The sequence below is a fragment of the Balaenoptera ricei genome, chromosome 9 (genome assembly GCF_028023285.1).
Source record: "Balaenoptera ricei isolate mBalRic1 chromosome 9, mBalRic1.hap2, whole genome shotgun sequence".
In the NCBI taxonomy this organism is placed as follows: domain Eukaryota; kingdom Metazoa; phylum Chordata; class Mammalia; order Artiodactyla; family Balaenopteridae; genus Balaenoptera; species Balaenoptera ricei.
Window position 1 is genome coordinate 48967658 of NC_082647.1, and position 499673 is coordinate 49467330.

The 499673-nt window shown below is 40.7% G+C and overlaps 4 protein-coding genes, 2 non-coding genes and 1 pseudogene across 9 annotated transcripts; 4 read left to right on the forward strand and 3 right to left on the reverse strand.

The window, feature by feature from the left end:
- Positions 1–4264: 4264 nt before the first annotated feature.
- On the forward strand, positions 4265–347691 carry JAZF1 (JAZF zinc finger 1). Its single transcript, XM_059933715.1, has 5 exons — positions 4265–4586; positions 187736–187808; positions 296115–296311; positions 339343–339512; positions 345296–347691. The coding sequence occupies exons 1-5, from the start codon at positions 4472–4474 to the stop codon at positions 345470–345472; spliced, it is 732 nt and encodes a 243-aa protein (XP_059789698.1). The 5' UTR covers positions 4265–4471; the 3' UTR covers positions 345473–347691.
- On the forward strand, positions 66175–66276 carry LOC132372245 (U6 spliceosomal RNA). Its single transcript, XR_009505117.1, has one exon. It is a non-coding gene; the product is annotated as a U6 spliceosomal RNA (small nuclear RNA).
- Positions 264308–264379, reverse strand: TRNAD-AUC (transfer RNA aspartic acid (anticodon AUC)). The gene has a single exon. It is a non-coding gene; the product is annotated as a tRNA-Asp (tRNA).
- Positions 297085–303150, forward strand: LOC132372185 (heterogeneous nuclear ribonucleoprotein A1-like 3; annotated as a pseudogene).
- TAX1BP1 (Tax1 binding protein 1) lies at positions 347692–434873 on the reverse strand. Of its 2 annotated transcripts, XM_059933713.1 has the most exons (19): positions 434746–434873; positions 426187–426355; positions 414760–414862; positions 409411–409598; positions 405970–406128; positions 391276–391424; positions 391076–391166; positions 383724–383909; positions 382434–382658; positions 381699–381845; positions 381213–381336; positions 379875–379972; positions 376591–376716; positions 373897–373968; positions 361189–361372; positions 360683–360831; positions 350247–350329; positions 349472–349627; positions 347692–348185 (listed from the first exon to the last, which is right to left on the reverse strand). In XM_059933713.1, the coding sequence occupies exons 2-19, from the start codon at positions 426346–426348 to the stop codon at positions 348056–348058; spliced, it is 2532 nt and encodes an 843-aa protein (XP_059789696.1). In that variant the 5' UTR covers positions 426349–426355; positions 434746–434873; the 3' UTR covers positions 347692–348055. The 2 variants fall into 2 exon arrangements, with proteins under 2 accessions (XP_059789696.1, XP_059789695.1); XM_059933712.1 differs by having other exon boundaries at positions 347692–349627.
- LOC132371478 (endoribonuclease YbeY-like) lies at positions 401302–401796 on the forward strand. Of its 3 annotated transcripts, none has more exons than XM_059932742.1 (2): positions 401302–401511; positions 401641–401796. In XM_059932742.1, exons 1-2 carry the CDS (start codon positions 401302–401304, stop codon positions 401794–401796), a joined length of 366 nt encoding a protein of 121 aa, XP_059788725.1. The 3 variants fall into 3 exon arrangements, with proteins under 3 accessions (XP_059788725.1, XP_059788727.1, XP_059788726.1); XM_059932744.1 differs by having other exon boundaries at positions 401302–401375; positions 401640–401796; XM_059932743.1 differs by having other exon boundaries at positions 401302–401373; positions 401512–401796.
- Positions 434874–445816: 10943 nt separating the features above from the next.
- On the reverse strand, positions 445817–446250 carry LOC132371284 (AP-2 complex subunit sigma-like). The gene is made up of 2 exons (XM_059932521.1): positions 446106–446250; positions 445817–446004 (listed from the first exon to the last, which is right to left on the reverse strand). Exons 1-2 carry the CDS (start codon positions 446248–446250, stop codon positions 445817–445819), a joined length of 333 nt encoding a protein of 110 aa, XP_059788504.1.
- Between the last annotated feature and the right edge of the window lie 53423 nt (positions 446251–499673).

The window sequence follows — 499673 nt, forward strand, 5'->3', positions numbered from 1 at the left end:
TGAGCCATAGTTGGAAAGGAGGGAAATGGCAGACACCAGAGTAGCCAAGAGGACAGTATGTGGAGTCCACTGAGCCACCCCAAGCGGGCTCTAGGAACTGATGCAGGAGGACTTGCAAAGCATTTGGCGTTCCCTCATGAGGAGAGGCTGTACTGGTCATATTCAAATTGTGTCCCTCATGTGTTGCACAGTGGATCAGGCTCCAGAGTTTACAAATCCTGAGGCCACTGTCCAGGCAGTTCCTCTATAAATATACCTTCAGGAGCTGTACAACAGGAACCTGGCATAGATGTTCAATCAAGATGTCAGGAAACGAATGAAACAGTGATTGGTTGGCTGCTCTCATGACCTTATTTAAACCTCAGACTGGGCTGGCCAAATCCCATCAGAGTTGGGTTTGGAGCTATTATTTGGGTGCATGTGGCAGATTGCAGCAGGGGAGTAAACCCAGGAACTCAGTTAGAACGGCAGTCAATGGCTAGGTATTTTACTACTTTATTCTGGAGAAATCTTACAAAAAACTAGAAATGTAATGCCGTAACTCTGTATATAGTCAGTAAGGCAGAAGCATGAGGGTAGAGAACTTAAGGTAACACCCCTCAGGGTAACACCCATGAGGACTTGTCACTGGTGTCGTCCGACTAGAGAACCCCCGTTACTCATTCTAAGGCCAATGCTTAATTCTAGGCAGAATGAGACTGGGGGCCAAAATGAGAATTAATCACCAAAGAGCAGATAAAGCTGATTCATTTCTGAGCTGGAATAAAAGCAGTACAAAGCCCTTGAAGACCTGGTTGCATACATATTAAACAGGAAAATCTGGAATAGACACTGTCCTCCTTGGAAGAAGGTGGGAACCTCAAGAAAACATCCTGTTGAAGCAAAGGTTGCTGTTGGCATAACTGGCAGCCTGAGTCTTCAAGAGCTGGGCAGTGTCATATATTCTTGTATGATTGGCATGATTTGAAGAAGACCTACCTGTGTCCACGATCTACTCAGTCTACGTAGTGGTGGCAGTAAAAGGAGTGCCTCAAGCCCTTAAGGGCCTGTTTACATCCAGTAAACCTGAAAAGTACCTTAAGAGGGACCTGGAAGAATGATCCAGAAAACCTGAGAAAGAGTTGAAGGCAGTATGGAGAGTTAACAGAATCCAGTGTTCATAGACATCCTCTTGTAGTGCTAACAGATGTCCATGCAGGGCACAGGAAGTGCCCACTTTCGATGATCAGTGTATACCTAAGTAAACCGAATCCTGTATGTGGAGGCCAGACAAGAAGCAGAGTCCTTTGGTGGCTTCGATTGGCTCCCTTAGACCAATGGATTCACACTTTCCCGGCAGCTGCCCCATTTTGTGGGCAATAGCCATGCTGGATTTTGGAGATTGCTGCTAGATCCCAAAGCATTTGTAATGGTAAGCACCAAGCTCTGGGGTCACTGTACGCCTGCATTTTGTGTGGGCCTACACATTGGGAGGACAGTGATCTGGGGGGAGGCAAATGGTTCCCAAGAAAGGGGTCTTAAACCCAGAGAGCACTTCCAGTCCACAGCCACCGTCATCTCCTTCTGCCTCCTCAGTTCTCTCACTGTCCCTTTCATTTGAAATATTTTTACTACCAAAATCAGGGGGACACATTTTTTTTTAAGTATAGAGATGTATCAGCCATCACTTTTTCTGGGACATAATAAGTTGAAGTGTTCGTTCTATAGATTTTTATAGCTTCATGTTGACTTTATATGAAGGGACACCCTTGAAACAAACATTTTTATAAATGCAAGTACATAATGGTAAGCATGCCATTGTAAAGCAATTTTTTAAAAGTTTGCCGGTGGTTACTGTATCTTTGTCCTTCTAATGTCTGTTGATGCCTTACTGAAAACACTAAGAATACAGAGAGGAAACTTGGCTGTGTGTACCTGGAAAGAACTCACTCCATGCCTCTGGCCTCAGTGTACCATATCTATAAAGCCCATGGGTCTGCTGGCCAGAGTATCTTCCAGATCTAAAAGACCATGATTATGTATCTAATACAAAGGCCAGAGATGCCTAGAGTGTGCAGATTTTTAAAAAATAGGATGAGCAGTATGTCATATAAGCAGAGCTTCAGTTCACAGATGAAGAATTAGAGTGGGTTATTTTATGTAAAATAGAGTCCTTTCAAAATATTAATAATTGCCCAAGATAAAGAAAAAAATTTTAATCTTAAAAATCAAAATTTTGATTCATTTTATAGGTTATTTTGGCTTGTTTCATTTTAAAAATTCTATTTATTAAATGTGGCCTGTGAAGGTTTTATTTTAGGAATACTGAAACTCATAGCAGGTAGTGGAGACGTAAACATTAGTGAAACCCAGTCCCTTTACTTCCTTCATCTTTCATCTGCACATTTCTGGCACTTTCCATCTCTGAGCTCTCTTGCCTGAACTACATCTGTTCCTCTTCGCACTCTCTCTGGAGTTAATAATTCCACACGGACAGTTTCTCCTCCAGAGGACAAAGTTGCTACTTCTCCAAAGCTCTCCGTGCCTCCTCGCTTCCTCGACGCTGCCTCATGGTGGGGGTCCCTAACACTCATCTCTAGGGGGAAGCTGTTTTGGCGTCATTTTGGCTGAAGCTTTTGCATTGCATTTCCCTGTCCTGTTACTCGGTGTGGTGTGTATTCTGCCTGCTCTTAGCTGAAGGCCTTCCCAGACTGGGCAGCTGAATGCACTGCACAGCTGCCAAAATTCTAATTCAAGAGCTAGAATTCTTACTCCTGTTCTTTAGACCCTTGTCTGGCCCTGGCTCCAGTCTCCCGCCAACTGGGTCCCTGGCTCGTTATCAGGCCCACCCGGGCCCTGTCTCCACCCCCAAGTGGGCCCAGGAAATCATTCTTGGCACCAAACTAAACTTCAACCACACCACTACCCCAGCCTCACCCAACCCAACTCTCATCTCAGCACAAGTTGTTACCTTGTGAGCTGGCAGACAGAAGAGATGGGCTCGAAAAGAGGAAATGCCATGGGTGAGGGCACTCATCACCCCCAATTACTGTGACTGTCAGATTGTAAAACTTTTTGTGGTGCCTTTCCTCTATCAAAAGAATTAAGAATCCTACTAGAAATAACACTAGGGATGAATATAGTTTATGGAGAGGGGCATACTATTTCTCTATGTATCTGCACCAGAGGGTAAGTGAAATTTGTCCTAAAGAAAAATGCTAAATTCAGTATACTTGCATAATGAAAAAATGCACTGTTGGATCATAAACTGCTGATAATATGTAGGCAACTGTAAAAGTGCTATTGGAGAACACAAGCTTTAAAGGTAAAATATCAGTGAAATTGGGGGTGGGGTTGGGGACAAGGAGGTAATTGATTCTTAGCAAAATGTTGGTTTCAGAGAAGCTACCTGATTCAGCCTAACTGCTTAACTGGTCAACATTATGGTTTAAATGCTCACAGGATGGTGTAATCTAGATTGATTGGAAGGATCTCTCTTTTAAATGAAGAGAAAGTATGTCCCTTGACCCTGTTTCTACTCCTTCTAGCCTTCACCAATGCACTGTCCTTTCTGCTGTGATAGTTTTGCTCCCAGGGAGACAGATGGGTTAGTCCCCAGATCTGAGATGGGGCAGTGGGGTATTATAATTTGGGGAAATGAAATTAGTTTTCATTTTCCCAAAAGGGGCAGGGAGTATTACAAACGTGGTACACATGTAAAACACAGGCAAATGCACTTGACAATCAAGCACTCTATTTTGAAATTTAAATAAAGCTAAGATTTTCTTCTGGCCTAGAGGGAAACTTCATTAAAATCAATTAGTACAAACCTCCAGAGGAAATGGGCTTTTTTTTTTTTTTTTTTAAAGAAGGTTTAAAGAGTAAGGTGCACACAATTACCTTTCCTGGGTCCCCTGTGAATGTCAGTGTCAAACCTAGACAGGTGGCCAGGTGCAAACAAATGTCCCTGAGAGGGGCCTGGGTAACTCCCTGAGTTCCCACTGCAGGGAGGTAAGTGTAATTAATAGATGTATATATACCAGGAATGTAATACACATAACCAAGGAGGCTCCAAACAGATTTCATGTATTACCAACTGTGAAGGGCAGGCCGAGTGAGATAAAGTTGGTGGCAGGCGCTCCCAGGTGAGGCCTCGGTCCAGGGGCGGAGGTTGGGGCCGCACAGCTGTTGCCGCGCGCCCTGGTCCCTCCTCCCAGCTGCGGCGGCCTCACTCCCACCCCCACCCTCCCCCCGCCGCTCCCCCCGCCGCTCCCGACGCCGCCGCCGCCGCCTCCCCTCTGCCTCCCGGTCTCTCCTCGCAATCCTTCCATCGCTCTCGCCCCCTCTCCCTCCGTCCGGTCCTCTGCGCTCCCCTCACCCCGCCTCTCTCCCCCTCCCCCAGCCCCTCCTCTCCTCACCCCACCCTGCCTCCCTCCCTCCGCCCGCCCGGCGCTGGCTGAGCCGACACCAGGGGGGCTCTCGATGTAGCACCATGACAGGCATCGCCGCCGCCTCCTTCTTCTCTAATACCTGCCGATTCGGGGGCTGCGGACTCCACTTCCCCACCCTGGCCGACCTCATCGAGCACATCGAAGACAACCACATCGGTAAATGGCCCGGGGGTGGGCGGGGGTGCCCGGCGCGCGGAAACTCCTGCCCAGGCGAGAACCCCAGAATGGCCAGGGGTGGTCAGGAGAGAGGAAGGCGGCGGCGGGGCGGGGAGGGTGTGTGGGAGCCCGGGGCATGGGGGTGGCGGGATGCGGAGGCGCGAGGTGCGGTGGGGATGGGGGCAGGGTGGGGCTGGGGGAGAGGGAGGGGGAGGGGCGGGCGCCCCGAGGTGCCGCTGGCGGGCTGGGGGATTCCGAGGGGCGTGCGCGCCCGCGGCGAAGTGGTGGGAGTGGGGCTGCGCGGTGGAGGGGGCGGCGGGGGGAGGGACCCGGCGGCGGGGAGATGCGGCGCGGGGCGGAGGGCGCGGCGGGGCCGGCGGGGCGGCCGGCCGGCTCTGGGCAGGAGCGCGGAGTTAGTTGGCCCGGGTGGTCGGAGCGGCTGGGGGCGGCTGGGGGCGGGCGCTGCAAGCCGCCCGCCGCTTCCGCCCGGGCTCGAGCTGTCAGGGCTCGGCGGCGGCTGCAGCCGCTGGGAGGTGGGAGCGGGGGGGCGGGGGTGGCTCCACCGCGGCAGCCATTCCGCTTCCTCCTCCCGGCACCGCCGCCACTGCGTCCTGTCAGCGCTGGTTGCTAGGTGTGGTGCGTCGGGAGGGGGCCGGAGCCGCGGCCGGAGGACGCGGCGCTTGCTCTTTCCCCCGGCGGCGGCAGGGCTCGCTGGCCTGAGGGCGCCCGCTTCTGCCCCGGCCTGGCGCGGTTGCCGGGGCGCTGCAGGCTGAGGTCCCGGGTGCGCCCGCGGGCCGCGCCCAGCGCCCAGGGCCGCGCCGCCCCGGAGGCCCCTGCGGCTGCGTCCGCTGGAGAGCCATCCCCCAGGACCCGGGGCAGGGCATTTAAATGCGCTCCGGCTCTGAGATTTGCCTTTCAAATGGTGCTAGGCCCGAGGTGCGCCGGCTGCGCCGGGTATCCGCAGCGGCGGCCTGCGCAGCGCCCCGGGCGCCGGGGACTTGGTGGCCGCGGGGGAGGGGGCACCCCGCGGGGCGGCTGCTTTCTCTTCCTGCCCAAGACCCCGGGGCCTTTCAACAAGTCCTTTAATTAGCAGAAGCCCTTGCACACGTTTCCACGCTCCTATCCGGAGCCCCTGCGAGGAGAGATGGGTCGGGTTCGTGTGGTTCGGGCGATCCAGCCACCTGCGGAAGGTGTGGCCGGAGCCCACGAGTTGTCCTGTGTGGGCTGGAAGGTGAAGGGCCCGCGTGATGCCCCAACGGGGCTGCCTAATCCAGAGAACCTGTGAATTGCCCGCAGAAAGTCATTTCCCAATGCATGCTATGGATTCTGCCATGTGGATGCAGCTCACGTTTCTACAAAGTTGAGAGAATAAATCACGGCTGCTGTGTATTTATGCACGAATAAAATGAGGCCGAGCCTTAAGCTCCTTCTCTTAGTATAATGCTTTCTCTTTGCACACAGTGAGTGCTTAATAAACGTTGAATGCTAGTTTAGAATGGGTATATGATGGGACATCCAGAATGGGAAATACTCATTGAAAATGCCTACAAACCATCTTTCAAAACATAATCTGGATGAGTAATTGTCCAGGTTTTGAAACTTACAAAGTTTTAAAACATCCGTGTAATAACTTTTGCCATCTCCTCTGATAAAGGTATGACAGAAGAGCTAGGGAAGTTTTGGTAGTCTTAAAAGCAGTTTAATGGAGTAACATTATTTGCTGATTCATCATCATGATTGAATAGTAATAACTGAAGGTGCTTAAAGGATAAATCAGATTTTTCATGATGGGTAGTTTAAAATAATACTAAAACTCCAGTAATGCAAAGCTCCAATGGAAATTTTGTCAGTTCAAGTTGTTTCTCTTACTTTCAATAATAAAAAATAAATATAAATAAAATAAATATGTATTATATAAATATATAAATAACATTTCCTGACCTAGGGAAGGCTGTCATTGCATATCCCATTCACTCACAGTTATTTTAGGATAAACTATAATTAATGTGAGTAATAATTTCCCCACATTGCCTGCCCACTTGGACTAGCTGGTTAAAAGAAAATATAAATTATATTTATTAAAATGTGTTAAAGATAGTTATCCTTCTTGAGGGTTTAAGTCTGTAATCAATTAGATAATTTAAAACTAACTATTGGTGAATCACAAGTTCTTTAAGTTTGTAGAAATTGTCTTTAGTATCGTGCAAACATTTTTAAGAGGGTTAAGTGGTCCATAAATTTTCTAAAACTTTTAAGTGATGGTCACCCCCAAAGGGCTAGTGTTTTTCTCTTAGTGAAAATATTGAACATTTAAGTTTATAACAGTAGCTATGACTTAGGTGAATTTGGGGGCGCGGCTAACAATTACTATACTTTGGAATTAGTTGGACACCAGAAAACTTCATGGAAAGTAAATGTTAAGATTAACAAACACTTAAAATTCCCTGGCTGAAGAGACCAAGTGAAACTATTCTGTACCTTAACTGAGGAGAGGCCCCTTACTTTCAAAGACAAGCCCCATATGCAGAAAGAAATAAGAATTGACCTCAAGAAGAATAAAAACAACCTACTTAGTAGGCAGTGTCATGTAAATACACTTTCGATGAAGGGACATGAGTGAAAATATACCAGATAAAGCATTTGGTGAACGTTCTACACTACATGTATTGTTAAGTGGAATTTATTGTTTGTGGGTCAGTCTATAAATTTTTGGAGAGAGATTGTTATTTTTAATGATTGATTTACCAATTCTGAGTCTTTTTCATCAAGTGGCCACATTAAAAAGATGCATGAAGACTACTAAGATATATGTTAATATTATCTTTAATTTTTTCAAGGAGTTTGTTATTTAGCAATTATAGGAGTATTAGAGATGTGCTCAGGTAACAGGTCCATCTTGACCTTTCTGAGTTATTACCATTTAACCACTAGTCAAAATCCTTAAGCAGTAATGAAATGAAGGTTTACGGATGGGAATATGGCATATTTCTTGCTTGACAGATTTTTCAAGGCCTTTAGTGTACAAAGCCCATAGTTTTCATTATAACTGTATTGTTTAGTTCAGATTAATTAAGTGCATTAATTTGAGAGTAGCTGTTATACGTGTACACTCAGCTCTTGTTGTTAACCAATTATCCATACCCATTAGGAATAAGGATTTGGGGATGTAGAGCCAAAGGAAGTGTGATTTGCACCATCCTCTGTTTTGCCTCTTTTCCTTTCTGTTGGAGGAGTGCTGCACCTGAGGTCCCATTTTCTTCCTTGCATTTCATTGCTGGTTTAGTCCTGGAGCACCTGTCTCTGTGTACAAGCTGAGTACCCCAACTAAAACCCTGCCCCCACAACTTAAGTTGCCTAGAAATCCCACAGCCCTGCAGCTGTGAAGTGTTTCTCCATCAGCTTCACTATCAATTCATTCATAGCCTGGCTCTGTTTCCTGGAGATGGGGAAAGCTGATCAGAATTTGTTTGCTTCCTATTGTGAGTAAACACTTGAGTTAGTAGAAACACTCTTGACATACACATCCTAGGTAGGTGAAGTTGAACTGGTAACTAGGAATCATAGAAACACTGAGAGCACTAAATTTAGCCTTGAAGGTCGTGTCACAGACTCATGAGATGTCTGCTCCGTCTGTGCATCCCAGTGCTGTGAAGTCTTTTGGCTTTTGGTCTCAGAAAGACAACTGTTTAATCATTCTTACTAGATTTGATTATTTGGTACATTTGTAAGCATCAAAAGCATTTTGATTTTTATTTATATATTAATAGATATCGAGCACCTATTTTGTACCAGGCACAGTTCTAGGCACTTGGTATATTTTGGTGAACAAAGATCCCAGCCTTTGGGGAGGTTATGTTCTAGTGGTGGGAGATAGACAATAAATAGTCAGCATAAGATGTAACTTATATAGTATGTTGGAAGGTGGTTAGTGGTATGGAAGAGACCGATTAGAGCAGGCTAAGGTGGATTGGGAGATGAAGTGTTGGAATTTCCAATTGGTTGGTCAGTACAGTCCTCGCTGAGAAGCTGACAGGTGAGCCAAAACCTTGACAGAAGTGAGGGAGTTAGCCATGAGGACAAACAGGGAACATTAAGGTCCAGGCAGAGGGAACAGGAATGCAACTTGCACCTCTTAAACTGAAACACAGATTTGACCGGATTCAGTTATTCTTGTGATGGTACTAAACGAGCAGGTCATTTAGAACTTTCCCCAGATGTTGGGAGCCTCAGTTTTGCTATTCTTGACTAAGACTTTCCTGTCGGGGCCGCATAAGGAGGTGGAGTATTGTTGCCTGATGGTGGCTTGCAGTAGCTATGACTTGGTTGGGTCTTGACCCTGAATGTCAGCAGGTTTCTTGTTGTGAGTCTCCTCATCTCTAAAATCCGGGTAATAAATCCCTGCTGCTTCATTTCGTAGGATAGATTTGTAAACCATCTAATTAATAAAGGTCAAAGTCTCCGGAAAGAAAAATAAGGTAGTTACTATCAATAATGTAGAATTTGGCTCCAAGGACAGTTTGGTAAAAATTTGCATTATCTTAAAGCTGCGCTACTGTATACTAAGTGGATGGGTGTATGATATGTAGTAGGCCCTTATTATCCCCACTTTATAGGTGAGCAAACTGAGGCACAGAAAGGTTACTTAACTTGCCTAAGTTTCCGTGACTGGTAAGTGTGAGCTGGAATTTGAATTTCAGATGGGTATGCAGAGCTGGGCTTGTGCCACATTGCCAAACAGCTGAAGAGCTAGACAGCCCTGGCCCTGCTCCCCTTCCACACCCAACCGGTCTGCTTCCTCCTTCAGGAAGTAACTCTGACCCCTTGAGATGAGGATCATCTCGGAGGCCCCATGGTGAACCCCATTTGCTTGGTTTGGAATATGCATCTCTGCCACTTGTCAGCCATTTGACTAAGGACAAATGACTTAACCACACTGAGCTTCAGTTTCATCTTCTGTATAATGAGGATCATAACAGCGCCTACCCCGTGGAGTGGCTGATGAGGGTTAAGTGAGCTAATATGTGTAAAGTACTCATTTACTTCAGTAGTAGTAAGTTATGTACGTCATCCAGTTTCTTGCCATTTTGTGTGTTTGCTAAGTATGTTGGAATCCTATGAAGGTCTACATTAGAGGTTAATAGAATGTGGGTGGTGTCCACCTACAACTATATAAAATCACCAGGCCTGTCCCAGGAAAGACGGAGAGTCAGAAATGGGACACCCACAGTCCAGCGCTGGGGTTGCAGCCTCTGGCCACTTTCTCTTCCATGTGGCCAGAGGTACTTTAGACGCTGGCAAAGGCCTTTGCCGCTGTGGACTAGGAAGTGGTGTCAAGGCCAGCGGCTTCCAACATGGCCCTTCCTTGTGGCCTGCATTTATTTGAAAAAAACCCAAGACTAGAAAGAGGCACTGTGCCTTGGGCCTGTGGGCACATTCCCACGAGGGCATTTCCTGTGGAGAGAAGGAATGACTGAATGAATAAATGGATGAATTAAAGGCTTGTCCCTGCCCGCCCTGCTCTTTGCCTGTACCCTGTGGCTTGGTGGCAAGATGCCCTGTTACTCCCTCCCATGGTTCACTAGAAGGTCCCAGGTAGAGAGCTGGGGAGATTTTAAGTGCGTGTGTGTGCATGAGTGGGCGCACACACATGTGTGCACACACCACCCAGTGGGGGACCCCTAAATGTAAAACTTCCTCCAAAACACCATCTTCAGTGGCTTTTCCATTTGCCCACTTGTCACCTGAAAGCAGTCAAATCACCCTTTATAAAACATTGCTAGTGAACATCCTGTCTCATAAGTTTCACAAGTTTTTGATTGTTTTCTCCTGTCCATGTTTTCTGATGTATGACTGAAACGCACAGTCAGAAAAACTCTGCCTACAGCCAACTAACTTGACAGAAGCCTTCGTATTCTTTGGAAACTAGTTTCCTTTAGAGTGCAGTTATTTTGGTGACATCTCCCACCTTGACAATTCTAGAAGTGCAAACTGACAGCTGTTTTCAGAAAACCCGATTCTGCTGTTGATGACAGGGAAGAAGCTTCCAGACTGGAGCAGGCTGGTGATACTTGATGAGACGGGATTTCCTAGGACCGTCTGGAAGCCAGAGGCCTTGAGTTTTAGACTGAGGTCTAGAGACAGGGCACAGTGCTATTGAAGCCCTTAAAAATCCTCCCTTTTTTTCCAGCTTTTGCTTTTAGGACAAGAATCATACCCCGCATGTCCTTAGGTTTCCCTCCCCACCCCATCCTTACCCCTGCCCTCAGATCTTAACAGTGCAGACATGGCCTGGGTACTACTGAAGAAATATCAGTACTTGCTGGATTGCAGATAATACATTTTGTTTCATGACGAGGTAATAGATTTGTTCCATACTGACCTGGCTGAAGTGTTGAATAACAGATGTTGTTTTATTTAGAATTTGAAAATCGGAAACTGCAAATGTCAGAAACTTATTATATGTTTCTTTAAAAAAAGGCTTTCATTTAATATGATAAATCAGTTGAAAGAAAATTATATTTTCCCCTTGCACTAAGCACTGTAATCATGCAGTAGTTTTCACCTATTTTTTTTAAAGTCCAGCTGCAAGCACAGACCAGATTAATGGATATTCTCTTTAAGGATGAAGCCTTCCCAATAACTCTCTCTCCACTTTGGCAGACGTCAAAGTGCCTCTTTTGGGTCACTAACTACAGACTCTCTGTCCAGCACTAGAGAGCATTGATAGTCTCCTGATGGCCTGGCTCACCCACTGGCCTCCTAAAGGAAGCCCTGTTCTTTGTCTGCCAGGCTCTAATAGTGCCTTTCTTCTGAGATAGACTTCCTTGAAGGGACAAGATCTGGATACCATGCTGTTAATTTGAAAAGACTCACTCTTTCTTTGGTATTATACATATATAGAATTAACGTATATACATAATGTATAGATAAATATTATATATATATAATATATAATACAAATACATATATAATGCATACATAAATGGTATATGTATATGTGTGTATTTATACATGAATGCGTATATACACCACACAGATACATGTATACGTATATACATATGTGTATTTATAGGTAGGTATATAATATATACATTTCTCTCTCTCTCTAGATCACTGTGGATAGTGAGGACTACCACAAACATTTTTGAGTATTTTCTATCTACAGTACTTAGGACTGTACTTCCTGTTTCCAAGGGATTGAAATTTATTTGGAGAGACCAGGCATGTACAGACTGAGATAAATGATGAAGAATAATGGGGACCACAGAGGCAGATTTATTGTGAAGCTAATGAATTGCAAGCCCCAGGGCCCCTCACTTGTACAGTATATGTTTTACCATTTCTGAATATATTGCTTGGGCTCACCCAGCCCTTTCCAAGGCCCTAGAGGAGCCCACCAGTGTACACAGCCATGCATTCATGGATGACATCATAACTTGTAAAATTTGTAGGGTGTAAGGTTTTAACAGCAGTCGGGTAACATTATCCTTTTCCTCTCTGACTTCCCTTCTGTAACATTTCTCCTTGGATTCAGTGACATCGGAGTTGAGAGTTTCTGAGATATAGATAAGGGGCAGTAGAATTGGGGACACTTTTAGTTTGGGTTGAGTGGGATGTATTTATTCAGTTCACAGTTGTCTCTGTGTCTAGTTAAGTTATTCCTAGCCATCCTAGGGTAGGAATCACTTCCCAGGAATGTCATCCACCTGGGGATGTGCCAATGTGCCAGCTCACCTAGGGTCTGTACACAAAGGGGCAGGGATGGGTTAATATTGCAGCATGAATCTGTACTATGACTTCTGCTGGTGGGAATATGGTTTGAATATGGTATGGAGCCAGAAGCTAGTCTGGAAAATTCTTCTACGTATTAGATGTATAAAATTGTAAGTAGAGGATTCAGTTCTCATCTAAGTGTCTTTGACGTGGAAGTTCTTTCTGTTAGGAATATACTCAATAATGCAAATATACTTTTATAAATGCGCCATGTTTTTTAATGGGAATTCTGTGTTTAAGTTTCTTGTTTGACGTGAGTGTGTAAATGTGTAGATACACACATACGTAAACACATATCAGTGACAACAAAAACACAACAAACTGATTACTGAGTGTCATCAGTACAAAAAATATTTAAAGTTAGTCAATGCACAAGAAAACTTGGAATGCCCTGAATTCTTGTGGCTCACATGTGAAAGAAAATTAATAAGCGTTTACAAATTTGACAACAATCCTAAAAATTTATATGGCATCATAAAGAGCTATGAGGCTAAAAGTAACTTTTCTGAATTATCAATAATTAAAAATAAATTTTGATCACCCATACTTGAGGAAAGACCAATTTATCTTTGTGCCGTATAGAAAATGATATTAATATGAATCATTGTCATATGAGAAGTAATCAGAGTGTGCAGCCCCAAAGAAGTATTTACAGTGGTGTTTCAGGTGATAAATTAATTCACATACTGCGTTCTTTTTCTGAATTTTGATTTTGTGGTGTTTTGGTAATGTCAGCTTTAAGACTTTGTATTTTGCTGTGATTTTTTAAAATCTAAATAATCACTTTTCTAAGCATTTTGTATTTATAATGTTGCAGTTTTTTTCATAAACAGGGTCTAAAGCTGCAGGCCCTGTAAAACTTGGGTCCATTTCTTGGTACTAATTAGAGAGTCATTACTATGTGCCAGATACAGTTCTAAACAATTTTCATACAGTATCTAATTCACCCTCACAGCAAGCTATGAATTAGACATTTCCATCCTAGAAGTACCGCCTTCTAATTTGGAGTTAAATATGCTACCATATTAGTTAAATACCGTATCTGGTGAAATATGACTAGAATGCTTGTTTATTTTGGTAAGGTTAAAAAACAAACATTTCCCTCAGTAAATAGCATCATTATAACTGGTCCTTCCTCCTTTGTGCTGTAGCGTTGGCTCATGTCTCTGCCAGAATTGTGTGCACTGTACTTTATGGTAACCACCTATGTACTTTGCCTCCCCCAGAAACTTGGCCCCTTTCTGTAGGACTGGGCCTTGCCATCCTCCTAGCATCTTCCTCAAGAAGTGTTTTCAGAAATGAAATGAAAATAAAAATCAAGAAACGTCTTGGGCTGTGGAAAGAATAAGTTACAAAGGGAACTTTGGGCAGTGAAAAACATTTTTGAAGCTAATCATCTCTGGAGGTGTACATACGTGAGGACTTACATATTTATTTGTTTATGTGTATATGTTAATGGCACACATACAAACACTAGTTATGTAATTAGTCTAGGGTAGTTTATATTAAGGAAATTTGAAGAAGACTTTTTTTTTTATTTTTTTAAAGGGAGATTTGGAAAGGAAATCCACTTCTTTAATTTTACACTTGGGAATTGAACTTGGTGAATCTTTTTCCAGGTTGAGAATATTACGAAGCTTAGTTGAATCATTTTTTGCCTGATCTACAGTATTTTGTTGTCTAGAACATTCTAGGGCTTAAACAATGCTAGGACAAAAAAGTATCTTGCATACCTTCCACATCTTTGCCAGGGATGTTTGGGGTAAGGGAGGCCAGGGGCTGCAGTGGGGAGAAGCTGGGGCTGTGAAGCTAGACAGAATTGGATTTTGAATCCTGATTCCACTTGGACAGTTCTGACAATCTTATTTATATAAAATAGTAACAATAACTACTATCATTAAGTGTCCACTAGTGATGCACTGGTTATCTGCTTTATACGCATTGCTTAAGAATTCAATACGAGTCCCATTTGACATAAGAAACAGACCAAGACCTAGACCAAATCACCCAGCATGAAGTACACAGCCAGTAAAATGCTCAGGGGAGTGAGGGACAGGCTTTGCTCTCAGGTGTCCCCATATACCTTAGCACTTGCTCTTTATAAACTGTGACTTTTTATGAGATGTTTGCATTTTAATAGAAGGCTGTTGTATACCTAAGTGTCTTACACACAGAATGGCTGGATTTCCAAAGGGAACAGATGTTTCAAGGCTTCTAAGAAAATGTTTATGTAGGTTAAGAGAGTCCATGAGCGTCCCAGCATCACAGTAACAGTAATGAAAACAATAATTTGGCAATTCTAAAATGGTTATAATTACTGAATTGTCTAAAGATGCTGACTGGTTTTCTTTCCTTTACCGATACTTATTTATCTGGGGGTGGAAGACTCTTTTCAAACATAATACCTAACACTATAAACACTTACAAACTTCTCTTTTACTTTAGATTTTCAAAATTAAAATAATGTCATTATGTTCATGTGCATTATTTTAAAAATCTGTTTGGACCAATGATACCTAACTGGACCCAGCTATATAAACATTGTGAATTAGGAGCCCTGACCTCTTGGCATGTGTTTAGAGCCCTCCCTGATGGACATTTCCCTGGTGGCACTGACGACACACTTTAGGTCACATTTCTGTATCATCAAACCTCGAACAGCTGGTGCAGGAGCACATCTGGGCTTAAAAATTGAAGCCCCCCTTTTCTTAACTAAATCATTCAGTTAAAGTCTCTCGAATGCTAATTTAGCTGCCTGATTCTCAATACATGGCATAATTATATAAGAAATGGCAAAAGCAGGGGAATCTATAGAGGCATATTTATATAGCTTACTGTTAAGTAAACTGAATAGCATGGTAATAAGCATAAATAAGTGTAAGTTATGCCCATGCTTCCTTAGGTATCAAACATCAAATAAAGGTGATGGGGTTTTGAAGCTTTTTTGTAAATTCAGGCTAAATACATATTACGGAAAGCTTTCACCTCTAAAATTCCAGGTGAACTTTTCTAGGCCTCTGTCCTTGTGGAGCTAATCTCTTGTTGGGGTATCTGACAAGCTGGTGTGTCTGATAAATGTGGGCTAAAACTCCTCTTCAGGACTCCCAGCAGGTGTCACACAGGCCCCAGGTAATTTATAGATAGTTTAGATTTTAGATCTTTATTGAGTAGATCTTTTGATAGAATATTTCTGACACTAGACATCTGGAGTTTGGCACCAACTCAACCCACTGGTTGACAGTGTGTGATTTAAGTTAATGCGTTTCAGTGTTCTGCTTGGGCTGGAAACTCCCGTTTGTATGTTGGCTTCACTTCAGCACTTTCAGGGGCCCACACCAAAATGTTTGCTGTAAAAATATGCAAACATCAGACCAAAAAATTTGATCAAGAGATGTTAAGTTATATGTGCTTTTCATTTCAGATGTTAGAATAAAGAAATGATATTTTGTCAAAACCTGGAAAGACGATAGCATCTTAAGTGTCTATGTGTCATATATGTTGGAAAGTAATGAGAATGTTTCTTATTTGTGGGAATCAGTCTTACTGATTTATAAGTCACACCCTGTATAGCAGTAGAGTTTACATCAGTAGTGTTCAACAAGAACAGAGTCACTTGGATGAACCTGGAAAAAATAAGAATGCCCGGGCTCCACCCCCAGACCTCCTGATGTGCTTGACCAGAGGTGGTCTGGGTCTGAGCATCTGTGTTTTTAACACTTCAAAGTTGAATCTATTATGTTGCCAAGGTTGGGAACGAAGTGGCTTACACTAATGAAATAATTAACATTGTGAGGGTTAGGGAGTGTTAAAAAGGAATCATACTTTTAAAGAGCTGTAACCTTTTTGGGTTTCCATTCTAATAGATGTAATTTTTAGTTTTACTGGAGGCAAGCATTTAATATAGGCGAGTATGAAGACCTGATACTAACTCAGGTATGTAGTTAGAGCAGAAGTGCTCAAACTGGGGAGCTTGTGGCCTAAGCGTCTCAAACCCAGATATCCTCAGGACACAATGTATGAGTGAACTGACCAAGTTCAATGTAATTTGGAGTAGGGGGAACTCTGGCAAACCAGAGAGCCCTTGCTTCACTGACCTGCAGCTCAGTGCTCCCACGTTGGAGTACAGGCCCTTTGTCCGCAGGTTCTGTTATTATAATTATTATTATTACTGCTACTTTTAGAAGCTAGGAATTAAGATTTTTATGTGAAATCTATCTTTAAATGTTTGCAACTAATACAGATGGGTTTTATAACATTGTGCGAGAAAACTACTGCATTGTACCTAATCACTGTATTTAATGAGAGATGGTAAGGATGGACCTGTGTTTATAATGGAGTACATGTGAATGCTGAGATGCAGAGTAAACTTTGAAGACCATTATTTCCAGCAGGGAAGCTATGCAGACTACATAAAGTGTAATGGAAAGAACATATATTTTTTCCCCATTTCTCTTTGTGAAATGGTTGACTTTTTTTTAATATGAAAACTTAGTGGCTTATCATTTTTCTTTTATACCAAACTCTAAAAAATGAGGCTTAGTTTTGAAAGTGTATTAGGATCATTCTCAGTGGTATTTCCCTCCTTTGGGGAAAAAAAGGACCACTCAAAAACTCTATCCTAGGTGTTTTCATCACGGCAAAGAAAAAAATAAAAACCTTTTGCAGATGGATTGAATATCGTACCACTAGAAAACTGGAAGGAAACTTAGAGTTGATCTAGTCTGATTAGCTAATTCCATAAATGAAGAATCCATGGTGATTTAAAGTCATGAGCAGGCAAGAGAGCTTGGCCAGGAGGGGTGGAGAGCACAGCCCTGGAACAGCAGTTCAGCTTGGGGTTCCTGGAGCCGGCTGGCTTCACTTGCAATCCTGGCTTTGCTCCTTCTGTCAAGTGATATAATCTCTGTGCCTCATTTTCTTCATCTCTAAAATGGGAGTAATAGTACGTATCTCAAGGTGTAGTGAGATACCACACACATGTGGTGTGTTAGCTGTTGGAACTCTGGAGAGTTCTGAAGAGAAGAAAACTCTCCAGTGAGTTCCCTTCATTGCCTCTGGAGGAAGCTGTGTGGGGGCGTTTCTGTAGGGTGGTCAGGGGCGCTGCCTCCAGTCCCACTGCCTGTGTGACCTTGGCCAAATTATTTAATTTCTCTAGACCTCAGCTTCTGTGAGATGAGCAAAGTCAGTATTTATCTCAGAGTGCTGTTATGAGGATTAAATAAAAACATGCATTTGAGGGGCCTGGCAACCAGAAAACACCCCTTAAATGTTAATACTGATAGAATTGTGCCGTCTTCTTGCATCTGCGATGGTGTTCCCAATGCCACATTCCTCAGATTCTTCTATCCTCTTTGTTTTCATAATACAATGGAAGAAGGTGAATCCAAATAACCTTATACATTTCTGTTCTTTGTTAAGCATTTTTACTTTGAGATCTTTGGTGAGATTCGATTTCCCTGGTAGAGTTTTGGTTTGTGTTTGAATAAGTCGTACTGAGTGGTCGTCAGAATCCTTGAGCTGTTAAAACATTCCACACACAAATTCTTGCTGTTTCAAAATATACCAGCCTTAATTTAGTATTGTTTGTCTAGATCTAAGTTTTTGAGACGTTAGATCATGTGATTAGAAAAATGACTTCCATATTTGATAAATATAATTTTCTATTTGGGAGAAAAGGCATTTTAGGGGTCTAGAGAGGTTTATTAAACTATATAAACAGAAAACACAATTTTTTCATGTTGTACCAACTAAGCAGTGGAAAAACAGGAGATGGTTTTGTATGAATTGTTTGTGATGGTTTATTGTGAATCATTCGAAAGGATTTGTAGGGCTTTTATGAAGAAATCCAAGAACGTGACTGTAGGACTCTTAACAAAATGCCATGTTCTCATTAAGTGGCTGTGCATCTCTTTAATAATAGTTCTTGAAATGTCACATACTCAAATGCTGGAAGCTTCTCAGGAAAGTCCCAGGATAGGCCTTGTTTTAGAGGCTTGAGTGGCAGTAGTTGAGTTTTTTACTGATTGCAGAGGATATTTAAAATACTTTATTCCTAAATGGTATCTGACAATGACTGAAATCCTTTTCAGTCCTATAGAATATGTTGCCACTGGTTTTCCCCTTTAAAGAGTATGCAGGGATCCGATACAGTTAAGCAGCTGGTCCAGGCTTATGAGACTTATCAATAATTGAATTTAAAAATGGTTTCCAGCTCTTTTATTACTGAGGGTCCCTTTAGTTATTTTCCTTCTCCCTCCCCATGGATTCTAAGTCTTGACAGATTTTTGTCCAACAAACAACCTGACTTGGTAAGTAATTAAATGCTTTGTTTTTCTGCATTTTCATGCAGCAACATCTAAAACTCTCTATTTATATATTTGATCAATATTTATGAGTACTAACTATGCGGGCACTGTAGTGAACAACGCAATTAAAGTCCGTGCTCACAGGAGAAGCAGACAAAACACAAATACATAAGATAATTTCAAACAGTCATAACGCTGTGGAGAAAAACAGAGTGAGTCAGGAGAGAGAGGCTAAGAGGCCCATTTGAGATAAGGTAGAGGGAGGCATCTCGGAAGGGACCTGAATGAAGTAGGGGATGAATGAGCCATTCAGGTATCTGGGGGAAGAATGTTTCAGGCAGAGGGACCAGCAAGGACAAAGGTCCAAAGCAGGAGTGTCTGGTGTGCTTGAGGAACAGTAGGGAGGCGGGAGTGGTGGGAGCAGAGGGAAAAAGGAAGAGGGGGTGGAGGGTGGGATAAGAGCAGTTGTCAGGGACCTCCACGTGTCGACATGTGTCAGCCAGTGTCACCTGAAGGAGTTTAAATAACTCCAGCCCCAAAAGATGATGTGGAATGTTGTGTAGCTTTATTACGGTTATAGTTTTCACTATGCTTTTTGTATCATCCAAATAGCTCAAGGACTCCATTTCCACGTCAAAGCCCTGTAGAGATTGGGAAACCCTAATTGGCCTCTAGATCTCTTCAAATCTAGTTTGCTTTTTGTTTAAACCTAAAAGCTCTATTTATATTTTGCAATCCATGTTGAGATAAAGATTTTTGACTAATATAATTCATTTAGTGTTTGCTGTTTTATTTTGGAGTGGGAGTGAAAATAAGGATTATCAATAATCATGATGCATAAAAAAATAATGTTTGGTATAGTTTTCAAACTCTGGGGACCTATGGATTTCTTAAAATTTTTCTTCAGGAGCTTTGTGAAATCTTGTATAGATTTTAGTGGATATGAACGTTGGCAGAAAGGGGGGTTGTGGGGTGAATAGAGGAGAGAATGGTCTTGACAGCAGTAACTTAAAACATACTGACGGAAGGACAGAAAAATTACTGAGGGAGATTATGTAGACCATGAGCCTGAAGATACTATTTCGCCATCAGTTCCTTTTTTTTGTTCTGAAAGGTAGTATTTTATGTAGCTCTTCCATGAAAAATAGATACTGGTTTTTCTTCTGCATCTTATGGGGAAAAGTTAGTATAAACATTTCACTGTCAAAGTGAGCTTTTGTTTTTATTGAGAGTACGTGAACCTGTTCTCTATATTCTAATGTGCCCGTATCTTTGTTCAAGTAATTGAGATATGGTGTGTTTTGGGTGACAGGATGCCTGTGCAGTTAATACATTTTAAGGGAAAAATGAAAGAGTGTGAGATACTCAGAAATACATGTATTTGTACCTGTAATTTAACCTTTCCGATGAATATAAAATGATGAAGCATTAATCAGCTACTGCCCCAATAATGCAGCATAACAAACTATCCCAAAACTCAGTAGCTTCTAACGCTAAGCTACTGAGCACTTATTCTCATGCTCTCTGGTCTACAGGGTGACTGGTTGGTAGAAGCTGGGATTCAGCTGTTTGGCTCAGCTTCAGGCTGCCAGTCAACTGTTCTACTCAGGTCAGGCACAAGTCAGCTGATGTGTACATTCGGGGGACCAGGCTGAAGGGGCAACAGCTACGAGGGGCATGCTTTTTTCATGGTGGCCACTGGAGTGCGAGTGCCACACCAAACCAGGGAAGCTCATTTAAAGACCTCTATTCATGTCATGTCTATAACATTCCTTTGGTCAAATCAAGTCACTTGGCCAGGCACAGAGATGATAGGGCAAGGAAATATATTCCTCCCCAAGGGGAAGAGAGGGAGATGCGAGTGAACAGCGATCCATTATCACAGATATCTTTTATCAGAAATAGAAAAAATCCAAAAGCATTTGCAAGTTAGTACAGAGATATAAATTTTCTCTAAAATGATCATAATACTGTATAAACATGAAGTTGCTCCCAGAGATCATGGGAGGCACACCTTGGGAGTCCCCAGTGAGGAATGAATAAACATTTCACATGGGGAAATTAAGACTTAAAAGCAGTTAAATGATTTCTACTTAGCCACAAAGAACAGGGGAATCTACTTCTCCGGTTAGGAATGACCCCTTTTCTATTCTGAAGTTAACTTATGAATCCAAAGGCTTTGATTTGGGTGGCCCAGTGTTCTGTGCTTGTCTTCTTAGTTCCTAAGCTGTTTGGCAAGGCTTAGAAGGTTGAGAACACTCCCTGTGATGCCCTTTCCTAGCACACAGAGCTTTAGAAAAGCTTTGGGACTGCTTTGTGGGGTGGATCTTGTGCCCCTTCTTCCTTCAGTTCTGAGCCAGCATCACAGAGGATGGAAAAGGGCTGACCTGCCAGTAGGGAACCTACTTTCCCCATTCTCCCACTGTGCATCACACCTTCTGGTGGCGGAGGGAGTGGTCACTGGTATTGGACACCTCAGGTTCTGGTTGGGCTGCTCTGTGATTTTGGGCAACTTACTAATGTATAATTTTCTCATTTGCAAAGTAAGAAATGTGCTATCTACCATATAGGGCTGTTGTGAAGGTTAAGTAAGTGGCAAGTCCTAGCACAGGGTCTGGAACATGTTAAACATTTAATAAATTTGAGCAGATAATGCTTTTATTATTATCTGCTGTGACAGGTACTACAGACAGCATTCCATTATTGTTATTTCATTCCATTATTGTTATTTCTGTTTCTCCTCACTAAATCGTGAGCCTCCAAAAGGCATGGTTTGTGGCGCTGTTTCATCTCTGGTCCCCATTCTGCAGCAGCACTAAGTTTATGATGTAGAAACTTAAACTGATATCCACTGAATTGTATCCAGACATGTATCTTCTGCCATGAAGCCTTCAGCTCCAAGGACCAGATTAGATTGTTCCTAAAAACAGATTTAGTCATTCTTTTTTCCCTTTCACATTTTGCCTTGAAATAAAGACTTTTGAAGCCATAGGAATTTAAAGGTTTTGAGTTAGTTCCATGCTTTGCCTTTAATCAGACACATTCTACAAACTCAAGGAAGCCCTGGCTGCTTTATGTTATTGATACATCAGAAGAGTTGATAAGAGTACAGATACTGATTTTCATTGTGTGTTTACAAGACTTAAAGGGCATTTAAAGAAATTTTGTTCTAATCTTCTAACTCCTGTCCTTTGAGTTGCCTCTCAGATGGTGTCGGTGATCTTACCATCAGCCTGTTCAAAAGTATTGTACAAGCAGCTCATGCAGCTCAATATCAAAAAAACAAGCAACCCAATCCAAAAATGGGCAGAAGACCTAAATAGACATTTCTCCAAAGAAGATACACAGATTGCTAACAAACACATGAAAGGATGCTCACCATCACTAATCATTAGAGAAATGTAAAACAAAACTACAATGAGGTATCACCTCACACCAGTCAGAATGGCCATCATCAAAAAATGCTGGAGAGGGTGTGGAAAAAAGGGAACCCTCTTGCACTGTTGGTGGGAATGTAAATTGATACAGCCACTATGGAGAACAGTATGGAGGTTCCTTAAAAAACTAAAAATGGAACTACCATATGACCCAGCAATCCCACTACTGGGCATATACCCTGAGAAAACCATAGTGCTAAAAGAGACATGTACCACAATGTTTATTGCAGCACTATTTACAGTAGCCAGGACATGGAAGCAACCTAAGTGTCCATCGACAGATGAATGGATGAAGAAGATGTGGCGCGTATATACAATGGAATATTACTCAGCCATAAAAAGAAACGAAATTGAGTTATTTGTAGTGAGGTGGATGGACCTAGAGTCTGTCATACAGAGTGAAGTAAGTCAGAAGGAGAAAAATGAATACCATATGCTAACACATATATATGGAATCTAAAAAAAAAAATGGTTCTGATGAACATAGGGGCAGGACAGGAATAAAGACACAGACATAGAGAATGGACTTGAGGACACGGGAAGGTGGAAGTGTAAGATGGGTGAAGTGAGAGAGTGGCATGGACATATATACACTACCAAACATAAAATAGATAGCTAGTGGGAAGCAGCCACATAGCACAGGGAGATCAGCTTGGTGCTTTGTGACCACCTAGAGGGGTGGGATAGGGAGGGTGGGAGGGAGACGCAAGAAGGGGGGAGATATGGGGATATATGTATACGTATAGCTGATTCACTTTGTTATACAGCAGAAACTAACACAACATTGTAAAGCAATTATACTCCAATAAAGATGTTAAAGAAAAAAAAAAGTATTGTAAATTTTCAGCTAAGTCATTGCTCCCAGTATGGGGTCACTCAGGATAAAAGCTTCAGATATTATAACAAACAGGCCCAACATTACATAGATTAAATGTCCAAGAAGTTTCTCTTTCACATAAGGATCCAGGGTAGACCGGCACGCTCCTCAGTTCCATGCAGTCATTCAGAGTTCCTTTCATCTTATTGCTCTGCTCTCCCAGCATCTACTCCCCTTCTACATGGTGCAGGTTGGGTTCCCTAGGGTCCTTCCCTGAGAATGACCCTTTGTGTTTATGTTGGAGGAAAGGAAAAGAGTGTGGAGCTGGGCACATACAATGTGTTATGGCCCAGGCCTCCAAGGGTGACCTATCATTCTACTCTGTTTCATTGGTGAGAACTTAATTGCATTGCTCCATGCAGCTACAGAGGTGCTGGCATATGTAGCCCCCAACAGGGCCTAACTACAATTCTATTACTGTGGAGGAAGAGAGGGCCTAATTTGAGTGAACAGCTATCAAGTTCCTGCCCTGGACCAACAAGTAAGTCTGCTTTTGAGAATTTTGCATTTCTGTTGAATAGCTGACATATAGTCCAGTGCTTTAATGAATGGGTAGCTATAATAAAAATTGATAGGATTTACAATTTATTGAGCTCCAATGATGTGCTTAAACACAATTGAAAGTGTTATCTCTTTTGACCCTCTCAGAAAGGCCGTGAGGGAGATTCTGTTATTATCTGCATTTTATAGGTCAAGACACTGAACCTGAAGGAGGGTAAGTAACCTTGTCAAGTTTGACTCCAAAGCCTTCACCTTACTGCCCTGGGAAGGATGAGAGTCCTCAGGAATAAAGGACAGCTCTATCCTGCTTCTAATTCTGGCTTCTGGAGCTAGTCAGTAGCAAAGGCTATCAGGAAAAGCAGAGGATTCTCTGGAAATATTCGGGCAGAGGCTGTACAGCCCTCTGTTAGGGATTCCATAGAGAGACTTCCTGCTTTGCGCTGGCGGATATGGTGAATGTCCATAATTGTCTGTGAAGGTCAAGTGCTCAGCTCCGTGCACTCTGGTTTCTGCACGTCACCTGTGACCCCTCCTTCCTACGAGAGCGGTGCAGTTCCATTGGCACACACATTCTATCCTTGCTTCATAATGAGGAGGCACCTGGTAGCACAGGGCACAGGAGGGTCAGTGGTTGAGGTGGGGTTCCTAGTGTGACTTTGACCAGTTACTTCAACCTTGAGTCTCCATTTATTGGGGAGTAAAGTATGCGCATTGAGCTTTATCACTGGTTTTCTAGGAATGCTTCTTGGGGCTCTAGGATTTCTATAGAACTCCCTAGTGGTTTTTCTCCCCTACATACAGGGCTTTTGGGTAAACTTTTCTTTAAAGGATTTTTTTTAAGTTTAACCGAAGTGAAAACCAAAAAGTTGATTATAGTGAGAATGGCTAATATTTGTTGAATGCTACAGGGTACTAAGCATTATTGTTGCTCCGAGTGCTTTACATGAATTAATTCACCTATGGCATGCACGTGTTATTCCCAATTTACAGATGAGGAAGCTGAGCCAAAGGGTGGTTAAAGAACCTGCCCATTGTCGCTCACTAGAAAGTAACCAGAATTTAAACTTGGCCTTGGACTTTGAGAGCCAGAGCTGCGTTCTGTTGCAGGAATGGATGATTTCTGAGGTTTCTCCCAGGTCAAAAAATGCTTTGGTTCTATGCCTATTGTGGTATACAGATAGCTCAAGAACTTTTCTTCTCCAAGAAGAGACTCCCAAACAATTCATGACCTCCCTCTTGACAAGTAGAAGCTGAATGCGAGTCATAAAGGTCCATGTCTTGCTGATAATTTCAGAAATCCTGTAATCTGTTCATCATCACCTGATGCAGCATGAGGTTCTGTTACATTGACATTTCTGACCCAGGAGCTGCTTTGATAAATACACCAAAGACTTTCTAAAACACAGCTGGTCCTGGGCAGGGGGAGTTCATAAAGGGGGCCAAATTCTTATGAGATGATTTTGGTATGCAAGGAATGGCCTCCTGGGATGGATCAAAAATGATACTTTGTGGCTAACAATGCTATTAGAGGCATCTTAGAATCCTAGAGCCTTACAGCAGAAGGAACCTTTGGGAACATCTAATCCAGCAAGCAGCCTGCTTTCACACTCAGCCTCACCTACCATGTGCCTGCGCTGTTCTAAGTGCTGGAGACATAGCCATGAACAGAGCCTCTGCTCTCTTGGACCCTACATTCTTTTGGGGGGACCCAGATAAACCACCACCACAACACAGCGAATGTCATGTTAGGCAGTGGTTAAGTGCTGGGAAGGAAAGCAGGATGAGGGGATAGAGAGTGACGTTGGAGGTTTGGTCTGTATTTTGCTTTAGGTAGGGTGTTTATATGAATCAGTGTTTCTCAGCCCTTTTTTCATGAAGCCCCTCCCCAGAACTATTTCAGACATTGTCTCCTAGTCCCTTCACCCATGAAGTTTTAATACTGCAGATATACTGTATATTTGTTTCTGTACTGTATGTATATCTGCGCTTTATATATAGGGAGTGAGATTCCCCAGCCCCACCCCAGATCCAGTTTCACCACCTTGGGGGCAGTATCACCCCATTGTTCTGTTAAGTTCTCCTTTTTGCAAAACTGAAGTAGCTGCTTTTAAAAGATCACAATCTAAGCTAAAAGAGCTTTTTAATTCAGAGCACTTTATTTCCTAATGATGTTTTTATATATGAGAAGTTATCAGGGCTTTAGATAAAAAAAATTTTAAATTGTTTAGGCACTAGAAGTGAAGTCTAAGAATATAGACTCCCCGTTTTTATGCAATATACAATATAATAGGCTGTATATATACTAGGAAGGATGAAATTCATTAAGTGTAACTGATTCTTATTGCAACCGGGGAGGAGCCTGACAACGGAGACTCCCAGGCCACCATCATCCAATGCTGCAGACTCCTAACTGGTCCCCCTGCCTCCGTGTCGTTTCCTCCACCCCCTAAAGCTTGTCCTCTGCAGCAGCAAGAGTGATCCTTTAAAAATGTCAATCATATCAAGCCCCCTTGCTTACCAGCCTCCCCGTTCCAACAAGAGAAAACCCAAACGCCTTATGATGCTTATAAGTCTCACCCCCTCCCACCCCTGTCCTTCTCTCCTCTGCACTCACCACGCTGCAGCCACACTCACCGTCCCCTCCCTTCAACACACCAATACCCTTCGTGCCTCAAGCCCTTTGCTTTTGTTCCTTCTGCCTGGGTTTCTCTTTAGATTTTTTAAAAATGCATTATGATTTTTAAAGCAGTTTTAGATTTACAGAAAACTTGTGATGACAGTACAGAGTTCCCCTCCATCCCACCTGCAGTTACTTCTCTAGATTTTCCCATGACTGTCTACTTATCATTCAAGTTTCATCTGCTCAGAGGCTTTCTCTCCACCTCAGCTAGTAGAGCAGCCTGCACGCCCTCCTCATTCTATCACATTACCCAGTTCTGTTTTCTCGTAGGACTTACCTCTAGTGGAATTATGTTATTTATGTATTTGCTTTTTCCTTGTCTCCCCTTACCAGTATGTGAGCTCCTTAAGGGTGCGGACTCACAGCCAAGTGCACTGTTGTTTCCCAGGGCCCAGAGCAGTGGCTGGTACATAGGGATGTTCTGACCAGCTGACTGTCTCTCAGCCAGGGAAGGCTGGTCCAGGACCAAAAGCCATTAGCGGATGAGCCAAAATGAGGAGCTAGGTTCCTTGACATCCATCCATCAAGTTTTCGACGTCACTAAGCCCAGTCCGCGTCCATGTCAGACTGAATTCTCAGCTGCAGTCAGTGATAGAACTGCAAGTCCGGGGACCAGTCAGGAGGTGTCATAGGGTCAGGGTAAACCGATGGTGACAGGACCCTTGGGCAAAATTGGCTTTCGCGGAATCATTCTAGAAGACATCCTCTTGACCCTGTGTATTGTGCTCTCTTATATCTGAGAGTTCTGTCTCTGAGCTGTGCACTCTGCGGTTGTGGGTATTATCTTTGCTCATTTGTGCAAATAGGATCTAATTTGGGGCCTATGTGAGTTAGAATCACATCGGCTGCTAGTAACAGACATCTGAGCACTAAAGAATTCTAGATTAGCTTGTTGTTCTTCTTCAGTGGCCCAGATGCCAGGTCCATGGCAATTGAAATCTTGGCCATTTTCTTCTTCTTTACCTCATGGTCCCAAGAGCTCTAGTTAATGCTCCTGATTTCCAGGCTTCCAGGACGGCCAAAAAGGCTTTCTGGGAAGCCTACCCAACAGCTACTGCTTATATTAGGTTGGCTACCGCTGTCTTAATGGGAGGGAGGAGCCTATTTACCTCCTCTTGGTCCCTCATGAGCTATGGTTTGGGGAGAGTCCCAGGAAGCATCAGGAAGTGCGTGTATGTGTGTGTGCGCGCACGTGTGCGCTCAGTGTGGCCTCCTTTCTCCTCTTAGGCCCACGGTCCCTGCTCACAGCTGAGCTTGGGGAGGCTGAGAAGTATAATTCTTCTGTGGAGTAAATCATCCAGGGTTCTGTTATGAAGAAATAAGGGGAGAGTAGAGGTCGGGCAATCGCTGCTGCAGCCACCAAGATAGACATTTACTCCTGTTAGTTTTGCCACTGTAGAAGGTTATGAGGAAACATGGAGTTTAAGCTTACATCAGGGATTTTTTACAAAGGACTCTTCCATTCCTTTAATTTTTGTTCATTTCGAATAGTCCTGATATCTCAGACTATCATACCGAAATGTGATTTTGTACATGTAGATGCATGGTCTATAGGTGCACACTAAGCTTGTTTAACAGCGACCCTGAAATGTAATTGCTCAAAGAAGCTAGAAGCTTCTTTCTCTGTTGTTAACAGAAATAGACTGTGGTTCGGGGTAGGTAGTGCCTCTGCTCCATGAGGCTCTCTCAGGACATCTTCCTTCTCTCTTGTTGCTTCATCATCCTCTAGGGCACGGTTGGCAGATTACAGCCCATGCACCAAATTTGGCCTGTCCCCCGTTTTTCTATGGCCCACATACTAAGAATGGTTTTTAAGTTTTTAAATGGTTGGGAAAAATGTTTTCTAATGTGAAAATTATATGCAACGCAAATTTCGTGCCCGTAAATAAAGTTTTATTGGAACACAGCCACGCTCATTTATTTTCATATTGTTTGTGTCTGCTTTTGTCCTACAGTGGCAGAGTTGAATAGTTGCAACACAGATCATCTGAGCCACAATGCCAAAACACTTACTGTCTGGCCCTCTACAGAAGTTTGCCAATCTCTGCTTTAGAGTGTGGTCCTAGATTTCATGGTTGAAGCTGGCCTTCTCTCACTGTGTCTATTCTTCAGCCTATGGGAAGAGGGACTTGTTATTCAGCGCATACAGCCGCGGGGAGGTGGAGAAATAAAGTTTGCAACTGGGCAAGCCTTTGTCCAGCTAAAACTCTGGAACTTCTTTTTTTTTTTTTAAAACTTTTAAATTTTATTTATTTATCTGTTTATTTATTTATTTTTGGCTGAGTTGGGTCTTTGTTGCTGTGCGCAGGCTTTCTCTAGTTGCGGAGAGCGGGGGCTACTCTTCGATGCGGTGCGCGGGCTTCTCATTGCAGTGGCTTCTCTTGTTGCGGAGCACGGGCTCTAGGTGCATGGGCTTCAGTAGTTGTGGTACTTGGGCTCAGTAGTTGTGGCTCGCGGGCTCTAGAGCGCAGGCTCAGTAGTTGTGGCGCACGGGCTTAGTTGCTCCGTGGCATGTGGGATCTTCCCAGAGCAGGCTCGAACCCGTGTCGCCTGCATTGGCAGGTGGATTCTTAACCACTGCGCCACCAGGGAAGCCCTGGAACTTCTGTTGTTAAAAGGAAGAAGGAGAGTTTAGATGTTGGGTACATTTAGCAGACCATCACAGGGGTGCGTGTGTGTGCTATATAGTCTTTTTTCTGTTTTAAAAATCCATCGTGGTTGGTTGGATGTTGAAGGCCATCTTGATTTGTATGTAGTGTCCAGTAGTATGGGAAATGTGGTATTGATGGAGGACTTGTTCACTCATGTATTCACTCATCCAACAAATTTCTAATGAGAATGATTACTTCCTTCTTTGCTTCGTGGTGTGCTATGTCTTAGGGTCTGAACTTAACTTTCTTAACAGCTAGGGAGATACTCCTGTTATAGAACAGTGGTTCTCAGAGTGTGGTTCCCAGAGCAGCGACATCAATATCTACAGGGACTGTATTAGAAATGCACATTCTCAGCACCTGGTCCTCTTGCCCCAGACCTACTAAACTGGAAACTTTGGGGGTAGGACCAAGCAATTTATGTTTTAACAAGCTCCCAGGCAATTCTGATGCATATTTGGGAACCACTACTATAGAAGATGTAGCCTTAATCCTTAATTATAATGAATGAATGCCCCCCCCTTCACTGAATGAGCATTTTGTGCTTTCAGGGGAATCAACAAACATTTTCTCCTCTTACCTAGATTCCTTATCAATAGTCTCCTGTACTCAGAAAATGTACAGAAGTCAAAATAGACAAATCATATTTTGGCTCCGGGTTTATTCCAGCAGACAGTGGCAGACTCTGCCAAAGCCACAGAGTGACTCCCCATGAAATTGGCCAGGTGACCAGCACCACCACCACCACCACCACACAGAGCGTTCTCAGTCCTTGACTGATTCCTGCCTGAAAAGGGGCCTTGACAGCCTTGACCCAGTGACTTTCAGATTCTAAGGAAAACAGATGCTTGATGCCCATCCAAAGTAAACAGGACCTTTCACAAGTAAGAACTTGGTTAAGGAGCCATGGCTCCAGCTGAATGATTTAGGTTATTTGGTATTTAAGTATATTGTGGCATAGCTCTTGGCAGCCACAAAACACCAATCTGCTGGAGTGTGCGGCAGTTTGGGTTGAATGAATACTGTGTCTGCCAAGGGTATATCTGTCTGTATTTACTCAGTACTGTACTTGGGACATTACCTGTATTAGCCTGTATAACCTCACAGCCACCTTAGGAGGTAGGTACCCTTATGATCACTTTACGGGTCGAAAGCTGAGCCATTACAAGGTTGATGTGCACGAGGTCTCCTACCCTAGTAAGGGGGAGGATGAGAATTTGAAGCCAGGTATTTGGGTTCTACAGACCATCCTTTTGACGGCCATGCAGCACAACCTGTAAAAGTGGTGCTTGTGTTTGTACTTCTGTGGTTACACACACAAACACACATGCACACACACACATTCTGAGCAATCATAGCCTGGCCGTGGTGGTTTCTCTTGGTCTCCTTTGCGTGTGTCATTTCTTAGTGTGAGAATTCAGAATCTGGGTAGAGGTTCTACTTGTTGCATGGCCCTGGGCTGCCAGGCCCTGCTTTCTGCATTCAATACCTTTGCTGACTGACTCTGAAAGGGGAAGAAAGGATTACTTTCTAAGGGCCAGAGAGCTGTAAGAGGTTCCCAGATTACTCATTTCCCATCTGAATTCCTCCTCTTGCCTCAAAACTAAAACACACTTTATAGGGGAAGGATGACGACCGTATGTGGCAGCACATTTTGGTAATTAATGGATTTGTGCCTCTATCAGAAGACGGATGCATTATTCCAGAGTCCTGCAGGATGAGTTAAACCCAGAGTGAATTATTTGCTTTGACTGATGTGTACAGTAACTGAAGACAGTTTATTACTGGGGTGGGTTTTAATCTTCTCTTAAAATGAGTTCTCCTCGAATTCGGCCCAAGTGCCCAGTCCCTTTAATGGACCTGAAGTTGAGTAAGATGAGAAGCTCCTAAAATAGTTGCAACAAGAAGTGAAACCTTCTGTTTCATCATCTGTTCCAGAAAATATACAGTATATTTTAACTACAGCCTCTCTTCCATCCCCCTCCCAGTCATTTTTATTAGTGATTGATGTGATTGCAGAGTGGTTTGGTGGGAAAAGCACTTGCAACCAAATTTAGTAAACCACAGGCCAATTTTATTTTTAGTTTTACTGAACAAGGGCAGATAGCAGTTGCAAGTGGATTACTGTATCTGCTGCTAATCTTTTACTTTTTGAAAATGTTTTGGCTCTTGCTCTCCCTAGTATGTTTTATCTATTTTGAATATAATTTTCTTTGAGGGGAAAAGGCCATTCTTTTCCATCGTAGAACCCCATTTTTTATTTCAGTATGTAGGCTTCACCTTAGTAAAAAATGGAATGTATTTGTAGTCATTGATGCTATAGAAATTTTGAAACTGAGAAATTGTGTATCATAATTAATAAATGATAGGAATAGGGAATCATAAATAATGGCTTAATATTGTCATCAACATCCTAAAGTTGCTCAGATTAATAAGGTACAAGCAGAATAATACAGGATGCAGTTAGATAGGGAATGTGAATGGGATTCATTTTTCATCTGTACAGACAAGGGCAGGCATCCAGGAGATAGTTAATGAATGTGATTTGGTTAGTTGGTTGATTGTTGAGTGAATGTTTGAGTCCTGCACTCACTCCCGGGCACCAGAGTTTTGAAAATGAGATTAATTTTGCCCAGGGATCTTGAAGGGGTTGTATAATTATCAACTCTTAAGCACTGGAAGGGTCATTAGAAGTCTCAAACTTGGCCAGCAACCCCACCCAAGATTTCTTCTATAGGAATCCTGACAAATGGCCCGCTGCTGTGCTTAACCATTGTAATGATTAAGGGCACATCAATTCTTTTCAGGTCAATTCTGGTCCATTCTATTATTGGATAGCTCTGATTGTGGGACTGTAACAAAAGCTCAAATGTGCTTTGCAGATTCTCCCATATATGGCCAGATATCGTCATGGCTAGAGAGAAGTCAAGCAAGAGAGTAGTTCCGAAAACCTTGGGAAGCTTGTGTTAGGGGCTGCATTTATATACTGCCTTCATCCCATTTTGAAAGGCACTGAGAAGTCTCAGCATTTCTCAGCATTCTCCCTGGATTTTCCATAGTGAAGTTTTGATGGGGACTTCTTTTAGATTCTCATAAAAATTGTTCTAGGAGGAGATATGGGGAAGGCATTTGGGAGGCAGGAGAGGTGATATGGTGTATAAAAACGTTCTGGGCTTTTGGCTCCTCACAAACTCAGTATGAGCCCACGTTGTTGCAGGCCTCCCAAAGCTTCCTTAATGAGGTATCACATCCCTGCTGTGGTGAGTGGTAGCCCCACCGTGGCCATTGCTAGATCGCATCCGTTCTGATTGTCACGTTGAATGAAATAGGTCTCCAAAGAAGGACTGTCAAGAAATGAAGGCTCTCAACAGATGAATGGATGAAGAAGATGTGGTGTATATATTTGGGGTTGGCCAAAAAGATCATTCAGGTTTTTTTGTTTTTTAAAACAGAAAAACCCGAACAATCTTTTTGGCCAACCCCATATATATACACAGTGGAATATTAGTCATAAAAAGAATGAAATAATACCATTTGCAGCAACATGGATGGACCTAGAGGTTATCATACTAAGTGAAGTAAAGTCAGACAGAAAAAGACAATTATATGATATCACTTATATGTGGAATCTAAAAAATAGTATAAATGAACTTATTTACAAAACAGAAATAGACTCACAGACATAGAAAACAAACGTATGGGCTTCCCCGGTGGTGCAGTGGTTAAGAATCTGCCTGCCAGTGCGGGGGATGTGGGTTCGAGCCCTGGTCCGGGAAGATCCCACATGCCGCGGAGCAACTAAGCCCATGCGCCACAACTACTGAGCCTGCACTCTAGAACCCATGAGTCACGACTACTGAAGGCCGTGTGCCTAGAGCCCGTGCTCTGCAACAAGAGAAGCCACCGCAATGAGAAGCCCGCGCATCACAATGAAGAGTAGCCCCTGCTCGCCGCAGCTAGAGAAAGCCCGCGCACAGCAACAAAGACCCAACGCAGCCAAAAATAAATAAATAAATAAATAAATAAATAAATAAATAAATAATTTTTAAAAAAGGGAAACAAACTTATGATTACCAAAGAGGATAAGTGGGACAGAGAGGCAGGGGAGAGATAAATTAGGAGTTTGGATTAACATATACACACTACTATATATAAAATAGATAAACAACAAGGACCTGCTGTATAGCACAGGGAACTATATTCAATATCTAGTAATAACCTATAATGGAAAAGAATCTGAAAAATTTTATATATATATATATATGTATATGAATCACCTTTCTGTATACCTGAAACTAACACAACATTATAAATTAACTATAATTTTAAAAATGATTTTTAAAAATCAAGTAAGAAGAAGAAATGTAGGTTCTGGAAGCCTTGAATGAGGGGAAGAGAGGAGAGACTGGTAACGCTTAGCTTGGTGAGGAGAACGTAGTTCCAGATTTGAGGAGGTCTGTCAAGGAAGAGGGAATGGATTTGTTCAGTGTGGCTGCAGAGAGTGAAGATGGGGAGATTGCTGTGAAGGGTGACTAGTGAAGATGGGGGGGAGAACAGAGATTATAGTGGGCCAGGTTTGCCTCAGAATTTCCTGGTATCTTTATCTAGAACTGACCAAACCCTCTGTTTTTTGGTCCTTACCTTTTTTATTATAATTGGAAAAGCTGCAATCTGGGTATTAATAATGAAAATTTCCCCAATAGAAAAGTTAAAGTCTTTTTTTTTTTTTTAAATCATGATCTGAATGCAGACTTTAGGAAAAGAGATTTTTAAAAAAACATTGTTACCATTATTTTAGTGTAAAACTGATGCTCTTAGTCTAGGTTTGTTTGCAAAAAGCCAGGTGCTGCTATGCAGTTAATTTTATTTCAGCAAAACATTTTCTAGGAGCCCACTCCTTGGCTGATACTGTGCTGGGAACTGTGTGATCATAGGTGAGCATATTTGGGGCTCCTTGGGGGTTCTTGGTGGCCCCACACTGCTCATGGGGCTGCAGTGGAGGTGAGTGAGGGGCTGGATGAGGAATGGGAAAAGGGCAAAGGTAAGGGTGGCCTTTAAGCAGGATCTAGGAGGAGGAGTCGGAAGGCAGAGAAGGGCAGACATTCCCACACAGGTGACTCTGTGTGCAGAGGCATGGGGTGTGGGAAGAGCAGGCAGCAGCATTTGGCTCCCAGGGACTGGTGCTGCACGGGACGGGGCACACACCGTAGAGGGAGGTGTAGGAGAAGCGAGCTAGGGCTTGCACATTGGTTTGGTTTTCCTTCTCTTTTGTTGGGTTGGGCTGGGGGCTGTATAGTTTGATTGGAGACAATCCCAAGCTGTTTTGTACCCAAGCATTTTGCTCCATCTTTACTTCTGGATCAAAAGAAAAATTGTCATAAATGGGAAATTGGCCTTTGGAAGTTGGAAATTAGCCAAAGAGCTCAACAAACCATTTATGATTTATGAATTTTAAAAATTCTGCCTAGAAACTAGGAACAACACAGATTTACAGATTTTTAAAAACATGTAGTCGTACTTCTAAACACCTTTTTTATTCAGATAATCTTTGTATATCTGTACTTGTTTATCTCTGCATCTTTTTTGTGCTTTCTTACTCTGTCATTTTTCTCACCGTCTCCCCTTTTCACACTCCTGCCTTCCTCTCCTTCTTCTATCTGTAACTCTTTCTCCCCTCCCTGCTCTTCCATTCATTATTCTTCATTAATTCACCACATTTACTCTTATTATATGTCCTGAGTAGAATTTTATATTTTTACCTTTCCCTTTTACAAAGGAAGACTAAACCAAGATTTATTTTTTGCTTATGTGGCCTTTGATTTTTACCCTTCTCTCTGAGTCAGTGGGAGATAGAATAAACTAATATATCTTGCAGAGGGTAAACATTTAAGTAGAATTAGAAGAAATACGGTAAAGCTTGAGAGAGAAAACGATGTGCAACAGGTGGTTAGGATAGTGGGGTAAGTGTTGGATGAGGTATCCTTGGGTTGGAGGACCAGCTTACTTATTCCAGAAGCTAGACTCAAGGTTTCACGAGTAATAAAGCAAGCCATTTTGGGGGTTCATACTGTTAGGACTTCATACTAAATATAGGACTTTTAGATATTTGTATGAATCTTAGTGAAATCATTGGAGTGATATGGTCAAATATGGGAAAATCTTACACAGAGAAGGTTTGGCAACCGTGTCATGAATCCACCAAACCTAATTCATGTCCTTTTGAACCTGTCTATCATTAGCTGACCTGTAGCCTTTTTTTTTTTTTTTTTAAGTATAAGAGATGATCTGATTAATCAACAGATCTGACTGGATTTCACCTCTTCATGATGAAATAATTAAGTCAAATGGAAGCTCCCACTTCATCACATCAGACTGAAACCACATGAAGACGTGAGCCTGCTGATTTGTTTTAGAAAATCTATAAGTAAAATGATGTGATAGGTATCCTAAAGCAGAAAGAAAAGTAATTAATAAGTATATGCCAATATGAGCCACAATTGGGTTTGTGTTGTTTTTTTTTTTACTAGTAAAGAGTATTTTTGCAAACCTTTATTGAATTGTGGCCATCTATAACAATTTGAAAATGCAGGATTTAAAAAAACATTTAGTTTTGACCCTCAAGGGTCTGAAAATAAAAATATTTTATCCTCTGGTTTTAAATGGATTGTAGAAAATGAAGAAGATACAGAAAAATACATACATAAATTACAGAAAATTTAGAAGACATAGAAGAACATAAGGAACATTCATAATCCCCCCTTCCCAGGGCGAGTGCTATTAACATTTGGATGCATTTCAGTCTCTCTTTGTTTATGTGATTCATTAATTATTATTTATAATTTATATCATGCATTTTTCCATTAATCTTATAACTTAAGCATTTTTACTTCTAGTACAGATTCTTTATACATTAAATTTTTAATGGCTCCTTAGATTGACTCCACACACTGTAATTTAAAATAGTTCCTGAGTGAACTTCACGTTCAGTCTAGAGGCACCGAAACGGCTGGTGGAATTTTGGACGTCAAGGGCCGCTCTTTCAGCTGTCAGGCCACTGCAGGGGGCTGGTGGCCACGGGAAGCACGTGCACTTGGCAGCCAAGCCGGCCTGCCTTCAGATCCCACCTGAGCGCTTCTTAATCCCTCACCACTGTGAACCTTGACAAGCTGCTTTGCCTCTTAGGAGAAGGAAAGCCCCGTCCTGAGCTCTGTAGTAATCCTGCCCAAACATGCAGACCTGGACCAACTCAGGACATCGTGTCCACTGGTCTGCAGCAAAATGAGAAAAAAATACAGAGCCACGGTGTGAGCATTTCTTCAAGCTGAGTGTTTCATTTGCGTCCTTTATGCTGAGATGATGCCCTTTGGTGAGTGTACGCTAGGCGGTTGTTTCTTTTATGAAATGAAGCTGATAATGGTACATAGGCGTCCTTGGCCCATCACTTGTCTTTAAAGCCCTGCTTTGTGAAATCCCAGTCTGCGAGCAGCTCTTCTGCAGGACAGCTGTGTCAGATTTTTGGCGTTTCCCTGGCTGTTCCCTGCATATCTTTGCTCACCTCGCTCGCTCTTCCTGGGATGCTCATCCCCACCCTTTGACAGGATGGAAATTCTGTCTGGGCTCCTCAAGCAGAGCCCTCCGAGCTTTCCAGACCTGCCTCTCCACCTAGAAGGATCATTTCCCCCTCGTGTAACACTCGTTCTGCTTACTTGATTCTCTGGCTGCCTTCCCTGAAGAGTCTAGATGCTCCCTGAGGAAGCAGAGTCCTGTTCCGAGGACCTTTCCTGAAGAGTCCTGGGAACGGGGCTCTGGGCAAGGGCACAGAGAAAGGCACGGCCCCTCCAGCACAGCCTCTCGTGGCCATGTGGGTGCTGTTTACTCTGACGGCACTGCCGAGGTTGCGGTCCAAAGGTGCCTTTCCAATCAACGTTGTAACACTTTTACAAACAATGAGTTTATGTCATCAGAGGAGGAAAATGTGGGAAAGAGTGTAGAATGAGAAAATGGACAATGTGAAGAAAACAAGATGACTGTTAAGAACAAGCAGATTATCTAGTAATTATTTAACTCGTTGTATCACATGTTTCCGGAGATACATTGGTTTTAAACAAATCCCAGGTTTAAAGATAGTGAACTTTTCTTTCCCCACAGATTCAAATTGAAGAAAAATGGGTTGCTTGTGTGGGAATGTATCAATATTGGAACCCAGGGGTAAGGGCTAACATTGCTTCTTTATTTCCACACTCTTACTAGCTAGATGCTTCCCCCAATTCTGACAACTGAGAAATTCACCAGTGAGAGAGGACCTGCTATAGCCCATAGAGCCAAGGCCCCATATGTCACAGAGACTGAGGGAGGGGTGGGGACCTTGGAGCCGGCCTGTTCATGTTTGATCTTCACAGGAAAAGAAATAGATAGACTGCTGCCCTTCCTTTCTCCGTGGACATCTTTCCTGACCCTGGCGACATATCTCTTTGGCACTCTTTCCAGTCTGATAGGCATTGAGGGAAAAAAGAAGCTTTTCATGCATTTGTTGACAGAACGAGAAAGAGGATATGGTTGTCTGGTTCCGATTGTGAAAATCTGAGCTGGAGCTGTCTGAGGAGAGGAGGCTCGTTATGGGCAACACAGCCCAGCCTGTATGTGAACACTCCCTGCTATCACAAGAAGGGTCTAGATTCCTTCACCAGAAATGACAGTGACAGTGCTTAATGCCAGAAAAGAAAAAGTTATCATTTTGCTGTGCTTGATTTTGGATTGGGAGAAGAGATTTGGACCATCTCTTTGTTAGTGTCAGAGCAGTGTAGTAGAGAAAGCCAGTATACGTAGATGGGACAACCTTACCTGTCCTAAGACCCCTCGCCTGCCCGCGTCTGGCTGTATTAGGCACGGGGGGCTTTCCTTCCCCACTCGCTGAGTTGCACGTACCATCAGGGCAGCATGGCTTAGCAGTGAATCCCTGACTGCTCCTTTGTTGCTCTCTGATTGTTTCAAGTGCAGTGAGCTTGTCTCCACTGCTAGTTTGTGAGCTTATGGAGGGCAGGGACCATATTTTACTTTTTTTTAACTTATTTTACTAAAGACCTCTAACATCAAGCGGGAACTTGGAAGTGTTGTTTTTGAATGAATGGTTAGATGGATGGATGAATTAATGAGTGAAACCGTTTCTTAGACCTTGCTCTGATGATCCCAAGGAGTCTCAAGCCGGATAATATTCAGGTATGCTTTCTGAGTAGATTAAAAGTCAGGAGATTAGACTATGTCCATAAAGGTGTTCCCTGAAGTCTGTGCACAATAGCAAAGAGTGGGAAATATCCCAAATGAGTAATGATGACATAGAATTGGTTCAGTAACTGGAACATTTACTTGCTCTACTATGCAGCCTCTAAAAAAATGATGGTTATGTAGCAACCTAAAGAAACGTGTTTGAGAAAGTGTTGTCATGAAAGTGACATTCCAGATGCCACAAATATTTGGGAAACCCAGCTGCACAGGAAAAAAGAAAAGAAGGAAATTTACCAAAATGTGAATATTGGTTGTTAAAATGGTAGATTATGAGTGATTTCTTTTCTCTAGTTTCCAAACGCCCTGGAAAGTGCCTAAACTACTTTTCTGATGTGAAAAAAGCTTTTTTTTTTTTTTTTTTTTTTACTAGTAGGGGGAAAATGATCTAAAACAAATATATCAATTATGAACAGTTCTTAAGTCTTGGAAGGTGAGTACTTGGCTACTTATCCTCTACACTTCTCTGTATCCTGGAACTATTTTATGATTAATTTTTTAAAAGGAAAATAGTAATAGTTCAGCAGCAAGGATGTAGCAACAGTATCAAGAGTGCTAGTTAAAATTATAGGAAGATGGAAGCTTCTATTTAAACATGGTAATAGTCTTGGGCTATTTGGAATAGGGAGATACAAGTCTGCCAAACTTGGTAACCCCCGAGAACGTCTCTGTTTAAGAGCTTAGCACAGCAGTCAGACTGTTTATGATGATGATGATTCTGCCTTATCAAATAAATGTTTTATTATGTTCAGTAGACTCTGTTTAATAAGACGTGGAATTAGTACTTTTTAGTACTTAATTAGTACTTAAAGGCACTTAGTAAGATAAATTTGAGTTATCTGAAAATTCACTCACGTGAAACACCTGAAGATCGTGAATCTTCAAGGGCAGTGGGGTAGCTCACGTGCCCCTCACAGTGGACAGGTGGCAGCTAGTCAGGTGTATCACTGTTTTTTGTAACATAACATACTGATCAATCAATGGGGAAATGGTATTCGCTAACGTGGTGCTGGTCTCCTCTTTTATGGTCAAGAGATTTCGTCAGGATATTGGTTGGCTTCTCATCTCATTCTTAAGTACGTCTAGTCATTTCCAACTCTGTGCTTAAATTCTTGTTGGCTTGCCCAGCGTGGCCTTCCTGACAGTTGTTTTTGTAACTAGCCAAGTGACCAAAGTCATGTGGACATTTCTTTGAGGGACAAGATCAGGAAAGTCAAGAAATAGCTTCTGGGGTATTAGCACAGGGCTTACCTTAGGGCTTCTAGGGAGGATAGAAAAGTGATGGGAAGAAATGGAATACTGTGCAGCAATGAAAAGGAACAGACTCCCAAACCATGCAGCAACATGCATGAATCTCCAAACCTTCATGCTAACTGAAAGAAGCCAGACACAGAAGGCCACATACTATGTGATTTTATTCATATGAAATTCTAGAAAAGGCAAACTACAGTGGCAGAAACCAGATCAGGTTGCCTGGGGCCTGAGATTGAGGAAGGGGCTTGCCTACAAAGAGGCACCAGGGAACTTTTTGGGGGTGATGCAAACACTTTTTTTTATTGTGTGGTGGTTACACAACTATATACATTTGCCAAAACTCATCAAAGTGTACACTTAAAAATAGATGAATTTTACTCTGTAAAGCTGTTAAAAAGAAGTTAATATGGAGAGAGCTTCAAATCGCTTTTCATGTTCCTTTGAGGATGAATTATTGCCAAACCATTTTCAGTATTGTTATGGTTTGTTGGATGCCCACAATAAGCTACCATCCTAAACGTTTGAAAGTGCCTCCTCTGACATTACTCAGGGTGAAGTTTAAACGCGTGATTGATTAAGCTGCAGGGTCAGGGTATAATTCATCCTCAGCTTTGGATTTTCCTTGTCTCCATTTCAGTATGTGCTCAAATGTGTTTTCATATTGCTTCCAGTGTTTTGGGAGACATGACCTCATGGTATCATACCCTCAGGCCCTGGAGAAGCAGAGATTGTGCACTTGAGCCTTGTCTTGGAGACCTTTCAGTGCCCTGGACATTTTAGGTACCTTTTCCTTGGGCCTTCCACTTGATGGAAATGTGGATCTGGCTTACAGGGGATCAAGGACGGGGGCTCTCTTTTTTCCTAGTGCTCTTGGTTGCTTCATTCCCCGTTTGGCAGTGCAAACTCACTGTGACCTTTTTCCTTCTCACAGTATTGAATGGATGTTTTTATTTTTTAGTGGAAAATAATTTTTAAAACAGAAGAGAGGAGATCTCGTTTTAAACGAATTAAAAGTAAATTGAAAAAGACCAACCAAAATTAATTTCTAAGTTTCATCAAAATTTACATTTTACTCTCCCTTCTTGGACCATGAGTAATAATGCTGGGAAACCAAGGACAGTTTTTCAGCAACTTAAATTTTGATTGAAGAAACCTGAAATCGAAAGATTTGGACTCTTTTCCATCTGTCTATTTTCATTCATTTTGGGGATTACAATTTAGGGTCTCATTTGTAATATAAATGAGCATATTTGTTGCTCGGTGATTATACTGTGATTAAACTGTGATTATATATATTTATTTGTGATGTCAGCCTATTGTTTATTTGATTTAACTCTTTCCTTTTTTTTTTTTAAGTTGGTGTTTTATTCTCCTCTCTCTTTGCCCTGTATCCTCTCTGTAAAGAGCCTGTGCAGGGCCTGGTGGTGAGCGAGCCCCAGTTTCTTGGTGACAGAGTGGTTCACTGTTGATTGGCAGGCTGGGCCCGAGACTCTGGAGCAGCCCTGCAGCTCCCATTGTTCCCTGCAAATGTCTGCCTCTCCAGGCTGTGGAAATTGATGACTGAATAATGTAGTGTACACATACCGAGAACTTACCACTCCAGACAGAACAGTCTGTTTTTCTTTTGCTGCAGTGTTCTGAGAATATGTACAAAGCTTTTCTGGTCCCATGCCTCCAACTCTTTTATTTCCTCTAATATTTCAACCTCTTACACATCGGCAGTGTCTTTAATCTTATTGTTATTACCAGCTAGGGGCTAAGCATGGAGCCTGAAGCTGATTTGCTGTGTGACCTTGGGTTTGAATTCCCTTATCTTAAAATTGGGAGGATAGTACTGCCTGCATCTGAGGGGATGTGGTTTACTAAAGCTAATTAGTGATTATAAAGCAGTTTGTAAACATGCTTAACAGTGCAAAATATGTTCCAAGTTCGTTCTCTTCTCTTTTTTTTTTAAAAATTATTTATTTATTTTTGGCTGTGTTGGGTCTTCGTTTCTGTGCGAGGGCTTTCTCTCTAGTTGCGGCGAGTGGGGGCCACTCTTCATCGCGGTGCGCGGGCCTCTCACTATCGCGGCCTCTCTTGTTGCAGAGCACAGGCTCCAGACGCGCAGGCTCAGTAATTGGGGCTCACGGGCCTAGTCGCTCCGCGGCATGTGGGATCTTCCCAGACCAGGGCTCGAACCCATGTCCCCTGCATTGGCAGGCAGATTCTCAACCACTGCACCACGAGGGAAGCCCCGTTCTCTTCTCTTAATCCCCCTACCCAGCAACTTAATCTGCACAGGTTCATTTATTAGCACAGTCATTCATTCATTTCTTCATTCAACATTTTTTTTTATTTTTTAAACAGAGCACCTGCTAGGCTCCAGGCACTGCTTTAGGTGCTAGGGATTCAGCAGTGAATTAAACTGACTCTTCCCTTGTGGAGCTTACATTTTAGTAGGAAAGACACATAATAAAATAATAAATAAGACCTGGCTTTTGTTTTTAAAGAGCCACTCTGGCTGCATTGATGAGAATACACCATAGACTCCTTTAACGGGTAGTATCATTTTCTCTTATACTTAAAAGATCCATCTGTTTGTAGTTCTGAAGACTGGACATGAGTGATGTCCCTTCTCCTTGATGTAGAAGGACACTTCAGTAATTGCTAGAGGGTAGAAGAATAGTCTTTCTATTCATTAATTCTTTCAGTAAATATCGAGCATGTTATACACCTGTACTGGGTGGTCAGTGGAACACCCTTCTCAAAGGATGTGGCTCCTACCTGTAATGGGGAGACAGACACATCGGCCAAGAATTACAAGTCAGTGAGACACTGCTGTAAGGAAGGTGTGTGTGTTCAAGATGTAGTGGTCCCTGAGGGCGTCAGGGAAGGCTTAACCAGAGGAACAGAGAGCCTTGAACTGGAACTTGAAGGACACGGACAAGTTGGCAACATACATGTGCGAGGAGGGGCTCTCCAAGCAGGGAACACAACACAACAAAGGCCGGATGCGTCACAGAGCAAAGCCTGGAGGCTTCTGGCAGGAGAAGTGTCTCAGTCGAGCTGGGGATGGAGAAGGAGGTGTGGAGTTATGGAAGACGAGGCTATACCCAGCAGTTTAGCCCTAGGGTTAGGTAAAACGCTTCACTCCATCTCCAAGGAGATTGAAGACCAGAGTGACCCAGTGACTGTCCCAGTCACGTAGCTCAACGGAGACGGAATTGAGACTGAAAGCTCTCCTGGCTCCAATGCAGTGCCGGTGATTTTTCTCCCTGGAACACGGGATGAGCCCTACGCCAGGGTTGACCTATACGGTGGATCGCGTCTGATATGGTTGCCTGGGAGCAGGTGGAGGTGCTGAAATCCAGGCTGCTCTCTGCTGGCCACACTCTGCATCCTGTGCAGTTATCTTCCCACCCAAAAGAAGAGGCACTTCTTTAGAGGCCCCACACAGGGCCAGATGAGCTAGCAGGGCCCTCGGTGGCCTGCTGAGACATAACCCTGGCTTGGAGGGGCAGATACAGAAATGAAAATGTTGTCATTTCAACACCAGGGCTTTCTTCTCTACTTGGCCTCTTACTCTGTGCTAGGAGCTAAAAACGGGCTGGGGGAGGGGACAAAAGGAAAGATGCCCACAGTAGAAAGGCCCTGAGTATTTGGGGAAGTACATGTGGAGTCTAAGGGCATCTTCCACTGCCCTTAGAACTGATTTCTGACCCTGGGAAATTGGTGCTCCCTGAGTGGCAAGCTCTCTGCGAGCCTCAGGAAATATGCTGCTGCTTACCTGACTCTGAGAGACTGCGAAGCCTCTGGCCTATAGTTGTGGTCTAGTACCTGTCACAGAGACTTCACAAGCGGTTCTCAAAGTGTGGTCCTCAAAGCACCTGTGTAGGAATTATTGTTCGTGTGTGTGTGTGTGTGTGTATGTGTGTTAGAGGGGGTGGTACATATGAGAAATACAGGTTTGGGGGCTTCACTCTAAACCTACTGCATCAGCATCTCTGGAGATGAGGCCCAGGAATTTCACCAAGCTCCCCAGATAATTTTTATGGGCAGTAACATCTGAGACATTCTTTTTTGTGATTTTTTTTTTTATGTCCTGCTGACAAAGAAGAGGGAGAAAATGTTTGAGCATCATTAGGAAGCTAACCCTAACATTTGAAAATTAATTTTCTTTCATTTAATAATCTAACTGGGAAATCATTCCATATCAGTAGTAGAACTGCCTCATTGTTTAAATGGCTGCATAGTATTTCACTCTGCAGATACACTGTAATTTAGCTAACTAGTATTCTTCTGACTGTGGTGGTTTTTCCAACTGTAAATCCAGAAATAGGTTGTAAATCAATTTGTCTTGACCAGCATGAATTTTTAAGTATTATTTTTAAAATGAAAAAAATTAGAAAAGAATATTTGTGAAACTTTTTTTTCAGTTTTCCATGTGGTTGAAATACTAAAAATTATTTCTTACTGTAGGCTGTGGTCAGAAGTCTGAAAGCCACAGATTAAGAGAACTATAAATATTTAAAGTATCTCTCAAGCACCCAACATCAGAAATTTATGTTATCTTTCTGAGGGTAAGTTCATAGTAACAGCTGAACTTACTTTATATGAACATTTATACCAAAACCAGGACTTTAAAAAAGAATTGTTATTAGTTTAGTCTATGCCTGATAATAATGAAGTCTTCCAGTTCTTAAGGCATGCTTTATTGAAAATGTCTAGTTTGATCTCAGGACTGTAGATAATATAAGAACATAAAAGTTGAATTGAGAGTCTCATTGGCATTCACTTGACATTACTCTAAATACAGCCTTTTTATGGAGAGAACTGGCCTGGTTTGAGGAGTGTTGGCCTCTTACCAACACCTTACAGGAATTTTCTGGCATTCTATCACTGTGTACCTAAAGAACATATGGCAAGCTCTTTGGCTTCATTTCTGGAGCTCAGAAAACTGAGCCTTTAAAAAATCCTTTTCTTAAACCTTCTCTTCTGGTTTTCAGCTTTCTACACAGGAGCCGTGTGTTCGGTTTGTTTGTTAACTTAAACTTTCTAGAAGTCACATGTCTCTGAGTTGTGTCTAGATGGACTTTCTGTTTAGCATTTGGCTTAGGATTTCACTGGAACAGGATACAGGCTGTGGGCTGCATCTTTTGAGCCTGTGAATTTTTTGTTCTGTCCTGAATTGAAAACTGGGATAATAGAACATAACTGAGAGCTTCCTAAAACTAAGCCATGAATGGGTTTCACATGTGCCACCACATATTCATGGCTGTAAATTTCTGACTGTGCTAAAATGTAATATTTCCTACAACCATTCGAAAAGTTGTAACAGTTCAAATTACATTTGAACATCATTTGTGTGGCTCCCTTTGTAAAGTTCTTAAATTCAGTGATTTCAAAAGGTTACATTTGGAATATTTATAAAAATCCATTGTTCAGTGTTTTTCCTAGCATTTTGTTTTTCTTATAATAATGTAATACAAAGAAAGAAAATTGATTTTTTTCACCAGTCCCCACATAGGTGTTGCCAAATCACCCCTACATTAATTAGTGTGTTGAAATATTATCAAATTTACTGTGTTCTGCCATCATGTGAAAAATGTTGGAAGCACCAACAGAAAATGCTGTGGACCAGATACTAAAATCCTCTCTAGAACCTTCTAAGGGCATACATGTTCTCTCCTGCCCCAGACCTACTGAATCAGAATCTCAGTGGGGGTTGGGTGAGGGCTGGGCAGGCATATGTTTTCCAGACCACGGTAAACATACCATAACGAGTATTCTTGTCTCTGTTAGTGCTCCTCCATTTTGGCACCTCAGTCACTTTGCCTGTCTTCTGGGCACCTGGGACTTGTAGTAACTTCATTCAGCCTTTACGGGAGCTCTTCAGCCTATCCTGGTCTTCCTCCCTACCTCCTCTTTCCTGAAAGAACCGCGACCTCTATCTCCTCACCCCCAGTGTGCTCTCAGCGGACCTTCCCGACCACTTTACGTGTTGGTCCACAGGGCTGTGCCTCCTGCTCCTTGAGGGCAGGATGTCTTCCTCATCCAGGACCTGGTTGCATAGCGCACCCGCAGTAAATACTGTACATTGAATGAATGAATTACTGAGTGCCAGACAACTGGAAAAGCAAATGCACCTCTGGCTGGTGCAGAGGGGAGGGAGTGAATGGACCCTTGCTAAAAGTTTCCTTTGGTCTTTTCCTTGAAAGGTTTGGCCATTTCAGGGGCAGGCTGATGACCCCTCAGGTCCTCAGGCACTGATGGGAACACACGAAAGCAGTGTTTTGTGGCAGGATCCGAACCAGGATAGGGCTCACTAGAGGCAGTGGGGAAGTTTGTCTCTGATCTGAAGCAGGAGTAGTGGGGCAAGAGGTCATCAGAGTGGGCCGCAGGGTAGTAACTCAGCCCTTCCACTGTAGGTCTACCATGACCCAATTAATCAGCTAATTCATGAATCAATCAATTAACTAATTAGCCAACTAATTAGTTAATTAACTAATCAGTTAACTAGTTATCTAATCAATTCACATTTGTGTGGTTTGCAGTTTCCAGACAGCTTTTGTATATATTATCTCATTTGAGCCTCCTGCCAAGCCCGGGGGGTAGTTAGCTGGGGGCCTCTATTTTATAGATAGGGAAACTGAAGGTATATTCACACATCTCCTAAGTGGTAAGTCTGGGAGTGAGCCCAGGTCTCTGGACTCCTAATTCAGTGCCCCTTTCCCTCTTCCCAATGTCCACAGTTTCTTCAGGGCCTGTCGGTCTCGGCCAGTGCGTACTCAGCTCAGCAGTGAGACCCAGAGAAAACTGGAGGCAAATATTCTTCAGAACACAAGTTTGGATCAGAGGCCTGTTAGGATATACAAATCAGATTTCCTTGTTCTCTTTGAAAAATGTCTTTAGTCTAATCTGAAAAGCTTGTCATGCCTGTCAAAAGGAGCTAGCGACAGGTGAATAGCAAAGCATTCTGAGAATGAGAATAAAGGGTTTTATTAGGGAGGGAGGGCACAGCAACTTAATAATTACTGTTGAAATAGTCACAGCAATGCTGAAGCTTCTCCATAATTTAATCTAACTTAATACTAGCTGCCTCCTCCCTAGTGGCAATACATAAATTAATTAATAGTAGGTTGGATTTGAAGCTATGCCTTTATATTTAGGCCATTATTAACTTGTTTCTGTGTCTCTCTTACTTGGTTGGGTCTGTTCTCAGAAATGAGAGTAGCTTCTGGTTCCTATTTCTGTTGTGACTTCTACCAGCATCAGGATTTTGAAAACATATACTGTTTTATCTACTTTTTACTCCCTCTTGTAATAAACACCTGAGCCCTGCAGAGAGGTTACATCAACTTGCTTTGTAGCACATAGTAGCTGTGGTCCTGGAATGTGGATCTTGCCTCTTTAGTTTTTCTCCTAAGAGGCGAGGAGGGTAATGAAGGCTGTGGGCTCTGAGTGAGGTAACCTGGACTTGAATTCTGGCTCTACCAGTTACCTACTGTGTGACCTTGGGTAAGGTGTATAACCTGCCTGTGCTTCAGTCTCCCCATCAGGAACATGGGTAATAAGTACATCTACCCTATAGGGTTGTCGTGACAATTAAATAAATTCGTACCTGTAACGTTCTTGGAAGGATGCCCAGTGTGTTCTAAGTACCGATAAACATTAGTTAACATGAGTAACAGTATCCCTGCAAGTCCTCAGTTGCTCTTCATTCCCAAGGTAATGACATAATATTCTCTTGCTTATCACCAAGTCACTCCATAGGCCAGATGGTCTAAAAGGATCAAAGCTGGCCATCTGAGGTCCTGTCTCCACTGCATACACCACTCGTGATGACTGCTCAGAAAGATCATTGGTGCAGAGGCAGAGGCACCATTCAGAAAGCATTGCCATCCAATCCACATCCTGGGCATATGCAAAGATGAATTGCTGTAAGTGTAATTCATCCGAGAGCTCACCATTCACAGGGCGAAAAGGACTTGCAAGGAAGCACTTCTGATACTGGTGATAAATGCTATTGATGAGCCGGGAGGAGTGGTGGGGAAAGGTATTTCTGGTTTGCTGCGGATCACCTGTCCCAAGTAGATTTCACCCTCATGTTTTGGAATGCCACAGCCTTGTGAAGGGTGACTTGGAGCAGAACAGAGGAGCCGTTAGTGCGGTGGAAGAGTGTGGCTGCAGAGAAAATGCTGCATCTTAACAGTCGATCAGCCTCATGCCCCGAGTCCACCCCTTCCCCTTTACTTTTCCTATAGCTGGGAGGTGGTTTTCTATCATGCCACTTCCTTGTGTAAACCCCTTCTTGCCCTCAGGAGCTTGCTGAGCCCCTGAGGCCAAGCAGCACAGAGGTTGCTATGGGCTTTGGGATGGGATGACCTGAACAGCCCCACCACGTTGCTGAGCAACTTCATGCCAGTCACTGCCTTCCTCTCTGCCTCAGCCTCAGCCCTAAGATGGCATCAGGGTGCCTAGCTCAGTGGGTTGTTGGGCAGCAGGCTGCTTTTGCACAGGGCCTGGCACAGAGTAAGCATGCAGCATTAGTCATTGTTATTTTCTGGCCTCCAGCCTCATCTCTTGCAGAAGTCTGGTGTGGACGGCCTGTCCTGCCCTCCTACCCTCAGCTTGCCTGCTCCCCTCACTCTGCCGGCTCCCTCATGGCTCATCTCAAGATCCAGTGCCCTTGGGAAGCCCTCCTGGCAGTCTCTCTGTCCTCCTCACCCAACATAGCCCCGTGCCTGAGCAAGTGGTACTTATGTCAGTATTGGGTCTTACCATGCAGTATTTTATTTTTATTTTTATTTTTAATTTTTTTTAAATGGAGTCCCTCTTTTTTTAAAAAATTATTTTATTTCATTTATTTTTGGCTGCGTTGGGTCTTTGTTGCTGCGCACGGGCTTCCTCTAGTTGTGGTGAGCGGGGGCAACTCTTTGTTGTGGTGCGCGGGCTTCTCATTGCAGTGGCTTCTCTTGTTGCGGAGCACGGGCTCTAGGGGCGCGGGCTTCAGTAGTTGTGGCATGTGGGCTCAGTAGTTGTGGCTCGCAGACTCTAGAGCACAGGCTCAGTAGTTGTGGCACATGAGCTTAGTTGCTCCGTGGCACGTGGGATCTTCCTGGACCAGGGCTTGAACCCGTGTCCCCTGCATTGGCAGGCGGATTCTTAACCACTGTGCCACCAGGGAAGTCCGTTTATTTTTATTTTTAATTTATTTATTTAATTTATTTATTTTTGGCTGCGTTGGGTCTTCATTGCTGCATGCGGGCTTTTTCCAGTTGCGGCGAGCGCGGGCTACTCTTTGCTGCAGTGCACAGGCTTCTCATTGCCGTGGCTTCTCTTGTTGCGGAGCACGGGCTCTAGGCACGCGGGCTTCAGTAGTTGTGGCATGTGGGCTTCAGTAGTTGTGGCTCGAGGGCTCTAGAGCGCAGGCTCAGTAGTTGTGGTGCATGGGCTTTGTTGCTCCGCGGCATGTGGGATCTTCCCAGACCAGGGCTCGAACCCGTGTCCCCTGCACTGGCAGGCGGATTCTTAACCACCACGCCACCAGGGAAGCCCCTATTATGCAGTATTTTAATTGCTACCCCTATTGGTCTCTCTCCCCAACTAGACTGCAAATCAGTGAAGGCAAGGACTCTATGACCTCTGAAATTCTGGAGATTGAAGTGGCCGGTGTACGGCAGTTACTCGCTAAACATCAGTGGATTTGAACTGTCTAATCATAGTACACATTCAACTCCCTGCTTAAGGCATCCCAGCCTAGACCCACCTCAACTGAAGTGTTGTTTCTATGTCGATTCTAAACACATGACGGTTTCCAGACTCATCCTTGCTGGAGGAGCATAGGCCATATTCTTGTATGTGTCCAGGTGATTTCCTTTTTCTTCCCCCTTCTCAAGGAGGGCTGACTTTCCATTCAAGAGATCACAAGAGCAAGAAAAAGTTCAGTGTGGTGGATAAGGGCTTAGATAAACCTTAGATAAGGGTTTAGAGTTAGGAAGACTGGATTTGACCAGTTCTACCATTTATTTTTAGCTGGACTGCCTCAGACAAGCACCTTATACTCTCCGTGATCCAGTTCCTTCATCTGTAACTAAGAAGAGTCTGTCTTCTTCATGGAGTTGTAAGGGTTACGTGAGATCATAAATGCAAACTGTTCAGCACAGGACCTGGCACATAGTGAACTTTTAATGATTCATACCTGCTACGATTATGATTGTTGTTGTGTTTGTAGCTTCCATAGCAGCATTGTAGATTGGCAGTGCTCTCCATACATTTCAGAAGAATGAATTTTTTTTTGCCTGAGGTAAAACAGAACATGGAAAAGAGTATTTGTCCAGCTGCCAATCTCAGCAGCTTGCAGAAACTTCATTACATAAAGCTGCTTAAAATAAGAGAGCCAGTACAATAGCACAAGACGTTAATACAGGAAGAGGACTAGAGATGAATCTGTTGATAACCTCCTTCTACCTAGATACGTAGCTACAAACAGAGAATTTTATGTTGGTACCACCTACTTAGCCAGAATACCACCAGCTTGTTTATGAGTGTTTTTTTCTTAGTGTTGCTGTAAATGTCACTTCACCTCAGCCTGAAATGAGTTTTTTAAGAGGCATTTTACAGTTCATGCTCTATGCTATTGATCGGACTTGAAAAGTAATTGCTTCTTTTGAAGCTCTCTTTTGCCCTTGAAAACATCTCCGTGTTCTCTCAGAGCAGTGCCTCAAAATGTCGTCCCCAGATGTCCATGTGTGGGGGGGCGTTTATCAGATAAGATTTTGGCTCAGAGTTTCAAGTTATTTTGCTATAAATCCAAGCCAGTTCTTATTGAAACAGCCACAGAACATGTGGTCCTGAGCACGTGGCAGGATGCTGTTTGCTCTTATAAGCAATTAGCTGACATAAGGACAATTGTAAAACTTGTAACACGCAGCAACCCCTACATCTTAAACCATATATTTTGTGCCACATGGTGAAAGCTCTGTCTCATGTCTGCCTTTCAGTTCACGCTTGTAGTAGCAACACGATTCTGTTGTTAGGCATAGAGCCTGTTGAGGAGAAAGGGGTTTTTAGTTTGCGGGAACAGAAACATTGGGACTAGAACTTCCCATGTTTAATGTTCACTCAAACCCGTGTCTCTGTGTGTATGCAGTGTAGTGCAGGTTTGTGTTTCCAAGAGTCTGTGTCTTTCAATAGTAATTGACGATGTTACTGTATAAGGAGAATATCAGTTCCCCCACTTATTCAGTTATCACTTAGGAAAATGGCTACTTTGCAGACAAGGTATCGCATAGTTTGCTTCATTTTGAGTAATAATGGAATATCATCCATGCATCTGTTTGGTGTTTACTGAGCACCTATAGTATACAAAGCACAATGCTCAGCATTTGAGAGGTAGGAGGAATCAGATATGAATCCCATCCCTCAAGGTGCTTAGAGTCCAGAAGAGATCATACAGATATATAACTATAATACAAAATAGACTATGATAAATGATAGCATAAAAAAGGATTGGACAATATACTGCAGGAGTTATAAACATACACACACACACACACACACACACACACACACACACACTTTTCAATCCTCTGTTCTCATATCCCTGGGAAGTCCCCTACCCTGAAGCTTGTATTGTCACTATAGGATCCTGTTTTGAAACTAACTAAAATGACCTCATGTGGGTATATAAAAAAATCACTTGTAGACTGGGGTCTGATTGGTGCTCCTCAGGAACCAGGGTCATGTTCTGTTTCTTTAGTAAAAGACAAATACTGGTAAATTTAAAACCACAGTAGAGACCCAACTCTGGATGTTAAAACCATAAATGTTTAGTTAGAGATTGTCATTGCATATGCCCTCGATGCTTTTTATAATGGTGAAATCTCTAAAGAAAAGAGGTCATGTCTCATAAGTTTGTTAAAAGTTCTTTTTGGGACAACCAGTATTCCTGGAGTGCTCACTGCATGCCAGTGCACAGTGTACAGATTAGAGGACAGTGAGTGAGCAAGAGATTACACTCCTGCTTTCCTGAAAACTTGGCTTTTAGTGAGGAAGACAGGTGATCCACAAGTAAACCAATAAATGAACAACATTTTTGATGGGCCCAAGCTGCTAGGAAGGAAATAAAATAGGCAGTGGTACCAATAAAAATGGACAGTTACATTTGAGTTTTGTGGGTGGGAGGTGGGACAATATTGGTTAGGGTCAGGGAAGGCCCATCTGAAGAGGCAAAATTTATTCTGAGACCAGAGTGATGTCTCGTCTCTGGAAGAAGACTTTTCTTGATAGAGGGAGCAGCAAGTGCAAAGGCCCTGAGGTTGGAACAAGTCAGCCTGTTCGATGAACAGAAGGAAGTCTGGTGTGGCTGGAACATTGTGAGTGAGGTTGAATGGGAAGGTGGGGTCCTAGGAGGCCACAGTATGGAGTTGTTACAGCAGATAGGTGTCAAGGGTAGTGCACAAAAGGCCATTTATCTTAAGCTGAAGCCATACTCCAGTACTGTTCATACTAGGTTGAATTCTGGGTCCTGAGAGCAAGTTGCTGCTAGGTAACAAAAAGAGGAAAAAAAAATTCTATTTCCTTTCCTGGGTGCTCCTGGCAGATTTTTAATAGTAAATACAATTTGCATATTGTCTGTCATCATCTCTATCTGTATCCCTTTATCTAGGCAGCAGGCATTATGAGTCTTTAATTTGATTTCCCCGTTGTGGTACCCCTTCCCTTCTATCCCTATAGCACTTCATTTTCTAAACTTAATTTTACCTTTCTTACCCTTTTAACCATTCTCAATCAAAACTCTCATATCCTCAAGACAGCCGATTATAGCTGGTGGTTGGAAAGCAAATCTGATTCATGGCGTGATTAACCAATAGGGTCTGGTCTGCTTACAAAATTATTTGCATTTTTAAAAGAGTGTTGGTTAAGCCAAATGAATCTTCTATTCTGATGAATAAGATGGTAAAATAAAGATGAGTAAACCATTTGAGAAGCTTGGAGGATGACCTTTTTTGGACAGGAGAGACCCAGCCTTGCTTGCTTGGAGTTTGCCTCTGTGGTTAGAAGTGTCTGCTTTGTATGGCTTCTTCCCTTCCTCTGCTCACAGATTCTCTCAAGAGTTCCATGTATATCCATAAAGATTCTTTTGCAGCAAGCAGTTCCATATTTGGGAGTAGTGTGAAGGGTCAGAGACGGGTTGCGGGTGAGAGTGAGATAGAGTGGTGGCTCTCTGGGTTGATCAATCGTAAATTGATTATAAATTGAGAGCTAATTGTATTCAGGTATTTTATTTGGAGAATTTCACCTGCAGTTGGAGGATAAGAAAAATTTGATTATGGTTGACCTTTCTTCCACATCTATGTTTCATTTTCACTCTATGTTTATGCATGTGGATGCAGGGTAATTCTGAATAATGGTAATGATGAAGGGCCGTCGTTACGCAGATCATTCTGGGTTCCTAATTAAAATTATGGCTGGAAATTGCTTCCTTATGTGTGGCTTGAATTGCCTTTGCAGTAATTTCGCTTTATAACTTCTACCTAATCCTCTCTTACCACCCTTAAGAATCCTGCCTCGTCCTTGAAATTCACTCCTTTGAAATCTTTATGGGCAGTCCTGGTTTCCCCTAAGCTATGAGTATCCTGATAATTTGTTCCCAGAAGTCTTCAAGCTTGTAGGCAAAACAGTCTTTGCTCCCTTTAACCACCCGCCGTCCCGCACTCTTAATGAGTTCTGGTTTTGGAACACAACTTGATTTCATGTTGTGGTCAATATTATAAATTAACTGAGCCTTGCTGCTCCTTCTCCCTAATGAATTCACTGCTATCTGTCTTTCAGGCCAAGGCTGCCACATACTGTTTACCCTAATTAGTATTCTCTAATGGTAACCAAGTGACCAATAACTCACATCTTTTTCCAAATGAGCACTTATTACATTCCATCTCATCAGTTATAGTAGGAAAATTACATATAATGATATTCTCGCTGGGATTCCAACTAAGAAATGTTTTAGCCAAGCAACATCTGATCATGGGGGCAGTAGGATCAAAGAGTTTTTTTTTTAATCAGTATTTTATGTAGTCAGTCTCTGACCCATACGTTCCAGGTGAGATTGCTTAGTACAATAAATTTGAAGGTTTGTATGTTGACATTTTTTTATTCCATCGGATTTCAAGAATCATATCTAACAGTATTGTGTTTTGAAAACTGTGCTCTTGCTTTTCCCCACAGTAGAGGGAACTTCGGAGACAGAATGCCCATGGCAAAGTGACAGCCCAGTTTTCCAACCCAGAGTTTAGAAAAATCAGGCAACATTTGACTCTCTGAAAGAATGGTAACAGAACCCTTATGCAAATTGTAGGATATGCTCTGCGGATTTGTGGTTGGTGCTGAGAAATGCTTATTTTGGTCATTTGTTGAATGAATAAAAGAATGTTGTGTCCAGAGCTTTGTCAATATGTGCAAAGAACAGGTTGTAGGGGCCAAATGTCTGTCCTTTTTGCTTGTTGTTTATAGGAAAAAGAGAAGGAAAAAGATGATAATTATGATTTTGAGGATATTTTAAACCATTTATAATCATCTAGTGCATATTGTGGTATTATTTATGTAAGCAGAGAAGGTTGTGGTGAAATAAAAAATGTTTTGGAAGGGAAGTGGCAATCTTTTGTTATTTCCCTACTCTTGGGTACTAAGGGGAAAGTTCATTGTGCATATGCAGGTAGTCATTTATATAGATGTTTTTGTTGAAGTGACTGGAGAGCAGTTTTGAGGACCTTCTGTCTTTGTGAATATACAGATCACTAACATGCCCTTCAGTCATATTGTTCTTAGGGTTCCGAGTCTTATGGAATCTAATGAACAATTTTTAATGTCAAGAATAATTCAGCTTAGAAACTACTGTGATAGGTCAGGGCATCTGAAAATTTCCTATGTGGTTACCTTAAAAGCTTACCAAAATCTCTGATGTGGGGTCTGGGAATCTTTGTTTCTTAAAAGCTCCCCAGGTAGTGGTGATGATAAGCCTGCTGTGGGACCATGTCTGTCGCTCCCAGAGAACTGTTATTCATGAAGAACTTCCCAGAATACATCACTTTGACTTTTCATGATCACAGTAAGGGATCCTTGGGTCTGATTCAGTTGTAAAGCAGTTCTCGGGCCAAATATTGAAAGGTTGAATTATTCCTCATTCTTTGGCCTAACAAGCAGACAGTTTGTATTCTGTCCAATCTGTTGTGTTCAAGAGATTTTGGGTTATGGTGGGAGGGCAGTAGACTAAGAAATGGTGAGTCAGCCCCATTTCAGAGAGCTAGATACCAGCTAGGCTCAGGATTACATTGGGGTAGTACTTTAGAACTTCACGTGTATCATCTCACCTGGCCCTCAGAAAACCCTTGGGAAATCAGTAACACAGATATTCTTTATTAGCGTCCTCATTTTCCACGTGGGGAAACTGAAGCGTAGAAGCCTGAAGTGGCTTACTTAAGTTCCCATGACTGCTAAGTGTTGAAGCCCTTGCAAGCTCTTTGATACCAGGGAGCAGGGGAGTGTGAATGTGGCCTCGTCGCATAAACTCACATTCTTTCTGCCCCGTTTATAAAACATGAAAGAATTGACCTTTCAAGTTATGATGAGTGTCTTCTGTGAAATGCATTTACGTTTTGACCGCTTCCTGGTTGAATAGAATTAAAGTTTATAGACTCTACGGGCATGTTTAAAAAGTTTTTTGTCTCAATTTTGTTCCATTAGAGGCTTTTGGCTCCTTTTGAATTTAATGAGAAAAACCTTGGTCTAATAAGTTTCATTAAAGTGAATACTTGTTGTATTAATATATTGTATATATGTCTAGAGGCCTTCAAGTATTGGGCACACATTCATTAAAATGAACTAATGAACTAATAAAAATTGCTAATAAACTATCAATGCTAAATCACTTAATAAAAGCAATAATGAGATTTTTAGCATACTTGTACAGATGGCACAAATATTTGTATTTATGTACTGGTCACATGAATAGAAGATTAATTCCTTGATTTTTAAAAATAAGATCTTAGCAACTGAGAGTTGATGTTTAGACAGTATGTCTTTTATATCTAAAAGAAACAAGGACTGGTAAAAAGATACTGACAATATTGTTAGATGTAAAAAACATATACTACAACAACTACATATCCTTGGATCCCACTATTTTTTTTTAAGTGTGTGTGCGTGTGTGTGTGTGTGCGTGTGTGTGTAAAGAGCCTGCAAGTCGTCTGAAGAATATAATGTACCAAGTTATCTCAGATTGTGAGATTATGGGTATTTTTACTTTCTCCCTTTTGCTATTTTTTTTCTACAATGAACATGTATAACTTTGGTAATCAGGAAAAAATTATTTACTAAAAAGTTACTTTAATGTAAGATACGTACAGACTTTCTCTTAACTTTCTCTCAACTAAAGTTCTCCAACTTTAGCACACATGTAGAGAAAAAGGAACTTGTAGTTCTTTTGCTTATAGGATTGTTTTATTTTCCTATGTAAAAAAACCCCTTGTTAATATCCCTTGAAAATTGGAGAAGTGATCATGTTGGTAGTTTAAATACAGATCCCTGCATCAAAATCACCTGGGCATGCTTATATAAAAGGCAAAAATGCCTGGCCCCCAAGTCACGTGACTCAGAATGTTTGGTAATGTGGCCCAGAAGTCTGCATTTTCATCAGGCATCACAGGTGATTCTGATGCACAATTCAGTCTGAGATGCACCCTTCTGATTGCAGGTTTCCTCATGTATATTTACCTTACAGTGATTAGGGCATCTTCTAGATTCTTTTCTCATCTTCAAAGTTTTTAATAAATGTATGCCCGTATAACATCCATTTTATTGTCAGGAACACTGAGGATTGAATGTTCTCTCTAAAATATAAAAATTAGAGGGAGTCATCCATTTGGCAAGGGTTTTAGGGTATTTGCAGTGAGTCCTCCTAGGACCCTGTATCCACCCTGGGGAGCTCCTGTTGTTCAGGAGGGAGCCTTGACAGTGCTGGAACGGGTCCAGCAGGAGGGGGTAGCCTTAGATCAGAGAACTCACTGGTTCTCAAAGTTCTCTCAGAAGGCAACACCAAACTCAGGTTTCCGAAAGAATAACTAACTTTGCTTCTTTCCATTTCTCTCCTCGTCGGAACAATTGGTTATCTGAAGAAATCAGTACATCAGCATCTTGTGTTCTGAGTGGTGCATTCTTTGGAAAAAGTTACTGTGTCAGGAATTCACACGATTAGTGTGTTTGTTTTGAATGCGTGCCATTGTGCCGAACGTACAGAGCAACTATCCTTGGTTTCCAGTTGATTGAAATAATTTGCAGCAAGTTAGTGCTAAGTATAAACTCAGAGGTACACCATCTTGCTGAATTGGCCTCGGAAGGCCCTCAAATTTAGCATGCATAGAATCACCTGGAGGGCTTGTTAAAACACAGATTTCTGGGCCCACTGCCAGATTTCTAATTCAGTAAATGTGGGGACTGGGCTTGTGAGGATGCATTTCTAATAAGCTCATCAGGTACTGCTGATGCTGCTTTGAGAACCACTGGCCTAAACGAAACATCTCCAGGACCAAGACTATGGTCACATGTACAACTTGTTTGATTTTTAACTCAAAATGCAATATAGCCTCCTTGAACTGTGATGAGATGCTGCAAATAGAGGGTTATCCTCTATTTAATTGAGTGGGCTAGCATGAATTAAGTCAAGCCTAGTGAAATGTTTGTATCACCCAGACAGGTATGACAGCTGCTCTGCAGACCGTGCCATTGTCACCATTCATTCTAGGCCAACCAGATAGATTAGGTCCCATCACCGGCATCTGTATGCCCCAAGCTAAACCCCAGCCCCACCGCAGCCCCAGGTGGGCTACACCTAAGGTTTCACGTGTCTCTCTTAAGGGCATTTGTGTTTAATAGTAACTTCTGAAGCCTTCAGAGGCTTAAGGCATGGCTTACAAGGCTAGAGTGTGACATTTGGAAGAAGAATCTATCCATTTTCCCTTGGTCCAGCACTCATAAGGTTAGTCTGGGGGTCCTTGGCCTGGTATGGAGCTGTCCGTAGAATCTTTGTCACTTCTCTTCATAAGCAAGCTTCAGAACTTCTTGGAATATATGTCCCGAGCTGCTGACCACCGCCTGAAATATCCCAGAGCCTTGCCTGGGTGTCTGGAACAAACTGTTTGTCTAATCCCCATCCCTTAGAGGCTTCAGGCAGGGGGCTTTGGCCAGAAATGCTCACCCCACCTCCTCTAGGGGAGATCGGTCCAAGAATGTACTTTCCAGTTGGCTCAGAAGACTCTCGGAGGTCAGGAGGGGACTGAGCCTTGATCCAGAAAGGAAAGAACTTTTAGGGTTCAGTGGGACTGACTCTCCCCTTTTTCCTCCACATATGTCAGACTTAGGCTCCATCTTTTACTCCTGAAGTATAGTCCTAGGTGGCCCTAGAGACAGTAGTGTCCCTGAAATGCCATGAGGCAGGGGCTTAGGGGTGCAGTCTTGTTGGCAGGTGGTGGGGGAACTTGGCTCAAAGCAGCACTGCTCATATCAACGCCCCCTCCCATCCTGTTCCTCATCATACTTAATGCCCCCACCACCTGTGCTTGGCTTCTTTGTTTCTTTTTTTATATCTGCGCAAAAGACACCCTGTGAGAGACCTCATCTGCTGTGGTCCACCCAACCCTACCCATCCTCCTCTCCTCCTTAGGCTACTTTTTCTCTTCCTATTTTTTTTTTTATCACTACCTGAAATTTTATTGTGTATGTGTTTCTTGATTTATTTGTCTCTCTCCTGCACTAAGATAGTTGAAGATAGGGATTTTTTTTCTTATTCACTGCTGTCTCTCCGGCACCTAGATCATTTCCTGACAAGTGGTAATTATGCAATAAATGTTTGTTGCATGAGTAAGTGAAAGCCTAGCAAGCACATTGCTTTTCCTTGGAGTGGGTGTTATTAGGGTGGTTTTGGAGGCCGATAGTGATTGTGAGGGGGCTACATGCTTTCCAGCCCTTCTTGGTGCCTCTTTTGCCTGTGGAACATGGTTGTTCTCCAGCTGCTCTGGAGCTGCCAGATGAGGCCGGGCAGAGTAGAAGAAGAGTGGCTTATTCGGCAGTTTTGAAGGGAATTTGTCTGCGTGGGCTCTGATGGAGTCATCGAAAGGTTTGGTTCTGTCTGCAAAATCAAACTTGAGATCAACCTTGGTCTTGGGTTGGCAAGCCCCTTGCATCATCTGATTGAACTCTAAGCTGAAAGCATCATCCATCCATCATTTAATGAGAAATAATTGTAGTGCAATTCAGCAAGGCCCAGCAATACTGTTTGGTTAGTTATCTCTAATGCTTGCATTGGGGTGAGGGGAGACAGGGAGGACACGTTAAGGAAGATGACAGCCCAGGCAGCTTGCAATCCTTCCAAAGGGAAGATCCTCAACTCTGGTGCTTTGAACACCAGAAGGATGTTAATCAGGGGATTTTTTTTGTATCAGCATTGTCAACATTTACATTCATTTTACACATTGGATTTGCATCTGAAAAGACCAACTAAAATCAACATTTAAGCGATAACACTCATATTTGCATATGATTGAGCAGACATGTTAAGTAATTTTAGCCTGGCTGTTGCTAGGAAACCAATTAATAATGTTCTGCATTTCATTAAAAACTGGGTTCTATCTTTGCTTTCATTTCACTTCACAATTTAGCTGCTTGTGCTGCACTTTTTCTCCCTTGGTAAATTGTGACAGATAAATTATCATTTTACTAAATTTATTTCTGTGATTACAGTTGTTAGTCATGTCTGTCAATACAACTTCAAACCTTTTTTTTTTTAATGCTTCGGTTGGGAGGGAAGTGAATTTTAACTGTTAATCATTTTTTCCTCTATAGCTTATGGGGACTAAAATCATATTTCTGCAAAGGCCTCACAGATTGTGGGCTAACAACAAAAATAATTAAAGCAATCTTCCCTGTTCCATAATTGCACCTTCTCAGTGTGGTGACTAATAATTAGAATATTAGTCACTATTCAGACACTATTCAGAAAGTGACAGACAGCTGATTAAGCATTCATCTGCGTTTTGTTTCTCATGTTTGCCATGGTTTGTGGGCTAGACCAGGTTCTGTCCTTTATGCGGTGCAATTAAAATTTTCATGACTTTATTTTACATAATAGACTCCTGCTCTTATGAAGAGAAAATACAGTCTAAGCTACCATAAGTGCCTCTTTGAACCAATCACCTGGGCAGTTGCATTGAAATTGTAATGACATTTTGCAGTTTAGCATTTTGTAGTATTGATCTGGTCAGAATGCTCATTAAAAAGCAAAATTTGTTTCTATTCATATCTGTTTCACAGTATTTCAATCACTTTATTTGGGTGAGGCATACAAATGAATCTGGTTCTTCAACTAAGCTCAAATGGTGATCTTGCCCATTTTCTAAGGGCAAAATAAAGCAAGTTAGAATCTGCTTTCACATTTTATACTCCAGTTTGGTCTTTAAGATCTGAAGGTATAGTACAAAAGAGGACATGGAATTTGGAAGCAGCCCTGGAGTCAAATTCTGGCTCAGCCCCCTCTCTGGCTCTGTGCCTCAGTGTCCTGATTTGTCAGATAAAGAAGAAAGGACGGCCCTGGGGAAAAGATGACACCTAGGATTGTAAGGAGCAGGGCCCGGCAGTGGGTACTTGGCAGATACTCTTTCCCTTTTCCGCAAGAGCTGCTTGGGCACTGCATTAGTTTGCTAGGGCTGCCATCACAAAGCACCACAGACTGGGATGCTTAAACAACAGACATTTATTTTCCCACAGCTTGGAGGCCAGAAGTCCAGGCTCAAGGTGCCAGCAGTGTTGGCTTCCTCTGAGGCCTCTCTCCCAGGCCCACAGGTGGCCGTCTTCTCCCTGTATCTTCCCTCTGTGTGTCTGCGTCCTAATCTCTTCTGAGATGAGGACACCAGTCACGTTGGATTGGAGCCCACCTTAAGGGCCCCATTTTCATTTATTCACATCTTAAAGGCCCCATCTCCAAATACTGTCAAGTTCTGAGGTCCTAAGGGTCAGGGCTTCAACATGTGGATTTGGGGGCGGGGGGAACAGTTCAGCCACTAAGGGGCACTAACCGAGAAGCTGCACATGGCACACTGCTGTCTCCACTTGGCTTGGGTCCTACTCAATGGTCAGAACAACTGAAACCAACTGAAAAGGAGTCAGGAGATTGGGTTCTTTGGTTATGACTTTTCTGGTTAGGTCAGGGTTGATCAGAAATGCTCAGTAATACTACCCTGCCCCTTTATTTTTAGTTCTTATTTTGATCTTTTTGGATATATTCTAAGACCACTTCTTTCTGACCTTAGTAATACATGAGGATCATCAACTCCAGGCTCATAAGATCCTTATATTTATCCTTCATTGTTACTAGATGTGGATATACAAGGTGTAGGCGGTAGGGACAAATGTCCGTTTCCCTTTTTTTAAAAATGAGATTTATTTATTTATTTATTTATTTATTTATTTATTTATTTATTTATTTATTTTTGGCTGTGTTGGGTCTTCGTTTCTGTGCGAGGGCTTTCTCTAGTTGCGGCAAGTGGGGGCTACTCTCCATCGCGGTGTGCGGGCCTCTCACTATCGCGGCCTCTCTTGTTGCGGAGCACAGGCTCCAGATGCGCAGGCTCAGTAGTCGTGGCTCACGGGCCCAGTTGCTCCGCGGCATGTGGGATCCTCCCAGACCAGGGCTCGAACCCGTGTCCCCTGCATTGGCAGGCAGATTCTCAACCACTGCGCCACCAGGGAAGCCCCCCATTTCCCTTTTTAAATGACTTGTGGGAAAGTGTTTGGCTTTGAGGTATTTAGCAGAGGCCAGGCTTTGGGGCCAATACACTATTGGGCAATTGGAATTTAGTGACACAAATACTATAGAAGGTCATTCATTCATTCAGCTACTGAGTGCCTACTGTGTGGCACTGTGCTAGTCCCTGTGGTTATAATGATAAATAAAAGTAGTCATGGTCCCTGCTTTTAACAGAGCTGACAGTCTAGTGGGGAAATAGACTTTAATCAAATAATATCACAGTTTTAACAGTGTAGCTCTGATAACCATGGGGGAGGAAAGGCAGGTGATGCTAAGAGGGTGAATAATGGTGAGGATCAGGGATGGCCTTTTGGTTCAACTAAGATCTGAGGGGTGGTGAGGCTTCTTCGATGAAGGGGTGAGCAGTAGGGGCTGTGGTGCTGGGGGTGGTCATGAGTTGGAATGTGGGCAGGAACATTTCAGGGGTGCAGACTGCATGTGCAAAGGCCCTGAGGCAGAAAGCAGCTTAACATGAAAGGCAGGAACTGAGAAAAGGGCAGTGTAGCTAGAGGAGAGTGTAAAGGAGGGTGTAGTTTGAGATACAGCTAGAAAGCCTTCTAGGAAGACCGGGGGAGTTGGAAAAGACTTCTAGAGAAGTGACATCTGTATTTTTAAGTATAAATATAACTGATTTCTTCTGGTAGAGAAAGGAGAGAGGCATTTTTAGATAGAATATCATAACTTGGTGTGTTTATTATGGCTCAAGTGTCCTTATATGAAGGAATCCCATTGTTCCAGTTAGTGGACGTTCATACTTGAGTGGGTTCAAGCTAACTAGTTTACTAGATTTGCCATATTGAGATGTATCTGCCTACACTGATGCAGAGGCTCATTTAAATAGAGAATGAATGAATGAAAGAATGAATGAATGAACAAACGAATGGGTGCTGTGTTACTGAGTGGGTGGCATTGGTGGGTGGTACTCCAGGGTGGACCTGACCTTAGAAGCAGTGATGCATTATTGATCCATCTGTTCAGGTCTGGTGGACTAACAGAAGACAGGCTGCACTGACATCTCAGGCCAGTGGCCCCCCAGCGTGTGTCTCCTCCTCCTCTGCAGTTCTGGGAGGGCCCCTTAAATCCTGCTCACTGGCCCAGCCTCACCCTCGTTGCCTAAACCAATCCCAGCTCCAGGCAGGAGAGACTAGAAAGAGCTGGGTCAGCAGTTACTGTAAGGCTGACCTAGGTCACCGTGGCCCAGTTCTGGGGAGCGAGATTCAGATAATCACGGAAGCTGAGCTGCAGAGCATGTTCCAGACATGGTGGGAGTCCAGACTGCTTGGAAGAGGTCTGTCTGCAGGGAGGTATGGGAGGAGAAGCTGGAACACAACGTTGAGAGCACATCAGAAGAGACTGACAGCTATATCTCTGATGGAAGAACTCGTATGTCATTTGGTTTTGGCTCAGGCATGAATCTTTGTTTCTTTCCCCCAAAGAAACTAAAATCAGATAAAAGAAGATTTAAAATTGGAGCTTAGAATGTTTTTTTCTGCTTTTAATAATTCATTTACTTAAATAGACATAAACAAGGCCACTTGCTAGCTGCTGTTAGGTAGGAAGTCTCTGTATTTCAAAGGTTTTCATAAATGTAAGGAGTATTCTTTGATCTTGAAAACCAAGATTTTTCTTCCCTTGTGAATATTGCCACCAAACAGTCCTCAAAGGTGGCTTGAGAGAGAGCTACTGATAGTTTCCAAGGTCTTGGGATTCAGCTATACCAAAAGACCACGACATCGAAGGATTATTGTAAATTGAGGGCACAGATTTACTTGTGAATAATGGAACAGCTGCCTAAAATAACATCTGAAGGGCAATTACCTCCAGTCTACTTTGATGAATGTGGGCTTTATAATCTGTGGCCAATTAAGACTATCAGTTCTTCTGGGCCCCACAGAGAAATGTACAAACAGGAGACGCCCTTATCTACATTGGCCACATGTGCACGACTGTGCTTCTGTTAAATTTGACTTGTTTTCAGCTCAAGCAAAGAATAACTGGTCTTTTGACTTTGAGGAGATTCAGGAAACATTACTGAGCGCCCATTGCCATTTCAGTAGGCACAAGGAGTGGGATGAAAACATCACACATCCTCCCCCTTGGGTTTCATGTGAAGAGTGGGGAGCAGATCAACATGAATACAGGGAAATAGACATGGAGCTCATGATAAAAATCCTGGCATTTGCACATCATGCTACATCTCATGGCTTTATAGATGACTTCTGGACTCTACCAGCCTGGTCCAAAGAATACTTCTCACAGGGTTATTCTTATTTTGAACTTGTAGATACTTTTAATTGCAGTTCCATGTTACCTCTGCCTGGGTGCTCATGCTGGTACCAGCCACCTCCTTCAGAGTGCTTTCTGGCTTCCTGTAGGGGCAGCTCCCTGGCCAGAGCAGAGAATACAGCATTGATACAGCAAGATAAGGGAAGCCCCGGATTTCACAGGGACAGTGAGGGGCGAGCGGTCTGGCATCTGGAAAATTATGCCTTAGAGTTTAGTTGTTTAGCATCATTGAGGTCTCAAGCAGTCTGCAGGCAGTGGGGAACTGGAAAGAGGACAACAGTGTAGAACTGGGCAAATCCATCAGTTGGGGTGGCTTTTCTGGGTTAGTTGGGCCTCAGCTCAGCAGTGGCTGTTGGAAAATTGTCAGACAACTTGGGAACACATGCATGGATTGCAGGGGAAAAGAACTGCTTGCAAGTAGCAGTTCAGACATCTTCTTCCACCCTGTGGGACAAACAGCAGTATGCCCGCTAATTTGCCGTTCATATTTATTCACTTTATTTTTTAGCACTTGATACTGTGACTTAAACTCTCTCTGCCTAAGGTTCCTCAAGAAGCAGGATGGGTTTGATGAACTGGAGTCAGAGGGTTTCCTTGGCTGTTATGTTCTGCGATTGTGGAATTCTACTAGGAAAGATGCATCCGGTCCTGAAAGACCTCTACTCCAGTTAGGAAGTTTCATTAAACTAATGGAGAATAAAACAAAACAAAGCAGCATAAAAACTTGAAGCACTTTCACAAGGTAAACGATGTCATAAGACAGAAAGGAGCTGATGGCCCCTGCCACGGGCCGGAGTGCCCAGGAGAGTCTTTACGGAGTTTGGAGGGTTTGGACTGTGTATTTCAGGATGGGCAGGGTTTAGAGGGCGAGGAAAAGAGAAGGCATTCAGAGCAGGAAGGTAAGGGAAGGCCAGGGTGGGACAAATGGATAAGACATCTGTCTTGCTCACTCTTGGATCCAACACTTAGTAGAGGCTTGTTAGGCATCACTGAATATATAAATATACCAGAATATAACTTCTGGTATAGATTTATTTATAGATAGTGTTTACAGTTACCTAGGGGACTAGTGAGGTGAAGGGCAGGGAAAAAACAGGCTAAGACAAAATTAAGCAGGAATTTATTGTCTTGTTTATTGCTGTGTCCCAAATGCCTAGAATAGTGCCTGGCACCTAGTGGGTACTCAGCAAATATTAATTAAATGAATGAAATGATCAGTGACATGACTTCAGACTGTCAGGTAAGTAAATGGGGAACATTGGAGGTTTTGGAGAAAGTACCATTTAGGAAAGAACTGATTGTAAATGGGGGAGTGAGGAAACCAGTTAGGAGATTAGGAAGTAAGCACAGGGTCATGAGGAGGGTCTGAAATATGAGGGGCATTGGAAATAAGAGGGGAGAGCAGGATGGGGGACATCACAAAGAAAGCAGGATGGGGGAGTGGCTGTTGTGGGGTGTGAAGAGAGTCAGAAGATGCCTAAGATGGAAGGTGTGAAGGCGTCTAGGTGAAGAGGAAGATGACATAGAGGGGAGCAAGGTAGGGTTTAGCTGGAGGGGAGGGCACTTAGGTAGCATGTGGGGGTGAATTGCCTCCATGAGGTGCTCGCAAGTTGAAAAAAGGTTGCAATTCAAGAGCGTTGTCTCAGGGCTGGAGATCAGGTTTGTGAGTTGTTGACTGGAGAAGCAGTGGCTCAGGGGACGCGGGGTGAGCGGGGGGGAAGATGGGGAGACAGGGAGGCCATCCCGGGAGGAGCACAGCCACGGCCTCTGTTCACAGGACTGGTGGCTTCTACCCCGACTCTTTCTTTCTTTCTTTTTTTTTTTTTAAATTATTTTTATTTATTTATTATTTTTGGCTGCATTGGGTCTTCGTTGCTGCACGTGAGCTTTCTCTAGTTGCAGCGAGCGGGGGCTTCTCTTCGTTGCGGTGCGCGGGCTTCTCATTGCCATGGCGTCTCTTGTTGCGGAGCACGGGCTCTAGAGCACGGGGGCTTCAGTAGATGTGGCGCGTGGGCTCAGTAGTTGTGGCTCGTAGGGTCTAGAGCGCAGGCTCAGTAGTCGTGGCGCATGGGCTTAGTTGCCCCATGGCATGTGGGATCTTCCCGGACCAGGGCTTGAACCCGTGTCCCCTGCATTGGGCAGGCAGATTCTTAACCACTGCACCACCTTGGAAGACCCCGACTCTTTCTTTTAGAAACATCACAGACATCTTGGAAGCTATGCTCTGTTCTCGTCTGGGGAGTTTTGACTTCTCAGGATTCTCCTGGCCCACTTCCCCAGCATTTCCTCTATTACTTATGTCGGAGCATTCTGTTGCCATTGTTATTTTTCTGGTACTGTTATCCCCTATGTGAAACGCTATAATTTGTGTCAAATACATGAGCATCCTCTATAGGAACTGATCTCCTTTCTATTTTTGAAGGGTATGCTGCTCAAAACTCTGTGTGTGTGTCTAAATCTCTCTTAGAAACTGAGCTATAATGACTAATTTCACAACCTCAAATGACAATATACAGTATGCATTTATTGAATACAACTTGACAGATGCTAATATAGAAGATGTGAATTAATATTGGAACAAAAGGACATAGAATACCTATAGAATACTATACCTTTCTCATTTTTACTTTAAAAGTTCTGGTTTACTAGAAACTTCTGAATAGAATTAATTGGGAATTTAAAATCCTTGTTAAAGAATATTTTCCACGCTCATTTCGGCAGCACACATACTAAAATGGAATGATACAGAGGAGGTTAGCATGCCCTGTGCAAGGATGACACACAAATTCATGAAGCATTTATGTATCTTTATGAAAACTCAAAAAAAAAAAATCAGTTTTCACTTTTCCAACTCAGGTGGACCAGATATCTTCTGAACCGCCCTCTCTTTTCTTCCTCCTTTCTTTGTTTTTCATAAATCTTTTGAATATCACACTGGTGATTACCTAAAATGAACTTGGATAAACCAGAATTTTGTCACTGATGAGAGTTTTGCCAAACTTTACTTGTGGTGTGCTGCTTCCTTTTAAACAAATGACTCGCAAAAAACAATTTGGCAGCCTCGCAATTGTAAATTTCTCAGTGGCAGTTTGTGTCTGTATATCTCTTCAGGTCAAGCGTCTGCTGAAAAGCTATTGAGGATGACGCGGGAGTAAAGATACTGCTGTATGAATGCAGTTTTTACAAAACTTGGCAGTTCCTGTAAATAAGTGAAGATCATAACTTGTATTTACCTCTGTAATGTCTAGACTAGAGAATAAGAACCATGAGTTTATAAAAATCCAGGTTGCTGTCTATAAAAATAGAAAAGTATTTTAAAATTATGGTTCCAGTGGGGTAGTGATGAAATTTTTAGTGTATGGTCTTGGACCAAATGGGTAGCTATCTGGAGAAAGATGAAGTTATTTCTATATCTCATACTGTTCAAATAAATTCCATCTTGACCAGTTCAATTTATATGATGATCAGTGTGATATTCAAAAGAATTACGAAAAGAAAGGAGGGAGAAATCAGGAAGGCATTCATAAAATGGTCTGGTCTACTTCATTTGGAAAAAGTCAAAAATGATATTTTTAACAAGGATTTCAAAATATGAATATATATTCATATCTGCTTAAAATGAAAGGACTGGAAGAAACGTGTAAATTCCTTTTAACTTTGAAGTTAAAAGTTAAGCCTTTTAAACTATGACTCAAAATTCAGAAACCAGAAAAGAAAAAGATTGATAAATTAGACTAAATTCAGATTAAAAAATTTTACCTGGTAAAAAACACAATAAGTAAATTCAAAAGACAAATAATAGTTGAGGGAAGAAATTTACAGTTGCCAAAGGGCTAATCTCTCTATATAAAGAGCTCCTACAAATGAATAAGAAAATGACTGGCAAACCAGTAGAAAAATAGGCAAAGGACACAAACATATGATTCACAGAACAAGAAATATAGATTGTCTCTAAACCAAATAAAAGATCTTCAGACTCAGACATAGTAAGAGAAATGCAAATTTAAACTAAATAGCACTTTTTACTTCATTGGATTGGCAAAAATTCTGAAATGTGATAATCGTACATTGTTGACCAGATGTGCACCGTACTTCTCCTGAGAGTACAAAATTGCACAACCCTTATGCAGGCCAATTTAGCTGTGTCAAGATTACAAATGCAGTTACCCTTTGACCCAGCAATCTGGCTCTGGTACTTTTTCCCTGCAGGTACCCCTGAATACATATAAAGTGACGTATGTACGAGGTTTTTCATTAGTCCATTGTTTATAATAGAAAAGATTGGAAACAATTCAAATATCCATTAGTAGGAGACCAGTGAAATAAACTGTGAATCATCCATACAACTGAATATTGTGTAGCATTTAAAGAGAACATGGAAACTCTTCATGCAGTGATATGGAAAGATCTCCAAGATATATTATTAAAATGAAAAAAGCAAGGTGTAGAACAGAGTAGGTAGTGTGCTACCTTTGGTGTAGAAAGGGGACACAGTATGAGTCTACATTCATATCTGCATGAAGAAATACTGAAAGGATAAGCAAACAGAAAAAAGAAACTTAATAAAATGGTTCTCTTTAATGAGAGGGTGGGGGGGTGGACAGAAAAAGGGTGAGGGTAGCACTGTTTGCTGTATTATTTTTATTTGTGAATCATGTGAATTATTATCCAAAACAAAAAATAAGTTACATGTTTGTAAAATTGCATTTCAATGGCAGTTTAGCATATGTCCAAGGGCTGGAAATAGCTCCCCAGACATTTATCATCTCTTGTTTGGACTCTTGGCTACAGCCTGCTAAGTGGGTCTTGTATGTGATTTATCTGGAGCTGTGCTGTCTAGTATGGTAACCACTCACCACATCTGGCTTTTGAGCGCTTGAAATGCGGCTCTTCCAAATTGAGATGACCTGTAAGTGTGCCAGATTTAAAGACTTAGCATGAGAAAAGAAGAATGTAAACCATCTCACTATCACATTAATAATTTTCAAAATATTGACAGATAATAGTGAATGATAACAGTTTGGATTAAGGGGGTTAAAATATATTATTAAATTAATTTCCCTTGTTTTTTCTTACCTTAAGTGTGGCTCCTAGAAAATTTAAAATTACATATGTGGCTTGGCTCTGTGGCTCGCATTTTGTTTTTTTTGTACAGCACTGATTTAGAGTCCTGTCCACACTTGGCCATGTCTGCCAGAATTACTTTCTTTAAAAAAAAAAAAAAAAGCTAATCATGCTTTAAAACCTTCGCTGACTCTTACAAGCCTATAGAGACCCTTTGTAATAGTCTGAGATGCTTCCTTTACCCGTTCCCTACCTCCCTCGTGAATAAACACTGCTTCTCTTCACTCCCCAGACTGCAGGCCTCTTCGTAAATATGAGCCTTTGAATGTACAGTCCCTGCTTGCAATGGTCCTGAACCTCCATTTCTTGGCCTTGAAAACTCCTACTTGTCTTATAAACCCAATTCATGTGGTCCCTTCTTTGATGACGCTTCCCTGGTTCGGTCGTCCTGTTTCTTTATAGTATTTGGTATACCTGCGTGTTCTCACGCTCATCACCTGATACCACCGTTCATCTTTTCAAGGGTATTGTCACCCTCACCAGACTGTGAGCTCCTGGAGGGCAGAACCAATTGTTTTTGTGTTTCCAGAACCTGAAACTGCCAGTAAATAAACTCCAAAAAGTCACTAGGAAAATGAGGTTGGTTGTGTTTTGTTGAGAGCACACCCATTTACCTGCCTGGCCTGTGTATTGAGGAAAGCAGGCTCAAACCCTGCAGGTCTTCTCTTGGTTAGAGATAAACCTCTTTGCATAGCAAACAAGCTTACTGTTACCAAAGGGGGAAGCGGGGGGAAAGGATAAATTAGGAGGTTGGGATTAACATATACACACTACTGTATATAAAATGGGTAAATAACAAGGACTTACTATATAGCACAGGGAACTATATTCAGTATCTTGTAATAACCTATAATGGAAAAAAATCTGAAAAAGAATAGATATATACATATGTATAACTGAATCACTTTGCTGTACACCTGAAACTAACACAACATTGTAAATCAACTGTACTTCAATAAAAAAAAAAAAAAGAATAGACCTCTTTGGAATGTTCTAGCTTTAAACAGGTCAGCCTTCTTATAGGCAGAAGACTACAAACTGCAAAGATGTCAGTAGCACCAAACCCACCATGAGTTGTGGTTTCAGGGTTGTGTTCAGACTGGAAGGTGAGAGGTGTTTGTTCAGTCAGAGAACAGAAATCTCCAGGCTGGCCAAGTGCCTGTGTTTGCAGAAGGTGAGGGTGGCAGGTGGTTGGCAGAAGGTGAAAGCACGGGTGGAGGCTGGCTGGCCACAAGAAGGCTATGAGTTAGAATAATAATGAATTTCTCCATTATTCCATGGCCCTGTCAATCTTACTTTGGTGACCATCTTATCTGCTTTTTAAAATTCCCGTTGTCCTCATCTGCTTGTGGGGTCTTAAGCTTTTGCTTGAAAGAGAAAATAAGAGTAATAAACAGAATATCCAGGATTGGTGGAACAAAGATTTTAGGAAGGAAAAACTTGGAATTTTGCAGGAAACTTCTCTCCTTAGTTAAGTCACCAGAAGACTCATGTTTAACCCAGATTTTAGAAGCTTTCTTACCATTGTTCAGGATCCATTTGTTTCTTATATTACAATTCAGATATTTTCACTAGACAAAGCTTCTTGTGCCGCTGTCATAATCAGTTGGATGGGGAATGCTTTCTTTTGCAAAACTTGGAGGGCTGGTGGTGTAGTAGGAAGCACAGTGTTTCCAGGGGGCTAGAAAAACTGGTCTGAAGCCAGGATTGCCACTTACCTAGTGGTGTGAGCATAAACAAGTTACGTCACCTCTCTAAGCCTCATTTTTCAGTAACATGAGGTTATAAACACCTCCTGGGTTGTGAGCATTGCAAGGAGAATGAACACTGGTGCTAATATGGCTCCTGGACCATGCTAGGTTTTGATAAATAGTATTTATAGCTCCAATGAGAATGTCGATTTTCTTTTGCACCTGTCTGATGTTGAATCGCCACGTGAGCACACCCAAGGCGGAAGAGGAGTGTGACCTTCCCTAACTGTGACGGGCTGCAGTGACTGCTGGACAGTGGCAATCCTTAGAAACTGCTCTTCAGAGCCTCACGGTCATCTGAGCGGGGGCAGGGGGTTAGGGGTCAGGATGCCTGCTTGGAGAACTGGCTTTACCGTTAGTTAGTCCCATTCATTCTACCTCCTTGGTCCTGAGTCTCCTCGTTTGTAAAATGAAGGTGTTGATCTTTCCCATCTCTAAAATGCTCTGGTTCTGTCTCCAGAAAACAGCGGAAATGTCCCCTGGTGGTTAGGCTGCGTTGTTTGTAGGGTAGCATTTCACTGTGCCCAACTCTGAGACCCTGGAAAATGCACAGCTGGGCTCTGCCACCTCTGAATAGCCCCGAATCCAAGGAGTGTTCCCCTTTCCCTTTGGGATTATGTCCCAAGGGAACAGTCTTCTTTCTGGGCTCCCCATGGTCTGCTCGCACATTCTCCCAGGACCCACCCAGCTGCATCTGTCACCAGAGATGCTCACTTTTTTTCTGGAGTTGAGATCTGTTTCCTCCTCATTCTTTGGACAAGAGAGAGAGAATCATCATTTTAAAGAGGGAGATTATCAGGTTTTTTAAAAAAGTAACTTTGGTGCTTAGTAAACATTCTTATAAACATTTTGCTTTCTCTTAGGCACTTGGGGTCTGTGTGGTCAGCCTCCTCTGCCTCCTTGTCTTATGTGACTCCTCACCTTGAAGGCCCATCCTTCATTCTTGTTTGAGATGGAGGAACACAGCACTTTGTGTGCCTTGTGACCAGATAATTGGAACTGACAGTAATCAAGATTTGGGGCTAATCATCATTAAAGGGTAATTTCATTGCTGCCCATAATTGATCTTGTCTTAAACCCATTATTGCACTTCTTTTGTCACATGATTAAAAAAGAAAAAAATGCTCCTGGCAATAAACTTTTGAAAACGGGTTTCCTACATTCAGTTCTTTTTCAAACTGACTTTATAAACTTCAGGTGTGCCTTTATTAATGTAGTGATTTGCCTGCTTTATATTACATATTCAAAATAAGAGAAAATTGAAACAGTTCACCATTGAAGTAAATGTTACAAAATCAGCATCTGGTTTGAATAATGAGGTTTTTTTGTCCAAGTTTTGCTTCATTGAACGAGGCTGATAAAATTGCCCTTAGTTGTTATGTGACTTTTTCACTAACTTTTGGTTCCTTCAAGTTGCCAATTTGGAAGCCACTAGGGTTTCCTTTCGAAAGTTCTTTCCTAGCGGTAGTTGTTTTAAGTGACTCTCAGACAGCTTTTGGTCACCGGCAGGGTGGAGATGATGATACTCCCTGATCACAAAATCACAGCTTGGGACATTTCAGGTATCTTCTCCACCATTGAAGCTGTTGGAACAAGAGCAGAGTGAAAAAAGAGGTCTAGAGTCGGAATGCTAGAAATAGATGTTGGTATGGCAGCAACATAATATCATACTGTTTGGGGTCAGGTATCTAGACACTGTCTCCAAGTTCTGTTTCTACCTTGAACTCGGATGCTTGCAGAGATATAGTTGCACCTGGGTAATGATAATGCTGCTTGGAGGACACAAAGCCATTCCCACTATGGCTGCCGATAAAAACATGCACAGGCACGTGACATGCCATGCACACACACGTTCCTAGGAAGTTTCTTGAAGGTGACTACACTTTTTCTACTAGGTTTCCACTAGGATATCCATAGATATCCATGCTGTAATACTTACAACATACTTTCAGATTGATCATTTGGTTTTGGCTTTCAGAAAACCACTTTTAACATGGAATCGGTAGATTCTATTATCCCTCGTTTACTAATGAGGAACCTCTTCAAAGAAGTATTGTGACTTATTCAAAGGTATATAGCTGTCACCTGGTAGGAAGGAATGGTATTTTATAAAGGCCTAGTTTTAAACTTTATCACAAAACCTGTACTGCATGTATGATAATCCTGTATCGTACATTCTACTTCAATGAAAAGCTTGATGAATGAATGAAATGAATGAATGAAATGAACAAATGAAGAAACAAACAAAACAAAACAAAATCCTGACACAACAAAACCCTAAAGGGAAGTATCTCCAGTAGTCAAATAGTAAAAGCATTGGCATTTTTTAGCTAAATAGAAAAACAACAGAATATCCCTTTGTCTATGAATACTTTGATACACAGATTGTTATCAAATACAAACTAGGCTGAGATTGACTATCAGTTCCCTACTTTCTTCAACCAGATGTAGCTGTCCATTGCAGTAGGGCCTTTGGGAAGCTGTAGTCAAGAAAATCAGAACATTGGTCCATCTTGTTGAGTGGATCACAGGAAATTATCCCGCTCTACTTTTTAAAAAATTTTCTTACCGATTGTGTTTTCTACTGTGCTCCTCACAAGGAGAAAACTTTTGGGTGGAATTGAACGGTCCTGCCAAGCGAGGCTCGTGGGTATGAGCGTGAGTGAGTTCAGGTAACTGAAAGTTTGGCCACCTCTGTGGTCAGCATGTGGGTACGTCACCCACCAGATCTTAATCTTTTGGGACATTGGGGCAGAAAAATAGGTTCTTCTCTCACCTTGTTGACAGAACTCCACTTTCTTTGTCTGAGAATCCTGGAATCCTTGCTCTCTCTTTTTTTTTTAAGCTTTATAATTCTTTGTAGTCAATTTTTTTCCCCTCTTGATCATGCTTCTTTTAAAATTCTAACTCTTGAAGAGCCAAATGGATGTTTTCCTTTTTTACTGATTAACATGTGTGATGTGCAAGTGTTCCTTAAAAAATACCTCGTATACTTTGTAATTTAACCTTTGCAGCTTCATTCCAGGCTCTTTCCTGACAACTCCTTGCTGAATCCTACTCTTTTAAATTCCCTTAGGCCATTTTAAGATTCCAGGCCTCAAATTCCTGTCTCATTGGACTTGGTTGCTTCTCTCTTCATTATTTGGTTTCCTCATGTGTAAAATGAGTGAAGTACTGGCTATTTCACAGTGTTGGTGAGGCTTAATTGAGATGGTGTAATTGGAAGTGTATTACGAAGTGGTCAGTGCTATTATTATTGACACTTTTTCATGAGGAGGTGATTGATACAGATAGAGATTAGATTATTTTCAGATGAATTATGTAGGGAAGGTAGGATATCAGAGTTGCCTGAATAAGGAAAGGGATGAGCCCTTATAGATCAAGGCACCTCATCATGGGATTATTAGATCAACGAGGTACTGAGTAAGTTAATATTAGAGGAACGGATAGAACCGGCAGGGAAGAGGGAAGACAGAACATGAGCTGGTTGGATTATCTAGAGAGATGAGCTTGGAAGCCAAGGGAATGGGCTCTCTTGCCACCAAAATGTAATTAAAGGAGCATCACGAAACTAGGATGCTGGTGACCTTAGGCACTGAATGAATTTGGCATTGCTGGAAAGGTAAACACGAAGGGAGTTTGGAAAGTTAATCCAGCCAAGAAATTAATCGGGCCTGGGTACACCTCTGTCTGCTAGGAAGAAGCGATGCTGAGAGCACAGGACCTGGCACAGAGTAGGCGTTGAATAAATGTTTGTTGAATTGATAAATGGATGCAGTAGAAATGATGTAGATAACCAGTGGCAGAAGTGAGCTCAGGTTAACTATCACTCTGCCTTGAAAAAGCCTGTCCTCTGAAGAAGAGAGTCACTGCGTCCCACCCAAGTGAACCTCTGCAGTCTGGGGAGGGCATGGTTTAACACCGCCCACCCCCCACCCCCCCCCCCCCCCCGCCAAGAGTATGTGTTTGTCTAGCGCAGGAAAGTGAGATGTGCCTGGTAAGATGTGATGTAAAAGCCTTTAGTCTTATGTCTCCTATGTTTTAATTTGAAGGTCACTGCTAGTTTAATAAATTACCTCTATGAAATTGTTTTAGTTCTATTTTAGGATCTGGAAAGTGGAGCTTTGTATGCGTTCTTTGACAGTAAACTAAGTTAGATGTGTGTGTGTGTCCAGTGATGGTAACAGTGACTCCGTGTATTCTTTCCTTTGAACCACTATAGAATGGCATTTTGTTCTGATAATATTGTAACCTGTGGAGTCACTATGTCCTTTATTCCTCCTTTGTTTGTGTACCTTAATGACATTTTACTTAATCTTGTATCTTGTCTGGTCTCTGCTGGTCGACTGTGGGTGGTCGTGGTCTCTGGCTTTCACAGATGCAGTGTAATTTTTGGTTTATGAGGACAATTGAAACATTAGATCCTATGTTCCTGGCTCTTTCATGCTGTATATCATGAAACACATCCCCAGCTGAGGTTTCATCACTGTGGTGTGCAGAGCACAGTGACTACAGGTGTCAGAAGATTCTCTGCCCTCCAAAGCCCTTTTTTTTACTCTAGGTCACCTGGCACAGAGACGAGCATGACTCCTGCTTCCGTTTTCTGCAGGCGACTTAGCTCAGCTACTCTGTGGTTTAACCTTTGCCTAGTATGGATGTGGTTTTTGAATGTATAGAAGTGCTTCAAGGGACTGGTTGTAGAACACTGCACATGATGAGAAATGCCTCAAGACACTTCACTCAGTAAGAGCTGGAAACCTACTCTTGTGGAAGGTGTGTGGGTTGGTTGGTACTTGAGGGACAAATTATAAGGCACACCTGTAAGACTGGGAGATTTAGGTGACAGATTAATTTGATGTTTGTAGGTTGAGTCATTTGGAATGGCTTAAAGTTTAGCTGCTTCTGCTGCAGTTAGAAATTGGTAGTCATCTTTGTTCCCTCTTTCTGAGATAAAGCAACTGGGATATAATTTAAATAACTTTCCCAAACCTGAAACCTGTTAGCAACTGAGGAAGTCCTGTAACCCCACAGGTTTCTCCAATCCCAGGCCTGTGTTATCCCCCTAGACCATGGGGCCTGCATGGAAGATGAAAGTGTAAACATGTGAGCCTGTATTTCCTAAGGCAGTGGAATTTTGTCTCTTGGTCATATGGAGTACAGTATTTCAAAGTGGTATTATGTATGGTGTTCTAAGCTGAAAGGAATATTTATATGGAGCCTGTCGGAGGTATGCTTGGTATGAAAACCATAACTGATTTGCCTCACTGATTTGTTTAAAATTCTCAAGCATCGTGCTGTACTAACATAGCTTTTATTCACTGATTCTCCTTTACAGTGGAGGGAAAATGACCCATGTGGTAAATGAAATAAATATACTGGACTTGATCCTTAGAGCAAGAGAGACCTGTAACATTTATGTTAGAAGGTGATCCCTCTGTTCCTTCTGCTTGGCAGAAGGCCTGGATGTATAATGAGGTACTCACATGTGTCAGATCTCATGTCTCCCCAGAACCTGGGGTTATCTTGTAACACTTGAGTTCTATTTATTGAAATGACGACATGTCGTAATGGGAGCATTGATGCGCACCAAGCCAGGTGCAAGGCTCTGTGAGAAGCTGATGGAAGGAGTGCCTATTGGAACATTAACTCCAGATTTCCTCACTTGTATGTGATAAAAATATCAAACCCAGTATGGAGTCAAGAGCAAGTGAAAAAAAAAAAATCATTGCTCTTTGAAAGAAAAAAATATCACATCAGCAATACTAGGGAATTTCTGTATTTGTAATCCTTGGGTCTGATATGGATTCATTTTTTTTTTTTTAAGAAATTTATTTATTTATTTATTTATTTATGGCCGTGTTGGGTCTTCGTCACTGTGCGCGGGCTTTCTCTGGTTGCAGCGAGCGGGGGCTACTCTTCGTTTTAGTGCACGGGCTTCTCATTGCCTTGGCTTCTCTCATTGCAGAGCATGGGCTCTAGGCACACGGGCTTCAGTAGTTGTAGCACGTGGGCTCAGTAGTTATGGCTCACAGGCTCTAGAGTGTAGGCTCAGTAGTTGGAGCATGGGCTTAGTTGCTCTGCGGCATGTGAGATCTTCCCGAACCAGGGCTTGAACCCGTGTCCCCTGCATTGGCAGGTGGATTCTTAACCACTGTGCCACCAGGGAAGTCCCTGATATGGATTCATTTATTTTTCTCTAGTTTTGCTAGATTATGTAAAGCATGTTGTACGCCGAAGTAAAGTGTAAGATGTAAGACACCATCCATAGGCAAGATTATTCTTGATACCTGCTGAAAACCTCCGAGTGTGCTTGGATTGGGTCCTAGCAGAATGAATCATGAGCAAGCCTGTGTGTCATCCTTACAACAGTTCCCCCTTCCAGCTGATCCTTCTTGGGACTGCGTTGTTACTTCTGGAAGAGAGTCCAGATACAAAATAATTTGGGTTATTTTGTTGTTGTTTGTTTTGTTTTTTTAATATTTTATTTATTTATTTATTTGGTTGGGCCAGGTCTTAGTTGTGGCAGGCGGGCTCCTTAGTTGCGGCATGTGAACTCTTAGGTGTGGCATGCATGTGGGACCTATTTCCCTGACCAGGGATCGAACTCGGGCCCCCTGCCTTGGGAGTGTGGAGTCTTAACCACTGTGTCACCAGGGAAGTCCCATTTGTTTTGTTTTTAATGAAGGAAAAAGAAGCCGAGTTTGATGAGGATGAGTTGCAGTATTCTCACGGAGTGAGTCACTCACATAAAGTGAAAACTGAAAGCCTTCTCTGTAGCAACTTGTGTAATTCTTTCTGATTGATTCTCTCCTTCCTCCCGCTTCTTGAGTAATGAAGCCTCCATGTCATGATGTGAAAGGAACAAGACAGTCTTGGTATGTTGCTGACAAGCAGAATCTCACAATTAAGCTGATTAAGTCTTAAATCGGTCAGTTTTCTGACTTTGATGTTAGGGTCTTTAATAGGATATAATTTTATAAGTTGCTTTTTTCTAAAGGGGCTGGAGGGTCTGATGAAGGGAATCGTCTTGGAAAACTCAAGGCTGAGCTCTGTAGGACTGGCTTACTCTCACCTCTGCCTGCTCCCTGAATGGAGCAGGCACTGCTGCTGGGCTCAGGTGTCCCACAATGCAGTTTTATCCACTTGAAAACCCTTATGTGTTCAGCTAAATTAGATTAATTACCTTGCTCTCCAGGATTCATAATGCTTTGCAGTTTAGCTGCAGTGAGTAAATGTTAGTTTTGCAAGTAAAAGCTACTATTATTGGCCTCTAAAGGGCTATGGTTTTTTTGGAACTCATAAAGAGGAGCTTTAAACAATCATTCCAGCCAAGATGGAATATAGGTTAGTAAATCTGTCTTCCAACTGAGTTCTCTGCTTGACTGTGTGGCATCTGCGTTGAGAAGAGTGTTCTAACTCAGTGTCATTTCTGTTTGGTGCCTCCTAAAGTAATTCTGGGTGTATCATCATGAAACATGCTGTTTTCTGTATTTCCTGGTGTTAATAGAGTGTTTTATATACTCTTAGTTTCCAGATGGAGATCATTGAACAGAACCCAAGCTTCTGTCCATTGAGAGTTTGCACAGAAATCTACCCTGGGTGAGACATGGCTGTGTCATCAGGGTTCTGATACACAATAAAGGGAAATCAGGCACTCTCTGGACTCTTAAGTGATCACACTTAATCTTTTAATCTCTTCTTCTCTCTTTCCATATTCTTCTCCAATGGAAGACGAAAATCCCAACTTGTGATTAAGATAATCATTTGTAGGGTTAGACATTGAGTGGATCTATGAACCTAATCCTTTACAGAATCCTAGCGTTGTGGGAATTTCCTATCACCACCTTTGTACTGAAACAGATAAGTTAAAAAGGAGGTGGGGAATCGTAGTTCAAGTTTCAAGCATGACTAATTCAGGCCATATCTGGCAAGATTTGGGACATATCTTCAATATAATAGAAATGATAATAATAACACCATCCACATATTGATCTAAGTGTCAAATTATTCAGTAGTTACTTTCACATTCCTGATGTTCATGTGTTCCTTATGTAACTCTGAGAGAGGTAAGGACAGGTACCTTTTAATCCTATTTATTTATTCAATAAATATTTATTCAGTGCCTGTTATGTGCCAGGCTCTGTTCTAGGTACAAGGTCAGGAGCAAAACAATAAAAAATTTCTGCCTTTGTGGAACTTATATATTAGCTGTGGGGAGATAGACCATAAATAAATGAAGCGAGTGAAGTACAAGTTATGTTGGGTAGTGAAACTTCTATGAAGAAAAAGAAGACAAAGAAAGGGGACAGGGGGTATGTTACTGGGCTGTGGGAGTCATCATAATATTAAAAGGGGTGGCAGGGGTATCACCCCAGTGAGAGACATGGACCTGGAGGAGGTAAGAAGCTAGCTATCTGGGAGAACAGTATTTCAGGGAGAAGGAACAGCTAGTCTAGTGGCCCTGTGGTGGGAACCTGCTTGATTTGTTTGAGGAACCACAGGGAGCCCAGTGGGGCTGGTGGGAGTGAAGATAAGGGTAGTGGGAGATGGGGGTGTGCACCTGTAGGCCAGCACAAAGAGTTTGGTATTTTATCTCTGGGAGATGCAGAACCTTTGGGGGGTTCAAGCCGAAGAGTGATGTGATGGATCGACACTTTAATAGTATCAGTCTGGCTGCCATGCTCAGAAGATACTGCAGGGGGCGTGGGTGGGAGCAGGGAGACTGGTTAGGGGGCTCCTGCAATAATAATAATCCTAGACGAAGAGGGTGGTCCTGGACCAGGGTGGTAGCTTTGAAGGTGTGGTGTGAAGTGGTAGGGTTCTGGGTATATTTTAGAGGTAGGGTCAGTAGACTTGCATTTAGGGCATGAGAGAAAGAAAGAAGCCCAGAGTGACTACAGAGCTTTTGGCCTGAGCAACGAGAAGGATTTGGTTGTCATCAACTGTGATGAGGAAGAGCAGGTCTTGAGGGCTGGAGGGAGATCGCGCTCTCAGTTTGGGCCATGTTGAGTTTGAGATGCCTGCCAGACCTCCAAAAAATTATCTCCAGTGGGCAATTTTTGACATTCGAGCCTGGAATTCAAGGAAGAGGTCAGAAGTGAAGATGGATACTTAGGAACAGTTGGGTTATCAGTGGAATTGAAGCCATAGACTGGCTGAGAGTGGACGGAGTGGAGCAGAGGTCAAGGGTTGAATCCTGGGCACTGGGACGATGAGCAGCTAAGAGGCGTAGAGGAACCAGCAAAGGAGACAGAGATGGAGCCGGGGGGAGAGCTAGGATGGACACAGGCTGGAAGCCAAATCTAAGTTCTCAGGGCAGAGGGAGTGGTCATCTCTGTCCTGTTGCAGTAGGTCAAAACTGATTCCATCAATTGGTCATAAACTGAGGCCATGAGAAATGACTCACCAAGGTACATGGCTGGGAAATAGCTGGATGAGGGCTCAAAGCCAAGTTCACTTTCTTTCTGCCAGGAGCGTCCTCTGGCCATATCTGACCTTTGTGTGCCCTTTTATGTCATCACATGCTTCTTGCATTGGAGGTGGTATTGCACATGTCTGCACATTTTCACAATTTCAGCAGCAATCTCCCGTGCTTTTGTTTTTTAGTTTGTATGAGAATTTTGGTCTCTCATATCTATTGTATAAATATGGAATGTGTGTTCATTGTAGAAAATTAGAAAAATGGATGAGCAAAAAGGGACAAAGTTAAAATCATTAACAATAATTGTACCACTCAGAGATGACCATGCTCACAGATTGATAGTATATGTCCTAGACTTTTTTCCAGCCATGTATATGGACATACATATTCTTTTCAAAAGATGATTCTGTACTAAATATATAATATAATAGTTATATAGCCTTTTTTATAACCTTTTGTACCAATAGCAGTGAGTGTCCATCATGGTGTCCATATTGGTTTGTGTTTTTTTTTAATTAATTAATTAATTTTTTATTTATTTATTTTTGGCTATGTTCGGTCTTCGTTGCTGCACGTGGGCTTTCTCTAGTTGCGGCGAGCAGGGGCTACTCTTCGTCGCGGTGCACAGGTTTCTCATTGCGGTGGCTTCTCTTGTTGGGGGGCACAGGCTCTAGGAGCACGGGCTTCAGTAGTTGTGGCACGTGGGCTCAGTAGTTGTGGCTCGTGGGCTCTAGAACGCAGGCTCAGTAGTTGTGTCACACAGGCTTAGTTGCTCCGCGGCATGTGGGATCTTCCCGGACCAGGGCTCGAACCCGTGTCCCCTGCATTGGCAGGCGGATTCTTAACCACTGTGCCACCAGCGAAGCCCTCCATATTGTTTTATATCTTAAAAAAAAACAACAAAAAACAGTGCCTGGATATCTATCTATAGTATAGTTTGTCAAGGTCATGGTGATAAGAAGTAATCTAGGGATCACCTATGGGAATTAACCAAGAAATAAGAGTGATAATAATGGGAAAAGTTTATATTCATTGAGCCCTACTATGTGCTAGGCATTGTTGCCAAGCATTTTATTTGTAGTATGTCATTTAATTCTCCCAACAATCCTGTGAGGTAGGTACTGTTATTATCTCCATGTTCGTAGTTGAGACCCCAAGAGATGAAGACAGGGACATCTGCTCATGGTTACAATGCAGCCAGTGTTGGAGCTGGGATGGATTTGGACCCAGTCAGTCCAGCTCCAGCCAGGGCCCAGAGCATTCTCCGCTTTCCATCTCATATCTCTCACTGTACTTTCATATTTGACCCAGTACTCACTGTCCCATTAGCTTCTCCCTCCCCATTGCCTTCGTGGGGGAGCTGAGCAGGCAGGATGGTGGATGAGAGCATGTGCTGGGCTCTCTTCCCACCCCAGTCGCTGAGACATGTTTGATGAGGTGCCTCTATTCATCTGTGGTTCATGTAGAAAATTAGGGTTTTACTCCTCGAGGTCTCCTCTGTTAAAAACAAAAGTTCTATACCTAAAAGGATCCCTAGTCATATTAATCCCTTCAGACTTAAAAAAAAGTGACATTTCAACCCATTAGTTAGATATGTTTTTTTTTTTTTTTTTTTTTGGTACAGATTCTCAAATACACCAGGCACACACTTTGAGTGGGCTTAAACGTTAACTGTCGGTTCCTTTTGTGATTCCTTTTTCAAACCTTCTGTGCATCTTAGTTTTGTTAGATATTCTCAGGGTGGAATAAACATACTATATAACGTGTAGTAGTGTAAATAAGTAATGTATAGTATATAGCATATAACTGGGTGTCTGCGATAGAGATGTACTTATATGTAGCACACAGCAATAGTTAAAATGTTGACAAGCTGGAATGGCAGACATATCAGATGAATTGCGTTTGAAATAATAGTGGTTATATTTGCAAAATTAATGTGGCACAGTGAGAATAAAAAGGGAACTCCTTATTAAGACGCCCCTGTTGTTACCTGTAAAGCTGTTGGAATTGACTGCTTACTTCATTAAGTCACTAAGCATCATGCTTCAAAGCAGTACTGAAAATGCAAACTTCCATACAAATCACTTCAGTATTATTCTCCTTGTAGGTGCTCAGATTACATAATCTCTAACTACTACCACCAGCTCAATGTTAGATTAAGTAAAAGCCTTATCTTCATCCAAAAGTAGATAAGTGATGCTTAAGGTTTTTAGCCCAACACAGAACACAGTGTTTCCACACAAATGCCCCAAAACTACTTCTTGGTGGTCCTGCAATCACTTTCCACCGAATTGGTCCAGCTGTTCTCGTTATTCTGCTCTTCCAGGCAGACTTTGCTGTTCAGAATATTGGCACGAGATTTTAAAAGCAGTGCCTACTGGTGGTGCTATTGTGATTCTGTTTTCTTTTCCGTCCTCATCCTCCCTTAGCTTTGCATGTAGAGTGATCAGAAAATAAAGGCACTTCTGTGGTGGGTTAAGTTCAACTGAGCTCTTTCCTAGGAAACCAGTAATGCTGCTTATGGAGGCTTTACGTGCTGTCTCTAAAAAACAGGACAGTAAATTAAACTTGCAGGGTCATCCTTAGCATTCGAATGCTGTCTGAGTCCTGACGTCCATACCTCTGAAAGTACCCATCCCTGTTCATAAGCTGGAAAGCTCCTCATTCCACGAAGAATTTTATCTTGTTAGTTATGAATACATAAGTTCTACCCGAACAGTCAATAGTTTCAGAAAGAAACCATTTTTCATGTGGACTGGTAGTGGTTTACTTTAAAGAAGTTTTAGGCAAGCCCAGAGATGCTCATCTAAAGCCCAGAGTTCATGTAAGGACTGTGGTTTATAAAAATGCTCTTATGTGTTTTTTTTATAAATCCTGGTTTATAGTTTGTTCTGAACGTGATTTATGAACAGAACTATGACTCATTTACTAAAGCCAATGGGTTTCTCCCCTCATCCTCTCTTCAAACTTGTCTCTTTCTCCCTTTTAGTAAATTGTATGGAGTATGGAACATACTGTTCATTTCTCTTCCTTCCAACATTGGGCTTCAGACTAATCAACAGAATAAAGCAAGCATCTTTCAAAACTTTGACTTTAAGTACTTGGATATATATCATCAGAACTATTAAAAAGAACAGGATGTTAGTGTGCCTCTCCTCCCTCAGCGAGCACAGAAACTTCTCTTGGCTGTTCCCGGTACTGAGGCCAGCCAAGTGTAGCTCTAAGCACCAAAATCTTAGAGATGAAAAGGCCACATCTCTTTGTAGGAAAGTGAAGACCCTCTTCTTGTTCATCCGTTCTGGTTTTGTCACTGAGTAGCTTTTGAGAATACATTAACAAACTGATCCATGTTATACACTCCCCCTCCCTCCATTTTGGTGTGGTTCCAAAGCTTGGTAGACTTAACCTTTCTAAACTGGAATTTATTAGCTGTAAAAAGTGCTTTTTAGCCTTACTGGAAGTTGTGAATAGACAGTGAAAACTTCATAGAATTTTTTTCAGTCAGTCTGAATACAAGTTAAAAAGAATAAAGTCCCAACCCCTTTAGCATTGAAATTTGGGGATGGGGCTGTGTTGGCTTAGTATAGGATAAGAGAAAGGATATTGGACATTTGGACAAAGTACACTATACTCTTTGAAGAGACCAGTTTCAGTTCCATTAAGGCAAATAATTGCCGCAGTATTCTAAGTCATGTTGGCCAAGTTGTCAGAAATAACAGAAAGTCAGGAATGAGGGGCTGGCAGCCCTCAGTCCTGGTCCTAACTTTGCTCTGCTGCTTATTAGGAAAAGTTAGAGTAGCTCATGGCTGCCTACCATGTCTGAGAGAGAGAGAGGACATTTAATTAAGAACATTTAGCTCTGTTCTGTGAACAGTTTCAGAAGAGGAATTTGGGCATGATTAGTGGACTTGCCTTTCGGGATCTTAGAGGTACGGTGGGGATAAGTGCTGTCCTCAGAGTTTCCTGATGGTGAGGTGACTACGGTGTGTGGTTTACTCAGTGCAGTGCCCGACACGTTGCAAGTGTACAGTAAGTGTTAGCTGTTGCCATTTTCACGATTATTTTTAATCATCTGCTGCCATCAAATGCTGATTGGAGAATCCTAACATTCCCTTATCCCCAGTGAGACATCCTGAGAGGCATCCCTGTGTTCAATGGAACTAGAATCTAGGTATGCTTTAGTGAAAGGGGACCCTGAAATAAAAACTGAACCCCGTTCCATGACAAACCAGAATTTACATTCTTATTAGGGAGGCTGTGGTTGAGTAGGAGTTATTTACTAATGTCATTTGGTAGTTACTGAGCACCTTTTCGGAGGCAGGCACTTGGCTAGGTGCTGAATACATAAAAATGAAGGAGACAAGTCTGGTCCCTGCGCTCAGAGAGCTTCTGTTTTCTTGGGGCTAGAGATGGGTTGAGAGGCAGTTGCAGTGGCTGAATAACTGCAAGGTACAGCATTCTCTTTGGTACCTATTGGGGGCGTTTAATGCAGACTTGGAGAGTCAGGGAGAGCTTGCTGGGGAAAGGGACATTTCAGCTGGGACCTGAAGGAGGGAGCAGGAGTGAGGAGAGAACACAGGGACAGTGGAGAAAGCATGGTGCACTAGAGGAACTTAAAGGACCTCATTATGGCTGGAGTGCAAGGTCAGGTGTGAGGAGGGGAGGGAGGGCAGGAGCCTGCAAGCCTTCGTAAGGAGAAGGGACTGGAAACAGCTGGAAGCAGGGGAGAGACGTGATTAGGTTTGCATTTCAGAAAGGTCACTTTGGCCATGCTGTGGAGGCTAGACTAGAGGGAGGCAAATTGGAGCCAGGGAGGCCAATTAGAAGGAGGTTTGAGTTGTCCAGGCAAGAGGTGATGAGGACCTGGATCAGGTAGTGATGAATGATGAGCATGATAACCACAAGGGGACCATCTACCCGACTCAGCGCTTACTGTGCCAGCCACTGCTCTGAGTGCCTCATTGATATTAACTCATTTAATCCTCCAAAGATAGTTTGTATATACTACTGACATTTCCTTTGGATAGGTGAGGAAACTGAAGGCCAGGACTTGCCCAGGCACAGAGTTGTAAATGGCAGGGCTAGGATTTGAACTCAGGCAGGCTGTTCTTGACCACCAGGCGTAAGTGATTAGATTCAAGACATATTTAGATGGTAGAATGGTTAGCACTTGATGATCTTGACTTGAGGGTTGCTGATGAGCCAAGGTAATGCCTAGTAGAATTCTGGTTTGGGCATCCAGGCAGCTGGTGGTGGCCCTGACTGATGTGGGAGATGCATGCTGTGGGGGCAGTCTTGTGACTGATGATGATGAGAGATGGGTTCTGGACATGCTTGATGAGTGCCTTTCCAGTAGGATTCAAGTATAGATTTTGGCAGCATCATCACGTAGGTGGTCATTGAAACCGTAGGAGCAGAGAAACTTGCCCCAAAGGAGAATCTATACTCTTAGAAGAACAGAGGGCCCAGAAGAGAATAAAGCCAACATTTGAAAACTGGGAAGAAGAGAACCCCAAAGGAGACTGAGGACAAGCGGCAGAGAGTATGTACAGGGGGAACTGAGGGGAAGTGGGGTTTAGTTGACAGGCTCTCGTGTACCGCACTTTGTCAAGAGGTTTAGGAAGATTGAGGGGGGTCCACTGGATCTGGTAAACATGGGGCCATTTGGTGACTTCAGCTAGAGCCAGTTCTGTGGACTGGGGAGAATGAAGTCAAAGGTGCTGTGGGTCTGGGAAGGACTGGGAGGTGAGGGGTGGGAGGCAGCTATAGAGACAGCTGTGGAGACAGAATCAGGGCTGGAAAGTAGAGAGATTGGGAGGTTTTGCTTTGTTTGTTTAAAGACAGACAAGTAGGCAGTTTAAATGCTTATGGGAAAAGACGCTGATGGGCGAGTGAGGCCCCTGAGGAGGTGAAAGGGGATGGGAATCTAAAGAACCTCATGGGAGGGAAGGAGGAAGGCAGGGTGTAGATGCTGGAGCATTGCAGGTGCGGGAGCGACGAGCTAAGGGATTGCCATCTAGTGGCTTATTCTTTATGGTGTTTGGAGACAAGGTCAGTCCTCTGCTGAAAATGAGGAGAGAGGTGGAGAGGTCAGATTTTTGAGAGTGGGAGGGATTGCTAATACCTACTGTTGAGAAATGGGAAGGAGTGGTGGGGGGATGTGGACAGTGTCACTACGAGGAAGGCAGCCTGATGGAGCTGGTTTATACTAAAGTAGAGTGATTGATGTGTCAACCCTTTGAAACCCTGGGGTTCTCACCAGCCAATAAGATATTGTTGAACTTTATTTTCTATAATTTATATTATTCAAATCATAACAAACAGAAAAATCCAGATTTATTGAAAATGCTTTTTAAAACTACTGGCCCAGAGATTGGTTCAAGATGGCGGAGTAGAAGGACGTGCTCTCACTCCGTCTTGTGAGAGCACTGGAATCATAACTAACTGCTAAACAATCATCAACAGGAAGACACTGGAACTCACCAAAAAAGATACCCCGCATCCAAAGACAAAGGAGAAGCCAAAATGAGACGGTAGGAGGGGCGCAATCACAATAAAATCAAATCCCATAACCGCTGAGTGGGTGACTCACAAACTGGAGAACACTTTTACCACAGAAGTCCAACCACTGGAGTGAGGGTTCTGAGCCCCACATCAGGCTTCCCAACCTGGGGGTCCGGCAACGGGAGGAGCAATTCCTAGAGAATCAGACTTTGAAGGCTAGCGGGATTCGATTGAAGGACTTCGACAGGACTGGGGGAAACAGAGACTCCACTCTTGGAGGGCACACACAAAGTAGTGTGCACATCGGGAACCAGGGGAAGGAGCAGTGACCCTGGGGGAAACTGAACCAGACCTACCTGCTAGTGTTGGAGGGTCTCCTGCAGAGGTGAGGGGGTGGCTGTGGCTCACCGTGGGGACAAGGACACTGGCAGCAGAAGTTCTGGGAAGTACTCCTTGGCATGAGCCCTCCCAGAGTCTGCCATTAGCCCCACCAAAGAGCCCGGGTAGGCTCCAGTGTTGGGTCACCTCAGGCCAAACAACCAACGGGGAGGGAACCCAGCCCCACCCATCAGCAGACAAGCAGATTAAAGTTTTACTGGGCTCTGCCCACCAGAGCAACACCCAGCTCTACCCACCACCAGTCCCTCCCATCAGGAAACTTGCACAAGCCTCTTAGATAGCCTCATCCACCAGAGGGCAGACAGCAGAAGCAAGAAGAACTACAATCCTGCAGCCTGTGGAACAAAAACCACATTCACAGAAAGATAGACAAGATGAAAAGGCAGAGAGCTATGTACCAGATGAAGGAACAGGATAAAACCCCAGAAAAATGACTAAATGAAGTGGAGATAGGAAACCTTCCAGAAAAAGAATTCAGAATAATGATAGTGAAGAATGATCCAGGACCTCGGAAAAAGAATGGAGGCAAAGATCGAGAAGATGCAAGAAATGTTTAACAAAGACCTAGAAGAATTAAAGAACAAACAAACAGATGAACAATACAATAACTGAAATGAAAACTACACTAGAAGGAATCAATAGCAGAATAACTGAGGCAGAAGAACGGATAAGGGAGCTGGAAGACAGAATGGTGGAATTCACTGCTGTGGAACAGAATAAAGAAAAAAGAATGAAAGGAAATGAAGACAGCCTAAGAGACCTCTGGGACAACATTAAACACACAACATTCGCATTATAGGGGTCCCAGAGGGAGAAGAGAGAGAGGAAGGACCTGAGAAAATATTTGAAGAGATTATAGTCGAAAACTTCACTAACATGGGAAGGGAAATAGCCACCCAAGTCCAGGAAGTGCAGAGAGTCCCATACAGGATAAACCCAAGGAGAAACACGCCGCGACACATAGTAATCAAATTGGCAAATATTAAAAATAAAGAAAAATTATTGAAAGCAACAAGGGAAAATTGACAAATAACATACAAGGGAACTCCCATAAGGTTAACAGCTGATTTCTCAGCAGAAACTCTATAAGCCAGAAGGGAGTGGCATGACATATTTAAAGTGATGAAAGTGAAGAACGTATAACCAAGATTACTCTACCCAACAAGGATCTCATTCAGATTTGATGGCGATTTCAAAAGCTTTACAGACAAGCAAAAGCTAAGAGAATTCAGCATCACCAAACCAGCTCTACAACAAATGCTAAAGGAACTTCTCTAAGTGGGAAACAGAAGAGAAGAAAAGGACCTACAAAAACAAACCCAAAACAGTTAAGAAAATGGTCATAGGAACATACATATCGATAATTACCTTAAACGTGAATGGATTAAATGCTCCAACCAAAAGACACAGGCTCACTGAATGGATACAAAAACAAGACCCATATATACGCTGTCTACAAGAGACCCACTTCAGACCTAAGGACACATACAGACTGAAAGTGAGGGAATGGAAAAAGAGATATCATGCAAATGGAAATCAAAAGAAAGCTGGAGTAGCAATACTCATATCAGATAAAATAGACTTTAAAATAAAGAATGTTACAAGAGACAAGGAAGGACACTACATAATGATCAAGGGGTCAATCCAAGAAGAAGATATAACAATTATAAATGTATATGCACCCAACATAGGAGCACCTCAATACATAAGGCAACTGCTAACAGCTATAAAAGAGGAAATCGACAGTAACACAAGAATAGTGAGGGACTTTAACACCTCACTTACACCAATGGATGGATCGTCCAAACAGAAAATTAATAAGGAAACACAAGCTTTAAATGACACAACAGACCAGATAGATTTAATTGATATTTATAGGACATTCCATCCAGAAACAGCAGATTACACTTTCTTCTCAAGTGCGCATGGAACATTCTCCAGGATAGATCACATCTTGGGTCACAAATCAAGCCTCAGTAAATTTAAGAAAATTGAAATCATACCAAGCATCTTTTCTGACCACAACGCTATGAGATTAGAAATGAAACGTAATGAAAACGTAAAACGTAAAAAACACAGACACATGGAGGCTAAACAATACATTACTAAATAACCAAGAGATCACTGAAGAAATCAAAGCGGAAATCAAAAAATACCTAGAGACAAATGACAATGAAAACACGACGATCTAAAACCTATGCGATGTAGCAAAAGCAGTTCTAAGAGGGAAGTTTATAGCAATACAGTCCTACCTCAAGAAACAAGAAAAATCTCAAATAAACAATGTAACCTTACACCTAAAGGAACTAGAGAAAGAAGAAGCAAAACCCAAAGTTAGCAGAAGGGAAGAAATCATAAAGATCAGAGCAGAAATAAATGAAATAGAAACAAAGAAAACAATAGCAAAGATCAATAAAACTAAAAGCTGGTTCTTTGAGAAGATAAACAAAATGGATAAACCATTAGCCAGACTCATCAAGAAAAAGGGAGAGGACTCAAATCCATAAAATTAGGAATGAAAAAGGAGAAGTTACAACAGACACCGCAGAAATACAAAACATCCTGAGACTACTACAAGCAACTCTATGCCAATAAAATGGACAACATGGAAGAAATGGACAAATTCTTAGAAAGGTATAACCTTCCAATACTGAACCAGGAAGAAATAGAAAATATGAACAGACCAATCACAAGTAATGAAATTGAAACTGTGATTAAAAATCTTCCAACAAACAGAAGTCCAGGACCAGATGGCTTCACAGGTGAATTCTATCAAACATTTAGAGAAGAGCTAACACCCATCCTTCTCAAACTCTTCCAAAAAATTGCAGAGGAAGGAACACTCCCAAACTCATTCTACAAGGCCACCATCACCCTGATACCAAAACCAGACAGAGATACTACAAAAAAAGAAAATTACAGACCAATATCACTGATGAATATAGATGCAAAAATCCTCAGCAAAATACTAGCAAACAGAACCCAACAACACTATAAAAGAATCATACACCATGATCAAGTGGGATTTATCCCACAGATGCAAGGATTCTTCAGTATATGCAAATCAATCAGTTTGATACACCATATTAACAAATTGAAGAAGAAAAACCATATGATCATCTCAATAGATGCAGAAAAAGCTTTTGACAAAATTCAACACCCATTTATGATAAAAACTCTCCAGAAAGTGGGCATAGAGGGAACCTACCTCAACATAGTGGAGGCCATATATGACAAACCCACAGCAAACATCATTCTCAATGGTGAAAAATTGAAAGCATTTCCTCTAAGATCAGGAACAAGAGAAGGATGTCCACTCTCACCGCTATTAGTCAACATAGTTTTGGAAGTCCTAGCCACGGCAGTTATAGAAGAAAAAGAAATAAAAGGAATACAAATTGGAAAAGAAGAAGTAAAACTGTCACTGTTTGCAGATGACATGGTACTATACATAGAGAATCCTAAAGAATCCTAAAGATGCCACCAGAAAACTACTTGAGCTAATCAATGAATTTGGTAAAGTTGCAGGATACAAAATTTATGCACAGAAATCTCTTGTATTCCTATACACTAATGATGAAAAGTTTGAAAGAGAAATTAAGGAAACACTCCCATTTACCACTGCAACAAAAAGAATAAAATACCTAGGAATAAACCTACCTAGGGAGACAGAAGACTTGTGTGCAGAAAACTATAAGACACTGATGAAAGAAATTAAAGATGATACAAACAGATGGACAGATATACCATGTTCTTGGATTGGAAGAATCAATATTGTGAAAATGACTCTACTACCCAAAGCAATCTACAGATTCAGTGCAATCCCTATAAAATTACCAGTGGCATTTTTTACAGAACTAGGACAAAAAATCTTAAAATTTGTATGGAGACAGAAAAGACCCCAAATAGCCAATGCAGTCTTGAGGGAAAAAATGGAGCTGGAGAAATCAGACTCCCTGACTTCAGACTATATTACAAAGCTACAGTAATCAAGACAATATGGTACTGGCACAAAAACAGAAATATAGATCAATGGAACAGGATAGAAAGCCCAGAGATAAACCCACACACCTATGGTCAACTAATCTATGACAAAGGAGGCAAGGATATACAATGGAGAAAAGACAGTCTCTTCAATAAGTGGTACTGGGAAAACTGGACAGCTACACATAAAAGAATGAAATCAGAACACTCCCTAACACCATACACAAAAATAAACTCAAAATGGATTAGAGACCTAAATGTAAGACCAGACACTATAAAACTCTTAGAGGAAAACATAAGCAGAATACTCTATGACATAAATGACAGCAAGATCTTTTTTGATCCACCTCTTAGAGTAATGGAAATAAAAACAAAAATAAACAAATGGGACCTAATGAAACTTCAAAGCTTTTGCACAGCAAAGGAAACCATAAACAAGATGAAAAGACAACCCTCAGAATGGGAGAAAATATTTGAAAATGAATCAACGGACAAAGGATTAATATCCAAAATATATAAACAGCTCATGCAGCTCAATATTAAAAAAACAAACAACCCAATCCAAAAATGGGCAGAAGACCTAAATAGACATTTCTCCAAAGAGAACATGCACATGGCCAAGAAGCACATGAAAAGCTGCTCAACATCACTAATTATTAGAGAAATGCAAATGAAAACTACAATGAGGTATCACCTCACACCAGTTAGAATGGGCATCATCAGAAAATCTACAAACAACAAATGCTGGAGAGGGTGTGGAAAAGGGAACCCTCTTGCACTGTTGGTGGGAATGTAAATTGATACAGCCACTACGGAGAACAGTATGGAGGTTCCTTAAAAAACTAAAAATAGAATTACCATATGACCCAGCATTCCCACTACTGGGCATATACCCAGAGAAAACCATAATTCAAAAAGGCACATGCACCCCAATGTTCATTGCAGCACTGTTTACAATGGCCAGGTCATGGAAGCAACCTAAATGCCCATCAACAGACGAATGGATAAAGAAAATGTGGTATATATATATATATATACACAATGGAATATTACTCAGCCATAAAAAGGAACTAAATTGGGTCATTTGTAGAGACATGGATGAATCTAGAGACTGTCGTACAGAGTGAAGTAAGTCAGAAAGAGCCAAACAAATATTGTATATTAACGCATATATGTGGAACCTAGAAAAATGGTACAGATGAACTGGTTTGCAGGGCAGAAATTGAGACACAGATGTAGAAAATAAACGTATGGACACCAAGGGGGGAAAGCGGTGGGGTGGTGGAGGGATGAATTGGGAGATTGGGATTGACATGTATACACTAATATGTATAAAATAGATAACTAATAAGAACCTGCTCTATAAAAAAATAAAATTCAAAAATTCAAAAAATAAATAAATAAAACTACTGGCCCACCTTTCCTGGAGATTCTTAAATACTCCTCTAATGAACCTTGCCTGCCATCCCCTATTCAGAATCTAAAGGGTGGAGTGTCCCATAGTACAGAGGAAATGTTTCAGGTAGAGGACCTGGTACCCACTTGGAGAAGAAGTATATATAGGGATAGAAGTGTCTGTGTGTGTGCCCCTGAATTTTGCTCCTTTAGGACAGCTTCTTGTTTACATAGGTCACCATTCCTTCCCCTTTGCTGGTATCATGTCATGGTTTTTGTTTTTTCTTAAGATCTTCCGTCCCCACCGTAACTCCCGGCTAGAACTTGGAACCAGCTGTTCCTCTTTGGTTCTCATCTCCATCCTCCCCCCATGTTTCCTCCCTGCCTTGGGACCTTCTGTGGGGTGAGCTATGACTCACTGGCTTGCCTTGACCTTGGTCTTCTCTCAAAAGCGTCATCCCAGGCCCATTCCAGGTGGTATCCCATTGAGCCACTGGTCTCCCATCTCCTCCAGGATGGGATTCCAAACTCAGAACATCAGAGCTCTATTGCTCTGTCCCTGCCTCTCTCTCCAGCCTCGGAGTGGGGTGTGGGAGGGTGGTCACCAACGAGGGAAGTCAGCAGGGGCAACACCACGTGTACTTCTTGGTGGCCTCTCTTAACAGAATCCTTTCACAACTCATTTACCCTTAAAACCAGGTTTTACTTAAACAGTAAAAAAAAAAAAAAAAAAAAAGTTGTTCCTGGCCTATGCATCTTGGGCAAAGGCAAGAACAAGAAAAATTAATCTGTCTTTATATTGGGCGAATGAAAATACAGCCCAAGTTAGATATGTATTTTGCTTCATTGAAAAAGAAAAAAGAAATCCTGGTGTGATCCGCTAACTGGATTGACCCAAAATTTGAAAAACACTGCCTTGCCCTTGTTCAATGACACAAGAGAAAACTTGTGTTTTCAGTCACCATCCCCACTCATATGTAAAATCTAGGTTTGTCAACACTTTTGAATTCAGCTGGGTCATACGGTTATTAATGTTTACACTACTGCCACCATTTGGCACTACACATATTTTTCTTTAGGAGTAGTTGTGTAATTGTGGAAGCAGGACAGAGCTGATGACTGGGTGGGGAAGCAGTGTGCACATCCCCTCGTGGATCCAAATGAGTTGTGTGGCCTTGAGCCTCTTTGTGTTTCAAATCCTTCCTATAAAATGCAGTGCCTGGACTAGAAGTTTGGTTTATATTTTCTTAGTTCTAAAATTTTTTCAGTTTATAAAATAGCTTAGGGACTTAAATGTCCAGAAACCTGTTTTTGAGTACTGCTCAAATATAAACATTTTCCCAAATCTGAACTGTCCAGTGTGTGTGCTTTCCCAGTATGTTTTCTAGTTAATTCAGATTTCACATTCACCTTTCAGAAGGAAGCAGAGGAAAAAAATTATCATTCTAAGACAATGTGATTTTATTTCCCATTGAAGTGCCCAACCTATTTTTGGGAATTGACAAAATTATCTGGCGAAAGTTTCATTTTCAGGCAGCACGTGTTCACGTCTCACTGATGTCACTCTACTGAAAACCAAGGAGCACTCTCGGGTCGGCTTCTTGCTTCCCCAGCTACAGAGCACCATTTCTGAGCAGCGCTCTGTCCAGAACACATCCTCTGCTCCAGGCAACCGGCCTCCCTCCAGCTGCTCAGTCTGTCCGTGTTTCTGGGCTTCCATCATAAAGGCACATAATGATTTATTTCCTTCAAAATGCATATCACTTCTCAGATTGCTGATTTTTTTCCCACCTGAGTGCGTCAGTTGTGTCCAGTTAGTATCCTTGTATATTCATTGGCCACTTTTATCAAGTTTTGCGCATGTGGAAATGTGGGCTTCCCCAACTAGTTTGAAAGCGGCTACTTACTAAGTGCTTTGCATGAGTGAATGCATGAATGAACCAGTGCTGCTTGATTAGATGCCTGCAAATCCATTACTGCAAGTGGAAAAACAACATGACATATGTGAGTGGGCCAGTGATGTCATCTTTGTTTACCAAAAGTGTGACATTACTATTGCAGTTGTCACTGTATTGTTTTGTGGTAGTCTTTCCTGGTGGTTTGCCCAATATTTCCACTTCTACCTCCTTCTGGGCACAGAGTAAGGGCACACTTCTCAGACCCTTGGATGGGGATGAGTTATGTGATTGGTGAATCAGATTGGCTGGCCCCTATGATTGATTCCAGCCAGTGAGTTCCAAGTAGGAAATGAGTGATGTGGCACATCTGGGCAAGAGCATGTAATTGCTGATGTGAGGTTCTCTGGGGCCCCCTTGTCCCTGTTGCGTGCTGACTGACAACTCTCAATGGGCAAGTAGTGTGAGCAAGAAATAAACCTTGTGGATTTGGAGGTTGTTTGTTTCCTCAGCAAAACTTATCCTATCCTGACTATATACAGTGTTCTTTTTTCTACTTGGAGATTGTAACATGCGTTATGTTTTCTGACACAGCATAGCAGTTAAGAGCACAAACTCGGAATCAGAATGCCTCGGCTTGATTCCCGTCTCTGCCACTTACTAGTTGTGTGAACTTGAGAAAAGTGTTGACTTATGTGTGCCTCAGTTTCCTCATATGTTAAATTGGAAATTTAATAATAGTGCCTATATTATGGACTTGTTATGAGAATTTAATGTGTTAATATTTGTAATGAGGCTTGGGCTATGGTTAGGTGTTCGTTGATTAAAATGAATAAATGTATCAAAGAGCTGTGGGAGCACTTCGGGTATTGCCCATCTACATGAAGGAAGGTGTACACTCTCAAAGATGGCCTGGAAAGCAGGCCAGTGACTAAGGCAGGCCAGTGATGTGGAGCTGACTTTGCACCTGCATCTGGAACTCTCTGAATGCGTCTGAGCCAGTGGCAGGCTGGCAGCCCGGAGCCCATCATGCCTGTGCAGAAGCACATGGTGCCCTGGACTTCGGTAAGGAAGGTTGCTGTGTGGGCTTTGGGAGTCGTGGCATTTTGAAGATTTACTGCTTTCTTGTCATTGTCCCACTCATCTGCGCAGGGAGACGTCCCAGCCTGTGGCTGCCTCCTTTGTTCTGGGCTTCCCAAGCCTCCTCCCTTCATTTAGCTACCTGGAATCCCACCTCCTTCCAAAGGCATCCTTATTCGAATTTTAGACAACTGTGATTTCCTCCCACTCTGCTCTTTATAAACATCCAGCTCATAGTACACTCCCATTTTTTGCCAGAACAAAATACAGGTACAGTCACCTAAGTTAATCCACCTGTGCGGTTTGTTCCATTGTGTCAATTGTGTGTTACTTCATCTGTTTAAGGAAACAAGCTCGGAGGTGAGGGTTTGGCTTAACTCATTTCTACAGGGCTTAGTAAAACGCTCTGTGGAATTGGAGACACCTAATAAATGCTTTAGACTTTCAAATGATGCTGTAATCATTTTAATGGAAGCTGATGTGTGCATGTTGAAACAAATGGCATATTTTCCAGCAACATTCTGGCAAATTAGCAGCTTCTAAATTTTTTTAAAAACTTAGAAAATGAATTTTGTTAACTGCAGTAATATGCAGTTTTTTTTATTGCTAAGCTGATTTAAACAGAGGCTGAAATGCGGTAGTAGAACCAAGATTTTTTTTTTTTTTTTTTTTACTATATTTGTTTGTTTTCTGGAAAGTTGGTTGGCATGGAAAGGGTTAGGTGTGAAAGGGGGCAATTTAAAGTCGTTATTGTGAATTTAAAGCATATTTTAAAGAGAGTTTAAAAACCCTTTCTATTAGGTTAGCAAATGTGATCTGGCACCACCTCTTCCCACACATGTGCCCTTTCCATTAGGAATGTGTGCCTGATGTGGTGCAGATGGTATTTAAGCCACTTAGTAATATTTTCCACAACCTGTTTTTAGTAATTAGGCTTGAATTTGCTGGTTCACAATACTAGACTTTTGGCAACTTTGTAAACTAAGGAACTTGACATGTGGCCAGTGAACCAGCAGAGGGCAGTGTAAGTCAGTGTTTTGTTGGCAGTCGGCTTTCCACCGCTGGGTTTCCAAACAGGAGAGCTGGAATGTTCTCAGTGTATTTGAGAGATGTGATTTGAGATTTTTTTTTTTTTTTTCTGGCTGTGTTGGGTCTTCGTTGCTGCGCGTGGGCTTTCTCTAGTTGCAGCGAGCGGGGGCTACTCTTTGTTGCTGTGCGCGGGCTTCTCATTGCGGTGGCTTCTCTTGCTGCGGAGCACGGGCTCTAGGCACATGGGCTCAGTAGTTGTAACACATGGGCTTAGTTGCTCCGCGGCATGTGGGATCTTCCCGGGCCAGGGATCAAACCCGTGTCCCCTGCATTGGCAGGCAGATTCTTAACCACTGCGCCACCAGGGAAGCCCCGATTTGAGGATTTTTTTTTTTTTTTTTAATTAATTGACAATAAGAAAGTTTTGAAAATCCTTTGTTGACTGTCTTCTAGTAAGAAAATAAAATGTCCAGAACAGGGCTGCACTTTTATAAATTGAATTTTTTCCTGATTTCTCCATCAACCAATATGCATGACTGTGTGAAAGATACAGTCCTTCTATAAATCTTTTCATTAATGCCCTTGAAAGACATAATATTTAATTTGATGAGAGGTGTTTTTCCTCAGCTCAGTTACTAATGGTTTTCAATATCATGTCTATGAGGGATTTCCGTTGTTTTTATGAAAAGGTAGTAAAGGTCATTTTCAAATTTATGTGGTCCAGTCAAGTGTCAGCGACCTTCAGAGAGTAACACCAAGGATGGCCTTTTGTTATATACTGTTGTGCTCATAACAGGGTTGCCTTGTACACATAAGTTTTTCCTCATCACAAAACCTCATGGCTCTGTCGTTCCCCTTACTCCTGTTTTCTCCAACAAAACCAGACACAGTCCCTGCCTTCTCACTTCTCTCTCTAAAGCAGTGTCTCTACAAGTTCTGCTGACCCCTCTCCCTTTTTGTGTCTTACATCTCACACCATACTCCCTCTGTTATGGACTGAATGTTTGTGCCCCCACCCCAAACTCATATGTTGAAGCCCTAACCCCCCATGTGACTGTATTTGGAGATAGGGCTTGTGAGGAGGTGTTAAGGTTGAATGAGGCCGTAAGGGTGGGGACCCAATCCACTAGGGCTGGTGCCCTTAAAGAAGGAAGAGATGTCAGAGCTCTCTCTGCCATGTGAGGACGCAGGAGAAGGTGGCTGTCTGCAGGCCAGGCAGAGGGCTCTCACCACAATCCGAACTGGCTGGCACCTTGATCCGGGACTTGTAGCCTCCAGAACTGTGAGAATATAAATGTCTGCTGCTTAGGGCACCCAGTCTATGATATTTTGTTATGGCAGTGGGAACTAAGACACCCTCTTACTATCTATGAAGATCCAGGGTTCAGAGAAGGGGACCATCATTGCCTGTTGGAAGGTAGCAGAGGCTTTGCTGGAGGCCAGGTAGGCTGAAGCTTAGCAGAGGCTTGAGGTGTGGTCTGGCCTAGGAGGTCTACAAGAACGAGTGAGTGCATGAAATGACTGGTGCATTTGACGGAGCATGAAGAGATGGACTTGGACGAAAATGAAGAATTGTGAGGATAGATGGGGTAAATTTGGTGAAGCCTTGAAAGTTAGCCAGAGTAGTTTGGCCTTGATGCTGTGGGGAGCTTCTCAAAGGGGGGGGGGGGATGCCGAACTCTTGGGAGCACGTGGATGTCAGGGCTTAGCCAAACCACAGAATAAGGACTGTGCGCCTCTCTGGGGTGCCAGTTTTTCTGTGCAGGGCTTCTCTCTGGATGGGACTTCAGATATATTTCTGGGTATTTATTCTCTTCTGCCTTACTAAGGTGCTTTGGTGGGAAAGCCCAGAGCAGTGGAGGAAAAGAGGGCATCGTTAAAGACCAGGAACAGAAAAATGAAGAAAGTTTGGGTGGAGCAGGCTTTGGGTCTATTGTCCCTATTTCCTTCTTCTAGAAATTTCCAAGTGCTCTGTGCCTAATGGTTCATTCTTCCCTGGTGGCATTCCTATAAGACAGGTGGCTGCTTTTCAGCAGATGGTAATCTAGAAACAAAGCTTACTAATGTGTGTAGGGTCACAAACACATTAGCTTATGTTTCTAAGACAGAAGCCCAGGCCAGTCTGAGCCTCTTCAGGGCTTTCAAGCTGCTTACTGTTGGCTTTTAGATGACTTGCAGAGCAAGGCAGCCCTGAGAGATGGGGCCTGGAAAGGTCATGACCTCTAATGTTGGGTGAGCTGGTTCTTCAGTTTCTGCCCCACCACTTGCCAGCTGTGGAGTGGAACTTGAGGCCAACCAATGTAGCCTTTATGCGGGGTGAACATTAGGGATATGTGTTAATGGAAAAAAGAAAGGATGGGTATTGGGTTGACAGACAGTTTTTTGTTTTTAGATTACTTCTTGATTAAAAAAAATACAAATGTGTGTTGCCACAAACAGAACTTTGACTTCTATTTCAAAGGATTACATTACTGATATTTGTGTATTACCCTATTTCATAGTCTACCACATTTTGGACATTTACACTTCTTCCCACCTCTGAGAAGGGGGTGGGTCATGTCCCACCCGACATGACCTTATTTCTGTGTTTACATGGTTATTGTCTGTCTCTTGCTTTCACTGTCCAAGAATATAAGTTCCATGAGGGCCAGAACCATGGTCTGTCTCACAGGTGTTTCCATGTTTCTCATGTGCTCATGGCACTTGCTAAATATTTGTCAGTGGAGGTGTGGGAGAGTGAAGGGGAAGAAGCAGGTTTTACTGAGTGCTGAATTCATTCTTTGCTCCTCTGCTTCTGCTGTCAACCCTCCCCTTACTCTGTTGTCAGTGACACATCCTAAAAGGCATCCGTGTTATTGGTTTGTTTGTGGGCATTGCCACAGGGGGGCGCTACAGCAGTTGAAGGGAGCAGCACCTGTCAGCTGGGGTGTGCTCTGGGCTCTGTGATGGGCTGTGTCCTCCTGACTTGGCACCTTACCAGCAAAACAGCCCAGCGAGTTCACGGCCTGGTAGACCTGGATGGATTTTAGCCCTGTGAAACAGTCATACATACCAGGAGAAATGTTTAAAAATTGAGAAGATATCTAAGTGGTAATAGATCAAGACTCTGGTTTCTCAGAGAATTTAGTTCAAAGTCATTCAGTCAGCACTTTTTTGTTTGCAACACCAAATTCACTGATTCTAACTAATGGTGGAAGATGGGGGTGCTAAGTCACATATCAAAACATCACAATTGAAGAATGTTTTTAAAAAGATGTGACCTTTGATGTACTTCAGATACACATAGTAACTAGAACTAGAACACTGCGTAGAAAATGTTCAAGGGACATGTTTTAATAAAGGGATTAAAATGATATGAACTAACATTGATTATTTGCCTATGGATGGAAATTTCTAGATAGAAATTTCTAGAAGCAGATCTATGAAGTAGTTTAAACAGTGCCCCCACTTATAATTTTTTTAGCACTTTCTGAACACATAGTATAAGAGCAAAGATGAGTCCAGCTCTGTATTTTAACTAAGTGAAAGCCAAAATTAAGGAGGTGTCATTTCTGAAAATGAGATCTCTTTATTGCCTTCTTTTTCTACTTTGGCAATGGTTGATGTGACTCTCTGCTTTCTTCTCCCTAAAATGGGATGTTAAAATTAGATTATTGCTGCCAGATTTTAAAAAGTAGTTTGAAACTAATTAAAGTTGATAGTTTAAATATTAACTCCTATCCTGTGGGTGCCCTTTATATATATGTGAACACAATGTTTATTTATATACATGGGGTCATATATAACACTCCAAATATGCCCCCAAGGAGAGGACAAAATATCGAAGAGGTTCCCAAAATCTTAACCTCTTTTAACCGGAGGTTGAATGTTGCTCTGTATGCTTGTGTAATTAAGCCATTCCAGCACAAAATTTTTTCTCACAGTAAGAACACTTGAACTGTATGAAGTGTTACTGCTAAATTGATTTTACAAGGTTTTGACCTATGGGCATGCTAAGATAAAAGCTGAGTCCTTTGATTTCCATCAAGTGGGATTTAAGGACCCTTATATGTAATTTAAAGTAAAAGAATATTTTCTTGGTTGAGCCACACACACACTGACTATTCTGATGGAGATATGGCTGTTGAAGTATATTTCTGAATTTTAAAACCCAAAAGTAATGAACAAATTTTATATTAAATGAATTTCCCTTTGATCTTATTATGTATTTAAATTTACAGAGAGATCTTCATTCAGGATTCATTTTTTTCAAGTTAATATTAAGTTGACTTTAAGAGCGTGTAAGAAATTAAAACCTTTTTCTCTTTTGTCTAAAAGTGGATTTAATGGGAATAATACCTAAATTTAAACATCTAAACTATTTTAAGAATGTTCTCAGTGGTGAAAATTGTTATGGTAGCATATTGGGAGTAAGGGAAGATGCCTCATATATACCTAGTTTAACAACTGCAGTTTTTAATAATTGTGAAAAATAATATGACCATTAGAGGGAAACATTAAATATTCAAGAAAATGTGGACTTCTATTTGAGACATTGAAAAATTGAAGTTCAGGGTGATAAAGTACAGCTCTCAAAAGTATATAAAAATAATAATGCTATTTCATCTGATAGAATTAGAAAAATGATAATTCTAATTGATTTTTAAATAAAATATCTAAAACAAAAAAATCCATGGGATAGGGCTTCCCTGGTGGTGCAGTGGTTGGGAGTCTGCCTGCTAATGCAGGGGACACGGGTTCGAGCCCTGGTCTGGGAAGATCCCACATGCCACGGACCAACTAGGCCCGTGAGCCACAACTACTGAGCCTGCACGTCTGGAGCCTGTGCTCCGCAACAGGAGAGGCCACGATAGTGAGAGGCCTGCGCACCGCGATGAAGAGTGGCCCCCGCTTGCCGCAACTAGAGAAAGCCCTAGCACAGAAACGAAGACCCAACATAACAACCAACCAATCAATCAATAAAAATAAATAAATAAATCTTAAAAGCAGAAACCTACCATTTAAAAAAAAAAATCCATGGGATAGGAAAAAAAGAATGATTTGAATAGGAGAAGAGGAAGACAAGGGGATGAGGAGGCATGGTTAAAAGTCAGATAACTTACCTTCATTCTGGGCTCCTTCAATTATTAGCCTTGTGGCCTTGTAGGTTGTCTCATTCTTCTCTATGAAATGGGAGTAATAATACCTGTTTCAGAGGGTATTGAGATGCTCAGATGAGAGGATTCAAATATAGACTGAGTTAGCTCTTAACTCTTTGTCTAGATGGAATAGAAAATGTTTTAGCATTGTATCCCTAAAATAATCTCTCCCATTGGCACATATATTGGCCTAAAATTTATATTAAGCGTTAACTGTAGATTCTTATGCCTTGATTTGGTAATGTTTAAAGTTCTAACAAATAAGATATAAAGAATGGGCAAGTTAAACACAGTTGTAGAAGAAATTGGAAGAAACCCGACATTCAAATTGCATTCTTACTGGACATCTGCATCTTTGATCAGCAGAGAGGTGTGTTGTTCGTCATGATGAAGATGATGATGACGGTTAACATGCATTGAGTTCATAAGTGCCAGGCACTGTAAACGCTACATAGGCGGGGTCTGATTTAATCCTCACTATGGCCCGATGAGGAAGGTTCAATCATTAAACTGACAGTTGAGGAAACTTTGGTTTAGAGGGGTTAAGTAATAGCCCAGTATCCACAGTGGATGTTGGGGTCAGAGCCCTGGCTGACTCTGGAGCCCTACTCTTGATGGACATTGGCACCATGATGGATTTGGGGGTGCTTAGGGTTATATTCTTGGGGACCCAAATTTAACATGACATTTTCAGTCTGAATAGTATAATTCCACCATTGAATTTCTTGTTTCTCTTACCTGGTCTTCATTTTTTTTTAGTTATAGAAGCATAGTTTTGACAAACTGTCATTAGTAGGTATGTAAGGAAGAGGTTGTAACTGCTTAAATTTATTTTGTTTCCCTAGATATCCAATACCATTACTGCTTTAGTCTCCGTATTTTTTCCCCTCTGTTGCTCACTGGAATGTAATCTGATGACAGGGAGTATGCAAATGGGGACCATGGCATGGAGAGCATTTTCCTTCTTGTTGAAAATCAATGGTGGTTGACAATATGATGAGTATATGCAGTGCTAATAATTTGACCAGTTTCCTACCTCAGAGATGATAATTTAAAATGACCTGGGAAAAAGGAATTAACATGGAAATCAAGTCCTTTAGTAGTTTAAGAATGAATTTATCCTTAGAAGGATTATATAAACTCACATAAACACCCATCTCCACTAAAAAAAGAAATGCATGAGGCAACAAAATGCAAATAGTGATTTAGTGGAATAATGATGGTTTGGCAGGTGAAAATAACAGTATTCCAGCAGAGAAGGATCAGAGGACCGCTCCCCAGAAATGGAGACAGTCCCCCTTCCTTTTGGGGAATGGTAGGGCAGGGTTTGGAAGCAGAAGGAAGAGGAGACACTGAACAAATCTGGCCAGACTTCATCACACTCACCTCTGACTTTGATCTTCACGGTAGGCAGCACTCCTATAAAATGGGAACTTACTGAGATTTTCTTGTGTAATTAGGAAATTGAAAAACGTGTTCCACCATGGAGCCTCCAGGTCTAAATACCTGCAACCTAGTTGTACCTTGATGGCAAGAAGCGAGCCACCAGCAGCATTTATAATGAACTGCTGAATTTCTTTATAAGACACTGGAAGCCTGTTGGGAAACTAGCTCCTAAAAAGAAAATGTCTCCAAGTCAATAACAACAAAAAGATTTAGCAATATGGAAGAGAGATTTGTAGAAAAATGAAGAATTAGACTGTAAAAGGTGATGAAATTTTTGGAGCACCATTTCAGGTGGAGGTGCTCTTAGCTGCCATGCTCCTGTTTTACTGCCCCTTTCCCAGCAAGTTGTAGTCAAGTGGATATTAACCCTACATAGCCCTTAAGCTCTATGAAGGAGCCTGTCTTCAGACCTTCCCCCCCCCACCCCCCCACCCCCGCCAGTTTTCAAGTCTCTATCTCTCAACATTGGGCGTCTAATCTGCATGAGGGGCTCTGGATGTAGTTCAGAAGTTGGCAGGGAGATATCCACTGGGAAACGGGCTTGTCTGGGTAATTGCTTGGGAAGAAATAAAGACCCTTTGTCAAACCCCTCTCCTTACCTCCTTCATTTCCATTAGGAACAAATCGGGGAGGAGAAAGAATATATGAGTATACTGATGGTGATCATTTTTTCCCTTTTAAAACTGGCATTTTTAAAAAGTTCTTCATAGGACAACAGTCACTTGTCAAGGAAAAGAAAAGGAAACATGACAAAGACAAGATTAGATTTTCATACTCCTCATTTCATATAAACACATGACCTTTTCTTTCGGTAAGTTTGGAAAACCATATGTACAGTGGTTACGTTCTGAAGCTTAATGTTCTGAGTAGACAAGTCCTCAATAAAATTTTCTCTAAGAAGCAAGTGATGGTTAACTGTATGCGGAGGGTCTTCATTTTTTGTGACTTTTTCCTCAGAAAATGGGGAGATGAGTTTTTCATGCAAACTAATGGTGCATTTCTGAACCATGTTATTTTCTGAAGTAGTACTGTTCTGGTAGATATAGGTTTTCCTTAAAGAAATAAAAGCAAACGAAGGGGAAAATCCCCAAACAGCCAAGAAAAAAAATTAGGGATCACTTTGAAAACTATTCTCGTTCAGATGTGATCATATTCTTTTTACCCTCTGAAATTAAATGGCATATGATTTTTCACTTTGAAAAGGGGCTTTGGACCAAGTCACCCCTCCAGGTTTACTTCCTAGGATGGTTCTGGCTAGTGTGGTCTTGAAGTCAAAATGAGATCCTGACTCACTGTCAGTAACAGGATTTAGGTAGCTTTTTGAAATGATATTGGTCCTTGGATTAGCAGTTGGTACATACTTTTGTCTATTTGATCGCTAATATATAGAATATCCATATAACTTGTTGAAAAACAAAACAAAACATAAAACTCTTTAAATCAGTCATTTGATATCATAAAACTGATTGTTTATAACATTCAACTATTTTTAAAAAATGAATTAAATCAAACTGACTAGTGTGAGTTATAAAGAGAAGAAAAACAAAATAGGTTAAATAAAGGAATCTGTGTTTTCTGCACATCATTCTTGTAGGAAAATTTCCCAGAGTACATTGCCCTTCTAATACTACTGTGAATAAGTTGTTAACTCTTAAAAATTCTACTTTTGGGGATATTTGTCATCATCAGAGGTAACCTTTTCTCTTGCTTCAGATGTGTTAAGTCTTTACACTTATTAATTCTTTTATGTAGTGTTTGTAGTTTGTAGAAGGAAATTGATTTTCTTGTAATGGGAAAATCATTGCTCCTATTATGACATAAAACTTTAATTTGATGTCTCCTCCACTGACCCAAGCTAATTACAACAAAAACATATTAACAAAGTGAGTAAAGTTCTTTCTTTCATGCATCAATTTTACTACTCAGTGCTGCCTCAGAAAGTCTTAAATGAAGGTGCTGCTCTGTTACCCTGGGGACTGTGTGTGTGTGTGTGTGTGTGTGTGTGTGTGTGTGTGTGTAGCCACTGACAGGCTTTGAAATATTGATGTTCAGGGTGAAACTTGAACTCCTCAGATCATTGGCTTCTAAGGAGCTAACAAATATTAAAGGGGGTTATCAGTAATGGTCAGAACACACAACAACTGAAAATATGGACATAGCTTCCTCTTTAATTTGGAAAGGTTGGAATGCACTCCCTCAAAATCAAACGGAAATAGTAAAATTTAAAAACTTTTATGAGTACCCAACTCAGCTGCACCTGGCTTCCCTAATTGCCTTCAACCAAGTCATTACTAGGGAGGCAAGATGTTTAGCCACCAACAGCCCTCATTAATATATAATAGGAATTTACTTGTAAAACAGTATTATTGGGATGGCATGATGTCATAAAAGCAGAGTGCTGACATTTTAGATTGTTTTATATAGGAATGTTGAATTATAATTTAGGAGTGGAATATTCCTTTGGTAATTAATCACAATTTGGTGTGGCCTCAGTGTAGGTTGGGTGAGTGACTACATGGAATTCGTGATTGTAATGGACCGCCATTAAAGGCTGTGTTTGTGCAAATGCATGTCATTCTCATGAATTATCTATGGGAAAGAAAAATTTTCTCTAGTAGCTTGCAGATGTGCAAAAATGGGCCATAGCAGGTGTAAATAAATGAAATGCTTTAGCAAGGCTGTTTCCCTGATTTCTGAAAAAATGTCAAAGCCTTACAATTATTAAAATGCCTGCAAATTTTTTTCTTGGTCTCAATGATGTGAGAAATGGGGTACATTAATTTGGCTGGACCCATGAGGCTGGACCTCAAACTTAGGGTCTGTCACTATGGCTCTGTGATGAATGGGTACAGACTTTTACCTGCCTCATAAATGTAGTGTGCCTTGATTCCTGGGCCCCGTTTGCAGAGCAACAGTTAACACGATGTCAACACTTCCATTGTAAACCCTGTATTTGGAGGGGTTTATAACTTGGCCATAAAAAGTCACTCGGGATGGTACTGTGAATATGAGGTCTTAGTCTTGGGGGATGAAGATATTTAAAGGTATAGATTTAAGTGTTCCATTTACCTATTTGTAGTTTTATGAAGGCCTAAGCTGCTTCTAAAAAATTTGTCATATATACTTTAAAGAGAACATATTTAAATAATAAAGAGGGTTTCTTATTGCTCATTTTGTGCAGTTTTTTTCCTTAGGAAATAATCTATACTTAGGTGTTGGATCATTTATTTTAAACCAGAAGGGAACATTTTAAATGTGGTTATGATACATATCAGAAGACGTTTTAAAAATCATTCAGTATTAATGTCTTTGGGATTTTATGCCAGTTAGCCACATTAATTCATGTTTTAGGTTAAAATCCATAAGAGTTCTAGGACAAAGCTTGAAATATGCAAGGCTTGGAAAGTATAATATGAAGTGGGCCCCCGTGGGTAAGAGGACAAACATCCTTTCTGAATTAGATCATAGATTTTCTCTTGTTCTGAAGTGAGAGGCCAGCTCTTTTCCACCTCGTCAGGCATGAACCTTGCAGGATGATGCTTACGCAACATCGTGGGAGTGGGGAGGTGGGGTCACCCTCAGGATTTGGGGATTTCTTATGTCATGTCTGGAAAGGACTAAAGGAACTCTTACGGTTTTTGGTCTGCAGTACTTCTAGTTTGTGAGCGCAAAGGCCAGGAAGCCAGGATTAACTCTGTTGGAATTTGTGGGGGGTTGGATGGGAGGCTGTGGTCAGAACCCAGACCTTTGAAGTGGGTATTGAAGCTGCCACAATTTACTTGACTTGTTGGATAGCTTAAGAGTTTGAATTTAAAAAGTCATCTCACAGTGCTTTGTAATTGGTTCCAAAGCCACTAGTTAGTCTGACCAAAAGGGTTTTGTGTTTGTGTTTTTGGAGTTTTTTTTGTTTTGTTTTTGTTTTTTACAGTTTTTGCCTTTTGAAGGGATGGGGAGGCTTAGTTGTGCTGTAAAATCAGTAAAGCAAGATTCTGTTAAATCCACAATGGTGGGCAAGTTTTAAGTTTTCTTCCTCCTTTTCTCCCATCTCCTCATCCTCCTTCGCTCCCTCCCTTTCTCCAGCCATCTCTCCCTACTTTGCTTGCATTGAAAAATAGGATATTCCCTTAAAGGCAGCAGTAACAAACCATTAAAAGGAAAAAAAAAGTAGGGGAGCTCTTCCAGAATCTTCAGCAGGCAGGAAGGGTTGCAGTATGATGGTTACAAGACTGGCGTATATTTTGGTACTCTTTGTACTGAAATGTTTATCAAAATACACTCACAATTGTTCTCTGCCCTCCTTCAACCATCCTGGGAAAGAACAAACTATTTTCTTTATACTGTTACACTTGTTACCATAAAATGTAAATTGTAGAAGCAGTACCTATAATTCTTAGGTTGACAGGCATTGGACTGACCAATTTGCTTGAGTAATAATGCAGGGCCCTGAATGAAGGTGCTGGGCCAGTGAGCAAGGCTTATTTCTTTGAATAACTGCTCACATAAAGAACTTCAGAAACCTCCCGGATGGCCTAAAGTTTAAGGTAGCAATAGCGTTAATTAGTATTGCAATAAACAACTTTGTAGCACTGAATTTTGAAAATAATACAAGGTACATTGGTACTTTATATCCTATGTATTTTAATCCTCGCAACAAGTCTGTGAAGTTGGTTTATTCTGCCCCCGCAGCTTTGGATACTGAGCTTTAGAAGGCTTCCTTACATATTCTAAGATCACAGAGCTTGTGATCTGTGGAACTGGATGGGAACCCAGGCCTGTCTTATTCTAAAACCCATGGTGTTCCCACTTTGTATTAACAACTCAGAGCTCGAGTACTCATGAGTGAAGTAGTAATAATTATTCATTAATTCATCAGTAAACACTTATTGGGCACCTATCATGTGATATGCCTTGTGCTAGGTTCTAGGGGCACAATTTGAACAAAACAGCCTTTAAGAATTTATAGCCTTCAACAATTTACAAACAAATGGGGGGGGGGTACTAGAAAGTAAACAGGAAATTGTAGACTAGACCTAAGGGTTAACCTGAGAGGCATGAAGAGACCCAAAGGGAGCACCTGGACAGGTTACCAGATCTAGATTTAAGGGTTCAGGCAAAACTCCCCAGAAGCTGAAAAGCTGAAGGAGGGAATGGCCTCAGGTGGAAGGGATCGTTGCAGGTAGGGTGAGACAAACGGGTAAGGGAAAGCATTTTAACCTGGGAGTGCAGCAGATGCAAAGTAGGGGAGAAAAGTATTTAAGTCGGGAGAGTCTGGAGCCCTGGGCAATGGTCAGGACTGGGGGGCCTTTGAACAGAGTTTAAGGAGTTTTGATTTTCTTCAGGGCCATGGAAGGCATTGGAGGGTTTTGAGCTGGGATGAGGTGATCACGTTAGCGTTTAAGAAGCTGGCCCTGGCTGCCTTGTGGAGCAGGGAGTAGATTTGGGGGCACCGGAGCCAAAGTTCCAGGCATAGTTGCCATGTCTGGGAGCCAGAATGGATGCTGGGGATCCCCTGTGATTTGGGAGAGGTGAGGGGTAAGGCCTCAGGGAGGGGTCTTGATGGGCGGCTGGGTGAACAGAGGTGCCTTTCACCCAGGAGAGGATCAGAGGACGGTGACCAGGTGCAGAGGAAGGAGCAAGTGATGCTTCTGATCTTGAACATGCTGGAACCTGGGGAGTCACCAAGTGTACACATCTGATGGGCAGGTGAAGCCAGAGAAGGAGATTTGAGAGCCATTACTGTACAGATATTAACTAAGGCCATGGGGGAGGAAGGAACATGTGGAGTGAGAAGAGCACACAGGAAGATGTTCTAGGACAAGGACACTCCAAAGTTAGACAAAGGGAGCCTGCATAAGAGCAAAAGGAACGGCCAGAAGTGGGAGAGCAGTGATGCTATGGCCTGAATGCTTATGTCCCCCAAATTCATATGTTGAAATCTTAACCCCCAAGAGGATGGTATTATTTAGGAGGTGATTAGGTCACCAGGTTGGAGCCCTCATGAGTAAGATTAGTGCCCTTATAAAAGGGGGCCCACAGAGCTCCCTTGCCCCTTCCACATGTGAGGGCCATCTGTGAACCAGGAAGTGGGTTCTCACCAGACACCAAATGTGCTGACACTTTGATCTTAGACTTCCCAGCTTGAAGAATGATGAGAAACAAATTTCTGTTGTTCATAAGTCAAGTCACCCAGTTTGTGGTGTTTTGTTGGAGCAGCCTGAATGGGCTAAGACAAATGAAGCCAAGAAGACGGTTTCCATGAGGGAGGCTGGCCGGTGCAGTTGGGGACTGCAGAGGAGCGTGACATCTGTCTCCCTCCCACGGGGAGACACATGCCCTTGGTCGCCAAGGAAGTGATCCTCTGACACGATTTTTTTCTGAAAAATCCCATCAAATCTCTCACTTCCTTTTGTCAGAGGACACCTGTCTAAGGAAAGTTTTATACTTTCTCATAATGATCAAACATACTCTATTCTAAACTAGCATAGGGACTTTTCAATAATAAGCACATTTGCTATCTCAAAACGTACCGTTTTTAGGTTGAAAGTAACTTTTGAGATCAATTTATCTAGCCCCTTAATATTACCTTGTCATTGATTTCTTCAATAAACACTTATTAAACTATCATCAGTCAGATGTGTAGATTAATCGAGCTTTACTTTATTGATCTTATCAAGAGAGTATAAGAGTACAGAGTTTTGTTAGAGAATGTCATAATATGTGAATATATAAAAATAGAAGTTCAGTCTGTGTTAAGTTTTTTTTTCCTATTTGGGAAGATAGAAACACAAAAAATAAAGGTATATCGAGTCATTCTTCATGAGGTTTTGAGCACCTCACACTTGCTGGCCTTTACATTTCACTAAGTTCCTGCTTGTCATTGTTGCCTCAGCTCTTGTCCCACATCCCTCTGTAGGTAGCATCAGGCTCCGGGCCAAGGCCCAGGGGTAGAAGCAGAGGCTGCTGCAAGTGCTCCGGGCCCGGCTCGTTCACCCGGGAGCGTGGATGCTGCCTTCTGTCAGACCCAGGTCCCTTTCAAGTCCCTGAGACCAACCACTCTAAGCCAGAGGGAATGGGTAGAACAAGCTAGTGGATGTGGCAGTTACTTGCCTTATTGGCACTGATTATGACCAAACCTTGTGAACTGATACCTGGAGGCTCTTGACTCTTCCCCCCATGCTCATCCTCTGGGATATAGACCCCTCCCACACTCCTCTCGAGACCTTTCTCCAAGTTGGAGCTGAACAGGCTTGCTCTGTCTTCCAAGGTGCCATTTGTCTGCATGTGTTTTCTCTCATCGTAATGTTATTATCATAAGGGGGGAGCGCTCTGTTCCAGGCCTACTGAGGAGTGGGAACACGCAGCTTAGTCAGTCCCCAAAACCTTAACATGACTTGGTCACGTTCCAACTGTGTTCTCTGCTGCCCTGAGGGCAAAAGAATGCAAAGCATGCTCTAGCTCTGCCAGCCGCTTCTCCCCGTGCTGTTTTCCACTGGGTTTTCTTGCCCTTCCCCCAGATTTACCAACTTACTCAGTTTCTTCTAAGGAACCTTGATAACCCCCCCTCATTAATAGATCACTGGTCTGATCCATGGTGTTCACTGTGGTTTGTAAACTGACGTAGTCAATAAAGGTTGTTAACAGCACGCTGGGTATCGTGATGAGGTTATAAGGAGCAAAGAAAGCATTTAAAACAGAGCCGGCTGCATAGTGAGTATAATTAAATATTTCTTAATTAAACATTTGAGAGAGGAGCCAAATTCTTGAGTGCTTACTCAGTCCACCAACAAGCCTTTGCTGGTTTGCTTGTGAACTAACTGTTGTTGGTATTATTTTAATATTTGCTAACCCAGGGATAAACTGTCAAGTTTTTTTTTTTTTGAGACTTGCTACTTCCATGATTTCTCATAATGATAATATCAATATTTTATTTTGTTCCCTTTAGTTTTCAGTAGTTTTCAGTATTTCTCATTGCTGTATACCAGTGTCACAGAGAAATGGGGATGAAGTTGTATTTTGAGGGTTAGTTGAGACATGATAGATTGGAAGCAGGAGGCTGCTGGGTGTGACGGTGTGTGCTCTGATGGGATTCAGCCCCAGTTAGGTCTTTTCAATTATCTGCATCTTAGATTTCTTAACTGTAAAGAAAGGAAGTGGAACAACATGATATCTCAGGTCCCTAGCAGTTCTAAAGGTCTGTTGTCCTGGTTCTAGAGGCAGATCTATCGATGGCTTTTTGTTCCTACAATTCGTCAATAATTCCACTGGCTTGAATATCTATGTGCAGAGTAGGATGGAGGGCAAGACTTCCCACCATTCCTCAGCTGATCTCCTGAGACAAGTTCTCTTTTCGTCTAGTACTTTATTTTACACTTTCCAAAAAAATTTTTATCCTTGTCTAGTGGTACAGAAAAATGAGTAGGAGTATAGTGTCTGGAGTCACTGTTCAAAAATTTAGGATTCTTTCCTTAAACTTCCTTTCTGTTCTGTGTCACTGAAATTCAGGTTCTGCTGTGTCATCAAGATAAAAAAAAAAAAACCCAAGTAGATCCTTTTCATTGTATATTCCATGTCAAGTGTCCCTCTCTCCACTAGCCTAACAATCAAGGGTTAGTTGCATAAAAATAATCTGGTAGTAATAGAATCTGCAATTCACAAAATAACTTGGCCTTTTGAGTAGCATTGCAGCCTGCTCACCACAAGAGGGCAGCACAGGTGATTGAATGAAGGAAATGGCTTCTATAGAAATGTTTGTCGTTTGTAACGCTTGTTTCCAGTTTACAAGGTGTTTTCATGTGCATGTGTGACAGACTCAGTGGTTCTCTGTTATAGGTAAAACAGGCATAATTATTACCATTTTATAGATGGAGAAGCTAAAAAGGCTTAAAGATGACTTGCATACAGTTGCACAGCTATTCAATGCCATCCAGTGCTTGGATCCAGCCAGGTCTTCTTACCCGAATCTAGGTCTCTTTCTACCGTATCACCCTGCCCATAAATGGTGCATTATCATCATTACAATGGCCTCCTAAAGCAGAGCTGGGACGGTGTACAAAAGCTAGAAAACCATCTGTTCTATACCAACGGTTCTCAAATTTTTTCATGCGATATGGCATCTTGTGAAAGTGTTCCAGACCCCTCCGTGTCCTTCTGTTCCAGAAAGGTGGGAAAGGCTGGGGATGTTTGCCTCATAAGTACCACCATGAACAGCCGTCACTGCAGTCTGTTATTTTGATCTATCTTATATAGTGGGTCTTATATATATAGGAGGAGGGGAGGATAATGACAGAGGTTGAAGTGAAGGAGAAACCGGACCTGGATATACAGAATCCAAATGACTACTTCAGTTTCCATGGTGAACTTGGAAATTCCCTGTGGACTCCCAGAGCTCCACCCCTTTAAGTAGTTTCAAAGGAGACTGCAGAACACAGTAAAGGCACAAGCAAGGCTGACTCAGAACTGGACCAAAAACCCTACTATTGAACACCCAGATCAAGTTCCCAAATTCCAAGACCTAGCACTAGAGGGCCTGCCAGCTGTCACACAAGTGGTCACTTTGCTGGGTGACTTACATACAGAATTTATTCTAAAGGGATTTTGCCACGCTTTTTTTTTTGTTTTTTTCTTAGTTAGGGTGAGTCTATCAGGTAATTAATTCTAAGTGCTTTTATTCGTCTGTTAGAAAAAACAATAAAAGGCTAAAGTAGCAGCCTGTGGTTATACCAGTTGCCCAATGATTCATGAATTCAGATTGAAAACCGGGGTAGGTACAATCAATATGTGAAAAATAGGTGCTGCCTAATTGCCTTTTTAAATCAGTAAAATAATTAAAGCCCTTATGGTCTGGCCAATTAATGTTTGCACATCTGTATGGTCGGCTTAATAAGGAAAATGCTTGGGAAAGATAAAATTACAATACTGAAAGCAACTAATAGTTGAAAAAAATTTCCAAGTGCAGTTGATTAATTAGCCTCCTCTTTTTCTCTTAAGAGACTAAACATTTAGTAAATCCGTGTAGCTCCAGTTTAGTCAGCATTCCCATTGTAAAGTGCCTGTGTGATAATTTTTCATTCATCATTTTCTTAGATTCCAACGTGAGTGTCATTGTTGTGTTTAGTAAAAGAATACAAATATTTATTTTAAACGTTTCTTTAAACAGATTCTTGGTGGAGGGTAGAGCTCACTAATGCTCTGCAGCTGGGTTTTGGGCTTTAAAATTGGTTGTTGTCTGCATACTAAGTCCTCTGCAAATACTCAGCCACAGAGAGCAAAATCCCACTTGACAAGAAGTTTCTAGATGTAGATTTATGCAATGGGTTGTAATGTTTACTTTGGACCTGCTATGATCTACCTGGGAAATTTTTCCTATTATACATTTATTAAAAAGCTCTAAATACATATTTGCCCAATGTTTTCTCATGGAAACATCTGTAAGGCATCTTTAACTTACTCATTTCCAAAAGAGAACTTTTAAAAGTCAGAAAGACAGCAATGGTGTAAGCAAACCAGAGAAAAGGTATGGACATAGTCCATTTAAAACTAACACTCCGAATTCTGGCTGAATTTTCTGTTATCCTAACTAGCATTCAGTATCTGCCTCTCATTCTGTTATCCTGAAATTAAACATTTGATCTGTCCTTTTAGCGAAGGCTGTCAGGGGAGGAGTTGGGTACTGGCTTTTTTATCCTCCTTTTTCTTTCTGTTTAGCCTGCACTGAACCTTTGGCCTTACCCCAAGTGTATGGGTGGTATATGGTTTTAAATTGATATATTAATGTTGAATTTTTATTGTCACAGTTTCTGTTCGTGCTCCTTTCAAACCTTTCATTTATTTGTTTCTGAACCTTGGATATCTCGTAAAAATGTCACCATTGTGGTTGAACATTAAGCACCTTCCCATTTTGCCCTGGGCCGTTGAAATAAATTTGGACCAGGTGCTCTGCTCATAATGGAGCCCCTTGAAGTGCCCTGATAATGAGCCGGGAGCGGAAGCTGTCAGCCTTCAGCTGGCTTGAAGAATGCAATTAGAGCAGTTTTAATACTGCGGAGGGACCCCATCCAATCAAGGCCATTTTAGTGAAACCAAGTCTAGAATCCTAAACACATACTTCTAAGCATGTGAGCTTTGTCTCTGCCCTGAGAATGGGGAGAAGGCATGCCTCCACAATGGATACGTTTTGAGTCAAAGTGAAAAAATGCTCCAAATGCCAATGGAAGTTCTCTTTCCTTCTCATCTCTCTTGTTATGTTATTTTGACCTTATTTATGATCTGGTGTCACTATGATCAAGATAGCTAGTGTCAGATTGTTTCAAATCAATCAAGTACTTAGCAAGACCACTTAGCTCAACTTGTTTTTTTACTAGCAAAAAAAAAAAAAAAAAATGGATTCACCGAAATATCCATTAATATGGGGAATGCTTAAATAAAGTATATTCACTCTAGGAAACCGTTAAAAAGGGTTATTTTTTACTCTGTATTGTTGAGTAAAGCAAGTCTGCAGAACAGTTATGTACAGTATGAACCTGTTTTGGCGGGGGGGAACCAACCAACTACAATATACACTTATAAGTGCATAGAAGAGGTTTGGAATAACACACATGAAATCGTTAAAGGTAAGAAATAAGGGAAAGTGGGGATGGGAGTAGGTTTTACCTTCTCTATACGTATATGTATTTTTAATTTTCTCATTTATTTAACCAATAATTTCTTATATTCTTGGAGTAGGTCAGCTCACTATCAAGCCAATGGCTTATTGTAAGTAAATTAATGGCTTCTGTGGAGCAGGAGACGTAGAGAGGAAGTCTCGCTTCTGTTACTACCGGAGATGCTGGGGTATAGTAATGAGAGAAGTTTTCTGCCGAGTGAGAGCTTTCCCTTTGTCATTTCAGATAATCCTTCCAACAGCCTGACTCCACAGATACTCACTGATACCTGGGGACACACAGGTGCGGAGAGATTCAGTGATTTGCCAGGTCACAGGTTCGAAGTGAGGTATCAGGATTTAAACCCAGATCCGCTTGGCTCCAAAGACTATGCCCTTAACCCCCTCTCTCCACCCTGCTTGGTGTCTGAGTAGATTACTTTAAAAGCAGATTTTATTTTCAGGCTCATGTTATCCTTTCATCCTGGATTTCTTTCCAGAAAATGAGGACATAAATCAGGAGTAGTTGTTATTACTGTTAATGACATTTCCTATGAACGATTCGACCAGGCCTCAGAAAGTCTCATTTTGGGCCCGTGGGATTCACAGTAGATCCTCCAGTGAGTGGGGTAGGCTTTGTCCCAAAATGAGGCTGTGTATAGTAATGTCAATTCAATTTCAATTGAAAAATAAATAATTTCACACAGTGGGGAGGGTGGGGGATGTTCTCATTAGTAAGAAATATTATGCAAAATGTAAAGATCACAATAATTATGAAAGTATTCTTTTATAAACTCCAGATTACTGAATAGTAGCTTACTCAGCTTTCTTCTACCATATTTATTATTTAATAAGCCATGTATCTTTTTTTTTTTTAAGAAAGTATTTTTATTTTTAAATTTATTTATTTATTTATTTATGGCTGTGTTGGGTCTTCGTTTCTGTGCGAGGGCTTTCTCTAGTTGCGGCAAGCGGGGGCCACTCTTCATCGCGGTGCGCGGGCCTCTCACCATCACGGCCTCTCTTGTTGCGGAGCACAGGCTCCAGACGCGCAGGCTCAGTAATTGTGGCTCACGGGCTTAGCTGCTCCGCGGCATGTGGGATCTTCCCAGACCAGGGCTCGAACCCGTGTCCCCTGCATTGGCAGGCAGATTCTCAACCACTGTGCCACCAGGGAAGCCCCATGTATCCTTTTTATTCCATAAAAATATGAAGCTTATCCCATAGACTGGAAATCTCTCTCTGTGTGTAGATACATACACATATATGTATTTCTATTTTTTAAGCCCTACAAATTTCTTTGTTTCTCAGATCTTCTTTACCTTGGATTTCTGCTTCATATGGGATATTCCTTTCCTGTTGGCCTTTTAAGGTGTTGTGCATAATATTAAAATCCCATTTCAGGTTTCAGCTCTACTCCACGACTCAAACTTTGGAATTATTCTCATAAAAGAAACAATTACTCAGAGACAGAAAGTACACTGGGGGTTGCCAGGGGCTGGGCAGGGGTGAGGGGCATGGTGGGATGGAAGGGTGAGGAGGTGGAAGGGAGTTATTGTTTAATGGCTGTAGAGTTTTGGTTTACAAGATGAAAAGAGTTCTGGAGACGGATGGTGGTGATGGTCGCACAACATTGTCAATATATTTAATATCACTGAACTGTACACTTATAATGGTTAATATGGTAAATTTTATGTTATGTGTATTTTACCACAATTTAAAAATTGGAGAAAAGTTTACTATATTTAGCCACAAGCGCACTTCATTCAGTGACCTGAATGAATGTTTAATGGTCCTTCTTCTGACATTATGACACTGACTTGTTAACTTATCTGGGGCAAAGTAATGTATTGGGGCCAAATAATTTCAACATCCTCTCCCAGACCCTGAAAAAACAGCACTGCATAGGTAAATGTGAGGCGCTTTGAAATTTTGCAGTGACTCCTTTATAATGCTGTTACTTAGCTGTATCTTTATAAAGCATAAGAAAGTGATAGAATAAATTGGACAGGAAAAGCCTCACCTCTGATTTTTTAACTAAAGAAAACTATTCTTTTTCAGCATCTATTTCAACTTAAATGATTGTATTTATGTGGCATTTGGGTTCCTTTTTCATATATGATTTCTTTCCAGTTATGATTATTTTATTTTATTATATTTTACTTCTTATCAACCCATTTGACCACGTAGTCATGAGGTTTTCTTTGAACCTGCTCTCCCTCTGCAGCAAAGAATTCACAAATCCAGGGGCTTCGGGCATGGAAGGTTAGTTACTTTGAAACCGACCACAAAAGAGTGGTTATCCCTCCTGAGGTGGCAGCCAGCATCGCCCCAGGCAGGGAGAAGGATGCAGACGTGAAGTCAGGGACATAAACAGGTAGCTTCAACGTGATGAGGGGTGAGGACTCGGTATTCCTCAAAGGGGAGTACACCTTGGTGGTTTTAAGTGCACCTGGTAAAATTATGAGTGATGGAGGGGAGACCATTTTAGGCCAAACCATTAAGAGAAAAACTGCTTTGGTTTAAAAATGAAAAGTACAGCAAGATGCAAAGATTCAGGCTCAAAGAGTCCGGGGGGGGGGGGTTGGTGGGGAGAATGTGGTCATGACTTGATTTGCAAACTGTGAGCATTCCTGTGTTGGGGGGTGGTGGGCAGCCTAAAGTCACCACCCCAGGGGGCAGGTCTGAGGACTGAACCTGCAATGGGGCAGTGCAACGGCCGATGTGAAATAGCCCTTCTGAGAGCAGCCTTGGTTGGGGTGGGTGGGAAGTCAGAAAGCGGGTCTCCAGCCAGGCTCTGGCAGTGCGAGCTCTGCGTATGTAACTTTCTAGGCACTGGTTGCTCGTTTAAAAACTTAGGAGATTCAAATGGGTGAAATCTAGAAAACAGTAGTCTTGTATTTCATGTGAAAGAAAGATCGTGGGTCACGTTTTCCTCCCTGCACACACCTACAGATAGTGCTAACTATAAAAGTCATATAGCCCGGGTAGAGGGCAGAGCTAGTTTCTTCCCCCGCCACCGTGGTTGGGAAGGAGAGGGGAACAAGGTGAGAGAGGTTGTCTTTCTGTTTTTCCTAAATATAATTCTTTTCTGCCATTCACACAATGTAATCTCAATATGTACCCAGAGAAAAGTCTGGAAGGTATGTACATGTGTATAAACTAGTTTTTTAAAATTAAAATCGTGTTACATGCACATGATAAAAAATTTAAATGATAAGTTCATCCTCCCCTGATGCTCTAACCCTACCCCAACTTTTTGAACCAGCCACTATTCAGTGTTTATAGCTTTACTTCTAAAATGTTAGTTCTAGGTTTTTTGAGGGGTGGAAGGGAGCCGAATTATGGGTGATTTATATATTTTTTCTTTTTTCTTTTCTAATTTCTGCAATTATTTCTAGGCTTTTTTTTTTTTTAAGTTTTATACAAGAATTTGTATGTCTGGGGATATTTCTTTCAAAGGTGAAGCAATGCCAATTTACATTAAAGACCTGACTGGAGGAGTTGTTTTTTTGCTATTTAAGCGTGGAGTTGTATGTAGTCATATCTGTAAGTAAATATGGTAACCATTATTTTAAATGAACTTTATTCTTCAGCTTGAACAGATTAAATTCTATAGTGCACGCACACCATTTCTTTAATTGCATTAATTATTTATTACATACTACCATGCATACAGTTCAGTTGGTCTGGGGGAAGTTGATTATAGCAGTTTGTTTCAAGTCAGTTTTGCACCCTGGGCTGACAACATTATCACACTTTCTCACTGAAATGAAAGAGCTGGCCTAGTGCTCCAGGGCAGTTATAACAGATGCAGGGTTAAGGTGCAGACTGTGTTTGAAGTATATCCATCCTATTTGTAGTGGAATCCAGTTTATACAGGCAGTCTGTATTTCCTTCATGCATCTTCTTGGAAGTTCTTCATTTTGGCATATTTTAGAATGGAAGACATGCTTAATGCAAATAATGAGTTTTCTCATAGATTTCAGATGGTTATGTTAAACCTACAGGATCACTAGTTTCTTCTTTAGCATTTTCCATCTTCTGATAAGAAAAAAAAAGTCAAAATCAGCTCCTTTTCATTAGTAGTAGTTTTGTTCCATAGTTTTGGAATAAGAAAGACCAGGAAGATATTAAGTATGGGATCCCCCAGGACACTGTGCCATGTAAGCATCTGGACCGGCCACTCTCTTTCTGAACCCGGGCAGTCAGAATGCAAATCAAAAGCAGCTTCCTCTGCAAATCTGTGCTTTTTCTGGTCACAGATGTGCCCTTCCATGTTGCCTGCTTTTGTAAACCAAGCATATTTTTGTCATCACCTCCAAACCCTTTAATCAGCTGTAAGTGCTGTCACCGGGTGGAAGGTCCATCTGTGGGTCTGTATGTGGGTGGCAAATGGTAAGTGGAAGGGAAGGTTCAGCAGAAATACTGGCAGGTTAGGAGTTGGGTTAAAAATACTTTTACAGAAAGTAGTAACACTTGTGTATTAATATATTTATTGAGAAATCAAAACCTTTCCAAATGGCCCCATGAGAAAGAAAAGAAGTGAAAGTTTCATTGTAAACATTTGTTTGGGAGGAGGATTAAAGATGTTGTTGAGGACAGTCGAGGCAGGACTTTTCAGAAGAATCTGAATTTAGCAATTAAGTTTTAACACCTTCCTGATGTCGTGATTGACGGAGGTGTCTCAGCTAAAGGTATTACATCTTCATGCCAGTGGATAAAAGCTGCAAAGAAATATGCTGTGATCTGAACTCTTCTCTGAACATTTTGGGGGGCTTTCCTGGACCCTATAAAACCCACAGGGTCTCTTTTGGTGCCAGACCTTTCCCGTGCGCCACTTCCGGGCTGCATCTAGTGTGGAGCCTTTTGTATCACATCGCATTACCTGCTGACATTTCGGATGCTTCCCTACATACGGGGAGGCTGGCTTTTCATATGGTGGGAAAACCAACCCCATTCCCTATTAGGCAGCTGCATTCACCCTGGAGGAATACTCTGTTTATCTTGCTTTTACCTGGCAACCAGTTCTAGTTAAGATGCCTGCTGGTCATGGCCCTATTCCCACAAAGGTATTTGTAGCTTTAATTCCAGTCAATCAGATTTATTGAGTGTCTGCTCTGTGTGTGCAGTATGCTAAATGCTGGGCAAAGATGAATAAAAACAAGTCTGTGCCCTCCAGGAGCTCACGTTTTAACAGGGGATTTTAGATGACCTTCATGCTTCAGGACGTAGTAAGAAATAAGTCTTGTACTTGTGAAATTTTAGGCTTTGTTGATGAACGTTATGGAGGGAACTTGGTACCTTCCTGCTGCCTTCACACTCTGCTTCTGGACCTCCATGCTGTTCAAATGCCAGAGACTCCTTTGAGCATGTAGGGAAAAATAATGGGTTAGGGGAAAGAAAAGAATTTGTTCTAAAGGATCAGAGGGGCTGTATGACTTGGGGCCCTTTCTTCTGACCACTGACAGGCCACTGACAGCCTGCCTGGGGGCTGAACATTGGGCAGAATCACATAGCACTACAGCCACTGGACGGTGGAAAATTTTGTAAAAACATCTGTTCTATTTGGATGGTCCAGATATTTTCAAAAACATTTGCTTAGCCAAAGCTCATATTTCATAAAACCTTTGCAAATATCTCCAGTTTTTCTTCTTCTTTTCCAAGTGGGCATGGAAGCAAAGGAGAGGAAAAATGTGGCCACGTGTATGTTTTCAACTTCTGATTTCCAAGAGTTTGGCTTTTTCAGGCATGAAAACCAATCAGGTGACTCTGCTGAGGGTCTGCGGTGCCTCTAGACTGTTCTCTCTCTTCAGGATGGACACACGAAGTCTTTAATAACGAAAAATTCCCCTAAATGCAATGTGGAGGGATTACAATAATGATATCAAGCTGTAGTTTTAATTGCTGGAAAATAAACGAAGGAAAGGGTTCACAGCTGTTGGAGGGTGAGGAGAAGTCAAGGACAGAGCAGTAGAAAAGCTCCCCTTTCCCGGGATGGCTGCCAGGACTCTGCTCTCCACCTCTTCCCCAAAGTGCACTTCCCCGCGCACAGGGAGGGAGAGGCATCAGGGGAAGGTGGTGCAGGGGCGCCCAGAGGTGAGCAGCCTGGGTTCTGGCTTTATTCTGGGCTCGCAGGCCTCAAGAGTAGGTGTGCTGACACGCTGGCCCGGCGGGGCTTCTTTGGGGATGGGGTGAGGTCGTGAGCAAACCCCTCCACTCTCAGCACTTGGAGTGCTGTGAGCCGAGCATCCCGCCGCACCCCGGCACCTCCGAGAGGAAGAGGTGCCTGAATCTAGCTCTGCGGGCCTCTGCACGTTAGTGAACCAGCTGGGTTGAAAATAAGTTCATTTCCCCCCTGTTTGTATAGCTATGTACGAAAGATGAAAACAATGACTAGGAAAAGACCCCAGGGATTTAAGTTAGAGCTTAATCGTAAGAGCTTTGGTTCCCCTGATGGGTTTGAGTTTAGACGTGATCCAGATGCCCTGGATCTTGGCCCCCTCCCTGGTGGCGTCATCAAAGGCTGTTGGGTCATCTGCAAGGTGGGCAGAACTGTTCACAGTCTCCATAAGCCCCAAGTCTGATAGGAGACACGGAGGCACAGTTTTATTTCCTCCGTGATTCCAACTTGGGCGTGGTGAGAAGCTTTGCGGGTGTTTTGAATGTGGCACAGACCCGGGAAACCAGGCCTCTCCTCCAGCACATCTCACTTGAGGTGCGTGGCTTGCTCAACGACTCAGCTCGCCTTGCCTTTGTTCCTTCACACTAGTTAGCAGGCAGGGAACGAGATACCTGGGGAGGCTGAGACACATGTCCCTAAGGCCATCTTTGGTGAAGTGGAAAGTGTAGGATCTGCCATTTTTCATGTCACCTTAAAACAAGGAAAAATCCATGGGACACAAATATCTCATTTATGTCCGCTACTTAGGTCTCTAGATTAAAAAGAAACACAGTCATGAAGCATGAGTCTCCTTGTGAAAACAACTGAGTCGTGAGAAATTTCAGTTTTCACTAAAACTGGAAAGATTAGGCAGTGATATAAAGACGGAAGGGCACTGAGCCAGGAGTGCAAATACCCGGGTACTGTTCCCTGCTCTGCCACAAACTGTGACCCTGGGGCTCCACTCCCACTCTGTCCGTCTTGTATAATAGGCAGGTGGATGATGTGTAAGACCCCCCTGCTCTGAGAATCTGTGAACTGAGGACAGTTCAGAGGACCTGATTTCTGGAGCCCTTGGGAACATCTTAGAAGTGGAGTGAATCCCATGGGACTTTCCCAGTGGAGGCCTTGATCACATTTTGTATGACATTCATTCAGTGCAGCTGCCATGATGCCAGGCAACGTTTTGAAACCATAACCAGGGATGACTCAGTTAAGGGGCTGGGCCATCTGTCTTTGCTATCAGAGCCAGCTTTTCTGCAATTCCAAGGGGAAATAATGGGCAATCGTTAATACCCCAAAATACTTAGTACAGTTTTAAACAAAGTTGTCAACAGATTGTTTATCAATGACTCATGTTTTCTTTTTCTCTCCTCTTCCTTTTTGTTTTTTTAAAATGACATTTCCAAGGCTATTTTTCTATTCTATGTTGTGTGTTTGGAGAGGTATCTTGAAACCTGAAATTTAACCTCTATATTTTCTATATTTATCTGGCTCATGAGATTTTCCTGTGGCCCTGGTTAAAATTTTAATTTTTCAGTAGAGTTAAATCTTATTAATGGCATTGCAACAGTTGGGCACAGAGATCACTGGCAAGGTCTGTGGGGAAGTTTGTCTTTATGCAGTTTAGGGATGATTTTATTAATTAGATGAGTAGTATAATTAATACGACAAGGGGAATGTTTAACTTAAAGGAACCAATTCATTTTGCAGATGTCAGGAACTTCTAGATGTTCACTGATCAATTGCATGCTGATTAGAGATCCTTCTTGTATTTTAATGGAAAAACATCTCATATTGTTCACCTCCTAGCCCAGTCTCTGGTACACCTGAATGTAACACAAATAGTTTGTCTTAAAACAAACAAACAAACAAACAAAAAACAACTCAGGAGAAGCAGAGTGAGCCAGGGGAGAGACTGAGGCCAAAGCATTGACCAGCAGGTGACTGTAGTCTCTTAACTCATCTGTAAAGCTTGGAGATTGGATAGAGCACCTGCGGAAGGCCCCCTTCCAGCCTTTTCTAACACTGAGATTTTACTAATTAAAGCTGATTCCCATACTTGGTTCCAATTCATTATATTTTTCTAAGCGGCCAAAGCCCATCCTCCTCATTTTATTTTTTTCATTTTATTAGACTGAGCAGAAAACAAGAGAAGGTTTGCCCAACCCAATCTCCATCACCTGTGCCCCAAAGTTTCCCAGGGGCAGTCATCAGATTACCTAACACCTTGGCATGGAATGGGCAGCCCCTGATGAGACACTGGCTGGAGCCTTGGTATTGATGTCCTCTTTAGTTGCTGGGTGGTGGGGAGGCCTGAGGTGGCCCCAGGGAAAGGAGGAGCTGCAAGGGATTCCTTTGGGGATATGGGCACAGCAGCATTTGCCAACTGAGGGAGCATTAGTTCACTTGTTTAAACAACCAGTGCCAGCAGAATTCAGCCCCGTGGGTGCCCGGGTCATCATCCCCTGGACACCTCCCCCCAAACAACACTTAAGTGGCAGGGAAACATTTTCAGTGAGGATTATATTTCTCCCAATTCAGTTTTGTTTGAACCCAGCCTTTCCTGCCTCCCTCTGCTGTGGGCCTAGGAAATGATAAAGCTCTGCCTAGATCGCTGAAGTGGACACAGATTCCAGCATTGCCCTCTTTGGTTGTCATCCAGGTGGTTTCATAGCTGAGGTGGATGGGAGAGAGCCTCATGTTCAAGAGTGAGGCAGGTGCAAAGGAGTTAACTGGCTGGTGGGAGCATCCGTCTAGAATGGGGTCTGGCCCTGGGCCAAGATTCCGGAGGTACTTGCAGCTACTCTTGGCTCTGGATGAGTGGGGGCCATCTTTGGATGGATTTTGTGGGGTTTTTTTGGAAAACCTTTCTTAAAAAGGCCATTCATCTCTTCAGGTCATAAAATAGAATCACAAACTGATTTTCCCAATTAGAGTCTTAAAACAACAAGAACAAAATCAGCAAGAGCAGCAGTCCTCTGGGGAGTGTTGTCCTCATGTCCTAACAGCTGAAGGGCACAGGTAGCTCTGTTCTGCACGGGGATCGTGCAGTACTTTAGCGGAGCATCGTTACGGGGGCTGCTGTTTCCCATCATTTGTTGTTGATGCTCTCCTCCCAGCCCTGACCCAGACTGTGTCAGAGCCTTTGCGGTGTTCTTTTTGAAAGTATCTAACAATTTTTGAAATACCTCTGGAGAAATTCTGCTGCCTGGGAGATTTATTTCTCTAATTGTTTGTCTTAGAGACCAGTGCATCTAAGGTGTTAACACTTAGGTAATGTGTAAAGCAAAAGACTGAATCTGCCTGGGGGTCATTTCCTTGGCATTTCTTAGCCATTGGTTGTTGGAATAAAACAAAAACAGAGATAGAAGAACTAGCAAGTTCCATGCTTATGTTAGCAGTCCTCCTGCGAACATTTAACTGTGCTCTTGGCAAGTCTCTGCAATCCATCTGGTCCAGTGTTTTTGTCAGAAGTAAAAATTTGTTTGATGGAGCTCAGCGTTTCTTTTTTTCTTTCCCCCTTCTGTCTTTGGTGTCAGATCTAAAAGGTACATTGTTTGGGAAAGGAAAAGAAAGAAAAATAGCCCCAGGCTGAATAGCTAACACAAAAATAAAACATGTCATAGTTTTATTTTCTCTGCTTTGTCCCCATTTAAAAAGAAGGACAAATATAGGACCTATATAACTTACAACTTCCTAAGAGAAGAAAAAAAAGTCATGAGAGAGTTTGGTGATTTTTCCCCCTAGCTATCACATTAAACTGCTGTGACTTTACTAACCTAGCTAACAAGATTTGAAGAATTAAAACGTCTTTGGTAATTTTTCAAAATAGTTGCAAAATTCATAAGTCATCTTGCATTGACTTACACATGTTGAGATAAGATAGTGACATTTACCCTCCTCCTCCTCTCCCCTCCCCCTCATCCTCCCCCCCCCACCTTCTTCTTCCCCCTCTTCTTATTCAAAACTTACCTCTTTCGAGTCTTACTCCCAAAGGATTCCATATCAGCACTTATCTGAGTCATCTGATTCTTTGGCCATTTTCACCAACACTACAATTAATTTGCATTATTACCATCTGCCAGGCTCTGGGGTTATGGAGACCCAGTCATTTCCGTAAGAGATCTTTACCTATGTGTAATTCAGATATGCACCTTGAATGAGTTTGGACTAATGATCTATAAATGCCCTTCCCACTTTCAGTCTTAGATGTAATGCACAGTCCAGTAGAATAAGTCTAATGGCACTATTCCAGATACCCTCTAGGCTGGTCAAGAAATTGCAAAGGCAGGGTGATCTCCTCGTGCCTCTAAAATCGCACCCTATTTATCCCACCTGTTCATAAGGCTAGTCACAGAGTAGTTTTTAAAGAAAAACAAAGAAACTTATCTGGTCTTTGATTTCATAATCTGTTAAAGGAGCCTGAGTTAAATGATAAGATCTCTTCCTGCGTTTCCCCACATTCCTGATATTTTGTTTGGCAAACAAAGTATGGGGTGCTCTGCTGAAGGACTTGAGTGCTGGTGACAGTTTGTTTTCTCAACTGTCATTAGGTTAGTTTGAAACTTTACAGAATTTCTTTTGCAACCACTTTTTGGAATGCCTTGCTTTAGTTTTTAAAAACTAGTTCTTTGCTGAGTGGTAATGAACAGGCAGCCTCCTTTCATTCCTTTCTAGTTAATAATCAATTTCCAGAAATGTTGCTTTATGCTCACATGGTGGGATAAGAATAGAAAAAGCATTTGCTTATATTTTTACATAGTTTCCTTCTTTTAAATTTTATGTTGGTTTCCTGATGGCTAATTAAAGTAGAAAATGCTGAGGGTTGAAATATATTTACATTTTTGTGGGAAATTAACTTACTTAAAATTTTAAAAAATGGAAATAAGTGAATATATGGCCAGATTTTTCTGGTCATTGAGAGGATGTTAATTCTCTATCTTTGTTTTTTCTTGATGCATATAGATTTTGCCTGCCTCAGTCATTTCTATTTTTAAAAAAATTACAATTTATAAGATGCCTAATTTTTAAAAAATTCTTGGCAGTTTCCTATCACCATTAGACTGGTGTGACCTTTTAGAATTATTTTGGGGGGGAAGGAATAGAACATTTCTTGCAGTCCTGTTGAAGCTCTCTACGCAGACATGAGATGCAGCTCATTACATTTGAAATTCCGTTGTGATAACTTTCAGATGGTGGCATTTCTTGAGGCCTCCCTCACATGTCAGAGAGACGCATATAGATTGGAAACTATTTACTCAGGGAGTCTCAAATGATACTGAAAATACAGTTGTAGAATGTCAAGTTATTTGCATGCTGGTGAGTTGAATGTCCTAAACAGATATTTGCTTGTTTCCATTACTAAGGCATATAGGGAAGTATTGCAAATTCCCCCGTACTTTTGTATAGGAACTGCTCAGTTGTACGTAGTTTTATTTTTAAATTTAATTCAGCTTCTTCATTTAAGAACTCAAGGCCAAATGGATGTGGTATGAAACTTTTAAATTTTTATTCTTGAAGATATTTGATTCTTTATCTTTTGCTACTAAGTCTCTCTTCTTTTTCCTTCCTTTTTTCACCTGGTTCTGGTCCTATTCTAGTGAAGAGAAGGGAGGGTGCTTCACTTATCTTTTTATGCCGTAGTAGCTAATCTAGGATTGGACTAGTACTGGGTCCTCAAAGAACATTGACTAGGTGGACAAACCATCCTTTTTTTTTTTTTTTTTTTTTTTTTATGGCTGTGTTGGGTCTTCGTTTCTGTGTGAGGGCTTTCTCTAGTTGTGGCAAGCGGGGGCCACTCTTCATCGCAGTGCGCGAGCCTCTCACTATCGCGGCCTCTGTTATTGCGGAGCACAGGCTCCAGACGCGCAGGCTCAGTAATTGTGGCTCACGGGCCCAGTTGCTCCGCGGCATGTGGGATCTTCCCAGACCAGGGCTCGAACCCGTGTCCCCTGCATTGGCAGGCAGATTCTCAACCACTGCACCACCAGGGAAGCCCCATCCATATTTTTAAATGCACTTTGAGTATCTTAGCTGCAAGTTGTTACCCTGTAAGTAAATAATTAGAATCTGCAAATGCCTGTCAAAATAAAATGCTTTAGAATAAGGCATGATGAAATCTTCTACTTGTTATTTTGAAATTATGAACAAAAGACTGTCCCCTCTTTGTGAACGGAAGAAAAAATAGGGTGTGAAAAGAGGGTGAAGTAAGTAATTAATTTGACTTTAAATCCCTGGGTAGGTGAGGTGCTGAGCTTGGAATTCTTTTATATGATATAAGAAAAGAATAAAATAAGCTTGGAAGATATTCCCTGGCATCATTCAAGGATTTTCAAAACATGCAAGGAGCATGGTTGGCCAATATTTCAGCTGAGATGTACATTATTAAAAGACCGTTTTTTGAATCACTAGAGTGAGGGGTGTATGATGAGGTAAGAGTACATGGCTATATGAATTCAGAAATGCAGAGTCAACCACTGTATCAGTCTGGGTCAAACCAGGTGATGGAAACCACATAGTCATTCAAATAGGGGAAGTTTAAAATAAAGAATGAATAAACTAAGATAGGAAAGTAACCATAAGGATGTAAAGAGAACTCTAAATGGTCCTCTAGAGCTGAAGAAGAGTACCCAAAGAAGGGCAGACTTGGAAGGGGGCTCTTCCCGCAGGCTAGGGTTCAGATCTCATTGGAAAGGGTGTGGATGCAGCCTGCTGGGATGCAGGAAGCTTGCCAGGTTGTCTAGGCCACCACTGGCCCACAGTTGCTGGACTGGCAGTAAACAGTGCTCTTGGCACAGGCAAGCTGGGGCTGGTGGGTGTAAAGACTGCAGCACACAGGGTCTGTTCAGGAGGGCTTTGGGAGGTGGTTACTAGGCCCGGGACACTGCTGTGCGGTCACTGAAGGACTGTGTGCTCTGATCTCCTGGCTGGAGCAGAGCATCACAGATGTTCCGGTATGCACGCAACACTGAGGGACAGGACGATGCAAAAACACAGTGTGCTGGAACCACTGCAGTGTCCCTGCAGCACCTTCTACTGACAAAGCCTAACATTGACCTCACTGTAAGGAAACGCCTAAAGAGTCAAGTTCATTATCACAGAGCAGCTGTTAAAGGGTGAATTGGGAGTTGAGCTACAATAAACTGGTACCTGGCACAGCCCCAAATTCCAACTGAGCCAAAGATGTTCTGTTTTGTTGTTGTTAAGAAAAGTGATAAATCAAAGGAGCTGATTTCCCTTTTTTTTTTTAGTATTTATTTGGTCACACTGGGTCTTAGTTGTGGCACGTGGGATCTTTAGTTGTGGTATGCGGTATGCAAACTCTTTGTTGCGGCATGTGGGATCTAGGGATCCCCTGACCAGGGATCGAACCCGGGCCCCCTGCATTGGGAGCGTGGAGTCTCAGCCACTGGACCACCCTTTGAGGGCTCACTCTGTACTTTGTAACTGAAGAATCCATCAGTGCTGGCAATGTAAACTCAGTACTCAATTAAAAATTGAGTTCATGATAGTGAGATTGATTTTGGCACTTTATTTTTTAAATGAGCATATCAAGAAATCAATACTTGTTTTACAAAACCCATGTCTCTGATTACTAAAAGATTAAAGACATTATTTGTAATATATTGGCTTTTTAGCTTTCTAAATGTGGCTACACTGGGCCTGAAAACTCTTATGCCTCTTATTTGTGTATCTGTATCTCATAAGGCTTAGTAAGAGCAAAGGATAATCATATTTAACAAACCCCAGTTCATTCTCCCATCACCATGCCACATGGTTGCTCATCTTTACACTTGATGGCAACAGCTGGTTCCCTCCATTCGACATCATTAAAATTACTCTTTGGGTTTTTTTTTTTTTTTTTTTTTTTTTTTTTTTTTTTTTACAATTTATGTCTTCTAATTTTATTGTGTTCTTCTTTGGTCCTAAATGACAATAGTGGATAAAAAGAAGTGTTCAGTAAAGTGTTTCTGCTATTCCTTGTTATCCATATATTTATGTGTATTGTATACTTTCTTAAATAGAAGCTTCATAAAAATGAATACATTGGTAGAAATGTTAATGTAAAATTACATTTTTGCAGAGTTTGATTTACAAAATGGTAATACAAGAGAACAATATTATGGAGCAGAAAGTCAGCATCTGCATTGTAAGGTCTCATCATGGCACCACCATTTAACAGTAATGATAACACAGAATTTTTTTGGAGTTCTGGCTATGGCCAGGCATGTTCTTAGTGCTTTACATGTGTTAACTCATTTAATCCTCATAAAAACCTACATATGAGGCAAGTACTATTCTTATTCCCATTTTACAGGTAGGAATACTGAGGCAGAGAGTTTAAACAACTTCCCAAGACTACCTAGTTAGTAAGTACTGTTCAGGAATTTGAACCTAGGCAGTGTGGTTTCAGAGGTCTCATTCTGAACCCCTGTATACCATCCTGCCCACAGGATCAATGGAATGGATTCTTTCTCAATGCACTGCCAATCTGACAGGACAGGAAGATATGCTCAGATATTAAATACCTAGTGAAATTTGGAAGTCCAGAGAGAGAAGCCGAGCACCACAGGCCAACTTTCACCTTACCCTTGCTCGTAGATTTTTATAACCTCCAGGGCCACAGAAGGCAAAAACCTGGACCCACCCAAGTTGGGTAGTATGAGTAGCAAAGGCTTCTCCCACCATGGAACTGGAACCCCTAAGCTACATTTCTCTTGGTAACAGTAAGCTAGGGGAAGAAAACAGATTCCTCCAAGGAAAATTTTCTGACTTGAACTTTAGAACTATGAGGAAAAGCAAAAAATAAATCTCCTCAGAAAATATGTAGCTTCAAAGTAGCTCATGGATTTATGGCTAGAATTTACAGGAGCTGGATGGTCAGAAACAATGTCGACTAAGAATTAAAGTGGTACTTGATTGGTAGTCCCTCCCAGCACTGAGCAGAAGCAGTGCAGATTCTTTGTGGAGAAACTCGCCTTAATTTGACCATAAATAACCCTCACAGGAAGTTTCTAAAATGAATTAGCTCCCATTCAAAAATCTCAAAATACAAGAAAACTAGTCATCATGAAACAAGAGTCAGCAGAATCAACCTGCAGAGACTTTAGGTAGTGAATTTATCAAATGCAATATACAAAATAAGGATGTTTTCTGTGTTTGAAAAATGGAAGAAGAGATTGAAAGTATGTCTAAGGAGCAAGACTTAAAATGACAAAAAATATTTGAGAAAGAGGCAAATATAACTTTTATAAGTGAAAAATATAGTAATTGAAATTAAAAGCTCAAAAAGCAGTTTAATGACTGATTAGACAGAATTGAAGAGAGAATAAATTGGAAGATAAGATTGTATAAAGTGTTCAGAATATAGTACTATGGGACAAAAAGATGGTAAATATAGAACAAAGGCTAAGAGACAAGGAGAATAGTGAATTTTCCAGAAATGGTGAAAGATACTAATCCACAGATTCAGGACACCCAGCAAATCCCAAATAAGATTAAATTTTTTAAAGAGATCCATACCTAGATAGGACATAGTAAAACTGCAGAACACCCTGACCAAGAGAAGATCTTAAGTAGTCAGAGAGAAAGGAAATGTATATATAGTCTTACATGCTTATTTTAGAATGGAAGAAAGACTGAAAATTAATGAGATTCCTGTAATGTATTCCTTCTTTCCTATTTTGGTGGTTGTGCTTCCCTAACTGATAGGTAGCCAACCTAAGTTAGAAAAAGAACCACAGAAAATAGAAGGAAGGAAGTAGTGAAATAAATGCAAGAATTAAAGGGAAGTTTAAAATATTTTACGCTAGACAGGATCAAGAAAGCCAAATGTTTGTTCTTTGAAAAGATTAATAGAGTTGACAATCCTCTCCCAAGATTCATCAAGGAAAACAAAAAAAAGCTCCAAATAAACACTATTAGTAAAGGAAAAACTGCATATCTGCAGTCAGGGCAGAGATTGAAATCTAATAAAAGAATATTTTGAACAAATTTAAGGCCAGTACATTTAAAGTCTTAGATGAAATGTATAAACCCCTAACTTACTAAAACTGACTCTGGAAACTACAAAAAACCTGGATAGCCTATAACCATTAAACACAGGACTCAAAGTCTTTTAATAGAGAAAACACCAGGCCCAGGTGTTTTTACTGCATAGGATGGCTGAGGAGTGCTTTGATAGTATTGGGTTGGACAAAAAGGTTGTTCGGGTTTTTCCATAACGTGTAACAGGAAAACACGAACAAAGTTTCTGGCCAACCCAATATTTGGCACAGTAGTAAATGCTCAGTAAAGTTTAGCTGTTATCACTGTTAGCGTTCGTTTGGTTCATGTGTGTCGTCTCCCTTTAGTATGTACAAGGTCTAAAGGTAGAGTCTAAAATGTCTATAAACCTCATGGAGGCAGACACGTAGGTTAAAGTGATGAAAACATTGTTTTCACATGTATTTTTACAATAATGAGGATGAAATCTTCCTATACTACCAGTTCATTTATTTAGCAAATTTTTTTTTTACTAAATATTAGAAATTTTACCAGTAAAATTCAACCTATCCCCACCATTGGCAAACCCCTCTTTAGTGTATGGTAACCACTGGACTTTAAGTACTTCAATGACGAGGGTCACAACACGATGGTTCACTAGGAACCAGCTTTAGTCTTGCTTTGTATTGTTGAAACATTGAGAAAAATGGCCAAATTAATGTGATTTTTTTTTTCAAGTGTTCCAGAACAAATTTAGTGACTTAACATTTTAGCATGTTCTAGAATAGCAGTTCAAAATCCTATCCCTTCAAGGCACAAAAAATTTTATAGGCATTTATTAATAAAGGATGATATAGGTAGTCTCCAAATTAGAGATGAGTGTTTTCCAAAGTGTCAGTGTAAGTGATTTATGGAGCCATGGAGATAAGGGGCTACAGACGTGGGGAAGGGTTTCAGGAGCAGGGGGTGAGTGTGCACTAGGAATTGTTAGAATAAGAAAGACAAAGAGAAGGGTAGTGCTCAGCCACTCTGCTTATTATTGCCAAATAGTAATGTGAGCCTCATCTGAGGATAAAGCTGGGGAACTCTCCTGATTTCATAAGCTGTGTTTGCTTTTAGTTTAATCCACTAGTATAGCACTTGTGATATGGTAGACAGGATTCTTATGGAGTAAAATGTTTGGAATGATTTCTTCTTCTGTGAAACTTCATACTCACATTCACATAATACATTCAGTCCAGCCTAAAAAGATCCTTTTTACTTTTTTCCAAAATAGTACAAGAAATGAAGCTGCCTTCAACATATTGGTGCCCTTTGAGCCTTGCAGTTAATTTTTATATGTTAAAGACTCACACTCCCAGGAGCCCCATCCAACACAGAGCTGTTCTCTGCTGTCACGTGCACATGGTGTGAACTGCTTCCTTTTCCTAATTAGTGCTCATTTAGGTGTTATTGCACACTTCAGGTTTTTCTTTTTAAGAGACTCTAAATCATACTCTCTCTACCCCTTTATCATCTACCCTTCAGTATCTCACTGGATATTTATGGAGCACCTACTTCGTGAAGCTCTGAGCTGGGTGCTTCAGAGGAAACTGTGATGGTTAACACTCCCTCTCTGCTAATAAAGAATGGAAACCAGAAGGAGAGAGCAGGCTTTTACATAACTGCAGTATCAGAACATCTGCATCACAGTAGTGGTACATTGTTTTCTGAGAATTCAAAGGCAGAGGCCATGGAATCCTGACTCCTGAACTGGATGCCTTGGACAAGTTACTAACACCTCTGAGCTTTAATTTCTTCATCTAGACTGTGGGGCTTATGTTAGACATACCCTAAGGGTATTTTGAGGAATAGAAATGGTATGTGTGAAGCACAGTGTGTGGGAAACAGGCTCTCATTCATGAAAGTTATTATCAAATCAGCAAATAATTGTGCACCTACAGTGGGTCAGGCACTGTTCTAAGCCCGTGGGGTATATCAGTGAATAAAACAATGAGCCCTGCCTTTGTGGAGCTTATGTTCTATGTGATAAATTGCATTAAAACATTATTAATTAACAAACTCATAATAAATATTTGTTGCTGTTACTATTACATTATCCATTTGGAGGAATCTGGAAAGAGATGGGGAGGGTTTTGACAGTCTGAGATGGAAATTCAGAGAGGGAGGAGGTCCCGGAGAAGGAATAACGTGCACCAAAGTGTGGGGTGGGAAATCTGTACGGGATGGGCTCAGGGACAACGGCCGAGAGGTGTGTTAGCCTGGGTGAGGCCCGTGAGTGCTGGGCCGGGGAGTTTATAGACAGTGATAAGCTGTGGTGAGCCATCGGGGATATTTAACCTGGGGTGTGATTCGGCTAGATCTGGATTTTAGGAAGTTTTCATGTTTGTGATGCATAAAGGAAATTGGAAGGGAGAGAGACTGGAAGTTGGAGAGCCCAGGTCATTGCAAAAGTTTAGTGAAGAAAAAACCCAAAAGGGAATGAACTGAAGCCATCCCCCTGTTATTTACTAAGCCTTTATTAGGAACTTTTAAAACTTAGTATTTCAAAGTTTTATTGACATAAAATACAGAAATCCTAAATGTACTCAGCTTATTTTTGCAAATATATATTACACATGTCCTCGTGTGAACACCATCTGGACTGAGGTAGAGAACATTACCAGCGCCTGTAGTGGGGACTTTGAACTCAAAGTGCAGGGCGGGCACTGCTCGCTCTGGCCCCTTTCAGGGAAGGACGGTGGGCGAGTCCACGGGTAAATCCCACCTAGCGGCAGCTGCCTTGTCAGCTCTCCAGTCCATCTCCCTCCCCTTCCTCCCTGAGCGGCCAGTTGCTACATTAACCAGACAGCAGGAAGGAAGGCAGACTGTGTCTCCCAGAGTCTGCACCTCTTCCTGAGCTCACTTTTCAAGTGGGCTACACAAAGCACGTCTACCCTAATGGCCCCAAACACGAGAGAATCACATTTTATACCAAGCCCTGGGTTTCCTAAACGGAAACAGTAGAAATATTTACAAGTAGCTTTAGTGTGGCCAGAACATACCTAAACAAACCACAAATAGAGATCCTGTCAGCCAGTGCACAGGGGGGAGGGGGTCACTGGGTCTCGGGTGTGACCAGGGAGCAGGGGGCCCCAGGTCAATGCAGTTTGCTATCTCCCTCTCAAAGTAATTGTACGGTGTTCTCTTCATACACAGGAGGGGACCCATTTTTATTCCATCGCTGATAACTGCATTGCCATATATTAGTTAAATATATGTGTATCAGTTGTTGTGAAAGACCACCAGGATTGGTCAAATATAGAAGGGTGGATTCTTTAAGTTCTATTTATTCAACTTCTGTAACTATTGTTTAGTTTTACACCAAGGCAAATAGGAAATGCTTTCTAGATAAAAGGTATTGATTGAGCATCAAAGTAGTGTTTTGTATATTTAAATATATGCAGGAATATATACTCTGTGGCAAATAGAATTTGAAGCTTTTGTGTTCCCTAATTGGTTCATGGCACAAAAGTTTACTTTTCAAAATGGACTTAGGCAATGTATATTTGGGAAGGCATGGGATGGAAAGTCAGAAAAAGCAGACAAAGAATTACATTGATTCCTACCCTAATTAAATTTTAATCCTGGGAGGAGCTTAAAGATTAGTGGTTTTCCTTTTCCCTCTTTATTTTTGCTGAATTCAACAGATAAAAAAGATTAATTCAGAGCTGCTGTGGATGAGGGTTGCGGTGGGAAAGGTGAGCATGGCAGGGTTCCAAAAAGCTCTCCAGCATCTTCCTGGGTCTGAATGGATTCAGCCCAGGTCTTTTCAGCCCACTCCAGTTCTTTCCACTCCATTCCACTCCTTTGCTGAAAACTCAGTTGATGGTGTGATGAATGTTAAAAAAAAGCTGTTTCATTTCAAACTTTTATCTGTTGAAATATCTCATATAGGATCACAGCATGTTTTGGATCTTTGGGATACTTTTCCCATTAATAGGAGATAGGAAAATACTGTTTTATGTACTGTTTTCTTTTGCTAGCTAGCTGAACAGATTACTCTTCTTCACTTATCTCCTGAATGTACCCATAAAAAGATTCTTCATAATTGTAATCGTCGTAATCTTACCCAAATCAATCCATTTAATTTAGAAACCTAGAGTTGAAAGTGTAATGAATGTCAGTTGCAGTGAATTGATTCTCTCAGGAATGTGTTCTGATATCCGGACAGATAATTTTTGCAGTTTCTAGTCTACCTTTAAAAATAACTCAAATGGGGCTTCCCTGGTGGCGCAGTGGTTGAGAGTCTGCCTGCCAATGCAGGGGACATGGGTTCGAGCCCTGGTCTGGGAAGATCCCACGTGCCGCGGAGCAACTGGGCCCGTGAGCCACAACTACTGAGCCTGCGTGTCTGGAGCCTGTGCTCCGCAACAAGAGAGGCCGCGATAGTGAGAGGCCCGCGCACTGCGATGAAGACTGGCCCCCGCTTGCCACAACTAGAGAAAGCCCTCTCACAGAAACGAAGACCCAACACAGCTAAAAATAATAAATAAATAAATTTATAAAAATAACTCAAATGAATTAAGCACATAAAACACATAGAAGAAAATATAGGAGAAAAGCTTCAGGACATTGGATTTGGCGACAATTTTTTGGATATAACTCCAAAGTACAGACAACAGAAACAAAAATAGACAACTGGGACTACATCAAATTTAAAAACTTCTGTACATCAAAGGAAATAGTCAAGAGAGTGAAAAAGCAACCTACGGAATGGAAGAAAATGCAAATTATGTATCTGATAAGAGGGTTAATATCCAGAAAATGTAAGGAACTTCTACAACTCAACAACAACGGAAAACAACTGGATTAAAACATGGGCAGAGGACCTGAACAGACATTTTTCCAAAGAAAGATGTCTGGCCAACAAGCATATGAAAAGCATATGAAAAGATGCTCAGCATCACTAATCATAAGAGAAATGCAATTCAAAACACAATGAGATGTCACCTCACACCCATTAGGATGGCCAGTAACCAAAAAACAGAAAACAACAAATGTTGGTGAGGATGTGGAAAAATTGAAACCCTTGTGTATTGTTGGTGGGAATGTAAAATGCTGCCATCATTATGGAAAATAGTATGACAGTTCCTCAAAAAAAACAAAACAAAACAAAGAATTATCATATGATCCAGCAATTCCACTTCTGGGTATGTACCCAAATACTTGAAAGTAGGGTTTTGACAAGAATTTTCACACCCATGTTCACTGCAGCAATAGCCAAGAAGTGGAAGTAGCCAAGAAGTAGAAGCAACCCAGTGTCCAACAGATTAATGGATGAAGAAAATGTAGTGTTTAAATACAATGGAATAGTATTCAGCCTTAAAAAGGAAGGAAATTCTGACATATGTTACAACATGGATATAAACCTTGACTGACATTATGCTAAGTGAAATAAGCCAGTCACAAGAGGACAAATATTGTATGTTTCCACTCATCTAATTTAAAGTAATCAAAATCATAGAATCAGAAAGTAGGAAGTTGATTGCCAGGGGCTGGGGGGAGGGGAGATAAGGGATTAGAGCTGAATGGATACTGAGTTTTGATTTTGCAAAATGAAAATGTTCTAGAGGTCTGTTGCACAACAATGTGAATGTATCTAACCCTGCTGAACTGTACACTTAAAAATGGTTAAGATGATAAATTTAATGTGTATTTTTTACTGCAATACAAAGAAAATAGTCTTCATACTTGTCCCTGTTTCTTTGGGTGAAAATGATTTCTCCTCTTCTGAGTGTCCTTTATTCTAAAACTGGGAGTCTTTGTGATTTTTGCAGGTTTGATTTTAACATCCTGACTGATCAGCATTTCATGTGATCTTAAGTAACACAAAGCTGCATGTTGCTTTGCTCTCCTTGTGAAACTGGAAAGATAGCGAGGATTTTTTGTTTGTCTCTTAATTTTTAAATACTTCCACAATTCGTGCTGTGCCAAATGGCTTCATCATTTTCAGACGAGGCTGAAGAAACCACTTATAGGTGAGGGCTTGGAGAGTAGATTACACATCTGGATGCAGCATTCACGTTCCCTGATGTACCGATGGAAGGTGACAATATCAATTGGGATTGCTTTCTCCCACACGTTTTTAGAGTAGATTTTTATGCCTGTGTTTCAATTATCAAATTATCAAATTTATTCCAGACTCAAATAAAATGAAAATGAAGTAGGGACGAAAAGGTATGTAGTTTCCTTGGTGCAATTCAACTTAGGAGGGGGAGTACCCAGTTTTTAATACGAACAGTTTACAGCCACTCATGGGTAAATGGTTTATAGGATTCTTTGTAACAAAAGGTGGTCTAATTACCAAGGAGGAGAGAATAATGTAGCCCAGTTATTTACAATGTGTGACTTAGTTGAATTATGATCCTGTTAACTATACAAAAATGACAGAAAGCAGAAACATCAGAGCAAATTAAACATTTTGGCTTTTCATTAATGATCTTGAATATAGGAGATGTGCACAAGGTTAATTTTTTTTTCCCTTTAAAGTCACATGAGTCCTGCCCTCAGAGTGAACCTGCCATTTCAAAGATTCAGTGCATCAGCTCCTAAACAGAAAAAAAATGACAGTAGTTTTTTCTTTTACACTGGGCCACACTAGAGTGTTTAGTTTCTGTCACTAAATCACATGGTAGGTTTTCTAATGCCCATCTAGATCGATTTTAGGTGTGATTTCTTTCCTTGTGATTTTTGTTTTACTCTGGGTTACTAGTTGATTTTAATTGTTCTTATTTGCAGTCTTTAAATATTGAGGGAGTGTGTCATTTACAACACTCTTTTGTGGCACTGACCTTTGTGAGTGTTTACATATGAATCCCAGGATGTTTTTTCAGCACTGTAGGATGGATGGGGATGGGGGGGAGCTGTTGGAGAGATTCGTTGGTTATAAGTACAACAGATGAAGAATATGCAAAAGGAGCTGGAAAAATTAGTATTCAGAAGCCAATTTGTAGGAGAAAATGTAGAATTTTACTAGATTAGAGACATTATTTATAGTAAATAAATTTTATTCATTTAAAATATAACAGTTTTTTTAAAAAACACAATCATAATGTCCCTCTCAGAAATTGCCCAGATAATTAATAACAAAAGAAAACATATAGAAAATATTAGTAATGCTTGATTTAATGGGAGTATTAATACTCAACAAAAAGAGAACATATACTCTTTTCAAGTGCTCGTGTGACAAAAAAATCGAGTACGGACCAAGTCACAAAGAAAATCTCTGTACATTCCAAAAGTTAGGCCCCATACGTAGTCGAGGTTCTTCAAACAAGATACAGTAATACTAGATGTCAGATGTCAGCCTTCCCCCAATCTAACAACTTGGACATTTGAAAATACTTTTCTTCATAACTGTTGTATTTGTTGTTTGAGATACAATTCACATACCATAAAATTCACCCTTTTAAAGTGTACAGTTCAGTGGTTTTTAGTATATTCACAGAACTATGCAACCATAAACGCTGTCTAATTTCAGGACATTTTCGTCACCTCTGGAAGAAACCCCATGCCCATTGGTAATCACTTCTCCTTCATCTCTCTCCTCAGCCCTTGGTAACCACTATCCTACTTCCTTTCTTTCTGTATTTGCCAAGTCTAGACGTTTCATACACATGGAATATGGAAGATTAGAATACGTGTCCTTTTGTTTTCATACACATGGAATATGGAAGATTAGAATACGTGTCCTTTTGTATCTGGTTTCTTTCCCTTAGCTTGTTTTCAGGGTTCATACATATTGCAACAGGAATCTGTACTTGATTCCTTTTTTTTTTATTAAAAAATTTTTTTTTTTAATTTTTATTTATTTTTGGCTGTGTTGGGTCTTCATTGCTGTGCACGGGCTTTTCTCTAGTTGCGGTGAGTGGGGGCTACTCTTCGTTGCGGTGCGCAGGTTTCTCATTGTGGTGGCTTCTTTTGTTGCGGAGCACGGGCTTCAGTAGTTGTGGCTCGCAGGCTCTAGAGCGCAGGCTCAGTAGTTGTGGCACACGGGCTTAGTTGCTCCGCAGCATGTGAGCTCTTCCTGGACCAAGGCTTGAACCCGTGTCCCCTGCATTGGCAGGCAGATTCTTAACCACTGTGCCACCGGGGAAGCCCCTGATTCCTTTTTATATAGCTCAGCAATATTCCATTGTTTGATTATGCCATTTTTTCCCCAGTCATCTGTCAATAGCCATGTGGGTTATTTCCATCTTTTGGCTGTTATGAATAATCATAATCATGCTGTGAACATTCGTGTACAGTTTTGTTGTGTGAACATTTTTTAAACTCTGAGTGAAAGAATAAAATCATAAGACTATTCTTATAAGAATAAGAATAGTCTTATAAGAATATAAGTCCATTTAGCAGACTGTTTCTAAATTAACTGGATATGAGAACACTCCATACAGAAACCCATATACTGTGGCCAAAGCAGTTCTCAAAGTACAAATTATAGTCTTAGAGACAATTTAAAAAAAACTTAGAATTGCTGAAAATAAGTAAACTAAGTATTCAAATTAATATTTGAGAAAAGAACAATAAAATTATTCCAAAAGTCAAATAACATGAGCAATAACTATAAATTCAGAAATCATATAAAATAAGATTGAAGAAAAAACCTAACAGATTTGATAAATAAAATTGAAAAACCATTTCTTTGAAAACATTGATAAAATAGGAACATTTCTGGCACGCTTAATTGGGGAAAAGAGGGAGGAGATATAACCAAAGGTTTACAAGTATTTTCTACGCACCTATCTTTTTACTAACAAATTCAAAATTTTAAACAATTATAAGTTGTCAAAATTGATAGGAAGGAATATGTGAATAGAAAATAACCACAGAAGAAAATTACTCTTCCATCTTCCATCCATCCAACCATTCATCCTTCCATTTCCATCCTAACCAATCATCTAATTCTTTTTGAAAAGTAGCCTATCTCCTCCCTCCTAAATACCAGGTGCAGATTTTGGTCTTGGCAATTTGTATGCCTCCAAAGCGTAAAGACAGGACGCAAACAAGTTTCTCCTACAGACCAGCTTAAGTTGTTGTGTTACCTAAACCAGACAAGAATGTGACCAAGAAAATGTGGAACCATCTCACTTATCAATATAGGTGCAAGCCAAGTACAGAAAAATACCAAAATAATAATACACCACCATGTTGTAAGCTTAGTCTAGGAAGGTAAGGATAGTCCAATATTAGGAAACCAGTGTAATTCACTAATAGGATAAAATGCATATGATCATCTCTCTATATAATATCAGAAGCAATCAGTTAAAAGTGAAAAAGATTCAGTAAGATTGATTCATCATTAGATTATGAATCAACAAAAATGAGTATTTCCCCATATAATAGCATTAACCACATATACAGCATGATGGGAAAAAGGATACCTCTCACAATTACAATCACAATCTATAAAAATATGAATGTAAAATTAACAAAAATTGTATATGAGACAAACAATAAAACTTCACTGAAGCGATGAAGAGATGTTGATAAACGGAGATACATCCCACTTTTGGCCAGGAACTCAGTATTATAAATTTTCTCCAAATTAATGTAACACATATGCAATTCCAATAAAATCCTAACAATTTATTTTTAATGCTTGACAAATGGCTTCTAAAGTTCATACAAAAGAATAAATAAGCAAAAACGGCCTCCAAATGTATTTAAAAAGAAATAATTGTTGGGAATTTGCCCTACTAGATTTTAAAACATGTTATGGAAAATCTTTAAATAGATCCATGTGTACATGAGACTTTAGTATATGATAAAGATAAAACTTTCATATCAGTAGGAAAGGATGGGCTATTTAATATATAGTATTAAGTCAACTGGCAGTCTCCTTGGGAAAATACACATCTAGATCCCTATTTCATGCCACATACTATATTTCAAATCTATAAAATCCTAGAAGAAAATAAAGCAATATATATTTATAGTTGTGGAGGAAGCCTTTAAAAGCATGACAGGCGGCCCTGAAGTCTTAAAATGCCTAACAAATTCAGTTTTATGAAATTATGGTGAAAGAAACTATAAACAGAATTAAAGTATGAATAGCCAACTGGGAGAAAACACATGAAACTATGTAACAGATAAAGGGTTAATATTCACAATTTATAGAAAGCTCCTACAAACCACCAAGGGAAGACAATGGAATAGAAAAGTGTAGAGATGATATGAAAAATCACATGAGAAACACAAATGGCTAATAAACATATCAAAATAGCTTCACCTTCATTTACAATTAAGAACACAGGAATAGTAGTAGAGAAATCATTTAATCTCAGTTCAGCAGAGCTTTTCTTCAAGTGTCCCTTGAAGGTTTTTCTTTTCCGGGCAGCTTCCCCTTCTTTTGTTATTCAGTGTGGGTTGACTTGCCTGAGGAAGAAAGGAGGCAGCCGAGATAGTGCAGAAGAAAACATTTTGGATTTTACGGAAAATAGGCCGTGAGTGAAGCACTTAGCCATTCAGCAGCTTTTCTGTAACCATACCTCTGCCTCCCCGATCCCCGCCCTCACCTCCTACCCGCCCCCAACCTTCTCTGAAGAAGCAAAGCAGATGCATTTCTTTTAGATCTCCCTAATTCTCACCTTCCTCCTCCCAGCCTTTCTCCTTCCTTCCTTCCTACCCCTTAGACCAGGCACTGGTCCCACCTCATTCAGAGTTTAAGAGGCTGGTGACCCCTGCAGTCAAAATTTCATCTCTTTTAGACAATTTTTTAAAAACTACTTGTTTTTCTGATTATTGGAAGCCTTAAAGGAAAAGCTGAGACTAAGTTCCCAAGAATACCCCTCACTCCGAGTTTCAAATAAGGTTGATCAGTCTTTTGTCAAGTGTGATTGTAATGTCTCGATCTGTATCTTCCTCGCCCACTCCACACCCCAACAAGTAGGTGGTGTGTAGAGACCCCTGGATTCTATGATGATTCTAACCTTTTTCACCCGTACTGCCACACTCCTAGTATCACCAGCAAAGGACATCACTTTTCATTACTATAGCTGCCTCCAGCCATAGATTCTGAAAGGTCAGTTTTAATTAAAAACCAAAGAAAAATGCATTTTGTGAGGGTTTTTTTTTTCCCTTAGAAGAATAGGTTATTAGCTTTCTTTGTAACTCTTGCTACCTTGCTGAACTTTCAGAGAACGTAGGCAGACTCTTAAAATTCTTTGGCAAATCACCTCATCAGCTGGCGCAATGCAAGCACTTTGGAGGAAGGGGAACTTTCACCCCAGTGCCCGTTCTCTGCTAGGGGGTATCCATGCATAGGATTTACATCATCCCAATAAATTATCCGTCAAATGTTAGAGCAGAAAAGGTTAGAAGTCCATCATCTTAGAGCAGCTCCCGTTTTGCAGATGAAATTGAGGACTGAAGGGTTTGCTTGACTTTGTCCCAGGTTCCTAGAAAGCTGGGAATGGAGGAAAGAGGGAGAAAGGAAGGACAGATGGACACTTACACAGACTAAGAAGGTTCGCTTACTTGGGTCTTCAATGAGATTAGATTCACAAAGATGTGTTTTTTTCGCATAACATAAAATTCACCATTTAACCGCTTTAAAGTGTACAAATCAGTGGTTTTTAGTGCATTCACAGTGTTGTACAACTGTCCCCACTGTCTAATTCCAGCACATTTTCATCACTCCGAAAGGAACCCCATACCCGCTAAGCAAGTATTCCTCCCTCCCTGCCACCCCGCCCCCTGGAAACCACTCATCAGCTTTCCATCTCTATGGATCTGCTTATTCTGCATATTTCATATAAGTTGAATTATATAATATCTGGCCTCTTGTGACAGGCTCCTTTCACTTAACATAATGTTCTTCAGGTTCGTTCACATTGTAGCATGTATCAGTACTTCATTCCTTTTTATGGCTGAGTAATGCTCCATTGTGTAAATAAATCACATTTTGTTTATTCATCAGTCAGTGGACATCTGGGTTGTTTCTACTTGTTGGCTATTATGGATAATGCTGCTTTGAACATTTGTGTACAAGTCTTTGTTTGAATACCTGTTTTCGATTCTCTTGGGTATATACCTAGTAATGGAATTGCCAGTCATATGGCAATTCTGTGGGTAACTTCTTGAGGACTTGCCAGGCTCTTTTTCACAGTGGCTGTGCAATATTTTTAGAGCAACCTTTAACTGACAATGTTTCTTAAAACAAACACTGAGTTATGTGCCAGGCCTTGAGAGCAAAGATGAACATAAAGCAGCCCCCATTCATAGACAAAGATTCGCAAGGAGATACAGTTGCGGTTGACGTGGTGGAGGTGGGATGTGCGGGGCTTAAGGAGGACAGGTCAAGCTCTGGCTTGGCGGTGGCACTTGAGCTGAAAGTCAAGGCTGTAGGTCACATGGGGAGACACAAACTTAAAATACTTGGGATTCTTGCATGCAAAAAGTACATCTTTTGGGGTAAAAAGGGCTAATGGTCCGCCATTAATGGGCAACCATCTGGCCATCTGCTAGCCAGAGTGTTGGTTTCCTAGATTTACTGTTCATTGCCTTCATTACCGACTTAGCTCCCCCTCCTGAATGTGAACCCTCATTCAATAGTCCAGTATACTTCCTAGTGATACTCAGACGTTTTGCAGCATTTTCCCATCCATTTTATATTTTTGTAGGATTATAGCACCCCAGAGGCCTCTGCCAGGTAGGTAGACAAAGAAAATACACACCCTCAATAGTAGAATATGTTATAACACACATGAAACAAGCAGGAAGACAGTGTAAACCAAAGCCCCCTCCTACCAAGTGGCAGGTGAAAGGCTGGCTGTTATTTTGGTTTTCTGTTATCTTTGTTCCTTGATCGTGGTGCACCCCCGAGCCCCCAGCCTTACTGCAACCCATTCTCCAGTGGATGCCAGTGCTGTTTCTAAAATGCAAAGTTAATCATGTCACGAGCCCCACTCCCCCACACACACACCCTGAACTCAGAATTCTTCAGTGCATCTTCATTTCGTTCGGGGTGGTCGTCACACTCTAGCAGGACCTCTAGGGCCCTTCTGTGTGGCGCTGGCATCAGCCTCTTCCACAGCCTCATCCTCTCCTCTCCCCTCCCCCCGCCCTGTGCTGTAATCCAGTGGGTCTGCTTGTTCCCCAGACATCACACTCCGTCTTGCCTCCTTATCCTCACACAGTTGGCTCCTTCTTTGAAATGGCATCTTTGTCTCCCAACCCTCTTAACCTGACCAACTCCTCTTCATCCTTCAAAACCCATCCTGTGAGACTTCAACACGTTCTTTCTCATGGTTGTAATTGTTTTACTTTTCTGCTTCCCCATGAGGACTGTCTCTTTCAGGCATCCAGGGCTTTATTTTCATGTGGGCACCCCATCGTCTTAGACTGGATTAGTGAACAGGTTTGAAGGCAGCACTTCACAAGATGCTCTAGATTCTGGCACCCGGTTAGAGAGACTTTCTCTCCTATTGGATGAGAGAGGGGCTGTTCGTTCAAACTCTGACAGTTGTTAATGTTATTCCTTGACAGTTTCTCAGAAAACATGGTAATTAGTAGCATTTGTAGGTATGAGAAATACTGTTTCTGAGGTTCTCAAGATGAGTTTTTAGGCCCTATCTACTGCCAGACAGCTAATTACAGAGGAATTCTCTCCCCTCAAGATGTGAATAAAGAGGAAGGCAGCCCTTTCCTAAATATTGGCAAGGACGCTCAGATTCAGAACTCTTGGCCCTTGTGTGTATTATAATCATAATCTATAAATTCAAATAATCTGAAGTATGTAGGTCTTGCTTGCCCTCAGGCTGATGAAGGTCAGACACAAAAATGTCTTGGAAAGTGAAGAAACACAAGATACAATGATATTTCCTTGGCTTCTGGAGACTGAGGCTTGGGAAGTAGATGCAGTCATGGAATTCTGTGCTGCCTCATAATTTTACACTTGAGTAAGACGTCTAGTTTCATTTTTCCCACGTCTGTGTCACCTTTTAAAAAAAAATAATTTATATCAAATCCATCGAAATTCGAGCTCAAAGAATCCCAAGTAAGGAAGTGTAATCATTTGGGACAGTGACTTGGAGAGGAGGTGAGCTCTCCTTCCTTCCTGTCAGCCAGCATCCCCTCTCCTCCGGGCAAACATATACACAAACATGGTCACACACACAGACGTTCGCTAGCCAAACAACAGTTCTTTGTGTTGAGAGCCACAACTAAAAGTCTTTTGCCTCTAATATCTGTTGCACCGCTTCTTTTGCATACATTTTAATTTTTAAAAAATTTGCCCCATATGTTTAAGGCATCTGTTGGTTTGCATTCTGTGAAAGAATTTGTGTGTTTGAAAGCACACAATAGCTGTAAAATAGAAATAATCTGTGTGGTTTCCAAAAGGACTGTCTTTCCTTAATAGATGTTTTATGATTTGCTTACTAATTGAATTTGGGCCATGTGAAATTAAACATTGCTTGATTAAATTGAGTATCTAAAGTGACTCATGGAATGGAATAAAGCTGGCTAGAGAACTAAGGTTTTCTACCCAATGTGGCCGTAGTCAGCACCATCCATTCCAAATTCCTCCCTGGATGCTGGGTGATCATGTAATGGCTATAATTTATTTTTTTATTTGAACCACTTTTTTAGATGGGCATCAAAAACTCCACATGTCAAAATAGAGCTCTTGAACCCCACCACCCCTGCAGACACACACACACACACACTCACACACACACACACACAGACACACACACACACACAGTCTCACACACACACACACACACACACACACACACTCTCTCTCTCTCTCTCTCCTGTTCCTTGCCCAGGTGTCCCTGTCTCAGTAGGTGACACCATCCCCTGCCTTGTGGCTCAGTCACTGTGACCTTCCTGCCTTCAAACCTGCCGAGCTCACTCTCACCTTTTCCCAGCGACAGCGTCCAATCCCTCTCTCTGAGATGTTTATCCCCAGATCTTTGTGTGGCCCACTTCTCATCATTTAAGACTTGACATAAATGACTTCTCCCAGTCACTCTTGATCATATTATCCTTTTGCTTTCTTTATTGTTCTCATCACTTGTAGATATTTTCTGGTCTGTTTGTTTGTCACTTTCCCATCTAGACTGTAAGCTGCACAAGAACAGGATCCTGCTTGCCCTGCTCAGAACAGTACCTGCCTGGCATGGTCTTGGCGTGCAATAGATATCTGAATGAATGAATGAATGAATGAAAGAAAGAAAGAAAGGAATGAAATGGGCTTTAGATGTTTCTTAGGATGAGTTTGAAGAGCCCAAATAGTATATAAAATGGAAGCCTTCTTAACAGTTGAACTTATTTTTAATAAAATTAAGAATTTTTTTTTTCATGTGTAAAGAATACCCTTTAATAATACTTTAGATTTGCATTATCTGGACTCTCAGCATTTTTTAATGTGTTAGAGTCTTCAGTTCGAGGACTTTCTGAAAGGCTAACTTTAATAACATCAGACCTGCCATTTCCACAGGGCTTAGAATAGATTCTAAAATGCCAGAGAAAATTAAATGCAAAAATGCTCCAGTTAATTAATGTTTCAGAATAAATTAATGCTTTAAGTCTGACTTTAACTGACAAGCATGGTGAATTTCAAAGTTAAAACTGCCACCCTTTTCCCATGCCTGTATTTTGTGCTGTATTCAGTCATTCCAGTTATTTATCTCCTTGGGGGGAAAAAGAAACATACTTATTGAATTTCAAGTTAAAATGAAAAACACAATTGTACTGGGTATTCTTAGGGGAATGGGTTTTAGCATTCCTCCGAACTCTAGTTATGTGATAATTCCCGAACTTTCGAAGTTGGGAACAGATCCTAAATATCTTTGTCACAGCAATGCTGTAACATATGGAGAAGACAGGAAGCTAACATTTTTGTGTATGGTGTGTTCCAGGGACTGGCTTGGCTTATTACATATATCTCAGTAAATTAATTACAGAATGTTGGGGTGTGCATTGGACACAGGGGAAGGGAGACACCTTTTCATCTTGTCTGCTTTATTTCTTGTTTATCCTTGGATCTTAGACCATAGGAAAGAATTGGCAACAACTTGTGACATTTCTTTCTTTTTCTTCTTCCTCATCTTCCCTTCTTCACTTTCTGAATCTTCGTTTCCTTGTTTGCAAGATTAATGATTAATATGTCTATCTCGTAAGAATATTGTGAGGTCATGAGATGATTGTCTGTGTGTGTGTCCAGTAGAGTACTTGATACTACACTATCTTTTTTAAACATGAGAATGTTCCTGCACTGAGAAGGGCTAGATAGCTCTACAGAGTCTCCTTAAACCTTAAGATTCTGTGATCTTACTACACTGTACTGTACTGTGATTTCATGTACTGCACAGTCACGAATCTTTATACATTTAATATCTTTTGCCTCCGATTCACCATTGTTTATTAATTTGTTAACACAAATATTTCAGTATGGAATTGTAATCATGGTGCCAAGCAGTAGAGTTACAGAGATAAAAGATACTCTCTACTTATATTCTACTTTGTTCCACAGAAGGATTTGAGGTAGAGATAAGTGTTCATTGTAAACATTTGTTCTTCTTGTATAATCTTTAAGTGTACCAAATATAGACAGGCTAGATATATACTGACCTGTAAATATGTTCAGGAAGTCCTTTGCTTTAAATAAATACCTATTTTTTGGTAGTTTCCTACTTTCTTGTAAAAGTCATGTGGGAAGGACAAGTTCCATGTAATCTGGAATTCTGTTTGGTCGGTTCCAGCTTTCAGTTAATCATGTATTTACTGGAGTTAGGAGGTGTGCACATGTCTCTTTTTTTGAAATTACAGTTATTTGATATTTGCAAGTAATTCTGGGGAACAAGCATTTCAAACAGAGTGTTCACAAGAAATAACAGTATTATAAAAGGCAGATGTTAAACTCTTTTGTTGAAAAAAAAGATTATCTCCATTGTTTAAAGGATTGAAAGAAAATAGCAAATGCAGTAGTAGAGTTTTTGTCTTTTCCTCTTTTCCTTCTTTTATCTACTCCAGTTATGCAAATAAAATTATATGAATCATTTGCTTAACAAATTCAAATCTGCATAGATTTGTAGTGTTAGAACCATAAAAACCCTGAAAAATGAGAGAATATCTATTAGTAATGTTAATAGAAGCACATTAAGAAGTTATTTGCTAGGCATTGTGTAGCCAGTGTTCTTAAATTAGGCCTGTTGATCTGGTGTTTAAAAGGACAGCTGCAAAACTCATTGGTGAGCCTATTTTTGGCTAGGTAAATGAATCATGGACACAAACAATATTAAAGTAATTCAGTTGAAAGAAAGCATACAACACAAACTTGGGGGTGGAAAGTGATTGTGGCCTTGAATTATACACGTGCACAATCTCCTTTGCATGGAAAATTCCCTTTCTCCCTGCTCTTTGTCTGGTGTTGGCCTGCTGTTACCAGTTCAGATTGGTTTTTTTTCCCCCACCTTTGTTTAGTACCAGTTGTAAGAATTATCAACTGAGTTTCAAGCTATTTCCACTGGAAGAAAAAAAAGCTTTTTTTCTTAACTAAAATGGTGACATTAGGACCTTGCAAGTGAAAATTCTAAAATCTGTCTGTTTTTAGTAAAGCAATTTAGATGTACGTGTGACTAGAAGAGAGAAGAGTGAGTGAAGAAGTTACTGAAGGCATGTTGTCAGGAGACATCTGTGATCACTAGTGCTATGCAAAAATAGAGTGAACTACCTAGCAGAAGATTCTGCATTGCTGGAGGTGTCCTGGATGGTTTAGAGCTGACTCATAAGAGTTGAATTAAGTTGAGTAAGAGTTGAATATTTTTAACAATTATTACATCTTTTATTCGCAAATAAAAACTCTAGCAAGATGTTGCACATTTATACAAAGGTTTGGACACCCCTAGAAAGTGCACAAAGGTCACAAAACGGAGCCCGTCGTGACGGGAATGCCACACTGGTCGGCAGGCTCACCCCTTGTCTGCGTTTGGCAAGAAGTGCCTCCTGAGGACCCCTATCCCTATATGGGGTGCCCTCCAGAAAGAGCCCTGCCTCAGGTACACCTTTCATAGAAAACCATAAAAACATAGATCATTTGTCTTCAAATTCCTACTGGAAATACTGCATTTATAGGCAAAATAATATAAAAATATGGACCTAACCTTATGCCCCCGTTTTTCTTGCAGTAACCTCTCCATCCCACTTACATCTGGATGCTCTATGATCCTGTGGATCAGAATTTAGAAAGAGGGTTTGTTTTGATGTTTTCCCTTTCTTTCAGATGAGGAAACGGGGGCTCTGGGAATTTAAGTGATCCCTCCAAAGCCACATAACTAGTTACTGAATTTGGGAATATGAACTCCGATCTCATGACCCCTTCTCCACTTCATCTCACTGTGTCCCCTCTCTTTCTGTGAGTCATTTTCAGGATGTTTTATATGAATCATAAAACTCAGCCAAGGTCAGAACGTGGCCTGCTCTGCTCTTCTACTGCCACACAGATCAGTCATTAAAGAGCTGCTGGAGAATGAAATCAAAATTGGCTTAATTGTTTCTCCCCAGAAAACTGAAAAATAAAACAAACTGATTTTGTTCTGACTGAGCAGATTTCTTGGATGTTTTCTTTAAATTCCTCAACCTCTGTATCCTCTTGCAGAGGACGCTTGCAAGAAAACATCATTTTCATTGCTTTCGAGTACATCTCACCTCGCTGCTTTGTCTTTATAGTCACCGTTGTTTTCAGCCAGAGGTAGTCAGAGGTTAAGCAAGGTCTGCATGGACCCAAATCAACTCTCACCAGATTGATTCTCTCTGCACCCCGCTAAGGATTTGCTCAGCTGCCCGCTCTTGTCACACAGATCCAGAATCTTCCTAAAGTAACCTGGGCCACTTCACTGTGCCCACCGGAGAGTAGAAAGGAAGCCCCTGTATGTCTGTTGGCTCCTTCTGTACCTGAAGAGTTTGTTCTTCAGATGCAGATGGTTTGCTGTGAGAGTTGCTAGTATGTTTGCTGTCTTCCATATAACTGTGTATATTCTTTCCAGATGCTTCACTCAGCCCCCAACTATACTGCCCTGTCCTCTCCAGGAGCATAACCTTACCCCTGACATTCCCCGCCCCAGAGTACCAAGGCAGAATTAGGAATCTCTAGGCATCTAATAAAGGGAGGTAAAAGCCACTGGCCCATGTCAGGAAGGCGGTTTTCCTTCCTTCTCCTGTTTGGGCAGACCCCAAAATAATGTCCTCACCAGGAGGAAGCCCCAGTGCCCTCCAGAGATGGTCCTGCTTCCTCTAAGCTGTGGGGCCTTTGTCAAGGTGTGCTCTGAGTCCAGAGCTGCCTGCAGAGTGGGGTTTCATTCATCTACCACTTAGGTTTGCATCCTGGTTGTTCCCAAAAGATAAGCCAGGACAATGACACCAGATCAGGAACGAGCAAGAAAGAGAACTTTATTTTACTAATAGTCTTGAATAGGATGAATGTCCCTAAAAACCTTCTACAGAAGGTTAGATATGTTTTAGTTTGTTACTATGTCTAGTTTGTTAATAAATACTTATCAAATAGACTCTAACCTGTAGTTCATTCCAGGCTGGGCTGCTTTCCCAGTAGACTTTAGTATATAATAGAATCGTAATTATTGCAAACAGTGACATGTTAAAATGACCGGTTTGGGGAAGATTTGATTTGCTTTTGTTTTCCCCCATGGTTTTTACACACTAATGCATCAAGACAAAGAAACGATTGTAACTTACTGAGAAAAGTTGCAAGGGTCCTTAGCGATCATCTCACATACATTTACTTATAAAGAGGCTAAGGGGACTCGATTTGACTTTATATGTTACATCGAAGAAAAGATGGTCTTCTTGCTGAATTGTTGCAAATACAGTACACCTTCACTCAAAGATGTTATGTTTGACAACTACTTTTAATTTTTTTTTCTTTCTTTATTTGAATGTGTTTATTGTCATACATGCCTGTGGTCTGTTCTCAAGAATTTCAGTTGCTGTTACTTGAGAGTCGAAACTGAGAATTGGCCAGGACAATAGTTGAAAGCTTTGGTGGGTTTTGAAAACCCAGAAGGAAAATGTATCGGATTATGTGTTTTCTGGTTTACATTTTGTCATCCTGTGTACGCTCTATCTAATAAGCACAGGCTAACAATCTCTAAGTATGTCATAACTTTTCTCTCTAAACCGTACCCTCCAGCTTATTCTTCCTGGCCCCTCTGTCCCCAAAATAAAACAAAAAACAAAATCAACAGTGAGGAAGAGGAGCTCTGTGCCTTAATATAGTAGCTCATTTGCTTTTCAGAGTTTATTCTCTCAGAAAATATATTCTGAAAAATTTATTTTCGATGATGTGCTTCTTAATCCCTTGGTTTTTTTTCTTGCTTCTTTACTTTACTTGAGATTAATGCCATCCTGATCTTTCTCAACTGTTCCACAGATAAATTGGGCCTCTTTTTTATTTACGTATATAATATTGCAATGTGAGGACAGTAATTGTTCAAGCTTTCATGTCCTCTGCTTCGTGTTGCAAGTTCCTCCCTCTTACTGGTTGTGATGATATTTCATTAATACACAGGCTAGTAAAAAAAATCACACTTTGTTTGCAGAGACCATGGCATGTTTACCTTTTATTCAATAACAAATTCCTTTCTGAGTGAATAGGGGAAGCAGGATTTCTCTTTTGATATTTCATCCAGCCCTGTGTTTCTGTTAAGGAGTCATTTGCGTATTGTCCTAGAAAGTTCATGGCATATGAATTCAGAAGACCTGAGTTCAGATTCCATCTTGGCCACACACCTGGGTATGTGAGCCCAGGCCAGTCACTTTGACAGTTTAGCCTTTATTTTTTTCATCTGTGAATTAAAGACAAGAAGTCTGTCTCTTTTGTAAATCCTCTTTGGAATGAGGCAGCATTAGTATAATGAGAATATCTTCCATACAAGGATGTTGTGAATATTAAATGCTACGTTACATAAACTGTAAATCACTGTGTATATGTTAGTTATCTTCTTTCAAATTTGATTTTCAGTTGTAACTGACCACCCTCAGAGGCTGCTACTAATACTCAAAATAACAAGTAGTGAGACAGACTTATTTGGTCACAAAAGAAACTGAAAGGATGTGTTTCAAATGTTCTTCCCCACTGCTGTTTGTTTTAAAGGCAATGGGACCCCGGTGGGCAATGTCTTCTAGGTCTTGGCTGAAGGGAGCAAAAACCCACCTTAACCCAATGAGAACTCATCAACATGGCTCCGGGGGTGGGCCTGGCTTTAGAAACTTTTTAGTAAGAACAGAATTACAATTTCTCAAGGTCATTGAATCAGTCATTTAAAAAAGATGTATATAAACTTTGTATGGTTTTTAAAATTTTTATTGTGTTTGATTTGAAGTGAAAGAGAATCCTTTTTTGGGGAGAGAGATTGGTATTCTTTATGCATCAGGACTAGCTGGTTTTAAAAAGAATTAAAAGTCCTTGAAGAGGTCCATAATTATAAGTTCAGGGCTATTTCAAAATTTGGAAGGAAATAGTAAATTATTTTTTTAAGTTATTTTTTATTGAAGTATAGTTGAATTACAGTATTGTGTTGGAAATGGTAAATTATTACAGTATGGCATTTGAAAGAATTCTGTCAAACCCTTAGGACAGTATTCATCGTGTGGCTGGTGTGTTCTTGACTTCATCAGCTGGGGCTTGGGGGTGCCCTGTGGTCACATTGCAGTAATTCCCTCAGGTCTCAACGTTCCAGGCCCCCAGTGCTCATTTGTAGGGTATCCTCTCTTTTCCAGGGGTTCTGCTCCCCAAATAACTTCGTGAGTGGCTGGAGGGGCTTACGTGTACAGCCGCAGCATTGCCGAGGCCCAGCCAGTTCTGAGTCCCGGGCTGTGTCCTGGATCAGAGCCACTGTCTGTTCCTCCTCTGCCCCCGCATCCGCTGCCACCCCCGGCCCTGTTCCACCGTCCTCTGCCACTTGGCCAGTCTCGCGTCTCTGTCCCACGCCACACACCAGCCTCCAGATGCACAGTCTTCCTCTCCACCTCTTTGGAAATGTTTTCATTTTTGTGAACTTTTGATCCCATAATAGAAGTTCGGTGCCAGTGTCCAGCAGTCTCCTCATTATCTCTTCGGTCAGCGTTTTATCAACTAAGTACCAAGCACTTTCCTTTGTTCTAGGGATAAAGATGAAAAAGGTGAGCTAGGAGCTCGCCATCTAGTGTGCTTAAGTGATTATAATGTAATCCACACTCAGGTAGGTCCTGGGCTAAATGCAACTGGTAAGGTTCTATAGTAGCATCTTTAGAAAATAGAGATGGCGGAATCAAGGACCAAAAGACATGTCTTAGGATGCTTAGCATTGTGTGGGGAGCTGAGGAGAAGTGCTGGGCATGGGGCGGGAGGACAGAGACACAAAGGGAGGCAGTAGAATGTATGTTTAGAGTGCAGATAGTCACTAGGCCCTTTGTGATGATGTTAACCTCCTTACCTAGTAATGAGACTTGCCTGGTCTCTCCTTGATCAGAATTATCCAAACCCAAGTTTTTAAAATCTTCCATCTCCTTGTGTTGGCTTTTAGACCTAGCTTGAAATGCGTGAAGCACAGAGGCAGTTCTGTTTCTTCAGGGAAGAACCCTGACTCGTATTTTAAACATACTGGACAGATTCTTGTTAAAGTGAAGATAAGGTTTCACTTATCATAAATAGAAGAGGCAACCTGATCCAGTGAATGAGGTAGTGGGTTTGACTCTCTCAAGCTGTCGCTCACACTAGCAAAATGACATATGCTGTTTACAAACACGCCAGCGCAGAGAAGGCCTTCAGCAAAGCACAGCTGAGCTTCAGCTTTCCTTTCTCTTTAATTCCCAAACTTATAAGATGTATTTATTCTTCGTGGCTCTTACAAAGAATGCCCAATAAGTTTATTTTTAATTTTCAAATTGCAGGCCTATTTATTTAGTTCTTACCTAGTTCTCTCAAAGAATACATAATTCCTTTCTCTGGCTTTTATCCAAAATGTGGGGACTGTTTATTGATTTTCTTTAGGGAATTCACAGTGCCCATGTGCAAGAGGGAAAAGAGAAGGTAAACGTGGAAGAAAGAGAAAATCATGTTGTGAATGATTTGTTTTACATATTTTGGTTTTACATACCCAGGATAAACTCTTGCAGAGGCCATACCCAGAGCTTACTGTAGATTTGTTGTAAAGATTAGAGAACCAGCCCCCAGGCTTCGCTTCTGCATATGAGACACTCCAGAGTGTTCTTGGAAGAGCAGAACCTCCCACATGGAGGAAGAAATCTTCATTCTTTCTCACTGCAAGTCCCCCTGGTGACAAAGCTTAGACACCTGCCTCCCCCCAGGGGATCTTTATCAGAGAGAAGAAGCCCAGTTTGTAAGTGAAAAAATTATACATACACAAACATATACTTACAAATGGTGGGCTCTACAGAATGGTGCTTGTAACCTGGGTAAGGCCTTGCTGGGTCACTAACTATTCGTCCTGCTCTCTATTTCCCATCCTCAGAAGCAATCTGGGGCTGAGGGGTGGGGAATTGGGAGTGGGAGTCTTCCCACAAAGTGCCTTGTCTTTCTTCTCTCCAGCATCTATTCAACAGCCATCCTGCCCCTGCATGCCAGTGTTTGCTTTCTATGAACTTTCACCGTGTGGACACACAGGCAGAAATGGCCATCACAAAGATCCTCCCGGACCCCTCTTGCCCATTGTCTTCTGAAGACCCTTCTTCAGAAAGTGTGGTCTCTTTTTCAGGATCTAATGAATGAAGATGCCATCAATAGAGAAAGGATGCAAAGGAAAGGTGGACCTGGGATGGGTGTCTTTATAGCTGTAGAAGGCTCCACACCTTACCCATTGGAGGGATTTTAGGAAATGTTTATGGACTTACTCAATGTAAATACACTTCACGGAGAGCAACCAAACTTTGCCAAGAGGAGGTACCTTGGGTAACTGAGGAGGTGCCTGTGAACTCTGACTACTTTTAATGATAATTGTGCCTTTCTTGGTATGAATCATAACACAAGAATGAAAGTGATTAATATATTCATGTGAATATATCATAAGAAGGTTTGTATCTTCATCATGGGAGCAGTTTAGTTCAAACTTGGCAATCTTCTTAGGAAATGTTTATGAAATCCTTTTGGTCAGGACCAAAATAGAAATCAAAATTTTTATTATCCTCGCCCCCTAAACCAAAAGAGAGACATTATTTAGAGTTTAAGTTTTAAACCAACACAAAGATAAATAAAAACTATTTTAAAGTCAAGATGGTAACTGACGACCTGTACTTCACATCATAAATAGTAGAATGGTTCATAGTAACTCATGTATTTCTTTTTTTTTAATGGCGCAAGTCTCAATCTGACAAATAGATAATGTGAAATAGACAAGATTTTCCCTCTCCCTTCCAAAAAGAAGGAAAGCCAAAACTTGAAAGGATTAACAGCCCTTGCTTATACAGCATTGTCCGCCACAAGTCACACTCACCTTGGAGATTTACCTGCACAAAGCATCATTGGTTTTTCTCAGAAGGGCACTGCTGTAGCTTGTGTGGTTTCATAAAGCCCTATAATTGGAATAGCCAGGTTGAAATTTTCCAAGTCTCCCCTTTTGGCAGTGAAACGGCTGCAGAAACATCTTAGTTGTACACGACATTTAAAACTGTTTATCTCTTACTCCTGTCCACATTGATTTGTTTGTATTCCATGCCTGCCTTCCACAAGCCTATAAAATTTCGACTGCACTACAGTCAGGGCCGAGGCTGCATTCTATATCTGTATATTTAAACTGAACTCTCCTTTTCAATTCTTTAAAAACATTCTCCACCCTGTGCCAACTGCTTAAAGGGCTCTCTTGCTCCTTCTCGTTTGCTCAGATCTAAATCTAGAGATGCAAAACCTTCAGGGTCCTTGTTCGTGTTCTCTGAATCTCATCAGCTCACACGCTTTTATACTCTGATATTATATAGTCAACCTGTATTATTCACTCTTGCTGTTTTTTTTTTTTTTAAGTTTTTTTTTTTTTTCTTATTTATTTATTTTTGGCTGTGTTGGGTCTTCATTTCTGTGCGAGGGCTTTCTCTAGTTGCGGCGAGCGAGGGCCACTCTTCATCGCGGTGCGCGGGCCTCTCCCTATCGCGGCCTCTCTTGTTGCAGAGCACAGGCTCCAGACGCGCAGGCTCAGTAGCTGTGGCTCACGGGCCTGTTGCTCCGCGGCATGTGGGATCTTCCCAGACCAGGGCTCGAACCCGTGTCCCCTGCATTGGCAGGCAGATTCTCAACCAGTGCACCACCAGGGAAGCCCCACTCTTGCTGTTTTTTAAGTCTTGAAAGTCAGGGTGCTTTAAACTAAGTAGAACCTGAGATTTGGGCTTTGGCCAGGAAGGCTGTGTTTGACTGCAGACGCCCGACTTTCAGGGAATATGTCTGAGTATTACTTGGCCTGAACCTTCCACCTTATTCCTGTGATTTGCTTTCCACTTAGAAATGAACTGCAGTCATTACCCAGGTGAATGAATAATTCTTCATCTTGCCAGCAAACTTGGTTCTGATTACTTCAAATGAAAATAACAAAAGTTAATATTGACTTCTTTTTTTTAAAGCTTTTTAATAATTAGCTTGTAAAACATAAGAAAAGACCTGAACACAAGTCGAAAAAAATTTTTATATCTCAGTTGCCTCAAATTTTTTAAATGGTTCTCATTTTATATAGTAACTTATTTCCATGGCATTTCGTAGATTTCCCCACTGTAGCCTTTCATTCTTTACTTAGGTCTTGCAATGTTCTACAGCCACTTTTATCTACCGTGCATCTGTTTGGGATAATGAAAGTTAGCAGTTGCCTTTGTGGTAACCATATGTTCCCGTATGTTCTGTTGCATGTATTTGATAGCTGATTATTGAAGAGGGGATTTTTAAATGACTTGCTTTTCATCTGTTAGCAATTCCTCCCCCAAAAAGAAGTGTGATACATAAGATACTCACTCTTGATTACATTGCCTCATCCTCACTCTTTGCCTTCATTCTTAAGATAGTTCATCAGCTTCTGCCAAAGTTGTCTAAATAAAATGTTGCCACGTTATTTAATGGTCCAGCATACAAAAATGATTGTTGGTTTTATAGGAAGTAACTTTGACTTGGCAGGACGTTGCAAGGGTGAGTCCTGTGTTGGGAACCATTTTCCTCCTGGGGAGAATCCTCTAAAAAGAATTCAGCACAGTCCCTTGAATCACCCCAATCCCTAGAAGTGAAAAAAAACTCGAGAAAGATATTTCAAGAACATGGATATTAACAATAGATATCTGCATGATTTTACTTCAAGTTAGATATATTGTTTAAAATCTTTTGCAAAATAATTTTTTCTCTTAGTATGAAGAAATAAAGAAATCTGAGCAATTCATATGGGTTTCTATGTACCATGAAAACTGTCCAAAAGTGAAAATACTTTTTGATTAAAATTTTCCATAATAATTTTAAGAAGTAAAGTTTTTACTGTGTATCATCAATCTACTCCCAAATAGAATGAAAAGTCCATAAGGGCAGGGGTTTTTGTCCATATTTTTAATTCACTTCTGTGTCACTGTCACCCTGAACAATGGCTGGCATTTAATAGACACTTAGTACATGTTTGCTGAACGAATGATTTGTTGATTGCCTAATATTATTCCCAACACTCAATAGAGTTGTTATGACAAAGGAGACATTCCAAATGAGGTGCCCAATCCTACCATTATTTGTGACAGTTATATACACTAATATTAATGTACTAATACTAAATGCTATGTGCCCTTAAGATTAGAGCCATAGTGTGGTTTGTGCCATTTTGGAAAGTAGCAATAACGGTTAACTTGTACATCTACCAATAATACTCAAATGAACTCTTTGGTCCTCATATTTTTCAAAATCCTTCCACTTACACTCTGATAGCTCTAAAGAACAGTTATTTTAGCCTTTCCTAACCTTTTGTAGAGATGGCAACAAGCAGTAAAATACCCAAAGGTAAAGAGAAGGAGGATGGCGACTACTTGGGTAATTTAGATTTGGTTGAATAATACTACTTTGCAGAGTAACATCTGAGGTTAGGTGGTTCTTTCATATTGAACTTGGGCCTCTTTTGATGAAGGTCATTTCCAATGATGAAATATTCTGATAAACTGATTAACAAATACAGAGAGTAAACAAAATTCCATTGTACCCTCTTTGTGATCACCTGGGTTTCAATATAGAAACAGGCTCCCTCTACAACTCAGCGATTAACTTGGAAGCTTTGTTGTGCTTGTTCAGTAAAGGCCTGGAGCCTCCCTTCTTCCCACCCCATACTGCAGGGAAAGAAAGCAGGCTTCGGGGCTGAATCCCAGCCTTCCACCAAGTACTTGGTGTTACCTTGGATGAGTCATTTACACCACCGCCCCTTCCTTTGTGTCCTTAGGTGTAAAATGGGAAATGTCGTTATCTGTTTTGCAGAGCAGTTATGAGTATGATCTGAGATCGGGTAAGCACGGAGCCTGTTGTGCAATAGGTCTGAGGACATCTGTGTTGCCTTCTGCTTTTTATTTATTTATTTAATTTATTTATTTTTGGCTGCGTTGGGTCTTCATTGCTGCACGTGGGCTTTCTCTAGTTGTGGCGAGCAGGGGCTACTCTTTGTTGTGGCGCGCGGGCTTCTCATTGTGGTGGCTTCTCTTGTTGCGGAGCACGGGCTCTAGGCCCGCGGGCTCTAGAGCGCAGGCTCAGTAGTTGTGGTGCACGGGCTTAGCTGCTCCGCGGCATGGGGGATCTTCCTGGACCAGGGCTCGAACCCATGCCCCCTGCATTGGCAGGCGGATTCTTAACCACTGTGCCACCAGGGAGGTCCCCTTCTGCTTCTTGTATTTACTTAGGTCTATATTGCACTGAACAGACTGAAGTTCTGAGACAAGAGTCTTCTCCCCACTCTCACCACCCCCGTGGCCATTTCTCTGCTCTTCAGAAGCCCTGGCATGGAGTCTTGGGCGATGTTTCCTAGACTTCTGCCTTTCATGGGGAAGTAAAATTTTACCAAAAAACTTCATCAATACACTGATGCTTTTTATTTTGCCAATTGAAGATTTACCCGAAAAATAAATAAATAAATAACATCTACTGTCAACATCATTTCACAAGAGATGGGATGTTTTTATAAGCTGCAAGTAAGAACTGTCCTCATCATTGTTTCATCTCTCATCAGAGATCAGAAACAGTCCAGGGACCAGCATTTTGGAACCACTTTTTCCTAACACCCGACACCAAGAAGGATGATTTCCTTCTTCAGTATGGAAGTAACTCTACCCCCCAAGTGAGTCCCTGTGGCAGCAGCCCCTGAGACTGGCACGGGGGATGAGTCAGGAGGCCTGTCCACTCAGGCTGTTTCTCCAGGAACAGGACACAGGCCATCACCCCCTGACAAGCCTGCTCAGCTGTTTCCATTTAGGGGCCTGAGTCTGTGGTGAGCCTGGGGCTTGGAGACTTTCCCCAGCCCTAAATGCCCATAAATCAAAGAGTCTGTTTTTAAACATGGGTAGTGGAAAAAGACACACTGGTGAATAGGGGGGAAGGTGTGAAGCCCACTTGGGGCAGCAAATCAAATCAGTTCTGACCTGATGCAGTGGAAAACTGAGGTAAGCGGTATATGTGACTTCTTCGACTGCAGCCGCTCTGTGGACATCTCTTTCTAACCACTCAGCATTGAGCAGCCCCTTGTTCCATTTCCCATGCTATTAATTTGAAAAATACTTGATTTGGTTCTATTCAGCTGAGAGAACCTTTAGTAAGTGACTACTAGGTATAGAGGACTGTGTCAGGGGTAGGGTGCTGGGTCTGTAAACGCTGGTTGGTCTCCATGGTAATTATTCTTTTTATAAATATACAGATTATAAAAGCCATTTACATTTGTACACTTGGAGAAAATAGTATTTGCATTGGTGCTTTATATCGTTACACTAATGACATGGGTGCTGTCGACAGGATTCCCCTACACCGAGGATTTCTCATCACCTGTACGTTCTAGGGGGATGCATTATTCAATATACATCTTGTGCATATGTTAGAGGCTTTCCAGTCTTTAGGAGGAACCTCGGGCTTGAGGGGAAAAGGTGCTGATATGGGTTCTAGATCAGGCTCTTATTGGGCCACAAGTGCCCAGGACTGCTGCTTTGGTGCCTGAAACGTTAAAAGTTCTGTGTCTGTGCTGCACTCCCTTTCTCTTATTTTCGTATCCCTCTCTGGGGGAGGATATTGTGTTGGCCCCAGGCCTAGACGTAGTAAGGAAACAGCCTGCCTCCAAGACTTAGGGCAGGTGGTTTAAGCTAGCTCTGGGCTTTAGAGAAGAATGCTTTTTGCAGTTGTTTTTTCCTTGGAGCTTCATCTTTAGAAGCCACTGTTGCTGTTGGCAACAAGATGAGGTTGTAAGCCTGGGGACCAGACCCAGGCAGGCCTCTAGACTTGCTATAATCTAGGCCTTACACTAGAGGCTAAAAGAGCTCCTTCTGACCAGGGGGAGCATAAGTTCTGCTTTGCCCTGGCCCAAACTGGATTCTCCATTTATCCTGGTTTAATTATTAGTAGTGTCCCCTTCCACTCTCAGAGGTGTCCCAGTGGTTTGGACAGTAAATTATATGATCACCATACTTGTGAGACACTCACTGACACATAACCTGCCCCGTCTTGCCAGAGCCATGGTGAAGTTCAGTGCCAAAGCTCCGAACAATAACAACGTGCATGTGGCCAGAGTAACGCCAGCCCCAGCCCATCTCTCACGAAGCTGCAGCCACTATGGAAGACTGGTCTAGAATTTAGGCTTTCCCATACCCGGACAGAGGTCTATCCACTTCACATCAGTCCAACATCTGGTGCTGTGAGAGCTGTACTGACAAAACTAAATACATCACCAAACCAGAAATGAAGGTTTAGGAGTTGAGGGTATGAGATCGAAGCAGAATCTTAAACCCCAGATTGGGCCCTTGACCAGACTTCTCTAACAAACACAGTATCCTCCAACTTGAGAAAAGTAGTATATTTTCGAATGACCTGTTTTTATTTCTGCATAATTAAATGATATAGTAGAATGAGGCTGGGCTTGGAGTCAGAATGGGGTTTGAATCCTGCTTGTGTCCTGATTAGCCATGTGTGTGAGCTCAAGCAGGGCGATTTCCCTTTTCCTGTTTTGTCATCTGCTTTATGAGGACAACCTTATCTTTTTCTCAGGCTGGTGGTTGTCAGGATTTAGACGTGATGTTGCTGTACGGAGCCTGTTAGATACACTGAAACGTTAGTTTCCTTTCTCTTCCTTACTCAGAACTTCCAGGGAAAGGGAATAAGGGGTTGACTGGAGTGATGTTAAGAATGAGAACAAAATGTCTTCAGAGAAAACTATCACTCGTAAGTGGAGTTTCTTCAGCAGTGAGGTGACAAAGAATAGCCCTGGGCAGTTAGCACGCTGAGTGGACACTGTTGGCGGGAGACCGGGTCAGGACGGCAGGGCTATGGGAAGGTGTGAGTGGACGACCCTGTCATTGTCCCGAGGTTGTCACACACTGGGCTGTAGCTATAGTCACTTCCTCTGTGGTGTAGGCTTTCTCTTCCTACAGAGGCTTGGCCATCTTATAAGGAGGAACCCCAACCTATGATTCAGTTGGACATGGCTCTTTAGGAAGTAGTTGGACTATGGAATCTCTGCCAAGGGCTACAGAGTGCTTCGGGTGCCCCAGTACGGTGTTGCCCTTGTAGATGATAAATTCCTTAAGGACAAAGATTCTGTTTTATCTACCATATGATCCCTCAAGTTGCAGACTCAGGACCTTGAATGTCAGGTGAGAGAAAGTGAGCCCTTTAATCTCTCTTGGAAGTCTGGTAAAGAGTTCATCACCACTTCCTAACAGGCCTCTCTGGAGCCCCCAGAGCACTCTCTCCACTGCACCAGCAGTACTTTTCCAGTGACGCAGAATTCATCGTGTGCCTCCCTGTGCGGTATCCGTTGGCTACTTACTGTTTATCACCAGCTAGTGTTCTCTTGTGCCTCAGTATCCTCATCTGTAAAATGAGAACAAAAATGATAGGATTGTTTTGAGGCCTAGATGAGTATATGTGTGTGCGTGTGCATACGCATGCGTGCACACACACGTATTCGTGTACATGCACATAGACCTACATATAGCTTCCCCTCCAGCCTCCATCTCACCAAAATCCTCCCTTTTCCACTCTGACCTGGCCTTTCTGAACGCCTCTTTTCCATGGTGTCACCATGTTTTTCTCTCCTCTAGAACTTCTAATGAGCTGTTCTCCCTTCCCAGACACCTCTTTTGCTGCCTCACCTGGCTATCTGCTATTCTTCCTTCAACATAAATCCCATCTCTTCTGAGAAGCCTTTCCTGATTCTCCACGCCTAGGTTAATCTAGCGCCCCTTCCAGTGCTGTCCTTAGCCCAGCATCTGTCCAGAGCATTTGTCACATTGGATTGTAATTCTCTGTCTGCTTGTCAGCCCCTGTCCCACGAAACTGTGAGCTCCATGACAGCAGGAACACTGTCCTTCTGGTCCCCTTCACCTCCAGCATCTAGCCCGGCTCATTAACAGATACTCGAAAATACTTATCAGCGTTTTATAAATGAACGAGTGGGTGAGTGAAGACACGCTACTCAGGAAAGTCTCTCCTCAGGAATTAAGTTTGGTTGATGAGTGGATCCAAGCTTCATGGTCACATGTGGAATAGTGTCTACCTAACCTGTTTTATTCCTGCTAATGTTGTATACATGATACCTTGCACTGGGTATTATTTAGATGCCAGGAATCTGGAATTCCAGAATTTACTTCTACGAGATAATGTCTTGATTTTCATGCAAAGCTCTGGTTTTTCTCATGAAGAGAAACACAATTTAAAAATTGCTTTGAATTGCTTTTAGGCTGTTTTATGATATTTTGAGAAACAGCTTTTGCAGGAGTTCAGTTTTGTCCGTAATAGTGAAGGCATAGCAATAGGAATGACTTCGTGAATCAATTGCTGTGTACGTTGGGAAGGGGAGAGGAAGTGAGTAGAGTCATTAGCAATTCAAAATTATCTGTAGACTTATAGTGCTTTACAGTCTGACTCATGTCTTTCTCATGAAACCCCCTCAAGACCATTCTAGGCCATGGCTATCTTGTCTAGGTTTGACGTTACATCGTGGTTTGTGCTACCCCTTCCTGTCATCGTTACTGTATACCATTAGTTATTCTTCCAGTGTGTTGTCATGTATCCTTAGCTAAAGTGCAGGCTCCTGGAGAACACGGACCTCATCGCCCATGTTTTTCAATACCTCTTAGTGTCATGGGCAGCTTTATGTACTAAATGAGTACTCAGTAACATTTTTATGAAAAGTGAAATATTAAACAAAATGTTTAGGTTATAAGAAGTGAAAAGATAAGACTGACTTCAAATTTTAAAAAACTGTGCAAAGAGGACTAAAAGGAAATACAGCAAAAGCACAAGCTGAACTATGTTTCAGTAGTTGATGGTGGGCAGTCAGAATGGCCATCATCAAAAAATCTACAAACAGTAAATGCTGGAGAGGGTGTGGAGAAAAGGGAACCCTCTTGCACTGTTGGTGAGAATGTAAATTGATACAGCCGCTATGGAGAACAGTATGGAGGTTCCTTAAAAAACTAAAAATGGAACTACTATACGACCCAGCAATCCCACTACTGGGCATATACCCTGAGAAAACCGTAATTCAAAAAGAGTCATGTACCACAATGTTCATTGCAGCTCTATTTACAACAGCCAGGACATGGAAGCAACCTAAGTGTCTATCGACAGACGAATGGATAAAGAAGATGTGGCACATATATACAATGGAATATTACTCAGCCATAAAAAGAAACGAAATTGAGTTATTTGTAGTGAGGTGGATGGACCCTAGAGTCTGTCACACACAGTGAAGTAAGTCAGGAAGAGAAAAACAAATACTGTATGCTAACACATATATATGGAATCTAAAAAAAACTGGTTCTGAAGAACCTAGGGGCAGGACAGGAATAAAGACACAGACGTAGAGAATGGACTTGAGGACACGGGGAGGGGGAAGGGTAAGCTGGGACGAAGTGAGAGCGTGGCATGGACTTATATACACTACCAAATGTAAAATAGATAGCTAGTGGGAAGCAGCCGCATAGCACAGACAGATCAGCTGGGTGCTTTGTGTCCACCTAGAGGGGTGGGATAGGGAGGGTGGGAGGGAGACGCAAGAAAGAGGGAATATGGGGATATATGTATATGTATAGCTGATTCACTTTGTTATACAGCAGAAACTAACACACCATTGTAAAGCAATTATACTCCAATAAAGATGTTAAAAAGAAATAGTTGATGGTGGGTAACTTTAATTTTCTGTAATTTTCTAGATTTTTCCACGTTTTCTACAATCATCATTTTTTATTATGAACAAAACCCCACAAATGTTATTATTTCTTAAAGAAGATTTTTCTGCCCTATTTAGTGTTAGAACCTGTGGCCACCCCTTGTTGGCAGGTAGAAGTAGATGTCAGGGTTAAACCATCTTACTGTAGCACAATTTACCCATTTGTTAGGATGATTAGGATAAGGTTGTGCCGACCGCATTCCTTTGATGGAAATTTGAAAATATTTTGTCTGGAAAAGCAGTTAAGGGCAGTGCTGCCATGGTGTGTATTTGGAGCTATGCCTAAAAACTGAGAAGTTACGTAATGCTGAGAGATTAGGATAATAACCCAATTTTCTTAACAGATCCCTTAAAAGTATCTTCGTGGCAGTATTGCACAGTCCTCCCTGATTCATCCAAAGCATATCCTTACGTCTCCGAGACTGGATTTCATAGAAAGTAACTGCTCGCTGGTGTGGCTCTGATAGCAGTCACGCTTTATTGAGTCTGTCTTGCGTCACATGCCACTTGCATTATCTTATTTCCCCTTCACAGCAACCAAAGGAGACAGGGATTGCTATTCATATTTTATTGATGAGGAACCTGCGACTGAGAGAGGTTAATCCGTTTGCCAGAAGTGGCCCAGCCCAGTAAGGGGCCAAGCCAGATGCTTATGGAGTGTCTGCCATACACGCAGCCCTCTGCTGGGAGACTTGTGATGTGTGGCCCATGCCGCCAAGAAGCCAAACAACCTCTAGAGAGGGAGGATATAAAGAGATGAAAAAACTCAGTGATAAAGATTCAGGGACACTTTGGGAGCACAGAAGCAAGAACTGGTCACGGTGCCTCAGCTTGGTGCTCAGTGACCTCTGTTTTCCCACCCTACACCCGCCACTCGTGTCCTTGTCCGGCATCTGCCCACCATACTCACACACTTCCCATGTCAACAGGTGACAGTGGCCTTTCCTGCCCATCGCTGCACCCGCTGCAGCCTCCAGCTGTTAACAATGATCGTTAGCATTTGTGTGTCCTTAATATGCACTGAATCATCACTTTTACCCATGATTTCATTGATCCTTCACAACTACGATATGAAAGGGATTATCCCTGCTTTCCAGATGAAGAAAGTGAGGGTTTGAGAGCTCGGATTACGTGCTCAGATGTACAGTTGGGAAGTGACGGGCCTAGGAATTCAGTCCTGTTCTGTCTGATTCCCAGGCCCGTGACCTTAACCACTGCTGTCAGTGCCTTTATGCCCATCTTTGTGTGCCGTCAGCGCTTGTCCTGCAAGGCGAAGGTTGCCTCCAGGGAAGCCTCTCCTGTGTCCCCCGCAGCAGAGCTCCCATGGCCCTTGGCGGCCTTTCTCCGCTTCTCCCATGCTTTATGGTGCCAGGGCCCCTGAGCTCTCTGGGGTGCACCAGTGCCCCCAAGTGCTTTGGATGCAGTAGACACTCCATCCAACCTGGGGTTCTGCAAGATGGAGGATTTCTGGCCTCCATCCTTCACCAGGTAGCTCCTGGGTGTGCTTGGGAAGAAAAATTTAATTTTGAAATTCCAGAGAACCAGGTTCTTTTTCTGCTTCCTCCCTTCCTCTGTCAGACTTAATAGAGGGAGGTATGGTTGGTATTTGAATGCCAGTTTCATTTCACTTTTAAATAATCAATACATTTCAGTAAGTCTCCTACCTGGAGTCTCAGGTGCCAGGTAAGAAGAAATGCTCACCCAGGAGTTGCCAGTGCTTGAAAACGGTGACATTTATCAGAGGTATTATCACCGATACAATTGGAGTACAAATGCCAGTATCACAGTTAAGCTGCCGGCCAGTATACATGTTCCTTGATACGGCAGCCGCTTCCTGCCCTCACTTCTGTTTCCATGGTATGAAAACAGTGAGTCTGTGGTTGAGAAAACAGTTGAAGTTCTTTAAATGCTGCAGAATGACAGATCGTGGTGATATTAGTATGCAGGTCTGTTTTGCTTTGGGGCCACCTATGTGTCATGATACTTGTAGCCACAAGATGTCAGTGTGGTATCAGTCCTGGGTGTCAGAATGAAAACCGCGGCCTTCAGTTTATAAGTCAGAAGAGGAAGACATGGTCCAGGGGGTTGGCTCGCCTCACCTGTTTCCTCGGGCTGTGGTATCAGTCCCCAGGCTGCCTTTCCAATTAGTTTTCCCTGTGCAGTTTTACATTGGTTCACACCTCATCAGGAGGCTTTTCTTAGTTCTCTCTCCAAATGTAGATACTTTCCTATCTCCTACTTATGCACAGATAGCCTCAGGAATCCCGCCATTTTGGTGTTATCTCAGCACTTTAAAAAATTTGCAAGAGGATATAAGTAACAGCACAGTTTTCCCTCATTCTAAAGAGGGTTTTTAAGTAGTTGAGGATGGGGGAAAAATAGTATCTCTAGTCATAGTACTGTTAGGGTTTTTTTTCCTTTCTTTTTATTTTTTGGTCAAAGCTTAACCTCCAGAGAAAAAAGTAGGAGCTTGTATTAACTGTGCAAAGCAAGCAAAAGAGGGGAAATTAGGGCTTAGGGAAGAACACAAATGTGTGGAGGCCCTGGTGTGCTCCTGCAGCCTTCATAGGGAGGGAGGTATGTTATGGCCATTTTTCTGATGAAGAAAGATGATATATCCTTCCCAGGGTTAGTTAATTAGTAAACGAGTGCCAGAGCCTAGATTTGGACCTGGGTCTGTTTGTCCCCAGAGCCTGTGCCTACCCAAAGCCTGGTAACATTACTTAAAAAAGATTTTTTTTATTGAAGTATAGTTGATTTACCATATTATATGTTTCAGTTGTACAACATAGTAATTCATTATTTTTCAACGTTATACTCCATTCATAGTTTGGTACTGTTACTCTTGTTGACTGTCTGCATCATAAAATAAATGAGGAGTAACCTGAATAATCCATGTACATACTAATCAGCAAATATCTGTTGAGTCCTGGCTACATGGAAGATACCGTGTTGTGAAGAATACCGAGACCTATTAAATATATTCTCTGCCCTCGAGAAGCAAAACAGAGTTAAGGAGAGGGATGGAAAAAGACATGGACACACAGGTCAGTGGAAAACAATCAGAGAGCGGTGGCATTTCCTTGGAACGATGGAGAGCAAAGCAGAGGGCAGGGCTCTGGTCCCAGCACTAGTTCTAGCCCTCCTATGGGCTCTTTATTATATCAGCCTGAAATAAATCTGCTCAATGAAAAGATGTTACTAAGGTGGCCTCTACCTTGATTTTCTGTGGCTCTAAGATGGAATATGAGAAGGGGTGGCTAATCCACGCCACCAGAGGTTGCCACCTATGCATGCCTTTGTAACCCAGACACGGTAAGATTACACTTCATCCTCTCTTTCAGTGGTCTGGTCCAAGGAGGACAGGTCAAAGCAAGCCAGGAGGCATGGCCTGGTATGGCAGGGCTGTTTCCAGTTTCCCAGCCCATGGCTTAGATGTGGAGGAGAACAGATTTGAAGTTTCTGGAAAGCTTTGGTAGCGGAAATAGCAGAACGCTTCTGGCTTACAACTTTAGAAGTACTGTGTCAGTGTAAAGAACTTGGCCAGGATGAACGGAGGAGCCACAAGAATGACTGGACATTTGAAAAATAAGACCTGGGATGAGAGGTTAGAGAAACAGGGGTTATGTAACCTGGAGCTCCTCGGAGATGATGTTGGCAGACTTCCTCTAGAACAGGGCTGTCAGTATCTCAGTACAGAGAGCAGTGACTGACCCTGTTTGTCCATATCGGGTGAGGACTGACTCCGGCTGAGCCAAGAAAATTTTAGATTTGATCCATGAAAAAGTCTTCCCCATGCGGCAGCTGTGAAACACAGAATATATCATGGGGACAAGTTGATAGAATTTTCTTTTTTTCTTGTCTTAAAAAAAAAACAACAACGGAATACAGTAGAACTGTTTAATAATTATGGTGCTGGAGGACAGGCTAAACTTGATATTATAGAATATGTTGTATCCGGCTCCTGCTGTAAGTGTTTGGTTTGAGTGGGGCGTGATCGGCCCAGAGAATATCAGGTTTCATATAACAGTGAATGATACTTTTTACAATAATTGGCCTGGAGAGGATGACCATATCATTTTTCTTTGAATCTGTAACAGTTTGGAGAGTGAAATGGGGTGCTATTAATAATATCCTTGGGTGTACAGTTCTGTGTTTAAAGAAGTCAAAAACAGCCCCGTTCCTTCTTGAATGTAGGGTATCTGGCTGAAGAGGCAGCACAGAAACATCCACCAGCTTGAATAATGGTATGTGCTACGTGTGCTCGTGAAGGGACCAGCCTCCCTGCCCCTGTTCTTCCCGTTTCCTTCCTGATATCGTATACATAGTAGTATATATTCGCTTATTTCCTTATTGTCCCTTTTCCTTTCTAGAATGTAAAGTCCACAGCAGAAGGGATTTTTCTCTTTTTTGTTCACTGCTGTATTTCTAGTGCCTGGAGTAGTAGTACCTGGCACATAGTAGGTGTTCAGTCGATATTTGTGGAGTGAAAGAATGAATGAGGTAAAAGCAAGCAGAGAACCCCCAGGCTGCGTTTAGGACTTTCATGGGCCCTTCGGGGATGGGTTGGATTTGACTCCACCGAGAGGTGGCGGGAACGAGATAATAGCACAGATGAGGACAAGGAGGAACCAACTAGGTACACGCTGTTGGTGTCGAAATCAAACCAGTGAACTCTCAGTTTTACTTCTTCAACGCCCAAATGATGTCCCCTTGCCGTCACCCCCCCCCCCCCCCCCCCCGCCATCCTTTCTCACGTGGCCTGGGCAAGACCCAAGGAGGAGGTGTCGGGAGAAGGCTGGCCACCACACACATTGCTCTTGGTACTGGCGTTCAAACAGCCGAGTGAAAATAGCCCTCCTCAGGAACGCGTGGGCAGCCGTGAACGCCCCACTACTGCAGGGATTAGCTTCCAGTTTATGGGTCGTCTAGGCCTCTTAGCCCCTCTTTTCCTGCACTCCCCTTCCAGCGGGTTCACCACCTGTTTTTAACTCCTTTGGAGGTTGGATGACGTAAGATATCAGTATGTTAATCTCTGTGACTTCGGAAATCATCACTGAGTTAGAGGGGCCCCGGGAGCAAGGGGGATGGGTGTTAGCTCTGCCCGAATGCAGTCCAGTCTGAAGCAAAGAAGGGACGTAGGCAGCACCCATGTGGCTTGCTGTGAAGGCACAGGTGGCCCTATGTCTGTCCCCGTGCCTTGAAATTCCACCTTTCAGTTCCCTCCTGTGGGCTCAGAGGCTCTTTTTTTTTGTCATCGTTAAAATGCTTCTTCTCTTTGGAAGAGTCACGTCCTAAGGCCACTTGCAGCTAACACGTGAAGGGGTCTAGCTGGGTTTAAGGCCCCATGGGAATGTAAGTGTGATGAAATGTGGAAGGCCTGTGGTGGATGAGAAGGGAGAGGAGACCGGGAGCCTGGGGAGGAGGTGGGACCAAGTTCACGTCCTTCACAGTTTTCCTCCAGCGACAGTCCTGAGATGGGGGAGGGTGTCCCCTCCATGGTAACAGAGCTAACAGTCCAAGGAGGCTCAGACAAAAAGGATCCATGGCAACTCGTGGATTGAGGGTGTGTTTCAGGCCTGCTTTCAGCATGGCATCCTTATGGAAACAAACACCAGTCTTTTGGGGAATCTGGGGGTGGAGATGTGTGTGTATGTGTATAGTTTTCATAGTTTCCAATTATGAAATATTTCACAAATATTTCAAGCCTACAGAAAATGATGCAACAGACACCCACCAGTGTATCTACCACTTTGCTTTAACAGATGTCTCAGAGTATCAGTGTCCTAATTTTTCTAAACAACCTCTTATTTTAGAACAGTTTGAGATTTATAGGAATATTACAGACAGTACAGTTATATATTCCCACACCCAGTTTTCCCTCTTACGAACATCTCACATTAGCATAGTATACTTGTCACAATTGTGAACCAAACTGATAAGTAACTAAAGTTCATACTTTATTCAGATTATTCAGATTTCCTTAGTTTTTACCTAATGTCCTTTTTTCTGTTCCAGAATCCCATGTAAGATACCACATTACATTTGGCCATTATGTCACTTCCTAGAGCCATTATGTCACCTGGCTGTATGTAAATGTAAGGCTGTATAATTATCGTGTAGGTGAGTCCTCCATCTTCATGCCCCTCTCTTCCTAATAACAGAGGTCTTTTTCAGAAGCCACGATTTCCTGTTTACTTCTGCTCCAGAAACTCCTCACAGATTAACTGTTTCACAGCCCCAAAGTATTCAGTTTTCTGACACCCAGATTTATCAGCGCTGGCCAGAATCCAGAGGACTGATAACTAGCTACGGAGAGAATAGCCCTGCCCAGGCCACTGTCACGATTCCATTTGTGCCGCTGTTCAATGGCTCCTGTGATTGCAGGGCAGTGGGAAGGGTTGACAAGGATTCCTCCTTCCTGTTTCTGGGAACCAGTAACCAGTACACTCGTGGGAAAACCTGATGCACTGGGCATTTTCCTTATTCCTTACCTTTGTCTCTTAAGGAAGAAATCACTTAACTGAGAGCAGTTGAAGAAAGCGTGCATTTTTTTCCTAAGAAATTCTAGTACACCGTCTATTTGGGTGGCTATTAGAAGCTTGCATTTTAAACCACTGTATTTTTACAGCTGTAGAATCTAGTGCTTGAGTTGATTTAACAAGCAGCCATGGGTTTGTTTTCTGTCCTAAGTCTGCCACTGGTGCTCTGGGAAAACTTGATCTTGGGCCTATTTCTAGGAAAGTGTTCTATAATTTTTACTTACATGTTGATGCTGTCTATTGTTCTTGCTGGCCACACCTTAATCCTGCATGGGTATGAGCATGTGGTATATGATTCAGATACTTAAGCTGTGAAAATTAAAGGTTCCTGATGGAGTTGGGAGTCCAGAGGGGTGGTGTCCTTGGCCCTGGTCTATGGCCAGCAATCCCTTGCTGTGATGTTCCCCACAGTATTACAGCCCTTGGCCACACAGAGATGCCTGCAGCTGTCACGTGTTCCTATGTGTCACCTAACCTAAGATTACTAGGCAGCTTCGGTCGTTTTTAGTGCAGTGGTTCTGGAAGCATTTGCATCACCTGGGAACTTGTTAGAATTGCATCTTCTCAGGGGTGGGGCCCAACAGGCTTGAGCTGTAACAGGCCCTCCAGCTGATTCGAATGCACATCCAGTTTGAAAAGCACTGTCAGTGTGTAACCCATGCTGACGCCCCTCCTATCTTTACCCCCACTTCTCCAGTCATTGAACAGCATTTTTTATTCATTCAGTTAATATTCAGTGAGCAGGCACTGCTGGGTGCCAGGGTGGGGCTGGGTGCCAGGGGTGGGGGAATCAAGGGTGAGCCAGCCACAGTGGGTGTCCTCGGGGAGCTGGAATCAGCTGGAATTCAGGGTTCTCAGCCCTGGAGGCATATCAGAATCACCTGAAGAGCTTTTCAAAATCCAGGTGACTTCACTTAGTGGATCTTTCATCCCAGATCAATTAAATTGGAATCGCCCAGGTGTAAACTAGTTTATAAAGCCCCCCAGTGAGAGACACTGGCATGATGGGAGAGAACGCCGGGCAGTTCCAGAGCAGTGTGGTGTGAAGTTGCGGGTGAGTGGAGGATGCCCTGGGAGCAGACGGGAGGGTTACTTTACCCAGGCTGTGGTGGGGATAGTGAAGGAGAGGACGTATCTGCAAAGCTTTCCTCCAAGTTTTATTTAAAAGAAGGTAACAACATGGTTTAAATATGGATCCATGTGTGATTTCAGAACAAGTAGTAGAGGAGGATCTCAGGAGAGTTGCTTTCTCCTACACTTCATGTAATTCATGCTCCCTGTGTGCTCCTTAACTCTCAATGGCAGCGGCAAAGGGCAATCGGGGCCACACCCAGAGTGGACAGCCTGCCCTTTCTTCTGTATGCCTTCAATGGAAACGCCTGTGCAGGCTTTATCTTCCGGGCTGCTTAGACACCTAGAGCTCCCAGCCCGCTCCTAGCTGTTGCTAGAGAGGCGGCTCAGGAGTGTAACCCGCACCCTTCACGGGTCTTCAGCGTCCATCACATCAACAACAAAATTTCTTCCCAAGGATTTTGATCGATCTTTCCATGCTTTCGGAGATTTTTTTTTTTTAAGAAGTAAAGGAGATATTTATATAATAAATAATTCCTTATTCATGAGTCTCTCCACTTTTGATTCAGAAGGTCAGGTGGGGAGATTTAATATGAAATATTAGCTGTCTTTGCCAGCTGCTGTCCCCTGTTACCATGCTGTAAGCCCGAAATAGAAGCAACCTGTTTTCAATGACAGATCAAAATTTAGTGCGATGTTGATGGTCCAGAATGAAGATTTTTTTGACACAGTGAATGAAATACATACCAGTGCATTTCTGGTTGTGATTTAGCTGACCAAGTAGTTCAGTTATAATTATATTATTCTTACTGGAGATCATTACTCAATGAAAAATGCTTCCGTGTCCAGACTATTAAGATGTGGATGGTGAACATTATTTAAAACAAAAGTTTTTTTTTTCTTTCTGGACTGTTAAGCAGCCTTTTGAGCATGTGGAGGCTAGAATATGGTTGTTAGCATTTAAAATTAAATGAAAACTTGGAAATATTTTTTGGTGTAAAAAATAAACTCGACTGTCAATTATTGTATGCTGCCTTCTGGTCCCTTAAGCCCCTTATAATGTAATGGGAGGGACACGTCTAGTAAATATACAGTCAACGTAAATCTGAGGATATTATAGAAGAGAATTGAAGAGAAGGGCTGTGGGGAACAGGCCGGTGAGGGATTGTGTATCATTTATATGAGGGACATATCAATGCTCTTGGGGATTGAAGTACCTTTCAATAGTAAGCGTAGGTTTGATCTGATCTCTGGATCACTGTGTTGTTTTCCATTGGCAAATATTTCTCTGGGCCCTGATTACCGAGGTGTTAGAAGAACTTAAAACGTCCTCTCACCCTCGGGTTTAAAAGGCCAAGTGTTTATATGGGACAAAGATGGTGTACACATCTGGCAAACCAAATAGTGTTCTCATTAGGACACCTCCCTCCCTGCCTTTCATGTAAGAAAACAGAGGCTGATGTTTGTTGTGTTGAGAAACCCTTGAGTGAATCAACATTTTCAAGAGACTCAGTATGAAATGAATGCTGTCTCCGCCTTGTCACCTCCACCTTTTCATGCAATACGGTGATGAAATAATTCTGTTGAGCAATGCATTTTAGGACCCAAAAGTTTAAACCGAGACTTCACTAGGAGTCATTGGAGTAAATCTGAAATGTAAACTTTCAAGAGACTGTAATTGAATAGATTTAACCTATATTTATGGAACGGAGAAATCTCTAGGTGATTGTCTTTTTTTCTCTTCTCTAAGGACCTTTCTTAAAGTCTGCAGCTCTCTTGTCTGTTGACTTGATTGATGAATATTTTTGCCCACTGAAATTGGCCATTAATTATTTCCTTGAGTTGCAGCAATAATTATATCTTTCAAGTAAAATGTAATTAGCATAATAAGCAGACAACAGGCTGCCAGGTGATGCGGGATCGTTGGGGAGCTAGTCAGTCACCGCCAGAGATAGCTGGGTTACCACGCGGTGGTAAGCAGCAGTTGTCTGGAGCTGACTCCCAGCAGTTACATTTAGAAAAGATAGACTAGGTCACCCCAGAGTGGGAATTTTGATGAGGTAGCTCTATAGCCACCATTGTTAGAAAATACTACCTCCTGGCATATGCTTGTGATGTCATTTTGATAATTAAGGATCCTCTTACCTTTCACTCATTTATTGACCCTTTTTCAGTGATCACAGTTACGTGCCAGCCTCCGCGCTAAGTGCGGGGGACAAAGAGAAACCGGGTGCTGGCTTTGGAGAAGCTGAGTCTGCTGGGACATAAACACTTGAAAGCGTAATTCATCCTTTTAATAGAGGTGTGTACTAGGGTGAATTCTACGAAGTAGGTTCCTGGAGTGCTTTGGAGGGGAGGTACCCCTTGTAGTGGACTTTAGAGCATGAATCTGAGCATGGCTACGGAAAGTGGGGAGCAGGTGTTCCAAGTTGGGGAAACAGCCTGTGTTACAAAGGCTTATCAGCAGAATACCTCTCTCTCTCTCCCCTCTGATTTCCTACTGGTGCTTCCCATTGGCTAAACCTGGCCAGAGAGTCTGGGTAAACTAGCTCGAGGCAGGGAAGGGCAGGGAAGGGCAGGCAGTGGACCTGAAGAGGCAGACAGGGTCATCAGAACAGAAGCTATGGCATGTGAATGAGGTATGTGCAGAGGAGGAGATGAAGTTAGGAGTTGCATGAAAAGAACTGAGGAAGATGAGTTTGGAGCCAAATTGTAAAGGATCTTCTGTATTTTACCTAAATCTTTTATCATATAAACAGTAGTCCTGTGTGGGGTGGGCTTATTAATGCACGATATTATTGATTTGTAATTTAGCAAGATTCACATTTTTAAAAAATCACCATTTTGGGACTCATTAATGGGTCATAAAATCAATTAAATGGGCTAGCCCAACATTTTAAAAAATGAAATAATATGTGCATTGCATACAGTGAAGTTGAGTAATGTTCTGTGAACCCTCTGTGTATTTCTGTGGGGGAAGTGTACTGGTTACAATTTAAAATACGTATCATACCGTGGAAATGTTGGGAACACACTGAGCTAGGTCCTAGAGTGTGGAGGTGGATTGAAGGGGAAAGAGAACGACAGGCAGCCTGGCTATGTCTGGTCAGCAAAGAACATATCTATTTAAAAAGTATATGTTATCTCTGCATTCCTTTTTAAAGCCATTCCTTTTTTAATATCTTCATGGTATTGAATCCATGTCTAGAGTATTAAGCCTCATCTCCAGTAAGCTGAGAAAATCCATCAGCCTCTCCGTCTTCCATTTTCTGAAACTCAGCTGATAGTAATGTTTACCAAATCCCCAAAGTCTCCTGAACCTCTCTGAGGAATCCGATGTCTTGTGCTTACTTTGATAATGCCTGTTTTACTCAAGCATTATGGGGAGTTTTGCATTTGGTTTGAATGTGTGATAAAATCACTTCAGTGTGTTTTGGTTTATAAATTGAAAGGCTTTCCTTTTAGCTATAAAGCAAGTTAATTGATCACACTGTTTTTAGTTAGTCAGAATGGCTTAATAAACTCAGCTGAAAACTAGCCAAAAAGTTTTCTGTCTCCACTGGCAAGACACATGACTCTTTGGAAGAGGAATTGGAGAGCTTTCTGATGAAGGTCCTTACTCTTGCGGGAGAACAGTAACACCAGTGCGTATGCATGTGCTCTCTAAGCTTCAGGGATGAAGGAAGATGAAGTCTAAACTCTCTATACAAGTAACTCAGGTCACTATTTCAGTGTATAGTTTGATCTTTCTCTTCCCCACACAGTATTTGTTCAGGAGACTAACAAGTAGCTAATGTGGCTGCATTGGGCTGCTCCTGTTGGAGGGATAATAATTCCAAGGCCACCTTAGGTTGGCAGCCGGAGGTGGAGCCTTAGAGTTTATACTGGAATCGCTCAGTTCAAAGGTGATTCTCATGTCAGGCTTGTGGGGTGGGTGCACTATCATTATGGTCATTTCATAGGTAAGGAAACTAACTTGCTTAAAGTTATAAGTTGGAACTAGTTAGAACGAGGACTAGAATCCATATCTTCTGGATCCAGATCTGGTGTTCTTTTAGATCAGTCACCCAGAGGAGAAATTGACTAGGAGATGCAGATAAATAACTGTTTAAGCCTGTGTCCCAGGTTCTGGTTTTCATCAGAATTTGTCCATGTTTTTTGTCCCAGTGCTTCCAAAGCATTCCAGTGCTTTATCCATGAAGCAGTGTTTTAGTGAGAATAAAATCAAGAACAGGCCAGTTGGCCATTTAGTTTGAGAGCATTGCTATTGAATAGTGTGGTAGAACTAGGTGGTGGTCAGGGTCAAATAGCTGCACTTGGAAGTCACACCTGGATCTGAGGTCTTATCTCCGAGCTGTGTGATCTGGACCTTTTCTGAGCCTTACATTTTCCTTTGAGAAAGGGATGGGGGAGGTACCTCCCCTGCAGGGTTTTCATGAGGATTGCACGGAGAAAGCAGCTTATTCTGCATGGACTCATAGTAGGCACTTAGTAATGCTAATTCTATTTTTGTTGTCAGTTATCATTGCTACTTAATAACAGTTGGTTGTTCACAAATGTGGTCTGACAACGTAAACAGTAAATGCTTTCAGACCTGACTACCTACAGTAATAATAACAGGTATGGTTTATTAAGTATTTCATGTATCAGCCACTACGCTCTGTATGGCTTGTCTCTTTTAATCCTCATAATAACCTCATAATGTGTAGGAACTGAGAATCGCTGTCTTTTATATCAGAAAACTGAGACTTAGGCTGAGAAACTTGCTCAAGTCACAGAATTAAGTAGCAGACTGTGCCCATGAATATTATATTGCCTGTCTAAAGAAATTAAAGCCTTGGAGAGAAAAAAAAAAAACAACCCGGAAAGTCTAGAGTTGCTTCCCAGAAGTTCTTCCATAGAAGCCAAGAATGCCAGGAGCCGTCTGCCAGGTGCCAGGGCCTTCCCAGACGCCCAAATTCACACCATCAGCGAGATTGATCTGTGGGCAGCCCAGCATGTGACCCTCCTCATTAGCGAGTAGAATGAGTGCACAATCCACACAGAACGGGGAGGAATAAATCCCCGAAAACTGCATAACCTTTGTGGCCCATGAGCCTGCACATCCTATTCCTGGCTGCTATCTGGGCACAGAGATGCCATGAGGCATCCCAGAGCCCACCAGGCAGAGTGTTGCATATCAGCCCTCCACCCTGGCAAACTGTAACTGATTTGTGCCCTTGTGTTTGATGGCTCTTAGGCAGAACAGTCAGGCCACTCCACTTCCAGATGTTCAGCTATTTCTTCTTTCTTTTCTTTTTAAAGCAATGATTCTGCCTCCCTGGGAGGCGAGAAGTAATGAGGGTGATTCCTTTTGCCAAATCCTTAACTGGCTTCCAAAATGCAAAATGAATATGCTTGGTTATGACCTGATTTCTAAGTGAGGTGAATAATAACAGCAAGGAAAACCACACTGGTTGGGGCCAATCTGAATGACAGAAAATTCTGAGCCATGGAAGACTTCGAGGGATGCAGTCTTACCATTTTAGGGACATACTGTGAAGAAAATCGGTGGCCAAAAGGAAAAGGTTGGCGGGGGGGAGCGTGTCCCAGTAAGAGGTCTTTGTCAGAGCACCCTTATTGAGTGGATGAAAATTGCGCACAATTAATTCAAGGGCCGCTGGTATTTGGTTGTTTGTGATTTGCTTTTAAAGATACACGAAGACACTAATAGTCTACATAATCATTAAGCTTAGCACTTTCTCTATAGAAAGCAAAAAGCTGGGGCGGGGGGATGGGGGTGGTGAAGACCTGAGCCTCAAGTGAAGTCTGAATTTAGAGGTTTTACTGGATGTTGGATTTATTTATAAAGCTTTTAAATTACTTTCAATAAATCATTTCCGGTTTTACAGTTGTCTTTTTAGCTTGGGGAAAAATGCAAACTGGTTTAATGACTTTCCGAACCAGATCTTCATCCCTCTTCTGGTTGCATGTTAGAATCTTTGGAGATGGGTCTTAGGCCTCAGAATTTTTTACAGCTACCCAGGCGATACTAGTGAGCAGTTCTGGTTGAGAAGCACCGGTCTCCAGGTATTTGGCGGCATAGAAATGGCTGAAACCAAATGAGACAAACTTGCTTATAGGACCCATAGGCCTCACGTCTTCGAACTCAGAACACGGGTTTCTTCTCTGCTTGGAAAGACCTGTTCCAAGTGGCTTACCTCTGTGTCTATTCCTGCCATTTCTTTAAGTCCTTCCAAGTACTTAAATCACAAAACATATGCAAGCAGGGAGTGATATCTACACTTTGGCAGAAAATCAGATATTTTTTACACCAGATCATTTTTATTACAGATCACTGTAAGTCAGATCCTCCAGAGTCTGGACTACTTGAGAACTGGGACCTTTGGAGGATGGGTGAGGGGCCTTCAGTGCCTAGCACACAGTACTTGACATATATTTGGCCTCCTGTATGTTAATTATTTTAATCTTGATTTTGTGTTGTCCTAATTGGGGCTTACTTCCTTATCAACTTTTTCTTCTCTAGAATCCAGGCTTGCCCTAAATTTATATCTTGGTCAAGGGATAGCAAAGGAAATTTCTTTAGGTGAAGACGGGAGGGATGTCACACTGCATGGAGGTTTCAGGTGAATGCAATCCATGGTGTCAGAGCTGCCCTTTAAAGAAGAAAAAAAAAATTTGGCAGGTGGGGGTGGAATGGGTTACAGGGAAAAAAAAGAGGAACAAATGGGAACAGATCTGCATTAATAAATATTCAGACTGAGTCCCACTCTTATGTCAGTGTTGTAGGTGGTGTTATTACATGTAGTACTGGGTGATGGAAGTTGTGCACACTTTCATTTTTCACTTTAATTGCTTGCCTGAAAAGATCCTGACAGCTTCAAAGGTTACTGCTGGTTGCATTGTTCATAACTCAGAAGTAATATGCATGTGCAATTTGCTTCATTATTGCCCGTTAATAACCAATTCTAGAAAAAGTCCTAAAGCCACCAAAGGAGCCATAATTTGACATGATGGTTTCCTCCTCCTCTTTCTCCCATTCTTTAATTATCCCAGGTTAAGAGTGATCCACAGATGGTGTGGTGATGTGGGTGTGATTTTACTCTTATTTTCTTTCCATGAGCTGGCATATTAAATTGTTAAAGAGAATTTTTTAAGAATCTAAAAAAACAAAGCAAGACATCAGATTAGAACTTTCGAGTCCAACAAAATAAACCAGCATTCCAGTTGTTTCATGTTTCTGTTAAGATCTGGTTTGGTTTCATGTAACTGAAAAACCCTACATAGCACATGCCTTAAGTGGAAGAGTTTATTTCTTTCACTTTCAAGAAGTCTGGAGGTGGTCAGTCTCAGAGAGGTGTGGGTCTTCATGGGATCAGGGATTCAGGCTCCTATTGTGTTGCTCAGCCATGTATGACTTCTGTAGATTATATCATATCCAAAGTAGACGCAGGAGGGAAAAATAACCACAAGGAAAGGCACATGACTTTAAAGCCGCTTCCCAGAAGCCTTACATCCTATTGGCCAGGCCTTAGTCACAGGGCTACACCTGGCTCAAGGAATGCTGGGAAATGTAGTCTTTATACCAGACAGCCATATTCCTAAGCATTATGGAGGAAGAAGGGGGAAATGACTACCGGATGGTAGCCAGCAATCTCACTACATTATGTGAATGATGAGTTCTTAGATCATCTATGCATCATTATGCCACTGACTATAAAATGGAGATAATCCACAACAGTACAGAGTTTGATTTCAAAACATTCTACGGGCTAAAGAACCAACAAGTAGCTACACCTAACACATTACTTATTTAATCCTCATTTCAGCACTCACGCAAAAGTACTATCCTTATCAAAATTTTACAGATGAAAAAAAACCCTAAGACTTAAAGAAGTTATACAGCTAGTATTGAACAGAGGCAGTTTGACTGGTGTGGAGTTGCATTATAATCCTTAGCATCACCAAGATGTGGGAGCAGGGATTCCAATGGGAGGGTGATTACAGTAGTGAGCCTTAGAATCTTGGGTACCAAATCAGTTAAAACACTGAACTCGGGGTACATTTTGACTCAGTTCTCTTTTTGTCCCACTCTTTTATATTCACTCCCTTGTGAAATTTGCCAATTCCTTGGTTTCAAATGCAGTACAACCTTTGGCTTTTCTTTATCCCTGCTGGGATTTTATTAGGCCTACTAAGTCCTCAGTCAGTACTTCCTATTGAATTGGCTGAGTTACATGATAACCAAGTTTTGACTCAGAGTGGTCAGGTTTTTGCTGTATCGTCGTTTCGTTTTGCGGGACATGGTCTGGTTCCAGTGCCTGCTGGAACGTGGCATTATGGTGGGAATCTACAGTGCCGCAGTCCCTATCTGTGTCCTGAGTCCTTTTATCTCTTCTTCCTTTGAGTCTTCTTGGTTCTGCAAAATGTCTTACCACACATCAGAAGCAGACCTCCTTTTCTTGCCTGTCAAACCCTTTTCACTTTCTAGTTTCTTCCTTACTTTTGGTAATGAGGCCCTCAGATCTGTAACACAAGAAAAACTGTGTATTTCCATTTCTACTTTCACCAAATCTTATATTCCTTTATTCCAGCTTTTCCCCCCATTCTCCACACCACCACCAGTTATTTTTCTAAAACATGGACCATATCAGTTTATTCCTTCTGAGGCTCTCCATTGTTCACGGAATTAAGTCCAAACTCTTGGAGAACATTTCAAGCCTTCCAGGACATGGGCATGATCTGCATTGTGAGGCTCTTCGTGCAGAGTTCCAGCCACACTGGCTTTCTTGCCCCTGTCTCTGCTTGTTTCTGCTAATGCTTAGACCGTTTTCTATTCTGATTCACCATTTTCTTACCTTTTCTGACTAGAGCTTTAGTTCAAGGCTCATGTAAAATTTCCTTTCAAGAAGTTTCTCTGATTCGCCCAGAGAATCCTGTTTTGTTTCTACAGCAGCTAGCGTAGTCCTCCAGGTTGGCACAGATCAGTCAGTCTTGGATTATTGTTAACTGTGAATTGTGTTGTTTTTCTTGCTCAGTTGTAAATCTACTGACTTAGAATTTCCCTTTTGCAACTAGTGCATGACAAGAGTGCAGTATGTCTTTCTTGAAATGAACTCAGTATCTTTGTCTCCATGAAGAAAGTCTGAGCTCTTGTAAGTCCAAACAACGTCTTGTATCTTCTGTAGCCTCCTAACCAGCCGTTTGATTTAGACCACGGAAAATAACAGAGATTATCATCTAGAAGCAATAGCTCCATCCTCATAATATTCATAGAGCTCTAACACAGGGTTTCTCAACATCTGCATCATTGGCATCTTCGGCCAAGTAATTCTTTTGTGGGGGCTGGGGGGTGCTGTCCTGTGTGTGCACTGTAGGATGTGCAGCTGCATCCCCGGCCTCTACCCACTAGATGCCAGTAGCATCCTCACCCCAGTTGTTCTCTAGATATTGGCAAACATCCTGATGGGCTGGGGGTGGGGGGCAAAATCGCCCACAGTTCAGAGCAACTGTTTTAAAGTATCTCTATAAATATTTTATAACTAATGAATATCGGCTCTGCAGCCCACGTTTCCATGGTACCCACAGACTTCTCACCTGTGCTTTCTGCTTCAAACTTCATGCCATTTTCAGATCCCTAACCTCACCTATGAACCACTGCCTATGCCTAAGTCCCTTCCTTCAAAACCCAACTCAGTTCCTATTCATCAGTAAATCCTTCCCAGATTAGCCCTTTCTGCCCCTCTCTCTCATTATTCTGAATTTTGCATCATTTTCTATCCTTTTGCACATCTGTGCTTACTGGTATATATTTTTCTTATAAGTATCTCTCTGTACTGGCAGTCACTTACACTTGGGTCTGTTTTCCTCTCCTGTCCGTCTGACTCTCCTAGTTGAATAGTCTGAGCTGAATGCTTATCTTTATGTCTTTTGTGTTATGCATGCCCAGGGCATTCATTTATTTGTTCAGCATATGTTCACTGATTATTTACGAAGCACTGGACTTAGGGTTTGTGGCTTCTAAGATCTGGTCCCTTAAGGAGCTTCCATTTTGGTGGGGTGTTAAGACAGATTGGCAAATGTGTGTAGCATAACGCATGGTAGAGGTAGTGCATAGGCCAGCGCCTTGGAAGATGTGTAGAATTTCCTTGGGCGAACAATTTTAGGCAGAAGGAGTTGAAGGTCTCTTTTCATGAACAGCCATTGCCCTTCCAGCCTTGCAGAGAGGACTTCGAGAGCCTCATTTTCCCTGCCTTCTCTTTTGTCACTTACCTTCACCCACCAGCAGCTCTCTTTTCTTCCAGATATGTGCTTTTAGGCTCTTCCCATGGGCAGCGGTGACATAGAAGCTCCTTTACGGTCTTTTGTATCACATGCTACTTGGATCCATCATCAGGTTCATTTCTGGGGAAAGCAGACACGTCCATGTACATGCACACATGCCTGTAAGATCAAATGGGACCAAGTTTTGGCCTTATTCCTGTTTGGAAGAATTTTATTGTTGTGTAACCCCAGCACCCCAGTCTTCAGGGTCGCTATATACAGATGTACAGGTTGTGCACTGCACAAGCATACCTGGCAGCCACCATGGACTCTGGCAGTCTCTCTTGTCCCAGGTAACAAGGTAGAGAATTTGGCTGAAGAGTGCAGACTGAGAGTGTCATACATATAAGGCTACACACCTTATACTTGGGGAAAAATAGCTACCACTCTCAAGCAGTCATCAATGATCCTAGGAGTTTGATGGGTTGGTGAAGAGTTAGAAAGCATCCTGGTCAGAACTGTCTATTTCTAATAACTTTAACCCTCTGGTCATGCCGGAAACTAAAAAGGCTGCAGTATGCTGTGTTTGTTTATAAATGAGCCTCCTAGAGCATTGTCCAAATGGTTCTTGGTTGAATAACGTTTATTCATTCACTTGTGGAGGAAAACTCAGGCTGCAAATGGGAACATAAATGCTTTTTTTAATAGATGGCGTTATTGTATTGCACAATGTCCCCGACTTTTAGATATTTAACTCATAAAGTTTACAGCAACACTTAACTGCATCTGGATTTCACATTGAATTTGGAAAGGCAAGAATCTCACTGTAATTTGCACTGACTGCCCTGTAATGGAAATTATGGCTTGGGAGAAGTTTCAAGCGACGTGTCTATAAACGAAGGAAAAGTTGATCCATTCAAAGGCCAGTTATGTGCAATTGTAGGGTTTTTTATTTTTATTTTTGAAAGGACCATTGCCGGCAAGAAATATTTATTTCAGCAGCTAAAGTAAACTAGCTGTGAATTAAAAGTCGGTCTTTGTAAATTGTCGGTTCATCAAAATTCAGTCCTAAAAGTGGAGTGAAAGTTGCAACAGAACTTTGCTGGGCTTTTAAGAAAGCTATAAAGATTGTATGGAGGCCAGTGTTGCAACTGGTTGGTAGCAATGAATTGACTTCAGAGGATGAGCATTAAATGGTCAAAATGCTGGCCTAATGGGACTCAGGACGCAGGGCTTCTGGTCCTAGCCCTGCTGTTAACTGGGTTTGTGTAAATAGGCATGTCACTTAACTTGCCAAGCCTCAATTTGTCTGCTCATTTGCTCCTGTCTCCCACCATTTATTTGTTTTGGTATATCTTCCATTCACATTCAAGACTTTCCCTCAAATGTCTAATGATCACTCCTTGACTGTTCTTGGCTCCTATTTAAGACACTGAGGCAATAAAAACCTGATGGGAGGCTCTGGATAGAGGCATGGATGGATCTCGTTGACCATAGACTTATCTGCAGGGAAATCACTTAATCAAGGAATTGCCACATGTCGGCATCTGGCTATCTCTTCTCTGCGCCCACTTAGCCTAATCAGAGAGGAATCCTCCCGCCTGGCTGTCAGTGTTCTTGGGACCAGTGAAGTAGGTATATTTCCACTTTAATCCCCTTGTTTTCAGCCCTGTGTTCTCCCCACTCCCCCTCTATCTCCGCTGTGCTTGGTTTCCTGGTTCAGTGTCTCTAGATAATCAACCTTTTAAACAATTTTCCTGTTTTCAGCCCTGAACCTTCCCTTCCTTGCCTTTTGCAACACCTGGCACCTCCAAGTCCAGGGCCTCTCGGGGCTAGAAGCATGGGCCAGGAGGGGAACCCATTGGGTTCCCCTCCTGGCCCATGCATCTCCCCCGCTGCAGGCGCTTGAGACTATAGCTTCCTCTACTCTCTGAGTCACTTGTCACTCCTGTATGAGTTTTCCATCTTCCAAAACACTGGTCCAAACCACTTGTCTGCTGATGTCTCCCCTTTTTTTCCTATCCCCGGAGAGGTTTTAATTCCTTTATTTCTTCCTTTAGTGGGGCCTTGGATGGTGAAGGAAAAGAACGCCTTTGATCAATCTGCCATGTTTGACCCAAAATCTTCCATTTTCTCATCATAAAATTAGTGTATCCATTTAATAATGATAATGCATCTCCTACATGCCTGCCCCTGAGCTGAGTGCTGGAGAAAGGAAAGAAATTGAGATGGTTCATCTCTGAGAAATGTGGGAAGGGGAAAGGATGTGCCCAGCGTCTGCCTCTATGGTGACACAAGTGCGGGGACAGTGCTGGGGATGAGGTAATGCAGAGAAAGGAGGAGGGATGCACGCGCTCAGCCAGGGATGTTGTGGAAGGCTCTGCTGAATAAACTAAAACTCTGTGGTTTTGTGAGTTCAGCTGTTGGGGGGAAGACTGAGAACAGACTGTGCCCATTAATTATTACCAAGTGAGTCCACAGAAAAGTGGTGTTTCCATCCCAGACCTTCAGTATCCCTCATCTGGCTGGGTGGGCCTTTGCCTCTCCAGGATCTTCCGGGGCTGCCTTCCCACTCACATCATCTCAGGCCTCCCACTGTTGCCCTCCACACGGAGCAAAGAGCCCAGCATTTGGAGAATATAGAATTTGAAGAAGGCCTTCTTGGGCAGGGGCGGCGTGATATCCTGTCTCCCCCTCATTGCTGCCTCCCAGCCTGCAAATAGCTCCTTGCTGATAGAGGCCTCATTAGTCTTGTTGAGAGGTAGTATGGCTGGTTTCTGACATTCTTAAATTGGAAATAAATCCAGGCATATAAATCCCAGCAATGTAGACTAGCTGAAGCACAGCCAAAGCCCATGAGCTCCTCAGTTAGCTTCTGTTAACCCAGCAAACAATCTTGATAGCGTTTTCCTGGAAACTTGAAGATAGCGCTACAAAAGACTCAACATAGGTCCCAAATCCAGGCACTTGGTAGACGTTGGTTCCCAACACCAGCGACAGCAGAGCTGATGGACACAGGCCTCCCTGATTGAACAAGGTGTGCTGTTTGCCCTCCTTTCGTCATGTTTAACTCTAGTTCCTATCCAGAAGGGTCTGAAGATTGTCCTTTCCTTATTTCTGCCGTTTGCCTGGCTTTTCTCTTAACTACTTGAGAAGTCGTGGGAGCTGGTGCTGCGACACTGAGCCTTTTGCTGTTTAATTGACTCTATAAAACCACAGGGCAGTAGGACCAGATGAGCTACAGCAAGCTTCCACTTTGTGTCTCGTCCTTACTGTTGAACTGTGCGTTCAAGCTATTACCCTGAACTAGGAACGGTAGAAGAAGCACATTGCTGTCTACTGTGGAGGGTGCTATGTTTTAGAAACTTTGAAGTTGATAGGTTTTTATTGCTTGGATATCTTAAAATACATTTTCATATTTAAATTCCTTTATCTTCAGTCAGCTTGAAATCTGTGAGCGTGCAAGGGGTGATGTGAGACAGAAAACAGTCAACTCTTAGTGGGTTTTTTTTGGCTGTGCCCTGCCCTGCTGAGAAATTTTGGGTTCATCTTCCTGTGCCTTCTTTGTGATATAAGAGTGGTAGAGCGTTGCTGTATGGGGCTGTAGGTAGCCGCAGTATGGGATGCTTTACTTTCTTGCCAGTTACCAGTTTAAGGAACATCGTGTGGCCATGAAAAATTCAAGCGTTTCTATCCCACAGACCATTTACTGAGGTGGATTTTATCTCTGGGCAGCGGTAGCCAACGTTCCAGGTTCACCTTTTGATCAGTGCCATAAACAAACCAGAGAAATATCTGGGAGATTGTGCACTATGGCCACTGCACTTCATATCACGTTTCTTATTGTAGCGACTTGTGCAAAAACTGTCTCGATGGTGTAGCACGTGGTTTAAAGAAGTTCTTCCTGTTGTAGTCAGTAATTTCCAACGGACCGTGTTACTCTCTCCAGTTCATTCTGCTAATGACGTTCCGTCTTCACGAGGAGGACGTCATCGTCCTGCTGTGAACACCTGAGGCCTTTGTCGCTCCAGTCCTCTCCTGTAGAGAGTTTTTAGCATCCGACAGTTACTTTTTGGTCAGGGAGGGAGAAATAATGAAGACGGCCATTATACTTTTACTGAATGCGAAGTGCTCCACAGTGTAATTAAATCCATAAAATGGTGAGTCATGATCATTGCACGCCAGTCAGCCAGGAAGCGGGTGACGGAGCTGATGTCTATTCGCGACCAGCCCCTGATGCTTTTCCTCTGGTAGCGCTTGTGCAGGCTTCTCCTGATGTGTGGGCACCAAGTACCTAATTTCGTTTTAAGAACACGAAGCTTTCATGGATGTTCTGAAGGTTGCCCAAGGAAACATTTAATCTGAAAGAGATGTCTCAGGCCTGGTGGACATACGTCTGGAAGTTCTACTTTCTTGTCGGTTACCGGGGTCTGCATTCTAGAAAAACAGGAGAATCCTGCCTGAGGTGCTTCCAGATGGTTTTGTTGTTGTTGTTGTTATGGAAAGGCATTTGGAAGCTTCTGGAAGTCCATTTCACCACTCATAATTTGAGGGTATGTGAGCATAAATCTAGCCTAGGTTATGGAAGATGGTGGAACAAAGAAAACAGTGTTGCTGTAGGCCAGGGATCTATCAATACAAACAGCCTCAGGTGCCTATGTAATCATCATAGGAGGCAGAGGAAATGCTGAGTTACTGATCTGTCCTCACTTGCGCTGCCAAAACCTCGAGACCCAACTTGATGGAGCCATTCAGAGAACCTTTGTCTCTTGTTTCAGAATTTGGCTTTCATGGCTTGCGATGGCAACGACCCAGGAAGCAGGATTTCTGAATAGTGTGTCCCTGAAATTCTTGGCATAGGAAAAATAATAAAGTGAACATGAGATTCTTAACTATAACACCAATAAAAAAATCGCCACTACTGTCCAGTTTTAGTCTGGGAGTGGAAAGCATTGTAAATTGATTTTGATGCTGTCATTTTTGCCACCTGTGCTCTATGCCACTGTGTCTACACCCCCTACCCCCATCACCTGTTAACGCACTTTGGAGTTAGCATGTGTATCTTACAAGAACCATGGGCAGTAAACACTTCCTGTACCAAGGTGCTTGAAACGATATCTGTCATTACATCAAAGAAGGTGTTATTGCCAAGTGCAGCTGGAAGAGTTCTAATAATGAGATGGTTTTAAACGAGGTTGTAATGAAATCTGTGTGAAATGTCTGAACCTTTTTCTAAGAAAACAAAAATGTGTTCACGTTTCTTTGTAGTCTTACTATAGAAACATTGTTTTTGCATATACTTAGCACAATCATTTCTCTACATGAGAAGTTTGAATATATTTCTAGTTGTTAAAAGTGCATTTCTGGTGCTGTGTTGGAGAAGCACTGTTAGGGAAGTTTGCTCTGGTGTTGAATTCTCTCTCTTCAAGGGGGAAAAAAACCCCTCTGATGAATGTGGTGTTTGTGGATTCTGAACCAGCATGAGAATTTCTGATTGAGAGTCTAGAAAAGTTATAATAAACTTATTATACAGTTAAGAAGGAGAAGAGTTGCCCTCTAGAATGTGAATCCGAACCCAGAAAAGTATGCAGTGAATAAGAACAATACTCAGTAGATTTTCAGATTGATGGAGCTTTCCAATGGCAACTAATTTGTTCCAGCATTGAAGTGAGCATAATTATAACAGAGCCTTTCTTTCTTAGGCCGATTAACCACCAAAAACCATGCCAACATTGTAACTTTAAGCAGTGAAAACCAATATTTATGAGGGGGATTGTGCAAGAGTTTGTGTGACAGATGGACATTTTATCACTGTTGATGTTTGGAATTCTCTTGAAAAGTAATGCAATATCTTGTTATTTATGAATGAATGAACAAATGATTGTGCTTTGCTGACTGAGTTTTCGTTAAAAAGCGCTCTACTAAGTTAATCTTTTTCTCCATTTAGCCTCTGTTACTTTAGGTTAGGTAGCCACATATATTCTGATGTGAAAGCTGAAAAATCATAATTGTGTTTTTATTTCAGATACGGATCCACGTGTTTTAGAAAAACAAGAATTACAGCAGCCAACCTATGTTGCCCTCAGTTACATTAATAGGTAAGCCATTTTCAGAATTTATAGCAACCTCGTATCTGCCACATGTTTATTTTTTAAATGTATCTTTTTAACGAGGTAGGAAAAATGTTTTCAGTCTTCAGTTATTTGCAGGAGATTATTTAAAATCAACTTCTATATGGAATTTTCTTGTTTCTCTGATGGGGAGAGGCAGGTTGTAGTTCTCTGTTCATATGGCTGAAGCATGACTGATTTATAAGCTCATTCTGGAAGTAGTTTGCGTGCAGAGTTAGAATATACTCTTTTGACTTCATAGGGCAGTTTGGAGATTAATGGATTTATGTTTGAGTGAAACTTTTAAACCCTGGGGTGAAGAGGTGCTTTATGAATTCAGGACATTGTTGGAATATCAGAATATATCAGGATATAACAAACTGAAATAATTGAATATCAGAGTTACTTAGTAGCAGTTCACCTTTTAGTAAAAACATTCTCAACTGTGAGAATTCTCAGAGAATTCTCATTCTCCCATCTGTGTTGAGTCACGCGAGTTTTTCCTGGAACTGAACGTCTGAGCACGACCTTAGAGAGCAGTTTAGAACTTAATATATCAGGTCAAAGAGAGGACTTGTTGTTTCATCCAACTTAAATAATTAAGGAGACAGGGATTTTTGAAGAGAACCTGAAATCAACTGATGTTAGGAAAACACCCGCCCCCCCCAAGAGAAAAAGGCAAAGGAAAAGCGAAACTAGTTTTTAATGGGAATGAAAAATTCTCGGCTCATAATTCAGTGCTTGAATTTCTATTGACTGTCCCCTTTTTATATAAGGCGAAGAGTGTTTATGGTTTCTTGGTACCAGAGCTGAGGTTCAGGATCTGAGGTGGAAAGCTGGAAATGAATTATCTGTACTGTTTCATTTTAATGCCTTTTCAGAAAATTTACTTAAATCTTGTCTAGAGAAGGTTTTGAATTGGAGTCACTGTGCTCAGCTTCAAGTTCTTTTATGAAGCATGTTTTTTAAAGGATTCATTAATATAAACATCTATTTGCGTATCTTCTTTGGGTTTCCTACAGTTTTTCATTAACCATAATTTTGGGGCTGTTTTAAGTAGAACACCTTCAAAATCACATCAAATACAAATAAAGATGTATGTGCTTATCTGGATTTCTCACAAAACCTGTGTTGTTTCCCGAGTTTAGCACAGGTTTTGAAAAGTCTTTTAGTATACATTAGAATTATGTGAAAGAGATGTATGTGAATTAGCCTAGTAACATTGAGGAATAGGATAAATAGTCTTATAGATCAATTATGGTATTGAATAGGACTTTTTAATAGTGTGGCTATTGTATTTTTGGTAAAATATGTTACCTATGTATATACAAACGCGTGTATTACTAAGCCTTATTCTAATGAGAGTCTGTGAGATTTTTACATTCATTCATCCTGTGTGTATTGTCAGCCATGTTGGCAACAGGGATCTACTAATTACACAGGCGTTACACTCACTAAAGAAAGAAATATTCTGCCAGGTGTGATCTGGGACTCTAGTGAAGTTGAAGAATAGGGCCGAGGGCCACAGACAAAAAACCCTTCAGAGAACTTGAATCAAGTATGATAGTTTAGTATAAACTGTGCAGTAGGATGTGCTTCAACCCTAGAGAGTCAGGGTATAATCAGTGGGTGTGGACTTTCTGAGATGAGTCTTCTGGGAGAAAAGGAGCATTTAAAAAAATAACCTTTTATTATTATAGCCGTATATTGTAGAAAATTAGAAAATATAATCAAAAGAAAATTTTTTTTAATTAAAACATCACATTCCCGCCACCCAGATATCACTACTGGTAACACCTTAACACACATTTTTCAGGTCACTTTTAAAAAATACTATATAACAGCAACTGTACTTCAATAATTAATTAATACATACATACATACATACATACATACAAAACACAATATAATTTTTAACCAAAAGCTGTACGTACTCTTTTGCAGCCTGCTCAGTTTTGTCACTGATCTCTACTTTTTCAGTACATTTGCATCTAATCTAATACCCTTATCATATGCAGGTTTCCCCAGGTGATCTAAACAAGGCCATTATTGCTGTTTGTCTAACCCAGTGTCCAATCCAGAACATCATATTGCACCTGGATATTTTGCCCCCCAAGTTTCTTTTAATCTGGCACAGTGACTTGTTGAAGAGATGGGCCAGCGTCCCACAGAATACTGCCGCCTTCTGGGTTTCCTTTAGGCTTTCTCCAAGAGGCCATTTGGCAGGTTCCTCTGTATCCTTTATTTGCTATAAGCTGGAAGTTAGATCTGGAGAAGATGTGTCTTGAACTGGACATGTCATTGTATTTAGAGGTCTGAGACAGTAAAGAATTCGCCATATCATGTCCTAGCTGGTAGAGAAGCAGACGTATGTAGGGGATTGAGATGTTTATTCGTGATCTTTAAGTCAAGAGAAGGACTGTGTATGGAAGGTTGCCCAGGTTATTAACCACCCTTCTCACTCGGGATCCCTCTGTGGACAGTGCCGCATACATAACAGGACTGAACACATGGTAGACACTCTAGATATTGGTGTGTAGGTGATAAATAAACACCTGGTAGATGGAAACGAAAGCTGAGCAATGGAGAGCTGCAAGGAGGAAGCCAAGTCTGGCCATAGGGGAAAAAGTGCTAAAAGGAGCCTTAAGGGGACTGGATACACTAAAACTCCTAGAGGAAAACAGGCAGAACACTCTTTGACATAAATTGCAGCAATATTTTTTTGGACCCGTCTCCTAGAGTAATAGAAATAAAAACAAAAATAAACAAATGGGACCCAATTAAACTTAAAAGCTTTTGCACAGCATAGGAAACCACAAACAAAATGAAAAGACAACCTGTGGAATGGGAGAAAATATTTGCAAACGATGCGACCAACAAGGGATTAATTTCCAAAATACACAAACAGTTCATACAGCTTAATATCAAAAAACCAAACAACACAATCAAAAAATGGGCAGAAGATCTAAATAAACATTTCTCCAAAGAAGACACACAGATGGCTAACAGGCACATGAAAAGATGCTCAGTATCGCTAATTATTAGAGAAATGCAAATCAAAACTACAATGAGGTATCACCTCACACCGGTCAGAGTGGCCATCATCGAAAAGTCTATAAATAATAAATGCTGGAGAGGGTGTGGAGAAAAGGGAACCGTCCTACCCTGTTGGTGGGAATGTAAATTGATGCACCCACTATGGAGAACAGTATGTAGGTTCCCTAAAAACTAAAAATAGGGTTACCACATGATCCAGCAATCCCACTCCTGGGCATATATCTGGAGAAAACTCTAATTCAAACTCTAATTCAAAAAGATACATGCACCCCAATGCTCAGAGCAGCACTATTTATAATAGCCAAGACATGGAAGCAACCTAAATGTCCCTCAATTACTACTCAGAATATTAGCCGTAAAAAATAAAATAATGCCAGCAACATGGATGAACCTAGAGATTATCATATTAAGTGAAATAAGTCAGACAGAAAAAGACATATCATATAATATCGCTTATATGTAGCTTCTTTAAAAAATGATACAAGTGAACTTATTTATAAAACAGAAATAGACTCACAGACATAGAAAACAAACTTATGGTTACCAAAGGGGAAAGAGGGGGAAGGGATAAATTAGGAGTTTGGGATTAACATATACACACTATTATATATAAAATATAATAGATAAACAACAAGGTCCTACTGTATAGCATAGGGAACTATATTCAATATCTTGTAATAACCTATAATGGAAAAGAATCTGAAAAAGAACATATATATATGTATAACTGAATCACTTTGCTGTACACCTGAAACTAACACAACTTTGTAAATCAACTATACTTCAATTAAAACAGAAAAGAAAAAAAATTGGGATAAAAAGGAGTCTTAAGGGCCTTTGATCCAGAAGGGAAACATATTGAAATTCACATCAAGCCAGTAAAGATGCAAGAAGAGAGTAATAAAGGTTAGGTAATGAGAAAGAAAGTCAGCTTGATGGCAATATCCTGAATACTGCAGGAAAGAGTACTATTCAAAAAAAAAAACTTGAACAAATAAGTTTTTTTTCCCCTTAAACCTCAGGGGGAAATAAAATCTTAACTTTGCTGGGCAGTGAAACAGGAAAAGAATTAATATTTTTCTGCTCATATATCTGTTTATGCAACTCTGATGTTCTTTTGGGCACCTCAAAATTGAGTTGAAACTTTCTTTGGCAATAACACTGACCGAAATTGCAGAGTTAGGGTTCTTAAAATGGAGCTAGCTTTTTGGATTAAAAAAAAAAAAAAAGAACTGAGTGGAAATCGGAGAGCCTTTGTTTATACCTATTTTAAATTGCTTTACTCTCTTGAACATAATGTGTTGAACAACCTTTAATTCCTTTAAAAGTGCATCTGTTACAACACCTGAGCAAATTTTAAAATAAAAATAGTTTAATGAGAAAGAGGGAGATTGAATGAATTAGTGAGGGTTGAAGGAGTTGTTCCGGGGGAAAAAAGATAGATATGGATTTTAAGGATAGGAAGTTCTGTTAATTTTGTGACGTTAGAAACAATGACAAGTTCATGTAATAGGAAATTTAATTGCTTAGTTTGTATAATATTTATACACCTGGCAAAAAGGTATAAAGGGCAAGAAGAAAAGCTAGATTTTGGATATAGGAGACAATATAGAATAATACTAGAAAGAGCAAACATAACTCTTTATGTCTTGAGCTCTATGCTAAGCATTTTTCACATTACTTATTTAATCTTCACAGTGACCACATAAAGGAAGTACTGTGATGATCTTCATTTTACAGGTTCAGAAGTTGAGACTCAGAGAAGTTAAGTGACTTGCCCTAGGTCCCCGGCTGGCAGGAAGTGGAGTATTGGGTTCAGACCTGCACAGTCAGGCTCCAGAACCTGTGTTTCTAACCGCTCTACAGGCTGCCTTTTTGGGATGTCAGAGAGTAAAGTACTAGCTTAGAAAAGTAAGAGGAGAATGTGGAAAACTAATGATGAAAAAATCGGGTAGGACAGCTGGGCAGAGGGGATGCAGAAAGACATAAAGATGAGAGTAATTCCCGTGCTGTAGATAATTGGAGGGTAACAACCTAATAAAATTGAACAGTAGGAGACAGCAAAAGCTAAAAAATGCTATGAGAAAGGTGACCAGGAGCTCCTAAGTGATGTATTGCTGCAAGGAAACTGGCTTGAGCGTGCAGGGCACAACCTAGCATAGCAGGCTTCAGCTAGAGTGCGGAAGGATGCCTTAGCATCTCAGATTGGGAGGAAAGAAGAAAGGGCAGAGCCCCGTGAAGGCACAGGAAACTGTCCACCACCACCTCTCACAAGTAGGCAGGTGATAGGTGAGCTGCGAGGTGAAGTCAGTCATCTCCTTAGAAAGGTTGATGAGAAGCGCTGGGTTGCATCTGGGTATTTCCTTCAAGTTATTGTTATATAGTTCAGGTAGCTGCCTTGAGGTGACAAGATAGCTTATTAATAACTTGTGACTCCCCAGAAATGGGTAATTGGGATAACTTAAAGACATGATAACAGACATGGCTATAGCTGTTAATTACACTATTTTCTCTACAAAATATGTTTGTATTAAAATAATTGAATTTTCCAAATCCACTTTTAATTTTTTAAATGTGTAAATAATTTTGGTGTAAACTATAAAGGAATATCATGAGTAGGCACAAATGGGTACCTTCCTGCACTCAATTCTTGTCATTTACTACCTAATAAACATGTAATAATCTCTCATTCCTAAACTACAGCTCTACTAGAATTCTCTTTGTTAAGACTCCCTGCACCACTTGGCATAATAGTAGTTAGGTATGACCTCCTCTAAAAATGAATTTTTGTTTAGCTTAGTGTTTGCTATTAAACAGTAAATTCTAGTCCCTAGAATAGCAATTCCAATGGGTGTTTGCCAGCTCTCCTCTCCCTCTCTCCCTCTCTCCCTCTCTCCCTCTCTCCCTCTCTCCCTCTCTCCCTCTGTCTCTCTCTCTCTGACACACACACACACACACACACACACACACACACACACACACATTTATTCCCAAAACAGTTTTGTGGTCAATTGATTTGAGGAAATCCGATGTTAAATAGCATGGGTTTCTTTACCACAGGATTTAGTCAGATCTTCTCCTATGCTGATATGCATTTTAAAAAATTATTTATTTATTTATTTATTTATTTTTGGCTGTGTTGGGTCTTCGTTTCTGTGCGAGGGCTTTCTCTAGTTGCAGCGAGCGGGGGCCACTCTTCATCGCGGTGCGTGGGCCTCTCACTATCGCGGCCTCTCTTGTTCCGGAGCACAGGCTCCAGACGCGCAGGCTCAGTAGTTGTGGCTCACGGGCTTAGTTGCTCCACGGCATGTGGGATCTTCCCAGACCAGGGCTCGAACCCGTGTCCCCTGCATTGGCAGGCAGATTCTCAACCACTGTGCCACCAGGGAAGCCCTGATATGCATTTTAAGTCTCCAAGAGAGATAGTATAATTTTCATAAGTACCTGATCCCAGAGCACTTTTTCTTGAAGCATCTGATGGGACTAGCTCTGCTAGTTGGGGTTTGCTAGAATTCAATCACTTCCACTTACATCCTCAACTTCCCCAAGGAACCATGAAGCCTTTTATTCAGGACAGCCTGCTAGTCTTTTTCTGATTCAAAATGCAGAACACTACCATTTCCCTCATGTTCAACTGGGAAGAACAAGGACAAAATTCTGCCCTTATGTGCCAACTCCATCAACTTCTACTCTGTGCCTGTTTGAATAGTGATCCATTTGCTTCTCTCAACCTGCCCAGACACCTAGGTGGCTTCTATTAAAAATAGAGCTTTTTAGACATACAGATGGCCAAGAGGCATATGAAAAGCTGCTCAGCATCACTAATTATTAGAGAAATGCAAATCAAAACTTCAGTGAGGTATCACCTCACACCAGTTAGAATGGGGATCATCAGAAAATCTACAAACAACAAATGCTGGAGAGGGTGTGGAGAAAAGGGAACCCTCTTGCACTGTTGGTGGGAATGTAAATTGATACAGCCACTATGGAGAACAGTATGGAGGTTCCTTAAAAAACTAAAAATAGAATTACCATATGACCCAGCAATCCCACTACTGGGCATATACCCAGAGAAAACCATAATTCAAAAAGACACATGCACCCCAATGTTCATTGCAGCACTGTTTACAATGGCCAGGTCATGGAAGCAACCTAAATGCCCATCAACAGACAAATGGATAAAGAAGTTGTGGTACATATATACAATGGAATATTACTCAGCCATAAAAAGGAATGAAATTGGGTCATTTGTAGAGACATGGATGGATCTAGAGACTGTCATACAGAGTGAAGTAAGTCAGGAAGGGAAAAACAAATATCGTATATTAACGCATATATGTGGAATGTAGAAAAATGGTACAGATGAACCGGTTTGCAAGGCAGAAATCGAGGCACAGATGTAGAGAACAAACGTATGGACACCAAGGGGGGAAAGCAGTGGGGGGGGAGGTGAATTGGGAGATTAGGATTGACATATATACACTAATATGTATAAAATAGATAAGTAATAACCTGCTGTATAAAAAAATAAATAAATAAAATTAAAAAAAAATAAACAAAACTTTTTTGTTTGTTTTAGAAATGATCCCTGTTTCTTCCCACCCATCTCCAATGTCATTCTCTTCTCTCTCTAAGGAATAGAGCAATGCAGTGGTGAAGAGCATGCGAGCAGGTGTCAGACTGCTTAGGTTTAAGTGCTGTCTCTGCTGTGCGTGAGCTATGTGAGCAAGTCGGCAAGTCTCAGCCTCTGTTTCCTCAACTCTAATGATAATAATAATACCTTCCTAACAGTGGGTATTAAATCAGTGTGGACAAAGCACATATAGCAGTCAGTGCCTGGGACATAGGAAGTGTTGTATAAGTAATAGGTCTTTTATTATTCTTTATATTCTGCTCATGCTAAGTCTCCCTTTTCTCTATCAAGTCAGTAATTAGAGGAACAACTGCAGAGGAAGCATTGCTTTGGAGCTGGGCCAGAACAGTTCCTACCAGGAAATAAGCTCCACGAGGGCAGGGATACTTTCTATCTCCCACGACTGTGTCCCCAGCCCCCAAAACAGTATCTGGCACATAGTAGACTCTCAATAAATGTTTATTGAATGAGTAAATGAGTGAGTATGAATTTTCATATGAGTGAATGAGAGAGTGAATAAATCATTGATTCTAGGGACACTTCTCTAAGACACCAGGAGCCCCTACTTCCCATGTGCACTGAGAGGGCTATGTGATAAACATGGAGTGGGGTACAACTTTTATTCAGTATTCACATGGAATGCAGCATAAAGTAGGCTAAACAGTGGCCATTGCTAATTCCCCCACCATAAACAACTGGACAGATGGATGAGACAGTGGTTTTCAAGCTCTGGACAGTAGGCAGTACCAGATGATCCCTGAGAGAAAGGAAACTTAGGAGGTGAGCCCTGTGGTCATCTGGCTCACTGACAGGACAGTTTCCTTACTGCAGTCGAGTGAGCTAGAACCCAAAGAGAGAGGGGTCAGAGTTAGGGCAACTAAAGCTGCTGGAATCTGTAGCACAGGGAGACTGGAGATAAAGAGATCTGTGCAGAAAGGGACCACAAAGGTCTGTATGAAGGTCCTTCATGAGTCCATGGCTGAGGGTGGACATGTTCAGGGTAAGACTGTGAGTCTTACCAAAGAGCAGCAGCTACAGGGGTAAGAATGGAACAGCAAGACCAGAGGTCAAGCAGTACTGGTAGGCATTGCATTCTAGCCCAGCCAGCGTGGAAACAACAACCTGTTAATACCCTAATCTTCCAACTGAGGTACCAGAAAGACTCAAATTAGAGATAAGGACTTTGTTCTAGAGTGTGGCCTGCTCTAGAGATACCCTAACAGCTCCTAAAACCAAGACTCCATAAGTTTTTCAGAGGAGACAGTTTGGAGGTGAGTCCTGACGAGTTAGAAGGTCTTGGGAAACACTTAGGGCTTTCCACAGATCGGCCTTAATAAACCATAAATGTAGGCCTACACAAGTTCAACATGATCAGCCTGAAACTGAGCTGCCTGCTAGAACAAAAATCAATAGTCTTCACAGAAATTAATCAGATACACAATGTCTAATACACAATAAAAAATTACTAGACATGAAAGGCTTAGGAAAGTCTTACTCTCCGGCGTGAAAAAAAAAAAAAAAAGCAGTCAATAGACACCCTCCCTGAGATGGCTCAGGTGTTAGATTTAGGAAACAAAGACTTAAAAGCAGCCATTATAAATGTGTTCAAGAACGTAAAGGAAAAATATACTAAATAAGAGTTTGTTTTGAATGAAAATAAAATCAGTCTGGATGCTTTTTTAAAAAAAATTCTCCTACCAGAATCTGAACTACTTAATGAAAGCTTTCTTCCTCTTTCTTACTTTCATTCCCACTCCAAAACCTCACCTAATTCCCCCAAACCCTCACTCTTGCTATTTCAGTTGGACTTATTTTTGCCACATTATAGTCAGTCCTGGCCTCATAAAAAGGCTGTAATTGGCCAAGTGTGTACTGCCCTTCTATTTATTTTATACAAACAAGCCTGAAGCCTTTGTGTTTTTTCAATCTGAAAGCAGTGGATTTTTTTTTTCATGAAACCACCTGTTGTGGTCTTCTGAGAGCAATCATATTTATTACAGTACAAGACATGCTTTCCTATTTCCCTCTGTCCACCAGATCTTAGGTTCTGCTGTGTGCCCCGGCCCCAGACTGAAGTTTGTGGCCTAATGCATGCCATAAACATGTTGCATGCTGTCAGATCTCAAACACCAGACATTGTGCTACCATTTTCTTAGCCTATGTTTTTATGGACATCAGTTGAAACAAAGCCGAGATGGCTGCCTGCCAGATTTTCCTTGTAATATCTCTAACCTGATTTGGCTTGCTCATTGTGTACTGCAAGACCCATGTACTCTCAGGAGACATTGGGAAGCTAGAAAGAGCCCTTATGTGACATTTTGGCTTGCTCCAACAGAATTAGCTTGTGCTGCTGGCATAAAACACTTGGTAGGAGAGGTGAGTCTTGGCAGACCTGGGTGATATGATTCGCTTCTTAGGTACTGGGCCTCCCTATATAGCTTACTTGTCATCTACAGTTAGGGCAATCAGCATGTTAAAACAGGCTGCTTATACAACTCAAATCATACTGGGCCATTTTTTAGTCTTTCTTATGTCTACCCATAAGTATTTGTAATTGTTCTTTTTGTGCATCTTTAAGTCCATTTCAAAGCTGCATTACATTTTTTCAAAATCTTCAAACTTATTGGTCGAAAGAGATTCAGTGATTTTGAAACCATTTAGAAATAGTCTTAGATTTCCTTTTTTTTTCCCCTTTGTAGAAACCCATTTCTTGGACTTTGTCCTAAGCAAGAGCTGCTATATTTTCAATATCTCCAGCTGTGACATTTCCCTGTGGATCAGAGTCTCCAGTACCGCCTCCCTCTTGTGCCCTCTTCCTGGCACCACATTTACCTAGAGACCTCTAGGATCTCAGCCCTTCCTTCCTTGCTTACCTCCACATTCGGGCTGGTTGCTGGATATTAGCTTTGAATTTACCAATTTAGATTAATCCCTCATCCCAGGGCCCTTGCCCACTCATTGTCTCCAGTCTCAGCCTCAGGTCAGCCTGACATGATGTGCCTCGATTCTCAGGCTAGCTGCTGAAAGTCACTACAGAAAAGTGCCTTACAGCACAATGTGTTCCACCACAAACACAACCATTCCAACCTCAGCTGGACCCTCAAGACTGTCCCATAATCCTTTCATCCCAAGTTAAAACCTTGCTAAACTTACCACGGTCAGTTTCAAGTGTTTCCCATTGTATTAATGTTCCTAAAGGAATTCCCAGTCCCCTCATCAGCAGATGTTCTCAGTTCCTGTCCGGAAAAGATGGAGACCATTTCTGCATCCCATCTCAACTTCTCTCTTTTCCGTCTCCAATCTCATCTGGATTTTTCATCCATGTTCTGTTCATTCTCTCTCTCCCTTGTTCAAAGCTGGCGCCAAGGCCCGTACTCCACATCCATCTCTCGTCTATGTGGCCTTAAACCCCCTATTGTCTGACTTCATTTAGTCACACTTCATATATCCTAAGGTCTGGTCTATCCTAAGAATGCCCTGTCCATTTCTGTTTTCTCTTCGTGGTTAACTACGGCATCTTCCCTGAGACCTTCCCCTACTTGGCTTACCAAATTTGATGCCCTTAGCCACTGTCTGTTTCTGAAACCCTTTCCTCCCTTGCGCCCACCAACTCGTCCTGTCCTGGTTTTTCTCCTACCTCTTGGCCACACAAATAGAGGCTTCTCCCTAAGTTTTGTCCCTAGAATTTTGCTTTTCTGTCTGTATTCACTCCATTCTTTGAGTTTAGCTCTCACCTCTGTGGAGAGGACTCCCAACCCCTAATGCCAGGATTCCTCCAATTCTCATTTCTAACTGCCAGTTGGTACATGAATGTTCAGTACAGGCTCAACTTATCCAGTGCTGGGCCCATTGTTTCACATCCCCCTCCAAAGTGGCTTCTCCTTTTTGGATTCATAATGTTGTTTCATGATACCTACCCATTCACTAGCCTAGGAAGCTTGGAGTTAATTATTTTCTACCCACCACTTTCTCTCACTCCCATTTCCAAATAACCAGGCACCAAATCTGTAACATCTGCATCCTCATCACCTTTTTTTAAAAAATAAATTTATTTATTTTATTTATTTATTTTTGGCTGCATTGGGTCTTCGTTGCTGCACACGGGCTTTCTCTAGTTGCGGTGAGCGGGGGCTACTCTTCGTTGCAGTGCATGGGCTTCTCATTGCGGTGGCTTCTCTTGTTGTGGAGCACGGGCTCTAGGTGCGTGGGCTTCAGTAGTTGTGGCACACGGGCTTCAGTAGTTGTGGCTCACAGGCTCTAGAGCGCAGGCTCAGTAGTTGTGGCGCACGGGCTTAGTTGCTCCGCGGCATGTGGGATCTTCCTGGACCAGGGCTCGAACCAGTGTCCCCTGCATTGGCAGGCGGATTCTTAACCACTGCGCCACCAGGGAAGCCCCCTCATCACCTTTTGAACACTTCCCCTGCTACTGTCCTTCCTTGAAACTCTAACTCCCTGTTTCGGATTGTCTCAAGAACTCATGAACCTCTCTGCCTGCCTCCACACTGAGTGCCAGCTGCCATCAAAAGATTGGTCAAAAGTATCAGTCCATCAGCACCAGGTACCAAAACCTTCCATGCTTTGCCCTCAGCTTGCCATGTTCTTCCTCTTTTCTTCACTCTTTCCTGGCTGTGACAGTTCTGCTCTTCAGGATCAACTTTTAATGCTACCTATTTTATGAAGGTTCCCCACAATCTCAGAATGAATTGTTGAAATCTTTAAGTTCCTTTTCCAAAATCATAGCATTTACACACTTTGCTGTGACCATTGACTCATGAACTTTAGATTTGTGTACAAATGTATTTAAGATCAGTAGCTTATCTCCTCTCTCCCCAACTCCCCACCAAGCCTCATACCCCAGAGCAATCAACATCATAGTGGGTATCCATCTACATTTGTACTCAGGTGCAGACATGTATTGTAGGGGTTTGGTTGTTGGTGACATTTGTTTTTATAAAAAATGGGAGCCTGAAATATATATATGTATGTGTATATGTGTGTGTGTGTGTGTGTGTGTGTGTATAAATTGCATACTTCTCTTTTTGATTTCCATTTAACTTCTTTCGGGTGAAAGCTAGAGCTAGCTCTAACTCATTCTTTTAATACCTCATTCTTTTAAAACAGATGTATAATAGTTCAGCTCTTTCATTACTGATTGGTGGACATTCAGGTTGTTGCCAGATTTGTTTGCATGTGTTTGTGTTTTTGCCACTAATAACAGTGCTGCCACATGGATTAACCCCTGTTTATTCTGCATGCTGATATTCTTTGCTTGTGTTTCTACATTAGTAGACCCTAAGTCAGATCACCTCCCTCTCCCGCCAATGGCTTCCTGTCTCATGTGGAGTCAAAATGAAACTCCTCACCATGGCTAACAAGGCCTCTGTGATGGGGTGCTCGCCACCTCTCAGCCTCACCCCTCACCAGCACAGCTCCTGCTTGGTGAGATCATCCTGCTCCCAGCCCTTGTCCTCGCTGGTCCCTCCGCTGGGATGCTCTCCCTCCCATCAGAGCTTCACGCAGTTCCCTCCCTCCCCTCCTTCAGGTATCTGGTCAGATGTCACCTGCACAGCAGGCCTTCTCTGACCACCAGCTGAAATAGTTCCCTGTCAGCCTTACTCTGCTTTCTTGTTCTTTATGTCACTTACGACCACCTCAAATCACAGTTTAATTAATTGCTTTGTTGTTTGGTACCTGGCTCCCGCTGGAGAATGGGCGCTCCCTGGGGGCAGGGACTTTGTCTTGGTCATCACTGTGTCCTCAGCTCCTGGAACAGGGCCTGTTACATCATAGGTGGTCAGTGAATGTGTCCTGAATAAGCGTGTGACTAACAATTGTAGTTTTATACGTATGTCTTGTGTTGCCCTCCCATTACGTGTTTTATTCATCTTTCTGTTTCTTGCCTCTTCACACCTGACTATATGGCAAGTACTTTGCCTATGGTATGAGATGCAATCAAAGGACTATTGTGCGCAGTGGCAAATTTTAACATAAGGGACGACCTTGGAGATGCCCCTCCGCCTGCCACCATACGCATTTAGAAAATGACTCAAGGCGCTACACCTCTCTTATTTCATTTAGAAATTCAGATCGCTGGCAGTAATCTACTTGATTTATCGTTTTCCCCTTATGTGTAGCACCTCGGAGTTAATTAAGAAGGCCATGAATCTTCCTTCCGTTGCTCTCGCGCACTCCCCTTTGCTGGATGCTCTCATATTGCTGAGACTGTTGATTTGGGACTCAAGTTGAAACATTACTTAATTTTCTCACATTGAGGTTCATTATGCTGAGCCTAAAGACTAGTCTTGCCTCTGAAGGCCCCTTCACTGGCAAGCTTTAAAATAGTTTCATGTTCCCAGTTTCTAAATAACTTGTTCTCATTTCCGCTACCATGGCCAAGACCCTGCCTGTTGGCTCACAGTAGAGCAGCTGGGTCAGCCCCGTGGCCCCAGAAAGACCTCACCATCCTCACAGTGTAGACTCTCAGCTCTGGTCCGTGCATAGGTTGTTTCCAGCAATAGCAATGCAGACTTAGAGGGGAGAGCCACACGGCCGTGCCCCCCAACACCACACAAGACCATCCGGCCCGAATAAGAGAAGACAGTCAATTCATGAGAAAGCATTAGCCTTATGTCCTTAAAAGACCAAAGCTAAATTTTATTGAAATTGTCATGTTAAGGAAGAATGGAATGTGTAATACAGGAAATTACTTCCTTTGTCTCATCATTTTCAACACAGATTAGCTTCTGTTAGTTGAGCACCTACTGTGTGCAGGGCACAGGGCAATGCACTTCACTGTGTCATCCATAATCTCACAATGACTCTGCCTCACAGCTCTGCTCTCCCTTTTATCCCTAATAAAATGAATTCCCAGGGAGGTTGTGGGACTTTTTAGTGCCTTGGACCTCTCTGGTGAGCTGGAGAAGCCTATGGACTATTTCCCAAAATAATATTTTTAAGTTCATAAGCTAAAATATATAATATTACAAAGAAAACCAATTATATTCCAATGCAATTGTCAAAATATTAAAATTATGAATTTTTGATATGTGCTTCTTAAGGCCTTAAATAAGAAAGCTTAGGTGCTGGGTGAATAGTTTCCATAATTTCAAATTAGTATGAATATAAACAATATTTTGAGATATCTGTTACAATTATACTGTGGTATTAAGATATCTGTGACATCTCTGGGTGCGAAGTCATAGACACTGCGAAAATACTATGATTAGTTGCCTATATTCATAATTGAAAGAAATGCTACATTTCAGTTAGGGGTTAGTGAAAGGTGTAATTTTTTTAATTCAAGTTCACAGGTCTCCTGAGTTCTATGCACGGTCCCTTTAGGTCCACATACCCCAGGTTAAGAACACCTCAGGTAGGTGTCACCGTTACTAAGTAACTTTCAGAGGTGAACACAGACCCAAATTGATGCAATTCCAAAGTTGTCGCTTTTTCTTGTATGTCATGGTGCCTCCCCATACTATTACCTTGCTTTCCGTAAAAACTTCACATATTTTACTCATCATCATACTGCCCTGTGGGGTAGGTCATGGCACAAACAAATAATACAAATTAAAATATATATAATAAACCTTTTTTTTTTAACAAGGAACTTCCACAAATAATTCCAAGCATTCTGATTTCTTATGGAATCATACATTTTTCTCCACTGAGCCATGATTCTATTATAAAAATTTCTCTGACCTTATTTTTTTTACAAGGATCAGAGAAATTCAGTGACTTACCCACGTTCACACAGCTAGTAGATGACAGGACTCGGGATTTGAACTCCCAGATCTTTTTGTCCTGTATTCTTATCATCCTTCAGGATTACCTGGATACCAAGGTAAAAAGATGTCAGATAATTTCTCTCAGAACCACATGGAATCCAGGCATGTCCAGGAGAAGTCCCATGTCTCCTAATCTCCAATCAGTTGTCTTGCCTCATACACATTGCACCTAAAAACCTACAGCTCAGAATTTACCCACATATAGTTCTTCAATCGGACATGCAAACCATGTGCAGTTACCAGACTTGAATAATTTAAGTGCTAGCTTGTATTTTATGTCATTGTCTCCAGTTGCTGATAAAACTCAAACAACAAGCAGGGAGGATTTTTCATTCCACCCTAAGCAGGTGGTAATTTAGTCTCTGGTCATTGCACTCCTGTCAGTTCTTTCCCAGGGGCTTTTCTCCCTTGCTTGATGCCAGTTAGTGCATTTTCCTTGACAGTCAATTCACTCTGCACCATTGCTCAGGCCATAAACGTGATGTTCGACAAGCAGAAGGATTTGCAGAGAAGCCTTCCTGGGGCTTCCACCTTTCGCGATCACCGAAATTTCCCTGCAGATTTAGGTGACAACATAGGCCCATGTAATTTACAGATGGTGGGGCCAGTGTACCATCAGTTCTTGCCAACTCCCTCTCTCCTCTAATGAGATACGATTCAGCATGCCAAGACCAGAAATTGCATCTGGCTTTTGGAGTTGTCCCTGCCTTCTCAGCAGTGTCTGTATACATCTTTTCTTGACTGTGCCTGGCTTAGCCAACTCAATTTTTCATTTCAAGTTCAGAGTTTAGCAACTGTCAATACTTGGTTCTCTCGAAAAGCAGTCTCACCAAGGCAAATTGCATGCCCTTCTCTTTATATCAGATACTGCCCAAGTTTGCCTTTTGCCCAAACTAAGGTTAGCCAGAAAGGATAATTGGTGTCACCGTCCCTACAACCAGAGAAAGAACGCACAGTGTTCTTTGGCAGTGTGTGTGAACTGCAGATTCCTCTGTACTTTAGTCTTCCAGGAAAAATAGAATCAGTTGTTGGTGCACACTTGATTTATTTTTTCATTTTCATTATTGGGGCAGATTCATTTGGAGCAAATAAGCTGGGAATTTGCTTAGACTTGTTCTTGTGACCATACAAACATTCCTCTTTCTTTTATTGCCCATTTTATCATTGTGTTCAGCACCAGCCACAGTCAGTGATGTACAGTTCTCTTGGGCCAAACAAGTATGATGGAAAGCTGGTTTCTGTATCACATTCATCTTTGGTAGACGTCAGCCCTATTTTTGAAAACTCAAAGCTGGAATGCTTTTAATTAATAAAGGCACATTATGCTCTTAGCTCATTTACCCTTTAAAAATTTTTTTATGGTCTTTGGCATAGATTTCTCTAGGACTAAGGCATCAACATCTTATTTTCTAGAGTTTTAAAGGGGCAGGCACATATTTGTGTATAATATCAAAGTCAAAGAAATCTTAATTTAAACTTGAAAAGCTATTGTAAACCCTTCAATTTCTCCCTTAGGTCACCCAACATCCTTGTAGCCCCTAAAAGATGTTCAATACAAAAGACAGGTCTTGGCTCTAGAATTCTACCTGATAAGACTTTTTTTCCCCATCTTCAAAATAACCAGAGCTTTGCCCATGGCTGTCATCTCTTCCCATCTGTTAATAAGTTTATTACATGAACTGTGAATTATGAGACTCATTCTGTTATGTAGAGAATAATACTGTTTATGGCAAAGCAAATTAATCAGGAATTTCATGTGGGCTTCCATTTAATTGTATTTTGTTTCTTTGGCTCACCATGTGTTTTTGAGATTCATCCATGCTATTGCATGTATTAGCACATGTTTTGTTTTTGCTTGTCATATCCATTCTCCCAATGATGATCTTTGACTATTACAAGTAGAGAGTATGTGAACGTTCTCGTTCCAGTCTTTTTGTGGATATAGCATTCATCCCTCTTTGGTGTATTTCCAGAAGTGGAATTGCTGAGGCGTGGTGTAGTGTGTATTAGAAACAGCCAAATAGTTTTTGCCAGCGGTTGAACCACTGCACTCTCCTACAGGCGAGGAATGAGACTTCAGTAGTTTTGCCTCTTGACCAACACTGTACTATCAGCCATTTCAGTTTCAGTCATTCTGGTGGTTGTCTAGTGGTATTTAGAGCAATATATTTTTGGTCCATCATACCTCTTTATTTTTGGTATATAAAAATGCTAAAATAAGAATAGGAATTAAAAATGGAAAGAAATAAGCACTCAGATTTCATCAACAAATTAGATGCTTTTATCTTTCCCTCCAAGTGTTTATCCACACATATGTTTAAAAATTGTGATAAACTCTTTATAAAATTTTGCTTTGTCACTTATGTTTTTCTAGATTGCTATGCAATAATAAGTAGTTTTTAAAAACCCTGGCAATGTGAATCGACAAATATGGCTGGTAAGAAGACATTAGTCCACCTTTTTACGAATAAAAGTGTGGGTCTGTTGAATCCTGCCTCTACCACTGTAAGAAAGGGCAGACAGTCAGAAAACTGTGGAGTGCCACTGTATTCTATTTTCTCCTCCTGTGCCCAAGCATAGAACCCCACAGGTGTGCCTGAACCATTCCTGCCCATGCCTCTGGGAGGGATGTGGCCAGACAGGATGCAGCTGAACCTGTAGTGTCTACTCCACTGCTCCCCCAGAGCCCCTGTATGCATCTTGCTCTGCTAGCGGCTTTGACCCACTGCCCAAAGAGTGAAACTATGTAAGGTATTTCTTTTAATAAATGAGAACAGCTTTTTTTTTTCTAAGAGTAAACGCAATGTGCCTAAGTATACGGATGTACATAATAAAAGTGTAAAGAAGTGCATGGCATAGAGAACTATAAAAGCCAGGATCACCGTTATCTCTAGGGGCAAGAGTACCACAGGAAAGAGTAGGGAAAGGGCTTCACCTGTGTTGGTAGCATTTTATTTCTTAAGCTGGAGGTGGGTTTACAAGTTTTTGTTGCAGGGTTCTTTAAACCATTTTGAAATCTTAATGTTTTAGTCAGTTCATTCTCATTATTAATGATTCACATACCAATGAACGATATAAAAGAGAAATGAAAATATATTTCCACCACCATGCACAGGAAATACTCCTCTTAACATTTTGGCCCATGTCCTTCCAGGATTTTGTGTGTTCTATTCTCTCTCTCTCTATATATATATATATGTTAATGTTTTATATATACACATTTATTAATGTATGAACATATCCACAATGAAATGTGTGTGTGTGTATATATACACACATATATATAAAGAGAGAGAGAAAATATAATATATAAATGGAACATACTCTATACTCCTTTTTTTTTTTTTTTTTTTTTTTGGCTGTGTTGGGTCTTCATTGCTGCACATGGGCTTTCTCTAGTTGAGGCAAGCAGAGGCTACTCTTCTTGGGGTGCGCAGGCTTCTCATTGTTGTGGCTTCTCTTGTTGCAGAGCACAGGCTCTAGGCATGCAGGCTCAGTAGTTGTGGCGCACGGGCTTAGTTGCTCTGCGGCACGTGGGATCTTCCCAGGCCAGGGATCGAACCCGTGTCCCCTGCATTGGCAGGCGGATTCTTAACCACTGCACCACCAGGGAGGCCCTATACTCCATTTTTATAATCCCCCCTTTTTAAACAAATTTCATTGTGGAACTATTTATATGTTAATAAACACAGCTATATATTATCATTAAAATGGGTATGTATTAGCCTATGTATAAGTTTACTATAAATTTATTTAAACCAGCCCTTTCTTGATGAACATTTAGGTAGTTTTCCTTCTTTTTTTTTGTCATTACTGTAAAAACAATACAGCAATGAACAACCAGAATTTACATCTTTTGTACACTAGTCCAGTTATTCCCTTAGGATGAACATCCATCAGGGGATTTGCTGAGTCTGAAGATGTGTACAACTGAAATTTAGATAAATTTCACTGAAGTATCCTCTAGAAATGGGTTCCAGCGTAGAATGTCTAAGAATCTGTTCTGTGCTTCCTTATCTTCAGTGGGAATTAGGATTCTTTTGACTCTGCCAGCTTGAAAAACTTAACCACCTAAAAACATATTTATATAAACATTGTTATAATTTTCACCTATTTGATTCAGCATCTTATTAAGATAATGTTTTTTTCTCTTTACAAAGCACTATCTCGTCATGGTGGAAACTTAGTAAAATAAAGAAGATAATGAAAAACCTTAAATATCTCCACCCAGAGTTAATCACGGTTAATATTTCTGGATATTTTCTTCTAGTTGTTTTTCTTGTGCATATTTTTCCAGAATCATACCATACAGGGAATTCCTTCATCTGCTTTTCTCACTTCCTTAACTACATTTAGAGCATTTTTTGATCTCTAAATATTTTTTAAAATAATCATTTGGCAGCACTAATACCTAGAACTTATTCATCCATTTCCTGTGCTGGCCATTGGACTGTTTTATATTTTTCATTGTTATGAATGATGCCATGATTCCCTCTGACCTGTTTCTAGAACTGGGATTCAAGACTGTGAACACTTTAACACTGATACAGAGTATCAAAGTATTTCCATAAAGGCTGTAGTCATTTTGATTCTTACCAGTAGTGAACAAGAATATTTCACTATTTCCTTGCTGACATTAAGGATTATCATTGTAAAAGACTTTTGCCAAGTTAATATTAAGGAAGACATGGCATATGGTATTTATGAATGACTAGTGTGATGGATCCCAGTTTTTCATGTAACAGGACCATGGCACAGTCAGAAGAGGGCTAGATCCTTTCAACACATGAAAGAAGTGTAGAATTTCCAGGTTGTCTTCTGGAATCCCTTCCAAAAGGGTACTGAATGTGAGACCCAGCTTGAAGCCAAGACTTATACCCCCAGACCCCATAGAACAATGATCAAATCATTCATATACATTATAGAGTCCCTTGTTTGAAACTGAATGACTAGATAAACATTCGTGTGACTCCTGAGGAATAAAGATCATCCTGTGTTTAGATTTGCCCCTTCCTTCTCACCATTTTTGATCAGTCTGTGAAAATCACAAAGGTTCTAGAAGAGTAGAGAACCAGATGTAAGAGGGTGGAAAGGAGATAAGTGTGCTGCCGGGTTTCTGGTCCTCTCTCTTTTCAACAGCCCCTCCCTCCAGCTCCCCACTTTCTTCCCATCCTCCCAAAATGAGCAGAAGTCTAAGATGAGAAGCTAAATAAGAAATAGTAATTGGGCCTTTTCAAATCTCTTGGTTTGGAATTGACATAGACCCTGACTAGCCCAGGTCCTTAGATCTATGAAGTCCATACCATCTTGCAGTTAACCTGGGTGTCCCAGCTTGTTTTCTTCTCTTGTCTGAACTTAAGCAGCTGGAAGTTTAAGCCGCTACCTCATCTTTGCTGCTTGCACTGCTTCTTTGCAAGTTACCGGATCAGAATCCCAGACCCCGAAAGGAATTAAGAAAGAACTGGAAAGGACTTTCCAAGCAGGGTACCACGGGAAGGTCAGACAGTCAGGATCATCCCTTGAGAGTTTCCGAAGAATTTTGTTTATTCAAAGCTTTCACTCATATAAAAGCGTGAAAATAAACCTGCCTTTCCCACCAGAGAGATTTGGCCACCAGTAACGATTGTGGCAGACTGTTATCCTGCTTCTCCTCTGTATTTACAGAGGCTCAGAGAAGGGATAATGCATTTTATGGACTTCATCTCATTACAGGTCTGGCCACATTCCATATGTCATTGGTGCCCTTGCCTTCCAGGAGTCTTTCCTCCCTCCTCCTGACCACCCCCCGCCCCCCCACCCATGAACGTAACTGTGTCCAGGGTCAGCCTTGACTTGTGTTTTTCTCACTTGTGACAGGAATAGAATTTTGCATCTCACTCTCCACCTCCATCATCCATTGCCAAACCACCTCAATTCCCTCATCGCCACTTCAGTCTGCACAAAATGAGGTTTCATTATTATATTTGCAATAAGAATACTATAAATTATGTAGGCTGGTGTAAGAAAGAGTGGGTGGGGATTGAAAAACAAAATCACTCTCTTCCCAAGTTTAACTCAAACCCAGCATCTTTACAAGGTACCTTCTCAGAAGAGCCTGGCGTTGTGTTAGCGGGAGTCTTACCCTTCCCTGTAGAGTTCCTGAGTGTACTGTATAGTGTTAATGTGTTGAATACTTTTTCTTTTAGCAAATCTTCTAGAACTGAGAAGTGATGCCAACATGCTGCTCATAAAGCATTAGCTTTTCCTGATTACATTTCCATGTTTTGCAATTGCAGGGGAAGGAGAATTCAGATCCTTCCAGTAGCTTTCCAATTGAACATTCACGACAAACTGCAGAAACATTTGTGTCCAAGCAACATGTCACTTGACAGTTCGTATTTTTCTGTCCCATCTTGTTTTTGTATGTGCAGTGGCCGCACTGGTCATGTGTTTTTATTCATGTAGTCATATCTTTATACCCTGCCGCCTGACTTGTTCTAGAGATGGAACAAGACAAACTTCAGAAGTTAAATTCAAACAAGATGTGAGGGAATGAGTTTCTTTTAGGGATAAGGGAGGAATCCTTCTGGTCAGGAAGGATTTATGATTTTTGGCTTTGTTTTCCTCTTTCGTTTTTCATTAGTCTTTAGACTTACCAAAATCTAATGTGCTCAAGATTTATAAAATACAACAACCTTTGCTTTCTTGTCAGGAGTAAAGACTAAGAAGGGTTAATCAGCCTTCTACCGAATATACTCACAGGTAGTCTAGAAAGATGTGTCACCTAGAAATATAACATTTTTTAAACAAAGACACGTTTGCCAGTCTTCTTCGTGTAGTCAAATTTGAGGAAATTTAAGGATGTTTTGATTCATGGCCCTTATTCATCTCAAGCAGTAGTTTTGAGATGTCAGAAGACTTGAGTGATAGGCATTTATGTGTGTTAATATTAGCTATAAGGAAAATATATGTATCTGTGCTGTGCAAGAAAATAAACATGTTCAGACCTTCCTTGAATGCTGTCACCAAGTTCTCCTTTATCGTAGACTTTGCATAAAGAATGGATGCATTTTTATTAGATGTCTAACTTTTTGTTTGCTTATTTGTGTTATAAAACAAAATCATGGAGCAGTTATCTTGGGTGTACAGCAACTTGAAGAAATAAGAAATGCAGCATTTTGGTACTGTCAAGAGTTATGATCTTTGCTTGGATTTCGTGCTGAAGAGCAGTATGTACATATTTTAACCTTTGAGTCTGATATGTCCTGAAATGTGCAGTGTCAGTGCCTGTAAATGAAACCCTGTAGCTGTCACAGCTGTCTTGACTTCTTCTGAAAAATCTACAGTGTCTTTCTAGTCGTTCTCATGCTGATAATGTTAGAAAAAAGAAACACATGCGAACATACACACTTACAGTCACAGATACCACAATAAATTCCAGACCACAAGATATACTGGGAAAGTCTCTCTCTCTCCTTTTTTTTTTTTTTAAATGAATTTTCTTGAGATTAGCTTAAGCATTTTAGCCAATATTTTAAGGACTAACAGACTCCTGAGTTAACCACCATTGGCATCTGAAGGTGATCCAGCCAGCCATGTAGGTAGGATTCATGATCACCAGAATAGGTTGGTTCCTTTTTCCTTTGGTTTCCTTAGTCATCTCCTACTTAGGTCCTTTAAAAAAAAAAAAAAAATTTAATATGCTGTGTAGACCACTAAAGAAAGCCTGGATTTCTCAATTATTAAGGAAATCCTAGAGTAAGCTTTGAAGATGGTGGACGAGAGTTGCATCATTTATATTCTACCCTTCTAACACAATACTTTGTGCGTTCCTTTACATCTTTTGAGTCCCATTCTAATTTTATAGGCATTTATGAACGCTTAGAATCAAGACACATTTAACTGTGTCATTTCATGAGCATTTTTCCATGTTGCCACATCTTCAAAGTGACTTTTTTTAATGACCACATAATATTTCATAACATAGAATTCACAGAAACATGCTATCCATTTTGTCATGATGGCCACTTACGAGCTCTCATTATTATAGATTATGCCAAAGCAAACATCTTTCACTGTGCTAGTAGTTTTTCCCTTTAAGATTATTTCCATAGGACCTTTTCTCAGAAGTAGATGCTCTTTGCCATTGAGTCTCCAACTTCTTCTGCCCCAGTGTGCATGTTGGATGATTATCGTCATTACACATTCCCAAGGGAAAACTTCGATTTCTACTACATCCTAAAACATTTTGGGGAGGAGGGTCTAGGTGAAGCCCTAGAGCAGTTCACACTTGGCATCACTATTTTTTGTGTACATGAGTAACCGTTTCCTGTGTAAGCATCACTCTCCACTTAAAAAATGTTAGAGAAAGTACTGCTCACATGAGGCTAGCCTTACGCCTACCTCAACTTGTTAAAAATGGAGTCATTTCCAAACACCAGTCTATTTGCTCTTACTTGTACTGTTACTTATGATACACTCCAAACATGTGCAAGATCCCAGGATTGACAGCCGCCTGCATGCCACCATTTTAACTTAAGAGGAGTTACCACAGGGAACCAGCGACAGGCAATTCAGAATTTGAAATGAAATAGAGAGCAAGTGTCTTATCCTCCAAAAATGAGCTCTTTGGAGAAATGTCTATTTAGGTCTTCTGCCCATTTTTGGATTGGGCTGTTTGTTTTTTTGATATTGAGCTGCATGAGCTGTTTAATCCTTTGTCAGCTGTTTCATTTGCAAATATTTTCTCCCATTCTGAGGGTTGTCTTTTTGTCTTGTTTATGGTTTCCTTTGCTGTGCAAAAGCTTTTAAGTTTCATTAGGTCCCATTTGTTTATTTTTGTTTTTATTCTCATTACTCTAGGAGGTGGGTCAAAAAAGATCTTGCTGCAATTTATGTCATAGAGTGTTCTTCCTGTGTTTTCCTCAAGGAGTTGAATAGTGTCCGGCCTTACATTTAGGTCTTTAATCCATTTTGAGTTTATTTTTGTGTATGGTGTTAGGGAGTGTTCTAATTTCATTCTTTTACATGTAGCTGTCCAGTTTTCTCAGCACCACTTATTGAAGATGCTGTCTTTGCTCCATTGTATATTCTGGCTTCCTTTGTCATAGATTAAGTGACCATAGGTGCATGGGTTTATCTCTGGACTTTCTATCCTGTTCCATTGATCTATATATCTGTTTTTGTGCCAGTACCATACTGTCTTGATTACTGTAGCCCAATAGTATACTCTGAAGTCAGGGAGTCTGATTCCTCCAGCTCCGTTTTCTTTCTCAAGATTGCTTTTGCTATTCGAGGTCTTTTGTGTTTCCATACATATTGTAAAATTTTTTGTTCTGGTTCTTTGAAAAATGCCATTGGTAATTTGATAGGGATTGCATTGAATCTGTAGATTGCTTTGGGTAGTGTAGTCAACATCACTAATTATTAGAGAAATGCAAATCACAAGTACAATGACATATCACCTTATACCAGTCAGAATGGCCATCATCACAAAAATCTACAAACAATAAATAAATGCTGGAGAGGATATGGAGAAAAGGGAACCCTCTTGCACTGTTGGTGGGAATGTAAATTGATACAGCCACTATGGAGAACAGTATGGAGGTTCCTTAAAAAACTAAAAATGGAACTACCATGTGACCCAACAATCCCACTACTGGGCATATACCCAGAGAAAACCATAATTCAAAAAGATACATGCACCCCAATGTTCATTGCAGCACTGTTTACAATAGCCAGGACATGGAAACAACCTAAATGTCCATCAACAGAGGAATGGATAAAGAAGGTGTGGTACATATATACAATGGAATATTACTTAGCCATAAAAAGGAATGAAATTGGGTCATTTGTAGAGACGTTGATGGACCTAGAAACTGTCATACAGAGTGAAGTAAGTCAGAAAGAGCAAAACAAATATCATATATTAAGGCATATATGTGGAATCTGAAAAAATTGGTATAGACGATCTTATTTACAAAGCAGAAATAGAGACACAGACGTAAAGAACAAATGTATGGATACCAAGGGGTGGGGGGGAGGGATGAATTGGGAGATTGGGATTGACATATATACACTATTGATACTGTGTGTAAAATATATAACTGATGAGAACCTATGGTATAGCACAGGGAGCTCTACTCAGTGCTCTGTGGTGACCTAAATGGGAAGGAAATTCAAAAAAGAGGGGATATATGTATACGTACAGCTGATTCACTTTGCTGTACAATAGAAACTACCACAACATTATAAAGCAACTATACTCCAATAAAAAATTTAAAAACAGCAACAAAAACAAAAAGAAAACAAAAATGAGCTCTGATCCTCTTAACAGGTAGAAACACAGCCACAAAGCTACACCGTTTCAAATTTGGAGTTAACTGAAATTTAGCTGTGATAGGGAGGAAGGTGATTATTTTTGTACTCCTAAAATTCTCATTGACTTAACCAATAGAAACTAAGTTTGCAGAATGCCGTATGCCAAACTGTACCTAGGGTATATGACAATATATTCCCCAGAAAATTTGCAGTCTTACTATCTGTGTTCAACATGATTTACAGAAAATCAACCCCAAAGAATTCCACTTCAAAGCACGAAATACTTTGGAATTTGAATTCCCTAGTTCTGAAAAGAAAGCTTCACTGTGCTTCAGTTTGCTTGGTTTATTAAATTAAAGAGGTAAATGCTAACGCTATACAGTGATATTTTAAAAGAAAAGATGGCGGGGAGAATCTTTTATGCTCACCTCTGAGGAACTTTAGCCTATTGATTTAAAGGAGGCAAAAAAGATTTGCAGTTTATTCCAGACAGGCATATGTAGGATTATTCCACAACCAGGCCAAAGTTCAAATTCCCTACAATATCAGGGGAAATTCTCTCTTCAGCATGTTACTGTTTTAAAAACAACTGCCTTTCTGGCTGATTAAAAGTGATTTTAACTGTAGTGCTAAATACCACAATGAAGGCAGCAGATAGGGAAGTGCTTGCATGTCTATTTGCTTTTACTCTAAGCCTGGCCATTAAAGGTAATTAATTTATGGCCTGGCAAAGCCTGCTGCCTTTCTTCTATGGATTTGTTAGTTCTGCATGCAGTATGGGATTCCAAATATAACTTGTATCCACCGGTTCTGATCCCTTTGGTTTCCCTTGTCGCTTGGAGATTTCAGGATTAGAATGAAAGCCTTCTGTTTTTAGAAAAGCAAGTCTTGACTCTCTGGTTTGGGCAAGGCTGTGAATCACCCAGTCATTAGAGCCAGCTGGATTCTTAACATGTAAGGCTATGGGCCTCATAAGAATTTTATAAATATCACCATGAACACTCTTACCCTTTTCTAATATAGGGTCAACAAAATTAAGCACATTCACAATCAGAAAATTTTCAAGAAAAATTATTTGATACTTCTTACCGCCACATATTTTCTTTTCTATGCTACTCGTCTTGTATCTGGTAAATTCTCAAGTTAAGTGAGACAGTCCATTTTGTGGTAAACCATGTTTTTGCACGTGGAGGACTGTCAGGAATTCATATCCACCAAAAGTTGATATGCAGAAAGCAGGAACGTTTACGATTATTATTTAAATACTCTGTTATTATGGCTGAGATGCCATCTTCATTTTATAAATGAAACTGAAGCTAAAAGGAGGTTACTCACCAGTAGTGGAGCTGAGATTTGAACTTGGGTCTTTCAGGTTCCAAAACACCGAACCAGCACAGCATTCTGCCTCTGGGTGATTACAGTAGATCTTTGATACCCATGATGGAAAGATCCTGAGAGCATCTTGAATCCTTAGATTCTTAAATACCATCATACCGCCTTACAATTAAAGTACAGCATTCCACTGGCTCAAGCTCCTACTGAGACTGATTTAATGATCACATTTCCTTGTTTTATATAAAATGTCTAATGGACAAGACCATATCATAGAGCTGATCAAAGTCAGCATTCCAATCTTTAATTTATCCAAAAGTGATTTCTTCTCTAATCAGGCAAAACCCATCTTTCCTGCCATCACTAGATCTCACAGTCAGCTTTCTTTGGGGGGAATATCTTCCTGAAAGATAAACTGTTTAATGTCATTACCAGCATTCCTGAACATGTGTTTGGTGGCGAACTGTAAACAGTTTCTCTCACTAATGAGGTGGTACAGGGCAGTCACTGGGGCCAGGTCACCTCCTATGCCGCTCACCCACACACACCAGCCTCGGGCAGCAGTCAGAATTGAGAGCCCTGCCTCAGCCAGTTGTATCACACATACAAATCATGGGTATTATAATTGCCTGTCATGGGTCTGTGGGAGACGGTACAGCTGAATGACTAAGAACACAGCCTCTGGGGACAGACTACTTGGGTTCAAATTTCATCTCTCCCTGTAATACGCTATGCAGCCTTGGGCCAGTTACTTAACCTCTCTGTGCCTTAGTTTTCTCATTGTAAAATAGGGGCAATAATAGCTACCCTGTAGGCTGTGGTAAATACTAAATAAGGTAATACATGGAAGCATCTAGAACAGTGCCTGGCATGTATCAGTAGTAAGCACTATATAATTGATAGCTGGTACCGTCCTCTAAGTTTCTCATAGAAGAAAGTTTAAATTGTAAGTCCTCCAATGCCAGGTTTCCATTCTGATGAAGAGATTTTATTTACACGGTTGGCTGCTCCATTGCCTTCTCTCTCATGCTCTCTTCGTAACAGCCTAATTTTTCTCCTACTGTCTTTGGCCTGTCATGCTGCGTTGTGACTCCTCTTGTTCTTAACTGTGCCTGTCGTCTATTCTTCCTGCCTTCAGGGTCTCCCAGGGACTCACCCCTGTGGTTTCTTCCTTTTCTGCTTACCTTCCACCAGTTCTCATCTCCCAGCAGACTCTTCTGCCAGGTCATGAGTAGAGGGAACAGTTTGAGGTGGAGAGGTGCTGACACAGCCTCCTGGGTCACTCTTGGAAGCCGAGCTTTCTCCCTCCAGAGTTCACCCTTCTGCAGCTTTACTTTTTACCAGGTTTCTCAGATTCCCATTCTGCAGATATGCCAACCTGCACCTGTCAGGACAACCACAGCAGCCTCAGCTCTCTCTGCCGCCCAGAACATGTGCACAGGAAGGCTGACGTGCACCTCAAGCCACGGCATAACTTCTTTGTGTGCTGCAGAACACAAAGGAGCCCACCTGCAACAGCGGCAAAGCCCCCCCGAAACTGTTAGAGCCCACCAGTCATCACATTTCTACACCAGGCCTCTTCTCAGTCTTCATGCTGTTCATCATGGGTTATCCCCAAATGAATGTAACCTACAGAAATTTCATAGGCAAGATAAGTGCAGAGCCCCCCCCAGGAAAGGAGAGACATGCAGGTTAAAAATTAGCACGTAGAAACCAGAGGTTCTCTCTCCCCAAAGAAATTCTCACTACTGGACTTTTGGGGTACTTTCAGTCATGTGGTTTAAAAGAGATGCCTGAATTGTTAACTATATAAAAATTTCCAGTGGAAAGGCTGTTTAGTTAAATAAACACAATGAGTCTAATGAACTAGGAATTTAGGTTTTGAAATTTGCTTTTTTTTTTTCTGTTAGAAAGTTGCTCACAGATGTATACCTTTTCCGAAGAGAAGAATTGGGGGAATTTAAATGCATTTTTAGCTGAGTAAAGTAGATGATGAGGTTACAGTATTTCGTTCCAGCTCCACTGTGGACCGTCCTTACATTGCACTACTGATTGGTGTCATCTGGCCTTATCATCTGTGAAATAAAGATAATATATGCCTACAAGTGTTAGGTATTGTACTTTAGGAGAGACAGAGAAATAGAAATGTGGTCTGTACACTCAGGTAAGATGACATACATGGAAACTTAGATAAAATGCGAAGTATGTCACAGGGCATATTGTGCCAAGTTAGTAGCTCAGATGGTCAGTGCTATGACTTCAGAGGAATTGAAGTAGTCGGAGAAGCTTCATGGGGGAGGGAGAAACTAAGTTGGACTTTGCAGTATAAATAGGAGTTGGCAAGCTAGAGAGGAAAGAGAATGACATTCCACGTAAAAGGAATGGAAGAATAAATGGCTCAGAGGTATTTCCTGAGATTTGTCCAGAAGACCCTGAGTATGACTAGAAAGTATCAGGAACATCCTAATTAAAATCTTAAGTCTACTGTTTAGTTTGTATGGCAGTTAGGTTAGATTACCTAACCTCAGGGCCACAATTTTCTCATCTGTATAGTGAGGCTAATAAAGAAAAGTTAATAAAAAGTCTGCATAGTTCTGAACACTCAGTAGGCATCTCCCCAAATATTTGCTGGTATTATTTATATTACTACTGCCATCACTATTCTGCCACCACTACTACTGTTGCTAATCAACACTCCTCTACTTTTCCTGTTACTGCTTTTACGATCACTGTTACTATTAGTGCTACACTGATTCCTAGTAGCAAGTCGTGTCCCAGTTCTTTGCCTGATTGTCCCTCCCCCCCCTTCTCCTCTCCCAAAATTCTTTGTGAGGAGACCTGACTTGGACACAGCAGGGTGGGTCTGGTGCAGGCTGGACCGAAAAATCAAATTCCAAGACTCAGTTCAAAGCGAAAACATTTGACATTACTCGAAAGTTATGGTGAATAATGAGTCACACAGTATTGGACCCTCAGGCTCATAACAGGAGGGAACCAGAGAACCTGGACTGGGCTTCCGGTTCGACTGGAGCCGTTTCGTAGAGCGCCAGGGAGGCTTCGGATGAGCTGTGGAACCTGGCTTGCTTGATGGCGCACCAGCCCCACGTGCCCAGCAGCACGCACGCTGCGCTGACCCGCTGATGGTGGTCGCGTCCGACAGCTCTGGTGTCACTCTTCCTGCTTTCCCCTTGATTTGGAGCTGGTTGTGTGGCATCTCAAAGAAATGGTTTCTACCTACTTGCTTTAGAAGGCATTCCTTCCCTTACAACATTTGAACTGCTCTTTAATAGAAACTAAGCATCAACCACCTTAATGATATGTATCTTAAGCCTTTTCTTGTCGAGCTATCCTGAATATCAAATGCATCCTTTCAGAACAGGAGAAGATGTGAAGATATACAAAACTGGCAAAACCCATGCATTGTTTCTTAAATATGCCTGTATGCCATTGCAGAGCAATGAATCTGTAAAGGAATAAGAGGAGTAGGTATGTAGGAGTAGATTAATAAAGGTGACCCCCATTCCTTGCACCTGCTCTGTGTGATAAATAAGAATAATTTCCACTTCTCATTCCTGATACATTAGGCCACTCTCAAGGTTTCTGTGTGTGTGATGACCTACTCCCTCATTTCTTATTTCGCTGACCAAGGTCTCCTACTGCACAGATATGTAGAACTTGTCTGGCAGGTATGTTAGATAGGTGTTTTATTGCTGCATCTGGAGGTCTGGATTATTTTACATGCTATTCTTAGAATTTTCAATTAGCAAATTTTAATTAACTAATTGAGGTTTCATATTAAGAAGCTTTTATGATTTGTCATAGTAGTCTAGCTGTGTGTGCACCCTATTCTATTAAGAAGCCATTAAATCCTTAGAAACAGCCTGTGAATTCATTAATCTTACTGTATAATTGCAGTAATCTGGGTATAGAGCCAGGAGCATTTGTAAGGCAGTGTCTTAAAATACAAGGATCTTCTAGATGGTAGGACATTACAACAATAGAGCTGGGCTAGCGAAGAAAATACAATACCCCACATAACCTGAAGCACCCCATTTGGAGTTATTTTTGAGTCAGTTTTTATTCATCCATTTTTTTATACAACTATATCTGATGTTCTGGAAGTTTACAACACTTCGTACCAGCGGCATGACTTGAAATCCTGCAGAAGCATACCTATAAGGTAAACCAGCCTAAGATGTCGCTTCCTCAGAGACCACCTTGAGCATCATTCCTTGTGTCACCATTCCCTAGAAAATAAAAAGCACAAAATAGGTTTATTTTGTAAATAAAATAAGTAAGCACTGAAAACTACTTCTGAAGTGCCAAGTGAGGTCTAGTATCTAGGATACAGAAGCTAGAAATTTCAGGAATAAATATGGCCAACTGATTCAGGTTCTAACCCTTGTTCCTGAAGGTCACAGGAGGAGTGCTTTGAGGATTTAAATACAGTTCACTTACCCAGGAGATTCAGAGATTCGTATGTCAGATGCAGACAAGCCTTTGTACCTAGAGGGACAGGGAGGGGAAAATTCAGACTCAGGGCAGAACAGAACTGAATCAGCAGCACACACTTTCCATCACCAAAAGGCTTTATGAGTTACCACACTTAATTATTCTGTTAAAACTCAAAAGCAAGATTTGCCATTGTTCATGTACAGCCTTGACTCTGTGGGATCTCAGATAAACAGACTCTTACTTCAGTGGTAGCACTCCAAAAATCTACTGCCCCTCGGGTCCCCAGGCCCCCAAGAGACTGAACTTACAGTTTGCAGATGTTCTCTTCACACTGGTCCTCTGTCGTGGAGGCAGGTGTCCGTGGCAGCCAGGCCTGGCCTTAAGCAAAATGGTGAGGTGGTTGAAGTTTGCTGAGACTGCATTTTCACCCCATCCTCCTTTGTGTGACTTTCCTGGGGTCCTCTGGACTTGTGCTCAATAGCCCTTACACAAAGGGCCTTCTCCTCCAGAGAGCGGTCCCTGGCATTTTTGTGAGGAGAAAAAAAACTTTCTCCTCAGTAGCTTTGAGAGTCTGCGTTGGGGGTGGAGAATGGGATAGAATAAACGTCAATTCCAAGTAGAGGGGGCATTAGGGAATAATAATGAGCTACTCATAAGGTTCAAGGGCACAATCACAGCCTAATACATTACCCTCCCTGATAGCATTCCCATGTTAAAATATGTTTTGAATGCCTGAATCATAACCCCAAAGATCTTGATCTCAGTAGGGGTCTTGGGACACATGACAGAATCAGTGAGAGAAGTAATTGAGTCAGAAGACCCTTTGTTTTATATGAGTCGTTGGTCATGTGCTCTCATGGGAACACCAAGGGTAATGAGTCGATCTGGATATAGGGACCATGTTAGCCCATATATCACCTTCTATGCTGGACTTCACTGCAGCTCTCAGGTCTGGATAAAGGTTCTGATCCTTATGCAGTGCCTTTAAGATCTGCTGCACCCTACTCAAGGCCTTTCTTGGTCCTCCCATTACTCCATCCACACTACACCTACTCACCCCCCCAACCCACCCAATCAGAACACAAGTTCCTCTGCTCGTTTCTCCAGTGCTCTATTAGTTCCATAAATGAGGCGAGCATGTCCCAAAGTGAGTTCTTCACAGCACTCATCCCATGAGATGCTCTCCAGAAGAAGTATCTTATGGCCAAGCAAGTGTGGAAAATGGTGTATGTCCTAGTTACCTACTCATGATGCAAGTTTGAAAGGTTCACAATGGAAATTAAAAGCCTCTGAGAATTTTTTTTTCATTGACGATATCTGATTAACCCTGTTTAGCCTAGGGGTTCCCCCACTTATTTGACTGTAGAACCCTTTAGGAAGTGACCCTTTAAGTCAAGGTCATGCCTAATTGTGGCCTCACATATTAAAACCACTCCAAGCTGATATTTTTGTGTAAAAACATGCCTTTTAGTGACACCCTCACAATCATTTGTAAAATAAGAAATGCAGTCAAGTCACTGAACAGGAACTGGGGGTGGGGGAGAGAGTAGAGAAAGAAGCCTGTCCCAAAATTGCAACCCAAAATTGGTTGCACCCAATTTCACAAAACAACAGTTTGTTCTTGACCCCACAGAAAGCCTATAACTCAAAGAATCTGAGTCAACTTCTTGTTCTTTTTTTAGAAGCCAGGAAACTTACAGGGCTTTGGGGAGGCAATGTCCATCAGGAAAACACTCTCTAGAAAGCTAATTAAAAGTCCTTGAGTACTGAAGGTGTTTCAGGGAAACAAACCATCCCAGTCCCATTGGAAAAGTCTCTGTCAAAAGCAGCCAAGAGCATTAACTTAGCACCATTATAAATGGAATGATGTAAATTACACCTCTTTTTCTAAAAACACATTGAATTCAGGGAATGCATGTTGGCTTGATTTTCATATGAGCTACAAAGGATGTGTTTCACTTATTACCGCTCTTTTCTATTACTTCACAAATCTGGCAGAGACTGACGTTGCATATGTAAAAGACTAACATATATTTTAAGAAGTATATGTAGGCCAAACCACAGGAATTTATTGGCCAACCTCCTTAATTGTCATGAATTTAGAAGAAGTCAATTAAGAGAGTCCTGTGTGAGCCCGGTAAGTCAAGGGTGGTACTGAGAGAGAGGTCTCGTTCACAGATTGGCGCCGAGCCTGCCGGGTCCTCCAACCATGGGCCTCGAGTTCATGCATTTGATTTCCACGCGTTGGTCACTTTTATACATGGCAGGTCGGCACCCGAAGCCACCTTTCTTTGAGTGAATTTAGCCTTCATATGTGCGCTGACCAGTCACAGCAGTGAAAGATTGCTGGAGTACAAGGCTGGACTTCTTCTCTGGGGGGTGGAGGACAGGACTGATATTGCAGGAGGACAAGGAGGTCCCACAAAAGCCACCATTCTAAATAAGCGTTCTCGGACTCAGGGGTCACACTCACTGCCCACCATGCCCCATCCCCTATCCAGCATCCCTCTGCAGGGGGCTGCAGGCACTGAGCTTCTTCAGGGCCATCTTCGTCAACACTGCATATAATCACTGGGACCTCACCCACCCCCAGCCAGGCTGGGCAGAGTAGCTGGGGAGGAAAGTCAGTGATGGGAAGCAGGGAAAACACGATGGCACCCACAAACCCATATGTTTACCGATAGGAGCTGTAATGGGTTGGCCCCTGAGGTGGACTCCTAACAGAGAGGGACAAAGGATGTTTGTCAGAAGCCTCTGGGATGTCGGCAGTTAGTAATTTAAAGCCTCATCTTTGCCTGGGAGAGGCCGGCTGAGGGGTGAGTACGCACACTGCCCCGAGGGGCCTGGTGGGACACCAGGGCAAGGCAGGAGTTGAAGGTCCCGAGAGCCACCAGTCACAGCGGCGAGCACCAGGGCGTACTGTCTTACTCACCACGCTGGGGCGGTGTTCATACTGTTGCTGTAGCTTCACTGATGAAATCTCCAGTGAGAAATCTCACAGTCCGTGTTTTCCCCAGGTCGTTGTGGAGCAGTGTTCATTTCATTAACTTCTCACAAACTCAACCCATAACTTAAATGGGTATGGTTTTGTGGGGTTTAGTTTTGTTTGAACAGATTTTTGGTCTGATCTGTAATGAGGTCTAAACAGCGATTTCAGGGACTTCCCTGGCGGTCCAGTGGTTAAGACTCCATGCTTCCAACGCAGGGGGGGCTCAGGTTCGATCCCCGGTCGGGGAACTAAGATCCCACATGCCATGCAGTGCGGCCAAAACAAAACAAAACAAACCCCATCAATTTCAGTCTATTTGTTTTCTAGTTGTTCAAGTTAAAGATTCATCTTTTTTAATCCTCCCCATTCCCCTAACCAACCGTGGATGTGTGCATGTCACCTAATTGGAGCCCTGTTTAAAGATTCCTGGGATCTGAACCCTTCTGGTTAGGTCAGTTCTGAGGTCAGGCACACCAGCCAAACCGTGGAGCCTTTTGAAGCCTCTCCCTCTCTCTCCCCACCTCAAAGCTGAGCTTGCAGTAAACTGCAGGCACTTCAGCTAAGTGCAGTGTCAAAGGGCTGGATTTGTCATTTGCCTTGGTGACTAAAACAGCACATTTTAGGTTCACCATTACGTTTGAAAATCCTTTTTATACACAAAAATTTTAATCTCAAATGTTACCTTCCACGTGAATGCCAGAATTGGGTTTGGACAGCTTTTACCTCTTGGCTGAAGTTAACACAAAGCCCACACCTGAAAATGTTGTTCAAGCTTAAAATTTACCCACCTACACGTGGGATTAGAGGGGCTTGAAAAATGTTGGCGGGTAATATTTTTAGTACATGGGGCTATATGGCCTCGTATGACTTAACTTTTCAGACTGTGGTTCGCCAGCTGGAAAAACTTGAGTTTGGTAGGACTTGAGGCATCATCAAATATTTGTTCCATGCTTTTAAAATAAAGTAAGCTCAGGATTTTGCTAATACTGTAACTAATATCCCATGCTACTGCCTTTGGAGCCACAAAAAGAAAACTGTGCTTTTTTTTTTCTCTGTGCTAAAGATGATTTTGTTTAATAGTATGAAGCTCTCTGTTGATCAGGATGTGGTTCCATTTGGTAACATTTAAGGGATCAAATAGGTAAGACTTATATTGAATATTGATAGCAGGTGCCTTCAAATCCCTACCATGCTTATACTCTTAGAAGAATAAAAAATATCTTAATGTGTTTTTTCCTGAACATGTTTTAAACATGTTTTAAATGCACTTCTCCGTCCGTGCTTATAAAGAGAAGAAAACGGACTAAAGTTGATACCATCTGATTTTAATAAAAAGGGAACATGCTTGTCATGTAGCTCTCCCAGCCCTGTGGCTGCTTACAGTTCGCTTTAGTTCCTTTTCCTCAGTGATTCATAGTCCAGAGAGACAGCTCCGCTCCCAGCTAAAGCTCAGCCACTTTGGGAAGGCCTAAAGGGATTTGATTTCTTTTAGCCAGATCTGTATTTCAGCTGTTGGTTTCACTTATGAGATCCACGAAAGAATGTAACAGAGAATCAGTAGATTAGAATGTAATTTTGTGCTCATGGTTGTGTCTGAGTTGGCAAAGCCTCTTACGAAAAGTGGGAAGGGACCCCCATCTGGATTGGTGACACAGGTAAAGCATAGGAACCATTTCACTGGGTGCCAGGATCAATGCCCTAATCCCCCTTTCTATCTGATAAACTCCAGTTGATCCCTCAAAACCCACCTTCTCCCAAAATGCTTCCCTGACCCTTCCCACCCTTATAGATAATGACTCCTCTGTGCTAAGGGCTGCTTCCACCTTGCGCACAGCGGTTATGTTTACCTGCCTATGTGTATACCTGCCTTCCTTACTAGACTATGGGCTCTTTGAAGGCAGAGGCTGTTTCTTACTCATATTTACAGCCCAGGAACTGAACCACAAACTCATTGTTATGTTGAATTGAACTGCTGGCAATGTAGTTGCTTTGAACACTCACCCCACTTGCCTTGTCATTAACCAGTTTTTCATTCCACAAGTATTTATTGAGAATCCTGAATATCAGAATTTGGAATACTTGGAGAATGAATTAATTCATTATGCAAGAATGGGCACATTTAGATTCTTGCAGAGACAAAGCAAGCATGGTTCCCCAGGAAAGACGACCAGAATCAGAAAAGTAAGCATACAGCTTACGTGTTAACATCTCAAATGTGTGCTTTTATTTTCATTTGTATATAAAGCAGATGCTTTGGAACCCGGTAAAAATTGCACTTTCCAAATGGTCAGAGACCTTGATATTTTATATAGGGTAATAGTATTATTCTTTGGGCTTAGCTGAGCTAAGGAATGCAGGAACACAGGGTAAGGACCATTATAAGACATCAAAGGGTGAGCTAGAATAGTATTCTTCCAGGGAAGTTATCATGCCCAGATTAAAATGAAAGAGAGTATTTCAGTAGGGAAGATATGCTTAGTAATTATAACTGTCGGGCTTCCCTGGTGGCACAGTGGTTAAGAATCCGCCTGCCAATGCAAGGGATGCGGGTTTGAGCCCTGTTCTGGGAAGATCCCACATGCCGAGGAGCAACTAAGCCTGTGCGCCACAACTACTGCACCTGCTCTCTAGAGCCCGTGAGCCACAACTACTGAAGCCTGTGAGCCACAACTACTGAAGCCCGAGCGCCTAGAGCCCGTGCTCCGCAACTAGAGAAGCCACCACAATGAGAAGCCCGCGCACCACAATGAAGAGTAGCCCCCGCTCGCCACAACTAGAGAAAGCCCACACGCAACAATGAAGACCCAAGGCAGCCAAAAATAATAAATAAATAAATAATAAATAAATAAAAAAGAATTATAACTCTTTATTGAGCCCTTACTGTGTGCCAGGCACTGAGCCAAGCTTCCTGAGTCAGATGGGTAAATGGGAGTAGTTAGTCTGGTTTAGGTGGTTTATTATCATAAAAGAATGGACAAGGTTATAGAACACATAAAACATTTACTTAAATACCATTTTAAAAAGAAAATGTAGTAGCCTCATTTTGTATTTGCAGAAGATTAGAAGAGAAAAGATAAATCATGTTGAATGCAAGGGATATGTCTTTTTTATAATTGAAATTCAGATTGTGCCATCAGTGCATTTTTAATAGAATCTTATTGCATTGATTTTACAGTTATTTTCTGTCCTATGATTGGCCTTGGGATAATTAATCTATGGATATGGTGACTACTGGGGTGTAGTTCTGTGCAGCACTTTGCAGGCCAAGGATTGGATTAAATGAAATATCTAGCTCATAGCACATAGTCAGTACTCAGTAGGACAATATAGAATTCAAGTTTTGTTAACTAAGTTTGGTTCAAAGTTAGAATGACTTCATAAATACCAGCCCAATGTTTGATCTATAGTTTTCAATTACTGTAGGTTGATGATTATTGAGGCCATTATTATAAAAAGCCCATTTTTTAATAAAATATATGCCTACCTAGACTTAAAGTTCCCATGAGCACAATAGTGGCCATTCAGAGGGCAGACAGCAGAAGCAAGAACAACTACAATTATGCAGTCTGTGGAACAGAAACCACATTCACAGAAAGACAGACAAAATGAAAAGGCAGAGGACTATGTACCAGATGAAGGAACAAGATAAAACCCCAGAAAGACAACTAAATGAAGTGGAGATAGGCAACCTTCCAGAAAAAGAATTGAGCATAATGATAGTGAAGATGATCTAGGACCTCGGAAAAAGAATGGAGGCAAAGATTGAGAAGATGGAAGAAATATTTAACAAAGACCTAGAAGAATTAAAGAACAAACACCTAGAAGAATTAAAGAACAAAAAAACAGAGATGAACAATACAATAACTGAAATGAAAAATACACTAGAAGGAATCAATAGCAGAATAATGGAGGCAGAAGAACGGATAAGTGACCTGGAAGACAGAATGGTGGAATTCACTGCTGCAGAACAGAATAAAGAAAAAAGAATGAAAAGAAAATGAAGACAGCCTAAGAGACTCTGGGACAACATTAAATGCACCAACATTCACGTTACAGGGGTCCCAGAAGGAGAAGAGAGAGAGGAAGGACCTGAGAAAATATTTGAAGAGATTATAGTTGAAAACTTCCCTAACATGGGAAAGGAAATAGCCACCCAAGTCCAGGAAGCACAGAGAGTTCCAGGCATGATAAACCCAAGGAGAAACACACCAAGACACATAGAAATCAAATTGACAAAAATTAAAGACAGAAAAATTATTGAAAGCAACAAGGGAAAATCAACAAATAACATACAAGGGAACTCCCATAAGGTTAACAGCTGATTTCTCAGCAGAAACTCTACAAGCCAGAAGGAAGTGACACAATATATTTAAAGTGATGAAAGGGAAGAACCTACAACCAAGATTACTCTACCCAGCAAAGATCTCCTTCAGATTTGACGGAGACATCAAAAGCTTTACAGACAAGCAAGAGCTAAGAGAATTCACCACCACCAAACCAGCTCTACAACAAATGCTAAAGGAACTTCTCTAAGTGGGAAACAAGAGAAGAAAAGGACCTACAAAAACAAACCCGTAACAATTAAGAAAATGGTAGTAGGAACATACATATCTATAATTACTTTAAATGTGAATGGATTAAATGCTCCAACCAAAAGACACAGGCTTGCTGAATGGATACAACAACAAGACCCATCTATATGCTGTCTACAAGAGACCCACTTCAGATCTAGGGACACATACAGACTGAAAGTGAGGGGATGGAAAAAGATATTCCATGCAAATGGAAATCAAAAGAAAGCTGGAGTAGCAATTCTCATATGAGACAAAATAGACTTAAAAATAAAGACTATTACAGGAGACAAAGAAGGACACTACATAATGATCAAGGGATCAATCCAAGAAGAAGATATAACAATTGTAAATATATATGCACCCAACATAGGAGCACCTCAGTACATAAGGCAAATGCTAACAACCATAAAGGGGAAATCGACAGTAACACAATCATAGTAGGGGACTTTAACACCCCACTTTCACCAATGGACAGATCATCCAAAATGAAAATAAATAAGGAAATACAAGCTTTAAATGATACATGAAACAAGATGGACTTAACTGATATTTATAGGACATTCCATCCAAAAAAAGCAGATTACACTTTCTTCTCAAGTGCACATGGAACATTCTCCAGGATAGATCACATCTTGGGTCACAAATCAAGCCTTGGTAAATTTAAGAAAACTGAAATCATATCAAGCATCTTTTCCAACCACAATGCTATGAGATTAGAAGTCAGTTACAGGGAAAAAATGTTAAAAACACAGACACTTGGAGGCTAAACAATACATTACTAAATAATCAAGAGATCACTGAAGAAATCAAAGGGGAAATCAAAAAATACCTAGAGACAAATGACAATGAAAACACGATGATCCAAAAGCTATGGGATGCAGCAAAAGCAGTTCTAAGAGGGAAGTTTATAGCTATACAAGCCTACCTCAGGAAACAAGAAAAATCTCAATCTAACCTTCCACCTAAAGGAACTAGAGAAAGAAGAACAGACAAAACCCAAAGTAAATAGAAGGAAAGGAATCATAAAGATCAGAGCAGAAATCAATGAAATAGAAACAAGAAAACAGTAGCAAAGCTCAATAAAACTAAAAGCTGGTTCTTTGAGAAGATAAACAAAATTGATAAGCCTTTAGCCAAACTCATCAAGAAAAAGAAAGAGAGGACTCAAATCAATAAAATTAGAAATGAAAAAGCAGAAGTTACAGTGGACACCACAGAAATACAAAGCATCCTGAGACTACTACAGGCAACTGTATGCCAATAAAATAGACAACCTGGAAGAAATGGACAAATTCTTAGAAAGGTATAACCTTCCAATACTGAACCAGGAAGAAATAGAAAATATGAACAGACCAATCACAAGTAATGAAATTGAAACTGTGATTAAAAATCTTCCAACAAACAAAAGCCCAGGACCAGATGGCTTCACAGGTGAATTCTATCAAATATTTAGAGAAGAGCTAACACCCGTCCTTCTCAAACTCTTCCAAAAAATTGCAGAGGAAGGAACACTCCCAAACTCATTCTACGAGGCCACCATCACCCTAACTCCAAAACCAGAGATACTACAAAAAGAAGAAAATTACAGACCAATATCACTGATGAATATAGATGCAAAAATCCTCAGCAAAATACTAGCAAACAGAATCCAACAACACATTAAAAGGAACATACACCATGATCAAGTAGGATTTATCCCAGAGAGGCAAGGATTCTTCAATATATGCAAATCAATCAATGTGATATACCATATTAACAAATTGAAGACTAAAAACTGTATGATAATCTCAATAGATGCAGAAAAAGCTTTTGAGAAAATTCAACACCCATTTATTATAAAAACTCTCCAGAAAGTGGGCATAGAGGGAACCTACTTCAACATAATAAAGACCATATACCACAAACCCACAGCAAACATCATTCTCAATGGTGAAAAACAGAAAGCATTTCCTCTAAGATCAGGAACAAGACAAGGATGTCCACTCTCGCCACTATTATTCAACATAGTTTTGGAAGTCCTAGCCACAACAGTCAGAGAACAAAAAGAAATAAAAGGAATACAAGTTGGAAAAGAAGAAGGAAAACTGTCACTGTTTGCAGATGACATGATACTGTACATAGAGAATCCTAAAGATGCCACCAGAAAACTACTAGAGCTAATCAATGAAATGGGTAAATTTGCAGGATACAAAATTAATGCACAGAAATCTGTTGCATTCCCATACACTAACAATGAAAGATCAGAAAGAGAAATTAAGGAAACAATCCCATTCACCATTGCAACAAAAAGGATAAAATACCTAGGAATAAACCTACCTAAGGAGGTAAAAGACCTGTACTCAGAAAACTATAAGACACTGATGAAAGAAATCAAAGATGACACAAACAGATGGAGAGATATACCATGTTCTTGGATTGGAAGAATCAATATTGTGAAAGTGACTGTACTACCCAAAGCAATCTACAGATTCAATGCAATCCCTATAAAATTACCAGTGGCATTTTTTACAGAACTAGAACAAAAAATCTTAAAATTTGTATGGAGACACAAAAGACCTCGAATAGCCAAAGCAGTCTTGAGGGAAAAAAGCGGAGCTGGAGGAATCAGACTCCCTGACTTTGGACTATACTACAAAGCTACAATAATCAAGAAAATATGGTACTGGCACAAAAACAGAAATATAGATCAGTGGGACAGGATAGAAAGCCCAGAGATAAACCCACGCATCTATGGTCAACTAATCTATGACAAAGGAGGCAAAGATATACAATGGAGAAAAGACAGTCTCTTCAGTAAGTAGTGCTGGGAAAACTGGACAGCGACATGTAAAAGAATGAAATTAGAACACTCCCTAACACCATACACAAAAATAATCTCAAAATGGATTAAAGATCTAAATGTAAGACTGAACACTTTAGAGGAAAACATAGGAAGAACACTCTTTGACATAAATCCCATCAAGATTTTTTTTTGATCCACCTCCTAGAGTAAATGGAAATAAACACAAAAATAAACAAATGGGACCTAATGAATCTTAAAAGCTTTTGCACAGCAAAGGAAACTACAAACAAGACAAAAAGACAACCCTCAGAATGGGAGAAAATATTTGCAAACAAATCAACGGACAAAGGATTAATCTCCAAAATATATAAACAGCTCATGCAGCTCAATATTAAAAAAAACAAACAACTCAATCAAAAAATGGGCAGAAGACCTAAATAGACATTTCTCAAAAAAAGACATAGGGATGGCCAAGAAGCACATGAAAAGCTGCTCAACATCACTAATTATTAGAGAAATGCAAATCAAAAGTACAATGAGGGGGCTTCCCTGGTGGCGCAGTGGTTGAGAATCTGCCTGCCAATGCAGGAGACACGGGTTCGAGCCCTGGTCTGGGAAGATCCCACATGCCGTGGAGCAGCTGGGCCCATGAGCCACAACTGCTGAGCCTGTGCGTCTGGAGCCTGTGCTCCGCAGTGGGAGAGGCCACGATAGTGAGAGGCCCGCACACCGCAATGAAGAGTGGCCCCCGCTTGCCGTAACTAGAGGAAGCCCTCGCACAGATACGAAGACCCAACACAGCCATAAATAAATAAATAAATAAATAAATTTATAAACAGCTAAACGTTCTCTTCTGCAAAAAACAAAAAAAAAACAAAAAAAAAAACCTCTCATTTAAAAGAAAAAAAAAAGTACAATGAGGTATCACCTCAGACTGGTTAGAAAATCTGGGCATGATTAGAAAATCTACAAACAACAAATACTGGAGAGGGTGTGGAGAAAAGGGAACCCTCTTGCCCTGTTGGTGCGAATGTAAATTGATACAGCCACTATGGAGAGCAGTATGGAGGTTCCTTAAAAAACTAAAAATAGAATTACCATATGACCCAGCAATCCCACTACTGGGCATATACCCAGAGAAAACCATAATTCAAAAAGACAACTGCACCCCAATATTCATTGCAGCACTATTTACAATAGCCAGGTCATGGAAGCAACCTAAATGCCCATCGACAGATGAATGGATAAAGAAGGGTGGTACACATATACAATGGAATATTACTCAGCCATAAAAAGGAACGAAATTGTGTCATTTGTAGAGACGTGGATGGATCTAGAAACTGTCATACAGAGTGAAGTAAGTCAGAAAGAGAAAAACAAATATCGTATATTAATGCATATGTGTGGAATGTAGAAAAATGGTACAGATGAACTGGTTTGCAAGGCAGAAATAGAGACACAGATGTAGAGAACAAACGTATGGACACCAAGGGGGGAAAGTGGCGGGAGTGGTGGTGATGGTGGAATGAATTGGGAGATTGGGGTTGACATATATACACTAATATGTATAAAATAGATAACTAATAAGAACCTGCTGTATAAAAAATAAATAAAATAAAATTCAAAAAAAAATAGTGGCCATTCGTGGATAGTCTTTCATAGATATATTTTCATCCCACTAGATGAGGTCATTGTACTATCCCAGCCCCTCTTGGAAGGGATGGAGTTCCAAGGTGATGGCTCCAAACATGCCTAAGGACACTGGACCATCTTAAAAATGAGGCAGCTTCGCATGTGTAGGCCTGCAGATGATTCACTGTCAACTGTCTAGGGTGGCAGCTGGGTGTCCTACTGTGACTTCAAACTGGATAGACTCAACAACTCTGCCAAAAAAAAAAAAAAGTCTTACATTGTGAGATCTGGCTCACCCAAGGAACCACTTCTGTAGTACTTTACAGATTATAAAACCTTTTGGTATACATAATCTCATTTCCTGTGCTCCTGATGGTACTATGAAGGCTGGAGCCTTGAGAACGTTAACAGATGTCTGTGAACCTAAAATGGACGCCTGTGTCTAACAAAGAGGGGTTGGGGTAGGGGGTGAGGCTGTGTCAAAAGTGTCACGGAGAGCAGGAAATCTCTCTAATGTAGGTTGGACACCGAGTGACCAGTAAATAGGAGGGGATCCTGTAGTCAGGAAACCTGGGAAGTTTCTAAGTTGGAATGAGGAGGCAGTGGGGCAATAGTTTTGCCTGAATGTGAAGGGGAAACTTGAGGCTCCGGACATACATTCTACGAAGCTGGCAGAGCTGTTAGGTGGAGCTTCCTCAAGACTGGCATTGGCTAGGAGGCAGAATGTTAAATGACCACAAGAGCCCATTTTATGGGTCAAGACCCACATGGCAAAGCTAAGCATCCCATCATGAGCATGGCAGCATTTCCCCGTGTGTAATTTCGATCTTGGGACTAGCATGCATTCTGAAAAGCCAGCAGCGTGTGGGCCTCAGCTATCAAAGAGGAAAAGGGGGAAAAAAACCCGCAATGGCAAGCGGGCACAACTACCGAAAGGATCATGGCAGTCAAGGATCAGGATCCCCCAGGATGTTTCTGTTGAGAATTGCCTTGTTTCAAAACCCCTTCCCTTCTCAACTGTCTCTGGCCTCTCAGAATCCTGATATAGAACAATATTTTCTGAAGAATTTATGTGACTGCGAATTGGAGGGTTCTGGGCGGGGCAAAAAAAGCACAGAGTAACAATCCAGCTAAGGATGCAAAGGATGTAACTGATGGAGGTTACATGGGATAAAAGCATGGCGCTTTTATGGGATATTATGCAGCTGACAACAGGGCCACTGAACTCAGCCTCTTATCTAGACTTGTGAATTTGTGGATGCACATTTTAGCATATGTCATAACCTCCCAGCTATTCCGAAAATGGGTGTCTTCTAAGGGCAGGTAATAGTTAATGATGTTAATTGCCAAGTTTTCTCATTGCTGGCCTGGGGTTGAACACTGACACAATTATGGTGTGGGTTTAGATTAGAAAGCTTCAAAAACAGAGCTCCCAAACTCAACCACTGCCTTCAAGTATGGTATTTTAAATCCAGGAGTCTCTTTACTTTTTTTAATCACCAAAAAGATGGGATATAGCTTGCAGGAAGGACTCTAGCTTGGTTAATATTACTGTTGTGAGAACTGATAAATAAGACTGAGCTAGATTCTCCATATTTTGAAAGTTAAAGGAATCTATCTGCAAGCCCTTGTAGCTCATCAGCATATACAGACCATCGCTGTGTTCCTTGGCCATAAATGCTCTGACGTGTCTGAGGCCAATCTTCAGAATATGGGACATTTGGGATTATTCTAACCCCTTGACAATACAGGGGTATACAAATGCTAAGTTATCACTGTAGAAGTCATTAGAGACGCTTACTAAAGTTTCTACTTGCGTTCTTTTTCCATAGGCATGTGGTGTTGTGGGAAAAATTAATGTAGAAAAAAAAAAGCTTTATTTGTACCTTAAAGACTGGAATATTTATTGACAGATTTGTTTGACTAGATGAGACTTATGTGAGGGGAAAAAATAAAACAGCTGCCTTCTATATAAATTTTACCAAATACCAGCATGTAGTTTTTATTTGACCATCTTTGTGGTGATAAACTGAAGCATAGAGGCAAGAAGCAGTAAGTAAAATGCTCAAAACTGAGCGCAGGTGTAAACACCCCTGGGTCTTATAAATCTCCCTGTAAAGCCCCTCAGAGCGTTTCTCTCTTTGCCCAGCCTCCCCGGATCCCTTCAGTCTACACTACATCGATGAGCTGCCTGTTACACACCTGCAGAGCAGCACGGGTCACTGTCACTGGCAGGGAGGCTTCTGCAAGCCACACCTGCCCCCTTCTCCCCCAGCATTCCTGGCAGCCTCTGCTGCAGGTTGACTTAGGTAAGATGAGGAAAGAGAACTAGGAAGGCAAGGGGAGGCCAGCCCTAGAGGATGGAGGCAGGGTTGGCTGGCTGAGATGCCCAGCTGTTAGTCATCAGAGTCTCCGTCTCCAGCCCAAGGTAGCGCTGGCGGCGGGTACTGTGAGCGGCCAGGTGGGAATCAGTGGGCAGAGGCCTAATAAATTTTCATCAAGCATTCCAAGGCTTTGATCCACAGTGAGGAGTGGATGGTGATAGCAATTTATTACCATACGTCAACTAGCGAAGTAAATAACTAAATAGAAAGAGTGGAGAGAAAAAAGAGTAAATTTGCTACATTTAGAATTTTATAGTTTTTTGTTTGGCTTTACAGATCATCCCAGATCAAAGGGATCAAAGTGTGGACTTGACTAAGTTATGTGAAACGTCAGGAAATTAATGCTGTATTAAAACAGATTAATTTGAAAGGAGCAGAAGCTCTTGCGAGCCACAAATACCAAAAACAGAAAACACTTACTGTGAGTGGTAGATTCTTAGGAAACTAATTGTTCCTATTATGTCGTCCTTTATGGACGGTTACTATGATGTAGCAGTTATAAATCCATTACAGAAAGAGTATGTCCAGTGATGAAATGAAATTGAACTGTCAACAGAGAGCAAAATAACCCAAGACAGTTATTTTAATCTTGGAAGCATTTGAAAGCATATTTTTGCAAACATATGACATTATGCGCATCCTTGGGCATAGTGATGAAATAATCTACCATACTAGAAAGCAAGAAAAATGTAGGCTCTCTGAAGATAATCAAAATACATAATATCACTTGCTTTATTAGGTAACATGGCACATGTAACAGACATAAGGTATTTCTTTTCACCTCAGAGAGGGAAAACAAACAGTTTCAGGATGCCACTCTCAAATGATCTAGACTTTAACCAAATTTTCCTGAAAGCAAAAAATACAGAACCATTACTGATTAAATGCAGCAGGTGTAGATAGCATGGCTACCCCAGCACATTCTGAATTCTTCCCACCCCACCCACCTTAGGACAGTGGCACTTGTTGGCAGCACATATTTATGAATTAAAGGGATATTCTCTCCACACTTATTGGCGTAATAAATAGACCAACATACCTTACGAAGCATATAGTACAACCTCAAAGACTGACACTTAGTCAGCAAAACCCTTCTTTGCCTTTGGATTCACAATTCTACCTCGTTTAAATCTGTGTTTGTGATGGAGGTTAAATAGCAACAGCATTCAAGCCACCTTTGGAGCCACTCAGTGGCCTAGAACAATGGCTCCTATCCCTTCCTCACAGTCACCTAGGGAGATCTTAAAAGCATAAATTCCTGGCTCCAACCTCCAGAGATTCTGCTCTAGAGGAATGAAATGCAGCCCAGGCATCTGTATTCCCATCTTCCTAGTTGGCTTTCGGAAGCATTGAGAACTCCACATTCTCAAGGAGACTTAGTTGGTTATTGGGGGATCCATGGAGACTCTTCACCTCTTTCTTCTGGTAGAACTTCAAGTAAAACAGAGGCAGCTGCGTCCCTGGTTTCTGTCAGCTGGTGCTGAAGAGGAGTCCCTGCAAGGTCCCAAAGTGCCTTCGTAGTTGCATATTAGATAGATCTTCTTTAGGTTAATTCTTCAAAATTATTGATCCCTATTTGGTGCATGTGGGAACTAGAAAACTTAATTTCCCTTCTAGACGAAATAACTAATTTTACTTCAGGTTTAGACATGGCTCCTGGTTGCCCAAATAGAATAAGCACTCCGCCTGTGAGGTTTTGGAAAGTGGGGGGGGGGGGGGCGGGGGGGGTTGCTGATATTCTGAGGACTGCCTCAGGTTCCGAGATCACTGATGAATTCTGAGAAATTAGCAACTTCCAGAAACATCTATCAGTTCCAGACCAGTGCTTCTCAAACTAAACAAATACAAACCACGTAGGTCTGGAGTGGAGTCCGAGAGTCTCGGTTTCTGACACGGGTCCAGGCCATGCTGATGCCGCTGATCCTGAAGGCCCCTAGCAAGAGTCCCGCGATAAACCAGACCCCTGAGCTGTGTTGTTCTGGAGGGAATAAAATAACCATAAAAAAACCAACAGGAGTAACCTGACCTAGTCGGGGAAGTGATGGTAATTTCAGAGGGTGGGGGCAGGAATTGCTGAAACGGTCTGACTTACAGGGACCACGAGCCCTGGGGCTGAGAGAGGAGGTGCACAGGGCCCTGCTGGTCTCCCTCAAGGCGAGAAGTTGGGAGATGCTGTGCAGAAGCTCAGTGGGGATAATCAGGAGAGCTCGTCACAATCCAGAAAGCTAGTGCTAGGTGTGGCTCATCCACTGGGCTTCACCGAGTATTTTATGTACTAGTACCGTCATAATTTTGTATAAAGCCAATACCCACATACTCAATTCTGTTTGAAATAATATCTTCTTGTTTTACTTTGTCTTAAAACACTGCGCCCAACAGCTGTGTGTTTAAGCTCTGGCTCTGAAAGATTTTTCTAAAGCCTTTTTTTTTTTCTAAAACTCAGTGCCCCAAAAGTACCAAAGTGGATTCTCAAACACATCTCTCAAAGATCTGAGATGGAAGGACTGTTTTCTTGTAGGTCTTGTGATAGTTTTAAGGTGATAATGCAAAAAGGGGGAGGTGTCGCAGATTATCTCTTGAAATCCAAAATGAAATAATAGTCTCCTCATAGCTGGTTATCGATAGGTTCCCAAAAGGGTGTGGTTTGGAGAAACAGAAACTAGGCAAGAGGTTTCCTGTGGAGCCAAATGCTCCAAAATCTTTTTCTGCCCCTTGAAAGGACAGTGAGACCCCAAAATAGAAATGAAGCTCCCTGGGGCTGGCTGTACTCACTCTGCAGGGGTGCTAACTGCTGACATGTGTTTTTATAAATGTCGTTGCTAATGGAAACAGCTTCGGGCAAATGACAGCACCCCACCCAAGATTCTCGTGTGCACGATTTGGGGAAGAACGTGACTTTACCAAAAACCATAAATGAAATCCTGAGTCCGTATGTTTCAGGCAAATTCAAGGAACTATACTGTTGGCCTGAGACCAGGACTGTGAAATAAATAACAGGCATAATTAATTTTTAAGATGTGGTCATCATTATAAAAAGGAAAAATTGATAATAGCTCAAATCTGGCATCCACATACAAAACAGAGTCCACCACTTAAGTCACAGTTTGTTTGTCACATTACTTGATTTTTCAGTAGAAATGTGTCGACAGGCATATCCAAGCCAAATGGCAAATGGCTGGATACCCAGAAAATTAAGGGATTGGCCTGCAGGCAGGGAGAGGCCCGTTAAAACCTCACGCACTGTGGACTCTGCCTTTGGGCCACACTTTGTGTTGAACTGGACTCATGCGTAGGACAATTTGGAATGCAGAGGATACAAGTAGGACTCCAAGAGCACACTGGGCGCATGTCTTACATTCCTTATTACTAATGTGTTTGACAAGATTTAGTTCTCTTTGGAGTGTTCAGAGGGCAGTAAACGGTACCAGAGCATAGGGCTCTGCCCAGTGGGGCAATAACTTTTGTGGTAAACTTGTCTGTCGAGCAGCGGTCCCCAGCCTTTTTGGCACCAGGGACCGGTTTCATGGAAGACGATTTTTCCATGGACTGGGGCCGGGGTAGGAGGGATGGTTCAGGCGGTAATGCGAGCGACAGAGAGCGATGAGGAGCGACAGATGAAGCTTCGCTCGCTCGCCCACCGCTCACCTCCTGCTCTCCAGTTCTTAACAGCCACGGCTCTGTAGCAGTCCGCGGCCCGGGGGTTAGGGACCCCTGTTGTAGAGGATGTGTTTCCATAGTTCCTGCAAAACCTTATGTGGAATTTGAATGGATGTTTACGGACACACCGAGGAGGGAAGGGGTACAAAGTAATTTCCACATTAACATTGCATGATGTCTTAGGAATCAAAGGAAATGTGACAATCAGGAGACAGACTTAAGCCCAGGGAGGTTTTATTCCCAACCGAAATCGGGTTTACCTGGACTTTACAAGACAATGAGAGGCTTCGGGAAGTGGCAAACGGGGTCACCATGTTTCTCTGTGGAACATGTTAAGCCTCAGCTAATACCCTAGAGGAGGAGCTTTGTATGGCACCCCAAATGACAATTAGCTGCACTCATCAAAGAAAACGCAGGTGTGCTTACTTTATGGGGAACCCGCGAATGCTCAGGACAGGGGATGGCTGACTGGAGCACCATGGAAAGAAAATTAGCCAACACAGTGTTTATGAAACACTTGAGATCATATGTGAAGGAAGTAATGAAGTAGGCCCGAGGTGCTGGGCAAGAGGGAACACATATCAGAAGGAAATGATCGCATTCCTTTCTTGCATCTCCCCAGATCTGTCACCCAGAGACCCTCATCTGGGCCTCATTAGCCATCCGGCCGCGCAGCCTCTGGCGCAGTGAGGCCTGACACTGCTTTCCTTTCCCAGCGTTGTTTCCCACAGCCCCGAATCCTTCCTGCCAGCCAGCCTGGGTGTGGCCACGAGGGAGACGTCATCTGGCCCCTCACAGAACAGGGTGGATTCTCTGTCCTTCCCACATAGACCACATCGTCCAGATGTAGGGAACGTGAACATCTGTATTTTAATAGGGGTTCGCCTAGGCGGTACCTTCTAATCTGGGAAGATTCAGAGCCAGTTTTAAGGAAGTTGCTTCAGGTTGTGCTCGGAACTCCCTGCACGGCTCTGGGTTCCTGTCAGGTCAGCCTGGGAAGGGCAGGCAGGTAAGAAGGCAAGAAGGCGGCGATGTGGCCGAATTGAACAGTGATGGCATTTCTACTTGAAAAAGCGAGCCTCTCTGGAGTCATAAAAGCCAGGAGGGAGGAGGTTGGTGCCCCCAGGATTACCGGCTAAGGCTGCAAATGCTTGAGGTCATGTGATAAAACAGCAACTCCTCTCACTTCGCTCCCCAGCGCCCCTGCCCCCCTGAAAAGACTGAACGTGTGTATCAGACGTGGTCCCTGCCCTGCTCCTTTGTGGCTTGTCACTGCAGAGAGCCAAAAAGGCACATATTATTTATTGTTCCTTATAATGAAAGTGCCGCATAACGGTGTAGTGTAACATCCTAGGGCTGGTGTCAGCCTCTCCCATCCTTTCTACTAAAAGCCTTTGCTGAGATACATAAAATACAGCCAGGTTCCTCCAGTTTGGGGAGGTGGGGCGTTTGGCTCTCGACTCAGGCCTGGGCTCTGAAACCTGCCAGTTATGGGATGTTGGGCAAGTCACCTCACCTCTCTTACCCGATTTCCCAGTCCCCAAAGGGGAGCTGATAAGAGGCATATTGTGTGAATTAAACAAAGTAGAGCACTCCCCACAGGGACTGGCCCGGAATAAATGCTTAGTTCAATCGGTGCTGCTCCTTTTACTATTACCAGGGTAGGTTGCAAAGTGTTTGCCTCAGATAATCTTTGGGAGACACTCATCTTTGGTTTTGAATAGTTTAAGGCATTTTTCCCTATAAACAGGGGGCTGTACTAAATGATCTATAGGGGGGTAGCCACAGCTATTCTTTTTTAATTGACATATCTTTCACGTACAATATTATATTAGTTTCACATGTACAGGATAATGACATTGTATACATTGTGAAATGATCACCCCATAAGTCTATCATCATACAAAGTTACCACAATATTCTTGACTGTATTCCCCACACTGTATGTTACATCCCCATTATTCTTCTAAATTCTGACTGTGGTGAAGGAGGAAGACTAAATGACAGGTACATGTTAAGACATTGTGCAGGGCACATAGGGAGAGCTTCATAAATGTTACTTGTAGCTATTGTTATTATCTGTTATCTTGGTCACGGGAAGAAAAACAAGCAAACAGGAGACAGTAAACAGATATTCATTACCCACTATGTGATAGGACCATGCTAAGTGTTTCTATAATGTTACCTCTTAATCCTTACCCCAGCCCACAGTCAATGAGGTGGACGGTGTTGGCTCCATTTTTCAGTTGAAGTGATTTATGCCACGTCACAGCAAGTAAGTGACAGATCTGAGACTGAACTCAGACCTGATTCCAGACACCCTGAAAAACTGTAGAAAACAGTTGGGCAATTCTGTGCCTCCACCTCCCCAGCCCCGACTTTCCAGTAGCTTCCCTCCTGTGGGCCATGCTTAAGCTCGCATAAATTTAAAAAACAGCTAATTCTTCCTGCTGGACAGGCCATAAGTAAGATGCATCATAATTAGCTATGTCTGATGGACCTCCTGTTGTCCTAAGCTGTAACCCCTAATTGTATGGTAGTAGGGGTTTTGCTATGGCTAGTTGTATCATTTTGACAGTTTGCTAATAAAAGGTCACCACAGGTACAGAAGCCCTCTGATTTACATATGGCAAGTAAAAGGGCATTACGGGAAGTCAGCGTCTAAGGTAGGCCTGGGCATTTGTTCCTATTGACACCCATGCTGCGATTCCATAATTGACAAGAAATGCTGTTATTAAGCGGGTCTGTTGAGATAATTAGCACTCAGGGTTGCATTTTTAATCGGACTTGAGTCAGATAATTTATCACAGCAGTAGCAAGCTGTCAGGGTCACACAATAAATACTCATTAAGGCTGAATAAAGATTAACTGCAGGCTGAAAGAAAATTAGGCCAAGTAGTAACATTTGATTTCAGTATTTACAGTGCTCATTTGGACTTATATTGGCAAATAGATCAGATCCCCAAATCGAGCTCATTTATGAAGGAAGAAGAAAAGGGGTGCTCTGCTGAGATGCCTGAGCGGGAGTCTTTTTAAAGCTTGAAATTGTGTTCCTAATTGATTGCCAAAAATATTAATTTTGAAAGGCTCATTTGGCACGGGTGCTCTAGGAGCCTTGATATCCCTGCATTAATAAGATGACAACTCCAAACAGAGAAATCGTGCATCTTGAAGGCATGCCTAATTTGTTAGCATTAGTCAGATACTGCGCTTTTAATTTAATGCAACTCGCTTGTCTTTGATTCATACATGGGCATTTTATGGCACTTCAAGTTAATTAGAAACACCTACCATTAAAACATGCAACATCTTTAAAGGAAAAAGCAAGTCATTTCAGGCCACTATATTACCAGGCCAAGACATTTATGTACTTGCTGATAATTTACAGTATACTAAAGATAGGGAACCAAATGAGAACATTAGTATTTATGAATACAGTAAATTTTGTTGACAAAACCAGTGTAAAAGGTCAGATACAGAATCCACAGCAAATGTGCAGTTTGTTTATCAGACTGAGAGGCTTAAATTTTAATAGAAAATTAATTTCAAGGGCTGCTGCATTGGTGTAAAACTCTCCTGAAGACTCAAGACCCAGGCAGCCTCTGCCAGAGCCCATCCCCCATCCGAGGGCCAGCGGCCAGTGGCCGCCCTGGACCATCGTTGGCATCTCAGTGCTGCCGTCAGACTTGAGGGATTTCAGCCAAATCACCGCCGTCATCAAAGAGCTTAGGTTAAGAGCCTAGCTGTGCTTGCGGTCGTTCTCTGCAGAAGGATGTAGGTAGACACCTAATACAGGGCTGCTGGGGATGGGTGTGCTGTGTATTGGAAACGCAAGTTGTAGAAACAGTGAATTAGACTGAGGCAGGGGACTCTGGGGTGGGTCCAGGTCACAGAAAGGGCTCATAAGAGAGTGAGGGGACCAGGCTGAGGGTATTTTCCATGTCCAGAGGTCAGGAGCGGCAAGGGGGAGGCTGACCCTGAGGGGAGTGAGGGGAAGCGAGCCCTGTGGAAGGCGTGAGGGCGTTTGGTAGCCGCAGCAGAAAGGTGTTGCCTTATTCCCAGCCTTTTCAAGGAACTTACCAAATATAAACTCTCAAGCGGACCTTGTGTTCAGGGTTCATTTCGAACAGCACGAAGAGGGCAGGCACAACACTCTCAGGACCGGTGCTTCGAGCAGGTGAGAGCACAGGAGGACAGGTGGGCAGGAGGCAGCCTTTCTTCTTCCCAGGAGACTGGGAGCTGCTGGGTGCCGTCGCACTGGGGGTCCTGCCCACACCTGCAGTTGGAACCCCCCCATCAGCCTTAGTGCTAGTCCTCAGAACCCTCCTCATTGGCCATGGGGGCCACATAACAGGCTTTCAACCTTAGCTAGAAAGTGCAGGGGTTAATTGGGGCCATATAGGAAAACAGAGCCCCCAGTTCCAACTTATTCATCTTAATAAACGTAGTGTGTAGACCTTGTGATGGGAACCCAGGGGTGAAAACAGATCTGAATCCTCAGAGTTTCTCATGAAGTTGGGAGCCCGGCCAATGAGTAAGTAACTGTAAACCCAGGCAGCTCTGGTGAGTGCCAAATGTAAAAAAACACATCAGGGTGGCTGGTGGCGTTTAGCCTGTGGCCTTACACGCAGGATCATCCCACTTTAAAAGGCCACCTTTATTTCTTGCCTGAAGCTGCTCAGGGCTGAAATTGCCTTAAGAGGGAGGAGGAAATAAGCCCAAGGCTGTGGTTACCTGGCTGGCAGGACAGGGCACAGGGCCGTCTACTCCAGGGATGCACGGTTCATCCCCTGCTCTCTGGGTCCAGGGGCCCCCTAAGCCTGGCTTTGTGCTCTCAGCGTGCTGGAGCTAAGGCAAGACCTGGGAGATGCACCCTGGAAAGTAGGTGAAGCTTTCCCCCCTTCTAGGCTGTTCCTCAGCCCGGTTCTCAGCCCTTCCCCATCCCCGGAGCTATTACGTCCACCTATTTTGGCTTAGCTCCCTGTCAGCTCGTCTTGGCTAAGCAGAAAACTGATAACTAAAGGGTATTCTTCCTCCCAGGAATCTTAGTATTTTAAGCAGTGAATTCCTGATAACCAAATAGCTGCTGAGGCCCCAGGTCATGAATCTCTAAGTGTCGCATTTCATTAGTGTATTTTGGAGTGGAAAGGTCTGCTCTGTGCTCCTCCAGCCGCATTGCATGGCCAGCTGCTACCTGGCTGTGAATCACTAGGGGTGTTTGAGGGACAAGGCCCAAGCATCTGGGTTCCAGCTAAACAGTGATGGAGGCGAAAGAGGCGGAATCCCGTTACAAAAACAAGAATGAGAAACGCTCCCCACAAAGGGGCAGAAATCGGTATTTTCAGGTCTTTAAAAAAGAATCATTAAAAGCAACCACACAACTATTAATAATAATGGCTACTATTGATTGAACACTTATTGCTAGGCACTGCTCAGAGCACTCTGCGTTATATTAATTCGTTTAATCCTCATTTCTGTATAATCCCCATTTCAGAGATGAGGTATCTGAGGCCCAGAGATCATAAGTAACTTACCCAAGGCTGTAGCACCAGTGAGGGGTGAAGCTGAGGTTAGTATGTGCTGGACCTCCATGAAAATTGCTGCAGAGGAAAGAGCTACTGAACCAGATGAAAGGGCCAGGACAGAGAAACGCGTTTTCAGAGGATTTTAACATAAACACAGACGCTTTGGGTTTTTGTTTTTGTTTTTATTTTAGGGAAGAGTTAATGTTGAAAAGTTAGGACAAAACAAGCCATGTTCCTATGCACAGTATAACCTAAACTTCCTAAAGAGAAAAAGACATAAAATAGCAACATTCACTTGAAGATGCATGTGGCCATTCCAGAGGATAATGATGAAACTTGGAAAAGCTTTCTTAAATATCTAGAGACTAGGTCAGGCTGTGAACCTGCTAAGAATTTGGCAGTGAAAGTGTTGTTTGTGATGGAAAAAAACCTGAAAATAACCAAAATGCTCTTCAGTTTGAGATTGGTTCAATAAATTGAGTGTATCCATCCTGTTTAAAACCATGAGGTACATCCACATGTACTGACCTAAAAGATGTCCAAGATGTATTGCTGAGTTTAAAAAGGGGGGGGGGGGAGCAATTTGCAAAGTGCTACAATCTTTTATATATATTTTTAAAGTTGGTAAAGAAAACACACAGAAAAATGCAATCTGGAGTATTCCCCTGCAACTGACAGTGGTTGGGATGGGACTGTAAGAACTTTTCCTCTTTACATTATAGATAATTCTGTAATGTTTGGATCTTTATGTCAAGATATGTTGCCTTTGAATTCCAAAGAAATAAAGAGATAAAGAACAAGTTTTAATGGACAGTCCTATGCAGTGAGGTATATGAGATTTCCTAATGGGATATAAACCTTTTTCATGGCATATAGATTCTATTGTTATATATCCATAAAAATGAGAGCACTTATTGCTTAACTTTTTTCTTATTTGTAAGCAGTAAGCCTAGTGATTTTTGAGGGTTTTCAGGTCAGTAATTTATTTTCCAGTTAGCCCATATGCTCTTGAAAGAGAAGGATCCTGTTTTGGTTACCTCTGAGCAAACCAGAGTAATAGTACATAATGGAAGCATCCTAAAGGCAGAAGTTCAACAACCAAAAAATAGCCACTGCCTTTTACAGAGTAACTACTATGCACCTCATTTAATCCTCATAACAGCCTGACAGGATGGGTGTTATATTGGTCCCTGTTTTTTAGTTAAGGATACTTGGCAGATGTAGGATAAGCAATGTGCACAGAGCCAGTAAGTGGTGAAGTGGAGTATCAAACCTTGTCTGTGAGTTACTTTTCTGGAGTCCTTGTTAACCATTAAGCTTAACTGCTTCTCTGTGGAATAAATGACTTGGGTATACAAGAGCTTTCTTCCTAATGCCCAAATCTATTTGCTCTCTAAGTGGTATACCCAGAAAGTCCAGTTGGCAAGGCTTCAAGAACTCTAGTTGACACCAAGCAGTTTAAGTGCACAGAGACACCCTAGCAGTGTTGGTAAAGCCCCATGTGAAGACTTAGGAATGAGTGAAATGCTCATCTGGGGAAACAAATGAAGCAAAACTAAACGTTGGAACAGTGAAGGCTAAACGTTGGAACAGTGAAGGCTAAACGTTGGAACAGTGAAGCCGGGCATCTATTTAACTTGCTGTGTAATGGGATCCTTGTACTTGGAGTTACCAAGCATGTCCGTGATTTCAAGTAGGTGCTGTGATTAAAGCAGGAAGTGGTATGAAAGTATGTTTAGCTGAAGTTTGCAGTTCATTCTGGAGGGGATAATAAACAGGGAATCTTTGACAACAGCAAATAAATCAGAACATGTAAATAGAAAGGCTGGCCTTATGAGCCATTTTATGCCATCGACAGGCAGGATAGGCAATCAGGGTAGATGTGGGAGAGCACTGTCATCTTTCCTACCATCATCTGTGACCAGAATCGAGGTAGAAATAAACAAGTGGGCAAAATAAAGCTGCAAGCCTACACACTCTTTCAGGAATACTTCATACCTGAGTTTGTGCATTGGATATAAACCAAAAGGTGTGTCCTGAGCTGGCTTTAGAGAGAATGCCTAAATGTGCAAATAAAAAATAAGGGATTGTTGAGTAGCAGTAACTCCACGTTTTCACTGTAGCAGTTAGACCACGTGCACTGATAAGCCATATTCTCCATAATGGAACGCTTTCTTCACTGCACTCACAAAGAAATTCAACCAATGGAAATGAAGCATGTTGGTACAGACATGAGTGAGAGGTAGGCAGATTATGGGTTGAGCTGGCAGCTGTGGAGGCGTGTTGCAGAGACCATGCTAAAGGAAGTAGTTGAAACAGGCTGTACTCTTTGTTTGCGTCATCCAAGAAAACATGTCCTCTTGGCAAGCCTGTGTTTTTTCTCACTTGGTTTTCCTTCCAAGCTCTGCCTAACCTCTTGTTCTTTTTGGGTCATCTCTCTTTCCCCTAAAGTAAAAGGAAAGAAAAAACTGGTATTTTTCTTTAATGACTTTTGTAGGAAAAACAAATGACTAATGAGGGTTGAAGCTTGAACAATCGTGTTTCTATGTACAGATGTTTTCATTTTGAATTTCCCAGGGAGGTGATGTGAAAGGAGTGTGCGTGGAACCCAGGGCTGGGCCAGACAGGCGAGGCACTGAGAGTGGCACCTCCTTAAATGTTGTGCCTCACCCTCGTCCCAGGCCTACGGGGAGTCGGGCAGCCCAGGTTCTAGCCCCACTTCTGCTGCTGACAGCAGTGGGATCGCACCAACTGGTAATTGTGTCCTCCCCTGTAATGTGGTAGCAGGGGCTTGGAAACTACAGGATAACAAAGGCCATGGGGATTTTACTTTTTTATATAAATAATACCTTCCATTTTGCCGGTTGAGTGGCAGTTGAAAACTCCGAATCTTTATTTATTTATTTATTTATTTTTGGCTGTGTTGGGTCTTTGTTGCTGCTCGTGGGCTTTCTCTAGTTGTGGCGAGCGGGGGCCACTCCCTGTTGTGGTGCGCGGGCTTCTCATTGTCGTGGCTTCTCTTGTTGCGGAGCACGGGCTCTAGGCGCACAGGCTTCAGTAGTTGTGGCACGTGGGCTCAGCAGTTGTGGCTCACGGGCTCTGGAGCTCAGGCTCAGTAGTTGTGGCGCAAGGGCTCAGTTGCTCCGTGGCATGTGGGATCTTCCCGGGCCAGGGCTCAAACCCGTGTCCCTTGCATTGGCAGGCAGATTCTTAACCACTGTGCCACCAGGGAAGCCTGAAAACTCCGAGTCTTTTTAACGGCTTCATTGAGATATAATTCACATACCATATATTTCACCTCTGTAAATTATATCAGTGGTTTTAATTTATTCAGAGGATTGTGACCGTGACCACATCTAATTTTATAATATTTTCATCACCCTTAAAAGAAACCACATACACATTCATTTTTACTCCATTCACCCGCTTTCCCAGCCCAAGGCAACCTCTAATCTATTTTCTGTCTCTAGATTTATGTATTCTGGGAATTGCATATAAATGGAGTCATATTATGTAGCCTTTTGTGTCTGGCTGCTTTCACTTAGCATGATGTTTTCAAGGTTTACCCATGTTATAGTATGTATCAGTACTTTGTTTTTATTGCCAAATAATGTTCCAGTGTATGGATATATACCATACTTTGTTTATCCATTCATCAGTTGAGGTACAGTGGCATTTTGAGGATCTTCCAAACTGTTTTCCAAAGCAGCTCCACCATTTTACATTCCCACCAGTAATGTATGAAGATTCCAATTTCTCTACATCCTCAGCAACACTTATTATTTGTCTGTCTGGTTATGGCCATTCTAGTGGGTGTGAACTGGAATCTCATTGCGGTTTTGATTCGCAGCTCCCTAATGACAAATGATGTTGGGCATTTTTTCAAATGCTTATTGCCCATTTGTATGTCTTCTTTGGAGAAATGTCTATTCACATCCTTTGCCCATTTTGAAAATTGAGTTATTTATCTTTTTATCGTTGAGCTGTGAGAGTTCTTCATGTATTCTAGATACAAGTCCTTTATCAGATATACGATTTGCAGATGTTTTCTCCCATTCTGTGGGTTGTCTTTTCACTCTTCTGATGGCGCTGTTTGCAACACAAAAGTTTTTAGCTTTAATGAAGTCAACTTATCTATTTTTCCTTTTGTCACATGTGCTTTTGTGTCATATGTAAGGAATCATTGCCTAACCCAAGGTCAGGCGGATTTCCTCCTGTTTTCTTCTAAGAGTTTTATAATTTTAGCTCTTATATTTAGTTGTATCATCCACTTGAATTAATTCAACCAAGTTTTAAATTTTACAAAATGATCTTTTCTGTGGATTGCATTGGTTTTGTCCAGTTTTTCAGATGGGATGTAGAGCCAGAATATAACTTCTCCAGAGATTACCCCACAATGTACCATCTGTCAAACTGCATTTATCATAGCAATCTTATACATTGTACCTTCAAGCAAAATAAAAAGTCCTTACTGCTTATCCAAACTTTGTTTAGTTTTTATTGCAGTTAAATGCCCTTTAGGTGGTGCTATTGCATTTCTTCTTTTTTCTTTCTTTTTGGCTTTGAAAATAAGAGGATTTACTTTCTACTTTGGTATGCCACATAATTTACTTGAAGAAAACATTACACCAAAGTAGAAGACTAAAATATTGCACTTAGATGACATTAACCTGATATTCCTTTTCTATCTGAAATTCTTAAAAACATTGCCCAGTGAATATACTTCTCCAACATGGTTACTTTGAATGCCCTGACTGTCAAATGAGCATGCTGGCTTCTGAGAACGGGGAATGCAACTGGTTAAGATCTCCATGTGGAATCAATGACTGTTTCCAGCTCTTTCAACTTCCATGTGGCTAATTAAAAAGTAAAACTTTCAAGTGGTTGACTTCCTAAAGAGAAATGCATTCTTCATATTGGCTGTTTGCAAAATGCCTCTTCTGTTAAAGAACCTGTGTACAATTTTTACATCTCATTTCCTGGATTATCTTCCCTGTGCCAACTCACAGTGTGGGACATTAGGAAACGGTATACCTTTTTTTTTAACCACTTAAAAAAATTCCCAGGAAGGTTTTTTTCCACTTCAACTGCCTTCCCATTATGTTCTGCAATCTGCCAAGCGTGCCAGAACTCAGCAGGTAGCCCACATGGTATGCGTGTCTGTGTGAGAAAGCTCCCCTGATGTGGACAAGATGTTGGTTGTAAAACGAAGCCAACATCTTGTCCACAAGTGTGGAAAAATACAGTATATCCGCAAGCACCCAAGTCATAAAGAATATTTAGTTAAATACAGCTTGCTAGAATGACTCTATTATTGGAAATGTGATTCAGGGAGAAAAACTTCTAAATCTAGGGAGGAAAATCTGCAGCCAGACTACTTGTTTTCCTTTGTACCTTTTCCTAAACACGAAACATCATAATATTCATGGTTTTTTGTTTTTTTTTTTAATAAGCTGGAGAGTCCCAACGGAGGATCCGGCAGAGATTTGACTGTAGATTATTTCTTACTGCAGAAGCAGCTCTGCTGGTTTTCTGGAGTTTGAATTTCAGTCGGTTCTTACCTTCTTAGTGCTTGAAGTGTCATTTTGGAAAAACATCTGTTTAGTAGTTATCAGTCAGCTAATGATTGTTTCTTATTTTCGCCTTCTCTGACGAAATTCAAAATTATTATGTGCATCGCTTGTCTACTTAGACTATGGATTTAATGTTATCTTTATTATACCCTCAACCACTGCTTCCAAGACAGTATAAAAAGTATTTGATCTTCTTTGGCCTACTGTTACCAGGAAGATTTTGAGCCGTGTGTAAAAGACAAATCACATGAGTGAGGATTTGAGTATGTTTACTAAAAACAAACAATGAAATTTCAAAAATGGAAGTGTTTGAAGGGAGCATTTAATACCCTTGCTCTATTTATATATGCCTTGAATTATATTCTGTTTGTATGTATTTTTCTCATCCATTGGACTGTAAACTACTTGAGGTGAGAGACTCAAATTTGTTTTACTGTCTAACCTGCGATTACCACAGAGCTGGCCCCAAGTAAGTACTCAGTGTTTGTGGAATTGAATTCTACTGAGCTCCTGGAGCAGAAGCTATAGCCAAAAACAAGCACCAAGAAAAGATTGTGATGCCTTTTCTTTTAGTATATTACTTAGGAGCTTACGTAATTTTCATTGTATATTCTTTTTCAGACTCAGGGTCTTCTTGGGAATTAGAGCAGACAGTTGCCACCACTTAGTCAAAATTAAGGTGTGATGTGAGGGAAGGAAGGTGGGGTTTTGAGGGATGGAGATGGTCTTTTTTAAAAGGTGATAATTTGGTCTCTGCTTTTGTGTTCCTGTGTTTCACCAAGTTAAAATGGAAGTGTGGGTTTGTCTTGGCCCATACCATGCCTTGGATTTTTTCTGTGCCTGTGAATCCTCTTGCTGGCCATTCCCCATGGTCAGGACTAGGAGGAGCTCTTCATTAGCACATGGGAACGTGGCTGTGTGAGAAGGCTTTGAATAGCATAACCATAGAAGGCTAACACAGTCAAAAATACCACCTTCTATTTTATGTACCTCCAGTGTAGCGGTAGCTCCTGATTTACAAATGGGTTGGATTCCAGATGTTCATTTAGAAATCAATTGCTTAGAAAATAATGCACTTTCCATAGAAACAATGTTATACACGGTGACCAGGGTCCCACGTTAGCCCACAAAAGCTCATCTAACCATAACGTAGCCAGAAATTTATTATGTGTGATAAACCAATGCAGAAAACCATATTAATGAGTAAATGGGGACTTGAGTATAAGTAGTTTATGTTGAATGTTGCTGATGGTCTAAAGAGATTTTAATTAGAGAGGGAAGTAAATGGAAATGTTTGTGGGGAATTGTAAAATAAACTCTAGGAAAAGTAAGGAAAAGAACAAGGAGAGAGATTCCGAAGAGTCCAAACTAGGAAGCAAGAGGAAACAAGAGAAAAGGAGTAAACAAAGATATAAATCTAAGCATTAAAAAAAATAATAAAAGACTCTCCCCAGAGAAGTCATCTGAGCTGTGAAGAATGAGACAATACAGGGAAGATTTCTAATCATCCCCCGGTGATGAGTGGATAAAGGCATTTCTTCTGAAGATTCCAAAGGCCCCGCAGTGTTCATTTATTCTTGCACCAGAATGGGTGTGGGAGGTTTTTAAAGGTTTCTATCTGTGAAGAATATAGTATTATGAACTTAGAAAAAATCATTCTGCCGAAAGATATGGCATTTCTCTTTCTTTGGTTGGTACTCAGTCACTTTAGAATTGATCCCATTTGTAGTAGGAGGAAGTGTGGCTTCATGGGTTTTGGAGTCAGAAACAGGCCCAGGTTTGAATCCCAGATCATTATATAGGACCTGGGTCACTGTGGGCATCTTGACATCTCTGAGCCCACTTTCCATTGTTTGAGAATAGAAATAATAATACCCCCATCACAGGGTTGTGGAGTATGTCCGTCTTGGTAACATTCGTAGAAGGGCCTGTGTGGTGAGATGCCTGGTGAGTGACAGCTGTCGTTACCAGATCTTACAGATCAGGTTTGCACGTCACTGGCTCAGCCTGTTCATATTTATCCAGAATATCCAAAACACCATCAGCATAAAGAAGAATAAAAAATTTGTAATGTTGGTTCATATGTAAACTACAAAGCTAGAAGAAAAGAATCTTGTAGCCTAACAGAACCACAGTGAAATGGTTCTAAAATCACTCAGCTTTTAGTTTTGCAGGAGAGTGGGTGAGGAGACTTGTTAAATATATCATTACTATCTTCATTTTCACATCTTGAAAGACTTCGTTTTTCATCTTTGGTCTTGATTTAGCTCTAGCTGTAGCTATTTAAAGAAAAGATGAGTTTGCAGTAAATGGATACCCATTAAAATGGTTTGGGATAAACCATGTGTGACTAAAACCTTCATTTTTAAAGTTCTTTTTTTTTAAAGTCTGTATTTCATGTTGGGAATCATGAGTTTCATTTAGCGTTTCAGGCTGCATTCGAAGATGAATAAGAACATAACCCACGCCCTCTCTCCCACCTGCACCTGTGTTACAGATGATGGTATCTGTGATTTTACATAGCAATAACCACCTTAAAGTACGTTATTATGTGGCCTATCAAATACCAGTGTTTTTTGGGAAGTCTTTGGCGGACCAGTGGTTAGGACTCCATGCTTTCACTGCTGAGGGCGTGGGTTCGATCCCTGGTCGGGGAACTAAGATCCCACAAGCTGTGCAGCGCAGCAAAAAAAAGAGAAAAAAAATACCAGTGTTTTCCTTAACTGTGACTGGCCATCAATCCAAGATTATGCTACTACAAATAGCATTCTAATTATCCATGGACTGACACAACCTGTGCATCATTTTATCCGGGATGGGACTTGAGAACAATTGGGGAAAATGCCTCAGGTAACTAACTGTCTGGTCCCCTCCAACTCCAAATGTCCTTCCAAACCTTGGGTTTCTCTTTTGCTTCCTTTCTCACTCTTCATACCCAGGTATCTTTTCTCTGTCCTTGCCCCCTTTTCCCTAGACTTATCACTCCCTTACCCGCTTCTTAGAAAGTCACCAGAGCCCATACTTTTTGTGCATCAGATGAGTTTCTACTCAGGACTCAGCCTGTGATGACTCAGGGAGAATTCTTCCCAAGCACATCCAGGCAAGTCACCCAAACCTGATTTTCACCATCATGTGCAAACATACATACGTGGTACAGGAGTATCCCAAATCTGTTCTTGCCCCACAAGCAGAGTTTACTCTCATAAGTATGGTAGTCATGTGTTTTTCTTTTTTTTAGACTACGCATTTTAAAGAATGACTTTATAATTTAATAGTTTTTTTCCTCTACACCAGAGACAAGCAAACTTAAAGCTTGTAAGCTATATCTGGCCCGCCCCCTGCTTTTGTAAATAAAGTTTTATTGGAACGCAGCCACGACCACTCATTTACAAATCCTCTATGGCTGGTCTTACACCATCACAGCAGAGTTAAGTACTTAACAACAGAGACCATTTGGCCCACAAAGCCTAAAACATTTACTGTCTTGCCCTTTATAGAAAAAGCTTGCAGACCCATGTCCTATAAGTAAGCTCATTGTAGATGGCCGTCCAGAAGACAAAGATTTAGTGCTGCACTGAGAAATTCTCCTTTGCCACAACCTACCCAAGGAACAGTAGACAAAGTTGTTTAATCCCCTTAGGTCTGGTTTCACATTCGGTAAAGATGTGATTGTTAACACCGGCTTTGTTTTTCCGAGAACAAAGTGATAGACTTCAGATTACTCTTCATGTGTATTTGAGGATCTGGTGTTGGATGTCAGGCCACTGCCCTGGTTATGACTCTGTTCGTATTTAGCGTATACTTTCCTCAACACTTCACATTTCCCTGTTTTTTTTTTTTTAATTTGTTTTCAATTTGTAGGAGAAAATTAGATGGACTTTTTGTATTAAGTGGTAAGATATAAACATTTTCTTAAAAAAATAAATATAGGACAGAGAGTTTATGAACCTTTTCTTGGTGATAGAGCAACTGTCTACAATATTGAATTCTTACGAACGCATCTGAAGAAAAAGACTGAATCATTTCTTTTTTCATGAAGAAAAGTTTGACCTTTTCTTTTTCCTTAAATATATTTCAAACCCAATAGAATTATCAAAAAGTGAACATATATATGTTGTATTGACATTTTTGTATCACTGCGAGAGTGCCTTATTCCACTAACGTCAGTGTGACCACTGAGATGTGTTCTTGGGAGAAATGGAGGACAAGGCTGGAATGTTCCAGAGGCTGTCCAGGAGAACAAATGTCAGGCTTGCAATAACATTTCCTCATGTTGTTCTTCCTTGTAGTCATTTCTTTATTATTTTCATATATGATACATTTTAGTATTGTATTAACTTTGTACTGATCAAAAAGTAATACATGTTTATTATGGAAAATGCAAAAAATACGGAAAAAAGCACATAGAAGGAAAATTTTCTATAATCTCACCACCCTGAGATAACCACTGTTGATATTTTAACGTATATCTTTTCAGGCTTTCTTTCATATATAGTATGAATTTTAAAAAATTACTATTATGGGGAATTCCCTGGCAGTCCAGTAGTTAGGACATCACGCTTTCACTGCCGAGGGCCAGGAGAGCCCGGGTTCAATCCCTGGCCAGGGAACTAAGATCCCACAAGCCGCTCGGTGTGGCCAAAAAAAAAAAAGTTACTATTATGCTTTCTTAGGAACAGTAATAATACTGCCATTTATTTTTTGACTATTTGGTTTGACTATGCACTTTGCTGACAGCTTTGCACGCGAGATCTCATTTAATCCTTACCGTGTCCCTCTGGTGTGCAGGTATTATAAACCTCATTTTGAGAGACTGAGACGCAAGAGGTTAAATCATTTGCCCAAGGTCACACAGCCCACGCCTAAACTCTCTCTTGGACACTGTACTCTCTGCCTGTAAACTTCTGCTTAAAGTCAATAAGCCAGGGTTTGAAACTGGCAAGCTAAGGAACTTCTTTGTGGTTAATGTCCTATTTAGTCAAAGCAGTTCTTCTGTAGTGCCCCCTGTAGTGAGTGTTTTCACTGAAGATTCCAGAATGACCCTCACTTCCTGCTGCGAGCCTGGATCTCCGCCACGTGGCTTCAGAGACACTCCCTGGCTCTTGGGCCACTGGAGTTTTCGGGGTGGCTGCCACTTCTGCTCCCGCCCCCTGCTGGCCAAAGCACACAATGTGCTGGTCATCCCACAGACCACCGGGCAGTGCCTGGCTGGCCCGCTGGAGCCACCTGACCCTAAATCACAGAGAAATATTTGAAGCACTAAATAAATTATAAAACAGAATGTAGCAGCTCCGTTAAAGGAGTCAGCTTCTGGAAGACTACTTTATTTGTAAGCTTTGAAGAAGAGTCCAGAGGGAGAAGTTGCTTAGAATACTTTCGGTTGCAAGAAAACTGAGCTGCCAGTTGAAATCAAATCTTGAACTCCCCCCACCCTCGCCCATTCTTGGATTTAGGGCCTTCAGGTCAGCCCTGTCCCCGCCCTCCTGTTGCTAACTGCCACGTGCCCTGTGGAAAGGCTGCGGCTCAAAGATGGTTAAGAAAGTAGTTGTGCTATACTAGGGAGGGCGCTAGCAAAGAGCAAAGGAAAGAATTAGTGTACTTTAGAGCATACTAAATTAGAACTTCACAAAAGCAAGCTTTTACCAATTCTGTTTTCTTCTGTGTTAAAAGGTAAATCGAAAATGAACTGCGACGTTCTTTAGTGGGAGTCATAAAAGTCCTTGCCTGCAACTGGCTTTCCATTAGGAAACCTAATAAAAATTTGTTAATGCATTGTGATTCAAAATTACTATGAAAGTTAAGAATAATAAAGCAGAACCTAAATAAAGTGCTCTTAACTGTGTTTATATCTGCATTAGGCTTAAGCTGTGCTGGCAATTACGTGTTTTTACTTTTCGTTGTTCAACAGTTTCAAATGTACCAGAAAATGCTGGCCAAAGACTGTTGCCTAACTAAAACCAGATAGGTCCAGACTTCCAAAAGCTATGAGAAGAAGATAAATCCCTCTGTTCAAAATAATCTGTACATTTTAAGTATAGCAATCACATATACCATTTGACACAATTTGGTACAAGTCTGTGTTTTCAGTAAATATATGATTAAATAAATAAAAATGAACTATTTTGATAATGTTGACACAAAGTTATATGACCTCATGTTGAGTGTGAGACTCGCAGATGCAATTATTATTTCATTTTATCAATTACATGTAATGTGAGACATTTTTGTTGTAGGGTCCCTAAAAATTGATTCTGGGGAAGAAACTCTTACTTTCAGAACTGGTTCTGACCTTCTTGTAGAATACTAATTAGCATTTGGAGTGACTTAAAAGGTGCTGAGGACCCCTACCCAAAGAGTGTTTCCAAAGGCTGGCATTATGAATTATGCCCCTTTTGTAACTTTTCTCCATAGTTCTTTTTTAAAGTGCAGATACTATTCTGAGAGAGTTATTCCGACAGAAATAGGGATTGATGACTCTCTGTAAGACACCATGGTCCCTGCCCTCATTGGGCTTATGATTTACAGGTGTCCCCCACTTTTTGAGAGTTTGCTTTACACCACTTCGCTTTTATTAAAGACCTACATTAGTACCTGTGTTCACTAACCAAAAGAGATCTGAAGAGGATTTTTTTCACTTTTACAAAAAGGGGGGAGGGAAGCAAAAATAGGGTTCAGTGTGTGTTTCACAGCCAACTGTTCACAGAGGCAGCACACACCCCAAGCAGTGAGAGCAGCACCCCCAAGCTCTTTCCCTGGGAACTACACTCAGCCTCTCAGCGTCAGGCCACTATATCCTTGAACTGTGTCTATGAGCATCTGTGCTTTATCTCGATTTATTTTGTGCATTCGTTTGCAAGATGTGCCTTTTGGTCCTCGCTGCTTCGATTTATGCCATGTTGGCTTACGTTCATAGGAACACTACTTTCACATAGTGGGGGAAACCTGTAGTTGGAAAAAAAAGAGAGAAAGGAAAAAGTCATTGACATTTCACTACTTGTGGAAGGCAATATGTGGTTCTATGATCATAGAAATACTGTAATACATTTGAGCACTTATATATGTGTATGCATATGCCAGCCATTGTTCTAAGCACTTTACATCTGTTATATCATTTCATGCTTACAACAGTCCTGTAAGGAAGGTACTGTTACCCCCATTTTACAAATGGCACAGAGATGTTAAGAAATTTGCCCATAGTCACACAAAGAGGAGATGATCAAGCTGGGATTCAAACACAGCAGAATGGTTCTGGAGCCCATGCTCCATTTAACGTGCCTCTAAAGCACCCTCTTTTTTTTTTTTTTTTTTTTTTTTTTCTTTTAAAGGTTTTGCTCCAATTAGTGCACATCTGGGAGGTTTGCCTAGATTTCATCCTATTTTTTTTTTAATTAATTTTTATTTATTTATTTATTTTTGGCTGTGTTGGGTCTTCGTTTCTGTGAGAGGGCTTTCTCTAGTTGTGGCAAGCGGGGGCCACTCACTATCGCGGCCTCTCTTGTTGCGGAGCACAGGCTCCAGACGCGCAAGCTCAGTAATTGTGGCTCACGGGCCCAGCTGCTCCACGGCATGTGGGATCTTCCCAGACCAGGGCTCGAACCCGTGTCCCCTGCATTGGCAGGCAGATTCTCAACCACTGCACCACCAGGGAAGCCCTAAAGCACCCTCTTAATAGCGAGAACTTCATCATTCATTTCTATAGTAAATACTATAAATAGAATGTCAACAGAGAGCATTGAGGTGGGGACTCCACAAGGAATTCTCAACTGAGAGGAAGAAAGATGCAGCTGCTGCCTCTGGGAACCTTAGGAAACTCTGAAGAAGGAGATGGAGCAGCCTCTGGATCTTCTGGTGCAACCTTTGCCACCCAGCATGGACCCCTATACTTTTGAGTATTGGAGGGAAAGGAGGGAGTCAGACTCCAAGTTATTCCCTTTTCCCCCGCTTCCCTCAACTTCTAGGAGACCTTGGGGGTCAGCTGAAGCAGTTCACAGAAAAATCCACCCAAGTCTTTGACCCTGGCAATACAGTGAAGATTAAAGGGAAAAGTGTGTCCATTACAAAATGAAAACCCCCTTCCAGAAAACCTACTTCTCTGTTACCCCCTGCCACCAAGCCTGGACTCTGCTGAATCTCCTGTCCCCAGCACAGAATGGACTGGGAAGAGCACCAGCCTGGAGGGATTCTTGAACTCCTTATCCAAAAACACTGCCTCTTAGCCATTCTCTGCCTCAGTTTCCTTGTCTGTAAAATGGGTCTTATAACAATTTTCCTGTTTACATCACTGACATTATTGTGAGGATCATGAAACCTTGGTCTGTAGAGACAAATATTTATGGAATGCCTAACATGTACGAGGTTATAAATGAGAGAAGACGACAAAATAGTGAGGCTGGAGTGCTGATATGGTGACATCTCTCAATTTTTCCAATGAGTTGGGAGAGCACCACATATTCTATTAGCAGAAAGTCAGGTTTTCTTCTTAACATACACAAATTGTCCAAGGACGAGTCTTCCGATGTTAGGGTGGGCTTGCAGGCCTAGGCGTGGCCCACACCAAGGCAGAGCCCCACGTGGACGCCAGCCACAGCCCTGTTCTATCATCCTGCTCTTAGCCGTCGTTTTCCCCAAAACCAAGCGCTGCACTCAGAAAGCTGGGTACAGAGGTGCTTCCAACACAGTCACGTGCTGTACCCAGACCAGCCCTCCTCTCCATCTTGAGCCTGGTTCATCTGTCCACACTCTTCCTGCCCTAATGGTGACATCACTCCCCTTTGGGACTCTCTTACGGCGCATGCAGAGGGGTTCACGTCCTCCCCAGCATTCTGTTCCCTATAGCTGAGGAGCTTGTCCAGACTGGCTGTGGTAAGGTTTCTGAAGTTTCTAGTACACACTTCCTCATAGCTAAAGTTATGTTTATATACACACACACACACACACACACACACACATTAAGTTATAAAGATACTCAAGTGTCTGCCCCAGAAGAAAGATGATCTGCCTCTCAGAGACCTCAGTAGAAGTTCATAGATGTAGGAGAGGCCACGATGATTTTTAAGGATGCCTCTGGTGGGCGTTTTGCTTGCCCTCTGACACACACATACCAGAATGTATACATCCAAATGAGTGTCATCCTTTAAAAGCATTACACTGGGAGGTGTTGGCAGGTGTATTTCAGTGATTCTCCCATGGCTCAACACATGTTTGCAGCTGCTCCTTTAAAAGCCATGGCCTTATTTGGGGGAGTTCTGCTGTGTGCGTTTCACTCTTGAGGTCTTAGGGGCCAGATCACCCACCTTATTCTCCAAACTTGATTACAAGTGGCCTCTGGCCCCTCCGTGATACAGAGTTACCACCCTCAGTGATATTCCACAGGATTCCAGGCATTTTCCAAGGTTGTCTTCAAGAGGAAGTCTAAAATATTTTTGCATAGCGAAATGACAGCACAGTGGTACATATACATATGGCCGCCTCGGGTGGCGGCTTTAAAGACGAGAGCCTTATCTTTTTATATGTGCTCTGGCATTTGTCTTAAAATTAGTCTGATTACTTTATAGTTAGACATCCTGTGTTGGTCAAGTTCTGTGCTCATGGTGGGTGGTGTGGTGTTTGTGTCCTAAGCAGTTCTAGATTTTTGCTTACTTAGAGCTGAACTCACTGCTGTCTTAGCAAAAAAACAAGGTAAAGCAGCTTTTGCAGATTTGCCCAGAGAATGTACCTAGCACTGTATTGGCTTCGCGAAAATGAGAAGAAACTTTTAGCGGCATCCATTTTTCTAGATACCTTCATATGACAGCAAAGTGAAATAACATTAGCTGCCTTCTTACCTGCTTCCATTATCAGATGACACAGTTGTCTAAATAATCATTTCAAAAAATCACCTCTCTTCCTGGCCTTCCCAAAGGAAAAAGCCTTAGAACGATGAAAATATACTTCATGGGTGCTAATTCATTCTTTTCTCTTTTACTTAACTTTCGTGAGAGATTTTTAAGATGTCTCTATGCTCCTATTATAGTGAAAAAAAATTCCATAAAGTGTTCAGTTTCTGAAATACCAAATTGTCAGACCGTTTCTGAATTTGGCTGCAGGCAAATGGTGAAGAGTGTGATTGAGGGCCTCTCAAAGCTATAAAATAGGTACCTGGACAGATAGCGATAATGACCGGGAACAATCCCTCCTCTCCACCCGCATCCAACGAGAAGGAGGTGAAGGAATCATTTCTTGTGGCCAAGAATAAAGCCCGCTCGTAACTTGTGGGTGAATTGTAAGCAACACTTTGGACCCAAAACTGATTCAGTTCTTTCTGTTTCTTCCATTAACCCTGGACTAGCCCATCCCTGCCAGATGTGCTGCGTTTTCCATCTCCTTCGCTCAGTCTCCTGGTGTTCCAAAAGTGGTCTAGGGCTTTGTCCAGTTTAAGTTCAGCCACTAAATCATGTCACTGTGGTGTTAATTTCCTCCCCTGCCCTGAGGATATGCAAATATGCTCGGCTTAATCCTCATCACCTGTCCTCTCCTAGTGGGCCCAGTCTGCACACAGGCCGGCACTGGGGGGACGGGGCGGGGGGCCGCCGGGAAGCAGGGGTGGGAGGCATGACTGTAAATGTCGGTGGCGCCAGGCCGGGTCGCGCTCCCATTGCTGGCAGCCCAACATCTGCTGAGAAGCGTGCAGTTCCATCAAGTCAGCCACTGCCTCCCGGTGGGAGATAAGCCCAGGGAGGGAGGCTGAGCCTGGCAGCCGGATTCCAGGCCTGGTAAATTCATGTCTAACATTCAACTCTGTGAGGTTGGGATGGGGGAGTGTGGAGATGGTTCCATAGGAGCCGGCAGCTGCCCTGTTTTTAGCTCGGGCTGTTGACAGTTCCTGCTGAGAGCACTTGTTTCGGAACTCAACAAAGCTGGAAACTCCAACTTTTTAATTTGGGGTTTGTGTTTGGAAGAGTCGTTTTACTGGAACCAAAACCTTTGCTGACATTACCCTTTGCTGGGCTTGTCTATACCGCTGAGTAGAGGAGACAAGAAAAACCTCCAATACCGAAGTGTGTATTCCTGGGAACAGCAACAGTCAGATAGTCTGACGACCAGAGAATGCACGGTGGCTTAGTTAGACTGTCGTCAGAATCCCCTGGGAACCGCTGAGAATCATCTAGAGATTTGCTGCAAACAACTGCAGCCGTGGTCCTTGCCCCTTGCCCCTTGCCCCAGACCACTGCCTCCTCGTAACTCCCTACGGGTCTTTCAGAAAGATCCTATTAACCGATTACAAGTCCTGAGGAAGGAAGGACATTTTAACATGCAGAATATCAGGTTCTTTTCATCATCACATCACTCCCCATTCATTCCACTTATCCTGGCTGCCACGTTTTGCTACCAGGGAGAGGAGCTTTGAGGAGACAGCCCCAGCCCCTTTGAAAGTTGTTAGAAGCATGTATCTCTGGGTGCTCCAGGAAGTATACGAGTTAACTGGCACAGATTAAATGCAGTAAAAGAAAATATTTTGGTCAAATGCTTCCTCTTTTAAATTAATATTCTCTTGACCATTGTGGGAAAAAGAAAAAACCACTATTAAAAGTTGTCAGTACTTTTGCTGACTTGAAAATATTATGAAAAAAATCTCCTATTAAAAGTTGTTGGTTATTTTGCTGACTTGAAAAATATTTTATAACCCACGTAAAATGTGGTTCGAAAGTATCGTCTCAATGAAAACAAGAGCTTGTATTATTTTGTTCTGTCTTCGGCACACTTCCTCATATTTATCTTTTACATGTGGATTTCTTTCAGTAGTGATTTATATCTGCTCCATCCAAAAAGTTTAAAACACAATATAAAATGCCCTGTAAAAATTTACACTAAGTTTCCTAAAACACTTGAGAAATTCACTGAGTTTTGCTAGGCATACACTTCATTCATTAAAATGAAAACTTGGCTGAAGAAATCATGGTGTTTGTCTGCATAACTAACTCCTGGTTTCTTCTTCCTGGCCTCAAAAAGCCAGATGTGCTAGAAATTGCATTTTTCAAGTGAACTATTCAGAGCCCCGTATTCTTCATGGGTAATCATAAGAATTATGAAGACGATGATATTGTCCCTAACACTATACAGTGCATTATCATGTTCCCAGGGGCCTACAGAAATTTTTCCATCCAGGCAACATGCCTTAAGTGGGTTGACAAAGTGTTCTTTTGGAAGAGTCAATGTCAGCCCGCCCTTATGACAAACATCTTTCCAGTGAGATCCATTGTGTGCAGTTTGGACGGTTCACCCTTTACTGCCACTCTAAGAAAAGTTTTGCTGGTTAAGCGCCTACAAACCTTCTGGCCTGCAGAGGGCTCTATAATACCATGTTTTCGTAGCTCATGCTTGGAAAAAGCAAAAAAAAAAAAGGTACTTGCTGGAAGGGGGAAGGGGAAGCCCAGAGACTTTATAATGCTCCAGCAGTCAGTCTGGTAAACAGACTAGGAATTGTGGACAAAGTGCTTTTCCTTGAGTTTTGTACAAAGCCTGAGATCGGATGACTCTGTCCGGACTCATTACTTTAAGAGCCTAGAGCTAGTTCACATAGCAGCAGGAGTCCACCAAAAAGACATTTAATTATTGAAACCGAAACTGGGTATATTGTAACTGCTGATTAATAGATTTTTTTTTTCAGTATTTCAAGTAATTTATAAAGCGTTTACACACATAAATAGAAAGCTTTAAATGCTGATATTCCATAAAAAGTAAATAAAATATATTTTTGTGCATTAAGACTTAAGTGCCATGATTTCATGTCACAAATTTAAAGCAGCCTGGTAAGACTTGACAACATTACTGCAGCTGTGTTTTTACATTAGGAAATTAATTAAAGCAGTAATTTATGCTTTTTTCCACTTACAGGTATTTAGACCTCTCTGTGTTACACCCTATATTTTCCTTTCAATCATTATATTATAGTAATCTATCTTAAAAGACTCTATCTTATTCTCTTGCTGGTAGAAGAATGAGGCGGGGAGGTGGGCATTAATTAATCTAATGGAACGTTTGTCCTGTGCTACTGAGGCAGGTCCAACAGGGCTGAAGGGACTTCCTGCGGACTTCGAAGGGGGGAGCAAGCGCCTTCATATTTATTCACATGCCCCCTCCTTTTTTCCCCATCTTAAAAGAGAATTTCATTTTATATTACGTTAGAACAGTTTTTTTTTTTTTCCTGGTGTCGGGAAGGGAGGCAGAGGAGAGCAGGAAAGTATCTGACACGCCATGTGACACATCATCATTTAGACTTGGCTGTTCTGAGAGACTTCATTTTTGAAGCAGACCTGCTATAGAGTTCAGTTATGTACTGTGCTAACCCTAAAGCACATTAAAACACGCCCAGGGCTTCCCTGGTGGCGCAGTGGTTGAGAATCTGCCTGCCAATGCAGGGAACACGGGTTCGAGCCCTGGTCTGGGAGGATCCCACATGCCGCGGAGCGACTGGGCCCGTGAGCCACAATTACTGAGCCTGCGCGTCTGGAGCCTGTGCTCCGCAACGAGAGAGACTGCGATAGTGGGGGGCCCACGCGCCACGATGAAGAGTGGCCCCCGCTTGCCACAACTAGACAAAGCCCTCGCACAGAAACGAAGATCCAACACAGCCATAAATAAATTAATAAATTAATAAATAAAAAATTAAAAAAAAAACACGCCCACCTGGGTAGGTGATATGCAGTTTGCAATTCAAATGAATACTGTCCTGACTTTATATCAGAGCTAAATAATGACTTTCTTGAGATATCAAGAACAAATCGATCACACTGTACTTATTCACTACAGTTATTTCTGTTAGCAACTATAATAAAATTATTACTTGATGGAATTTTAATGATGTAAGTAATTTTGTTCCCCAAGAGGCATCAGTTGCCAAATGAGGCTGAAGTTTTGAAAAAGCTAAGGGCTCGGTGCATGAAAATACGACCAGAACGCCTTTACTCTTGGATATCATTTGCAATACTGTGGACTAGTCTTAGGTCAGAGCCAAGGACTTTTGCTTCCTCAAGCACCAAAGGTGCTTCCCTTTAGGCATTCACTCCTGTGAGGCATCCATTTGCTTGGATTTTAAGGGTGGCATTCAAGGAGGATTCTAAGGTGCCAGCAATTATACCACTTCCACTCAGAGTTAACTCGACTATTGGAAATAGGGAGTGAATCATGCGTTGTCATTAATGATATTTAGAGCGAAAGCCTACTTCCAACTTGTATTTCTTGAATTGATGAGTTGCTTTTAATTACTTAATAAGAGGCTTAGGTGAAATTAGACTCCTGGAGTCCTGAATCTTCCTTAGCTTTGTGGCGTCCATAGTCCTCATAGTCAAACAGGACCAAACTGAGCCCACTCCTTCCTTTCGTAACCTTAAGTCATTCCTCTTTTCTAAGAGTCCACCCAAACCTATTGTACGTTTTCCAGCAAATTTGGTATTACTTTAGTAACTATAAAGCTATTATTTTGTGTTGTTGCCATGTTATCACAGAATGTATCCTCATGCTTGCTCTGTTCTGACTAGCACTGGTAGTTACATTTTGACCAAAAAATATGCTGCTACAGAGCATTAAGGCGTTGGCATGCTTGCGTCTCGAATAGTCTAAGCTCAGTGGTTCTCAAACCAATAACAGCAGTATCATCTGGGAACTTGTTAGAAATGCAGATTATTAGGTATCACCCTAGACCTATTAAATCCATTTACCTTTGAAAAATTAAATGATAGATTTTTAAAACTTTCATGGCAGGTTTGAGCATGACTGACTTATGACCTCTATTCCTTATTGGTTTATCTCCCCCAAGTTTCCCCATTTTAGCTCCTATTCACAACTTGGGGCCAGGTCCAAAATATTTCTCTCTCCTGAGAGTTCAAAAGTTGTAATTCTTCAAAGTGTTAATTTTATATCCCATCCTGATGGGCTAGTCTGCCAACTATGCTGAGTATTTAAAGGATCTGTCTTTCGATACCACCTCCATCATTTACTAAGCAGGTAATCTGCAGTCAGCCTTTTAACATCTGCTTTTAAGAACTATAATACTTAGCATGCTTGAAAGCAAAAATCTGAAGACAGAGGGCTGGGCCAGGTGACTTTGCAGAGCCCCAAATTCAGATTATTGATATTAATGAAACTTGAAACATGCTTTAGCATTCCTTTTCAATGATCAGTGTCACTTCCCACATTTGAGCTCACCAAATTTTATTTTAAACCCCACTAGCTGATTTCTCTCCTTAAGTTATCACCACTGTTTTCTATTTCTTAGTTCATTCTGGGAAGATATTGTGAACAGGCCAATATATAGTCAAATAGCTCAGAGAAAATGGAAATTTCCATAGGTGGTAAAAAGTGCAGCCATGTAATGAAGCAGCCATGTGGTTGCTTGCAACTCTGCTCTTAAATTTCCAACGTAATTTCCAATATGAGCAGGCAAAAAGTGCTTAATAACCACCTGATTGCGTGCAAATAATAAATGGAAAAGTTCAAATACTGTAAAGTATGGACAGCTCCATTCTTCAGCTAGATTCTATCTGTAAGCTGCTAATTTCCCTCCTTTGCTCAAAAGGATATAAAGATGTCTGTGACATGATCTCTGCTCTCAAAGTCTGCAATCTAATCAGTGAAGTGATATTAATATACATGGGTAATTATAAAATAGCCAAGTGCTGAACCTTGTGATTTTCTTATAGTTGGAATAGGCATCCACGTGAGAGAAATGTTGGCTGGAGTCATGATGAAAATGTAACTTGAGCCAAGTGTTGAAGGATCATTAGGGTGTTTTGTTTGTTTGTTGGCCGTGACTTGGCTTATGGGATCTTAGTTCCCTAACCAGGGATTGAACCCGGGTCACTGCAGTGATAGCGCCGAGTCCTAACCACTGGACCACCAGGGAATTCCTTGTTAGGGTTTTTTTTTTTTTTTTTTTTTTTTAAAGTCTGGGATGGGACCTGAGAATTGGCATTTCTTTTTTTTTTTATATTTATTTTTGGCTGTGTTGGGTCTTCGTTTATGTGCGAGGGCTTTCTCTAGTTGCGGCAAGTGGGGGCCACTCTTCATCGCGGTGCGCGGGCCTCTCACTGTCGTGGCCTCTCTCGTTGCGGAGCACAGGCTCCAGACGCGCAGGCTCAGTAGTTGTGGCGCACGGGTCCAGCCGCTCCGCGGCATGTGGGATCCTCCCAGACCAGGGCTCGAACCCGTGTCCCCTGCATTGGCAGGCAGATTCTCAACCACTGCGCCACCAGGGAAGCCCCTTGTTAGGGTTTTTTAAGAAGGGGTGTTTGAGCTAAAAAAAAAATAATCATTATTTAAATGCAGTATAAAATTTTTATATACTTTATCAGGATGGGTTTCACTAAACTGCTTTAACAAATAACCCCCCATGTCAATGACACAACAAGTTTATTTTTTGCTCACTGTACATGTCCAACGTGGCTCATTAAGAAAGCTCTGCTAATTTCAGGCTCTCGGGAACCTAGTCTGATAAAGGCTTTACCTTGACCTACGTTCTGTAATTACTACAGCAAGAGGAGGGGTCGCTGTGAACTGTCATTTCCATGCCATATTTCACTGGCCAAATCAAGTCGTATGGCCATGCTGTATCATGTGCCCAGACATGGGCGAGCCAGAGGTACTTAGGGAACAGCATCACTGACTGCCACATCTTTCTGTAAAATCGTTAGAAAGCATACAACACTTGGCGTACCCCGGAAATAAAACTCTTTCTTATGCAAGCATCTCTAATTTACTTTCTGAGGATTTTTAGTTTGCTTGGTTTCAGCTTCCGTCTAGGAAACTAGGGATACAAGTTGCTAGCCTTCCTCAGTCTCCCCACTTGCAAGTACCCTGACCAGTGTTTCAACAGAAATCCTATGTTCTATAAAGAGTATGTGTAGCTGCCATTACTGGTTTCCATCCAACACTATCCCTCCCCTTCTCATTTGCTGGAGGGGCCCTAAATTTATTCAGGTGGTAAATCTTAAACAGTCTAAGCTCAGAGGTTCTCACATCAGCAACATTAGCACCACCTGGGAACTTGTTAGAAATGCAAATTCTAAGGTTCCACCCAAGACCTGAATCAGAAACTTTGGTCTAAGCTAATGGTGGCAATTCATTCTCCTTCCCACTGATTGACATAAGTTAATATCGTGATGCAGGTCTAGCCAATGAAACATGAGGGGAAGTAAGCTGGATGGGAGGGTGAAGAAAAAGTCCTCATTGTCTTTTTAAAAGACTGTGTCTCAAAATAAGTCAGACAGAGTAAGACAAATACTGTGTATCACTTATATGTAGAATCGAAAAATACAACGAACTAGTGAATAAAACAAAAGAAGCAGACTCACAGATATAGAGAACAAACTAGAGGTTACTAGTGGGGAGAGAAAAGTGGGGAGGGGCAATATAGAGGTAGGAGGGAAAAAGGGTTATTATGGGGTTATATGAAACCATGTGTGTGAAACTTTTGAAAACTGTAAAGCACTATAGAATTTAAAGAATCATTCATTCAACTTAAAAAAAAACAAAGACTGTGTCTCCAGGAAAAGATGTGATAAAAAGAGCTGCTGCAACCTTCTGGCAACCAGGAGATGGACAACATGCCAGGGATAATCAAACAAAAAGAGAGAAGGAACCTGAGTCCTGGGTGCTACTGAATTAACTAACAGCCTGGAACCACCCTTTAGCCAACATTTTTATAGGTAATAAATTCTATATTCGTGAGGTGACTTGAAGCAAAAAAGCATCCCAGCTATGGAACAAAAGTTCCACTATATTCCCCAGCAGTGCTCTCCCTGCTTTGCCACAGCTCTCAGGAGGTACCTTCTTCTTTGGGGATCAGGGAGACCTGAATCTCTGCCCCCTGCTAGTTTGTTCTAGTCTAAGACCACCTTTGGCTGTGCAGGCAGCCTTATTAGCTCATTGATTCTCCAGCTATATATCAAAGTTTTCCTCTTTTGTTCTACACAGTCAGCTCAGTGTTAGGGAGAGCTCCAGATTCAAAAAAGGTTATCTAACAAGCTCAAATTTGTTGTCCGAGCCCCACTATCTCAGTTCCAGAGCATCAATGGATCGGTTTCTGCTCACACTGCTGCATAGCCAGGCCCTCCTTAGAACAGGCTTGAGAATATGTCAGCCAAGTCAACTGTGAAACCTAGAACAACGACACGGTCACTAGCGCACAAATTGGCCACTTTGCAGGTAGATCTCTACATGTTCCGAGGGGCAGATGAATCCTGAAGGACTGTTTTTTTTGTTTGTTTGTTTTTTTGCGTATAGTTTTTTTTTTTTTTTAACATCTTTATTGGAGTATAATTGCTTTACAATGGTATGTTAGTTTCTGCTTTATAACAAAGTGAATCAGTTATACATATACATATGTTCCCATACCTCTTCCCTCTTGCATCTCCCTCCCTCCCTCCCACCCTCCCTATCCCATCCTTCTAGGTGGTCACAAAGCACCGAGCTGATCTCCCTGTGCTATGCAGCTGCTTCCCACTAGCTATCTATTTTACGTTTGGTAGTGTATATATGTCCACGCCACTCTCTCACTTTGTCACAGCTTACCCTTCCCCTCCCCATATCCTCAAGTCCATTCTCTAGTAGGTCTGTGTCTTTATTCCCGTCTTACCACTAGGTTCTTCATGACCTTTTATTTTATTTTTTTTAAGATTCCATATATATGTGTTAGCATACGGTATTTGTTTTTCTCTTTCTGACTTACTTCACTCTGTATGACACTCTCTAGGTCCATCCACCTCATTACAAATAACTCAATTTCGTTTCTTTTTATGGCTGAGTAATATTCCATTGTATATATGTGCCACATCTTCTTTATCCATTCATCCGATGATGGACACTTAGGTTGCTTCCATGTCCTGGCTATTGTAAATAGAGCTGCAATGAACATTTTGGTACATGACTCTTTTTGAATTATGGTTTTCTCAGGGTATATGCCTAGTAGTGGGATTGCTGGGTCATATGGTAGTTCTATTTTTAGTTTTTTAAGGAACCTCCATACTGTTCTCCATAGTGGCTGTATCAATTTACATTCCCACCAACTGTGCAAGAGTGTTCCTTTTTCTCCACACCCTCTCCAGCGTTTACTGTTTGTAGATTTTTTTGATGATGGCCATTCTGACCGGTGTGAGATGATATCTCATTGTAGTTTTGATTTGCATTTCTCTAATATTAATGATGTTGAGCATTCTTTCATGTGTTTGTTGGCAATCTGTATATCTTCTTTGGAGAAATGTCTATTTAAGTCTTCTGCCCATTTTTGGATTGGGTTGTTTGTTGTTTTGTTATTGAGCTGCATGAGCTGCTTGTAAATTTTGGAGATTAATCCTTTGTCAGTTGCTTCATTTGCAAATATTTTCTCCCATTCTGAGGTTTGTCTCTTGGTCTTGTTTATGGTTTCCTTTGCTGTGCAAAAGCTTTTAAGTTTCATTAGGTCCCATTTGTTTATTTTTGTTTTTATTTCCATTTCTCTAGGAGCTGGGTCAAAAAGGATATTGCTGTGATTTATGTCATAGAGTGTTCTGCCTATGTTTTCCTCTAAGAGTTTTATAGTGTCTGGCCTTACATTTAGGTCTTTAATACATTTTGAGTTTATTTCTGTGTATGGTGTTAGGGAGTGTTCTAATTTCATACTTTTACATGTACCTGTCCAGTTTTCCCAGCACCACTTATTGAAGAGGCTGTCTTTTCTCCACTGTATATGCTTGCCTCTTTTATCAAAGATAAGGTGACCATATGTGTGTGGGTTTATCTCTGGGCTTTCTATCCTGTTCCATTGATCTATATTTCTGTTTTTGTGCCAGTACCATACTGTCTTGATTACTGTAGCTTTGTAGTATAGTCTGAAGTCAGGGAGCCTGATTCCTCCAGCTCCATTTTTCGTTCTCAAGATTGCTTTGGCTATTCGGGGTCTTTTGTGTTTCCATACATATTGTGAAATTTTTTGTTCTAGTTCTGTGAAAAATGCCAGTTTGATAGGGATTGCACTGAATCTGTAGATTGCTTTGGGTAGTAGAGTCATTTTCACAATGTTGATTCTTCCAATCTAAGAACATGGTATATCTCTCCATCTATTTGTATCATCTTTAATTTCTTTCATCAGTGTCTTATAATTTTCTGCATACAGGTCTTTTGTCTCCTTAGGTAGGTTTATTCCTAGATATTTTATTCTTTTTGTTGCAATGGTAAATGGGAGTGTTTCCTTAATTTCACTTTCAGATTTTTCATCATTAGTGTATAGGAATGCAAAAGATTTCTGTGCATTAATTTTGTATCCTGCTACTTTACCAATTCATTGATTAGCTCTAGTAGTTTTCTGGTAGCATCTTTAGTATTCTCTATGTATACTATCATGTCATCTGCAAACAGTGACAGTTTTACTTCTTCTTTTCCGATTTGGATTCCTTTTATTTCTTTTTCTTCTCTGATTGCTGTGGCTAAAACTTCCAAAACTATGTTGAATAATAGTGGTGAGAGTGGGCAACCTTGTCTTGTTCCTGATCTTAGTGGAAATGGTTTCGGTTTTTCACCATTGAGGACAATGTTGGCTGTGGGTTTGTCATATATGGCCTTTATTATGTTGAGGAAAGTTCCCTCTATGCCTACTTTCTGCAGGGCTTTTATCATAAATGGGTGTTGAATTTTGTCGAAAGCTTTCTCTGCATCTATTGAGATGATCATATGGTTTTTCTCCTTCAATTTGTTAATATGGTGTATCACATTGATTGATTTGCGTATATTGAAGAATCCTTGCATTCCTGGAATAAACCCCACTTGATCATGGTGTATGATCCTTTTAATGTGCTGTTGGATTCTGTTTGCTAGTATTTTGTTGAGGATTTTTGCATCTATGTTCATCAGTGATATTGGCCTGTAGTTTTCTTTCTTTGTGACATCTTTGTCTGGTTTTGGTATCAGGGTGATGGTGGCCTTGTAGAATGAGTTGGGGAGTGTTCCTCCCTCTCCAATATTTTGGAAGAGTTTGAGAAGGATAGGTGTTAGCTCTTCTCTAAATGTTTGATAGAATTCGCCTGTGAAGCCATCTGGTCCTGGGCTTTTGTTTGTTGGAAGATTTTTAATCACAGTTTCAATTTCAGTGCTTGTGATTGGTCTGTTCGTATTTTCTATTTCTTCCTAGTTCAGTCTCGGCAGGTTGTGCATTTCTAAGAATTTGTCCACTTCTTCCCGGTTGTCCATTTTATTGGCATAGAGTTGCTTGTAGTAATCTCTCATGATTGTTTGTATTTCTGCAGTGTCAGTTGTTTCTTCTCCTTTTTCATTTCTAATTCTGTTGATTTGAGTCTTCTCCCTTTTTTTCTTGATGAGTCTGGCTAATGGTTTATCAATTTTGTTTATCTTCTCAAAGAACCAGCTTTTAGTTTTATTGATCTTTGCTGTCGTTTCCTTCATTTCTTTTTCATTTATTTCTGATCTGGTCTTTATGATTTCTTTCCTTCTGCTAACTTTGGGATTTTTTTGTTCTTCTTTCTCTGATTGCTTTAGGTGCAAGGTTAGGTTGTTTATTTGAGATGTTTCCTGTTTCTTAAGGTAGGATTGTATTGCTATAAACTTCCCTCTTAGAACTGCTTTTGCTGCATCCCATAGGTTTTGGGTCGTCGTGTCTCCATTGTCATTTGTTTCTAGTTATTTTTTGATTTCCCCTTTGATTTCTTCAGTGACCACTTGGTTATTAAGTAGTGTGTTGTTTAGCCTCCATGTGTTTGTATTTTTTACAGATCTTTTCCTGTAATTGATATCTAGTCTCATAGCGTTGTGGTCAGAAAAGATACTTGATACGATTTCAATTTTCTTAAATTTACCAAGGCTTGATTTGTGACCCAAGATATGATCTATCCTGGGGAATGTTCCATGAGCACTTGAGAAAAATGTGTATTCTGTTGTTTTTGGGTGGAATGTCCTATAAATATCAATTAAGTCCATCTTGTTTAATGTATCATTTAAAGCTTGTGTTTCCTTATTTATTTTCATTTTGGATGATCTGTCCATTGGTGAAAGTGGGGTGTTAAAGTCCCCTACTATGATTGTGTTACTGTCGATTTCCCCTTTTATGGCTGTTAGTATTTGCCTATGTACTGAGGTGCTCCTATGTTGGGTGCATAAATATTTACAATTGTTGTATCTTCTTCTTGGATTGATCCCTTGATCATTATGTAGTGTCCTTCTTTGTCTCTTGTAATAGTCTTTATTTTAAAGTCTATTTTGTCTGATATGAGAATTGCTACTCCAGCTTTCTTTTGATTTCCATTTGCATGGTATATCTTTTTCCATTCCCTCACTTTCAGTCTGTATGTGTCCCTAGGTCTGAAGTGGGTCTCTTGTAGACAGCATATATACGGGTCTTGTTTTTGTATCCATTCAGCCAGTCTGTGTCTTTTGGTGGGAGCATTTAATCCATTTACATTTAAGGTAATTATTGATATGTATGTTCCTATTACCATTTTCTTAAATGTTTTGGGTTTGTTATTGTAGGTGTTTTCTTCACTTGTGTTTCTTGCCTAGAGAAGTTCCTTTAGCATTTGTTGTAAAGCTGGTTTGGTGGTGCTGAACTCTCTCAGCTTTTGCTTGTCTGTAAAGGTTTTAATTTCTCCATCAAATCTAAATGAGATCCTTGCTGGGTAGATTAATCTTGGTTGTAGGTTTTTCTCCTTCATCCCTTTAAATATGTCCTGCCACTCCCTTCTGGCTTGCAGAGTTTCTGCTGAAAGATCAGCTGTTAACCTTATGGGGATTCCCTTGTATGTTATTTGTTGTTTTTCCCTTGCTGCTTTTAATATGTTTTCTTTATATTTAATATTTGATAGTTTGATTAATATGTGTCTTGGCGTGTTTCTCCTTGGATTTATCCTGTATGGGACTCTCTGTGCTTCCAGGACTTGATTAAATATTTCCTTTCCCATATTAGGGAAGTTTTCAACTATAATCTCTTCAAATATTTTCTCAGTCCCTTTCTTTTTATCTTCTTCTTCTGGGACCCCTATAATTCGAATGTTGGTGCATTTAATGTTGTCCCAGAGGTCTCTGAGACTGTCCTCAGTTCTTTTCATTCTTTTTTCTTTATTCTGCTCTGCAGTAGTTATTTCCACTATTTTATCTTCCAGGTCACTTATCCGTTCTTCTGCCTCAGTTATTCTGCTATTGATCCCTTCTAGAGTATTTTTAATTTCATTTATTGTGTTGTTCATCGTTGCTTGTTTCCTCTTTACTTATTCTAGGTCCTCGTTAAATGTTTCTTGCATTTTGTCTATTCTATTTCCAAGATTTTGGATCATCTTTACTATCATTATTCTGAATTCTTTTTCAGGTAGACTGCCTGTTTCCTCTTCATTTGTTAGGTCTGGTGTGTTTTTACCTTGCTCCTTCATCTGCTGTGTGTTTTTCTGTCTTCTCATTTTGCTTATGTTACTGTGTTTGGGGTCTCCTTTTCACAGGCTGCAGGTTCGTAGTTCCCATTGTTTTTGTGTCTGTCCCCAGTGGCTAAGGTTGGTTCAGTGGGTTGTGTAGGCTTCCTGGTGGAGGGAACTAGTGCCTGAGTTCTGGTGGATGAGGCTGGATCTTGTCTTTCTGGTGGGCAGGTCCACATCTGGTGGTGTGTTTTGGGGTGTCTGTGGCCTTATTATGATTTTAGGCAGCCTCTCTGCTAATGGATGGGGCTGTGTTCTTGTCTTGCTAGTTGTTTGGCCTAGGGTCTCCAGCACTGTAGCTTGCTGGTCGTTGAGTGAAGCTGGGTCTTGGTGTTGAGATAGAGATCTCTGGGAGATTTTTGCCATTTGGTATTAGGTGGAGCTGGGAGGTCTCTTGTGGACCAGTGTCCTGAAGTTGCCTCTCCCACCTCAGAGGCACAGCCCTGATGCCTGGCTGGAGCACCAAGAGTCTTTCATCCACATGGCTCAGAATAAAAGGGAGAAAAAATAGAAAGAAAGAAAGAAAGAAAGAGGATAAAATAAAACAAAATAAAGATAAAATAAAGTTATTAAAATAAAAAATAATTATTAAGAAAAAAGTTTTTTTAAGTAAAAAAAACAAAAAAACAAATAAAAATGGATGGACAGAACCCTAGGACAAATGGTGAAAGCAAAGCTATACAGACAAAATCTCACACAGAAGCATAGACATACACACTCACAAAAAGAGGAAAAGGGGAAAAAATAATATATCTTGCTCCCAAAGTCCACCTCCTCAATTTGGGATGATTCGTTGTCTATTCAGGTATTCCACAGATGCAGGGTACATCAAGTTGATTGTGGAGCTTTAATCCGCTGCTTCTGAGGCTGCTGGGGGAGATTTCCCTTTCTCTTCTTTGTTGGCACAGCTCCCGGGGTTCAGCTTTGGATTTGGATCCGCCTCTGCGTGTAGGTAGCCTGAGGGCATCTGTTCTTCGCTCAGACAGGACGGGGTTAAAGGAGCAGCTGCTTCAGGGGCTCTGGCTCACTCAGGCCGGGGGGAGGGAGGGGTACGGATTCGGGGCAAGCTTGGGGCGGCAGAGGCCGGCGTGACGTTGCAGCAGCCTGAGGCACACCGTGCGTTCTCCTGGGGAAGTTGTCCCTGGATCACGGGACCCTGGCAGTGGCGGGGGCTGCACAGGCTCCCGGGAGGGGCGGTGTGTAGAGTGACATGTGCTTGCACACATGCTTCTTGGTGGCAGCAGCAGCAGCCTTAGCGTCTCATGCCCATCTCTGGGGTCCGCGCTGATGGCCGCGGCTTGCGCCCATCTCTGGAGCTCGTTTAGGCGGCGCTCTGAATCCCCTCTCCTCGCGCACCATGAAACAAAGAGGCAAGAAAAAGTCTCTTGCCTGTTCAGCAGCTACAGACCTTTTCCCGGACTCCCTCCCGGCTAGCTGTGGTGCGCTCACCCCTTCAGGCTGTGTTCATGCCGCTAACCCCAGTCCTCTCCCCGGGATCTGACCGAAGCCCGAGCCTCAGCTCCCAGCCCCGCCCGCCCCGGCGTGTGAGCAGACAAGCCTCTCGGGCTGCTGAGTGCTGGTCGACCCCGATCCTCTGTGCGGGAATCTCTCCGCTTTGCCCTCCGCACCCCTGTGGCTGCGCCCTCCTCCGTGGCTCCGAAGCTTCCCCAGTCTGCCACCCGCAGTCTCCGCCCGCAAAGGGGCTTCCTAGTGTGTGGAAACCTTTCCTCCTTCACAGCTCCCTCCCACTGGTGCAGGTCCCGTCCCTATTTTTTGTCTCTGTTTTTTCTTTTTTCTTTTGCCCTACCCAGGTACTTGGGGAGTTTCTTGCCTTTTGGGAGGTCTGAGGTCTTCTGCCAGCGTTCAGTGGGTGTTCTATAGGAGCAGTTCCACGTGTAGATGTATTTCTGATGTATCTGTGGGGAGGAAGGTGATCTCCGTGTCTTACTCTTCCGCCCTCTTCTCCTCTCCCCTGAAGGACTATTTAATGCCATTCAAAACCCATCACAGGATCTTAGTATATTAAAAACAATTTCTTTATTGAAGTATAGTTGATTTACAATATTGTGTAAGTTTCAGGTGCACAACACTGTGATTCAGTTATACATACATACATATATATATATTCTTTTTCAGATTCTTTTCCCTCATAGGTTATTACATAACACTGAGTAGAGTTCCCTGTGTTGTATAGTAGGCCCTTGTTGGTTTTTTTATACACAGTAGTGTGTATATGTTAATCCCAGCCTCCTAATTTATCCCACCCCCATCCTCCTTTATCCCACCCCCATCCTCCTTTCCCCTTTGGTAACCATAAGTTTGTTTTCTGTGTCTGTAAGTCTCTTTCGATCTTAGTATATTTTTTAAAAAGGCATGTAACAAAGTAAGAGGCCCTCCCTGTCCATACTGCTAAGAAAAATCCTTCCCAAAGTGAATCCAGTTCTTCCTGGCCAAATAATTAAAGTGATATTCTCACAGTCAGTGCATCCTACAAATACCAATTCATATCGTGGCTCTTTACCTTAGGTCTGCCCACCGCCCCCTGCACACTCATGCACACGTGCAGCTCCCTCATGGAGGAATCCCATTTGTATCCGCCCTTGCCAACCAAAATCCTTCTGGTACATTTTTAAACTTCATCTCTTCCCTTCCCTCACTGAGAATTGCTGATCTGTTGGTGGCCTTTTTGTTTGTTTAGATTGATTTTCTTACCTAGTTCAAGTTCTCCAAATTGGAGGGAGGCTTAGCTGGCTATTTTCAGAAAGCCAGACCATCTAATAAATATTTGTTGAACATGTTGTTGAAGTTTTTCGCACGTCTAGGCAAAGGGTAGGAAACTTAGGTGCTTAAGAATATCAGCCAGATGATGTAAATGAGTGGAGCGTGCTGGGTACTAGAAAACTAGGGGGTGAATTTGAGAGCCCACGCCCCTTATGTGGGAGGCAGGTTGCTTCTCTGCTTTCAGCTCATTGCTGTGTAAGAATTCAGGCCCAGTGATGCCAAAGCTGCTAATTTTCTAAAAGAATTTGGAAATCTGGATTGCCACGTCAAATCTCATTTTTTAGTCTCGAGTCAGCATCCTGTAGGCCATCATTTTGTGATCTCTGGCCCAGATGCTCATATAACAACTAAAACGTTTTAATTGAATTTCAACTCTTCTAGATAGAGGTCTCACACATTACCCATAAGGTTAAGTTCTGACTATCCTTCCCATGAAGGTAACAGGCAAGAAATCTTTTGTTGAATCTTTTATATCAAAAATGTCATCTTTGGGCTTCCCTGGTGGTGCAGTGGTTAAGAATCCGCCTGCCAATGCAGGGGACATGGGTTCAAGCCCTGGTCCAGGAAGGTCCCACATGCTATGGAGCGACTAAGCCCGTGCGCCACAACTACTGAGCCTGCACTCTAGAGCCCGCGAGCCACAACTACTGAGCCCGTGTGCCACAACTACTGAAGCCACCCGCCTAGAGCCCGTGTTCCACAACAAGAGAAGCTACTGCAATGAGAAGCCCGCGCACTACAACGAAGAGTAGCCCCCGCTCGCCGCAACTAGGAAAGCCCACACGCAGCAACGAAGACCCAACACAGCCAAAAATAGATAAATAAATAAATTAATTTAAAAAAAAAAAAGAGTCACTGTTGAGTTAGAGCTAGACAAACCAGGATGTTACTTAATGTCTCTTAGTGTGAAATGAAGCCCTTCTCTGAAATATGCAGATAAATAAGAAAATGTTTGACAAGAACATGAAATGTCCTCAAAATATATATGACTTGAAACTTTAACTACTATTCCAATTCTTCTGAAAGTTAGTGATTCCCAGAAATTTTTCAGGCTTTGCTAAATAAAGTATGTATGTTCTGGGCCATGCCATTGCTTAAAAGGCTTATAATAGGGCTGAGGTTGTCCTATAAGTGAAGAGAATTACAGCAGATAAGCAAATGTAATACATGGGTGAATGCATAGTATAAGTTTGTGGTATAAGGTACAGTCAGTCCTCATCATTTGCAGATTCTGTATTTGCGAATTTGCCTACTCACTAAAATTTCTTTGTAAACTTAGAATCAGTACTTGCGACACAGTGGCTCCATTTTCACTAGTTCAGTGTTTGCAGCAACTTTATAGAACATAACTGCTGTGAATAACTGAAGAATCAACTGTAATTCTATTTACAGGAGTTTAAAAAACACATTCAACTAGTGCCCTTTACATTTAATGAGTTTTTTTTCTCTTTCTCCTGAACCGTCACTGAAATGTTGTGTTTGAGTCTTAGGCTACAGACCACCTTTTAGGTGTAACTAATATCTTCTTGGTATTTTATTATGAACTCCTTTTGGGTAGTCTAAGAGTGACCAAACCAGTACTGACTCACCAGAGAATTCCAGTTCACCAGGGTGCAGAGTACTGTGGAAAGCTGTCTTAGGGCCCTTCCCCACCTCTCTCACACACATGCGTGTGTGCACCTGCACACACACAATTAAAACTCTTTTAAGGAACATGTGAGATACAGGGGTAAGAGGTTTGAGGTTGAATAGTTAAAAATGTGAGCTGAAATTTCAGTTGAATTCATTTATTTCATGATCAGATCTTCTCTTGCAAGAACCCTGGTATTTACTAGATAATATTTCACTGTTATCTTGAATAAGTCAATAAATCAAGTCCATCATGTTTGAAATTTAATAGCTGCCTTATTAACCAAAACTGAGTATTAATAATAAAGTCAACATATTTACTGCCCTTTTCAGTGGGGTGATTTTCATTATTCATTACTCAATTACTTTTGCAGTAAAAAGAAATGAGTTATGATTTGTTTTGGATGAGCACGTTATTAAATTAATGACTTGTTGCAAATGTTTTAACCTAAATGTTGTAGTTGAAAAACATTGGTAAAACTTTGCACTTTACCTTATCCAGGATAATGAACCTATTCTAGTCAAAACCCTAAAACTCAGTCCACTTTAAATTACGCTACAATAATAGCATACTGCTATGTGATACCTGGAATATGAAATTTTAAAAAAGTTATAGCGATCAAATTATGCACCTCAATTAATTAGGCAATAAGCCATGAAAGATCTGTTGTTACCAGTGGGTGAAAACTAGTTTGCTATTTAATGACCCAAGCTGAAGTCAGGCTGAGCTAACCTGAAAGAAGGCACTCGTTAACCACAGGAAGGATGAATTTTGAGAATTGTAATTACCATATTAAATGGAACTTGGTGGTTTATTACAGCCCCCTTTTGAAACATAGCATTATAAAGAATTCCTGCCCTCAGCAAGGCAGGAAGCTTGATATCCTCCCCTGTTTATTTTATAATTACTCAATAAAATCCAGATGAAATTAGTTGTTACCAGTAATTAATGACCAGTTTAATAAAAAAGAAGGGAGTCGAGCAGATGGTGATTATTTTTTTAATAGGGCCTGCTCGAAGGGATCATCCTGATAGTAAACTCTTAACAGAAGTTTGTAGCTAAAATGGCTGGTGGTTGCCCATCTCATTGGTTACCGAGGCTAGTGTAATCCTTGCTTTTAAGAGCTAGGGCCCATTTCTTCACCAGCTAAAATTTTTAAAGTAAATGGCACTCTGGTTACTGCCACAAATAAAATAGTTTTCATTAGCACACCGGGGGTTGGGATGGGGAGATTCTAAAAGGAAGGTGAGCCCTGTGCATGTCTTGGGAAATCCAGAGGCCCCTTTTCTATGGGGATGTTGAACATGAGATGGAGTCAAGGTTGAACAGGTATTAAAGATGCTCAGAGAACCCTGTGTGAAAATGAAAGTATCATCCAGTCGTTTTTGAGCAGTGGCACATCTTTATGGGAGACGGAGTAAGAATGGCAAGGTCAGTGTTGGCCACATGCCCCTCTTACCCTTAGCTGGTGAGCAGGATTTTCCATTTTTTTGTAAGACATGTGAGTGCTGCTTTCCTGGCAGTCATCTTATTAACACGTGAGAGTCGGAAATGCAGTCTGGAAACAGAGGGGACACAGAATTCATACAGACATAGCAGACGCTGAGGGTGCCTGCACACAGTTCTCAATACCCAGGACCCTGGCCCAACCTTACACAGCCTCTGCTTGAAGCCTCATCCTGCTCCTGACGTGCTCGCCACGTTCTGCTGGAGAGTCACTGGCGCTGTCCCCTAGGTACCCCCACCAGGCTGCTGGCTTCCTCCTCTCCACGTCTCCCTCAGCCCTTGTACCTCCATACATACTTGTTAAGTAGAATTACAGCACACATAGTCCTGGGCTCAGTAGCTGCTGCAAATGTTGGGAGCAATTCCCTACATTCATTCACAGTTTTCCAACTTACAAGGATTTTCAGGAACATTCAACCCACATGGCAACTATGTCAGCAGACATTCTCAGCCCCATTTGTTTTAGCCCCATCCCTGCCTCTCTGCTATGTCCCCAGCCTCGTGTCTGTCCTACTTCTTCTGCCCTTCTTATCAGTCATTCTATTTTATTGTACTTTTATGGATCCCGGAGAGCCACCTTGCATTCTTCCAGAGCTGGCAGAAAGAAAGAAATGAGTAAATCATACCCCCATTTTACAGATAAGAGAACCAAAACCCAGAGAGCTTAAAAATTTGATCACAGGCATGTGATTAGCATGTGGTAGAGCTGGATGTGGGTCTTGTCTGCAGTTCCCACCGTGGTCTCTCTGCACCACAGCCCTTGCTGAGTCAGAACCTCACCAAGAATGAATGAGAGAAATTAGGCTTCAGTTATAGTAAAATGAGGGCAGGTCAGAATTTAAGTGGCCAAATTATCTCTTTGCTTGCATATAAGAGGAATGGGGCATCTGGAAGGGCTCCCATGGGTGGGCTGGAATTTCTTCCTCTGGAAATTTCAATCAGGGCAGGAGATGAAGGGGAAGGAAGGGTTTGAGCTGAGCTCTGATGCAGCCTGAAGGGGACAAGTGGTTTCCATCTTTAGAGCAGTAAATGTGCCCACCGTCTAGCATCCTGAAGGCCCCTTGGAGGTTGCCCAGGCCTGGCCCACCCAGCACTGTTCACGACGGGGTCTCCCTGTCCACGTCCCTCCTCCACCCACAGGCAGAAAGCGAGATAAGCCAGGCCTTAGAAAAGAACATTCTCTTCCCAGTCCTACTTGCCCGAAAGGTGCGGCCTTATTCTGGTTTTTGTTTTTTCTTAACAATGCACTCTTAAGAAAATTAAAATTAAAAAGATCAGAAAAAGTCAATTTGGTTACAAAAAAAAAAAAGGAAAATAATACAAGCTCTTCTGTAATGACGTCCCTTTGGTTCCATTAGGCCTGATGAGGCACATTCTCAAGGCCCCTCAGGAGATGAATCAACTCTTTCAAAGGCACTGGGGTTCCATTCAGTGAATTACCCACTAAATGGCTCCCAGTTATCCTGAAAGAGATAACATCTCCTTGCAGATTCTTCATGTTCTCCCAGGGAGTGATGCACACACAGAGAAACTGTGGTTAATTGCATAAATGAGGCGAAAGTCGGCTGTATGTAAATTCAGCACTGTGGTTGCAAACACTACCTAGGACAATCAGAAGCAAGGGTGGGGAGAATGGGAGCTTCATTTTGGCATCCTCCAGTCTTTTCCCCATTTTAATAGGCAACCCTGGCATTCTGTTTGCATGCTTCTTGCATTTTAATCCCCAGAATTCCTCTCTCCCCAATTTTGCGTTGTGTGCTTTAGGGCCACTTGGCGCAGTGAGTAGTCACCAAAGCCCCATTGTAATTATACAGAGGAAAAAGTTGGAAATTTTTTTTTTTTTTTTTGTCATCTATATTTGTTTTCTATCTTTTCTTTTTTTTTTAAATTTATTTATTTATTTTTTGGCTGTGTTGGGTCTTCGTTTCTGTGCAAGGGCTTTCTCTAGTTGCGGCAAGCGGGGGCCACTCTTCATTGTGGCGCGTGGGCCCCCCACTATCGCGGCCTCTCTCGTTGCGGAGCACAGGCTCCAGACGCACAGGCTCAGTAGTTGTGGCTCACGGGCCCAGTTGCTCCGCGGCATGTGGGACCTTCCCAGACCAGGGCTCGAACCCATGTCCCCTGCATTGGCAGGCAGATTCTCAACCTCTGCGCCACCAGGGAAGCCCATAAGTTGGAAATCTTTTAATGGGCTTTTCAGAACTCTAAATTTCAAGGTTTGTGTTTTAATTTTAACCTTAACCTTAGCAGGCTCCTTTATCGCCTTGCTCGTACCTTTCTCATTGCCCCCTCTCCTTCCTCCCTCTGTGCATCACCCACCTCCATCTACAGGGGTGGGTAGGAAATTCCCTTTTGAAGTCAGTGGGTGCTCCAGACACTAGGATAAAGAGCATGGGGTAGACTGGCCCAAGATCTTTCTCACCAAAGGAAAAGAGAGTTTGGTCTCAGATCTTACCAAAGTGAAACTCCTTACTGTAAAGGCATTGTGAGCGAACTTTTCATTCCCAACGAGGAAAAGAATTAGACTTTTTCTCTGGATAACTTTGATCACACAGTAAGAAATACAGGATCAGATAAATTCATGAAGACTTCCCCCAGGCAACTGAAAGGGGAGGTTTAAGTGAAAATCATCGTGAAGTACCCTTCGCAGCAGGGAGCTGCATCAGAGCTTTTATTTCAACAAGTTGTTGGGGTCTCATTATTAAGGGAGTTTGTGGACAGTTTGCAATTGAATTTGAACCACTTCCTGCACGTTGCATCAAAGCCATGGGATGCTGTGTCTTGGGCTAACATTTTTCTGCACATAGTGTACCCGGCTCTGAGCTGGAGGGCATAAATATCATACCTTTCAAAGGGAAGATATCTTTGCACCAAACAGTCATGTAAACAGTAAATACATGTACTTTTTTTATTATAAAAAGTAGATCTTCAATCTTAAGCAAAATATTTGTTCCCCAAATGCTTATCTAAAAGTGTAAGAGGAGAAATAAATTATTAAGCCTGAAAAAAGTATAAGAACTCCATTTTTCAGTGATTTTGGGGGCTCCTCTTCCTCCTGCTGGCTAAAATGTAGGCATTCTCCACCGCCACCCCCAGTTTCTCTTCTCAACCCTTGTCCCTGCTCTCCCTCCCTGCGTGCCCTCCTGCTTTCCTCTCTGGGTGGATGACTCCCAAGTCTAGGTTGCTTACCTGTTTGTTTATCCCCCTTGGATGTCGCACCACCATTTCAAACCCAGCATATCCAGAACTGAACTTTCATCAGCTATAACAGCACCGTCCAACAGAACTTTCTGTGATGATGGAAACATTCCATTTCCATGCTATCCAATATGGTTGCCACTAGCCACATGTGGCTGTTTAGGTTTAAATTAATTAAAATTAAATAAAATCAAAAATTCAGTTCCTCAGTCACACTAGCTACATTTCAAGTGCACAGTAGCCTCATAGGCTAATGGCTGTTGGATTGGGCATCACAGATCTTGAGCGTTTTTGCTTATGTCTTTCCCGCAGCATTTTATTAGCATTTAGTGCGTCCTTGGGCAAACTACCTGATGTCTCTGAGATTCAATTTTGTCATCTGTAAAATGGGACCGATAATAACCCCTGACGAGGTGGTTGTGAGGATTCAGTAAGGTAATAGAAGACATCTAGCTTAGTACATACTGAAAAGGCTTTTTTTTAATTGTAAATCCTCTTCCCTTCTCCAGTATTAACTTCCAGATATCCATCTGAAGCTTAGATGATGTGAACTCACCAGAGCCATTATGGCTCAGTTTGCACTTTGTAGGAACACCTGAAGGCACTCTGGGTTTAAACTGTAGACCTTTGGGGTTTGGTTATCGGAAAGGTTCTGAGCGATTCTCTGCAGGTGGGTTAATACAAGAGGGCTCTGCAGGATCTAACAAGATTCTCCTAGGTTGCTGGGAAGTATTCAGTATTTTAGTTAGGACATTAGCCTTGTTTCCCAGGGCATAATGGCAGTAGAAAAATCCCCAAGAGACTAGCATGTGTAGGAATGTTTAGAGAGAACCCGCTTGCTTCGGTGAACACCAGAGGGGTGGGGGGCAGTTCGGTTTGTGAGCGTGAACCTGACGAACGACTTCCCTGGGCATCAGAAATGGCCTGGGCATTGGGTGAGAGGTGTCCAGGGCCTTCTGGGAGAGCAGGGCCTCAGTCCTCACACAGGAAGCCCTCTGCCATGGACCAGTCCTGCACACTCATCAAGCAACAAGTTTAAAAGGGGGGTTGTGTGGTTTATATCCTGGCTGCAGTCCATTAAAGCTTTAATTACATTAATTAGGGATTTGGAATAAGCAGGTTGTTCAGCCTGAAATGGAGGCCTGTGCTCTCTGTGAAGAAAAGCTTTGCTAAATAAACCAGCAGGATAAACAGGATTTGGGGGGCACATGTATTTCTGGGAACCAGCTGATGCTGAGGATTAGTGCACGCTTTTGGCATGCAAATAAAGACTGCTCATTGTAAATCCACTGAAGGTCTGGAAGCCCCTCCAAGAAACACTTCATTAGCAGTTAAATACAGCGACATTCTTGAAAACTTTAAACACGTACCCACACACATACCCTGAATTTTTTTTTTTTTCAAAATAACCTGTAAAGTCCCTGTTTGGGATGGAACATATGGGGGAAAGGTGATTAGGGGATCTTGTAAAATACAAATTAATTTTGAAGCAGTACTGACTAGTAATTTTGTATTATTCCTTTTTCCCCCAAAATTTAAAGGACCCCAGCAGTACCATTATGATATTCAAAGCAGTGCACCATTCAACACTGTAATGGGTCCCCCATAGCTGAGAGTTGGGAGCCATTGGTTCAGACCTTCCATATTAATAAACCTTTGGTGTGTCATTCAACAGTATATACTCTGTATAACAGTGCTCAAATTTTGCAGACATTATAGTTTAGCTGTGTCTATGTCAGAGGGAGACCCTGCAGTTATGCCACTAACCATCTTACTCAGTTTTGAATCTTCATTAGGTATTTCCCAGGGACTATGTTGAAATTTTTTTTTCTCTCTTCTCTCTTGCCTTCTCCCTTATTCTTCTGCCATTTATTTTATCCCTATATATTTTTCAAGTGATCAGATGAACACAGGATGATAAGAAATATGTGAAGGATAATAATCATGGCCTAAAAAGGGAAGAGGGGAGAAAGTTTAACCAAGATGCAAAATGTTGGTAACATGGCAGTTCATCACACTAACCTCTCTAGTTTTGTGTGTTTTTGAAATTATCTCTAATAAAAAATTTAAATAATCACCATCCTCAACCCCCTCATCCTCTTCACCCCCAGCATTTACTCACAGTTTATAGCTTGTCAAATATCTTTAGCATTCACAAACTCCTTGGGTTAAGTCAAGCAGGAAGAAGAGACTTGGACGTTCATATCCCTTTGATTTTTTAAAAAATGATTATTCAGTCCTCAAATGTGTGTGTACTTATCTGAAGAATCCAATACCTAAATGCATTTATCAGGTGCAAACCTCCTGGAAAACAGGGAACACCAGACACTTTAGTCCAGAAGCAGCTTAACTGAACTCTTGCAACAAAAGGAAAGAAAAATCACTTGGAAAAATAATCAGCTTCCAAGGCCCATGAAACTGGAGGTCTGTAAGCTTGTGATGCCCACAGGCATATACTTTGTAAAGGCACAACCCATGTATAGAGCTGACTTTGCCCCCCAAAATAGTTTCACTGCCTAAGTGGATTAATCCATTTAAGAAGAAAATGCTGCTGTCTCCACCCTGTTCCCAAACAATGCTCTTCTGACTGCTACTCTGTATATAAGTGAGTCACATATACACAAAAATAAATTTGAATGAGGAGTTGGCCCTGTAATTGTATTCATGAATGCATGCAGTTATCTGAATGTGTGCTGAATATCCTTGCCTCGCTTGGGGACAGTTCTCGTCTTGGACAAAGTCAACTTTCTCTCAGCTATCAAGTGTATTGTCTGCCATCGTTGCTCCCTGCTTCTCTGAGGATGGATAATGCATGTACCAACTGAGTTAGAATATGCCTCGGGTGGAATATTAGTTGAAATATTAGTGGAAATATCAGTGGATATTGGGGTAAATGTGTAAGTCAGAGATGGCACAAACTTTCAACTTACGCGTCACCTTAATCAGTGGATAGTGGCAACCTAGGGCTGGTGAAAAGGAAGATTCTAAGGCTGAATCCATAAGCAGCACAGGGAAAAGGGCTGGGATGGAGCTGCAATGGCTCTCATGGGCTGAGTGGATTATAAGTGGCACTGGAGACCCTGTGCGTGCCATCCTTGGCATAAACAAGCCCTACATGTGTGAGATCTCCTCTGACATTGAGAGTCCTCTTCCATCTCACATGCTTCCTCTCCTCTTTCTCAACCCAAAGTTTCCGTAGCCAGAGTCCTCCAGTTCACCCCATCGCCTGGCTCTAGATTCACTCCAAGTCACTTGTCTTAACTAAATGTTGACTGTCACCCAGCCCACTTGGTCAGAAGAGCCAACCTAAGTGGATTGGTCATGGCAGCATCAGAGAAGTGCTTTTCTTTGGAAACAGAGACTTTTGACCCCAGACTTAGATTTCTGTCTAAGTCCATCTTAGGTAGACTGGACTGCATAGGTTCCCCGCACAAATGACCTCTTACATAAGAATTATCCAGTCAGATGGCTGTTACATTTTTAACATAATTCCTGGGTGAGAGTCAGGGGCATAGGGCCAACACCCATGGAAATACCAAGACTCTGAGCAGCCTTCTGACATATGTGCAGTATTATGCTGAGCCAAGTGTTTTTCATGCCTTTATCGTGACAATAACCCCCATGAGGTAGGTGTTAGGGTTACCTCTGTTTTATAAATGAGGATCCCAAGACGAGAGAGGGTAAATAATTTGCCTAAGCTTGAATACCTAAATCAGGAGTTTGCCCCCAGAAGCTCGACTTTCAACCAAGCTGTGTTCACAGCTGTTAATGATACTGGAACTAAAACTCCGGAGACCAAAATCCAATTTTTTTTTTCTTTAGTTTTTAAACTTTTCCCAGCTTATGAGGAGAGTTATGCATCATCTCATTAGCAGTTTACATGGAAACCTCAAATAACTCATTTAATTTACTTCCAGAGGAGGCAAAACAAGGAAACTCAAAAGCTATTTGTAGTTTTGTACCACAAAACCTCATAAAATACAGCTTCTTTGTTTTGTTCATTGGTTTTTACACGGATGTCAAATTAGCAATGAAAACCATGTGGAAGAAATAGCCATAGTTATTTCCAATTCGATGAAAGTAGAAAAGGAATGGAAAGGATGATAGAGAGTTGCCAACAGAGGGATATTCCAGTTGGCCGTCAAACTAGAGATTTGTGGGCTTCGTTTTCAGAAGTGGTTTTTATTCTTGGCATTGACGATGAAAGAGACCACGGTTTACTCTATTCGGGCTAAAGTAAATCAAAATTAATTGCTTCACTGATAATTTACGCTGACCTGTGGCTTTAAGTAGCGATTGCTGGAACCTGAACCAGAGATGCCATTAAGGTAGATTAACTGTATTATTCCTTCGTTGTGAGAAAATACCCAGTATTTATTGGGAATATACAAAGTAATGGTATTCAGGGATGGGATTTTGTTCATTACTGCAGTTATTTAGCCGCCATGCATGAATTTCATTTGAGTGCTAAAATTCCGGGAAAGAGATTATCGGTTTTTAAAAAAAAGTAATTCTTAAGTACTCTTCACAGACAGCTACTAGTCTTTGAATGATGCTGTTCGTAAGGGTGTTTCTGTTGGTCTGCAGCCTCCAAGTTGCCTAGGGTGTATGGGGCCCACGGGCAGGGGTATGCAGCACCCACCGCCCCTCTGTGTGTTCTTTCTCCAAGCTCTGGGAAAGGAGACGCCCCCGGGTTTGGGTGCTCATGTATTTGGCTTCTTTCAGTTTGCGGCATATTGCAAATGATTCCTGCTAAATTTAATAGTTCCATTTTAGTCAACATTCCTTGAAACTGAATTTTGAGCAATGGCCATGATAGAAAATAAAGTTGGATATTTTTAATAACTTGTATCTAGAGAATAATTATAAGCAACATATTATTATAAACAGTATATTACAATGTACATATGATGTGATTACAAAATAATAAAATTAAATTTTATATTGTAGCTCCTCTGCATCTCAAAAAAGTTTAAGTACATTTATTCTTCTCTTGTTCTATTGTTATCATAATCTCAGAATAAAGGACAGTCTTTCTCATGAAAGGATTATTTTATTCCAGGATTATGTCCTTCCTATATTTTATGTTACAGTGGCTTTTTCTTTTTAATGAGAGGCTGGTGATGGTAGGTGATAGTTAGATAAGGTATACCACTTGGCAATAGAAATGGGCAACCGAGTGTTAGTTATTAAATAAATTTATTTATTTATTTACTTATTTTTGGCTGGGTTGGGTCGTTGCCGCGCGCGGGCTTTCTCTAGTTGCGGTGAGCAGGGGCTACTCTTCATTGCAGTGTGCGGGCTTCTCATTGTGGTGGCTTCTCTTGTTGCGGAGCACGGGCTCTAGGCGCACGGGCTCAGTAGTTGTGGCGCACGGGCTTAGTTGCTCCACAGCATGTGGGATCTTCCTGGACCAGGGCTCGACCCGTGTCCCCTGCATTGGCAGGCGGATTCTTAACCACTGCGCCACCAGGGAGGTCCCTAAATAAATATTTTTTAACGTTTTAGAATACTCAAGCTATACTATAGCTGCCCTTAAAAAAAAAAAAAAAAAGAAAGAAAATATAGTTGTCAAGAGAGTAGTTAAGAGGAAGATCACCTCTTCTCTTTTTTCTTATGTCCTTCTCTTTTCTCCTCTCCCTGTCCCCAAAAATAAGGTGAACTCTTAATAAACTAGCTACAATGTCTGATATGAAATTGGCTTGCCCTGGTGTTAATTTATTTTGTGCAAATTAGACTGGAACTACTCCTCAAAGTCCAGGAACTATATCCTCCTGTATGTATCACATGTAAACTTAGTAAAGAAAAGGGAGGAAGAAAAAAGGTGTCTCACTTAATGCAATAAATCTGTTGGTTTTGGTTTGGTACCCAAGAACAAAATCTAATTCATTGGTGGTGCTTCACAAATTATGCCCACAACCCATGTGAATATCAGATGAAAATCTCACACACACAAACACACAAACCCCTCACAAGTTAAGTGCCAAACTGATCTGATCAGATGGTGTGGGTTTTTTCCTGGTGCTTCTTTTAGTTTTATTATTTTGCATTAAATTTTTAACAGCAGTGTATTAAAAGAGGCTCTGAGTTTTGGTGACACTGTGAAAAATTTTATGAAGCTTCAAAATCCACCCCATAGGCCTCAGATTGTGAAGGCAAAAATAGCTCTGGGATGAGAAATGAAACATATGATTGTTCAAAACATTACTAGAAACTTTCTGAAATTAATGTTACTTGGGAATCCAAATTGTCTTTTGTCTTTGAAAAGAACATTTATTAAGTTCCCTGATCACCAGGAAAGGCCCTTCTCTTAATGAAGGGGCGCAGACAAGCAGTCACTCCACTTGCTGCCAGCAGGTCATGTTTCACTGGCCAGCTGTTCTAACCAAACACCCCTCAACCTCACTGTGGCTTTAAGTTGCTAAAATGAGAGTGGCCGCCCCATGAATTTATTAGCAGATGTGTGTTCTGAAAGCCATCATTACTTTGAGACCTAGAACAGCCAGATCCTCTGACATGTGGACCACACATGATCACATGCTGAAATGTGCCGTTATTCCCATAGCCTCTATTCGAATGTCTTACGGATCACTCTGCTTCCTTACTGGCTTTCTGTCCATCCTTGTCCTGGATAGCGCATCGTAGTAGTTGGAGAAAAGGAAAATCCCTAAGGTACTCTCCACTGGAAAGATCGATTGTTGTCCTTGTCAGGTCAGAGGATCCCACTGTCCGGAGCGATGAGTTAGCAGATTTGAGAGTGTTTAGAACTGTGGTCTATCTGCCAGCTCCTAGCAGCTTTCCTCAAAAGCTTTCTTGGTTTTACAAACTGGTTTTCACCAAAACATGGCAATGCCCAAAGGGCCATTGAAAAGGCAGATCAAAGCTTTTGAGCTTCAAATGAAGCAGTTGGATGTGGTACTTTGTACAGAGGTCTGGTTGTGGACCACATCTGAGCCTTGTGCGACTTTATGAATCTCCCAAGTAGAGGGCAGCCTATAACTGCATAGAAAAACATCTTTCCATCAAGTAGCTGTGCTCCTGTTGCCTGTCCTGCTAGAAAAGTCTTCTACTACAATTGGGTTCTTCTCAAGAAATCAAGGCAGAGAAGTAAAGGTGTGTGGTTTTATAGATGCTCCACCTCCCAGCATGTTGTCCCTAAGGAGAGGAACCATCTGTTTGTATTCCAGCTACTGTAGCTACCTTTTTCAAATTTGCCTGTGATTGAAGCAGTAATTTAATCAATCAATGCCTGCAGAATCAGTGAAGGTGGCTTGTTGCTTTCAGAATCAGCAGAACTCATGATGGCAATACTTATTCTAATACTCAGTAGTGCAGCTCAGAAGTAACCAAACTGCTGACGTTAAGCGTCAGAATGAAAGGTTTGTGAGTTAGGATTTCCAGAACAAGAGTCGTTCACATGACATTTGTCAAACACCCAGTGCCAGACCCTATTCCAAGTGCTTTACATGTATTAATTCACTTCATCTTCACAACTCTGTAAGATAGCCCTTATTTTCACCATTTATAGGTAAGAAAACTGAGGCACAGAGAGGTTAGGTAACGTGCCCAAGGTCACACAGCTGGAGAATATAGAGGAGAAATTAGCATCTAAATAGTCTGCCTACAAAGCCCACCTCTTAACTGCTACACTGATATTTTCAAACTGCAGGCCATGACCTATTAGTAGGTCAAGAAATTAGTGTGGTGGTCATGACCAGGATAGTTTGTTAAAATCAAATAGAATAGAAAAATATCAGAGTATATCGCAGGTAGTAAGGATTGTTTCAAGAAATTTTTGTTTCAGATGTTTACATAAAAATTCTTTGTCTTTGCGCCCAGATATGTTTCACAAGTCATAGTTCTAATTTCAGAAAGACAATATGGTGCAAATACTGCCTATTACATAACTCTCCGTACAGGGTCCAGGGCAGCCCCCTGTAATCAAACACACTGATGTTTGTGCAGTGAAGCATATAAATATTCACACTAAATACAATAAATAAAGTGTGTAAATAGCCTTTAAGTAGTTTACGTCAGGGTTGGTCCCCCCGTGAGTTTTGCTGTCAAACATAAGAAACTTTCCAATTTTCAGAGCTCTAGAGATTTCAAAATTGCAGATTGCGGACCTAATTATACATATGTGTGTACAGGCTTTCTTATAATGGATTGAGGTCAAAAAAAGTTTGGGAAACACGGCCTGCGGGAATCATTGACTGTTGGAGCTGGGAAGGAACATAGGGGTGATATATTTCTTATACCCATAAAACCAAAACTCCTCAGTTTTAACAAGTAGAAAAACCAGGGCCAGACCGGGGGTTGGGGGGAGCATTGGGACTTCCAGAGGCCACCCGCTTCTTCTCCCCAAAACGAGCCTCCTGACACACAACTCCGGCCTCTGGACTACACGGCCTCTTCAGAGTCTTATAATAACAACCAAACCACGCCATGCATCTCAGAGTTTGGATTCTTGCAGGTTTTTCTGAGAGAGGCTCGAGTTTCTAGTGGTCACTTGCATCACTGGGTTCTCCAGAGCGGGCGGAAGCCAAGTGGTTTTGCCCCAGCAGGACACTTGGGCTCAGGTGTTTGGCCCAAGAGTGAGGTGCAGGGTGGGCTCGGCCCGGGCTCCAGCCAATTCTGTAAATTTCCTGAGCTTGTGGTTGAAACTGGTCTCCATGGACCAGCAATTTGACATTTTCCCCCTGCGGTGTTATAGTCATGTTTCCACGTTTAATATGTCAGACTGAATGAACTGTGGTCTAAGGATTTAAAAGATTTATAATGGAGTCTTGAAAATTTACTTAAGGAATATGTACTTCCCCAAGCAATAACAAATATTACTGCAAATGACCATATTAAATTAAAGTAACTTGGGCATTTCTGATTTGTAGGGAAGTTAAAATTAATCTTATGGCAGTTTCAGTTTCAAAATGAAAACATGACTTTGCCTGACCACAGATTTGCAGGGTGTTAGTCAACAGTGAATGAACCCTCAAGTGACTATTTTTTTCTTTAAGAAATATCCAGTTCACTCTATGTGTAGAAAAGCAATACTAGAAGGAAAATACCCTGAAAAATCAACCATAGTTGTATCTGCAAACTTCAAAGGTTCTGGTAAAAAATTTTTTCATAAGCTGAGTGGTGAGTACATGGATTGTCATTTTATTCTTCTTTAAACTGTGCTTGTAAATATGTACCCTCAATTGTGTGTGTATTACTGAATTTTTTAAAATGTTTTTAAGCACAAGTCACAAATCCATAAAAATTTTTCTGCAAGTGTTCTTTAATGAGAAGTCTTACTTTTATACTTTTAAAAAGGAAAAGAAGGCTTCCTTATCCATCCTTCATCCCTGCCCCCGATTAGCTCCTTTAGTGAATAGGCAAGGAGCCTGGTTCAAATGCTCTTTTTCCATATTAAAAAAATAATAATAATAACTACAGGTATACTGGTAAATGTTTAACGGCTGACTCTTGGGGTGGGGAGAAAGCCCTGATTTGTAATATTTGCCAATTTCCATGGTTTAAATACTCCCATCATGGCCGATTTCAAGCAACAAACATTACATTGCTGAACAGAGTTGGGAAGAAATGTGCAGTAGCATACAGCATCATATAGTAGTTCTACCAAACAGATATGACATTATTAATGTAAATAACCTAAATAGCATAGATAATAGCAAAATGAAAGAAAATGATAAGAACTGATAAACCTTGTGTATTGTTACCTTTATTTTTAATATGCTCGTTTTAATTTTAAGTTCACATAATTTATTTTTAATTTATTTTTTAATTTTTATTTTATATTGGAATTTAGTTGATTAACGATGTGTTAGTTTCAGGTGTACAGCAGAGTGATTCAGTTTTACATATACATGTATCCTTTTTCAAGTTCTTTTTCCATTTAGATTATTACAAAGTATTGAGCAGAGTTCCCTGTGCTATACAGTAGGCCCTTGTTGGTTATTTTATTTTATTTTTTTAACTTTTTATTTTACATCAGAGTATAGCCAATTAACAATATTGTGATAGTTTCAGGTGCGCAACAAAGTGACTCAGCCATACATATACATGTATCCATTCTCCCCCAAACTCACCTTCCATCCAGGCTGCCACATAGCATTGAGCAGAGTTCCCTGTGCTATGCAGTAGGTCCTTGTTGGTTATCCATTTTAAATATAACAGTGTGTACATGTGGATCCCAAACTCCCTAACTATCCCTTCCCCCACCCACACCGTAACCATAAGTTCATTCTCTAAGTCTGTGAGTCTGTTTCTGTTTTGTAAGTAAGTTCATTTGTATCATTTCTTTTTAGATTCCGCATATAAGGGATATCATACGATTGTTATCTATTTTTAAATATAGCAGTGTGTACATGTCAATCCCAAACTCCCAATCACATAATTTAATTTTTAATAATGGGTATGTTTAACAACTGGCCTAAATCCCTAAAAATTTAATGGTCGGCTCTCACAAGCCAGCATAAGCCCGCACCAGCACACGAGTACTCAGAACAGTTGCCATTGCAAAGCAGAAAGAATTCAGGGACGAGGGCACAGCAAGCCTTCCCTGCATCACAGCCCAGTGAGGCTACAAATCCAGGGCCACCAGGAGCCAAGGGACCCCACACAGCAGAACTTGGCAGACCCTGGGAGGATGAAGGCCCCTGCTCTTCCAGTTGCCCCACTTCCAACATGTAAACCCCCGAGGTGTTTCCTCTGCATTTCCTCAGGCCCTAAGCTTCAGCTCCTTAACCCCTTTCAGCTTAACCGTGACTCTCCAGCAAACACAAGAAAGCTCAGGGTTCTTTGCTGTGCCAGTGGCAGCCTGGCGGAGCAGGAGCGTTCGATACGGTCCCAAGGCTGACTTCTCAGATGCCAGCTCTGCCACCAGCCAGCAAAGTGACCTTGAACAGCCCCCTTCACCTCATTTCCCAGTTACTGTGAAAAATGAGGGGGTTGGACTAGGTGATCTGTCTCATCCAGGTTCCTCCCTGCTCTAAAACTCCATGTTGGCTGCGATTACTGAGGACTTCAGAGAAGATCACCAGTCATGTCAAAATCCATTGAGAAAAACTCATCAGACCACAGAGTGGTGTGGCTTCCCAAGCCTGAACTCCCTCTCATCTGGGAACACAGGGGAAACATTTCTAATCCTGATGAAGGAAAGATCTGGGCTCTGGTCCTTCAAGGATATGTCAAAGTGCAGCTGCCCTTGAAGGTGGAAAATGCTCAGAGCCAACTTACTCAAGTCCGGTTCTTGGCTGCAGTCACAGCCTTTATTTATTCTGCCTCATCAGGTTCTTTATAAACTTGTCTCCCCAGGTGATTCTTTGCCATTAGGAATCCACCCATCTTTTGACAAACAACTGTATTGATGGAACATTGCTTGAAAACTGTAAGGTTTAAATAAGTCTCAAAAAAATAAGTAAAGTCATGGGTGGTAAGTGAAAGAGGAACAGTGCAACACTGCCAAGGGAGAAACTGGTGAATTTTATCCAGCGCTCCAAAGGCGTTTTTATGCCCATGCGTGTGTGTGTTTTGTCACCAGGAATAAATTCTGCAGCTGTGTATCTTGGTATGGCAAGCTTGCCTTGATTTATGGGTATAGCTGAAAGTTCATAACCACCAATCCAAGGGAGAAGGAGGGAGAGTGGAGGGAGAGAAGGGTTGGCAGAAGTGTTTTATGAGTTTCATGTTTAATGCTTTTAACATGGTGCCTCGTTCTCGCTTCTAGAAAGCACTTAGCAGATACAAGCCAAAAATAGATGGCTGTCCATAGCCAACCAAATCCATGAGGGGGTGAAGGTGAGGGATATGTGTGTGCACATTGTCGTGGTTGTTTATAGTTGTTTTTATCTCTGAGCTGTAGGAGAGTATTTATTTTACAATAAAAACTGTGAGCTGTGATACTTTTATACTTTTTAACCAGAGTAAGAGAAGACACTGCAAAGCTCGCTAGCTCGCTCGCTCTCTCTGGCAAGAGTTTCTTTCTGACACTCTCTATGCACTCTCTGGGCTGATTCCTGGTCAGCTATTCCACATCCCATCCTACTGTACATGAGGCATGAACCAGGTGCTTTCAGAGCCATAGACATGCAGTGCGTCCTCAAGAAACTTGGAGTAAGGTAGATGGAATATACAGATAAGACCACATTTATGAAGCTTTCTATAATAATAACAGCCACTTCCTACATGACAGGCACTGCTGCCTCGTTTAATCTTCACAACAGTCCTCTGAAGTCAGCACTATTATTGCCTTGTCCACCAGCAGGTGACCTTCCTCCACCATGAATATTCAGACTCACAAGATGACCAGAGGCCGCCATGGGCGCTGGGTCTTTTCAGAGAGATAAAAGACAGAGCCACAGCCTGCCAGCAGGGCCGCGTCACACCTTCGTGAAGTTCTTACTGGTACACATGGCAGTCTATCCAGATGCAGATAGAAGATGCCCCTCAGGCAAAGGTGGGAGCTGCCCTGGAATCAAAGCTCTTATGACACTCCCTGGGCACGCTCCCCAGTTCTCTGCAAGGGGCATGTTCAGGGGCAAGATCACCACGCTCAGGAAGCCCAAAGCTCTGGCTTCCTAACAGGTGTGGATAGATGGTTTCTAGCTCCTCCCAGTCCAGATGTCATTTACCAGTTGGGGGTCAGTCTTAATATAAACAGTGTTGCCCAGTAGCGTATTTGACTTACCATCTTGGCAGGTTACCAGAGTTAACCAAAGATCAAAGTCTCTTATAGAAAGGGAAAAGAGGTATGTTAATCCTTTATCTACAGTTATTAGTCCCATTTTTCAGAGAATAAAGCTGAGGCTTAGAGAGGTTCATCAACTTGCCTCGAGTCACATAGTAAGTCACACAGCCAGCATTTGAACCCTGGCCTGCCTGACTCCAAGTCCCATGCTGTTAACTAAGATGCAAGATGTAAATTTTTCATTCTACTCCATAGCATATCTGTGTTTATTTTACTATTTAAAAAACCAACTTAGGGCTTCCCTCGTGGTGCAGTGGTTAAGAATCCACCTGCCAATGCAGAGGACACGGGTTCGAGCCCTCGTCCGGGAAGATCCCACATGCCACAGAGCAACTAAGCCCGTGCACCGCAACTACTGAGCCTGTGAGCCACAACTACTGAAACCCGTGCTCCACAACAAGAGAAGCCACTGCAGTGACAAGCTCACGCACCACAACGAAGAGTAGCCCCCGCTCACTGCAACTAGAGAAAGCCCGCACGCAGCAGCAAAGACCCAACACAACCAAAAATAAATAAATAAAATAAATAAATTGAAAAAAAATTAAAAACTAACTTGAATGACCTACACTGAGAACACTTGGTCTTCCTGGAAGAAGCAATATGTTTAGCCTGTGGTTTCACCCACTCCCTGGTGCACTGCATGCCCCAGTTGAAGAAGCTCAGCACTATGCCAGTTAGCAGTTGTACTTAGAATAATAAACGAAAGCACCAGTTCCTGCTTTTCTCTATAGTCCAGATTTTGAGTAGAGGTTTATGAGGAGGGAAAAAAGAAGTTTTAAGAGCAATAGAACCAACTTTACATCTGAAAATAAATGAGTACGTGGCTGCCGGGTGCAAACAATTCTGTTTTACATTGTCATTCCTTTCTTCTTTTTAAATCATCACCATCTTGCAGCACAAAACCTAAGAGCTCAAGACAAAACTTGTAGCTTTATTACAGTTTGGTTCAACATATAAAATCCAGTTTATGCATATAGATTATATTGCAAAAGCCCTTCAAGAAATGTGCCATCCATGTTCCAAGTGTAAAAGTAGACATTTTAAGACACTGTAACTCTATTGTAACGTTTTTTCATTGGGTGTTTGAGCAACTCAAAGCTTTTTACCAGGCATGAGAACTATCTGTTGACTTACAAAATGCCGCAGTGTAATGAAGACAAATATGAAGGAATTTTGTAGGCAGAATGTGAAATGGGTTGGGTAAAATACCATGTTTAAGTGCAATGGAATTAGTTTACGATGAATTGTATTAAAACAATCAAAACACAATTGGTGAGAGGGTGGGGTACGGAGGGGAGTTGAGAGGTATGGTTATGGTCTGGTTCTTCACTTAGGCAGTGGGCACAAGTGTATGTTTTTTTCACCTAAACATTTTCATATACTCTATTCACTAGGCTTTTCATCGCAATTTTCAAAAATGCAGTTGACATTTGCTCTTTAGGTAGGAGATACCACTTCATAGATTGTTTTCAATCTCTTATTACATGAATTTATGAAATGCTAGGTTAAACAGTGAGAAAAGAACAAAGTTTGAATATAACTAACAAAAGAGAAGTGTTGAAAGAATAACTTTGAAGTTTCCGAAGTGAAACTATCAAGAAAAGTCACCTTTCCCTTTATGAGTAATAAGATCACAACATAAACAGATCTTTCTCCGTGATCTTCCTCCTGGTACAGTGCTCGTACCCTCTTATTGAATCTGCTTGGTCAGGTTTGTTCACTCATTTGATAAATGTTTGCTAAGATGGGTCTGGCAGCGTGCTAGCAACGATTATAGGGACTCGGGTCCTTTCTTTTCAGCTAATGGCTGGGGAGACAAGACCTTCAGTCAGCCAAGAAAGTGTTAAAAACCCAAATAATGATATGAGAATCCAGAGTACAAAAAAGAATCAAAGTTTTCATGAAGCCATATATGTTCAGTGGCACAAACAATAAATACTACCAACCTACAGATGAGGGAAGTCCTCTGCAGCTGGGGGTGGTTGGGGAACTTTGAGAGCAGGTGTACTTTCTGAGGGTTGAGAGGACCTTCCCAGAGAGGCAGTCTTGTAACTGAAGGCACTGTAGTGAGTACAGAGTCTATGTGGATCCATTTCCTGCCCAGGGAAGAAAGGATCCTGACTTTGAGGAACTTTAAAACAAGAAGCTAGGAGATAATTTCATCATGTAGGAAAAGGGCAACGGTTGTGAGTTTTTGAAATTGGGACAGACCTGTGAATAAGCCCCTTTCCCAGCGTGGAGCACCTGTCAGACTTGAGTTAACGGTCATAATCCTGCTCTGTATATGGTCCTGGTTACTCATAAATGGTCCCTTCCACTGTTGCTGCAGATTCATGACAGATGCTGCCCGCCGAGAGCAGGAGTCCCTAAAGAAGAAGATTCAGCCGAAGCTCTCGCTGACCTTGTCCAGCTCCGTGTCTCGAGGGAATGTGTCCACGCCGCCTCGCCACAGCAGCGGAAGCCTTACTCCCCCCGTGACCCCGCCCATCACCCCCTCCTCTTCATTCCGCAGCAGCACTCCGACCGGTAAGTGGCTTGGCCTGTGGCGGGTGTGTGTGTGTGTGGTGTGCTGGGGGCCGGGGACAGATCATGATTCAGACCCACCTCTTCTTTGACCCTTTACTGGTCCCTATAGCGTTTGCTGATTCATTCATCTATTTATTATGGAAGAAATATTTATAAATTATCATTTATAATATGCATGTGGTAATGGTTTTATAGATATGTGTTCAAGCCTTTACCATTTGTTATGTATGAAGTGATGCAGTGTCTTGGATTTGCTTCGGTCAAGTTGAGAAGTAGATCAAACAAGATCGATTATATGTTTATTGCCATGTGTTGATTATTGTTGAAGCTGGGTGACGTATACGTAGGGGTTCATCATACCATTCTCTCTATTTTTGCTTATTTAAGAAATTTTCCATGATAGAATGATTAATTTTAAAAAATTAGAGTGCCTCCCATGTGCCAGGCCTGAGCTATAGTAGTGAGCCAAAGGAGACCCCTCCCTGTTCTTCCTGATGGACTGAGGCCTAGTGGAAGATGTTGGCATTTTAGGGGGCCAACAAGAACACTCTTTCGTGCCTTCCCCTCCCAAATGGAAGCAATTTGAAAAATAAAACAAGACTCGGAGGTGAAGATTAAAATTGACTTTATTACTGCATAAGGCTAAACTGCAGAATAGAGCTAGCTAGCATCTGTAACAACTGTCTTCCCTGAGTTGAACTTATTCTCAAACATTCCTTCTAAGCTTGCCTGCCTGGGAGCAGACCAGAGTGCGCCCAGGCCCTGAGCTGAACATGCGCAGAACCTTCTCCCAAGTAAGGGATCCATTAAGTCAGCAGTGATAGAAGATGGTAGAAAGAGGCTGGAAAGGTCTCCTCCTTTTCTTTTTTGCATCTGAGCACAGGCAATATATTTCCCCTCACTCCCATAGGGGTATAGACAGGCATTCATCAAATAAATACACCAATAAATATAACATTGTAACCATAAACTGGCTATATGGAAGAACTCAGTGATAGGAGAGCATACAGAGAAGGACTTGACAGGGTCAGGAAAGACTTCCCTGAAAGGTTGGTAGGTAAAGAGGGAAAGAAGGCACATTCAGCCAAGCAGACAGCGTTTTTCAAAGGCTCCATGATGGGGAGCCTGGCAGGTCCCAGGTACTGAAGGTCGACCAGGTGGTGGGGTGTTTGTTAGATGAGGCCAAGGAGGTCTGCAGGGACCAGGGCACTTAGGGTGTCATCCTAAGAGCAAGAAGAAGCCGCTTAGAATCACACCATCACTTCAGTAGCATTGCCCCTTGACCATGGGTGAAAATGTTTATTTTTCTCTTACAGTTTATGTATTTCTCTTTTATCCATCTCCCATCAAGGGAGGTGACCGCAGTCATATTTCTCAGAGTGTTTTTCAGAATATAACTTTCACAAAATAGTAATTGGGAAAAGGAATTCCCTAATAAGTTTGGGGAAATGTTGGGTTAGACAAAGGTAAACTGGTTTCTTCAATACAGGGCTTTAATATATACATTGTTATTCTCCAAGAGGAGGGTTTAGAAAGCTTTCCAAATTTAGTCACTTTGATTAGAGGACCTCTTTTCCTAGGGGCATCTCTGGGGGCTCATGGTTGGCAGATACCCTGTGTTCCATCAGGATTGGACATTTTGAAGACAGGACAGGTGCGCGAGGCAGACAGACTGAGTTCCTACCGAACTTCGCCCTTTACAAATCACTGATGATACCCATTACTTAGGTTTCTGTGTGAGAGTTAAACGTGATAAATATGCATGCCTTAAACACTCAGTAAATGTTCGTCTCTGTGGTCCAGAGTCTTCAACTAGTTGCTTCAGGAACAGAATCGGAGGTCATTCTGTAGAGAGTGAATTGGGTTCATTTGTGTTGGGCGTTTGTCCCTTTCTTTAGATAGACCACCATATTTCTCTTACATTTTATTTCATGAAGATTTACTTTCCAGCATCTCTGTGTAACATTTACTGTGTAGATCTAAGGAATGCCATGATAGTGTAGTGTAATTCTTCAATTCTCTTTTCTGAATATTTCTATGAATATTTATTCATATATAATGTGAATTATGGGGGCAGTTTTATACCTGGCTGTGTTTATACCTGACTTAATATGGATTGACTCATAGCCAGCACCAGATAACCATGACCTCCCCAATTAATAATCAGAGCTTTAGAACCCCATGAAAATAAAGACATTTTAAAAGTGAGAGTTTATTATTTTTCATGTAAGAATGTTTGGAAGAAATGGAATCATTTCCTTTCCTTCAGACGTAAAGAAATCTTTCTGACACCTTGTCTATTTTAGCAATTTCCCACTGAGAGAATTAATATATGTTGTGGTAAAGATGTATCATTTTCAGTCTGTCAACATCATTGGTAAGTTATTTGCTGCTTGAAGAACATTCCATGTAAACATCAAAAATTAGCAGGGGAAATGGTTTCTTAAACCCCTACCCTGTACCATTTTGACTGTGTACATTTTTCAATGTTTGAAATGTTATTTTACCTGTAGTTGGAGAAATCAGCTTATTTTGCCTGACTAATGTGGTTTCAGTCACTTTCATTGTCAGGTTATAAGTAATTTTCCATGTTTCTACCTCCTAAATTCACTCTTCCAAGTTTCATATTCAGGATGCGTTCCTGGTGCAGAAGTAATAGTCGTCTTGCAGAAAATTTCATTTATAAAATATTCTTTAAAATATACTGTCTTAGTATGGTACTGGCACAAAAACAGAAATATAGATCAGTGGAACAGGATAGAAAGCCCAGAGATAAACCCACACACATATGGTCACCTTATCTTTGACAAAGGAGACAAGAATATACAATGGAGAAAAGACAACCTCTTCAATAAGTGGTGCTGGGAAAACTGGACAGCTACATGTAAAAGAATGAAATTAGAACACTCCCTAACACCATACACAGAAATAAACTCAGAATGGTTTAAAGACCTAAATGTAAGGCCAGACACTATAAAACTCTTAGAGGAAAACATAGGCAGAACACTCTATGACATAAATCACAGCAAGATCCTTTTTGACCCACCTCCTAGAGTAATGGAAATAAAAACAAAAATAAACAAATGGGACCTAATGAAACTTAAAAGCTTTTGCACAGCAAAGGAAACCATAAAAAAGACGAAAAGACAACCCTCGGAATGGGAGAAAATATTTGCAAATGAAGCAACTGACAAAGGATTAACCTCCAAAATATACAAGCAGCTCATGCAGCTCAATATCAAAAAAACAAACAACCCAATCCAAAAATGGGCAGAAGACCTAAATAGACATTTCTCCAAAGAAGACATACAGATTGCCAACAAACACATGAAAAGATGCTCAACGTCACTAATCATTAGAGAAATGCAAATCAAAACCACAATGAGGTATTACCTCACACTGGTCAGAATGGCCATCATCAAAAAATTTAGAAACAATAAATGCTGGAGAGGGTGTGGAGAAAAGGGAACCCTCCTGCACTGTTGGTAGGAATATAAATTGATACAGCCACTAGGGAGAACAGTATGGAGGTTCCTTAAAAAACTAAGGATAGAACTACCATATGACCCAGCAATTCTACTACTGGGCATATACCCTGAGAAAACCATAATTCAAAAAGATACATGTACCACAATGTTCATTGCAACACTATTTACAATAGCCGGGACATGGAAGCAACCTAAATGTCCATCAACAGGAGAACGGATAAAGAAGATGTGGCACATATATACAACGGAATATTACTCAGCCATAAAAAGGAACGAAATTGAGTTATTTGTAATGAGGTGGATGGACCTAGAGTCTGTCATACAGAGTGAAGTAAGTCAGAAAGAGAAAAACAAATACCATATGCTAATGCACATATATGGAATCTGAAAAAACGGCACTGATGAACCTAGTGGCAGGGCAGGAATAAAGACGCAGACGTAGAGAACAGACTTGAGGACACAGGGCGGGAAGGGGAAGCTGGGATGAGGTGAGAGAGTAGCATTGACATATATACACTACCAAATGTAAAATAGATGGCTAGTGGGAAGCTGCTGCATAGCACAGGGAGATCAGCTCCGTGCTTTGTGACGATCTAGAGGGGTGGGATAGGGAGGGTGGGAGGGAGACTCAAGGGGGAGGGGATATGGGGATATATGTATACATATAGCTGTTTCACTTTGTTGTACAGCAGAAACTAGCACAACACTGTAAAGCAATTATACTCCAATAAGGACTTCCTGGTGGCGCAGTGGTTAAGAGTCTGCCTGCCAGTGCAGGGGACACAGGATTGATCCCTGGTCTGGGAAGATCCCACATGCTGCAGAGCAACTAAGCCCATGCACCACAACTACTGAGCTTGTGCACCACAACTACTGAAGCCCACGTGCCTAGAGCCTGTGCTCTGCAACAAGAGAAGCCACCACAATGAGAGAGCCGCGCACAGCAATGAAGAGTAGCCCCCGCTCGCCGCAACTAGAGAAAGCCCACGTGCAGCAATGGAAGACCCAACGCAGCCAAAAATAAATTTAAAAAATTTTTAAAAATTATATTCCAATAAAGATATATAAAAATATATATACACTGTTTTGACTAGACAGAATTAGATCTCAGTTTCATCCTAGAGTTTCAAGTATTTCTTAAGGATTCTGGAACTAAGATTTATTTTGCAATTTCTAAACCCTAGGGGAATCTTCTTTTCTCATTTTTTTCATTTTCTATCCTCATTTGTTTTGTGTTCTTTTTTAATGTACTTTTTAAAAGTATTCACTTAAGGAAAGCTTAGAATGGTTTAAATTGTGGGTCAAGGATCTTTTCTGTGAAGGACCAGATAGTAAATACTTCAGGCTCTGCAGGCGATGGGGCCTCTGTTTCAGCTACTCAACTCTCCTGCTGTAGCAGGAAAGCAGCTATAGAACTATGCAAACAAATGGACATGGTGTGTTCCATAAAACTAAAAGTTTTTGTGGAACCTTATTTACAGATTTGGTCCACAGGCCATAGTTTGCCCACCCTGGTTTAAATCACAGAGATAAAGAATTAAAGATAGGGGACTTCCCTGGCCGTCCAGTGGTTAAGACCTCGCCTTCCAATGCAGGGGGTGCGGGTTCGATCCCTGGTCAGGGAGCTAAGATCCCATATGCCTTGGGGCCAAAAAAGCAAAACATAAAACAGAAGCAATATTGTAACAAATTCAATAAAGACTTTAAAAATGGTCCACATCAAAAAAATCTTAAAAAAAAAAAAAGAATTAGAGATAAATGTGATTACTATGTACAAAATAGTCAACAAGGACCTAACTGTATAGCACAGGGAACTATACTCAATGTTTTGTAATAGCCTATACGGGAAAAGAATCTGAAAAAAAATCTATCTATCTATCTATATGACTGAATCAGTTTGCTATACACCTGAAACTATCACAATGTTGTAAATCAACTGTACCTCAATTAAAAAATATATATATAAAAAAAGATAAACGTGATTAAATGCCCTGAAAATAAAGTGTTAAAACAATTCATACCATTCTCCTTTAAAAGTAATAATAATCTGAGTATAACTACTGAGAAGGAAAGGTAACTTAGATTTTTTACTATGTATGCTTATGTATGATTATTTAATCCTAACACCAACCCCACTGAGACAGCATTATTAATTCCCATGTACAGATTAAAGAAATAGAGGCTTAATAAGGTTAATTTGCACAAAGTCCCGTGTCTGTCACTTCCAAAAATGAGGTCTTTCCAGTGTACTCATACTTTTTTTCCACATTAATCATTATTATATTAACACCTTTTTAAAAACCTCATTAGAGATATGTTCGGTAGATTACTCCTTTCTGCCCGTGGACGCACGGTAAGCATTGTTGACGTCTCCCCCCTCCACTGCCATCATATCTAAGTCAGAGTCTCCCAAAGAGCCCGAACAGCTGCAGAAGCTCTTCATCGTATGTTTGAGCTTTGAAACAACCGATGGGAGTCTGAGGAGCCATTCTGAGCAGTGGGGACGCTCACAGATTGTGTGGTAATGAGGGAACCAAACACCAGGTGCTCCAGAGGCTTCGGGTTTGTCACATATGCCATTGCAGAGGAGGTGGGTGCAGCCATGAAGGCAAGGCCACGCAAGGTGGATGGAAGAGCTGTGGAACCAAAGAGGGCCGTCTCAAGAGAAGATTCTCAAAGACCTGGTGCCCACTTAGCTGTGAAAAAGATTTTTGTTGGTGGCATTAAAGAAGACACTGAAGAACATCACCTGAGAGATTATTTTGAACAGTACGGGAAAATTGAAGTGATTGAAATCATGACTGACCAAGGCAGTAGGAAAAGAGAGGCTTTGCTTTCGTAACCTTTGATGACCATGACTCCGCAGACAAGATTGTCATTCGGAAATACCACACTGTGAATGGCCAGAACTGTGAAGTAAGGAAAGCCCTATGGAAGCAAGAGATGGCTGGTGCTTCATCCAGCCAAAGAGGTCGAAGTGGTTCTGGAAACTTTGGTGGTGGTCGTGGAGGCGGTTTTGGTGGGAATGACAGCTTTGGTCGTGGAGGAAACTTCAGTGGTCGAGGTGGCTTTGGTGGCAGCCACGGTGGCGGTGGATATGGTGGCAGTGGGGATGGCTATAATGGATTCAGTAGTGATGGAAGCAGTTTTGGAGATGGTGGAAGCTACTATGATTTTGGCAGTTACAACAATCAATCTGCAAATTTTGGACCCGTGAAAGGAGGAAACTTTGAAGGCAGAAGTTCTCGCCTCTATGGTGGTGGAGGCCGATACTTTGCCAAACTCCGAAACCAAGGTGGCTATGGTGGTTCCAGCAGCAGCAGGAGCTATGGCAGCGGCAGGAGGTTTTAATTACTGCCAGGAAACAAAGCTCAGCAGGAGAGGAGAGCCAGAGAAGTGACAGGGAAGCTACAGGGTACAACAGATTTGTGAACTCAGCCAAGCACAGTGGTGGCAGGGCCTAGCTGCTACAAAGAAGACATGTTTTAGACGATACGCATGTGTATGGGCAAAAAACTCGAGGACTGTATTTGTGACCAATTGTATAACAGGTTCTTTTAGTTTTTGTTCTGTGGTAAGTGTAAAGCATTCCAACAAAGGGTTTTAATGTAGGTGTGTTTTTTTTTTTTTTGGCACCCATGCTGTTGATTGCTAAATGTAATAGTCTGATCATGATGCTGAATAAATATGTCTTTAAAAAAAAAAAAAAAAACCTCATTAGACCTTCAGCCATTTAGCTGCCCCAGTTACTACTTCTAAACTTACAATACAAAAATACATTAAGATACTGGAACTGTGGCTCACCTTCATTCACAGTAACCCTCACTTTTACCCCACACTCCATCGTTCAAATAGCAGGTCAGAACTGAAGAACTTAGCGGTTTAGTTTTCTTTAAGGGTGAGTTGGAGCTGACTCCAGGGAGCCAGCTGTTAAATATTCAGGCTTGCAAAACAGTTTTTAAAAGCTCATCCTGAAATTGTCCATGGGCTCCACTCTAGAGACCCTGATCCGGTTGGTGGGTTGGGCATTGGGGGTTTTTAAAACCTCTCTCTAGGTAATTCCAACCTGCAGCCAGAGTTGGGAAACCACTGCTTTTAAATGGGACCCGTCTTGTCATAGCTGTGTGTTTTCTTGCCTGGGTTAACCTGTATTCCACTTTGCTTGGAGAAAAGTTACTGTAATCTACTTGCTTAGCTTCCAGACATGAGTCCAATGGGACTGAACGAATGCTTGCTTATGTCTTAGTGGAGCAGCCGTGGAAAGAGTTGGCTGGATTTCTGGTTATAATAGCACTGCACAGTCTCTCCTGGAAAATATTTGCATATATTTTTTGGCCCACTTGGGAAAAATTAAACCAGAGAAAGGTACCAAAGGAAATTAAACCAATTTTTTTGTTTTCTTGTTTAGGCGGCCTATAACGACCATGAAGTCACAGATTATATCTATTAATGCGTAATTTAAGTTTCTGCATTGTGTTGTTTCATTTCATATTCCTGTGTCTCCTACTATCTGGCCTGATAGTAGACCTTTAACATTCCTTTATAGTTTTGGCAATAGGTTGCTCAGATTATAACATTTTGCAGTTCTCCGGAGTTACTAATAAACAGCAAATCATTTTAAAAAGTAAAGTATTAATTTTACCCTCAGGATGGAAATGACTGATAGAACTGACAAAATTTAGCTTGACATTTAGAAACTCTGTCTGAGTGGAGTTGAGGTGAACTCTCCCCCAATCCCTTTATTTTTAGAAAACGAAATACACCTAAACAGCCTTACTAAAGGCAGAAAATCTGAGAGGAAAAGATAACTAAGGTAAGGTCTAAACTAACATAATTCCACCCACCCACCCAAAAGAAGAGAATGAAACAGAAGGAAAAACCTCAGAGAGAGAAATCCCATCCTATTTAATGGCGGAAAAGAAGAAAAGCGAAATATTTCAGCCTGACTGAATTTTGTGACCTACTTATAAAGTCCTGAGGCCAGGGTTTGGTATTTCTAACAGATTCTGCCCTAAAGAGTTAAATATCTGGGCAGTGCCTAAAAAACATTCTCTAAACTCTTCCCATTGAGAAAATGGCCTTGATTTATATTTCCCTTTTCACATAAACGTGCCGTCTTTAGCTGGAGAATGACTTCATGTTGCTGTACTCTCTGGCTTGCGTATATTCAGGGTCACTAACACACCCTTTCCTGGCCTATGACTTGTTTGCTTGTTTGTTTATATACTGCTTTGTTCTAATCACTGGCCTTTCATCTTCTTCATTGATTGACTTGTAAAAATTTTATCCTGCTTCCTGAGTGTTACGGCCCAGTCTTGTAGCTAATTTGCTTCCTTCCCCACTGCATTATGCAGCTGCTTATTTTTAATCTCTTACTACTCAAAGCGTCGGTTAGAGTAAGGATGGCAACGACGAGATAGTACTTCAATTATTTTTCCTCAACTACGTCACTCATAAGAGACCTTCCCAAACAAAACATTTTCTTGACTTGAAGAAAGCAATCAAATCGATGCTGATCTGTAATTATAATAGATTATATCTTTATAGTGCACAAAAACATTCACATCACCATTTATTAACCCCACTTTAAAGACAAAAGAAATCGAGGCTCATCTAAGTGAAAACTGGCCCAAGTTCAGCAGTCCCCAAGTGAGTGACCCTGTTTTCCACAGCACCAGGATGGGGTATCTTCTCATTTCACATAATTTATGGAGCATCTATTTTGTTACAGTCACTGTTCCAGGTATTGGGAGTACAAAAAAGCAGAAGGCATAGCCCTTATGGATTAGAACTTACATCTCTCAGTAGAAGCAGGTTATACACATGTAGAGCAGACACTTAATGAACATGACATATACACACAGGTGGGCTAAATTACTAGCATGGATGATTAGCTAGACAAGATAGAGGTACACATAGAGTCATTCTTTCCATACTGTTTTAGTGCAGTTATAATCTATATATTCACATCCACAAAATGTCTTAGAAATTGTGAGGCAATGTGAATTCCAAAGCAGTTGGAATAAGGTGAGATCAGTGGGAAGGTGATTTGGGGCACACAATTTTAGAGCATGATCATTATGGTATGTCAGCTTAGGGAATTCGTAAGCAGACCCAGATATGTTGACAAAAGGTATTCTGTAAACCTGGAGTTTTCTGGGCCATCTTCTAAAACCCTGGGAACATAGAGGTAAAGTGGTGAGAGCTTTTGGCATCAGAGGGATCTGGATTCAAATCTTGGTTCTGCAGCTTGAGAGACAGATGGCCTTAAGCCTTTGTAAGCTCGGCCTCCTCATGTATACATTGGAGACAATGCCTACCTCCCCATGAGGATTAATGTGATAAAGATAGGGACAGGAACAACTGCTTGTGTTAACACTGTCTCTACTTAAACCTCCCATTTAGAAAGGACATTAGCTCTGAAAGCCCTACTCTGTATCCAAGGCACCCAGTGCGTTCAGGAACCACCGGCTCAGTGGTGGAAATGGCCGACACGTCAGGCTGTCAGGGCTTCCTGAAGTAGCTATCCAGCACGTTCAAAACAAAGAAAACATTTCGTGCTCTTAACTGAATCCTGCCCTTTTAGACAGTATTTCACCAGCCCTGGCCAGGACCACTTGTGCATGTTTATTTTTTGTCTGTACTAACCTCAGAGAAGGTTGATTCCAGGAATGTGCATTACTGGTGACATTTGCTAATGATGTGCTTTGGGCATGGGCATATTTTCCAGAGGAAGGGGTGTCATATCTGAGAACAAAAATGACACTATTTGTTATCAGAAATACAGGAGCATTTAAGATAACCATTTTATGACCAGAGCTGGTAGAAGTAAAAGCGTTAGCAGGTTTACAGATTTTTATAGTTTGTCTTGTTGTTTTAGTAAAGGTAGCAATAATAACCCTTTTAATTGTGGAACTTCAAAGCATGAAGAGAATGGAATATTGGATGTTTCTAACAGATACACACACTTATCAACGAGCTCTCTCCCCTCCCTTGTTGAAAAATGCGCCCACATAGGCCCAACCGCCATCACTATCTGGGGGGGGCACCCCTTTGTCCCACCGTCTCTGTCAGATGCCCCACTGAACATCTCACTGATAAGATATGTCCAGGTCTTAGAGCCATGTAAAGGGCATCTCAAGGTCTTCGGGACCAGGTGAGTTTTGAGTACAGTGTCCGGGAAACTCCTTGCCCTCTTTCCTGTGAAGGACAGAGAACATCCTCAAAGCTGCTCTGAGAGAAGAGGGCATCAGATGTCACTGTTCCTCCACCCAGCCAAGGAGGGAGAGCCCTACAGAGGTCATATAGGTTCTCCAGGGCTTCAGGCTTCAAAACCAAAGTGATGTTGGCTGAGCAGTACCACTCTAGGTATTTACCCAAGAGGAATGGAAGCATACGTCCACAAAAGACAGGTGCAAGGATATACAGGGCAGCTTTATTTGCAATAGCCCAGACTGTTAACTAGGCTATCTCCACGTACACGTATAAACAAATTGTGATCTGACCATACAATGGAATACTATTTAGTGATAAAAAAAAAAAAAAGAACAAAGTACAGTTACACCAAAAAAAAAAACAAAAAACATTATACTGGGTACATCCCTGGTCGCACAGCGGTTAAGAATCCACCTGCCAATGCAGGGGACACAGGTTCGAGCCCTGGTCCGGGAAGATCCCACATGCCGTGGAGCAACTAAGCCCATGCGCCACAACTACTGAGCCTGTACTCTAGAGCCCGCAAGCCACAACTGCTGAAGTCCGCGTGCCTAGAGCCTGTGCTCTGCAACAAGAGAAGCCACCGTAACGACAAGCTCGTGCACCGCAGTGAGGAGTGGCCTCCGCTTGCTGCATCTAGAGAAAGCCCATGAGCAGCAACAAAGACCCAATGCAGCCAAAAATAAATAAATTTATTAAAAAAAAAAAAAATTACACTGAGTGAAAGGAACCAGACACCAAAGAGTACATATGAAATTCAAATAGAGGTAGCTGATCCGTAATGATGGAGATCTGAATAGCAGTGGACTCAGGGAATGCGGGGAAGGGTCGTACCCAAGAGAACTTTCTGGACTGATGGATATAGTCCATATCTTGATTGAGATGTTGGTTACACAAAGGTAGACATTTATCAAACTAACTGAATTAGACACTTAAGATCTGTGCATTGGATTTACCTCAGTTAAAAAAAAAAAAAAATTGTTGGCCCAGGCAGAAATGAGGAACAGGAGCCCACAACTTCCACTCACTCCTTGAAAGAGCAAAGAGCATTTCCTCTGCTGTAAACAAACCATTTAAGAACAAAGGAAGTAAATACACGCAGTAGGTGGAGAAGAAAATCTCTGGAATTTCCTCTCTGTTGAAGAAAGACAGCAGAATCCTTTATTCTCAGCTTTGGAACTCTGCAGAAACGATAGCATGGTCAAATAAAACAATTGCTACACTTATTAAATGAAGAAGAACTAGTTGCCAGACACTGGGTCTCAAGACACAGAATCAGTGTTTCCGATAGAAAATTATAGCATCTGGGTCTTCCAATATCCAAAATATTTTGCTTTCCATGAGATGGTGAGAATTTTACAGGAAAGAAAATTAAAGCTGCTCAGTTTCAGCCCGCATCAAGCACATCCTCTGAAACTCTAAATAAACCCCGTTTCTATAATGGGCAGCCACTTAATAACAGCTTATCTTCAGATTTAATATTTGCAGTAACAAAAAGGCATCAATAATTTATCTTCTAATGAAAATATTTTTGAGTCCTACCATTTTAGCAATACCATGCTTAACCATTTACATTTAGTTATAAACCTGAATTTCATCTCTTCTCTTAACTGTGTTATTGTTTAATCAAACACAGTAAAAATATGTCCACTGTTAAGAATTCCCACAAGAAACCTTGACGGTCTTTATGTCATGTTTCACCTGGTGCTAGAAACATAGTTCATGGCATGGTTTTGGCCCTCGATTGTTGTTGCTTTTTCTTTGTCCCAGCAGGGGTCTCTGCACTGGCCAAAAAATATCAAGAAATATCACAAGATAAAGTTATTTTAAAGGGCACACTCCCTACCCCCCAAAAGAATGCAGTCTCTTTAAGCTAGGGTCCAGAGCTCATTCGTATGCCAGCTCCCATCAGTACACACTTTCACTAATTTTCCTCTGGAAGCAAGTACCAGAACCGAAATATGAGTGCTAAAGAGAGCCACACATTGTAAGCCTGGAAAACGGCGCGGATTCCACTGAAAACACAAACAAGCAGACGCTCAGCGCTGCCCTACACCTCTACTGCGAAGGTGATGGGGATTTAACACCTGATGAATTCGTAGCCCAGCCAAACGTGTGTGTTTCCAAAGAACCCTTTTCATTCTCCTTCCCGTCTAAAACTCAGCATATTAAAATCAGAGAAGCCCTTTCATCTTCGTGGGTATCATAGCAGCAAACTTATTTTAATGTCTTTTCCACGTGGGTCTACTTTTAACAATAAAAGGATCCCCAGGCGCACGCAGCTGCACAGCATTACGGACAGAATCTGCCGGAAAATGAGAATGCTTTAAGCTAATTTGTTCTTGCCAAAAAGACAATCCAGGTACAGAAACTCCCTGCTTCTGTCCCCGGGCTTTGTTCATACTCCTTGGAAAGGCACTAAAAGGGAAGTGGTATCTGACAAGAAGGGAGAAACAGGCTGCTGGAACCTTTCTGGTACCTGAAACGGAAAGGATGCTGGCCACGCACTCAAGCCCCTTGCCACCAGACTTACATAGTCGCTCCTCGGAAAACGGGATGCTGGTGATAATTTGTATTCATCAGAACAGCAACAAGTTGGCTTGATCTTATCAGAGATGTGTTTCATACTCCACTGGACTGAATTTTTTTTTAGTCTAGCCAATTCAGGCTCTCTTTGGTATGGAAACACACATAGAAAATCACCCCTGAGAGTCTAAAGTTGGTTGGGAGACCAGTATACAGGAATTTGAAATCTAATCATGCCATGATGTGCTGTGTTTTCTACCTATTACTTTTTTTTTTCTAAAGGCAAAAAAGGTAGCCAAGATGTTCCAGATGCTTACACGTCCAAGAACAAGTCACTCTCAGGGAAACTGCTTTTCCTCTTGTCAAAATAATTTTGCATAAAATAGCTAGACGGCACCCGTCATTGCCTACCAGCTAAGACATCTCTTTGCAGCCTGGGTCTGGGAGGATTTTTAGTTTTCAAATAGATATATTTTTCAAAATTACCGTAATTTTCAAGTAACAAGAAAAAATACATGTAAAGCAGATTTCTCTTATAGCAAATAGTGAAAATGGTACTTTCCACGTGAGCTATCTCGAGCTCTCTATGTGCTATATAACTGGGTCCTAGTGAACATCCTCGTCACAACGTTTGACTTGAAACAGTTGCATAGGGAACTCCCCAGTGTCCAGTGGTTAGAACTCTGCGCTTTCACTGAAGAGGGCCTGGGTTTGATACCTGGTCAGGGAACTAAGATCCCGCAAGCCGCAGGGCACGGCCAAAAATTTTTTTTTAATAAATTTTAAAAATGTTAAAAAAAGAAAGAAAACAGTTGTATAGAATCTTAAACTCAGGGGTGGAAAGAACCTTGACATGCTTTTCTATTGGCTGTCCTCTTCCAGTTTCTGTCTGCCAGGCAGAAATGTATGGTGTGCTGGGAGATTTTGATTGACATATATACACTAATATGTATAAAACAGATAACTAATAAGAACCTACTGTATAAAAAATAAATTAAATAAAATTCAAAATTTGAAAAAAAAAGAAAAGAAAAGAAATGTACGGTGTTACCCAGGCTGAACTCCAAGGCTCTAACAATTACCAGGACCAGTGCCAGGCATTCAATTCAGGATGATGTCTTTGAAACACGATCATGGTCCTGTATCTTGAACAGGCCCCCAAGTGACACCCTTAAATGACCACTTTCTAATGTAAGAACTTTGCACAAAGTTCTAGGCCATTATTGTGTTGACAGTCTCCCTAAAATTCACCTTGGTGAAGTTCATTTTGGCAGAGCATGTTGATGCTACCAACAGTATTTCACTGCCATTAAAAGGAAACAGTCTTTGAAAAAAATGTTTAATTAGAGTCACTTGGTTTCAGTAATATATGTGTATATAATTTAGAATATGCTATGCTGTACCTAAAGGAAAATTATTTTCGTAAGACTAACAAAACTTGACAAATGATTAACTTTTATAAGCATATAATTAAAATGTTACAGCTCACTTGTGAGTGAGGTGCCGGAGGGCGCCTGCCTGGAGATGCTTGTGACAGGCTAGGTGGGTTCCTACCACCACCTGTAGACAACACACCTCAGCCTGGAGGGGTTTTCTTTGCTGGGAGATGAATAAGACCTTTTTGGAAACTAAAACCATAAAATTAAAATTATGAAGTAACTACAAGTATAAAAATTGGAATTAAAAAAAATTTTAATCAGAGTTTCTGGAATAACTATATAATAAACATGCATTACAGAAGCATACTATTGGTAACTAATACTTAGTACTTGGCAAGTAAATAACAAATTGAAAGTTTAGTAGAATCCAGTTAACACATTTGTAAATAATCTATAGGGCTGTGTTTCCTAAATGAATAAGTAATAAATATTCCAAAGAAGATTTTTTCTCTCTCTATCTTTTTTTTTTTTTTGGCTCACAATAAAGATCTATTTTCTGGCATCATCAAAAGAGGAAGGTTTGCCAAGACCAGAAAGCTTGTCCTTTGCCACGTAGGAGCCCTTTAGCAAAAGCTATAAATGTGGCATACTGAATGAACATTGTCATTTTAATTCTGTCAAGCAAGAATGGCAAACTGGAAAATGAATTATGCTGTATTGGAAAGTAGGTTCATTTTCATGGTAGCTGTGCCTCTTTAAAAATAGCATCTCACAGCCTCCTAGAATTTCTGTTCACTTTGTCTGTATTTTCTATTATATAATAGTATATTTTGGAAAGATGACAGGGATGAAAAGTGAATGGATATTTTCTCGGAACATTTTGCCTCTTTTGTCATCTTCCAGAAGACGGCAATTTGTGGCTCCTTCAGAGTGATATCAGGTTCTTGTCTAGAAAGTGCTTTGAGTGGCCTGAATTTATTAACCTAATAAACCATATTGTTACTTAGGTGCCTGGTTAATAGCTGTTGTTGACTCTTCTCATTGACAGAGCAAGATACTAAACAGAATCAGTTCTGAATGCCGGTTCTTTGCAGGCTGGTAGTAAGTCATCGTCCCTCGCCCAAAGGAGCTCCAGGACTTAAAGTTGGCTCAAGGGACCGGAGCCTGGGGTGACTAAATCTGAGGTCCTGGGTTTGATTCCCATGTGGGCCAGTTCACTTGGCTCCATCCTCGAGCCCTGAACCATGCCCTTGAGGCTGGTTGAACGTAGTCCCTTCAAATCTCTCAGGAAAGAGATGGTGGAGGTCTGGTCAACACAGGTAGGGTAAATCAGGTTCCCAAAGATTTGCCTTACTCTCTGGCTTGGCCCAAGGGGATCAAGGCCAGTGTAAAAATATGATTATGAGAAAAACCAACTCGGATAAACAACAAGGTCCCACTGTATAGCACAGGAAACTATATTCAATATCCTGTGATTAAACCATAATGGAAAAGAATATGAAAAAGAATATGTATAACTGAGTCACTTTACTGTACAGCAGAAATTAACGCAACATTATAAATCAACTATACTTCAATATTAAAAAAAAACTCACAATGCATGTCTGTGAGGTAGTCTGAATGGCCTCAATTTATTCAGTGACAGAACAGCAGTATTGCTGTGACATGTTCATCTCCATGGTCTTTTGTGTTCAGTACAAATGCCCTTAGAATAGTCAAAAGAATAGGAGACTGACAAAGACGAATTGGTAAAAATAAATGTCTTAAGACTGGGGCGGCCTCAAACCATTTTAGTACTTGTTGCCGAGAAAGGGCAGAGATTCTGTGACTTGGATGGAAGGGGGTCCGTTCCACTTCCTGCGCTCTTTAAAGTGACAGTCAGAGAGCAGCTCCCTCCCCTCCTCCACCCTGTGGGAGTGGATTCCTGGGGGAGTGGCGGGTGGTACAGTGGCTTCATTACCTAAGTTGTCATTCCTTAACACCCCTGAATTTTGGAGGTGTGTTACTGCCCCAAACTCCTCCTGATGAAGCAACAGAGGAAAAACAACATGCCATAAAATAGCATGAGATCTTTACACTGTGGAATTTTAGAACCAGAAATATGTGTCAAGATCACCTTAGCTATTGTAATTTGTAAGTTATGACCAGCATTTTTTAAAATAAGGAAAGAAAGAAATAGAAAATATGGTGTTTCACACTTAGTAAGGATAAATATTATCTGAGGAAACCTGTAGTTTTGTGTGTGTGTGTGTGTGTGTGTGTGTTATTTTCTGAGTGGTGATATAAAATGTTTACTTTTTACCAGATCATGGTCAGAAAATTTGAAAGCCAGTGACCTAGACTCACCCTTTCATACAAGTGTAGTGTCAAGCCAAGGTCATGTGGCCCAATTCGGTCAAAACAGCATCAAGACCCAACCTGCCTGATTTCCATTCTAGTGCTTATTCCTCTCAGTCACTCCAGCCAAGGCAAAATACTGAGTGTGTCCTCATCATCAGTTGTGCTGTAATCGTAGTTCTTCATTCACGAGACCTCATCAAACCGTAGCCATGCAATTTCTTCTGGGCCTGCAGATCCTGGAATGTTCCCAGATTCCCCATTCCCAGAAAGAGCACAGGGTCCTTCACTAGAGCTTAACCACAAAGAGGAAGAAAAATGTTCGTGTTTCGGTGTGCCCTTTTTTTTTTTTTTTTTGGTAGAGATTTCTCTTTGATCAGTTACCCATCTTAGGCACTAACTGAGCACTCAGCATGAAGACCATCATTAGATACATCTGAATAAAGTAAAGGTGGGAAAAGATACAGTCTACACCTTGAGGGACTCAAGGGAAAAGAGAAGAAACTGTGTCACAACAAAGATACCAGTGAGAAAACTGTGTCTGATATTAGTGCAAGATAATATGAGAGCAGACGGGTGCCAATGGCAAAGAAGGCTCCTGTGTGGGGCAGGTGTGGCCCGGAAGGGTTTCTGGACGTGATCTCCCACCAGAGATGTTTTGTGTTTGGATGTGAACCTCGGGGAGTGCAGTCTTCATTTCCCTTCACAGAATGCCATTTTTTCCCTCCCAAAGAGTCAGTTCACCAGAACTCAGAGATTTCAAGACAGGTGTTTTCTCTCGGCTCTGTCCTGGGGTAGGTGAAAATGATTTCTTCCAAATATTGAAGGAACAGATACTGCCACCTACCTCTATGGGTCCCGTAAAACCTGAGGTGAAAATAGTTGTGAGTTCCTCTGGGTTTTAGCACTGTGACACTGATATTTTTGGAAGCATTTTACCCCATACCTCGTTCAGACCATTGTATCTTTACATGGTCGCTTCTAAAGATCTAAAGTTGCTGAGAAAGCTGAAATAAGTGATGTAGAAAATATGAAGCAGACAGATGGTCGGTATTTCCCTATCCTTGGTGAAGGCCCAGCCCTCTCAGTCGGAGCTCTGGGCAGCCTTCCTTTTTTGTTCTCCCCTACTACCCTGAGTTGATCTTTCTGACTAGCACTCTTGTTCCCCTTTCCTGTCCTTGTTTTGACAGGAAGGAAAATAAACGTAGCCAGTGATAAAGCTGGGAGTATGGCTTTCCAACCGCAGCCTCTGCCAGAGCCTAGCGCCCTCCCTGTAGCCTGCCCTCTGAATGGTAATTAGTTGGATGGGAATTTTCACAGGGGCCTCCCCCTCGGAGCAATTTCACCAAAGAGTAAACCTCTTGTCTAGACCATACAAACCCATAAAGTCATCACTAGCTGGGATTTCCAAGCTACAGAGCAGTAATAGGAAAGCCTGCCTCTAGTCTTAGGGGATTTTTCAGTATAGAGCGCTCATTGTGGAAACCTGCCCTACACACCAGCGCGCAGACCTCTCTCCAGGAAGAGGGACGGAAAGTCGCCCGCCACCTCCATCATCCCTGGGAAGACACCCCTCACCATCTCTGCTGTGTTGGGATTTATACACAGCCTCACCCACGCCTTGCATCTTAAACCCGGGATACTCTCCTTGATTTTATTTGTGCAATCGATTTTTGAGAACGATCCAACTGTGCCTTTTACTTTCTTGTTTGCCAAAGCTAATTATTATTAGTGAGATAAAAGCACTTTTAATACTTGACATTTGAAGAAACTAGGCTGGCATAACTTACCCAGAGAAAGACAAAAAGGATTCAGGCTTCAAATCCAGGGCTTTTACCACTTTTGGTACTCAGCAAAGTATTGACAGCTGTTACAGCAATAACGAGGATGAGACTGGAAAATGGAAACGTGCACTTTGGAGGGAAGGGGGCAGAAAGGGCAGGGTGTGTCCTGAGCCCCCTCAAATTCTCTCCTAAGAGTAGGCGTGAAATCAGGTAACTGAACTCTGTTGAGTCCAGTGCAGTTGGCTTTTCAGAAACAATGTGAAAACAGAGATTACCTAAGGAGGAAAGCAAATCAAGAGGTATGATTTATGGAAAAAAATATTTATGGAAGCAGAGAGCCCCTCTGGTCCCTACCCCAGCTTGGTGAGGGGCATTAGAGTTAGCCTGTGGTTTGCCTGCCTGGAGTAATAAGAATGACAATGTTAGTCACCTGTGTCAGGACACCTAGAATGTGTTGGGTGCTTTGCTGAGCACGTGATTCATATCCCCACTTTATGTATGAATGGAAACCAGAAGTTCAGAGATGTTAACTAACTAACTTGCGCGAGGGCACACAGTAAGTTTGGGTGCCTGGATTTTAACCTAGGTCTGCCTTTCTCCAAAGCGCACTCCTGCTGGCTGTCCTCTCCGACTCCTGAAAATGTGAGGTATGACCGATTCATTTGTGTGCCCTTCAGAAGTGCTCAGTACCTCCTGCGCTCCTAGAATGATTATTTTTCAGGTGTCACTTGGAGGTATTATTGTCCATACACAGAACAAACATTTGAGTGCCTACTACATGCCAAACATATGCACAGAGATGAAAGACATCACCCTTGTCCTCAAGTAACCCAGAGACTGGCAGGGGGAGACAGACGATGAAATCCACACAGGATGCTAGGTTCCCTGGTAGAGACAAGCTTGGTGTGTACACAGCCTTGGGGTGGGGAGTCACAGGAGACCTTTTGGAGGCGGTGATATCCAAACGGAGTTTTAGAATGAACACATCTTAGTCAGATGAAGAAAAAGAAGAGGGTGTACGAGGCTGGCTGGTTCAAATGGGTGGGGAGGGAGAAAAATGCCCAGACAACAAAAGTTTGCCCAGTTTTGTAAGTGTAACGTGAAGCCTTTGGAGGGTTTTAAACAGGAGAATGTCAAGATTGGCTTTACATTTTTAAAAGATTATTCTGACAGGTGAATGAATGTTGGGGGTGGTTATCTATTGCAGCAGTACCAGGAGAGATGGCAGGGATGGGACTAGGCTAGTGGGGGCACATGGATGGACTCGGGATATTCTGGAAGTAGAGCCTGGAGGAGCTGGATGAGTTGCTGGAGGAGGAGAGAGAGGAATGACTTTGCTGCACAGCTGAGTGGATGGTGGTGCCGTTCCTGAGCACGGGAGGCGGGGACGGGAGCAGGTTTTCCAGGGTGGTACACAGTCAAGAATCCTTCTAGAATCAAGACATGATCTTAAATCATCAGCCACCTCTGTCATGATGTACTGTATTTCAGGAGTTCCCTAACTTACCCACTGACCTGGGAGCATCTTAAAAATATGGATTCCAGGACCCGTCCTAGATTTTGTGAGTCAAATTCCAGGAGGAGAACAAGGAATTGGGAGGTTTCAGCAGCTCCCAGGTAACTTTAGCACTGCCAGCCCACTATCAGTTCAGGGACTTTGTTTGAGAACCACTGCTCTATTTCATATTTGCCAAGGCCAGTCTTGATGACCTGAAGGCCATTTGAGCAATATTCCTGCCCAGATGCAAAACCAGTGTCACGCCACACCACCTCTCCCATCTCTCCTTGCCCAGTGAACTACGAGCAACTTGCCCAGATAAGTCATTCTGAAACTAAAGTAAAGGTTTGCTGACTGGCCTGATTCAGGCTGTGCTGCTTTGATGTTTTTCCCTCAGCGTCAGGCACATCCTAATAAGTGGGGAACCTTGAAAGATTAGCATTTCCCTAAGTGACAGGAATGTTCCCGTATATTCATGTTTTTCCTAAGGACCTAAGACTCAGATATCTGTCTGAATGATCTGATCCTCATAAATCGGTGGGTTGGTTCTGGAAATCCCACAAGCCTGGGCTTTCTTGAGAGATTTATGGCACTTCCCGTGCGCACGGGGGCCAGGAATAACATCGCAGCTCCCTCAGCACTTCTGGTTTTCGTTCCTGAGGGAGTGGCGAGGGAAGGGAAAGGTGTGCTGGACCAATACCACTTTTAGAGAAAACTGTCCAGACTTAGTTTCCAAAGCCTCAGAAAAAGCCTCCCGTTCTGCTAAGGGTATAATAGTTTTCTCCCCTCTCCACCTCTCTCCCTGGGGTTTCCCCAGCCTCATCTCCTCTCCTGAACTGATTCCCTGGTGTACGAGCAGGGCCGGAACTGGCTCGAGCCCACGGACGCACTCCAAGATGGGGCTAACCTCCTCAGGCAGTGGCGGCCTTAGACCTTTAGCAGGCAAAGTGATGCTGAACTTTAGATAAGCTCATTTACACTGTGTTTTAAGATTCTTCCAAAACAATGTTAATTCATTCCCTCTCGCCCTGGCCGAGAAAAGGGACTGAGATGACCATTCCAGTTAGATCCCATGCCTGGAAAATCTGTTTGACCAAATTACACATTATGTTGATGGAAGCAAGTATGATTGATTTTTAGTCCATGTGATACTTACCCCAGAGCATCTGCATATACCTTAGCAGCGTATCAGACAAGAATCAAAAAATGTTATACCAACTCTAGAAAATAGACAATCAGGGAGCTGGGTCTAATGACTGTGCTGGAAGACCCAGTTCTGAGGTCTGCAGGGGATGGAGAGGTGAGTAAAAAGGAATCACTGTCCTCAAGGAGATGAGAATCTAGTTGCAAGGGAAGACAAGTGTGCAAATAAAGCTCCTATCAGGCCCTGAACCTGAGAGCCTTAAATTAAGTTTATAATGGTCAAAGGAAGGAGAAGTCACTTTAACTTGGCAACAGTTCAGTTAGTATTTCATTACCTGGGGAAAGTAGCATTGGAGAGAGACTTTTAAGGATGGGTGTAGGGGACTACCCTGGTGGTCCAGTGGTTAAGAATCCGCCTTCCAATGCAGGGGACGTGGGTTCGATCCCTGGTCAGGGAACTAAGATCCCACATGCCACAGGGCAAGTAAGCCCACGCGCGTTAACTACTGAGCCTCTGCGCTCTGCGTTAACTACTGAGCCCGTGCACTCTAGAGCCTGCGCACTCTAGAGCCCGCGCGCCGCAACTAGGACTCGACACAGCCAAATAAATATTAAAAAAAAAAAAAAGGGGGGATGAGTGCAAGTAAGGGTGAGAGGGTAGGGGTTGTGTATTCCAAGCCCCCAAAACCTAGCCAGGTAGCACAGAGGTGGTTTGGGGACCAATGATGGTTTACACACCGATTTGATTGGTGTATTGGATTCACGGAGCATACACCTGGGTATAAGAACCTTAAATGCTAGGTTAAGGAATTTTGTGTTTAATAGACTTGACAGTGGGGAACCATTTTTAATAAGAGAGGTAACTAATGCGATCAAATAAGAGTGGTATTATGGATTGAGGCTCTTTGGGGGAATGTTAATGAGGCAGCAGAAGGAGGGCAAAGACCCTGGGGGCTGGTCAGTCAGGGAGAAGGTTATTTCCATAGTCAGGGTGAAGGTATGGAAATAGATTTGGTTTTCTTGATGAAGTTTCTGCGTGTTGGATGGGAAATGACTTAATGTGGAAGGCTTTTCAGCGCTGTTCTGCGTTACCCACGAATCCCTCCCAGTTGATAGAAACCTGCCCACTTACTCAGCAGAAGTAAACCTCGCAGACGTTGGAATGTTTATGTTCGGCCCAAAATGGCTCTGGTTTTTTACACAGCTGTAAAGTGTATTTAACTCCCAAATATAAAACACTTCTTGACTACTGTTTCATAGCTTCATAAAACGGGGCGCAATTGTGTAGGTGCTTTGTGTTGTCATCCCCTATCTTTCTACGCAAATCTGTTTCCTGATATTGTTATTCCAACGGAAAAAAAATTCAGCCCAGCATAAACTACCTTTTTTACAAGCAGCCATAAGAAGAAAGCCCCAAAGACAATGAGGAGCCTCCACATTTATATTTTTAACCCAAGATTACAGTTCTAACTAGCAGGGACACAAAATCGCTTTAATTATGAATGTTTTTCATTGTGGTTCTGAGTGTAAGTCAGTAACAGATGTTCATTTTCCCCCAGCTCAACTGTTTTTAATTCTTTCTTGGACATGAAGAGAGAAATCTTTAAACGTGAGCCAAAGTTCAATTAACATCCCTGGCTGAGGGTGGAAAGTGCCCTACTTTGTTTTTTTCTCAGCCATATACCTGCTTTGACTGCCTGTGCCACAGAGGACCAGGGGAAAGAGTCCAGCTGGCACGGGTTTTATTACTGCAAAGTTAATTTGCAGATTAAGCCTTGGGCGGGCGGGGTCTGTTCCACCTTTTATATATTTATTTATTTACTCTCTTTCAGGTATAAATAAAATTGCACTGTAAAACATTGCAGCTTAATTGCAGGAAACCCAGTGCATTTTTTATTGTTGTTACTGTAGTTCTGCAATGGTTAAGAGCTTGTGTTTTCTTTCTTTATATGGAGCTGTAGAAATCTCGCGTAAGAATATATTTACAGCCAAGGCTGTGTGACTTGGTTTGTCGTGTTTTTCCTGTGCTCTGTGGAACAGACAGCTGTTCATTATTGAAAGGCGTTTTTCTCCGGCGAACAGAGTTTGCGGGGAGGGGAGCATTTATGTGAGAATGCAGAATGACTTCCAGAGACCACGGGCACTCTGGCTAGAAAGCCTCAGCAGCACCCAGTGCAGGGACATGACAGCGATTCGCTTTCGGGACCTAGGTGTATTTTGGCTGCATTTTCTGAAGCTCATCCCGCTGAACAGAGCACATGCCTGACGAGTTCCTGTTTGATGGTCGGAGGCAGAACCGCAGCTTCACACGCTTCTCTTTCTGGAACCCACCCCCAAAAGATTGGCACCATCATATCATTTACATTTGGCTTGGCTTTCTAAACTTTCACCTTTTATTCTATTTTATTTATGGCGGGGGCGGGGCCTGCCACAAGGTTTGCAGGATCTTAGTTCCTCGACCGGGGATCAAACCCAGGCCTCCAGCAGTGGAAGCGCGGAGTCCTAACCGCTGGACCGCTGGGGAATTCCCCACTTTCACCTTTTAGAGAAAGATAGCCATGCGTTTCTCTTGGATGCCAAAACTTAAAGATTATGCCTCTGAAGTCGTCTGAAAGGGCCATTTATAAATACAGACTGTGCAGGTTGCTTGGACTCTGATGACGTTGCCCATTCCAGAGGTTTTCTTGTGTCTCCCCAAAGGTTCGCTGAATATCAGTTCATTAATCCTCATTTAGGCCACTGGAAAATGCTTCCTTTATAGTCTGCGACACATGGATTATCCCATTAGGAAATCTGTAGATGACATATGGCTTACGGGACTTGCAAAGGGTCGTTGGTTTGCCTTTGGATAAAAAGTAATATTCTCCTTACAGAACAAAACCAATGCAAACGAGGAAGTAGTTACTAGACCTGAGCTGAAAAATAGGTTGACTAAGGGTTGTATTAATCACATTTACAGACGTCACCCCCTTGGCACGCAGGACTGACTGCCTCTCCAAGGTCCACCTTTATGCCTGTGTGCCAGGATGGATTTGAAAAATGGACCATCTAGATTTAGTGCTGGCCACAAATCAAACTCCAGACCATAATGGAGGGAGGAGGATGGGGCAGTAAAGTTGTCCAGTGGCGTGAGAACTTAGAATTGAAAATTCTCACCTTCATCTTCCCTTCAGGACCAAACTTCTACCTTGACATTAGAGTGACAGTTGGAGAGAAGTGTTTTGACCTCCTACTCCTTAAATACTCGTGAAGCTGCATCTGTGTATACAGATCATGGCTGGGGGCTACGTGGACTCAGTCAAAACTACCTAGGAAGCATCGCTAACTACCTGTAGTTTCCAGAAAAAGATAGCCATGGGTTTCCAGAACTTACTCTTTCAGCCTCACATTCTGAAAAGTAAACAGGCAGCTGGTGTGGGTAAACACAACCTTGGAGGACTGTGGGTGTCCACTGGGCGAACCCCTGGGTGTCCACTGGGCGAACAAGTTTTAGACAGTGTACTGCGCAATCTCTGTGAAATGAGGGCGGTCTCTGTCCTCTGGCTTGCAAATGCTGGGTTTCCCATTTATTTGACCCGGGGAAGCCACTGACAGGACATCAGCTTCGGGAGGAGGTGTCCGGGACCTGGGTATCAGACATCTGCCCCTGGCTGGACCTTTGCTGAGTATGTGACCAGGGACAGGTCACCTCCCCAGGCCTCAATGTTGTCCCCTGTAACAGGGGAGTTCTGCACAAAAGACCTGAGGTCCTTTCCAGCCTTGAAACGTTATCACTTTATGACCCAGTAATGACAACTTATAAAGGTCAAGCTTGGGTGTTTTAAAATCAGTCGGGAGGTAAGTACCGACGGTGTGCTCAAGACTTGTAGGTGTAGGAGAGAAGCACAAAACTGAGTCCAGGCTCTCTTGGAACTTAAAATAGACCTGGAAGACATACATGAAAGAGGCAGGTAGAAACCAGAGCAAAGATAGAAGGGCAGGAGCTGAGGGAGGTGCGAAGTCAGAGCAGTGAAAATACCTCCTGTACGTCCCTGAGGAGAGGAGCTAACAGGGGGTCTTTTTAAATGAGGCTAGAGAGCTGGGACCAGCTCATGGAAGGCCTAGGAATATGAGATGCAGAAATTCAAAATAAATTCTTCCTTCACTTTGCATAGAGTCTCAGATCTTGGTATAGAAATACCATTTCCTAACTATAAACATGAAGGAAATGGCAAAAGGACAGTGAGATGGTATCTTATGTCACTGGGTTTCTATTTTTTGTTTTTTATGGACAAGGCCTTCTTCCTCCCACATGTTGGAAATGGCGGGTGGGGTGTCTTCCTGGCCTGCCCTGTCCCGGATCATTCTGGAAAACAGGCCAGAAGCAGCCCCTCAGCACCCACCCCCTCTGTGGAATTACCACTCAAGGAGGCGACCCACATAGAAGCCCCTGCTGAAGTTTGATACTCTGTCTTGGAAACACGGGGGAGGAAGGGGGGAGGGGAAGAAGCAGGTCGATGCCACAATGTTTGCGTCTTCGGGTTGGTGCCTTCAAGACACAGCTGTCTAACGTCTCAGAAATCTCTGGTCCGTCCTCTTCCATTATAATAAAAATTCCCATCCAGACTGGCCACAGACAGTGCAGGCAGAACAGAATTCACGCACCTGATGATTTTGGAGTCCAATCTGTAAATAGATCATCCATCACATTTCCATGTGAGCGTTTGGGCTGAGTGGGTGGGTCTTTTGTTATTTCTGTTGCAGCCTGTCTGGAGACCAAGAGGTGTGGTTTATTAGGCCAGGACTGTTCCTGTTTTCAGCCTTCAGTAGATATCTAATGATAAACCCTTGGTCTTGTTACTAAGCCGTGGGAAAACATCTTGTTTATCGCTGTGTGGCATTTATATGGCATCGTTCTGTTAGGCATGACATACTTACTGTAAACACAGTGAGAGGAAGCAGCGTGCACATGTAGGATTTCCACCTGACAATGCCTGTGTCCCGGGAACCCTGAAGTGGCCTGAAGAGGGGCAAGGATGGAGGACAGGAAGGAGCCCACCACCTCTCTTTTGGACAAGGAGGGAAGAAGACGTGCTATCGTGTGACCAGGTCTGTGATGAGCTTTTCTCTGCTGGGAGCCGTAAAAAGCCTTTTCCGTGTTCCGGCTCAGTCTGCACTGCGGCTGTCAGGGAGATCCTGTTGCAGGTCTCATTGTTCAGGTGGGGTAACCGGGACTTGAAGGAGATGGGTACGTTCCCTAGGATCTCACAAACAGGATTTGAATTTTGGCATCTGAGTCCGGGAACCATGCTCCTATCACTAGGCAACCTCTCGTGGCCAGAGCTGATGGATATGAAAGTCACAGCAACAGGGAAAGCTCAAAGCCACTTCTCAAGTCAACTCTGACCAACTGAAAGGAAGCCAGTCTTCCGAGGACGTCTTTGTCACAGAACATCTGCCAGGATGGGCTAGGGCAGGGTAGCTGAGGGAGCCGGCTGCCAGGCCACAGCAAGCCACCGCACATTCTTGTCCAAGGTGAGAAAATCCAGGGAGGCTGACCAAGAACAGCACGTGGGGCAGGTAAATCTGGAGGCAGTGGCCAGGTGGCCAAAACACAGGCCAGAGCAAGCCAGGAGGGAGAGGCGTGGGAACAGGAACCAGCCCCACGTGGAACATCGTGCCTGAGGACCACAGGGGCAGGAACCAGCCATGGCCACGGGAAATCAGGCAACTTTGTGGACCTCTGCTGCTCCTGGGGTTCTGACACTGACCCTGGATTTTAAAAAAGCCACTGAGCAACATCCATCATCCTGGTTGGCTCTTTAATTTGTGAAATCTTGTGTGTCTGCTCAGCCAATGAAAATACTAACAACAGAGAGTGCCATGTGGCAGGTACTGGTTTAAGCACTTACACAGATATTGACTCACTGAATTCTCTGATGTGGGTTCTTTGGCAAAGAGAAAGTTGAGTTGCCCGAGGTTACTGAGCGATTCAGTGAAGGAGGTGGCATTGGAATCCAGGCTGTTGGGCCCCAAAGCATGGGCTCGTGGCCACGTGAGATATTGCCAAAGAAATAGAAATACAGGCGAAAGCATTGCCAAGGTCACTGGATGGTCACACTAAGACCTTGGACTTCAAGGCCTGCCACTACACCAGGGCCCGGGAGAAGCTTGGTAATAATCATGTAGGGAATGAAAAGGACCATGAGCAGGAAAAGCCACGTTCTCCCCGTCTCACTCGAGCCATTACCCTTGTGCCTGGATGCAAAAAGTCAGACTCATTTTTAGATCATGCTTGAGACAATCTCTGTGACCAGGAAATTCTTGCCCCTGCAGTTTCTCCCAATTGCTTTGGTCGAGGTTTGTCACTCAAGTAACATTTCACCAGATTTAAACGCGGCCCTGATGATTATGAAGGCAGCCTGCTATGTGCAATATGTAAAAATGACATCCCCGGGGCTTTCAGGAAGCTGCCCTGTTAAGAAGCCAAATAGCCTTCTTAAAAATCAGAAGTACTCTCATAAAACTCGTTTTTCATGCGGCCCTGGCTAAAGTTTCCACATGGGATGAAGTGTGAAACAAAGCTTTTATGGGAGATCGTCGAGATTTCTGTGAACTTACAGTGACTCTCATGACATTATTCCCCAGAGAAGCAACGTATTTTCTGTGGTGGCGCATTTTCAGGTCCTCAGATGGGTGTGGAAAGAGGCGATGACTCTGTTGCCCTGGAAACTGGTTTTTGCTGGCAGACCCTAGTTACTTCTTACCTTGATTATTGCATCATTTTTCTGGATATCCATCCTCCTCCTCTTCCCAGCCCTCCCCTTTGAGCTTCCTCTTGGCATAAAAATGTCCATCCTGTCTGTCCATATAGCACATTAAATTTATAGTTAGAAAGGAAAACACCATTCCAATACCCAGCCCTGGCCAGCGCCTCTGCATCGCAGAGAAGGCTGCACTTGTTTCAAAAGACAGTCCTCTGCTCCCATCGCTTCCAGAATTCACATTATTGAGAGCAGGGCACTTCCCCACTGGAGGAACCCACTGTGTGGTGAGCTGTCAGGGGGCCCTTGTCACACTGCACACCTTGAAGGCAGAGAGACTGCTTGTCTCTTTCACCCCCAGGTCTCCAGTATTATGGGTGAATTAATGAAAACTAAGTTCAGGCTTTTAACCCTGAATGGGCAGTCTGTTTATTTCTGACAGCATTAGAAATCAGTATCCTCATCCATTGTATTAGAAATGCAAACTACATCTTAGGCATTTTTGTCCATGCATTTTAGACAGATGACTCTAACCAGATGATTTCTCGCTGGCTTTGTCCATACCTGGCCATCTCTTTCAAGTCTAGACAATTTTAAATTACTGATTGAAATAATAATACCATCCAGAGTTAATATAGTACAGAACTATGTGCCAGAAATTAATCTAACCACTTTATACATATTAAATCATACAATCTTCACAGCAGCCCCATGAAGTTAGCTCTAATGTTTTTCCATTTTACAGATGAGGAAATGGAGGTGTAAAGAGGTGAAATAACAGGTCTAAGGGCACCAGGTGCTAACAGCAGAGCCAGAATCCTAATACAGGCACCTGCTCCCAAGTCCCTGAATTACCTGCCTTACACACAGCCTCTGGCCAGGGTTCGGCTGGTTTCTGTAGTTGTGCTAATCGGGTTTAATGGGAGATGGCGCTGTTGTGTGCGTGCATCTCACAGATTGTGATCCCTGATGGCGTCATCATTGTTCCTCTCATTTTATCATATACAAATTGTAGTGTGTATTAAATAAGCGTAATTACGAAGCACAAAGTATGTATGTTACATACAGATACCTGTGTGCATTGTGTCACGTGATTCCATCCTTCCGGTGCACAGGGCCTCTGTCGTGGAGTCCCTTCATCCCAAAAAGACTGGCTGAGCCATGCTGGGTGCTGGGGCCTGCCGGGAGTTAGAACAGCCCAGCCTGAGGAACCCACCCTCTGATGGCAATCTCCCAGGAGACACGTGAGGGTGACGGGCAAGACAAGTCTGCCAGCCGCCCTTGGACACACCCAGACCTCCCCCTTCCCGGCTCCCCTGCAGCTCCTTCCCAGCGCCGGGCAGGTGTGATTCTCTGGGTCCAGCCACTCACCCCTCACAGGCACCTGCTTGCTGGCCAGCCCTCCTTAGCTCCTTAGCTCAGCTGCAAGATTCGAAACTCTGAGAACCTATTCTGTTCAGCAACCTGATGACAGCTGGTAATAGAGTCCAGGGCACCCTGCAGGAACTTTTTAATTCAGCAAAAGGGCTCTGAATGACTTGGGGCCATTTCTTAGAAGCAGATTCACCCACTCCACAAACAAAGATTGGCTTCCCTAGAGAATATTCAAAAAAAATGTGAAGTGTCATGGACCAAAAGGATACCTGAATCAGTGAAGAACTGTCTTCATACTTTCTCTCCATTATACGTGCCTGTCACTTTCACTGTGAGACCCTGTGTGTGCCCTCCTGGTGCCCCTGAGGTCTGCGTGCTGACAGCCTGCCTCCCCGTTACATTGTAGGTTCCTGCTAGCTGACACGATGCCTTATTGACAGGCACCAAAAACGACCTTTCTCTTCTATTTCAGCCTGTTCTATACCCTATTTAAATGTCGGCTAAAATTGTTTGATTTGTTTCCTGTGGATGAAATGTTGGTTCTTTTAGAAAGAAGTTCTGTAAATGAGATGCTGGTGGGTAAAAATGGCTTTATGCTTTCTTCCTGTGACCTGTGGTCAGAATGATTTTTACACTGCAACACATCCCTGAAACGAGTCTTACAAACACATCTCACACTCTGATACTTTCTGTTCCATTCTGGCCTTTTATTTTTTTTAATGCTGATTGTGCCCCACAAAAATGATTTCACGACCCACTTACGAGTCGCAATTTGAAAACACTTCTGCATCGGAAGTAGGTCTTAAGAGGTGCCTGTTGCCACAGGAAACCTTTATGTTAAGTCTCCATGAAGCTTGAGCAGCAGCGGGAAGGCTCAGGGGAAAGGAGCCATTTTGATCTCCTCCCAAGGTAAAAAATAGCGGAGCTGATGAGGAGGGAGGAGAGGTGGGGTAGCGACGTCACTGAGCTCCTTGCAATACTGCAGGGACGTTGTTGTTTCTCATTGCTCATTGTTTCCCTGAAAGATAGCCAAGACGTGGGAAGAATAAAGGAGATGCTATTTTCTTGTGCTTTGGGGGCACTTTCTTTCTCCTCTCACCAAGATGGAGAGCTGGGAAATTAGGTACCAAAACTCAGAGTTAGGAACAAGCTGCAGGGTTGCCTCCAAAATAAGGTGAGAGAAGTACAGAGGAGAAAGAAGAAAAGGATTGAGGCATAATAAGAAAGCATGGATGAGAAAGAGGCTGGTTTTTTCTTTTCATCTTCTTCTGCAAATGTGCCATATTCGAATACAGGATTTCTTACCCTTGCTCTGTGGAATTGGTTTAAAACCTGAACACCCAGTTTTTAGAAGACGTTGATTTCCACAGCCTTGATCTTGACCTCCAATTAAATCACGAGCCGTGGAGTGAGAGTGACATCTTCCCCGCTTCCCTGACAGAGGAAGGTGCCAGGAGGAGAGTCGCAGCCTCGGAGCACAGCATAGGCCGTCGGTGACAACGGTCACCTCACGGTGGCCAGGTGGCGGCGGGCTGCGCTGTGCTGGCGGAGGGCCTGCTCCGGCTGCGGACCTGGCTGGTTTGGGGGTGGCAGCCTCCACACCCCTCCAGCGCGCCTCTCACCGTGAGTGTACCAGCAGGAGCGTGGCTGCCTGTGACCATGCCATCAACTCATGGGTCTCACTTCCATGTCAAAGAAAATCAACCCAGAGGAAGGTCACTGGGGATTGGACTTCTGCATCTCATCTGCCATTAAGTGGCAGACCCTGGATGTCAGAAATACGACTGTGTGTGCATCTCCACTATGCCTTCATCACTTGCACTGTCCACAGGTAATGATGTCACGTGGTTGGAAAACAGTGACCTGGGTGTCAGGAGGCCTGTGTCATCCTTGCCTTTCATTGGTCTGTTCAACAAATACACACTGAGTGACTCTTGTGTGCCAGGTACTCTCCAGGCCACCAGGAATTCAGTGATGTGGAGCTTCCATTCCAGTGGGGAGGAAAGATAATGACGAAAACAAGATCACTTAGGACGTTAGATGTGCTGTGAGGAAGGTACCCACCTGCGGAGGAGGCTGTGCCCGGAGGTGGATGGGCTACTTCAGTAGGTGGGTGGGTGGGGCAGGCCAGCGGGCCAGCCTCTTGGAGCAGCTGAGACCTGGATGTGCTGAGGAGGAACCAACCAGAAAAGCTGGGAGAAGAGTGTCCAAGGAGAGGGAAGCACAGGAAAAGGCCCTGCAGGGTGACAAGCTCAGCATTTTGCAGACGCCCAGCCTCTAATTCAGAGTATGGAGAGTGTTGTCATTGACCGGCTCCCAGCTCAGTGGACAGAAGGCAAACAAGCATCAGGAAAGAGAAGGAAGGAAGATGACAGCCTCGGGCAGTAGCCACATTGCAGAGAAAATCTATTTCAGCCTTTATTTTGAGTAACATTTGAATGGATTTGTTAAGGTTAGAGTTAAATTGGAAATGTCAGTTGTGAACCCATGGCCATAAGGCGTCGTCTTTACAGCTCCATCCCTCCGGCGGCTCAGCAACAGTGGCCCCTGCCCAGCGCCGCCCTCGTGTGCAACAGTGACTCCAGGGCCAGCACCTGGCATTGGATCTCTGTGCTGTCCTCTGTTGGAAGGAAAGGAGAATATCTTGGGGCAGGAGAAGTCCAAGACGGGCCTGGAACTTGTGTTGTTGCCAGAAAGAAGGATGTTTTCAAAGCAGCCAGGGAACCTCCATTTAAAGGTGGCAGTCTGATCACACACATGCACCTAAGATGACAGGAAGTGAGGTTTAAAAGTCTTAACCCGCCAAGATAAAGACAGAGATGAGGCAGCAGCAACCAAAGGGGTGGCCGGTGGAAGCAGACGGACAGGAGCGGCTGACCGAGCAGGCTGGGAACAGGTGGAGCCGAGGCCGGCGGGTGAGCCAGAAGCGAGCAGATTCTCGCCGGAGAATCCCAGAAAGCCCCAGGAATCAGAGCCACACAAGAGGTGTGGTCTTCCTCGTGTTCCAAATTTGATTGTGGTAGTGACTGCACTGCTCTGTGAATATAGCAAAACCCACTGAGTTGTACAGTTAAAATGGGTGAGTTGTGTCGTAGGTGGATTATATCTCCATAACGCTGTTCTATATTTTTTTAAAAAGAGTTGGAGCGACAGATACCTCTGAATGTGAGGACAAGGAGGAAAGCTCCCGCGTCTCCTGAGAGGGGGACATATTCTGAGAAGCAGGTGCGGCAGGGGGACTCTCAGCAGCACCCAGAGGAGACGGGAAACGCTGGAGCAGTGCCTTCAGAACCCCGAGGGAAGACGGCCATGAACCTCAGAGGCTACCGTCAAGTGTGAGGGTAGAAGAAACATTTTCACACAGGCCAAGGAGTCGACATTTCACCTCCCGTGACCCCAGCAAGAAGTAAACAAAGAAAGGGAAAGACATGGAATCCATGAAAAAGGGACCCCCTCCATCGGGAGAGGCAAAGGGAGGTCCTGGTGGTGGGGAGGAAGGGGGCGCGGATGCCGGGTGACAGCTGTACAGCAGGCCTGGGAGGCGGGCGGCAACAGGAGAAGGAGCCCGGAAGGGGTGGGGGGAGAGGGGGCGCGAGAAGTAAAGGGGGATAAAGCCAGACACCTGACGGGTTTGAACGTACTGAGAGAGTTACACTTCCGGAGCTGGGGATGAATTCAAGTTAGCAGGACCATGGACCAGTTAGGAAGGCAAGCTCTAGAGCCAGACGGCCAGATTAGAACCCTTGCTCTGCCATGGAAGAGCTTTGTGACCTCAGACGAGGCACTCTGCCTCTCTGAGCCCCCGTTTTATGTAAAATGAAGATACCGTACGTACTAGGTACCAACCTCATAGGGCCGTTGTGAGGTTTAAATGAGTTAATAGACGCACAGCGCTTAGAACTGTGCCCGGCACGTGGTGAGCCCCAGGTAAGTGTCAGCTGCCCTTATGACGATGACGATGCTGAGGAGAGGAGAAGGATGCAGGTGAGAAAGATGGCAACAGCCAGACGGCCTATGGCTATGCTGTTTATTAACTGCAAGGACGACAACAGTGTGATCCTAGTTCGCTACATGGCCTGGTGTCATAAGAATGCAAACATTGAATGACAATGAAATCAAATATTATAATGAAATTCTGCTAGGAGGAGGGGGAGGATGGAAGGAGGGTTGGGAAATACGTGAAAGATCAGAATTCTTATCTTGCATAGGGAGGTCAATAGATACCCAAAACTGAACATCAGAAAATAGCAATAGAGGCATGCTATTTAGCAATGGGGAGTAAATCCAGGTAAAAGACTTGTAACTGGTTGCCATGGGGGAGTGGAGAGGGGGAACGGGCCAGAGAGAGGGCTCCTCTTTTCATTATAGCCTCATAGATCTATCTTTTTTACTGTGTACAATGATGGCTTTGATTAAAGAGAAGAAATTTTTCATTAAAAAATGATAATGGAGGGACTTCCCTGGCGATCCAGTGGTTAAAACTCGACGCTTCCACTGCAGGGGACACGGGTTCGATCCCTGGTCAGGGAACTAGGATCCCACGTGCCGGGAGGCATGGCCAAAGGGGGCTTCTGCGGGCCAAGTTAGTATGATTAATTAATCATACTATTAATTACCATTAATAGTAATTAATTAATTAATTGAATCGGTGAAAATCAATGAGTCCAAAATGGTACTTAACATGGGGAAATTAATATAAAGTATGCCCAAAAATAGCTATAATACAAGGACAGTGAAAATAATAGTGTGCATTTATATTTCTGTAAATTTTGCTACAGCAAAACTGGGAGCGTCGGCATAGGTAGGGGTTGTGTTGAAGTAGATGTCTGTCTATAAAATATAGGTGTTCTTTTTCCCCACCTCCGTTAGCAGATTGGCAGGGAATTGTGAGTAAGCCTTATAGTTGCAGGAAAAGTAGCAACTGCGGCAAGAGTAGGAAAGACCAGCTAACACCCTGGTCCCAAACAAGTGGGAAGAGGTCCTGAGTGGGAGTGGCTTGCCAGATGGGGGAAGGAGCCGTGTGGCCGGCAGGGAATCCCTGGTCCCCTGGGAGGTGAGTTCTCCAACAGGCCTGGGAATTATACTGAAGACATCAAGTGGCAAGAAAGACAGGGGCTTTAAAAATCCTGTTGTGGAACAAGCAAACCTTGAGTAAAGAAGACCTAGGCATCCAGCCCAGGAAATGCAGACTCACTCTTGCATCATCTTGCCCTGATGGTCCTCGCCGAGGGTCAGTTGGTCAATAACTTGGAACCCTTATCTTCCACTGGCCGACATCAGCTCCCGTTTCTTTTAGTCATCAGATTCTTGTACCCCAAGAAGGCCAAACCTAAGGATGGAAATAATGAAGAAATAAATCTGTAAGGCCAACTTGTGTAATAGGTTAAATGTATGTTTTGTGGTCACTGTGATCATTTGTATGATTTGTCTGTTTTTAAGATATTAAGCTTATCTACTTAAATGGTAAATTGTCATCATTTTGTTGAAATGTGTAGAATCTAAGTTTGTAACCAACCCTTAAATGTGTAAGTGCAGTCTATTTTTAGATAATGTTTTTATTTATTTAATAGCATCTGAATATTTAGAAATGTTTGTTAGATAGGTTTATAGGTGTAAAAATTTAGCACTAAACCAAATACAACTGACTGTTGAAAACTGGTGTGTGTGTGCGCGGGGACGGTGTTAGAGGCGCTAACCCTCCACGCAGTCAAAAATCTGAGTATAATTTAGTTGGCCCTTCATGTCCACAGTTCCTCCATATCCATGGATTCAACTAGCCAAGGATCGTGTAGTACTATGTACTATTGAAAAAAAGTCTGCATATAAGTGGACCCATGAAGTTCAAACCCATGTTGTTCAAGGGTCAACTGCACAAGTAGTTGTTAAGTTTTCTTATTAAAAAAAAAAAAAAAAAGTCCTCCAGATAGTAAAGATCCAAGCAACTGCGATATGGAGTAAGGTCACCACAGGGCGTGGGGCTACTCCTTGCTGTGGGAAGCCGTTGGAGGGTTTTAAGCAGGCAACTGAGATCATCTAATTTACTTTTCTTTGTTTAAGACCGTAGGAGGCCAAGAGTGGAGACTGTGTAATCTTGGCTCCCTTTCTACCACTAGAGTCTGTGAAGTGTATTCCCTCATTCATTCATTCAACAAACACATGTCTGTTGGCTCCTTAAGTACAAGCACTGCCCTGGGCACTGTGGTCATTACCAAAGGTAATGACCAAGAGCCTCCTAATACATTAGAAAGTGTTCAGTCCTGTGAGGGAGGCATTACTTCTGACTTGGAGAACCAGGACCAGTTCTACAGTTAAGGAGGGGACAGGGGAGAATGACATTCTAGGAATGAGCAAAGGCCAGGAGCTAGGAGGTCAAGAAGTTTTGATACTTGGTGATGGTCCTCAGAGGCAATAGTGAGTCTTCCGTCGTAATCACACATTGCCAGTTCATTTAGATTGTTGTTGCTTCAGCTCGTATAAAGTGGGTCAGTACCAATTAAAGCTAATTTATAGTGATAAGTCCGTAAGGCAGAAAGGCAGCTCTTTGCTAATGTCCTTGCCAGAGTTTGACACCCCAGGAGAGTTTGAATTTGCTGTCACTGCAGTTATCACTTTTGCATGAATATTAATGATCTGTGTGGAAAGAAAAATGTGGCATATTGGGTTTCTGGAAAAGGCTGACTTATTTTTATCCATCTGTGTGTCACTTTGTTTATGAATACAAAGAACGAGAACACTTTAGGCACTAAAATAGGTCAGGGCCATCTTCACAGAGTAAAGAGGTGAGCAGAGGACAGAGGCGGTGGGTAGAAGCTGGAGGGGGTGAACAAGGTTTGAAATGGCCCTTGTGGCAAGTGAGGGTGAGCTTGACGAAGACACTCAGCTGGCTCCTGGGCCATGAAGTGGGCTCGTCCAGGTGGGTAGATATGGATGTACGTGTGTACACGGACTCTGGACCCCCTTGTCTTTTCATGTGATTCATGAAACCAGTTCTGATTTTTACTTCCTTGGCTGACAACCGGGAGGAATCTTTCGGCAGTCCTGTAGAACCTTTCATAGTCCTGCCCTATGAAATCCTACCTACTAGGTTGGCTCATTTCCCACACTGAAATGCTGGCCTGAGCTCTTGGGCCCACCCAAAGGCACTTCCCTTAGCCACTGTCCTGCCTGCCTCAGGCCCCCACGATGGGGACTGTGCAGCCGTGGAGGATGACAGTGGAAAATTCAACCTGAGAAAAATTAGTGCCTGCCAATTCCTACATGTGACCATGCAAGGTGAAGTGACATTTTCTTGTAGAAACTCTAACCTTGGTGAAAGTCATTTTAAAATTGCTTAGTGACTAAGACTAAGAAGAGCCTGAAAAAAATCAACTCATGGAGCTTTTCTTTGGAACACTAGACGGCCACCACCCAGGAGGGCAGGGTCCACCCCTGACTGTACGAGGCTAGCCCTGTGCTTCCCACACGCTCACACGCCCGCCCCACATGTGGCTGGGACTCCCTCCTCCCCAGCACCTCCAGGGCTTTGCTCTGTGTGTCAAATCTTTATCTCCCTCGATCAGGGATATTCCGTTTGAAAATAAATCAAAGAAGCACAAACTTTGAAACTGAAGACCCAAGTACCAGTCCAGTCTGCCTGTATCTAGCTGGATGACCTTGGGCACGTTCCTCACCTCCTGAACCTCAGGTTCCATGGAAAACGCCTCTCCCCATGCCAGGCTCACAGGAGCCACCCCACCACCACCACCACCTAAATGGCAGAGGGATCTCCCAACCCCTTCTGCTTCCAGAAATGCATGTGTAAAGCAAAATTTGCTCGCTCTTAGGCAGCTACAATTTTTATTTTTTAAAAAAATGCAAGTTGGGACTTCCTGGTGGCGCAGTGGTTAAGAATCCGCCTGCCAATGCAGGGAACACGGGTTCGAGCCCTGGTCTGGGAAGATCCCACATGCCGTGGAGCAACCAAGCCCGTGCGCCACAGCTACTGAGCCTGCGCTCTAGAGCCCGCGAGCCACAACTACTGAGCCCGTGCTCCACAACAAGAGAAGCCACTGCAATGAGAAGCCCGCGCACCACAACTAGAGAAAGCTCGCGTGCAGCAACAAAGACCCAACGCAGCCAGAAAAAAAAAAAAAAATCCAAGTAGGCACAGGTCAGGTTAGATGGAGAATTAAGTGCCAGAATTTAAGTAGCAAATGATTTAAAGCAAAAGGAGGCCAGATAAAAAAAAAAACAGGCATTTTGGCTATCATGCCTTTGTGCATTCCTCAAATCTTCATATTGTGCCCATTAGTGCAGTAAAAATAACAGGGCTTACGGGAGAACTAAGGTTGGGCAGAACCTCAAAGCTATGGGACTTTGTAACCAGAGCATCAGCAAAAATGTCAACCATCCTAACAAAATAATTGCTTGGCTGAATCCCCATTGTAAATCCCTACTGGAAGTTCATCCAGCATCCCAGCCCTCTGTCCTTCGTGTCCTTGAGATGCAGATCTTTGAAGGTATTCTCTCTTCTAAGAGAACAAGTTCATCCAAGTTAGAAATCTGACCCAGTCAGTCAATCTTTGTTTTAAAATACAAGGGCAATGTCTTTACAGTTTTTGTCCCTGTGCTGACAGCCTCCCCAGGTGCCACAACCCAGAGGAAAGGGTGGCACTTGTAGAAGCCACAGAACCCGCCACCGTCGCTCTAAAGAAGCCACGTCCATGGGGTTTTCATCTGCTTTTCTTAATTAAGGCCTTCAGGCTTTCTCTTTAGTTGTGAGAATGCTCTCCTCTGGACTCTTCAAGACGGTCAGTGTGGGGAGGAGGCGTTGGCGTACAGCAAGTTTTCTGTTTCGTGTTTGAGCGCTTGTCCCTTTCAGTTGCCAGGGCTTAGGGTTGACTTGTAGGAAGGGAAGGGTGGGAGGTGGAGAGAGGAGGGGAGAGATGGAGATGAACCTGTACTCACCACAACGTCGTCTTTCCCTGCTAGAATCCCCAGCCAGTAGCCCTGGAGAAAGGGAGCCCGCCCGGATAGACCGCTGAGCACCTCTCCTTCTAGTTGCAAAATTCTGACTCACCGACTCAATGTTCCCCAACCCTGCTTGCTAGGAGGACACCTGCCAGCCTGTCCCCAGACACCTGTTCTGGGCCCCAGGGGGATAAATTCTTCTTGTGATTCCCATGCTTTCCTCCTGCCTCCCTGCCCCAGTTACTTACAACTACAGGTAGGGTGTTTGGGGGTCTTTTTCCTCTTTTACACAGAGGAAATACTTTTTATAATTTTTTTCTTCAGAAACTGATGTGGCAATTAACATTTTATGGATTCTGGGTGATGGGCGCTCAGAACCAGAAGCTTGAATTGATTCCGCGTCCTCCCTCTGTCTGGTGGCTGGAGCCCAGCACCCGCTCTGATGGGCTGACAGGCTGGGGCTCACACGGGGCCTCAGAGGTCACCCATTAACTCAGGATCAGGGTGAATGAATGAGCGTATCCATTCCTTAACACCCCATACCTCTCCCCTGGAACAATCCAAAGGCTCATCGTATCTGATAGCCTCAAAGCTGGCTGTGATGGGACCCGTTTGACCCCTCCAGCTGGTCTGCAGGGCAGTGGGCTCCAAAGTGGGTGCACAAGACAATCTATGAGGTGGAGGAAGGAGATACGAAATCTTTACACTTACTAAGGAAAATACTTCTCATGTTAATATATATATTTATTAAACTATTTCATCCTCATCCTTTTATTTGCATATCTGTTTTATATAGTGATATGTTAGTACATGCATGTCATTTATAATCAGTATATTCACACACGCTCCCCCTCGGGGGGGGCAGTGCCCACAGTTTCTTACTGACCGGGATGTAGGAGAGGATCAAAGAGCTGGGAGACCCCTGCTGGGAGAGTCAGCCTTGCTCCATCCTGCTTTCCCTAAATGGGGGGCAGGGGGCGGAATTCTCTAGCAGAGGGCTGGCAAGCACTGCAGATCCCTTCGTTCAGAAGTTAGTTTTGAGATGGCAGGTGAAGCAGAGATTGAAAATGAACCAGGTTGGGGTTGACTTTTCTCCTTCGAAAGGCATGAGGACATGAATAAAACAAAGCGGAGAGGGTTGGCCCACATGTTTCTGAACTAAAGCCATAACTCATTTCAGGTTAGCATTTCGTAGGGTTCAAAGATGTGTGAAACGAGACTAAGAGCAGTAGGTGTCAGGGCCTCGGATGTTTTCTTCAGGACACTGCAGGCCCTGCTGGCAAGTTTTCCAGACATGAGCACCAAGTGGATGCCAGCGTCTGAGCTCGTGTGGCTTTCTGGGACAATAGCAACCCCCGTACCTGCAGGATGCCCTCTGGCTGCAGGGCCCGCCTCACAGCCGGCGACATTTCTCCTGTTTGATGACAGGGTAGCACTTGGGGTACAGGAACACAAGCAACAGTAGATGCCCCCCACTCCTGTTTTTAAAAAGTGAGTACCCTCAAGAGAAAGCGAGGGAACAGTGGATGAAATAAACTGCTCACGTGACCTTTTGCCTATTTATTTACCAAATGCTTCTTTAATGCTTACCGTGTATCATTGTTCTAAATACTTTTAAAAACAGGAACTCAATTGCCCCTCACAACAACCTTAAGAGGTAGTAGTATTATCAGCCCATTTTACAGATGAGGACTCTAAAACTCAGAGAGGTAACATCACTTGCCTGGGATCACACAGTTTGTCGGTGGCAGCACCAGGGCTCACACGGGCTCCCAGCCTGGGCTCCCAGCTTGGCCCCTGTAGATGCATCTGCACGAACAGTCCTCAGCCAGCACAGCACCTCTCTTGTTATGGAATCCCTCTTGTATTTTTTCTGGTGGAGATGCCCAAACCTATCAGAATTACCTTATTTTTTGTTTGGTTTCGCAACAGACCTTTCTAAAAATAGTATTATTTTACATGTAATGTTATAAATAGTATTATTACAAAAATGGTATTATACTGTCTTCTGTTTTTTTGAGCACTTACTATGTGCAGGTCTTCCTGTGCCAGGTGCTTTATAGATATTAATTCTAATCCTTAAATTAAACTGTAAGGAAGAGATTTTTCCCCCCATTTCACAGAAGAGAAAGTAGAGGCCAAGTAGGTCGGTCACTCAGCTGACAATGTCTAGCCAAGGCATGAACCCAGGGTTGGGCCTTGCTCGGCTTTGTTATAGGACAGAACTAAGTAGAAACAGATCCTTCTCGATCCCCATCCAGGGGAGATAGTTTCACAAAGCACCCAAAGGACCTTGTGGTGTGCCGATGACGAGGATGTGTGTGTGTGTGGCCCCATTTTGTAAGCCTGTTGTCCCCGTGCTGGCTTTCAGGAAGCAAGGGCTTCCTGACATGGGCAGTAGATCATGTGGTCCTCCTACCTGCCCCACTTGGGACTGGATGCGGCATGGCTTCCAGGCGAGTGTGTCCTCAGCATTAGCCCCCCCAGGCCTGGCCCCTTTTGATCCCAAAGAGTTTTGAAGTTTTATCTTCTGCTGGGCTTCATTAAGCCCTCGGTTGGCCTGAGGCTTTCGCCCTGCCCCCAGTTGTAAATGTTGTGTGATTCTTGGTATTCAGGTTAACAAATTAGCTCAATTAGATGGGTAAATTAGTCATTCTCACTTTCTCAAGTCCTGGTGGAAGAGCTTTGCGAAATAGTATTTATAGTTTTCTAACAAGCAATTTAAAGGACACCAGCATGTGGCGTTTGTTTAAGAGTAAAACGTCCTAAACAGTGCCCTTAGAAACAGGTTTCGAGATTTGCTCATGGACCGACTCAGGGATGCGGCAGAGCAGTACCCCCGTGCTGTGTCCTACAAGCACTTACCAGCTGGGTCTCTTGTCTCTGGGGGCTCCAGCCAAGCGCAGCGGGGCTTACTGAAACCCACACTGAATTCCAGAGCCTCATTTTTGTCAAATTGTTTTTTCCGTACCGCCTGAGTTTCTAAACAGGCTTCAAAGCAGGCTGCTTTGAATCCTGAGCGGGAGATGGTGGAGGCCCAGCGACGTGGAGGTTGAGAGGGACACACCCCACCCCCAGGGCGCTGCCGGCACTGGAGGCCGGGAGGCAACGTGGGAAAAGGTGACCCCCTCACTAGCTAATTGAGAACGCGTCAGCTCTTGAGCCTCGCAGGGCTCATCTCCCCACGTGTCCGAAAGTGACACCCCACCTCACAGGGTCACCAGAGGATTAAATGAGCTGATGCAGCCAGTGTGCCTGAACCATACGAGGCACTCATTCACCTTGACGTCCCTTCCTTCCTTCCTGGATCCTTTTAAGTGTTCGCCTCAGATGCTGGCGTCCTTGTTCCTGGCTCAACTGGCTCTTCAAACAATCTTATTAATGCCTATTAAAAGGAAACCCAATAAAAGTGCCAATATCTGGTGTTGAAATAATTGATGTAGCAGGGGGAGCCCATGGAGCACCCAGGCGGGCCCGGGTGCAATTTAGCCTCACACCTGGGGGATGAATTTCACAACTGTAATTGCTACCATATAATTCTTATTGACGTTGTGCTGTAATTCCTGTTTATTCCATGGGGCTTGTAAATGCATTAGGACTTGTCAACATATTATTTTACACTGTTTATGATCTGTAGAATTATGTCCTTCAGGGTTATATTGTGCAAAAGCTCCAAATAAACGGCTGTGGACCTCGTTAAAAAAAGAGCAAAGAGGGGCTGCTTGTTGAAGTGGTTCTCCATCCCTGCCGTCCAGGGCAGAAGTCAGCAGAGCAGATTTTTAATTCAGTTCTGAGCGGAGCTCTTAACCAGGATACAAGGGAATCCCCTCGTCTGTCTGAGCTGTCTGCTGCGATGGCTCAGCCCTCCCTCCCAGGGAGGGTTTTGTGTAGCTGAAAGGCAGGTGCCATTCCCTGAGGACAGGTGCGGTAGGGAATCGTTTGGTCTTCCTCGAGCTGGACCTGCATTCTGATGATGATGATGACATTGTGCCCTCAGAGCGCTGGGCATTTCTGTCCCCCTGCTCCCTAGCTTGGGGTAACCACACCCTTTTAGTTCTAAATTTCTTCATGGTCTTCCCAGCTCAGCTTATAAAGAAAAAGATCTGAAATTCATTCCCACCTAAGTGTAAATACCTAGTAAGTGTAAAATGTAACCCCCTCCTACAGATTTTTGTATTTACCATGCCAATAAAGCATAAAACTAAGGGGACAGAATTCTGTCCATTGTAATGTCAGGCATATCGTGTGTGTGTGTGTGTGTGTGTGTGTTGGGGCAGGGGTGTGTCTGTCGTAGTTGGTTATTTTTGGTTTTAGCCTTCCCAGCACCTTTGCAGTCAATCACCTTGGCCGCAGAATATTGAGTCCAAGTTCTTGCAGAGCTAATTCCTCGCCATGAGTCGCTGGGAAGCCCTCTCCCTGATCCCTGCGGTGGGAAGGCAGATACGCTCCCCCCAGGACTGTCCCGGGGACTAGATGCACTTGCAGCCCCTGGGTGCCTGGATGCCCTCTCCCGGGGCAGTGGGAGCGCCCGCCGTGCGGAGCGAGCCTGTGGGCACGCTCCCAACAGCCCTTGCGCTTCTCCTCTGGCCCCACAGGTAGTGAGTACGACGAGGAGGAGGTGGACTATGAGGAGTCGGACAGCGACGAGTCCTGGACCACGGAGAGCGCCATCAGCTCCGAGGCCATCCTCAGCTCCATGTGCATGAACGGAGGGGAGGAGAAGCCTTTTGCCTGCCCGGTTCCTGGATGTAAGAAGAGATACAAGGTAAGAGAAGTACCACCTCGCTCAGCATAACTGGATGGAGAACGGTAAGTCCCGTGTCAGCAGAGTCTGAGGAGAGGTGCTTCCCTCTTCTGCGCTGGTTGGGTGTGTGGTCCCCTCGGAAACCCAGGCCTGGGCCCGGGCTGCCCTCGGGTCAGTGCTGTCCCTGGTTTCTGGCCATTGGGTGTGTTTTCCCCTTCACTGACCTGTGTGGGAGCGGTACGTCCAAAGAGAGTTTTTTGGTGGGAGAATCATGTCTTTGATACTCTTCAGATTCATGTCAGATCGGTCAGAATATCAAATGTGTCACCTGTTTATTTGCCGAACACCTTCCGCAGTGGTTGGCTCTGCAGGTGGTTCACAGAAGACCACTTTGAAGTCTTAAAAGCCCGCAGACGGTTCACAGAGCCCTTTTGGGAAACGCTGTAGGGTATTTACTTCCAGCTGAGGAAGCCCTTGCTTGAAAGGAGTTCAGGAGAAAAGGGGCTTTGGTATTTTTTCTCACCAAACCTGCCCACTTTAGCTTCGATGAACTCTCTGTAGGCGGCGCAGAGCCTGTGTCTCTCGGGCCTGCCTCTGGGTGTCAGGGCAGCCGGGGGCGCTAAATTCTCTACTAAGAAGACTCAAAGGGACAGAACAGTGAGAACACCCACAGCACTCAAATGTGGGTCCAGAGGGCATGTGGAAAAACAAATTTGCAAACTTTCCCGTGAGGTGTTAGCAGCTCTTTAAAATCCAACTCTGAGATAGAAATGTAAAAATCAAAAACATGCCTGGTGCATTTGATGAGATGCTACTTTCCCCAGCAGATTGACTGTTTTTAAAGAAAGGCTTGAAAAATGTGTGGCAGCATAAGCACTTCCCGTATCGCTCCTTCTTCAGTATGTCTCTGAACACTAAAAAAATCTATTTCAATACTTTTTATACCTGCTTCTGATATAAAAGCATGAAACCCAAATGTATCACAGGTAAGTGGCCCAAGATTTCACCTAGTCTATATACTGTTAAATTTTTATCATGGGAAGCACAGATGCGCTTTGTTTAAACTACAATGAAAACCCCAGGATGGAGATGTGAAGTCCCATCAGTGTGTCCTGACGCGCTGTCTGGTGTCCCAGGTGCACGTGTACATTCCTCTGTATCAAGGTGGCGTGGAAGTGGGCGCAGGGGTGAGAAAGCAGCAAAATTGTTTTCTCAGGAGCCCAGGGGATTGTTCAACAAGCTAGTTTGTCCAGAGGATAGCTCTGCTTGCAGAAAGAGATTTTTCCCTTCTTTCTTTCAAAGTGGAGAAAGCTGGACAGGGGTGCTGTCCTTGTACCCTGCCTGCCTCCAGATGCGCCTTCTCTCCATGCTTCATGAGAGCTGGTCCTCTGTGCTCTGCCATCTTGCTGCCTTCTCTCAAGGGTCCAAACACTGTCTAAAGGATGTCTTGCACATCAGCGATGTTAAAAGAGGGAGCAAAGTAATGAATGACCCAGACTACAGCTGACCAAAAAAACCCCAAAAAGCTGGTGGGGGGGTATAAGCTACACCCTTTATGATGAGGCCTTCTCTCTTTCCCACCTCTCTTTCATTCCTTTTTTACATCCTTTTCCCCTGATCATTTTTATTTTCTTGTCATTATTCTTTGGCTTCTATTTTTCTCGAGTATCCAGCCATTTCCTCTCCTGCAGTTTGTCTGCGTCTAGGTTTGTGGGGCCTTTGCGGAGTGTTGTTTCTCCATCTGAGGCCAAAAGAAGATTGCATGAACCTTGGGCTGCAGAGGCTGCCTGCTTCAGTACCACTAACTGGCGAATGACATGGGTGGCAATTAGTGGTCCTGATTTCCATGAGGGAAGTGTGAGTTTCTTTTTCTGGGCCAGAGTGCCACGTAATGGTGCATGAGACAGGAACAAATGCATAACTGCTTCTCCTAACCAAGTGCTTGAGATGAGTGTGGTCATATTCCCTAAAGTTTTAGTCTAACTCTTTCTGCTGGGAAGTTACTGGCCGCAGGGTGTACCAGGTGTTCTCTGGTGTAATTATTTCATCTTATTTACTGCATGATGGTTGGAGTGGGTGTTGGTGAGTGGAGGGCGTAATGAGCTTGGTGTGCTGTGGAGTTGGGCAGAATCCACAACTGCTGCCATCTTGTTCATTCCCAGGGCTGACTTCACATGTGTCTCATTCCCCGCCCCTGTCGGCAGGGAGTCTCTCACCCATGAGTCTCTTGGGCACTGACTGAGGATCAGCTCTTCTCACCATTTCATTGGCATTTGCAGAACTGGGAGAAGATGAGCATCTTAACTCCCCAGACTTCATACAGAATAGGGCAAGGGAGCAAGGCCCAGCCATACAGCTAGGTCTCCGAGTTGTTTCCCGTGTTAATTCTTCTGCCTAGAATGCCCCCCTTCTCCTCCGCTCTCCTTCAGGACCTCTCATTTTCTTTCTTTTTTTAATTAATTAATTAATCTATTTATTTATTTTTGGCTGCGTTGGGTCTTCGTTGCTGTGTGCAGCCTTTCTCTAGTTGCAGTGAGCGGGGGCTACTCTTCATTGTGGTGTGCGGGCTTCTCATTGCGGTGGCTTCTCTTGTTGCGGAGCATGGGCTCTACGTGCGCAGGCTTCAGTAGTTGTGGCACGTGGACTCAGTAGTTGTGGCTCGCGGGCTCTAGAGTGCAGGCTCAGTAGTTGTGGTGCACGGGCTTAGTTGCTCTGCGGCATGTGGGATCTTCCCGGACCAGGGCTCGAACCCGTGTCCCCTGCATTGGCAGGTGGATTCTTAACCACTGTCCCACCAGGAAAGTCCTGAATGTCAGTTTTATTTAAAACCTGAGTACTGAATAAGACAGTAGTTATCAAGTTCTCAGCATGACGAAAAGTTCTCACTGTAGTGACCTTCCTTGCCCTATTGGAGCTTAATTCCCTTTCCCCCTTTCAGAGACCAGAGGATTTAATAAGCATTTTTTTCAAGTTGCCTGACATTATTTATTTTTGTTAATATTTTTGAAAGACCAAACTCATTTCAGGATCTCTGCAATTAGGAGTTTCAGTGAAGCTTTTTAAGCTCCTCAAGTCTTAGAAAGTGAAGTTCCCATTGCTATCTGTGAATGAACAGATGGGGGAAATCTTACATCTGATTAGAGTTTGTACTAACATTTGTGATAAGGTGTCCCATGACACTTGCGGACATTTTAAATCACAGCAACAAAGAGAAAGAGGTGGTAAGGTAGTTTATTGTAGGCTCTTTGGCCAACCCTGGAAATGCGATGTGTTTCCACATGTGCAACTGGCTTCCTAATTTTTCCAGAGTAATAAAGCTGACATGTGTGTCAGTGCCACAGCCATGCACAACACAGTGTTGACATTCCAGCTGGGAACTGACCACGGAACCTGTTGGAATCACCTCAACCCTGGGCGTGTCCTTCCCCTGCTGAACTCCAGATCTGGTTTCATGTTGGAGTGGCTTCTGGTGGCTTTGGCAATTTCTGGTTTCAAACCTTCCCTCACCTAATTAGTTATTTAAAAACAAAAAAACAAAAACTCGGGCCTGGATGGAATATCTAAGACCTGGTCCTGTTGGAGTTGCTATATGCCTTTTTGTTTGTTGTTCAAATGTTTATTATTTTTGGTTTCCTCTCTTTTCTGACAAGGTGTGAGTGGCACTGGGGCACAGGGGTAGCTGGATTTATAATGATCCGTCTTGCAACAAGTTCCCTGTGAAAGCGAGGACATGAAATGTTTTAGTAACCCTTCATCCACAGGAAGGAACCCTATGAGGTACTCAGTGAATATCTGTTGAGCTAATAAATGGGATATTATTAAGCAGGCAGATGCAAATCATTAAGCATTTGTGAGTCAGGAGACTTCCCACCAGTGTTACTATTAGAAAGTTGACAGTCTTTTTCTAATGATCATAAAACAGTTATTCCCTCCCTGTCTCCCTCCCTCCCATAGCTTAAAACAATGCTTATCTTTGTTGCCTGGCTCCAGCTAGGTGGCTCTCACCTGGGTCTCTCATGCCACTGCAGTAGGGTACCAGCTGGGGCTAGATACACAGGTTGGCTTCTTTACCCATGTGCCCGGGGCCCTGGTGGGATGGCTGGAGCAGCAAGGGGCTGGCAGGGCGTATCTACCCATCTCTCTTAATGGGTTGGATTCTGCACCGTCACTGCCCTCCCCACATGCCACCGCAGCAATCTCCTACTCCCCAACATGCCTCTAGAAGACCAGTGAAGTGCTCCCTCACCCTGCATGCAGGGATTAATGCAGGAATGACAAGGGCTGAAGGCGCAGAAGGCCAACAGCTGGACGTTCAGGGAAGAAGTCGTGTCTGTCCTTGTGGTTCAACTCACTGGACAGCCTTCAGACTCAAAGCATAGACAACTGGTTGCTATTTGTCACCCCTGGGTTCAACAAAGTCAAGAGGATTCTCTTCCATAGGACTTTTGAAAAGTATTAATGTGCACTGTGAATCTCCAATAGGGAAATATAAATAGTAATAACCACTGAACATATTTTGTTTCATGGCAACTCTCAATTTCTTCCAGAATGAGGCATGTTCTAACAAATTCATTCATTCACAGATACTAGTGGAGCATCTACTATGTGCCAGGCACTGTGCTAGATGCTCATGAAACAGCTGCAGTTTGTTCTTATTCTTTGGGACTCGATAAGGGCATCCTATGAAGTAGAAGACACCTATGTTGGACACCTTTCGTTGGGCACAGGACTGGCCTCAGTGGGCCTAGATTCAGATAATACTTTAGAAAACAGTCCACTCTTCTGGTGATCTGTACTCAACAACTTCCTATCTTCTCTTTTCCCTTACTCCTCAATCTGACAGTAGCTGACTTGGAAATTAAGACCTATGCTCTAGTATCACTTCTGCCATTTATTCTTACTTAAATCTCCCATCAGTTTACTCAATGTCCTGAGCCTGTTTACTCACCATGCAATTGGGATAAGCAAAACTAACTTGGTTGAATCTGTAGAGTGATTCTAGGCATGACGTCCTAAATAGAATATGCAAGTGAGCTAGCAAAACCAATTAATAGAAATCCAGAAAGCATTTTGGTATTTCATGTTATCATTTAGGATTTGTAGGCCAATTTGAAGTTTGGAACTTTTCTGTTGCTGAGACTTTAATAACCTAACATTTTTAAAGTTCACTGTATGTTTGGAATAGTACATAAATAAAAGTAGGGCCTTGTCTGCCCATAGGTGCTTATTTAACACACACAACTGTGCTGGGGCAGGATTTGGGCAGAGATACTGGCTTAATGCAGAGTAGAAAATGGACAAAAAATCCCTACGTAAGGTAGGGATTATCATGATTGGCTGGGAGCAAGACATAAGCTGAGTTTCCAAATGAAGAATTTATACACGTCTTGAACTTCATTACCCTAACCTATGTTTTCTTTCTTTAGATTTTTTCGGTGCCATCTTGAGGATATTTGTATGTAATTGTTCATCATTAACATTCTTCAGGGTGGAAACAAGATTCAGAGGGAGCTGTGCCTCTTTATACAGTCTGGGTCTTAAATACGTATTTTATGTAAAAGTCGAAAGTCAGTACTTTCAGAGTAACTGAGGTGTATGTGAAATTGCCTTGGCTGAGCTGTGTGCATGACCCAGTCTGCACCGCCCACGATTAACACACGACTGCGAGTTCGCGAAAAAGCCTGTTCTGTATACAGCTGCCATCCAGGAGCTGTCCGGTTGCGGTCAGACCCGCACTGAGGTTTCCCCCCCATCTGACACTGTGTGACTCCGTCTAATAGGTGATATTTTTGTCCTTTCCACAGAATGTGAATGGCATAAAGTACCATGCTAAGAATGGCCACAGAACACAGATTCGTGTCCGCAAACCATTCAAGTGTCGTTGTGGTAAGAGTTACAAAACAGCTCAGGGCCTGCGGCACCACACAATCAATTTCCATCCCCCGGTGTCGGCCGACATTATCAGGAAGATGCAGCAGTAACATGCTGGTCGTAACTGTGCCAAGAAATCCTCACCAGCAGTTGCTGATTTTGAAAACAGCCACCTTTTTTCAGGGGAAGCATTCAGCAACCCTTTAAAGAATAAATGCATGCTTTAAATTTTTTCTGTAATTTTGGAATGATGTATCTTTGTAGAGTTAATGATTTTGTACATTTGCACATGTAATCATCATACCCATTTTCATTACTTTGATATAAGGTGCTAAACAAAAAAAGCTCTAGGTTTTTCAGCACATTTCCCCCAAAACAAGACAGAAATTGAGGGCATGTTGCGTTGTTGTTTAGCTGTGTTGCAGTGATATCAGTTGTGGGGGAGGAGGGGCTGGCACTGAGGGTTTTTCCCCCAAGATTATAATGTGATTGGTTGAAGTTTTTCAACACATCAACTCATTGTGTTCAAAACCAAAATAATACCTTCACTGTCAAACTGGTTACCATGCCTTACATAATGGAGTTAGTTAGTACCTGTGACTAGAAAGACTTTAGGTAACGGAAATATAAATAAGAAAGAATGTTTAACATAATATGCTAAAAATATTTTCATATTTAAATAACATACATAAAAGGTGTGCTTTCTGTGTTTTATATTATCTTGCAAATCCTTTTGACCTTTAAAAAGCTGAAAATCTTGCCATCTGACTTACCAATCATTTTAGTGTTACAAATGGCATTTTTGTACAAAAAGTCTATTCAGTTCACTCATTAACACACATTCATTTGAGTGCCTGCTAGGTGCAAGGGATTCAATTTATGCCTATTGATATCTGTGGACCAAGATACCAGTTTAGTGAAATACTTTCCCCTGAAATCTGTTAGGAAACACTTTGAAATACTTAAGTGCAAATTTTGTGTGTGTGGGAAATTTAGTTCTACCTTCATCTTTAGGTGAAGTTTTAAAGCACTTTGTAGTTCTCTATTGCCAACAGATTTAATGTTTTATGTGTTGCCAATTCTTGCAACCACTGCCCTAACAAACCTGTGGGTTGCAAATAAGAATTAAAATTCCAAGCACATTTCAAAGAGGAACATTTTGTTAAGACCCCTGTCGCCTCCTCATGCTCATTGTTTTTAGACTTTTTTTAAAGGCACTTTTTCCATCACATTGTAGATGTCTGTATTCCCACTGGAAATGTCTGTTTAGCTTTGTAAGACATTTTGCTGAAATATGAAATTGAGCCTTATTGACAGTTAAGTGCTTCTTGCAGCAGGTGGTCAAAGAGTGACTAATGCGTGACCCATTAGAGCATAACCTACGTCTGGACCATTCCTAAAGTTTTTCTTACCAACAGTACCATCATGCCTTGAGTGTTCATTTCTCCCAAGTGCTACTCCTTAAACATGAGTTTACCAATTGCCTAATTATGCAATAAAAATTGCTTTGAGATGGCTAACTGCCCACAAAACTGATGAAAATCAAACTCGAAATGCCTGTAAAATAACTTTCTTCCCGTGTTTCCATTTGTTGAAAGTCTTACAGATGGAAAGCAGGTGTTCCTCAATTTTTCAGACGTTTTGAAAGGAAGACAATTCTGTTAGACAGATGGGTAAGCTTCTATTAATACACTCTTAAATTGTGAATCCCTCATAATGAGGGATTTAAAAGATATTTATAAAGACACTGCCCGCTAAAAATGTCCTCAGATCTCTGAAGAGTAGTCTTGGTCCTGAATATATACAGTGTTATCCTTTATGTTTTAAAGGGTGATACAGACATGAGAAGCCACTAGTTGGTGCATAAGAAGGCCCTACTTGGCTATTTCATATCTACCTAGAATTGACCAAAATTTTTTTTAGGCCAGCAGTTATTATTTAGCTTCGCTCCTTCTAGTGCAAGAAACTGTAGGCTGGATCAGTAGTTCAACAGCTAAACAGTCATAAAATAGTCATTGTGCATGTTCAATTTCTTTCAACTATAAAAATTGCCAGTTTCTATTTACTTATTCATTGTGACAGTATTACTAAACAGGTAAGGATGGGAATATTTTGTTATACCGTGTATAGTGAATGTATTGTACTGTGTCTGTGAAAACTGTGCTTTAAATTATATTTTCATATGTTTTGTTCAGGACAGAGCACATTAAGTTTGAAAGCAACAGAGGTTTGTTTTAGAACTGAAGGCAACTTAATGAAACAAAATTGCTGTCAAGAAAAGCTGCTTATAAATGTAAATGAAATCACATTTAAAATAATAAACTGCCTCTGACCCAAAATAAACATGGCTCTTTATTTTCATTAGCATCCATTATAAAGACCAGTATCAAGTTTGCCACAGAAACGAATATATCCATTCAGTACCTTGTTCTAAGGCTGCCTTTTTTGGGCGGTGGGGGGGGCGGGGGGTGCAGAATTCAGCTGACTGACACATGTAGATTTCATCAATGTTTTGCCTAGGTCAGTATGATGAACAATTTCATTTCACTGGTAGTAGCACTGTAATATTCAAAGGATACTTTACTTTTAGGTTAACATGGTCCATAATTATTAACTGATGCAACAAAAATGTTCATATCATTGAACTATTTTACCTGAATATATTCTGCTTAGCCTATAACCTATCCAGAAGCTTAAAACATGGAGTCTTCATTACTGTTGCATCCCAGGTCTGCCATGTCCTGATATCTGACTGGCCAATACTGTTTTGCCCTAGGCTCAAACCTTTTAAAGGATTCCAATGATGATACATGAATTCTTCTCCTAGAAACAAATGCAAGTGAGATGTTGTATATGCGGTTCACATGTAGTACCCAGAAATGCCACTACACTGAATATTAAGTTAACATCTTAGATAGCTAGTTTGCTTAAGACAAGCTTAAATATTTTGATATAACCACAAAAACAGCAAAATCAAAAAGTCAGTACTTTAAATCCTTAACATTCATATTCTAAAAGAGGAAAGGACTGTAGTTCAGAAAATTTTTTTAATGACCCAGACCAAAAAGACATTCAAGATGCTAGACTTAATGAAAATCACAAATAAATCTGACAATGAAATTACACACTTCTAAAAATGTGTCTACTTTAATGTTAATGAATACACTATATACAGCAGAGTCATAACGAACACGATAGTTTGATTTGGGTTTATGCATTACATATTTAATCACTTACTGAGAACATTTTTTCAAAGTTATACTCTTATCAGGAAAATGTGAAAAAAGACATACATTTTCTGTGATTTTATGCCACAACCATCACTGTTTAGTAGATCATTTAATATTGAAACAATTACGCTGACATATCTTGTTCCATTTCCCCATCAAATAGAAATACAACTTTAAGATGGCTTAAAAATAATCATTCAGGTATTCTAAAATTTTTTAGTCATAAAATTAGCAAAATATGCTTTCTATTAATTCCTAAAGCAAAGATTTCAAATATAAAAAGGATATTTGCTATCTTGGAAGCATGTGATCTCATTCTACATGCAGCTCCCTTTCTAAAGAGGGTGAAAAAAAAAACATTTCATGGGCTAAATTATGAAGTTTCTGTATTCAAAAGAATAACTGCAAGACTTATGATAAATTCTTTGTATTACATAATTTTTAGTAGTCATGCTCAATCAACAAGGTCAACAGAGATGTGTAAATATTCTGCTAAATAACACACTATACATACCTATTTTTTCAGTGTGGTAACATGAAAATAATCCGTTTCCTTCATTCATATAATTTTGCAAAATGGGGAATAAATAAAGATACAAACACACAAGAACTTCTTAAGCAGGTAAGATTAACAGAGGTTAAAATTATATTTATTGATAAGTGGTAAGCCAAGGACTGACCCTGACACTAGTAACACCAAACTCAAAGTAGCTCTTGGTCAGAAAAGTGCAGTAGAGGGTGCACGAAAGTGACACCTTGTGGTCTCCTTAGTGGTCTGAGGTGATTTTTTTTCCAACTGCTAAACTGTATTATTAACTCCTAATAAAAATTAACTAGTCAAAATTTAAAACATTCTGATCAAAATGGGTCTGTACATGCCTTTCAAACCCCTGCTGGTCATAGTCAGGAGGGAACTGCTCGCTGCACATTGGGCACACCTTCCAGTGACTTTCAACATGTTCTTCAAATTTGCTCTGATCATAGTTGGGAGGGAACATTAATTCACAGAGTGGACATTTCTTCTGAACATCAAAGCTTGAGGAAATAAAACGAAAGAATTACGTATTTCTAATAAACAGATTTTTCACAGCAGTAGTCTTCAGATACAGCGAGGTTACATTTATCTAGTTAAGCTGATATTCATACTAACATTTACCTTGAAAGTCTTCAGTTACACCAGGAACCTCTTTTTCTGCTCCTAAAAGCTTGCTATTGACAATTGTGTAAACCATTTATAAAGCCTCTAATTTTAGTTTTACAATTAGATTGACAAAATTTTTTTCTCATCAAAATCCAAAAAATACAATCACATTATGTGAAATGAGGCTCAGTGACAAGAATTCTTCAATTTTTAACTAACAAAATATGCCTTTTGTAAAACTATAAAGATTCATACAACTTGTAGCTTCCCAACAGTGTTCATTCAGTTTAACAACTAAAGGTGTTTACAGCACTGGTCCTCAAGGTACGGCGCGCATCAGAACCACCTGGAGGCATGCTGAGACGCACACTGCTGGGCCCTACAGCAAGGATTTGGGGTTCAACAAGATCTGAGTTAAGGCCCTGGACCATATGCATTTCTAACAAATTTTCAAGGACCATACGTTGAGAGCCACAGGTAATCCCAATTCTACACAGGAAAGAGCAAAATTACCTGGGATCAAAGCAAAAGCCTGTTCCGTGCCCACGTAAATGCTGACTTGGAGGATCAGGAGCAGGGGGCACGTTCTCGTCTTCCTAGGCAAAAAATAATCGTGCAACTTTTGAGAAAAGTGAAACCAAATAGAAGTTCCTCAATTAACTCAATCAAGCACCATATAAAGGAAATAAGATTACACTTTAAAAAATTTACTTCTATTATCATTAAATTAGATTTTCATGTAAACATGTTTGAAAGTAACTTTTTTTTTTTTTTTTTAAGAGAGTATTTCACTATGGACTAAGTCTTACCTTGAAATAAAAAGCAGTATTCAGTGGAATGGAGAGTATACTACACCTGTGTGTGTGTGAATGAAGCAGAGATCAATAGACTTTTTTGACCGATATGTAGGTAACTTTACCAACCTTTTATCATTCCATACACTGGGTGACCACTTTCATAAAAATCTTAAGACTGCATTATTTTTCCTGTTATTCTCATTTAATGACTATTAGTCTGTAAGATAGGCAGGATCTTCTGTGATAATATATATCCACTGCACAATACGTAGAAATTATAAATAAAGGAAAACTAACAGTGTGTGTGTGTGTATGTTTTGGGGCAAATACACAAGCGAATCCAACTGGAAAACCATGTTAAAGCGAAGCAATGCACCAAACTACAGGCCTCAAAAACCCTGATGTAAAACAATCAGATTCAAATTTAAATATCTGATTAACAGATTATCAAGGAAGACTCCTAAAACCCTGTAAATCTGAGTCTGAATCAGAAAGAAAATGCTGGTTTGAATTTCCATGCCTGCATCCCTCTAGTCACTTTTTATAGATTTGCACATTGCTGCTACATCAATATCCAAACACAGACTGTCACTTCATATCCAAAGCAGCCACATCCATCTGAAGTGCCCATTTGCTTTCTTTCCCTGAGCAGTTTGTTAGCTGCTTTCATGCCATGAACTAACAGCACACAACAGGCAGAAGAGGCACTGATGGAAGTCCTTATGTTGCTGGGTAGTCATGATTGCCCCAGAACTATTAATAGGCTAAGTCAGGTCTGTCATAGGAAGAGGTTCCAAAAAAGTGTATGTGACTTGAAATTTGAAGTGACCAAACAAAAGATAAATTGAATTCTTTTTTTTTCTTTTGAAGGGGGGAGGGAATAGTTAAGGGAAGGCAGGGTAACTTAGCTATTATCCTGACAATTATCCCCCCCTAAAAGCTCAAAAAAGGAGGTGAGAGACTTTTTTTTTTCCCATGTGCATCACATGAGAAAACACTTTTGTTTACATATGATTCCCTTAGGATATAACTGGGCAAAAGAAAAACAGGATCAATAACCTAATAGGGCATTGAGAAGTTGGGGAATATTGGGCAAGTACTTCATATACTTCAAAAATTAAAAGTCTTTAAGTAACTAAAATCCAGACAGTTTTTAAATCTGCAGGTACAAAGAGGGAAGATGATTTAGTAGCTGAATCTGCTAAGCTTACATATGTATAACAGGCAAATTATGATTCTGTGCCACATTACTCCAGCTGCCATACTTAGGCCTTCCAGCAACAATATCTGAAAATGAATCTGCTTAAACAACTACATATAAAATAATGAACAAAATTTTCTCATATCTAAATGACATAAAAATATATAAATGTTTTAAAAAATTTTGAAATGCTATTGAAGAAAATGAGAATAATACAACGAAAGGTCTTCATATTCTACTTTTCAAAATTCTTGATGAGACATATTTATAATATTGTACAACTTTCTAGGGGTGAAAAATATAATGGAACCAAAACTCTCACAACCACCTTTCCCTGTGTTTTACAACAGCTGCAGCTCACACCAATTCACTGCTTCCGTGAAGCAGCTAACAATAGAGTTTGGAACTAGCTAAGGTGCTAGGTTCAGACCACCTATCAGACATGTTAACCCTGCTTATAAAATATGTGGATGAGGGGGCAAAAAAAGCAATTTATACTTTCTAAGCCATATATAATTTGGTAAGGGTAACTATTATTCTGTATCTTCTACCAGAATAAAAGGGGAGAGGGACTGAAGAGTAGAATTCTAGATGTAATAGTGAGACATAAGTCCTCATGAAATAAGAAATCACCTACTGGGAGAATAGTTTAAAACCAGGAAGTATGTAATAAAATCTGAGTAACCAATTCATATAATAAAGTCTTTGGTGATCTTGTCATGCAAAATGACCAAATTTTCACTCACAAATACAGTTATTCCATTTTACTCATCAAGCTCGGCTAATTAGTTTCCAAACCATACTAGTTTACATATAACAAATTAGCCCGGGAAGTGAGGCTGTTAAGGCAGGCTCACGGCCAGCAACAAAAAATGGCTACTGGTGAAAAAAGAGAGGAAAGCAGACAAGAACCCAAAACATCAAATAGGATTTCAACACTGGATCATACAGCTTTACTATACACCTTAAAAGAATGTGAGGACATCATTCAATATTGAGTTTTTAATTAATAAACTTCAGTCATCAAGGTTATTAGTATTCTATTTTAGCAAGATTTCCACCCCAAACTACTAAAATAATCAAGTTTTAGCACTGAAAGTTGTCAACTCAAAAGAATTTTGAATAGCAAGTTTTAAAGTATAAGTACCTAGTATTTTAGCTAAACTGCTGAAATAATCTTGTAAGCAAATATTACTGGGAATACCACACTGAAATGTATTTATGAACAATTCCAAATAATTAAATTTTTTCTTAAGAAAACATTTTCAATAGCATTTTAATCTCTACAAAGGTCTAAACACTCTACATTGTTCATGTACCTTTAGACCCATGAGCACAATACTCTTTCTATTTGCAAACTGGTTTTTAAGCAAAGGAAACATGCTACGGTAAACTGAAGCTCTATTTGAAACCCAAAACTTCTCATGAGATGCTCAACCCAAAATCTAGTCTCTAAAAAATATTCTTGTTTTTATCAAAGTATATAACCAGTTTGAACATCTGAAATAGTATTAAAATTGGTTAATCTCTCAGACAACAAAATACATTTAATCATAGTAAATTCAAAATGCAATCATGATCATAAAAATACAATTACCATACAATACAACAATTCCATTTCTGGGTATATATCCAAAAGAACTGAAAGCAGGAACTCAAACAGATATACTGGTACACCTATGGTCATAGCAGCATTATTCACAATAGCCAAAAGGTGGAAACAACTCAAATGTCTATCAATGGATGCATGGAAAAACAAAATGTGGTATACACATACAATGAAATATTACTTAGCCTTAAAAAGGAAGAAAATTCTGACATCTTACAACATGAATGAATCTCGAGGACATATATTAAGTGAAATAAGCCCATCACAAAAAGATAAATACTATATGATTCTATTGTACTTATATGAGGTATCCAGAATAGTCAAATTCAGAGAGACAAAGTAGAATGGCAGTTGCCAGGGGCCAGAGGGAGGGAGGAATGGAGTTGTTGTTTAACGGGTATAGAGTTTCTGTTTTGCAAGATGAAAAGAGTTCTGAAGACTTGCTGCACAACAACGTGAATATACAGTTGACCACTGAACAATGAGGATTTGAACTGCATAGATCTGCTTTTATGTGGGATTTTTTTCAATAGTATATACTACAATACTACATGAAATGAGGTTGGTTGGATCCTCGAATGCAGATCTATGGATATGGGAGAAACCACAGATGTAGAGGACCAACTGTAAGTTATACTCAGATTTTCAACTGCATGGAGAGTTAGCACCCCTAACCCTCACATTTAGGGTCATCTGTACTTACTGCTATAGAAGCATGTACTAAAAAATAGTTAAGATGGTAAATTTTATGCGTATTCAACCACAATAAAATATGCAATTGTGATCAAACTAGCAATACACACTCAGGAGCTAATGATTGAGTTACACCATCTAAATCATTAGGATTCAGACAATCAGAATTTCTGAAACTGTGTTATGGTTCCACCTTTGCCAGGAATTATTAATTGAAATATTTAGATATCATTAAGGAGCTAGTAATGAATATCAATGAAGAAAGATCCACCACTTAATAGAACTTTTACTAAGTTAATAATTACTACTTTAGTTTAAGAACATCCTATAAGAAACATTTGCTAAGGCCAAAATCAACACATTAAGAACAGAGTACCAATGACTCTGGGTAACTTTTATATACAACTAAAGAATTAACGTTTATCCTTATAACTGTATTATTAAGTAATATTAGTCAACATTCTCTTTTTATGAGATGTTACTGTTTAAGCTCAGCCAAACATCCATTTCTAGTAATATGTCAATGAAGGAATATCATTGAATTATAACTCCATAAAATTTAAAGGTATTTTAAAAATAGGAAAGCAAATAATTTTGTAAGATCTCTATTTTCAAATGTCACTTTTCTCAAATACATGCAGCCCTATGTTCATGCAGCACTATTTACAAGAGCCAAGACATGGAAACAACCTAAATGTCCATCGACAGATGAATGAATAAAGAAGATGTGGTATATATGTATACAATGGAATATTACTCAGCCATAAAAAGAGTGAAATAATGCCATTTGCAGCTACATGGACCTAGAGATTATCACGCTAAGCGAAGTAAGTCAGAAAGAGAAAGACAAATACCATATGATACCACTTACATGTGGAATCTAAAATAATGACACAAATGAACTTATCTACGAAACAGAAACAAACTCACAGAGAGCAGACTTGTCGTTGCTGAGGGGGGCCGGGGGGAGGGGGGTGGATTGGGAGTTTGGGATTAGCAGATGCAAACTATTACATATAGAATGGATAAACAACAAGGACCTATTGTACAGCACAGGGAACTATATTCAATGTCCTGTAATAAACCATAATGGAAAAGAATACCAAAAAAAGTTACTTTTCTCCATATCCAAAACTTAAAACAAACCAAAGACCTAAATTAGAAGCTAGAGCTACCTTAGATAAAGCAATGGTTTCTGAGATACGACAACAAGAGTACAAGCAAAAAAAGGATACGTAAATTTGACTTCATCAAAATTTAAAACTTTTGTGCTGCAAAGGATACCACCAAAAGAATATAAAGACAATCCACAGATGGGAGAAAATATTTGCAAATCATTTATCTGGCAAGGGACAAATAATCCTATATAAAAATGGCCAAAGGACTTGAATAGACATTTTCCCAAAGAACATATACAAATGGTCAACCAGCACATTAAAGATGCTCAATATTATTAGCCATCAGGGAAATGCAAATCAAAATCATGATGATATGCCACTTCTCATCTACTAGGATGGGCTATCATCAAAACAACAGACAACAAGTGTGGGTAAAGATGATGTAGATAAACTGGAACTCTTACACTTACACACTGCCAATGGAAAAGGAATCAGGCAATTCTTCAAAAGGTTAAACATAGAGTTACCCTATGACCCAGCAATTCAACTCCTAGGTATATAACCAAACTGAAAAAGGTATTCAAACAAAAACTTGTACATAAGTTCACAGCAGCACTATTCACAAGAGCCAACTGTTAATCAACAGAGGAATGGATAAACAAAATGTGGTATATCCATACAACACACTATTCAGCATTTAATACAAAGGAATGCAGTACATTTTTCATGCTAAATATGTATGCATGCTAAAACATGGATGGATCTTGAAAACATTATGCTAAGTGAAAGAAGCCAGTCACAAAAGACCTCATATTAGAAGATTTGACTCACATAAATGTCCAGAATAAGCAGCTCTACAGAGACAAAGTAACTGCTAAAGGGTACAGGGCTTCTTTTTGTGGTGAGGAAAATGTCCTAAAATTGAATGTGGTGATAGCTGCACAATTCTCTGAATATACTAAAAACCACTGAATTGTATACTTTAAATGGTAATTGTATGGTATGTGAATTATATCTCAATAAAGCTGTTACCAAAAATTACTTTTCTAAGATGATCTGAACATTAGTAGGCAGAAAATAAAAATAATTAAAATCATTTCTTTAGCTAAAATCGTTAGTCACAAATATTTAAATAGACCCTACTGTATATGAAAGGCATTGTACTATATAGTATAGAGAAGGTAAAATTCAGCATTAAGAGATGCCAACCAGGGACTTCCCTGGTGGTCCAGTGGGTAAGACTCCACACTCCCAATGCAGGGGGCCTGGGTTCGGTCTCTGGTCAGGGAGCTAGTTCCCACATGCATGCCGCAACTAAGAGTCCGCATGTCGCAACGAAGATCCCGCATGCCATGACTAAGACCAGGCGCAGCCTAAATAAATAAATATTTAAAAAAGAAAGGAAAAAAAAAAGAGATGCCAACCAGAGATATATAATCAGCTGGAAATAAGTGTGTATTAAAAAAACTAAAAATAGAACATATAGAATTCATGTAATCTTTTTTTTTTAAATTTATTTTATTTATTTTTGGCTGCGCTGGGTCTTCGTTGCTGTGCGCAGGCTTTCTCTAGTTGCGGTGAGCGGGGGCTACTCCTCATTGCAGTTCATGGGCTTCTCATTGCGGTGGCTTCTCTTGTTGCGGAGCACGGGCTCTAGGCCCGCAGGCTTCAGTAGTTGTGGCTTGCGGGCTCTAGAGCACAGGCTCAGTAGTTGTGGTGCACAGGCTTAGTTGCTCTGTGGCATGCAGGATCTTCCAGGACCAGGGCTTGAACCCACGTCCCCTGCATTGGCAGGTGTATTCTAAACCACTGCGCCACCAGGGAAGCCCCTCATGTAATCCTTTTGATGAAGTCTAATTTATCTATTTTTTCCTTTGTTGCTTGTGCTTTTGGTGTCATATCTAAGAAACCATTGTCTAACATCACAAAGACCTACCTCTATGTTTTCTTTTGAATTTTATACTTTAGCTCTTATATTTAGGTTCAATTTGAGTTAATTTTTGTATATGGTATGAGGTAGAAGTCCAATTACATTTTTTTTGCATATGGATATCCAAATGTCCCAGCATCATTTGTTGAAATGATTATTCTTTCCCCTTTGAAATGTCTTGGGGGACTTCCCTGGTGGTGCAGTGGTTAAGAATTGGCCTGCCAGGGGCTTCCCTGGCGCAGTGATTGAGAATCTGCCTGCCAATGCAGGGGACACGGGTTCGAGCCCTGGTCTGGGAAGATCCCACATGCCGCGGAGCAACTAGGCCCGTAAGCCACAATTGCTGAGCCTGCGCGTCTGGAGCCTGTGCTCCGCAACAAGAGAGGCCACGATAGTGAGAGGCCCGCGCACCGCGATTAAGAATGGCCCCCACTTGCCACAACTAGAGAAAGCCCTCGCACAGAAACGAAGACCCAACACAGCCAGCCAGCCAGCCAGCCAGCCAGCCATAAATGAATGAATGAATGAATGAATGAATTGGCCTGCCAATGCAGGGGACACGGATTCGATCCCTGGTCCAGGAAGATCCCACATGCCGCGGAGCAACTAAGCCCTTGCGCCACAACTACTGAGCCTGCGCTCTAGAGCCCGCATGCCACAACTACTGAAGCCCGTGCGCCTAGAGCCCGTGCTCTGCAACTAGAGAAGCCACCGCAATGAGAAGCCCGCGCACTGCAACGAAGAGTAGCCCCCGCTCACTGCAACCAGAGAAAGCCCACGCGCAGCAACAAAGACCCAACACAGCCAAAAATAAATTAATTAAAAAAAAAAAGTCTTGGCAGTCTTGATAAAAGTGAATTGACTGTAATTATATACTACTTTTGTAAACAGAAAACATATTGGTTATATTCAAAGTAAAATTTTAAAAATAAGACAACATATGAAAAATGGCAAAATTTAAGAAAGGCAAAAATTCCATGTGTCATGACAATGAGAAACAGGACTTGATTCTTTCAAGCAGTGATTCCCAACAATTTTGGAATCATAGCCCCTTTGAAAACCACAGATCCTTCTGAGAATAAAAACTAAAAAACTCATCAGAAAAAAATGTAAATACAAAAATTGTCAGTCTTCAATTGGGGGGTTCATAGTGAAGGATTCATGTGGAAAGCTGCAAACTACACATTAACAGAATGTGTGAACCTCAGTCTTTCAGAGATAGAGGAGAAAGGAAAGAAGTAAAGCTAGTCAGGTGGAAGGGAAACACTATACAAAGGCATAAAAACAACTGGAAAGTGGGATATGTGTTAAAGGAAGAGAAAGTAATCCAACCTTGCCTGATGGGCTTTAGGAAGTTTAGACCAGTGCAACTCAAACTTTATTAAGCACATGATCACCGAAAGACTTTGTTAAATGCAGTCTGATTCTCTGTAGGTCTGGAGTGGAGCCAGAGATTGCTTATTTCTAGCAAGCTCCCAGGAGATACCAACAGTGTTAGTCCAAAAATGATATTTTTGTGTAGCAAGAGTTTAGACCATGGTTCCCAAAACTGTGCAGGAGGCTACTGAGATGCTAAAGGTGCCATTAACTGAGAAAGTTTGGGAACCTCTGGTTTAGTCGTTTGGTAGGTTGATAGGTGGTAAAACCACAACTTCCATAGCCAAACTGATGAGGCTGTACGCTTACCAGCTGTATGACTTGAAGCAAGCCAGGTAGTCTGTCTCTGTTTCCTCCAATATAGTAACAGTTTCTACCTCATAGGACAGCTATGTAGAGTTAATATATTTAAAGTGTTAAGCATTAGCTGTCCAATAAAACTACAGAAATGTCTATTGCCATCACTATCATCATAATTACAACTATGAGGTGAAGGGGAGTGAGTCATAAAAGCCTTTTTTGATCTGACAGAAAGTTTTTGGTGCAGAAGGGAGGAGATATGGCAGGTATGACTGGAGGGGGCTGGAAGTGCAGCCGCTTCAACCCCAACTGAAAGGCACTGGGTCCCGGGCTGTTAAATACTTCCAGGGCAAAGAACCAGAGAAAAGGGACAGGTCGACTCAGAGCTGCTTTTTATACTTTAACTAAAACACTTCATTTGCAAGTGATTTTTGTTGCTGTAATGACAAGAATTTTTTTTTAAAAATATGGTCTGAATGTACATAAAAATTAGTTTCTGTCTAATGTGAAAAATCTTCTGATAGCAAAATACAATTACCCAAGGTGTGCCTATTAAGACCCCTTCCATCTCATTACCAAATCTAAGCATGTCAGCAAATGAGCACAAGACTCTAACACTGCTTCTCATGGGTTTGCAGGAGGGCAAAGCACACAGATCAGAAAGAACATTCTGCTAATTAAACTGAAGCAGATGACTACAGAAGAGAAGAGCTTGTCACATGTAACATCTGTGCCAAGAATGATCAGATTAAATATGCAAAATGTGAAGTAAAGGTGTGAAAAAGCAGTAAGATGATACTCTAGACTTCATATAGGCTACCAAAGTTCTGACAGTTTTCCTAATTATTCCCAGTAATGGATATAGGAGGCCAAAAGGCAGAAGAGAGAAATACATTTTTCTCCATTATGGGTGTTGAGCACTAGGGCTAAAATCATGCCTGTCTGAACACTGATCAGTTTCTGCAAAGGTTAATAGCAATTAAATGCAGCAAACTAGATTAAATGAGAGACAGGTCATGATACCGCTGTACTTGCAAAGAGCACGATAAAGCATTTCTTTTAAACACATCTTAATGCACAGAAAATCCGAAAAGAGCTGCTATGAGGAAAAGGATCTATTAAATGGTGACGAAATCTCTTAAATGAAATAAAAAGAATGCCATGCCATGTAAACTGATTCAATTATCAACAGTACTGTACTGCTGAGAGATTAAATACTAATCATGTCTACAAGAGTATTTCTCTGAAAAAGAAAACTATGATACACACACTTCTTTTCCTTGCTAAAGATAACGAAGAGTCCACTTTATAATTTAAAGTGGGATATAAATGCAAAACTGAAAAGATGCACACCAAAGCATAACGCTGTCATTAACACTTTGCTTCTTGCAACCTAGTACATCTACAATCAAAAGAATATAGTAAATAACTCTGTGATAATTAAGATTAAACTATCTGTGACTACAGTTAATACTGTATTGTATATTTGAAAGTTGCTAACAGAGTAGATCTTAAAAGTTCTCATCACAAGAAAAAAAAATTATAGCTGTATGATGATGGATGTTAACTAGACTTGTTATGATGATCATTTCGCAATATACACAAATACCGAATCATTATGTTCCACACCTGAAACATATGTTATATGTCAATTATAGCTCAATCTAAAAAAAATTTTTAAGATTAAACTATCTTATAACTACAATATTCTAAGGTCATTCTCTCCATAAATCCTAAAGTGTAAGTCTGAAGCATATTAATGGTTGATTTTTCAAATTTAAATACAAGCAGATTTTTCAAAAAATCAAGTAAGCAATCATGTGTACACACAAGCATATACATTCTCTCTTTCCACACACACATAACTCTCTACACAGGACAAAAAATAAAAGGGACAGGCTCAGAAAATAGAAATTCAATTTACTTTACTATCCTCAGGGTCTTCTAAACCATCAGGTCGACTTAGGTTTCGAGCAGGCTGGCTGCAGACAACATTATCTTCCAGTCCCCAAGAGGGTACTCTCACAGGTGGCCTTTGGATTTCATCTGGGTAAAAAGCACCATCTGCTCCATCTGAAATAAAAATTTTGGAAGGGTAGGGTAAAAGCTGGTACTAAAATTAGAATCTCTGTGTATAGCTATGATGAACAGAATATAAAGAACCACTTTAGTGTATCCAAAAAAATGTCTTTTTTTTAACCCAAATGATCTTTAAAAATAAGAACTATGTGCAATAAGCAAATAGACTCCTCATTCATGGTGTACTGCTTCTAGATGAAGCCAGTTAGTGTTAAACATTAAAACTGCTTATTATAAAACAAGATTTCTGTTAGAGTTGATCATACCAACAGTTCTCTAATCCCAGGAAGATACAAACAAACAAAAAAAACTCCACATTCAGCTAACCCCAACCAAAAATATTTTAATAACCTCTTGTTTCCTGTGTTGCATAAGGATTACCAAACTGCAGAACTGGTTGTGTATTTGGCACTGCAGGAACATGACCATTTTGCTCTGAGCTGGTGTTGAAACACTGTGAGATCTGCTGAGGACTCTGGGAATTCTGACCCTCCAATTTCCTTTCTGCTTGATTTTCTAGACTCCTTTTAAGTTCCTAAAATTAACAAAAACAAAGGTGAATAAGCAACCAAATATTTTTTAACAAGAAGAGCATTAAATATTTAGCCAAAATATAACAATAAAATGATTTCCCTATTATATTTAAAGTATAACAGTTGGAAAGGCTGGTTCTCAACTTCTCATAAATGTCCCTTCCACATCTAACAAAATCAGAAAGCAGGATAAAGCCCAATATATTTTCAAATTTATTTGTGCCAATAAAGTACCCTTTTTATTGCTAATTGAGAGGAAATTGCGAATCTCTTACAATTTAGCTATTAGTAAAAATCACAAGACAAAAAACAACTCAGACTGCTTCCCTAGTAAACTCTATTGAACATTTAAAAAAATACTAATCTTGTATAAACTCTTTCAAAAACTAGAGGAAAAAACACTGTCTCAGCTTACTTTACAAGACCAGTATTATCCTGATACCCAAACCAGTGACATCACAGGAACACGGCAGACCTCAACTGCAGACCCTCACGAATACTGATGTAAAAATCCTTAATTAAGAGATCAAATTCAATATTAGAAAAGAATACATTGGGACTTCCCTGGTGGAGCAGTGGTTAAGAATCTGCCTGCCAATGCAGGGGACATGAGTTCAATCCCTGGTCTGGGAAGATCCTACATGCGGCGAAGCAACTAAGCCCGTGCGCCACAACTACTGAGGCTGAGCTCTAGAGCCCATGCTCCACAACAAGAGAGGCCACCACAATGAGAAGCCCTCGCACCACAACAAAGAGTAGCCCCCGCTCGCTGCAACTAGAGAAAGCCCACATGCAGCAACGAAGACCCAACACAGCCAAAAATAAATAAATTTATTTAAAAAAAAAATCATGACCAAGTGGGTTTTATCACAAGAATGCAAATTTAGTTTAACATCCAAAAATCAATGTAATTCATCACATGTTCATAGACTAAAGGAAAAAAGCATACAATCATTTCAATAACTGCAAGAAGAAACATTTTATAAAATTCAACAGGCATCCATGATTTAAAAAAAAAAAAAAAGACATCTACAAAAACCTACAGTGAATCTTAATGGTGAAAAATTAAATGGTTCTACCTAAGATCAAACATTAAGGCAAAAATGTCTGTTCTAACTACTTCTATTCAACATTATACTGGAGTTTCTTTTTTTTTTAATATTTATTTATTTATTTGGCTGCACCGGGTCTTAGTTGCAGCACTCGGGATCTTCGATGCGGCATGCAGGATCTTTTAGTTGCTGCATGCGGGATTTAGTTTCCTGACCAGGGATCAAAGCCAGGCCCTGTGCATTGGGGAGCGCAGAGTCTGGACCATGAGGGAAGTCCCTATACTGGAGGTTCTAAACAGTGTTAAGATTAAGGCAAGATTACGATTAAGGCAGACAGACTGGAAGGGAAGAAGTAAAACCATCTTTACTCACAGATGATATGATCATAGAAGTGGAAAATCCTAATGAATACACTAGAACTAGGAGAATGAGTTAATTTAGCAAGCCTGCAGTATATAAGGTCAATATATAAAACCAACTGTACTGCTAATATATCAGCAAAACACAACTGAAAAATGAAATTTTTTAAAATTCTATTTATAGTAACATTCATAGATTAAAAATTAAATACTGAGGAATAAATTTAGCAAAAGATGTGCAAGGCCTATGAACTAAAAGCCACAAACATTACTGAGAGAAATTAAAGAGAGCCTCAGCAAATGGAGAAATATACCACATTCATGGACTGGAAAACTTATTTTTATGCTATTAATTCCCCCCAAATTGATCTACAGATTCAATGCGATCCCAATCGAAATTCCAGCAGGCTTTTGTATAAACTGACAAACTGATTCTAAAATGTACATGGAAACACAAAGGTCCTGGAATAGCCCATTTTTAAAAAGCAGAACAAACTTCAAGACTTACACAATCTGATTTCCAGACTTATTATAAAGCTATAATAATCAACTGAGTACAGTTTTAGCCTAAGGATAAACAGATTGGGGGTAGGCAAACTTTTCCATAAAGGGCCTGATGGTAGATATTTTCAGCTTTGTAAGACACAGTCTCTGTCACAACTTCTCAAATCTCTCTCTGCTATTGCAGCCATAGACAATACCTAAAAATGAATGGGCATGGCAATGCGCTTTAATAAATCCTTATTTACAAAAACAGGCCAGAAGCCAAATTTGGATGTAGGCCTTAGTATGCTGACCCCTAATATAAATCAATAAAACAGAAAAGAGATTCCAAAAATATACCCATACTCTTGTCAATTAATTTTCAACAAAGATGCAGAAGTAATACAATGGAGGAAAAATGTTCTTTTAAATATATGATGCTAAAAAACTGGATATCTGCATACAAATAAACAAATTTTGACTACATATCATTCCTTACACAAAAATTAACTTTAAGTAGATCATAAATCTAAACATAAGGCTGAAACTATAAAATATACTGGATTAAAAAATAGGAGAAAATCTCTGTAACCCTGGGTTAGGCAAAAATTTCAGATAGGACACATATAGCATGAACCATTAAGAAAAACATTGCTAAACTGGACTACTTCAGAATTAGAAGCTTTTGCTCTTCAAAAGACAGTATTTTTAAAAATGAAAAGGTGAACCACAAATTGGGAGAAAATATTTCCAAAATACATAACATAGAAATTGTATTTGGAATATATTTTTTTAAACTCTTAAATCCAAAAAAGATAACCCAATAAAAAATCAGGTAAAAGATCTGAACAGACACTTCACAGAAGAATATATATGAATGGCCCTTGTAGGCACATGAAAAGATGTTGAGCATCACCAGTCAGTCATCGGGGACTATCCGGAAAAAAACAAAAACACTAATCTTAAAAGATACATACACCCTAATGTTCATAGCCGCACTATTTAAAATAGCAGAGATATGCATGGAAGTAACCCAAGTGCCCATCAACAGACAACTGGATTAAGAAGATGGGTGTGTATGTGTGTGTGTGTGTGCACGCGCGCGTGCACTTGATTCAATAAGTCAAAGACAAATACTATATGTATGGTATCACTAATATGCGGAATCTAAAAAATAATATGAATGGCTGTATATACAAAAAAGAAACAGACTCACAAATATAGAAAACAAACTTGTGGTTACCAAAGGGGAGGGGAGAGGGACAAATTAGGGGTATGAGATTACAGATAAAAACTACTATATATAAAATAGATAAGCAACAAGGATTTACTGTGTAGCATAGGGAATTATACCCATTATCTTGTAATAACCTATAATGGAATATAATCTGCAAAAATACTAAATCACTATGCTCTACACCTGAAACTAACACAATATTGTAAATCAACTATACTTCAATTAAAAAAATTTTTTTTAAAGTTTAACATTAAAAAATAATAATTAAAGGGCTTCCCTGGTGGTGCAGTGGTTAAGAATCTGCCTGCCAATGCAGGGGACACGGGTTCGAGCCCTGGTCTGGGAAGATCCCACATGCCACGGAGCAACGAAGCCCGTGCGCCACAACTACTGAGCCTGCGCGTCTGGAGCCTGTGCTCCGCAGCAAGAGAGGCCACCATAGTGAGAGGCCTGTGCACCGCGATGAAGAGTGGCCCCCACTTGCCGCAGTTAAAGAAAGCCCTCGCACAGAAACAAAGACCCAACACGGCAAAAAATAAATAAATAACCATGCCCTATGACTAAAAAAAAAATAATAATAATAATAATAATAATTAAAAAAACACTAGTCGTCAGAGAAATTAAAACTAAAACCACAATGAGGTAACCCTACACACTCACTAGAATGACTAGAATTAAAAACTGACAATACCAAGGGCCAGTGACTGGAATGCTCAGACACTGCTGGTGGGAATGCGAAGTGTACAGCCTCTTTGGAAGACAATCTGGGTGTTTCTTAAAAACATACACTTACATACCATATAAGCCAGCAATTCCCTTCCTAGGTATCTACTCAAGAAAAATGAAAACACATGTCCACAAAAAAACTTGTAAGAGAATGTTCATAGCAGCATTACTCATAACAGCAAAACATGAGAAATAATTTGAATGCCCATCAGCTGGTAAAAGGATTAACGTCTATCAAGTAGTGAATAAATTCTGTATTACCACATTTATGTGAAATGCTAGAAAAAGTAAAACTATAGAGTAACAGAAAGTAGAACAGTGGTTGTCTGGGGCTGGGGGTAGCTGGAGGAACAGACTACATATGAGCGTGAGGGAATTATGTGCAGCAATGAAACATTCTATAGTTTGTAATGGTAGAGAACTATATGTATTTGACAAAATTCATCAAATTGCACTTAAAATGAGAGAATTTTATCATATGTAAATTGCACCAGGGACTTCCCTGGCAGTCCAGTGCTTAAGACTTCGCCTTCCAATGCCGGTGGGGTCCAGGTTCAATCTCCCTGGTTGGGGAGCTAAGATCCCACATGCCCCACAGCCAAAAAAACAAAACATAGAACAGAGCAATACTGTAACAAATTCGATAAAGACTTTAAAAATGGTCCACATCCAAAAAAAAAACTTTAAAAATAAAAATTAAAAATTAAAAAATTCAACCAAACATATTAACAAAGGATATAAGAATGAAAATTTTCATCTGTAAAGTAAAATTCAGCTGGTTTTGCTGATTGTCATCCCTTTGGAGTAGAGATGAGACTCTATGTTAACAAATTTTTACCTATAAAATGACCTTAAAATAGAGTAAGTGGCCTTCAAATGGAATAAGTCATTATCACTGAGAGCAAAACTGCTAAACATGAAAAATGCAAGCCAATTTAGGTTTGAAAAGAGAAATGGGAATTAAAAGTTCTTCCTAAGCACGTGAAAAGAGTACAGAAGGCATATGAAATATAACATATTGCAGGATTGGTAAGTGAATGATTTACTTAGAACACAGGATGCATGTTAAGAGCAGAAGAAATGCAGCTAAAAACAACAGGTTGAAGGGCAAATGTGCCAGATGCGTCATACAGTTTACTACAATGGGCCTAACAGTTCCTGAACAATAATAACACAGTGAAATGGTCCTTAGCAAGGTTAATCTAGCAAAACTATACTGGGCACAGCTGAAAGCAGAAACAAATAATCAGGGGCGCAGCATGACATGGTGGATTGGAATCAGACCAGAATTTGCTCATCAGCTCCAGCACAAATAACCCTGAGGAGCTTATCTTCTTCAGGCCTCAGAGGACTACTGAGAAATGAGGGGAGTGTTTAGAACACAGCAGGCCCTCAACGGATGTCCCCTCACCTCCAAGACTCAAAAACCCCTGACATACCACTATAGTAATTCAAGATGTTTAAGTGGAAATGTGAAGAGAGAAAAAGGGAGAGAGTAAATTTTTAAAATATTTCAAAGATGATTCAAGAAAAGCGAAAAAAGGGCATGAAAGCAGCAAAAGAGTTAAGAGATGATAAAATACTTCTACAAAAGTGTAAGCAAATCAATTTAAAGGAGTATGGTTAAGTTCTTCTGTAAGCAAACAATAAACTACTTAAATGGAGTCAAGGGTTTCATCAAAACATTTATGCATGCGCTGACAGAGCCAAGGAACTTCATAGAGAATTCCAACCTAATAAAGAGTTTCCTCTAGGTTCATACTCCACTCCTCTACCATCAAAGATAAAATAAATCCTCTGCAAATAGTATAAGGGTAAGAAAAGGAGGAGTAAGCAGCTTTGATTCCTCATGGGGGAAACTGAGGCAGGGTAAACAGAACACAGGAACATGGACAAAATAGTTATGATTAGGTTGTTTGGCAAATTAGAAGACTGAACTCTTGACTCAGAGAAGATTCTTAAATTTGTATTCACAATGCATGCTTCCCCCCGCCCCCCACAAAAGGATCCATGTTTAGAATTCAGGAGATCCATGAACTTAAATGGAAAAAAAAAAAAAAATTTATATCTTTTCACTAACTTCTAACTGAAATTTAGCATTTTCTTCAATTATGGATGTAGGCAAAAAAACATAGCAACAGTTGCAGTACCTTTAATTTTGTCACCCACAAAAATCACAGATATACTCAAGATACCTTCCATTAATCATTTATAAACATATACAAATATTACTCTTCTATTCTTAAAAAGGAAGCAGATCATCTGGAAATATGAAATGATGATTCAGAAAAATCACTAGTCAGGTACCTGATAACGTTAAACAACATTTTGAAAGTTTTACTTTAAAAAATTTTTTATTTTAATTTTTTCTCTGGTAATAGTTAATAAAGTACTTCCCACCATCATTTTTATCATTATTTGCCATTGTGGTTTTTGCTTTATTATTTTCTTTACTCTTCCCTTTTCATATTTCTAGTAAGGGACTTATACAGAATATCTGAAATAGTATGAAAATGATAAATAATTCTAAATAGTGGATTTGGAATGACATTAAAAAATAAGATACTTTAAGGTATATTAAGTTTCTAAATAAATTTAAATTGGTAGGGTTTTTAATCCTAAATTACTTCATACTATTAAAAGTTATTTTTAAAATAATTTTTTTATAATACTAGGGAGTTAGTTACTTAAAAACACTATAATGAGTTTTTATCCACATATATGTTCAATACTTATTGAGTATCTAATATGCAGCAGGCACTGCTCTCCAGGCACTAGAGATTTAGGAATAACCAAAACACACAACAATTCCTGCCCACATGAAGTCTGTATCTAGAGCAGGGCAGATGGACAAGAAACACAATAAGTAAAACACACATTCTGTTAGATGGTGATACATCCATTTTGTCATTTGCTCACTCAACTAATGCTTAATGATCACTTGGTTCATTCCAGGCACTGTCTGGATCTAGGTTTCGGTGCTGAACAAAAAGGACGTAATCCTAACTCTGCAGAGGATTGTGGCAGGAGTGAGGGTACTGAGAAACACTGGGGGAGAAGACAAACATGAAGCAAGCTGCTGAAATAGCAAACAGAAATTCTTATAAATACAGTCTTTAGAAGTAATATAAAACTATAGTGTCAGTAGCAGGGAAATCAAGAGTAACTCAAGAAGACAGGAAGTAGAAAGCAAACTGGCCTACTTCTATTGTATTCCTGGCAGGGCAGGGTATTAAATGACAACAAAACTGCTGATCCCACTACATTTCTTTTACCAAATATTTTTATAAGCAAATGCTATAAATTATGTTTGCCCCATTAACTTGTTTAGTCATTCAACAAATATTTAACTTCAAATATAAGGCACTGTACTAGAGGCTGCAAATACAGTGGTGAATAAAATAAACATGATCTCTGTTCTTCATGGACCTTATAATTAAGCAAAGGGAGTTGTTACAGAAATAAGCACAGAAATATTAACTACAAATTATGGTAAGTGCTATAAAATAAAAGTACAGCTCCCAGGTTTAAGTTTAATAAAGGTACCTAATTTAGACTGAGAGGTCAAAGAAGTCCTCTCTGAAAAAGAGAGATTTAATCTGAGACTTAAAGAATAAGTCAAGAGTGGTAGGAATAGTTAAATATTCAGAGGAAAATAATAGGAATTATGGGATATACTTGAAAAAATACCACTGGGGGAAGAGAGAAGGGAATTACGGTTGAACAGACAAAATAAGATGGCACTGGGACTTCCCTGGCGGTCCAGTGATTAAGACTTTGCCTTCCAATGCATGGGGTGTGGGTTCGATCCCTGGTCAGGGAGCTAAAATCCCACATGCCTCATGGCCAAAAAAAAAAAAAAAGAAAAAACCAAAACATAAAAACAGAAGCAATACTGTAACAAATTCAAAAAAAAAAAATACTTAAAAGAAAATTAAAATAAGATGCCACAAAGTAACATCTGTTGATTGCTCGATGAGAAGTACAACTGAGTTCGTTACATTATTCTCTTCTTACATATGTTTAAATTCTTCTGGGACTTCCCTGGAGGTCCAGTGGTTAAGACGCAGTGCTTCCACTGCAGGGGGCACAGGTCTGATCCCTGGCTGGGGAACTAAGATCCTGCATGCCGCGTGGCGCAGCCAAAAAAAATTCTTCTTTAAAAAAAAAAAGTTAACAAAGAATTGTAGGCAAGAATATTCCTAGCAAAGTACATGAACAAGGGCCCTGAAACAAGAAAGCAATTCATGAGTTGTAAGGCCCGAGTGACTACAACAGTTCTCAAAGTGTGGTCCCCAGACCAGTAGCGTCAGGAACTTGTCGAATGTGCAAATCTCAAGCCCCACCCCAGACCTACAAATCAGAAACTCTGGGAATGGAAGCCAGAAATCTGTATTTTAACAAATACATTGTAAAGCAACCATACTCCAATAAAAATTAATTTTAAAAAAAATGTGGTACCCTAACAAACTATATTAAATGAAATTATATGAATGTAATGTGAAAAAGGGCAATTTTCAAGATAATCTAGTCTGTGGCATTCTATATATATGATTGTATGTTGACCTTTCCCTGCAAAGGCACAAGCTCTGCTAACTTTTGTTTAGCTTGTAATAAGTCATGACTGTACTCTTATCATTACTTATAATGTTGTATTTATTTGCTCATATTTCCCCAAATACATGTTGTATATCGCCATTTAATCTTTAATATGACAAAAAGGCAAAATATTTAAATAAATTTGATAATTACCTAAAAAACAAACAAATAATACAGGTGGTTCTGATTCAAGGTCAAGATTGAGAACACTACTGAGAGAAATTCTACAATAGAGGAGAGTCAAACAAGAAACTGTGGCTTAAAATGGGACTAGAGAGAGAGGCCAGTCATATAAAATATTACATGCTACATTGAATTTTGGCAGGAATTCCTTGGTGGTCCAGTGGTTAGGACTCCGCGCTTTCACTGTTGCTTTCACTGCCAAGGGCACAGGTTCAATCTCTGGTTGGGGCACGAAGATCCCACAAGCCACACGGTGCAGCCAAAAAAGAATTTTGGCATTTATCCTAAATGCACTAATGCATGGGAGGCCCGTTAAGGAGCTTCAAGCAAGAAAGGATCAGCTTTACATTTTTAAAGGTTACCCTGCCTGTGGTTTGAATAACCTTTTACTTCAGTCAAACATAGAGGAGGACGGACTTCCCTGGTGGTCCAGTGGTTAAGAATCCACCTTCCAATGCAGGGGACGTGGGTTCGATCCCTGGTCAGGGAACTAAGATCCCACATGCCACGGGGCAACTAAGCCCGCATGCCTCAACAAAAGATTCCGCATGCTGTGACGAAGATCCCACACGCCGCAACTAAGACCTGATGCAGCCAAATAAATATTGGAAAAAAAAAAACATAGAGGAGGAGAGTGACCTCATGGAAGATGGCAGAGAAGAAATTATGGCCCTCACCCAACTATCTGCATGGAACTGAATCCTGACAACAAGTAGTGAGCTCAGAAGTAGATCTATACCCGTGAGATGACTGAGCCCCATCTGACACACTGACTGCAGTCTTGCAAGATGTCTAAAGAGGACCCAGCTAAGCCACACCTGGATTCCTGACTCATAGAAACTGTGAGATAACAAATACTGTTTTAAGCCACTACATTTTCAGGTAATTTGCTGTGCAGCATAATTAATACAGTCACCATATTGTTTTCTGTTTGTGATTTCAGCCATTTGTAACACAACAAAATGTACAAATGGTTATAATCATTTAGCACTATCTTTCACTGTTATATATGAAACTTCAAAATAACTATATAAAACATTCTATATATATAATTTTACATATAAATTATATATAAATTTTATATATGAAATATATATTTTTTATAAATGTAAAATATATAAAAATAAAGTATCTTGATTGCTTCTCTCTAGCATTAGCTATTAACTCCAAGCACAAAATACACTTAGAGCCAGGCTTCTTACCAAAAATGGTTAAGGTACATCCATATTTCAAAAAGTTGTCTTAAGCATTTGGAATATATATTTTGTCAACTTCTTGTCAAATCTGATTAGGTCATCATTGTTTTAACTTTGAAATACACTTGAGGAAAACTCATACTGGAAATAAAAAATCATTTTCTTACTCTTCATTTGTGCTCCTATTGTTTTAATTAGCTTTAATCCACTGTTTGTTTGCAGGGATCTTTTTAACCCACTTGTCATTTTGTGTTACCATACACTGAAGGGGGCGAGGGAGAGAGAACAAACACAAGTAACCTTTGAACGCGATATACTGACAACCTGGGGTGGGGGGTGGGGGGGAAGGACTTGCAAACAATCTTGAATTCAATTCTATTCTTAATAGGTTTCCTTCTTTTAGTGATACGGCTCTAGCAGTTCTGAAGGTGTGGGATATTGGAATTAGCAAGTAGATTCAATGTATTGACACTATTGGGCACAGGATTCTCACTGTGGAAAAAGTGTACAAATAGGAATTAATGAGGCAAGGGGAAATTCCCTGGTGGTCCAGTGGTTAGGGCTCCACGCTTCCACTGCTGGGGCCAGGGTTTGATCCCTGGTCAGGGAACTAAGATCCTGCAAGCCACGTGGCACGACCAAAAACAAACACACACACACCAACATCCTTACCCTGATAATCTCTTTCTGTAGTTAGATAAAATTACTGTAATAATGTCTATTAAAAAATGCCTCTTTAAAAAAAAAAAAAAAAAAAAAGGAAAGGAAAGCAAGGAAGAACCAGTGCGGAATTGGACTAGAACTCATGATATCTAAAATACACACCTTTCCCAGCTCAGACACTGAAAGGATCTACAAGCAATGAGCACACCTAGGGCCTGTATTTTGGGTTCTAAATACCATTTCCCACTAATAAGCAACCAGAACTCCTTGGAGAAATAAGGACCAGAGCTTCTTCATTCTAAAAAAATGGCCAATTCCAAAGATGAGGGAATAAAGGTATGAGAATACCTTGCAGTGCTAGAAAAAAATTAAGTGCTCAAAAGACCAACAATATCCTTTTGATATTGAGGCAGATCAGGAACCAGCTTGAAGGTATTCCCACTGACCAAATCTCAGACTATGTGAACATCAAAAAAATTCTTAATCCATTGACTAAAAAGAGCTCATATTGATGACTACCAAGTAGGAAGATAAGATGATATGTATTAAGATTAGATTAGATAGACACACAGATGTACACAGACACCCAAATATAAATTAAAAATACAGTTGGCCCTCCATATCTGCCAATGCAGAGCCAGCCAATGCAGAACCCAGGGATACTCAGGGCCGATGGTACCACACCATTTTATATAAGGGACTTTAGCATCCTCCTATTTTGGCATCCTTGGAGGGGTCCTGGAACCAACCCTGAGGATACCAAGGGATGACTGTACGTACATACATAAATACACACTGTGATATAAAAAACATTTTTGGTCTTGTCCCCAGTTCCTGGCACAGATCTCCTAAAACTTCTGGAATTTCCTGAATGATAGGAGTGTCTTTTGTCATTCATAACAAGCCGCTTTAGACCCTACCTGAATTTATGGCTAACAAGGTGACTCCTAGGTTTACAAAATTCTAATTTTTTCTTAAAAGCTTGAATTTTATCATTGGCAACAAATACTATCAACTGGTTTTCCTTAAAGTAACAGGCTCACTTCCCTTCTTTTCAAGAAAATATCTGCCAAATACCCCAGTCTGAATAACCAAATTTTGTCTATTAGTCATTCTTAAAAATAGAAATGATATGCCATATAAAAAGAGGCTAGTTCAGCTTAGAACTCAATCACACAGTGCTTTACCTTTAAAGGTATTTAATGCCACTTTACTTCATTAGGCAAAAGTGTTTTCCGAGTACTTCCCATTTCATCACACAGAATATTAAAAACATCCCCCAGGGTCAAGCTTCAATAAAATTAATATTTTACTGTTTCGTCATCTTAAGTGAAACTGTTTTCTATTTTTTTTTTAAACTGTGAACGCATGGTTAGGATGAATACAGTAACTACTAGTGCAGTTTGGTGCCACTGCCTTGATTCAGTATTAATACACCAGCAGTTTTCCCACCACTGCTTTTATACCAACAGTGCAAATGTAACAGAGTAGGGAAAAAGCAAATACTGTAATATTACGAAAACTGTTTTATCTTTGTAGACCTCTGAAAGGGGATGGGGACCCCCAAAGGACCACAAACCATACTGTGAGAAATGTTGCACTACAGCATATTTTATATTATAAATGTATGCTCTGAATGTTAGGTTACGCTACAAATCATTAAACAACTTCTAAAATGTTTACTGTTACAAAAGAAAACCAGATAAATACATTAGGTATAATTTTAAACTTGTTTACTGTTCTCTTAAATTTGAACACTGTAAAATTGTTTGTTAAATACAAACTATGTAACAAAAATCAAACTAACTTTCAACACTTGAGCATTTTTCTAACAAAATATTTTTAAATATTATTTAACTAAAAACATTTTCCACCTAAGTGTCTTAACACCTGTTTGTCTTTTCTTTAGTCATTTAACTTTTTAAAAAAAATCACCCTCACATAACTGTAAAATGTGTGTCCCTTCATAAAGCTGTATTATCATTCAGTGTCACATGAAACTTTTTTTTAAGTACACTGGTTCAATACCTTCTCCCTGGAGAGGTTTTCCAAATATGAAGTTAGACCATTTATCTCTTTGTCCTTCTCTGCCAATTGAAGCTGAAGAGAGAAAGAAATTATCATTATTTTTCATCATCTACTCTCTCCTTACTCTTCAACAGTTAGTTTATACCATTCTATCAAAATAATTCCTATTACCATATCCATGTATTTTCCTTGTTCTTATTCTTTGACATCTCTGAATTACTTGTCATTATTGACTAACTTCCCTCACTCTTAAAGCTTCTCCCCTGGTTTATGTGAAACTGCACCAACACTGTCATCCTCTCATGCTCTTTTTTAAAAGTCTGCTTCTTCACCATTACAAATATAGGTATTCTCCAAAGTTTCTTCTTTGGCTTCTTCTCTCTACATTCTCTGTAAACTCCCTTTCTTCTATGCCTTCAACAATCATGCTCATATGAATAAATCACAAATATTAACTCATGTGCCACACTCTGTTTCCCAAGATCCAAATCTGCCTTTTTAATTGATGGGTAAACATGTTTTCACTGTTGTCCTTCTGCACTGTAAGGGTAAAATGTCCCAAACCTACTTTTCTACTTTTGTTAACTGATATTATTAATCTCAGAGCCCAGTGTGATTGAAGCTAGGAAACTATATTAAACACTCCTTCTCCTCTTCCTCTACTTCTCAACATTTTCAGTTTCCAAGTCTTTCATTTATTCAACAACTACCCATTATTTGCCTATTACAGCATAAGCAGTATGTATACAAATAAAACTATTCTTCAATGGTTTTTCCCTAAGGCTTTCCTTGATAGATTCAATGGTAGGTGATTGGGGAAGGTATCCAAGGAGATGGCCTTTATCAATTCATTCTAAGAATATTTGTACCTAATTTTCTTACCTTCAAAAACCCTTCCCACCTGTAAATCCTCTCAGTGCTACCAAATTATTTTCATAAAGACCCACTCTGGTTGGGTCCCTTTTCTCCTAGAAAATTCTTAACAGCAAATAGCACCCACATTCCAGTTTAACTCCCCCCAAATCTGGCTTCAACCTATCTTTCACATCTATCTACTCCATCACAGATATTAAAGTCCTATTACTCAAGACTGTCACAGCTCCCAGATTATGCTCTCTACTTCTGACCTCCAAACCTGTAATGCTTTTCCATCTGTTTAGAAAGATGTTTCTTTTTTTCCCAGCTCTGTTTATCCTCCCCTCCTGTTTGGTCTTTTCACAGGTCTAGTTTCTCTGTAATATCTAACTCCTAAATATTCCATTGGAAACAGCCCTAAAGTACTTAGACTTACAGCTTATGTAGAACTTCATCACATTTTGCCTTGTCTCATGGTGTTTGTGTCTAAGCAGCACAAAATAAGGGGAAAGGCACTAAACAAAAAGCCAAGCACCGTTACCAGTTGTACAACCTTAAATATGCTGTTTAATCTCGATGCTAATTTTTATCATTAATGAAATAAAAATACTACTTAGCTTCCCAAGGGTTTGAAAGATGATTACCTAGGTTGTGAATGTGAAAGAGTTTTGAATATCAAGATTACACTTCTAGCACTCCTTACTAGATTATAAACTCCTTAAGCATAGCATTGTGCCTTAGTTATATGATCACCCACATAATAGCTAACATAGTGCTTTATATTTAATAGGCTTCAATAAATATTTACTAAATCATTTTTCCTAATCAATCTGCAAAAATAAACTTTCATATAAATTCAGTATTCATACTTTTTAATAATAACAGAAGTTCCCAGGCAATAAAAACAATATTCACAGTGATCCCAGGAACAACAATAACCTCATGAAATAAGTTTCAAAATTTCATTCTGACAGCAGATGAAAGTAAAAAAGGATCAAGCAGTTAAATTACCTTAGCCTGTACCAACCCAAACAAAGTAATTCTTGGTGCCTTTAAGAATGTTATATTTTAAAATTAGATTATAGGTACAATTAGCTATGACAGAGCAAATTTAAATCATTTAGAACTTCCAGGCCTTTAGTCACACACACAAAAAAATGCCAATTATACACAGATGCACATACCTTAAAATACTTAAGATTACATTTTATTACTTAGAGGGAAAATGTCTTTCCACTTATTAATTAGCTAGACAGCCTACTAATTTTTTTCTCCAACATTTTTACAAATATCATTTACCATTCAGGCTTGTTTGTTGCCTAGTGTTAAACTGGCAAAAATAATCTTCATTAATTAAGACTGTATTGTTTACTCTGCAGTATCTCATTTAGGATCACAAGTAACACATTTTGGTGATAAATTTAAAAACCTTTACATAAATTTTTTAAATTACTGATCCTATCTTATCACACTCCCCAAAAAAACCACCAAGGCCCTAGAATAATTTTACAAACACATTCACAATTAAGTGAAAAAGGAATATGAAATGATCACTTTCATCTTAAAAACTAAGCATGATTTAAAGATATAATTTCAATAGCCATCTGAATCCGCAAAATGAAAGCCACAATGGCAATGCATATGGGTATCTATTTTCTCAGTTCATAGTTAATGAACTGTATTCAACATAACTAAATACATAGTACATTTTTATCTATACACGAAAATACTATCCCAATTACCCATGTTGAAACTTTACGTTAGATTGACCAAATTATAGATAGCACATTTCAAAAGTATCAGGTACTATGCCTCAAGTTATACGAATAGTAAACCTACTTTGTAATTCTCTTCTACTTCAGCTAGTTCTAGTTTCACATTTTCAGCAATTTCTACTTGTTCTTTCCATTTCAGCTCCATTTTTGCAAGTTCATCAGCATATTTATTGCATTTTGTTTTCTCATCCTAAATGAAATTAGTATAATTACCAAAAGATTTTAAATCCATATACAGCTAATATCTATACAAACATACTTGTGCTGAATGTTTATTATAACACTGTTGTAAAGGTATAAAAATTGAAATAACCAAAATGTCTGTCAGTGGAAGATTGGACAAATCATTTTATATCCATACAATGGAACAGAATATATTTATTGAAAAAGAACAAAGTGATCTAAAAATTGACAAGGAAAAATGGCAAGATACATTAATTGAAAATATCAAGTTGCAAAAACAGAATATATAGTATAATCCCATTTCTGCTTTAAAAGTTGTTTAACACAATTTTATATGATGTCTATGTAGTATATGTAGAAAAAATAAACCAAATTTATTTATTTTTTTTGGCCACATCACACAGCTAGTGGGATCTTAGTTCCCTGACCAGGGAATGAACCCAGGCCCTCGGCAGTGAAAGCTCGAAGTCCTAACCACTGGACTACCAGGGAATTCCATAAACCAAAATATTAATAGCCCTTATATCTGGGGATCAGGATCATAATGGTACTTTTTACCACCTTTATTCTTTATTTCTGTAACATCATAAGATTTCACAATAAGCACACATTACTTTTGCAAAGGACATAATAAAAATCACATATTTATAATGCTGTTGTTTCCATATATTAATAATTAAAACTCTGGGATTTCCTGATCAAGACAATCTTTAGATGGATTTCTTATACATTGCTCTTCTCTACAACCCAGAATGTTAAAAGAATGGAGTTTTAAAACATGACGAGGAACTTCCCCAGCAGTCCAGTGGTTAGGGCTCTGCGCTTCCACTGCAGGGGGCACAGGTTTGATCCCTGGTCAGGGAACTAAGATCCCACAAGCCATGCAACAAGACCAATAAAAAAAATTTTTTTAATTAAAAAAAAGAAAAGAAAAAATATATGCTATATGCTTTGAGCAATTCAATGGAGAAAAGTCCTTTCAACAAATAATGCTGGATCAATTAAATATCCTTACTATACACACCACACCTCACACCATAAACAAAAATAAACTTAAAAATGGTTAACAGGCCTAAAAGAACGTAAGACTACAAAACTTCTAGAAAACAAGAGAAAATCATTACAAGTTGGAGTAGTAACTATTTTCTTAGAACATACAAAGAACACATAAACAATAAATTGATAATCTGTACTTCAGCAAAACTAAAACTTTTTCTAAAAACACCATTAAGGAAATAAAAAGGCAAGCCACAGACTGGGAGAAAATATTTACCCCACATATCTGACAAAGGACTCGTATCTGGAATAAAGAACACTTACAACTCAATAATAATATGAACCAATTTTTAAAATGGCAGAAGATGAACTCACAATAAAAAGGAATAAACTATGAGAAGTTAAGTCAGAAAGAGAAAAACAAATACCGTATGCTAACACATATATATGGAATCTAAAAAAAAAAAAGTCATGAAGAACCTAGGGGCAAGACAGGAATAAAGACGCAGACCTACTAGAGAATGGACTTGAGGACACGGGGAGGGGGAAGGGTAAGCTGGGACGAAGTGAGAGAGTGGCATGGACATATATACACTACCAAATGTAAAACAGACAGCTAGTGGGAAGCAGCCGCATAGCACAGGGAGATCAGCTCGGTGCTTTGTGACCACCTAGAGGGGTGGGATATGGAGGGTGGGAGGGAGGGAGACGCAAGAGGGAAGAGATATGGGGATATACGTATAACTGATTCACTTTGTTATAAAGCAGAAACTAACACACCATTGTAAAGCAATTATACTCCAATAAAGATGTTAAAATTTTTTTTAATAAATAAAATTTATTAAAAAAAACAAACAAAAAAAGGAATAAACTACCAATAATAAGCAACAATATAAACAAATCTCAAAATAACTGTGCTGAAAGGGGACAGGAAAAGAAGAACATACCATATGATTCCATTTATAGAAATGGTGCAGTGGTTAAGAATCCACCTGCCAATGCAGGGGACACGGGTTCGAGCCCTGGGCCAGGAAGATCCCACATGCCGCGGAGCAACTAAGCCCGTGAGCCACAACTACTAAGCCTGTGCTCTAGGGTGCGCGACTAGAGCCCATGCTCCGCAACCTACAACGAAGAGTAGCCCCTGCTCGCCACAACTAGAGAAAGCCTGCGCACAGCAATGAAGACCCAATGCAGCCAAGATAAATAAATGAATAAATTTATCAAAAAAAAAAGAAAGAAAAAACACTGACACCAATAAAGATATTATATTTTTAAAAAAGACAGTAACATAAAATATTTTAAGTTAATTACTATAATAATATATGAATTTCCTTACATGGCTCTAAAAATTATCCCTCTCCTCTCCACATGAACAGAGAAACAAACACACAAAAAATATTTAATTGAATGAACGAAAAACATACACAAAACATCTTTTCCTCTCTTCCCCAAATCAGGTACAAATAAGACGCATTTTCCCTTTGTCCTTTAACTACCCCAGGAGTGAATACTACTAGGAAGTTGCAAAACTTGTATGTCTGAATAATAGTTTAATATAATCAAAATAATACCGTAAAGGCAACCACTCATTTGGGTACCATTCCTTTTTTTCCACTTTACATATATAGTCACTTTAGGATGTGGTGAAAGTCTTTGCTATTATTACAGTAAGTGTAAAAAAGAATACTTCTTTTTTATGCAGTTCAAACATTTTTCATGTATCCTTATCAGAAGAAGAAGACAGACAATATCCAACCCCAACCTCAATTAATCACTTGCCCATTATCAAGAGAAGGACATCAGGGGAACAGAAAACAATAGTTTTAGGATCGTGTTTTTTTTTTTTTTTTTTTTTTTTTTTGCCCATGCTGTGCAGCTTGTGGGATCTTAGTTCCCCGACCAGGGATCGAACCCTGGCCCACGGCAGTGAAAGTGCCGAATCCTAACCAGTGGACCACCAGGGAATCCCCAAGGATCGTGATTTTACACACATGCCTACATGAACAGGTACACAGAACAACCCCCACTTATCATCTCAAAAGTGAAACTAAATATCAGTATATGGGTATAAAAAAGAAACCCTGGGATACCCATCAATCAAAACAATAAGGATAAGCTAAGCCATCACATTTGATAAATCTTTCTCTTACAAGAGAGCTAGCTTACCTGCAAGAGTTGTTTACATTTATTATACTTTTCTGCAGCAATTTCTTTGGTCATTTCAGAGACTTGTCCCTTAGTTAGATTGTCAAAATCTACCTCAGCTATAACAAGGCAGAAAATTAAAAGATTATTAAAAATTATTTTGATCCTTGTATTATCTTCCTGGTCAGAATAACTTGAGGGTCACTATACTGTGAAATATAATAAATGGAATACTAAAGGAGAGAAACATCTATTTGAAAACATCTATTCATATACTAAATAAACAGAGAAGGACAATATAAACATTAGATGAGAATTTTTTTTAATATTTTTTAATTTTAATTTTTTCATTCAAATTTTAAAAATCATTATTTTTTTAACTAGCTAAAAATAGTTCTAAAATGGCACAGAAATTGTTCTCTATATACTTAATAGATAAGATATATAGGAAAGCCATACTCCTTGAGAAAACATATTAAATCATTTTTCTAGTCCTTCACTACTATTCAATAAGTCTTTATTAAGTCAATATAACACCTTTCTTGGTACTACACAGGATATATAGAAATGGAAGGCAGGATCCTGTTCTACAGCAGTTGAATCTAAATATTTAATAGTATAGGAAACTTACAATACATTTAAAAAGTCTAAAACACCAATTGCCCCAGACACTACACAATTAAATATACTTTCATGCTCTAGTATTTATTTTTGTTATTGTCAAATCTTTAACAAATGGTGAAAAAAAGACATTAGGACAAGTGAAAACCTAGAGTTAATTTAAATTTTCATGTTGTTCATGTATTCACTATGTCTCTCTAATCTGTTCTGTAAGTTAATAAACTCATAAAATATTTAACTTATCCACCAACAGGTACATTAATGAGGAAAGTACCCTAATGATCCAAAGCAGCCAAAACAAAACAAAAACAAAAAAAAGGCAAGAAAGAGAGAAATATGAATAGAATTAAAGGGATTTTTAAGTTTTTCCCCACAGAATTGTACAATTAGTGCCATAAATGGTTCAGAATTCCACAGTGTTAGAATATTAATTAAAAATTCAATTCTTGGCTCTCTTCCTATAGATCAAATACTATAAGCATTTGCACTTACAAACACCAGCTCATTTGATTAACCATGCTCACGAAGATAAATACTAGTTCACACTCACATTTTGTATATTCACCACATGCATGACTGACTTTTAGACCTTTACTTTCCCTTTGCCTCAATCCCTCACTTAGAAGGATTTTTTTTAAAACCTCCCTAAAATTCTGACACATGGAACAGGCAGTATAAATGAGTATAAATACTTTTCAAGGCAGGACACTTCATACAAAAAGTCTAAAAGATTTTTACCTGTAGAAGGTGGTGGCTTTACATCAAGAGTAGAGGCAGTAGTAGCTGGGTCTGTGTTTATTGAGGCATCATTCACTTTCTGCTGACTCCCAGTTTTCTTTGTGAAGACACTATTGTTATTAGCCTATTCAAAATGTTAACAATCAATGGTTAAATGAGTTACATTTCCCTCCTTCAGCAACCATGTATCATATAAATAAATCCTGAAAAGTCCACAAAGCTGCTGCTGTCTTAAAGGCCAACAAAGACTAAAGTTACACACATCACTTTACTAACTGACCTAAATGTTACAAAACAGAACATTTTATTTCTCCAACAAATAAAAATTCCAGATTTAAAAAAAATTATCACTACAATATTAGGCCAGTAATGTGAAATGAAGCAGAGAGAAATTATATTCAAAGGGTATAACATTATAAATTTGATTTGTAAACAAAAATATTGATAAAGGAATTATTTTACTGTGATGAATTCAATTATTCTTACTGATTGGTCTGAAAGTTTGTTTATTTGTTTTTGGAGCCTCTGGCATTCCTTGAATTTTTCTTTATAATGATCTGCTGCCATCTGAAGACGAAGTTTCAGATCTTCAACTTCTCTTCTCAGTTCGTGTTCCAGTGTATCAGTCTTTTCCTAAGAGAGAAATAAACTCTTCCTCTAAGAGAAACATAAAAATCTCATATCTCATAATGTAGTAGTAAATCCAACTTTCTTTTCACTTTTTTCTTTCTGGCTCTTAATTTTTATTTGTTTTGCAGTTTTGGCTACAGAGTCACATTAGGTCTCCTAACAAATCCAGCTTTATATTCCTAGGACTAAGGTTCATTAAAAAACAAACAAACAAACAAAAACAAAACACTTGAAAAGAATATTCTATCTCCTGAGAAGCAAGCATACCCTGTTAAATAACCATAGTACCATTTTATGCAGCTAGTAAATAAGAAATTCTAAACAAAGCAATATATACCTCATATCAGAAAGTTTAATTAACAATAATAGAGCAGTTTTTACTAACGATTAGGAATTTGCTTACAGAAGTTTTTTCTTAAAGCCTGCATTAATTTCAACCCAAGAAGTTACAATGACTAAACAAAATGAATGGCAATTTAAAATTCTGTGACCAGGAATGTGACCTCAATTATTTTAACATAACTCATTCTCTTTCATAAGTTTATCGTCAGTTTTTGACTAAAATGGAAATTCAAAATTAACCCGCTTTACCTGGTCTTTTCTCACAGCACTTAGTTTAAGCTCTGCCACTGCATCAGCTAACTGCTTTTTCACTCTCTCATTTTCCAAGCGTGCAGTGTGCAGATCTGCCATCGTCTTATCCCGCACATTTACAGCATCGCTAAGTTCTTTAGCCAGAAAGACAGCTTCTTGCCGAGTTGCCTGAACCTGTTCCTCTGCTTTACGAAGTTGCTCCTTGAAGAAAACTGTATCTTCCTGAAGAAAGGCAGATAAATATATTTGTAATTAAACCATTCAAGTAAAAAACAGAAGCAGAAACAATATATTTATTCCTATTTCAACAGATCTAAAATTTTAAATTAAATATTGCTTTTCTATTCATGACTTAAAGTATGTATGTCTATAAAAAATTTAAGATGTGACTTTGTTTTAGAGACCCCCATATAACAACCCTATGCATCACTACTATCACTTTATACGTGACAAAACTGAAGTACAGGAAGTCAGGCAACATAACCAATGCTTAGCTAAATAGGGACTCGAATGGAAGCTTCTGTCCCCCAGAATCTCTCCAGCTAGAACTACTGACCCTCATTTTTTATGATAAGCAATAAAAATAATTACAAAAACTTCTTTGTAACTCCAAAAATGTTGGTTAAAAAAATGTTTCCTATGATCTAACCTAAAACATATCCAATATAATATTGATATACCATTACATATTACTATGAAAACATAGCACACTTTTTAGTTCTAAAAGAAAAATATTGATATGCAAATAGCAAAGATGAGGCCCTGGGAAAATGAAAAATAATTAGCACCTCTTACCAAACCTAGAAGTATCTTTAAAAAGTTAAAATTGCCATGATAGGGCTTCCCTGGTGGCACAGTGGTTAAGAATCTGCCTGCCATTGCAGGGGACACGGGTTCGAGCCCTGATCTGGGAAGATCCCACATGCTGCAGAGCGACTAAGCCCGTGAGCCACAATTGCTGAGCCTGCGCGTCTGGAGCCTGTGCTCTGCAATGGGAGGGGCTGCGATAGTGAGAGGCCCGCGCAACGCGATGAAGAGTGGCCCCCATTTGCCGCAACTGGAGAAAGCCCTCGCAAAGAAATGAAGACCCAACACAGCCATAAATAAAAATAAAATAAAATAAAATTAAATTAAAAAAAAATTTTTTTAAATAATAATAATAATAAAATAAAATTGAAAACTTCAAAAAATAAAAAAATAAAAAAAAAATAAAAACGACCATACTGTATACGTTTAATAGAGATAATATTTTACAACCTTCAAATACATTATTGCAAAAGTACTTACCTTAGTTGAGGTGGTAAGCAAGAAAGCCCTTTGTAGATTCTCCTTTTCAGCCAAACAGAACTGCAGTCTGCTAATCTCTTCTTTGAAATGAGTAATCATGTTTTCTTTGTTCCCATCTAAATTCTTTAAAGTCTGGACCTCTGACACAAGCTTGGTATTTTCTATTTCTGTATTCTTCAAATGTACCTGAAACAGTGCTTGAAAATGTCAAGAATATTCTTTCTAACTCTATAACCTAAGTTACTCAAAGTTTAAAATATTACTATTTCTCTCTAACCCAAACATGATCCAAGAGAAGGGAAGACTCACTAGACGAGAAGTCAGGAGACCCAAATTCTGCCAAATGACTAGCCAAGTACGTGGGAGCAGAACACAGCTTTTCTGAGTTTTGTTGTTGTTGTGTTAGTTTTCCAAAGAGATTAATTCTAAGGTCTAACACTACCTGATCTCTGAAGTCTTTTCCTTTGATGATTTTAAGTTAGTTCTCTTTAAAATTACAAATGAACTTAGTTGTTCTTTTGCGGAAACATTATGTTACAGGCATATTCATATATAAAGGCATGACCAGATTCTGGAAAACTAAAGGAATACATTCAAGAACATCTTAAGCAATTCAATTTTTTGCTTATGAAAAAATACTATGTCATTTACTTCCTGTGTGCCTAAAAATATATTTGTTGATTAATTAACCCAACTATATTGATTTTTCCAGGAACTTTGGCTGCTGTTGTTCATAGCATATATACAAATCAAATTCCATAACTGAAATTATAAAGAGTACAAGTATCTGGTTTCCACTATAAAGAGTATCTTGCTTTGGTTAAGAGCATCAAAGAGAAATGAATTAACATACTTCTTGCACTTTACTCTTTAAATGTATGGAATGCTGAAGACTAATTCCTGTTCACAAGGATAGCATATAACTCCAGATAATCTAAAGGCATCAGCAGCCAAGACCTTTGCAGCATCACTTTAAAAACACTACCCAATTTTCATAATCATCAGCTCATGAAAGCATTTTTTACCAACCCCTCTAAATTCTGTTAGGCCAGGGATGGGTCACATGATCCAACAGGGGTTACAGCAGAGAGGCAAAGGAAACTATTTGGTTACTCATGAGAACAATTTGAAAGGGAAAGTGTTTCTGAGATTAACAGTATAGTAGGTCTTATCACACTTGGTAAGTGGAATCTCCTTGCCAAAAAAACACGCAACAAATATCCCTAGGGAAGTTTTACTTCCAATTTTCGGGATACATGCATATAAATGAAATACTGTTCAGGACAGTGGGAGGTTGGGAGAGAGTGTATTCAAATGGAAATTTCAGAGTCACTTTGATCCCAACTGCTAATTCTTACAGAAAACAGGCGATATTAGCACACTGTAAAAGAATAAACCCCCAAGACACCTCGTTCTTTCCCTTCCTCCCTCCCAAGTCTTATGCAAAGGACTCGTCATTCAGGTGTACAACAGAGACACACAAAATCTTTGCAGAAAGTAAGAAAAAAGGAATATAAGGAATAAATAATTTAGAGCAGTAAAAGAAAAATAAATTCTGGATTTACCCTAAAATGTACTTGTCAACCCTCTACAAAACATTGAAAGTACTGTTTCTCAGGATAGAAGAGAGAAAAGAAAGGCAGGATGGAAAGGTGACAGCTTCAGGGAAAAGTTTTCCTCTTTCCAAAATAAGTCATTCTAATTATCATTACACCTCTCAAGCATCAAACCAGGTAAGTAAAGTAAGTAAATGAGGTCCTGGTTTACTTAGGACCTTCTTAAACCCTTCCCGATACTAACTAGTATACCTTCAGAATTCATTTTATTTATTATTGAATTAAAATGACTGAAAACATAGACATTCTATTTACCTAATTATCTCTCACTGTTCTAACAGAGAAACAACATGGAAAGTACTTAATTATCCACAGAGAAATAATGCCCAGGCCTTTTCCTGGCACAAAACTGAAACATTATCACTGAAATTCATGGTAACATTAAATAAAAAATTATTACAGATGCAAAATCTTCATTTAGTTAAAAAATCCTTTATAACTTTAAAAAACTGCATTTGGAAGTAGTTTGCAAAACAAACAAAAACAAAACAAAGACACTGTATCCAACTGTATCAATTCTTTCTCTAGATATCTGTATTACTTCCTTTTTTCACAAAATCTTGTTCAAAAACCAAACATTATACCCTGGGCACTTTTCTTTAGAATCAAACCATAAAATCATCCACCAGTGAGTCTTCACTATTTTCCTTCCTATTCTGGGGGAGACACACACACACACACACACACACACTCACGCTCTGGGATGGTTGTTCCAAGAAACAGAATGGGTATAACCCATGACATGCAAAATGTTCCTATCTATGCTCTGCAATGAGGTGCACAGTGGACTCAAATTTTTTTATTTTAAAGGCAAAAAATTTTAAAGACTAAAAAAACATTAACCATCCCCCAAAATAAGAAGGAAATTACTGTAGCTTTGTGGTACAGTTTGAAATAAGGGAGCATGACACCTCCAGCTTTGTTCTTCTCAAGATTGTTTTGGCTATTCAGGGTCTGTTGTGTTTCCATACAGATTTTAGAATCATTTGTTCTAGTTCTATGAAAAACACCATAGATATTTTAATAGGGATGCACTGAATCTGTAGATTGCCTTGGGTAGTATGGTCATTTTAACAACGTATATTCTTCCAATCCATAAGCACAGCATATCTTTCCATTTGTTTGTGTCATCTTTAATTTCTTTCATCAATGTCTCATAGTTTTCCCACTACAGGGCTTTTAACTCCTTAGATTTTTTCCTATTTTATTCTTTTTGATTGTAAATGGGATTGTTTTCTTAATTTCTCTTTCCGAGAGTTTGCTGTTAGTATACAGAAATGCAACAGATTTCCGTATATTAATTTTGTACCTTGCAACTTAACCAAACTCATTGAGGAATAGTAGTTTTTTGGTGGCATCTTTAGGATTTTCTGTATATAGTATCATGTCATCTGCAAACAGTGACAGTTCTACTACTTCCTTTCCAATTTGGATTCCTTTTCTTTCTTTTTCTTGTCTGACTGCTGTGACTAGGACTTCCAATACTATGTGGAATAAACGTAGTCAGAGTGCGCATCCTTGTCTTGTTTCTGATCTTAGAGGAAGTGCTTTCAAGCTTTTCTCCATTGAGTATGTTACGATGTTAGCTGTGGGCTTGTCATATATGGCTTTTATTATGTTGAGGTATGTTCTCTCTATACCCACTTGAGGTTTTATCACAAATGAATGCTGAATTTTGTCAAAAGCTTTTTCTGCATCTACTGAGATGATCATATGATCTTTATCCTTCAATTTTTTAATGCAGTATATCACATTAACTATACTTTGTATATTACAAAGCTACAGTAATCAAAACAGTATGGTACTGCACAAAAACAGACACATAGGACTTCCCTCGTGGTCCAGTAGTTAAGACTCCAGCTTCCACTGCAGGGAGCATGGGTTCGATTCCTGGTCAGGGAAATAAGATCCCGCATGCCTCGAGGCACACCGCCCCACCCCCCAAAAAAAAAACTTCGGGACTTCCCTGGCGGTACAGTGGTTAAAAATCCACCTGCCAATGCAGGGGACACAGGTTCAATCCCTGGTCCAGGAAGATCCCACATGCCGCGGAGCAACTGAGCCCGTGCACCACAACTACTGAGCCTGTGGTCTAGAGCCTGTGTGCCACAACTACTGAAGCCCATGCACCTAGAGCCTGTGCTCCACAACAAGAGAAGCCACCGCAATGAGAAACCCGCACACCGCAATGAAGACCCAAAGCAGCCAAAATTTAAAAAAAAAAAAAAATAGACAGACATATAGATCAATGGAACAGAACAGAAAGCCCAGAAATGAACCCACACTTATATAAACAATTTATCTATGACAAAGGAGGCAAGAATATTACAACAGGAAAAAGACAACCTCTTCAATAAATGGTAATGGGAAAACTGGACAGCTACATGCAAAATCATCAAACTGAACTACTTTATCACACCATATATAAACTCAAAATGGATTAAAGACTTAAATGTAAAACCTGAAACCATAAAACTTCTAGAAGAAAACATAGGCAGTATGCTTTTTGACATCAGTCTTAGCAATATTTTTTTGGATGTGTCTCCTCAGGCAAGGGAATCAAAAGCAAAAATAAAACAAATGGGACTATATCAATCTAAAAAGCTTTTGCCCAGCAAAAGAAACTGTCAACAAAATGAAAAGGGCACCTACTGCATGGGAGAAGATATTTGCAAGTGATATATCCAACCAACATGGAGTTAATATCTAAAATATACAAAGAACTCATACGACTCAACATCAAAAACACAAGCCCAATTAAAAAATGGGCAGAGAACCTGAACAGACATTTCTCCAAAGAAGACATACAGATGATCAACAGGCAAATGAAAAGGTGTTCAACATCACTAATCATCAGGAAAACAGAAATCAAATACCACCTCAATGAGATATCACCTCACACCTGTCAGAATGGCTACTATCAAAAAGACAACAAATAACAAGTGTTGGCAAGAATGTGGAGAAAAGGGAACCCCCCTGCACTGTTAGTGGGAATGTAAATTGGTGCAGTCACTATGGAAAACAGTATGGAGGTTCCTCAAAAATTTAAAAATAGGGACTTCCCTGATGGTCCAGTGGTTAAGACTCTGTGCTCCCAATGCAGGGGGCACAGGGTCGATCCCTGGTTGGGGAACTAAGATGCCACACAGTGCGACCTTAAAAAAAAAAAAAAAAAAGTTAAAAATAGAACCATATGATCCAGCAATTCCATTCCTGGGTATTTCTCTGAAGAAAACAAAACACTAATTTGAGAAGCTATAAGCACCCCTATGTTGCAGCATTACCTACAATAGCCAAGATATGGAAGCAACCTAAGTGCCCATCAATTTTTTTTTAAATTAGAGTATAGTTGCTTTACAATATTGTGTTAGTTTATATTGTACAGCAAAGTGAATCAGCTATACGTATACAATTATCCCCTCTTTTTTGGATTTCCTTCTCATTTAGGTCACCACAGAGCATTGAGTTCCCTGTGCTATACAGTAGGTTCTCATTAGTTATCTATTTTATACATAGTGTCAATAGTGTATATATGTCAATCCCAATCTCCCAATTCATCCCGCCTCGTGCCCATCAATAGATGAATGGATAAAGGAGACGTGGTGTGTACATACATACACATAAACACACACACACTGGACTATTACTCAGGCATAAAAAAGAAAAACCTTGCCATCTGCAACAACATGGACAGACCTAGATGGTATTATGCTAAGTGAAATAAGTCAAAGATAAATATCATATTATTTCACTTACATGTGGAATCTAAAAAACAAAACAAATGAACAAACATAAAAAAGAAACAGAGTCACAGATGAAGAGAACAAACAAGTGGTTGCTGGATTGCGGGGGGAGGATGAGAGAAACAGGTGAGGAAGATTAAGAGGTACAAATTTCCAGTTACAAAATAAAATCAGTCACAGGTATGAAGTGTACAGCATGGGGAATATAGTCAATGATTATGTAATACCTTTGTATAGTGACAGGTGGTAACTAGGCTTACTGTGGTGATCATTTTGAAATGTATAGAAATATCAAATCACTATGCTGTGCACCAGAAACTAAATTCAGTTGTGTGTAGGTCAATTAAACTTCACAAACAAACTCGTGAAAAAAGAGATCAGATTTGTGGTTACCTGAGTGAGGCAGAGGGTGGGTGGGAGGGGGGAATTATGAAAGTAATCAAAAGGTACAAACTTCCAGTTCTAAGATAAGTAAGTACTAGGGATGTAATGTACAGCATGATAACTAAAATTAACACTGCTGTATGTTATATATTGATATGAAAGTTATTAAGAGAGTAAATCCTTAGAGTTCTCATTACAAGGAAAAAAAATCTTTTAGTTTATATCTATATGAGATGATGAATGTTCACTAAACTTACTGTGGTCATCATTCCATGACGTATACAAGTCAAATCATTATGCTGCACACTAGAAACTTACACAATGCTACATGTCAATTATATCTCAATAAAAATGGAAGAAAAAAGAGGTGATCCTCAGAACAGATTTGGAATTTCATACTTGGGTACCCAATGTTGGTGTCTAGCTTATCAATGTATATAAATAAATGAATAGTTATTTTTTAAAGAGAAGGAGGAAAAAACCCACTGGTAATACAATAAATCATATTTTAGTTTCTTAGTGCAAATTGAGACTCTCAAATACCGAATATATGCAGAGTTTTATGTTTTACCTTTAATATATACCATATTATCAATATATAAATGAGTACTGTCCTTTTCTAATCTAATAAAGAAATTGAATCTATCCAAATAATACTGACTTAGCTCAGACTGTTCTTGAAATTCCTCATCTGGAACTTCCTTCAGGAACTGCTATGAGCCATTTAAAATAAGTAAGTCCCAATACGCATCCACAACATTATTGACAACTAAAGCTCACTACCCTACTTCAGAGTCACTTAAAAAGGAAAGGAGGAAAAACTTCAAAAGGTGAAGATTTGTCAACAGGATCTTTTTTAAAATGACAGTCTCCGAATATTATTCCAAAAGGCAAACTCCAAAACATGATCATCACTGAAGTAAATTAATGCTCTCCTTAAGGTTTATACATTCTTAAAAGGGGAAAATAATTAGTTGCACAAATTCTGATAAACAGGTATCTTGTTACCATTACAACTCTTTGACTTATTATACATTACCTGCTAAGTATCTAAAATACCAGCAATTTAATTCCCTGAAAACTAACTTTTAGGGACTATACACAATGAGGTAGCTTTAAAATATACTCCCAAAACCTTTGATTCTCCTCTCTTAAAGAAGTGGAGCCTAATTCCCTTCTCCTGTGTATCAGCTGGAGTGACTTGCTTCTAATTAACAAGATAAAGAAGAAGCATCAGCGTACAACTTGGAGACCAGGTCATAAAATGCACTGACTTCCTCCTTGCTCTCTCTTGTATAGCTCACTCTGAGGGAAGCTGGCTGCCATATTGTGAGAACATCCAAGCAGCCACTGAAGAGGCAACATTCCAAGAAACTGAAGGGCCTCCTGCCAAAAGTCATGTGAGTGAGCCACTTTGACAGCAGATTCTCTAGTTCTAATTGAGCCTTTAGCTGACTGCAGCCCTTGCCAACATCCTGACTGCAACTACACAAGAGACCCTAAGCAAGAACCACTCAGCTAAGCTGCTCCCAAATTCCTGACCACTAAGTTTTAGGGTAACATGTTACACAGCAAAAGATAACTAATAAAAATGTAAAGAATAAATTACCTTATAAAGTTCCTTCTCATCCTTTTCTGTCTTCAATTGACATTCAAGCTGTTCTCTTTCATATTGTGCCTTTCTGAGTTTGTCCTTTAAACTGAGTTAAAGTCAAATAACGTTAACAATAACTTTTAACATAAGCCAAAAACAACTTTCTAAAAACAGTTTTAAAACACGAAGATACTTTTTTAAAGCATCGGGAATACCTGTCTAATTCAGTTTCTTTTTCAATCGCTTTATGTGTGACTGACACAATATCTTCCTCAAGCTGGAGGGCTTTGGATGTAGCATCATTGTATCTCTTCTTAAATTCTTCATTTTCCATTTTTAAACTTTGTGAGACTTCAAAAAGAACCTTACAAACAATAACAAAATATTTTGAGAAACACAGAAACATAATTAGAAATACAAATTTGTATATCTCTAAGAAATCTATTTATGCTTAAAAGTTTAATCCCACATTTGTCCCCTCCAAAGTTTATAAGATTAAAAACGAAACCTGAAATGGTAACATACATTAAACTTTTCAAATACTAAATTAAACAATTATTAACTTTTTTCCGGGACTTTTCACACACTGCTGATTTCACTAACTTCTCCACCAGAGGGCAGGCAACTGAAGTGAGGAAAAAATTTAAAAATTAGTCACTCTGCTTTTTACATCTCGCTTTCCAATGTTACCCCAATGACAAAACAGGTTTCATGATACTAAACAAAGTTAACACCAACTTCTTCTAGCATAAATCACTAAGTGCCACTGATAATTATACCAAAGCACTAAGTTAAGATATATGCCTAAAGCCATGTTCCTAAAGCTCCTGTCACTGTGATTCAAGAGGGCGGAACAAATATTTAAAGACACTGAAATGAATATGAAAGAGGTAGTAAATGTGATGAATTTCATTTTAAAATAGAATAGTCTACTTTAAACAGATAATTAAAAAATTTTTATCACATCAGTTAAGACAATTAAGTAACTTATGAGAATCTGATCAAGCCTCTCCCTAAGCCTGTTTTATAATTTGTAAAATGGAGATAATAAGCCCTTTTCTGCCTCGTTTATAAAATTATGAGAACCAAATATAACAGCGCATTTGGAGGTTTCCACATACTTATGGGAAACTATACATCAAAAGAACTGATAAATTAAGACAAATTGCGTTTGTTAAAAAAATAATTTTAAAATTTAAAAATTTTAAAAGTCCCGGGTGGTACTAATGAAAGTACCACCTGGGACTTCCCCGGCGGTCCAGTGGTTAAGACTCCGCACTTCTGCCTTCCCTTGTGGCGCAGTGGTTAAGAATTCCCCTGCCAATGCAGGGGACACGGGTTCGAGCCCTGGTCTGGGAAGATCCCACATGCCATGGAGCAACTAAGCCCATCTGCCTCAACTACTGAGCCTGCGCTCTAGAGCCCGTACTCCGCAAGAAGAGAAGCCACCACAATGAGAAGTCCGCACACTGCGATGAAGACTAGCCCCCGCTCGCTGCAACTAGAGAAAGCCAGAGCACAGCAAGAAGACCCAACGTGGCCATAAATAAATAAACAAATAAATAAATAAAGACTCCGCGCTTTCACTGCAGGGAGCACGGGTTCGATCCCTGGTCAGGGAACTAGGATCCCGCATGCCCTGTGGCACAGCCAAAAAAAAAAAAAAGTACCACCCATCAACCCAGCAATGAAAACTAAAGAAAATCACCATTCTGCCAATTTAAATGTTATCAAATGTTACAAAGTATTTTTAAGCCACTTTGATTTTCATAAAGTAACAGCCAAATTTTTTACTTATAGGTAGAATATCACTTTAAATATCTTGCTAGAATATGAAAATTACTAAACTGCATCTAAGAACAACATAATTCATTAAGAAGCTTACCACAATAGAGGTCAGATACACTCTACTGGTTTTATTTTTGCTCAAAACAACTGTTTGCCTTACTGAATTTGCAACATAAACCAAAGACTGTTATGCAAAACTAAATGCTTTTCTGATTTTAATTCTACACAACACCAGAGAAAGCAGGTGATATTTATTTACTCCCTCTGCCATAATTGTTGTCACTATCCAATGATCCTTTAATATTTGACACATTTTCAGTATTTGTCTTGCTGATTTATAAGGTCAGAGAGGTTTCTAAATAGTTTACTTTTTTTTTTTAATTTTTATTTTTACCAAATGCTCTCTTGGTACTGTGAGTAGGCTACAGATTTAATCCAGGTATTTCTTCCTAGGAAAAAGATTAGATTGCCTAGAGGCAAAAACTAGTTTCTGATTCTGCAATTAATGAAGTTCTATAGTGGGTAAATAGCATTCTAAAGAAAAGGTATAGGAGAATAACTAGAAAAGATTCATAAGCAACTAAACACAAAACATAAACTAACTGCTTTATCTATGAGTCAGTTAACCCTACAGTGAGTCACAAATTAATTCTAACTATACTTGAGAGTCTCGGAATCTTTTCTTGGTACCTATAAAAGCAACCAATAGCTTCTCAGCATCCAAGCCCACTGCAAAAGGCATGAAAATACTAAAGTGGGGATTATTCTTCAGGCCTGTAGCACTCATGTCTGAGTGAAGGATAACCATCTTCAATGTGTCTAAGTTTTCCTTAGCATGAAAATGACATCAAAGCCCTTAGTGTACATACAAATAACTAAGAGCCATGTTTTCTTTAAAAAAATAATAATGACATTTTTAAAACAGTAAAATCTACAACACAGTCTTTGAAAAACACTTGAAATTTGGAATAAATATTCATTTGGTCAGTATTTGCAAGCTATGTCAAAAGGGCACCATAATTCTAATATTAAAACAGAGAAAAACTTAAAGGGATGAGTAAGTCAGCTACACTGTGCACCAAGATAAGAACAGTAACAAAAGTGGGGGCAAAAGGAGATGAAGAGATTTGGGCATTTCAGATTCATGCAGCAGACTTCGCCCCCTCCTCCTAAATAGAAGGATCATGTCACCATGACCCACTATTACCAACTCCCCCAAGTCATAACCCTCAAATATGAACAACCAGATAAAAAGACTGTGAATCATCTATGTGACTAAACATGCACTAAAAATATCTTAACAACACATTTATTCCTATGTTAAATAAACACAAAATTAACTTTGACTGCAAATGAACATATGTAAAGAAACCAGACAATTATCTAGAAAAAAGTATGATGATATTCTGGATTCAAACATATACAGCAATAAAATTTAGTAAATTAGTACCTGAATACTCTAAATGGCAAATCATTGGCAAAAGGATTATGTCATTTATGGAAATTGCTAATAGATTTTAAAATAAATCTTACTCATTTGAGGTAATCTGGCTTTTCTCAAACACTGTGCTTCTTGAAATCAACTATAATGCCAAGCTATGTAGATAGTTATAGAAAATATAAATATATCTTCTCTGGTTCCTAGAAATACACCAAACAAAAATATAACTGACAACAATGTACTATAATAAACTATTTTCATGGCATTAAAATAATGTGCTAAAAGGCAAAATAAATAACAATAATAACTAGGGAATTAACTGTTTCATTAACATTGCTCCCATAAAAACAACCTGTTTAAGTTTCAGTTAGTTTTTTTTTTTAATATTTATTTATTTATTTGGTTGCATCGGGTCTTAGTTGCAGCAGGTGGGCTCCTTTGTTGCAGCTCGCCAGCTCCTTAGTTGTGGCATGCGAACTCTTACTTGCAGCATGCATGTGAGACCTAGTTCCCGGAAAAGGGATCGAACCCAGGCCCCCTGTGTTGGGAGCACCGAGTCTAAACCACTGCGCCACCTGGGAAGTCCCTCAGTTACAGCTTTTGTTTTTTTATTTGTAAACTTTTTATTTGTAAACTAACCTGATAGAAACCATAACTTACTTTTTTAGCATATTTCAATTTGCAGTACTTTAGGTCTCTGAATTTAAACAAATATTCATATAACCTCTTTGGTAATAAACTTCAAATTTATCTTAAGAAAACTTTATACTTTTATTCAAAAAACAACGGCAAAAAATTGCACTAAGAACATTTCCATGAAGGGACTTCCCTCATGGCCCAGTGGGTAAAACTCCGCATTCCCAATGCAGGGGGCCTGGGTTCGATCCCTGGTTGGGGAACTAGATCCCACATGCATGTTGCAACTAAGAGGATGCATGCCACAACTAAGACCCGGCTCAGCCAAAATAAATAAATTTTTAAAAAAGAAAAAAAAGAAAATTTCCATGGAGAATATTGTCCATATTCCAAGAGAGCAAAGTTTAAATACAATAAAATGTAATAAGAGCCACTTCTACTATCAAAAGTCTGCTATGAGCAAATACACTTAAATTCTACCTTTGTGAAACCATAAACAAAACGAAAAGACAGGACTTCCCTGGTGGTCCAGTAGTTAAGAATCCACCTTCCAATTCAGGGGACGTGGGTTCGACCCCTGGTCGGGGAACTAAAATCCCACACGCCATGGGGCCACTAAGCCCGCACGCCATAACTAGAGACTAGAGAAGCCTGCACACCATGACTAGAGAAACCCATGCGCCACAACTAGAGAAGCCCGCACACCGCAATGAAGAGCCTGCACACCTCAATGAAGACCCAGCACACGCACACACACACACACACACACAAACAAAACACAAAAAGGCAACCCATAGAATGGGAAAAAATATTTGCAAACGATGCAACCAACAAGGGATTCATCTCCAAAATATACAAACAGCTCATGCAGCTCAGTATCAAAAAAAAACAACCAAATCAAAAACTGGGCAGGGAATTCCCTGGTGGTCCCAGTGGTTAGGATTCCATCCTTTCACTGCCAAGGGCCCAGGTTTGATCCCTGTTCAGGGAACTAAGATCCTACAAGCCAAGCTGCACAGCCAAAAAAAAGACAGAAGACCTAAATAGACATTTCTCCAAAGAAGACATACAGATGGCCAAAAAGCACATGAAAAGATGCTCAACATCACTAATTATTAGAGAAATGCAAATCAAAAGTACAGTGAGGTATCACCTCACATCAGTCAGAATGGCCATCATCAAAAAGTCTACAAATAACAAATGCTGGAGAGGGTGTGGAGAAAAGGGAACCCTCCTACACTGCTGGTGGGAATGTAAACTCGTACAGCCACTATGAAGAACAGTATGGGGGTTCCTTAAAAAACTGAAAATAGAACTACCATATGATCCAGCAATCCCATTCTGGGGCATATATCTAGAGAAAACCATAATTCGAAAAGATACATGCACCCCAATGTTCAATGCAGCACTATTTACAATAGCCAAGACATGGAAGCAACCTAAATGTCCACTAATGGAGGAATGGATAAAGAAGATGTGGTATATATATATACACACACATACATACATACAATGGAATATTACTCAGCCATAAAAAAGAATGAAATAATGACATTTGCAGCAACACAGACAGACTTAAGAGATTATCATACTAAGTGAAGTCAGAAAAAGAAAAATATTATATAATATCACTTATATATGGAATCTAAAAAAATGACACAAATGAACTTATTTACAAAACAGAAATAGACTCACAGATTTCAGAAACAAACTTATGGGGACATCCCAGGTGGCGCAGTGGTTAAGAATCCGCCTGCCAATGCAGGGGACATGGGTTCGAGCCCTGGTCCGGGAAGATCCCACATGCCGTGGAGCAACTAAGCCCGTGCGCCACAACTATTGAGCCTGCGCTCTAGAGCCTGCGCGCCACAACTACTGAGCCTGCGCGCCACAGCTACTGAGCCTGTGCTCTAGAGCCTGCGAGCCACAACTACCGAGCCCGCACACCACAACTACTGAAGCCCACGCGCCTAGAACCTGTGCTCCACAACAAGAGAAGCCACCGCAAGGAGAAGCCCACGCACCGCAACAAAGAATAGCCCCCGCTTGCCGCAACTAGAAAAAGCCCGCGTGCAGCAACGAAGACCCAACACAGTCAAAAATAAATAAATAAATAAAATTAAAAAAAAAAAAAAGCTTATGGTTACCAAAGGGGAAATGTTGGAAGGATAAATTAGGAGTTTGGGATTAACATATACACACTACTATATATAAAATAGATAATTAACAACGACCTACTGAAGACCACAGGGAACTCTACTCAATATTCTGTAATAACCTATATGGGATAAGAATCTGAAAAAGAATGTGTGTGTGTGTGTGTGTGTGTGTGTGTGTGTGTGTGTGTGTATATATGTACAACTGAATCACTTTTCTGTACACCTGAAACTAACACAACATTGTAAATCAACTATACTCCAATATAAAATAAAAATTAAATATAAATAAATGGTTAAAAAAAATTCTAGCTTTACAAGAAAATTCCAGATCCAAAGGATTAAATTTTTTTGGTTGGAGTAGAAAAAGGGGAGGGAAGAAAGGCTACAATTATATCTACAAATGTCTAAATTATTTCCTGAACATGTACACATTCCACAGACAAGTAATTTTTAATGTTGGGTTTCACATACGTTTTTAAATAAGAAGAAAAAATTTAGGATGGTATAATTTTACTTATATTAAGTTGCTTTTTTAATTAAAATTGAATGATTTACGTTATACCAGATCAATGCAACAGAAAAGAGACCCAGCAATAAACCCATGCATATGTGTTCAATCAATCTATCAGTACAACAAAGGAACCAAGAATATACAATAGGAAAAGGGTACTCTCTTCAACAAATCGTCCTGGGAAAGCTGGACAGCCACATGCAAAAGAATGAAACTGGACCACCATCTTAAACCATACACAAAAATCAACTCAAATGAATAAAAGACTTAAATTTAAGACTTGAAACCATACAACTCCTAGGAGAGAACACAGGGGGTAATAAGCTCCTTGACCTTGGTCTTGGCAATGAATTTTTGGATTTGATACCAAAAGCAAAAATAAACAAGCAGGACTACATCAAACTAAAAAAGGTTCCGTACAGCAAAGGAAACCACCAACAAAATGAAAAAGCAACCTCTGAAATTGGAGAAAATGTTTGCAAATCAAATATCTGATAAGAGGTTAATATCCAAAATTATATTTAAAGAATTCACACACCTCAACAGCTGCCCCCCCCAATAAAAACCCCACAATCCAATTTAAAAATTGGCAGAGGAACTGAAAAGACATTTTCTTCCAAAGACAACATACGAATGGCCAACAGGCACATGAAAAGGTGCTCAAGGTACATGAAAAGGTGCTCAAAATCTGGGAAATGCAAATCAAAGCCACAACGCATATCAGCTCACACCTATCAGAATGGCTGTCATCAAAAAGACAAGGGATAGGACTTTCCTGGCAGCACAGTGGTTAAGAATCCGCCTGCCAATGCAGGGGACACGGGTTCGAGCCCTGCTCCGGGAAGATCCCACGTGCCGTGGAGCAACTAAGCCTGTGTGCCACGACTACTGAAGCCCGTGCTCCTCAACAAGAGAAGCCACCGCAATGAGAAGCATGTGCACCGCAAAGAAGAGTAGCTCCCGCTCACTGCAACTAGAGAAAGTCCACGAGCAGCAACAAAGACCCAGTGCAGCCCTAAATAAATAAATAAATAAATAAATAAATAAAGACAAGGGATAACAAAATACTGGTGAAGATGTGGAGAAAAGGGAACCCTTGTGCACTGTTGGTGGAAATGTAAACTGGTGCAGGCACCATGGAAAACAACACGGAACTAAAACTATACCATGTGATTCAGCAATCCCACTCCTGGGTATGTACCCAAAGGAAATGAAAACAGGATATGGAAGAGATTTATCTGCACTCTCATGTTCACTGCAGCATATGCACAACAATCAAGATAAAGAAACAACCTAAATGTATATCAGTGAGTGAATGGATACAGAAAATGTGGTATATAAATACAATGGAATACTATTCAGTCAGAAAGAAGAAAATCCTGCCATTTGCAACAACATGGATGGACCTTGAGAGCATTATGCTAAGTGAAATACGCCAGACAAATACTGCATGGTATCTACTTATATGCAGAATCTAAATAAAAAGTCAAATTCATAGAAAAAGAATAGAAAAGCGGGTGCCAGGGGCTGAGGGGTGGGGGGCAGGGAGGTTGATAATAGGGGACAAAGTTTTAGCTATAAGATGAATAAAGTCTGAGGATCTAATGTATAACATTGTGACTACAGTTAACAACACTATACTGTATAATTGAAATTTGCTAAGAGAACTTAAATGTTCTCTCTTTCTCTCTCTCTCTCTCTCTCTCTCTCACACACACACACACACACACACACACACACACACACAAAAAGGATAAATAGGGGAATTCCCTGGCGGCCCAGTGGTTAGGACTCAGTGCTTCCACTGCAGGGGCCACGGGTTCGATCCCTGGTCTGGGAACTAACATCCCATAGGCCATGCAGTGCAACCAAAAAAAAAAAAAAAGGATAAATATGTAGTTGAAGATGTGTTAATTAATTAGATGGGAGGAATCCTTACACAAGGATTCCTTTCACAATCCTTTCCTTTATACATATTCAAATCATCATTATGTACACTTTAAATATCCTACAATTTTGTCAATTATACCTGAAACTGAATGAAAAATACTCAATGCTACAAGTCTTGTGAAACAAACTATAAAAAATACTTCATGTACCTAGGGGCAGGACAGGAATAAAGATGCAGACATAGAGAATGGACTTGAGGACACGGGGAGGGGGAAGGGTAAGCTGGGACGAAGTGAGAGAGTAGCACTGACATATATACACTACCAAATATAAAATAGATAGCTAGGGGGAAGCAGCCGCATAGCACAGGGAGATCAGCTCAGTGCTTTGTGACCACCTAGAGGGGTGGGGTAGAGAGGGTGGGAGGGAGACGCAAGAGGGAGGGGATATGGGGATATATGTATACGTATAGCTGATTCACTTTGTTATACAGCAGAAACTAACACAACATTGTAAAGCAATTATACTCCAATAAAGATGTTAAAAAAAAATGCTTCATGTTACACCTCTGTATTAGTCGATACAAGATTATGAGCTAGTTCAAAGTATATAAATATATTTTAGAAACAAAAGATTATGAATTTCTGAAACTATTACTTAGCAAATCAGGTGCAAAATGAAAGTAATTGGCTTTAAAGAAACGTATTGCTAAATACATTAAATTATGCATTAAAATTAAGCCTTTGTGTCTTCTCAATAATAAACCGGTAAAAAAGAATTAGAAATTCAATGATATCCTAACTTCAAAATTGGTTTTTAGCAATTCTACACATTAGATATATATATATATATATATATATATATATATATATATATATAAGCAATCGGGGCAATCCATACATTAAGCAGTTTAAATGCCTTAAACTACCTCTGTCCAAAACCAGGTATCCAACGCAAGGATAAATAAAGCCAAAAATATAAAGATAGTTGAAGAGGTCCACACTAGCCAGAGCCACCATCATAATGAGAGATCTTTCATGTTCTCTCACTCCTAGACCTATGATAACTCCCAAATGCCTGGTGATGTCTCAAGGTACCCTACCTAGTTTGTGAAACTTAAGAACCAGAACAATATGAATATATACAATAGTTCATAACACGCTCCTCATATTGTTTAAGCAATATTGACTTAGTACCCACAAAAGAAATTGGTTTTAAAATATCTTGAAGTACATCTTAAGTTACCAATATTCAAGTTAAGAATATAATTTATGTTATGAAAAAAACTCAATTCATAGTTTAGGCACCAAAAAATCATAAACTAAACTAACTAGAAAACTTAACAGGATCACAGCACATTTTAGTTCTACTTGGAAAACAAGATTCAATACCATTCAATTTTCAATCTTCTAATTTCAAATATATATCTAGTTTTCAATCTTCTAATTTCAAATATATATCTAGCACTCCAAAACAAAAACAAGAACACATGGAATATACATACAACCTGCTAATTTTTACATAAGTCTAATAAATGTAAAGTTGGGGGTTAAAAAAAGACTAATACAATGGGATATTATGTGACATTAAAAAGAACAAACTGCTGACACATAATCTAAAATGGGTGAAGCTTGAAAACATTGTAAGTGAAGCTAGTCACAAAAGGCCACATATTATTCCATTTGTATGCAATGTCCAAAATATGCAAATCCATAGAGACAGAAAACTTAGATTAGTGGTTGCCTGGGACTTGTGGGAAATAAAGAGTGACGACAAATAGGTACAAGATTTCTTTTGGGGTGGGGCTCCGGCCGTGATGAGCTTGGTGCTAAGGAACCTGCAGCGGGCGGTGCCCCTGAGGCGGGCGCGGCTCCACGAGAAGGTGCAGGTAATGCGGAGAGCCCTGTGGGTGCAGAGGTTCGACCTGGGGGTCGTCTGTGTCGACAACAGAAAGATTCAGCCGATTAACAGAATCTACAGAGACAAAAATACCCCAACAGATGTGCTTTCATTTCCATTTCATGAGGATCTGAAAGCAGGCAAAATTCCCCAGCCTGATTTTCCAGATGACTATAATTTAGGAGACATTTTCCTGGGAGTGGAGTATATCTTCCAGCACTGCAAAGAAAATGAAGATTACTATGACATCCTGACTGTGACTGCCACCCACGGGCTCCGTCACCTGCTGGGCTTCACACACAGCACGGAGGCCGAGTGGCAGAAGAGGTACCAGAAGGAGAAGCAGGTTCTCGAGGAGCTGAGCAGGCACAAAGGGACCAGGTTTCAGCCCCTGAGCAGGGGCCTCTTCTGACCGAAGAGCCACAGTGTGAATGGAAGGTGGACCACCCCCTCGGGCCCCAAGGATCAGGGGTCCCCCACGCTGAGGTCCCTGCTGGCCACTGCTGTCCTGTGGGACTGCGGAAGTGCCAGCCCTAGCAGGTGCTGAATTTTATGAGTGGAACCTGCCTCTTAAAACACTAGAGGGCTTCCCTGGTGGCGCAGTGGTTAAGAATCTGCCTGACAATGCAGGGGACACGGGTTCGAGCCCTGGTCTGGGAAGATCCCACATGCCGCGGAGCAACTAGGCCCGTGAGCCACAACTACTGAGCCTGCGCATCTGGAGCCCATGCTCCGCAACAGGAGAGGCCGCAACAGTGAGAGGCCCGCGCACCGCGATGAAGAGTGGCCCCCACTTGCCGCAACTAGAGAAAGCCCTCGCACAGAAACGAAGACCCAACGCAGCCGAAAATAAATAAATAAATTTAAAAAAAAGAAAAACACTAGAGAAATTTCCACTCATTTCTTTGTTCAGGACACAGGTAGGTGTGTTATTTTCAATGTTGTAAATAAAATAGTTCTAAGTGCTCAGAAAAAAAAAAAAAGATTTCTTTTGGGGGTTCTAAAACTAGGTTATGGTAATGGTTGCACAATTCTATAAATATAATAAAAACCACTGAATTTTATACTTTAAAGTGATGAACTTTGGGGGTATGTAAATTACATCTCAACAAAGCTGTTTTTAAAAAAGATCAATTAGATAAGCCCGCAGCAGTAGGTATAGTGTGCCATTAAGAACACTGGTATAGTATACAGTGTGATTAAGAGCACTGGCTGGAGCCAGACTGCCTGCCTGCACCACTTATATAAACTGTTCAATTGTAGGCAGGTTAAGTAACCTACACTTCATAGTATAAAGAGAGTTAACAGACGTAAAAACACTCAGAATAGCACCTGGCTTACATCAAGTATTATATGAGTTACTCTTATTAATCAGCCTTTTACAGGAGAGAAAAATCCACACTTCTTTGAAGTTGAACTAAAAATGAATGTAAAAATTATCCTTAATGAAAATTGTTACTTTTTAAATTTAGAGTATACATGGATAATGGAACATATATATCACATTAAAATAATCTAGGGGAAATACAATATATAATTTATAGCTCTCAATTTATAAATATTATTTGGTTTCAGTTTTAATCTACTTTGTAATCCTACCTTATACCTTCAAGGAGCCAACGTTAAATATAATTAAACGCATCACTTATACCAATTGGTTTTGATAATCTTAACTTGTCCAATTCTTTTAATTTACAAAATGAGTGTTCCCTCTAGTGGCATTTTACAATGAGAAAAGTCAATGTTTACAAAAGATGGAAGATTTTATTTATAAACATTTAATTATTATAAACATTTAACTGTTTTAGTATTTGTCAAGTATTGAATGGGTAATGAGTTAATCATATTTTATAAAACAATGAAAATGCAATATATTTCTTCTACCATGAAGAAACTGAAGTTCTCTACAGATCATTCCTAGTATACTATTATAAAATTTTAAATGAATTGTAAATATCTTAATAGTCCTTCAGATATTCAGAGGGTATATACTCATACCTCAAAGAGAAGCCCTTTAGAACTATTATATGAAGATTGTTTTTTAGAATTCATACCATGGAATAGATTTTAAACAGATGCCAAGAAATGTCACAGATTTTAGAAGCCACGCAACTAACCCAGGTTTGAAAGTTCCTGAGCTGTTCTAACTGCCCAGCAGGCCTCCCTGATTAAGATGGAGACTATAATTTTGGAAGTAAAAAGCAAATTCATAAAAAACTACAAGCCCCACGACTAGTAACAAAGAAGAACTCTCTCTCCTGGCAAGCATGTTATTTTATCCCCAGAAATAAGCAGTTGCCAAAATATAACTCATAATTGTTTATATATAACATTATACAAATATTATCAATACTTTTAAAATCTGGGGAAAATGTTGTCAATTTCTATTCCTCTTGGATGACACTCTTCATATTTTAGTTCTTCCTTGATGATTCTCTGGTCTATCACTATGAAAATTAATACAACAATAGCTACTTAAAGTTAGTGAGCATCTATTACGTAACCAATACCATTCTAGGTCCTTTTATCACCATTTTCTACAGTACAACATATTTTTAAAAACCACTTCCACATACTTCATCTTCCCAGAGAGTATATTCCAATGGAAGGATAGCAGCAAGGAAGAAGTGCCTTTCAAGATTAGTGACTGTCATCAAGATTTATGAGTTGCCATAAAAACTTCCAAAGATCTCTTCTGGGTACCACAGCCACAATCTCCTACAGATTTTGCTTCATTAATCCCTTGACCTCAATCTACCACTTTCTCAACCAAAGTCTGTCAGAATAATCTTTAGTCTTGTCTGTAGTGCTTAACCCCTTGTCACCTGGACAGCAGAGAACCTGAGACTGTTTAAATCTCAGCTAATACTCAACTGAACCAGAGAAATGGCCTAATGTACATCAGTATTTCACGCAATTGAAGGCCTCTCATTCTGCCATTCCTACTCTCGCAAATCATCCTTTCTTCCCTTGGATTTCAAGGCGATCAGAGTCTAACCTTAAAGGCCATATTTCAGGGTATTCTTGATCTCATGGGCTAAGTTCATGCTGTAATGGGCCACTTTGGAAAACTATCAAATCCAGGTACAAACATCGAGAGAAATGCGTGAAGAATAGAAAGAGAAGGGTAAGAATTATACAAAGGATAGCAAAGGAGTTATAACAATTGAATTAAAAATTTAGCTGAATGTCCTAACAGTCAAGCTAGGCACATACAATGAGGTTTTATCATAACATTTGTAATATAATATTTGGTACACCTGCTTAAAAAGTTCAAACTTAAAAAGTGGTTCCTTGGACTTCCCTGGTGGTCCAGTGGTTAAGACTCTGTGCTTCCACTGCAGGGGGCACTGATTCAATCCCTGGTTGGGGAACTAAGATCCCACATGCCCCACCGTCACCAAAAAAAAAAAAAAAAAAAAAGTGGTTCCTTACCCAAATAAAGTATCTTACTCCTACTGTAGGATACTCTTACTGCAGGACTGCAAGTATTCCCCAAGAGTAAAATTGGGGGAATAACTATATTTTAAACTAAAAAGGCTAACGGTAATAAGGACAGAAGACTTTACAGATGTTTATAAGGAGATTCACAACTGTATACATTGCTATACGTTACGTTTACCCTCTAACTCAAATAAGCAATCCTCAAACAAACAGAATAAGACTAAAGAAATCTTTTCAGTTTGAGCCCTATCTGTATATCATCTCTGCTCAGGTGTGCAATATACAACCACTTCACTGGAGTATAAAACCTACTGAGAATCACTGTACTAATGGTTCAATGAACAATTATTAAGCAACTGTTCTAGGTCTTGCTGCACAAAAGAAAAATGGAACAGACCCCATCCCTAGGGAACAATAGATCAATCCTGTCAATGGACATTAGCATATCCAACTAGTTACAACATATGTGAGACTGTGATACGTATAATCATAATCTGTGCAAGTTTGTCAAAACTAACAAATTTTCTTATGAAAATATTAAATAAATTAGGTGATTGTTTTTTTCCATTGTTTTTGGTTACTGACTTAAATCCATTTGTATCTCTAATCAAGCCACACTGTTTTACACTTATACTTCTTTTTTTCTTAGATTAAGAAATTGTGCCAATTTTTAGTTAGGTGGTTTTTAGTATAATTTATTGCATTTCTCACATCAAGGATTTCAAAATTCTAATATTACATCTTATTTCACTAAATTCTACTTTTTAGAAAAGTAATTTTAACTACTTTATTCTATTCTTCCCTTTATTCAGTGTTTATCATTCCTATTTGTATTTCTAACCCCTCTCCCCAAGGTCAAGCAAGTATTCTACAATTAGGTGTAAAGCATCTAGAAACAGTTGTCGGGGACTATGTCACAAGCCTGATACCAAAAATCTACAGGTATTTTAACCATTTACAACATAAAAGAGGCTATGACAGAAGGGTGATAGGCTCTGACCTATTCTCATACAAACATCTATCTAAATGCTACTTTTTTCAACATGTGGTCTTCACTCATTTTAACTGGTTCAGTTCCTGAAAAAAGTGGGTTTCAGACAATATACTATAACTCCAATCAGTTACATAAGACACAACTAACCTTTTGCTCTGCTTGCAGTTGGTCACATCTTTCTTTCTCATGGTTAAGTTCTCTTTCCATTCTTCCAACTTGTTCTCGAAGTTGTGTTGTTTCTTTTTCCAGAACAGCAATTAACTTTAACAGTTCTTCTTTTTCTTTCATGGTTTTCTCAATTTTCAACTATAAAAGAGAAAACTCAAATTGTTTTTTATAATCCTACAATACATTACTAATTCAGTTTTCCATTTCAAAAAAATAGTGAAGAAATTTGCAGAAAGAACTTTTACATACTATCTGCTTCATATCAATCAGACTCTTTTAGTCTTCAGTTAGAAAAATTCATGAATCATAAATTTAAACCATTTTTTGGTTGGGCAAAGAAAAAAACATTACAAGAAGGTATAAAAGTAATGAATTTTATTATAAAGTTGCCTGCTAATCACTTTTCAAATCAGTACTAAAAATAAGGCATATTAAGTTTCATAAGTGACTTAATTCTGGGCTGTTCTTATTTTGGGTAATAATCAAGGAGAAAAATGTGTACCTCTCCTTGAATGCAAATCTATGGGAAATTTTTGAATCTATTAAGAACTTCCTTGTGTGTTACATAAGGCCTTCATCTATGGGATTACTGTGAAAAGTTTTGGTTCTTTAAATAAGGTACTATGGAATAAGTTTCTATATGTATAAAATGGCCTCTATTTAGCTAAATTAAAAGAAACTTTATAAGTAAATGCAAATTTTAGGACAAAAATGCAGACTGTAACATATTAACAATATAACTGACTCTTACATGAACACTAATAGTTACTTAGTTCAGGAAAATCTAAACTCCAGTATTCTAAAAATTACCAAATTAAGGGACCTAAAATAGTAAATAAAATGGTTAATATTCCTCTTACAGCAAGAAGTCTGATTCTAACAAGGGAAGAAGCATGGAGACTCAGAGGGAAAACTTCACAAAGGAGGCATCATACATTTAGCTAAAATAAAATGTTTTCCCCCAGTACACCCCAAGTCACTTTTCCAGGGTCACGGAATCAAACTCTAATTAAACTCTAAAATGGCTCTTATGAAAGTTAAAGAACTGTAAAATTTTTAAATGACCCGTCTATCTCTTCCATCAGACTAAATGAAAATGACAGGAGTAAATGCCCTCAAAAGAGAAAAGTTTACTTATTCACTGAATTTCTTTTTACCTTACCTATTTTTTAAAAAATGATTTTTGGCTCTAAACTTTCTGGCCGCTTAAAAATAAAGATACACCTTGACACAGTACAACAGAAACATTATAAAAGAACCATTTTTCCCCAGTGATTCATTTAACTGACACATACTTTAGAGTTCACTGAATCTTAAGTAAAAATTTTTAAAAGGAATTAAAATTATATAAAAGTGTACACAAGTCTAATTCCTGCCCCCAGTTTTGTATTCTGGTATCTTTCGAGCACACAAAAAGGTTAAAATTTTACCATGAACACCCATCCACCCATCACCTAAATTCAATAATTATTAATATTTTGCCATATTTAATCTCCCTCTATATACCTAAGTTTTATTTCTTTTTCTTTTTTTTTTTTTGCTAAAGCATTTGAAACATAATTGCAGACACTTCACCCCTAAGTGCACAGGCCAAGCATCTCCTAATAAGTACAGTCTTGTATTTAACCACTACCATGATCATAGCTAAGAAAATTAACAATAATTTTGTAACACCCAATGGGTAGTCCACAGTTAAAATATCCTACACTACCCCCAAAATATCTACTTTTTAAAAATCTAGGATCCAACCAAGGTTCACAAACTGAAGGATTGTGGCTCAATTATTCTTAATGACAACAGTGCCCTAGATAATGTCTCACACCTGTACTAATTTGGTGCATTTTTAGTAAAATCATTAAAGATTTTGATAAATGTGGAAATTTAAAAGACTTGTCAAAAAACTGATCAGAATATAAATACCTTATCTCAGAGACATTTACCTAAGAGACAGCATACATTTTATGAGTAGGAAGAAGAGAACTAAATTGTGCAATGTCCCAATTTACTTGGAGCACAAAAGATAGGTAGACGCCAAAATGCCTGTTGTTTTTCTGTTGGAGGTCCTGAAATCAGGGTGGTCTAACAAGTATTCAAAAAACTGCAATATAAACAGTCACTGCATTCTTCGTAAGATCTAGGCTTGTTTCAGCATCTTTGACTAGCATTCAAATACCAGGCTAAAAACCTTGATCATCAGGCGGTTGTCACCACAAAATGTTTTAGTCACCCTATAAAAGTTACATTTCTTTATTTAAGATAAGAGAGGAATTTCTGGAAGGGGGAAGGAAAGATACAGAAAAATTCACAGTAAGTTACTGGTTCCTTCTAACCTTCTTAGTTCGACTGTCTAATATCTCTAACCTCTTGTCTTTCTTCTGTAGTCTGTTTTTGAAGATAAATAAAATCAAAGGCATAAAATATTTACATATAAAAAACATCCATCGGAGTATAAAGAATAAGCAATGACTTGCCATAGACTAAATAGGAATGTCAAATAACCAAAAATGTATACTGAACCAATTAAAGAAGATCTTTTTCACAGAAACTCAAATATAACATTCTAATTTTTTAGGTTTAGGGTAAAGACATTGAGAAATATCTTGAAATAGGAATGCTGTTCTATTTTTTTCCTTCAATAAGTACTAAAAATTAAGACATATGGCATTATTAGACCATCTACATAGAAAATTTCTTTTGATGCAAGTGCAATGACTCGAAAATATTCAGTGAAAAACAGTGAGAAGCTTTTTCACCTTTTTTTTTCTTAATTATGGTTAATCCAGCTTATTCATTTGATCAGATAAACAGGAAAAGAGATCATTCTAAAAATGCTGAACCTAATTACGAGACTGGGATGCTTCACTGATTCACTGCCACACGTGAGATAGGGCATGCTTGTGGTATAGTGAAATGAAGTTCACATCCAATTACAGTTAGACTTACTGCTTTATACCGCTTTCCCATCAGCTTCACCCCCAAATCTGTACTATTCTACAATCAACAGATTAGGCCATCCCTAAAGAAGAAAGGTTAGGGTGAGGGAACAGGAAGTTTTAGGTCCAAATTCTCCCAATAATTACTTATTGCATATACACTATGCACAAAATACTGATAAGCCTAGGGACAGTCCCTGCCACAGTGAAACCAGTAACATAATTGTGACAGAAAATTTTTTTTAAGTATTCCAAAAACAACACTCTAAGTTTATTATTTTAGTTAAAAAGCATTTGATTTTCAGGTTATACTCCTACATAACCTAAAAATTCTTAAAATGCCAACCAACATGAGCTCTGTTTGTAATTTATCTATGATTGATTTGTCTTTTTGAAAACATTCACTATTTTTAAGTCACAGTTCGTAACAAAATAATCCAGTTCATAATGTAAACTTATGAATCACCAGCTCACTGTTGGTACCAACCTCAAGAAGGCCAGCTTTTGTGGTCACCACCAACATGTCAGAATTTCCTTCATCTTCCATAGTAAGCAACTCTTCAACTGGAGAAGAAGCTCGAAACTGAAAAGGTGTACTTGCTCCACGAATTTCACCCTTATGGGTAACATAACAGAACTGATAAAATTCTCCATCATCATTTGGAAGGTAATATCCTAAGTGGAAGTTAACAAACAAAAAAAGTATTAAATTTTCTGTTATAAAATTATTTGAATTTAACAAATCTTGCCATATCCTCTCATTTCTGACCCTGTTTCTAAGCACTCAGGATATGTCTTTCCTATCTTTCACAAATTATCTATCAAAACTAGACTCTTTCTTCCCTAAATATGCCCATATTTTTCTTATCTTAGGTCTAAGCTTATACTCTCAGAGTATTCTTTCCCTGTATCTTCACTAGGGTAAAACCAATTCATCTGGGAGAGTCAAGTATGCAGTTTTCAACGAGAAAGAGGCTGAAGGCGGAGCAATGGAAGAACCAGCATAAAAGCCTAGGAGGACCAGGGGTTGGAATACATCATTTAAAGAAACGTTCCCTCAAATATGACATTAATTAAATGCAAAAGAGAGATATTAACAAAAGGAATACGCTGCACATGTGCACTGTGTAAGGGCAGAAAGAGGATGAGGTCTACTGATGCAGAACAAAAAAAAGCTTTGGAACCACACAGATTTATTCTGGAATTCCAGCTCTACCACTAATTATTATTTACTCAACCTTCCCGAGCCCAAATTTCTTATCTGTAAAAGAAATTTGAAGCCATCTATCTCAAAGTTCCGAAGTACCATGGATTATGTAGTTATATCATCTAGCCCACTATCTGACAAATAATATGTGTTCAATATTTGTTCCTTCTCTCTTCAGCTCAACTGTTACCCTCTTTTAAATTCTGCTGGATTATCCTAGCTCAAAATTAATCCTCTCTAAGTCCTAGCTCAAAATTAATCCTCTCCAAAGCTCCCATGGTATTTTTTACATTAAAAAAAAAAAAATCCTCCACTGTGTACTTTGCATTACCATTATACACATGCTTTACAGGCTACATCCAGACCTCAGAAATACTGAGGGCAGATTATTAATAAATATAAAAATTCTTGAATTCCCCCAGAATGACCTGAAAACAGGAAGCATTCAATGATTGTGAAACGAACATACAAAGGTGAATATATTCCCCTTATCTTGGATATTAATATCTACCCAGAAATGTGCATTCACTATGCCTATTATTCCTTCATATCTTGAAATTTTTATATAATAATAATGAATATCATTATTATGATATTGACTTCACTTGACTTCATTCTTTAAAAAATAGCTGAACTTTGTCCACAGAGGGGAGGGGGCAGAGAAAATATAAGCCTGAAACATCCTGTGGGGCTTAAAAATAAGAAAGAAGTTGTCAAAAAAGAAGGGGGTGGGGGAGTCAAAAAACAGGAGCCCCCTTGACAGACCTCCCAATAGCCAAAGAAAGCTAAAACAATTTGAGCAACAAAAAAATGATAGCATTAGACTTTATTCCACAGAAGAAAATATACATGCATGAATGAGAAAAGGATGACTCTTCCTAACATAATAATTGCAACTAATGATGTCCAAGAAATGAGAATAGAAAAGCATCATCAGGCAAAAATAACAATAATTATTGTAGGCGAGATCCACTGATGGATACTAAAATTAGTGGGTGAAAGTTTGAGGAGAAACAAGGTATCTCAAAATTGCTCCCCATAATACTGTTAAATTACAAAGGGAAAAATACTAACTTTACAGTGGAGAAGCCCAGCAGACACCACCTTAACCAAGTGATCAAGACTAATATTACTAGTAAGAAGACAATCAGACATCAAGTACTCTCTGATACAACGCACTGAAAAGAATACATCATCACTTCTATGGTATTCTTCCTGAAAATGTATAGCCTCAATCTAACCATGAGAAACTGTCTGAAAAACTCAAAATGAGGAACATGCTACCAGAATAAAACAAAACTGAACAGTACTCTTCATAAATGTAAAGGTTATGAAAGACAAGGACAGAATGAGGAGCTATCACAGACTGGAGAAGACTATGATGCTATGACAACTAAATGCAATGTGGGATTATGGACTGGATCCAGGAACAGAAAAAAGAACACTACAGGAAACACTAGTGAAATCTGAATAAAGTTTGTACTTTAGTCAACAGTGTTGTACCAATGTTAAATTCCTGGTTTTTTAAACAAATGTACTGTGGTTATGCCACATGTTAACATTAAGGGAAGCTGGGTGAAGGGTAGATGATAATTCTGTATACTATTTTTGCAACTTTACATCTAAAATTATTTCAAAATAGAAAGTTTTTTTAAAAAGTAATAGAGGGAATTCCCTGTCGGTCCTTTCCAGTGGTTAGGACTCTGTACTTCCACTGCAGGGGGGCAGAGGTTCGACCCCTGGTTGAGGAACTAAGATCCTGCAAGCCTCGAGGCACAGCCAAAAAAAAAAAAAAAAGGAATTAAAGGTACATCTAGCAATAAATTTCTGAAGTTTTTAAAAACCCCATCCTCCTACTATCTACTACTAAATTTATTAATCCGTGGCTGAGTAACTTTGCAAAGGCCACTACACTTACTTTTAAAGTTTAAATAGAAAAGAAAAATATAGTTTGACTAATCAGCTCTGGTATCATGGCATTAGAAATTCTACAAACTAGATATTCGAGGTCTGATTTTTTTTTTTAAATCTCACAAAAATAATTCACTAAAAATTATGGTTCAAATACCATTTGAGATACAAGATATAAATATTCAGAACTGCAATTTAAAGCTACCTAGAAATAGCTCTCCTCAGATCAGTAGAACTGAAAATAAAATATGAAAAAGTAAAAACCAAACTCCAAGTCAAATTTTATAGCCTGTAACATTAGCAATCAAATTATAGTAAACAAATAAGGGTCCATTTAGGAAAACAGTACATTTATGCACACTTTATTAGTTGTTCTGAGTTTTGCATTTCAGGATTCTCATGACTACTCTACAAAATGAGCAAAATTGTTTGGATCATGCTTAAATTAAAATTCCTTCTGGCTCTAATTCTCTATGACTAAGTTTTTCATGACTCTATCCTGAGTTCATTATATAACAAGTTCTAGGCAGGCAGAAGATTTTATTTCTGAATTTCAAAGTAAAAATTATGATGACTTTTCAAAAACATGTAAAACTTTGCTCCCATGAAAATGCTTTTACAATATGAACAGAAATAAACTGGATGCTTTTCTCCTTTTTTTTCTAACTGCTTTTAAACTTTCTGCTGTCATAAATAAGCAAATTCATTAGTCACTATAACAAATTCTGTTAAGTTTCTTATTTATTATAAGAAAACTAATCATCACATTAAAAATGACTGGAGGGCTTCCCTGGTGGCGCAGTGGTTAAGAATCCACCTGCCAATGCAGGGGACACGGGTTCGATCCCTGGTCCGGGAAGATGCCACATGCCACGGAGCAACTAAGCCCGTGCGCCACCACTACTGAGCCTGCGCTCTAGAGCCTGCGAGCCACAACTACTGAGCCTGCATGCTGCAACTACTGAAGCCTGCACACCTAGAGCCCATGCTCCGCAACAAGAGAAGCCACCGCAATGAGAAGCCCGCGCACCGCAACGAATAGTAGCCCCCGCTCCCCGCAACGAGAAAGCCCGCGCAGCAACAAAGACCCAACGCAGCCAAAAATAAATAAATAAATTTTAAAAATTTAAAAAGTAGATTAAAAAAAAAATGACTGGAAATAAATCCACAGCTTTTAAGAACAAATTTCTTAATAACAAAATCAGTTCCACTATACACACTTGAATTTGATTATCTAAAAAAAGGCTATGAATTAAAAGATAAACTACATATATAACTCTCTTAATCTATAAAACATCTATGAGGACCTAAATCTTTGTCTATATTACGGTACAAATTTTATTCTCTGAATATGTGTTTCTTGTCACAGTACATAAGGAAACTTTTTTTATATATGCAAACTCCATGTGATTACATTCCCAACTGATGTTCACACCAAACATATACAAACCTCATAATAAAAAGTTTTTTTAAAGACATACCCACCAAAATCCAAAACACTAACACCACCAAATGTTGGTAAAGATGCAGACCAACAAGAACTCTCATTCATTCCTGGTGGGAATGCAAAATGGCTTTGCCACTTTGGAAAAGAGAGTTTGGTGGTTTCTTATGAAACTAAACATATTCCTACCATATGATACAGCAATCATACTCCTTGATATTTACCCAAATGAGTTGAAAACTTACATCCACACAAAAACCTGTGCATGAATGTTTATACCAGCTTTACAGCTTTATTCACAACTGCCAAAACTTGGAAGCAACCAAAATATTCTTTAACAGACGAATGGATGAATAAGCTGTGTTAATCCATACAATGGAGTATAATTGGTTTCCTTTGCAATTCTGGGCATTTCATGTATATTAAAATATTATACTGAGACAGAGTCCATTAGCTTCCCCAGACCAAAAACAGTCCATGGTATAAACAAGACTAAGAATTTGCTTTAATACAATCCACAGTCAGTACAATTTTACTACAAAAATCACTCTACAGCAAATTCTGTTATAGATTTCTAAATAAAATTTTTGTGCTTTGTTTTAAAGTAACAGGGTGTATTTTTTTCATATAACAAGCAATCTGGAGGCAGTTGCCTGCTGGCCTTGATTCAGTGGCTCAGACATGTCAGGACAGACATATATGTGCTTGTCTCGGCCTTCCCCTCATGGCCACAGGAGGGATGCTGAAGCTCTAGCCATCACCTTTGTGAAGGCAGAATGTGGGGGGAGGGGCAATACCAGGTATATCTCCTCCTTTAAATAAGAGAATTTTTAAAAATCTGTATATAATGCTAAGCTAAGACAAAAATGAATTTTATATTACTCACATCCATTTTATAGGCAACTTTCCCTATAGAATTTCTACTCTATAAATCCTGTTAATCATTTTTGTGATTTTCATACGGAATATCTGTCTCACCTCTAATTTGTTATATTATCTAGTATTAGTAACAGCATTATTTTCTCATTTGAAAAAAAAGATCATCAAAAGACTTCTCTTAAATGAAAGACAATAAGGAAAAAACCATTGTCTACATAAAATATCATGTGACCTACACTAGATATTTACATTCTTATGACTTTTGATAAAGAAAGATACTAATTAATTCAACTTTAGTCACTAGACATGCTTAAGTAGATCATTACAATGGGGTACAACATTTTTAATGGCAATAAAACATCTAATTTCATCGAGTTCTGCTTTTCAGTTCTCACCTTGAAATGCTAACACACAATTGACTGTTGATCCTTCTACATAATGTTCAGGCACAGGGGACCATAAAAACGTGTAATAATCACGAGCAGTACTCCATCCAACCTAAAGGAAAACAACAAAAACATGGATATTATAAGTGGTTTAATATGAATGATATCTTATAGCATATTGCTTTTCACTGCATCCTAAAGTTAAAGTGTGCGTTAATGTTTAATCATGAGCATTTTAACAATCACGTCAAATTTTTATTATAATTTTTTATTAAGCTATAACCTAATGCTATAAAAATCTATAACAGCAGAGTTTCTACTATGTATTAAAATGCAATTTGATATCCAATTTCTCAAGGAAAACCTCAGTACACATATGATCAAATATAAAAACATGTTTCACTTAAAATTTGATTTCACTAAACGTAAGTTTTTAAAATTTATTTTATGCCTCGAATTTAACTGTTTTTTTTTTTTAGTTAGATTTCCCCCTCCTCCTTAAATGCACTAATTAAACTTCAATAGTCTGTCATCTTTAGTTAAGTCTTGCCTACAGGCAATGGTAAATTCTGTAAAAATTTATTTTTACCTTTATTCCTAAGGTGTTTATATATACAAAAAGACCACCTATGTCCCACCAATCTCTAAAACATTTCCACCTTACAACATAAATATATACATTACATATCTCAGTCTTTATTTTCCAGATGAACTGTACTGTGGTAAATACTGAATATTAGATACGTTTAAAACAGGTACTAGATATCCATTTGCCAGTATATTACAAGAAATTATGCATCATCCACAAGGTTTGATTATACATATATTCTATAATTCTGATCGACTTAGGATTAGAGAGTCCAGAATATTGAAACTGGAAGAATCTTAGTAATCTTTAGTCTCTAAAGGAGTGTTTTCAAACTGTCAGTCACAACCCAGTAGTATGTGGTAACATTATATCAATTTAGTGGTTCATAACCACATTTATTTTTTATTTTACTTATTTTTTTTTTTATTAATTTTATTTTTATTTATTTTTGGCTGTGTTGGGTCTTCGTTTCTGTGCAAGGGCTTTCTCTAGTTGCAGCAAGCGGGGGCCACTCTTCATCGTGGTGTGCGGGCCTCTCACCATCGCGGCCCTCTCACCATCGCGGCCTCTCTTGTTGGGAGCACAGGCTCCAGATGCGCAGGCTCAGTAGTTGTGGCTCATGGGCCTAGTTGCTCCGCGGCATGTGGGATCTTCCCAGACCAGGGCTCGAACCCGTGTCCCCTGCATTGGCAGGCAGATTCTCAACCACTGCACCACCAGGGAAGCCCCCACATTTATTTTTTTAATTAGAAAGCATCAGAGGGCGTGAAGGCTAAGTACTGCTTCATGAAAATTTGTGTATCTGCATGCAACTTTGCTGGGTCAAATCACAGAATCATATTATTTTTATTTCTTTCTGTGTGTCATGGCCAAAAACATTTGAAAGACACTATTCATCTCTTTACAGATGAGAAGCTTGAGGAAACCATGATATAAGTGATTTCCCTGACCTAAGGCTCAGTTTTTTTCTCTCAGGATTGTTAGAAGCATTACATTAGATGATGAACATAAAAGCAGCACTTGGCAGAGGGTCTGACCCATGATGGGCACTCCATAAATGGTAGTTTTTGCAAGCACAGTATACTGCAGTGATTAAGAGCATAGGAAGTAAGGTCAGACTGCCAAAAAAGATCACTTACTAGCTAAATGACTTCAGACAAGTTATTTCTGTTCCCTCCTCTTTAAAATGGAGATAAAGGCTTCTATGTGTATTAAATGAGATACGGCACGTTAGCGGCACCTGGCACAGTGCCTAGCACATTAGTGTTCATTAAACGTTACCATTCATTAATACCCAAGGGGACACAACGTATTAGGGACAGTGATCTTGACTCTAAAATGTTCTGTCCCTCATTCCATATCCCCCAGTGCTTCTATCATCTCCTGAAAAAGACCCTATTTGAAGTTTTTCCCAAAAGATACACCTGGTACAAGTCACACCTTGCATTCTTTGTCCCTGTCCATATGGTGCTCTTGAAAGAAATATCAATACTATCTAGAGCTACATCTTTCTTGAAAAAAAATCTCCCTAAGTTAACAGGCTCTACCTGGACCAGGTGGTCAACAGACATGCTAAGTGTACCATTTATTTGTGATGGCTGACATGCAAAACTAATGTCAGAATTATAGATACCTGATTCAAGTGGCACTGGGAATAGCAGTAACAGATACAGTTCACTGTTCGTTTTGGAATAAATATTACCCTCATCTTACAAATTAAGAAACTAGTAAATGGCAGAGTCAGAATCTGAACCTGAAGTTCAAGCTCTTAACCACCAGGACACTACTCACTCTCCTCCTAGCAGGATATAAAATACTCTCATACTTTCTGAAATTCCACTTCCTTCCTTCCAACACTGAGTCAATGACTATACAATTCTTAAAAGAACTGCAGGTGACAAAAGACAGAAACAGTAAGGTAAAGGGGGAAAGCACTGTTTCTAGCTTTCTCTCATGAGAAGAAAAACAAAATGGGGGAAGTGAGATCTTTTACCATATAAGAAAAATATGCTGGGCTTCCCTGGTGGCGCAGTGGTTAAGAATCCGCCTGCCAATGCAGGGGGCACAGGTTCAATCCCTGGTCCAGGAAGATCCCACGTGCTGCGGAGCAACTAAGCCCACGCACCACAACTACTGAGCCTGTGCTCTAGAGCCCACGAGCCACAACTACTAAGCCTGCATGCCACAGCTACTGAAGCCCATGCGCCTAGAGCCCGTGCTCCGCAACAAGCCACCGTAATGAGAAGCCTGCGCGCCTCAACGAAGAGTATCCCCCGCTCACCACAACCAGAGAAAGCCCACGAGCAGCAACAAAAACCCAATGCAGCCAAAAATAAATAAATAAATAAATTTATTTTTTTAAAAAAAGAAAAATATGTTTAAGAAAAGAGATATGTTGAGTGGTTTGGTCCTTGCTGTGTTTTCTCTAACTGAATCACAGTAAGTCAGGCTGTTCCTTACTGGCTGACTATAATGGTAACTTATACTTTGCTTTCCTTTACTGCATAAATCTGGGCAACTCTTCTCAAGAGACTGGTTGACCATGCTCTAAAATGTCACAGGTAACCCATACTGAGCCATCCAAGGAATTGGGGCAAGATGCAACCGAATCTGAGTATAAAAATCAGCAATATAGAACTATGCTTCAAATTCCTTTTGAGGAAGGAAAAACTGAACAATAGTTCTTAGGTCACTCTGTGAGCAGCATGTCAGGCAAATATAAAAAATAAATGTAAAAGTCTCTCAATTTGGAAAGATAGAGAGTACAGATTCCTTTAGGATGGGTATGTCTAACATCTAAACTCCCACACAGTAGAGTGGACCCACAGTGGAAGAAACAGAATTTGGACATCTGGAAATTATGTGGGTGCTCATGGTAAGAATAGTAAACAAATTTTATTAGAAGAATCAAACCACAAAGTGTCCAAGGCACACACTTTTTCTCTGTATTTTCCTGGTTACCTGGCTAGAACTTGACTGGATTTCTGGACTGCAGATTTAGTAGCAAGTATAGCCATTAGTAGCCATTAGTAGCAAGTATAAAGAAAATTATTACATTTAGAGTTGGTAATAGCAATTTTAAAACATTGAAAAATGGCAGAGAGAACATGACAACACTTAGAACAATAGGACAGTCAGTTAAAAGTTACCTATCACTGTCAAAACATATTGCTTTTAGGAGCTACACTTGGATCCAGTTAAGAGGGCATATCTATGTTTAGGAAGGAACCAAAGCAACAGATATTTCACATAGTTTAGTTTGGGGAATTACAATAGTACTGGACATCATTCTTTTGCTATTAATGCAATTAGCAAAGTAAGAGGAAAAAAGGAAATTAAACAGTAGTGTCATAAAAAAAAACACACAAATGTGTTCCCTTTCTATAGAATTAATATTTTAGAAAAACATGTTGGTATTGATCATTAAGGAAATTCTGAGAGGAAATGTAAAGATCAGAAGGACAACAAGGTTACCAAGTAAAAATATAGGTGTTAATAAATTCTGGAGAAACCTCAAGAGAAAGACAGAAACATAAGGGGGGAGAGAACACACAAAGAGGGGGTAGAGAGAGAGAGAGACAGAGAGACAGAGAGAGAGACAGAGACAGAGCGAGAGAGAGAGAGATGGTTAAGAATCCGCCCGCCAACACAGGGGACATGGGGTCAATCCCTTGCCCGGGAAGATCCCACATGCCGTGGCCCGCGAGCTCCAACTACTGAGCCCACGTGCCTAGAGCCCACGCTCCGCAACAGGAGAAGCCACCGCAATGAGAAGCCCACGCACAGCAAAGAAGAATAGCCCCCGCTCAACGCAACTAGAGAAAGCCCGTGCACAGCAACAAAGACCCAACACAGCCAAAAATAAATAAGTAAAATTAAAAAAAAAAAGAGAGAGAGAGAGCAGGGGAGTGGTTTTGGGGGAGGGGTAAAGGGAAGATAGACACAGGACATGGAGCAGGAAAGGCACTTAAAGTAAATTTTCTGATTTTGTAAGGTAAATACAAAACCTACAAAATAGTACAAAATGAGCCTATGAATTTTTAAATTCTAGAAGAATATACACCACACTTTACAACAGATATTTCTGGGGAAGGTGAGGATAGGGTAAGGGTATTATATTTTCTTTCTTTCGTATATACTGAGTTTTCAAAAATCATTACAAGAGTAAAGATCCTTGGGACTTCCCTGACGGTCCAGTGGTTAAGAATCGTCTTCCAATGCAGGGGATGCAGGTTCAATCCCTAGTCAGGGAACTAAGATTCCACATGCTATGGGGCAACTAAGCCAGAGTGCCGCATCTATGGAGCCCGCTTGCTCTGAAGCCCGTGCACCACAACTAGAGAAGCCCACACGCCGCTACGAAAGATCACGCATGCCCCAACGAAGATCCCACATGCCGCAACTAAGACCCGAGGCAGCCTAATTAATTAATTAATTAATTTAAAAAAAAAAAAGAATAAAGGTCCTTCTTTTTTAAAAGGAAAAAAACTGCAAAAATGCCTAGATATACACAGGGAGGATGCAATGCTGCTTCTAAGATAGAAATATCACAAACAGTATAAATGTCCCAGCATGAGATAAAATGTTACTAAGAAAGCAGTTATGGGACTTCCCTGGTGGCACAGTGGTTAAGACTCTGTGCTCCCAATGCAGGGGGTCTGGGTTCGATTCCCGGTCCAGGAACTAGACCCCACACGCATGCCACAACTAAGAGTTCGCATGCCACAACTAAGGAGCCAGTGAGCCACAACTAAGAAGCCCTTGAACCGCAACTAAGGAGCACGCCTGCAGCAACTAAGACCCATTGCAACCAAATTAAAAAAAAAAAAAGCAGTTACAATCGTAAGTGAAAAATTCAGGACATAAAAAAGGTCATGTACTACTATTCCAACTACTTTCAAAATATAAGCATTAAAAAAAACTGAAAGGGGGCTTCCCTGGTGGTGCAGTGGTTGAGAGTCTGCCTGCCAATGCAGGGGACACGGGTTCGAGCCCTGGTCTGGGAAGATCCCACATGCCGCGGAGCGGCTGGGCCCGTGAGCCACGACTACTGAGCCTGCGCGTCTGGAGCCTGTGCCCCGCAACAAGAGAGGCCGCAACAGTGAGAGGCCCGCGCACCGCGATGAAGAGTGGCCCCCGTTCGCCACAACTAGAGAAAGCCCTCGCACAGAAACGAAGACCCAACACAGCCAAAAATAAATAAATTTAAAAAAAAAAAAAAAAAAAAAGACTGAAAGTATTCTTCCTTTAGTTTAAAAAAAAAAAAAAGACTGGAAGGAAACAGTGAAAACATCAACAATGCTAACCACTGTTATTAGATAGTGGGCAATGGGACTGCTGGTCATCTTAATTGTATCTTTTACATTTCCTGTTTTGTTCCAAGTATTATAAAATTATGATTATTTTTACAACAGGAGAATTTTTTTTTAAAACAGAAAATATGAAAGGACTGGAATGGAGACCAGGGCAGGAAGACAGAACAAGCAGAATGAAGAGAAATATGAAAAGGTAAGGAGAAACAAGGAAGAGGGAAACAAAAGCTTGAAACAAGATAGTCAAGCACAAAATCACTGCTCAGTTTCACTTTCCACACCAGGAAATTAAAGTTTTTTATCTGGTTGTCAATAATGATTCAGTGAGAACAGTACCATACTGGGAAGCTTGGTTTGCCTATGTGACCCTGGACACATGACATAATCACTTTGCACTCCCAACTTCCTCCACTAGAAAAGTATCTCTGAAACATGAGAACTGTTAAAACTCCTTTATAGTTAAAAAAAAAACCTCATGGACCTTTAGTTTAAGTTATTTTAATTATAAGGTAATTCAATTTGTACTAAGTATAAATATAAATGTAAATAAATTCTTAAAAATAAATATTTATATAACTAAGACCAAATCAAATTGATAAAACTCAAATGTAATGTGACATATAATATTTTATTGCAACTAATGTTGGGTTTAATAATAGATATGGCATCAGGTATAGTTCTCAATCTTTTCCTGTATTTTTTTACTTCAATTCTATCACTCATAAAATGCACATTGAACTTACTAGGAACTCTGTTATTAATTTTGGATAACCAGATCTCTCACTTAACCAAACTGCCAGAGAACAATTCTTGAATGCCAATTTACATGAGGTTCAAACCTCAGCTCCAAAGTTTAATTTGGAGTGAGCAAGACACTTCTCTCTAGACCTTAGTTTCCTCATCTGTAAAATGGCAACTATAATGCTCTCATGAAAGACCTGTGTAAAGTATAAAGTAATAAACATGCTACATGTTTTAGTTATAATTTAAACTAGTCAACACTAGAGAAGAGGGAGAAAAACTAAAAGGAAAAAATGAAAATCTCCATGATGAATGGATAAAGAAGATGTGGCACATATATACAATGGAATATTACTCAGCCATAAAAAGAAACGAAATTGAGTTATTTGTAGTGAAGTGGATGGACCTAGAGTCTGTCATACAGAGTGAAGTAAGTCAGAAAGAGAAAAACAAATACTGTATGCTAACACATATATATGGAATCTAAAAAAAAGTGGTTCTGATGAACCTAGGGGCAGGACAGGAATAAAGATGCAGACGTAGAGAATGGACTTGAGGACACGGGGAGGGGGAAGGGTAAGCTGGGATGAAGTGAGAGAGTAGCACTGACATATATATACTACCAAATGTAAAGTAGATAGCTAGTGGGAAGCAGCTGCATAGCACAGGGAGATCAGCTCGGTGCTTTGTGACCACCTAGAGGGGTGGGATAGGGAGGGTGGGAGGGAGGTACAAGAGGGAGGGGATATGGGGATATATGTATACATATAGCTGATTCACTTTGTTATACAGCAGAAATTAACACAACATTGTAAAGCAATTATACTCCAATAAAGATGTTAAAAAAAAAAAAAAAGAGGGGCTTCCCTGGTGGCGCAGTGGTTGAGAATCTGCCTGCCAATGCAGGGGACACAGGTTCGAGCCCTGGTCTGGGAAGATCCCACATGCCACAGAGCGACTAGGCCCGTGAGCCACAATTGCTGAGCCTGTGCTCCGCAACAAGAGAGGCCGCGACAGTGAGAGGCCCGCGCACTGTGATGAAGAGTGGCCCTCGCTTGCTGCAACTAGAGAAAGCCCTCGCATAGAAACGAAGACCCAACACAGCCATAAATAAATAAATAAATAAATAAATAAATAAATAATTTTTTAAAAAAGAAAAAAAAGAAAATCTCCAACACAGTCTACATCCCTTGCCTGGCTTCACTCATTCCCCTACCCAACCTGGACTTCATGGTCAATTAATCATTTCAATAATAATGCACCCAAAACCACCCTAGTATCCTTTGTCCTCCTGACTTCTCTTCCCAAATTCCCAGTCTGAATGATACCCACTTTTTGAATTCTTCACTCAATTCTAGGTGCTCAATCTCTCTAGACAAACTCACAAAATGGCTGCTCAGAAATCTCCTGGTTAACCTACTCCGATTCCCTGTGACATTCTTCCACAGTAGCAAGACCATATCTTCTCCATACTCAAGCCCTCCCCAACTCAGCACATGACCTTGCTCCTCATTACTGGGTATACTCAATAAATGAGTTCCAGTTCCAATTCATTAAATTAATAGCTGACAAACCCTACAGATACCTCTTACAGATTATTACCCACAACTGATTCCCTTCTCTAAGGCTTAATCTCACCTAGAAAATGAAGATGGTCTAAACATTCTCTCTGGGACTTCCCTGGTGGCGCAGTGGTTAAGAATCCACCTGCCAATGCAGGGGACACGGGTTCGAGGCCTGGTCCGGGAAGATCCCATACGCCACGGAACAACTAAGCCCGTGCACCACAACTACTGAGCCTGTGCTCTAGAGCCCACGAACCACAACTACTGAGCCCAAGTGCCACAACTACTGAAGCCCGTGCGCCTAGAGCCCGTGCTCCGCAACAAGAGAAGCCACCACAATGAGAAGCCCACGCACCGCAACAAAGAGTAGCCCCCGCTCGCCGCAACTGCAGAAAGCCTGCGCGCAGGAATGAAGACCCAACGCAGCCAAAAATAAATAATAAATTTATAAAAAATAAATAAACAAACATCCTCTCTGCCTCCATTCTTTTCTAATTCCAATTTATCTTATTCAGCACTAGAAGATTAAAGTTCACCTCTAAACTCTATTACTCTCTGCTTAAAAATTATTCCTCAGCTAAATACTAAAGCAATCTACGTGATCCAAACTAACGTTTCCCATTCATCTTCTAAAACTGGTACCTGTCCCAGGAAAATTAAATTCCTTAACACTCTCAAGCACACAACACACTTTCCCTTCATTCCTTCCCGTTAAAATTACTACCTGGGCACTGTCTCCCTGCCTACCTTGTCAATATCATATCTATCAAAATCATTCTGGACAGCAATCAATTTGCAGTACACGTCAAGTGTTTAAAAACATTCAATGCCATAAACATGGCAATTCCACTTCCAAGAACTTATCCTATGAAATACAATGACAAACAAAATAAAAACAGATACAGAGATCTGTATTAAGCATTGTTTAGTGATAAACATTTGGAAACATTTCCATGAATTCCACAACGCATCAATAGCATGTGTGTATACTTTATTACACACAAAGTATGTGTATAATTATTAATTATAGATATATGCCAATATGTTAACAATGCTTATTCTAGGTAAGCATTAAAATAGTATTAAAACATGATTTATTTTCTTCCTTGAGTCTTCCTGTATATTTCAAAATTTTTAGTACATGCTTAAACTTCCCACTAAGTTTTAAGTATTATCCAGGCAAAAAAGATGGAAAGGGTATTCTATACAAACTTATTTATCATGTATGTATTTATGTAAGTATTATTGCTAAGAGAAAAGTTACGGTCCTTGGAGTACACAAGAGATAATAGTTTAACGTTATCAAAGCCAAAAAATAAGCAGGCAATGACAAAAAAGGAAGCTATAAATCAAGTCGTATAAAGGAGCCCTATTTGGCACACTAAGTTATTTGGTCTTGCCATTATCCCATAGAGGATGAAGAACCACTTAAACAAGAGGAAGATATGTTCAGATTTTCATTTTCTATTATAGTTTATATAGAGCAGTTTGAAGAACAAATAGAAGAATGAAAGCAGGGAAAACAGGTGACCTATTGCAATCATCTTAGAAATCAATAAGGAGGGCATGAACTAGGGCTGTGATATTAAAAATGCATTAGTAGGTAGGCAGGAAAATAGACAGAATTGGTGTTTGGCTGGATTTGAAGAGAAATTCATAAGCTTTTGTCTTAAATAGGCCATTAACTAAAAATAGGGAGGAAAAAAAACCTAAGACATAAATAAGTAGTCTGAAAGAAAACCATGAAGATTCATCTTTTGAAATACAATTTATCACACATCAGCCTCCATACCTACACATGCAGACTTCCCACTGCCCATATGGAAAAGTTTGCAAATTGTTTACCCTAACACTGAAGGTCCTCCATGGAAAGACTGACGCTTAACTTCATCTCCCTCCACCTCCCTAGATTACGTTTATGTTCTAGTTAAACTAATTCATTCTCATAAACATTCTCACCCCTGTGCCTTTGCTTATGCCATTTTCCTGCCAGGAATGCCCTTCCCTTCCCTCAATCTCCTTACCCTGCTCTATTCTTCCTCTCTGACTCATTCTTGCAGAAAATGCCAATTCTTAGTATATTTAACTTGTTATTCATCTCTTACATAAAATTTAAACTGATACTGATTTCATAAAAAGCTTACAATGAAGCTTTTGGAATCCATACTGGAATCCATATTGGAATCTGACAGGCCTAAAAAAAATTACATAAATAAAGAGTAAATGACTCATCTATCCAGCAACACCAAGGGATAAGGGATTCAAAAAGGAACTGAAATATCATTAAATGCCAAAACTTTATTTTGTCCAATTTAGTTTTTCTGCCCTCCTCACTCTACTAGGCCAGACTTTCACTTCTAAATGCTCTCAATGTGCCTAATTTTAGCGGCTACTCTTATTTCTTTCTACTTTGCTATTTAACTTATACAGACCACACAATCAAAATTTCAAGACCTAATGGCCTTGATTTTAATAAATCACATCTAAAATAAAATAAATTGATTCTTAGGGAGAATCTAAAGTAACCAAGGAGAAAAGTAAGTTTTACTGTTTAGACATTTATGACACTATTTTGACTATTCAAAGGACATTCTTATGTTTTGGTTCTCCATTACATTCTCAGGAATTGAAATTGCCGAAAAACTTCCACCACTGTAATGATCATTCAATGTAATTTTCAAGCATATATTACACAAAATGATTGGCAAAATATTAGAACTGTGACTCTTGCCATCAAAGAATTTACTATTTAGTCATGTAAAACAGAATACTCTTATAAAAGCATAAGACAATATAAGGAATATTTAAACAATGCAGGACAATAGAAGAGATAATAACATAGTTGTAGAGCTATACAAAATTAATTACAAATGACAAGATAGTAAATGATATAGTAACCCAAAGGAAAAGATCATTTTTTTAAGGTAAGGAATGGAGAAAATGGAAGAAGAAAAAAAAAAGATTTGAAAAAATTTCTGTAAGAACTTAAGTGAAGTTGAACCTTTTAATCATAGAGAGGAAAGTGTGCTGAACTGAAAGTCATAACATTTGTTGTACACTACCCTGCACTATTAAATATTTCATGTTTACACAATGTTTCACATTTGATGTTTACAAAAATGACCCTTAAAGTAGAGTTAAGACAAGACTAGTATAAACTACTTGTCAACCTCTTAAGAAGAAAATAAAGAGTACCTACATGGAAGAAATATGGAGAAAGTCCTCTTACCTTGAATATACCAACCCAATCTTTTGGATGGGGATGGATATATGGAGTTAAGGTATAATGACATTCTAGGTGTGCATTAGGAAGATAGCTCTTGGCCACATTTTGAAAGATGACATGGGCAAAGTTGGAAGTCTGCAGTGGAACTTCTTGAAAGGATGTCATTGTGAATCTGAAACAAGTAAATCATACAAATTTAATGATACCAACTAAGAAAAAACTCATACCTTCAGAAAATACATAACACTTAATGCAAATTACATGAATATTTTCATACCATAATTATTGAAAAGACATACTTTTATATTATATTTATATTATATTGTAAATATAATATATTTAATATTGGAACTCCTTCTTAAAAATGTGATGAAAGGGAATGCTGGTGGTCCCGTGGCTAAGACTCCACGCTCCCAATGCAAGGGGCCTGGGTTTGATCCCTGGTCAGGGAACTAGATCCCACATGCCACAACTAAGAGTTCACATGCCACAACTAAGACCTGGAACAGCCAAATAAATAAATAAATTTTTAAACTAAACTTTCATTGGGTTATTTGTATGGAAACATGTTAATATAAATGTTTCAGACATTACATGAAATTTCTAAAAATCTTATATTTGTATTTGTATGGAAATATGTATGGAAATATGTTAATATAAATGTTTCAGACATTACATGAAATTTCTAAAAATCATATTTGTATTTGTATGGAAATATGTATGGAAATATGTTAATATAAATGTTTCAGACATTACATGAAATTTCTAAAAATCTTATATTTGTACTTGTATGGAAATATGTATGGAAATATGTCAATATAAATGTTTCAGACATTACATGAAATTTCTAAAAATCTTATATGTTATGGTATAATGTTATAAGTAATAATCCTAGTTATTACTTTAAAATGTATATCTCAGAAATAACTAATTTTCTTGTCAACTGCATTATTATGAACTGTCATCAAATCTTTAACCGTGGTCATTTTTAAGTCTTTTGTCATTTACAGACAGTTCTGGGTGTACTCTGATGATTTTGCAGATATGTTCCTATAAAAGGGTTTCATCTTCAAGAAATACATGGAAAAGACTCTGACAAGTACAGGTTTCTGGTAACAGACTGTACTGCTGAACTGAATGAATAAGCATTTTCAGAACTCTAATGAAAAACTGATGAACTCATAAAAGTGCTAACAAAAGATCAAGATGAAAAAAAAAATTAATTACATGGGACTGAGTGAACTGATGAGGATGAGTATAATTTTTGTGACTTTCTGTCTGAATTAAAAAAAAAAAAAAAAAAAATTCCACAAGGACTCAGAGGCAAAGAATATACAAATCAATTTTCACTGCAAAGTAAAGGAGCTGTTACAGTGGAGGATTACTGGACTGAGTGTCAATACTGTGACATAGTATGAGTGTGTTTCATGTTTGGTAATTGCAATCATTGTTGCTTTTGTTGTGGTCATCCATGTACAATGCTTGGTGTCAGTCGATTTATCTCTTGTAAAAATAAAATACAGTGTGTGTGTGTGAAAAAAAAAAAAAAAAAAGAAAAAAAAAATGTGATTAAATATAAAAACACAAACTGAGAAGTAATTAACTTACAATATGGCTCAGAAAGTTACATGAGTTTAAAAAAATTATTTATTTATTTATTTATGGCTGCGTTGGGTCTTCTGTTGCTGCGCACGGGCTTCTCTAGTTGCGTTGAGTGGGGGCTACTCTTCGCTGTGGTGAGCGGGCTTCTCATTGCGGTGGCTTCTCTTGTTGCGGAGCACAGGCTCTAGGCGTGCAGGCTTCAGTAGTTGTGGCATGCGGGCTCAGCAGTTGTGGCTCGCGGGCTCCAGAGCGCAGGCTCAGTAGTTGTGGTGCACGGGCTTAGTTGCTCCGCGGCATGTGAGATCTGCCTGGACCAGGGCTCGAACCCGTGTCCCATGCGTTGGCAGGCGAATTCTTAACCACTGCACAACCAGGGAAGTCCCGAGTTAAAAAATTTTTAAAACCAAAATCAAAAACAAACTCTCAACTCTCCTGCAAAGCCTAGCCCTCTGCTTCTTTTGCAACTGAAAGCAAATGAGCCAGCGGTGTTTCTATGTTGAACCCTTGAACTTCATCATTTTCCTCCCTAATCTGATCCATCCCATCCCTCCCCTAGGCTCCTGTAACTGATGCTAACCTCTCTGTGCCTGCATTCTTGACCCACATTCATGATCCCCTGGACCAGCTTCTTCTCAACCCTGGCTCGATATCAGAATCATTAGGGGTCTTAAAAAAGAAAAAGAAAAGACAATGACTTTCCGGAAATGGGACCTGGGCGCACACATGCATGTGTGTGTATATACACGCATTTTTTTTTTAAGCCTCCCCAAGTAATCTCAACCCTGTATACAGCCAGGATAGAGAACTACTACTTAGACTTTGACCCAACCCAACAATTTAAGTCTCCATTAGCAACTCTCACAGATTCCCAGACCTAGGCTGTCTTCTTGGGCTTCTGGTTCATACTTGTTCAAATCTCTCAAATGATGTAAAATCTCAGTTGGTCTACTTGAAATAGTTCAGAACCTATTTGTTCCTCTCTACCTATACCAATTCTACCCTTTCATTCTCCCTTGACTTCCAGTATTATTGTACCGTTTCCATACATTCACTGATTAAAAATAAATGTATGTATTTTTAAATGTATAGTGTAAATGAAACACATACTGTTGAGAATCTATTACAGATTCAGTGAATGCTCACTGGTTTAGTGAACACCAAGCACCAGCTAGCAGATGAATGGTGAAAGTGGCCTATAAAAATCTGCAAGACCCAAATGTTTTCCATATCTTGTGCTCTACTTTTGAGAAAAAGGATACAACTGAGGATTTACTCAAAAAATCTATCTCTATACAGTATGTCACAGACTCAGTACAGTCATTGATCCTACAGTACCACATCAGAAACAATGATAGTGACACTATGGCACTTACTTCTGAGTCATCAAAACAGGAATCTCTGTAACAATGGGAAAAACTGGGACAAGAATTTGCTAACCAAATTATTCTAACTTACTTCACAAATCTATGAATTTTCTACAGGACAAGCACAGAAGTAACACTACTCACTTTTTTTTTTTTTTTTTTGCCACGCTGCATGGCTTATGGGATCTTAGTTCCCCAACCAGGGACTGAACCTGGGCCACAGCACTGAAAGCGCCGAGTCCTAACCACTGGACCACCAGGGAATTCCCAAAACTACTCACATTTTAACAATTACTAAGAAGTCTTTATTGCTAGGAAAATCTAAGACAATGTGCTTTTACAAATGTTTCTTTCACTGAACTGTTTGAAATACTAAGGCAAATTTTTAAAGTTCTGAAATAAACACTTTTAAAAATGTCTACTTTTCCTCTTATGCATTCTCTGCTTCTGTTATGGTCAAAATACTGCTTTGTACTTACAGTATTACACAATATACTGGACAATATACTGGACATCAAAGAGACGGTCAATCATCAACCTGGAAGCCACTGTGGTAGAATTCCAGGCTGGATGTCTGTCAGCCTCTCCCCACCTGAGGTTTGCCAGGATTCCAAGGGTAAAGAGAATGCATTCAGTAATAAACCGCCTGTACCTCCGCACTAACAAAAAGGCTTTATTACCAGCGACCCTACTTCACAGAAGGACTTAACAGTCAATACTCTCCAGCTGGAAACGCAAAGCCTTCAGGAACGTGAAAAGGTAGCACAAACACTAGAAACTGCCTAAAATAAGTGAAGAGTTCTACTACTTTGTTTCTTTGAATAGTCTGAGCAAATATGGGCTCAAGGGAATGTCATGATGTTAATGAAGTCACTAATGATAATCTCAAGTCAGTGGCTTCCTTAAAAAAACAAAAAAAAACAAAAAAAAAAACCTCGATTCTGGTTTTGAAAAAAATGTTCACTATTGGTTATAAAATACCCAAGAGACAGACTTATAGTTAACTGAACCAAACTCTTTTAGATACAACTACCAAAACTGAGGCAAGTGAATCAGTAATGTTTTTCTATGAAGAGAGTGAATATGTAAGTTTCTCTGAGGTAGATATTCAGTAAGGAGAAAACAAGGCTAGCTTAGGATGAGTTTCCCATGTTTTTAATTAAAAGCCATTTAAAAATGAAACTTTTTTCATAAAACTTGTTTCCTAAAGTAAACTACATCAACAAAGTAGTAATTATTTGTTATAAAACAAGGTAGTGGAGTTTAAACTTTTGTTTAACCTCAATTACAACAGTGTTTAAAAATCGATAATCCAACCTTAGACTTTTACTTCACTGAAAAGTTTTTAAGGTATAAAATAGCTTGAAGGTGTACACATATGTATTTATATATGTACATGTGTATATATGCTTATAAATGCATCAAAAGGACTCAAAAAGCACACATCATACAATCTTTACTCATGAGGGCTATGTGTGAAAAGAGAACTTAAGAGGACCTTAACTTTTAACTCAACTGACTGAATTTTTACCAGTATATTTAATGTATTATTTTCATTATTTTAAATAAACACATTAACATGAAATTTCATTTTTAAACCCTCTCCCCAAAATTCAGGTTTTTAATATAAAACCCTAACATCAGACTTTAAATATATTCATGATGCTTATAAATCTTTATAGCATGATAATCTATAATTATCCCATTAATAACCTTCATTAATCTCTCACCAACACTCCAACCTTTTTAAACATTTCAATGCGACTGTAACTATAGAAATATTTTACAAAAGTCATTCCATTCTCATTATTACTTTTAATTAATTTTCCAATATAGCTTCTAGTCATAAAAAAGTTAACATGGATAAATGTAATCTGAATGTAATTACAACATGAATCAACCTATTTTAAACAGTAAAATATCTAATTCCCATACAGTTCCTGTTTCACTCTTCACACAGATAAGAAATGGAGTGAAAAGATGGGCAAGCTTATAAAAATGTTGAAATTAGCTGAGAATGCTAATGTATCAAGATGATTCACAGGCAGATTTATACACTACACACATGCTCACAGGCACACACAAAGACCCGCACACACACAGACCCACACACCACCCAGTGGAGAAGTAATATACAAAGTCACTGCATCACCTTGTGGTAATGCTTGGGAAGTGTAGCTTCACTAACATCCTGAGTAAAACAAACTGCCTCAGTTGGAGAGAGGAAATATAGCTCCTACCACTAAAGGAAGTGGAAGCAGCTTTACCATATCAAATTTTGTTTCCCAGTCTCTAAAGTAAAGTACACCTCTAGAAACATGCATACATTAAGATGCAAGCAAAGAATAAGTAAAAGTTTTCTAGTTAAGAAAACAGACAAAAAAACCCAAAATAAATGAATGAAACCAAACCTGGACACACGAAGAACAAGAGTAGTGGCAGGGCGGGGGGGATATAAGTAAAGGGTACCAACTCTTTGATGGAGGATGGAAACTAAAATTTTGGTGGTAAATATGCTGTAGTGTATACAGAAGTAGAAATATAATGTTATACACATGAAACTAATATATTATAAACCAATGTTACAGCAATTAAAAATATTAATAAATAAAAAACAAAAATACATGAGAACAGTAAAAAAAAAAAAAAAAGACCAGACAGATTTGGCTGGGAAACAAAGTCTGAAATATATATACATGCTGCCTGCAGTGCCCTCTCCCATGTTTCCTACTTTATTCCCCAAAGTTCTAACATCTCTAGAGTTCCTTTTATGTGTTATGCTGTATACTTTGGTCTACAATCCAATTTTGTTATTTTTGAGGATTCATCAATACCTAAGGAAAAAATAACTAATATGCAGTGGTCACTAAGTAGCTAGAATAAATTTGGGGGGTGAAGGGGGAGGATTTCAATGTTATCTTTACTTCTTCCTCTTGGAATTTTTTCAAGCCCAAACCAGATCTGGCTTTTGTGGTAGTATTTTTCCAGTGGCTCCTGATACACATTTTATTTAACTAGCCCAAAACGTGTAAGCCTTAATCAAATAAAGTAGGAAACTGACCATATTAAGAATTTCTGTGCATTAAATGTCCAGAATCAAATTAAGCTTTTAAATTTAGATAAATATTGTATATAATTTGCCAATTCTAACACTTAGAATTCAAAAAGAAATAAAGTAATTTTGTTCTATGTGATAATATTATCATGGTGACTGTATTTTTTTCAAAGTCCTTACCAGTTAAAGACGGACGGTAAACTAATTATAGGTGAAATATCCTGTTGCCCAGGATTTGCTTTAAAAACTCCAGGGGAAAAAATAAATGTGCTGACAGTGTAATAAACCAAGATTAGCAAAATAGTGGTTCCTTTAACTGTTTGTTCTCCTTCTGGGTATTTTGAAAATTTCCATAATAAAATTTAGTAAAACCAAAGTAGACAAAAATTAGTAATAAAAACTCATATATGACCTTCTGCAACAGAAACACATTACACATAGTGGTTGACAAACCTAGTGAAAGTTTTTTAAAATATTCAGTTAAAACTATATGAACTTTTAAATTAATCTCCGAACTTCAGTCCTGGAGGACACTGAACATCTGAAGGGAAAAAATACGTCTGATATTCTAATAGCTTCCAATTATTTATACTTCAGCTCAAACAAAGACTATCAGCTGGTTTACAGACCAGAAAAATATTATCAGCAATCTTTCCGGGAGGCAGAAGCAAATCCACCAATCTGTCAATTTGCACTCTTACAGTCCTCCCAATCTCCAGAATGCTTTACAGCTGAGTACCACTAACTCTGCCCAGGTGTCACTCACACCACTTTAATTTTTAGATTGTTTTAAAAGTTGGTTTCTAAAAAGCTATGATCTTGGCTTTCTATTATATTAGAGGGGAGGGTATCTTTACCTTCTTGTAAGAGGTTATTTGGGGCAAAATAAACTTTAAAAGGCTAGAAGTGGATATAGCCAAAATTTTACTTAGTAACATACAAATTCCAAAAGAATGCAATCCAATAAACTTCACATGTGAGGCAATTCCCCCAAAGCAGTAAAAAAAAGGAGCATAGTTACGATCCTTCATAAATATTTAACATCATTAAAAAGGTTGAAATTTTAATTCCAAAATACCTGTTATTTTGTTAAGGAAAAGATATTTACTGGTTAATTCTACACAAATGTCTGCAGCCATAATGGTAAACAGGGGTGTGCAATTTAACAATGTGATGACTAGAAAACGTAATCAAGTAAACCTTCAAGAAATCAAGTTTATCCTTGATAAGAACGAAAGGAAGGCCTGGCCTCAGCCCCTTTTCCATACCCAAATAGCACTCTGAGGGTAATCAGCCCATTTTTTTAGATTAACATGTTACTCAAATGATCTCTTTAAACACTTCGGGAATTGAGCTCCAAAACTATAATTAGTAATTGTTGCATGCAGCTTGTAGAAATTCTACGATTAGCGGAATGCAGAGTTGAAAACAAGATTTATTTTCTCATCCCTGACACAATAGCAATTCATAACTACCTCGTGAAACCTAAAAATATATGTAGAGACGCAAGAGGGAAGAGATATGGGGACATATGTATACGTATAACTGATTCACTTTGTTATAAAGCAGAAACTAACACCATTGTAAAGCCATTATACTCCAATAAAGATGTTAAAAAAATAAAAAATCAAAATCAAAAAAATATATATATGTAGAAAGTCAAATGTCACGGCGTTCTCAAACTAAATTATTACCAATAAGGTAATATATGTTTATCAGTAGACACATATGCACACTAATCTCTTAACAAAGATTCCCCGAAACGACGAGCGCCTGTCGGGACTTGTCCACAACCTGCGGACCTCCGGGGGTGCTGGGAGGGAGAGTTGTGAAATCAAGAAAAATTGCCTAAGCAAAGACAAACGTGACTCTCCTCGGAATATTTAAGATCCCTTCGAGCACTAGGCGTAAGGCCATTTATAAACAGACAAGAAAGCGTTCACTAATTCTGCAGCCCAGGTGAAGTCGGAAAGCCGGCCCAAACCGCTAACTCCGCCCACGGCTCGCAGTCAGTCTCCGCCTCCTAATCCACTGGCGACTCAAACCAAAACACTTGGGCTTCACTCCGCACGGGCAAACCCGAGCGTCCGATCCCGACACGACCTAGATGTTTTCCCAAGCTTACCTGCCCCGGCAGCACACACGCTGCCCTCCGAACACTCACCCTAGAGTGGAGCCTCGGGCAAGGCACTTTCTTCTCCGGGGGTCCCCCGCGTCACTCGCCCCCCCGCCCCCGCCAAAGGGCCCACGTCCCACACGGCTCCCCCAAATAGCGAAAGCCTATCCAGGGCCTCCCCGCCGTGTGGGGCGGCCACCCATCGCTTTTTCCAACTCCATTGCTAACCGAAGTTGCCCACACCACCGTCACAATCGCAGTTTGGAAAGGTTTGTCCTCGGGAAGGAAAGCATCGTCATTCGGCAGCACCGTCACCACGGAGACCGTTCCCGAGACCTACCAGGCCCCTGGACGCTAGAGCAGAGGGACGTATCACGAGCCCCCAAAGAGCTCCAGCGGGCGTCCGCCCCGCGCAAGGCGCTTACCGAGTGAGGAACTCCCGAGCAGAGGGGAATGTTAGAGAGGCTTCCGAGCCTGAGCCGCCATCAGCCGCCGAGCCTCTTCCGCCAACACAGTCTCCCTCTACCGACCTGCTACACCTCCCCACAAGGCCAAAAGCCGGCGTTATGTCACTTCCGTCCACGGCCCGGCCCCTTCCGCCGCCGCCGCCGCCGCCGCCGCCGAGCTGCGTCAGTCTGGGCCAATCACTGAAACGCCAAGTTGGTCGTACGGTCCTTTAACCACCCTAGCTCCTGACGCCCTGCCATTGGACCCGAACAGATCCGAACCGGCCTTTTCCCTCGGCTCGGCTATTCCTCCTCTTTCTTCCTCTTCGCCGTTTTCGCTCAGAGACCTTGTGGCAACCAAACAGGGTCCGTTTGGATAATGCATTTTTGACTTTTTAATCATTACTTTGAGCGAAAGTTAAGTAACTTACCAGTTAAGTGGCAAGGGTAGCCCTGGGGTGTATGCATTAGTACCATGTCATTGCCTGGATCTTTAAAAATCTAAGCGAATCCATTTATTTTGTGGATCGGAAAGTAGAGAACCATAGAAGCAAAGGAGGATCACGCGGCTGGGGCGGCGACCGCTCACTCCTGGGCTCTTTCCCAAGTCCTGGTCCAGTCCGGTGCTTACTTAACTACGAGGTTTTGTTCTCTGTAAAACCTCGGTGTCTCCTAGGAGATTTTCAGTTCTAATGCTCTATGATTCTATTTCCGCTTGCTCCAGCACTGACCTCGTTCTATGAGTTGTTAACTGCTTTTGTTATCTGTTATTTTGTGTGCATGAATTTAGCCCTGTATTCTCTGTTCAATGATACTTTCTAAAGTCACTTTTTTATACATCTTACCCTCCTAGAGTAGGCATTCAGTTTAAATTCTAACTCCTCGGAAGCAACTGTGTTCTGTTCTAATTCACTATGTTCCTGTGTTGCCGTAAAGCCCTGATAAAATTTGCAACATCACCAGTGAAGGAAGGATAATAAATTAGATCAAGTTAAACGTTGAAGCATCTTCTAAATTCAGAACATACAAAATCCTCTTCAATATAATTTAGTTCCACATATTTTAACATTACAATGCCTTTGATAATATAGGTTCTTAATAACTGCTGACTGATTTGTTCCCTATATATTGAAATCTTTGAACTTGGTATTGTTCTGTATATCATATTTGATCACAGATTTCAGAAGACTCTTTACAGATCATTTAGTACCAATCTCAATATTTTACCGATGAAGAAAATGGTGTGATAATATCAGTAATCACTGGTGTTACTGGTAGCAACCTTCTAGTAGTAGTCTGTCTCTTAGGAAAAGTAAATACAGGGCTTTCCTGATGGTGCAGTGGTTAAAAATCTGCTTGCCTATGCAGGAGCTACGGGTTTAAGCCCTGGTCTGGGTAAGCAACAAAGACCCAATGCAGCCAAAAATTAATTAATTATTTTTTTTAAAAGAAATGTAAACACAGCAGTGAACTTTATAAGCACAGTTTTTCAGAAGTGTCACTCTTTGTATTTTTTAATCACATGACTAATTTGCATGTAATAAATTTCTAATTACCACCAATTTTCAGTTTATGAAATCAGAAGAACAGTATGCTTAATAAAAGCCATAGTTTGAAAATATTTTTTGTGCAGGTATTTTTATTTTGTTATTTTTAGTAATTTCTTGAATTTTTAGACCTTATTTTCCCCATGAAGGTATTAGTTCAGGAACTTTAACTTGCTTTAATCCCTTTAATAATGATCCCATGAATTTTAGACAGTGTTTCTCCCAGCAAGGTAAATATATATCCCTTAAGTATTTAATTGAATTTTTTAAATTAGCCCATTATATGTACAACAGTGTACTAGGAGTATAAGGGATATGGATCCACAATTCCTTATATGAAAGATCTGGGCCAGATAGGATTTCAGAATTCAGAATTTTTCAGATTTTAGAGAAGTGTACTTATGTTACATAATATCCCACAAGTCTGGGGCAGCACTCCATAATCAAGTTAATATTTTTTTCAGGACAAGTTATGAATATGACACCACTAATTAGGATAAATAGAGCGTATAATCTTCAGCTCAGAGCAGGTTTTTCAGATCAGGTTTTGCCACTTTGCCCTTATGGGTTCAGATCAAGTTTTATTGACAACTGAGTTCAGGTCAGGATGAGTTTTGCCACCAAATGTTAAGAAAACATTTGATTTTCAAAGTTTTTTGGATTATGAAATAGTGAATGAGGGATTGTAGACCTGATCAAAGAACTATTGGAAAGAAACTCCCTCAGCATCCCGTGATATTTCTGGAGCAATCACAATTTCAAGCAGTTTTGAAGCAGTTGTCCTAACCTAGCACAAACCACCTCACCTATGTTTTGACTGGGAAAATATCTAAAAGACACCCTCTATTAGAAGAACTTATGACAGCAAAGGGAGGAAAATAAATCCATGAAAAATGTGGGTGGCAAAAGTATAAAATATAGTATAAAAATAAAGTACAGGGCTTCCCTGGTGGCGCGGTGGTTGAGAATCTGCCTGCCAATGCAGGGGACACGGGTTCGAGCCCTGGTCTGGGAAGATCCCACATGCCGCGGAGCAACTGGGCCCATGAGCCACAACTACTGAGCCTGCGCGTCTGGAGCCTGTGCTCCGCAACAAGAGAGGCCGCGACAGTGAGAGGCCCGCGCACCGCGATGAAGAATGGCCCCCACTTGCCGCAACTAGAGAAAGCCCTCACACAGAAACGAAGACCCAACACAGCCATAAATAAATAAATAAATAAAATTTAAAATAAATAAATAAATAAAGTATAAAATAAGATATTCAGAGATGGGAGAACTCACTATAGGCTTGTGTGAACAATACACTTCTCTTGGTGGAGGTAGGCCTAGACCGTTAAGTAGGGTTTTGATGAAGACATGGAAGAAGACTTCAAGTCAGGATATAAGAGCTTGGGCAAAGGAGTCATGTAGGGAGAGGATTGTTAACAAACAATAATAATTCCCATCTGTGGAGTACACAGTGCTTTCCAGTCACTGTGTAGATACTTAAGGTTGTCTCCACTCCTCACAGCAAAACCCTGTAAGGTTTTATCCTCGTTTTGCAGGGGAATGTGGGTTCAGAAAAGTTAAATAACTTGCCCATAATCCCAAAAAGGGCAAACCAGACTTGAACTCAAATTTATCACTCCCAAAGTTCCTGCATTTTCCACCAAGCCATGCTGCTTCTTGATAAGTGCTTTTTGGTCATTTACTATGTGCTCTGGGTTATACTAGGTTTATACTAGGTACTCTGGGGAAAACAAAGAATAAACCACAGTTTCTTCCCTAAAGCTGCTTTAAATCTAGTTGAGATATTACAAGATGGGACAGTGAAGTGTTAGATTTTGTAGGAAATGGACTCTGAGAAGTAAAGTGAAAAGAAGGATTGATACAGAATTATTATTATTATTATTTGCTAAAGAAACTGGACTCTAAGCTTTGAAAGAGTAACAGGATCTGAAAAGGTATAGAAAGGGCTTATGTAGAGAGAATAATTAAAAGGGCACAAATGGGACAATTAGGTGATACAACATGGGCTGAAAATCAGAAAAAAATAAGTTCACATAGGCATGTTATAGAAGTATCATTACAGGTTTTGAAAGCATATAAAATGAGTTGTCCTCATCTTTTGAAACAGTGGCTTTCTTTAGAGTTTGTATTAAGGGTTCCTATTGCTAGAAATGATTCTTTCCTTAAAAAATAATAGATATGTAAACATTTGTTTAAAAAAGAGTGCTTTTAAAGACAAGATTTGAATAATGGTATGTTCTGGATAAACAGAGAAAGAGAAGATTCAGAACACTCTAAAGTAGGGTGGTTTATTTCCTCTTACCCTATGTTAGAAGATAGTTGATGTACTCTTTGCTCCTTATAGCTTGCCTACCATTACTCTCCCAAATGTTTGAATAAAACTTTGTTCCTTTGAGTTGCATGCCAACCAGTTAAACCCCCTTTTCCCTTCTTGTTGCTGTCATCTGTTGATCTCCAGGTCACTCTTCCTCATTCACTGAAGACTATTACCAAGTACATAGTCTTCCTCTCCATTCCAAGCCCCTCAGAGTCTACTTGGATGAGATTAAAATTAAAAGGCTAACATCCTGGCCTTTTAATTTCTTGAATCCCTCATCTCCAATAATCTCCTCCACTCTAGTCCATATATTTCCATGTTCATACCTTGGACCTTAGCATCACCCATAATTGTTTCACCTTCAAAATCAAGTATCCTGCTCTGGTGACAACCTCTTGTTCCTCTAACTTGCTTATACAAATATGGCCACTGTAACTATTTTTCAAACTCATCAGGATCTCTAATCCATTAAGCTTTCCCTTTTAATACTTCCTTCATTATCCAACTCAGAGTCTATGGACTATCATTTTATTAACATTATTTCGAATACCCCAAACTCCCTTGATTTTTCATCTTGCAGATTAAGTACAATTTCCCATAACAAACACGTCTACAGACTCTGGTCATCATATGCTTTATCACTAAAGGTTTTGTCTGGGAATACTAAGCAAAAACTTTGAAGTTAAAATCGAGTGTTTGGGGAAGTTTTCTGCACTATTGAAGCTGAATCTGGCCTCTGTACCCCGACACCGAATTGAATCTCAGAGACAGAGGTTTGGGTGAAGTAGAAAAGAATAGCTTTATTGCTTTGCCAAGCAAAGGGGGCCACAGCTGGCTAATGCCCTCAAAACTGTGTCCCACCTTGGAGAGGGTAGTGAGAAGTTTTATAGTAATGGTTCAAAGAGGGCATGATCAGTTTGTGGACATTCTCCTGATTGGTTGGTGGTGAGCTAAGTGGGAGTCAGCGTCATCAACCTTCTGATTCCAACTGGTCTGGGGTCTACATGCTTGTGGGCAGCACACCATCGTTAACCGTTAACTTCTCCCACCTGGTGGGGTTTTCCCGTCTCTGCAAAACAGCTCAAAGATGTTGTGTGTATCCCTTGATGAGGAACCAGGACCTTGTCCCAAGGTTGCACTATTGTTCCTCTTGACTGTTTCTCCCTTGTCTCGCATCCCCTCCCTCCCTCCCCTGATGAACAACTGCCTGAATCTGCGCGTTAGAACTCTGGGAAAGTCATGGAGGCTGAATGAAGCCTATTCCCTGTAATCAAAGAAATGGGGGACACAGAAAGACTTTTGTGCCCAGGAGCCCCACAGGGGCTATCACTATCAAAGAGAGAAACTATATAATTTATGATATTAAGAAACAGAGCCTGCAGTGGTTTATACTTTAGGAAGACCTTTGTCCCACCTGGTTCCTAACAGTATTCTTTGTTCCTTGTGAAATGAGGTCACTGGTATGTAAATATTCTCTAACCTTTCTTCCTTATCTTATTGAGAAGAGGAATAGCCAGCACAGTACTTTGAATTCTTAAAGTACTTATGTCAACAAGGTCCATTCCTCTGCGTTTCTTATCACATACCTTTATTTGTTGAGTCACTTGAATAACAATGATACTTAAAATTAATAAAAGTTATTTTAAGAAAATGTTACTAAAATAATCTTCTAAAGTTATAATTTTAATAAGCTTTGAATCAAAGTTTTAGGCTGAAATGTGTTTTTATTTCCATAGATCATGTCCCCTCCCAACTTCTCAGGAAGTCTACATTATCTCTCTTATAGTCAAGCCTTCTATCTCCACTGGATCTTTCCCATTGTCTTTTCCACATGCTCAAGGCTCTATCATTTATTTTGTTTTGAATTCCCCAGCTTCATGTTGCCCTCCAGCTACTACTGCCTTTTTGTCTTCATCTTCACAACCAAACTTCTCACTAAAAAGAATTGTTTATATTTCACTCCATCATTTCCCACCCTTCCCCTACCCCACTTATTCTGGATGCTGCCCCCATCACACCAAAAGTAGTTGCATTAATATCATAATGTGCATATTGTGCTCTAGACAGGCAAATCCATCTTAATATTCATGCACATCCCACCAATGCTAACCTGGTATCTGGTCACATCCCATGATTTGGCTACATCTCAAGAGATCCATGAAAAGGAATTTGAATTTTGCCCGTGATTGGAGAGTTCAGCTGTTTACCTGATTGATACCCAGCCTGCTTCATACGACATTAAAACATTTTTGAGAGGCCTAGAAATTCAGGGGGGGGGGATGGAATTTGGAGATTATTGTTGTGTAAATTATCAATGCATTGCCTCTCAGTTCTAAATTCACCCTTTTTACCTGCTCTGTGAACATGCACTAAGTCCTTTCAATATTTTTCCATTGCCAGCTGGAATGATTTAAGTTTTGTCAGTAGGAAGTGCTAGAGGGACATGAGGAAAGGATTCTGGGACTTCCCTGGCAGTCCAGTGGTTAAGACTCCGTGCTCCCAATGCAGGGGGCACGGGTTCAATCCCTGGTCAGGGAACTAAGATCCCACATGCCGCGTGGCACAGCCAAAAAAAGAAGAAAAGAGGAGAGGATTCTGCTTCCTCATTCCTATGTACCCACTCAACAGACTCTTGCAGAGCATACGACCTCAGTGTCCTGCTTCTGCAGCCCACTCAGCTTTCCCAGTGCCCAGCTCCTGCGGTGCAGGGGTTTTTTTCTGTTGCTGATTCCTGCAGTGCATGGAAGCTGGCAGCAGCCAGTACCCAGCGTTCCCCTCTGGGTAATTTAGTGGTGGAGTGCCTGCAGTGAAATACTTCTTCATGAACAACTTTCCCCAGACCCTAGAGGGCAGATTTCTGACAAGTTCGGAAAGCCAGATTTCCAGGAAGATGCAGAATGCAGATTTTCAGCAAGTTCCACGTATGTGTCCAGAAGGTAAATTTCAAGGTAAATTTCTGGCAAGTTCCAGAGGGTTTCACCACCTCAGCAACACAGGGACTTCTCTGTAAGACTGTCTGTGGGACTTCCTCATTCAGTGACCCATAGCCATGCCCTCTCCAAGGTCTGGATTTCAGCCCTGAAGGTGCTCTTATTGGGCATGTATCTCAGTCATGGGGGTAGTGTCTGCTCCTTATATCTGCTATTCTTAGTCTTTACAGTTCTTTTCACTCCTTACTAGCTTAGTTACTCCAATCCCCTGTTATAGATAATAATTCTTTACAATAAACTTTCTCTATTCAAATCACTGTGTGGGAGGCATCCCTGGTGACGCAGTGGTTAAGAATCCGCCTGCCAATGCAGGGGACGCAGGTTCAGGCCCTGGTCCGGGAAGATCCCACATGCCCCGGAGCAAGTAAGCCCGTGTGCCACAACTACTGAGCCTGCACTCTAGAGCCCACGAGCCACAACTACTGAGCTCACGTGCCACAACTGCTGAAGCCAGCACGCCTAGAGCCTGTGCTCTGCAACAAGGGAAGCCACCGCAATGAGAAGCTCATGCACCACGGCGAAGACCCAACACAGCCAAAAATTAATTAATTAATTAATTAATTATACAAAAAAACACAAATCACTGTGTGGTTTCTCTCTACTGATTGGACCCAGACTAATGCAACCATTATAACCTTTCCTTTAGTTTCATCAGCCTAGATTATTTTTCCCTCTCCTTAAGTAATTCCTTGGTGAGTTAATTTAGTTCTGACCAGCTAGGGCTATTGCCATGTATCTCTTTGTTATACCGCAATTTTCGACTGCTACTTGATGTTAATTATGATGCACAGGGGTTAGAATTTCTTCTGTAACATATCAGGTTGTAGAATTCAATGAATGATGATTTTTTAAAAAATTTATTTTATCTATTTATTTTTGACTGTGTTGGGTCTTTGTTGCTGCGTGAGGGCTTTCTCTAGTTGTGGCGAATGGAGGCTACTCTTCGTTGCGGTGCACAGGTTTCTTATTGCAGTGGCTTCTCTTGTTGCAGAGCACGGGCTCTAGGTGCACGGGCTTCAGTAGTTGCAGCACGCAGGCTCAGTAGTTGTGGCTCGCGGGCTTAGTTGCTCTGCAGCAGGCATGTGGGATCTTCCCAGACCAGGGCTCGAACCCGTGTCCCCTACATTGGCAGGCGGATTCTTAACCACTGCACCACCAGAGAAGTCCAATGAATGATGATGTATTGCTATTTAGCATTGGGTTTCCTAGATAAAAGAAATGACTTTATTCCCAGAAGAGATCATGGCCATGCTGATCCTGCCATGAGGACAAAAGGAAAAAATGAAATTATTACAAAGTACTGAATGTTGAGCATCTTTAGAAAGTTATTTATAATATATTTTATTAGTAAATTGTGAAAATTTACTTTTGTGATTGGTTTGTGTGATATAACAAGTTCTAAGAAGCTGATAGTAGACAAAATTCCCCTTCCTAAATCCTTCCTTTTTAATACTTTCCCCTCCCTTTCAGGTACCCTTCCCAGGCTCAATAACCCCCACCCCTCAGGCAACAAACAGTCTAGTCCAGGGAAAACAAAAAAATTGATTGTCAATAAATTAATCTCTGTGACTATGAAGGACTTAATCTAAGTATGAGATTCTCAAAATAAAACTTGTGAGCATGAAGCAATGAGCATGTTATGGTAGATTTTCTTGCATCCATGGGGAAGATTTCTTTAGATAAGGGACCCTCCTTGTGCTTTTAAAATCACAATTGCAGTCATTCCAGGAGAACCTTCTTTTACCCCATATCTTCTTTCAACTCTCACCCTATTTTTTTCTTCCCTTCCCAACTTAGCTTCTTTAAAGACCAATCGATATGACAAGATAGTATATTTGAGATATTAACCCATTTTTTTCTTGGTATTTTCTCCTTCTATAGCTTGCCACTTTCCCAGATCTTGCTTCCTATCAAATCTATAAGTTCGTTGCCTTGGGGAGGGATAGGGAAGGAAAATCTTTCTGCCATTTGTTTTCAAAATTTCAAGCCTTCAGATGGGGAGAGAACTTAGGCCACAGAGAAAATGGCTTGAAGAAGAGCAAGGTGTAGGGAGATAAAGATGGAGGGAGAACAGGGGGCATCTTCCTCCCCAACTCTAGAAATAGGTTTCTCTGGGCTGGAGAAAGGTGAAAGGGTATATCTAGGTGGACAAAACCACCCAGCCTGTCTAACATTCCTGAGTCTCCAAATATCCCCTCCCTTATCTTTGTACTGAGTAATCTTCCAAAATCCTGACAAAACTGAAATTGGGGGATTCAAAATAGAAATTGAATTGGTGGAATGTATCAATATGAAAACAGAGGGAAGGAGGCAGGGCACAACCTTTGAAAGAATGACATAGCCAGAGGACATGACATAAACTGATTAGAACCAAATGGGTCCAAGATAGCGGACAAGTCAGCTTCCACTAGACCTTGAGCCTCAGTATACGCCCATTGTAACACATCAGCAAGCTAAATGACACACTCACAGGCACCATGACAGTTCCAAGTCTGACCATAACGTTCAAAGAGTGATTCTTATGATCAAAAAAGTGATCCAGTTCCTGGAAATCCCTGCCCCTTCCCAAAATAGCTGGAATACTCCTCCCACTCATTAGCCTATGAAATTACCCACCCTTATAAAAACTGACAACTCCATACCATGGTGCCGCTCTCACCTTCTGAGATGGCCCACACTCTGTCTGTGGAGTGTGTTTCTCTCTAAATAAATCCACTTCTTACCCGTCACTTTGTCTCTCACTGAATTCTTTCTGCGATGAGACATCAAGAACCTGAGCTTCACTAAGTACCAAAACCAGGTGTGTGATCTCAATTGGAAGACCATGGGTTTTGGCTGGGTTCGAGTCCTGACTGCATGGATTCGAGTCCCAATCTGAGTTAGGGTGGGTTTCAGTCCCGACACATGGGTTCAAGTCCCCATCTGAGGTGCACAGTTTCAAACACGTTTTTTTACAGACTTGAGTTTTGAGCTAATATTTATACTCTATGTGTTCATTAACCTCACATGCCCAGCTTCTTCACTGACCATTCATTCCTCACACCATGCAGTATGCTCAAACCCTACCAGTCCCATGATAAACTCATCCATAACCCTAAGATTTCCCAGCCTAATTTTCAATTCTCAGAACTTTTCAATCAAGAGGTTGATATTCTTGATATTACTGTTCACTCCTTCCTTCTTAAAACTTTTTCCTACCTCTCCTCTATGACAGGATTGCATCCTCATCTTTCTTTTCCTTCTCTGAACGCTCCTTCTCAATTGCATTTGCAGGCTTCTCATTTTGCAGTTGCTTCCTTAAATACTGATCTTTCCCTGAGTCTAGCCTTCTGTCCCTTGAGCTTTAAATTATTTCCTATTATTAGTACTTATTTTCAACTGCCAAATATACTAATACTTTTATTAATGGCTACCAGATCTATACCCCAGTCCAGGCTTTCCTCCTGGCATTAGTTCCATATAGACGTTGACACTCGGATGTCACACAAACACCTTAAACTCAATGTTCTTATTTTTTTATTTATTTAAAACATTTTTTTTAATTACAAAAAATTTTTTGGCCATGCCATGTGGCACGCAGGATCTTAGTTCCCAGACCAGGGATTGACCCTGTGCCCCTTGCAGTGGAAGCACAGAGTCCTAAACACTGGACCGCCAGGGAAAGGAATTCCCTTAAACTCAGTGTTTCTTAAAGTGAATTTGTAATCCTTTCCTCACTTCACCCCACCTTCCCCTTTATTCACCTTCCGTACCAATCAAGGTCCTGGCAGGAAACAGATAATACGCTCAAGAAGTCACTGAAGAGAGTTTAGTGAAGGGCTTAAGAGATTATTCAATAAGGGTTCTCTAGCAACAGGAGAAGCTGTTATCCCTGCTATGCCCTCAAGGGGCCAGAGGAGAGAGATGTTACCTGCTTATGGAGGAAGGGCTGCCTAACAGAAGCTGTGGCCAAATCCAACCTGATTTGATTTCAGGTTGGGTTTGTTTTTTCAGGCAGGGACCACAAGTTTATTGGGGGTCTGTACACACACACTGACAGTATCACACAGTGACAGCACAGTTACTCAGTACACACAAAGGTGGCCTCTAAGGGCATCTGGGGCCTGGAGGCAGTAGGGTGCGGTCTCCTCTCTTGAGACCCAGCCCCAGCTGGGTGCCTTCCTCCTGGGCACTTGAAGGAGGGGCTGTCAGAGGTGGTCCCCGGGCATGGACTCCAGGGACTGCAGCCTCAGCCGCTGTTTCAGCACCTTCATCTGGCTGGTCTCACAGATCTTGCTAGTCACCAACGTCAAGTCTGTCACTGAATAAACCTTGGATGTAAAAGCAGACAATTCACAAACATCGTCGCAATATTTGTTTAAGATCTCCACAAAGTGGTAGATAGCCGGGTTGTTGTCATGGACATCTACCCAGATCCAGAAGTAGAGACTGGCATAGTTTCAGTAAATGGTGTTAAAGTTCCAGAACTCCACAAAGTTGGTGTTTTGGCATCTCCAACAGTGACTCTGGTGGCGTGCACCTCCTCTATCAACTTTGGTTTCTCACTGTCATTAAACTGCACGTACCACTTGACTAGATGTGTCTTGCCCACCAGGTTCTGGATGAGGATGAAGCAGATCATAGAGACCCCATCAAACCAGAGGTCAAAGTTCCCAGGTGATTCAGTCCACAAAGGTCAGCTTTCTGGGGCACAAAGCAATGGCTAAAGGGTGGAGAATAGCTTGGTGGGGCACTTGGAGAATCACCAGCACATTGCGTCAGTGAATGGCATTGCAACCATCCAGGCTCTCTAGCCAGAAACCTGGGAGTTTTTCTCAACTTTTCTCTCTTACTTACTCTGTGATATCCAACCAGTCACTAAATCCTGTACATGTTACTTTCTGAATGTTTCTCACATTAATACCTTCCTTGCTGTTCCCTACCTGTGTGCCAGCTCAGGTCTCTTCTTACCTTGATAAATGCACACATCTCCATTGAGTCTCTCAGCTTCTAGCTTCAAACCATCCTTTCACATCAAGTTAAAATGAGGGCATCCTGGATTAGGGTGGGCCTTAATCCAATGACTGATGTCCTTATAAGAAGAGGGAAAGTTGTACACAGACACAACAAGAACACCATGTGCCAATGGAGGCAGACATGGGAGTGATGTATCTACAAGCCCAAGAATGCCAGGAATTGCTGGCAAACCACTAAAAGCTACAGAAGAGGCAAGGAAGCAATCTTTTCTAGAGCATTCAGAGAGAGCATGGCCTTGGTAACATCCTGATTTTGGAACTCTAGCCTCCAGAAATGTAAGAGAGCAAATGTCTGTTGTTTTAAATCACTTAGTTTGTAGTGATTTATTACAGCAGCTCTAGGAAACTCAACATTCCGCTTCCCCCAATGGTAATATTTAATTTAACAATATCAAAGCAAGGAAACTGACATTAGCACAATACTGTTTAACTAGACTACAGGCCTCATTCAGATTTCACCCCAGATTATAATTTTTTTTTTTTTTGGTCGAACCTCGCGGCTTGCGGGATCTTAGTTCCCCAACCAGGGATTGAACCCGCGCCCATAGCAGTGAAAGCACAGAATCCTAACCACTGGACCGCCAGAGAATTCCCCTAAGATTGATTTTTAATCATAGAGAAGTGTGCATGTGTGCATGCTCACACACACATGTAACACACTTCCGTTGCTTTTAAATTCTTCAGTTTTCAGTTTAAAGTTTAACAATTGATAACATATATGACAGACAAAGGATTTTTATATAAGCACACCCTCAAATCAAGAAAAAGTTTATCCAATGGAGAAAACAAGGTAAAAGATGTAAATGGGCAATTCATAGAGGGTAAAATATAAAGAGCCAATGAACACACAAAAGGTGCTGAGGTTTACTATGATCAAGGAAATATAAACTAAAATCACAATGAAATATTTTTCACTATTAAATTGTCACAAACGTAGAAAACGGTTAAGAGAGAGAGATACTCATACTCAGAGAGGTGGGACGTAAATTGGTACAAAAGTTTTTAGAAGGCAATTTGGCAATATCTATAAATTTTAAGATGCTTGTACAATTTGACCCAGCAATTGCACTTCTAGGACTCTTGGAAATACTTATACATATGCACAAAGAAAATGTCTAAGAGGACATTTATTGAAATATTGTTTTAATTAGGGAAAAATCAGACAACCTGAATGTTTATCAATAGGGGAATGATTAGATTAATTGCAATTGCCCTTATTACTCAACCATTAACAGAATGAAGTGGGCAATCATATACTGATAAGTGAATGAAGAAAGTAATAAAACAATGATACCAGAGAGGCTGTGTTTAATGAGCGTAGGAACTATCTGGATTCATAATCCTGGCTCCACCACTTACTACGTCTGGGAACTTGGATAGTTTAAATATACTTAACCTTGGAACTTTAGTTTCCTCAAAGGGAAATAAAAATAATAATGTTAGTCTCTATATCATAGGGTCGTTGGGGTCGCTGTGGGCATTAAATTAGTTAATTCATATAAACATATATAAAAGTGGTATCTGGTACATGGCAATTGTCAGTAAATGTTATTATTGTTTATGTAAAAAAGTCTGTGTATGTTATCAATACTTTAGATAGATGGAGAGATAGGTAGATAGACAGATACATACATACATATTAAATTGTGACTTCCTCTGGGAAGGAGTGTAACTTTCACCTTTAATAACATCGACTTCTATATCAGTTGCAGAAGCAGTTGGCTTTTGTTACTGTTCTTCACCAATCAATATCTGAACCACCGTGCTATTTCTGGAGAATCCCCCACCTAATGAAGCAGGCCAAGCATTCCACTATAGAAACTGAAATGCAAGATTCGTGCATTCTCAGACTCCCTTGTGGTCAGGGCATGGGCTACCCCAGTCAGATGCTTACAAAATCCATTCTGGCCCAGGAGAGGCAGCAGTTCAATGGCAGCTATATTGTGTCTCCGGAGGAAGACAAGGCAACCGTTGCAGCATCAGTGGCAGAACAAGCTGTGAGGTCGATGGGGCCAGAGTGAGGAGTTCACAGGACGTGTGGGGTAGTATGATTTTCAAGGTGTCCCAAAATCTGAGAGCTACCCATTACCTTTTTAATAAAAACCTTTTTCCTAAATTAGCCAGAGTTGGTTTCTTTACTAGAAACTAAGAACGCTGACTGATGAAGTATATTTGTGTGTGTGTGATTTTTTTTTTTTAAATAAATTTACTTATTTATTTATTTTTGGCTGTGTTGGGTCTTCGTTGCTGTGCACGGGCTTTCTCTAGTTGCGGCGAGCGGGGGCTACTCTTCGTGGTGCTGCTTGGGCTTCTCACTGTGGTGGCTTCTCTTGTTGCGGAGCACGGGCTCTAGGCGCGTGAGCTTCAGTAGTTGTGGCGCGCGGGCTTAGTTGCTCCGCGGCATGTGGGATCTTCCCAGGCCAGGGATAGAACCCGTGCCCTCTGCATTGGCAGGTGGATTCTCAACCACTGCGCCACCAGGGAAGCCCGTGTGTGATTTTTTTAATTGAGATATAGTTGATATAAGATTTTGTTAATTTCAGGTGTTGGTGGAATATATCTTTGGAATTTAAATCCTTCCCAACTTTTTATTATGAACAATTTCAAACATATAGTAAAGTTAAAAGAATACTAAAATGAACACTTGCATATCATTCACCCAGATCCAACAATTAGTAATGTTTTGGTATATTTGCTTTATCTGTGTATGTGTGTGTATATATGTATTTTTTTGCTGAATACTTGAAAGTTAGTTGCAAGCACCTAGGAAAATGAATAATAATCCCACAGTATCCTCATGTATCTGGCCACAGCCAAATTTCCCCAAATGTCCCAAGAATGCCTTTTTCACCTGTTTTTTTTTTTCAAGCCAATGCCCAATACAGTACATTGTATTTGATTATGTCTGTTCAGATTTTTTTAATGTAATTTTAAAAATATAAGGGAATATATCGGCTCTTGTCTTTCTTTTATTGGTTTCTACCTAATGATTGAGACGATAAATACAGGAACTAACAGTGATTAAGCACTAATCTCAGGTCAAGCTTATGTGACGTACTAGACATAACAGTATAAATAGGACTGGGTTCCTGATCTCAAAGACGCAGGCCCTTTGGGTTTCTCCAAATGCACACAAGTAGCTGGTCTCTGTTTTAATCAGATGAAGGAACAGATAGAGACAGGGGATGTCAGAGTTTATCATTTCCTAGGCTCAGAGCTACATTATGAAATGGGAGAGCTGAGCAGGGCTGGTTGCATTCGTCCAATAATTTATCTTCTGCTACTTTCTGAGTCTTGTACAAACCTCAGCATAGCAATCAAGAGCTGTCACAGCCTGATTCGAATCTAACTTTCCGGCCTCAACTCTCACTACTTCTTCTTACAGAACTCAAACTGGACCCACAATTTCTAGAATACGTTTCATGTTTTCCCATTTGTACATTTAACTGAAATGCTTTCTCTCCCATGTCTATCTTCAAATTCCCACCTATAATGCAAGGCCCAAATTATATGCCACACAGTCAGTGAAAATATTTTAGAGTCTACTAGCTAGAAGAAAGTTTTTCTTCCGTGCTTTTGCTTGTATATCACTTATTTTGCTTATCAAGTTTTGTTTTATATTGTTGTATTGTGCTTTTCTCCCTACTCAGTAAACTCACTGAAGGCAAGAACTTTCATTATTTTAGTTCTTTTCCATACTACCTGTCACAAAGTAATCAATTTTTGTGGATTTGATTAAAATTAATCATATATCTTTGAGAACGATTCTATCAAAACACCAGCCATTAAAAGGAATTCTAGTGAAAATAAGATGCAAATCATGGATTTTATATATCTGGGCTTCCTCACATCAAACATCACGTCCTGGGGGAAGCCTTCTGAGATCCTTTCTAAATAAGGTGTATTTACCCTATTATAATCTTTAAGCACCATATACCTTTTCTTTATCCACATTTTGTAAGTTTCTTTTTGTGATATCTCATTAACGTCTTTCTCCATCACTAAGTAGAAAGTTCTGTGAGGTAAAGGATCCTCTTTAATCATTATCATAGCAAAGTGTCTGGCATTTTATAAATATTTGTTGAATGAATGAATGGACAGATATTGTATTATCATGATGCCTAAAAATCAAAAGTTTATAAAGGACAATACTAATAAAAATGTAAGAAATAGTCCCAGGAAAGTGACCAGATCCTTAAGCAACAAAATAACACCTGTATATCATGTTCTATGCAATGTGCCATTTTTGGATGACCATAATTTTTTGAAATTACATGTGAATTAATTTACTAGAAAATCAGTTTGCTATTTTTATAAACCTGTTGCTACTTATTCTAAGAATAGTGGGCAGTTTAAAAATACATTTTTCATATATATGTATGTGTATATTATATATGTGGTGTATATATTATGCATACACACACAGCCTTCTTTAATTGGTTTATTAAAAACTATTTTTTCAATAGATCTTTATTGGAGTATAATTGCTTCACCATACAGTGTTAGTTTCTGTTGCACACCAAAGTGAATCAGCCATACGCATACATATGTCCCCATATCCCCTCCCTCTTGAGCCTCCCTCCCATCCTCCCTATCCCACCCCTCTAGGTCATCAAAAAGCACTGAGCTGATCTCTCTGTGCTATGCTGCTGCTTCCCACTGAAAAGCTATTTTTAATTTTGTAAGAAAATTGCCTTGTAGCCTAGATCAATGATTGAGACTGTGTCTTGTCTGAAGAAAGTAAGGTAAAGATTCAGCAATTACCTGGTTCATGTGATAAAGACACTTTCATTGACAATATAAACCAAAAAATAAATGTATCTAAATGACCAGCTTATTTACATTGATCATATCCTCTGGGTGATTTATAAATCTTCATCTTCATTATGAAGAAAGTAAGCCTAGTTATAGATTTTTCTTGTCTAAAACTTATCATTAAAAATAATGAAGAAATTTCCTTTTCAGAGCACTTTTAATACTCTCCCCAAGAGTCTGACACCGTAGACTACAGTACAAGTATTGTCTTTGTCACACAGCTAAGGTCACATGTTGTTAACATTCCTTATCAAGGGAAAAGTCTTAATGTGTGTTTTTGATTTTCATTTCTGACACTTAATTAGAATTAATGAAGTTACCCCATTTATAGATTGCAAGAGCTGCCAGGACTCCTGAAACTGCTATAAAGAGTGATGAAATCAGTGACTTTTCTCACATGAGGCAAGTGTTATCAGACACATTAATTCCACATATGTAGTTGAGAGTTTGTGTGCCTCCCTGTATGTGGAGAAGAGCCCAATTGAATCTAAGGCATGATCTTTGGCAGCTTTATACAACACGATGGGCATGAAGAAAAATGTTTATAAAAGAACACATTTGAATCCCTGGTACCTCTCGGTGGGATCACCACATTGTCAAACAGTAAAGGAATGTTTAGATACAAATAAATTATTCTTTCCCTGAATGAAGTCTCCTCTCTGGTGCATAATTACTAGATGTGTACTTAGGAGTCCCAAGTTTGAGTGTTTCATTTCTCACTTATGGGATTCAGCTCACCTCTTGGCACCAATGATGCAGTAAACAACAGCTTCCAGATGCCCAAAGTATACTCCTGACAGCAGCCAGCAGATGTCTGTGCGGATGACAGACATAGTGCCTTCACACACAGCTCCATCCTGGGCTGGCTGGCTTGATTTACGCACTTATTTGATAGCCGATACATATAAAAGAAGTCACGTAGTTTTATATCTAAGATTTGAGGCATTTTAATAAGCAGCCATGAACACACCACCCAAACTTAAGAACTAAACATTATTGGGGTTTTTTTGCATCTACTTATATGTTCTTCTCCTACCTCTTTCCTCTGCCTCTTTTTCAGTGGTAGCCACAATCTTCAATTTTTGTGTTTATTTTTCCAATGCTTAAAAAGTAGTTGTGGCACATATGTATATATCTTTAAACTTTGTACTGTTTCATTTTCCTTGTTTTGTGCTTTATTAAAATATCATATTGAATTAGTCTTCTGCCACTTCATTTGTTTTTTTTAACCCAAAGCTATGTTTCTAAAATTTATCTGTGTTGTTGCTTGATGATAGCAAAACTTATGAATTCACTCTAAAGTCCTTGGATGTTTGGGTTGCTTAGTGGGTTTTTATTTTAACTTTTTTGCCATTATGAACAATGCTGCTGCAAATGTGTCACCTGGTGAACAGTTACAAGTTCTCTACGAATAATGTCTAGGAGTGCAGGGGTGGAGGTCGGAATTGCTGAGTCTCAGAGTATGAGCAAGTTCAAGTTTAGAAACTAGTACCAAGCTTTTTCAAAGTGATTGTATCAATTCACACTCCCACCAGTGGCATGTAAGAATTCCTGTTAATCCATATCCTCACTAACACTTGATATTTTCAGACCTTGCTTTTTACCAATCTAGTAGGTGTAAGATAGTATCGCATTTGGGATCAGTCCTGAGCCTTCTTCACCTTGCCCAACCCTGATGGCATTCCAAGCCATCCCAGAGCTGTGGATCTAGAAAGAATTGAAGAAGGTCGAGAGAAGGTGGAAAGTCTCATACTGAGCCATGAAGACCCTGAAATTTGTAGAGATGATCCTTGCAAAAGCATTTCCTGTGAGACTCAAGTATATAACATGTACATTTACTTATTGAATTAATATTTTTAATTTCTCCTATGTGCCAGGTACTTTTCTAGGCCTGAATGAAACAGACAAGATCCCTGCCCCCGGGGAGCTTATATTCTGGTCGGGTGGGGGGAACAAACAATAAACAAATGCATATATAATACATCGTATCAGGAAGTGAAGACCAGCTTTGGGGCCACATAGGCCAGTGCTCAGTTCTGTTCTCTACACCGTCCCAGACACCTGACCTCTCTGAGCCTCAGTTTCATGTTTTATAAATAAGAATTAGTATCTTGCCGGGTTATTGTGAGAATGAAGAGCTGGTGTATAAAGGTTCCCAGTTTAGTGCTGAGCAGAAATGTTGGTATTCTCTCCTGCCTGGCCACTTTGAGGAGTGTCTGAGAGCAAAAAATTCAAGGACCTCAGGAGTGGGGCAATCTCATCTCCTGGATGGCTCCTTCTGGAGGCTGGGCAAACAGACCAATACTCCCCACAAATGCAAACAGAAGCTTGTGCATCTCTGCCGGCCAGTACCAGCCTGTTCATTTTCTCCTGATAACCTCTGCTCACCTTCTTTCACTTACTTTAACTGGCTGTGAGACATGGTATTGAGTTCTATTCTTTCCAGCCACACTATACTCCTTGCTATTTTTCAGACCCTCCAGATAACCGCATTTAAAAATTGATTTTAACAAACCAGTTAGTAAAAATATATATGAGCCAATATGGGGAAGTTGAACACTAATGAATATCGGATGATATCAAGGAATTGTTGATAATTTTTATATGATAATGATAGAGTGTCAAGTCAAAGAAAAGTATTTGTACCTTTGTAAATACATACTGAATATTTATCTGACATCTTGGATTTGCTTTCAAATAATCCAGTATGCAGAGGGAGGCTGGTGAATTGGCTGGGAGTATGGAAGCAGAGTGATGGATACAGGGGGTTCATTATACAATTCTATCTACTTTTGTATATGTTTAAGTGTTTCCATAATAAAAAGTAAAAAATGAGGTAAATGTACTTCTGCCTCAGAATATGCTTTGCACGTGCTGTTACCTCTGCCAGGAATGTTGTTCTTCCAGATAGCCACATAGCATACCTCCTTGATTTATGCTGGTCTCTACTCAAATGTCATCTCCTTAGAAGTGCTTTCTTTGACTACTTTACACAAGACAGCATCCCTCTTCTCCTGCTTTACTTTTCTAGCCCTTTATCCTCCTATGTTTTTCTTCAGAGTACTTCTCACTAACTGGTATTTGCCATATATATATTTTTTATAATTTGGCTGTACCGGGTCTTAGTTGCAGCATTCAGGATCTTTGTTGCGGCATGCGGGCTCTTAGCTGCGGCATGTGGGATCAAGTTCCCCAACCAGGGATCGAACCCGGGCCCCCTGCATTGGGAGCGTGCAGTCCTAACTGCTGGACCACCAGGGAAGTCCCTGCCACATTTTCTTTTGTAAAAATGTAGGCTCCATTAGGACAGGGACTCAGTTTCATTTATTGCAATGTCTCCATGCCTTGAACAGCACCTGGCATGTAAGAGAAACACCAAAGATAACCAATGAATGAATGTACATGTTACACAGCTTACAGTCCCCATCAAAGCCGGATCAGAATTCTCGCTATGCAGAGTTCCTTTATACTCTACCAATTGATTCTCTGTCCAGAGCTCTACTCCTGCATTTAAGGGTGGGAGAAAGCACTTGGTAAACCCTAAGGTGCTATATAGGTTTGTTATCATCATTCCCAATACAGTTTGGAGGCACTAAAAAGGAATTATTAGATCACTATGCTGAAGTCACCAGGTCTGCAATATCTTAGAAAATCTTCTGCTGTAGAAATCAGCTCTTAACAAGGTAACTGCCTACAAGCAAACGTATTCTGGCTAATTTAACCCTTAGAAACAGACCATTAGGATATTCTGCAATTGAACACTGGAGTCTCCTTTTGCGGAAGATATGTAATCACTCCATGCTTTGAAGAGCATAATTTTGGATTGCTTTTCTAATAGCAGTGAATTTACTCTGGGCTCCTTACAGCTGTAGATTGGTCCTTCTCAGGGCCAGGTGTGCACATTCACGTGAAACTGACCCTGGCCACTGTCCGTGGAACTGAGAAAACCAGGGTCCTGGCTTCATTCCCCAAATCACAGAGACTTACAGGATCCATGCCCCTAGTTCTCTTTCCTTTACCCTATTTAATGGACACTCTTAGCAGCCTTTGACTTCTTGCTCTTCCTTGGTTCCCCTCCTGGTGTTCCCCACACCTCTTTTGGGAGGTTAATAGCAGAGACACCTACTGAGCCAGCAGGCCTTAAAGCTGCCCATTCCACAAAGACCAGCCCACAGGCAGAAGGTAAACGTCACCAGCAAAACCTAGATGTCCTCTTTATGAAGCAAGAAATTTTGAAAAGCATGAGTTTATTTGAGGATTTCAAATGTAACATATTTTACTTCAGGAAAATAAACATATTTCTCCAAGATTCTAAGAACATCTCTTATTGCAAGCATTATACATAACACAGATGCACATGATATCAAAGACCTTTCTTATCCGAACTACATTCATAATGGAATGTTATATAACTGTTGGGATGATATCTAAAAGGAGAACAAAATTTTAATAGGAGAAATTGTTAAATATAGTAAAGTTTGTGTAAATAGTGCTAAATAAGCATTTTCATAAAGCTTGTTTAGCATTTGCTTTCAAGAACATTTTTCTGCCTACCAAATAGATCCATGATTAGGTTCCCACATCTTGTTAAGACTGACTAATGTGGACTCTGGCTTTTTTTACATGTCAACTTTTATGGGAAAAAGACTGGGATTCTGGGAAAGGCCTCTCCCATGTAATAATGATGCCTTATTTTCAATAGTTTCCATGAGAAAGGAAGCACAGAACCAAAAATGCAGAGAGCATGACAAATGACCAACTTCTGCATCATGCAAAGGTAAGTCTAGGAGGAGACATGCAAGAGATGACTGAGGGGGCAGGAATGTGATCGCAGAGGCCTTGGAGGAGGCCAGGAGTTCCTCCAGTGCTTTCAATCTCCCTGTAAGACTAAAATGTCACACTTCACATTCAAAATGGAATCACGGGGGACTTCCCTGGTGGTCCAGTGGTTAAGACTCTGTGCTTCCAACATAGGAGGTGCAGGTTCCATCCCTGGTCTGGGAACTGGGATACTGCATGTTGCACGGCACGGCCAAAAAAAAAAAAAAAGGAATCATTTTCCACAGGCACTTTGTCTGCAAGCCTTCCTCTTTATCTGCCAACTAATTCCTACAAAGAATTCTGAGCATGAAGGGCATTCAACGATCAAGAAACATCAAAGGACACAAGAAGCTAATCCACAGAAGAATGGCTGAATAGTAAACAGTTCATCATTCTCAAGATATTTGACATAGAAGTATATTTTGTGCTTCTCTGTCCCTAGCTTAGATGAATTAATGCAAACTGTACAGGTATATCTAATGTATCATGAAATATTTCAGGCATTAAATGTATAAAAAATAATAAACACCCATTTGCCCTTAATCCAGCTCAAAGAATAAAATTTTATCATTACAGGTGTAAGCTCCTATGTACCCCTTCAAAGATTGCATTCCCTTTCTTACAAGGATAACTACTGTTCTGAATTGAACATTTAATATCCCGTGTATTTCTTGAAAATTACATTTCATGCCAACCTGTGGAAGTTATGAACATACTCTCAATTCTAAAGTTCTAGGGCACTTTTGACATTGTGCTAAAAATATCTCTTATTGCTCTAATAAGTTAATACTAAAAATATTTTTAGCATAACATGAAGCTTTCTACAGTGTATTATTTTAAATAAGTCAATTAATTGATAGTAAATATCTCAAGCCCAACAATAAATGTAAGAAAACTGAGGACTCTACATTAAATTTATAGTATTTATTCTACCTTTATTTAAACTTAAAAAAAAAATCAGCCATTCAATAGTAGAAGGAGCTTGGCCAAAGTCCATGACATGTATAATCAACTGACAGTAGCCAGAATGTAATACTTTAAAGGGACTAATAACTAAGGGGTGTACTCTATACTCTTTAAGGTGGATAAAATTTCCAATGAACTCAGCCTTATGCCTGACACTCCCTGGTTATAATTAGGCATGTTTCAGAGTTGTATGAATGCTTGTTAACTAGCGGGGCACCGTTTAATAAATCTCTGCACTGCTATAGTCATCCAAGAGGCCTGTCTGCTAGACACCAAGTACTTTTGCCAGAGTGGTAGAACAATTGATGCACTTAGAAAGGGCATTGTTTTCAGCTAGCTCAGTAAAACATGAATGGGTCAAATGAAGCACAGTTTATTTTGTAAAGGGTCGGATCAATGATGCATTGTTGGGATTCAGCAGTGAGGATAGCTACAGTCTAGTGACTTGGTTTGTTGGTTTTCAGTTCCCAGGGCAAAGACCTTGTATTCTTAATTCAAGTCCACAACGTTTTCGTCAGAAACTGAAATCTAAGGAACTCTGAAAGCTGGCAATTTGTTCACAACTCATTTGATGCCAAAACCTTATACTGATCTGGACTCATTTAGTGGCGAATCATCACCTGCACTGACATTAATTTATTTAAAGTCTTTATGTAAACCAGTTACTGTGACTATTTATATGTTTTACTGCAGAAATATTAATGTACTTGATTAGAGGGTTTTGCTCCAGACCCCCTGGGGGTACTATATAATACATAGAATTACCATTTTATGTTATTTTATTTTAGAATTACCATTTTAAAATCCTAAATCTTATGAATTCTGGAACATAATTGGCCCTACAGATTTCAAATTTGGGGTTGCTGAATTATAGTGGCTGTCACTGATTTAACAACCACTATGGGCTGGGCTGTCAGCCCTTTCGCTATTTCATTTTAGTCCCAAATTGACCTATGATTGCAATAAGCATAGTTCTGCACCCTTGTTGTTGCATTAAAGCACATAATCGAATGTTTAATAAGATTTTTCCTGCTGCCTCTGACTTCTGGGAAAACCCCAACACTGACAACATTAGGTGCTAAAACTGAGGAAAACAGGTGCTTGTACTTTCCACCTTCAATTCTGAAAAAAGATGTGTGCCCTCGAACTTGCTAAAAACAAAGTTAGATTTGCTTCTCTAGCTATCACCCCATCACCAGCAGCTTGCATACAAAAACCAAAAAGTCTAAAAGAAATATCAGGTTTGTGAGTTCCTCCTCTCTACCACGTTTTCCTTCTGCTTCCTCCTTTCCCATCCCCTACCCAAAACAAGTGAGGAGGACACTAAGAGAACGACAGGTAGATTCATACATTTGAGAAGTGCCTGCAAGAAGAAGAGAGACATTTTCCAGCTGAAGTTATGATTATGCCCTGGAATTGCTGATCTGCCCTCTGTACCATTTGGGCAGAGGGAAAAGGCACTGGGGAGTGATGACAAGGAGGACCGAAGGGACAGTCGAGGAGCAACCTGCTTCTTTGCTAAAGTAGCACAGCCAATGTACTCAGACAAGGCACTGTTTTAGGCTTAGCCGGTACAACATCAATTAAACTGCAGTCGTTTTTTTAATTAGTCAGATTCCCAACAGGCATGGCAAGGACGTGGGATTGTTCTCTGACCAAGTGCACAGTGAAAAAGATAGGCAGGCTTGAGCTATCTTGTGGGTACGCTACTCGAGAAGGCTGCCTTTGGGGCAAGAGGACCCCAGCATCAAGTAGGGTCATATGGGAGAAAAGAAGGAGTTGATGGACTTCAACATACATCAGGCTAGTTTATCCCAGATCAAAGGAACAAACAGTGGAGAGGTCAACGATAGAGACAACCCCCCCCCAAAGAACCCCTATATATGTTCCACTGGACACCTGTTTCACAGGGAGCAGCTACAGTCAAGAGAGGACAACAGCCTAAGTAAGTAAAAAGGCATTTGCCCCCTTTCCCTGCTCTCCCTTTTGTCCTGGAGCAAAGGACCCAGAAGTGTGTGTGTACGTGGGGCTCACTTTCAGGCTTCTCTCATCTTGATATTCACTGTTATCCTCATGCTTCCCTCCATCCCATTCCATCCTTTCCTCCACCCCGACAGAGAAGTGTTTTTCCCTGCTTTGTGTCTCAAGCACGAACAAAAGAACATTGTCTCTCTCAGCACAGCAAAGCAGGCTGGATCTTTCCAAAGGAACCTGGCTGAAGAAAAAGAGACATAAGCAAAGAGAACACAAAGTCCGTAAGTACAGTCAGGCTAACAAAGTACAGATTTCCAACCCCATGATAGCTAAACAGTGACAGGCTCTCAAGTGTTGTGCACAGCCCCGCTCTCCGAGAATCCTGTCCAGAGAAACTCACTTCAGATCATCCACAAACCTTCCCTGCAGACCTTTCTTTGTCTCTATACTTTCTTAGAGGAGGGTTCGAAAGACATCCTGGCTGAACCATGGGTGATGCATCCATGGGTTAAGAAATGGTACACTTCCTTAGCTTTTGAGTCAGACAGACCTGAGTGACTTCATGAGAGTTACTTCACCTCTCTGAGCTTTATTTTTTTCATCTATATTGCACCTATTTTGTAGAGCTGTGAAGTGCTCACACAAATGCTTGTGTATGGTAAGTACTCAGAAAATGTTTGCTATTTTACCAATATTCAGTGTAGGAAGACAATGCTGGGCAGTTTCAAAACCACACGTCATTGTCTCCCTTCTTCTCCTATATTTATGTTTCCTGCTCCCCTTTCTTTCTCACATTCCTCCTACTCTCACAGAGAGGTAAAGTTTATTTCCTCATACCTGAATGCATCTAACAGTTTGCCCTATTAATCTGAACACACCATATCAAACTCATCAATCCACTCTCAGGTGAAGCTTGGCTTCTTAAAGTTCTAGCCTGGCATCTAGACCATAAGACCTTAGTACCACAACACATTATTACATCCCAGGACTAGACGAATATTTCCATCCGTCTCTTCTCTGAAGGACATCTTCATTTCCAAAACCCTGGTGGTGGACCTGATCAAGGTCAGCCACTCAGCACACTTTCCCCGACTCATCTGGCTCATGCTTGAGCAAGTAAACTGCACCCTTCTCATCCCCATCCAGGCAGACCCAGGCTCAAACCTTGGCTCAGTACTAAATGGCTAACAGCAAGTGCTTAATCTTTCCAAGCTTCAGTTCACTCTTTGTGGACTAGTAATTAGGACATCACCCTAACAGTCTTTGAATGTTAAATAAGGAAATGTATGTAAAGCACTCAAGATAGAGGCCGGCTCACAGTACCATGGGTGTAATAAATGGTGGCTGACAGCATCACTACATGTCTATAATATCACAATTTCCTTACATGAACAATGAAGTGGACAATTTACATCAAAAGATCAAAAAGGACTTTCTTTTACATCGTCTTTCACCCACATAGAACCTAGTCTGTAAACCAGTGGTTCTCAACCTTGTGATTCGTTTAGAGTCACCCGTTTACCTCTGAACCCTGATAAATGTCCTACTCATTTTAGACAGAAGTCCAAATGGCACATTTATGGACCTGGGTACTATCGGTTTCCTAATCATGGTCCATCTTTATTGCCAACTCCAATCACATGATTAAGCAGAGTTTATTGCATTTAGTGTTCTTGGAAGCCTGTCAGTTAAGGGTAAAGAATTCTAATGACTACTAATAGATTTACATTTCACACTCACATATTAGAGCTGGAGCCCCATGCTCCAGGCTGCCTTTCATTTCTATCCAAAGTCCCGATTGCAAAATAAAGCCATTTCTCCTCCATAGTAGGAACTAAAATGTTTGTTAAATAAGTGAATTCACCGGCAGAGGATGGTTAAATGCCCCTCATGCTGCCATCTTGTCTGAACAATGAGTGGTTCGTGAATAGCAGACATGGCAGACTTTGTTTAAGATATACCAGTGGGGGGCTTCCCTGGTGGCGCAGTGGTTGAGAGTCTGCCTGCCAATGCAGGGGACACGGGTTCGAGCCCTGGTCTGGGAGGATCCCACGTGCCGCGGAGCGACTGGACCCGTGAGCCACAGCTGCTGAGCCTGCGCGTCTGGAGCCTGTGCTCTGCAGCGGGAGGGGCCGCGATGGTGGGAGGCCCGCGCACCGCGATGGGGGGTGGCCCCCGCTCGCCGCAGCTGGGGAAAGCCCTCGCACAGAAACGAGGACCCAACACAGCCCAAAATAAATAAATAAATAAAAATTTAAAAAAAAAAAAAAAAAAAAAAAAAAAAAAAAAAAAGATATACCAGTGGGAGGCAGTGCATTGAGCTTCTGAGTCTGACACACCTGGATTCGAGATTTAGCTCTGTGTGACCCTGGGAAGGTCAGTTAATCTCTCTGAGCCTCTGTAACTGCTTGGTGGTTAGGAGGATTAAATGAGTTAATCAATGAGAAGTGTAGAGATTTTTTTAAAAAATATTTATTTATTTGGCTGTGCTGGGTCTTAGTTGCAGCCAGCGGGATCTTTAGTTTTGGCATGTGGGCTCTTTTAGTTGAGGTATGTGGGATCTAGTTCCCTGACCAGGGATTGAACCCAGGCCCCCTGCATTGGGAGCATGGAGTTTTAACCACTGGACCACCAGGGAAGTCCCAAGAAGTGTAGAGCTTTTCAAAGACAATCTTCTGTGGTGGTGGGATGAATTGGGAGATTGTGATTGATATACATACACTAATATGTGTAAAATAGATAACTAATAAGAATCTGCTGTATAAAAAATAAATAAAATAAAATACAAAAAAAAAAGACAACCTTCTGGCTGTTGACCCTACATCTGTCCTTGGGGTTGCCCCACCCTCCTTTTCTTATTTTTGTTCACTATCTAGTTTTTCACCAGAGAGCTGCTCTGACTAGATCATATGTGGAGAATCATGCTTATTTCTGGGCATTTAAAAAGGACTTTGACCAGGATTATAAAGGCCAGAAAACTGGCATGTGAAAAATGGACTTTCAAAGTCCATTAGGTAAAAACTAAGGAAATATGAGTAAAGTGTGGACTTTAGTTAATAACATTGGATCATTAGCTACGAGAAATGTATCATAATAATATTAACAATAGGAGAAACTAGGTGTGGAGTAAGTGAGATTGCAACTTTTCTATCGATATAATACTATTCAAAACTAAAAGGTTTATTAACTGTTAAAAAATCTAACAATATCAAAATGATAAAAAGTAAAAAATTATATGCATGTTTATAATTTATTCCTATAGGTATATAGTAAGAACATGTCAGAATAAAAATGAAAAGAAAAATTTTTAATAGATTTTAACCAGGAATAAGGAACACTTTGATGAGAGGATACAATTGATCACTTTTCTTCAAAAATTTGCAGGTCTCTTTTGTGTGAAAGATAAGATACAGACTGTCTAGTACCCAAGGCAGAAAAAATAAGTGGAAACTACAGATGATCCAGTTTTACCTCAGGCAATGATTAAAACTGTCCACACACACACACACACACAAATGGACACATTCTGAAGTAGTATATGACCTCTTTGAAAGGTGTTCATGGAGATGGTTGATGAGCACCCATCAAGTGGCTGCTGCAATGAGTGGGTAAGAAGCTGTCCTTGATAACATTTTATGTATTTTATGACCACTTCCTTTTCCTTATATCCATACATTTCTTTATATTCTCTCTTGCCCTCTTCTTTTTTTTTTTTTTTTTTTTTTATAATTTTTTTTTCCATCTTAACCATTTTTTATAGTTCTTTATTTATTTATTTTTGGCTGTGTTGGGTCTTCGTTTCTGTGCGAGGGCTTTTCTCCAGTTGCGGCAAGCGGGGGCCACTCTTCATTGCGGTGCGCAGGCCTCTCACTATCGCGGCCTCTCTTGTTGCGGAGCACAGGCTCCAGACGCGCAGGCTCAGTAGTTGTGGCTCACGGGCCCAGTTGCTCCGCGGCACGTGGGATCCTCCCAGACCAGGGCTCGAACCTGTGTCCCCTGCATTGGCAGGCAGACTCTCAACCACTGCGCCACCAGGGAAGCCCCCTGGCCCTCTTCTACCTTTATCTTTTTGGTACATTAAGTTTCAGATTTGGAAAGGACTTTGGGGACCATCTGGTTCTTATCTGGTGTGTGCATTTTCAACAAACTTCTTGGCCTCTGGTATTATATGCAAACACATCATGAAGACTCCCACTTGTTCAGCTTAAACCTTATCCTTTGTTCTTTCTTACACTGGTTCAAGATCCTCATCTCAGGCTTTCCCTGCTTTGACAACCTTTTTAGACACACTTCTCCGCCTCTGACATCAGAAGGCTCACAGTTTTTCTCCTGCCTCCCGCCACACACCGAAGCCACGGCTGGTCCCGCTGTCAGTAAAGTCCCAGGGACCTACTAGGCAATGAGGAAAAGAAAAACATTTATCACTGCCTGGCCCTAGGGCTGACATCCAATCTCAGTAATTACTTTCATGCAACACTTATAATCGGGCCACGGCCTTTCATGTCCTTGTACATTTGCACAAATGGATCCTGAGAAATAAAACAGAAATGCAAGTTGAAAAATGCATCATGACTCACAAAACAGATCAACTGCACTGAACCATAATGTATCACACACACTATCTAAGCTCAAACTGGCTGAACCCTAATTCCTCCTGATTCACATATTCCAAGTAAAACCATAGATAAGCTAACAACTAACTTTGGGGACTCATGTGTTCTATAGATAGGACCACTGGCTCTTCCAACAACTCATCTCATTTACAAATTCTGCCCAGACCACATTTTAACTGCCACCTAAGACCATCTGACGATTAACTGCAGCCTCTAGCTAAGTAAATTTCCCTTCCAATCAAAAAAATGGAGAAAAGACCTAAATAGACATCTCTCCAAAGAAGATATACAGATGGCCAACAGGCACATGATAAAATGCTCAATATCACTAATTATTACAGAAATGCAAATCAAAACTACAAATGAGATATCACCTCACACCAGTCAGAATGGCCATCATCAAACAGTATGCAAATAATAAATGCTGGAGAGGGTAAGGAGAAAAAGGAACCCTCCTACACTGTTGGTGGAAATGTAAATTGGTGCAGCCACTATGGAGAACAGTATGGAGGTTCCTTAAAAAACTAAAAATAGAGTTACCATATGATTCAGCAATCCCACTCCTGGATATATACCCAGAAAAGACAAAAACTCTAATTCAAAAAGATCCATGTACCACAGTGTTCATTGCAGCACTATTTACAATAGTCAGGACATGGAAGCAACCTAAATGCCCATTGACAGATGAATGGATAAAGAAGATGTGACACATATATACAATGTAATATTACTCAGCCATGAAAAGGAACGAAATTGGGTCATTTGTAGAGACGTGGATGGACCTAGAGACTGTCATACAGAGTGAAGTCAGAAAGAGAAAAACAAATATCGTATATTAACGCATATATGTGGAATCTAGAAAAATGGTACAGGTGAACTGGTTTGCAAGGCAGAAATAGAGACACAGTTGTAGAGAACAAACGTATGGACACCCAAGGGGGAAAGCGGGGAGTGGAGTTGGGGAGTGGGATGAATTGGGAGATTGGGATTTACATATATACACTAATATGTATAAATAGATAACTAATAAGAACCTGCTGTATAGCACAGGGAACTCTACTTCACTTCGCTGTACAGTAGAAACTAACACAACATTGTAAAACAACTATACCCCAACAAAAAAAAGAATAAAAAAAAAAAGATACATGCACCCCAATGTTCATAGCAGCACAATTTACAATAACCAAGATATGGAAACAACCTAAATGCCCATCAACAGACAATTGGTTTAAGAAGATGTGGTATATATAATATATATGATGGAATACTATTTAGCCATAAAAAAATGAAATATTGCCATTTACAGCAACACGGATGGACCTAGAGAATATCATACTAAGTGAAGTCAGAGAAAGACAAATATTATATAATATCACTTATATGTGGAATCTAAAAAATAATACAAATGAATCTATATACAGAACAGAAACAGACTCCACAGACATAGCAAACAAACTTATGGTTACCAAAGGGGAAAGGGAGGGGGTGAGGGAAAAATTAGGAGTATGGGGTTAACAGATACAAACTACTATATATAAAACAGATAAGCAACAAGGATTTACTGTAGAGCACAGGAAACTATATTCAATGTCTTGTAATAAACTATAAAGGAAAAGAACCTGAAAAAACAAGTGTGCATATATAACTGAATCACTTTTCTATACACCTGAAACTAACAAAACACTGTAAATCAACTATACTTCCATTTTAAAAAAGTAACCTTACCTATCACCTCCCTTTTGAGACACCGTAATGATTGTGCTCTGCCTTGCTCAGTATGTACAAACCCATACTTTGGATGATCAACAGGGACCACTAGTGATTTTTGACACAGAAGTTTAACAGTTCTTTTGCCTGGTCATGCCAGTTTCTTCTTGTTTCCCTAGCACACACCTACTCGTGCTTCAAGAATCCATTTAAATATCACTACAAGTCTTCCCTGATTCCTTCTTTACCGTAGTCCTCAGCACCATTTGCTACCCCATCCTGTGCATTCCCCATGCACCAGGCTCAGACTTCCATTCACTTTTCTCTCACTATATTTTCATTCTCTTATTTGTGTCTGCCCACTCTCTCCACCTTTCCTTAAGGTCAAGATCACTTTCATGCATCTTTGTATGTCAGTGTCTACTCTGATCCCGGGCACAGAATAGGTACTGAATAAATAACTCTCAAACCCAGGTTATTGTTCATAACGAACTTGCAAACAGAGCTTTAAGGGATACCTGTGTTAGTTATTTTTTCTTGGTCATTATCTGTGTGTGAGGGAGCCTAATGTAGAACAAATCTCTATAATGCCCATTCTTTTGTGGTGGGAAAAGTCTATATAAATCATGTACTGGTGGCAAGGGTCACAAGCACTGATGTAGGATTACAGGGACCCAGGTGATGGTCCTGGCAAATACTGTTAACAGTCCTCTTTGGCAAAGAGGAAAATCAATTGCATTAAACATTTTCATTAAAAAAATTATTTTAATTATTAAAATTATAAATGATATAAGTATTCAATACCACAGATAAAGCTTAAGTCCTCTTAGAAAACCATCTCCATCCCCTTCCCGGCCCTACTTCTCCAGAGGTATTCATTGTTATTAATTAAGCATGCCTCCTTCCAGATTCTTTCTATTCATTTATATATATACATAGGAAAAATATAGTACTGTTTTGTGTATGTTTTTAATATAAATTTAATCATCAGTGTCTTTAGACCTTCATAAACATGAAGTTTCACACATGAGACACTAATGGCAAAAATTGCTTAAATTATCCTCATTTACTTGGCTCTGTTACTTAGCATACATCTAAGAAAAAATGTTAAGAATTTAGCATACTCAGAGTATGTGTGTATTTTACACATAACATTTGAATACTTATATTAATAAATATAAATATGTTACATTCCCCAAAGATTATGACTGATTTCCAATATAGTTTGGGGGAGTGTTGTGAAGATTTATGAGATAATTCATACAACTACTTCAGCTATTTAGAATGCGAACGCTAAAAGTAAAGCAGCAAGCTTTAAGTGATCAAAAACACCTTAAATGCATAAAAGCCATATATTGTCTTTAGTGGAAAATTGATTATTACTTAATAACCAGAAGGCCTGCATATAATCACAAAGTACTTATTCAGCATTAGAGAAATAATACATGGAGATATTACTTCTTTCTCAGTCACCTACATAAAACTTTAGTTTACCTATGTAAATGTGCCATCATTTCGTGTAGAATTTTATGTTTTATGATAGGAAGATAACATTCATCTTCAATGGTTTTATTTTACCAGCTTCTTCAAGTTTTTCCAACCAAACACTGAGAATGCACTTCTGAGATGTATGATGAAAAAGTATCAAGGAATGATGAATTGATATGTTCACAGCTGGAAAGTATTAAGTGTTTGTGGTTGTGGACTGTATTTGCTAATAAACTGTTTTAAAATCTGCAAAGTTTTTAGAAATGCAATTAATATGCACATGAATAAGCGTTCCAGGAAATCACCAGCGCAATATTGAAAAGTGATATGAATAAAATACATAGTCAATGTAACACTTTATATAGCCCCTACCTTATGTGTGAAGGCATCGTCTGCCCTAAGCATGGCTAGAATAGGCAAGGCACATTTATACCCAGCTAAGAGTTCATTCTTTCCCCACTTAACCATCCTGGTTAGTGAGCAGGCCATTGGAGATCATTCCGAGATCCACGAGAACCAATTAGCTTTTGCTTTCAGCGTGAAGTCTGCTGGTTCTGAGAAGCCCTTCTAAGTAGACCTCACCTCCAGATCTCCTCTTTTAAAATTACTTTTCAGCAGACGGCAGTGCTTGAGTCCCTGATGACTTTGTGAAGTCATTACACCAGCCCTAAACTGCCATGTCTACACTTTTTAAGATAATTAATATACAGGGACTTCCCTGCTGGCACAGTGTTTAAGAATCCGCCAGCCAATGCAGGGAACACAGGTTCGAGCCCTGGTCCAGGAAGACCCCACATGCCGCAGAGCAACTAAGCACGTGTGCCACAACTACTGAGCCTGTGCTCTAGAGCCCACGAGCCTCAACTACTGAGCCCGCGTGCCACAAGTACTGAAGCCCGCGCGCCTAGAGCCCATGCTCTGCAACAAGAGAAGCCACCACAATGAGAAGACTACATACCTCAATGAAGAGTAGCCCCCGCTCACCACAGTTAGAGAAACCCCATGCACAGCAATGAAGACCCAACGCAGCCAAAAATAAATTTAAAAAAAAACAATAAATTTTTTAAAATAAATAAATTAAATTAAGTTAAATTAAAAAATAATTAATATACAACTGACAACATAGCATTGTGTTAAGTTTAAGGTGTACAAGGATGTTGATTTGATCATTTATGTATTGCAATATAATTACTACCATAGCTTTAGCTAACACCTCTATCCCTTTACATAATTATCATTTCTTTTTTGTGGTGAGAACATTTAAGACCCAGGCTCTTAGCAATTTTGAAGTATATCATATAGTATTGTTGACTATAATCACTATGCTGTGCATTAAATCTCCAGAACTTACTCATCTTCTAGTTGCAAATGTGTTCACTTAGTACCTTATTTTGTACCTTATTTTATGAGAGATAATAAACAACGAATATGTTTAAGCCTCTATACTTGAGTCTCTGTTACCCACAGCTGAGCCTAAGTCTAACTGATATAAGATTATAGATTGCTTGGGGTTAACTCAAATTTTCCAAGCTCACAGAGAGATTCAGTACTGTCGATAGTGTTCTCCATATTAAAGAACAGGCTGTGAAGAGAGAGACTATAAGACAAGGTGATTTAGTCAAGTTACTCCAAATTAATTCACTGATGGCCTCAGGATAGACAGATCTGACTCTGAAGTCAATCCCCAAACATGTGTAACATCCTTTCTACATTTTATCCTCCTGCCTAAACAAATATTTGTGATGCTTTTGAGAAACAGTAGGCTTTTTGCCAGTTTTTCTAGCTGAGAATAGATGCACAAGATTCCTTTTGCTAATGTTCCTGAGATGAACTCAAAACCCCAGGTTTAAATACTTATACTTTTATTTCTTGTATTTTGTGATTATATGAGAATGAATTGCATGAACAATATACGGAAGTCAATTTTGTTTTTCTTTTTGAATTCTTATCACTACTTTTGGTTCTTAATAACTATGAATCTCATCTTTTCATATTTTGCATTCCACAAACTACTTTATCCACAACGATAAAAAATATACATATATCTTTCCTGAGAAACACATTTTTATGTCCACAGACATTCTGCTTTATGTTCATAAATGTATCAAGGACAAAAATTGCACTTTTCTACTTAGATTTTACCTAAATCTTGACAAATGGCACAAACACCTTTGGCTGAAGACTGCTTTTCTGTACCATCAAAGGAACTGGGCTGAGAAATAACCAAGTAGCTACTGTATACTGTCTGAAACGCAACTTGAATCTTCTCAGAGTCAGTCTCTTTATGTTGGAAAACTATATGTGATTTTGAGTAAATATTAGCTAAGATGCTTTGGGATGGAAGTAAAAAAATGAATAAAAGTTAAAAGTGGCTTTAAAAATAACTTATTTTTGTCACACAACAAAAGTCCAGAAAGCTCGAAGATGACATTTCTGCCATTTCTTGATCTTTTTCCTCATTGTCACAAGATGGTCTCCTGGGCTCCAAGCATCACACTTTCACACAATCACATTAAAAACAAAAAAGTTGGGGATGGGAGGTGGAGAGAAGAAACTTTTCTTTCTTTTCTTCTTTCCCAGAAATTCCCAGCAGACTTCCCCTTACATCACAGGCCAGAATTGAGGTCACAAGAGAGGCTGAGAATGCAAGTACTTGGTATTTTCTGCCTCTGCTGTGGGAGATATTTCTGCCAGCCAGGAAGACAAGGGAGAGGAGGTTGACCTTGGGAAGGCAGCCAACAGTGTCTGCGCAGGGGCTTTGTAGCTATGGTCACTGCATGTGCCTTGCCGGTTTCTAATGGCCAATGAGCAAAAATACAGAGTGTGCCATGTCACAAAGAGTAGTAGGAAGAGGAGAGTGGAAAACATCTGGCTGGTATAGAAAGGCAGTCTGTTGAATTGCTAGACTGCAAGAGTCAGAAAAGTTGTAAACTCTCCCTAATCCACAAAGCCACTCATGTCAGTAGGACAAATCAGCCAGGGTAATCAGCTGAATACTAAATACTGAATACTAAGCACTAAGTGTTCCCCAGGAAGACCTTACTGGATCTTTTCCCCACTCTCTGAAGCCTCATGCATATTGAAAGTGATCTTTCTGTTGAGATTTCCCCTCTTAATGGTTTGCCTGGAAGTTTACTCTGTATTTGCTTTTTCACATATTTTTATTCATGAGTTCTCATGCAATGCCGGAGGATCAGGGTCAGTAGGTACTTAGGAATTCACAGTTAGAAATCCAGAAGCCAATGGACAGAGCATGGTTTACTCTGTTATTAAAGATAATATGATTTCTCATTTGCTTTTATTAATGAGGACACCTTTCCTTACAGAATCCAAAGAATGACACCATGCCAGATTTTTGTTTAATTCAGTAGAATTCCATCTTCCCAGCAGCCTCAAAAGAGCTATTCTCAGTATTTCCTTTAAACCAGAACACTTAATGCACAGCAATGCAAGAGGGGGTTGACTGGTCATTGTACATTATAAATTGTAGACAAACATCTTTTGTTGTTGCTGTTAATAAGAGCATGATAATAAACATCCTAATCAAATTTAAAAGGCAAGCATTTGAATATTTTTAATTAGAAGGACTAGTACATAGTGCCACATTTAGTCAAATCTAGAGTTCCCATTTCAAGCTTAAATCATAAATGTGGGCATTATTGCTTTTTACAATACACCATTGATAAAACACCAACTTTAAAGCCAATTAAAGGTTGGCAATCTTCCTACCATCGGCAAAGTAACACTTGTTAACAGTTCCCCTTGTGACACGTTTCGGCATAATCACTGATTTCTGGAAACCTTATTTAGCACTTACGGATATTTTGAAATCTCTAATGAATTTCTTTTTATAGACATTTTTACATTTTACTCTAATTTTTTAAAGGTGTTCAGGTAGTTTAATTTTATACAATCAGATTGTGCATGTACCGAGATATTTATACGTGAAGGACAAAAGGTTAGAGTTTGTAGAACTATACTCTGTAAATAATGGTTTGCTCAGATTTTAATGGTTCCATTTCTGAAATCTAATTGTACCCAAATTCATTCAGGAAAAACTTCACATTAGAATCTGAATATGCAGGTATTGTTCTGTTTAATAAATTACAAGTTCTTGTCATTTAAGAACTGGTTAAAAAACAGAATAAGTAAATTCTTTCACAGTTGTTTACTTCAAATAAAAGTGTTTTGGAGGCTTGTAAAACCTTTTTTTCATTTCATATGGAAATAATTTGATAAGCTTGGCAAGGATGTGACAAACAAATGAGCTAAGAACATTCAAGTTATTTTAGTCTTGAGTTACTAGCACTGAACAAAGAACTAGTTTTCACCAATTAAAGAACAGCTTGACTATATGCTATGCAAATGCTAATGGGAAAATGAACAGTAGCTAGTTCTCACCTAGGTGTTGTATTCTGGCAAGCTTCAAGTAGATAATATTAATTCTAGATGACACAATGCATCCAGATCCTCAATATCAGAGATGTGATAAACATTAAAACAAGATTATAGAAGCCATCTTGATATTCAATATTAGAAACAGATAATATTAACACAAGATGATGCAATGCATCCAGATACTCAATACAGAGATTTGATAACATTAAAACAAGATTATGGAAGGCATCTTGATAGTCAATATTAGAAATAGATAATATTAACACAAGATGATACAATGTATCCAGATATTGACAGTAGATTGATTCCGGTAGAAGTAGGTGATCTTCACAAAATCAACAACCTTCAGATGTTACTTATATTATTTTTGCTTTTTGTCATCTAGTCACACACAAATTAGCAATACTGTACAGGATCAGAGGGTCATAAAAGCCACATAATTTAACACGGCTTTATCTTTAGCTATCTATTCCATGACCCACACAGTGTTTATGTCAGGACTACATATCAGTATAAACGTTTAATTGCCCCCCCACCCCGTTTTTATAAAAAACAAAAACCAAAAAACTCTACTGTTGTTATCATTACATGTTTCATTAAGTACCTATTGTTTATTTTGACTTCATAAATGGAAAAATTCTTCCAAAGAAATGTGTTAGCTGCTTAGGAATACTTTTTTTTTTTTTTGGCCACGCCATGTGGCATGCGGGATCTTAGTTCCTTGACCAGTGTTCGAACCCAGGCCGCCTGCACTGGGAGCGCTGAGTCTTAACCACTGAACCGCCAGGGAAGTCCCATAGGAATACTTTTTTAAAAATTAGAGTAAGTTTAAAATTTAAACTTAAATTGTAATTTAAAAGTTTTTAAATGATGTTGATAATAGTGAAAAATCAGAAACAACCCACATAAATAAAAATTGAGGTTTGATTAAATATGTTATCTTTGGGCATGGCAGGAACAATTAGTTGCCCATCCATGTCAATTAACCTTTATTTTTTAATAACAGCCTGATTTCATTCCAGGTATTCAGGGTGGCAATGCATCCAGCAAAAAGATTACATTTCCAGCCGACCTGAGAGTTAAATGTAGACTCATGACTAAGTCTTGATTAGTGAGATGGAAGCAGAGCTGGGCTTCTGAAAGGCTCCATCAAAGCACTGATTCAGCCTGGAAGAGTTGGTTCTTTTGCACTTCGCCCTTTTTCCTTTCTGCTGACGTTGAACTCCAGCAGCCAACTTGGATCATGAAGTGACCTTGAGGATGGAAGTCCCCACACAGAAGATGAAGGAGCAAAAAGAGAAAAGAAGTCTTGCAGACTTGGTGGAGCATGGCAGCTCCATGGGCATGCAAGCTATGCTATCGCACGAGGACCCTGCTCAGAAGGGCTCTGCATTGGTGGCTTCTACTGTGGCTATCTTGAAATTCTTAATAATTTTGTCTTTGAACTTGTGCTTTGTAAATGAAGACTGATAGAATGATGGAGCATGTGTGTAAGAAGAGGGTTACATGCAATATGCTTGGTTGCTGTACCTTGTTGCGCCATTTGCATGAGCCCCATGAGCTCAGAATTCCCATGGTCCCACAATGAGCCAGAGTTCAGCAAGACTCAAAGTGAGTCCAAGGAAAGCACGTTCCATCTACAGCTGATTAAGCCGGGGCCCTGACAGCCCTGAGAGGACACACTTTTTGTTTGAACCAGAACTTGCTACTCGGTGAGAAGGCAATGGCGTTCCTAGAAATACGACAACCAAGGAACCCTGTTATATCACTCCTTACTCATGTTATGTTACTTCCCTGTAATAGTCAACAACTTATCATGCAAAGCATGACATAGAAGGAAAAGAGAAGATAACCCAAAGATCCTTCTCCTTTCAGTCTTTTTTACTCAACAGTAAGCTGAAGGTAGAGTGTTGGTAGAAGGTGTGTGTGTGAAGAACTGAAATAAAAACAGTTGATTTCCTTTTGTGCAACGTGGTTCTGGTAAGAACAAGGTACAAATGTTTGTACATGCTATGAATTATGAATGAATGTGATTTTAGTGATTCCACGTAAAATTTAAATGTTCCTCTATTTACTGTTTTTTTTTTTTTTTTTGGCCACACCATGCAGCTTGTGGGATCTTAGTTCCCGGACCAGGGATGGAACCTGGGCCCACGGCAGTGAAAGCACCAAGCCCTAACCACTGGACCACCAGGAAAGTCCCTTATATTTGCATTTAAATTGGCATTACTCAATATAAACATGAAGGGTACAACACATACTAATAACTTAAAATTTTTTCTTTTTGTTACCCAGAATGACATTAAATAGAAAATAAAAAACACCATAACAAATCAAGAAAGAGATCTCAGAAGGAAAGAATCTTCTCTTTTTTTGGCCATGCCCCGCAGCTTGCAGGATCTTAGTTCCCCAACCAGGGATCAAACCCATGCAATGGAAATGCAGTGCCTTAACCACCGGACTGCCAGGGAAGTCCCCCCTGTATTTTAGTACTTTTAACGTTTGCCCAAAGAGCAACAAGTTCATGCTGAGGCACCAAGATTTGCAGCAGAGAAAGAGTTTATTCACAAGGCAGACAAGTCAGAAGACAACAGAACAAATCTCAAATCTGAAGCAACCAAGTTACATGCTTCTTCATGGGATACATGTTCAAAAATAGAGGTATTTAGCATGATTCGAGGGTGGGGTTTTGGGCCCTCTGACATCAAAAGGTCATTCATCAGACACCTGCGCAGGTCCAGTTTTAGGGTCGATGGTGCCAACCAGTCTTAGCTGGCTTGAACTGGACAAGAGCTGACTCCAAGTTTCTGAAAAACAACTTAAGCCCCCCGTTACAATAGCGAAGTGTTATCTATAGGGTAGTTAAGGAGTGAAAAATAATTAAAACAGTTCAGAGAAGCAGATTACAAGCAGAGGGATTTTTAACAAGCTGTTCCCTTGCCTGCTGTTCTGTAGGACAAGCTCAAGAATTTCTGTTGGTCACCAGTTTCTGTTAACCCTGTGGGGCATGGTTTCAGAACTCTCTACTTTTTAAACAAGAAGACCCACATTCTCATTTTGCACTGGACTCCACAATTATGTAGCCAGCCTTGACTTCTTGGAGCCAACATACCATCTGTGATCTGCCTACTTTTGTGTTTAAATCACTGTTATTTTTTTATAGCCAAATCTAATCCTAAATGACACTTATAGTATACAGGGTAGCCACTAACTCACTGCTAAAGAAGAATATTTGATTATTGGGAAAACTTACCTTTGATAGGTTTTTAAAAATGGGATATGCACAGTATGCAACTTAAAAAAAAATGCACAAACACATAAACACACATAGAAATAAAAGACCAAAAATAATTACACTGAAATGTTCATAGTGTTTCTCTTTAGGAATTGCGATTGTTGATGATATTTATTCTCTTATTGTGTGTGTGGTTTTCTGCATTTTTCAACCTTCCTAAAATAAATATTGATTACTTTCACAGGTGGATAAAATTTAGAAAATTTACAAATGAATCCTGAACCAGTATAAAATTTACCATTAAATCTAGAAACTTTGTAGAACTCAGCCTCATGTAGTTTTTTACAGTTTCCTTAATTTGGGACTTTTCAAATTATAAAAGTGATCCAGACTGGTTGTAACAACTGAAACAAAACAAAGTTACATAAAGAAAAACTGATTTCATCTCTCCATTCTATCCCTGCCATCTATCTAAGGTAAACGTGTTAAAAGAATGACATGTATCTTTTCACAAATTATATAGTGGAATCAAGCCTATGTGACTTGTTCATCACACAGACACACACACATAGACAGAAAAAAAAAGAGAGAGAGAGAGAGAGAGTGTGATTAATTTTTGGGTTTGCTTGTTTTCCGTGAAATAGAATCCTATTATATGCATTACTCCACAACTTACTATTTTCACTTACTGTGTCATAAACTTCTCTACAAGTCAAAAGATATAAATTTAACTTTATCATTTTTCTTATTTCTCCATGCATACATGGAGACACATTTTACCCATTTCATTCTGGAGCATGGAGGTGTCTTTTAAATGTAATTTCTTCAACATTCTGTCTATAATGCTGTGGAGGCAGGAGGTGGTTGGGTGGGTGGGATATTGCTTCTCAGTGAATTCCCTCTGCCAGTCTTGATCAGAAGTTCATGAAATAAATTTGTGTTTCCAAACGAAATATGTTATATTATGGTATTTCAATATGTTATTGAAATCCGATGTTATTGTATTACGTTATATTATCGTATTTCGATATGTTATCTCCTTGCCTCTACTTTCGCATTCCATATTTCATCTTGTATCATACTACAATGTTCAGTCAGTTCCCTGGTTTGCAATTTGCTTTTTGATGCATCCTCTTCTTACTCTTTAGAGGGAAACTAGATTTTGTGCCTTGAAGAAGTAAGACAATTTATAATTTAATATTTATTAGTTTAACCTTAGAAGCCTAGGCAAACCAGAAGTTTTCAATCTAGCAGTACCCACTGAGGAACTGAGGGAATTTTTTTAGGGCTGGAAAAGAATTACAAAATAGACTGTGTTGATATTAAAATTTAAGGTCATTCCTACAAAACAGACTTGCAAGGCATTGTCTCAAAACTGACCAGTTTGGGACTTTGGGTAGACAAAGTCTTGGTGAATTCTCAGTGACCTCAGTGTACTTATTAGTATGAGAGAGTTCAAAGAAGATTCTGTCTGTTCTCAAGTGCATGTGCATGTGCTTACCTGCACTTAAATCTTCATTTAATCTGAGCTGGCCAAGAGTTACTCTATAAACCAATGGTTTGTTAAAATTTTTTAAATATATTACATAAATAATTAAGTCTTTTCTTCTTGGTAACAAGTTCACAACTGCAATCATCTATTGATAATAAATTCACAGCTTCTTGATTTTGCTTATTTATGGCTTTCTCATCATTAACAATTATTCACTGTTCTCTGACTTGCTCTGCAGTGCCTGCTGATGAGACTAGAAAATGTTCCTATCACCACAGGGAACACATAATTACCCTTTGGGGATTATTTTCTGAAAAATAAAATTGGTGGAGTTTTTACTCCCCAAACATTGGATAGAAAAAATCTTTACAGGATATAAATGCAAAATATAGATGAAACAACCATAACATTGAAAATACTATGAAAACAAGAGAAAGTAAGAGAAACCCCTCAAAATCTATAGCTCTAGTATTTTTTTGAAAGCTAGATTTTTTTTTTTTTTTTACCCAAAGATATAGTTGGGCCACTTTGTTATTTTAAGGGCTGTGCCCACAATGCAGATAGAAAATAAAAATTCAGGGGCTTCCCTGGTGGCGCAGTGGTTGAGAACCTGCCTGCTAATGCAGGGGACACGGGTTCGCGCCCTGGTCTGGGAAGATCCCACATGCCGCGGAGCAACTAGGCCCGTGAGCCACAACTACTGAGCCTGCGCGTCTGGAGCCTGTGCTCCGCAACAAGAGAGGCCACGATAGTGAGAGGCCCGCGCACCGCGATTAAGAGTGGCCCCCACTTGCCGCAACTAGAGAAAGCCCTAGCACAGAAACGAAGACCCAACATAGCAATCAAGCAATCAAGCAATCAATAAATTAAAACTTTAAAAAAAAAAAATTCAGCACAGAAAAATGAAATTAAAATGAACCCTCTATTCCAAATGCATATCAAGAAATTACTATTTCTCTCCAAATGCATATCAAGAAATTACTATTTCTCTCCAAGCCAAGGTTATGCCAGGCTAAATGTGGTGACTAAAGAGGACCTTGTCCTCAATGACTGGGCTGGCCAGAGGCAAGCTTATGCAATAGGAAGTTTGTCACTGGTACACTCTCCAAACAGCTCCCTTTGCCCTTGGTGGCCACCTCTTCTCTTTCCCTCTTGCTCTCAGGGGTCTCTCTGTCCCTGGCTAAATTTTGCTCTCAGTTGGCAGCTAATTAATGAGTAAGAGGGTACGTCTGTGGAGAAAACTGTGGTTCTAAGTATTTACAACTTCTTTATATGTTTCGAGATTTTTCAGTTATTAGAAACAGGGAGGAAAATTTTGGTAGCAGAAAAACCAGTTTGGCTCTGGGTCAGTAAACCTGTCTGGCAATTTAATAGAATCAAACCTTAGTAATGAATTTTGCATCTTATCGTGGTAAAAGACCCTAAAGATATCTAAGCAGCAGAGGTGGAAGGTAAGAGTTAGTAGTGCTTTTGTAATTTTGTTTTTCATAGAGTTGAAACAGTCATGGGATCCACCAGAGTCTGGAAAAATGGCTACTTTCTTCTTTGATATTTAGTGGAGGAGGGAAAAACCACCACCAGAAGAAATGTAATCAGAAAGTTTTGGTCTTGTGGGGATGCAAATATAGACTTCATTGGCTTAAATATGGGAAAAATGGAGTTTAAACACCAACCTCTTCCCACCTTCAACATAAACAAACAGGCTGAAAGACCGGGATGGAAAGCTTTAGTATGCCCTCAGGCCAAATTCTATATTTAACAGGGAGAAACCCACAGTTGATTAGACTCAAGAGTAATTAAATCAACAGAAGAAAAATGTTAGTTCAGTTAAGTATGAATTTTTACTAAGATGTTATGTTCTTTTACAACCTTCTTTTAAATGGGATGTTTTTCATAGTTAATTATAGCTGTAAGTTGTATGTATAGTTGTGTTTCCCTAATGAAGAGTTTAATTTGCTTGAGGTGGTTTGTCGGTTCTTACATGGGGATCTTCAAAATTCTTTGCATATGTAATCCTGAAAGAATTTTGAAAAACATAAGGCCCCTTGAACATTTTACATTGACATCTAAAAATGTTTTATAATATCTTAAGTTTAAATCATTGCAAAGAACGTACTTTCAGGTGTATTGTAATTTGAACATATATTTTAACTTTGTTTTTATCAAATCCTTGGAGTTGTAGGTTTAGCTCATTCAGGTTATAGAATAAGTCCAATATATGAATATAACACTTTTGAAGCCAGTCTTCATTGTCAAACCAATCAGTTAAATCAGCCTTACTGTCTATCATTTTAAAATTTAAACAGTTGAGATGATATCCTTCTGAAGCCTAATTCCACGTAACAGAGACAGGAGATAGAGAAGGCATGAAAACTTGCCAAGAGTTGTTACCTAGATAAAATAAGACTTTAGTACTTTTTACTGAGGCTTTCTTTGCTTTTTTGGGGGGGAAGGTAGGGAATGGGAGGATGCCCCCTCAAGTGCAGAGCATGCCTAATTTTCCCCTTTTGAGTTGCCTTCGAAATTTTTGTAGCCTGGAGCAATGCACCAATGCAGCAAGGAGCAATGCAGCAAGGTAAGATTCAGGTAGGGAGAGAGATGTGTCCGTCTTCTCTGAGGGGGGTGAAGGGTGAATGTGTAAAAGGAGACATTGGCAGGCCTAGGGAGGGGGCTCTCAGGAAAGGGACCTGTGGAAATTGAGAACTAGGAAATTGGTTGCATTAAAACTATCAAATCACCATGTGTTTCGGGAAAGTCTTCTCATACCCTAGGAGCATGAGTACCCAGTTTGAAGTTGGCTGCTCTAAACCCTATTTGGAAGAGCACATGTGGTACAAAGATTCAAGATACAAGATAGCCTTGCAATGGTGAGACACTCCGACGGCAGCAGGCATACCAGAAACTCAGTAGGACAAAGGGAACTACTTTGTTAATGCTTCCTATCATCAGAACAGCTCACATTCCAATCATATTTTGATACAGAATACAATCATATTTTAATACAGAACATTTAAGAGATGAAAAAGCCTATAAGATACAAAATCATAAAGCTAGAATCGTGGTGAGTAAATAGCAGTGAGATTATTTGCCTTTTTTGCGTCTGCCTAAGTAGCATAAGGCATCTTCTGACTTAATGTTACCACTGAAGGTTCCAAATTATTGTGTCACATTAAGTGAAAATTTAAAGTAATTCCACACATCAGAGAGTTGGAAAGCATGCAAACTTGTGCCCCACTGTGAGAACACCAATAATATAAAAATCTAAACTTCATAATAGATAAGCTAATATTTCAAAGGAATGCTTCAAAGGACATCCTTCAGCATTGCTTTGTGTTAAATATGTTTTCATTTTACAATTGTTTCCTACAAAGAATACCTTTCCCTGTTTTTCTCTAGGAATTGTTAAAACACCCCAAAAAGGAAAAACTAGCCACGAGGAAGGGTCGAACCTCTACCAGGAGTGGATGTTTGTTGCTTTTGTTCTTTCAGAATTTCTGTCTTTCATCTTCAGGTAAGATTTCTCCATTTCCTTTGGAGTGTTCTCCTTTCCTCATTCCATGCAGTTCTGGGCTGCCACTCATACTGGCCCCATCATAGAAGCTGGCATGTGATACAGGTCTGGTCGGTCATACTATCCCAACCTCCTGACCATACACTGGCCCAGTGGTAGGCACATGACTCAAGCTGGGCCAATTAGAGTCCCTCCCTGGGATATTTACATGAAATTGGGGGCAATTTGCCCAAACACAAAAATGCTGAGTTTTGTTGAATTTCTTATGGAAGATGATAAATAATGGAGCTTTTCCATTGGGGTTTAATGTGGAATGAAACCTAGCAGGCCATGTAGATACAGTGGACAGCAAAAGACAGAAAGACACAAATAAGTTAAGGACAGATACATTATAAAAAGGGCTTGGGCTTCCCCAGGCCCTGAACTGGTATTCAAACATTTACCTGCATCACGGGTAAATCTGAGACAGGGCGGCTCCCAGTGACATATGGATGACAGGGTCTAAAAACCAGAGGTCAACAAGTAGAACTTGCTGGGACAGATGCCACCAGATGATCCTGTTATATAACTTTTAACAAGCAGAATGTGCATCAGCTTGTTTGCATTGATGGAATTTCCTGCATGAAAGGAGCTGTGTGTGAAAGGGGAGAGGGATGCTAGGTTTTCAGAGGAGGTGTAGGCTGGCGCGCTGTAAAGCTTTGCATAACTGGGAGCAAGCTGAGGTGGGGGTGGTGTGTGGAGGGGTACTGAGGCAGCTGCAATACCTGTGTTTCAATAGTGCCACCATGTGGCTGTGACACCAGCAACAGCCTAGCCCCAGCCTAATATGCCACCTTGGTTGAACAGCTGAATTTCTAGTTTCCTCTTCCATAGGTGACCTAAGTAGGGCTAACCTCTCAATCACTGAGGTGTATGGATTTCATATGGTGGGAGATGAGGAATGGTTAGAGAGTGGGGATTACTGAGAAGAAGGATGTTTTCACGATATCAGAGAAGTATTGTTTGGATAACAGAAATAGGTGGGTCCTCATTTTGATCCCCTGAAGGGGAGTTTATAGATGTCCTGGACTTCGCTTGTGCCAGTTTGCCAGAGCTGATTATTAAATTTTTAGGAATTTTGCAAGCTCGTTGTTAAGCAAAAATGTCGTGAAAAATTGACTACATATGTCAGATTTAATGACAATAGGTTTATCAGGAAAAGAGTTAGCAGACTGGGATGCAACTCCACTTGTCAAATCGTAATTCAATTGCAATGGTATTTTGGCCACAGATACAAAAGTTTGGCAAAAGCAGTGTGTAAGAATCCATTGGCTATGTGGCAGTTACAATAAAAGTATTGTATCTTTTATTATTATTTGTAAATTTATGCTACACATTCTTTATTTTATAAAAATTTACAATAAACACATATATATATATGCACACTCTTTTTCCCTGAAGAGTTGACTATTATTTACTAGCACACTACTGCTTATAGGTTATGTGTTTATAATGAATGGCTAATAATTACAAAATATAAATAATGCATCACGTCATTCCACTCACACCCACTTAGTTCCAGAGCAATACGATTCCATCCTGAGTCATACTCCATCAATGCTACAAAAAAGTTCAGGCTGTTACCAATACTTAATAGGAATACCCACCCATTCAGTTGTTTCCTTAAGTACTTTGTTGGTAAAGAGACAAGTGAATTCCTATGACATCTATGGTGCTACTTTAAAACCATCCTGAAGTTCTAAGTGACTAATATTTCTGGAAGTTCAAATTTATACAATTATATAAGAGATTAGATCTTATCATGAGCTACTTTTTCCTTTTTCATGGAAAAAGTAGACAGGTAAATTCTTATGTATGATGACAACCAGCAAAATTATTTTGAGACTCTGAAGAATAAGAAGGACTAGGGAGAGGCTTCCCACTTGAATGGCAAATTTTACACATTTATTTGGTCTGGATGCAATTAAAGTGATACTAGAGGAACAAAAATCAAAAAAAGGAAATAAAATTACATGAATGAAGAGAATAGGAAGAGAATCACCAAGAGATGAAAGATTTTTAAAATTTTATGGAAGTCAGAAAAGAGATGGAATCATGGGATGGATTAAACAGAGAGAAAGAAGCCACAGCCCAGATACAATCAGGAGGGGCTGCAGTGGCAGTAGGAGTGAATCTGTCCAGTAAAACCTCAGAGATTTTCTGAGGTTGGAAACTTGGAGTCAAACTGTCAAGTAAGCAATAGAACAAGATACAGTCATCCCTCGGTTTTCAGAGAATTCATTCCAGGACCCCCATGGATACCAAATCCACAGATGCTCAAGTCCCTTACAGTTTGCCCCCCATAATGGTGGATGCCAAAACCACGGATAGGGAGGGCCCACTGTAAAGAAATTGAAGGACTCAGAAACTTTTCTTAGGAAGTTACTTGATGTACTTGAGAAAAAACAGGAGCGAGGGAAATTAGAAAGAAAATGACCTGGAGTACAGAAAACACAGACCTAACCCAGGGTTCAATGAACAGAAATCCCAAATGACTGCTAGCACTGAAGGCCTAGAAATGTCTTTCCAAATTAGAACAAGAACTCAGTGGGGACCAAAAAGAATGTCTGTAATATGAAAAGAATAAATTCCATGCTATAGATAGAATAAATAAGGTGTTGGAAGTTATTTGGATATGGTGAAGAAGGCATGTTCCTTTTCCCAAGAGAAAATAAAGGCAATTAAAAACTCCAGAAAAATAGAGAAAACAAATAGTTGTGGTCCAAATAGTAATCAATCTAAAATGCACTATAATTTTGAGCAATTGGTAGAGTACAAGGGAAAAAAATATATTTGACTATACAAATGTGTATGCACTTTATATTTTAATAGCTATTACCAAAATCCCTTCTAAAGAGGTTCTATCAATTTTGGCAATAACTATTAAGGTATAAAATGTATACACTTTTTGACCCAGGTATTCCACTCTAGGAATTTATCCTCAGATTTATATTCATATCTTTGTTCAAATAGTTAAATTTATGGATGTTCATTTCATCATTATTTATAGTGGCAAAAAATTAGAATTGGTTAAAGGAATTGTGGTACATCTATACAATAGAATACCACACAGGCTTTGCAAAGAATGAGGTAAATCTATAAGTATGATTTGAAATAATCTCCAAGATATAGAAAGTACAAAAAACAAGATGTTAGAAAAATGTGTACATTGTGCTTCTGCTTGAGTAGAAACAAGAACACACACACATTTACATCCGTGAAACTTATTCTGTGGTTGACTCTGGAGAGGTTGAATGATGTCTGAAATGAGATGGACATTTTCTTTGTCTTTTTACACTGCTTGAATTTTGCCATATGCTTGCTTGTAAAAATTGTTTTTAAGCTTTAAAACATTTGGATAGTGAAACAAAATTAAAACTAACTCACCTTTTCACTTAGGATACTTTTGCCCAAAAGTAACAGAAAACCAGACTCCACTTAGTTTTTATTGGCTCATGTAACTGGGAATTCATTGGTTCACATAATGGAAGTCTGGAGAAGGGTGGGCTTCATGTTCAGCCTAGTTCAGCCTGTTAGGACTGTTTGTCGGATTCATCTTCACACTGGCTTTTCTTTTTTATTTATTTATTTATTTATTTATTTATTTATTTATGGCTGTGTTGGGTCTTCGTTTCTGTGTGAGGGCTTTCTCTAGTTGCAGCAAGTGGGGGCCACTCTTCATCGCGGTGCGCGGGCCTCTCACTATCGCGGCCTCTCTTGTTGCGGGGCACAGGCTCCAGACGCGCAGGCTCAGTAATTGTGGCTCACGGGCCTAGTTGCTCCGCGGCATGTGGGATCCTCTGAGACCAGCGCTCGAACCCGTGTCCCCTGCATCGGCAGGCAGACTCTCAACCACTGCGCCACCAGGGAAGCCCCACACTGGCTTTTCTTATGGCAAAATGCTGCCTTCACATATGCTCTCCTCAATGTCCAAAGAAAGAGTATTTTTTCCTGTGATTCTCTTGCAAGAACAAGGAAAACTCTTTCTCAGAAGTTTCTGCATGTCTCTTCTCATTTCTTATCAGCCCAAACAGGTTTACTATGTTCTTCCTGAACCAGTCCCTGGGGCCAGAGGTATGCCATGTGCAGATCAGCTTAGGCCTGGGTTCCAGTACTAGTAACTATAACAAGGGACATAGTATTATCCTTAATTCAAAACAGTTTTTCTCTGGAGTTGGGTGTGACGGTTTCCCCTGACGTACATGAAAATTGTTGTACTGGTACCCAAATTAGGATGCTGTTAGGAAGGGGAGAGAAGGAAATGGAAATGGGTGTCTTGCAGGAAAACAACAATGACCATTACTCCCACCCTAATCTTCCTCAGTGCTATCACAAAAGCCTTTTTACTATTGCCTTCCCAAAGTTATTCTAACTCATAAAATTATTGTCAAGGAAAATAAATTAGTCTTCTACAGCAATGCAGTAAAGCCTGGCCATAATGATCATGATCTATCCTTTGAAAAGATGTAATTTAGGACTTCCCTGCTGGTCCAGTGGTTAAGACTCCATGCTTTCAAGCAGTGGGCATGGGTTCAATCCCTGGTTGGGGAAGTTCCACATGCTGCATGGCCAAAAAAAAAAAAAAAAAGACGTAATTTATAGGAAGCTCTCCCATTTGATATAGAATAGGTCATTTGTTAGATTATCCTATTACTTAGAATACAATCCTCGGGAGAATAGGACTATATCCTTCAAGAATGTCAGGCTTGGAGAGAAAATAGAATAATGCTCATCATGATGTATGTACAATATTTATAAACTCCAAAGTGGAATTCATTAGACTTAACTTTCCCTCACTAATGATTGGCTGAAAAGAAACAATGTAAAAGTTACAGTAAGAAACCCACAAAAAGCCTGACAAATAAACAACAGAATATTTCCTTGCTAATAATAGAATCAAGTTAAAATACTATGGACATTCTGTTTCTTCCAGATCTAAACCAATTTAGAGTAAATATTGGTATTCTCAAGGGAAGGAACAGCAATCCTGAACATTCTGGCTTATCTGTTTCTCATAGTATGCCTAGCAAAAGATGATATTCCTGAATGACTGCAGAGTGCAAGTAAAGCTGAAAATTTCATGGGCACCATCTACAAAACAGTTATTGTTTTGCCATATTTCAGACTTCAGAGTCCAATTGTGTAGGTCTCAAAAAGCCTGAAGTTTCTCCAGAACTGCATGGAATTCTTATAGGTAGGTTGCTGGAGAGGTAATCGAAGTGAATAATGAGTGAAACCCATAACTGTAGTGGATATTTAAATACTGGTTAAACAGAGTCATAGAAAAATTCCATAGTGTGAAGGCTGCTCTATTAGGGATAACTGCCCTATTAATAAGATGGCCTAAATCTGAAATAGTCTGGTATTTGGTTCATGGATTCTTGGCCATGAGTTTAGAGGTGATGAGAAGTAGACTTGGACCTGTATTTGAAATGCCTATGGAGGGGTTACAAGTCTGGTGCCCCCCAAGGGTTCTGTAGAAAAGGAGTATATTTGGTAGTCTGTACTGTTCCACCACATTTTGCAGGTGCGTGATGCAGGGGCATCTTGCAGGCACATGGTTGAGTGTCCAGGGCTGTGTGAACAGACACAGGTGATATATAAACTCTCTTCACCAATAGCCCCATCACCCTGAGATGGGCACAGCTAAAAAGGAAGGTTTACGATTAAATTGCATGACTAACAGGCTTAGGGGGCAGGAAAAGAAACAAAATAGCTCCTTGGGGATCACTGACTTATCTTTTGGCTGAGAGTATCCTTTGCATTTGTCTGATTAACGAAAGAAGTTATGTTGCATATGGGACTATTAGAGTCCCTAATGAGTCAAATTAGTTCTCTTGAAAAGTCCCCAGTGGCCCTATCAGTTTGCATCCTGGCAGAGAAGAAAGGCCTGGATCCAAGCTTGTCTGCTGGGACATGTAACTGGCTGTAGTCGCACAGGAGGCCTTCCTAATCCCCAGTTCACAGTGCTAACTGTCAGGGTGTTCCCAGAGTCCTGCCGAGCATGGACAGATGTAGGAATTTTCTTTTGGTGGCACTGGATGAGGTTTGCCAGTCCTTTTGAGTTCTCAGGACTACAGAGGTTTTTGAATGGCTGATCTGGGATGAGATAGCTTTCTGACTTCTTGGTCTCAAAGCACATTCAAACCTAAAATTAACCATTGGAAGACTTAAGCCTTGCCCTTAATTTCTAAGGGCAATAGCTGTTCAGGGTTTCATTCTGAACTTACTAAGTATGTCATTCTAACATACTAACATGAAGTATGTCTTTAGGGGTTAAAGGTGAACTTCAAGGTGAGGAGCTACTTTTCTATCCTAGTAATTAAGTTCACGTGGCATTAGACTGTGTGAAAGTACTGAACATATATCCGGGCACCTGCCCAGGCATTTTCCTGGGACAGCGGCATTGGAAGCATCAGTCTCTATTACCCCTATCAAGGGGTAGAGTACATTACAGTATCTCCAGCCTCCTGACTGTTCTGGCAGTAGCTAGATTCTGAGTGACCTCTTGGCCTTTCTCTTGAGTTGCACTGTCCAATACAGTAGCCACTGGCCACACGTGGCTAATTTTTTAAAAATTTTTATTGAAATATCATTGATTTACAATGTTGTGTTAGTTTCAGGTATGCAATAAAGTGATTCTTTTTTTTTTAGATTCTTTTCCATTATAGGTTATTACAAGATATTGAGTATAGATCCCTGTGCTATCCAGTAGGTCCTTGTCATGTGTGGCTATTGAGCACTTAAAATGAGACTGATCCAAATTGAGATGTGCTGTAAGTATAAAATAGACCCCAAATTTCAATGATTTTGCATGAAAAAAGAATGGAAATATCTCATTAATATTTTTTAATATTGATTCTATGAGGAAATGATTTTTAATATTGGTTATATAACATTTATTATTAAAATTAATTTCACTTGTTTCTTTTACTCTTTTAAAATGTGGCTCCTAGAAAATTTACAATGACATGTGGCTCACATCATATTTCTTTTGCATGGTACTGCTCTTGAGGAAAGTCAGGGAGATGGTTAGACTATTGAAAGTGTGTCCAGAGCCTAGAAAATCTGAAATCTATGACTCTTTCTCATGTCTGAGGACGTTCCCTCGGCATTCAAGGCATCTACAAGTGAATTTCTCAGGAATGGCCCAGAGATGAATATTCTGCCTCCATTTCATTCCAGGAATTTCAGCACCACAGCTCATGCGAGGCAAGATCCAGGGAGCAAAGAAGTTTATTAATCCAGAGAGTCGTAAACATATTCTTAATTAATGCAAGAAAACAGTAGTAATATTTGTAACCAGTACTCAAACAGCTTGAATTGGGTTTGGAAAAATGTTTTTATTTGGGCATGAGAGACATGCCCAAGGCTCTATCCTCCTTGGAGATCCAACTCTCCGATGAGCCTTTCGGGGCCCATTAATACTGGCTGAGAAGGAGGTTAGTGGATAAAGGTGCCCTATGGTCACTGTGTGCAGTCACAGAATTCCTGAAATACGGTCTCATTCTTCCCAAGGAGCATGGGACACCGACAGTCTGATTTGAATTGAGGAGGGGGCCCTTCTTCAAGAACAGCTGGCTGTGTGTCGTGGGAACCCTATCCACAGAAGCCAGCCTCAGCCACAGATGCACTTCTGAAAGGTTGCTTGGGTCTGTGTCAGTCACTTAGGAGATATTAGACTTTGGCTGGCACCAAAGAAGCTGGGGTAATGGCTAAAGTGAGGCCCAGAAAATTGTCATGGCACCGGCTTTCCAAGACAAGCACACACCTCAATGACCAGTCTCAGCCTTTCTTCCCTGAAATATCCTTGCCATGCTGTGGGGGTATCTGGAGAGCACTTGCCAGCCTTGGCTCTGTATCTTCAAGCATTTAATTCAGCTATGGACCAGGAGGGGTACCCTTGGGCGACCGGCAGCATTTGGGATCAATCACCTCGGATCAAAACCCTCAGTGGACTTTACTTCAATCAGGTTCCAGCTTGGTTTCCCATTTCTGGTTTTCCTTCTCATTCACTGTCCAGCGTAGACCTTTGGACTTGACAATTATGTCTGGAAGCTCCAGCTTCAGGCTCTTGGCTCTCCCTCAAGGACTTTGCCTTAGACCTGTTCTACCAGATCTCCTTTATTTGTATGTCATCAGTTATTTATTTGTTTATTTTTTTAAATTTTATTTATCTATTGATTTATTTATTTTTGGCAGCTTTGGGTCTTCGTTGCTGTGCGCAGGCTTTCTCTAGTTGCGGCGAGCGGGGGCTACTCTTTGTTGCGGTGCACGGGCTTCTCATTGTGGTGGCTTCTTTTGTTGCGGAGCATGGGCTTTAGGCACGTGAGCTTCAGTATTTGTGGCATGTGGGCTCAGTAGTTGTGGCACACAGACTAAGTTGCTCCATGGCGTGTGGGATCTTCTGGGACCAGGGCTTGAACCCGTGTCCCCTGCATTGGCAGGCAGATTCTTAACTACTGCACCACCAGGGAAGCCCAACAATGTAGTTTATGTTGAACACCTTCTAGAGTCTGGAATTTTATGTTAGGCAGAGAGCACTTTTGTGACCAGCTCCCAATGAAAACTCTGGGCACAGAGTCTCTAATGAGCGTCCCTGGTAGATAACATTCTACATGTGTTAAATGCTGGGGAATTAAGCATGGCCTATGCAACTCTACCAGCAGAGGATTCTTAGAAGCTTGTTCTTGGTTTCCTCTGGACTTTGCCCCATGTGCCTTTTACTCTTGCTATTTTGCTTTGTATCTTTTTTGCGGAAATGAATCATAGCCATGAGTATGACTGTATGTTTAGTCCTGTCCTTCTAGCGAATCCCTAAACCTAGAGGTGGTTTTGGAGATCCCTTGACACGTGAGGTAATATACTGAACCCACTAGAGGAAGACTTGAATGTAAATGATTTTTGGTTTGATTTTCTCTCTTAAAGAGTTACAAGTTGGTAGAGACACAGATGTAGAGAACAAACGTATGGACACCAAGGGGGGAAAGTGGCAGGGAGGGAGGGTGGTGGTGTGATGAATTGGGAGATTGGGATTGGCATATATACACTAATATGTATAAAATAGATAACTAATAAGAACCTGCTGTATAAAAAAATAAATAAAATAAAATTCAAAAAAAAGAAAAAGAAGATTATAAAAAAAAAAAAAAGAGTTAGAAGTTGGAACTCTTCGATACACCTAACATTTCAGAATGTGGTTGGGAGACCCAAAGCACTAAAGCTGAGACTAACAGTATGTGGAAAATTGGCAGATGATGTAAACTTCTCAAAATACACCTGCTAGGAAAGGTACACTCAAGAGAGGTCAGTGGAGGAAGGCCAAGGAAGTTTTGGAGGATTCAGCATGGCAGAAAGACACACAAATCAGAGGCAGGACCCTCCTTGAACAGAATCCAAGGCCATGTCCTAGAAAAGGAAATAGAGGGACAAGGGCTGGTCTTGTCCCAGTCACAATGACAGAGTAGGTTAAAACCAGGAATTCTGTTGAAACAAAACAAAACAAAAAACTAGTATCAGCACAAGGAAAAACTTCTTTCTTAAGAAATACTGTTCTTGGGACTTTGCTGGTGGCGCAGTGGTTAAGAATCCGCCTGCCAATACAGGGGACACAGGTTCGAGCCCTCGTCCAGGAAGATCCCACATGCCGCAGAGCAACTAAGCCCATGCACCACAACTATTGAGCCTGCGCTCTAGAGCCTGCGAGCCACAGCTACTAAGCCCGTGTGCCACAACTACTGAAGCCCACGTGCCTAGCGCCCATGCTCCACAACAAGAGAAGCCACCGCAATAAGAAGCCCACACACTGCAACAAAGAGTAGCCCATGAGCAGCAATGAAGACCCAAATGCAGCCATAAGTAAATAAATAAATAAATAAATTTATAAAAAAGAAAAAAGAAATACTGTTCTTGGTAAAGCTGCAGTCAGAAGTTATTTTAGAGACAAAATGTTCACAAATAGAAGATTAAAAAAGGATACAGGAAGTTATTAAGAAGTATTTTCATTTTTTTCCCTAGAAAATGCAAGTTGTTTATGTATTTCTATGGATAGGGTGAATTAGGTTTAGCACTGAATACTTTTAAATTATCAAATATTCAAAAATATACTAGGCCTCATTAGTTTTACTATCTCACAGGAAACCAAGGTTTAATTTCCTAATGAGAAGGTGGACCCTGATTTTTTGAGAGACATAATATGAAAATGGACTTTGGAATCAGAAGCCTGTTTTTAGTTCTAGGTCTTGCTGCTAGCTATGTGATCTTGGACAGATTAATAAACTCTTTACGCCCTAATCATCTCATCTTAAAATGCAAGTAATAATTATAATTACTTCATAGTGTTGTGAAAGGGTTACTTAAAGTAATCCATATAAAGAAAAGAATTCACAGGGCCTGGCATATAGTATATGCTCAAGAAATGGTAGATGTTATTATTGTAATACGACATACTTCTTGTGCTCTTAGAAAGTGAGTTTATAGGATGTTCTAAATATTTCAGGGCTATAAAGATACGCCCTGCTAACTTGTAAATGAGATAAAATAAAACCTCTAAGAATTTAGAGCCATAAAATGAATAAAAAATGAATCACCCGAAGGATAGCTTGAAGGCTCAGAAAATTTCAGTATAACCAGTTTGAAGTCATTACCATATCTTAAGAATGTGTCAGTCAAAAAAAGTGTTTGTTCATCTGTGGGAGGATAGAACAGTAGTTCCAGGCCTTTAGGCTTTATGACTCAGTTTAAAAAAAAAAGGAGGATCTGATGAAGTGCTGCCAACTTTTCAATTTACGAAAGACAGGCATGAAAAAGATCCACCAGTCTGCTGCCACCATCATGGCATAAAAGAAAAGAAGTTTATCACCAAAAATTAATAAATACCATATTCTCAGAACAAACACGATTGTTCCCAGAAAGTCCACTAATCCAGGGAGATATTTTTTTCTTTTCTTCCAAAACAGGTGAAAATCTCATTAAAGACAAGCAACACTCTCTTGGACCAGCCCTTGGGATAAGAAAAGAAGGATCACAGAGGGAAACATTGGTAATGCCTGTTCTCCAGGGAAAAGGAAGCCTTACTGATAGTCTCTGACCTTTTCCTTGTCCCAGTTGCAACACCATTTCTTTTTTTTTTTTTAATTAATTAATTAATTAATTAATTTTTGGCTGTGTTGGGTCTTTGTTGGTGCGTGCGGGCTTTCTCTAGTTGTGGCGAGCAGGGGCTACTCTTCGTTGTGGTGTGTGGGCTTCTCATTGTGGTGGCTTCTCTTGTTGCGGAGCATGGGCTCCAGGCGCGCGGGAATCAGTAGTTGTGGCACACGGGCTCAGTAGTTGTGGCGCACGGGCTTAGTTGCTCTGTGGCATGTGGGATCTTCCCAGACCAGGGCTCGAACCCGTGTCCCCTGCATTGGCAGGCGGATTCTTAACCACTGCGCCACCAGGGAAGTCCGCAACACCGTTTCTAATGCGAAGGTAAATATAGGAGACTTAGGCATCTGATTTTGAGTACTTCCTGTCACTATGGTCACAAAGTTGAAAGGACGTTCACTATATATTTGATTTGTTGGTTTCTCCTTGTTTTGATTTCATGCTCATAAAGCAACCTTCTAAGTTCCATGTAGGTCTGCCTACGGAGAGAGAATGAGTTGATTCCATGAACTTTAAACATTTCTGGCAAGTCACTGAAATGGCTTCTGATAACTTGGATTTCTATGAAGTTTCATCACAGGGGAGAGAATGTGTTAATTATGCTTACAGGGCTATTGCTGTTTTATTTCTCCCAGTAAATTAATAAATTTGCATTCAGGTGTCTACTTTGGTCTCTTGTGCATTTTAGACTTGTCCCAGTGTCTCAGGGCCTGATCACTGCTAGACACTGAGAAAAGGAAATTTCTAGGCTGTGGAGGCATCTGGTTTTCTTGTAGATAATACCATATATTACTGTTCCATTTTCAGAGTCATGTCTCTTTACTGATGTTTACAAGGAGCACGTAAAGAATGACAGTGGATTTATGAGTCAAGGTACAAACTAAGCTGCTGCAATAAAGACATTCCAGAATATAGTCACTTCAGTAGTCTAGGGTAAGAAGTCCAGGGCTGGCCTCGTGGTCCTGCTCCACGACAGCAGAGGCCCAGGTTTCATGTAGAGACCCAGGTTCATTCCATCTTACCGTTTCACCATCCCCTTGGCAGTTTGTCTTTATCTGCACGGTGGAAACCAGCCCCCTCCATGTCTGAGGAAATGAGAAAGAAAACGTCCAGGGCAAAGGACTACAACTTTAAGGAAAGCACCTAGAAATGCACATGTCACTTGCACTCGTATCCTGTTGGCCCCAATTTAGTTACACAGCCATAAATGGCTGCAAACGGGACTGAGAATGTTCTGCTCAGTTTTATGCCCTGTGACCAAAAACATACAAAACACTTTGATTTCTTTGAATAATTTGTCAGAATCTGTAAATGATCCCTGTGAAATGTGTCCTACCTGTTAATTTGTTAAAAATTTACATTGCTGGGACACACTATGGGCTTGTGGCTTAGTTTTTAAAAATTAACTTCAAGTTGTTCCTTTTTTTTTTTTTTTTTAAGATTGTACTAGTTTGTATTCCACCAAGAGGATATGAGAATGCCTTTATCTTTTTTTTTTTTAATTAATTAATTTATTTATTTATGGCTGTGTTGGGTCTTCGTTTCTGTGCGAGGGCTTTCTCTAGTTGTGGTGAGCGGGGGCCACTCTTCATTGTGGTGCGCGGGCCTCTCACTATCGCGGCCTCTCTTGTTGCGCAGCACAGGCTCCAGACGCGCAGGCTCAGTAATTGTGGCTCACGGGCCTAGTTGCTCCGCGGCATGTGGGATCTTCCCAGACCAGGGCTCGAACCCATGTCCCCTGCATTGGCAGGCAGATTCTCAACCACTGCGCCACCAGGGAAGCCCTATCATGAATCTTAATAAATAGAACTTTGCTAATAGTTTGGCCAGTCCATGTGCATCTCCTCCCAGTCACCTCTGCCTCCCCTTCCTCCCAATCAGAGGTAACCTCTACCCTGAAATCTGTGTTAATCATTCTTTTGCTTTCATATAGTTTTACTACCTGTGTATATATTCATAAAAAGAAACACTTTTTGTTCTGCCTGTTTTGAGCTCTTTATAAAGTTATTTATTCTTTTGTGACTCTCTCAACATTGCTTTTGAGGGTCACGCATGTTGACAAGAACAGCTATCTCACCGCTGTAATGACTTTCCATTTTATGCCCAGACCACAGTATATTTACCTGTTCTGTTGGGTTGTTTCCAGTTTTTTGCCATTTGGAACAATGGTGCTGTGGTCTTAGGAGGGCTCCTAATGAACATATAAATGCTTTTCTCTAAACTAAATATTTAAGAGTGGAAGTACCGAGTTTGTGCAACTTTACTAAGTAATATCAAATAATTTTCCAATGTCATTGACTAATTTACACTCCTTCTAGCTGTGTAAGAAAGTTCCTGTTGTTCCTCTCTTCATTATGATTTAATATGCATTCCATGATTATTAATAAAATGCCTGTTTATAATTTTCACCTTTTTCTGTTCTATTGGTTGCTTATGTTTCATGTTGCCTTGTGGGATTTCAAAAATGTATTTTGATGGTTTTACATGTTGCAAATATCTTTTCCCAGTGGCTTGTTTTTTCATTTTCTTTCTGGTATCTTTTGATGAACAGATGTTCTTAATTATAATGCTGTTGAGTATATTAATACTTTTCTTTATTGTTTGTGCTTCTGTGACTTGTTTAAAAATTCTTCCTTATCCCAAAGTCATAAAGATATCCTTCCATATTTTCTTGTTTTTTCTTTATGGCCGTGCTGAAAGCACAGAGCCCTAACCACTAGACAACCAGGGAACTCCTTCATATTTTCTTCTAATAACTTTAAAGTTTTGCCTTCCATATATAAGCCTTTGGTTTGTCTGGAATTGAGTTTTGTGTACAATGAGGTAGAGAAGGTGAAGAAAAGCAGAGAGAAGAAAAAATATCTATAATCCTACTTTTTTTCCCCTATGCATATATGTATACATTTAATAAAATACAAAATTATAAAATATTGCAATAACAGTTTTGTGTCCTGATTTTTTCACTTGACATTATATTATGAGACTTTTCTTATACTATACTACTAAAAATTCTTAGGAAAGAATATTTTAAATGTTTTCATAAACATTCATAGATGTATTCTAGTTATCACTAGATGTTATTCTAGTTAGAATTAGGTTTGTCTGTGAGCGACCCAAATCTCAAAATAACAGTGACTTTGAAAAAGACAGAAGTTGCAGCAACATGGATGGACCTAGAGAATATTATGCTTAGTGAAACTACTCAAACGCTTTGTGTTATCACTTATATGTGGAATCTAAAAAATAATACAAATGATTCTATATACAAAATAGAAACAGACTCACAGATGTAGAAAACAAACTTATGGTTACCGAAGGGGAGAGGAAGAGAAAGAGGGACAAATTAGGAGTGTGGGATTAACAGATACAAACTACTATAGATAAAATAGATAAGCAACGAGGATATACTGCATAGGACAGGGAATTATTTTCAATATCTTGTAATAACCTATAATGGAATATAATCTGAAAAAAAATTGAATCACTATGCTGTACACGTGAAACTAACAGAATATTATAAATAAACTATAGTTCTATTTAAAAAAAGATAGTTCATTTCTCTCTCCTGTATAAATCTGGATGTGGGCAACTCAGGCTGGTATGCGAGCTCTTCTCCATGCAGTACTTGGGTATACTTGGGCACTCCTTTTTTCTCTTTGCTCTGCTACTCCTTGTCATAGGCCTGTGCTCATAGTCTAGGATAGCATGCCAGCCGTCACATCAAAGTTTCAATTAGCGGGATGAAGGAAGAAGGGACAAAGTGTATACCAAGTGCCTACTAAAGGTGGCTTCTATTCTGCTTATGTCCCAATGTCCAGAACTTAGTTGTATTGCCACACTTAACTGCAAAAGAAGCTGGGCAATTTAGTTTTTATGCTGACTAACCATATTTTTAGCTAGAAATTCTATTATTCTGGAAGAAGGGAAGAAGAGACATTGGGGGCTAGTGTTCTGCAGTGTATAGGTAACAGAATGCATTAATCTAGTCCTTCCTTTTGTACATTTGAATTATTCTCCTCTTTTATGCATAGCACTTCTGTGAACACCTCTCTCTATATCTACCATTATTTCTTTTTGATCGATTTTTAGGGTTGTATCCTTTGGGTCAAAGGGTGTGGTTTTTTAAAAAGTTTTTCAAAGTGCTTTTCAAAAAAATTGGAGCAATGGATAAATATATTCTCAATATGTGCTTTGATCAAAGTTATACAGAGATCTGAAGAAGAAACATGCTTAAGAGCACACAGAATGCTACTGCACGTCAAGATTCATTTCTCTAAGGGATGAGTACTTGGAGCAGAAGGTCATTAATTAATCCAGGGCTTCAGTTGCACTTACTGGTTATTTCCATATCATCTGGTACTAGAAAAGGGGAACCATGAGATAACAAGACCTATTAACTAGTTTCTCCCTCTGATTCGAACTATAAGTGAACTGTTAACCCATATACAGAGGAAGTCTGACTCAATAATAAGAGAAAAGGTTACAGCAACTTTCTTTCTCTAAAATTCTTGCTGCCAAATAGTCACCTTGGATGTTTGTGTGTTCCTGCCTTGATCTGTACTTTAAAAATTATTATATGTAACTATGCTTATATTTTGGTATCACTCCAAATTTGTGTGGTTGCTGGAAAGAAAACCCACAGCTTTATTAACTGAGGCTCTCTATGTGCTTTCTCTCTGACTATAGGTCTTACATGTACAAACTAAATGGGGAAATATTTTTCTTTTAAGTTAAATGAATTAAGGAGGAAGAATCCTGGGGATTATTCAGTAATAACCCCCAAAGCTGTCTTGCTTCAGCTCCCCTCCTTCAACTCAGCCTCACTATTGACTTCCCCCTTAGCATTTAAATATACTCAAATCTCTTTTCTCTTTAAAATGAAACCAAAAACACAGCCATATAAAAGAACAAAAGTTTGCCATTTGCAGCAACATGGATGGCTTTGGAGGGCATTATGCTAAGTCAGACGGAGAAAGACAAAACGTTATGATATCACTTATATGTGGAATCTAAAAAATGCAACACACTAGTGAATATAACAAAAAAGCAGACTCACAGATATAGAGAACAAACTAGTGGTTACCAGTGGGGTGAGGGAAGGGGGGAGGGCCATTTTAAGGGTAGGGAATCACGAGATACAAACTACTAGGTCTAAAATAAGCTACAAGGATATATCATATAACACAGGGAATATAGCCAATATTTTATAATAACTATAAATGGAGTATAACCTGTAAAAATTGTAAATCACTATGTTGTATACCTGAAACTTATATAATATTGTACAGCAACTATACTTCAATAAAAGAAAAAAAATGAAAACAAATTAAAAACTCCCTTGAATTTACTTCCTGCTAATTCCTCCTTTCCTTCACAGGCCAAGTTTCCTGGGGGGGGAAAAAAAAAGACAATATTCATTGTCTCTGTTTGTCCATTTTGCCATTTGTCATTCTCTCCTCGATCTATTGTGATCTGGTCCCACCATTTCACTGCAACTGCTCTCCTTTACTAAAGGCAACAGTAATTCTTAGTTGCAAAAGCCTTCAAAGACTTTTCTGTGCTTATCATACCCCTCACTTGATAAGAACTGGCACTGGAAATATTCCTTCTTTGAACTGTTCTCCTGCTTTAACTTCTCTGACATCACTCTGTCCTCATTTCCCTCCTTCTCTGGACTCTCCCTCTTGGTCTTTATATGCTCTAATTCTTCCACCCATACCCTAGAGTGTTCTCTGGAGTTTTATCCACTGTAGAAATGTTCGGAGGGACCCCATCTACACCCATGACTTTCATTATCATCTATTAGCCCATGACTTCCAAATATATATGCCTAACTTCAACTCTCCATCTGGCCAACTGCCCCAGACACGTCCATTTCAAACTCAACATAACCCAGTTCTCTGTTTTGGGAAATGACACTTTCATCTACCCAGTCACCCAAGCCAAAAACCTAGGAGTCTACATCGATTATTTCTTCTCTTTCAAGTCTCCTTCAGCTTCCAGAAGTAACTGGTACTATCAATTTTGCCTCCCAGATATGTCTCCTACCTGACTCTTTCTCTGTATGCCCACTGTCATTGCCAGCATGACTAGTTCCTGAGCATCTCTCATGTCTTAAGATAGTTTTACCTTATATGGCAGCCACTCTCACTACTCATTCTGCAGCAGAATTATTTGAGAAAATTAAAAAACTAGATCCAAATGCCCAATGACTCACCCCAGAAATTGCTTTTGGATGAGGCCTGGGCTTTGGTATTTTGGAAAAGTTCTAACATGCATTTGGGACTCCAAACCATGGCTTTATGATCTTTGTAGATGAATTGGACCATACAGAAATAATCTGACTAGGAAACAGAGTGACCCAAGGCTACCAAAATTATGTCATGGGTCTCTGGTAATTATAGCCTTAAGCAAAACTAAATAAAAGTAAAACCAAAAACCTCTGTTATTTTTGTTATAATTGATATATTGGATATAGAACAAAGGTGATGCGCTGCATCCTCAATCACAAAAAGGCCAATAGGTTATATAAGCATATGACGTGAATATTGGCGAATGCATGACTTGTTCAAAGGCATTCTGATGCCAGTTTTTAAAAGCACTGTACAGAATCAGACTCACAGACATAGAGAACAGACTTGTGGTTGCCAAAGGGGAGGGGTGTGGGGGAGGGATGGACTGGGAGTTTGGGGTTAGTAGATGCAAACTATTACACATAGAATGGATAAACAGCAAGGTCCTACTGGTAGCACAGGGAACTATATTCAATATCCTGGGGTAAACCATAATGGAAAAGAATATAAAAAAGAATGTATATATGTGTATAACTGAGTCACTATGCTGTACAGCAGAAATTAACACAAAATTGTAAATCAACTATACTTCATTTAAAAACTAAATTAAAAAAAAAAGCACTGTAGTACATTTTAGGGACCATATTTTGCTTGGAGCTGCAGTTTAATAACTTGTCTAGAGTGGTGTTCATGTATTAATTTGCTCGGTCACTGTCTGAGGTTGACAGCCATTGTTGTTACTCTGTAGCTTTTCATCCTTCTTTGGGTTAAAAAAAAAATAGTACCTACCTTTATAATTAAATTTATTCAATAACCTTGTGTAGTCCATATTTATAAGGTTTGATAGTTATTGACCACCACAGTCAAAGGTAGACATGCAGCTGGAAAACACAAAATACTAGGTATGCTCTTTGCTACTGGAATATCATTGTTTCTAGGCCCTCTCAGATGCCAGAGCAAGGAGTTATATATATATATGTACTAACCTGTGTATATATATACATATTGATAAATATGTATATATGTAACAAACCCTAATCCATTTATTTACTTATTTATTTTTTATAAATTTATTTATTTTTGGCTGCATTGGGTCTTTACTGCTGCACACAGGTTTTCTCTAGCTGTGGTGAGCAGGGGTTACTCTTTGTTGCAGTGCGCGGGCCCCTAATTGCAGTGGCTTCTCTTGTTGTGGAGTACGGGCTCTAGGCACGCGGGCTTCAGTAGTTGTGGCTCCCGGGCTCTAGAGCGCAGGCTCAGTAGTTGTGGTGCATGGGCTTAGTTGCTCCGTGGCATGTGGGATCTTCCCAGACCAGGGATGGAACCCATGTCCCCTGCATTGGCAGGAGGATTCTTAACCATTGCGCCACCAGGGAAGCCCCTCTAATCCATTTAAACAAATGTAACAGTATGTACTTAGATATGCTCTCAATTTGGGACACAATTCGATTATTTTATCAATGTTTTATATTCCAAAATATTTTTGAAACTGCCTGTGGCAAAGATTGGTCATTGTCTTTCCAAATCCATTCTCCTTCCACCTCCCTCCACCCCCGACCCCCTGCCCTGCGCCACTCAGCTAAAAGACTACATTTCTAATCTTTCTTTGCAGCTAAGAATGGCTAAGTGACTAAGTTCTGGCCAGTGGGGAAGGGAAATTGTTGGGTGGGACTTACAAGGAAGAATTCTTAAAATGAGGACAGTCCACTGGCATATCCCTTTCCTTTACCTTTTCTCCTCCTTTTCTGTTATCTGTGATCACCAGCAGCCACCTTGGATGGTGAAGTAATCATGAAGCTAGAAACCAGTGCTAGATAGTAAAACAAAAAGAGGAGCCTGGGTTTTTGATAACTCAGAGCTGCCATAATGACCCTGGTTTGTCTACATGTAGACTTCTTTTATGTGACGATAAACCATGCTGCTATCATTTGCCTTTCTGTTTCATTCAGCTAAACCTGATGCTAACCGGTACAATTTTTGAAAGTACCTTTAGATATAGTTTCTTAAGCAAACTTTATCATTTTCTTTTTCTTTTAATGTTTATTTTATTTTTTGGCTGCATCGGGTCTTAGTTGCGGCACACGGGATCTTTTTGTTGCGGCATGTGGGCTCTTCCTTGTGGTGCATGGGCTTCTCTCTAGTTGTGGCGCAGGAGCTCAGTAGTTGTGTCCCGAGGGCTTAGTTGCATGTGGGATCGTAGTTCCCTGACCAGGGATTAAACCTGCGTCCCCTGCATTGCAAGATGGATTCTTAACCACTGGACCACCAGGGAAGTCCCTTGATCATTTTCTTGACTGCTTGTTTATTGTCCGTTCCCCCACCCCCCCAAAAAAAATTTCTTGAATAAGGTCATTTGTTTATTTTTTTCCTTCCAGTTTTATTGAGATATAATTGACATACAGCACTGTATAAGGTTAAGGTGTACAGCATAATGATTTGACTTATATAAATCATGAAATGATGACCACAGTAAGTTTAGTGAACATCCATCATCTAATATAGATACAAAATAAAAGAAAAAGAAAAAAATTT

Excerpts from the sequence above, each read along its gene's own strand:
- JAZF1 (XM_059933715.1), top strand. The coding sequence starts at position 4,472 with ATGACAGGCATCGCCGCCGCCTCCTTCTTCTCTAATACCTGCCGATTC. Across the intron at positions 187,809-296,114 it reads GCCCTCAGTTACATTAATAG|ATTCATGACAGATGCTGCCC; the intron begins GTAAGCCATTTT and ends CTGTTGCTGCAG. Across the intron at positions 339,513-345,295 it reads GATGTAAGAAGAGATACAAG|AATGTGAATGGCATAAAGTA; the intron begins GTAAGAGAAGTA and ends TCCTTTCCACAG.
- TAX1BP1 (XM_059933713.1), bottom strand. The coding sequence starts at position 426,348 with ATGACATCCTTTCAAGAAGTTCCACTGCAGACTTCCAACTTTGCCCAT. Across the intron at positions 381,337-381,698 it reads ACAAACTTTCAGACCAATCA|GCTAATAACAATAGTGTCTT; the intron begins GTAAGAATAATT and ends CATTTTGAATAG. Across the intron at positions 360,832-361,188 it reads TGCAACACAGGAAACAAGAG|ATGGAGCAGATGGTGCTTTT; the intron begins GTTATTAAAATA and ends TTTTTATTTCAG.
- LOC132371284 (XM_059932521.1), bottom strand. The coding sequence starts at position 446,250 with ATGATCTGCTTCATCCTCATCCAGAACCTGGTGGGCAAGACACATCTA. Across the intron at positions 446,005-446,105 it reads TGGAGATGCCAAAACACCAA|ACTTTGTGGAGATCTTAAAC; the intron begins CTTTGTGGAGTT and ends CGGCTATCTACC.
- LOC132371478 (XM_059932742.1), top strand. The coding sequence starts at position 401,302 with ATGAGCTTGGTGCTAAGGAACCTGCAGCGGGCGGTGCCCCTGAGGCGG. Across the intron at positions 401,512-401,640 it reads TTTCATTTCCATTTCATGAG|GTGACTGCCACCCACGGGCT; the intron begins GATCTGAAAGCA and ends GACATCCTGACT.